The sequence below is a fragment of the Hypomesus nipponensis genome, chromosome 11 (assembly GCF_054491055.1).
Source record: "Hypomesus nipponensis isolate SF chromosome 11, ASM5449105v1, whole genome shotgun sequence".
NCBI lineage: Eukaryota > Metazoa > Chordata > Actinopteri > Osmeriformes > Osmeridae > Hypomesus > Hypomesus nipponensis.
The window spans coordinates 7073228-7649943 of NC_140371.1; the positions used below are offsets into that span (position 1 = coordinate 7073228).

General features: G+C 40.8%; 4 protein-coding genes, 4 long non-coding RNA genes and 3 pseudogenes across 17 annotated transcripts in view; 6 read left to right on the forward strand and 5 right to left on the reverse strand.

The window, feature by feature from the left end:
* Positions 1-3428: 3428 nt before the first annotated feature.
* LOC146267947 (uncharacterized) lies at positions 3429-34677 on the reverse strand. The gene is made up of 2 exons (XR_014768817.1): positions 33543-34677; positions 3429-4442 (listed from the first exon to the last, which is right to left on the reverse strand). It is a non-coding gene; the product is annotated as an uncharacterized LOC146267947 (long non-coding RNA).
* On the reverse strand, positions 7637-10727 carry LOC146267948 (uncharacterized; annotated as a pseudogene). Its single transcript, XR_014768807.1, has 7 exons — positions 10662-10727; positions 10450-10543; positions 10213-10312; positions 9750-10003; positions 9452-9638; positions 8931-9056; positions 7637-8836 (listed from the first exon to the last, which is right to left on the reverse strand). The product of XR_014768807.1 is annotated as an uncharacterized LOC146267948 (transcript).
* Positions 34678-39481: 4804 nt separating the features above from the next.
* Positions 39482-54988, forward strand: LOC146267949 (uncharacterized). Of its 4 annotated transcripts, none has more exons than XR_014768930.1 (13): positions 39482-40516; positions 40613-40985; positions 41056-41267; positions 41394-41566; positions 41730-41831; positions 42077-42157; positions 42257-43033; positions 43156-43273; positions 43494-43604; positions 43931-44061; positions 44206-44394; positions 44506-44667; positions 54184-54988. XR_014768930.1 is itself a non-coding variant. In XM_084710292.1 (13 exons), exons 9-13 carry the CDS (start codon positions 42821-42823, stop codon positions 54195-54197), a joined length of 696 nt encoding a protein of 231 aa, XP_084566418.1. In that variant the 5' UTR covers positions 39482-40516; positions 40613-40985; positions 41056-41267; positions 41394-41566; positions 41730-41831; positions 42077-42157; positions 42257-42435; positions 42509-42560; positions 42686-42820; the 3' UTR covers positions 54198-54988. The 4 variants fall into 4 exon arrangements, 2 of the variants coding, with proteins under 2 accessions (XP_084566418.1, XP_084566417.1); XR_014768929.1 differs by having other exon boundaries at positions 43935-44061; XM_084710292.1 differs by lacking the exons at positions 43494-43604; positions 43931-44061 and having other exon boundaries at positions 42257-42435; positions 42509-42560; positions 42686-43033.
* A 23547-nt stretch (positions 54989-78535) lies between these two features.
* rps6ka2 (ribosomal protein S6 kinase, polypeptide 2) lies at positions 78536-333222 on the forward strand. Of its 4 annotated transcripts, XM_084667191.1 has the most exons (21): positions 78536-78985; positions 81929-82019; positions 107491-107607; positions 212419-212500; positions 293927-294007; positions 294088-294167; positions 296168-296274; positions 296483-296520; positions 296616-296758; positions 297431-297501; positions 297593-297681; positions 300720-300784; positions 301305-301407; positions 301758-301888; positions 318653-318778; positions 318964-319053; positions 319139-319297; positions 319474-319635; positions 330347-330423; positions 330888-331143; positions 331389-333222. In XM_084667191.1, the coding sequence occupies exons 2-21, from the start codon at positions 82002-82004 to the stop codon at positions 331530-331532; spliced, it is 2139 nt and encodes a 712-aa protein (XP_084523317.1). In that variant the 5' UTR covers positions 78536-78985; positions 81929-82001; the 3' UTR covers positions 331533-333222. The 4 variants fall into 4 exon arrangements, 3 of the variants coding, with proteins under 3 accessions (XP_084523317.1, XP_084523316.1, XP_084523318.1); XR_014724671.1 differs by lacking the exons at positions 78536-78985; positions 81929-82019; positions 331389-333222 and adding exons at positions 84950-85456; positions 322612-322772 and having other exon boundaries at positions 330888-330916; XM_084667190.1 differs by lacking the exons at positions 78536-78985; positions 81929-82019 and adding an exon at positions 84950-85456.
* Positions 94431-101364, forward strand: LOC146267951 (uncharacterized). Its single transcript, XR_014724672.1, has 2 exons — positions 94431-99581; positions 99687-101364. It is a non-coding gene; the product is annotated as an uncharacterized LOC146267951 (long non-coding RNA).
* LOC146267952 (uncharacterized) lies at positions 133948-138478 on the reverse strand (annotated as a pseudogene).
* Positions 211911-213341, reverse strand: LOC146267953 (uncharacterized). Its single transcript, XR_014724673.1, has 3 exons — positions 213224-213341; positions 212388-212493; positions 211911-212099 (listed from the first exon to the last, which is right to left on the reverse strand). It is a non-coding gene; the product is annotated as an uncharacterized LOC146267953 (long non-coding RNA).
* Positions 333223-350821: 17599 nt separating the features above from the next.
* On the forward strand, positions 350822-353114 carry LOC146267954 (uncharacterized). Of its 2 annotated transcripts, XR_014768885.1 has the most exons (3): positions 352072-352323; positions 352412-352778; positions 352909-353114. It is a non-coding gene; the product is annotated as an uncharacterized LOC146267954 (long non-coding RNA). The 2 variants fall into 2 exon arrangements; XR_014768884.1 differs by having other exon boundaries at positions 350822-352778.
* A 113118-nt stretch (positions 353115-466232) lies between these two features.
* On the forward strand, positions 466233-468903 carry mpc1 (mitochondrial pyruvate carrier 1). The gene is made up of 4 exons (XM_084709420.1): positions 466233-466268; positions 467753-467849; positions 467933-468065; positions 468430-468903. Exons 1-4 carry the CDS (start codon positions 466233-466235, stop codon positions 468452-468454), a joined length of 291 nt encoding a protein of 96 aa, XP_084565546.1. The 3' UTR covers positions 468455-468903.
* A 4-nt stretch (positions 468904-468907) lies between these two features.
* chs1 (chitin synthase 1) lies at positions 468908-533105 on the reverse strand. Its single transcript, XM_084709048.1, has 21 exons — positions 533059-533105; positions 530212-530347; positions 529639-529824; positions 524516-525564; positions 524338-524433; positions 524084-524248; positions 515210-515357; positions 515029-515094; positions 514713-514947; positions 478217-478417; positions 477664-477948; positions 477021-477200; positions 475055-475356; positions 474741-474964; positions 474514-474656; positions 474283-474364; positions 473746-474007; positions 470215-470325; positions 469893-470110; positions 469643-469709; positions 468908-469323 (listed from the first exon to the last, which is right to left on the reverse strand). The coding sequence occupies exons 1-21, from the start codon at positions 533103-533105 to the stop codon at positions 469252-469254; spliced, it is 4275 nt and encodes a 1424-aa protein (XP_084565174.1). The 3' UTR covers positions 468908-469251.
* Positions 533106-574096: 40991 nt separating this feature from the next.
* Positions 574097-576716, forward strand: part of LOC146267957 (uncharacterized) — a 5670-nt pseudogene continuing 3050 nt past the window's right edge. Inside the window, exons 1-2 of the transcript XR_014768926.1 lie at positions 574097-575035; positions 575227-575293. The product of XR_014768926.1 is annotated as an uncharacterized LOC146267957 (transcript). The remainder of the gene's footprint in view (positions 575036-575226; positions 575294-576716) is intronic.

Sequence of the window (576716 nt, forward strand, 5' to 3'; positions counted from 1 at the left end):
ATGTCAAAATATGACTGAATTACAGCTGTTTGAACTTGGACCAAATCTGACAATGCTCGCCATTGGAGAAACAGCTTTTTTAAATTATCCAGTTATTGAACTTTGTGTATTCCATGCCTGGGAATGGCTCAATTGGCTGAGATGTTGAGCTGGTAAGCAAAGGGTTACAGGTTTAAATACAATCAGAGGCATAGTTTTAAATTTTTTATTCTGACAAAACGGTTTCTAGTCTTCCGATAAATCCTCCGGTTGTAAACACGCAATGCGTGTTTATTTGAGCCCATCACAACACTCCAATCATCTGTTTAGCGAGACTGTGTAAACCACTGCAAAACAAGCCAGGTTCACCACAGTAGCTAGCTACTTGTAGTCTACGCATGGTAGCGATAACGCTAATGGTTATCTCTAATGAAGTAAATTGATTGTTCAGATGGATCCCTTGTCTGTTGCACAAATTCATTTCAGTACCCTAAGCCAGGACACATCCCCACTGATGCTAGGCATGATTTGAAATTCCCTTCCATGACAAGTTATGGCACTCCAAACATCCTTTAAAAAAAACTATATGTAAGTTATTCTTTACAGCAGCAACCCAGTCATCCCGTTGTCCCATTTTCATAGGAAATGTACAAGCAGTTTAAACTTTGGCTGAATCTAACAATGCTTACCACAGGAGAAACAGCTTAATCTTTAATACAGTTACTGAACATGACACTATTCAACACTGAGAATAGCTCAATGGGCTGGGATGGTGACCTGTAAAGTATAAGGTAGTAGGTTGGAATCCAGCCATTATCTTTTGGCCTGTCATCATTTTGATTATCTGTTTAGTTAAACAGGATGACATCAATCTGAAATACCATGCACAATTTCATGCAATTTCACCTTGAAATGTCAACCGTTTCTTAACCTTTGTCCCAAAGCTAATACTCTGCCCTTTCTATTCATACAATCTCAACAGTTGGTGTGTAGCAGAGAGGATAGAGAGACTGACTTGTAACCTTATGCTCATAAGTTCAAATCCCCATTCAGCCTGTTGTTGGCCAAACATGAAGTAGTTTTGCTCTTTTGTTGTCCAACTCTCGATCTTCTATAGTGTACATGTTTATAATATTTTGCGGAGGAACCCCCATCGCTGCTTGCAGCTATATTTATTATTATTCTTGTAATTTATATCATGAACACATTGGTAAAAAGAAATTTGGCATATTGATACAACATGCCACAACTACGGCCCAAACACAGACTGGCCCACATCAGACCATAGGGGGCGCCACATGCCACGCCCAAATGTCCACTTTTCAGAGTGGTTGCATTTCCATCCCATTGCTCCAATTCTTCTGAAACTTGGTGTGCATGCCTCATTTTTCATGAGGAACAAAAAAGCCTCAAGGACCCATATGGTCCGCCATGATGGATTTTCCTGTATAGTGATAATTTGGGAAAACATTCAAAATTCCTCTTCTCTTGAACCAAAGGTCTAATTGACTTGACATTTGGTACATATATGTATCATTGACGTATTTAAAAATGTTACTTAAGGCAATTGAATCAAGTACAAAATGGCTGAAAGGGGTGTATTTATGTAAATGTCCACATTTACTCAATATGTTTGTGTCACTAAATCAAATGTCATTTTTGAATTATGGTTTTTCAAACCTAATAGGCCTTAAGGTGACATCACTCTGACGTACCGTACACAATTTCACCTTGGTATGTCAAAATATGATTGAATTGGAGCTGTTTCAACTTTCGCTTACCACAGGAGAAACAGCGTACTTTTTTTATATAGTAACTGAACATAAAAATATTCAACTCTGAGATTAGCTCACTGGGCTGGGACGGCGTCTTGCAAAGTATAAGGTTGTAGGATCGAATCCAGCCACGGTCATTTAGGCAGTAAATTTGAATATCTGTTTAGTTAAACAGGATGACATCGTTCTGAAGTACCACGCGCAATTTCACCTTGATATGTCAAAAGATCATTGAATTACAGCTGTTTAAACTTTGGCCAATCCAGCAATCCATGCTGCAGGAGAAACTGCATTCTTTTTTTATACAGAAACTGACCAAAAATTCTCAGCCTTGCAGGTAGCTCAATGGTTTGAAACGTTGTCATGCAAGGTCACAGGTTCGAAACTAGGCACAGTCTTTTGGCCTGTCATCATTTTGATTACTTGTTTAGTTAAACAGGCAGACATCATTCTGAAATACCACGCACAATTTCATGCAATTTCACCTTGAAATGTCAAAAGATCATTGAATTACAGCTGTTTAAACTTTGGCCGAATCGACCAATCCACGCTACAGGAGAAGCGGCTTTCTTTTTTATACAGAAACTGACCAGAAATTCCCAGTTCTGCGGGTGCCTCAATAGGTTGAGATGTTGTCCTGCAAAGTGCAAGGTCACAGGTTTGAATCCAGGCACAGTCTTTTGGCCTGTCATAATTTTGATTACTTGTTTAGTTAAACAGGCAGACATCATTCTGAAATACAATGTGCAATTTCATGCAATTTCACTTTGAAATGTCAACCATTTCTTAACCTTTGTCCCAAGCTGACCAAAAACTAATACTCATATCACGCAGTCGGTGCACAGCTAGATAATCAGCGTCAGCCACTTGGGTACCCAGCATGTAGTGCGGCATGTCCAAAAACGCAAAGACTTGTGGAAAATAGTTCGGTTACAACAGCGTTGCAAGGGATTTCAGTTGTTGTGTTCCTTCAGTTAGATGTTTGTAATGTTATTGTTTGTTAGTTAATATAATCTTGTTGGTCACCCTGATTGTGCATGTTGTGTATTTAAATGGGACCAGAGAGTCGGCTGCTGTACTCTCACAATTTATTCTCGCAAGCAGCTGAACATTAGCTCTGCCCAGCCCAGCCCAGCCCAGCCGACCACATGACTACTGTTAATTGTGCATTGCCTGAGATTCAGGAAAGAGATCAACTCAAGAAGACTTTCAATATCCTATAAAAGGCTAATACTCTGCCCTTTCTGTTCGTAACATTTCAGCAGTTGGTGTATAGCAGAGAGGATAGAGAGACTGACTTGTGACCTTATGCTCATGAGTTCTAATCCCCGTTCAGCCTATTGTTGTTGGCCAAACATGAAGTAGTTTTGCTCTATTGTTGTCCAAGTCTCGATCTTCTACAGTGTACATGTTTATAATATTTTGCCATTTTGCGGAGGAACCCGCATCTCTGCTTGCAGCTATATTTAAAAGATTGTGATTGCAGTGATACTTGATGTTAACCCATTACTTGCGTCAACAAGTCTTAGTATTGATGTTCTTTGTGGGTATACTTTTAGATGTGTCTTGTATAATTATGGTGTTGAATTCCTCCCAGTTTAAAAATGATCATAAGTACACTTTTTGGCTACATTTAAAATTGGATGCTCACTGAGTGCCCCCAGCGAGCAGCAGTGCTCTTCAAAAGGAGTTTATTGGCAAAGGAGGTTGACAGCAAACCACTCAAGTTTAGCCTGGACCTCAGTGTAGAGGACAGAGAGAGGGCCATAGTCTGCTTTTACAAGGCCAACACCACAAACTGGGCTAGACCTCTTCGGTGCTGGCTGGAAGGTAGAATGTCCCTTTTGAAAACAGACCTATTCGCAAAAGGTCGACCTCCCACTATCGTGTGTATACATACACAAAAGCATTTGAACTTTTGTAGCTTATATACTCAAACCATTTATCGCAATATCAATATGAAATTAGGAATCTACAGCACCTTTTTTAACAACACTTTCATTGAATTCGATGGGTCAACTTTTCATATGTCAACAATGGCTCTCTTTACACCATACGTTTTCATAGCTTTAACAGTATTATTTAAGTTTAAAGATATTTACCTTATCATGAAAAAGATCTGAGGGGGCTAGCATCTGGCCAGAACCAGATATTATGTAATATAGATTGATTTAAATACAACATTATGACCGTCACATATACGTACATATCTATTTATTTCTATCATAATCTACCTAACTCACAGGGATGCTGACATTGGTGAAGGTGTGAACCGTCATGTCCTAATCCTAACTGTTCAGACTCTCCAAAATGGCTTCCATGTGAACTGTGGTATGTGGCCCAATAATCAAAGTTTCCGTCATCTGGCAAGTCCTTTTATGTTAAGTGCTTAATGCTGTTTTTATCTCCCGTACTGTATCTCCATGATTGTTTTACTCAGGTAATGGAGATGTAACTATTATTTTTGAAGGTCAGCAAGACCACTTAGTGCCCTGTGCTTCTCAACTTCTTCTGGATAGTGACCTTTTCCTCATGGCTGGGAGGATTCTGGGACATTCCTTCCTTCATGGTTTTGGTCTTGATGGACCGCAGCCTTCTGCCGGAGGGGAGTAGCAGGGAGTGTCCAGGGTGGGAGGGGTCGGCCACAATCTTCCTCGCTCGCCTCAGGGTCCTCGAGGTGTGCAGATCCTCGAGGGAAGGCAGATTACAAACATTGTTTAGTTATTTTATGGTCCAGGTTAACTGATTTTTGAAACAATAAGATTCCGTCTGTTGGATCGGACCAATATATCTCACCCACTGACAGGGTCCGTGACAATGAAATTATCAATGTAATTCATGTCACATGATAATGGTCATTATGTTATGGCTGGTCGGTGTATTCATCCAATGCGTAAAGAGCACATTTAAACTGCACATTGAGCGGTAATTAAGTGACTTGGTTGTTTAGAGCTGGAGGGTCAAGCAGATCTCAGCGAGGAAGAACAGAGCGCTGTAAAGGAGTTGGCGGAGAGCTGACTCTTCCACTGCCTTCTACAGCATGCGGTACGCTACATATCCAGCCAGATTTAAACAGAGGCAGAATTTATCTTTCTATCCAAAAAAACATGTACAGATCTTAAAGTGGTAATTGACTGGGTTTTTGGGTATTTCACACTGTTCCTTAAGGTCTCCGAATAGGGTATGTAACATTGGTTGGGCTAAACATTTCCCGAGTGCTGTGGAGGTGGAGATTTGAAATAAAAACGTACAAATAAATCTATTGTGTCGACACAACACTGTTTTGAACAGATTGACTAGATATCATTTGAAATGATTACGTTGGTTGTTTCCACTTCTGTTGTCGAAGCAAACAGGATCGTCTTAGGTGGGTAATGTTAGCACTACTGCTTAGCAAACAAACTATCGTGATTCAACTCAGCTTCAGTTAGCTCTAGCTGTCATGCTGAAAAATAGAACTGGACAAACATGCATTTTGAATTGTAGATTTACATCTACAATTCAAGTTATTTATTTGGATGAAACAGTCAGGGACATGAAATAACGGTTGCCCTATTGCCAATAAACTAGGCACATTCATCACACATTCTACATATGCTGGATGATGGCTGCCTCGGGTTGCTAGGTGCGCCCTGTTTTTACCATCTGGTACGCTGCTGCTAAGGACAAGAGCAGGCTGCAGTGTATCATCCCCTCCGCTGCAATCTGCCTCCCCTCGAGGACCTGCACACCTCGAGGACCCTGAGGCAAGCGAAGAACATTGTGGCCGACTCCTCCCACCCTGGACACTACGTTCAGTCACTCCCCTCCGGCAGAAGGCTGCGGTCCATCAGGACCAAAAACTCAAGCCTCAGAAACAGTTTCTTCCCTTCCGCTGTTGGCCTCCTCAACAAGGCCAAGAGTTCACACTGACTTTAATGACTTCATGTCTTAAAACAAGTTGCATTTTGCACTACTTACAAACTGTATCTGTTCCATTTGTATCTTCTGTAATATTTTTATTTTATATTGTAAATTACGGCAACTTATTGTATATTTTATTTTAATTATATTCCATTTAGCATTGGTAGTTTATGTACCCTTAGTATAGTTAGACCACATTCAAATTTAAGATTCCTATATGTTTATTGTATGCACCTTCTTGCCAAAGCAAATTCCTTGTCTGTGCAAACTTTAATGGCAAATACATCCCTTTCTGATTCTGATACAGGAGACGTTAGCATTGCTAATAGGCTAACTGTTAGCGACAAAATCATACTTACAGCTTGCGTTTCTGATAAGCATACGGTTGGAACAGCCCCTATTTTCAGCAACAGTGGCTTAGCAAATCCTTCAAGGTTTTCATTCAAAACTGTCTTTGGTGAAATGGTTTGAGCGTCAAACTTCACAGGGATCTTCTCATAGAAAAACATCAGCCATGCCCGTAGAACAGGGGTGGGGAACGTCCGGCCCATTTGGTCCGGCCCGCCATGGCACTGCAGGAACCATATTTGGGGTGTGCTTGCCTTCGGCTAGCACAAACCATTGTAATCTCACATATATATTATTATTATTCCCAGCTAACAGCTACGTTGCCCTTACTTTGCCGCAACGTCACTCGTTGACCAAACTTACGTTGCCGCAACGTCTTTTGCAACGTTGCGGCAACGTGGAAAGTGAAAGACACCATGAGGTAACGGCAACATCACCAAATCACGTTGCATCTTTCCTGGACCAGCAGTTAATCTTTCTTTGCTAAAGGACTCCTGATACATTGCCATACAATTTCTTGCTAACGTCTTTGTAATGTTTTTAAAGCTTTTTAATTGTCTCTTAAAGAAATTATGTTTGGCTTCATAACGCATGCACCACATGTGCAAAATTGGTCCGACAGTCCTTATAATTTGAGGGTAATGTATAATAAAGTGATGCTTTGGCAAGAGGTTGATTGTAGGAAATAACTGCTTGAAGAGCCGATGATGATTAATAATTAAATGTTTGAGATAAATGGTCATGCCATCTGACAGAACTGGTGAAAATACAATGTTAACAATCTGTAGAAGTAAAAGCAGAAGAAGCCAGTACTTGTCACCTGTCTCTATTAAATCACCAAAAAGCAAAGGCATATTGGGCAATAAGCACCAAGACTATATGGCATTCAACCCTAAATCATTACTTCCATTAAACAACTTAACTCTTGGCGGACGGTTTCGCTGCTGATTGTAACCATAGTCAAAAGCATGTATTCTACCAGCCAGTTGTTCAGCATTTAGAAAATTCTCCTGAATGTACTGCAGAACAAGTTTCGCTTCAAACTGAGCAACACCCTCTAAAATATCATGCATGATATCTACAGAAAAATTGTTGGCTGTGTTGAAATACTGAAGAGAATTTAACAGACAACTGCGTTTCACACCATATACATGAGGTAGCGTAGGATCCGTTTGTATAGTTTGACAGTGTTGTGCATGCATATCAACAGTTCTTAGTACAACTTCTGGGTCATCTTCACAAAACACAGTTTGAAAACCATGTTTCTCAAGGAGACAGAAACGACAGCAATATCGAGCCGAAAATGACTCCACAAACCCAAAAAGACCATGCAAACCAAGATTGTCCCCAGTGACCTGAACTATGGTACCATGAATCAAATGTTCAAACATAGAAATTTTGAGTCCTTCTGTCTCGAGTACTTTCAGATCATTGACAAGTGGCTAAAGTATCAAATCAAAACCATAACACTTGATGTCCTGTGCATGGAAAAGTGCACCCAAATGAATATTTATCAAAGAGGAATTAAAGATTGGCGGGAAATTCCTTAACGTAAAATATATAGCACCTAATTTATGTAAACCCTTTTTAGAACCCAATGGATTTGCAGTTTCAAAATCATTGTAAAACAGTTGAATTTGTAAGCATCTTTTTTAATAGAAAATAGGGGACTTTCTTTAAGATCAGTGGCATCTCTCAAGTCTATATATACACCTTCCTTGGAGATGTGCCTGGGCTTTACCATGTCTGGAAGTTCAGGGTTTTGAAAAATTGTCTTCAATGTTTCCAAAATGGGAACACATGCAAACTTATCAGTTACAACGACCTGGTCATATGTCCCAGTAGTTTTGTTTCTTCGGCTGTCAAATCTTGTTCCTAGCACTTTTTCAACAGGCTCAACATTTCCCTATTTCTGTTTAAAGTGTTTGTTTTGTTTAACTTCTGAATTCAAAGCTGTGAATGGGTTTTCCAACTTTTGGAATGATTGTTCTATTCTGTTCTTATTTTCCTTGTCCTCTGTAGATAAGCACCATAAAGCTGCATCTTTAGCCTGACAATGTATCTCGGAAACCACTTCTTCCATGGACGAAACAAAACAATTTACAGTAGACTGACTTAATCCTGCTGCCTTGAGTTGTGCAACAGCACTGGCGCACATGTCTAGAGTGCTTCTATTTGACCTTTTTGACAGTTCCGATGTTTCGGCTGTATCATCCACATCAGATGTGGTGGCTGTCACGTATGCATTATCTGACACTGCCTCTCCTGTACTGCATGAATTTACATCAGTGTCAAACTGCTGGTCTATATACTCATAGTGTTTGGTGTTCAAATGTTTCCTAAAACCAGAAAAAGTACCAAACACAGAGCTACATCCAGACTGAACACATTTAAGACCGAGATTTTTTCCAGGTAAGTAACCGTGAACTAATCATAAATGTCTAACAAGCATATTTGAACAAGTTAACTCAGCCTGACAAACAAAACACTTCACGGTGGAGAAACTTCAAGCACTAATGAAGCAACCTCGCCCTAACTTCAGCAACACGAGGACTCTCCTTGACTTTCCCAAAATCAATATTGTAAACGGTTGTCTGGATGAACGTGTACATGTTGTGGAGCATGGTGTTGTATGATGTGCCAAACACAAAATGGGCCTTAAAGATTTCATCAAAAGCACCCAGAGAAGAGGTTGACCTGCAAGGCATGGCATTTTTGTCAAGAATGATGAAGAACTGGTGGATTGCATTCTTCCTAACGCCAACAGCCAGGAGATAGGGTTGAGTGCTTGTAGTGATGGCATCGAGATGCTCTTGGATGCTTGTTCCAGTCTGAGAAGACAAACACACATGGGAAAGATTATTAGAATTACATGGTTGTAGTATCATCAAAACAGTGTATACTAAATTAAGAAAAAATACCAACCTTCTTGAAGATCACAAGATGTTTCTCTGCGTGTTGCCGACACCTTTCCAGTTTTTTTCCGACCTTGAGCATAGGGAGGAATTAGGTGTAACAGCAGCAAAAGCGATGAGAGGTCACTGTCCCAACCTGTAAAATAAGTTTGATGTTAACACACTTGGACCATCAACATAATTAAGTCCATCTGTAATGTAAACAAGACATCAAGTTGTAGGTATTATGTATATCAGGGATGTTCAATCCTGGTCCTCGAGAGCCCCTGTCCTGCATGTTTTAGATGTTTCCCTACTCGAGCACACCTGATTCAAATCAATGGGTTGTTATCAAGCTCTTTGGAAGCCGGGTAATGACCATTCATTTGAATCAGGTGTGCTGGAGCAGGGAAACATCTAAAACATGCAGGACAGGGGCTCTCGAGGACCAGGAATGAGCACCCCCGATGTAGATTACACATGATACATATTGGTATATTACAAGTCTTTCAGTGCATTACAACATGAACAGTATGTTTAAAAGCAGCTTGCCAGAGTCAACATCCACTTCTGTGCCATCCTCAGAAGCATCAGCTGCCATCAGGAGTTCTTCAAGCTCACTGGTGGATGGAAGCTTTCTACATTGTTGGATGATCTTCTTCTTGTATGTGGTCGTCCACCGCTCCAGAAGCTTGTCTGATACACCCTCTCCAAACATCAGAACAAAATCCTGTTCAACCTGGATTGGGGTGACAATTTCAGGATTTCACAGTCACAGTTAGTAGTTTGAGGATCACTAAAATGCATATCTACTGTAAAAAATAAAGTCCAAATAACGACAGAATACTACCAAGCCTTTGACGTCTTTGAAACGTGGAAAGTCAGACAGTATGTTGCTTGACTGCAGGGGGTTGCGAACCATGTTGCGGCGATAGTCAAATGTCAACTTCATCTTGTTCTTCACGATGTCCTCGTCAGCTGAATGTCTCATCAGTGACATTGCTTCCTTGCACTCATCTTCACTCAGGCCAGCGTCTGGAACGAATTGGGTCTCTCGTCTGACAGTTGGTCCTCCAGACTTTTCTTCACCAGATGTTCCTTCCGCTGATGATAAACAATATGGGAAAATATATTTTCAATACGGACGACAACCATGTACATTTAAAAACACAAATAACTTGGATTCTTACTTACTTAGAATATATTTTTTGTTCATTATTGAGAAACATTATGTGCAACAAAGACAATAACTGATTTTGTGATTTATCTTTTTTTTTTTTTTTTTTTTTTTACAAATTTGCTATATTAGTTACCTTCAAATGATAATCTTCTGTTTTTAGCAGAGCATCTCTGAATAGTTTTAATCCTCCAGGCGAAGTACCCAGTGCCACTCTCAGCATCATAATAATGCTCCTAGGAGGGGGAAAGGATAACAAAAACAGACGCTTCATAAAAACATTTAAAAGGGAAAGACACCATGCTCTGGTAGGATTCAAAATCTATCAATGTAGCATTTAACGTTACCACAACCATCACTGTGTTCAACTCACGTAGCCTTTCTTAGAGTAGGGGTCCCGAAGGTAGGGGAATAACGTCACAATTCCGTTGGCATACATTTCTTTTACCTGTCTGGGTGGTGACGTACTGCAAGAATGAAGAAATGATTTCTCAGTCAGATTCCCTGAATTTAATTTAGATTCCAAATTTATCTAAGAGCTTGACAGAGAACACAATGGCCAACTGAAAATAATTAGTTAATTACCCATTCTTCTCTGTCATGTCAGCTGCCAGCATGTTCACCATCTTCCTTCTGGTTTCATCCACCAAGGACTTGGTTCGATTCTATTCATTCAAAATGCGTTCTCCACCAGGTTTCTCGGTAAGAATGGATTCCACCAACTTAAAACACAATGTAAAACAGTTCAGCATGTTAGAATCCACTGCAACTCAAAGTTAACTTAAATGCTGGCAAATTTATTTTTTGGGGAATGGATTTCAAAGTGTCAGAAGAAAATTTGCACTTGATTGTTAACTCTTACTTGCTTAGCTTCTTCATCGAGCCTCTGGCGTTTTCTGGAGGGGCTAACTGAAACAATAACTGTATCCTGTGAGTCGGATGTGCTGAGCGACGATGGTTGTGACTGCTCAGGAGAGTCCACAGCGGAAACTGAGTCCAACCATGATTGGAGAAGCAGGATGAAGAAAAAACATTATACACTGTCTAATGAACAGATGCTTGACATGACAAATAATCAACTTTTCCATTAAATAGGCTGATATAGATTACACATTTAGCTTAAACAAACCTGTGTCATATTTGATCGCCATATGAGGGATCCTTTACTATTTCCTTTACTATTTCTTCAAAAACATCTTCATCCAACTCAGTCCCTGAACTGTCAAACACTTTAACCCCTTCTGTCACAACTGGGACACCGAATTTAGCAAATGCTAGGAAACAGGCACAAAGGTTTGGGTAAACAGAAAAGGTAATTATATCAAATAATTTAATCTACTCCTCACTAACATTCCCTGAATTTGGAATACTACCAATTCCACAATGTACATTTCTTACCTGCAATCAAAAACTCAGTCAGATTTGGCTCTGCTATTCTAATAAATCTTTGGACACCACCAAGTTTTGCTTTAAGCAGCATGCTCCCTGCAGAGATTTTCAGGACATAATTTCTCATAGTTAAAAGATCAAACGTTCATTACTAAAATTAACAAAACATTTAATATATAACAATGTCATGCACATTATCTGTTAATTGTGCTTTGCAAAAACAGCCAGCAAGTTTAATTAATTAGAGGTAGAGTACATCTTCTAGTTAGTTGAGCTAATCCTTCTTAAATTATTGAGTTTAGCCAGCTCCATACAATTGCAGTCTACTTACTATTTTACTGGAATCTATGGACTTTATAATGAATAGTATTCATTGAATACAACACAAAACCCCTCCATATTATTTAACATCACGTTCTAACTTGTAGGAAATTCTTCTCTAGTTTGACTCACTAACTAGTTAGCCTTATTGCTAGCTTGTTGCTCATTTAAGCAAGCGATAAACTCGGTTACCTCAGCCCTCTGAAATGCAGTATTTTAAAATACTAAAAAAGTGTAACTATGGTGAACAACTATATAAGGTTTTTCAAAATGCTGCTTTTGTTGCTGAATAATTGGTTAAATAAGTGATTAGGACAAATTCGACCAACAGTCTTGAAGAAAAATTGCTCCTTAAAATTGGATTGCACGCGCAGGGATAACTACTAGTAGCCAAGCTAGCTAGTTAAGCCAACTCCCCGCCCATTAAGTTTGAGCTATTTTACTGGAATCTATGAACGTTACGAAGAATACGACACTATCACCCCCACATTATATTAAAGAAAACTTTAACATTACCTCTTGTTGCCATTGACACGTCTGACATTGGCTAGCGTTGTTACTACAGTAGTTCAGTACAACAGAACGGCTAGCTAGCTATCTCTAGCTATGTTGCTCGCACATTTTGAGCTAGCCATCCACTCGGCTAACTCAGTCTAAGCCTTTGAAATACGGTATTTTAAGACAAAGAAACAGCTGGATTGTATGGTGAACAGCAATGTAAAGTTATTCTAAAATTATGCTTCTGTCGAAATGCCAAATAATTGGTTGAATTGTGAAAAACTTACCTCAGTCACTCGCAGTCACTAGATGGACGTTAGAATGATGGCGCCGTGGAAATTTTGATCCGTTGGAAGAAGGAGCCTTCAAGAAGGCGGCTGGGCGGGGCTTTCCAAAGTGCTTCTTACTCTACTAGTTTAACTATGAACATTTTCACCAACATTGTGGGACATATTACTCAAGCTGTTGTTGAAATAACTCTGAAAGAGTACTTTGACTCTGCATATTTTACACTGAGGAATTTACTGTGCAGTGGACTATATGTTATGAGAACAATGGCCAGTCCATTTTCATCAGGCCCACAACACCGTCCAGACATTTTTGTACATTTGATGGCATGGCTTTTTTGACCATGAGTCTCTGTGTGGTGTTGTTTGTGTTCCAGGTGCCCCCAGTCTCATCTCTCCTCTTGCGTTGAAAATCATGCAGAATTGTTGTCGGACATTTGTCGTCTTTCAGCATTACGCCATCTAGCTTGGAGGGATTCATCTTCTCTGGGTAGTGTTTTGTTAGCTCTGCCCATATTAGGTTGCGGTGACCTCCGAAACCTACGCTGTCTACTTGATTTCCAGTCACCACTCTTGGCAAATGTGCACTATGGAAAACTTCATCTGTTATCTGTTTTCCGGCCGTGTGCAGGGCCTTTATGTCTCCCAGAGCCAATGTCACCCCTGCTGTGCTCTCTGCCAGTGCTGTTATCCATTTGTTAGCTCCATCAGTGAGCGTAGGCAGCCGTCCTGCCAGGCCGCTCATGTCCATGAATGACCACAGTACGTACAAGGGATCTTGTCCGGTTCCTTTCACACTAGGGGGCTTTGCGGGAATGGATTGGTTGGATTCTCTGCTCCTATTTCTTCTGGGTAGCCGCTTAGGCTGGATCTTCTCCCCAGCCTTCCGCCATCCCTCACCCATTGCTGTGTTCGTTCTTCTCCTGTTGTTACTTTCCGTTTAAAGCCTCCTCCACCTCCATTGTCTTGTGGAGTTAGCATGCCGTTCAGACTTATTTGCATTACCCCCCTACTGCTGGGATGTTGCCATGCATTGTGGGGGTCCTCGTTTGGTTGAAATTCAGGCGTTAACCTGGGAGTTGATGTCTTACAGACGTGGACAAAATTGTTGGTACCCCTCAGTCAATGAAAGAAAAACTCACAATTTTCACAGAAAACTTTAATCTGACAAAAGTAATAATAAATAAAAATTCTATGAATGTTAACCAATGAAAGTCAGACATTGCTTTTTAACCATGCTTCAACAGAATTATTTAAAAAAATAAACTCATGGAACAGGCCTAGACAAAAATGATGGTACCCCTAACTTAATATTTTGTTGCACAACCTTTTGAGGCAATCACTGCAATCAGACGATTCCTGTAACTGTCAATGAGACTTCTGCACCTCTCAGCAGGTATTTTGGCCCACTCCTCATGAGCAAACTGCTCCAGTTGTTTCCGGTTTGAAGGGTGTCTTTTCCAGACTGCATGTTTCAGCTCCTTCCAAAGATGCTCAATGGGATTGAGGTCAGGGCTCATAGAAGGCCACTTTAGAATGGTCCAATGTTTTCCTCTTAGCAATTCTTGGGTGTTTTTAGCTGTATGTTTTGGGTCATTGTCCTGTTGCAAGACCCATGACCTGCGACTGAGACCAAGCTTTCTGACACTGGCCAGCACATTTCTCTCTAGAATCCCTTGATAGTCTTCAGATTTCATTGTACCCTGCACAGATTCAAGACACCCTGTGCCAGATGCAGCAAAGCAGCCCGAGAACATAACAGAGCCTCCTCCATATTTCACAGTAGGGACAGTGTTCTGTGGGTTGATATGCTTCATTTTTCCTTCTGTGAACATAGAGCTGATGGGCCTTGGCAAAAAGTTCAATTTTTGTCTCATCTGTCCATAGGACATTCTCCCAGAAGCTTTGTGGCTTGTCAACATGTAGTTTGGCATATTCCAGTCTAGCTTTTTTATGATTTGTTTTCAACAATGGTGTCCTCCTTGGTCGTCTCCCATGTAGTCCACTTTGGCTCAAACAACGACGGATGGTGCGATCTGACACTGATGTTCCTTGAGCATGAAGTTCACCTTGGATCTCTTTTGAAGTCTTTCTGGGCTCTTTTGTTACCATTCGGATTATCCGTCTCTTTGATTTTTCATCAATTTTCCTCCTGCGGCCACGTCCAGGGGGGTTGGCTACAGTCCCATGGATCTTAAATTTCTGAATAATATGTGCAACTGTAGTCACAGGAACATCTAGCTGCTTGGAGATGGTCTTATAGCCTTTACCTTTATCATGCTTGTCTATAATTTTCTTTCTAATCTCCTGAGACAACTCTTTCCTTCGCTTCCTCTGGTCCATGTTGAGTGTGGTGCAGACCATGTCACCAGACAACACAGTGACTACCTGGAAGCCTATATATAGGCCCACTGACTGATTACAAGATTGTAGACACATGTGATGCTAATTAGTGGACACAACTTGAATTAACATGTCCCTTTGGTCACGTTATTTCAGTCTTTTATAGGGGTACCATCATTTTTGTCTAGGCCTGTTCCATGAGTTTATTTTTTTAAATAATTCGGTTGAAGCATGGTTGAAAAGCAATGTCTGACTTTCATTTGTTAACATTCATAGAATTTTTATTTATTATTACTTTTGTCAGATAAACGTTTTTTCTGTGACCATTGTGAGTTTTTCTTTCATTGACCGAGGGGTACCAACAATTTTGTCCACGTCTGTATCTCTGTGGTTTTTTAATTTGATTGATAGGTTGCGTATTTCACTCTCCATTCTGTGTATTGACTCCTCCCTGTCTTGGCATTTTTGTTTGCCTCACTCTTTCAGTGATTGATCTCTGTTTTTTTGTTTTGGGCGTGCCCCAAATGACTGATCTGATTGCATTGAAGGTGTTCCGTCAGTGTACTCGCACTCCATTTTTCTGGAGTCTTGATGGTCATGCTGTTTTTACTTTGTCCACTCTTCTTCGGTGGAGTCTTTGATCAGTTTGTCAGCCAAGGCTGCCGATTCTGCTTTTCCTGCAGCTTTCTTCTGGTATTCCAGTCTATCTAGACAGTCTTGTGATTGTCCACTGCTGCATGTTGAATTATTGTCTTCTTGTCCCATGCCAGTCTCGAACAGGCTCTCGTCTGATATCTCTGCTATTCTGTGCCCAGAATAGATTTCTGGTACTTTGTCAAGGGTGAAAGTGAAATCTCCTTTTAATTATCCTTTCACTTTCTCTCCCTAAGGGTCAGTGTTCAGGAGTGGATATTGTCCCACTCTGAATCGGTTTTTACTGTCCAAATATGGAGGTGGCTCCACAGGCCATGTTGGTGGAGTGGGGCTCTGTCTCTGAACTTCCTCTGTTCCTGTCGTTGTGCAGTTTCTTTCCTTGTCTTCTCTGTTCCTTCGTACCGTATTTTCCCCACTGTTCTGGTCACTTGTCGTCTATATCCTTCTCTTCTAAACCAATTCAATACTTCTCTTTCCCTAGTTTTCTTGCCCAATCTCCTGTCGCTGTGGTCTTCATATTTATGGTGTTTTATATTGTTCTCCATCTCATCACAGCACAGCAAATTAAAGGATCCTTCTTTCAGCCACAGTGAATTTCGAGCATGCCATTTTTTCATAAACCGTTGAATTAACTTTTTATCGTTTGGGTGGCGTCGTATAATTAGCTCCATTGGAACTCTCACCAGGCCATCCATAGCCCTCCCACTATCTTTCCTGTGAATGATCCCCATGTAAATTTGTTGTGCACTGTTGACCAAAGACCTGGAAAACTCCAGTTGTCCGTTTCCCTGATATAAAAAAAAAAAACTCCACTAAATAGCTAATTAGTTGTCCCAGTTAGTTTATTGAAGCCAGGCCTGGGGTCTTACACCAGCCTTTCTTTTATTGTTTCTTGGAGGTCTGGGTGTTTTTATCCCACCTTCCTACATTCACTTAACCCACTGGAAACTACGGTAATACTCAGCGATGGATGTGTGGCTGGCCTGTCCCGTACTGCTGTGGTCTGCCTTACGGGCCCTTTTAAACAAAAGTCACCAGAATAGAGGCTACTGCAGTCTGTTCCAAACTCTGGGCCAGACCTGTAGAATCAAACCAATTATATATGCTTGTTGCCAAGACACGCCAAGGAAAAGTAATCTTTTGGGGCTGTATTAGTGATTTGGTGATCTGCCAAATTTTCAGTTTATCAGCTGAAAAGTCTCAGCTTTCCTGAATATGTGTGTGCATTTGTATTAATTTACATTTAGTCATTTAGCAGACGCTCTTATCCAGAGCGACTTAAAGTAAGTACAGGAACATTCCCCCCGAGGCAAGTAGGGTGAAGTTTTATCACTCTAATTCAGTATATACATTTATTAAATGTCACACAAATTGTTGTCTTCAAACTGGATGTCTCAGGTTTCAAAAATGTTCAAAAATAGTTTTGTTTTAGCTTATGAACAATGCTTTGCACAAACTTTGCCTCTGATGCCTCTTTCCCAAGCTCATAAAAAAATTCCTTCCTTCATTATCTATTCGTAGCTCCGTACATCAAACACTACTCAATGATGGCAACAAAAGGCAAAAAGGCACAGAGAGAGAGCGCAAGTGAGGATGTGTGCGTTGTGAGAATGGGGTGTGTGTAGATGTGTGGAGTGGGGAGAGAGAGAGCTGGTAGTGTGTGTATGTATGTGCGTGCGTGTGTGTGTGGGAGAGGTTATAGGACTGTATGTATGTGTGTGTAAGAGGAGAGTGGGGAGAGAGAGAGCTGCTAGTATGTGCGTGCGTGTGTGTGTGTGTGTGTGTGTGTGTAGGAGAGGTTATAGGACTGTGTGTGTGTGTGCGTGTGTGTATGTGTGTGTAAGAGGAGTGAAGAGAGAGCTGGTAGTGTGTGTGTGTGTATAGGAGTTAGGAGTGAGGAGAAGGGAGTAAATGTGTGTGTAGATGTGTGGTGTGAGAATGGGGGGATGTGTATGCGCACGTGTGTGTGTGTGTATAGGAGAGAGGAGGGGAGAGAGGAGGGGATAGGTTCGGAGTGAGGAGAAGGGAGTAAATGTGTGTGTGTGTGTGTGTAGAGGGTGTGTGTAGATGTGTGGTGTGAGAATGGGGGGATGTGTATGCGCGCGTGTGTGTGTATAGGAGAGAGGAGGGGAGAGAGGAGGGGAGAAAGGAGATAGGAGTGAGGAGAGGAGAGAGGAAGGATCTCAACTTAGCTAGGGAGAGTAAGATGGGCATGGCCACACGGTTGGTGGCAAGTGAAAGTGAGAGAAAGAAGGAGGGGGAAATCGGAGCAGTCTGCGCGCAAAGATCAAAATTTACACAGATGGCAGCTGAAGCCGAAGCTCAGATAATCTCCCCACACAACTGTATCTATGTGTCTCCCAGCTTAGAACTCTCAAACTCATGAAACACTGAAACAGAGCTTTCCGCCGGGTCTCCCACAGCAACTTGTCCGTCCTTTATCTATAACTTTTATGGTGTGTCTGTCGGGGGCAGAGTAGAGTTTTTTCTGCCGATTTTTCAGACCTTTCTTCTCGATCCAACTCTGTCTCCCAACCAGTGTGTCGCGGCACGTATGCCCTCCCCACGCTGCACAGACCAACTTCACAGATACACCGAGATTCACCGGCCTTTCTCTAAAATATACTTTTTCGGGTTTAGGGAGAATCTGTTACAACCCATGGGGCGACTGGCGGTTTTAAACTATTTCATATACTTTTGGGTTGGACACATACACTTGGAAAAAAATATATCAGCCTATTTTCTACGTTTCCCGATATATACAACGCTAAAGTATCTCTCCAATAGGAAATATACTGTACAGTACAAATACAACTTTTATTTTAGCTCTCTAAGTCTTCAAATGCTCTTTGGTTTGCCGTTATTTTAAAACGAAATAAGATTACTAAATCCTTACGAAATATCAGGGATTATTAGCCAATATTTAAACCACTTTACATACATCTATTCTTTAGTCAGTTCACCCGCTGCCCCGTCCAAGAAGACGGTCAGCGTCTGTCTACCGGCCGTTTCTCTCTCGGGGAGCCACCGCTGCTCCGAGTCTCTCTCGCCTGCTCCACTCGGTTATCTCACAGACAACTAGATAGGGTGTGCTTGCTTGCGTCGGTTGCAGAGGGGTCCGTTTTTTAATGAAATTTTTACAACTGATTTCTGTATATTTTATATAAAAAATGCATAGCCTACTTATTATTTATAAAGATGACATAGATTTAAAACAGTGGCGATTTCTGTAAGAGAAGTGAAGCAAGGGAAGCTCAGCTTCCTCTGACATAAAAAAAAATTAATGGTCAAATATTTACTATTGTGTTAACATTTTAAATGTGTTAGAACACATTCATATCGAAGACGAGTTTGTTCAGAATTATCTACATATATTAGCAGCTTGACTAACTGATTTCCTACTCATACATTCCCGTAGCGCCACAGTCATTTCCCTGTTGAAGCTCAGCTTACATGGACTTTAATGGGTTTGCTTTGAACTGTTTTTTTCAGTGTTTCGAAACTATACGGTCATTGGATAAATGCTGCGATTATGTACCGCCCTGGACACTTGCCGTCTCTGGGGGTGAATGAAGGAGTGGGCTGGCCTGGACGCTGGGCTTCCGTGTGATGATTGGAGGGTCTGTCGAAAGACTGCGCCTCCTTTTGATTGACAACGATTTTGTACTATAAAAAGGCGAGCACAGGTCCCTTCGCGGATTTTGCAAGTGTAGTCAAAAGACAAATTGCTGCAACCTATTTCTTGGTATTTGCTTGGCAAAATTGCTAGCCAATTTTCATCATATATTTCATTCACTACATTCCTTGTTTCAGTTTAACCTAATTCCCACATTTCCTCCTTCAAGATTAATATTGTTTTGTTAGATTGTTTGTTCATTCATTCATATAGTAGGCTATGCTAGAGATGTAGGGGTGAACTAGCCAGTGAAGTAGCCAAATAAATTGAAACATTTTATGACGTAGGCCGAAAATTAGGTTTCCCCTCTTTGAAAGACCAGCAGCCGCCTTTGTTTTTTTTTTTTTGCTCATTTACCACTCAAAAGAAAAAAAAAAAAAAAGAGTGGAGAGTAGAATGAAATAGTTGTCTTCTCATTTCCCCTGCAAGGGAAATGGTAATCAGCAGCCTAATAGTTGAATTAAAACGAATACATTTGGCAAACCGGTGTAAAAATTGACCTGATCTCTATGACTTAAACGTCATTTACAGTTTTTCCCATATTGTGATATTTTCAGGCATTTAGCCTACTCATATTGCATTCATTCATTAATAAAGAACCCCCTTTGAAGCTTATTCTAACAACAATGTTACCGGCAGGAGCTTTCTCAGATGGAATCGCAATTCAAATAGTACCGTCTGCTAAGTAAGGGATATCCCACTTATTACACGGCGACTTGCCAACAAAATTACTCAACACAGTGTCTTTTTACAATTTATTTGTTACTATTCGTAGTGTTGATCAGCAGAGAAATAATTCACCAAAGACGTTGAACTTCATAGACGTTGAACATTCTTTAGGCTTCAGATCAGCTGACGTCGCTAAGCAACGGAGTACGCTGGGGTTGAAAAGTGACCGGACTACTTGCGGAGTGGTACGAAAGACGTGAATCAGAAGCAAAAACGCCACTTTCCTTGACAGCGGTCAAATATGCATAGCGACGGTCAAATATGAGAAAATTGTTCACCGCAGAACGTTGGGAAGCCCCATTTAAGTGAATGGAGCATTCTACAGCATTAAGAACAGCCGTGTATAATCAAGCAATAAGGTACTCTAGGCAGTACATTAGCGTCAATAATGTACGGGTTCCAGAGTGTTGTCAGCAAACAAAACGGTGTAAGGCTGGGTGTCAAACTTGCCCCCACCTCTCATATGCTAAAGTCTGGAGTTTCTGGACGGTCTCAACTTGATGGCTCTCACACCCCATTCAAGATTTGGTCTGATTGGTTGTTCTTGTGTATAAAGGGAATTGTAATGCATTGTTCTTTGGATTCTTCGTCTACTGAGACCTTCTCCTCAGTTCTCCCTTGTCCTACTGTCCTACTCCTTGCTCACCTCTTGCTTTCTCTCTGATTTACAATGATCATGGTAGAGTAGGTAAGATTGAAAGCTTTCATATTGTAACATGTTTGCCTTGTAATTGATTTCATACATTTGCAAAGTTATTAAATGCGTATTTCATTTAACCGTACTTTGACCATTCTTGCTCTGATTTAACCCATAGAGTCAAATACCTGGAATTCTATCGGTATTGGTATTATTTGGTTCATGCTAATACACTGTTCAGTTTCCCATCTTCTTTTAAACCATAGGGGAATTAGTTTTGGTTGTTTGGACAATATTTACCCCCCTACAGTTTTGGTGACCCTGACGTGATATGTTTCGAGCAATTCAGTTACAGTTTGGCAAACCGGCGTTTCAAACCATGGTGCGGTGAGTAAGCATTTACAAATGTACATTAATTGTGTTCCACCAGGTTCTGTTGGTAGAAGCCTATTACTAGTTTCTGATATTAGCTCCTGCATGAAATGAACAAAAATGGAATGGGAAACTGAAGTTAACAAATTACTTAACCTATGGGAAGAAGTTAGCGTTAACCGAACGTTATCTGAATTGAGCAAGAAAGACAAGAACGGTCTTAAAATTGAGTTTACGCTAGCTGAAATAATTGAACATTGGCGAACTGTAGGAGTCCATGAAAAGAAAGCAGAAAAGAAACAAACATTGAAGATTACTGTACATTTAATAGGCAAATGTCTTCTCAACTCTGTCCTCAAAGCAGCGACACCTTTTAGTGCCACAAGGCAAGACACCGCTAATAAAAGCAGTGAAGAGACCAGCCATGCTGGCTCACATTCTACTAATGAGTGTTCAGACAAAGAGAGTGGAATTGGTGCGCAAATTCCCAAACCGCGCTCTACAAAGAACTGTCGTGCTCCTGATCCGCCACGCATTGCTGCCATAAAAATGGCGACAGAAGTAAAACCCAAGCCCCAGCAGCCCCATCATATACAGTGTAACTTCTGTAAAAGACAAGGACACACCGAAATGCGATGTTGGGATCTTGGCAGAAATATGCCTATTCCACCCACACGCTTGTTTTATGCTAACAACAAAGTTAGATTTTGTCGTGCTTGTCTAAGAAGTGGTCACACTGAGTCCAAATGTTGGGATCTGGGAAAGGGTAGGCCTCCCCCATTTTTCATGCAGCATAAGCTGAACCTTTACCAAGACAACCAAATCTTAAACTTTTTAACGTGATTGCATGCAATTTCAACTATCTTTTACATTTACTTAATTCAGGTCCAAATTGTGATATTGCTACATTCCTACTGTATTACCCCTGTGTTTAGTCTTTGTTGTAGTTCAAAGATTCGTTGGGGACAGTTTATTTGTTGCTGCTCCAGTTCCTTTAGCTGCATATGCATAGTGCATATGGTTTGTCCATCCATGAGTTCCTATGTTGGTTTGTGTGGATGAGATTTGGGTATTGTGGATCAGTATGTACCTTTGTGTGTTTTATAGAGTTGGTGGTAAATGTTCTAGGTTTTAGCTAAACTCACAATGGTTCCTGACCTGTAAATGTAGATTGGTATAACTTGTATTTTATTTTATTATTGCTGTGTAATTTGTGTTTTGTTTATTTTGGACCCAAGAACGCTTTTGTTTTAATTGCCATTTTCATCTGCTAGATGATATGTTTGTGTACCTCTCATCTATCAAAAGGGAGGACTGTTGTTCACCTATTTTTTCCATTTGAGTTTTAGGACACTGTCTCACTAATTTCCATTTGTATCCAATCCGACTCACTCAGACCCCAGACCACTCCAAACTTTACAATTTTCATTGTTAACCAAGTGCTGTGCTCCAATTGTGTTCTTGTGTTCTTCCAAGTGATCCTCTGAGCAATAGCCATGATCCAAAAGTGATCCTCTGAGCAATAGCCATGACCATTAGAATCTCAATGCTGACCTGTCTGCAATCAAGTTCCTTTTCCTATGGGTGCAGGTTATCACACGATGAACACTGCAGCTTTTGCTGTGCTTTTGTGTCCAAGAGGGAGGATTGTAAGGCTGGGTGTCAAACCTGCCCCCACCTCTCATATGCTAAAGTCTGGAGTTTCTGGACGGTCTCAACTTGATGGCTCTCACACCCCATTCAAGATTTGGTCTGATTGGTTGTTCTTGTGTATAAAGGGAATTGTAATGCATTGTTCTTTGGATTCTTCGTCTCCTGAGACCTTCTCCTCAGTTCTCCCTTGTCCTACTCCTTGCTCACCTCTTGCTTTCTCTCTGATTTACAATGATCATGGTAGAGTAGGTAAGATTGAAAGCTTTCATATTGTAACATGTTTGCCTTGTAATTGATTTCATTCATTTGCAAAGTTATTAAATGCGTATTTCATTTAACCGTACTTTGACCATTCTTGCTCTGATTTAACCCATAGAGTCAAATACCTGGAATTCTATTGGTATTGGTATTATTTGGTTCATGCTAATACATTGTTCAGTTTCCCATCTTCTTTTAAACCATAGGGGAATTCGTTTTGGTTGTTTGGACAATATTTACCCCCCTACAACGGCAAACCCTAGAACCCGCACATCATTGACGATAATGTACTGCCTCGAGTACCTTATTGCTTTTATAATACGGTTACCAGCGAAATTATAAATAGCAAATAAATAGTAAGCTGCCTTTCAGCACAAAATAGTTACAGACAACAAACATTGTGTATCGCATTTCAGTAGCCGAGAGAAAATAGTCCCGTTCGTGTGGTTGTTGCTATGCAACGGACAAACAACATTGTGAACTTCACGTTTGTTAGCCTAGCTAGATCTTGCCCCATTTCATTCATTCTCAATGCTCATTTTATTTTTTATTGTTTGCCTTTAAACTAACGACAATGGGACACTTTCGATAAAATAATATTTAATTTAAATATCAGGCCTAAACATTCTAAATCAATGAAATGTTTTGTAGGCACTGGGTATATGCTAGCTAGCTAGCTAGCCTACACATGCTGTAAACTACTTACGAGTGACTCGGGACTCGATAGACTAACATTAGGCTGTTGTTGAGGTTAGCTTATGTTGATTTGGATATCTCCATGAGCATCCGTGGAAAACGTTGTTTTAAGAAGCCAAGACCAGGTCATGTAATTGTGTGGCTACGAAGCTAAAATTAAATAAGTGGATATCTAGTTAGCAACTTTAGGCTAGACCTGAGCCGCTGGCTGTCTTCACAATCGCCATATCTGTAAAACACTGCTGTCCACTTAGATGTAGAATTGACCCTGGTACGAAATTAAGAAAATACTCACCAGACGCAGATCGACAGTTGCCTGAGTATCAACACTGTTGACTTGTTCCTGCCGCAATCGTCAATGGAAGCTGACAGGCTCTCACGTAGCAAACAAATCAACGTTTTTACAGTAATCTATATTAAAATCTCACCACCTGGCTGTTTTCACAATAGTCATATCGTCATAACATTTCCCTCTTTCTGTTTTTTTGTGTAAAATTGAACTATAAAATTAGCTACAAAAAATACTACTATGACGCTTTCTAGCATGGCTGCCGCCTAAAAGACGAGGCGGTCTCACGGGCGACCTGCACTCGCTCAAATTTCAAAGACTGTCACAACCTAAATCAAAAATGCGAGATTGCAGTTCCACTCGAAATCGCATGCTCTACAAAGCCAAGTGGTTGTGATTTTTTTGGGGGTGGTATTTTTCACTCGTAATCAAAGCTCCAATTTGCTAGCTAGAAAGTATCACGTTGTATCCATGCGTCGTTGCTAACGTGTGTTGACGTGGTGACGTAGCTTGCACAGATTACCCTTCGTCGACAAAAGGCACTTTGTCGCCACAAAAACGTTGTAACCTCCTAAACTGTGCAATGGAATCCAAATACTAGCAACTCAATCGCTACCAAGACAAAACGTTTGACACCTATGTAGTCCAAATATTGACAAAGTTTTAGGGGGGCAAAAAGAACTAGAAAAGGCTGTTCCTGCCAAACAGCAGTGAGAATGCTGAAAACCTGAATAGCTGACCATGCTAAAAAAGCTGAAAAATGTGAAAATGTTTAGAAAGTTATAAGCTGAAGCTTCAATGCGCCCAATAGGTATTTTAAATAGGGGCTGGAGCTGGACGAAGGCATGAAACTACAGAAAATAGAAGAAAAATTCAAACCAAAAAGTGAAAAAAATCTGAAAGAAGAGAAACAATGCATAAAAATGAGAAAATTTAGCAGAAAATGGAGTTTTAAAAGGCCTGAAATGTATGTTAGAAAGGACCTGCAGCAAGATGAAGGCAGAAAAAATACAGAAAAGAGAAGAAAAATGCTAAAGTACTGGCAGTTGGAAGGTACTGCTGTGAAAGGTATTTTTGAAAGGACCTGGAGCAAGATGAAGGCAGAAAAGAGAAGAAAAATGCAAAACAAAAGGGAAAATGTGAAAATTTAGCAGAAAAACAGTTGCTGAAGTCTGGGTTGAACGAATTTGAAGGTAAAAGGCAACACTGGAATTACTTGAACTTGCTGGAAAAACGTAGCAACCGTTGGTCATTGGCAACAGACTGGCAACATTTTTAAATAGAATCTAGGTTTCTACTCCTCGTTGTTTCAAACAAACATCTAACACAAAAGACAAACTTATACAATTTCCTCACTTTTTCTTTAACTTCTCTTTCCTCACATAAAAGAGAAGTCGGGATTCAAATTCAACATGGAAAACACATCAGATTAGCCGTTTACACATCCATCTCAGTTCTGGTCGACAATCTGCAACATGTCAATTTGGTTAGGATTTATTAACCAATGTTGGCCACGCATTGGTCCACCACCAAACTAAGAATTAATCATAACACACACATTTCAGTAGCAGTAAACTCATGCAGAACTCGTAACCCCTAATGGGACTCAAGATCCTTTGTACGACTTCAACGCAAAGGGCCTCGAACCCTTTAACATGTATTAGTATACCTTAGTAATTACATGACTTCAATAGACCTAGATAGCTCATTCAATTCGCTAAAATATCGCAATAACATGTATTTGTGAGAAAGAAAAAAAAATTGGTAACTAGATATGACAATTTCAACCAATCCATTCACAGATCATCCACTGTGAATTTCAAGAACATTCCACATTACCCAAACACTCATCCACACACCCATGGATGGACAACCATATGCACTATGCATATGACAACTGGCGCAGAAACAAATAAACTGGCCACATCTGCAGCCTTGAAAAACATCAAAGACTTAACACAGACCACAACTGCATCTTTGAACTACTCAAAGACTAAACACAGAGGATTTACAGTAGGAATGTAGCAATATCACAATTTGGACCCAAATTAAGTAAATGTAAAAGATAGAATTGCACATCTATTTATCAGACTAAAATTGTACCATTCAAACAAAACCCTGTCAAATTCAACAATAACTTCAACCTCACCATAACTTCGCTCAAAGTAATCGATCTCAGTAACTCACCACTTTCCCCTGTTCAAAATGCTGCATTGAATCACCTGACACTGAGGAAGAATTCTTGCCACTCACGAGTCCAGGTTGCACCTCAATGAACATCCTAGTGCCCCCTCCAAAACTGTTGTGGACATTTTTGAGAGAATCAATCGTTTAAGCTGCAGTCGGGTTGAGTACAGATTTAATGTTTATTTGACGTAGATTTTTAAGATAATAACGTTCCCAACATAATATCATCAGCACACAAACATAAGACAATAACACAAAGACAATTCCATACAGCTCCATCTAGCATTCTAGAATGGAACCAGGAGAATCCAGCCCACCAGCACTACTCAGCTGATGGCCCTGAACCCCCCCAGAACATTCTTCAACAGACCATTTTATAGATACAACAGTTCTCAAAAGTGATTGGTCCATCCTACAGACATGAAGCTATACCAAATCTCTTCTGTCATTGGTTAAATCCTTAGAACAATACAGTTGAATCCACATTGTCTTCGGAACAACTGTCTCTTCCCCCCAGGTGACAAGAACTCTTTCAGGTCACCCAGACTTCCCGTCTCCTAGACTTCACGTCTCCTAGTTAGGTGTTATAAAACTACAGGTGGCATCTCTACCAAATGAGTTGAATCCACATACATTGTATCAAGCTTCTTATCCAACTGTAAACTTCTTCTAAAACATATTAATTGTACATAGGCCCAATTGTACATAGGCCCTTTCTTTCACAAAGATGGAGGAGAAACTTATAATGCGTGCCTGCACACCCAGTCCTGTTCAGACACTTAATTAAGATGACATCAATATAATAATTCATAGTGCAAGGTTGGTGATGTTGTCGTTGTCCCTGGAGTTTTTTATAGTAAATAACAAGATCATGCTACATCTAACCAGTGGATCATTTCTCGCAAGTGTGTCAAAGTGGTATGTAGATCTACTACTTCAAATTGAAAACGGAGAAGATATTTAGAGTAAAGACAAGTTACTTTACATCTGTGTTCAATATCGTCAATTAAAAGTAAAAGCTTTCCAGTTACGAAGCGTTTGTTCGTAGGATTAACGCCAGCTGCAGCAAACACTTAGCTAAGCTACCCCAGCCCTGGTTTGGCTGTTTGTGATGGTCAGCTATGACAGTCGCGCCTCGATTTTTGCATATTTCTCTAAAACTTGTTAAAATAAAAACGATCCTGCTAGATTATGTACACTTTAAGCTCACTGTACATACCTTGTTTGGCCAATTTGGTCGATTGTGAAAAGTCAAACCGTTTTTAGTTATGGAGAGAGCCATCGCGCTAGCTCGATTATGATGATGTAGCCAGAATCCACACCTCAAACAAGTTAACCTAGACGCAAAACCGTACGTCCAATCCAAAAAATAAGGATATTTTCCGAGACCCAAGACTCTCCCGAAACCAGACATGTCCTTTATATGTCTGTGCGGTCAGAAATACAACTCTACCGGCAGTTTAAAAACACGTCTACATTCGAAATTCTCTGACGAATTTTACCTATTGAAGTGAGTGAGCGAATTTGAAAGGCTGCTCTCGCCTCAAGGCTCAAAGCTGAAAATCTGTAAATGTGAGCTCTTTAGTAGTTACATTGGCTGAAAGAGGACAAGTTTTCCTACATTTTAAGGTATAACTTGTTTCTGTAAGTTAAATTATATGAACGTCAGAGGAATTTGTTTGTCAATTTAGTTGAATATCAAAAAAAGAGCAGCCAGCAGAGTGGCTGCTCAACCATAAAAATCAAGAAGGAGCTACATTTTTCATGTATTTAAAACTGTCACGATTCAAAATTGGCTGAATATATTTGAAAAACCTGAATCATTTGGGAATAGCTGAATGTCTTGTGAACATTTTAATGTTTGAATGGTGTCTCTAGCTGAAAGTATGCTGAACTAGTTAAGTTTGAAAAAAAGGAAGCTTTTTAATGATTTGAAAGGATTTACCATTACTTTTAATGGGAGAATAATTTGCACAAAAACCTTAATTCTTTAAAAAGTATAAAAGTGAGAAATACCAGAAGTCAGAGCCATCATCACCTGAAGGAGCTGAACGTTTTGATACCATAATTGTAGGAATCGGTGAAATTATGCAGGACTAGTTAAAGGCCAAAAAACGGCGGAAGAACGTTGGAATAATAATAAAGAGAAACAGAAAAACAATAGCTTAACAGAATTCTCACAATAATTATTATATGGCAATGACGGTACAAGCTTTCTGATTGGCTAATGGGTAGTCATGCCAGACGCGTATTGCCCTCCTCAGCGGTCAATACGGCTCCGTATTGCCCTCTGACGTCATCTGCAAAATGAACAACGAGTCAGCTGCTGAGTTTTTTTTGTGTTGAAATTATGCCATTTTAGCAGAACCATGTTGTCCGCTTTCTATCAAAAGTAATGAGTTGCAAGGCAACACATGAAACACAGCGTGAGAAGACTTGAGAGCTAGCTACAATTAGCCTAGAGGTACCATTTATTTTCGTTTACAAAATGAAAAGAAGCTAAAAATGCCATATAATAAACTACTTACTAACCTCGACCGTTCGTAGATTAAGGAAAAGCGAGATTTATTTTGCCAAGTCTCGCTTACTACTACTACTTGGCTCTCAACGAAGGCAGTCGCATTTTCTTTCCCTGTCCTCCCCCTGACCTTCCCTGCTTGCTTCCCTGCTTGGCTTCTATCCTATCCTATCTATTGTCCTATTCACCGAGAAATGCTCTGCAGTTTCAATCATTTGGATAGTTTTTGATGATATCACTCAAAATCAAATACTTCTGATTGGGGCAAACTGGATCGACTACAACCACTAAAAGGAACGACCTGAGGGACTGAAGCCCAAGGAGAGCAGAGGTATTTTGGGCTACTCTCCAAGACTGACCACAGGCAAGCAAGCTTAAGCTTGTTCCTTGTAGAACTATGGCTTGCAAAGACTGCAAACAACTTACTCAGAGGATAGTCGAACTGGAGCTAAGAGTCAGAACCCTCTTAGATATCAGAAAGACCGAAGACTTTATAGATTCCATGCTACCTAGCCCGGAGGCTAACCTACTGGCTAATGAGCCATCCTTGGAACCAGCTTTGAGTCATGGCCTGCTCTCGGTTCTAAACCAAAGAGGCCCAGCGCTGCTTCTACCTTCATCGGAGTTGGGACTGTCACCAAGGATAAAAAGCGAGGCAGAGACTCTTCCCACATCACCTCTCCTCCTGTCCCACTCAGAAACAGATTTGAACCACTGGGAACTTTCTCTCCCTTGTGTGTGGAATCCAAGGCAAAGAGGCACAGGAGTGCTAGCCACGCAGCTTACAAACATGAAGGGCCCAGATTGCCGACACACCATGATGGTAGCTACTACACACATGCAAATCCAACACATCATCGTCTGCTGCGACCGGGAGTCTCCCATTTTACTCCAAGCCCCTCTAGGACCACTCGGGGCGCTGTTCGACCCCCTATCAAGCCTAATCAGACAACAATACCACAGGATTATCAAGATCCAAGGTATGCTAAGACTACCCACAGCCCATCAGCACTTAGAAGAGCTAACGCTGCTAGCACTAAAGAATCTACTGCTAGCACTGACACAGTGGTTAACCTTGGTTTAGCACAAAGTCCTATCTTTGCTAACCCAAATAAGCTAAGAACTGGCTCCGCAGCTACTGATAAGGCAAACACTAGAAATGCAAACACAACACCACATATGACCACTATCTTGATTGGAGATGCCATGACAGCACATGTTAAACTGGCAAAGACAGAAAATATTTGTCTTAGCAACACATCTGTCGAGGAACTGTCGTCAGAGGTACAAACAATCCTCAACAATAAACCAAACAGCCCTGAGATTATCATCCACACTGGCTCGTTTGATATCCTACACAAGAAAACTGGCACTGAGATACTTAAAAAACATTTCACCCAGCTACTGAACACACTCAACAGATATCAAGATGTATTCATCAGTGGACCGATTGCATGCTTTCACAGAGGAAAAGAAGCCTTCAGTCGACTACTATCTTTCACCACATGGTTGGCATCTGTCTGTCTGGCACACAAACTGACATTTATCGATAATTTCAATGTGTTCTGGAACTGTGCAGACCGTTTTCAAGCTGACGGACTCCACCCAAACCGTAGAGGATCTCGACTACTAACAGCAAACATCAGTCACGTGCTCCTGACCACAAATCAAGTTTCTCTCCCTATCCCTGTTGTGTCTAAGCTGACTGACGCATCCCAATCAACCTCCCATGGAAGAGAACAGAACATTCAAACAGCCTCCTGCAAGGTCATGGGTCCTGCACAGATCTGTACCCCCCAGATGAACTCCCTTGTGATGGAACAGCTCAGTGTCATAGACTTTCTCCAAGAAACGGTACTCTAGGACAGCCACCATGCTATTTTATTAGACATACCGGTCATCATCAAAAACAGAAAATGGCATGGTAAAATGCATCGTTACAAACCTGAAACTAGTGTTAGAAGTCACAGAACTATCCATATTCTTCCAACAGATTTATCAACACCTGTTTTGTCTGTTAATACCCCACAGATTAAACTGGCCCTTCTAAATGTTAGATCACTAAATAACAAAACATTTCTAGTTAATGATCTGATCAAAGAAAACAACTTAGACTGCATCTGTCTAACAAAAACCTGGCTAAACAATGACACGGCAACAGCAACTCTGATAGAAGCGTGTCCACCCGATTACAGCTTTCACCAAGTTTCTAGGAAATCAAAAAAAGGTGGAGGAGTCGCAGCTATTTTCTCCTCTAAACTGTTGTTCAAAATCACTGAGCTAGGTGAATTCACATCATATGAATATCTTGCTATAGAGCTCAAAACCGAATCAATACTTTTTGTTATTATATATCGGCCACCCAAGCACTCGCCAATATTCATACAAGAATTCTCTGAACTATTATCACTATGTGTCACTAAATATGACAAAGTAGTTTTAAACGGAGACTTAAATATCCAAGTAAATAAAAAAGCAGACCCAAGAACTATTGAGCTCTTAAATCTCCTTGACAGTTTCAATCTACTTCAACACATAACAGACCCAACACACCGGCACGGAAACACACTAAATCTAGTGATAACAACTGGACTAAATATCAATAATATTTCAATAACTGATCTACCCCTCTCAGACCACCATTATATACTTTTTAATGTGGAAATTATCCTAACAAAAAACACAAAACAATTCTTAGTCCAAAGAAGAAATTTAGACGATACAGCTATTATGAAATTTTCTGAACAATTTGCTCTATATGAGCCAACTAGTCATGATTGCTCTCTGAATGAAATGGTAGAGAACCTCAATGATGCACTATTATCTGTGTTAGAGTCTGTTGCACCACTGAAAACCAAAAAGAAGTGCACGAGCAGAACCTCCCCATGGCTGAGAAATAAAAATGTTAGTGAAACGAAAAGAAAATGCCATGCAGCAGAGAGAAAATGGAGGAAAACAAAGATCACTATCCACTACAATATCTTCAAAGATACACTAACCACCTATAACATAACCATCCGTCTAGCAAAGAGAGAATATTTCTCCAACATTATTACAGAAAATGCCAGAAATTCCAGAGTTCTTTTCTCCACCATTGACCAGCTGCTAAACACTGTCCCTGTCCCACCCCCATCCTCAGCAGTTACATGTGAAGAGCTTGCTTTGTTCTTCAAGAACAAAATAACTTTGATCAGAGCTAGTATTATTAAAAGTGGGGTCGAAACTGACATCAGTAGATTCTGCAACATAACCATGAGCACATTTACCTGTATCACACTTAGTAAACTTTCCAAAATTGTCAGCGAATCTAACTCCACAACCTCAGATATTGATCCTATACCCACAACATTCTTTAAGCGAGTGTTTGATAGTGTCCCAGGTCCGGTGCTAGAGATTATAAACACATCCCTTAGAACTGGCGTCTTCCCAGATGCCTTCAAAACAGCTGTTGTAAAGCCCCTATTAAAGAAACCCAAATTGGATAACAGTCTACTTGCAAATTACAGACCAATATCAAACCTTCCATTTATTAGTAAAGTACTGGAAAAGATAGTTTTAGTCCAATTAAATTATTTTCTTGAAGAAAATAACATCCTGGAAGTCTCGCAGTTAGGTTTCAGGAAATATCACAGTACTGAAACTGCTCTCACCAAAATAATTAGCGACCTCAGACTAAACTCTGATGCAAATAAAGTCTCGATCCTTATCCTGCTAAATCTCAGTGCAGCATTTGATACCATTGATCACGACACCCCAATCAATAGACTGGAAAAGCTTATTGGGTTCACGGATAGTGTATTGAACTGGAGAAAATCATATATCACAGGAAGGAAGTTTTATGTTAGTTTAGGAGACCATAGGTCCAAGAAACATGAGAACTGCTATGGGGTTGCTCAAGGAAGCTGCTTGGGTCCATTACTTTTTTCTCTTTATATGTTACCACTCTGCGACATAATCAGAGAACATAACATAGATTTCCATAGCTATGCGGATGACACACAACTATATATATCCACTGAACCCAACGATGCAATGGCCATCAATTCCATTACCAACTGTCTGTTGGCAATAAACAAATGGATGAATGATAACTTTCTTAAATTAAATGAAGACAAAACCGAAGTCCTATTATGTGGCCCCAAATCCAAAAGAGAGATGCTTACTAAGAATCTAGGAGGCTTAACCCCCTGTCTTAAACCAGAGGTGACGAGTCTCGGTGTAATCCTGGACTCAGATTTGAATTTCAACTAGTCCTGTCCTAGCTACTTTACACTGGCTCCCTGTCACTTTCAGAATTGGAACAAGGAACTAGCTACATTGCTAACTCCCTTATAAACTACACACCAGCTAGAACACTGCGATCATCAAATGCAGGCCTATTAGAGGTCACCAGAAGCAGTCAAAAGAAGATTGGTCATTCGGCCTTTGCTAATTACGCCCCAAAACTATGGAACAAATTACCCATAAGTATTAGGGAAGCAAACACGCTAGACATTTTTAAAAGACAGCTTAAAACCTACCTTTTTACCGAAGCATTTAAGTAATTTTATCTCATAAGTGTTTCACTACTTTTATTAGTTATATTATTTTTGCTATTTTAATTATGACTTTTATCACTTGTATTATTGTTTTTATTGATTTTATGTAAAGCACCTTGAGCTACAATTCTTGTATGAAATGTGCTATATAAATAAAGTCTTACTTACTTACTTACTTCAGCAAGAGTTCCGTTCCATTAAGGTCTATTCTAGTTCTAGCTACGTAACCAAGGTAACTTATACTTCGGAACTAGCCTGCTCCATGTCAAACTAAAACTATCGTCAGTGTCGGTGTGGCTGGCAGGCTTTCTACTAAACTGTCCAAGTACGCTTTGAATTCCTTTTCCAGGTAGCTCTGCCTCCGTGGCTGTGTCTGGAAGAGGCACTCTGGACAGAACATCAGCTGTTATCAGGTTTTTACCTGGGACATGGATGATGTTGAAATTGAATCTGAGCAGCCTTAATCTGAATCTGATAATCCTCGGCGGAAGATCATCCAGTGCTCTGGACTTCAGGAGTGTTATGAGTGGCTTGTGATCTGTTCTTATAGTGAAAGTGCCGATGATATACCAAAAGGTAACCTCTTGAAGTAATATCTGCCCTCTGGTGTGATGAACGTGGTCAACAGCATTGAGTCTTGATGGAGCGGTACTTGCCAAAAGCCTGACGTTGCATCAATCTTTGTGAAGACTCTGACTCCTTCCAGCTTAGCCAGCGTCTCGTCCACTGCCAGTAAGATGTGTCTCTCTCTGATGACGCTCTCGTTCAAATGGGTTAAATCTACACCAATGCGTAGTTTCCCCGATGTTTTCACGATAGGGACCATGCCTGCACACCATTCAGTTGGTTCTTCAACACGGGCTATGACCTCCATTTTCTCCATCCGGTGTAGTTCCTCTTTAACTTTGGCCCGGAGTGGGATGGCTACACGTCATGGGGCAGAGAGGGCATAGGGTGGTGCATTGTCTTTCAGCTTAATTTTATATTCACCTTTAAGTTTACCTAGCCCTGTAAAGACATCTGCGTAGGTTGAGCGGAAGTGTGTCTCTGCATCGTCTATGCTATGGAGCTGAGGAATCATCTGCAGTCTGCGAATGGCTGGCATGCCCAATAAGGGTGTGGTCAGGGCTTTCACAATGAACACCTCCACCTCAATCTTTCTGTCGTCTCTCTGAATGACAGCATGCACTTGCCCTTTGACATCCAGAGGTTGACTGGTGGGGACCAGCAGGGGTCTGCGTGTCAGTGTGTACCTGCCATATTTCTCTTGCGTGTATTCTGTTTCTGGGATGGCAGTCACAGATGCACCAGTGTCCACTTTAAAGCACATTGGGCCACCATTTATGGTAAGCATTTCAGTCCATGTAGACGACTGTGGATAGTCAACAGCTCCCAAATAAGCCGCCCCATAATCCTCCTCAATGGAATCTAGGTTTTGAGCTGATCTGCACACAGATGCAAGTGTCCCCTCTTCTGACATTTTCTACATTCAGCATCTTCTGCTGGGCATTCAGTCCATGCATGTGTAGGGGTTTTGCCACACTTCCCACTCTGCTTTGGGCTAGTAGAGGCAGGCTGAGGCTGAAAACGGCTTACACGTTGAGCAGAATTTTTCCTATAAGCATTTCTCTTGCTGTTGTAAGACACTGCATCTATTTGCTCTGGTGAATCGGCTGACCGAAGAACAATTTGCTGCTTTTTCCACCTCTTCGTGCTGCTTCACTTGAACTATGGCTGAAGCTAAATCCAATCCAACCATCTTTTCAGACAATTTGGCATCACGTATCCCGACAACACTCCTGCCTCGGATCAGCTCTTCACGCAAGACGCCATTTTTGCAATGTTCAGCTTGCTTGTGCACTGCTGTGATAAAGTTTTCTGCAGATTCGCCAACTTCCTGACTTTGTTTATTAAACTTGACTCGTTCAAAAATTACATTATGCACTCCTACAAAATGTCCATCAAAAGCATTTTTTACCTCGTCATAGTCATTTTGTTTATCCTAAGCCAACTGCAATGAGCTCAGGATATCATCAGCTTTATCACCCATTGTGTAAATGAGAGAATTCACCTGGTAAGCTTTGTTTTTTTCTTTCAATCCAGAAGCAAGCCTGAAGCGGTCGAATCTTGTAATCCATGCGGGCCACGAGCTTAGCTTGAAGTCGAAGGGTCCCGGTGGTGGGATGGTAAAAATGTGATCCATGCTGTGTGCTAGTAGCTTACCGCTAGGTTGATATTAGCTTTCACCGTCAAACTGTCTCTCTAGCTCCACACGTCACCGTCTTCACTCTCCACCCGTTAAATTAATCCAACAAGTTGTCTGTACCTCTAGACTTTGTCTGTCACGGGTTATACGCTTCTGACACCATGTATTGTGCCTATATACTCGGTACTCGGGACACAACCATCAGGATGCAACTCGACAACTTTTATTATACTTCATCTCACACGTGTATCATAACATCATATCAGTGCGCCATCACTTGGCCATAGCCGACCACTACAATACCTTGCTCCAAAGCAGTATCTGAATATTACCATCAGTTTTCCAGGTCATCTTGAAACACAAAGAATCAAGGAGACTTTTTATTCAATTGTATACGGCATTTTCATTGTTTAAAGTACTTCATCCTCTCCTTCTGGCTTCCCCAATGTTAGGTGCAATGTACTTTCCCCATGGGTGTATCCAGGCCAATGCTCACTCAAAAAAATGTTCGCACTGAGCAAATAGAAATCTGTCTGAGCGCAAACCTCAGTACTGTGAGCAAAGTTTGCAGAGAACTCTTTGTAGCTAAATATATCAGAAAGCTTCACCAGCCAACCTGGACCATCGCTTGTGTCCGTTTGAACAATTTCATCAAGCCATTCGTGTTTAAATGTAAAATTGCCCCTTTTTTGGGGCTCAGGTTTGGTCTCAGCTTTGGTAGGGACACTTGTTTGTTCAGAATTATTTTTTTTATATGTCGGGTAGGTAATTGGTTCAGGTTTTATAGAGCTGTGCTAGGCCTAGCAGTTACATTATCTGTACTGGACTTCTGAGCAATTAAATCATATATGATGCATACATTTGGGCATCCCAATTTATAGCACCTTTTTACTATCTACAAGTATAAGTGTGAATGATAACATTCATGGGTACCATTGTCTAAACATCCCTTATAAAACTGCAATTTAATGCAATACTTACCAAAATGGTCAATTCATCTTCTCACCTTAACCCCTGATGCTGATTCATCACCAACCTGTTCTACATCTGTATCTTCAGGGTGTTGTTTTTCCTCCACAGTAATTCATCAATTTAATACAGACTCTAACAATGCTTAGTTGACTGCTGACATTGGTCGAGATTACAGGGATAAGCATATTACTATCCAAGGGATCATATAGGCCTACTTATTACCAGTTAATATCACTTGTGAGTTGCTAGCCTGCTGGTACCAGGCTAAACTAGCACGGTCCCACTATGTGGGAAGGTTAGGTTTATCTTTCTGGCTTCAACAAGACAAGCCGCTGCTAACACACTGGTCGAAAGATTGCAGACGCTAGGGATTAGGGATGGGTATCGAGAACCGGTTCTGTAAGGACCCGGTTCCAAATTTCTCAAAACCCGAATATCAATAAGGTCCAAGCTTATCGATACCGCTATCGAGACCAAGTAATATAATGTAACGTTGATCATACAATGTTTGACTAATAAAATGACTAATTCAATTGAAATGCCTGCCAACCGCCTTTAAACTAAACAAAGAAGAATGTAATTGCCTCACGCGCTACTTCGCTTTATTTATCATTTTGTTGCTAGCTACGATGGCAGAACGCACGAAACGGTCAAAGGCTTGGCTACATTTTATTAAAGCCAAAGATAAAGACAAAGCAAAGTGCAATATATGTTCTAAAGTAATTTCTTGAAAAGGGGGGAAAACGACTGCGATGAAAAAGCACCTGCATCAGATAAAGATGAAATGCAGTACTTCGACTGTGTCTGAGTCGCAACGGTGCAAACTCCAGCTGCCTTTGCAGGACAATCCTCTGGTGAGCTCACCCTAACTTCATAACGAGTCTCTGTTGTTGACAATAATAAGCCAATTCAGGGCTCAACAGTGCAACTATTTGACTCGCATATACCCCTAAAATTTGATGTGTGCGCGAACTGCAATTTTTTTTTACGAGCACAGTGTGTGAGTAAAGACAAGCCTCCCCCCCCCCCCCCAAACACTGCTGATCATTCAAAACAGTCACCACGAGCATGGCTCTGTGGGATGCTTAAGCATAGTGTTAAACAAAAACAGAGACATAAAAAAATAGGGATAAGATAAGGAAAGTTTGGGTTTGGTTAGCTGGTCATTTAGCTATATCAGGTGCCTTTTGTTGAAATGTGTACAACTTTTCATAAAGTCAATCAGAATCAGAATGGGATTTATTCGCCATGAAAGTTTGCACAGACAAGGAATTTGCTTTGGCAGGAAGGTGCATACAGTAAACATATAGGAATCTTAATTTTAAATATGTGGTCTAACTATACTAAGGATACATAAACTAGCAATACTAAGTGGAATACAATTAAAATAAAATATACAGTAAAGTAGAATATAAGTTGCCAATTTACAATATAAAATACAAATATTACAGGAGTTGAGTGTAGTGCAAAAAGTTTTTAAGGACATTCAGTCAGTGTGAGCTTTGGCCTTGTTGAGGAGGCCAACAGCGGAAGGGAAGAAACTGTTTGTATGGCGTGAGGTTTTGGTCCTGATGGACCGCAGCCTTCTGCCAGAGGGGAGGGACTGAAACAGGGAATGTCCAGGGTGGGGGGAGTCAGCCACAATCTTCTTTGCCCGTCTCACGGTACTCGAGGTGTGCAGGTCCTCGAGGGAAGGCAGATTGCAGCCATCACCTTCTCTGCAGTGCGGATGATACGCTGCAGCCTGCTCTTGTCCTTGGCAGTGGCAACAGCGTACCAGGTGGTGATAGAGGAGGTGAGGATGGACTCAATGATGGCTGTGTAGAAGTGCACCATCATTGTCTTTGGCAGGTTGAATTTCTTCATCTGCCGCAGGAAGTACATCCTCTGTTGTGCTTTCTTGGTGAGGGAGCTAATGTTCAGTTCCCACTTGAGGTCCTGGGAGAGGATAGTGCCCAGGAAGCGGAAGGACTCCACAGTGTTGACTGGGGAGTCACACAGGGTGATGGGGGTGAGTGGGGCTGTGTTCTTCCTGAAGTCCACAACCATCTCCATTGTGCTTAAGCATAGTGTTAAACAAAAACAGAGACATAAAAAAATAGGGATAAGATAAGGAAAGTTTGGGTTTGGTTAGCTGGTCATTTAGCTATATCAGGTGCCTTTTGTTGAAATGTGTACAACTTTTCATAAAGTCAATCAGAATCAGAATGGGATTTATTCGCCATGAAAGTTTGCACAGACAAGGAATTTGCTTTGGCAGGAAGGTGCATACAGTAAACATATAGGAATCTTAATTTTAAATATGTGGTCTAACTATACTAAGGATACATAAACTAGCAATACTAAGTGGAATACAATTAAAATAAAATATACAGTAAAGTAGAATATAAGTTGCCAATTTACAATATAAAATACAAATATTACAGGAGTTGAGTGTAGTGCAAAAAGTTTTTAAGGACATTCAGTCAGTGTGAGCTTTGGCCTTGTTGAGGAGGCTCATTGTCTTGAGAGCATTGAGCTCTAGGTTGTTCTGGCTGCACCAGGTCACCAGATTTTCATTGTTACATTTGACAGTGAGTAATAACAGCCTACAACGGCAGTACAAAAAATGTATTTGTTTGTATTCGTATGATAACTGAATACTTTTATACTGTTGTAAACAGGACCTAATCTAGCTGAGCTAGCTGAGCTAAGGAATTCTCTTTGTACAGACAGTACAGGCTAGCAAGCCTTAAAACCTTTAGCATTATACTTGCTTCTCAACCCAGTATCACATAATTTCGTGAACCAGTCACGAAAAATAATCTAATATTTCGTGACAGGTTCATGAAATTGGCACTTTTTTCGTGACTATGCCACGTTTTTTCAACCAGTGCATTTCAATGGAGAGAATATTTCGTGACCTCGGCACGTTTTAATTAACCAATTCATTTCAATGGAGCATTTTTTCGTGTACATTTAAGGTTTTGTTCAAATTTTTAAGCGATAAAAAACTAGTTCATAAAATAACTTGCCGTGTTCTTTTTTTAAAGAGGTAGGTGAAATAGGCTACGTTGCCCATAGTTAAATATTATGAACTCCACGCCACTACATCTCGGAGATTTGCCTAATCCTGACAGTTTTCCACTCCCTCACACCTTACTTGAATCAGGAATCAGAATCAGAAATGAGAAAGGGTTTTAATCGCCATGAAAGTTTGCAGAGACAAGGAATTTGCTTTGGCAGGAAGGTGCATACATTCAACATAGGAATCTAAAAAATGTGTATATGAGATCTAACTATACTAAAGGTACATAGACTAGCAATGCTTAGAAAATAAAATATGCACTAACATATACAGTTGCCCTAATTTACAGTAGGCCTATAAAAATACAAGTATTACAAAAAAATACCCAAAAAATATTAGGCTCCATTTATTAGAATAACATGCTAGCCTTACCTATTAAAGCCTACTACTTAACTGATCCGTGCTTTTACTTATCCTTTACCACCCGTATTAAACCGATCTTCCTATTTATAACCAAGAAAGGACTTAACAATAACGGAGAAAAGATAGAAGATGTCAACTATGTCATTCATAATGGAACGAGGCCTGGACAAGGAGCGCACGCAACCTGGCACGCGACCTGACTGGTTTTCCTGGCTACTATCTACCGCACAATTTTAACCTTCAGTGCGACTTCATCCCCTTCCTGGTAAGTAGCATATAAATGAACCTGCTCGTTTTCTCATGTGAAGTCTACGTTTGATGAAGTTGCTAGCCATAATTCCTCTGTTTATCAACAAAACATAGAAGCCCAACTGTATTGCAATTGCAAAGGACTCGAAATTTAGCAAGATGAGCACCAGTAGTAGTCTGTAATATCAGGCAGAATAGTTGACATAATTTCAGATGGGCTGGTTAGACTACGAAAATCAATGTCTTCTATAACTACTTCTATATGCTCTTGTTCACTTCTTTTTTTAACCTTCTGTTGCAGCTCCATTAAACCCATTTTCCCTTCTCCAAAACCTACTACCTGTTTGTTACCAAACCAACCCAAAGGCTCTTTTAAGAACCACATCTTTCTTTCTTATTCTATTGCTCTCTCTATCTCTCTCTTTCTGTGTCTGTCTGTCCAATGATGGCGTCCCAACGTCCATCAGATAATCTCAACCAAGGGGGCAGACTCACTGCGCTCTCCATCAAGCTTAAACATTTTTTAAGTGATGCGAGGGTTAGTGCTTTTACAATAATCCTACATTTAGGTTGCTATACCGTACCATTATACAGTAGCATTTCAAGGATCACAGTCAAACTATATTTTTCACAGAAACGGAGTAATGGAGCATCCGGAGAGGCTACTCCACCGATTAAAAGGGGATGTGTAGTTGGTCCACGAGGCAAGCCTAGGGGAAGATGTGGTGGGCGAAGGCAGGGCTCAACTACTGATTGGTGTTCTTTATTCATACAAATGTTTCATATGCCAGTCTGAATTTACCTCTATTTATCACACTTAGGAAAGATAATAGTCTGACACTGTGGCGTAACCTTTTGAGAATCACTGAACGTAAATTCGGTCTAAATACAATACAAAAATCTGACATCTAAAATCTGTTTTATTTATTCTCTCATGTCTTGTTTCACAGGAACTCCTTCCAGTGCAGAGGAATCCTCTCCAAAGCTCCAAACTCAAGAAGAATTTGGTAATATTGTCTCTACAGATTCGAATCTTAATTTGTCCAACATGGCTAATTTAAACCATTTCTTCTATAGACCGAAACATGGAGAAACTTTCGGAATGTTGAAGTCTTGCCCAGTTGCAATGCCAACGGAGTCCCCACAAACCATTTCATCTTTGCCTTCATGTCACCTGACAGTCAAGAGCATTGGGAAGAAGCTCGGCTATTTCACCTGAAATGTCTTCTGGACTCAGAAGATGTTGGCCAGGAACTGTGCTACATCTGCCAGGAGACTGCTGTCATACGGTTGGACCACTTGTTTGCATTTTCTAGCTACGTCTTTGGGAGTAAAAAGTAGTTTGCACCTCCATTTTATTCTGACAACTGAAACACTAAAATAGCTAGCTAATAAACCTTGTTTTCCTTTCTTAGGTGCAGAGATTGTCTTCCTGAGGAGTGGCTTTGTGAGGCATGTGATGTCCACATTCATAAAAGATGGCCACTCCACAACTGAGACAGTGTGGTAGATGGATTCTTCAGAACCATTCCTCCATCCACCTATCTAGCTATTGGTGAAGCTGGGCACTACACCACCCAAGAGCAAGGTACGCTTCTTTTACCCTGTTATAATACTAAGATTTTGAATTGGTTATTTTTGATTATCAGTTGAAGAGCAAATGTGAACTTAACTGGTCCTGGTACAGTATGTTTCTGTGTTCCGTCTGCATGATTAGTTGAATATACGTGTTTATAAAATATTTTTTCCAGCTTGCATTTTACCCACAGTGCCTGCTCTTAAATTGTGTTCCTGTGTCAAAAATTGCGTCACTGTGTTGGCTGGAAGAGCAGTAATCGTCATTACCATAAATGGTAAAGCAAGAAATTCCCCTCATTTAACATTCTTTAGTTAGTGTATGTACACAAAGTATAGAATGTTTACATTATTTACAAATTTTTCACCAGGACGTTATGACTTGCATAAACCTGTGTATTTGTGCAATATCTGTATGCAAAAGTGGACCCCAGAAGTCAGGGACCTGATCAAAAGTGGTTATTGGCCAGCTACAACAATTTCACAGACCCTATACTCTGTTGACCTCCTAAACTCATTCCAGGAGCTGAAGGGGATCTCTCCAGGCTTGTCCAGGCAGGCCTTCACAAAATTGCTTGAACATCGCAAACAGCGTGCTGGAAGAGTAAGTGTAAAAGAGAAAAGCATATCAGCCATTTTATGTTTGTTTTTTGTATTTTCTTGTTGTGAATTTCTGTAATTTTATTTATTTATTATATTTCAGTCTGGTCAAATCAACGGGGATGCACTGCAGCGGAGCTTTCTGGAGTTTGTGTACTGTTCCTTTCAGAAAGAGCAGCTCTGCTGTGTGACCCCCTTCACCTGTCCAGCCTGCACACCACAAACAGTTGCCGTGTCAGTGGATGGTAACCGTAAGCTTTACCGCTTTCAGCGATAAGGAAGGTGAGTTTGGTATCTAATTAAAATACATTTCAATTACAACTCAACGCAATTTACATGATTGTTTTTTCTCTAGTTCTGATGAAGCTGCATTTTTTGATGGGCTGTTCTTTGCGAAGGACAGAGAGGTGGCAAGTTTTGTTGACCTCATCCACAGTGCTGTAAAAAGTTTTTACCAAACACGTGTTAAGCTAATACAAAGTTTTAGATTTAATTGTTATTGAATGTATTTGTTTATGAATTGTCTTCACAGACTCAAGGGAGGGGCACGTATGGTGCCTCACAGTGGACAGCTGCAAGGGAGACTTCCAGGAGGGCCAACAAGCTGGATGAGGAAGGTGTTGAGGTGGCTGTGTGTCGCCACGGATATTTGCTGAAAGGCCTCAGCATGTACAGGGGGGAGATATTGGCATACCCACTGTATCTACAGAAAGAGCTACATGCCACCGAAAACATCAGGTTCTTTGCAATGGACGTTGCTTGCAAATACTGGCCCTACCTAGAAAAGGTGGCTGGTGTTGTGTCATCTCTCCAGGGGCTCCTTGATACGAAGCCCTTCCTCAGCATCATGCATGCTAGAGCCCATGCCACTAAGTGTGAGGTATGTATCTGTTAACATTTTGCTACATTACATTATAAAGGAAGTAGATTGAGCACATTCAACCAAAATGTAAATGTTCATAGTATTTAGTTCCCCAACATTGTCATTGTTACCCCAATCAGATCAAATGGAGTGGAAGGAACCAGAGCGGAGCAGGCACAACCGCCGGTGAAGAAGTTGAACAAGTCAACAGTTTCCTCTCCCATTGCGCCCTGACAACCAAATACATGTCCAAATCAGGTTGGCTACTTTTACGACTAATTGAGTATCTGTTCTCTTCTTAGATTGCTATTACATTACACTTCACCAGGCCCTTTCCACAAGATATGTGAAGGTATTCATGTTAGCTGTCTTATTGTATTTTGTGTATGTGTCCACTTCTGTAAGGAAATCTATATGGTGGTTCCAAAGAAATCCCACAATTGAATAGTAATATTTAATAATTATTATTATAAAACAGACTTGTCAAAGGGCTGTGGTTGAGGCAGCAAAACTGTCCGAGCAGAGCTACATTGCTCCGACCAGTTGGCACTGGAGTGGGTTGCTGATGTTCAGGATTGGGCAGTAAGCGGTAAGGATGGCACCCCTCCCGTGAGCCCTTTTTGAGGCATAATCTGTGTTCTAGGTAGCAGCCCTACACTTTGTTACTGACTGTTCAAGGTTAACTACACATAAAAGTACACAACATACAGAATTACTACTGTGAAATAGACAACATTCACCGAGTGCTTTTTCATCACATACTTATTTCTATGTGATGTACTGGCAAACCAGTACCACAAACCCTGACCTTCAGGCTCTGCAGCAGTCCATTGAGGGGCTTCATATGAGTGTGCATGCACGAAAACAAAGACTCTACCGTCAGAATGGTATGTGGGCATTCTGTTCTTTAAAAAGATAGATGGCTGAGCGGTGAGGGAGTCGGGCTTGTAATCAAAAGGTTGCTGGATTGATTCCCCGCCGTGCCAAATGACGTTGTGCAAGGCACTTCACCCTACTTGCCTCGGGGGAATGTCCCTGTACTTACTGTAAGTCGCTCTGGATAAGAGCATCTGCTAAATGACTAAATGTAAATGTATGAATTATGAAGAACATAATACAATTACATTACAGATCATTTCATAAAGATAACATTTTCTCACACCAGTCAGAACTCTTCTGATGTTTTACAGACAGCAACAAGCTTCGTCATCGCTTACGCTCTAGGTTGGCAGAGGATAAAAGGCGGCTTTTTGAGCAGGTCTCAAAATACAATGGCATGGTACCTGAAGATGTCATCATCAATGTGGCTGTGTTAGAGGGGTCGCTGGCTGGATCGAGTGCAGAGTCACTGCTATGGCCATGGGGGGTGCTGTGCAATGGTATGTGTCTTTTTAGAAGTGTGTCCCTAAAGGTATCAACGTTTCACTTGTATCTCTACAGTCTACAGAAATTACAAAACAACAGATGTACTTATTTATTAAATTATTTAGAATCACTCGTGTCCATTGCAACGAAAAAGAGGATGCATGATCAACATATGCTGACCACACGCCTGCAAGAGGAGAGGACGATCCTGGTCTGTGAGATGACCCAACACTGCACCTGGCTGAAAAAACTGTCCTCTGTCCTCAGTACAAAGATTGCAGAAGAGGGTAATAATGAGCAATATAAGTTTAGGGGAAAAAATCTGCAGATTTGACATACATTGAGACACTTAAATGAGGTTCTGCATATTGTCTTGCTACATTTTAAATTGTTTGGGGAGGAAAATAATGGACTACGTTGTCCACTGCAACTAAGACTGTCAGAAGAAGATTGCGGCTGGTTCGCCAGTACTACAAGGCAGCTGTAGGTCAACCTACAGGGTCTTTCTGCTTGGCGATTGATGAGTCTGAAAACTCTCCGTTGGGCTGTGACTACGGGGCGTGTTTCAACCAAACTCGTAAAACAAATGCCTCTACGTTCAATTGGATAGACCTACAACCAATCAGAGCAACGTAATATGTCAATGTTTGTTGAAAACAAATTCAACCCAAGGGCTCTTTCGTGACGTTGTTGATTACGTTACTGTTGATCATTTGTCCATCATCGTATAAAGCCCGCCCTGGCAATTTCATTGGTCCGCCCAGATCCTGGTTTTATGTAGTTGTTCCCAATACGAGACCCTCCAGACCCAACTTCCCGACCAAATTTTTTTGTGGGCGGGGAGAAGTTGGGCTGGCAGCCAGGCTAATTTAATGCAGAATTTCTCAATCCTGGTACTGCATGATTTAGCTTCAGAAAATAACTTTATAAACCACAATCACTCAAACGCCTGCTACAGTCGGTGCCGCTGGCGCTGCATTAAGTCTAATACCTCGATGCATCCCATCTAATTTAGAATACTACTCCATTGCCAACAAGGGAATGTAATATTGATTACCTCTTCAACACCTCCATTATATTATAATCTATTATGAACCATGAACATGTAGGCTACCACCAAGGACAACAAACCCCTAACCATAATTTGACAGTGTGGTCTGTTTAGACCATGTCTTATGCAGAGCTAATTATCATCTTTTAAGTTTGGGGATAAACAAATACACAAGTGGGTCTGTACCCTGATATTGTTTGTGCTAAACCAGGACTATGTGCCACGAAAATATAATTTGACTTTGATCACTGATGTAGTCTATTTAGATTATGAATGGTCTTTGAATCTATAGCCTACTTGGAAAGACGCCTCACTGCAATGGCAGTTTTGGATTAAAAAAAGATTTTGTCGTACAACGAAATTGAACCCATTTGTGGAAAGGTCTTAGCTTTTAAGTTAATTTATGTAAGTTTGACACATTTCTGTCAACCCTTATCTGATATATTGACCTTTGAACCCATGTCAGGGTGACCTTTAAAGCCATATAACCCTAATTGGGGTAATTAGGGTTAGGGTTCCCTTCATGGCACATAGTTCTGGCTTGGTAGAGTTAATAACTGGGGTTAGATAAACAGTTTCTTTCAATTCCATAATCCTAGCCCCTACAGGGTATCAACAGCGCCACCTACAAAAGGTAATTTCCTGAAATTAAATTAAATTAGGTTTTTTTAGCTGAGGCTAGTATCAGCCTGGGATTTTGTATTTAGACCAATATTGACCCTCTTCACATCATACTGGAACCATGTTCAAAGATTATGATGTAAAATAATGTTAAGTAAATGTAAATACAGTCAAATGTTGACTTTTCGAGTACTGATACATTTTGTCTTTCATATAAGACCAATGAATGTATATTTGTCATATTGAGTGATTTAAATGTAACTGAGGACAAAGATCTTCTCAAAAAATGAGTTTTTAAATAGAAAGGAAAATTGAACTACATTTCCCAGGACCCCGCCAGAGCCTGTTTAAGGAGAGCCTTGCCACTGCCTATTAAGCCCCATTGTACCGAATTTGGTTGCAGTTCCACCAGAGTTCCACTGGGGGTGATCGCGAGCGAGTGCATGTTGAATGGGAGTCTCTGGAGCTGAACGGCTACATTTGTCTCTTTTGCCTGATTGTCGTTGAGAAATCTCCGATTTGATTGTAGTTTTTGCATGTTCAACATAGATTATAGGTCGAAAGTTGAATGAACGAGTACTTATGTCCTTTTGATTTCTTACAGGGTGAGTCGTTGTTGCCTATAATACGCTAGCATTCTGCTAATGAATGCTGATTGGTTAGTGAAGAACTGATACGACCAGAGCTCTTGCTTGATGGCATCCGAAGTGGAATCAGAATGTCAGAGCATTAGCAACATAAGCAGCAACATTAGCAACAACATTAGCAAGCCAAAACTCTTTCTAGCATGTGCATTGACAGGAAGAGCCTAACCTGTCAGCTGTGTTGTCGATGCCCTGAGAGAAAAAAGTAAGTGACCAGAGCTTGCCGTAAAGCAGTAGCTCTGGTCGTACGATGTGTATGACGTCAATTACATTTTCAAAAGCTTTTTAGAACAGAAAGATGACTTTAAAAAAATCTAACAGCCAGCAGTGTGTATTTTCTTGCCTCCCCTTTCGAATTCAGAATTCAGATTACTAGACGAAAAATTATATCGTGGATTTTGAGGGGTATAGCTCCATAGACCTCCATTCATTTTGCACTCGCTCATTAGCACCCTCACATGGAACTTCAACCAGTTCAGAACCCGGAAGTTTCCCGAGAGTGGCAGTTCTCTCTATATTAGACATTCTCTGACCCCGCCAATGTTTTACCCCTAATATGCGCCATATTTGTGGTCCATGTAAATTAACTATGGTAATCATTTTAGTTAAGTGGAGCGCAATGTTGGGATAGCTACTCTGAAAAAGTAACGAGTTACAGGTTACTAGTTACTTCTGAAAATTGTAACTACTTTATTAGTTTCTGCATTTGAAAAGTAACTTTGCTACTAGTTAGGCCTACTTTACTTAACATTTTTTAAGCAAATGTCCAATTTTACCGCAAAGATACATGGACAAACATGATGGCCCATTCATCACTTAATTTTTTTGTGTAGGCTAGGCCTACTCATATCATGGTGTACTGTATGGCAAGATAAGTTCGTAGCTATATTTAACCAGTTTGGTTTGTCATCATGTGTAATTTCGCATAATTAAACACATATTATTAGAAACTATCCGATTACTCCGTTTTACAATTGTTTGGAATCTCGTTTGTTTAAAGAACGACAGTTAGCTATCATTAGCTTTCAGCTAACTCAGCATTCCCCATTTGGCTACAGCTTCCCATTCATTAGGTGCGTTCGACTTGGACTGGCATCATGCAGCGCCGCAGACTTGAAGCAGCCAATGGCATTCTCAGATTCAAGGGAGTCGGCTGCAGCCACCTGCAGCGCTGCATGAAGTCATGCAGTCCATGTCGAACGCACCTGTTTGTATCTACGCTTATCATTTTAGGTCATCATCCAGACTCGGATTTCACGGTCACTAATCGATATTAACGTGTTTGGTCAATATTGAGACGATAGTTGTCTCGAGTTATAAAGAGCTGTTTGTTGTAGTCAGGAATCATGAGAATGTTTTCCATATTTGAATGGTCCGTATGAACCGGTAATGGTTTTCTCCAGGATATAGAAGAAATAACAAGAGAAAGTGAAACATATAATACGTTAAATGAATAAATAGAAAGTAGTTTTGGTAGCGCAGATCATTCCCTTGATCAATAGAATCTTCGTTAATTGATACAGGCCCTCAGTAGATGCTTGCTTCAGAGACTCGCCATACAAACCTACATTTGCTGCAGGCATCCAGGTTGTTCCACGCCGAAGCACTGGTTACATTTTGGTCAGAAATACAGATGTAGAAAGAGATCATTTAAAGACCGGTATGTCAAATTTAATTCTTAATATAACTTCCTGTTCCTGATGAGACTTTGTTGGTATCAATAAACCTACTGAAAAAAACCCAACCCTGCACACATCCTATTCAACATATTGTAGCTAAGATGAATACAAGGAGAAAGAATGGATTTTTATTTATTCATATTGATGTGACAGGTTGTATGGTCGCCTTCGGCTGCCAGGACTCGGGCCACTCCTCTCCACTGAAAATAAAGTAAATATGCTGAAGTCATTTTTCACATGACCTGTGTAGGCTAAGAAGAGGAAACAGAAAAAAAGATATTTGTTCATAAGTGTTACGCCCCAACCCTAGTGGCCCTATGGGGCAAACAAACATTCCACCACTGACCCAAAACGACTACTTGAAACACCTTTAAAAGTACCAAATCCATGGGATTTATTAATACTAATAATAGTATTAATAATAATATTAATAGTAATAATTATTTTTTATTTTATTTTTTATTTGTTGTACTTTACTTATAGTTCAGTGCAGTGTAATTGTTTGCAGAGATAATTAAATGCTAGTTTTATAATAAATGACAATTTCAAATCATACAAACTGTGTAACATGATGATGCATTAGTTTCTTTTAAAATTGTATCTGCCACACTAATGTGTAATCTATGCTAGTTTAGATACACTAAGACAGTGGTTTTTAACCCTGTCCTCAGGGTTGAGATTCAAAGAACCGAGTCAATAAAATGATCCAATCCAACGATTACTTAGATCAAGCATCACGCATGATACAAAGAATCATCTAAAATGAGTACATAACACACTGGGCAAGGCTGCCAGTCCACAAAAATCTCCGATATGCCCTATGAGGAGGAAAACATACTTAATTTAATTTGAAGTGTATTCGTGTGAGTTTCATGTTTGTACTGTGTATGACTGTCATAAAGTTAATACATTCTATCTAGGAATCTAAAACTTGCTAGACTGAATGTGAAACAGCTATGTGTGCTTTGTAATATCTGGCCTGCTGATACCAGGGGAACAATGCAACATCAACTGCTGTTGGTTCACTGATTATTAGATTAATTAAAATAGGTTTTACCTTCACACAAGACTGCATATACCTCCCTTATATTGCTCATTCAGTCCTGAGAGCATTCATTAAGGATGGAACGCGGGGTTAACACTTCACATTTAAAAGGCTTCTTTTGGCCTTGGCTGCTTACAGCTGCCACATATTTTTTGAGCACAAAACATTGAGGCTTTGCAAAAATGGCAGCTCTTTTTTATAGATCCTCCTGCCATTTAAAATACTGAAAACTGACACAGTCAGAGAGGACAGAATGAGAGAGAGATAGAGAGAGTAATAGAATAAGAAAGAAAGATGTGGTTCTTAAAAGAGCCTTTGGCTTGGTTTGATAACAAACAGGTAGTAGGTTGTGGAGAAGGGCAAATGGGTTTAATGGAGCTGCTACAGAAGGTTACAAAAAGAAGTGAACAAGAGCATTATAGAAGTAGTTATAGAAGACATTGATTTTCGTAGTCTAACCAGCCCATCTGAAATTATGTCAACTATTCTGCCTGATATTACAGACTACTACTGGTGCTCATCTTGCTAAATTTCGAGTCCTGCAAGCAGGAAATTGGTAGATACATTTACTAGCTCAGCTAACGCTAGCTGAGCCCGCTCAAATCTGGCAGGCTGGCCAACGCATGCACTGTACAATGCTAGCTTTAGCTAGCTAATATGCCTCCTGTTCTTAAATGTTTATACTGCCGTTCTTTTCTTTTCTTTTATTACATTTGCAAAAATTGCAATACAGTTGGGCTTCTATGTTTTGTTGATAAACAGAGGAATTATGGCTAGCAACTTCATCAAACGTAGACTTCACATGAGAAAACGAGCAGGTTCATTTATATGCTACTTACCAGGAAGGGGATGAAGTCCCACTGAAGGTTAAAATTGTGCGGTAGATAGTAGCCAGGAAAACCAGTCAGGTCGCGTGCCAGGTTGCGTGCGCTCCTTGTCCAGGCCTCGTTCCATTATGAATGACATAGTTGACATCTTCTATCTTTTCTCCGTTATTGTTAAGTCCTTTCTTGGTTATAAATAGGAAGATCGGTTTAATACGGGTGGTAAAGGATAAGTAAAAGCACGGATCAGTTAAGTAGTAGGCTTTAATAGGTAAGGCTAGCATGTTATTCTAATAAATGGAGCCTAATATTTTTGGGGTATTTTTTTGTAATACTTGTATTTTTATAGGCCTACTGTAAATTAGGGCAACTGTATATGTTAGTGCATATTTTATTTTCTAAGCATTGCTAGTCTATGTACCTTTAGTATAGTTCGATCTCATATATACATTTTTAAGATTCCTATGTTGAATGTATGCACCTTCCTGCCAAAGCAAATTCCTTGTCTGTGCAAACTTTCATGGCGATTAAAACCCTTTCTCATTTCTGATTCCTGATTCAAGTGAGGTGTGAGGGAGTGGAAAACTGTCAGGATTAGGCAAATCTCCGAGATGTAGTGGCGTGGAGTTCATAATATTTAACTATAGGCAACGTAGCCTATTTCACCTACCTCTTAAAAAAAAGAACACGGCAAGTTATTTTATGAACTAGTTTTTTATCGCTTAAAAATTTGAACAAAGCCTTAAATGTACAAGAAAAAATGTCACCATTGTGTTGCTCCATTGAAATGAATTGGTTAATTAAAACGTGCAGAGGTCACGAAATATTCTCTCAATTGAAATGCACTGGTTGAAAAAACGTGGCATAGACATGAAAAAAGTGCCAATTTCATGAACCTGTCACGAAATATTAGATTATGTGATACTGGGTTGTGCTTCTGTGAGACGCGTTTGAAATTAGTATACTGTACGTAACTATGCGGTTGGTTTGTTCTAATTGGGGTGTGCTTGCCTTCGGCGAGCACAAACCATTGTTATCTCACATATATATTTATTATTATTATTATTGTTTATTTTCGCGACCCTAAGGCTCAGTCAATATTTGGCCTACATAGACAACGTCGATGTCAAAAAGTTTGTCTTGGTCGCGATTGCGTTGGTTCTATTGGGATTTATGTTCCGTTGCACGGTTTAGGTTTTTATTAAGTTTTTCTGGCAAAAGTGAAGCTAACGGTGGCTAACTTGCTAGCCACAGTCACTGACGCTACTAACGTCACTAACGTCACAAAATATCGCGTGCAAAGCAAAGAGGCCAGGGTGATAACTATTTACCCATTTTACTTTGTGATATGAAACACAATTGTGAAGTGTAATGTACAATATAAGCTGATATAAGGAAGTAGTTACATCTACTTTCCGAAACAGTAGTCTACTATTTCACTGAAGCATTAGCATCATGACATTATCCTCTGTTGCTCGGGCAACACATACTACAGCGGTCTATAATGCATCTGTTTTCAATCGTTAAAATAAACATTCCTCACAAATACATTTTTGTTGTAGGATTTATTTTAACATTAGATTACAAGTAAACGATTTGTTGGTAAAATTTAAATTACCTGTGGTTTCAAACCAGTGTAGCTCACTGCAACGCTGTACTGTAGCCTACAGTAGTCTAGTAGCTAAAAAAAACATCACAGCTGTTTACAGTAGCCTACGTAGGAAGTCAAACGGCGGCACATGTTAGTGACTACTAACCTGAACTCCATTGCCACTGCCTAAACTTCAATCTGTTCATGAAAATAATTCATTTCAGCCTAGACCGTACAACTGAAGTAACGTTAAATCGAATTCAACCAACGCAATCGCTACCAAGACAGTTTAGTAGTAGTTGTAGCCTACAATTTACCGGGGCAGCTTCTCCACACAGCAGGGCTATATCGCATTTTGCCTTGTTACTGACAATGATCGCTACCACTGACATTCTTATGAATGAGTGATTTTCCCCTAAATAAATGTCAAGCTTATTTACGTTTTTGGGGGCATATTTTCAGTTAGCAGATGTTACTATTTGAACACCGGTCTGCCAAATATATTTGTTTTGATTCTACTATGAGGTTGCTGATCACTATTCCCTCTTGCAGGGGAAATGAGAAGACAACTATTTCATTCTACTCTTCACTCTTAGTATTTTGAGTTGTAAATGAGCAGAACAAATATGCTTTTAAATCTATGTAATCTTTATAAATAATAAGTAGGCTATGCATTTTAATATAAAATATACAGAAATTTAATTTAAATACGGAACCCTGCAACCAACGCAAGTAAGCAAGCACACAGGGTACACAGTTTCCCCAGAAATTGTACCCTCTCTAGTTTATTTAATTTTTCAAACATTTTGGAAGTTGAGAAACAGGCTTATAATTTGTGAAATGGTGTCTGTCCCTAGATTTATGAAGTGGAATGACTTTTGCCATTTTCATCTTTTCTGAAATGTACCCACTTGAAATGACAGATTACAGATGTAAGTCAGAGGCTGAATAATGTTCTCAATTACTTTCTTAATTATTGTTGTGTAAATGTCATCACAGTCAGTTGACCTTTTGTTTTTACATTTACTGACAATATCTAAAATCTCACTTTCTCCCACTGCAGTGAGAAACATTGAATAAGGATTTCTGCTGATAAATGTTTCACTCAGAGCTCCAGCTGTTATAGGATCAGGGATTTTTTCTGCCAGTTTAAGTCCCACACTTACAAAACATTTATTGAAATTATGAACCACATCTTTATGGTCCTCAACATTTTTATCTTGATCAAAAGTTTTTCTTGATCATATTATTTCATACATTCGAAATGCCTTTCATATTTTTCTTATTTCTATGTAATAATTTACTGTAGAAATGGGGGCCATAACTTTTGAACCGTTAGACCATTTTTCTTAATTGAGGTATGATTGGATTCCTGAGATGCAGACGATTCGACTGAACCCTATGGTGTCATTGTCGTCCCGAAGGATTTTCCGTCATTTGTATTTTAAGAAATGCCAACTTTTTCTAACTCCTCCTAGGCCGTTGCTCCGATTTTTATGAAAATTGTAAAAGATCATCTTCAGACCATGGCGTCAAAAAATATTTCGAATATTATCGATAAGTCAAACCGTTCACGACTAACGCACAAACAATTTTGACAAAGAGCACACCAAAGCGGACGTGAGGCCTTGTCTCTGTGACAGTTTACCGTATGGAGACAAAACTTTGATAATGTCATCACGAGCGCTGGGGACTGCTGTATTGATTGATTATTAACATCTGGTATCTGTTCATATAAGGGAGCCTTTCCTTATTGTCCTTTATCACTCTAACGAACGACCTGTGTGGATGGCAACTCCTTCGTTGAGACTGATCAGCAAAGCTTTGTTTAATCATTTGTAATTGTATAATCTAAATAAATTGTATTAAAACCATTTCCCTTGACTATTCAGATCTACACAGTGCCACTTGAATTCTTCCATATCACCCTCTAACCCCATCCAGCGAAGATATGCAGCCATGTTGTCAATAAAACTGAGATAAACCTCCTCCAGGGATGGTTTAAATATAAGCGCTAATTCAGGTTGAGACTAGGTTTAAAATGACTGGTGCAACAGATTTGATTTTAATCTAGATGTAAAGGGAAATTAAACAGAGATTGCCAAGGGGTTAGATTTACCCAGGGTTAATTGTAAACTAAAGTTGAACTAGGTTTAAAGTTTGGTGCAACTGGATTAAAAGACAAACATGGTTTAAACCTTTAAGAGTTAATCCTTGTTGGTGCAACCCAGCCTTAAAGGCCTAATTACAATAAACCCTGTCAGGACACTGAAATAACAGATCCTGGAACCCATTTGATTTGGGTTTTAAAAATTGAAGTATTTCTAATAATCTGTTCTCCATTTTAGGAAATGGAGGTTGATGACATTGACCGGGATGCCACAGGATTTGAAGAGGATCCAGATAATGGAGTTGTAGTCCCAGACATCGACTGCCCATTAGATCAGGCCACCATTGCGGAGCTGCGCATGGATGTAGAACCTACTGCACATTGAGTCAGTTTTGGCTGGGACATTTACCTAATGTGTGTCAGGCATGCGTCTGAAGTGGAATAATATCACACTGTTGTAACTATGAAGATGAATGAGTATGGATTATATGATGAAGAATGCCATTTAATCACTTTTATACTTGTATAGTTATACACTTTATATATTTATATGTTATTTCTTATACCTTTATATGTTACACTATTGAAAAAGCCTGATGCAAAATTGTTGACTGTTTAGTATTTCCCTAAAATATAGAAGGAAATTTAAACCCAAAAGTGTTAATCTGGATGATTGTGGATGGATGTGAGATAAATCTATGTGAGCAAGTTCCTATCATAAGAAAAACTACAAGACCCAGCAGTAATGAGGCCGGAGCCCAGTGTAACTGGCCAGGGTGAAAATAGGTCTACAAAAAATAGATGAATTCTCTACGCACCTGCAATCTGAATCTCTCAGAGAGAGAGATCCAATAAGAAGTAAAATGAATTGTGACAAAACAAATATTGTACCGATAGTAAACTTAGAGAACTGATAAGGTTTTGATATAAAAGACCTATGTGTTTGGAGAGAATTTCTTCAGTCTGGTTCTGCAGAATCACACTCACGTTTTTTTTTTAATCACCCTGCCTTTTTGGATTCTAATAAAACTCTTTGCATCAAACTGTCGGATTTCTTGTGCTGTTTCAAACTTAGAGAATTTTTGATCAAAGTCTTAGACTTTGTACTTTGAATTTTAACTTCATCAATTGGCGACTACAAACAGGGACAAAAGGGATAGGACCAGTGGTGCGGAAAGGTAATGATTGAATATGTCTCGCTCGGCTATAATTTGCTGGCTTCTAGGTTGTCTAATATTCGCTCTGGGCTTAATTTGGCTGGCTATAGCAGCAAAATGCAGAGAATAGATATTAATATACTTTGTGATTTAACCCTTGCTGATCGCTTGACTTGGAGTTATCTGCCACTGAGCACTGGAAGGCAAATGTGTGATTTGTGAGCGCTCTCGAGGCTCATAGACGGAGACCGCAGGTCGGCTAGGTGTAGAGAGTAGTTTAATATACATTGTTTCCTGACAACAGTTTATCAAAGGAAAACATAGTATGTAATAAATATATTGTCTTTTGAGAGTTTATCAAAGGACGACAGAGGGCAGTACGGGAGTACAATTGTTGCCCAGAGAGTGAGTTTAACTCTCGGATAGAGCCGGCAGACTCCCTTGGTGAAAAGAGAATCAAAGTACTTTGTTAGATAGGAAACCGCGCATATCGCTGGAATAGCAATAGATAACACCATTGGCCAGAATTTAATGCTTGTAAATTTGCTGAGTAGATAATTAGACAAAAGTAACAAAGTGTTGTATAGTAGGTTGTTAAAATAGAGAGAAAAATACAAAGTGAGGCTGCGCTTTGCACAGCATTATACATATACAGCCAGGAAAGGGAAAGCGGTTGAATGTAATTCGCCTTCGGCGAAGCACACCACATATATTATATATTGTTATCTCACATATATATTATTGTGAGAGCATTCTCACAATTGTTTTACAACTTCTGAGTTTTTCCGCCGTTTTTTGGCCTTTAACTAGTCCTTGCTTGTATCAAAACGTTCAGCTCCTTCAGGAGATGATGGCTATGACTTTTGGTATTTCTCACTTTTATACTTTTTTAAAGAATTAAGTTTTTTTTGCATATTATTCTCCCATTAAAAGTAATGGTAAATCCTGTCAAATCATTAAAAAGCTTCGTCCTCTTTCAAATTTAACTAATTCAGCATACTTTCAGCCAGAAACACCATTCAACCTTTAAAATGATCACAAGACATTCAGCTATTCCCAAATGATTCAGCTTTTTCAAATATATTCAGCCAATTTTGAATTGTGACAGTATTTAATACATGAAAAATTTAGCTCCTTCTTGATTTTTATGATTGAGCAGAGGCTGCTCTCTTTCTGATATTAAACTAAATTGTCAAACAAATTCCTCTGACGTTCATTTAGTTTAACTTACAGAAACAAGTATCTTGTGTGATACTGTGCTCGTTATAACCAGGGGCGGTTTTAGGTACGGGCGGACCGGGCAGCCGCCCTGGGGCGGCATTTTCTCATGTCACGTGGGGGGCGCACGAGCACAAAATAAATAAATAAATAATCTCTGCCCCGCGAAGCGGTTTTCTCTTTTCTATTGTTTCACTGTGTGTGGAATTGCCAAATTGGCGCCCCCTTCAGGCAGCTGCAGGCACCCCTGCTTGCTGAGAAGGTGCCGTGCACAGAAGCTGTGTGAAAAAAGGGGAGGGGGACAGACAGCTCACCTGACTGGGTCTCCCAAATGGAACGGACAAGGGGGGGGGGGGGTCCACTGTATAGTGCAATACTCGAAATTAGTGGGATAAAGTCAGTTGCACCTCGACTTTCTTCCAAATAACGCACATTTCACTCATAATATTATAAATATAGGCCTAGAGTTCCTGCACATTTTTGTTGTTTTTTTATTGTGTGAAATGGCTAATAAAAATATGTAACACAAAACGATTGTGGTCACCAAGGTGAATTGGTTTAGTCTCGACTTCTGGTCGTGAGTGACAGTGTTGGGGGGATGGGTAATCTGTTGACACAAATAAGATGGACAGGAAAAGGTCAAGTAAGCCATCAGGTGCCCAATTTCGAAAAGAAAAGAAGAAGAGGAGAAACGAGAAAAAGATAAAGGTATGCAAATATGTCTCTGTACGATTATTACGGTATCCATGTCATGAATGAAGGGCTAATGTTAATTGGTGGGTATAGGCTAACTTTTACATTTGTTAGCCTATTTGCTATGATACTTGCTATGCAACAACAATATTTCGGTTTTAACTCAACAAACACGAGATAACATTTCACCATAATAGTGTACTTTGCAACAAAACTGTTACAAGTTCAGTTATTATTTATTTTCATTATTTAGGTTAGGCACTGTAATTAGCCAACGGAATTTTCCAATCTGTAGGTAGTTTCAAAGACGAACATTTGCTATTTGCTACAACTATATTTAGTGACAAAGTATAGTTTAACGTCATAACTAAAAGTGTTCCTCCCTAAAAGTTATATTAATATAGCATGTAATAACAGACATTTAGCGTGTAAGGGCATGTTTATGTAACCCTCCTATTATGTTTGGTGTCAATTTGACCCCAGGCTGTTTTAGCTGTATAGAACAAAATCGGTCTTACCATAACAGCCTTATGATTTCAGTTGCAATTTCAGGGGCACTTTTAAAATATTTTGGAGCATCCTCTGCCACTGGTCAGGATGAGCCATCTACCTCATCAGCTACACAGGCCTCTCCTTGAATAGTCTCAACCCTTCAGGATGAGCTACCATCTATGTCCTCAGTTACACAAATATCTCCACAAAAATCAGATATTGAGAATGAAGACCTCTTTGCCTCTACTTCTTCCCAGCATGAGCCTTCAGGTGGGTTTTTGCACATGTCTGTATGTATGTGTGTGTGTGTTTGTGGGGAGGCTACAAGACAACTGCAAGTTAATGTAATTTTAATATTTTGATAATTTCTGCGTTGGCCTATGTGTTATGTTCCACTGCTATTTGCTTTAAGTAATGTGCCAATATGCTGTCTGATAGAAATGCCTGGAGCAGAACCCCCACTGAGCCCCACTGCTGAGGATCAGCCTCTGTCAACAGACCCTGCTAACTGGCCCTCACATCTGACTGACAGGATTCGGACTGAGCTGGTTCGCAGAGGACCAAGTAAGGTGCCACCTGGTTATGTTTTCTGTAGGAATGAGAGTGATGGGAGAAGTTGCCACCACCAATATTTTCACAAAACATTAGTCAGTGGTGAAAAGATGGAAAGAAGTTGGCTTATTTATTCAACAAAGAACAACAGCCTCTTTTGCTTCTGCTGCAAATTGTTTCCTAAGAGGCAAATTAATTTGACAAATACAGGAATGTCAAATTGGAAACATGCGAGCGAATACCTCACATCACACGAAAACAGCGCAGAACACCTCGATTCCATGAAAGCATGGAAGGAACTGTCAGTGAGGTTAAAAAGTGGGGAAACTATAGACAAACTGGAGATGGCACTTCTGGAGGCTGAGAGGGTAAGATGGAGAGCAGTGCTGACACGTTTCATTGCTATTGTGCAGTCACTGGCAGTTCGAAATTTGGCTCTAAGGGGACACACAGAAACCAGGTTTGATCCCATTATGGAAGATCACCTTAACCGTGTCAAAAGAGGAATAGCAAGTCACATCAGCTACCTAGGCCATCATGTGCAGAATGAGCTGATTGATTTGTTGAGCGGCAAAATCATATCTGCTATAGTGGATGAAATCAACCAGGCAAAGTTTTTTTCTGTCATTCTGGACTGCACCCCAGATATAAGCCACACAGAACAGTTGTCGGTGGTCATCAGAGTGGTGTCACTGACGGAGAAGCCCCATATCAGGGAACATTTTATGGGATTTTTGGAAGCAGAGGAGTCCACAGGCCAGCAATTGGCATCCATGATCCTGTCAAGACTAGAGTAGTTGGGAATTCCTTTTGAAGACTGCAGAGGACAGTCATATGACAACGGGGCAAACATGAAAGGCAAGAATAAGGGAGTTCAAGCCAGGCTCTTAGAAAAGAATCCCCGAGCTCTGTTTGTGCCATGTGGGGCACATACATTGAATTTAGTTATGTGTGATGCTGCTAAGGGATCAGTTGATGCAATGAGTTACTTTGGTGTCCTGCAAAAGCTATACACATTATTTTCAGCCTCCACCCAAAGATGGGCCATACTGAAGAAGCATGTGAGCATCACCTTAAAGATGTGGGCAGAAACAAGGTGGGAGAGCAAGGTCAAGAGCATCGAGCCCATGAGGTACCAGGGAGCTGCCGTGAGAGAGGCTTTAATTGAGGTGAGAGACCACACCAAAGACCCTGCTATAAAGGTTGAGGCCCAGTCCTTGTCTGAGGAGGTGGGGTCGTACCGCTTCAGCATCTGCACGGTTGTTGACATGCTATCTGCAATACAGCATGCCAGCAAACTCATGCAGTCTCCGGATATGCATGTGGACCTAGCTGTGAGTCTTTTGAAAAAGACTGAGCGAGGTCTCCAGAGCTACAGGACAAATGGCTTCGTGACTGCACAGATGGCGGACAAAGACGTGTGAATGTGGAGGCTGTTTTGAAGCAAAAAAGGCTGAGGTCCACAAAGTGCCAGTTCTCATACGAATCATATGATGAGCCTTTCAGTGATGCACTAACGGTGCGTTCACACTGCAGCGGGGCGGGCAGAGCAGGGCGTCGGCTTCCCATTTATTTTCAATGAAACCAGGCGTTGACGCCCGCGTAGGGCATTGTGGGAAGGTGAGCGGGGCGGCGACGCTCGCGTAGGGCATTGTGGGAAGGCGAGCGGGGCGGCGAAAGTTGGATTTTCTGAACTTTATGTAAATGAGGAGTGTGAAAACGCCAGCGATGGCCAATTGGGTTGGTTTCTTGTTTCTTGTAACGTAGCGACTGTTGGTAATGGTAAACATTTCTAGGTTTGACAATTTTCAAGATGGAAGAGCAACTCATCGTATGTGTGTCTTCATACCCAGTATTGTATGATACGTCTATGTTAGATTACAGCGACGTAAACAAAAAAAAATATGCCTGGCGCAGGGTTGCTGAGGTTGTCGGCCTCCTTGGTGTGTTGTATTTTGTACTTTAATTCAGTTTCTTCACATTACGTAACTTTCTTCTGTGCTAGCTGCATAGTCTAGCTAGCTCACCCGGCACACGATTGACATTCAACGCTGAAATGCTGGCTGGCGGCCACTCGCTATCCATACAGTAAATGTGTAGAGGCAAGTCATAATCTAGCAAATGATTTGCACAGATTTCGAGTAATATAATAAAAGGTTACACATGTCAACGTTTATGTCTGATGCATCTTTTTTTCCAGCCGGAAAAAGACCCGTTACATAGAGTGCGGGTGGCATTTAATCTTTCACTCGGCCTAAAAAAAGTGTGGAAAAAGATAACTATTGTGTGCTGAAGATAAGATCATGTCAGATCTAGAAAGCGTGTCGGATTCTTGCTTAATGTGTGTAAAAGTTGTATTTTGTCTGCACATGACATTATAGAACTACAACAGTGATTTAAGAGAACTACAGCTCTGAATGAATCTGTCTGGCACGCCCCCGAGCGTGGTGCACCGTGGGAAGGCCGGCGGTGCTAAGCGGTAAAAAAGTCAGCAGTGTGAACGCACCGTTAGGAAGTTGGAGGTTGGATTCTTCAACGTTGTTGTTGATGCAGCCACGTCAGCCATCAAGGAGAGATTTTCTACAATGGAAAATGTGGGAATGAAATTTGGGGTTTTGACAAATTTCCCAAGTCTTGCACAAGAGGAGCTGACAGAGCAATGCGAAGCACTAGGCACAACACTGCACTTTAAGGGGCACTCTGATTTGGACAGTAGAGAGAGAGAGTAGAGAGCTTGTGCAGGAAATAAATAACTTTCCTGACCTGCCATCAAAGACCATGAGCCTCCTATCACTTTTATGCATGACAAGGATCTATCGGAGATCTACCCCAACTATTGGACTGCTCTCAGGATCGCACTTACTCTGCCAGTCACAGTGGCTCAAGCAAAGAGGAGCTTTTCAAAACTAAAGTTGATCAAGTCATACCTGAGGTCAACCATGTCCCTGGAACGGCTCACTAGCCTTACCGTCATCAGCATCAATCACTCATTAGGGGAACAGATTTCATACGATGACATCATTGAAGGTTTTGCATCAAGAAAGGCCAGAAAAGTCAGGTTTTAGTTTGTGTTTTTGTTCTTAGTGCAATAATTCGATTCTCTTTATTGTGTTTTGACATTTGTGTGAGGAAGGATATGTGCCATTTGTATATAATTATTAATATTTTATATTATTGTTTCTCTTTGCTATTGTTAATTTTTGTATATATCTGATTGGCATATGTGTATATATATATATATATATATATATAGTGTATATTTATTTAAGTTCTGATAACTTATACTGTCATATTTTGTGCAGAATTGTGTTCATTGTCTTTTGGCAATGTTGGAGTTGGAGCACCTTAAAAAGTGTGTTTCCTGTTGTAATTGCAATAGTTCAATAACTGGATTCCCTTAAGTGTGTTTTAAAAACCTTCTAATGAAGGATTTGTCCAATTGAGAAATGTTCTCTTTCTCTTATGTTGTTCAAATAAAATATAACCTTTTCCAGAATTGTGTTTTTTTTTGTCAGGGGAGGGGGGAGGGGGGGGGCATCTCGCCCTGGGTGTAATTCAATGTAGAACCGCCACTGGTTATAACCTTATCTTTAGTTATTGAACCAGGCTAGTCTTTCATTGGAAAGGCTCGATTATGAGAGATGTAGCCAGAATCCACACCTCAAACAAGTTAACCTAGACGCAAAACTGTACGTCCAATCCCAAAAATAAGGATATTTTCCGAGACCCAAGACTCTGCCGAAACCATAGATATCCTTTATGTATCTGTGCGGTCTGAAAAACAACGTTTACCCAATTCTGCTTTCATGGTGCTTGTTTGTTTGGTTGCCATGGTGATGGCGCAGCTGTGATCGCTAACTAGCTGGGAAGAGAGAATAAACAACATTTACCTAGCAACCACATCCAAAATTGTAGGAATCGGTGAAAGTATGCAGGACTAGTTAAAGGCCAAAAAACGGCGGAAGAACTGAGAAGTTGAAAAACAATTGTGAGAATGCTGTGAAGATTACACACAGTAGCATCTACATTGTAGATGGTAAAATGTTGGAAAACTTGTCCTCTTTCAGCCAATGTAACTACTAAAGAGCTCACATTTACAGATTTTCAGCCATGAGCCTTGAAGCAAGAGCAGCCTTTCAAATTCTCTCACTAAGTTCAATGGAGAGGTGAGTAAAATTCGTCAGAGAAGGCCGAAAGGAAGACAACTCTTAAAACTGCCGGTAGAGTCATATTTCTGACCGCACAGACACGGAGGAGACAAGGATATCTATGGTTTCGGCAGAGTCTTGGGTCTTATTCTTTGGATTGGACGTACAGATTTGCGTCTAGGTTAACTTGTTTGGGGTGTGGATTCTGGCTACATCTCTCATAATCGAGCTAGCGCGATGGCTCTCTCCATATCTAAAAACGGTTCGACTTTTTTTTCCCCCACAATCGACCAAATTGGCCAAACAAGGTATGTACATTGAGCTTAAAGTGTACATAATCTCGCTAGATCGTTTTTATTTTAGCAAGTTTTAGAGAAATATGCAAAAATCGAGGCGCGACTGTCATAGCTGACCGTCACGAACAGCCAAACCAGGGCTGGGGTAGCTTAGCTAAGTGTTTGCTGCAGCTGGCGTTAATCCTACGAACAAACGCTTCGTAACTGGAAAGATTTGACTTTTAATTGACGATATTGAACACAGATGTAAAGTAACTTGTCTTTACTCTAAATATCTTCTCTGTTTTCAATTTGAAATAGTGGATCTACATACCACTTTGACACACTTGCAAGAAATGATCCGCTGGTTAGATGTAGCATGATCTTGTTATTTACTATTAAAAAAACTCACCAGGGACAACATCAACATCAGCAACCCTGCACTGTGAATTATTATTTTAATGTAATAAGTGTCTGAACAGGACTTTGTATGCAGGCACGCATGATTATTTTCTCCTCCGTTTTGAGATTCTAGGTTAGAAATGTTGCCAGTCTGTTGCCAATGACTAGCGGTTGCTACGTTTTTCCAGCAAGTTCCTGTCATTCCAGTGTTGTTCTCTTACAGTGCGTGTCCACTGCAGCGACGCGATGCAAGCGACAACATGTTTTCCATTTATTTTTATATGGAGCCAGGCGAATCGCTTGTGTGGTGCATTGTGGGTAGCGACGCGACGCAACAGAGTTGAGATTTTCTCAACGTTACGCAAATGAGGAGCGATTTTCGCTAGCGATGGCCAATCGGAGTGTTTTCTTGTTTCTCGTAACGTAGCAACCATGGTAAACATTTCAAGCTTTCTAGGTTTCAAGGTGGAGGAGAAACTAATCGTTTGTTTGGTTGCTTACCCAGTCCTGTACATAGTTGTATTTGTACAGAGATAAGAGAATAATAAAGAGAGAGAGAGAGAATAATAAAAAACGATGCATGGCGCAAGGTTGCCGAAGTTGTTGGTGCTTGTACTTTCTAATTCAGTCTAGTGACATTACGTAACTTCGTTCTGTAGTAACTAGCTAACTTTGTTTTGTATTTTGTATACAAGTTGTATTTTGATCGATGTTGCAACTACGTAACCCTAAGTCTGCACACATGGCCATGACAACTACAACAGCGATTTTAGAGAACTACATCTACATTCATCCGTTTGAAACGCCCCCGAGCGTGGTGAACTGTGGGAAGATTTTCGTCGAAAATCGCTTGCCATCGCTCGCCTTCCCACAGTTCACAGTTCTTGGGGGCGTTTCAAACATATGAATGTAGAATGTAGTTCTCTAAAATCGCTGTTGTAGTTGTCATGGCCAAGTGTGCAGACTTGGGTTTACGTAGGTTAGTTGCAACATCGATCAAAAACAACTTGTATACAAAATACAAAACTGTTTAATAGACATACACGTTGACATGTGTAAAAAAAGTTTTACTATATTCCTCAGTCTCTGCTAATATGTCGATATGATAGTGAGTTCCAGCCAGGCTAGCAAGCTAGCTAGTTACAACAGAACGAAGTAACGTATGTCAACAGACTGAATTACAAAGTACAAGCACCAACAACTTTGGCAACCTTGCGCCCTGCATTGTTTTTTTATTATTAACATCTCTGTACAAATACAGCTATGTATCGTACAGGACTGGGTAAGCAGCCACACAAACGATTAGTTTCTCCTCCACCTTGAAACCTATAAAGCTAGAAATGTTTACCATGGTTGCTTTTTTACGAAAAACAAGAAAACACTATGATTGGCCATCGCTTGCAAAAATCGCTCCTCATTTGCATAAAGTTGAGAAAATCTCAACTCTGTAACGTCGCTACCCAGAATGCACCACGCAAGCGATTCGCCTGGCTCCATAGAAAATGAATGGAAAACATGTCGCTTACATCGCTTTGCTGCAGTGGACACGCACTGTTACCTTCAAATTCGCTCAACCCAGACTTCAGCAACTGGTTTTCTGCTAAATTTTCACATTTTGTTCCCCTTTTTGTTTTGCATTTTTCTTCTTATTTTCTTCCGTTTTCTGCCTTCATCTTGCTCCAGGTCCTTTCAAAAATACATTTCACAGCAGTATCTTCCAACTGCCAGTACTTTTGCATTTTTTCCCTCTTTTCTGTACTTTTCTGCCTTCATCTTTCTGCAAGTCCTTTCTAACATACATTTCAGGCCTTTTGAAACTCCAGCAATTTTTTTTTTGCTAAATGTTCAAATTTTTATGCATTGTTTCTCTTCTTTCTGATTTTTTTCACTTTGTTTAGCATTTTTCTTCTCTTTTCTCTTCTTCTTTTTTTTAAAACTACAGTTTTATGCCTTCGTCCAGCTCCAGCCCCTATGTAAAATACCTTTCGTTCGCTTTGAAGCTTCAGCTTATAACTTTCTGAACATTTTCAGCTTTTTTAGCATGGTCAGCTATCCCCATTCAGGTTTTCAGCAGTCTCACTGCTGTTTCGCAGAAACAGCCTTTTCTAGTTATTATTCTTTTTGCCCCCCTAAAACTTTGTCAATATTTGGACTACATAGACAACGTTGGTGTCAAACGTTTCGTCTTGGTAGCGATTGAGTTGCTTGTATTTGGATTTATGTTCCGTTGCAGTTTAGGAGGTTACAACGTTTTTGTGGCGACAAAGTGCCTTTTGTCGACGAAGGGTAATCTGTGCAAGCTACGTCACCACGTCAACACACGTTAGCAATGACGCATGGATACTTTCTAGCTCGCAAATTGGAGCTTGGATTACGAGTGAAAAATACATAATAATTTTATAGTTCAATTTTACACGAAAAAACTGAAAGAGGGAAATGTTATGATGATATGACTATTGTGAAAACAGCCAGGTGGTGAGATTTTAATATAGATTTCTGTAAAAATGTTGATTTGTTTGCTACGTGAGAGCCTGTCAGCCTCCATTGACGATTGCAGCAGCAACGAGTCAACAGTGTTGACACTCAGTCAACTGTCAATCTGCGTCGGGTGAGTATTTTCTTAATTTCGTACCAGGGTCAATTCTACATCTAAGTGGACAGCAGTGTTTTAAAGATATGGTGATTGCGAAGACACCCAGCGGGTCAGTAGTTAGTCTGTCTTCAATGCCACAGCTATGGCTAAACTTTATTATGTCTTATAATACGGGTGGATGAAATCAAGCATTCTGATTGGTTGAGAGGGAGTTCCGGGGTGTGCATTATTGAGCGATAAAGTACTGTATGCCTTTTCACATTAACCTTAAAAAGAGAGCGTTTCATATTAGTGCGCACTTAAAATAACTAAGAGGTTGCCAAAGAAGAAGACTGTCTACAAGTACTGGTGTTCAGCAGTTTATTAGCAAGTTAGACTAGCAACAGTCTGTTAATTTTTGAGCAATAATATTGCACTGTCCCGTGCTATCAGTGCTAACTAGCTGGTCTAGCTACTGAAACGTTGGACGGAAGCTCAGGTCTAGCCTAAAGTTGCTAACTAGATATCCACTTATTTAATTTTAGCTTCGTAGCCACGCAATTACATGACCTGGTCTTGGCTTCTTAAAACAACGTTTTCCACGGATGCACATGGAGATATCCAAATCAACATAAACTAACCTCAACAACAGCCTAATGTTAGTCTATCGAGTCCCGAGTCACTCGTAACTAGTTAACAGCATGTGTAGGCTAGCTAGCTAGCTAGCATATACCCAGTGCCTACAAAACATTTATGATTGATTTAGAATGTTTAGGCCTGATATTTAAATTAAATATTATTTTATCGAAAGTGTCCCATTGTCGTTGTTAGTTTAAAGGCAAAAAATAAAGAATAAAATGAGCATTGAGAATGAATGAAATGGTGCAAGATCTAGCTAGGCTAACAAACGTGAAGTTCACAATGTTGTTTGTCCGTTGCATAGCAACAACCACACGAACGGGACTATTTTCTCTCGGCTACTGAAATGCGATACACAATGTTTGTTGTCTGTAACTATTTGGTGCTGAAAGGCAGCTTACTATTTATTTGCTATTTATAATTTCGCTGTTAACCGTATTATGAAAGCAATAAGGTACTCGAGGCAGTACATTATCGTCAATAATGTACGGGTTCCAGGGTTTGCCGTTTTGTTTGCTAACAACACCCTGGAACCCGTACATTATTGACGATAATGTACTGCCTCGAGTACCTTATTGCTTAATTATTACACGGCAGTTCTTACTACAGTTCATGCTGTAGAATGCTTCATTCACTTTAATGGGGCTCCCAACGTTCTGCGGTGAACAATTTTCTCATATTTGACTGTTGCTATGCATATTTGACCGCTGTCAAGGAAAGTGGCGTTTTTGCTTCTGATTCACGTCCTTCGTAGCACTCCGCAAGTAGTCCGGTCACTTTTGAGACCTTGCCCTTGAGACCGCCTCGTCTTTTAGGCGGCAGCCATGCTAGAAAGCGTCATAGTAGTATTTTTTGTAGCTAATTTTATAGTTCAATTTTACACGAAAAAACTGAGAGGGAAATGTTATGATGATATGACTATTGTGAAAACAGCCAGGTGGTGAGATTTTAATATAGATTTCTGTAAAAATGTTGATTTGTTTGCTACGTGAGAGCCTGTCAGCCTCCATTGACGATTGCAGCAGCAACGAGTCAACAGTGTTGACACTCAGTCAACTGTCAATCTGCGTCGGGTGAGTATTTTCTTAATTTCGTACCAGGGTCAATTCTACATCTAAGTGGACAGCAGTGTTTTAAAGATATGGTGATTGCGAAGACACCCAGCGGGTCAGTAGTTAGTCTGTCTTCAATGCCACAGCTATGGCTAAACTTTATTATGTCTTATAATACGGGTGGATGAAATCAAGCATTCTGATTGGTTGAGAGGGAGTTCCGGGGTGTGCATTATTGAGCGATAAAGTACTGTATGCATATTTGACCGCTGTCAAGGAAAGTGGCGTTTTTGCTTCTGATTCACGTCCTTCGTAGCACTCCGTAAGTAGTCCGGTCACTTTTGAGACCTCGCCCTTGAGACCGCCTCGTCTTTTAGGCGGCAGCCATGCTAGAAAGCGTCATAGTAGTATTTTCAACCCCAGCGTACTCTGTTGCTTGTCGACGTCAGCTGACCTGAAGCCTAAAGAATGTTCAACGTCTATGAAGTTCAACGTCTTTGGCTAACTATTTCTCTGCTGATCAACACTACGAATGGCAACAAATAAATTGTAAAAAGACACACTGTGTTGAGTAATTTTGTTGGCAAGTAGCCGTGTAATAAGCAGGATATCCCTTACTTAGCAGATGGTACTATTTGAATTGCGATTCCATCTGAGAAAGCTCCTGCCGGTAATGTCGTTGTCAGAATTAGCTTCAAAGGGGGTTCTTTATTAATGAATGAATGCAATATGAGTAGGCTAAATGCCTGAAAATATCACGACAAGGGAAAAACTTTAAATTACGTTTAAGTCATAGAGATCAGGTACATTTTTACACTGCCAAATGCATTCGTTTTAATTCAACTATGAGGCTGCTGATCACCATTTTCCTTGCAGGGGAAATGAAAAGACAACTATTTCATTCTACTCTCCACTCTTAGTATTTTGAGTGGTAAATGAGCTGAAAAAAAAATCTAATGGGGCTGCTGGTCTTTCAAAGAGGGGAAACCTAATTTTCGGCCTACATCATAAAATGTTTCAATTTATTTGGCTAGTTCACTGGCTAGTTCACCCTTACATCTTTAGCATAGCCTACTGTATGAACTTCAACAGGGAAATGACTGTGGCGCTACGGGAATGTATGAGAAGGAAATCAGTCAGTCGAGCTGCTAATATATGTAGATAATTCTGAACAAACTCGTCTTCGATATGAATGTGTTCTAACACATTTAAAATGTTAACACAATAGTAAATATTTGACCATGATTTTTTTTTATGTTAGAGGAAGCTGAGCTTTCCTTGCAGTCTTACAGAAATCGCCACTGTTTTAAATCTATGTAATCTTTATAAATAAAAAGTAGGCTATGCATTTTTAATATAAAATATACAGAAATCAGTTGTAAAAATGTCATTACAAAACGGAACCCCTCTGCAACTGACGCAAGCAAGCACACAATTTCCCCAGAAATTGTACCCTCTCTAGTTTGTAGTAGCAACACCATACGTCATGCCAGAACACACATTGTTTTTACTTTTATCTGTCGCGCTCCTGAAGCAGCAATTTTATGTGTTCCATGTTGTTGAGACCAAGAAACCCCTTTAGTTCGACATGTGCGTCTATGAAAGATAACCACACATACTCCACACACACCTTAACCACACATTGTGAAAACACACTGGTTGCTTGTACAATACCTCTGTTCGAGAATCCTGTAAATTGATTTGTCTTCAATACAAAGTGGTTGCTTCAGATCTTGTCTCATCATTACCTCATCTCCAACGCACACCTCTCCTGCCCTGAAGATCCTGTCCTTAAAGTAGTGTTCTGGCCGACACTCGTGATTATGTGTGGTGATGAAATACAAACAGCCCCTATACAGTCCTACGTTACCTATACGGTTCTACACATCCACTACCCCTCACCCACATAAATGGTCCTTTGAGACAGATATACATCGCACTCAATCTAGATCAAGATCGATCTTCATGGGTTTGAAGACTACGCTGCACTCCCCAGACGCCCCCCTTTTCATTTTGAAGACTATGAGGTAAATCTCCATGGCCTTGGATATCACTGGCGCGGACATGAAACAGATGACTCACATGAAGGTAGCGGCCGAGAAGACCACCCTCACCTCTCAATATTCTACTTCAATACGCCCGGTGCTGAACTGGGATGCTTCCCTCCACGAAAACGATGCATGCTACGCACCCAAATGTCTGCTGCATGACCAAGAGGAACAGGAACAGCCCCCCAGTCACGTCAAGACAGAGGAGAAGAGAGGTCACGTGATCATCTTACCCCCAGTTATGACCCACACCACGAAACTCAGCAAGGCACAGTTTTCAGAATAGTTAGATGAGATCCAGCGTGAGCGGCGCCTGCTTCAACAGTCTCATCAGCGTATGTCAGCCGACCAGGAAGAATTGAAAGCAGTCCGCTCAAACATGCAACAGCTAGTCAACACTACACACAGCCTCCAACAGTCACAAGAGGCGTCTGACAACCACCTGAAGACAGTGAACATCGATGAGGATGATGACGCCGCTGTGCAACGGAGAGGCAACCAGCAACCAACCTGCGATTGAACTGCTCGACAGACTTATGAGTGAACTGCAAGTCATGAAGATGAGACTTTAGCAGTCAAGCAGAACCAGACAACACCAGATCAGCTGCTGCCAACAGCCTCAGCCTGGAGACCTACCAGGGCTAGCCACCCCATCTATGCTCTTGCGGCTCCCCCGATACAGCTGCCTGCCTGGTCCGGTGTGGCTCCGGCACCACCCAGGTTCACCTCCACGCCATATAAAGTGCCTGTAAACCCACCTGCACGCTGCCAACAGCCTGTTCAGCACCCGCCACCTCCTCAGCGCCCTCTATACACGCCAAGTCAGATGTCCATGTACTCAAGGCCGTCTTATCAGAGCACCAGCTTGGACACAACGTACCGTGGTCCTCGTCCAACCATTCCCCATCTCTCACATCGAAATCCGGATGAGTTCACTCACCTCAAGATCGCCCAAGAGAACTTGTTACCTCCTGACAGCTCAGAACTGTTTAAGTATCACATGCTCACAGACCACCTTAAACTGGAGGAGGCCAAACTGATTGCTGACACTTACCTCAACTCCCAGACACCATTTATGGACACCATGATGGCTCTGAATGAGAAGTTCGGCTGACCGGTTAGCACTGAAGCAAATTGCCACAGTAATGGACTCATCCGACATCAGGCGTGGAGATGTGGCTGCCTTCGAGAAATTCTCTTTTCAGATCCAGACACTGGTGGGTATGAAAACGCTTGGTGCTGATGGAGAAGTGGAGCTGCAGTGCGGTTCCCATGTTGCTCGCCTGCTCAGCAAGTTACCCCACGAGCAGCGAGCGTAGTTCCACAGATGCACGTTCAGTCGGTCAGGTAATACCTACACCCTCAACGACCTAGCTGAATGGCTGAAGTATGAGTCCTGGTGCCAAGATTTTGATGGTCAGCTATCCTCCACATCAGCCAAAGACCACCAGAATACCCCAAAGCCTCACAAGCAATTTGGAAAATTGAAATTCATTAGGAAATGAAACTTCCCAGTAGCTCACCCACCAATGGTAAGCCTTCACCTTACTGTGCCTTCTGTGATAACCGTGAACACCACCTAAGCCAGTGTGTAGCCATAAGGAAATTCAACAAAGACCAGCTGACGGAGTGGATTAAGTCCAACAAAAGATGCTGGCACTGTGTTCGCTCACACCAAGCAGCACAGTGCAATTTAAAGAAGCCCTGCAGGCTGTGCAACAGTCACCATTTACAAGTTCTACGTGATGTAAACACGGGGCAGCAGAAAGGAACAACACAGGCAGTGGTAACTCAGGATAGAGGCGAGGCGCCAACAAGGGTGTTTTATCTCGACCGACCAACAGAGGGCAGTTGGATCCTTCTCAAAGTCGTTCCTGTGTCCCTGCACCATGGCAGCTGCACCCTCAATACATATGCAGTGCTGGACGATGGGTTGGAGAGAACGATGCTGCTGCCGACTGCGACTCAGAAATGAGTCCTCCAAGACACACGAGAAACCCTTCCTTTACATACCATCAGGCAGGACACGCAAACCCTCCAGGGCAACTGTGTCTCCTTCCTCATCTCAACCAAAGCTTGGCCCAAGACCCGCTATCGCATCACCAACGCCTTCACAGCAGCTCGCATCGACCTCGCTGATCATACTTACCCAATAGAATCACTCCAGAAGATGTATAAGCATCTGTCCGGGCTACCCCTCCAGCAGTTCAAGAAGATCAAACCACTACTGCTCATAGGCAGTGTTAAAAAGGCAATAGTAGTTAGTTGTTAAGTTGCCCAGACGGAGCAGATTTTGGATAATGACCATGTTTGGTAATTGTGTTGGTCATGTGACTCCACTCCACACTGTATAATTTAGGTTTGCTTCACGGCACGAATAGATGGAGTGGCAGTTTGTTTCGAGTAATAATTACTCATAAATGTACGGGACACTGTCGAATTTGTGTGCGTCCATGTATACTTAAGTTTGACTTTGTATGTCGTCATTATATGTTCGTGACAGTTTACCTTGCTCATAATTGTAATGACGAGTGTAATTTGTTTAACCTAGCATGATGGTACTGTTCGTGAACTCACTTAGCATAAACTGCTAATGTACAAAGTGAGTTTTGAAGTTTACCGATGCTTTTGAGTGGTCTTTCATTTAGCGTACATGCCCTTGTTGTTCTTAAATTAAGCTAGTAGCATGTCTTTACTTAATAGGTTGAATTCTTACAGTTAGTTCCCTGTATAATTTCATATTTCAATGTTAATACAGGGTTGTGTATTAACATATATTTCTGTTTGTACTTTACTTTCAGAACCACACACGCACTCACCTACCTACATTTCATTCCTCATTTGTGTTAATACAATACAAAGTGTTTATAATCAATCTCAGTGATCACAAATGTCCAGATCCCCCCTCCCCCCTATATATATATATATATATATATATATTATATATAACAGGCAGTGACCACCCACACCTCATCACTCCCACTGAGCCTGTGCATTTGAGACCTCCCGGCGGCCCTGCTGACAACCACACCCGGCTGGGCTGGACATTACAGGGGCCCCTCCAGTGTCATCTGCCGACTGAACAGCCCACAACAGTGTCTGTTGACCTCTGTCCCACCTCAGGTGAGCGAGCTAATGAAACATGTAGAGAAACTCTAGCAGACTGATGTCATACCCCTTAGGAGCAGCAAGGTGGTGACACGCTCACAGGAAGACAACTTAGCCGTCAGCCTCCTAGAAGACAAAACCACCCGTGTGGAGGTTGATGGCATATTGCGCTATGCAACCCCACTGCTGCGCCGCAAAAATATGCCAAGCTACCCCTGACCCCGTCATGTCTAGCTTGAGAGGAGTAGAGAGAAGACTCCAGAGAGACCCCAAAAAGGCCAAGGTGTACCGAGTAGAGATGGAGAAGTTGATCCAGGCCGGGTCAGTTGTCAAGCTGGACCCATCAGAACAAGGGAGATGAGGTATGGTACATTATTGAGTTGAGCTAAAACTTAGTCTCTTGGGTAGAGCTGAAGGGTCAGCAGTTAGATAACTAGCTTAAACTGGTCAAAGAGTAGCTAGCCAGTGAGTCATTTTCGGTTTCAGGGTACTCAGGGTATTCTTTTGTTTGACAGTAATTGGGGGCGTTGTATCTGTGCATTACCATATTTAAGCCGGCTAGCACTACAGAGGCAGCCTCGGCGCACAAAGACTCGGTCGAACAAAGACAGGGAGTCTACCGGCGGGAGTCCACCGAGGAAGGCCGACGTGGCAAATCACCTCTTCTGATGAGTATCAACCTATTCATATTTAGATTATATTCTACCTAGAACTTATTCATAGCTAGCATGTGTTTCCTGAGCATTCCTGTTCATTACACTACCCGTAGACATAGATGTTTCAACAAAGTATATACGGTCAACCTCTAACCTTCAGTACCTATCCAGATCTTCTCCACCTGCCCTCTCTCTTTCTTTAGGGCTCTGGAACTGCCAGTCTGCTGTGAACAAGGCAGACTTCATCCCGGCGTTTGCATCTCATGCTGCTCCTTATGCCCTCGCACTGACAGAGACGTGGATCCGCCCAGAGAACACTGCAACTCCAGCTGCTCTCTCCGTCAACCACTCCTTCGCTCACTCACCTCGCTCAACCGGGCGGGGTGGTGTGACAGGTTTGCTTCTTTCCCCACATATTAAATACACATCCACACCACTCTCTGTTACTGCCAAATAATTTGAACACCATTATGTGATGCTAACTGATCTTATCACAGCATGCTTAATTGTTCTTTATCGCCCACCACGACCGCTAGCCGACTTTGTGGAGGAGCTGGACATGCTCCTCAGCGTCCTCCCGGATGATAGAACCCGCTGATAGTCCTTGGGGACTTAAACATACACCTCCAAGGAACGCAGGCTGTCGACTTCTTGTCTCTCCTGACTTCCTTCGACCTGGCACTGCTGAGCACACCGGCGACCCACAAGGCAGGCAAACAGCTAGACCTCATCCTGACACGTAACTGTATCACTGACTTAACCTCTGTAACCCCACTGCATATTTCTGATCACTACTTTATCCAATTCTCTGTCTCTCTCCCTCCAACTCCTCCTACCTCCCCTCGCAACCTCCGCTCCCTATCCCCCTCCCATTTCTCCTCTATTGTAACATCCTCCCTCCCATTGACGAGTTCTCGTCCCACCCAACTAACACTGCCACTGACACCCTGTTAACCACTTTAACTGCATCACTTGACTCTCTCTGTCCCCTGTCAACCAGGCCTACACAATCTTCTCCCTCCTGCCCGTGGCTCACGGATGTTATTCGTGAAGAACGGTCCACTTTTCGAGCAGCTGAGAGGAGATGGTGCAAGTCCAAAGACACTCCACAGAGACTGCCCTCCTTTTAGTCACCACTGTCCTCCAGTCTGCCAGAGCGGCTTCAAGCTCATCCATCATTCTGCTGGACCTTTCTGCAGTGTTTGATACGGTTAACCACCCGATCCTGCTCTACAGACTTTCTGAGATGGGCATTACTGGCACTGCACTCCAGTGGATCTCATCCTACCTGTTGGGAAGATCCTACCAGGTCTCCTGGGGAGGCAAACTGTCAGACCCTCGCCAGCTCTCCACTGGTGTCCCACAGGGCTCCGTCTTAGGACCCCTCCTCTTCTCTCTGTACACCACCTCACTCAGACCAATCATCACTTCCCATGGCTTCTCCTACCACTGCTACGCTGACGACACGCAGCTGTACCTGTCGTTCCTCCCGACCGATCCGGGCATCCCAGCTAGGATTGACTCCTGCCTCGCAGACATCTCCGCCTGGATGACCGAGCACCACCTCCAGCTGAACCTCACCAAAACAGAACTTCATCATCCCGGCCAAACCCTCCATCTTCCACGACCTCTCAATCACTCTGGGATCTGCGACGGTGACCCCCTCATCCTCTGCCAGGAACCTTCGGTTCATGGATGATGAGCTCTCCCTCACGGCCCACATTGCTGCAGTGTCCCGGTCGTGTAGATCACCCTCTACAACATCCGGAAGATCAGGAGATACTTGTCTGAGCACTCCACCCAGCTGCTTGTCCAAGCACTTGTCCTCTCCAAGTTGGACTACTGCAACTCGCTGCTCGCCGGTCTCCCAGCATGCGCAACCCGCCCTCTTCAGAGGATACAGAATGCAGCGGCACACCTGGTCTGCAACCTACCCAGACGCTCCCACGTTACTCCGCTCCTCATCTCCTTCCACTGGCTACCCATCACGGCTCGCATCAGATTCAAGACCCTGGTACTGACCTTCCGAGCAGTGAACGGGACTGCACCCGACTACATCAAGTCTCTCCTGTAGCCTTACATCCCCACCCGCCACCTACGGTCTTCTTCAGACAACCGCTTGGTGGTCCCACCGCTCAAGACCGCCCGGTCCCAACACAAGCTCTTCTCCTGCCTGGCCCCCTAAGTGGTGGAATCAACTCCCCACCTCCATCAGAGACACAGACTGTCTCTCCACCTTCAAGAGAAGGCTCAAGACGCACTTGTTCCGGGAGTACAACGGTACTACTTAGGAATGGTTTGCTGAACCCAATGCTAGTTTCCTCAAGGATCACAATGACTCTTGCTTCGAGACTTGTTGCTCTTGTTGGTTAGTGGCAACTGATTTAAACTGTTGTATTTGCTGCAAAATATTCTAGTTTAGTTAATCTTATTTTTATTTTTACTGCTGCTGCTTTTTCTACAGGTACACTTGCACTTAGAGATTCATGTTGTTTAAATTGTAACTTGCTTAACTACATGCTCTTATGGTTCTTTCCTTTGGCACTTATTTTTTGTCTGTTCACAATGTGTGCTTCTTGTTTTGGCTAACCGCAATGCTTTGGGGCTATCTTATTGTTGTTATTATCAGTGACCTATGCACTTTGTAAAGCTCTCTCTTGGAAGTCGCTTTGGATAAAAGCGTCTGCTAAATGAATAAATGTAAATGTAATGTACATCCCCCCCACCACCTAGTTTGCCATAATGGCAAACACCGCCATGGAATTAAACTGTTCATTCCAATATCGAGGGCACAACCTGAATGACTACCTCTTACCTGGGCCTACTCTGGGGGCAATGCTGCTGGGAGTCCTCCTCAGATTCCGGGAACACGCAGTTGCCATAAGTGGAGACATAAAGGGCGTGTTCCGCAAGTTCGTCTGCTCCCTGAAGACCGCCGTCTCCTGCGCTTTGTGTTGCGCGACCTGCACCAAAATGAGCCGGCAGCAGTATATGACTGGCAGGTACTCCCCTTTGGCACCACGTGTAGTCCGTGCTGTGCCACGTTTGCCGTGCAACGTCATACATGAGAAAACAGACAGCCAGAAGATGAGGTGAGGAACTCCATTGAAAAATGCTTCTATGTGGATAATTGCCTCCAGAGTCTTCCCTCCACCACCGCAGCACGTGACCTAGTAGACAAGCTAAGAGCCCTTCTGTCCTCAGCTGGCTTTGTGCTCCGCCAGTGGGCCAGCAATGAACCTAGCATCATTAGCCACCTTCCCAAAGATGCTAGGTCCAACAGTGCTGAACTCTGGCTCGCACAAGACAGCACGGACAGTCCTGAGTCCACGCTAGGCCTCAGCTGGCACTTCTCTACTGAGGCGCTGGGGTACAAACATCGTCCAGTCCAGTATGGTGAGCCCACCATGCGCAATATCTACAAGGTGCTCGCCAGCCAATACGATCTCTTAGGTTTTATCCTGCCGTACACTACAAGAGCCAAGATGCTGGTGAGATGCCTGTGGGACAAGCACAGAGGATGGGATGACACCCAGCTGCCTCCATACCTTGTCAAGCAGTGGAGAGACTGGGAAGAAGGGCTGCGCTTCCTCCCTTAAGTAAGCCTCACTCGTCCATACCTACCCAAGGATATCGCTGCCTCAGGGAGAGAAAAATAGCTGCACATATTTTGTGACGCATCTGAGCAGGCCAATGGGGCGGTGGCATATCTTAGAAAGATGGACAATGACATCACCGTACACCAGGCCTTGTTGGCCCAATCCAGGGTAGCTCCAAGACGTTTGCACTCAATGCCCCGACTGGAGCTGTGTGGTGCACTCACAGGAGCCCAGCTCTCCAAACTCCTTAGTGATGAGCTCAAGAGATTAAGAGGACAGTCATGTGGACCGACTCTACAACAGTGCTGACCTGGCTGCGATCGGAATCTTGCCATTTCAAGGTCTTCGTTGGCACTCGTGTAGCTGAGATTCAAGAACTGACCAGCACAGATGGCGATACGTCGACTAGACTACGTCCACTCGTGGCAAAGGTCTTCAGGATCTGGTAAGACTCAACAGATGTAGTCAAAGGCCCCCCTTTCTGCTTAGGGATCCTAATCGGTGGCCTGACGATCCTACCAGTGCAGTCAGAGATCCTCAGACGCTACTGAGTCGCGCAAGTCAACTTTCTGTGATGTGGCATCAGCCGTAAATCAGTCAAATTCAGACCTACACCAATACAGCACATGGAAGGAACTGCTACAAGCCACTGTCCAGGAGCTACATGGGGCGGCTACAGAGGAGAGCTGCGCTAATGCAGAGGATTACAGCCAGGCTGGGAGACTTATCCATAGCAGGGATCAGCGTGACAGCTTCCCTGAAGAACTCTGTCTCCTTAAAGCTGGAAAAACCTGTTCAACGCAGAAGCCGCCTCCTGAACCTGTCCCCAGAGCTGGACGACATTCGAGAACTCATCAGGGTCAGTGGTCGTCTCCGCCGGTCAGAAGATCTGATCTACACCAGCCTACACCCTGTGGTCCTGGATCCCTCAAACCCAGTGACCTGCCTCCTCATACAGGACTTTGACAGTCGTCTGAGGCACCCAGGACCAGAACGTGTCTTGCTGAAATCCGACGCATGTACTGGATTTTGCGGGGAAGAGAAGCAGTCCGTCGCTTCCAAAGAAATTGTGCAGAATGCCGCCGTTGGAAAGCTAAGCCAACATTCAATGACTGCTTCGGGCCGTTTGTGGTCAAAGTGGGGTGGCGCACAGAAAAGAGGTGGGGAATAATATTTAAATGCCTCACTGTCAGGGATGTACCCTGGACATCCTGACCTCAATTGACACTGACTCCTTTCTAATGGTCCTGGGTAGGTTTATAGCTAGGAAGGGAACCCCTGCCAAACATTATTCAAAGTTGGTGCTCCTCACTTCGGGGGAGTGTGGGAGCGGGAGATTCGGTCCGTGAAGACTGCCCTGTACACCAGTCGGTGCACAGCCCTTGCAGGAAGAGGTCCTCCGCACCGTCCTCATTGAAGTGGAAGGGATCCTGAACTCCAAACCGTTGGGCTACATTACATCTGATGTCAGCGATCCGACCCTGTGACACCCAACTGCCTGCTGATGGGGCGGCCTGACGGCTCCCTGCCTCAGATCGTTTACCCCAAGGAGGAGCTTCTCAGTTGCCGGCTGTGGAAGCATGTGTAGTGGTTTTGGAAACCTGTATTAAGGAAAAGGCCTGAAGCAGGTTAGCCCAGAATAGTAAACCCATTTTAGTATTTAACACAGAGCAGGCTGACGCTGGGCTTGTGAGATTGCCAACAGCCACAGGGCGTATCCTTATATGTGCCTGCCCGGGGGTCCGATTGACAGCAGGAGAATGCTCTGTTCCCTACTGATACCTCCACAGGTCAGGGTGACATGGAACAGCAGCTGTGGGAGGGAAGAGGGGGGGAAGTTTGCCCTATGAAAAATGAATCAACATGTATTGTGAAATAGGCCTATCTGTGTATCCGGTTACCAACAAAATATTTGTGTGACGTACATATCTTGTATAAATATCCCTCTGTACCATTTTGAAGGCGGGTTGTCTCTGGAGCTGAGACCGCCTAGTGAATGTATTCCAAGGTCCTGGCACAATAAAGTATACCTTTTGTTATAACCATCTTTAATTAAGAGACTAAGTTTTTGTCTAATCATTTCGCCTTGGACCAAAGAGAGAACAAATTTGAGTCCACAACACATGCACAAGTACTTGCTGACCACTTTTGGGCTCGTTTAATTTGACTGTACTTACCTCGACTGAAGGCCTGACCCAAGTGGAAGTAATCTCAGGCCGACGTCACAGAGGGCTCTGTGGCGATGATTGTGGACCCCCAGCTGCCTAGGGCCTTGTGGCCTACTGGGCACATCATCAAAGTTCACCCCAGTCCTGATGGACACATCAGGTCAGCAGACGTGAAGGTCAAGGACAGAATGTACACTCGACCGGTTGCCCAGCTGGTTATCCTACCTGCCCTTCCAGCTGAAGATGACAGTCACCCTTTGGGTAATGTTTAGACGAGTACAGTCTAACCTTTGGCGTGGTTCAAATGTACTATAGGGGTTTTCAAAGTGCTCAGGGGTGCCGCGGAATGGCCCAAGGCTTGATCATTTAATTATTATTTTTTTTTATTGATATTATATCAATACAAATGTGTAGGCTATTTGCGACTCAACAATCAGCTACAGTTCACAGTTGATTCAGGGATTAACGTCAACAACAGTTCTTTCGTTGACTTTGTTTGTTATTCCGTATTGACAGCAGATGGAGGAGTGCAGGTAGGGGCAATGGATACTTTTTTAAAGAGAATGCATCCACCTCCACAGGAACAGACATCGGAATCTAAATCAGCAAGGAGAAAAAAAAGGCATAACGACTCTCCAGTAGGTAACGTGCCCCACACCAGTAGCCTATGCCTGGTCTGCAGGGAGTTGTTAGCTAATGCAGCCATGGTGCCCAGCAAATTGGCAAGGTACCTGGAGACCAAGCACCCAGCACACCAGAACAAAGATATTGAATATTTTAAAAGACTTAAAACACAGAATACCACTCAGAGCGAACATATGCTTTCTACCGTGCGTGTATGTGAAGGCACAAAAGGCTTGTTATTTTAGTTGACGAGTTGTTTGCTAAATCTAAAAAGCCACACACTTTAACAGTCGCTCATATTACCAGCCTGCAAAAAAGGATGAGGTAATGCTAAGGCCAGATGCTGCAAAATAAAAAATCCCCCTCTCTGATAACACGATCAAACGTCACATTGATGATATGTCGGAGGACATGAAATCTGTATACTGTATGAAAAACTATGGCTAGGGTTGAAATTTGCGCTTCAAATAGACTCCACTGATGCTAGTGGCCTTTGCCAGCTGATCGCTAACTTGAGATATGTGGATAAGGACAATGGACAAATTTACAGATAACTTTTTAGTTAGCAAAGAACTGGACAACCATGCTACCATTACATTTATGCATTCAGACGCATTTATCCAAAGCGACTTCCAAACGAGGGTTTTACAAATGTGCATAGGTCACTGATCATAACATTGAAATAGTCCCAAACATTGCGGGTAGCCAAAACATGAATCATACATTGTGAAAACTAAAAACGTCCCAAAGGGAAGAACCATAAGAGCATGTAGTTGAACAAGTTACATCTTGCATTGAACATGTTAGGAGATGAGGTACCCAGGGTGACAGTGATATAATTGTGACAGGGACAGACTGTTTATATTCTGTTAACTATTCATTCAAAAGTTCAAATAAAAGAGTTAAAGTAAAGAGAGTGGTTCATTTGAATATAACAAAAATGAGATAAACCTCACTTTCTCAATGTAATACCTATAATAAAAGCAGTTAGGCCTATAGCCTATTTAACATATCACAAGGTCAAATCAAATGGCATAAAGTACAAATATGACACAAAGGAAGTTGAGAGTAAAAAGTAAAAAATAGGGGTGCCGTGGATGGAGAGAGATATGTTTAGGGGTGACATGAGCCAGAAAAGTTTGGAAACCACTGATGTACTATGTACATTCGGGGGAGGCTGTACAAAAGGCTCTGGACTTTAATATGTTATTTCTCCTTTTCATGTTGAATGACTCTTAATTTGTAGTAGCAACACCATATGTCATGCCAGAGAAAGAAAGCACATAGTTTTTACTTTTATCTGTGGCGCTCCTGAAGCAGCAATTCTGTGTTCCATGTTGTTGAGACCAAGAAACCCTGTTAGTTCGACGTGTACGTCCATGAAAGATAACCACACATACTCCACACACACCTTAACCACACACTGTGATAACGCACTGGTTGCTTGCAACATACTAAATACCTCTGTTAGAGAATCCTGTAAATTGATTCATCTTCAATACAAAGTGGTTGCATCAGATCTCATCTCATCATTACCTCATCTCCAACATGCACCTCTCCTGCCTTGAAGATCCTGGCCTCCAACTGAAGTTGTGTTCTGGCCGACATTCAAGATTGTGTGTGGTGATAAAATACGAACAGCCCCTATCCAGTCCTACCCTACCTATATGGTTCTACACATCCACTAACCCTCACCCACACATTGACAACATTGTATTCAGAATATTAAATATTTTTTATAACACTTTTTAAAGTGTGATTGTGTCAAGGTGTTCATGAGATGCAAAGCTTTCGTAAACTTGCAAATTTTGCCAGCCATCTTCTCTGCACCAAATAGGCCAAGCTTCCACAACAGATGCTGTGTGCATGGAGGGGAGGGGCTGTATGTGTATGTGAGAGAGACGTGTGAGTGACGGAGGGAGAGCAGGGAAAGGAAATGCAGCTGAACGAATACGCTGCGTGTTTTAAATAGCGACAACAAAATAAACAAAGTAGAATAATGAAACGCGATATGTGGCGGTCTGCGTTGATTCTGTGGCGCACCACCACAAATTAGTCTGTGTGGAAAACACTGGTATATGCTGAACTAAAATGTAAGAACTGTTAGTCAACATTCTCAGAACCTGGACTTTCTAAACTGTATGTTCTCAACCAAAATATGGGATATTTGTGTCAATGTGATTGTAGCAGACAGACTCCCAAGACAACAGGTACTGGATCCAAGTGCAGACTTATTTAGGCGTGGTCGGACAAGCAGGGGTCATACACAGTCAGAGAGGAAATCCAAAAGGGTAGTCCGGTCACAGGCGTAGGTCAAACAGGTGCGGACTGGGCAATGAAGGCTAGGCTTGGGCAAGTTCCACAGGACAGGCAAGGGTCTGAAACACGGCGTCTAGGAATAGTTCAGATGAAGCAGATACAAAGTCGGGGGCAAACACAAGGTCAGTATATCACAGGGTCTATCTGTATATTGCTTAGAATGTTACTCTACTGTTAACAAGACTCAGCACAGAGTGAAGGGAGTGACTGGCTTAAATACAGAGCAGAAGGGAGTGGACTGATTGGTTTCATTGTTTGCAGGTGTGAAGAGGGAGTACCCTCTTAGTACTCTGGTGATGCTGATCTGAGACAGGGGGACCTGATTGTCACAGTGATGAAAAGGGAAAAGAAGGTAAATCCCCAACCAGATTTCAGACAAATCCCTGCCTGAACTAGAAAATTACACTCCTCTCTTTGGTCCTATCTATCTATCTCTCATCTCTTCCTTTTTTTATTGTGAAGACTAAAAGATTGATAATATAGAGTTTTGCTGTTCTTCCTATTACTGCATGTTTTATCCAGTAATAGGCATGCCCATGCATGAGAATGTTATATAACATCATGATACGTAGTTGGGCCCAGATTCCTGAAAATGTTGGTCATACGATGCTCGCAGAGCTGCATGCACATACAACGTGATTATTCTTAATTGTTTCCCAAATCAGCATATGAAACCTACATTTGCAAACGTTGCGTTTTTTGGCCATGGCCAACCCACAGATTGCGCACGCTGTGATAGCCTACTTCAGTTTACGTATTTCCGAAACTTGCAGGTCATCGGGTAATCAGCGCCTTTCTCCGTCCACTATACCGCACATTGCGAGCATTTAAACGCGCAATTGAATGAGCCTCCTCTCTTTCTATCATAGATCAGCCACCAAAGTCAAAACAGGATGACTGTTTGAAATGATACTGATGCCAACCTTTGTAATGTAGCGAGGAGTTTAACAACTGCTGGAATGGAATGTGAACGCTGAGTCAGAGATTTGATGTAATCTTTGATTTCTTCCAGTAACTGTAATATTGCATGGCTGCTTAATCTGTAATGCTTAATGATTTTGTGTTCACTCAACTCAAAAAGTGTGCTCTTGCTCGGGTTACGGCTGCCATTTCACCAAGAGGCATATGCGCATCCTGGTTTACGCCTGCTTTAAACAGGCGGAGAATTTTTACCGCTAAATAGAAGTGCACTTTTTTGTACATGCCGCGGAATACATAATTTGGCGCACTTTACGCATCCCCTCCCATCTCTTTTTGGAAAACTCCCACTTTCCCCTTGACCCTCCCGTGAATGCATATGCATGACACGGAAAAGTGCAATTTGCCATTTTCAGTTGCTGCGACAGGCAGTCTGCGCTTTTACCTCAGTGCGGCATGTTAGTACATACCTCGCCGTGCTTTTACGTGCAAATTACAAAACAAAAATACGCCTAAAGTGGGCGGAAAAGCGTTAGTACATGAGGCCCTCAGACTTTTAGTTGACTGGAACTTGACTAGACTAAAAAGAGTATGAACGTGACTAAAACTAATAAAAACTAAAATGACAGCTTCACAAAAAGACGAGACTAAAACTACAATTAAAAAAGAGCACCAAAAACAACACTAGTCTGTTACATATCAGTTGTGGTCAGATCAGATCTGAACCCACATAAAGATGAGGATGATTGATAGAGGAGAGGGGAGCTATCTGTAATGCTAATCAAAGCAGTGTCTTCTTACATAAACTGTCAGGCTGCAATTATCAGAGCTGCAGCTGGGTAAATGTGCTGATGTGTCCTATTCTCAGTCCTAATAACCCTACCGTGCCCCCAGCTCACCAAGGCCTTAGTTACTGCAGATGTACTGTATGGCTGTAGACAGCAGATCTGTATGAAAACAGTCAGGAAGGTAATATACATTGTGAATTACTGTGAATCTCTTTCAAGATCATTTTACAGACATGGGCTGAGTTGAGAAATTGTGATAACTTTCTTTTAGAACTGTCCTGTCTCTCCTACTCTGTACTGTTCTATTTTGTCAAGGAGATGATGAGTTGCCATTACGGCACACTGCCAGCCCAGAATCTGTTCAGGTTAAATGTCACAGGTGTCATTGTGCTGTTTGTCTTTTGCTTCTCACTTCAGGATTCAATCTCAGGTCCACTCACTCACACACCTTACAAACCACTTTTGTAAACAGATTTCTGCCTGATTGCATGGATGGGCAGTTTAATACAGATGAGTGTTTAAACAATTCAACTTGGTTACACATACTACCACTTTTCTTACTTTTGCAGCAGATAACGTTTGCATCTGCTATTTTAAAAGTTAATAAAGAGTGATATTGAAGTAAGGTTAAACCTGAAGAAAATTACAAATACTGCTGTTACTATCATTTAAGTTCACTTATTTTCTGCTCTGGATGCTTTGGTGTAGGGGCAACATCTGCCATCTGTTGGATTGAGAACTGCTGGTCTGCTGGTTGTTTCACCTGAGTGAACACCTCCTAGCTCTTAAGGCCAAATGAAAAAAGGAAAGGGGAGGATAGGAGAAAAATAGGCTTGAGGACAGATGTAAAGATATGAGAGGAGAGATATCCATTGTCTATGTTTTGATGATTCAGATGGTTTGGTTTGTCTTCTTAGTGATGTTAGTAGATTGGCTTTTTGTTGGTTTCTTATGGTGACTACCGACCTCTGACCTTCTGGTCAAACAAAATCACTATGCTCCTGCGTGATGCATCAATATGCTGCCCTGCAACAGTAAGTATCTCTCCAATTTGCTTCCCTCTTCTGTACTCCAGAATGGTGTTTCTGCTCTTTAGTAGTGGAAACCTATAGGCTGTCCTCAGACCATTCAATCAGATATTTTAGTCTAGGTTGACGCTTGAATTTTAGGTTTGGGAGTGATATATGCTTTCATTGTGTGTCTGTAGTGCTTAATGCAGCGGATAACAGATAGATATTTATTTTTATAAGATCATTACTCCAAATGAGTGTGTAGACTAGCTTCATATCTCCAGCGCGTTTTTTGGGCTGAGAGACAAGCGGATGTGTTTAATCTACCGCGCAGGCCTATTGTGCTAATCTAATTATATTCCTATTTTATTCCGATTTATCAAATTCACCAGCGCCATTAAGATTACTGTTGCACAGCTTTGCATGAACTCTGTCGCTTATCTATCGTCATACCAACGGCCCTTGGTGGCAGGAGGTAAATTCAGCAACATCTGGGAAAAATTCGCCAGCTGGTTTTCAATGCGCAAGGAGGAGGAGGGAGGCTGTCGTTCAACTGTGGCCAGTGGCAGTCACTGTGCCGTCTGATTGGACGCAGAGAGAACTCGGAAGGAAAAACTGAACCCCCTTCACGCGGTTACATCGCTCCATGTAACCGCGATTACAGGATTACTGCCTCCTTAGGCAGCGAAAACACAGCGAAACATTGCTTTACGCAAGGTTCTGTGGACAGCAAGTCACCGGTCCGGTATCTTTGCTGCATGCACGGGGCGACTGTCATATCAGAGCCTTTCAAATGGGCACCTTAACAGAGTCAACAGGAAACACACCAGCTTTGTTTTATCCTCTGAATAATTCAGCAGAATGGATTAATGGACAGTGGAAACGATTAAATCCCCGTAGTTACCCTGCAGACCTGGACGCAGGTATTGTGATTTACAACTGTTGAACAACAGGACACGGGACCAAATTGGAACATGGAAACAAACTCGCGAAAATTTACCGTCCGGAGATGGTTTTCTGTATACCTTCATAAGAAATCACGATCCAAAAACTCTAGTCTCTGCAAATTAGAGGTTTGTATTGTATTCCATTGTTGGTGGAACTAGTTTAGACATACTATGCAGCATCTTGGAAAAATGTTGGTGTGCATGGCCAAATACTTGAATGTGTTGCGAATTGAATAATGTTTTGGTTTATTCAACCAATCACTATTAACACGTGTTCAGCCTACCTCTCTGTTTCCGTTATTACCAATGTTGTTGTAGGTATGTCCTATTTTTAGCCGTCTCTTGATGAGGCTGGCCTGTCAGGTAATAGAGGCTGATGAGTCATTCTCAGCTTGTAGAATTTCGACAATATACATATTTCTGAGGAAGATTGTGATAAATTACACCATATCAAAGAAGTATGGAATGCCGGTTTAATTTGTGGACTAGCTGTTGTATACTGTAGGTGCCTTACAGTTACTGCATCATTACAGTCCTTGAAACAGTATGACAAGTGCAAGTCCATGGTTCAAGTCCTATACTGCAGGAGCATTGCTTCACTGATCTGAAACTGGTCTGACATGAGATGTCCTTGTGATATATTGGCTGACATGTGACACCACAATTTGATTCCTGTTGGGAACACATGCTATGTGCTCCTGAATGACAACATGTTTGCGTGCAGTGTTTTCTTTATTAGTGTGTTTGCTGAAAGCAAAGATACGACTGTTATTCTGCATACTTATTGTTGGAATGCTGCTTCAGCAACTTCAGCTACTAAAACTAATATTATTGTTACGACTACTTCTTCTGCTACTTCTACAGTTTAACAGTTCAGCTTTCAGCTTCTCCCGCATTGTATTTCAGCTCTTAGCTTTGTTAGATGATGCTATAGACTTATATACAGTAGACACAGCAAGCCTGCTCTTTCAAGATGGGTCCCCATTCATATCTATGAAAAGTGCTCAGTGGCACAGTGAGGCAAGCGAGAGCGCGAAACGGACCATGCCATCTTTCCAGTTCCGGCTCGTCCGGTCTTGCGCACAATAGTGGCTCGCCATAACATGCGACAATATCACTTTTTAAATAAGGCTACAATTGGGTGTGCTTGCCTTTGACAAGAGCGCAACCTTTGTTCTCTCACATATATATTTCTTATTATTGTTTTTCTGTTTTTCTTTATAATTATTATCATTGTTGGAATGCTGCTTCTTTCATCTAGAGCCACCATTTAAACTTTAAAATGTTGACAAAACCCTAAACTATTTTTAAATAATTCAGCTTTTCGATATCTGCTCAACTTTTTTCAATATCACTGATTATGTTTCAGGACTTTTTCAAACCGTTTCTGAGATTTACATGGGTGTGTACGTGAAAGCCGAGAGTGCACTCTGAACGCTTAGAGTGGAGGTGGAGCATCGGATGTTGTTGAAAAAATATTTATAGTTTGCCAGCATTGCCACAATTTTCGCTCTTCATGCTTCGTTTTTGGATCAATAGTGTGAATCATTATTTTTTTAAATTAATTTCAACTTTCAGCTTGCGGGTATTTTCTCATTTCTGTATTTTCAGCCATTTAAAAAAATATATTTCAGATTTCAGCATTCCAACACATTTTCAGCAGGAAATGTATGTTCTAGTTCCAACTTCTTAGTTCTTCCGTAGGTTTTTCGGTCTTTAACTAGTCCTGCATACTTTCATTGATTCCTACAATTTTCACATTATCCCACAGCTCATCTTTCTGAAATTTTTCCCTTTTTGTTTTGCATTTTTCTTATTTTCTTCTCTTTTCTGCCTTCATCTTGCTCCAGGTCCTTTCAAATACCTTTCACAGCCGTACCTTTCCAACTACCAGTACTGCATTTTTCTTATCTTTTCTGTACTTTTCTGCCTTCAGCAGGTCCTTGCTAACATACATTTTCTGTAGTTTTATGCCCTCTTCCAGCTCCAGCCCTTTTCAAAAATACCTTTTGGGCGCTTTGAAGCTTCAGCTTAGAACTTTCCACAACATTTTTACTATTTTCAGCTTTTTTAGCATGGTCAGCTATCCCCATTCAGGTTTTCAGCATTCTCACTGCTGTTTTGCAGGAACACCTTTTTCTAGTTATTGTTTATTTTCGCACCCCCAAGGATCCCTCAATATTTGGACTACATAGACAATGTTGGTGTCAAAAGGTTCGTCTTGGTAGCGATTGTGTTGGTGCTATTTTTATTTACGTGGCGTTGCATGGTTTAAGTAGAAATTGCGTTTTTGTGGTGAAAAGTTAAGCTGGCGTTGGCTAATTTGCTAGCCACAGTCACTGACGTCACTAATGTCCCTAACGTCACGAAAACACGCAGGTGACTACCTGTAGCAGACCATTCGTTTTGCATCATGTTAACTTCTGGGGATAGCTAGGCTTTACTGCAAGGCAGCTGCAGAAATGCCACAAGCAAAGAGGCCAGGGTGATAACTATTTCCTAATTTTACTTTGTGATATGAAACACAATTGTGATGTGTAATGTACAATATTTGCTGATATTCTTAAGGAAGTACATCTACTTTCGGAAACAGTAGTCTACTATTTCACTGAAGTATTAGCATCATGACATTAGCCTCTGTTGACAGGGCAACACATACTCCACTGGTCTATGATGCATCTGTTTTCAATCGTTAAAATAAACATTCCTTACAAATAAATTCATTGTAGGATTTATTATAACATTAGATTACAAGTAAACGATTTGTGGGTGAAATTATCATGACCTGTGGTTTCAAACCAGTGTAGCTCACTGCAACGCTGTAGGCTACGCAAGACACTAGTAGCTAACAAAAACATCCACAGGTTTTTAGGATTTCAAACGGCGACAGAACATGTTCGGCACTCCCCTTGCTTACTTAATCCAAAAGTCTTTCAATAGGTGAAACTATCTCCACACAGGGCTATATCGCATTTTGCGTTGTTACTGACAATGATTGCTACCACTGAGCTTTTTATGAATGAGAGATTTTCCCCTAAATAAATGTCAAGCTTATTCACGTTTTTGGGGGCATATTTTCAGTTAGCAGATGGTTCTATTTATGGAACGCAGAGTTATTCAAAATTAAATAATTAGATAAATATAGCATTATATAATTATATAGCTGAATCCATTTACCGACATCAATAAATAAATACATTTATTTATGTCAAAATGACGTTTTTGTAAAGACAACATTTATTTATTTTGTGAGACTTTAACGCACCACATTTATTTCCACATATATTTCCACACCACATTTATTTCCACACCACATTTATTTCTGTGCTGTATTCATTTCCGATCTCACATGCAAACGAGAGGGGCGTGGTTATCTCCAGGCCAACGCAGCTGCACACCTAGATTCCTAGATAGCAATGCTACCTGTATGGGGGATGACAGTGGCATCGCACTGCCAAAAAGCATACAATGTAGACAAGCTTTGCCCATATGTTTTATCATTGGTTCCCGATGGGAGTGATGGCGGTGACCTAGTATCCTATGTTTGGGGACTTAGTCTTTGATAGCTACAAGGTAGCGCTGAAGTTACATGAAATCAGTTTCATATTTGAGATTCAACAGACATTCATATTCGTACCTCCGCGTCATATTTAGACCGGGGTAAAAGAGTTGACAAACCGAATGTTTCTTAAATATCTTTGTCAAAATCGACCATACAAACTTCAAACTTGTTGCACATTCTTCTACTACTGACTGACCAATTTGTCCAAGCTTTGGTTTGGTGATAATGTTAATAATTGATTAACCTATAGCCAATAAATCAATAAAATCACACATTTTCCAGTATTTCCTCAATATCTTTGTCAAAAATTACCACAGAAACGTCAAGCTTGTTTCACATTCTTCTACTACTATCTGAACAAGTTGTCCAAGCTTTGGTTTGGTGATAAAGACGATTATTAACCAAGGCCATAGCAAAAAATCAATAAAAACACACATTTTCAAGTATTTCCTCAATATCTTTGCCAAAAATGACCACAGAACCTTCAGACCTGTTTCAAATTCTCCTACTACTAGCTGACCAAGTTGTCCAAGCTTTGGTTTGATGATAAAGTTGATTATTGATTAACCCATAGCCAATAAATTAATAAAAACACATTTTCCAGTATTTCCTCAATATCTTTGTCAATAAAGAACATAAAAACTTCAGACCTGTTTCACATTATTCTACTACTAGCCGGCCAAGTTTTCCAAGCTTTGTTTTGGTTTTAAAGTTGATTATTGATTAACCCATAGCCAATAAATCAATAAAAACACATTTTCCAGTATTTCCTCAATATCTTTGTCAATAAAGAACATAACAACTTCAGACCTGTTTCACATTATTCTACTACTAGCCGACCAAGTTGTCCAAGCTTTGGTTTGGTGATAAAGTTGATTATTGATTAACCCATAGCCAATAAATCAACAACAACACCAAGATTTCAGTATTTCTTCAATAACTTTGTCAAAAAGGAACATAGAAACTTCAGACCTGTTTCACATGATTCTACTACTAGCTGAACAAGTTGTCCAAGCTTTATTTTGGTGATAAAGACGATTGTTGATTAACCAGGGCCATAGCCAATAAGTCAATAAAAACAACAATATTTCAGTATTTCCTAAAAATATAAGTTTGAAGTTTCTATGTTCATTTTTGACAAAGCTATTGAGGAAATACTGAAATATTGGTGTTTTTATTGACTTATTGGCTATGGATTAATCAATAATCAACTTTATCACCAAACCAAAGGTTGGACAACTTAGTCTGCTAGTAGAAGAAGAATGTGAAACCAGTCTGAAGGTTCTATGTTCATTATTGACAAAGTTATTGAGGAAATCCTGAAATATTTGTGTTTTTGTTGATTTATTGGCAATGGGTTAATCAATAATCAACTTTATCACCAAACCAAAGCTTGGACAACTTGGTCAGCTAGTAGTAGAAGAATTTGAAACAGATCTGAAGGTTCTGTGGTCATTTTTGGCAAAGATATTGAGGAAATACTTGAAAATGTGTGTTTTTATTGATTTACTGCTATAGCCCTGATTAATCGATAATTGTCTTTATCACCAAACCAAAGCTTGGACAACTTAAGATAGTAGTAGAAGAATGTGAAACAAGTTTGACGTTTCTGTGGTAATTTTTGACAAAGATATTGAGGAAATACTGGAAAATGTATGATTTTATTGATTTATTGGCTATTGGTTAATCAATAATTAACATTATCACCAAACCAAAGCTTGGACAAATTGGTCAGTCAGTAGTAAAATAATGTGCAACAAGTTTGAAGTTTGTATGGTCGATTTTGACAAAGACATCAAAGAAACATTTGGATTGTCAACTCTTTTACCCCGGTCCTTAAATATGACGCGGAGGTACGAATATGGTCCGTGTATTTTGCGGCCAATGGATTTTCGTTTTAAAATTAGAAAACCAAAATCGGGACACGGAAAATGAAAAAACGACCCGTTATCTGATTTGATATGCTTAAACATGGAAATCGGGAAGTAATATAGTGTGTGGAAATCTTCTTTCTCAATTTTGCGTAGATTTTTGTGTTGTGACCCGGAAGTTGCTCCCACGAGCCAGACAGTAGGAGGACATAGGAGAGCAGATGAACGATAAAATTGCTCGCAGAGCAATAGAGCCTCAATGCAAAATTTGATTACATCAGACTGAAGCATGTTTCCAGAGTCTCATCAGCCACCTCACAAAATAAAGAAGGTTCTACCAAAGCCTGTTTAAGGATTTATATATTATATTAGACATATTATATTAGACATTCTGTGGTTCTACACCAAATTTGAATATTTTTCTAAGAAAGTCAGCGACCGGATATATTTGATAAATTATTTTAAAGTGAGTTTCTTTGACTTTTGGGGAAATGGGCCATTTAATGAATTTGAAATGTTTTTTTTAAATGGACAATGCAACCATATTCGGAACCTGTACACACAATCCTCTGTTATAATTTTTTTTTTTAGATTTCAAAGCATCACTAATATATGTATTATTACATTTACTGTCAAATAAAGTACAATCATTAATAAAAACATTTGGTAAAGGTCTTGTTCTTACATATAACAATGTGCTTTGAACTGGGAGTCAGGTGGCTGAGCGGTTAGGGAATCGGGCCTGTAATCTGAAGGTTGCCAGATCGATTCCCGGCCGTGCAAAATGACGTTGTGTCCTTGGGCAAGACTCTTCACCCTACTTTGCCTCTGGATAAGAGCGTCCGCTAAATGACTAAATGTAAATGTAGTGCACTAACTGTAATGGTATCAGTATTGCTTTACATATCTTGTTGTATTCTCTATAAGTACAGTTTAAATTAAAACATTTTGAGAAAGCTTTATATTCAAAAAGGTTACCAGACATCTAAATGATAACATCATTCACAAACACAATGCATAACTAAACACAATTCATACCAATCATAGCCTATTTAACCAATGATTTCCTATTGATTCCAATGAACCTATTGTTCCATAAGGCTCACATTTTTTAAGATATACATTTTTGGCTCAAAGCTGATAGGCTCTGAAATTTTTGTGGGGCTCAAATTTGAGCAACATGAATTTCCGAGTCTTGAATTTTTGAGTCAGATTTTTTTTTCATTGAAATGTATATTCAGATGTGAATTCGGTTTTGTTTAAATTTCAATATTAAATATTCAATGCCTTATAAAATTCAAAACATGTCACTGATTTGCTTTCGTACAAATGGCAGCGCGCCCTCTGCTGACATCCTAAATATGTGGACCAGAGTGACTGTCAAGCTTGTGGGAGCAACTTCCGGGTCACTCCACAAAAATCTATGCAAAATTGAGAAAGAACATTTCCACACACTATTTTACTTCCCGATTTCCATGTTTAAGCACATCAAAGAAAATCAGTTAACGGGTCGTTTTTTCGTTTTCCGTTTTCTATTATCAAACCGGAAAACGGGTCGCTTTCCATTTTTTTTTTCTATTTCTAAATGGTAATCGGGGAACAGCTCGTTTCCAGATTTTGGTTTTCTAATTTTAAAACGAAAATCCGTTGGCCGCAAAGTACACGGACCGAATATGAATGTCTGTTGAATCTTGAATATGAAACTGATTTCACCTCGGTTGTAAACATTGCTTTCGCTTGTGTGAAGTGTAACTCATCTGCAAAGCTAACAATCACTGCCACCACTACGTTTTCCTAGGTAATATGTTGGCTATCACTGGCAGGGGCGTCTTAAAAACACTTGAGGCCCCTGGGCTATGAACCTTTTTTCTTTTTTTGAGGCCCCCTCCCGCTAATCGCAAATGTCAAAAGTTTTGTTTTGGTAGCGATTGAGTTGCTTGTATTTTTATTTACGTTCCGTTGCACGGTTTAGGCTGAAATTCAGTTTTGGGGCAAAAAGTGCCTTGTGTCAACGAAGGGAACTGTGCTAGCCGACTTCAGCACACGTTAACAACGACGCATGGATACAACGTGCATTGATGCTGTTGCACTCACAGCAAGTATTGTATCGTGCCATGGTGTAGCAGCATTATATATTTAAGCAATTCAAGACTTGCATGTACAGTAAGTAATGTCACATTAAATAATGCATTTAAACTCAAGCTTGTGTGGTGCGTCACTGTCTTCAATGTCACAGCCTAAAATGTATGCGATGGCTTTCATGTAACAATACAAATAAGTCCAAATATGATTTTCAAACTGTTTGAGACGATAAACTCAGTGTACAGTTGTTACATACTCATATATATATACTGTATAGGATATATATAATGTTCTCTAACTGTCTCTAATTGTGGTGTGCCTTCGGCGAGCACAAACCTTTGTTATGTCACATATATATTATTATTATTGTGAGAATGCTGTTAAGCATTCTCACTATTGTTTTTCTGTTTCTCTTTATTATTATTATTCCAACTTCTTAGTTCTTCCGTAGGTTTTTTGGCCTTTAACTAGTCCTGCATACTTTCACCGATTCCTAAAATTTTGGTATCAAAACGTTCAGCTCCTTCAGGAGATGATGGCTATGACTTTTGGTATTTCTCACTTTTATACTTTTTAGACAATTGAGGTTTTTGTGCAAATTATTCTCCCATTAAAAGTAATGGTAAGCTCCTTCTTGGTTGAGCAGCCAGCAGAGTGGCACACTCTGCTGGCTGCTCTTTTTCTGGTATTCAACTAAATTGTCAAACAAATTCCTCTGACGTTCATATAGTTTAACTTACAGAAACAAGTTATACCTTAAAATGTAGGAAAACTTGTCCTCTTTCAGCCAATGTAACTACTAAAGAGCTCACATTTACAGATTTTCAGCTTTGAGCCTTGAAGCGAGAGCAGCCTTTCAAATTCTCTCACTAACTTCAATGGAGAGGTGGGTAAAATTCGTCAGAGAATTTCGAAAGTAGACGTATTTTTAAACTGCCGGTAGAGTCGTATTTCTGACCGCACAGACATATAAAGGACATTTCTGGTTTCGGGAGAGTCTTGGGTCTCGTAAAATATCCTCATTTTTTGGATTGGACGTATAGTTTTGCGTCTAGGTTAACTTGTTTGAGGTGTGGATGCTAGCTAAATGTGTCATTCTCTGCCCAGCTCGTTAGCGAGCACAGCTGCTCCATTGCCGTGGCAACCAAACAGACACGCACCATGAAAGCAGAATTGGGTGACGTTTTGGAAACTGCCTAAAGAGTTGTATTTCTGACCGCACAGACACATAAAGGATATCAATGGTTTCGGCAGAGTCTTGGGTCTCGGAAAATATCCGTATTTTTGGGATTGGACGTACAGTTTTGCGTCTAGGTTAACTTGTTTGAGGTGTGGATTCTAGCTACATTTCTCATAATCGAGCTAGCGTGATGCCTCTCCATAACTAGGCTAATAACGGTTCGACTTTTTTTCCACAATCGACCAAATTGGCCAAACAAGCTATGTACATTCAGCTTAAAGTGTACATAATCTAGCTAGATCGTTTTCATTTAAGCAAGTTTCACAGAAATCTGCAAAAATCGAGGCTCAAGACAGTCATAGCTGACCGTCACGAACAGCCAAACCAGGGCTGGGGTAAGTGTTTGCTGCAGCTGGCATTAATCCTACCAACAAATGCTTCGTAACTGAAGTATTTACTTTTTTATTGGCGATATTGACAACAGAGGTTAAGGAACTTGTCCTTAATCCAAAGATGGTCTCCGTTTTCAATTTGAAGCAGTAGATGTAGCTTATGTAGGAAATCTTCCATTGCATCCTCTCTCTACCGGTTATGCCTACAGTACGGTGTTAATAAATACCACTTTGACACACTTGCAAGAAATGATCTGCTGGTTAGATGTAGCATGATCTTGTTATTTACCAGAAAAAAACTCACCAGGGACAGACAACATCAGCGACCCTGTACTATGAATTATTATTTTGATGTAATCTTAAATTAAGTGTCTGAACAGGACTGGTGTGCAGGCACGCATGATTAGTTTCTCCTCCGTTTTGTGATTCTAGGTTAGAAATGTTGCCAGTCTATTGCCAATGACCAGCGGTTGATACATTTTTCCAGCAAGTTCCAGTCATTCCAGTGTTGTCCTCTTACCTTCAAATTCGTTCAACCCAGACTTCAGCAACTGGTTTTCTGCTAAATTTTCACAGTTTCCTGCAGCTCATCTTTCTGAAATTTTTGTTTTGCATTTTTCTTCTTATTTTCTTCCGTTTTATGCCTTCATCTTGCTCCAGGTCCTTTCAAAAATACATTTCACAGCAGTATCTTCCAACTGCCAGTACTTTAGCATTTTTTCCCTCTTTTCTGTACTTTTCTGCCTTCATCTTGCTGCAGGTCCTTCTTAACATACATTTTAGGCCTTTTGAAACTCCAGCAATTTTTTTTTGCTAAATGTTCACATTTCTATGCGTTGTTTCTCTTCTTTCTGATTTGTTTCACTTTGTTTAGCATTTTTCTTCTCTTTTCTATAGTTTTATGCCTTCGTCCAGCTCCAGCCTCTGTTTAAAATACCTTTCGGTCGCTTTGAAGCTTCAGCTTTTAACTTTCAGAAAACTTTCAACATTTTCACCTTTTTTATTATGGTTAGCTATCCCCATTCAGTTTTTCAGCATTCTCACTGCTGTTTCGCAGGAACAGCCTTTTCTAGTTCTTTTTGCCCCCCTAAAACTTTGTTAATATTTGGACTACATAGACAACCTAGGTGTCAAACGTTTCGTCTTGGTAGCGATTGAGTTGCTTGTATTGGGATTTACGTTCTGTTGCACGGTTTAAGTAGGAATTAAGGTTTTGTGGCGAAACGTGAAGCTAACGGTGGCTAACTTGCTAGCCACAGTCACTGACGTTGCTAACGTCACTAACGTCACGAAAACACACTTGACTACCTGTAGCAGAACAGTTTAGCAACTCGTTAACTTCTGGGAGATGATAGGCTAACTAGAAACGCCACAAGCAAAGAGACCAGGGTGATAACTATTTACTCAAAATTATGAAATGTAGTGTACAATTTGATGTACGCATGGTTATTAAGCTAGTACATCTATTTTCGGAAACAATAGTCTGCGACTGAGGTGTTATCTTCATGAGTCTTGACATAGCTTCTGTTGCCCGGGCGACACAGGGCACATACATACAACATAACATAATAAATCTGTTTTCAATCTTTAATTAAACATTCCTCACAAATACATTTTCGTTTTTGGATTTATAATTTCATTAGTAAACGATTTATTATTTCATTAGTAAACGATTTGACTAGCAAAAAAAAGTGTGATATGAAACACTTGTGAAACGTGTAATCTGATGATTATAGCTAGAGATAGCTAGCTAGTCTAGCTCTACTTTCGTAAACAGTGTACAGTAACGCTAAACGGTCCCCTATTTTCACAGAGGTTGTTTCCCCGCTGTTTCCCCGGTACTGTTTCCCCGGTACTGTTTCCCCGGTACATCTCTGCTACTATCTGTTACCAAAAGTGTTAGACCGTAAGTTAAAGCTAGAACTAATTTGCGACCTTGTAGTCTTCCGTTCCAGATCGCTTCGGCCTGGGGAGGTAGCTACGGTACTGTACAATACGAGTGGCAGCTATAACGACAAATTAATTAATCCTACAGCTAATTTTCTACCTTTCGTCTTCCGTTCCAGACCGCTTTCGGGGTTACTTGACAATTCGTCCAGCCACCAGATAGTGCCGTACTGTAGTAGCCAGATATGTATATATATATATATTTTTTTACATCTAGTCAGCTTTGTTGTCTTTGAGCTGTTGGTTAGCTAGAATACAAAGTCATTCTTTACAGTCAAGTAAGTTAAATGTTCGGTTTACATAGTTACAGGCCTACACATTACAACAGATCAGAGTGGTTTACAAAGATGCCTTTTACATCCATACGTTTCTGAGCTTGCTTTTAAATAACATAAAACATATGTATTAAGATGCTTTTATGAATCAACATGACCTACACCAGCTTGCGATCCACTTTTGGGTTGGGACCCACCACCTGAGAAACACGGTCCTACAAATAGACAAATGCAATATACGTCCCATAGCTTACATGGGACCCTTTCAATACAGCAAAGCTGGGTGTTCATTTTTGAATCATTTGCCCTTGAGAGGACTAATTAGTCGTTGAAGAAGCAGGCTGTCTTCCTCATGTTGGGCAACCAACAAATTGTTTAAATCTGATTAGAATTTACTTTCTAAGTTTCATCCTGAGCGCTGCCTCTTCATTTGGCCTCCTTCTCTTCCAACCAACCAGTAGGCTAACACCACTCCTCCAGCTGAGTAATATATGTAATTTTACAAATATATATTATCAAGGGAACATAATGGTCTTGAAACTGCAGTCATACACTTCAATGCTTTTGAAATATGTCCTATTGTGTTTACCTGTGTGTGAGACTTCTGCTGTCTGGTTTGCTGAGGTGGGAGGTCTGGAAAAGTATATCAGTTGCACATGGACAATCAGATATTGTGATTAGATTGGCCTACTTTAAACAAAATTCTCAATATAACACAAACTTAACGGGTGGATTTTTATTGACAGCTTGTCTGGGAAAAGAACACCATAACATTAAGCCAATTTAAGACTTGCATGTAAGTAATGTGTCACATTACTTTTCTTAATCCTGTGTAGGGTTTGTTGCACTTCCACTTGTTGACTCAACCAATTTTTTCTCATTGGGGTGTGCTTGCCTTTGGCAAGCAAAAACCATTGTTATCTCACATATATATTATTATTAGGGTTCCTCCGGTATTGTTTTTGTTAGTATTCTTATTCTTCTTATTATTATATTTCTCCGCTTAATGGCCCAATAGCTCAAAAAGTCCTGGATCCGATTTTTTCCAATTTGCTCCAATGATTCAACAGGTCACTCATTACTCCCAGACGGCTAGTGGCCCATGTACGCCCATAGGTGGCGCTATAAAACACGCCCAAAGTCAACGTGATTTCCCCAGCGCCTTATTATTCCAAAATGCCTGAAAATTGGTATACATGCCTTATTTCTCATGGGGAACAAAAAAGCCTCAAGAACCCATAAGGTCCGCCATGATAGATTTTGCTGTACTGTCCAAATTTGGTACAACCTTCAAAACCCTTCTCCGCATGAACCATAGATCCAATCGACTTGAAATGTGTTACAGATGCGTAGAACATATGTCTTTACATAGGGTGACATGGAATAAGAAATACAATACAAAATGGCTGAAAGAAGTGTATTTATGTAAATGTCCAAATTGCCTCAATATCTTTGTGTTAATAAATCAAATATAATTTTGACTGATTGTCTTTCAAAACTAATAGGGTTCAAGACGACATCACTCTGAAGTACCATAAACAATTTCACCTTGGTATGTCAATATATGATTGAATTCAATTGAATTGCTCCACAGTGCGCGCTCCAAATTCTCAAAGACTCCTGCCCTTTGACACTAGGGTGACCACCCGTCCCGCTTTGCGTTGTGTCGCACAGCATTTTCACCCCTTGTTCCGCACGTAGCATTTTGAAATGCAGTGCTATACAGCGCAAAGAGGGACAGGTGGTCAACTTACTTGACACACGCGCGAGCTTGGCGAGACGCACACACATCCTTTCTGGAAATGGTGTGCTGACCAAGCCCCACCCTCACCCTCATTTCGCTTCCAATCGCAGCTCGCCTTTACGAATATAAATTATTTTTTGGCGGCCATTGTTGTTATCAACTGGAAGCACCTGAAAGCCTTGTTGGAGGCAGCCACGTTCGGTAAGTCCTATTTTTTACACATTTTAAGCTAGAATCAATGATTGGGTTCGTGAAAGTACACTACTCTTGAATTATGTTGAAGGTTTGAGCACTTTGAGACCTTGAGATCGTGAGTTTGAAGTGACGGAAAACCAAACTCGAAAAGTAGCTAGGTTTTTCCCTCTGTGTAATTACTGAATCATGTAGCATCTCGGCGAATTCATCAAAACGGTAGAGGAGGGCAGCTTTTAGGAGAAGAAGCAATTCCCCACAGACCTGTCGGCTCAGAATTTTGATTTGGGTCGAGAAAGTCTTTGTAATAAGCCTATGCGGTCTCCCTGGCGCATAGGCTTATTACAAAGACTTTCTCGACCCAAATCAAAATTAGCTTAGGCGGCAGCCATGTTTTTGTCGCGTCATGTTCATAAGTTCACCATTTTACAGTTCGGTCGACACCAAAAATGTGTTTGTTACTAAACCTCGAGGAGGGAAGCCTTTAGGAGATGTAGGAATTGTGCTTGTAGCCAGATTCTCCGATTATTTTTGTGATTTGTGGAAACTTGCAAGTGGATTGAGACTGCGTCCCGAGGGTACATTGTTTTGACTTTGCCTCAATGACAGACTCGGCTCGCTCACTCACTGGCAGTGTGTCAACAATATCGTAATTCACTAAATTCTAGTCCTAAAACGTCAGGGAGGGCTGCTTTTTGTAAACAAGAGTCTTTTGAAGATAGCCAGTATATAGGATCCTTCAAAACAAGATTGTTTCATTTGTCATTTTCCTGAGAAAGCGACCTACATTAGCCAGGCTAGTTTTACTCTGTCAGCCTATTTAAAGGTCTCTGACAGTCAGAATCACTGTTTACAGGCAAAGGTCGAGCTGGTCTTTGGTCAGATGTGTATATTGACCAGTTTAGCGCTAAATACTTTTGCCAGAGCCTGGAATCGAGCCAAATGTTTGGAGTGACTCTGCATGGTCGGGTCTCCATCAGTTCAACACGTTTGGATTCAAGCTCAAGTAATGGCACTGCATTTCACAGTCAAAACTGTAGTTTATGTCAAGTGTAGATGTAAAAAGCTTCATTTTTCACAACTGACATGGATCCTTTCTTCACTTTTACAGTCTGGAGGGTCATGCAGAGGCCTGCTCAACAGAGGATGCTGAGAGAAAAACTGATCCCTTGCTGGACTACCCCCCTCTTGCTGGACAGAATCAGAATCAGGACAGCTTCTCCTCAGCCCTGACTCCAGGACAGCTTCATCCAGCTGGCCTGCCCTGACTGCCTGCCAGGCCCTGCTTGCCCCTCCAGAGGCAGACAGTCACCTCACAGACACAGTAGCTCAGCAGACTGCTTTTTTGAGGACATTGATGAAAAAGGAGAAACCAGCATTTTTTACTTTGATGAAAGTCTAAATTTGTAATCCTTTCCATGTCCCAGCATGCCAACCTGCTGACTTTTAGTGTCTTATGTAATGAAACCAGTTCAAGTTATAGACTTTTGACCTGAATCCAATGATTAGTCAATTCCATTTTTGTGTTATCTTTTCGCATTACACACATTTAGTCAATGTTCTTAAACTCAACCGATTGTTGTCATTTTACCAGACTCTTCATATTGAACAGACATCAGTGTTTGGGAACAGTACTGTATATTTCCACTTTTGATCTGTATTTCCATTGTAAATTTGGTCTTTAATTTCAATTGGAAGGGGTATTAAAAGGACTTAAAAAGTCTTAAATGTAACTTGTTTACACCTGTAGAAACCCTAAATGTGTAAATGGATGTTGAAACTCAGTTCTCTGAGTTGGTGCATGTCAGTTTAGGCAAAGGTTGTCTTTTAAACCTCTAGGTTTAAAAATAATTCAGATTTGATTGGAACTCTCTCTTTTATAAATGTATAGTTGTATTTGACATTTAACAGCCATTGAATTCATTAAGCAAGTTGTTTAACTCAAACAACCATAACACAGTAGGCTACACATGGTATACAAAGCTGCAGTCAGATTTGGCGAAATTGTTAGCTTGGATGTTATCTTGACATATACATGGGGTCTTGATGATGATGCGCATGCAGCTTCAAGGCAGAAAGACGCGTTACATTTCAGGAGACGCCGAGACCTTAGCGCGTCAGTACTATCTCGTCATATCACGCAGTCGGAGCACAGCTAGATCATCAGCGTCAGCGCTCTTGGGTACCCAGCATGCAGTGCAACATGTCAAAAAACGCCAAGACTTGTGGTAAATAGTTTGGTTACAACAGCTATGCAAGGGATTTCAGTTGTTGCGTTCGTTCATTTAGATGTTTGTAATATTTTTGTTTGTTAGTTAAAATAATCTTGTTGGTCACCCTGAGAGTGCATGTTGTGTGGTTTAATGGGAAGTGAGAGTCGACCTCATACATTTATGTTGGCAAGGAGATCATCATGGGCTGTGCCATAGACCTTTTACCAATGGGGCTATTCTTCATTGTAAGATGACTGTGGTTCTGGAAAGCGGTCTTCAAGCCATCTTTGAGAAATTCTGGAAACAGTGTTGAGAGCAATGTGTTTTGACTGTGAGAGGCAATTTTTGGTCGTCATCTAAACCTCATGCGTCCGCAACAGTATTTCTGCTTTGGCGTGATTTGCGCTGGGAGGGAGGTAAACGGCATAGATTGGGATAGTGTGCGGGCAGGTGTTTTTTTTTTATAGGGTGAAATGGAATGAGAAATGTAATACAAAATGTCTGAAAGGGGTGTATTTATGTAAATGTCCACATTGCCTCAATATCTTTGTGTCAATAAATCAAATATCATTTTGACTGATGGTTTACAAACCTTATTGGGTTCAAGATGACATCACTTTGAAGTACCATCAACAATTTCACGTTGGCATGTCAAAATATGATTGAATTTGAGTAGTTTAAACTTTGGCTGAATCTAACAACTCTTAGCTCAATGAATAGCTCAATGGACTGGGACAGTGACCTGCAAAGTATAAGGTTGCAGGTTTGAATCCAGCCGCAGTCTTTTAGCCTGTCTTAAATTTGAATATCTGTTTAGTTAAACAGGATGACATCATTATGAAATACCATGCGCAATTTCATGCAATTCCACTTTGAAACGTGAACCGCTTCTTAACCTTTGTCCCAAAGCTGCCCAAAGCTATTTCTCTGCCCTTTCTACTCATACATTCTCAACAGTTGGTGTGTATTTCCCCAGAAATTGTACGCTCTCTAGTTATGTTTGTCATACCATTAACATAATAACGTTCATTACAATGTAGTTAAATCTGCTTTAAAATAATGGAAATAAACTCTACAGACAACTGTCATGTATGTGTGCAACCATTTGTAAAACTGGCTACAGCAAAGACAGGCAACTGTAGATTATGAGATTATAAAGCCCTTTCTCCTTGTGCTAATTTAGCTCAGGTAAATCACCAATTGGCTAATGTTCACTTTTGTGCTCGTGCCTTGTTCGTATCTGCGAGCACATTTCCAGGCAACTTTTCTTGACGTAACCAAATAAATGGGGTGCTAGTTTACCCATTTCGGATTGGTTTCAAAATTAACACAATTATTCTATGAAAAAGCTAGTAGTATGAGCCAAGTTCGAGAATCAAACAACAATTATTGGGGGAGATAGTTTTGAAAATGGTACTTGAATTAATAGAATAAAACGACCAGATGCGCCGGTTACCTAATCGGAAATGCAATACCACCGACATCCACTGGGGCCGTTGCCTCAAGCCAAGGGGTGGGGGTCTGGATGATGCACTTCAGCTTCCACACTGCAGAGCCTGTCTACGGAGAGCCTGTCCATTCCCTATTAAGCCCCATTGTACCGAATTTGGTTTCAGTTCCACCAGAGTTCCACTTGGGGCGATCGCCGGCATCAGGCAATGAGTTCAAAATGAAGGGGAGTCTATGGAGCTAGACGGCTAAATTTGTCTCTTTCGCCTGATTGTCGTTGAGAGGTCTCAGATTTCGTTGTAGTTTTTGCAAGTTCAACATGAATTATAGGTTGTCAGTTGAATGAACAAGTGCTTATATCCTTTTGATTTCTTACAGGCTGCTAATGAATGCTGATTGTATGACGTCATTGACATTTTAGAACAAAAAGTGACAACAAATCTAACACCCAGGAGTGTGTATTTTCTTTACCTCCTCTTTCAAACACAGCATTCAAATTACGAGAAAAAATTATATCCTGAGAAAAGTGGATTTTAGGGGTATAGCTCCATAGACCTCCATTCATTCTGCAATCACTGGTGAGTGCCCTCAAATAGAACCAGACTGGAACTGAAATCAGCTCAGAACCCGGAAGCTTTCAGAGTGGCAGTTCTCCCCATATTAGACATTCTCTGCACACTGCCTCTTTTGAAATTCAACTACCGTATTTCTTCTATTAAACGACGCAGCGTTAGACTATGTTCATTTTTGGTGCGGCGTATATTCAAGGGCAGCGTTTAATCTAAGAAATATGGTATTATAGGCTAGCTGTGCTAGTATGTTATAGTGTCTTAAGACAAGCTTGCTAGTTCTTAGCTAGTTTGAACAGTACTGTTTTCTAAATCACCGATTAAGCAACAAGCAAATGTAAATGTTAGGTAGACTAGCTAGCTCTATCTCATCTGCTCTTTATTAACGCTGATTTGCAAGGAATGCAAGAACAGCTAGATAGCGAAAACACCTGTAGCCATGTTGTCTAAACTAGTTTAGCTTGCTAACGCAAGAGCACCTGCCTCTCCAGTTCTTTTAATAGATAATCTATACAGACGTTAGCAATAGGCTAGACTGCTATTAGTTTTCTGGCTAGTTTTTCATAAACTTCCCTTCTAATGCTGACTAACAGCTAGTCTCTAGCTAGTCATTTGCTAAGTAAGGTATGTTGATGTGTATTTAAAACGTATTTAGCTAGCAGTGGGCCCCTAGTGCAACAGAAGAGAATGTTCATAAAAATGACATGCTGCTATACCGCATTTCTGGGGCGGCATTTATTACACATTGTTCATTTTTGGTGCAGCGTTTATTCGAGGGCAGCGCTTAATTGAAGAAATACGCAATTCTATGCTAGCTCCCCTGCGAGGAGGATGGATCAAAACTGTTTTTTTTTTTTCATTTAATCTTTCAGCCTTCCAATACATTTTCTGCAGGAAATGTACTTTCTAGTTATTATTATTCCTCTTCCGACCACTTTTTTGCCGCCTAACTAGTTTCAGAATCAGAAAGGGTTTTATTTGCCATGAAAAAAGGTTTGCACAGACAAGGAATTTACTTTGTCAGGAAGGTGCATTCATTAAACATATAGGAATCTTAAAACTTAAATATGTGGTCTAACTATACTAAAGGTACAAAGTCGAACTACATTTATGCATTTTAACAGACGCCTTTGTCCAAAGCGACGTCCAAGAGAGAGTTATACAAAAGTGCATAAGTCACTGATCATAACAATGAGATAGCCCCAAACATTGCGGGTAGCCAAACATGAAGCATACATAGTGAAATCAAAATAAGTCCCAAAGGGTAGAACAATAAGAGTATACCTGTGGAAAAAGCAGGCAACAATAATATATTTCACAGCGAGTACAATAATTTAAAGACAGTTACAACAAACCAACAAGAGCAACAAGTCTCTCAATAAGAGTCATTGTGATCCTGGAGGAAACTAACATCAGGTCCAGCTAATCATTCCTAAGTGCCGTTGTACTACCACAACAAGTGCGTCTTGAGCCTGTCCCTGATGGAGGTGGGGAGTTGATTCCACCATTCGGGGGCCAGACAGGAAAAGAGCTTGTATTGGGACCGGGCACTCTTACACTAACTAATACTAAGGGGATTTAGAATTAAAATATAAAATAAAATATTAAGTAGCCAAATAATTTACAATATAAAAAATTCAAAAAATACAAATAGTACAAGAGATGCAAATAGTGTAATATAGTGCAAATTGCAGAGTGGCAAGGTGTCATTGTGCAGATTGTGATTAAAGTCAGTGTGAGCCCTTGGCCTTGTTGAAGAGGCCAACAGCCTTCTGCCGGAGGGGATTTGCTGAAACTGAGTGTGTCCAGGGTGGGAGGAGTCAGCTGCAATCTTCCTCGCACGCCTCAGGGTCCTTGAGGTGTGCAAGTCCTCGAGGGAAGGCAGATTGCAGCCAATCACCTTCCCAGCAGTGCGAATGATACGCTGCAGTCTGCTGTTGTCCTTGGCAGTGGCAGCAGCGTACCAGATGGTGATGGAGGAGGTGAGGATGGACTAAATGATGGCTGTGTAGAAGTGCACCATCATTGTCCTTGGCAGGTTGAATTTCTTCAGCTGCCGTAGGAAGTACATCCTCTGTTGTGCTTTCTTCGTGAGGGAGCTGATGTTTAGTTCCCACTTGAGGTCCTGGGAGAGGATAGTACCCAGGAAGCGGAAGGACTCCACAGTGTTGACTGGGGGAAAGTGGGGCTGTATTATTTCTAACCATCTCCACTGTCTTAAGAGCATTGAGCTCTAAGTGTTTCTGGCTGCACCAGGTCATTAGGTTCCCACCTATTGTCAGATTCATCCCCACCTGAGATGAGCCCAATGAGGGTGGTGTTGTCCGCAAACTTCAGGAGTTTGACGGACGGATAACTGGAGGTGCAGCTGTTGGTGTACAGGGAGAAGAGCAGAGGGGAAAGGATGCAGCCCTAAGGAGATCCGGTGCAGATGGACCAGGAGTCAGAGACTCGTGTTCCCAGCTTAACACACTGCTTCCTGTCAGACAGGAAGTCTGTGATCCACCTGCAGGTGGATATACTATACAAAAGTCTCTTTTTAGCAACATGTGAAAGATTACAGTACATGTTACGCCACCGGTCACTCAACCAGTCATGTGTTGGCTAGCGAGCTAGCTCTAGCAGTAGCAGTGGCACAGAAAAAAAGTCACGTAATGTGACGAGATTGTAAGAAAATACGTAACTTTTTTTCACCATTTTGTTTTTAACGCAACACTTTTTTTCACCTTCATACTACTGATATACTTTTGTCTGCTATGCTATTGATACCTGTTATGCAATATATTCTTTTCATCACTATATTTGCTCATTTTTCGAACTAGAGCGCTAGAAACACTGTTCCAGTATTCAAACTTTTTTCTGTTTCTCAATCTTTCAATCTTAATACTTTAAACGCTTTAAAATGTATGAAAGTCAATAAGATACTCTTTTCCTCACTTTTTTTTCTCTTTTTTTCAACAGTAAGAAAATAGCATAATGCATAACAATGATAGATATACTTTTAAGACTGTTTTTTGGGTTTTAAAGCAACACTTTTTTTCACTTTCACACTGTTCAAACTTTTTTCCGTTTCTCAATCTTTCAATCTTTAATACTAAACGCTTTTAAATGTATGAAAGTAAATAAGATACTCTTTTCATCACTCTTTTTTCACCTTTTTCAACAGTAAGAAAATATTGCAATGCACAACAATGACAGATATACTTTTAAAGATGCTGTAAAGCAAATTCCATGATTTGCTTCTCAGTTCATTATATACGTGTGAAATGAGTTCATGAAAGAATGTGCAAAGCGCAAAAACGTTGTCGCACTGAAATGTGGAGTTAGACCGTTGAACAGTTTCTCTTCCGTTTTCAGCTCAGGTTTTGTATAGGCGGAACCAAAACCCAACATATCTATTTTACAGCGACCTATCTACATCAGATCACAGACGGTTGCATTCTGTTACTCAGCTGGTACGATGCAAAGACAAAGTAATTAACACATAAAACACTCAGAGACTGCAGGTAGGTCTGTTCTAATATCTGCAATTGATTTAGCTAGTATTGCTGTTGTTGCTAAATTCAATAAATTCAGTTTCAGCTCCTTCAGACGACAAGCCCCCCCAGTCATAAGCAGAGAAGACTGCAGATTTTCTCACGATTTCAAAGCCTAATTTAACATACTTGTCCGTGTTTTTTTTTCATTCGAATTTGGATGGGTAGTCAACAACACATTCTTCTGTGGTGTGATGAACTCAAAAACTAATTTTGAATTCCACTTTACAGCATCTTTAACACTTTTTTCCACCATTTTGTTTGTAAAGCAACACTTTCTTTCACCTTCTTACTTTCACACTGTTTACATACTCTCACACTGTTTAAGCTAAAAACACATTTCCAACATTATTGCCGATATACTTAAGTTGATGTCATTAAATGTTTAAAACATATATTCATATTCAAAACATTGAACACTTTCTCACTTACATACTTTCACAACATACTCTCACATTGTATATTGCAGTTACCTATTGTTAAAACGGTTTTAAACCTTCTTCACTATTCAAGCCATCAAAACAAAATCATTTCAACTGCTTTCAGCAAACACACACATTCTCTTTAGAAAATGTACCTTTTCTAGTTTTTTGTTGAAATGCTTATCCAAAAAACGTAAATCTGCACTACAACAGATTATAAAAGGGACACTTGCAAAATATGAACTTTGCAGAGTCCGAAGTTCCCGGTTCTTGAGCTGATTGTGGGAAACTTAAGCCATTCTAATTTGTACACACACAAAGGTTCCTGGAATTATTAGAGAGATTACACACACACACTATGAGCAGCTGGTGACCTACATGTTTGTTTTTGATACACAAATGCCCACACACTCACTGCTGTGTCAAAGAAACATTGGTATCTGACAGAGGATGTAATATGGATATGCATTTGCTTTAAGGGTGTACATTTCGAGAGTAAATACTCCCCCCACCAGCCTTTGTTCTCCTAGCATAACAGTACCTATCACAGAACTCCCTCAAGGCATGTACCCTGTCTGCTGCACACATGTACCATGACTTTATCTGTGTTGGGCAAAACCAAGACCATATTTACTGGTGATGTGACTGTACTTGCATGGTGTAATGATACAATTACTCTTTATACCAGTCTCTTCCTTACTGTGGTGTGTGTATCTATGTTCTTAGGACGACAGTATCCTGAAGGAGATTGATATCTCCCACCATGTCAGAGAAGGTTGTGAGAAGGCTGATCCTTCTCAGTTTGCACTGCTCAAGGTGTTGGGGCAGGGCTCCTATGGAAAGGTACTGTATGGCTTTCCTTCCTCTCTGTTCTCTGTACCTGTATACACTTTATATTTTTCTGAATTTGTAAGCAATGATTGAAATAACAAAAAGTTAAAGCAGATACATTTATTTTCTTGTGAATGTTGGTTTCCTACAAAGCTCTTAGTCATCAAAGACATAATTGAACAAACATCATTCTGAATGTATTTGTCGATCTAGCAGTAGAATAGCCACGAGGGGGCCTGGGCTCATTTATATTACGACCCCCCAGATAACTGATTTATTACAATAACAAATGAAGGAATCGTTGATATAAAATTAAAAGTATAATTATTCATATATATATATATATATATATATACAAAATATATACATGTGTGTGGCTCTGGGGGGGGGGGTAACACTTTATTTTGATGGTCCGTCTGTTGACACACTATAGGTTATCATTAACTACTTAGTAGCATGTCAACAGATATGTAGTTATGCATTCAACTAACTGTCTGTAAACTAGCAGGTGCATTTCAAGGGTTTTGCTAATAAGCTTAGATTGTGCGCAGACACGGAAAACCAAAGCAGCCCAGATCAGGCGATTGTCGAAAATAACAATTATGTCGCAAAAAGCAGAGCATATACCAGCAGAGCCGTGTTATTTTCGGCAGCGTAACTGGATTTTTTAAGTTATCGCAAAAAATTGCAATACGGCTGCAATTAACAGGTCAAGGGAGACGATCTGGCAAAACATTGTTGACTGTTTAAATTTATTAATTGTAGGCCTACCAAATCTACTTAACATAACTAATGCATTTAGGCCTACTGATAATTTGCGTAATTTGATGACCTGTCAAACCGTTCTGACAGTAATCACTGGCCAATATTCTCAACAGGAGGTTGAGAATAATAGCCAAAAAAAAGAACATAGCGGCAATTGAACATTTTATTTGGAGGTTATGTATAAATTCAAGACACTGAATTTAAGGACCTTCTGTTTTTAATTTTTTATTTAATGTCTATTAAACTACCGAAAAAAAGGTTTGAGTTTGCTCATTTAAACGTCTGTAGTTTAAAGAACAAGGTTCAAGAGCTATGTGCTATTTTACACGAAAATTATATTCATATTATGGCTGTGTCAGAGACTCACTTGGAAGAAGCCAAGAGGATGCAGCTGTTTCATTTCAAGGTTATATGATACTTAGATTGGACAGATACAGGTATGGGGGAGGTACTGCTTTCTACATTCAAAATCATATTCCAGCTAAAATAAGGAAAGATCTAGGTATGGTTGAAGTAGAAGCCTTATGGCTCCAAATTCATATCCCACATCTGAAACCTATATTGACATGCTGTTGTTATAGGCCACCATGTTGCACGAATGCTGAATATCTGAATAACATATGCATGAGAATTCTGGAGAATGTAACTGATAATGACAATTGGTATGCACTACCCCGGCTACACCTCGCCGCTCATGGACCCCCAGCTGTCACACAAAGAGGTTTGGAGTCATGGGTGCAGGCAAGGGCACAGACACAAAGTTACCGCTTTAAAATGGGCATTTATTAGCCACGGTAAAAGTAGGGAGAAGGGACTGGACGGGACCAAAGAAAACAAAATACAGCCCACCCCACAGGGGCCTGTACTACGAATCAAGATTTGGCGTTAGCGAGGTAATTTCAGGTTCAACCCAGGGTTTTCTGTACTACGACGGTGGATCACTTGTTACCGGGGTAGATCGCCATGGTAACATATGCTGAACGGCTAACCTGGTCGGGAGCAGGTTAAGTTGGAGATCAGAGATCAACCGGTATGAAAACCCCGCCCATTAACTAATTCTTGACAATAATGTCGTCACCGTTCGTAGAAGATCCTGTGGAGCTTGGTGCGCGGATATTCAGAGGTGCGCTCAGAAGAAACAGAACATTTAGAGACTGACAAAACCCTTTCGCATTCCCTCATGAGTATCTTTCTGAAGGATATAGGTTCTTAGCAGAGGGAATTACGTACATTGCCAGCTTCTTGAGCCGTATGTTGCCAATGCGACACATTGAAGCTGTGCACTCACAGTCCCACAGACTGTATGCATGGCGTTTCGTTATTTCGCTATGGGTACTTTTATAGTGTGGGTGATGCAGAGAACCTAAGCAAGAACACGGTCTGCTGCGCAATTTGCAACGGATTTTCTTTAATGACTGTTGCCACCATATTCTGATTAATGTACAGGGATGCAAACATGTATGGTCAAAAAAGAGAGAAGTAATTTCAGCCCTCGCCCCGCAGCAAATATCCATATCCTTACTTTGCCACCAACCCCCTGACATCCCTGGCCCACCCCTACATGCAAATTGAGTAAAATGACATTCTGAAGATCAAAATACACCAACACTTATTTGGAATATTCTATTTCATTTTTTATTCCGATACATAAACTCTTATTAAACTATCTAGCACTTCTTCTGGTTTTACTCCTTCCTCTTCTTCCTGGCCACCTAAGGGCACTAAATGTTGATGATCCAAGCCAACTCCTTCAGCTGAGTAGCCTGGGAATGGCCCCTCACCACAGGATCAATGGAGGACAAGGCCTGTAGGGTCTTACTTTTGAGAGGTAGTTTATTCTACTTGCCACAAGCTGTGTATGGTCACCTTCCCAATAAAATCCATGACAGTAGGCGATTTCTTTAAGACTGCAAGGGAAACTCGGCTTCCCCTAAAATGTCAAAAAAAAAAGTATGGTCAAATATTTACTATTGTGTTAACATTTTGAATGTGTTAGAACACGTTCATCTCGAAGACGAGTTCGTTCAGAATCAGATACATTATAGTAGCAGGTCGACTGACTCGATTTCCTTGTCATACTTTCCCATAGCGTCACAGTGCATTTCTCTGTTGAAGCCCAGCATCCAGGGACTTGAATGGAGCTGCTTTGAACAGTTTTTTTGGTGCTTCTAAACTATACGGTCACTGGATAAATTCTGCAATTATCTCCCGGAAATGAGTTTCTGCATTTCGGGATGTCTGGATTTTGTACTATAAAAAGTCGCCGAAGCTATTCAAGCTCAGTCCTCTTAGCGGATTTTGCAAGTGTAGTCAAAAGACAAACTGCTGCAACCTATTTCTTGGTATTTGTTGACGAAATTGCTAGCCATTGCTAGCCAAATTGATGAGCCTGCGTTGTTGCCAATGACACACACGACCTGCGTGACCCACAAAGGTTGCGGCCAATGTTGAGTGAGTGAGTTGTCATGGTGATTACAGTTATTACAGCTCCTGATGGAGCTTTAGATTGGACACGCACCAATGAAAACTTGCTTGTATTGCGTCTAGGTCCGGATCTGCCTATTGAGTCACCTCGCCATAGACAGTAAAAGATACGCAGCAATAAGACACACGAGTAGGCTTGCGCACATACTGCTGATTTGCTTTTTCCTATTTACTTGTTTGGTGGAGGCAATCCAGAATTACTGTTGGTGCAATTATAATCCAGAATTACTGTTGGTGCAATTATAATCAGCCCCTGTTGGTGCAATTATAATCAGCCCCCCCCACTCTTCGGATCTGCACGATTCACACAAGTCACCCAAACTGACGTGAAAAAAGCGGGAGGCGCCGAACGGCGCGCCGTTTGCATCCCTGAATGTAGTGATGAAAAAGAGATTTCCAAAGTGCCCTTTGTAAAAACTTTGGACTAATATGTTGACAAAATGAAACAAGGTTTTTCACTCAATGTTCTGATTTCCGTTCTGGAAATGTATCCAAATGATATCATATTTTACAACTTAAAAACATTTGCTCATTTAAACATACATTTACAGGAAACTGGTAATGAAAACAATATTTGACCTAGCCTACTATTAGTTATCAACTGGGGAGGTTTCATGTTGATATATTATCCCTATTCACTGGGGTGTCTCCCCTTAACCCATTCTGTTGTCCTTGGGTTGCTTTGAGCCATTTTCTAATCATTTCCATATTAGAATTTTTTGAAAATTTCCAATCAAAACCTTTCAAACCAAAAAGAACAATGGGTATCTATACAAAGCTCTTCACAAGTGATACATACATGATCATTTCACTACTTTCATTGAATTTTGATGTTTTGTTCACTTTTATAGCATTTTCAAAAATTATAAATAGGACATTGAAAGAAATAAGTGGTGAAAACCCCCAGAAAATATTCAAAAGGCACAACAAGAAAGCCACAAAAAGGTATTAAAAAGACCAAAACGTAAAACAAAGTTTAACAAATACATCCTCATGTGTTCTCCCTTCCCTAGGAACACAGAAAAATGTCAGTTTAACTAAGTTTAGTGTCATTCATTCAGTCAATTACTATGTATTCTCATAGTCCAGTTTTTCTGTCTCCCGCCTTGTTTTTTTTTATTAAAAGCCTCTTATAATCAAGCTCCAGGGTTCTTTTATACAGGGCCCCTCATATTGTCTGCTCCAACCTGAAACAAAAGAACATTGTCCCTTTCCAAGGCACACTTGGTCAAAGTTGAAGGTGTCCATTTGACTATTACAATGTTCATTGCTTATACCTTGTGTCTTTGTCTTGGCTTTGAAGTGGAGGCCCTAGGCTCAGGGGGAGGAAGACGTTCCTCTTCCTGCTGAGTTTAACACCATAGCAATATAATCAATTGAGTCATATTTGAAATGAGCAATTTAAGGACTTGTGTCTTATGTTGAGACCACCACAATTAGTAAGTCATCACAGAGACTTAAATCACAGCCACATGTTCACACACTCTCACCATCTGTGTTGCAAGTGGTAAATACAACTCAAAAGTGTACCCCCAAAATGAGCAGGCAGACACAGTTTCCTGATCATCTAGGACCTCCACTTGAAAGTAAATGGTATATTTGATCAATATTCAGCAATCACATATGGCATACATACTGGCGTATGACTATTAGTTTCACTGTTACCTCTGTATGGCACAGTGGGACGACAGTGGGTGGTGGCAGCAACACCACTGTATTTCCTGTCACTGCAGAGAACAGTAATACATTTCACTCCTACAATATTCATAAATAATTGTTGAATGAACATGGTCACATAGATTACTTGAAACATACATATGCCTGGGCTTCCAACCTGCTGCCACCAGTTGCCAAATTTTTCTTCCTGTTGGCTGCAGGCAATTTCATTATTCTATAGGCCTTTTGTAGCTATACAATATCCTACAAAAGGGACTAATTCAGGCAATTCAGCCTTGTACTTGTTGGCCTTAAAATATGTGCAAGTATTGCCTACTGCTACTTATCGTTTTGAATTATGGTTTTATATTTATTTAGCATTTGCTCTCACGATCGTTTGCCACTGCAGGGTTGCAACTAAAATAATACAGCAACAAAAGTTTAACGTTGTGGTATGCACCTGTGTAATTATGGTCACATCTTCAATAAGTCATGTATCTTACGCATTTACAGCGTATGCTATTTTTTGCCAGCTTGGCAGCAGCGACTTTGTTGAATTTTGCCTGTATTATGTCTGTATTCCTTATATGCTTGTATTACAATATTTCACGCAGGAGGAGTAGACAAAGTTTGTAAGATTGTCTGCTCCTCCTCCGTGAAATATGCGGCTCTTGTTTCGTCCATGTTTGCGATTGGACATACGGTTCAAACACCGCCCCTTTATGTGAACGCGCACGTCTCTAGATTGGAAAGATCTGGGTTGAGTTAGAGAGTTGATAACCGCCGTCGTAGTACCGCTTATCGTGACTGCAATTGTTACGGTGCGTTCACACTGCAGCGGGGCGGGCAGAGCGGGGCGTCGGCTTCCCATTCATTTTCAATGAAACCAGGCGTTGACGCCCGCGTAGGGCATTGTGGGAAGACGAGCGGGGCGGTGACGCTCGCGTAGGGGATTATGGGAAGGCAAGCGGGGCGGCGAAAGTTGGATTTTATCAACTTTATGTAAATGAGGAGCGTGAAAACGCCAGCGATGGCCAATTGGGTTGGTTTCTTGTTTCTTGTAACGTAGCAACTGTTGCTCATGGTAAACATTTCTAGGTTTGACAATTTCAAGATGGAAGAGCAACTCATGCATGTGTGTCTTCATACCCAGTGTTGTATGATACGTCTAGGTTCGATTACAGAGACGTAAACAAAAAAAATGATGCCTGGCGCAGGGTTTCTGAGGTTGTCGGCGTCCCTGGTGTGCTGTATTTTGTACTTTAATTCAGTTTCTTCACATTACGTAACTTTCTTCTGTGCTAGCTGCGTAGTCTAGCTAGCTCACCCGGCACACGATTGACATTCAACGCTGAAATGCTGGCTGGCAGCCACTCGGTATCCATACAGTGAATGTGTAGAGGCATGTCATAATCTAGAAATTGATTTGCAGAGATTTCGAGTAATATAATAAAAGGTTACACATGTCAACGTTTATGTCTGATGCATCTTTTTTCCAGCCAGAACAGACCCGTTACATAGAGTGCGGGTGGCATTTAATCTTTCACTCGGCCTAAAAAGTGTGGAAAAAGATAATCTATTGAGTGCTGTAGATAACATCATGTCAGATCTAGAATGCGTATCGGATTTTTGTTTAATGTGTGTAAAAGTTGTATTTTGTCTGCACATTTGCCATGACATTATACGAACTACAACAGTGATTTAAGAGAACTACAGCTCTGAATGAATCTGTCTGAAATGCCCCCGAGCGTGGTGCACTGTGGGAAGGCTGGCGGTGCAGAGCGTTAAAAAAGTCTGCAGTGTGAACACACCGTTAGGCTTCGCGTAGCAGGGTAACTGAAAGTAATCCAGAGCATGTTGATCTTGATTCGTAGTACAGGCCCCTGGGGCCTGTTCACCGTACGTCGCTTATTGCATCCGAGATCCAATGACACATCCAAGATTACATCATCTTGCTAATCATGATCTGGCTAATTCGGTTCTTCGAACACCCATGTTGCTTATAATTAGTATAGCTGGATTGAGTTATGCGTTGGTCTAAAAGGGGGTATCGATAGTAGAAACCTTGATCAGCAACGCTGCTATTGGCTGCTCACATAAGTCTATGGCTGCTCACCATGGCCAAAAAGAGCGCCCCGTTTTTTCCGCAACAGAGCCAACAGCTTGTTCGAAGGTTAAGGTGCCAGTATGGTACTCCGACTCCGTTACGGATGGGCGGGCCGCCGGATAGGACGGATTAATTAGCATTTCTGTTGCCTTTATGGTTCTCCGAAGGCTGGGGGTGCTGAAAACAATTCACCGCCAGAACAGTAGGTGGAGAAGCGTTTTTTGTCGAAAACTCGTTGCTTTGTTGCGTCTTTGTAAATTAGAAATCGTCGTTGTTTATCTCCCACCTCTCATCACACGTGTGACACTCTTACCAGCTGTCACTAGTCAGACGATGAGTGCAGCAGGTGCAGTCACATAATATTATATTAAAGACAAACTCAAGGCCTGCCACGTCATTTGATGTGGCCCGCAGAAGATTAATGGGCTATTGAAATAAGTCTACGCTGCTTTACAGTGTGCATTGACCATAAACGACATCTCTCACCATGCATTTCAATTGTGTTACGGCAAAGTGACGACATCCCGCCTCTAGAAAGCAGTGTATGCACATCAGTGTTAAACGCAAAGTTTAACTGGGTGAAGGCGAGCATGGTTTGAATGACAGCACTCCAATGCAGCCGGTTCTGCGAACGTACCCCATGTGCATTTTCAGCCAAGGTCCTCGGGCATTCAACCCAAGTTGGTTTCGCTCTCGAACTTGGTTAGAGTACTCAGCCAAGCTAGCATGTTTCTGCTTCCCTTATCGACAATTTGGAGCCAGCAATGATGAAGACATCACCTTCATTAGACAAGGTTTTACCTATTGGAAAACGGCAATGTTTATTTTACATAAAGCTCAAAAAGCTATTCTGCGTTCAGATGAAGGGCAAAACAAGTTTTGCTCTTGCGCTATGCGCGCTTGCATTTTGTCACCAAACACTGAGAAAAATTTGCAAATTTATCCTCCAAGAAAAACAGCAGATTGTCCAAGAATTAAAAGGCGGACTTAAATTGCAGCATAATATGCCCTATGTTCACAAAAGCTACAACAAAAACACCATGTTTTTACATCGTTACTGACGTTACATCGTAGTTACAACTGGCCCTTTGACGGCAACCATGCTGATGTGGCCCTCGGTGAAAATGAGTTTGACACCCCTGCGATATAGACAAGGTTTTGTGAATTCATTTCTCCACCAAGTGTATAATCCAATGTGAAAAATGATAAACAAAAAGACTGATATAATTGGAAACAAAAAGATCCATACAAACTGTATGTACAGTCAAAACTGCAATGTACTACTCTAGGTCACTAAACTGTGGCAGTCAGTGCACAGACAACAAACTCACGTTTCTGAATTCGCTAGAGTAGAGCATAAACTAGCTCACAAAAAAAATTATCTCCAAGAAGTTCTCATCACAGACGTCTTTCAAAAAGACGACCTTAGAGAAAACGCCTTTCTGTCGAAGTCGGAAATGATGTCGTTTGGAAATGATGTCGTAGCGGACCAATCACGGCCAAGGGGTATCCGTCGCGTACAGCACGGCACGACGGATCAACAGGAATTTAAACGGTGCACGGGAAAGGTCTCCGTCGGCCCCGCAGACGACGGATAGGGCGTTTCAGGGCGTTCCAACTATGCGTAGGCCCTCCCCATGTGTCCGTAATCGTATAGTACGGAGTAGCATATAACGGCCTTTACTCTGAATTTGAAGATTTAATCAGAACGCCAGGGAACACCTCAAAATCTGCAAAATCCAAGAAAGAGGGCTGTCAAAAAGTAGCAGACCAATTAATAGTAGTGACCACTTTAGATGTTTTATCGCTTATTACAATAGGCTAGGCCTATGTTTTTGTATTTTCATACTTTGTTTATCATCTTTAATGTCATATAATGTGGTTTCAACAAATGTATGACGTAAATGACACCCTCAGAAAAAAAACACTATCTCTCAAAAAGTATAGGCGAGTACTCGCGCTGTGCTTAAGGATCCATCTATCACGCAATGACCAATTAATTCGGTTTTATGTTAAATTCTGCAAATTATTCTTGCACCTTCCGCAACAGGGTTGTTGTCATAAAAACAGACAAGACGTGTCTGTGACAGACTTCCAGTATCACCTCTGCTTATAAAGTCGCAATCAAATGTTGTTTACATTAAATAAGCCTGATCCAAGCCTGATCCAAGATAATGACAAATCATCAACAATCAAATACAGCTAACTGAGTTAGTGACGTACGGAGAATGGGCCCCTGTCCTAACTACCTAACAAACAATAACTGTTAAACTGGCGCTCGAGCAGAACGCCCTAACCAAAATACAGGGGGTGGTCCCCTGGTGCTTCCCCTCCTCCCTGGGAAGACAAAAGAAACACGGCTGCCAACTTATCAAACCCCCCCCCACGAGGCGAGGATTTGCGAGCTTCACCCCCCCCCCCCCCCAAGGCGAGTTTACACGGATGTTTGCGATGTTGCTTCACTCCGTTAACCTGCGCGTCGTCCGTTACTGTTTACAATGCTAGCTTGGCTACTTGTTTGGCGTTGCCTTTTCAGTGTGAGATACACAAGGTGTGGCGTGAGAGCGTGACAAATGGTTGAAATGCGTGTGTCACACGGCGAAACCGTGAGAGTTGGCAGCTCTGAAAGAAATAAGATTAACAAATGGGAATATCAAACTAGGGATGGGACGTATAGACGTATGGTTTCGAAAAAGTGTTTTGGAGCTTGTATCAAATTACGATAACCACGTGATAGATGACGTTCAATGCTTCAAAGTCACAAACTGATTTGAAGTTTTGCCGCTGTTCTGAACCAGAGCCATAAAGGGTACAAAGCCACCGCTTCTTGTTAAAGACAAATCACACATTGCCAGAGAAGCAGCACCAGGCGTTTCTTCCATCGGTCATTATTATTTAGCCAAATCCGTTTTGTAATAATTATAAATCTGTGCACTCCCAGGTGAAAAAAAGTATACTTAAGAGTATTTCAAGCATATTCACATTTTCAATAGTACATTTTAAATATACTAAGAAAAAGTGTACTATCTGTGAATATTTAAAAAGTATACTACCATCAAGCTTTTACCAATTTTTACGTTAATACGTTGAACACACTTTTAAAAAATTGTAATACAGTACACCTTTAGTGAATATATTATAAAAATATATACTTTAAGTAAAACGTATATTTAATTTCTAAAGTGTACAACTGGAACTTTGTGTTTAAACATATTATTTGTATATTTTAAAATGGATGCTAAAAATTATCTTTGTAACAGTGCACTTAAAGCTTACTTTAAAAATAAACATTTTAATATGCTGAAATGTTAGGATATTTTAAGTTACTTTCGAAGTCCCTTCATCAGCCTTCAGTGTACTGGTATACATTTGCTGTACTATAGTGTGTAGTAGAGTAAAGTAGGGTACCTCTTTTTTTTCTTCTGGCTTCTTTCAAGATCTCTATTTAATGCACTTGAACGGGGGCTTATTACTTGAGGAATTATTTTCGGTATTGTCTCAGTTGCACTATCAGTGCTTGGAAATACAGTGACTTGCTAAAGTAGGCAAATGGCTTGTAGAACATAACATTTCATAATAATTTCAGTTAATCAAACAGCTGCAAGACCCAGTGAAATGTTATAGGCTAGCTAGCAAGCTAACGCTAGCATTGCTAACATTAATAATTCAACTTTGGTAGTGTAAACAAGCTCTTTTTAAGCTCGTTTTAAATGTAATTGTATATGATCGTGTGGACCATGAGACGCGGTATCTTTTCAAAACTTGTATTTTACCACTGCTCTTCTTGACATAGCCATTTGAACAGCCCTCACTGATTTTACGTAAACTAATGGTTTCAGCGCCTCCTTGAGTCACCACCTTACCGCGGTGGAGGGGTTTGCGTGTCCTAGTGATCCTGGAAGCTATGTTGTCGGGGGCTTTATGCCCCTGGTAGGGTCACCCAAGGCAAACAGGTTCCAGGTGAAAGACCAGACAAAGCGTGGCTCAAAAAAACAACCATGAAGAAAAACATTAATGGTTCTCAGTTGCCCCTGCCCAGAAGCGGGTCACCGGGGCCCCCCCCAGCCAGGCCCGGGGGTGGGGCTCAATGGCGAGCGCCTGGTGGCCGGGCCTTTTTCCATGGGGCCAGGTCGGGCACAGCTCGAAGAGACAACGTGGGACCCTCTTCCAGTGGGCTTACCATCTGCAGGGGTCATGGGGGTCGGGTGCAGTGTGAGACGGGCGGCGGCCAAAGGCGGGGGCCTTGGCGGTCCAATCCTCGGCTGCAGAAGCTAGCTCTAGGGACGTGGAATGTCACCTCGCTGGCGGGAAAGGAGCCTGAGCTGGTGCGCGAGGTAGAGAGTTTCCAGCTAGATATAGTCGGCCTCGCCTCGACGCACAGCATAGGCTCCTGAACCAGTCTCCTTGAGAGGGGCTGGACTCTCTTCCACTCTGGAGTTGCCCTTGGTGAGAGGCGTCGAGCTGGGGTGGGAATACTTGTTTCCCCTCGGTTCGGCGCCTGTACATTGGGGTTCACCCCGGTGGACGAGAGGGTAGCCTCCCTCCGCCTCCGGGTGGGGGGACGGGTCCTCACTGTCGTTTGTGCTTATGCACCAAGCGGGAGCTCAGAGTACCCACCCTTTTTGGAGTCTCTGGGGGGGTGCTGGAAAGCGCTCCTCCCGGGGATTCCCTCGTCCTCCTGGGGGACTTCAATGCTCATGTGGGCAATGACAGTGAGACCTGGAGGGGCGTGATTGGGAGGAACGCCCCCCCCGATCTGAACCCGAGTGGTGTTTTGTTGTTGGACTTCTGTGCTAGACACGGCTTGTCCATAACGAACACCATGTTCAAGCATAAGGGTGTCCATATGTGCACCTGGTACCAGGACACCCAAGGTCTCAGTTCAATGATCGACTTTGTAGTCGTGTCGTCGGACTTGGGGCCGCATGTCTTGGACACTCGGGTGAAGAGAGGGGCGGAGCTGTCAACTGATTACCACCTGGTGGTGAGTTGGCTTCGATGGTGGGGGAGGACGCCGGTCAGGCCTGGCAGGCCCAAACGTAATGTGAGGGTCTGCTGGGAACGGCTGGCGGAACCCTCTGTCAGAAGGAGCTTCAACTCCCACCTCCGGGAGAGCTTCGATCATGTCTCGGGGGGAGCCGGGGACATTGAGTCCGAATGGGCCATGTTCCGGGCCTCCATTGTTGAAGCGGCTGACTGGAGCTGCGGCCGCAAGGCGGTCGGTGCATGCCGCGATGGTCGGTGCTATGGTCACGAACTATGGGTAGTGACCGAAAGAACGAGATCGTGAATACAAGCGGCCGAAATGAGCTTTCTCCGCAGGGTGTCCGGGCTCTCCCTTAGAGATAGGGTGAGAAGCTCGGTCATCCGGGAGGGGCTCAGAGTAGAACCGCTGCTCCTCCGCGTCGAGAGGAGCCAGCTGAAGTGGCTCGGGCATCTGACTAGGATGCCTCCTGGACGCCTCCCTGGTGAGGTGTTCCGGGCACGTCCCACTGGGAAGATGCCCCGGGGAAGACCCAGGACACGCTGGAGGGACTATGTCTCTCGGCTGGGCTGGGAACGCCTCGGGGTTCCCCAGGAAGAGCTGGTGGAAGTGGCCGAGGAGAGGGAAGTCTGGGCCTCCCTGCTTAGGTCACTGCCCCCGCGACCCGATCCCCGGACAAGCGGCAGATGATGGATGGATAATGGTTTCCTCATTAAGCCTAAAGCAACTCCTGAGGGACAAAACACCCTTGTCCTTTATCACATAGAAAGGTCTGCTACAATAGTCTATCCTCATGATTTGCAAGGTAGCTAACTAAACGTATAAAAAAATAATTTCGTAGACATAACAATGGATTCTGCCACTAAATAAGTGGCTTTATTTCTGAAAATACAAGTATCCACAACCAAAGTGTTACACAATGCTGTAAGATCGCCTATACTCGTGCATTGCTCTTGGTACCCAGAATGCCCTGCGGCAAGCTGAAAAGCTAATAAGTTAAGGGCATTAGCTTGATTAAATAAGCATTGTTTGGAGTTCTATTGTTGTGTTCGTTTTGTTTTGATATGTGTAATGCTATGGTCTATAGTTTAGATAATTTGAGTGTTCACCCTGATTGTGAATGTTGTCTAGTTAGATAGCTATCCAAGCTATCCGTTACAAGAAGCTATAATGCAAGTAATCCATCATGTGTAAAACTTTCGCTCAACGTTGGCTGCGCAATGGTACGTTTGCATTGATAGTGCGACTTGTTCTCCAGTGCGGGTTGTACTCCGATTTGGCCGAAATGCCCCTCTGGGGGTCCAGGTAAAAAAAGTATATATTAAGTATACTTAATCATAGCATACTTGAGTATACTTGAAGACTGATTAGTCATCAGTATACTTAAAATTATTGAATGATTAATTCATTTGAAGTGTGCTATTTTGGAACAACTTATTTTGTATTAAATATATTTAAATTGTAATTAAATTGTACTAAAGCAAAAGTGTATTAAGTGTACTTTTATGTGCTAAAGTGGAACAACTTCAAGTATACTTAGTACACTTTAAGTATATGGACATAGCCGTATACTTAAAGTGTACTAAGTGTACCCATCCAATCTGAATGTAAGACAATTTAATACTTTATATGGCTTTTTAAGGACCCGCGGCCACCCTGACTTGAGTGTTGTGTTATTTTATTGAAATGAAACGTAACATGATAGGACTAGGTAGGTCTATACAGTGCCAAGAAAACAAATGTTGATGATTCGTCAACAGTAATAATAACTAGAAAACGCTGTTCCTGCGAAACAGCAGTTTCAGCAAAATGCTGAAAATCTGAATGGGGATAGCTGAACATGCTAAAAAAGCCAAAAATAGTGAACATTTAGTAGAAACTTATTAGCTGAATGTCTTGTGAACATATTAAAGGTTGAATGGTGTCTCCAGCTGAAAGTATGCTGAAGTAGTTAAGTTTGAAAGAGGAGGAAGCTTTTTTATTGATTTGAAAGGATAAACCATTACTTTTAAAGGGAGAATAATTTGCACAAAAACCTTAATATTTTAAAAAGTATAAAAGTGAAAAATACCAAAACACATAGCAAACATCTCCTGAAGGAGCTGAAAGTTTTTTTTTTTTATGCTGAAAATACAGAAATGAGAAAAATACCCGAAAGCTGAAATACATTTTTAAAGGGGTAATTGACTGGGTTTTTTGGGGTATTTCACACTGTTCCTTAAGGTCTCCGAATAGGGTATGTAACATTTGTTGGGTTGAAAATGGCCCGGGTGCTGTTCTATGCCCACTGACAGATCCTCTGAAATGTTCCCGGGGAAAAACACTAGCTTTTCTCCTTTTATGGTATGCTCATTAATATTTAGATAAGATGTGCGCTGATTGGTTGGTTTTCAACGAGTGAAGCTGGGGAGCAAAAACGCAACACGGCCAACAGCAGCACTCGCTGAAACACCGAAGTTGGAGACTTGAAATAAAAACGCGCAAATAAATCTATTGTGTCTACACAACACTGTTTTCAACAGATTGACTATATATCATTTGAAATGATGACATTACTTGTACCCACTTCCGGTGGGTAGAACGTTAGGCTACAGCTTAGCAACCAAACCATATCCTGATTCTACTTGGCTTCAGTTAGCTAGCTAGCTCTAAATAACTTGCTGAAAAATAACATGACCAAGATCTGGACAAACATGCATCGTGAATTGTAGATTTACATTACACAGGTTATTTATTGAACGAAACACAGTCAGGAACATGAATCAACGTTAGCCCCATTGCCAATAAACTAGGCTAAATTATCACACATTCTACCTATGCTCTTGCGTTAGCAAGCTAAACTTGTTTACATGTCTACAGTCTAGGTGTTACTAGTAACAGTTACCAGCAATGCTAACGTATCCTGTATCAAGCACCTGCCTTTCTCCAGTTCTTTCAAATAGATTATCTAGACAGGCGTTAGCAATAAGCCAGACTGCTGTTCGTTTTCTGGTTATTTTTCGGAAGCTTCCCTTCTAATGCCGACTACAGCTAGTCTAGCTAGAGTCATTTGATGTGTGTAGAAACTTATTTAGCATTCTACCTGGTATGCTATATTATACAGGAAACGTTAGCATTGCTAATAACTGTTAGCACAACATCATACTGTCCTTGTGGATTGTGGTTGCAATGAGCATACGGTCGGAACAGCACCTCTTTCCAGGTTCAGCTTCCTAGCAAATCCTGCTTGCAATTGTCCAAGTTTGTCAAAACTGTCTTGGGTGAAATGTTCAGAGCAAATGAATGATTGAGTGTCGAACTTTGCCGGGATCTTCTCATAAGACAACAGCAGCCATGCCTGTTGAATGTTTGGCTCCTTGGGAAGACTGTGAGTGTTAGCCTTCCCTGTACAGCCTGGAACACAGCATTTACGACCATGGTCCATTTTCAATATCCTTGTTATTATTCAAAACGTTCTTCTTTGTAAATCCTTATAAGTAGCTTACACAGAGCAGCGCGCAGCTAAACTAGTGTCGGAGATAGATGCTACCTCGGGCTGGTCTGGATGTAAATTCGGGGGCGTGACAAAGATACAGACCAGAGCCAAAAAGGGCGGTCCCCGGTCCTACGTAGGACCGGTAGCTTTGTTGAAAAGGTAGCATTTTACAGCCAAATTTTTTCTTTTTGAGATTTGAATAGGAAAGAGGTGTCAATGGACTTTGATATTCACGGTATGTTCATTTTACCCACCGAACCATCGTTATTCAACTATGACGAGGTAAAATCGGTTTTGCAGTCAATTGCCCCTTTAAAATGTCAGTCACACAAAAGAGGCAGTGTGGAAGCCACGGTGATGGTGCAGCTATGATTGCGAAAGCGCTGAGGGCAGAGAATAACAGAAATTAAGTTCGAATCCACACCTCAAACAAGTTAACTTAGACGCAAAACTGTACGTCCAATCCAAAAAATACGAATATTTTCCAAGACTGCCGAAACCAGAGATATTATTTAAATGTCTGTGCAGTCAGAAATAGACAGAACCTGCCGTTTCGAAAACTTGTTCCTTTTGGTTTCCTGGTGTGTGTTTGTTTGTTTGCCACGGCAATGGAGCAGCTGTACTCGCTAACGAGCTGGGCAGAGAGAACTGCACATTTAGCGAGCATCCACACCTCAAACAAGTTAACCTAGACGCAAAGCTATACGTCCAATCCAAAAATTGGATATTTTCCGAGACCCAAGACTCTGCCGAAACCAGAGATGTCCTTTATATGTCTGTGCGGTCAGAAATACGACTCTACCGGCAGTTTTAAAATTGTCTTCCTTTCGAAATTCTCTGACAAATTTTACCCACCTCTCCATTGAAGTTATAGTCTGGCTGCCAGCCCAACTTCTCCCCGCCCACAAAAAAATGTGGTTGGGAAGTTGGGTCTGGAGGGTCTCGTATTGGGAACAACTACATAAAACCAGGATCGGGACGGACCAAGGAAATTGCCAGGGCGGGCTTTATACGATGATGGACAAATGATCAACAGTAACGTAATCAACAACGTCACGAAAGAGCCCTTGGGTTAAATTTGTTTTCAACAAACATTGACATATTACGTTGCTCTGATTGGTTGTAGGTCTATCCAATTGAGCGTAGAGGCATTTGTTTTACGAGTTTGGTTGAAACACGCCCCCGTAGTCACAGCCCAACTTAAAACTGTCACGATCAAAATTGGCTGAATATTTGGAAAACGCTGAATCATTTGGGAATAGCTGAATGTCTTGTGAACATTTTAAAGGTTGAATGGTGTCTCTAGCTGAAAGTATGCTGAAGTAGTTAAGTTTGAAAGAGGATGAAGCTTTTTAATGATTTTAAAGGATTTACCATTACTTTTAATGGGAGAATAATTTGCACAAAAACCTTAATTCTTTAAAAAGTATAAAAGTGAGAAATACCAAATATCCTATCCATCATCTCCTGAAGGAGCTGAACGTTTTGATAAAAAAATTGTAGTCAGAAGTTCTAGACTAGAACAAGTTCTAAACTAGAACATGCATTTCCTGCTGAAAATGAGTTGGAATGCTGAAATATGAAATTAATTTTTTTAAATGGCTGAAAATACAGAAATGAGAAAATACCCGCAAGCTGAAATCAATTAAAAAAATGAATGATTCACCCAAAAGAGGGAGTGTGGAAGCTGAACTGCATCATCTAACAAAGCTCAGTGCTTAAATACAATGCGCGTGAATACGTTTGAACGTTGTGAAGCAATCGAAGAAATAGTTTAATTTCAAGTGGCAGTGTGGAAGCTGAACTGCATCAACAAAGCTAAGAGTTTAAATAGCCTACAATGCGGGAGAAGCTGAAAGTTGAATTGTTAAACAGAAGAAGAAGTAGGCTAGCTAGTTGTAACAAGAATATTATAGTTTTAACAGCTGAAATTATAGTTGGGATAGTAATATCAGTAGCAGATGTAGCCTATCATTGCGTGCGTTTACTTGGCTTTCTTAGTAGGATTCAATGTTTTGATTGAATGAAACATACAGCAGTAGCGCTGATACAGGAAGACACAACGACACTTTGTTGCAGAAGGATGATGGTGCAAGTTTTGTCCGTGGCGCATACAACAATTATTAAAAAGAATTATGTAGACGTGTTTGAGTAATCGAATAACTAATTACACATGTAAAGGGAGTAATCGTATTATTGGCATAAACCGACAATTGCTATCGGGTTTCTCATGGTCAAGTGAACGCAGTCAGTGGCGTAGTACAACAAAATAGTACCATTAGCATTGTAGTTGGTAAAAGAGATATTAGCAGCATCTGCAGAATTAGTAGTTGTAGTGTGGTATAAGATATAGCAGTATCGGTAGTGGTAGTAGTTGTGTTGTGGTGCTCTAAGCAGGGCCGTGTTTGTGCAATGGGCAGGAGGAGCTGCTGCCCCGGGCCCCGGCCACGAGGGGGCCCCGGCACGGGAGATTTTTTATGCATTTACCCACCCGTAGCGAAGTGCACGTTCTCTTAGCGTCACGTATCGTTGCTGGTATCAAAGCATGTAAGACAACAATGGCTTCGCATGAAGGTGATTGGATAAGGTCATTGGACAAATGCTGCGATTATGTCTCGCCCTGGACGCTCAGCATCTCTGGGGGTGAATGGAGGAGTGTACTGGCCTGGACGCTGGGTTTCCGCGTGATGATTGGAGGGTCTGTCAAAAGACTGCATCTCCTTTTGATTGACAGTAATTTTGTACTACAAAAAGTCACCAAAGCTATTCAAGCTCAGTCCCATCGTGGATTTTGCAACTGTAGTTAAAAGACAAACTGCAGCAACCTATTTCTTGGTATTTGGTTGGCGAAATTGCTCACAAATTTTCATCATACATTTCATACAATTATACACCACGTTCCTTGTTTAACCTCATTTCCACATTTCCTCCTTGATTAATATTGTTTTGTGAGATCGTTTGTTCATTAATTCATTTGTAGGCTAGGCTTGTCGTAGGGGTGAACTAGCCAGTGAACTAGCCAATTAATTAAAAAAAATTGGGATGTAGGCCGAAAATTTGCTTCCCCTCTGTGATAGACCAGCAGCCGCCACTGATTACAATGTATCACATACTCATATTTTTGTCTGTCATAATTTAATCATCAATCATTCTCTCTCTCTAATATATATTGATAAAAATCATAGTAATAATAATATATATATACTTAAAAACTTTTGCGGTGTTGGGGGGGAGGGGGGGGGGGCCTCGGGGAGGCTTCTGCCCCGGGCCCCAGATGACCTTAACCTGACCCTGGCTCTAAGTCTTTTAATGAGACGAGTTGACTGAATAGCTTGTCTTGTGTCTCCACTAATCAGCTAATACCAATCACCTGTGTAAGAGACTGGCGCGTGTTTGTGTGGTTGCCACGGTGATGGTGCAGCTTATTCGCTGAGGGCAGAGAATAGCAGAAATTTAGCAAGAATCCACACCTCAGGCAAGTTAACCTAGACGCAAAACTATACGCCCAATCCAAAAAATAAAGGTATTTTCCGAGACCCAAGACTGCCGAAACCAGAGATATCCTTAATATGTTTGTGCGGTCAGAAATACGACTCTACCGGCAGTTTCTGAATCTGGTTGTTTTTGCCTTTTCTGACAAATTTGTCACCAGATTTGCATTGGACTCTATGGGGCGAGAGTTGGACTTTGTCTCGCTTTTGTGGGGCTCTGAACAAATGTATAAGTCTGTTGGATTCCACCAGTGCCGCCGCTAGCCATTTTGGTGCCCTAAGCATAATTCCTTTATGCCCCCCCCCCCCCCCCCACCCACCACAGCTGCCCTGTCTAGCGAGCGCGCAATGCGCGTGAGCGAAATTTTTGGGCCTTTATTTGAGTGCATAATAGTTTTTGGAGCATAAACAAAATATGTAAAATAAACTGCCGTTTTTCAATTGGTAAAACCTTGTCTAGTGAAGGTGATGTATTTTTGTCTCTTAATTTTTCAGCCCCACCCTTACGTTTCTTAGCATGGTTTTCCAAATTAATTATAAACATTTAAAACTGAAAGAATGCAGCCAAGGAGCTCTCCACCTTTATTTCTCATTTAAAAACTATTTGATCAATCGAATATAAAAGCATCATAGAATGTACAGTAAAGTAACATCTAGCTGGCGTCAGTTATTTCAAATGCATAGATAATGTTTAACAGTAAAATCTAAATTTAATTTGCACCTAACATATTTGACTGTGCTCAAATTAGCAATAACGTCAGCTAGTTCGAGGTGTATGCATAGGCTAACTATAAGTTAGCTGCACATTTCCCTTATTTAACAATAATTAAACAAGGACTTACCTGAAAGTGATGCACGGGCATCATTCTTCTTTTTCTGCCCCTGACTCCTGTTGTCTTTTTGAGGACATTTTCGAAAAGTTTACCTAGCCTACTGTCAAAGTTCGTCAGGCCACTGAGATAGGAAAGGGCACCCACGGCGAGCTTGGAAAGTTGAGTGTGTATTTGTTTTTTTGTGGGTTGGGGGTTAAATGAGCAATTAAATATATATCTTGTTTTGCCTGTTTTGTGATATATATGCCTAAAAGTTGCGTAATATTTATATAGACCTACTGAAATAATATCGGCATTATAATTATAATAACTATGATGATTTTTCAGTTGGCAATTTTTTGGTGCCCCCTCAGGTCTTGGCGCCCTACGCACAGCGCGTAGTGCGCGTTATGGGAGCGGCGGCACTGGATTCCACAGACAACTGTCTACGACCAGCACAAAATTAGCTATCTATTGATCCAAAAACGAAGCATGAAGAGTGAAAATTGTGGCAATGCTGGCAAACTAGAAATATGTTTTCAACGACATCCGAAGCTCCCCTCCACTCTAAGCGATTCAGTCTGCACTCTAGGCTTTCTCGTACACACCCATGTAAATCTCAGAAACGGTTTGAAAAAGTCATTGAATATAATCAGTGATATTGACAAAAGTTGAATAGATATAATAAAGCTGAATTATATAAAAATAGTTTATGGTTTTGTCAACGTTTTAAAGTTTAAATGGTGGCTCTAGCTGAAAGATTGAGGAAGAAGAAGTATTTGGAAGTTGAAGAAGTTTTAAGAAGTTTGAGAGGATTTGAAAGAAATCTCCATTGGAAACCCATGTTAAAAATGTTATGAATATTGATTTATATTAAGTCACAGCACCCATGGCATGAAACTGCTGAATGTTTTGATAGTTGAACGGTTTTAATAACTGAAGATTTGAAGACGCTGAATGGTGACATGGAAGAAATACAAGAAGAAGAAGATGCTGAGGCAGCATTCCAACAATAACGATTCAAAGAACAATACTTGGAATGCTGAAGCAGCATTCCAACAACTAGAAAAGGCATTTCCTGCTGAAAATGCGTTGGAATGCTGAAATCTGAAATTATTTTTTTTAAATGGCTGAAAATACAGAAATGAGAAAATACCTGCAAGCTGATATTAATTTAAAAAATGTGTGACTCACTATAAAGAGGCAGTGTGGTAGCTGAACTGCATCATCTAACAAAGCTAAGTGCTTAAATACAATGCGGGAGAATAAGTTTGAATGTTGTGAAGCAATCAAAGAAAAAGTTGAATTTCAAGAGGCAGTGTGGAAGCTGAACTGCATCATCTAACAAAGCTAAGAGCTTAAATAGCCTATGCAGGAGAAGCTGAAAGTTGAACTGTTGAACAGAAGAAGAAGTAGGCTAGCTAGTTGTAACAAGAATATTATAGTTTTAACAGCTTAAATTAGTTGGGATAGTAATATCAGTAGCAGATGTAGCCTATCATTGAGTGCGTTTACTCGGCTTTCTTAGTGCAATCTTTACCAAAATGGACAATTCAACTTCTCACCTGAACCTCTGATGCTGATTCATCACCAACCTGCTCTACATCTGTAGCTTCAGAGTGTTGTTTTTCCTGCACAGTAATTCATCAATTTAATACAGACACTAACCATGCTTAGTTGACTGCTGACATCGGTCGAGATTACAGGGATAGCCATAATACTATCCAAGGGATCATATAGGACTACTTATTACCAGTTAATTTCACTTTGGAGTTGCTAGCCTGCTGATACTAGGCTAAAATAGCTCGCTCCCATTATGTGGGTAGGTTAGCTTTATCCTTCTGGCTTCAACAAGACCAGCTGCTGCTAACACACTGGTCGAAAGATTGCAGACGCTAGGGGTAGATTTAAACAAGCAAAAGTTAAATGCTCTACTACACTAACAACTTTCATTCCATTATAGAATGAGTGGTGATGTAAGGCTAGCAGGTTTGCACTGTGTGGGTAGTTTTGCTACTAGCTATCTAACAACGACCTTCTTGATAGCTACTTACTCTCTGGGTGGTGAAACAACTTTTGATACATCTCTTCTTTTTGTGTGACATTTTCCCATCTCCAAAGCACAAAAGGGTCGAAATATCAATGCTGAGACCAAACAAAATACTAATATGTGACAAGCTAATATGTGAATAGGCTGTATTATTTCCTGGGGTATTTAGTAGTTTACAGTGTCAGACTACTGACAGCTCTCTTTCTGCAAGTCAAGATTCACAAAGTGATTCTGATTCTGCTATTTCAGCCAATTAATACATCATCTTGTCTCGCAGGCTCGAGGACGCATTGGTTAACTTGGAAATGTATTTTTCACTTTTCTGGGCGACAAACAATAATACGAGTTTTGCAAATATATTGTGCAAAATATTTTTTTCGGAATTGATCCAAATTGCAGCACAAACGAATTTGCAAAAATATTGGTGGGGACAATTTTGTCATCTTAAAATATTGGTGAGGACTAGTACCTAGTAACCCCCCTAAACCTACGCCCATGGCTATAGTCATCAGAGTAAAGGGGCTGAAATTTTGAGAATTATTTTATCAACGTGTTCAATTGCAAGTGTTTTTAAATAGTAGGGTAGATACAGTAAATGCTCTCAATACTTAAAAGTAGTGGGGCAAATGCATGCTCACGACAAGTGTGCCGGCGGCTCTGTAGGGCGGTATGAAGAGGGGAGCGGCATTTTCCGAAGTGCATCCATTAACTACAGAGGGTACAATTTCTGGGGAAATTGTAGGGTGTGCTTGCTTGCAGATGGGTCAGTTTATTAACTTCTATTTTAAACACTTTTAAAGATCAAGTACTAATAATCAAGAAATAATATCGGCATTATAATTATAATAACTATGATGATTTTTCAGTTGGCAATTTTTTGGTGCCCCCTCAGGTCTTGGCGCCCTACGCACAGCGCGTAGTGCGCGTTATGGGAGCGGCGGCACTGGATTCCACAGACAACTGTCTACGACCAGCACAAAATTAGCTATCTATTGATCCAAAAACGAAGCATGAAGAGTGAAAATTGTGGCAATGCTGGCAAACTAGAAATATGTTTTCAACGACATCCGAAGCTCCCCTCCACTCTAAGCGATTCAGTCTGCACTCTAGGCTTTCTCGTACACACCCATGTAAATCTCAGAAACGGTTTGAAAAAGTCATTGAATATAATCAGTGATATTGACAAAAGTTGAATAGATATAATAAAGCTGAATTATATAAAAATAGTTTATGGTTTTGTCAACGTTTTAAAGTTTAAATGGTGGCTCTAGCTGAAAGATTGAGGAAGAAGAAGTATTTGGAAGTTGAAGAAGTTTTAAGAAGTTTGAGAGGATTTGAAAGAAATCTCCATTGGAAACCCATGTTAAAAATGTTATGAATATTGATTTATATTAAGTCACAGCACCCATGGCATGAAACTGCTGAATGTTTTGATAGTTGAACGGTTTTAATAACTGAAGATTTGAAGACGCTGAATGGTGACATGGAAGAAATACAAGAAGAAGAAGATGCTGAGGCAGCATTCCAACAATAACGATTCAAAGAACAATACTTGGAATGCTGAAGCAGCATTCCAACAACTAGAAAAGGCATTTCCTGCTGAAAATGCGTTGGAATGCTGAAATCTGAAATTATTTTTTTTAAATGGCTGAAAATACAGAAATGAGAAAATACCTGCAAGCTGATATTAATTTAAAAAATGTGTGACTCACTATAAAGAGGCAGTGTGGTAGCTGAACTGCATCATCTAACAAAGCTAAGTGCTTAAATACAATGCGGGAGAATAAGTTTGAATGTTGTGAAGCAATCAAAGAAAAAGTTGAATTTCAAGAGGCAGTGTGGAAGCTGAACTGCATCATCTAACAAAGCTAAGAGCTTAAATAGCCTATGCAGGAGAAGCTGAAAGTTGAACTGTTGAACAGAAGAAGAAGTAGGCTAGCTAGTTGTAACAAGAATATTATAGTTTTAACAGCTTAAATTAGTTGGGATAGTAATATCAGTAGCAGATGTAGCCTATCATTGAGTGCGTTTACTCGGCTTTCTTAGTGCAATCTTTACCAAAATGGACAATTCAACTTCTCACCTGAACCTCTGATGCTGATTCATCACCAACCTGCTCTACATCTGTAGCTTCAGAGTGTTGTTTTTCCTGCACAGTAATTCATCAATTTAATACAGACACTAACCATGCTTAGTTGACTGCTGACATCGGTCGAGATTACAGGGATAGCCATAATACTATCCAAGGGATCATATAGGACTACTTATTACCAGTTAATTTCACTTTGGAGTTGCTAGCCTGCTGATACTAGGCTAAAATAGCTCGCTCCCATTATGTGGGTAGGTTAGCTTTATCCTTCTGGCTTCAACAAGACCAGCTGCTGCTAACACACTGGTCGAAAGATTGCAGACGCTAGGGGTAGATTTAAACAAGCAAAAGTTAAATGCTCTACTACACTAACAACTTTCATTCCATTATAGAATGAGTGGTGATGTAAGGCTAGCAGGTTTGCACTGTGTGGGTAGTTTTGCTACTAGCTATCTAACAACGACCTTCTTGATAGCTACTTACTCTCTGGGTGGTGAAACAACTTTTGATACATCTCTTCTTTTTGTGTGACATTTTCCCATCTCCAAAGCACAAAAGGGTCGAAATATCAATGCTGAGACCAAACAAAATACTAATATGTGACAAGCTAATATGTGAATAGGCTGTATTATTTCCTGGGGTATTTAGTAGTTTACAGTGTCAGACTACTGACAGCTCTCTTTCTGCAAGTCAAGATTCACAAAGTGATTCTGATTCTGCTATTTCAGCCAATTAATACATCATCTTGTCTCGCAGGCTCGAGGACGCATTGGTTAACTTGGAAATGTATTTTTCACTTTTCTGGGCGACAAACAATAATACGAGTTTTGCAAATATATTGTGCAAAATATTTTTTTCGGAATTGATCCAAATTGCAGCACAAACGAATTTGCAAAAATATTGGTGGGGACAATTTTGTCATCTTAAAATATTGGTGAGGACTAGTACCTAGTAACCCCCCTAAACCTACGCCCATGGCTATAGTCATCAGAGTAAAGGGGCTGAAATTTTGAGAATTATTTTATCAACGTGTTCAATTGCAAGTGTTTTTAAATAGTAGGGTAGATACAGTAAATGCTCTCAATACTTAAAAGTAGTGGGGCAAATGCATGCTCACGACAAGTGTGCCGGCGGCTCTGTAGGGCGGTATGAAGAGGGGAGCGGCATTTTCCGAAGTGCATCCATTAACTACAGAGGGTACAATTTCTGGGGAAATTGTAGGGTGTGCTTGCTTGCAGATGGGTCAGTTTATTAACTTCTATTTTAAACACTTTTAAAGATCAAGTACCTTTATTTTCTTTATAGTGGTATTGGCTGATTGATATGCCATGCCTCCCCTCCAAATTTTCTGACAAACCAAAAATGACTAATTCTTCAGTTTGTAAAGTGCAGCTGTGCATTCATTTCCAGTTAATTTCCAATTCTAATAACATTATGCAGAGCAGCCATTACAATATCACAAAGATGTGTGTCCCCAAAAGTCTAAATCCATAGACTGCTGTTAAGGTCAACACTTTACAAAAACATATTAGGAAAACAAAGCAATAGCAGTCCAAATACAAATCTCCCCTTACACACAGAACTTCATGCTCTCTTTAGGAACTAATCGTTTAACAGCTTTAAATGGAACTGGTGTTTTAAATGGAACTGGTGTTTTAAACAAACAGTTTATAAAAAGTGTGTATTTCTATAAAACATTATATGCAAAACCAGCACTGACAGGTACCAGACTGCTTCAACATACTTGGTAAACATTTTTCTAACAGGTAAGATTTTGAAATATCAAACAGTACCCTCAAAAACAAAACAGCCAGATGCTGCATTATTAATGACCTATTTTCAAACTTTCATTTAATGAAACTCTTCAACAACTTAACATCCTATTTTCAGGAGTGCATTATACTACCCGAAGTTATCCCTTTGTCTGTGTTATTGATACATTCATTATTAGAATTCTTTAGTTCCTTGATGGTCACATTTTGTACTCCCAACTAAATGTTCTCTCCCAAATACATATAACTTCCCAAATACATGTTCCCTCCCAATACTTGGTAAACATTTATTTAACAGATAAGACTTTTAAATGTCAAACAGTACCCTCAAAAACAAAACAGCCAGATGCTGCATTATTAATGACCTATTTTCAAACTTTCATTTAGTGAAACTCTTCAAAACAACTCAGCATCCTATTTTCAGGAGTGCATTATACTACCCAAAGTTATCCCTTTGTCTTTGTGATTGATACATTTATTATTAGAATTCTTTAGTTAATTGATGGTCTAATTTTGTACTCACAAATACATGTTCCCTCCCAATTTTACTCTTTTCCTTTTTTATGTAACAATGGCTTTATCTTATAACTCATGTACATGTTGAACTAAACAATGCTTTTTATTGTATGACTTGGTACCAGAAAGATGAACTTATTACTGACCTAAGCTACAGTATGCTGAACGTGTTGGAGCTTTCAGCAGCCACTATACTGTTCAGTTCAGTATGTAGTTCTGGGTAGGAAGTGTATGTCCAAGGCAGTTCCAGAGCTGGCCCACAGGTATGCGTGACTGGTCGTCATGCCAATCCGTCTACTGATGTGAACAGGATCTCAACCTTGTTAACACAAATAATATCTGACCCTGTGACAAACCTTAACATCCTTCTGAGTCCTGCATCATCCAGTCCTCGGATGTACTGTTGCAGGAAACGGTAGCTCTGGTTTTTTGGAGTTTTAGGAGATGCTTGCAGCAACTTTAAAAGCTTTCTTGTTGTTGGCTTTTATCCTCATGCATTTGTAGTACTTCTTGTGGCCTCACAGATGCTTCTTTTAGGAAGTGGCTTGCAACTAATGACATTTTTTCTGTTGCGTATCTTGGTTTTTGGATTAACTGCTTGTGTGACACTTTTAGAAGGAGGCCTTTCAAATTACTTTGTGTTGGAAGCGTTGTTACATCCAAGCGGTCCAAAAGATCAAGTAGTTCATCCCTGTCCTCATCTAAAAGATCTTCCTTTAATGCATTAGTTATCAGATCTCTATCTGGCTGACTTATGTTCAGGAGAAAACTTTCAAACAGCATTTCATCTGAAACTTTGTTCTCACCAAAAATAAGTGCCACTGTGAAAACAGGGGCAGAACGACAGGGAAAGTATCCATGGTCTTGAAATCCCTTTAGTAGAATTCGGCCAATGGATTTCCACTCTTCTTCCTGCCATTTAGGAGACAGTGATGGAACCCTAACATCTTCCCCTTCAGCTGTGTGGTCCATAAATGCTGTGGTCTCGAATGCTGCGTACACATCTGAAGAGACACCATCTGCATCAGCTCCTCTTTCATCTAAACTCCTCAAAAAAAGTTAGGAAACGTTATTTCAGTCGATTATTCCTCCCCTTCTATAATACCAATTGGTATTGTATTTTATTAGTCACCTTTACAACGAGGTACAACTTGTAAGGATCGTGCATTCGTGGAATGAGCAACACAGCTAACTGTGTGGGTAGTGGCCCCAAAAATGTGCCAAAATCCCCTGCAATATTCTTCTGTTGGTATTCACGCTTGTTTTGAATTGCTTGGTGGATTGGATGATTGCACTCTCCCACAGTAATAAGGAAAAAACAATACATATTGGCCATTTTTACACTTAATTTTACACTGTCAGGGACCTCAGTAGCGTGTGGAAGATCCTTACGCAGCCACAATAGCTTGGCACCTCCTCCTCATGCTGGTCACCAGCCTGGTCACACACTGCTGTGGGATGGCATCCCATTCCTCAACCAGGATTTGTCGCAAGTCAGCCAACATGTTTGTGTTGGTAACTCTAGCACGTACAGCACGCCCAAGGTGATCCCACAAGTATTCAATTGGGTTGAGGTCTGGACTCACGGCAGGCCATTCCATCCTCTCCACTCCCAAATTCTGAAGGTACTCTGATGATCCTGCCTCTGTGGAGGCGAGCGTTGTCATCCTGGAGGATAGAGTTAGGTCCCAGATTCTGGAGATATAGGATCGCCACTGACTCCAGTATCTCATTCCGATATCTCACTGCATTGAGATTGCCTTCAATGATGACAAGTTCTGTTTTGCCTGTGAGAGAGATACCGCCCCACACCATGACACTGCCCCCATTGAAAGGTGTCACGCGATCTATGCAGCAATCTGCATAGCGTTCTCCACGCCGTCTCCATATTTTGATCCTGCCATCCAACTTCCACAGACAGAATCTTGATTCATCACTGAACATGACGTTGCCCCACATTCTTAGGTTCCACTGTCGGTGTAGTCGACACCAGCGCAAACGGGCCTGACGGTGATGGGCAGTCATTGCAGGCTTCCTGGCAGCCTTATAAGCACAAAGACTGGCCATGTGCAGTCTGTTCCTCACCGTCTGGCTCTTCAACGATATAATATACAATGTCAATTGGTATTATTGAAGGGGAGGAACAATCGACCAAAAAAACGTTTCCGAACTTTTTTAGAGGAGTTTATGTAAGTGTATTTCAGAGGGTGTTTGGGGAGTGTTGGATCCTTGAACTGGCTAATCATCTCCTCAAGAAGATTGACCCTGTGAAGTTTGATGTTGACACATTCAACATTTTATGAAGCTGTTGGACTGTTTGCTTCATCACCTATAGATACTGTGCTTGTTGGGGGAAGCGTGATGGATGTGATGAACAACTCAGCTTCTTCAAAGTGTATCAAAGTGTCATCCAGTTGACAAGCCATGGGTTCTCCAAGGAAGGGGCCAACATCACTTCAGATGTGTCTGATAATGCAGTCGCATCAACTTCTGGTGACAGGGTGACAACGGTTTGAGTAACTTGCTCATTTTCTTCATGTGTGTATCAGTTGCACATCATTGTTTACAACAGATTTTCCCCCATCATATCCTCCTTCACCCTCATCTGTCAGGCTCTTTGTACACAGGTAGAATCTTAACACTCCCATTCCTAGTGCTGTGTATAGTTCCCCAACTGTGATATCTTCATCAAATACAGCTTCCTCTTGATAGTCTAATATGTCATGACTGAGTGTATCACATCTTCCAATTTTACTTTGCCCATTTGGGAAGAAAATGTCTTTAGCATACTGTAATATGTCATCTTTTTTGGGTTCCTTGGGTACATTGAGGGTCCTTGTTCCCCCTCCTCTGTGTTTTCTTACTTGTTTACCTTCATGAATCCACCCCAACTCAACTTTTCTGGTCGTCTTTTCAGCCCATCTGTTTTTTGCAAAGCGTTTTTTTTTTTTTTTTTAAGGCAGAAGACTCTTCATGGTCAGATTTCCTATCATTATTCTCACCGATACCCATGCCTTTCTTTAGTTTTTCAAACAGTGAATGTTTTTGTGATTGTTTTGCACTTGGACCTTGTTTTTTCAAACAGAAGTGTCTTGCTGCAATTCGATCGACATATGCAGGGATGTAGCCAGCCAGAGTCTCATCGTCCATACAGTCAATGATTGACGCATCAATCTGTGGAGACATACAATATTATTACAACTCAAGACCAAACTGGGAAGACCTGGGACACCCTCCCCCACCACACTATGTACACGCTCATGCATACATACCGAAAGGAAAGACACCATGTAAGGTGGTGTTCTGGCAGGGTTTGGCTGCCCCTTAATAACTGTAGGCCTACTGGAGTCTTGAGTTTAAATCTGCGCACTTTTAGCTGCTTTTGATTATTATTCTTATGCATCCACAATGCAAAGCGCATCAGCCAAGGACCATCAAACGCCGCCTTCAGCGATTTGTGTTTGAACCACCGGCATACTTTCACTCTAGTGATGACAGTCGGCTACCCTAACCAACACTACGCAGCTGATCCAACTTATTTACATAGCCTATAACTTAAGCTATGTTGCGTGACCTTAATTCCCATCAAGCCGGCGCCTAGAAAATAAAGGTGTAGCCTATACCTACCAGACAGAGCCACTCAGGCTGACTGGCTAGTTAACTTAAGCTAACCATGCACAACGTAACATTGGAATAAAGGAATACAATACAGGTTTTTACAAGAACTTGCCTCGGTAAACATGTACTTACATGTTCTTGTTCCATGCGTGAGAGGTACTCCTCTGGTACACCGCAATTTCGTAGAAATCTCAACAGTGGTGTGTCAGTGTTTTGGGCCTTGGTAATGGTAGCTCATTGCAAAAGAGTCAATACCATAATTAAGTGATAAGTGCACGTGCAGTTCACAACCGGATACTAGGGGAAGGGGCGTACTCAGCACTTCACGTTATAACGTGAAATGTTTTTTGTTATTACGTGATAAGTTTCACATTATAACGTGAAAATAACTTGCTATAACATGATAAACATCTTGTTATAACAAGAAACATATCATGTTATAACATGATACTGATCCGTTTTTTTTCTTTCTGGTGTGGCAGCAATACGCTGCCGTACTAAACCGTGCAACGGAACGTAAATAAAAATCCAAGCAACTCAAGCACACCCAATTAACCCTCCTGCACTTCCAGCAAAGGGCACCAACTGCACCACGTTACATGTCCGTGTTGTGGTCGGGGCTTACAAAGTGACAAAAGCAATCCGCAATTCAAATGGGAAAGCAGTTGTCAAATGGCAATTCAATGTGCAAATGACAATGCAATCCGCAATTCAGTTTGTATTATTTTGAATACAATTTTGAATGAACGCTTATTGCATTTCATATTGACACAGTTTTGTCAAGGAGACAAAACATCAAATGCCATGGTATTAAGAGAGAGCTTCTTAACAAATCTGGGAAACCCAGCCGTTGTCTGTTAGCATGTTGTGCCAGCTAACCATTTAAACGAAACTGCTCTCCACAGTCATTGGTTCATACACAGGCATGTCACATGGCTCTTCTTTCATTGCATAGACCTTGCGCGCGTGTGTTTGCGTGTATGCGTCACCAACCCTGGTTGAAACTCTAGTTATGGTGTCTTAAAAAGCTCCTATATCCTTTAAACACACGAACCCCCAAACATCCTCTTAGTCTTAGTCTGTAACAAATGCTCACCCTTCCTCCTAGGTCAAGATAAGGGTCCAGTATGTTTACGTAAGCCTAGAGTTAACTTAGGGGTAGCTACTCTCCTGCACACATGAACTGTTGATCAGTATAATACTTATACAGGATAAAGGGTTACATATTTAACTTTTCTGACAGGTAAACACGTATATTCATTCATGTCTGCACTTGAAAAAGTCTGCACTTATGTTTCATAACACGGACTAAAGTGCTTTGTGCTGGAATTTACTCGACGGAACTGTCTTTTGACATTCTGTTTATGCCTGTTTGAAATTATTTGCAACACATCTTAATTTAGCTCGACTTTTAGCCTGACATGGAGCAGGCTAGTACAGAAGTATAAGTTTACATTTAGTCATTTAGCAGACGGTCTTATCCAGAGCGACTTACAGTAAGTACAGGGACATTCCCCCCGAGGCAAGTAGGGTGAAGTGCCTTGCCCAAGGACACAACGTCATTTGGCACAGCGGGGAATCGATCCTGCAACCTCCTGATCACTAGCCTAACTCCCAAGTTACCTTGGTTACGTAGCTAGAACTAGATTAAGGCACTTTAATGGAACGGAACTCTCGCTGAAGTAAGCGAGACTTGTCAAAAGAAGTCCATATGGTAGGTTAATTTTTCCAACAAATTTGGCTATTTGCTTGTTGGTAATAAACATTTAAACTGTTATACATTGTATTTGATGTTGTTGGGTGTCACAAAACGCAATATAATACGAAAAAGTAGCTACTTTTTGCAATTATTTTTCTTTCCCCCACAATGCATTGCATAACGTCACGTTGGGGAGACGACAGACCAAAGTCCGCTTTGAGACCATTGAAATCGAAAAACAAAATAAAAAAACACTAGACTATTACCAGAGAATGTGTAATATGGGCTCTGCTAGTACCATCAAAACGTGGGACATCTAATTGAAAAGGTGTTTACAACGTTGGGGAAAATATTTAATTTGGGATGATCCTGGGGGGATTTTACAGGTGGGACTGGCAAGTTAACCCATAGCTAGCCCATAGCTAACATGATGTCTTCTAGATCTAGATAGAGCTACGTTTACCGGTAATACTAGTCTACTTATTTGAACTACAACGACATGATTGTCTGGGACAAGTGGATTTGTAGGGCAAGTGGAAGAGAATGTACTTGCCCTACAAATTTTAAACTTAAACAAAATAAAATGGCATGTTTCTATGCTAGCTAACGTTAGTTTGCTAGCTGTATATAACATTTCACTGGGTCTTGCAGCTGTTTGACTGAAATTATTATAAAATGTTATGTTCTACTACTAGCCATTTGCCTACTTTAGCAAGTCACAGTATTTCCAAGCCCTTATTATTGTAATAATAATGATAATGTAACTGAGAAGACGCAGTAAATAATTCCTCTTTCAAGTAATAAGCCCTCGTTCAAGTGTTGAGCTTCAAATTAGCTGCACGGTCTGTAGACATATTGGGACGAAGCTGCAATACAGTACATAACAGAAAGTGTTTCATTCTGCAGAAATTGTGTTAGTGTTTAATGTAATAAATACAGTTTTACAACACCTCAATTGTTATCATTTGTATAACATTACAGCTCATCTTCGTTGGTCAAAGGCACAATCTTTACCCGGACGTGACTTTTGTGCATGGAAAAGTGAAACGTAAATGTAGGCTAGTGTAGTGCCTCTAAAAGTAATGTCAGGCCCTGAATGATCACTAGATATAAAGAAAATGTTGACTTCCACTCGGTGCAGCCAAGGCAAGGTCGGAAACTGAAGTGGCCTTCGTCAATCTGTCATTCATTTCCGTGTTGATAGTGGTCTATTTTATTTGAACGATTGTTGTCTAGCCCTTCAATCATTAAGCAAATGTAATTTATTATAAAGAATGTCACACAGGTTGAGGCAGTTGGTCTATAAATGCATAGCCCGACATTATCAACATTCTATTGTTGGTTGACAATGATCAAGTCATTGACCCAAGTCAAGCGTATAAACACAGGGACATCATAAATATTCATTAGTCTGATAGATCCAGTTACCCTGGCAAAACATTTATTGTTCATCACTTCTTTGGTCTTGCGAGCTGGCTAAAGAGTAATAGGGTAACGTTACGTTTTGAGTGGATGGCGAGCGCGAGACGCCGAAATGGATGCCAAGATTCTGAATGGAAAGTTTACTTTTAAAAAGTTGCCAAATGGTTCCATTGACAAGACCAAAGTGATCTGTGTGTTTTGTCGTTGTCAACTGAGCTATCATCGCAGCACATCCAGTCTGAAATACCACTTGATGGCCAAGCACACAGCTGATGCAAATTCTCCACCCCCTCGTCAAAGCCAGGCGATTGCAAATCTGGGAAACCCAGCCGTTGTCTGTTAGCATGTTGTGCCAGCTAACCATTTAAACGAAACTGCTCTCCACAGTCATTGGTTCATACACAGGCATGTCACATGGCTCTTCTTTCATTGCATAGACCTTGCGCGCGTGTGTTTGCGTGTATGCGTCACCAACCCTGGTTGAAACTCTAGTTATGGTGTCTTAAAAAGCTCCTATATCCTTTAAACACACGAACCCCCAAACATCCTCTTAGTCTTAGTCTGTAACAAATGCTCACCCTTCCTCCTAGGTCAAGATAAGGGTCCAGTATGTTTACGTAAGCCTAGAGTTAACTTAGGGGTAGCTACTCTCCTGCACACATGAACTGTTGATCAGTATAATACTTATACAGGATAAAGGGTTACATATTTAACTTTTCTGACAGGTAAACACGTATATTCATTCATGTCTGCACTTGAAAAAGTCTGCACTTATGTTTCATAACACGGACTAAAGTGCTTTGTGCTGGAATTTACTCGACGGAACTGTCTTTTGACATTCTGTTTATGCCTGTTTGAAATTATTTGCAACACATCTTAATTTAGCTCGACTTTTAGCCTGACATGGAGCAGGCTAGTACAGAAGTATAAGTTTACATTTAGTCATTTAGCAGACGGTCTTATCCAGAGCGACTTACAGTAAGTACAGGGACATTCCCCCCGAGGCAAGTAGGGTGAAGTGCCTTGCCCAAGGACACAACGTCATTTGGCACAGCGGGGAATCGATCCTGCAACCTCCTGATCACTAGCCTAACTCCCAAGTTACCTTGGTTACGTAGCTAGAACTAGATTAAGGCACTTTAATGGAACGGAACTCTCGCTGAAGTAAGCGAGACTTGTCAAAAGAAGTCCATATGGTAGGTTAATTTTTCCAACAAATTTGGCTATTTGCTTGTTGGTAATAAACATTTAAACTGTTATACATTGTATTTGATGTTGTTGGGTGTCACAAAACGCAATATAATACGAAAAAGTAGCTACTTTTTGCAATTATTTTTCTTTCCCCCACAATGCATTGCATAACGTCACGTTGGGGAGACGACAGACCAAAGTCCGCTTTGAGACCATTGAAATCGAAAAACAAAATAAAAAAACACTAGACTATTACCAGAGAATGTGTAATATGGGCTCTGCTAGTACCATCAAAACGTGGGACATCTAATTGAAAAGGTGTTTACAACGTTGGGGAAAATATTTAATTTGGGATGATCCTGGGGGGATTTTACAGGTGGGACTGGCAAGTTAACCCATAGCTAGCCCATAGCTAACATGATGTCTTCTAGATCTAGATAGAGCTACGTTTACCGGTAATACTAGTCTACTTATTTGAACTACAACGACATGATTGTCTGGGACAAGTGGATTTGTAGGGCAAGTGGAAGAGAATGTACTTGCCCTACAAATTTTAAACTTAAACAAAATAAAATGGCATGTTTCTATGCTAGCTAACGTTAGTTTGCTAGCTGTATATAACATTTCACTGGGTCTTGCAGCTGTTTGACTGAAATTATTATAAAATGTTATGTTCTACTACTAGCCATTTGCCTACTTTAGCAAGTCACAGTATTTCCAAGCCCTTATTATTGTAATAATAATGATAATGTAACTGAGAAGACGCAGTAAATAATTCCTCTTTCAAGTAATAAGCCCTCGTTCAAGTGTTGAGCTTCAAATTAGCTGCACGGTCTGTAGACATATTGGGACGAAGCTGCAATACAGTACATAACAGAAAGTGTTTCATTCTGCAGAAATTGTGTTAGTGTTTAATGTAATAAATACAGTTTTACAACACCTCAATTGTTATCATTTGTATAACATTACAGCTCATCTTCGTTGGTCAAAGGCACAATCTTTACCCGGACGTGACTTTTGTGCATGGAAAAGTGAAACGTAAATGTAGGCTAGTGTAGTGCCTCTAAAAGTAATGTCAGGCCCTGAATGATCACTAGATATAAAGAAAATGTTGACTTCCACTCGGTGCAGCCAAGGCAAGGTCGGAAACTGAAGTGGCCTTCGTCAATCTGTCATTCATTTCCGTGTTGATAGTGGTCTATTTTATTTGAACGATTGTTGTCTAGCCCTTCAATCATTAAGCAAATGTAATTTATTATAAAGAATGTCACACAGGTTGAGGCAGTTGGTCTATAAATGCATAGCCTGACATTATCAACATTCTATTGTTGGTTGACAATGATCAAGTCATTGACCCAAGTCAAGCGTATAAACACAGGGACATCATAAATATTCATTAGTCTGATAGATCCAGTTACCCTGGCAAAACATTTATTGTTCATCACTTCTTTGGTCTTGCGAGCTGGCTAAAGAGTAATAGGGTAACGTTACGTTTTGAGTGGATGGCGAGCGCGAGACGCCGAAATGGATGCCAAGATTCTGAATGGAAAGTTTACTTTTAAAAAGTTGCCAAATGGTTCCATTGACAAGACCAAAGTGATCTGTGTGTTTTGTCGTTGTCAACTGAGCTATCATCGCAGCACATCCAGTCTGAAATACCACTTGATGGCCAAGCACACAGCTGATGCAAATTCTCCACCCCCTCGTCAAAGCCAGGCGATTGCAATGTTGCATCAAGCAATCCATTCCACCTTTCCATGTTGATAAGAGCACTAAAATGAGAAAAAAATAATGGGACAAAAAGAAAGGGACATTTAGAATAGGTACAAATGTGCAATTAATTGTGATTAATCGCGAGTTAACTATGACATTAATGCGATTATTCACGATTAAATATTATTATTGTTCGACAGCACTAAAATATATGTATTAAAAATATATATATTAGAAGTGAACTATTTAATTCTACACTTCACTTTTAACGGTGCGTTAGACAAGTTAATACAGAGCTGTAGTACTCACAATATCGATCAAAATACCACTTTTACAAAACATTTGACTAAAAATACACAATATTTTACTAGTGCAAGATTACAGTAGAATACATGTTACGCCACCGGTCACTCAACCAGTCATTTGTTGGCTGGGCTAGCGAGCTTGCAGTGGCACAGAACAGTCATGTAATGTGACGAGACTCCCAACTAACAAGGGACGTCCTGGGGACATTCGGTGACGTTCCTAATTGGTCCCCTATAGTTTATACCGTGACGTTATCCTTAGGAAGTCCTTAAAACTTTGTTTAGACGTTATTAAATATCCTAAAAGGTCACAATTTAGTCAGTTATAGACATTTAATTTTAAAATTTCAAGGGACTTTCCAGCAACGTCCCTGGTTGGTTATGAAATGACATTATGTTAAAAAACTTTTGATGGACGTTCGGGACGTTCCAGGAACGTCCTTCGTTGGTCATTATATAACGTAACCACCTTATAAACTCGATACATTCCCCTCCCTGCGTAATCTATTATTCTACTAAAGCATGCAGTGGATGATCGGTGTGGTGCTCTTGACAGAATAGTGGATGTTTAGAGCAGTCCTATCGAGTGGTTACACTGTCCCAAGCCAGAGACAAAACGTTAGCTGCTTTGTTTTAGCGCTGTTCCTTAGATGGTTTGTTGTCAAGTGAACGTCCAGTGGCGGTTCTAGACAAATTTTACTGGGGGGGCCAAGGGGGGGCCAGTGTTTAATCAGAGGGGCACATTAAAAAACAGAAACAAATGACATTTAATCAATACCTTGATATGTTTCTCTCACTTTTTTTTTTACTGGGACAAAAAAGGCTGCAATGTCCATTCCCCGTTTCATGATGACTACTAGAAGAAGAAAAACAATGTGTAAAAAAAAAAAAAAAAAAGGATTTGTTTACCTCATTCACTTTCAATGAACCTCGCGCCTGAAAGGTAAAGGAAGTCAATCGTGTTATTTGTAGTTGTTGTTGATTGGTTTGCATGGCTTAATATCCTTTACATTACACTACCGCCTACAGGTTTGGCATAGATATGATGGCGCTCGGGGGCGTATATGCGGGTTCATGTAAACAGAAAATTTTTTGAAAACGTACTTGTGTGTACGACGTTGTTTTTGAAAACAGAGGGGCAGAAAAAAAAATTCTGTAAATACCTGGCTATGTGTAAACGTGGCCTTAATGGGAGACATCAATACAAAAATTGGAAGTAACAACAGAGGCTATGAGAGGATAATGGGGCAGCATGGTCTAGGAGAGATGAACGAAAATGGAGAGAGATTCGCAGAACTATGTGCAAATAACAACCTTGTCATCGGAGGAAGTGTCTTCCCTCACAGGCGAGTACACAAAGCCACATGGGTATCACCAGACCTCTCCACTGAGAACCAAATAGACCATGTATGCGTCACAAAGAAGTTTAGGAGGTCCCTCCTAGATGTACGAGCCAGAAGAGGAGCTGACGTAGCATCAGACCACCATCTTCTCGTTGCCAAAGTCCAATTGAAGTTAAGGAGAAACTGGACAGGTGAGAAGAACCAGAGAAAGAAATTCAACACAGCACTATTAAGAGACCCAGCAGCAGCAGAGAAATTCAAGATCGAACTAAAGAACAAGTTCCATGCCCTGCAAGAGCTTGATGAAGGTGAGGAAAGAAACATAGATGGGATGTGGAAGGTAGTAAAGGAAGCCGTAATCACAACCTGCAATGTAGCACTGGGACCACAGAAAGATAACCACAAGGCTTGGATATCAGCAGAGTCAATAAAGAAGGTGAAGGAGAGGAAAGAAAAGAAGGCAGCTCTAAACAGCAGTTGTACAAGAGCAGAGAAAGTGAAGGCACAAACAGAGTACAGGGAAGCAAATGAGAATGTGAAAAAAAGCTTGAAGACAGACAATAGGAACTACAGAGAGGCCCTCGCATTAGACGCAGAAGAAGCAGCTAGACATCGGAATCTGAAAAACCTGTATGAAACCACCAAAAAGCTGGCAGGAAAGACCAGTAAACCTCAAAGACCGGTAAAGGACAAAGAGGGAATCCAATAATTGGGGAGGAAGGACAGAAGAAAAGATGGATGGAACATTTCGAGGAACTACTTAACAGACCAGCCCCACAAGACCCACCACACATCCAACAAGCAGACAGGGACCTGCCAATAGACCTCAGTGCAACAAGAAGGGAGGAGATCAGGAAAGCAATTAAAAAGCTTAGAAACGGCAAGGCCACAGGAACATAGCATTCTAGCTGAGGCTCTGAAGACGGACGCAGAGTCCATGGGAGAGATGCTCCACCCTCTCTTCACGAAGATGTGGGAGGAGGAAAACATCCCATGCGAATGGAAGGAGGGCTATCTTGTTAAGATGCCAAAGAAAGGGGACCTGAGCAACTGTGGAAACTATAGGGGGATCATGCTACTCTCCATTCCAGGAAAGGTCTTCTGTCTTCAGAATCTTACTGGACAGGATGAAGGATGTGATTGACCCCCAGCTTAGAGACCAGCAAGCTGGCTTCCGCAAGGACAGATCGTGTATAGACCAGATTGCTACGCTGCGCATCATCCTGCACCCATCATGCTGGAAGGCGAAGCTCTGGAGGAGGTTGAGGAGTTCACCTACCTCGGCAGCATTGTCAACAAGCAGGGTGGAACAGATGTGAGAGTCAGGATTGGCAAGGCCAGAGTTGCGTACCTCCAACTGAAAAACATCTGGAGCGTAAAAGACCTGGCCATCACAACAAAGATCAAGATCTTTAACAGCAATGTAAAGTCAGTCCTACTCTACGGAGCTGAGACATGGAGGACTACATTGAATACGATAAACAAAATTCAGTCATTCATCAATACCTGTCTGCGACAAATTCTCCAGATCCACTGGACTAACACCATCAGTAACAAAGAACTGTGGGAACGTACCAACCAAAAAGCCAGCGGACAAAGAGATCCTCCAACGACGTTAGAGATGGATAGGCCATACTCTCTGTAAACCAGCCACAAACACCACAAGTCCCTCAAGTGGAATCCCCAAGGGGAAAGAAAGAGAGGTCGGCCGCAAAACACCTGGCGTAGAGACTGGGAGGCAGACGCCAAGAAAATGGGCTACACTTGGGGACAGCTTGAGATGTTGGCTCAGGACCGAGATGCTTGGAGAACTCTTGTTTGCGGCCTAAGCCCCAGAAGGGGTAGTAGGCGATGATGATGATGACTAATATATAGCAAATTTAACTTATTGTTAACGCTAAAATAATGCTTTACACATCAGCCAGTCATAAACTGCTACTCAAATTCAATCGGTTCATATGAAGACTCTTGAGAATGTTTAGTACACAAATCTGAGAAAAAGTTGACTGTAAAGCCCAATTTATACTTGTGTCGCAGACACTTTTGAAAAGGTTGCCGACAGAAATGAAGTCACGGTCGACACTTTTAACCGTCACTTGAAAGTGACGCCTACCAGGAGAAATTTCGACTGGAGCTGATATAGTCTCATAGTGTCGCGCAAGTGTGATTGGCTAGATAGACGGCACGCGTCATTGACTTCATTGTTTTGAATTTTCAGTGAACGCTCAACAGCTGTTTAAGATGGAAGGAATAAAGGAGAGATTGGCGGAGCAAGTTAGAACATATCCACACCTTTATAATGCCTCTCAAAATTAGCTACAGCCATTTTCTCGATCGATCACCTAGGCTACAAAGCGTAAACAATGTAACCATCGCTATGAATGTAACGGTAAAATGATTCTGTTTACGTCTCGTGAACCTTGAGCACAGGCGACTGTTTGCCAAAGTATAAATGCAGCAACCTGAGCGGCACTTTTTTTTTTCTTCGTCGGCAACCATTTCAAAAGTGTCGGCGACAAGTATAAATTTGGCTTAAGATGAAAGGTCGATTTTTTGTGAATATTTGAAACATGCATGCTTGGCTAATTTCTCGGGAAATTTCCAATAAAATGTCTCCCATCCTCCTTCCTGCACGTGCTTCAAATTCTCACACACTCAGCCTTTCCCTTGACACACGCGCGAGCTTGGCGAGACGCACACACAACATTTTCGGAAAGTATGGGCTGACCAAGCCCCCACTCATTCCTTGAATGTCAGCATAGGCCCTTGAGGACCTTGGTGTCATTGCATTTCCGATTTTGTATGCAATGGTAATAAGTTCTCCAAATCCTTACATTCGCCTATAGAACTGGGACATGTCCCCCCCAATATTTAAAAAAGGAAAACATTTCCCCCCCAATATTTGTTCATACTGTATGATTATGCAGGCAATATTGATGACTGCTAGCCTACGTCTTTCTTTCCAGCAATGAAAGTATCAAATCCTGGCCAGTCCATTTCCCAAATCTTTTAGAATTTGACTAGCCTTACATTATACATTAACGAAACGTATTTCTCCTGAAATCCATGTCATGTTTTCCCTATAGCTTATACGTCAATGAGTGAGTTAGCAGCAACATCAGACAGACATTTTGCAATTATTTATGGATGGTAAATATCCAGTATTTGTCTAGCATAGTCCTTGAGATAAGGACTAGGTAAATTGCACTACAATTTTGAGAGAATTGTAGAAATTAGTGCGAATTTCGATTGCAATACTATACAGCTTGTATGGGACTTTTGACAAGCTAGCCGACAGCAACCTATACAGGCTAGCATGTAGCCTGGCTTTACAGCAGAGTCAAACGTACCAAAGCTTTGACAGCGTTTTGGGCTATGTTCCTGTTCTCTGAATAGGGCTATCGCAAGTTATTTTAGACTCCTGCCATTCTTCCTTCATCATTTTCATCCCTATGGAATTGCGCTGCTGTTTTATTTTGCAGTAGGTTATAGTGGCCAAAAATGAACATGACTTCAGCAGCTGACGTCCGTTATTTCTTTGGAAAAAACAAAAGGTATGTTTCTGGAGATGTTAGACATTATTAACAGAGTAGTAGTTCATGTTTTAAGGTACACGACACCAGACTGACATTAAAAGCTCTTAACTGACATTGGCCGCATTTCCCAGATTCGTTAAGAAGCTCTTGAGCGCTAAGAGCTTCTTAGGAGCGCTCTTGTGAAAGAAGGACTTAGCTTAAGAAGATCTTTCACTAAAAAGGAAATGTAAGATCAGCCTGACCCACTCTTAACAGAGAGCGACCAAACGCTCACTGCAGCCGCGTCAGGGAAAGTTATATCTGACACAAAGGAATACTAAAACCATGCGTGATGATAAATGTGTGCCCACAGCTGCAGAACACTGACGCAAGAAAAATAATAGCATAGGAAGAAAAATAACAATATAAAAATAAATAATTGCCCATGTGTTCCTGTAGCTACATAAATAAAATGAATCATCACTCATTACGTTTTCACAAACATTCGGCATCTGCATGAGTTTACATTAGATATTAAAACATCAACAACCCTGTGGTATTTCACAGATATCAGGGAAACTGACAGGTGTAATTGAACTCGGCTGGAACCTCATCAAGAGAGGCTCCACCTGCCAGTCTATATATAAAGGCGTTGCTGAAGTCCACGCGAGTGAGACACCATGGCTGCAATATAGCAAATTCTCGCTGCTAATCAACAGCGTCGCCGTGCGCAAAGCCAGATAGTTTATAAATGCCTATGTGCGTCAGCACTCCGGTCTAAGTACCGGCTTCCCCGTATGGAGATCCAACGCCTCGTCACGCTAGTGTCACCACACATCCGGAGGGCAACCCGCTGCAATTTTTCCCTAAGCCCGGAGGTACAGCTCCTGGCCGCGCTGCGTTTTTTTTTCCAAATGCCCACCACACCAGGTCCACAGTGGATTTCATGTCATTGCTGGGATCCCCCGGGTAATCGGTGTCTTAGAGGCCCACACATTGAGGCCCACACACACACCAGGACCCACATTGAACGGGTGTTCGGCCGGTGGAAGTGTCGTTTCTGATATATCCATCGTTCGTCGGGGGGGCTGCACTTATCACCTGTAAAATGTTGCTGCTTGATTGTTGTCACAGCCATGCTGCACAACAAAGCAGTGCGCGTTGGAGCAGATGAGCGGCCTCCTGAGAATGAAGATGGGGAATCATCGGAAGATGAAGCCCCCAACCTCGCCCCCCGCGAATCCCGAGCAGTACTCCACCAAGCTGGTGTCCAGACCAGAGAGGAGCTTGTCAATCTCTTTTGATGTCTATCAGCCCATACCCCGTCACCACCAGTCACCAAGCACTGATATCAGCACCACCCTACTCCCAACAATAAACCCACTACCATCACACAACCCATATCAACTATCATGTATAGGGCTCAAGGCCGTAGCCATGGAGTCAACATTGGGGGGAATGAATTAGATTTTTTGTGATAATTTCGGACAGTGTGCATGGTTGCCTGTTGTAGTGTAGCACATTTATATTTTTTTATCGATACATCACAGTGTTGGGCGTGATTCATGTGCTGATAAAGTGGTGGGTGATCGATTTTCCTGGCATCGATTGATGTAGTTTCAACACCACGGCGGTGGACAGCTCCCACTAAGGGCTTCTTTAGAAGCTTCTTTGGCGGGATTTTAAGAAGGCAGTTAAGAACCCGTCTGGGAGACACCCCTATCTTTGCGCTCCTTCTCAGCCAAACCCTTTTTAAGAGCCTTAAGTCCTTAAGAACGATCGAATCTGGGAAACGCGGCCAATATGAGTGAATGTATATGGGTAAGATGGGGGTAATAAGCCCAACACAGAAAGTCCCACAGCTGTCCCCCCCAATGTTTGATTGACTATTTTGCCCTTGCCCTCAACCAACCTAAACCCTCAAGGAAGACAAGGAAAAACTCCCAACGGGAGAAAAAATTGAAGAAACCTTGAGAGGAGCAATTCAGAGAGGGATCCCCTCCTCCAGAGACAGTTGGTAAGAGAGAGGAGCAGAACACAAGCTAAACATAGTCATATAGTGTCAATGGGTTTTGAAACACCAAAATCCATTGTTTGGCTTTATAGACGTTGGATGGGACCGGGAAACTCGCTTTTAGCCATCATGGAGACTGGATTCCGGTTGACGACCTGGTCCAGCGTTGGCAGACCGACGACCAGGCAGGTCCTGACAGCTCAAACCCCCCACACCACAGGGAATGTATGCAATGGTAAAAAGTTCTAAAAATCCTGAAAATATAGTGTTGGGGTAGTTACTCAGAAAAAGTAACAAGTTACTTCTAAAAAAAATTACTAGATTACTTTACTAGTGACTGCATTTGAAAATTAACTTCACTACTAGTTACTTTACTTTAAAAAAATTTAAGCAAATGTCCACATTTACCGCAAAGTTACATGGACAAACATCATCACTTAATCATCACTTTCATCACTTAATTTTTAAATTTTCAATAAAGGGCATCTCTTAGCCTTTCCACATAGTGTATTGTAATTGTATACATGAAAAACAAAATGGCATATAAAACTCAGCCATTCAGTTGAACGAACATTAACCCTGTCCACACTGTCTGACCAAAGAAATATGCCTCACTTTAAAATCTCATTGAGTTGACAGCAGTTGAAAGACACGCCTGGACATAGGGTGCATTTTACTGTGATATTTTTGTCCTTTCGAGCAACAAAGTTAAAATAATGAGAATATTGCCACTGGCTGAACCCTCCTGTCTCTGTCTCATCCGTTTTCCCGCTTCCCTCTTTCTACGCCAACCTAGTATCAATTATGTGATACTGGGTTGTCAATAGGTGCGTTCGACTTCATGCAGCGCCGGCGCCGCCTGCAGCCCGGCTGACTTGAAGCAGCCAATGGCATTCTCAGCTTCAAGGCAGCCGGCTGTTGGCGCTGCATGAAGTCGAACGCACTTAGTGTCTACGCACCAACAGCTACGTCACTCAAATCGGTCTCTGTGGCAACAGTGCCCAGACAAGCAAGCACACAGGCAAGCATGCAAGCGCCACTAAAAGAGAACTTTTCGGACTGGCAAAAATGCCTTGGGTAACGTAGGAAAGCGTGTTCCTGAGGTCTTGTAAAGTAGTGTAGTTACCAATATTTTGAGTGTAATGAGTTACTTTACTTTGTTAACTATAATAGTAATATTGTTACTGTAATCCGTTACTATGTAACTCGTTACCCCCAACTCTGATAGTATAGGCCAAGAGTAACTACCACACCACAAAGGGCCCACCATTACCCATAGGTGGCGCTACAGGCCATGCCCTAAAGCACAAAGATACAAGGCTTTCTGGAATGGAAAGGCTCACCAAGCCCCTTCACTTCTTGGCTTGAAATAAAGGCCCTTGTGGATATTGATGGTATTGCATTTCAGATTTGGTATCCCATTGGTAATTCTGCAGCATAGATTTTTCTATACAGTTACAATTTGTCAAGAATATACATTTTTCAATGGTTTGCAATGTTTGGAGGAATCCGCAATTACTGCTTGCAGTTATATTTATTAGGGTTCCTCCGGTAGGAGGAAACCTATTGTTATTGGTGGTATTATTATTAGAAATTTAGTAAATGTGCCTTCTTTCTCATGAAGAACAAAAAAGCCTCAAGAACCTATAATGGTCGCCATATTGGATTTTTCTGTACAATAAAGATTAAGGAAAAATGTTTTTTTGCTACTCTTCCTGCATTTTAGTTTTCTTCAAAATTGCCAGAGAAGATCTCCAGACTGGGCCTCACAAAAGTTATCACTGGAATTTTAATTTTCGAAACAGTTTGTCCGGTACAGCCAATCAAAATCATCAACATAGGAACCAAACAGATTGGGTCAAATCTTAGCAAATCTTTGAGATATCAACACCAAACTTGGTATATATCGGTGGAAGACACTACAACATGTTCCCATGTGCAAAATTAACTTAATATCTTCAAAAATGATTGATATGAAAGCAAATTGAATTTATCACTAACGCTAAAATAATGCTTTACACATCCACTGGTCAAAAACTGATACTCTGATACTATCACAAGTTCATATGCAGACACCTGAGAACGTTTAGTACACAGATCTGAGAAAAAGTTTACTGTAAGATGAAAAGTCGATTTTTGGTGAATATTTGAAACATGCATGCTTGGCTAATTTCTAGACCTTTTTCCCCAAATCCTCTCTCTCTCCTCCTCAGCGCGCGCCCCACATTCTCACACACTCAGCCTTCCCTTGACACATGCGCGGGCTTGGCAAGACGCACACGCAACATTTCAGGAGAGTGTGGGCTGACCAAGCTCCCACTCATTCCTTGGTCTTCAGCAAAGGCCTTGTGGATCTTGATGGTATTGCATTTCCGATTTTGTATCCAATGGTAAAAGGTCTCCAAATCCTGACACATTGATTGTATAGGCCCAGTGGCGAAAATCTGCTATCAATTTTGGGGGGGACATTATATGACATTTTCTCAAGAGCAATTTCTGAGGGGGACACCAAAATGATTGCTGTAATACAGCCTTTTTTTGATATATATATATTTATAGTTAGTAACTGAAGGGTTGTCTCAACTTTCTTATCAGTCAAGTATGAATGCAGGTGTACAGTATTTACAACCAGCAATACCAAGAAAGGCCAGTATGTACTGTACACTGTATGGGTGCAGTTTATGTAATTACAATGGGCATGGTGCAGTCTTATCTAAATTAATCTCAATTGAACCATCATAAAGTCGGGGAAAATTGTGAAACCATTTCTCTTGAAGTGTCAAAACTTTGTTGGCAAGAGTCTGCGGTTCTATAAATTGTGGGTGTGGCTTATATGGTTCTGTGCCACCACTGAGGTGACTAGACAGTACTGTGCCACTGTTTCCTGCTGGCAAAAAGGTTGACCCCCGGTCCTGCCATGGCTGTGACAATGTCATCTGAAGTCTCTCCCTGGCTCTTTCCCTTTCACCACCCTCACTGACTCACTGTCTGTCTCCTAGAAAAAAGACATAAGGTGTTTGCCACACTCCTAAATACCAGTACCCAATACTACACAATCACAACAACATACCATTGCCTCAAACTAATGTTGGTTCAGTCACCAGTTACAAGTACACCAAGTACAGAGTGGGGGTATCCATGGCATTGCCCAATTATGTCCCTATTTTACAAGTCTAAAGAAGATAACCCATCATGTTGCCAAACAACAGACTTAACCAACTTACCCGAGACCCCCTGTCTCTACCAGTCTGTTCCTGCCTACCTGCAGCTCTATTGTCTGTTTGTCATCTGGTGCCTCCTAATGGCGTCATTATGAAACATTTAATAACACATTTCACATAATTGTTATTAACATTTTATCAACTAGTCTTTGAGATTTGGCCACTAGGGTTCTTTATTTGCGTTCTGGTGTCCTGAAATGCTCTGATGTCCGTCTTTCTTTTTTCTGCAATTTTTCTACCATGCTGGCTGCACACACAATGTGCAGGTTATTTACAGTAGGAGATGGGCTTCTATCATTTATTACCATTCTTCTAGAATAAGCTTCGATCTACCAGGTAGCTAGACAGTTAGGAAAGGTGAAACGGATTGCATTGACAAGGATTAACAGCTGTATGAGTTCACCCTTTACACAACGCAAACTGCAACCTTTTGTCATATTAACCCTTTATAGGGCACTCATTGAAATCTTTGGAAATTCTCAATTTTAACCTCAGAAAGCTAACAGGGGATGGTACAGGACATTTTTTGCATTTTTTAATTTATCAATATTTTTCATCTTTGCATTGCAAATCAAGGTCAATAAAGAGCTCATATATGAGCACTTGCCCGTCTAGGGTAAAAAAAAAATACAGAGTGATTGGAAGGAACATTTATTTAGAGACATCACTGTCTTGAGGTACTGATACTGGCTTGACTGATACAAGAAAAACACATATTCAACAAATACACATACACATAACATTCAGTTCAGAACCGTTTTGGAATCATTTATGGAACCGATAACAAAACAACAACATCGTTGTAACATTTGACTTGTTACAACAGTAACAGTCAAAATATTGCCAAATAAGAAGAAATAAATAATAAAATTGGCATAGAAATTGCAAATAAACAATAATAAGAAAAGTGAATAACATCATAAATACTTGATGAATACAAAATCATTCTAACAACAAATGAAATATCAGCAGCCACGAAGATCATGGTTTTAAAAACACAAAAAATACTAAGTAAAATTTTCTCCTGAGGACTGGCCACTGTCATAGACCAGGAACATTGCATAATGAACTAATTTCTTCTATTGTGTCAGTCCAGTTCAGGCCAGTTGATTCACTTAGGCAACTGTTTCATGGTACTTGACAAAGCAGTTGCGCTCAGCATTGAGGCACAAGTGGAGCTGGCAAACCCTGCAGACAAGGTTTGACCTCATGATGTTCCCCTTCCTGCTGCATTGCTTGCAGGTCTGGCGGCTGCTGCTATAGACAGGGGCATGGAACAGTGACACATCAAACCGCACAGAGTAGTGTGGCATGTGACTGCGGTGTCCCCGGATAGGCTTGGGGATATCAGCAGAGGTGCTGGAGCAGCCTGGCAGTGGTGCTGAGCTCCTGCGGGGACGAGATGTCATTGAGCTACTGGCCGTCTTGAACACCTGGATCCTGAAGTTTTTCAGTGACAGGCCATCCTTCACACCAAGAGCCTTGCTGTCACGCCTATACATTATCCAGGCATTAGTGAGGCTGACATCAATGGCATATGCAAAGAGCCGCATGTACCATCTCTTGGCTCTCAAGGGAGTACGGTAGAGGTGGACCAGCATGTCACTCTTGTCAATCCCTCCCATGTTTGCATTATAGCTCTTGATGAGATATGGACAGCTCACTTGTTCCTTTCTCTTGGTATCACTGCAGTACCTGTAGACTGAGGGCGAAGGCTCTAACCCCATGTCTGTTGACATCAGAGTGACAACCTTGTTGTCTTTCCACCTGACAATCAGGATCCCATCATCACTGGTAGTGTAGTCACAGGTACCACGAGGGACAGACTTCTTCTCCATCTCTTTGATGGGCCTGAGTGGAGCTTTGCCAGTCCTGTTGTCCCTGGCTGTTCCTGTGTACCGGCAGTTCTTACTCTTGAGGTATCGCACGATCTCTAGGCCACTAAAGTAGTTGTCTGCAAAGATAGTTTTGGCCAAGACGGAGACTGTCTGGCTGGTGACACCCATGACTTGTTGTTCAGGTGTAAGTGGGATACCGTGGGCCTCAAGTGTAGTCTGCCCTTGGTATAGGATTATGTCGTGAATGAAGCCATCCTGTGAAGCCCTGGCAAATAATTTAAAACCCCATTTGTTTGGCTTGGATTTGATGTACTGCCTCAGGTTGCCAGCAGTCTTGCCTTTGTAGGCAACCATCACCTCATCAAAAGAGCGCTTGGGGGTCTCTGGCTCTCTTCTGAAGGCAGTAACCAGATAGTTGAACAATGGCCGGACTTTGAAGAAGCGATCATTGTTACCAGGGATCTGAGCATTGTTATTGAAGTGGACAACCTTCTTCAATAACTTGAACCGCTTGGATGACATCAGGTTTGCAACTTGTGGGACCCTGGTCTCCATTGCCCAGTAGTCATCAACGGAGGGAAGCTCAGCAATCCCACAAATAGCCAATAGTATAGCCACAAAGTTCATCATTTCATCCTCAGTGGTGGCAAAGGTGGTGTTGATGTTCATCTGGGTTGCATACAAGTTGGTTTGATATGTTATGTGCGAGATTACTTCGCGACTGAAGTACCTGCTGAAATAATCAAACAGACTTTGTATGAAGTCAGGGGGAATGTGCTGGTATTCAGGCAACGGTGGGTTGTCCAGGTCAACCTTCTTCCAGAGGGTTCGCCGGGGTTCTGGCTTCCTTTTGGTGATGGGTCTCTGTGCTGTTGGTGCCAGCTCTTGATTGTCATCATTTTCATCCAGATCCTCATTTTCATCCAGGTCCTCATCTGCAAGCACCTCCACTGCAGGCCGCACGCACTTCCTTTTGGCAGAAGGGCCATCAATATCCAGGTTGTGGGTGGGTGGAAGGAAGTCAGGATCTGCCACATCGTTGTCTTCTTCCTCTGAACTATCATCATCGCTGATGGCATTGTTTACGGGAACAACAGCCGTATCCCTTTTCCCATAAAAGAGCCGAACAGACAGCTGCAAAAGGAATATGCTTTAAAGTCAACGTTAAGCCAACTTTAATTAATTTGTTAAAATCAATTCAAACAGAACTAGGCCTCACACTATCAATAAGCACTTGTGTATGCCATTTAACTATGATAAAAACACACATTCATAAGGCATATGTCTAAAAATGGACACTTGGGCCACTCATGCTAGTCTTAAGTGAACGAGGCATATGATCAAATAGGGTGCATTTAGCTTTCAGCCAAACATACTATGCAAATAACAACAATTTCAATGTCTAACACAACTATTCAACAAAGGCATATGTCTAAAAACGGGCACTTGTGCCACTGATGCTAGTCATAGGTGAACGGGGCATATGATCAAATAGGGTGCATTTAACTTTCAGACTAAATTTAAGCTAATTTCTAGAAATGCTATGCAAATAACAACAATCTCAATCTTTAACACAACTATTCAACTAAATAATTTGTGAGTTACATCAACTTACCATGTTTAGTTATGATGCTATTACCATAGCTGTGGGAGAAGCCAGGTTAAAAAAAGCAATATTTATGATTTCTGCAAGAAGGCAATGTTTGAGATGCTCTAGGCCACTGCTGATTGGTCAAATGCCATGATGTCAATATCTGTCAGATAGCTTGATCTCCCCTGATTCGCTGAGAGAAAACCACATGACTGTACAACCCCAAATGGAGGCAGGGGGAGGGCATTTTGAATGTGTGCGGAAGTGAATAAATATGGTTACTTGCCCCATAAAGGGCAAGTAACCATAATTCATGTTTTTGTTTTATAATGGCTGGCTTCCCAGAATATCTGAATTTGCAGAGCTAGCAAGCCCCAGTTCCATTTGTGTGGTATTTGCCATCATCTTTGCTATCACCAGTTTACTCAAGATCGGCACACAGGTTCTTCAAACTCCCTATTGAGTGGTAGAAATAAATTGTCAAACCAATCCTTTCTTACAACTACTTACTGGACATCAGCCACCAACGACACAAACAGATACTGTCCGATTTTCACACATGCACATGCATCACTGCTGAGGGCTGGTGCTGTGGATCAAACCATTGTGGGACCAAGGGCCATTGTGTCCATAATCAGCAAAGCGCTTTCATTGCATATTATTAATGTTATTGAAATTACAGTTAGTTATATTTACAGTGATTTATTGGGGGGGGGCAAATCATATTTTTCCCAGGATTGGGGGGGGGCGTGTCCCCCCTGGGATTTCCGCCCATGTATAGGCCATGAGTAACTACCACACCACAAATGACCCACCATTATTATGATTCCATTTGCATCCAATTTGCCCCAAAATTCGGAAATTCATTAGATATGCCTTATTTCTCATGAAGAACAAAAAAGCCTCTAGAACCTATAACGGCCACCCCCACAAATCTGAAAAATAGTTCAATGTAAGATGAAAAGTAGATTCATTGTGAATATTTAAAATATGCATGCTTGGCTCATTTCTAGCGGTTAAGAAAAATTGGTGAAATTACTTTGGACCAAACAGACAACCTGGGCAGATGATTCTATCTATCAGAGCTATGGCTAATTCAGGTACAGGATTGGCCCCCCATGGACAAAACACCAGCAAATGAATTAACCTTGTCGATGAGACTCAACAGAATTATGTGAAGAAGTTGTGATCTTTTGTGTCTGACAATAATCAACAAGTAACAGATTCTCTTCCCACTCCAGGGGGGTGTTCCATCAACGTCGATTAAGGGAAAGCGAGACTTATTTCGCCAAGTCACACTTACTTTAGCGAGAGTTCCGTTCCATTAAGGTGGATTATTCTAGTTCGAGCTACGTAACCAAGGATCGGGACTAGCCTGATCCGTGTCAGGCTAAAAGTCAAGCTAAACTAAAATGTGTTGCAAATAATTTCAAACAGGCGGAAACAGAATCTCAAAAGACAGTTCCGTCGAGTAAATTCCTGCGCGCAAAGCACTTTAGTCCGTGTTCGGGAACGTAAATTCAGACTTTTTGAAGTGCAGACATGAATGATTCTCGTGTTTAGGTCTACTTCATCTCCAAAAAATATAATAATATAAAATAACAAGTTAAGAAATAATGTCACTTTATCTGTTTTCAAAAGCCATTGGTTAATTGACATAAAATAAGGCCTTAGAAACTAAGCAGAGCCTCAAGACAAGTTACAATCAATTATGGCGTATCCGTTCTTTGACAAGCCTGTGGTGGATGAAGGTGCTCAGATTAGACAAAGAGCGTTTATCCCACCAGCCCCAAGGGTCTTCAGAGACAGAAGTAATGCTTCCCTGACCAGTATCTCTGGAAGAAGTATAGCTTCAGCTGTCTATGTCTTTGCATGTGGGACGTTCTTGAACTATGCCAGGAAATGTGAAGGGTATACTTTGCTCCAAGCAGTACCTGAATATTATCATCAGTTTTTCAGGTAAACATGAAACACAAAGCATCAAGGAGACTTTTTATTCAATTGTATAAAGTATTTTCATTGTTTAAAGTAGCCTATATGTTGACAAGCCTCTATATTACCTCTCCTCTGGCTTCCCGAATATTATAGGTGTAATATACTGTCCCCATGGGTGTTTCCAGGCCCATTGGAAGACTCAGGGGGTGACTGCCTGGTGCCCCCATGGTTGAAAGTGTTTCTAAAATGCCCAGAGTGGTAAAAATTAGACCAAGTGCCCTACTGTCTGCCATTCACATTGTGAAATATGCTTGAGTGCCTGCAGGATGCCCCACACAATAAATGACAGTGTGCCCTCTATAAATGTAAAAACATGTCTTAATGAGTTCCTTTATAGTATAGAAAATGTGATGCAGTACCCTATTTGGTGCCCTTATAATGGCCTAAATTGGACTGTTCCCATGCCCTTACTTCCAATGGAAAAGGGTGCTGTGAAGTGCCCTTTATGCTGCCCCTACATGACAGTGTCCCACATGTTGCCCTTTCCAAAGAAGAGAATTAGATGCTGTGCCCAACAGTCTCCCCTAATGTTCCCAGTAGGGCATGCTTTCCCAAAGTTAGTCTATCACTGTCCAAGCCCCCTCTGGATCTGTGGAGGCAGACTATGTTAATTGTAAATAGCCTACTTGTGATATAATAATGCTAGTCATGCTGAGCAATTTAAAATAACTGTTCTGCCAAACAAAGTGTGCAGTTTGGGTCACCTTCTGATCTAAAAAGTCAGTGAATCCCTATTTTAGTCATGGTTATCTTTCCCTTTTATCTTAAAGCTCAGCATTTAGCCTATCAGTTAATAAATGCGTGTTATTTTGAAGTAATTTATTCAAGATGTGAAGACAAAAACATTATTAGCTCACATCAAGTGCAATTAACCATGGCTTTCTTCAGTGTTTTGAATTTTATCCTAAAATTTTCAATTGCTCCCACGTTCTTTTTTGGGCTATTATTCTCAATCTCCTGTTGAGAATATCGGCCATAGGCTAGCCTGTCAGAACGGTTTCAGACAGCTCATCAAATTACGCTAATTATCAGTAGGCCTAAATGCATATATATAGGCTATATATGTTAAGTAGATTTGGTAGGTCTACAATATACGCATTTTAACGGTCGTAATGGTTTGACAAGTTGATCTCCCTTGCCATGTTAATTGCGGCAACATTGCCCTTTTTGGGGACAACTAAAAAAAACTCAAATCAATTTACGCTGCTGAAACAACACCTTTCTGCTGCTTTACGCTTTGCTTTTTGCGACATAACTCCTCTTTTCGACGATTGCCTGATCTGGGCTGCAGAGTCTAAGCTTATTGAGGTCTAGCTTGAATTAGCGTTGCCTGTTAGTGGAACGGAACGTTAGTGGAACGGCTTCAGGCTTAAGTCTAAGTTGACGTTTGCCCAAGTGAGACTTATTTGTGTTGGCGCGACTTGCGTTAGCGACGTTGATGGAACACCCCCCAGGCGATGAGAGTATTCATAATTTTAAAATCAATAAAAACAATAATACAAGTGATAAAAGTCATAATTAAAATAGCAACAATAATATAACTAATAAAAGTAGTAAAACACTTGAGATAAAATTACTTAAATGCTTCGGTAAAAAGGTAGGTTTTAAGCTGTCTTTTAAAAATGTCTAGCGTGTTTGCTTCCCTAATATTTATGGGTAATTTGTTCCATAGTTTTGGGGCTTAATTAGCAAAGGCCGAATGACCAATCTTCTTATGACTGCTTCTGGTGACCTCTAATAGTCCTGCATTTGATGATCGCAGTGTTCTAGCTGGTGTGTAGTTTATAAGGCCAACCACAATGGATCCATGCGTCTCGACTATGACAAGCACATCCTATAGCAGATGCAGTATAGGACTTATGGAATGAAGCAAAATGAACATCAAAGGATGGATAATATTTCACACCCCAGCATATATATTTCATTATCTTGAGTTTGGATATGGTGTTGTTTTGCTCTTTCTGTTTCACGATATATAGAAGTGGAGACATTGGTGATAATACCCAGCAGTGAGCACCGTGAGACCAGAAAAAAGGATGGGGGATACTCCACAGAGAACTCGAACCAAGTTCGTGGTTGTGTGGAGCATCATCTTTCTTCTAGCGTTGATTACGGTCATGTTTGAACACCCTACTAATTCGGATGATGTTTTATGGAATAATACCAAGGTAGGGATAGTGCTTCAAAAAGGAATTAATTGAGCATTCTAACTCTGATCATGTTCGTACACATGTACAACGTAACGTTCCAACACCTGCGAGTATTCTTGAAGTTGAAGTACAGAATCATATTCCTATGAATGAATCAGACATTTGCTTAAGCTACCCGTTCATTACAAAAGGGAGGTGTTAGTGCTTTTGTGGGAGACGATTCATGTTGTACGTGTCTTCCGTCCGAATTTGAAGGTCTTGGTAATTTGTCTAAAGTTATTGACAATATTAGAGACATTCAGGAGAATATTATTAGGACTAATCGAGAAGCCAGAGTGGTAGGAGGATATTATAAGAATCAGATCTTGGATGTCGTAGCTAACATGGTCAAAGGAAATTCTCTACTGACATAGATCATGAGTTGCTTTTTCCAAATATTTGTGCGCTAATGGTGACATTTTTGCAGTCCATTACCAACATGCTAGTCATAACCACAGGCAATATAGCGGTTAACATCAAATCTATTACAGGACGTTCTGATACTCCTTCTGAAGGTTCATTCTCATCCAAAGATTCCATCAATGATGGTGATTAGGAAAGGTAGTGTTGCATGCCATGCAATGTGTAATTATAAGTACAAACTGAGTTGAACAGATGGAGAAGGAAAGGTCCGGCCTAAAGTGGAATTCGAGTTCGGCTGACCCTCTGAAGACGTCCTCTTTCTTGAAACTTCATGCATCATTGATAATTGTGATTGGAATTCAAGTTGATTCCAGACTGATTTACAGGGCGCAGGCTTATCAGACATTTGTATAGAGATTTCACGTGTTGCAAATCCATTCAAATCAAATTACAGATATAGGAGTAAACTGATATGCAGATTTTCTATACATATGTGAGGTTGTCTCTTGCTGTGGTCAAGAGGTCACACAGTGAGCCTCTGACAATACACATATACATTGGAGAATGTGCTACTTTCACCTTTGGAAAGAGCAACATGCAGAATATAATACAAACAATGAGTGATAATCGAACCACCTGTGTGTTGTTTTCCCTGTGCATTAAGTTGTGGAAGGTGTACTGTTTAAGGAAATTTTTTGGTGGTTACTATATCTGTACTGTCCAGCTCATGTATATAATGTCCATCTGAGAGACATGTTTCTCACTCATGCTAGCCACTCTGTTGTGGATTGGTGATATGATCCGACGTTGTTGCTAATAAATTAAGCCAACCTTTTTTCTAATCGTCGTGCCTCTGTCCGGTCTACCTGTTAAGAGATTTCATCCTTGCAGACAGGGTTAACAAATCCTGAGTCCAAGTTTTGTGAGCCTAGAAATGTACAGAGGTTAAATGGGGCAGAAGCCTCGGCAACAGGAGCCAAGTGCACCAGCTGGGCGTAAAAAAGTTGGTCTTAACTCCTATGTCGGTCTTAGCAACGTCCGACTTTGTGATTTGAATTTACACTAAGTGCACCAAGCTTGACAGACCACGGTCGTAGCTACGCCTGGTTTTATGATGCGCGTCCTTGTGAAAATACGAAAGTGTCAATCATTGCCAAGCAACACATTTAAGAGTCTATCGAAAGTGCACTCTATAGCTAGCCTATCTTCCTTCAAAACAAGCTATGGATTTTAAAAAAAACAAAAGAAAAATACATTTTACTGATAGAGAAATTTGAAAACTTCTAGAGTTGTTTACTCAGAATAGAGGCGTGCTCACGGGGGAAATTTAATAATATCAACACAAACTAACAAACAATTAGCTTGGATATCGATCACCAATAAAGTTGACAGTGGATTTGTACGATCACAGTTGACTCTTTCTCACCTTAATGCCCTTTCCAAATGTTGCCTATCAACAAGACGCACTGCATGTGCCATCAAACTGTTGAACATTATAATTACCATGGATATTAGTCCGATTTTCCAACTTACGCCTGCTCCCCACTAGGCGTTATATGTACACCCAGGTGCATCACATAAAGGGCTTAAGTTTAACTGGTGCACGAGTCGTAACTGTAAGTTAGTCGTAACTTTCAGTTCTACGTTGGACATAGTGTACGCCCAGGCGTACGCCCAGCTGGTGCACTCGGCTCCAGGGTCTTATGTTTTAAGATGAACTATGCATGGATCTATGTAAGTTGAGACAGAGGCAATTAACTTTATTGAGTACAAAAATATCCACCTGTGAACTGTGAAACAATGCACTTTCAAAACCTGCAGTGACAAGATTTAGTACTTGCTAGCGGTATTAATAAAATGTCTTCGTAATCAAGAGCTGGCACGAAAGTGGACTGAATAATTTGTTTTCTTATGCTTATTGAGAGACATAATTATCTTCTGTAAGATGCCTAATTCAAACTTAACTCCCTGAGTTAAGTTTAAAAAGTCAGCAATAAATATAGCTGCAAGCAGCAATTAAAGGGCCAATCAGCATTCGATATGGATATTCAGTAGCAAAAGAAGCAAAGCAAAACTTTTAATAAAATATTTGCTTTTTAAAAATTGCATTATACTTTTCGGCAACGTGGTGGCGCTACCCCAAAACTTTTGATTACCTTCATGGCATTGCGCAAAAGACGTTTACAGAGTTTTGTAACAATAAGCCGACGCATTCGGTAAATATGTCATTTTGAGACAACGTTCGAAATGGCCGACGTCCAAAATGGCCAATGTGGGAAAGTGTAATATTTTACGACTTGACGTGCCGCAAAGAATCGGAGGAGTCCGATCATGCGAATTTTGGTCAAACCGTTGAGAATTTATGATGCAAGAAATCCGATGCGCCGGCTAGATATAGCAGCGTTATATCTACAAAGCACAATAAATCAGACTCTTCTTGAGTATAAATCCCCTGAGAATGAAACATTATCGTTACCATTATACTGGTAGACAGCTACTGTGGTGTACCTGTCTTCGCTAAAGTGAAAATCCGGTATTGCGACATGCTTGATGACTCTGGCTGGATTCTGTCCTACGACCTTACGTTTCAAAGGAGCTTTTTCCCAGTGAGCTATTCTCACTGCTGGGAAATGCTGTGTTTGGTTACTTTATTTAAAAAAGTAAGCCATTTCTCCCATGTGTGTGACATATCAAGGTGATTGTGGTCTGAAGATGATTAGATGACATGCTCGTGATGACATTTCCAAAGTTTCGTCTCCATACGGTAAACCGTTGATAAAGCCTCACGTCCGCTTTGGCGTGCTCTTTGTCAAAATCGTTTGCGCGTTACTCGTGAAAGATTTGACTTATCTATAAAATTCTATAGGATTTTTTGTCGGCATGATCTGATGATGATCTGTTACAATTTTCATGAAAATCGGAGCAACGGCCTAGGACAGGGGTTGGCCCTAGTGGCTCTCTGGAGCTTTTTCAAAAATATTAAAAAAGATGGTGTGAACTTATTTTTTTGTTTTAATTATTAAAACAGAAATGTTTTAATATTGTTCTGTCTGCTTTGTCTGTCTGCTTCGTTCTGCCAACAAAGATTTACGTCATAGCCTGCGACACACGTTTCTTTCAGTTCGGCATAGTGCCAGTGGCTGTTGCAATCAAACCGGCAGGTGTGCCATGGGTCCCAAAGGGAAAAAGAGAAAGATAGCTGAGGAAAGAGGATTCAACAGTTCTTGGACCGAATCATTTGCTTTCATTGCCAATGCGGAAGGATTGCCTGAATGTTTGCTTTTTAATGAGAAGTTGTCAAATAACAAAAAGAGTAACGTGGAAAGACATTTCCAGGGAATGCATGCTACATTTGCAGCCGAGTAGCCTACCCAGTTGGGAGTGAGAGAAAAAGTGCGATTGCATTACTTCTGGAGAAATTAGACGAGCGCAAGATAGATTTAAGAAGTGGATTGCATGTCCAAAGTCAAGTCCACTACTGCTGCTAGTTTCGTTGCAAACCGGGAGATAATAAATACAGGGCTGCCAACTCTCACGCATTGGCCGTGAGACACGCATTTCAACCATTTCGCACACTCTCAAGGGGAGTTTTCCCCTCCCAAATAGAGTTGGTTGGGTCCATAGCCCGTCTTTTCAAAAACGTTCTCAGAAAGGCTACCGATAGCTGGGCCGGGGGGCCCTACCGTAACGATATGCGTCAGCGAGGATGGATGGGAGCAGGGCCGGAGTGATGCGCTATGCGCGCTCGCATAACGAGTGGGGCCAAATACCAAATCTCATTCCAAGGTTTTTGCAAAGGTTGGCAGCCCTGAATAAAGCATGGAAAATAGTAGGCTAATATAGCTACTATAGACACTTACAGCATGTGTTGCCTTCATTATAAGGCTTATATAAGGCTTTTAATTTTTTTGCGGCTCCAGACAGATTTGTTTAAGTTTTTTTTGCTCCAATATGGCTCTTTCAACATTATGGGTTGCCGACCCCTGGCCTAGGAGGAGTTTGAAAAAGTTGGCATTTCTTAAAATACAAATGACGGAAAACCCTTCTGGACGACAATGACGCCATAGGGTTCAGTCAAGTCGTCTGCATCTAAGGAATCTAATAATACATCACTTTTTTTTCTTTTTCTTACGGTTCAAAAGTTATGGGCATAAACAAACTTCCAACTTTGAGCCCTTGGTGGCGCTAAAGTGCTTCAATGGTCGACATGAAACTTGGTGACAATAATCAGGAGACCGTTCCCAATCAGTGTGCCACATTTCAAAACTTCACACTAATCGGTTCTATGTTCTGCCATAGACTCCTACTGCCGTGCAAAGGCCAACGACCGTAACTTCAATTTTGTTGAAAATTATATTTTTTCATTTTCGGAACAGTTAAGGTCTGCTTTATCATGTGGTCAAATATCTTAAATTAACTCATCTGTTTTTCAGAGATTTTTTTTTTGTTTTAACCGTAACTTCCAAAAGCCTGCTTTGGCATTAGAAAGCCAATGCAGAATGCCGTAACATCAGATAAGGTTCTTTGCCTTTGTTTTGAAAATTTTCTAATTTAGATAATGTGTAATCACTAAAACATTACACTGCTAGATTTCCAATGTCCTACCTAAAATACATTTGGCACGACAACTACTTGAAAGTGCAAAAACTTTGAAGTCGTTTTTCTCAGTTCTACACTTAGGCGAGTTACGGTCTTTTGCCTTTGTAGGGCAGTCTAGTCCTAAGTGATAAATATAGCTGCAAGCAGCAATGAAGGTGCCAAGCAGCATTCGATATGGAAATTCAGTAGCTAAGCAGCAAAGTAAAACTTTTAATAACGTCGCGATAGGGTTCAGTCGAATCATCTGCATCTAAGAAATTCAATGATACCTCACTTAACCCTTGTGCTGCCTTCGGGTCACATGACCCAAAGGTTCATAACGAACCATTGTTGTGTTTACCCAATTTTACCCAATACAAAAGCAAATAAAAATAATTTTCTTTTAACCTTCGCAATGTGGGGGGTCTGAGACAGCCCAACGATTAAAAGAAAATGCTTCATTTTGTTGTTGTATGCGGTAAAGTTGTTGCAAATGACGGTGGGTCACCATGACTGATGGGTTAGAATGAACCGAAGATAACACAAGGGTTAAGAAAAACGGTTTTACGGTTCAAAATTAATGGGCGTAAACACACTTTCAAATTTGTCCACTTGGTGGCGCTATAGTGCTTCAGTGGGCAACATGAAACTTGGTGACGATAATCGGGAGACCGTTCCTAATCAATCAAAAATTGCCTCCCACATTCAAAACACATCGATCATAACACTGTTTCCAGAATTCCTCAAAGATGGCTTGAAGACCGCTTTCCAGAACCACCGTCATCTTGCAATCAAGAAAAGCCTCATTGGCAAAAGGTTTATTGCATAGCCCTTGTTCATCCCCTTGCAAACATTAATGTATACTGGCCGACTCTCATTTCCCATTAAACCACACAACATGCACTCTCAGGGTGACCAACGAGATTATTTTAACTAACGAACAACAATATTACAGACATCTAACTGAACAAACGCAACAACTGAAATCTCTTGCATAACTGTTGTAACCAAACGATTTTCCAAAAGTCTTGGGAAAAAAGCTGGGTACCCAAGAGCGCTGACGGCCTGCCAGCCTTCCAGAGACAGATTCCATGAATACCATGGAAGCACAAATCAAATTGTGGAGCACAAATCATCCAAGAAGCAGTAGTTCTCTTGAGAGGTATTTATTCAGATGACTAATAATTAGATTCAGGTCAAAAGTCTATAACTTGAACTGGTTTCATTACTTAAGACACTAAAGGTCAGCTGCTTGGCATGCCTGGACATGGAAAGGATTTAACATTTAGACTTTCATCAAAGTAAAAAATGCAGGATTTTCCTTTTTCATCAATTCTCAAAAAAGCAGTCTGCAGAGCTACTGTGTCTGTGGGGTGACTGTCTGTCTCTGGAGGGCTGGCAGGCAGGGGCAAGCGGGGCCTGCAGGCAGGCACTCTGTTGAGCAGGCCTCTGCATGACCCTCCAGATCTGTAAAAGTGAAGAAAGGATCCATGTCAGTTGTGAAAAATGAAGCTTTTTACATCTACACTTGACATAAACTACAGTTTTGACTGTGAAATGCAGTGGCATTACTTGAACTTGAATCAAATGTGTTGAACTGATGGAGACCCGGCCATGCAAAGTCACTCCAAACATTTGGCTCGATTCCAGGCTCTGGCAAGAGTATTTAGCTCTAAACTGGTCAATATACACATCTGACCAAAGACCAGCACGACCTTTGTCTGTAAACAGTGATTCTGACTGTCAGAGACCTTTAAATAGGCTGACCGAGTGAAACTAGCCTGGCTAAAGTAGGTCACTTTCTCAGGAAAATGACAAATGAAATAGGCTTGTTTTGAAAGATCCTATATACTGGCTATCTTCAGCAGACTCTTGTCTACAAAAAGTAGCACTCCCTGACGTTTTATGACTAGAATTTAGTGAATTACGATATTGTTTACACACTGCCAGTGAGTGAGCGAGCCGAGTCTGTCACTGAGGCTGTCAAAACAATGTACCCCCGGGACGCAGTCTCACTCCACTTGCAAGTTTTCAACAAATCACAAAAATAATCGGAGCATCTGGCTAAAAGCACAATTCCCACATCTCTGAAAGGCTGCCCTCCTCGACATTTTTGATGTCGACCGAACTGTGAAATGGTGAACTTATGAACATGACGCGACCAAAACATGGCTGCCGCTTAAACCTATGCGGTCTCCCTGGCGCATAGGCTTATAACAAAGACTTTCTCGACCCAAATCAAAATTCTGAGCCGACAGGTCTGTTGGGAATTGCTTATTCTCCTAAAAGCTGCCCTCCTCTACCTTTTTGATGAATTCGCCGAGATGTTACATGATTCAGTAATTACACAGAGGGAAAAAGCTACCTACTTTTGGAGTTCGGTTTTCCGTCACTTCAAACTCACGATCTAAAGGTCTCAAAGTGCTCAAACCTTCACAATAATTCCAGAGTAGTGTACTTTCACAAACCCAATCATTGATTCTAGCTTAAAATGTGTATAAATAGGACTTACCGAACGTGGCCTCCAACACGGCTTTCAGGCAATTCCAGTTGAAAACAACAATGGCCGCCAAAATATAATTTATATTCGTAACGGCGAGCTGCAATTGGAAGCGAAATGAAACAAGAGCTAAAGATCAAGGGTGGGCTTGGGCAGCACACCATTTCCAGAAAGGATGTGTGTGCGTCTCGCCAAGCTTGCGCGTGTCAAGTAGGTTGACCACCTGTCCCTCTTTGCGCTGTATCGCACAGCATTTTCAATATGCGAGGTGCAGGACAAGGGTTGCAAATGATGTGCGACACAACGCAAAGCGGGACAGGTGGTCACCCTAGTGTCAAGGGGCAGGATGAGTCTGTGAGAATTTGGAGCGCATGCGCTGTGGAGCAATTCACTTGAATTCAATCATATATTGACATACCAAGGTGAAATTGTTTATGGTGCTTCAGAGTGATGTCGTCTTGAACCCTATTAGGTTTGAAAAACAATCAGTCGAAATTATATTAGATTTACACAAAGATATTGAGGCAGTGTGGACATTTACATAAATGTCAGCCATTTTGTATTAGCCATTACTTATTCCATGTCACCCTATGTAAAGACATGTATTCTACACATCTGGAACAAATTTCAAGTCGATTGGGTCTGTGGTTTATGAGTAAAAGGGTTTTGAAGGTTGTACCATATTTGGACAGTACAAGAAAATTTATAAGTCTGACAATATGGGTCCTTGAGGCTTTTGTGTTCCCCATGAGAAATAAGGCATGTATACCAATTTTCAGGCATTTTGGAGTAATGGGGCACTGGGGAAATCACGTAGACTTTGGGCGTGTTTTATAGCGCCACCTATGGGCGCACATGGGCCACTAGCCATCTGGGAGTAATGTGTGACCTGTTGTATCATTGGGCCAAATTGGAAAAAATCGGGTCCAGCACTTTTTGAGCTATTGGGCCATTTAGAGGAGAAATATAATAATAAATATAGCTGCAAGCAGCAATGAGGTGGCCAAGCAGTCAAATGACCCATAAAACACGTTAGAAATCCTCAGAACAGGGTTTCAAGTGCATGCAGCAAGTTTGGTGTGAATCCATCAAAGATTTTCTGAGATACGACCCAACTTCCTGTTTGCTGGCTTAATGGCACATTTTGACTGCCTGTACCGGGCAAACGGTTCTGAAAATCTGAAAATCGTGTAAACCCTTTGTGAGGCTTGGTCTAAAGATACTCTCTGCCAGATTTGGTGAAGATTGGACAACATGTGTAGGAGGAGTAAAGAAAAAACGTTTTTCAATGAATTCAAAATGGCGGCCGGATCAATTCGGCTACTATCACAAGTTATCATATATCACACACGGGACGTCCCAACATATCATGAGACAAAGGAATCACTTAATAAAAGCAAACAAATCAACAGTTATTGGCCAAAACACATTTTTGCTTCCTGCGGCCACGCCCAGTGATCACATGACACCAAATTAATTGGACAGCCTCAGAAGAGGGTTCCGAGTCATTATATTAAGTTTGGTGTTGATTTCTCAAAGATTTGCTGAGATATGACCCAACTTCCTGTTTGGTTGCTTTGTTGACGATTTTGATTGGCTGTACCAGACAAACGGTTTTGAAAATCGAATATCCTTTGATAATTTCTGTGAATGTTGGTCTGATGATAATGTGTGCCAATTCTGGGGAAGATTTGACAAAAATAGAAGTAGTTGAAGCTAAAAAACGTGTTTCCTTAAAATTCAAAATGGTGGAAATCTATATAATCGGAAAATGACGTCATAGGGTGTGTTGAACTCGTCTTGATCCAGGGAATCCAATGGTACCTCATTTTTGAAAATCGGTCATACGGTTCAAAAGTTACATGTGTAAACACAAGTCCAATTTTGACCAGTTGGTGGCGCTAGAGTGCTCCAATGAGAGACATGAAACTTGGTGAATATAAAGAGGGGACTGTGCTTAATGAGTGCGCCAAATTTCACAACTTTTTACCATACGGTTCTAGGGGCTGCCATAGACTCCAATGACAGAAAAAGTGTAATAATAATAATAATAATAAGAAAAGGTAGAATCACTTATGTGGCTTCGCCGCTTCGCGGCTTGGCCACCAAATATAGCTGCAAGCAGCAATGTGGTGGCCAAGCAGTCGAATGACCCATAAAACACTTAAGAAATCCTCAGAACAGGGTTCCAAGTGCATGCAGCAAGTTTGGTGTGAATCCATCAAAGATTTGCAGAGATACGACCCAACTTCCTGTTGGCTGGCTTAATGGCACATTTTGACTGCCTGTACCGGGCAAACGGTTCTGAAAATCAAAAATCATGTGAAACTCTTTGTGAGGCTTGGTCTGAAGATACTCTCTGCCAAATTTGGTGACGATTGGACAACATGTGTAGGAGGAGTAAAGAAAAAACGTTTTTCAATTAATTCAAAATGGCGGCCGGATCAATTCGGGTATTATCACAAGTTATCATGTATCACATACAGGATGTCCCAACATATCATGAGACAAAGGAATCACTTAATAAAAGCAAACAAATCAACAGTTATTGGCCAAAACACATTTTGCTTCCTGCGGCCACGCCCAGTGATCAAATGACACCAAATTAATTGGACAGCCTCAGAAGAGGGTTCCGAGTCATCATATTAAGTTTGGTGTTGATTTCTCAAAGATTAGCTGAGATATGACCCAAATTCCTGTTTGGTTGCTTTGTTGACGATTTTGATTGGCTGTACCGGACAAACGGTTTTGAAAATCGAATATCCTTTGATATCTTCTGTGAGGGTTGGTCTGATGATAATGTGTGCCAATTCTGGGGAAGATTTGACAAAAATAGAAGTAGTTGAAGCGAAAAAACGTGTTTCCTTAAAATTCAAAATGCTGGAAAATCTATATAACCGGAAATTGGCGTCATAGGGTGTGTTGAACTCGTCTTGATCCAGGGAATCCAATGGTACCTCATTTTTGAAAATCGGTCATACGGTTCAAAAGTTACGTGTGTAAACACAAGTCCAACTTTGACCAGTTGGTGGCGCTAGAGTGCTCGAATGAGAGACATGAAACTTGGTGAATATAAAGAGGGGACTGTGCTTAATAAGTGTGCCAAATTTCACAACTTTTTACCATACGGTTCTAGGGGCTGCCATAGACTCCAATGACAGAAGAAGTGTAATAATAATAATAAATATAACTGCAAGCAGTAATGGCGGATTCCTCCAAACACTGCAAACCATTGAACAATGTTTATTCTTGACAAATTGTAACTGTATAGAAGAATGTATGCTGCAGAATTACCAATGGCATACCAAATCTGAAATGCAATACCATCAAGATCCACAAGGGCCTTTATTTCAAGCCAGTAAGTGAAGGAAGGGGGCTTGGTGAGCTTATCCATTCCAGAAAGCCTTGTATCTTTATGCATTAAGGCGTGGCCTGTAGCGCCACCTATGGGTAATGGTGGGCCATTTGTGGTGTGGTAGTTACTCTTGGTCTATACTATTAATGTTTCAGGATTTTAAAAACTTTTTACCACTGCATATAAAATCGAAAATGCAATACCAACAGGATCCACATGGGCTTTGGGTAAAGTGTGGTAGTTACTCTTGGCCTGTACTGTCAATGTGTCAGGATTTGGAGACCTTTTTACTATTGCATACAAAGTAGGAAATGCAATGACACCAAGGTCCTCAAGGGCCTATGCTGATATTCAAGGAATGAGTTGGGGCTTGGTCAGCCCACACAGTCCTGATATGTTGCGTGTATGTCTTGCCGCGCGTGTCAAGGGAAGAATGAGTGTGTGAGAATTTGGAGCATGCGCGGGGAGGAGCAGGGGACACATTTCATTGTAAATTTCCCTAGAAATTAGCCAAGCATGCATGTTTCAAAGATTCACCAAAAATCGACCTTTCATCTTAGAGTCAACTTTTTCTCAGATTTGTGTACTAAACATTCTCAAGAGTCTTCATATGAACTTGTTTGACTGGCTTACATGTAAAGCATTGCGAACCATTGAAAAATGTATATTCTTGACAAATTGTAACTGTATAGAAAAATCAATGCTGCAGAATTTCCAATGGGATACCAAATCTGAAATGCAATAACATCAAGATCCACAAGGGCCTTTATTTCAAGCCAAGAAGTGAAGTGCTTTAATCTTCACAAGAATTGAAGTGCTTTGTGCTTTAAGGCGTGGCCTGTAGCGACACCTATTGGTAATGGTGGGCCATTTGTGGTGTGGTAGTTACTCTTGGCCTATACTATCAATGTTTCAGGATGTTTTTAACTTTTTACCATTGCATACAAAATCGGAAAAATATACCAACAATATCCACATGGGCTTTTGTTAAAGTGTTGTTGTTACTGTTGGCCTTTACTATCAATGTTTCAGGATTTGGAGAACTTTTTACCATGGCAAACAAAATCTGAAATGCAATACCATCAAGATCCACAAGGCCTTTGCAAAAGACCAAGGAATGAGTGGGGGCTTGGTAAGCCCACACTCTCCTGAAATGTTGCGTGTGCGTCTTGCCAAGCCCGCGCGTGTGTCAAGGGAAGACCTATGGGTAATAGTGGGCCATTTGTGGTGTGGTAGTTACTCTTGGTCTATACTATCAATGTTTCAGGATTTTTATAACTTTTTACCATTGTATACAAAATCGGAAAAGCAATACCAACAAGATCCACATGGGCTTTTTGTTAAACTGTTTCTTTGCCTATACTATCTATGTTTCAGGATTTTGAGACCTTTTTACCATTGCATACAAAATCGGAAATGCAATACCATCAAGATCCACATGGGCCTTTTTTCAAGCCAATACGTGAAGGGAGGGGGCTTGGTGAACCTATCCATTCCAGAAAGCCTTGTATCTTTGTGCTTTTGGGCGTGGCCTATAGCGCCACCTATGGGTAATGGTGGGCCATTTGAGGTGTGGTATTTACTCTTGGTCTATACTATCAATGTTTCAGGATTTGAGACCTTTTTACCATTGCATACAAAATCGGAAATGCAATACCATCAAGAGCCACATGGGCCTTTGCTAAAGACCAAGGAATGAGTGGGGGCTTGGTCAGCCCACACTCTCCTGAAATGTTGCGTGTGCGTCTTGGCCGCGCGTGTGTCAAGGGAAGGCTGAGTGTGTGTGAGATTTTGGAGCACGCGCGGGGAGGAGCAGGGGAGACATTCATTGGAAATTTGCCTAGAAATTAGCCAAGCAAGCATGTTTCAAATATTCACCAAAAATCGACCTTTCATCTTACAGTCAACTTTTTCACAGATTTGTGTTATGAACATTCTCAAGAGTCTTCATATGAACTTGTGATTGAATCAGAGTATCAGTTTTTGACTGGCTGATGTGCAAAGCATTATTTTAGCGTTAGCGATAAGTTCAATTTGATTTATATCAATCATTTTTAGAGATATGAATTTGCCTTTGCAGATGGTAATATGTTGTAGTGTCTTCCTCCGATCTACCAAGTTTAGTGTTGATATCTCAAAGATTTGCTGAGACATGACTTCACATCCTGTTTGGCGGCTTTTCTGATGAATTTGATTGGCTGTACCGGACAGACGGTTATGAGGATCAAAATTCCTTTGATAACTTTTGTGAGGCTTGGTTTGAAGATCATCTCTGGTGATTTTGAAGAATATATGACAAAAATTGTAGGAGGAGTAGGCTTTCAAAGGTTTTTGATAAAACCGGAAATGGCGGGAAATCTATATAACCGGAAATTAACGCCATGGTGTGCGTTGAACTCGGCTTGATCCAGGGAATCCAATGGTACCTCATTTTTGAAAATTAGTCATACGGTTCAAAAGTTGCGTGTGTAAACACAAGTCCAACTTTGACCCGTTGGTGGCGCTAGAGTGGTCTAATGGGAGATATGAAACTTGGTGTAGGTATAGAATGAACTGTCCTTAATGAGTGTGCCAAATTTCACAAAAAGTTGTCGATGGGGTCTAGGGGCTGCCATTGACTCCCATGGTACAAGAATTACAAATAATAAAACCACCAATAACAATAGGTTTCCTCCTTACGGAGGAATCCTAATAATAAGAAAAGGTAGAATCACTTATGTGGCTTCGCCGCTTCGCGGCTTGGCCACCAAATATAGCTGCAAGCAGCAATGGAGGGGCCAAGCAGTCCAGAGCAGGACAAGGCCTCCATAGCACATGCGCAACAATGAAGTCACAGCAACCTGTTGCACTCATGCAACACACCAAGTTTGGTTGAAATATCTGTTTGCGTTCAAGAGTACTGAGTGTTCAAATTTTTATTTTTTTCTGGTATAACACCACAGGCCTCCTCTGCTCCTCATGGGAACGAAGGAACCGAAGTTTGGTGATGATCAGACACATTTTTGCTGAGTTATGCTCTCACGTGTCTTTTGCAGCTTCGCTGCCGCCTTTGATCAGCTCTAACGAACAAACGGTTTTGAAAATGGAAAATCCATGCAACACCTTTGTGAAGCTTGGTCTGAAGATCATCTGTGCCAAATTTAGTCAACATTGGACAAAATTTGGGGCGTGCAAAAGGTTTTTACACTTTTCCATGAAATCCAAAATGGCGGCCGCGTCAATTCGGTTATTATGAAATATTATCAATGGCCAGGCTTGATATCTCACAAGACATCAAGAGACAAAGAAATTACTTTATTAAGGTAAACACTTCCATAGTTATTAGCCAAAACACGTTTATGCTTCCGGCCACGCCCCCTTTTAGTCACATGACACCATTTTTGGAGGACATCCTTAGAATAAAGTTCCAAGTAGGCCTAACAACTTTGGTGTCACTGCTTCAAAGAACTGCTGAGATATGGCTTCACTTCCTGTTTGGCGGCTTTTCTGCAGAATTTGATTGGCTGTACTGGACAAACGGTTTGGTAAATCAAATATCCTTCGATAACTTTTGTGAGGCTTGGTCTGAAGATCATCTGTGGCAATTTTGAAGAAGATTCAACAAGAATTGTAGGAGAAGTAGGCTTTCAAAGGTTTTTGATAAAACCGGAAATAGCGGAAAATCTGTATACCGGAAATTGACGCCATGGTGTGCATTGAACTCGGCGTGATCCAGGGAATCCAGTGGTACCTCATTTTTGAAAATGGGTCATACGGTTCAAGAGTTGCGTGTGTAAACACAACTCAAACTTTGACCCGTTGGTGGCGCTAGAGTGCCAAAGCATGGGACATGAAACTTTGTGAATTGAACCAGGGGACTGTCCCCAATGAGTGTGCCAAATTTCAAAACTTTCGACCAAACGCTTATGGGGGCTGCCATAGACACCCATGGCAGAAGAATAATAATAAATATAACTGCAAGCAGTAATGGCGGATTCCTCCAAACACTGCAAACCATTGAACAATGTTTATTCTTGACAAATTGTAACTGTATAGAAAAATGTATGCTGCAGAATTACCAATGGCATACCAAATCTGAAATGCAATACCATCAAGATCCACAAGGGCCTTTATTTCAAGCCAGTTAGTGAAGGAAGGGGGCTTGGTGAGCTTATCCATTCCAGAAAGCCTTGTATCTTTATGCATTAAGGCGTGGCCTGTAGCGCCACCTATGGGTAATGGTGGGCCATTTGTGGTGTGGTAGTTACTCTTGGCCTATACTATTAATGTTTCAGGATTTTAAAAACTTTTTACCATTGCATATAAAATCGAAAATGCAATACCAACAGGATCCACATGGGCTTTGGGTAAAGTGTGGTAGTTACTCTTGGCCTGTACTGTCAATGTGTCAGGATTTGGAGACCTTTTTACTATTGCATACAAAGTAGGAAATGCAATGACACCAAGGTCCTCAAGGGCCTATGCTGATATTCAAGGAATGAGTGGGGGCTTGGTCAGCCCACACAGTCCTGATATGTTGCGTGTATGTCTTGCCAAGCCCGCGCGTGTCAAGGGAAGAATGAGTGTGTGAGAAATTGGAGCATGCGCGGGGAGGAGCAGGGGACACATTTCATTGTAAATTTCCCTAGAAATTAGCCAAGCATGCATGTTTCAAAGATTCACCGAAAATCGACCTTTCATCTTAGAGTCAACTTTTTCTCAGATTTGTGTACTAAACATTCTCAAGAGTCTTCATATGAACTTGTTTGACTGGCTTACATGTAAAGCATTGCGAACCATTGAAAAATGTATAGTCTTGACAAATTGTAACTGTATAGAAAAATCAATGCTGCAGAATTTCCAATGGGATACAAAATCTGAAATGCAATAACATCAAGATCCACAAGGGCCTTTATTTCAAGCCAAGAAGTGAAGTGCTTTGTGCTTTAGGGCGTGGCCTGTAGCGACACCTATTGGTAATGGTGGGCCATTTGTGGTGTGGTAGTTACTCTTGGCCTATACTATCAATGTTTCAGGATGTTTTTAACTTTTTACCATTGCATACAAAATCGGAAATGCAATACCAACAAGATCCACATGGGCTTTTGTTAAAGTGTTTCTTTGCCTATACTATCTATGTTTCAGGATTTTGAGACCTTTTTACCATTGCATACAAAATCGGAAATGCAATACCATCAAGATCCACATGGGCCTTTTTTTCAAGCCAATAAGTGAAGGGGCTTGTTGAGCCTATCCATTCCAGAAAGCCTTGTATCTTTGTGCTTTTGGGCGTGGCCTGTAGCGCCACCTATGGGTAATGGTGGGCCATTTGTGGTGGGGTAGTTACTCTTGGTCTATACTATCAATGTTTCAGGATTTGTATAACTTTTTACCATTGCATACAAAATCGGAAATGCAATACCAACAAGATCCACATGGGCTTTTGTTAAAGTGTTTCTCGGCCTACACTATCAATGTTTCAGGATTTGAGACCTTTTTACCATTGCATACAAAATCGGAAATGCAATACCATCTAGAGCCACACGGGCCTTTGCTAAAGACCAAGGAATGAGTGGGGGCTTGGTCAGCCCACACTCTCCTGAAATGTTGCGTGTGCGTCTTGGCCGCGCGTGTGTCAAGGGAAGGCTGAGTGTGTGTGAGATTTTGGAGCACGCGCGGGGAGGAGCAGGGGAGACATTCATTGGAAATTTGCCTAGAAATTAGCCAAGCAAGCATGTTTCAAATATTCACCAAAAATCTACCTTTCATCTTACAGTCAACTTTTTCACAGATTTGTGTTATGAACATTCTCAAGAGTCTTCATATGAACTTGTGATTGAATCAGAGTATCAGTTTTTGACTGGCTGATGTGTAAAGCATTATTTTAGCGTTAGCGATAAGTTCAATTTGATTTATATCAATCATTTTTAGAGATATGAATTTGCCTTTGCACATGGTAACATGTTGTAGTGTCTTTCTCCGATCTACCAAGTTTAGTGTTGATATCTCAAAGATTTGCTGAGACATGACTTCACATCCTGTTTGGCGGCTTTTCTGATGAATTTGATTGGCTGTACCGGACAGACGGTTATGAGGATCAAAATTCCATTGATAACTTTTGTGAGGCTTGGTCTGAAGATCATCTCTGGTGAGTTTGAAGAAGATATGACAAAAATTGTAGGAGGAGTAGGCTTTCAAAGGTTTTTGATAAAACCGGAAATGGCGGGAAATCTATATAACCGGAAATTAACGCCATGGTGTGCGTTGAACTCGGCTTGATCCAGGGAATCCAATGGTACTTCATTTTTGAAAATGAGTCGTACGGTTCAAAAGTTGCGTGTGTAAACACAAGTCCAACTTTGACCCATTGGTGGCGCTAGAGTGGTCTAATGGGAGACATGAAACTTGGTGTAGGTATAGAAGAAACTGTCCTTAATGAGTGTGCCAAATTTCACAAAAAGTTGTCGATGGGGTCTAGGGGCTGCCATTGACTCCCATGGTACAAGAATTACAAATAATAAAACCACCAATAACAATAGGTTTCCTCCTTACGGAGGAATCCTAATAAATATAGCTGCAAGCAGCAATGGAGGGGCCAAGCAGTCCAGAGCAGGACATGGCCTCCATAGCACTTGCGCAACAATTAAGTCACAACAACCTGTTGCACTCATGCAACACACCAAGTTTGGTTGAAATATCTGATTGCGTTCCAAAGTACTGAGTGTTTAAAGTGTTTTTTTCTGGTATAACACCACAGGCCTCCTCTGCTCCTCTTGGGAACGATGGAACCCAAGTTCAGTGACAATCGCTAAAATGGTTGCTGAGTTACGCTCTAACGTGTCTTTTGTGGCTTCGCCGCCGCCTTTGATCGGCTCTACCGAACAAACGGTTTCGAAAATTTGAAAATCCATCAGACACCTTTGTGAAGCTTGGTCTGAAGATCATCTGTGCCAAATTTAGTAAACATTGGACTAAATTTGGGGCGTGTAAAAGGTTTTTACACTTTTCCATGAAATCCAAAATGGCGGCCGCGTCAATTCGGTTGTTATGAAATATTATCGATGGTCAAGCTTGATATCTCACAAGACATCAACAGACAAAGAAATTACTTTATTAAGGTAAACACTTCAACAGTTATTAGCCAAAACACGTTTATGCTTCCGGCCACGCCCCCTTTTAGTGACATGACACCATTTTTGGAGGACATCCTTAGAATAAAGTTCTGAGTAGGCCTGCCAACTTTGGTGTCACTGCCTCAAAGAACTGCTGAGATTTGGCTTTACTTCCTGTTTGGCGGCTTTTCTGCAGAATTTGATTGGCTGTACCGGACGAACGGTTTTGAAAATTAAATATCCTTCGATAACTTTTGTGAAGCTTGGTCTGAAGATCATGTCTGGGAATTTTTAAGAAGATTTGACAAAAATTGTAGGAGGAGTAGGCTTTCAAAGGTTTTTGATAAAACCGGAAATAGCGGACACTCTATATAACCGGAAATTGACGCCATGGTGTGCATTGCACTCGGCTTGATCCACGGAATCCAACGGTATCTCATTTTTGAAAATGAGTCATACGGTTCAAAAGTTGCGTGTGTAAACATAAGTCCAACTTTGACCCGTTGGTGGCGCTAGAGTGCCCAAGTATGGGACATGAAACTTTTTGAATTGGACCAGGGGACTGTCCCCAATGAGTGTGCCAAATTTCAAAACTTTCGACCATGCGCTTATGGGGGCTGCCATAGACACCCAGTCCTAAGAATAATAATAATAAATATAACTGCAAGCAGTAATGGCGGATTCCTCCAAACACTGCGAACCATTGAAAAATGTTTATTTTTGACAAATTGTAACTGTATAGAAAAATGTATGCTGCAGAATTACCAATGGCATACCAAATCTGAAATGCAATACCATCAAGATCCACAAGGGCCTTTATTTCAAGCCAGTAAGTGAAGGAAGGGGGCTTGGTGAGCTTATCCATTCCAGAAAGCCTTGTATCTTTATGCATTAAGGCGTGGCCTGTAGCGCCACCTATGGGTAATGGTGGGCCATTTGTGGTGTGGTAGTTACTCTTGGCCTATACTATTAATGTTTCAGGATTTTAAAAACTTTTTACCATTGCATATAAAATCGGAAATGCAATACCAACAGGATCCACATGGGCTTTGGGTAAAGTGTGGTAGTTACTCTTGGCCTGTACTGTCAATGTGTCAGGATTTGGAGACCTTTTTACTATTGCATACAAAGTAGGAAATGCAATGACACCAAGGTCCTCAAGGGCCTATGCTGATATTCAAGGAATGAGTGGGGGCTTGGTCAGCCCACACAGTCCTGATATGTTGCGTGTGTGTCTTGCCAAGCCCGCGCGTGTCAAGGGAAGAATGAGTGTCTGAGAATTTGGAGCATGCGCGGGGAGGAGCAGGGGACACATTTCATTGTAAATTTCCCTAGAAATTAGCCAAGCATGCATGTTTCAAAGATTCACCAAAAATCGACCTTTCATCTTAGAGTCAACTTTTTCTCAGATTTGTGTACTAAACATTCTCAAGAGTCTTCATATGAACTTGTTTGACTGGCTTACGTGTAAAGCATTGCGAACCATTGAAAAATGTATATTCTTGACAAATTGTAACTGTATAGAAAAATCAATGCTGCAGAATTTCCAATGGGATACCAAATCTGAAATGCAATAACATCAAGATCCACAAGGGCCTTTATTTCAAGCCAAGAAGTGAAGCGCTTTAATCTTCACAAGAAGTGAAGTGCTTTGTGCTTTAGGGCGTGGCCTGTAGCGACACCTATTGGTAATGGTGGGCCATTTGTGGTGTGGTAGTTACTCTTGGCCTATACTATCAATGTTTCAGGATGTTTTTAACTTTTTACCATTGCATACAAAATCGGAAATGCAATACCAACAAGATCCACATGGGCTTTTGTTAAAGTGTTGTTGTTACTCTTGGCCTTTACTATCAATGTTTCAGGATTTGGAGAACTTTTTACCATGGCAAACAAAATCTGAAATGCAATACCATCAAGATCCACAAGGCCTTTGCAAAAGACCAAGGAATGAGTGGGGGCTTGGTAAGCCCACACTCTCCTGAAATGTTGCGTGTGCGTCTTGCCAAGCCCGCGCGTGTGTCAAGGGAAGACCTATGGGTAATAGTGGGCCATTTGTGGTGTGGTAGTTACTCTTGGTCTATACTATCAATGTTTCAGGATTTTTATAACTTTTTACCATTGTATACAAAATCGGAAAAGCAATACCAACAAGATCCACATGGGCTTTTTGTTAAAGTGTTTCTTTGCCTATACTATCTATGTTTCAGGATTTTGAGACCTTTTTACCATTGCATACAAAATCGGAAATGCAATACCATCAAGAGCCACATGGGCCTTTTTTTCAAGCCAATAAGTGAAGGGAGGGGGCTTGGTGAGCCTATCCATTCCAGAAAGCCTTGTATATTTGTGCTTTTTGGCGTGGCCTGTAGCGCCACCTATGGGTAATGGTGGGCCATTTGTGGTGTGGTAGTTACTCTTGGTCTATACTATCAATGTTTCAGGATTTTTATAACTTTTTACCATTGCATACAAAATCGGAAATGCAATACCAACAAGATCCACATGGGCTTTTGTTAAAGTGTTTCTCGGCCTACACTATCAATGTTTCAGGATTTGAGACCTTTTTACCATTGCATACAAAATCGGAAATGCAATACCATCAACAGCCACATGGGCCTTTGCTAAAGACCAAGGAATGAGTGGGGGCTTGGTCAGCCCACACTCTCCTGAAATGTTGCGTGTGCGTCTTGGCCGCGCTGTGTCAAGGGAAGGCTGAGTGTGTGTGAGATTTTGGAGCACGCGCGGGGAGGAGCAGGGGAGACATTCATTGGAAATTTGGCTAGAAATTAGCCAAGCAAGCATGTTTCAAATATTCACCAAAAATCGACCTTTCATCTTACAGTCAACTTTTTCACACATTTGTGTTATGAACATTCTCTAGAGTCTTCATATGAACTTGTGATTGAATCAGAGTATAAGTTTTTGACTGGCTGATGTGTAAAGCATTATTTTAGCGTTAGCGATAAGTTCAATTTGCTTTATATCAATCATTTTTAGAGATATGAATTTGCCTTTGCACATGGTAACATGTTGTAGTGTCTTCCTCCGATCTACCAAGTTTAGTGTTGATATCTCAAAGATTTGCTGAGACATGACTTCACATCCTGTTTGGCGGCTTTTCTGATGAATTTGATTGGCTGTACCGGACAGACGGTTATGAGGATCAAAATTCCTTTGATAACTTTTGTGAGGCTTGGTCTGAAGATCATCTCTGGTGATTTTGAAGAAGATATGACAAAAATTGTAGGAGGAGTAGGCTTTCAAAGGTTTTTGATAAAACCGGAAATGGCGGGAAATCTATATAACCGGAAATTAACGCCATAGTGTGCGTTGAACTCGGCTTGATCCAGGGAATCCAATGGTACCTCATTTTTGAAAATGAGTCATACGGTTCAAAAGTTGCGTGTGTAAACACAAGTCCAACTTTGACCCATTGGTGGCGCTAGAGTGGTCTAATGGGAGACATGAAACTTGGTGTAGGTATAGAAGAAACTGTCCTTAATGAGTGTGCCAAATTTCACAAAAAGTTGTCGATGGGGTCTAGGGGCTGCCATTGACTCCCATGGTACAAGAATTACAAATAATAAAACCACCAATAACAATAGGTTTCCTCCTTACGGAGGAATCCTAAATATAACTGCAAGCAGTAATGGCGGATTCCTCCAAACACTGCGAACCATTGAAAAATGTTTATTTTTGACAAATTGTAACTGTATAGAAAAATGTATGCTGCAGAATTACCAATGGCATACCAAATCTGAAATGCAATACCATCAAGATCCACAAGGGCCTTTATTTCAAGCCAGTAAGTGAAGGAAGGGGGCTTGGTGAGCTTATCCATTCCAGAAAGCCTTGTATCTTTATGCATTAAGGCGTGGCCTGTAGCGCCACCTATGGGTAATGGTGGACCATTTGTGGTGTGGTAGTTACTCTTGGCCTATACTATTAATGTTTCAGGATTTTAAAAACTTTTTACCATTGCATATAAAATCGGAAATGCAATACCAACAGGATCCACATGGGCTTTGGGTAAAGTGTGGTAGTTACTCTTGGCCTGTACTGTCAATGTGTCAGGATTTGGAGACCTTTTTACTATTGCATACAAAGTAGGAAATGCAATGACACCAAGGTCCTCAAGGGCCTATGCTGATATTCAAGGAATGAGTGGGGGCTTGGTCAGCCCACACAGTCCTGATATGTTGCGTGTGTGTCTTGCCAAGCCTGCGCGTGTCAAGGGAAGAATGAGTGTCTGAGAATTTGGAGCATGCGCGGGGAGGAGCAGGGGACACATTTCATTGTAAATTTCCCTAGAAATTAGCCAAGCATGCATGTCCACATGGGCTTTTGTTAAAGTGTTTCTCGGCCTACACTATCAATGTTTCAGGATTTGAGACCTTTTTACCATTGCATACAAAATCGGAAATGCAATACCATCAAGAGCCACATGGGCCTTTGCTGAAGACCAAGGAATGAGTGGGGGCTTGGTCAGCCCACACTCTCCTGAAATGTTGCGTGTGCGTCTTGGCCGCGCGTGTGTCAAGGGAAGGCTGAGTGTGTGTGAGATTTTGGAGCACGCGCGGGGAGGAGCAAGGGAGACATTCATTGGAAATTTGCCTAGAAATTAGCCAAGCAAGCATGTTTCAAATATTCACCAAAAATCGACCTTTCATCTTACAGTCAACTTTTTCACAGATTTGTGTTATGAACATTCTCAAGAGTTTTCATATGAACTTGTGATTGAATCAGAGTATCAGTTTTTGAATGGCTGATGTGTAAAGCATAATTTTAGCGTTAGCGATAAGTTCAATTTGCTTTATATCAATCATTTTTTGAGATATGAATTTGCCTTTGCACATGGTAACATGTTGTAGTGTCTTCCTCCGATCTACCAAGTTTAGTGTTGATATCTCAAAGATTTGCTGAGACATGACTTCACATCCTGTTTTGCGGCTTTTCTGATGAATTTGATTGGCTGTACCGGACAGACGGTTATGAGGATCAAAATTCCTTTGATAACTTTTGTGAGGCTTGGTCTGAAGATCATCTCTGGTGATTTTGAAGAAGATATGACAAAAATTGTAGGAGGAGTAGGCTTTCAAAGGTTTTTGATAAAACCGGAAATGGCGGGAAATCTATATAACCGGAAATTAACGCCATGGTGTGCGTTGAACTCGGCTTGATCCAGGGAATCCAATGGTACCTCATTTTTGAAAATGAGTCATACGGTTCAAAAGTTGCGTGTGTAAACACAAGTCCAACTTTGACCCATTGGTGGCGCTAGAGTGGTCTAATGGGAGACATGAAACTTGGTGTAGGTATAGAAGAAACTGTCCTTAATGAGTGTGCCAAATTTCACAAAAAGTTGTCGATGGGGTCTAGGGGCTGCCATTGACTCCCATGGTACAAGAATTACAAATAATAAAACCACCAATAACAATAGGTTTCCTCCTTACGGAGGAATCCTAAATATAACTGCAAGCAGTAATGGCGGATTCCTCCAAACACTGCGAACCATTGAAAAATGTTTATTCTTGACAAATTGTAACTGTATAGAAAAATGTATGCTGCAGAATTACCAATGGCATACCAAATCTGAAATGCAATACCATCAAGATCCACAAGGGCCTTTATTTCAAGCCAGTAAGTGTAGGAAGGGGGCTTGGTGAGCTTATCCATTCCAGAAAGCCTTGTATCTTTATGCATTAAGGCGTGGCCTGTAGCGCCACCTATGGGTAATGGTGGGCCATTTGTGGTGTGGTAGTTACTCTTGGCCTATACTATTAATGTTTCAGGATTTTAAAAACTTTTTACCATTGCATATAAAATCGGAAATGCAATACCAACAGGATCCACATGGGCTTTGGGTAAAGTGTGGTAGTTACTCTTGGCCTGTACTGTCAATGTGTCAGGATTTGGAGACCTTTTTACTATTGCATACAAAGTAGGAAATGCAATGACACCAAGGTCCTCAAGGGCCTATGCTGATATTCAAGGAATGAGTGGGGGCTTGGTCAGCCCACACAGTCCTGATATGTTGCGTGTGTGTCTTGCCAAGCCCGCGCGTGTCAAGGGAAGAATGAGTGTCTGAGAATTTGGAGCATGCGCGGGGAGGAGCAGGGGACACATTTCATTGTAAATTTCCCTTGAAATTAGCCAAGCATGCATGTTTCAAAGATTCACCAAAAATCGACCTTTCATCTTAGAGTCAACTTTTTCTCAGATTTGTGTACTAAACATTCTCAAGAGTCTTCATATGAACTTGTTTGACTGGCTTACGTGTAAAGCATTGCGAACCATTGAAAAATGTATATTCTTGACAAATTGTAACTGTATAGAAAAATCAATGCTGCAGAATTTCCAATGGGATACCAAATCTGAAATGCAATAACATCAAGATCCACAAGGGCCTTTATTTCAAGCCAAGAAGTGAAGTGCTTTAATCTTCACAAGAAGTGAAGTGCTTTGTGCTTTAGGGCGTGGCCTGTAGCGACACCTATTGGTAATAGTGGGACATTTGTGGTGTGGTAGTAACTCTTGGCCTATACTATCAATGTTTCAGGATGTTTTTAACTTTTTACCATTGCATACAAAATCGGAAATGCAATACCAACAAGATCCACATGGGCTTTTGTTAAAGTGTTGTTGTTACTGTTGGCCTTTACTATCAATGTTTCAGGATTTGGAGAACTTTTTACCATGGCAAACAAAATCTGAAATGCAATACCATCAAGATCCACAAGGCCTTTGCAAAAGACCAAGGAATGAGTGGGGGCTTGGTAAGCCCACACTCTCCTGAAATGTTGCGTGTGCGTTTTGCCAAGCCTGCGCGTGTGTCAAGGGAAGACCTATGGGTAATAGTGGGCCATTTGTGGTGTGGTAGTTACTCTTGGTCTATACTATCAATGTTTCAGGATTTTTATAACTTTTTACCATTGTATACAAAATCGGAAAAGCAATACCAACAAGATCCACATGGGCTTTTTGTTAAAGTTTTTATTTGCCTATACTATCTATGTTTCAGGATTTTGAGACCTTTTTACCATTGCATACAAAATCTGAAATGCAATACCATCAAGATCCACATGGGCCTTTTTTTCAAGCCAATAAGTGAAGGGAGGGGGCTTGGTGAGCCTATCCATTCCAGAAAGCCTTGTATCTTTGTGCTTTTGGGCGTGGCCTGTAGCGCCACCTATGGGTAATGGTGGGTCATTTGTGGTGTGGTAGTTACTCTTGGTCTATACTATCAATGTTTCAGGATTTTTATAACTTTTTACCATTGCATACAAAATCGGAAATGCAATACCAACAAGATCCACATGGGCTTTTGTTAAAGTGTTTCTCGGCCTACACTATCAATGTTTCAGGATTTGAGACCTTTTTACCATTGCATACAAAATCGGAAATACAATACCACCAAGAGCCACATGGGCCTTTGCTAAAGACCAAGGAATGAGTGGGGGCTTGGCCAGCCCACACTCTCCTGAAATGTTGCGTGTGCGTCTTGGCCGCGCGTGTGTCAAGGGAAGGCTGAGTGTGTGTGAGATTTTGGAGCACGCGCGGGGAGGAGCAGGGGAGACATTCATTGGAAATTTGCCTAGAAATTAGCCAAGCAAGCATGTTTCAAATATTCACCAAAAATCGACCTTTCATCTTACAGTCAACTTTTTCACAGATTTGTGTTATGAACATTCTCAAGAGTCTTCATATGAACTTGTGATTGAATCAGAGTATCAGTTTTTTACTGGCTGATGTGTAAAGCATTATTTTAGCGTTAGCGATAAGTTCAATTTGCTTTGTATCAATCATTTTTAGAGATATGAATTTGCCTTTGCACATGTAACATGTTGTAGTGTCTTCCTCAGATCTACCAAGTTTAGTGTTGATATCTCAAAGATTTGATGAGACATGACTTCACATCCTGTTTGGCGGCTTTTCTGATGAATTTGATTGGCTGTACCGGACAGACGGTTATGAGGATCAAAATTCCTTTGATAACTTTTGTGAGGCTTGGTCTGAAGATCATCTCTGGTGATTTTGAAGAAGATATGGCAAAAATTTTAGGAGGAGTAGGCTTTCAAAGGTTTTTGATAAAACCGGAAATGCCGGGAAATCTATATAACCGGAAATTAACGCCATGGTGTGCGTTGAACTCGGCTTGATCCAGGGAATCCAATGGTACCTCATTTTTGAAAATGAGTCATACAGTTCAAAAGTTGCGTGTGTAAACACAAGTCCAACTTTGACCCATTGGTGGCGCTAGAGTGGTCTAATGGGAGACATGAAACTTGGTGTATGTATAGAAGAAACTGTCCTTAATAAGTGTGCCAAATTTCACAAAAAGTTGTCGATGGGGTCTAGGGGCTGCCATTGACTCCCATGGTACAAGAATTACAAATAATAAAACCACCAATAACAATAGGTTTCCTCCTTACGGAGGAATCCTAAATATAACTGCAAGCAGTAATGGCGGATTCCTCCAAACACTGCGAACCATTGAAAAATGTTTATTTTTGACAAATTGTAACTGTATAGAAAAATGTATGCTGCAGAATTACCAATGGCATACCAAATCTGAAATGCAATACCATCAAGATCCACAAGGGCCTTTATTTCAAGCCAGTAAGTGAAGGAAGGGGGCTTGGTGAGCTTATCCATTCCAGAAAGCCTTGTATCTTTATGCATTAAGGCGTGGCCTGTAGCGCCACCTATGGGTAATGGTGGACCATTTGTGGTGTGGTAGTTACTCTTGGCCTATACTATTAATGTTTCAGGATTTTAAAAACTTTTTACCATTGCATATAAAATCGGAAATGCAATACCAACAGGATCCACATGGGCTTTGGGTAAAGTGTGGTAGTTACTCTTGGCCTGTACTGTCAATGTGTCAGGATTTGGAGACCTTTTTACTATTGCATACAAAGTAGGAAATGCAATGACACCAAGGTCCTCAAGGGCCTATGCTGATATTCAAGGAATGAGTGGGGGCTTGGTCAGCCCACACAGTCCTGATATGTTGCGTGTGTGTCTTGCCAAGCCCGCGCGTGTCAAGGGAAGAATGAGTGTCTGAGAATTTGGAGCATGCGCGGGGAGGAGCAGGGGACACATTTCATTGTAAATTTCCCTAGAAATTAGCCAAGCATGCATGTTTCAAAGATTCACCAAAAATCGACCTTTCATCTTAGAGTCAACTTTTTCTCAGATTTGTGTACTAAACATTCTCAAGAGTCTTCATATGAACTTGTTTGACTGGCTTACGTGTAAAGCATTGCGAACCATTGAAAAATGTATATTCTTGACAAATTGTAACTGTATAGAAAAATCAATGCTGCAGAATTTCCAATGGGATACCAAATCTGAAATGCAATAACATCAACATCCACAAGGGCCTTTATTTCAAGCCAAGAAGTGAAGCGCTTTAATCTTCACAAGAAGTGAAGTGCTTTGTGCTTTAGGGCGTGGCCTGTAGCGACACCTATTGGTAATGGTGGGCCATTTGTGGTGTGGTAGTTACTCTTGGCCTATACTATCAATGTTTCAGGATGTTTTTAACTTTTTACCATTGCATACAAAATCGGAAATGCAATACCAACAAGATCCACATGGGCTTTTGTTAAAGTGTTGTTGTTACTCTTGGCCTTTACTATCAATGTTTCAGGATTTGGATAACTTTTTACCATGGCAAACAAAATCTGAAATGCAATACCATCAAGATCCACATGGCCTTTGCAAAAGACCAAGGAACACTCTCCTGAAATGTTGCGTGTGCGTCTTGCCAAGCCCGCGCGTGTGTCAAGGGAAGACCTATGGGTAATAGTGGGCCATTTGTGGTGTGGTAGTTACTCTTGGTCTATACTATCAATGTTTCAGGATTTTTATAACTTTTTACCATTGTATACAAAATCGGAAAAGCAATACCAACAAGATCCACATGGGCTTTTTGTTAAACTGTTTCTTTGCCTATACTATCTATGTTTCAGGATTTTGAGACCTTTTTACCATTGCATACAAAATCGGAAATGCAATACCATCAAGATCCACATGGGCCTTTTTTTCAAGCCAATAAGTGAAGGGAGGGGGCTTGGTGAGCCTATCCATTCCAGAAAGCCTTGTATATTTGTGCTTTTTGGCGTGGCCTGTAGCGCCACCTATGGGTAATGGTGGGCCATTTGTGGTGTGGTAGTTACTCTTGGTCTATACTATCAATGTTTCAGGATTTTTATAACTTTTTACCATTGCATACAAAATCGGAAATGCAATACCAACAAGATCCACATGGGCTTTTGTTAAAGTGTTTCTCGGCCTACACTATCAATGTTTCAGGATTTGAGACCTTTTTACCATTGCATACAAAATCGGAAATGCAATACCATCAAGAGCCACATGGGCCTTTGCTAAAGACCAAGGAATGAGTGGGGGCTTGGTCAGCCCACACTCTCCTGAAATGTTGCGTGTGCGTCTTGGCCGCGCGTGTGTCAAGGGAAGGCTGAGTGTGTGTGAGATTTTGGAGCACGCGCGGGGAGGAGCAAGGGAGACATTCATTGGAAATTTGCCTAGAAATTAGCCAAGCAAGCATGTTTCAAATATTCACCAAAAATCGACCTTTCATCTTACAGTCAACTTTTTCACAGATTTGTGTTATGAACATTCTCAAGAGTTTTCATATGAACTTGTGATTGAATCAGAGTATCAGTTTTTGAATGGCTGATGTGTAAAGCATAATTTTAGCGTTAGCGATAAGTTCAATTTGCTTTATATCAATCATTTTTTGAGATATGAATTTGCCTTTGCACATGGTAACATGTTGTAGTGTCTTCCTCCGATCTACCAAGTTTAGTGTTGATATCTCAAAGATTTGCTGAGACATGACTTCACATCCTGTTTTGCGGCTTTTCTGATGAATTTGATTGGCTGTACCGGACAGACGGTTATGAGGATCAAAATTCCTTTGATAACTTTTGTGAGGCTTGGTCTGAAGATCATCTCTGGTGATTTTGAAGAAGATATGACAAAAATTGTAGGAGGAGTAGGCTTTCAAAGGTTTTTGATAAAACCGGAAATGGCGGGAAATCTATATAACCGGAAATTAACGCCATGGTGTGCGTTGAACTCGGCTTGATCCAGGGAATCCAATGGTACCTCATTTTTGAAAATGAGTCATACGGTTCAAAAGTTGCGTGTGTAAACACAAGTCCAACTTTGACCCATTGGTGGCGCTAGAGTGGTCTAATGGGAGACATGAAACTTGGTGTAGGTATAGAAGAAACTGTCCTTAATGAGTGTGCCAAATTTCACAAAAAGTTGTCGATGGGGTCTAGGGGCTGCCATTGACTCCCATGGTACAAGAATTACAAATAATAAAACCACCAATAACAATAGGTTTCCTCCTTACGGAGGAATCCTAAATATAACTGCAAGCAGTAATGGCGGATTCCTCCAAACACTGCGAACCATTGAAAAATGTTTATTTTTGACAAATTGTAACTGTATAGAAAAATGTATGCTGCAGAATTACCAATGGCATACCAAATCTGAAATGCAATACCATCAAGATCCACAAGGGCCTTTATTTCAAGCCAGTAAGTGAAGGAAGGGGGCTTGGTGAGCTTATCCATTCCAGAAAGCCTTGTATCTTTATGCATTAAGGCGTGGCCTGTAGCGCCACCTATGGGTAATGGTGGACCATTTGTGGTGTGGTAGTTACTCTTGGCCTATACTATTAATGTTTCAGGATTTTAAAAACTTTTTACCATTGCATATAAAATCGGAAATGCAATACCAACAGGATCCACATGGGCTTTGGGTAAAGTGTGGTAGTTACTCTTGGCCTGTACTGTCAATGTGTCAGGATTTGGAGACCTTTTTACTATTGCATACAAAGTAGGAAATGCAATGACACCAAGGTCCTCAAGGGCCTATGCTGATATTCAAGGAATGAGTGGGGGCTTGGTCAGCCCACACAGTCCTGATATGTTGCGTGTGTGTCTTGCCAAGCCCGCGCGTGTCAAGGGAAGAATGAGTGTCTGAGAATTTGGAGCATGCGCGGGGAGGAGCAGGGGACACATTTCATTGTAAATTTCCCTAGAAATTAGCCAAGCATGCATGTTTCAAAGATTCACCAAAAATCGACCTTTCATCTTAGAGTCAACTTTTTCTCAGATTTGTGTACTAAACATTCTCAAGAGTCTTCATATGAACTTGTTTGACTGGCTTACGTGTAAAGCATTGCGAACCATTGAAAAATGTATATTCTTGACAAATTGTAACTGTATAGAAAAATCAATGCTGCAGAATTTCCAATGGGATACCAAATCTGAAATGCAATAACATCAAGATCCACAAGGGCCTTTATTTCAAGCCAAGAAGTGAAGCGCTTTAATCTTCACAAGAAGTGAAGTGCTTTGTGCTTTAGGGCGTGGCCTGTAGCGACACCTATTGGTAATGGTGGGCCATTTGTGGTGTGGTAGTTACTCTTGGCCTATACTATCAATGTTTCAGGATGTTTTTAACTTTTTACCATTGCATACAAAATCGGAAATGCAATACCAACAAGATCCACATGGGCTTTTGTTAAAGTGTTGTTGTTACTCTTGGCCTTTACTATCAATGTTTCAGGATTTGGATAACTTTTTACCATGGCAAACAAAATCTGAAATGCAATACCATCAAGATCCACATGGCCTTTGCAAAAGACCAAGGAACACTCTCCTGAAATGTTGCGTGTGCGTCTTGCCAAGCCCGCGCGTGTGTCAAGGGAAGACCTATGGGTAATAGTGGGCCATTTGTGGTGTGGTAGTTACTCTTGGTCTATACTATCAATGTTTCAGGATTTTTATAACTTTTTACCATTGTATACAAAATCGGAAAAGCAATACCAACAAGATCCACATGGGCTTTTTGTTAAAGTGTTTCTTTGCCTATACTATCTATGTTTCAGGATTTTGAGACCTTTTTACCATTGCATACAAAATCGGAAATGCAATACCATCAAGAGCCACATGGGCCTTTTTTTCAAGCCAATAAGTGAAGGGAGGGGGCTTGGTGAGCCTATCCATTCCAGAAAGCCTTGTATATTTGTGCTTTTTGGCGTGGCCTGTAGCGCCACCTATGGGTAATGGTGGGCCATTTGTGGTGTGGTAGTTACTCTTGGTCTATACTATCAATGTTTCAGGATTTTTATAACTTTTTACCATTGCATACAAAATCGGAAATGCAATACCAACAAGATCCACATGGGCTTTTGTTAAAGTGTTTCTCGGCCTACACTATCAATGTTTCAGGATTTGAGACCTTTTTACCATTGCATACAAAATCGGAAATGCAATACCATCAAGAGCCACATGGGCCTTTGCTAAAGACCAAGGAATGAGTGGGGGCTTGGTCAGCCCACACTCTCCTGAAATGTTGCGTGTGCGTCTTGGCCGCGCGTGTGTCAAGGGAAGGCTGAGTGTGTGTGAGATTTTGGAGCACGCGCGGGGAGGAGCAAGGGAGACATTCATTGGAAATTTGCCTAGAAATTAGCCAAGCAAGCATGTTTCAAATATTCACCAAAAATCGACCTTTCATCTTACAGTCAACTTTTTCACAGATTTGTGTTATGAACATTCTCAAGAGTTTTCATATGAACTTGTGATTGAATCAGAGTATCAGTTTTTGAATGGCTGATGTGTAAAGCATAATTTTAGCGTTAGCGATAAGTTCAATTTGCTTTATATCAATCATTTTTTGAGATATTAATTTGCCTTTGCACATGGTAACATGTTGTAGTGTCTTCCTCCGATCTACCAAGTTTAGTGTTGATATCTCAAAGATTTGCTGAGACATGACTTCACATCCTGTTTGGCGGCTTTTCTGATGAATTTGATTGGCTGTACCGGACAGACGGTTATGAGGATCAAAATTCCTTTGATAACTTTTGTGAGGCTTGGTCTGAAGATCATCTCTGGTGATTTTGAAGAAGATATGACAAAAATTGTAGGAGGAGTAGGCTTTCAAAGGTTTTTGATAAAACCGGAAATGGCGGGAAATCTATATAACCGGAAATTAACGCCATGGTGTGCGTTGAACTCGGCTTGATCCAGGGAATCCAATGGTACCTCATTTTTGAAAATGAGTCATACGGTTCAAAAGTTGCGTGTGTAAACACAAGTCCAACTTTGACCCATTGGTGGCGCTAGAGTGGTCTAATGGGAGACATGAAACTTGGTGTAGGTATAGAAGAAACTGTCCTTAATGAGTGTGCCAAATTTCACAAAAAGTTGTCGATGGGGTCTAGGGGCTGCCATTGACTCCCATGGTACAAGAATTACAAATAATAAAACCACCAATAACAATAGGTTTCCTCCTTACGGAGGAATCCTAAATATAACTGCAAGCAGTAATGGCGGATTCCTCCAAACACTGCGAACCATTGAAAAATGTTTATTCTTGACAAATTGTAACTGTATAGAAAAATGTATGCTGCAGAATTACCAATGGCATACCAAATCTGAAATGCAATACCATCAAGATCCACAAGGGCCTTTATTTCAAGCCAGTAAGTGAAGGAAGGGGGCTTGGTGATCTTATCCATTCCAGAAAGCCTTGTATCTTTATGCATTAAGGCGTGGCCTGTAGCGCCACCTATGGGTAATGGTGGGCCATTTGTGGTGTGGTAGTTACTCTTGGCCTATACTATTAATGTTTCAGGATTTTAAAAACTTTTTACCACTGCATATAAAATCGAAAATGCAATACCAACAGGATCCACATGGGCTTTGGGTAAAGTGTGGTAGTTACTCTTGGCCGGTACTGTCAATGTGTCAGGATTTGGAGACCTTTTTACTATTGCATACAAAGTAGGAAATGCAATGACACCAAGGTCCTCAAGGGCCTATGCTGATATTCAAGGAATGAGTTGGGGCTTGGTCAGCCCACACAGTCCTGATATGTTGCGTGTATGTCTTGCCAAGCCCGCGCGTGTCAAGGGAAGAATGAGTGTGTGAGAATTTGGAGCATGCGCGGGGAGGAGCAGGGGACACATTTCATTGTAAATTTCCCTAGAAATTAGCCAAGCATGCATGTTTCAAAGATTCACCAAAAATCGACCTTTCATCTTAGAGTCAACTTTTTCTCAGATTTGTGTACTAAACATTCTCAAGAGTCTTCATATGAACTTGTTTGACTGGCTTACATGTAAAGCATTGCGAACCATTGAAAAATGTATATTCTTGACAAATTGTAACTGTATAGAAAAATCAATGCTGCAGAATTTCCAATGGGATACCAAATCTGAAATGCAATAACATCAAGATCCACAAGGGCCTTTATTTCAAGCCAAGAAGTGAAGTGCTTTAATCTTCACAAGAAGTGAAGTGCTTTGTGCTTTAAGGCGTGGCCTGTAGCGACACCTATTGGTAATGGTGGGCCATTTGTGGTGTGGTAGTTACTCTTGGCCTATACTATCAATGTTTCAGGATGTTTTTAACTTTTTACCATTGCATACAAAATCGGAAAAATATACCAACAATATCCACATGGGCTTTTGTTAAAGTGTTGTTGTTACTGTTGGCCTTTACTATCAATGTTTCAGGATTTGGAGAACTTTTTACCATGGCAAACAAAATCTGAAATGCAATACCATCAAGATCCACAAGGCCTTTGCAAAAGACCAAGGAATGAGTGGGGGCTTGGTAAGCCCACACTCTCCTGAAATGTTGCGTGTGCGTCTTGCCAAGCCCGCGCGTGTGTCAAGGGAAGACCTATGGGTAATAGTGGGCCATTTGTGGTGTGGTAGTTACTCTTGGTCTATACTATCAATGTTTCAGGATTTTTATAACTTTTTACCATTGTATACAAAATCGGAAAAGCAATACCAACAAGATCCACATGGGCTTTTTGTTAAACTGTTTCTTTGCCTATACTATCTATGTTTCAGGATTTTGAGACCTTTTTACCATTGCATACAAAATCGGAAATGCAATACCATCAAGATCCACATGGGCCTTTTTTCAAGCCAATACGTGAAGGGAGGGGGCTTGGTGAACCTATCCATTCCAGAAAGCCTTGTATCTTTGTGCTTTTGGGCGTGGCCTATAGCGCCACCTATGGGTAATGGTGGGCCATTTGAGGTGTGGTATTTACTCTTGGTCTATACTATCAATGTTTCAGGATTTGAGACCTTTTTACCATTGCATACAAAATCGGAAATGCAATACCATCAAGAGCCACATGGGCCTTTGCTAAAGACCAAGGAATGAGTGGGGGCTTGGTCAACCCACACTCTCCTGAAATGTTGCGTGTGCGTCTTGGCCGCGCGTGTGTCAAGGGAAGGCTGAGTGTGTGTGAGATTTTGGAGCACGCGCGGGGAGGAGCAGGGGAGACATTCATTGGAAATTTGCCTAGAAATTAGCCAAGCAAGCATGTTTCAAATATTCACCAAAAATCGACCTTTCATCTTACAGTCAACTTTTTCACAGATTTGTGTTATGAACATTCTCAAGAGTCTTCATATGAACTTGTGATTGAATCAGAGTATCAGTTTTTGACTGGCTGATGTGCAAAGCATTATTTTAGCGTTAGCGATAAGTTCAATTTGATTTATATCAATCATTTTTAGAGATATGAATTTGCCTTTGCACATGGTAATATGTTGTAGTGTCTTCCTCCGATCTACCAAGTTTAGTGTTGATATCTCAAAGATTTGCTGAGACATGACTTCACATCCTGTTTGGCGGCTTTTCTGATGAATTTGATTGGCTGTACCGGACAGACGGTTATGAGGATCAAAATTCCTTTGATAACTTTTGTGAGGCTTGGTTTGAAGATCATCTCTGGTGATTTTGAAGAATATATGACAAAAATTGTAGGAGGAGTAGGCTTTCAAAGGTTTTTGATAAAACCGGAAATGGCGGGAAATCTATATAACCGGAAATTAACGCCATGGTGTGCGTTGAACTCGGCTTGATCCAGGGAATCCAATGGTACCTCATTTTTGAAAATTAGTCATACGGTTCAAAAGTTGCGTGTGTAAACACAAGTCCAACTTTGACCCATTGGTGGCGCTAGAGTGGTCTAATGGGAGACATGAAACTTGGTGTAGGTATAGAAGAAACTGTCCTTAATGAGTGTGCCAAATTTCACAAAAAGTTGTCGATGGGGTCTAGGGGCTGCCATTGACTCCCATGGTACAAGAATTACAAATAATAAAACCACCAATAACAATAGGTTTCCTCCTTACGGAGGAATCCTAAATATAGCTGCAGGCAGCAATGGCGGTTTCCTCCTTAACATTGCAAACCATTACCAAATTGACATGACACAGACATGTATTTCACACATGTACACAATATTCCAAGACAATTGGATCAGTGGCTGATTTTAAGTCATTTTCAAAAATTCTTCACAAATTGTCACTGTAGAGAAATGTCCATGCTGCCGACATTGTGGGTTCTTGATACTCTTTTGTTCCCCATGAGCAATATGAGGCATGCGTACCAACTTTTAGAAATTTTGGACAAACGGGGTTAAAATGCTGTTGTCGTCGTTGTCATCTACCGCTTGTCCGGGGGTCGGGTCGCTGGGGCAGCAACCTAAGCAGGCCCCGACTTCCCTCTCCCCGGCCACTTCCACCAGCTCCCCCTGGGGGACCCCGAGGCGTTCCCAGGCCAGCCAAGAGACAGTCCCTCCAGCGTGTCCTGGGTCTTCCCCGGGGCCCCTTCCCAGTGGGACGTGCCCAAAACACCTCACCAGGGAGGCGTCCAGGAGGCATCCTGATCAGATGCCCGAGCCACCTCAGCTGGCTCCTCTCGACGCAGAGGAGCAGCGGTTCTCCTCTGAGCCCCTCCCGGATGACCGAGCTTCTTACCCTATCTCTAAGGGAAAGCCCGGACACCCTGCGGAGAAAGCTCATTTCGGCCGCTTGTATTCGGTCACCGCCCATAGTTCGTGACCATTGGTGAGGGTAGGAACGTAGATCGACTGGTAAATAGCGAGCTTTGCCTTTCGACTCAGCTCCTTCTTCACCACGACGGACCGATGCAGAGCCCGCATCACTGCGAACGCCGCACCGATCCGCCTGTCGATCTTGCGCTGCATTCTTCCCTCGTGAACAAGACCCAGAGATACTTGAAGTCCTCGGCTTGGGTCAATGTGCCTTTCATCAACCCCAAGTTTGCGTGCTACAGGTCTGTTGCTGCTTGTGAGTGCTTTCTGCACAGCTTTCTGTTTGAAAGCTAAAATATAAGAATGTTTTGGCATGCTAATTCAGATTTCTACAAAAAGGAGAGACACGCGCAGCTTCAATTTTACACTCAGCGTTTGTTTGACCTCCTTGTCTAGTTGTTTGTCTGCAGCGTTTAATCAAAGAAATATGGTATATGACAGCAATATTTTGTATGTAACTGGCCTTTTTAACATCACAAGTGGCCGCAGCTTTGCCCCTTATGGTCTAGGACTTCCCCTAGCTGCATTGCAAATCAAGAATAGAGCTTTTCATTTGGCCCAGTGGCAGACTGTCTGAGGTTGTCAAATGTCACCACTCATGGAATGCTTCTTGTCCAATAAAATAGACTTACTTGAATGGAACTAATTGTTGTGCACACATTTATATTCCAGTTATAAACAAACATCAACCATATTGTACATGGACAAAGTTGCTTCCTAATTGCATTCACTCTTATTTCATAGTTTTTGTGATGTCAAAGTAGAATAACTACATATGTGTCTTACATAAACATACACACTCAATTTTAAATCAATTGTAGTCAGTGTAGTTAAATGTGGTAATATGTCCATATCATTGTTGTGTTGGAAATGTATGTGAATGCTGGGTGGTTGACTATTTCTTATTGTATGATCTGTTTGAGATGTAAGCAAGGTAAATATTCCGTGAGGTCTTAAGATAGATAGCAGTTTTAGAATAAACAAATACTTTATTAGCAATGAACAAAATTTACAAGTTAAAGGCAAATGAATAAGTAACATGAATATAAGTAAAAGAACGTATGTCGAGCACACTCATGCTGTTTGAGGTTGTCAAATATCACCAGACATGGACTTCTGCCTAAATTGACATGCACCAACTCAGAGCAATGAGTTTCAACAACCATCAGCACAGTTATTCAATTTGTTGACTCTACTCTTAATGCAAGACTATGTTAAAGTTATTGTCTGACATTCTTTGTCGGCAACTGTTTATGGAGGAACCATCCCTCAACAAATTGCTTTGGTCATGCTTTCTTAAAAGTCTAGTCCTTAATTTAGATGTGCCAAAGAAGATGATAACATGACCAAGCTGTGTTTGGTTGATTCAACTGTATAGTTCTGAAGAAGAAGAAGACCTTCTGTTTCTTTTAACAGTAGAATTAGCTGTGGCCAAACTAATCACAGAATGCCTACTAGTCTAAAATGTCTACTAGACTAAGGAGTGAAGGTGGGAGCTTGGTACTGTTGGGGCCATGTACTGTTATGGTTTTTGAGTCAAACAACTTGCTAAATGATTAAATGTCAAATCCAACTTTAAATGTATAAAAGAGAGAATTAAACCTAGAGGTTTAAAAGGCTACATTTGTTTAAACAAACTACAGACAGGATTTGGGGTAAAAGCTCTAGAAATTAGCCAAGCATACATATTTTAAATATTCACAATTAATCTACTTTTCATCTTACATTAAACTATTTTTCAGATTTGTGGGGGTGCCGTTATAGGTTCGAGAGGCTTTTTTGCTCCTCATGAGAAATAAGGCATATGTAATGAATTTCAGAATTTTGGGACAAATGGGATGCAAATGGCATCACTTTGAAAATTGACAATTGGGGGGTTGGCCGTACGCCCACCTATGGATGATGGTGGGTCATTGTGGTGTGGTAGTTACTCATGGCCTATACCATCAATGTTTCAGGATTTTGAGAACTTTTTACCTTTGCATACAAAATCGGAAATGCAATACCATCAAGATCCACAAGGCCTTTGCTAGAAACTAAGGAATGAGTGGGGGCTTGGTCAGCCCACACTCTGGAGATGTTGCGTGTGCGTCTTGTCAAGCCCGCGCGTGTGTCAAGGGAAGGCTGAGTGTGTGTGAGGATTTGGAGCACGCGCGGGCAGGAAGAGGGGAGAGAGGATTTAGCCAAAAATCACTGAAATTAGCCAAGCATGTATATTTAAAATATTCACTAAAAATCTACTTTTCATCTTACAACCAACTTTTTTTCAGATTTGAAGACTAAACATTCTCAAGAGTCTTCACAAGAACTAGTGATAGTATCAGAGTATCCGTTTTAGACAGGTGGATGTGTAAAGCATTATTTTAGCGTTAGCGATAAATTCGATTTGCTTTACATCAGTCATTTTTTAAGATATTAAGTCAATTTTTCACATGGGAACATGTTGTAGTGTCTTCCACCGATATACAAAGTTTGGGGTTGATATCTTAAAGATTTGCTGAGATTTGACCCAACTTCCTGTTTGGTTCCTTTGTTGATGATTTGGATTGGCTGTACCGGACAAACGGTTTTGAAAATCAAAAATCCTATTGATAACTTTTGTGAGGCTCAGTCTGGAGATCATGTCTGGCAACGTTGAAGAAAATTCGACCAAAAATGTAGGAGGAGTAGCAAAAAAACGTGTTTCCTCAATCTTTATTGTACAGAAAAATCCAATATGGCGGCCGTTATAGGTTCTAGAGGCTTTTTTGTTCCTCATAAGAAATAAGGCATCTGTAATACATTTCAGCATTTTGGGACTTATGGCCTGCAAATGGCATCACTTTAAAAATTGACATTTTGGGGCGTGGCCTGTAGCGCCACCTATTGTCTCACATGGCCCATGTGTGGTATGGTAGTTACTAATGGTCTGCAGTTTCAACATGCCAAATTTCTCAACTTTTTACTATTGTGCTCTAGGGGCTGCCCTTGACTCCCATGGGTAAAACATAATAATAATAATACCACCAATAACAATAGGGTTCCCTCCTACAGGAGGAACCCTAATAATAAATATAACTGCAAGCAGTAATGGCGGATTCCTCCAAACATTGTGAACCATTGAATTTTTTAAATTCTTGACAAATTGTAACTGTATAGAAAAATCAATGCTGCTGATTTACCAAGGGGATACCAAATCTGACCAATTCCAAATATAGCTGCAAGCAGCAATGAGGTGGCCAAGCAGTCAAATAACCCAGAAAACATTTTAGACATCCTCAGAAGAGGGTAACAAGTACACGCAGCAAGTTTGGTGTGAATCCATCAAAAATTTGCTGAGATACAACCCAACTTCCTGTTTGCTGGCTTAACGGCACATTTTGATTGCCTGTACCGGAAAAACGGTTTCGAAAATCAGAAAACCATGTGTTAGATTTTGTGAGGCTTGGTCTGAAGATAATCTCTGCTAAATTTGGTGAAGATTTGACAACATGTGTAGGAGGAGTACAGAAAAAACGTTTTTCAATGAATTCAAAATGGCGGCCGCATAAATTCGGCTATTATCACAAATTATTATGAGTCACACACGGGATGTCCCAAGATATCATGAGACAAAGGAATCACTCAATAAAGGCAAACAAATCAATAGTTATTGGCCAAAACACACTTTTGCTTCCTGCGGCCACGCCCAGTGATCACATGACAGTAAATTGTGTAGATATCCTCAGAAGAGGGTTCCGAGTCATCATACCAAGTTTGGTGTTGATATCTTGAAGATTTGCTGAGATATGACTTCACTTCCTGTTTGGCTGCTTTTCTGCTGAATTTGATTGGCTGTACCGGACAAACGGTTGTGAGGATCACAATTCTAATCGATAACTTTTGTGAGGCTTGGTCTGAAGATCATGTCTGGTCATTTTGAAGAAGTTTTGACAAAAATTGTAGGAGGAGTAGGCTTTCAAAGGTTTTTGATAAAACCGGAAATAGCGGAAAATCTATATAACCGGAAATTGACGTCATAGGGTGCGTTGAACTCGGCTTGATCCAGGGAATCCAATGGTACCTCATTTGTGAAAATCGGTCATACGGTTCAAAAGTTGCGTGTGTAAACACAAGTCCAACTTTGACCCGTTGGTGGCGCTAGAGTGGTCTAATGGGAGATGTGAAACTTGGTGTAGGTATAGAATGAACTGTCCTTAATGAGTGTGCCAAATTTTACAAAAAGTTGTCGAAGGGGTCTAGGGGCTGCCATTGACTCCCATGGGTAAAACATAATAATAATAAAACCACCAATAACAATAGGGTTCCCTCCTACCGGAGGAACCCTAAATATAACTGCAAGCAGTAATGGCGGATTCCTCCAAACACTGCGAACCATTGAAAAATGTTTATTTTTGACAAATTGTAACTGTATAGAAAAATGTATGCTGCAGAATTACCAATGGCATACCAAATCTGAAATGCAATACCATCAAGATCCACAAGGGCCTTTATTTCAAGCCAGTAAGTGAAGGAAGGGGGCTTGGTGAGCTTATCCATTCCAGAAAGCCTTGTATCTTTATGCATTAAGGCGTGGCCTGTAGCGCCACCTATGGGTAATGGTGGGCCATTTGTGGTGTGGTAGTTACTCTTGGCCTATACTATTAATGTTTCAGGATTTTAAAAACTTTTTACCATTGCATATAAAATCGGAAATGCAATACCAACAGGATCCACATGGGCTTTGGGTAAAGTGTGGTAGTTACTCTTGGCCTGTACTGTCAATGTGTCAGGATTTGGAGACCTTTTTACTATTGCATACAAAGTAGGAAATGCAATGACACCAAGGTCCTCAAGGGCCTATGCTGATATTCAAGGAATGAGTGGGGGCTTGGTCAGCCCACACAGTCCTGATATGTTGCGTGTGTGTCTTGCCAAGCCCGCGCGTGTCAAGGGAAGAATGAGTGTCTGAGAATTTGGAGCATGCGCGGGGAGGAGCAGGGGATACATTTCATTGTAAATTTCCCTAGAAATTAGCCAAGCATGCATGTTTCAAAGATTCACCAAAAATCGACCTTTCATCTTAGAGTCAACTTTTTCTCAGATTTGTGTACTAAACATTCTCAAGAGTCTTCATATGAACTTGTTTGACTGGCTTACGTGTAAAGCATTGCGAACCATTGAAAAATGTATATTCTTGACAAATTGTAACTGTATAGAAAAATCAATGCTGCAGAATTTCCAATGGGATACCAAATCTGAAATGCAATAACATCAAGATCCACAAGGGCCTTTATTTCAAGCCAAGAAGTGAAGCGCTTTAATCTTCACAAGAAGTGAAGTGCTTTGTGCTTTAGGGCGTGGCCTGTAGCGACACCTATTGGTAATGGTGGGCCATTTGTGGTGTGGTAGTTACTCTTGGCCTATACTATCAATGTTTCAGGATGTTTTTAACTTTTTACCATTGCATACAAAATCGGAAATGCAATACCAACAAGATCCACATGGGCTTTTGTTAAAGTGTTGTTGTTACTCTTGGCCTTTACTATCAATGTTTCAGGATTTGGAGAACTTTTTACCATGGCAAACAAAATCTGAAATGCAATACCATCAAGATCCACATGGCCTTTGCAAAAGACCAAGGAACACTCTCCTGAAATGTTGCGTGTGCGTCTTGCCAAGCCCGCGCGTGTGTCAAGGGAAGACCTATGGGTAATAGTGGGCCATTTGTGGTGTGGTAGTTACTCTTGGTCTATACTATCAATGTTTCAGGATTTTTATAACTTTTTACCATTGTATACAAAATCGGAAAAGCAATACCAACAAGATCCACATGGGCTTTTTGTTGAAGTGTTTCTTTGCCTATACTATCTATGTTTCAGGATTTTGAGACCTTTTTACCATTGCATACAAAATCGGAAATGCAATACCATCAAGAGCCACATGGGCCTTTTTTTCAAGCCAATAAGTGAAGGGAGGGGGCTTGGTGAGCCTATCCATTCCAGAAAGCCTTGTATATTTGTGCTTTTTGGCGTGGCCTGTAGCGCCACCTATGGGTAATGGTGGGCCATTTGTGGTGTGGTAGTTACTCTTGGTCTATACTATCAATGTTTCAGGATTTTTATAACTTTTTACCATTGCATACAAAATCGGAAATGCAATACCAACAAGATCCACATGGGCTTTTGTTAAAGTGTTTCTCGGCCTACACTATCAATGTTTCAGGATTTGAGACCTTTTTACCATTGCATACAAAATCGGAAATGCAATACCATCAACAGCCACATGGGCCTTTGCTAAAGACCAAGGAATGAGTGGGGGCTTGGTCAGCCCACACTCTCCTGAAATGTTGCGTGTGCGTCTTGGCCGCGTGTGTCAAGGGAAGGCTGAGTGTGTGTGAGATTTTGGAGCACGCGCGGGGAGGAGCAAGGGAGACATTCATTGGAAATTTGCCTAGAAATTAGCCAAGCAAGCATGTTTCAAATATTCACCAAAAATCGACCTTTCATCTTACAGTCAACTTTTTCACAGATTTGTGTTATGAACATTCTCAAGAGTTTTCATATGAACTTGTGATTGAATCAGAGTATCAGTTTTTGAATGGCTGATGTGTAAAGCATAATTTTAGCGTTAGCGATAAGTTCAATTTGCTTTATATCAATCATTTTTTGAGATATGAATTTGCCTTTGCACATGGTAACATGTTGTAGTGTCTTCCTCCGATCTACCAAGTTTAGTGTTGATATCTCAAAGATTTGCTGAGACACGACTTCACATCCTGTTTGGCGGCTTTTCTGATGAATTTGATTGGCTGTACCGGACAGACGGTTATGAGGATCAAAATTCCTTTGATAACTTTTGTGAGGCTTGGTCTGAAGATCATCTCTGGTGATTTTGAAGAAGATATGACAAAAATTGTAGGAGGAGTAGGCTTTCAAAGGTTTTTGATAAAACCGGAAATGGCGGGAAATCTATATAACCGGAAATTAACGCCATGGTGTGCGTTGAACTCGGCTTGATCCAGGGAATCCAATGGTACCTCATTTTTGAAAATGAGTCATACGGTTCAAAAGTTGCGTGTGTAAACACAAGTCCAACTTTGACCCATTGGTGGCGCTAGAGTGGTCTAATGGGAGACATGAAACTTGGTGTAGGTATAGAAGAAACTGTCCTTAATGAGTGTGCCAAATTTCACAAAAAGTTGTCGATGGGGTCTAGGGGCTGCCATTGACTCCCATGGTACAAGAATTACAAATAATAAAACCACCAATAACAATAGGTTTCCTCCTTACGGAGGAATCCTAAATATAGCTGCAGGCAGCAATGAAGGGGCCAAGCAGCATTCAATATGGAAATTCAGTAGCTAAAGAAACAAATCATAAAACAGTCATGTCATTTTGAGACAAAATGCACTGGCTAGATGTAGCAGCGTTATATCTACAAAGCACAATAAATCCACTTCTTCTCGACTATAAATCCCATGACAATGAAATGTTACTGTTACTAATACGATTATACTAATAGACAGCTACAGTGGCATACCTGGTTTCGCTAAACAGATAATCCAGTGTCACGACATGCTTGACGACTGTGGCTGGATTCGATCCTACGACCTTGCATTCCAAAGCAGCACGTCGAGCCCTGTGAGCTATTCTCACTGCTGGAAAATGCTGTGTTCGGTAACATTATAAAAAACAGGAAGCCGTTACTCCCGCGGCGAGCTTTGTCAGATTTGACCCAAGAATAAACAGCTGTAATTCAGTCATATTTTGACATATCAAGGTGATTGTAGTAGGAAGATGATTACATGACATGCTCGTGATGACATTTCCAAAGTTTCGACTCCATACGGTAAACCGTCACAGAGACAAGGCTTCACGTCCGCTTTGGCGTGCTCTTTGTCTAAATCATTTGCGCGTTACTCGTGAACAGTTTGACTCATCAATATTATTTTGATAACTTTTTGTCGGCATGGTCTGAAGATGATCTGTTGCAATTTTCATGAAAATCGGAGCAACGGCCTAGGACGAGTTCGAAAAAGTAGCAATTTCTTAAAATACAAATGACGTAAAAACCATCATGACGACAATGACGTCACAGGGTTCAATCGAATCGTCTGCATCCAAGGAATCCAATGATACCTCAATTAAGAAAAACGGTCTCACGGTTCAAAAGTTGTGGGCGTAAACGCACCTTCAACTTTCACGCCTTGGTGGCGCTATAGTGCTTCAGGGATCGACATGAAACTTGGTGACGATAATCAGGAGGCCGTTCCAAATCAGTGTGCCAAATTTCAAAACTTCGCACCAATCGGTTCTATGGGCTGCCATAGACTCCTAGTCCTAAGTATAATAATAATAATAATAAAACTAACAGTTACAATAGGTGCCACAGCAGCTTCGCTGCTGCTTGGCCCCTAATAATAATACTAACAATAACAATAGGTGCTTCGCTGCTTGGCCCCTAATAATAATACTAACAATAACAATAGGTGCCTCGCAGCTTCGCCCCTAATAATAATAATAATAATAATAATAATACTAACAATAACAATAGGTGCCTCGCAGCTTCGCTGCTTGGCCCCTAATAATAATAATACTAACAATAGGTGCCTCGCAGCTTCGCTGCTTGGCCGGCTTGGACACCAATAATAAGAAAAGGTAGAAACACTTAAGTGGCTTTGCCGCTTCGCGGCTTGGCCACCAATAATAATAAGAAAAGGTAGAATCACTTATGTGGCTTCGCCGCTTCGTGGCTTGGCCACCAAATATAGCTGCAAGCAGCGATGCGGGTTCCTCCTCTAAATGGCAAAATATGATAAAAATGTACAATGTAGAAGCAAAACGATTTCATGTTTGGCCAACAACAATAGGCTGAATGGGGATTTGAACTCATAAGCGTATGGTTACAAGTCAGTCTCTCTATCCTCTCTGCTACACACCAACTGTTGGGAACCATGAGTGATGTCTGAGAAGTCTTGTGCAGTTGTCCCACGTTGGCAACAAATCAAACTAAACCTACTATATTCAACCGTGTTGGTTAAACAGTACTAACTAGTTCATTCACTGTGTTAATTAATGCACTCCACGGCTACAAGCTAGCTAACGCTATACACGAGTCATTAACTTAATCATGCAAGCCCAGGTAACGAAACAATTGAGACCCATTCCCTTTTGACTACAATACCTCTGCTGTTAAGACCGTTTAAGAAATGTTGCAACAGGCTACAGTCTGTATCACGGATATAGCTCCGTGATTCAGACTGTAAATTGGGGTTTGATATATCGGGGGGCTCTGTGGTTTCTGGGTTTCGATGGCACATGTGTATGCAAAGCCTACTAAACAGGTATCCTACTCAGTTTAATGACTAACACAGACTACCTAACTCACTACCCTTCGAATACATTTGTATAGTACTACTATGTGCCTCTTTCAATTATATATTTAACATATGAAACGTTGAGATTGTATCATCTTGCGGAAAAAACATGAAAAACTGAACCTAACAACAGCTAGGCTAGGCTAGCTCATAACGTTCAGTTCTCGTTCTCGCCAAACAACGGTTAGGGTCTACTGAAATTATTACCAAACTTAACTTTACTCTAGTAGCCTAACAAACTCATTCACTGTTGACTATATATAATATATCTAAGTTGTATGCATAATTTGTGATGACTTACTTTGATTTAGTAGTTGCTTCTCTTAGATGCTTGTTTGCCTTCATACCTCGTGGCAGAAAATAACCGGAAATGACCAGGCTTCACACCTGTTTTTAGGTCACTTAATGATTTAATCATAGACATTCTTTATTATGTCTATGGATTTAATGGCCAGACATGGTAAAACAACAAAACTTTATTATTCATCAAATGCATCCATTACATTTTTCTTTGGCATGTGGCAGCACAGTAAGAAAAAAGGCAGTAAACACATAACTGACAGCACACAAGCCTATAATACCAACAGTAGACTACATAGTAAATGGAAAACCAAAAGGGTAGACAAGCAACAAGTGAAACCAACGATCAATTGTGTAGACTTTCTATAGAGCAAGCAAATCATGACTTTTTTGGTTGTTAATTACAAAAGGCAATTCACCTTTATATTAACTATAAAATAAACAATTGAACTAAACATTTAACCCTTGTGTTCTCCTCGGGTCATTCTGACCCATCAGTCATTGTGACCCACCGTCGTTTGCGACAACTTTACCGCACACAAAAACAAAGTGAAGCATTTTCTTTTAACCATTGGGCTGTCTCAGACCCCCCACATTGCGAAGGTTAAAAGAAAAAAACATTTATTTGCTTTTGTATTGGGTAAAATTGGGTAAACACAACGATGGTTCGTTATGAACCTTTTGGTCATGTGACCCGAAGGCAGCACAAGGGTTAAGTAAATTGCATACCTTTGAAAAGACTGACTTATTGTCTGTTCTAAACAAGAAATGTTAATCTTTCCATCCATCAAGCTGTTGTAGTGAATATATATAATTTAGTGACTTTCTAGAAAGTTTCTGAGAAAACTGTAGCCTTGTGTTTGATACTTTGTGCTAATAATATGAACAAGACACTGATGTGTGCAGGTGTCTACAGCTGTATCTCCATGTATAAAAAGCCTGTCTCTGGAGAATGTTTCATCAGATGCCGACAGACTACCCAATGTACGCTGTGTGTGTCAGGTCCTTTCTGCAAAAAGCTATATTCAATAAATACTTACTACATTCTAGCAGCTTTGGGTGTATTCATTCTCAAATGTCCACCGCAATTGTCAAGACACCTGACCCATAGCAACTACCGTGTAAAAGGAAAACTTGCCAGTTAAATGAAAAAAGAGCCAGATTTGGCTATTGTGTAGGAATCCCCTCAGAATGAAACATTACCGTTACTATTTTGACTATACAGCTAGTCATACTGTGGTGTACCTGGACACCTGTTTAATTAAAGAAATAATCAGTATCACAAAGATTTGAGGCAATGTGTACATTTACATAAATACACCCCTTTCAGCCATTTTGTATTGTACTGTCTGTCTCTGGAGGGCTGGCAGGCAGTGGCAAGCAGAGCCTGCAGGCAGGCAGGCAGGCAGAGCAGGCCAGCTGGATGAAGCCATCCTGGGGTCAGGGCTGAAGAGAAGCTGTCCAGCTAGAGAGGGGTAGTCCAGAAAGGGGTCTGTGTTGCTCACAGCATCCTCTGTTGCATCCTGATAGATAGATCTTTGTCATTGTCACAGGTACAACGAAATTAAAGTGCTTCCAGTCAGTGCAACATTCATTGGCCTAAAAATCTATAAAAGGGTCAAATTACTAAAGTACTAAAATTACTCAAATAAACAACAATAACTAATAAATCAGAATAAATATACCTGAGACAGTACCATAAACAACACACCCATGTCATACATCCACAGTCATCACATAAAACATAACATTAAATTGTGCACATTCTTTTTTGGCAGCATTGACAGTTTTTATCCAACTGCAATAACCACTGTGTTTGAGTCTGTTTGTCCTTGCCTTGATTGATCTGTACCGTCTGCCTGACGGCAACATTTCAAACAGGGAGTGCCCAGGATGTGAAGTGTCTTTTATGATGTTCTGGGCTCTTTTGAGACAACGGGATCTGTGTAGGTCTCCCAGTGCGGGGAGAGGGCAGCCAACAATCTTTTGAGCGGTGTTGATGACCCTCTGGAGCATTTCCTCTGAGCCACTGTACAGCTGGTATACCAAATGCCTATGCAGTATGTGAGTATACTTTCAATGGAGGCTCGGTAAAAGAACACCAGCAGTCTTTGTGTGATGTTACTCCTCAATTCCTGAGTATTCTCAGGAAGGACAGTCTCTGTTGGGCCTTTTTCAGCAGCTCAGAGGTGTCCACACTCCAGGATAGGCTGTCCTGTATGTGGACCCCCAGGAAGCAAAAGTCTGCCACCCTCTCCACACTGTTTCGGCTGATGGTCAATGGTGTGATCTCGGTCTTCTTTCTCCTGTAGTCTATTAAGAGTTATTTTGTCTTTGCAGTGTTAAGGAGACGGTTGTTGGCCGTGCTACAATTCGACAGCCGCTCCACTTCTTCTCTGTAGGCAGGCTCATCCCCCCCAGAGATAAACCCTGCCACTGTGGTGTCATTTACAAACTTTACAATGGTGTTACTGTGATAGACAGGGGTGCAGTCGTGTGTGTAGAGGAAGTAGAGCACGGGACTGAGCACACAGCCCCGGGGGGAGCCAGTGCTGAGGCTAAGGGCTGTGGATGTGTGATGGCCCACTCTGACTGTCTGCGGCCAGAGAGGAAGCCGCTGATCCACCTGCATGTGGTGTAAGGGAGCCAGAGGTCCCCCAGCTTAATCACTAGCTTGTGTGGGAGGATGGTGTTGAATGCAGAGCTGTAATCCACAAAGAGCATTCGCACATAGCTCCCCTGCTGTTCCAGGTGTGACAGAGTGGCATGGAGTGCTGCCGCCACTGCGTCTCCTGTGGATCTGCCCTGTAGGCAAACTGGTGGGGATGAAGGCTTCGGGGCATCCTCTGTTACACTCCGTATTTTTTGTTAAGCAGGCCTCTGCATGACCCTCCAGACCTGTTCAAGTGAAGAAAAGATCCATGTCAGTTGTGAAAAATGAAGCTTTTTACATCTACACTTGACATACACTACAGTTTTGACTGTGAAATGCAATGGCATTACTTGAACTTAAATCCAAATGTGTTGAACTGATGGAGACCCGGCCATGCAAAGTCACTCCAAACATTTGGCTCGATTCCAGGCTCTGGCAAGAGTATTTAGCTCTAAACTGGTCAATATACACATCTGACCAAAGACCAGCACGACCTTTGTCTGTAAACAGTGATTCTGACTGTCAGAGACCTTTAAATAGGCTGACCGAGTGAAACTAGCCTGGCTAAAGTAGGTCACTTTCTCAGGGAAATGACAAATGAAATAGGCTTGTTTTGAAAGATCCTATATACTGGCTATCTTCAGCAGACTCTTGTCTACAAAAAGTAGCACTCCCTGACTAGAATTTAGTGAATTACGATATTGTTTACACACTGCCAGTGAGTGAGCGAGCCGAGTCTGTCACTGAGGCTAAGTCAAAACAATGTACACCCGGGACGCAGTCTCACTCCACTTGCAAGTTTTCAACAAATCACAAAAATAATCGGAGCATCTGGCTAAAAGCACAATTCCCACATCTCCGAAAGGTTGCCCTCCTCGACATTTTTGATGTCGACCAAACTGTGAAATGGTGAACTTATGAACATGACGCGACCAAAACATGGCTGCGCCTCAGCCTATGCGGTCTCCCTGGCGCATAGGCTTATTACAAAGACTTTCACGAGCCAAATCAAAATTCTGAGCAGACAGGTCTGTGGGGAATCGCTTGTTCTCCTACAAGTTGCCCTCCTCTAGCTTTTTGATGAATTCGCCGAGATGCTAACCTACATGATTCAGTACTGTAATTACACAGAGGGAAAAAGCTAGCTATTTTTCGAGTTCGGTTTTCCGTCACTTCAAACTCACGATCCAAAGGTCTCAAAGTGCTCAAACCTTCACAATAATTTAAGAGTAGTGTACTTTCAAGAACTCAATCATTGAATCTAGCTTAAAATTTGTAAAAATAGGACTTACCGAACGTGGCTGCCTCAGACACGGCTTTCAGGTGATTCCAGTTGAAAACAACAATGGCCGCCAAAAAATAGTTTATATCCGTAAAGGCAAGCTGCGATTGGAAGCGAAATGAGGGTGAGGGTGGGGATGTATGTGCGTCTCGCCAAGCTCGCGCGTGTGTCAAGTAAGTTGACCACCTGTCCCTCTTTGCGCTGTAAAGCACAGCATTTCAATATGCTACGTGCGGAACAAGGGGTGAAAATGCTGTGCGACACAACGCAAAGTGGGACAGGTGGTCACCCTAGGGTCAAGGGGCAGGATGAGTCTGTGAGAATTTGGAGCGCGCGCACTGTGGAGCAATTCAATTGAATTCAATCATATATTGACATAGCAAGGTGAAATTGTTTATGGTACTAGAGATTGATGTCGTCTTGAACCCTATTAGGTTTGAAAAACAATCAGTCAAAATGATATTTGATTTATTAACAAAAAAGGTATTGAGGCAATTTGGACATTTACATAAATACACTTTCAGCCCATTTTCCTTCCTACCGGAAAAACCCTAAATAATAAGAATACTAACAAAAACAATAGGTTTCCTCCTTCCGGAGGAACCCTAATAATAAGAATACTAACAAAAACAATAGGTTTCCTCCTACCGGAGGAACCCTATTAAAACTAATAAAAACAATCGGTGCCACAGGTGGCCCTTAATAATAATAAAACTAACAAAAACAATACGTGCCACAGGTGGCCCCTAATAATAATGATAATAAAACTACCAAAAACAATAGGTGCCACAGCAGCTTCGCTGGAGCAGCATATGCTCCGTTGACCATATGATTTACAGGTTTCCTTAATTTGCAAGAATCTTTAAATAAATCTGGGAAAAAGGTACACTTTGTAATGCACCATGAAAATAGATATTTTTCTTACTGCAACGCAGTGCAAAACAGTGTCATGCTTAAATGTTTTGACTGTAATGATATTGTATTGCATTTGTTTTTACATGGTTTGTCCAAACAGTAGCTTAAGTTTTTTTGTTGTTGTAATGACAACAGCAAGGCGAATTGGCATGAGATGCGGACAATTGCACGAAATAGTCGTACACCAAAGGCAGGTTTTAAACAAGGTGTTAGCTCCAAAAACTTTATTCTACAAAAAAGTTTAACATTAACTGAAAGGTTCCTCGGTCGAGGGTATGAAAAAAAGGTGGTAACTCCTTTCTTTTTTGAGGCTAACTCCAGGAGGCCTCCATCCGTCCTTCCACAGGCTAGTTCTGTTAAGAGAGATCAGACAATACATGCAATGTTACTGGAGTCTGGCTGCTACCTTTGTATGCTGTATGCTTGTTGTAATTGTTGTCTTGTTGTGTGTGTGTTGTTTGTTGTGACTTGTTGACACATGACTTGTTGTGAAAGTCAAGGGATCCAGTTTGGGGCAGGATGTTAACTATTTGGTAAAAGTGAATTCTGTTTGAAAAAATTTGCTCAAGAGAAATGCTTAGGCCTGAAATCAAAATGCTAGTGCTTTATATAAAATACAATTAAAACTACTTAAAACTTACAGAAAAATTGTGATGATGATTTCTCCTCTAGGTGTTTCTTGTGAGGAAGATCAGGGGCTTGGACACAGGGAAGCTGTATGCCATGAAGGTATTGAAGAAGGCCACTCTGAAAGGTATTAAACTGTAACTGTAAACACCTGGGACCAAATGTACAAAGGCGTGTACGCATGAAAATGGGTGCAGAAACATACACAATTTCACATTTATGATAAAACATGTGGTGTGAAAATCTGCGTACTTCTGGGCACTTTAAAACCCATTCATATGCAATTTCTTTAGATGTGATACAGCGACAGAGTGACCGAAAGGCAGAGAGAACATTTTACTTGATCAACAGGAATAAATTGTGTAGACTATCTATAAATTATGCCAATTATCTCGCTTTAGCCTACAAAGAAAATGTGTGAATTTTCTATTGGATCTCTGTAATGAGTGAGCTGGGCCCTGTGTTGGAATGCCCATCAAAATTCATGCAAATAAAATAATCTGAAACTGGAGTGGGATTCATTTTCAGTCCTGGAGTTTCATGCCTTAGAACAGCCCACTTTAGTTCACGACTGACTATATTAAAATAATGTAATTAAAACCATAGAATACAAGGCAGCAATAGTGAACTGTTCTCTGCAGCCTTGTAACTAATTGTAAACATTTATTTCTCACCACAAATCTCCCATTTTTACAAAGCTTTCAAGTCAAGTCAGTTTCATTAATGTATTGCTGAATCATCAGGTATCATTAATTATCTCAGGGCATTTTTAATTGAGCAGGTGTACACACCATGCTCTTCGTTACTATTACTTCTTCTAATTCTTATATTTACTCAATGACAATCTTACCAGCCCATTACGGTGTGTTGGGCTCATGACTGGAGCTTAGTAACGTTACTGTACTGGGCCTGGTCCTGGCTCTTCACTGTTAGCAGCAAAACGGACTAGAGGCTGCTGCTGAAGAGCTACAAGAAAAAGTTTGATACATGAAAGGTGGTTAGCAGAACATTGTTTTGCACGGCCGCTAGCATCTTGCACTGCTCCATCTGTCTCGTCGCACGGTCTTCATTTGTCATTTTGAGAAAAAATGTACACAGCTTAAAACAGTGGTTATCAACCCTAGTCCTCAGGGACCCCCTGTCCTGCATGTTTTAGATATTTCCCTGTTTCAACACACCTGATTCAAATGAACGGTCGTTAACAGGCTTCTGCATAACTAGATAACAACCCATTCAATTGAATCAGGTGTGTTGAAGCAGGGAAACATCTAAACCATGCAGGACAGGGGGTCTCTGAGGACCAAGGTTGATAACCACTGGCTTAGAACATTTGGCCGCATCAGTCTCAAGAGCTTTATTTATTATAATTATTTATAATTTTGGCCTTTTCAGCGCCGCCTTTGCACTTTCTGTGCAAAAGAGAGTGGCTGCGGTAAAATAATAAATAAAGAGTGGGGCTGCTGTGAGTGCACGCAGACTAGCGACAGAATCCATGTTTCTACCCAGTGCCATGACAACACTGGCCCTCGCGGCCAAAAAAACAGACCGGTCCACTGGGCATTCTCCCGGTGCTCCCGATTAGCCAATCCGTGCCTGATCTCCACCCTCACAGACTTACGGATTTACCCCCTATTCACACCGGACGCGTCTGTGACGTGTAAAGGCCGAATTAGGGTTCTCCGTTTTCAAAAAAGACTGACACATGGGAAAGCCCTCGTCTACGTGGAACTCCAAGTTCTCCGAGATCCCTCGCAGAGCCCCGGAGAGCTTGACGTGCACCTCCTGAATGTTTAACTATCCGTCGTAATTTCGGATACTTACAGATAGGCCCTTGGCTGTGATCGGTCAGTGGCGTGGTTGCCGTGATGAACAGGATAAACAGAATCCTATGACCGCCATTGCTGTAAGTTTTTACAATTCATATTTCAGCTAAACAGTAGTATTTCCGCTATGTTGATTTTTCCATTAAATTTCTGCCGCCACGGTATCAGAAGTAGGGCTGTACAACATTTTAGGCCGTCTATCAGCCGTGATTATTAGAGCGTATGCCGGAGAATAGCACAGACACGCGCTTCACAGCGCAGTTGAGATTACGCGTGCGTCCTTGAGAACTGTAAGTCGTATAACTTATGTTGTCTGTTTATTTAAGCCTGTTGTTGTATTATTATTGTAGGCTATAGCCTATAGGCCACCATTTACAATAAGTCGTTACGTGAATTTTTTATTGGCAGCATTTATGCCATTTAGAACATACTGTAAGGTGTCTTTAAGTATGCTAACTTTATTTATTTAGGGGATAACATGTAATTACATGTTTTTTTTATCCAAATATATCATAAAATATTGTATTTTCTCATACTGCAGCCGAATTCGCAAACATCTCGTGGAAAGATTTGACCAGCTGCCAAAATGATCGCTTCAGAGCACAAGATGATTGCGGTGCTTTGCAGAGTTTCGCAGCCTGTGTGGCCAGTCTAATTTGATAACAAGGGCACCGAAAGGAAAAAGGATGCACTTCCAGGCGGTTCGCCGCTAATCGCGGCGCTTTGCAGCAAGTGTGTCCCAGGCGTTATGGCTGTGACGCGACTGTCGGAGCCAATCGCGGCTGATTGCAGGCACTCTAGTATGGCGGGTTAATCATGTCAGCCTACTTCTAAACTTACTGCTCAAACTGCTCCAAACATGTGAACACGTTTGTCTACCTTTTGAATGGGTTTAATGTGGAATTTAGACGCTGACCAAACAATACGAAAACACTTCAAGCGACACAGAGGTTGCGTACCTCGTAGTGTAGACCTATATAACTACATCAAGCTACGGAGGTCTTTAAAGATTGCATCCAAGTTCATTTCTATGGAAAGTGCTCAGTGGCGCAGTGAGGCAAGCAAGTGCGCGAAACGGACCGCACCACCTCCTTCCTTCCAGTTCCGGCTTGTCCGGTCTTTCACATTACAGTGGCTCGCCATGCTCCTAGCTTTAAGGCTCGTACACGCTCGCAACTGGCTGGATAAATCATACTTTGTTACAACCAGTCGGGAGCGTGTGAGTTAAGGCATTGCAGTAGTCAGAAAACTGGCAGAATGGGGTACAAGTCCGATCAAGAAGCAGATATATCATGAGAACTTTACGAAAATCAATGTTATTAGTACACATGCTTTTTAGAAATATAGGCCTGTTCTAGATGGAACGCACCACATATGTTGTTCTTTTTGCTTCGTTTTTTTTGTATGACTGCATAGATATTGTGCCAGATTAAAGAAACTGTAAACTTAAATATCTGGCTCTGTCATTGTTCTAAGTTAAAGGCCTATATATGTTTCTATTATTATGATGATGACTGTTTACATTTACGCATTTAGCAGACGCTTTTATCCAAAGTGACTTCCAAGAGAAAGTTTTACAAAAGTGCATAGGTCACTGATCATAACAACGAGATAGCCCCAAACATTGCGGGTAGCCAAACATGAAGCATACATTATGAAACCAAATAGGTCCAAAGGGAAGACAATAAGAGCATGTAGTTAGACAAGTTACAATTAAACAGCAGGAACCTCAAAACCAACAAGAGCAACAAGTCTCTCAATAAAAGTCATTGTGATCCTGGAGGAAACTAACATCAGGTCCAGCCAATCATTTCTTAAGTGCCGTTGTACTCCCGGAACAAGTGCGTTTTGAGCCTTTTCTTGAAGGTGGGGAGACAGTCAGTGTCCCTGATGGAGGTGGGGAGTTTTGCTTTCATTAAATTTGATCCAACAACATAACTATTTTACCGATAATGCCACAAAGGTGCTGTCCCATTCCTTTTTATTTTAAACATATTTGTATTAGCAAAAAAGAACAGCAATTGCTTACAGATATTTGACAACAAAATCTTTTTTTTATTATTATTTTTCCCCCACCCCCCCACTGCCTATGCAAATAACAATTGTACAGAAAAAAGTACATAAGTTCACAAAATTAAAATATATATTAAAACAAAGTAACAAATATGATTAAAAAAAATAACATATACATATTAACAAATACAAATAAATATTCATAGGTACGAATAGAGCAGTGTTTCTCAAACTTTTTCAGAGCAAGGACCACTCGGCCAATAAATAAAAACTTGCGGACCATCAAACTAAATAGTAGGCTATATCCCTACTAAATCCTAGCTATATCCTACTTAATTTTCGGGAAGAGTCTTGAGCTTTTCAAAATGAGAAACCAAAGAATCCCATCTCTCATGGAATTTTGTGGATCGACCCCCTACTGGAATATTTCATCTTTTCTAACTGTACAAATAGCATAAGGTCGTTCATCCAAGCCGAGGCTTTGGGTTGATGTTCTGATTTTCACTCTAACAAAATCCTTCTCCGCGCAAGAGTTGCAAAGGCAAACACATCTTTTAGTCTACTTGTCATTTGTACACCTTCCCCTGGAACACCAAAAATAGCCATTTCAGCACTAGGCCGGACGTCTCTGTCAAATGCCTCAAACAAGGTCTGCAATACAGTAGTCCAAAAAGTTTTCAGCTTGTTACAGGACCAAAACATGTAAGTAAGTAAGTAAGACTTTATTTATATAGCACATTTCATACAAGAATTGTAGCTCAAGGTGCTTTACATAAACCAATACAAACAATAAAAACAATAATACAAGTGATAAAAGTCATAATTAAAATAGCAACAATAATATAATAAATAAAAGTAGTAAAACCCTTCTGAGATAAAATTACTTAAATGCTTCGGTAAAAAGGTAGGTTTTAAGCTGTCTTTAAAAAATGTCTAGGGTGTTTGCTTCCCTAATATTTATGGGGAATTTGTTCCATAGTTTTGGGGCGTAATTAGCAAAGGCCGAATGACCAATCTTCTTATGACTGCTTCTGGTGACCTCTAATAGGCCTGCATTTGATGATCGCAGTGTTCGAGCTGGTGTGTAGTTTATAAGGGAGTTAGCAATGTAGCTAGGTCCTTGTCCGTGTAGAGCTTTGTATGTGAGGAAAAGGACCTTAAAGTCAATTCTGAAAGTGACAGGGAGCCAGTGTAAAGGAGCTAGGACAGGACTAATGTGTTTTCTCTTTTTAGTTTTGGTTAATAATCCAGCTGCAGAATTTTGAATGAGCTGTAGTCTTTCAGTGGTTTTCTTGGGAAGACCAGTGAAAAGTGTGTTACAGTAGTCCAGCCGGCTGGATATAAAAGCATGAATTAACTTCTCTGCATCATTTTGGTTTATGAATGGTCATACCTTTGCTATATTCCTCAGGTGAAAGAAAGCTGTTTTGGTCACTTTATTTATGTGTCCAGGATTACACCGAGACTCGTCACCTCTGGTTTGAGACAGGGGGTTTAGCCTCCTAGATTCTTAGTAAGCATCTCTCTTTTGGATTTGGGGCCACATAATAGGACTTCGGTTTTGTCTTCATTTTTCCCGTTCCTTGGCTCGCCTGCAAACCTCGCCCTCAGTGAGAACGCACTCAATAAAAAAAAAAAAAACTACTATACTCGTTGGAAAGCTACGATTCTTGTGCTTTAATTGAAATGAACCAATTCAAGCTCAACTCGCAACAGCAAGTACCGTCAACGTCTTTGTCCGGTGACCGTTCCTTCAACAATGCCAGAGAAAAAAGTTTGACTTACCTACGATTACTTCGGAATGTTCCAGGTATGCACACAACTCATCAAAACCTCATCTGCTTACATTCCCAAAGGTCCAAAGTATCAAACCATGTTGAGTAGTTGTTCAAACAATGAATTATATCCACAAACAGCCACGATCTTGTTGCTTCATTCGTTAAAAAATGTTTTTGATTTGTCACAAACAATCGCTCATAGCAAAAGATCTGAGCAGAGTACAAACGGGCGGATAGTCTTAAAATAGCCGCTACACCCTAAGCTTTTGAACGACACCTCATTGACCCAATAGGAGCTTCCATGCCCTGGTGACAGCCCTCTAAAGCCAACTAGGTCTGTGCATCCCACCCCCCCTCCCCCACCCCCTCTACACAATTTTCTCTAACTGGCTTCGACTGGCTCTTAAATGAGCTAGCTATCCTTGTAGCTTAGAGCTAGCTGTAAATGGCGATACCCCATATGCTAGGTGTTTTGGAGCCTTCAAAATAAAAGTCGATTGCACAATATGTCAGTGTTCTATGAGTGCCAATCCTAGGAATCAGATAAAGCACTCCAATGTGTTCATGCTTCAGTTTTTGTGTTTCAGTAATACTAATGAGGGATTTAGTTGTTATATATGATAGTTCTAAGTACCACCTTTCATTATAGGTAACAATTATACCTTTTTATACTAAGAATTTGACCTTGGTTACAAGGGTCATCCTGGAGTCTCCAAAAGAAAACGCCTGGATGTACTCTTATAAAAACCTTTGTCAAATCTGAATATATTGTGGTATTATGTTTGACTTTTGATTTGAATTGGGTAAGGCTTCAACCTGTGGTCCAATGCTGTCTTCCAGCTAATACCTACCACCTCTAGGCCTCTTTAGGCCTCTGTTTTCAACACAAACTCTAGGCGGAAATAGAAACTTTCACTTTCCTTGTGTTCAAGCTTCTATTACTCAACACCAGTAGGACTGACAGGGGTCCTGACAACAAGAAACATAACTTCAGAGTATCAGCTTTCAAAAGAGTCCATTTACATGCATGTACTCCAAATGGTTCAAGAACAGCAGTCAATTTAATTTGGGTATGCTGTTTAGGTGTTTTTTGGGAACATTTAACAGGATCCAGAAGAGGGTAAGAAAGTTATCATTCATCTATTTGTTTATTGCCAACAGGCAGTTGGTAATGGAATTGATGGCTGTTGCATCGTTGGGTTCAGTGGATATATATAGTTGTGCGTCATCCGCATAGCTGTGGAAATCTATGTTATGTTCTCTGATTATGTCGCCGAGTGGTAACATATAAAGAGAAAAAAGTAATGGACCCAAGCAGCTTCCTTGAGCAACCCCATAGCAGTTCTCATGTTTCTTGGACCTATAGTCTCCTAAACTAACATAAAACTTCCTTCCTGTGATATATGATTTTATCCAGTTCAATACACCATCCGTGAACCCAATAAGCTTTTCCAGTTTATTGATTAGGATGTTGTGATCAATGGTATCAAATGCTGCACTGAGATCTAGCAGGATAAGGATAGAGACTTTATTTGCATCAGAGTTTAGTCTGAGGTCGCTAATTATTTTGGTGAGAGCAGTTTCAGTACTGTGATATTTCCTGAAACCTGACTGTGAGACTTCCAGGATGTTATTTTCTTCAAGAAAATAATTTAATTGGACTAAAGCTATCTTTTCCAGTACTTTACTAATAATGTGGGACAGGTCTGCCTTTTCTGTATGACAACGATCACATAAGTCATTTATGTTATAGTAGATCATGGACAGCCTGGCCTTAGACTAATGTGCACGATGAAGAACCTTAAATGTAATTAAACCAAGGCGAGCACATGTTGATCCATTTACCCTACCCAAGGCATTATTCCATATGTCATCAGATATAACTATTCCAAGCTATTCAACCAAGTCTGCTAGGATCTTAAGTGATAAGTCACTAAGAGACATGACAGTAGTTTACATCCATGAGGTGAGACCCTTAGCGAGCACAGGAATTTGCTAAATGATATCCAGTCCCGTTCTCGGCGGTAGACTGGGAAAGGACGGGCTAATTTGTAGAGGTCTGTTCTTTGCCAATCTGCAAAGACAGGATCTAATTTGGCTGGGAGAAAGAGGTGATTATTACATATGGGACCATAAATTGAGAAATCTTTCAAATTAAAAGTTTGTCTAAACTGAGACCAGATCCTAAGAGTGGAAGTTACAATAGGGCACAAGGAGTATTGTTTAGGAGACAGTGGAAGCATGGCAGCGACTAGTTCAGGAAGTGCTGATGATGTACAGGTGTCTGCTTCCGATTGGCACCAGTCAGCATTCGGGACCTGTATCCAATTAACAATTTTATGCAGGTTTGCCACCCAGTAGTAATACATGAGGTTAGGCAGTGCCAGTGCCCTATGCCTTTGGAGGAGTAAGTAAGTAAGACTTTATTTATATAGCTCAAGGTGCTTTACATAAAATCAACAAAAACAATAATACAAGTGATAAAAGTAATAGATCTAAAACATATAACAAACCAGACAAGCCGCACTCTATCTGCGGAGTAAAATTATAATAATAATAGAAACTACAGAATAACAAAATACAATAACTCAACAAAAATGGATAAAATGTAACACATAAGCAATAGTGCAAGTCAAACACAAGCTGCAATCTTTGCGGGAATGCAAATCTGTTAAAACAATAATATAACTACTACCAGTTGTAAGGCCCTTCTGAGATAAAAATTAGTTAAATGCTTTGGTAAAAAGGTAGGTTTTGAGCTGTCTTTTAAAAATGTCTAGCGTATTTGCTTCTCTGATATTTATGGGTAATTTATTCCATAGTTTTGGGGCGTAATTGGCAAAGGCAGCATCACCAATCTTCTTATGGCTGCTTCCGGCGACCTCTAATAGGCCTGCATTTGATGATCGCAGTGTTCTAGCTGGTGTGTAGTTTATAAGAGAGTTAGCAATGTAGCTAGGTCCTTGTCCGTGTAGAGCTTTGTATGTGAGGAATAGGACCTTAAAGTCAATTCTGAAGGTAACAGGGAGCCAGTGTAAAGTAGCTAGGACAGGACTAATGTGTTCTCTCCTTTTCCATCCATCCATCCATCATCTGCCGCTTGTCCGGGGATCGAGTCGCGGGGGGGAGCGACCTAAGCAGGGAGGCCCAGACTTCCCTCTCCCCGGCCACTTCCACCAGCTCTTCCTGGGGGACCCCGAGGCGTTCCCAGGCCAGCCGAGAGACATAGTCCCTCCAGCGTGTCCTGGGTCTTCCCCGGGGCCTCTTCCCAGTGGGACATGCCCGGAACACCTCACCAGGGAGGCGTCCAGGAGGCATCCTAATCAGATGCCCAAGCCACTTCAGCTGGCTCCTCTCGACGCGGAGGAGCAGCGGTTCTACTCTGAGCCCCTCCCGGATGACCGAGCTTCTCACCCTATCTCTAAGGGAGAGCCCGGACACCCTGCAGAGAAAGGCTGCTTGTATTCGCAATCTCGTTCTTTCGGTCACTACCCATAGTTCGTGACCATAGGTGAGGATAGGAACGTAGATCGACTGGTAAATAGAGAGCTTCGCCTTTCGACTCAGCTCCTTCTTCACCACGACGGACCGATGCAGAGCCTGCATCACTGCGGACGCCGCACCGATCCGCCTGTCGACCTCGCGCTCCATTTTTCCCTCACTCGTGAACAAGACCCCGAGATACTTGAACTCCTCCGCTTGGTTCAGGATCTCCTCCCCGACCCGGAGATGGCACTCCACCCTTTTCCGGTCGATTAACATGGCCTCAGATTTGGAGGTGCTAATTCGCATCCCAGCCGCTTCACATTCGGTTGCGAACCGCTCCAGTGAGAGCTGAAGGTCGCGGCCCGATGAAGCCAACAGGACCATATCATCTGCAAAAAGCAGCGACCCGATCCTGAGGTCACCAAACCGGACCCCCTCAACACCCTGGCTACGCCTAGAAATTCTGTCCATATAGGTAATAAACAGAATCGGTGACATAGGGCAGCCCTGGCGGAGTCCAACCCTCACCGGAAACAAGTTCGACTTACTACCGGCAATGCGGACCAAACTCTGGCACCGGTCGTACAGGGACCGGACAGCCCCGATCAGGGAATCCGGTACCCCATACTCTCGGAGCACCCCCCACATGAGCCCCCGAGGGACATGGTCGAACGCCTTTTCCAGGTCCACAAAACATGTGTAGACTGGTTGGGCGAACTCCCATGTACCCTCCAGGACTCCGCGGAGGGTATAGAGCTGGTCCACTGTTCCACGGCCAGGACGGAAACCACATTGCTCCTCCTGAATCCGAGGTTCGACAATCCGACGGATCCTCCTCTCCAGGACCCCTGAATAGACTTTCCCAGGGAGGCTGAGGAGTGTGATCCCCCTAAAGTTGGAGCACACCCTCCGGTCCTTTTTAAAGAGGGGAACCACCACCCCGGTCTGCCAGTCCAGAGGCACTGTCCCCGATGTCCACGCGATGTTGCAGAGTCGTGTCAACCAAGACAGCCCTACAACATCCAGAGCCTTAAGGAACTCCGGGCGGACCTCATCCACCCCAGGGGCCCTGCCACCGCGGAGCTTTTTAACCACCTCGGTGACCTCCGCCCCAGAGATAGAAGGGCCCCCCCCGATGTCCCCAGACTCTGCCTCCACGTCGGAAAGCGTGTTGGTGGAATTAAGAGGGTCTTTGAAGTATTCCTTCCACCGATCCAGGACGTCCCCTGTCGAGGTCAGCAGCGCACCATCCCCACTGTATACAGTGTTGACAGAGCACTGCTTCCCCCTCCTGAGCCGCCGGATGGTGGTCCAGAACCTTTTTGAAGCCGTTCGGAAGTCATTCTCCATGGCCTCGCCGAACTCCTCCCATGCCCAGGTTTTTGCCTTCGCGACCGCCAAAGCCGCATACCGCTTGGCCTGCCGGTACACATCAGCTGCCTCAGGAGTCCTACCAGCCAATAAAGTCCGATAGGCCTCCTTCTTCAGCTTGACGGCATCCCTCACCTCCGAAGTCCACCACCGGGTCCGAGGGTTACCGCCGCGACATGCACCGACCGCCTTGCGGCCGCATCTCCAGTCAGTTGTTCAACAATGGAGGCCCGGAACATGGCCCTTTCGGACTCAATGTCCCCGGCTCCCCCCGAGACATGATCGAAGCTCTCCCGGAGGTGGGAGTTGAAGCTCCTTCTGACAGAGGGTTCCGCCAGCCGTTCCCAGCAGACCCTCACATTACGTTTGGGCCTGCCAGGCCTGACCGGCATCTTCCCCCACCATCGAAGCCAACTCACCACCAGGTGGTGATCAGTTGACAGCTCCGCCCCTCTCTTCACCCGAGTGTCCTAGACATGCGGCCCCAAGTCCGACGACACGACTACAAAGTCGATCATCGAACTGAGACCTTGGGTGTCCTGGTGCCAGGTGCACATATGAACACCCTTATGCTTGAACATGGTGTTCGTTATGGACAAACCGTGTTTAGCACAGAAGTCCAGCAACAAAACACCACTCGGGTTCAGATCGGGGGGGCCGTTCCTCCCAATCACGCCCCTCCAGGTCTCACTGTCATTGCCCACATGAGCATTGAAGTCCCCCAGGAGGACGAGGGAATCCCCAGGAGGAGCGCTTTCCAGCACCCCCCCCAGAGACTCCAAAAAGGGTGGGTACTCTGAGCTGCCGTATGGTGCATAAGCACAAACGACAGTGAGGACCCGTCCCCCCACCCGAAGGCGGAGGGAGGCTACCCTCTCGTCCACCGGGGTGAACCCCAATGTACGGGCGCCGAACCGAGGGGAAACAAGTATTCCCACCCCAGCTCGACGCCTCTCACCAAGGGCAAGTCCAGAGTGGAAGAGAGTCCAGCCCCTCTCAAGGAGACTGGTTCCGGAGGCTATGCTGTGCGTCGAGGCGAGTCCGACTATATCTAGCCGGAAACTCTCTACCTCGCGCACCAGCTCAGGCTCCTTTCCCGCCAGCGAGGTGACATTCCACGTCCCTAAAGCTAGCTTCTGCAGCCGAGGATCGGACCGCCAAGGCCCCCGCCTCCGGCCGCCGCCCCTCTCACACTGCACCCGACCCCCATGACCCCTCCTGCGGATGGTGAGCCCACTGGAAGAGGGTCCCATGTTGTCTATTCGGGCTGTGCCCGACCGGGCCCCATGGGAAAAGGCCCGGCCACCAGGCGCTCGCCATCAAGCCCCAACCCCGGGCCTGGCTCCAGGGGGGGGCCCCGGTGACCCGCTTCCGGGCAGGGGCAACTGAGAACCATTAATGTTTTTCTTCATGGTTGTCTTTTTGAGCCACGCTTTGTCTGGTCTTTCACCTGGAACCTGTTTGCCTTGGGTGACCCTTGGGTGCCTTTGGTTCTCTCCTTTTAGTTTTGGTTAATAATCTAGCTGCAGAATTTTGAATGAGCTGTAGTCTTTGTGTTTTTTGGGGGAAGACCAGCGAAAAGTGCGTTACAGTAGTCCAGCCGGCTGGATATAAAAGCATGAATTAACTTCTCTGCATCATTTTGGTCTATGAATGGTCATACCTTTGCTATATTCCTCAGGTGAAAGAAAGCAGTTTTGGTCACTTTATTAATGTGGGAGTTGAAATTCAAATCTGAGTCCAGGATTACACCGAGACTTGTCACCTCTGGTTTAAGCCAGGGGGTTAAACTTCCTAGATTCTTAGTAAGCATCTCTCTTTTGGATTTGGGGCCACATAGTAGGACTTCAGTTGTCTTCATTTAATTTAAGAAAGTTTATCATTCATCCATTTGTTTATTGCCAACAGGCAGCTGGTAATGGAATTGATGGCCGTTGCATCGTTGGGTTCAGTGGATATATATAGTTGTGTGTCGTCCGCATAGCTATGGAAATTCATGTTATGTTGTCTGATTATGTCACCGAGTGGTAACATATAAAGACAGAAGAGTAATGGACCTAGGCAGCTTCCTTGAGCAACCCCGTAGCAGTTCTCTTGTTTCTTAGACCTATGGGCTCCTAAACTAACATAAAACTTCCTTCCTGTGATATATGATTTCATCCAGTTCAATACACTATCCGTGAACCCAATAAGCTTTTCCAGTCTATTGATTAGGATGTTGTGATCAATGGTATCAAATGCTGCACTGAGATCTAAAAGGATAAGGATAGAGACTTTATTTGCATCAGAGTTTAGTATGAGGTCGCTAATTATTTTGGTGAGAGCAGTTTCAGTACTGTGATATTTCCTGAAACCTGACTGCGAGACTTCCAGAATGTTATTTTCTTCAAGAAAAGAATTTAGTTGGAATGAAACTATCTTTTCCAGTACTTTACTAATAAATGGAAGGTTTGATATTGGTCTGTAATTTGCAAGTAGACTGTTATCCAATTTGGGTTTCTTTAATAGGGGCTTTACAACAGCTGTTTTGAAGGCATCTGGGAAGACGCCAGATCTAAGGGATGTGTTTATAATCTCTAGCACCGGACCTGAGGCACTATCAAACACTCGCTTAAAGAATGTTGTGGGTATAGGATCAATATCTGAGGTTGTGGAGTTAGATTCACTGACAATTTTTGAAAGTTCACCAAGTGTGATACAGGTAAATGTGCTCATGGTTATGTTGCAGAATCTACTGATGTCAGTTTCGACCCCACTATTACTAGTACTAGCTCTGATCAAAGTTATTTTGTTCTTGAAGAACAAAGCAAGCTCTTCACATTTAACTGCTGAGGATGGCGGGGGGGTAGGGACAGTGTTTAGCAGCTGGTCAATAATGGTGGTGAAAATAACTCAATACTTCTTGGGTCGGCTTTTTTATTTACTTGGATATTTAAGTCTCCGTTTAAAACTACTTTGTCATATCTAGTGACACAGTGATAATAGTTCAGAGAATTCTTGTATGAATATTGGCGAGTGCTTGGGTGGCCGATATATAATGACAAAAAGTATTGATTCGAGCACCCTGCGAACCCTGGGGTGCTTGTTACCCCATAAAAATTAGGATATCAGACTGTCAACAGATTTGGACAGGAAGACGGGGATGCTCTGAAACAGATATAACAATGTTGGCAGTAGACTCCACTTCTGGAGGTCAGTTTTAAGATTATTAATCAAGGGTACAACATTTTTGTTATAAAGACCAGATAGATTACGGGTAACATTGATTCCCAAATATTTAAATCCTGACCTAGCAAGATGGAAGGGCAAGGCTGACTACACAATTGTAAGGGATGGATTATTGACTAGAAAACATTTGCTTTTTGAGAAGTTTAATTTATAATCAAGTGGAGCTGGTTCATGCAGGGGGACACGAGACGTAGCGCCTCATTAGCAGCGCCTCATTAGCAGCGCATCATATCACGCAGTAGGGGCACACCTTCTTAGCAGGGCGGGCTATTGAATCAGGATATCGCTGCACTCTGCTTTGCTAGTGCGACACAGGTTGCTTTCTGTTAATCTGCTGTTTCTTGAGTCAAACTCTGTGTCTGATCGATCTAGTTCCTGGGTGGCGTGAACAGATTGTGTCTTTGGGTAACGTCGTTATTTGGCGGATTCCGCTGTGTGGGGCTGAATCTTTGGGAACACTTGGTCTAATGTGGAAATGTGGCCGTGATTCGGCGGGACAACGTGGGTTATGTCTGTTCTGCGAGTAGCACAGTGTTTTTTTTCGCAGAATCTAACTTGTATGTCTATGTGGTCATCAAGTCTGGCCTGGTCCGTGTTGGATCTGGAGTGGTTAGCCGCGCATTGCTGGGCTCGGTAAGTTGGCGTGTTCTGGTGCTGGTGTTTCCCCTGTTCTCCAGGCTGTGCCCTCGGCCTGTGCGTTGTTTGTTTTGGGGATGTCTCGTTGTTATGGTATTGACCTAGCACTAAAGCTCTCTTGGAAGTCGCTTTGGATAAAAGATAAAGGCTTGTAACAGTTTATTAGTCATTACCGATGCTTTAGGTGAGGCATATAACAAGCAAATCCATGATACGCAAGTTTTGGTCCAAATCCAAATTTTTCCAATAACGCAAATATGGCCACTCAACTCGGTCAAACGCCTTCTCGGCATCCAAGGTGCCTGCTCAAGAAGAAGCAAGCAAGGTATGATATCAGAGGTCATACATAGACAAAATGACATTACAGAAATTGTTTTTGCACAGCAAAAGCTGGCACTGCTTCCAGTAAGGGAAATCCCTGTATTTGAAGGAGACTCATTGACCTTTAGATTTTTTATGAGGGCATTTGAGCATGGAATTGAGAGTAAGACAAGCATTAATGAGGACAGGATCTACTTTCTGGAATAGTATACTACTGGACAATCCAAAGACCTTGTGCGTAGCTGCATGCACATGCCATCTACCAGAGGTTACAGTGAAGCAAAAAAGCAGCTTGAAAAAACATTTGGCAATGAGATCAAAATCACACATGCGTAGATGGAAAAGGCCATGAACTGGCCGAGCATTAAGGTAGAGGATGGGAAAGCAATGTAAGCCTATGGACTCCATTTTAGGGGCTGCCATAATGCCATGCAAGACCTGAAATATCTGGAAGAACAGCCCATGGAATCTCAGGCTTCTTGTCCTAAAATTACCCTACAAGTACACGGAGAGATGATGATCCATTGCTAATGATATACTGGAATTTAAAGACCACAGAGCAGAATTCCATGATTTGGTTAAATTTATTGAGAAGCAAGCCACCGTTGTGTTAGATCCCTCATACGGGGACATACAAGACCCTGTGGTACTTAGGAAGAACCTACCAAGTACCACCAAAGAGTACAGACAGAGCAAGCTGCTCAAGAGTTCCAGAAGCAGTTTTGCTACCATGAAGTCAGCTGGCTCACCTAACAAGGAAGACACACAGAGTATGGTGCCCAGAAGGAGGATAGATGCATGTTCTGTGAAGGAGAGCACTCCGTGGGTGCATGCTCACGCCTCAAAGCCCAGCTGCACAAAGAGAGGGTTATGTTCGTAAAGTCATCTGGCCTATGCTTTGGATGTTTGACCAAGGGACACCTTAGTAAGCATTGTAATCAACGACAAACATGTCAACTCTGCCAAAGATGACACCCAACCATTCTACATATAGAAAACAATAAACCATCAGATGACACAAAGAAGGACAGACAGAAAGGAGCCATAGTCAGTAACGCACTGGTCATGACGGCCAGAGATAATACTGGGGCTGGTAAGGAGTGCACGTGAAACTCCGTGAAAGTGACAAGACCGTAACAACATACGCATTCTTGGATCCTGGCAGCTTTGCAACGTTCTGCACAGAGGAACTCATGAAGCAGTTGCATGCAGAAGGTAGGAGCACAAACATCTTCTTACGAACTATGGGCCAGGAGAAGTTGGTTCGGTGCCACAAGCTAACTGGACTGGAAGGATGCAGCCTTGACGGCAACACGTTCCTTCCCCTTCCAAATGTGTATACTCAGAAGAGGAGTGGACTTCATGACGGACGTACTGAGGAAAGGTTATGCCAAGAAAGTCCCACAAGAGCAGCTTCTGAAGGAGGAAGGGAATGTCTGGTATGTACCTCATCATGGTGTCTACCATGACAGAAAGAAAAAGATCAGAGTTGTGTTTGATTGCACAGCAACACATCAGGGCACATCACTCAACACCGAGCTTCTGCAGGGCCCAGATCTGTCTAACACACTCTTAGGGGTTCTACTCCAATTCCGTCAGGACCGAGTAGCCATGATGGCAGACATTGAGGCTATGTTCTATCAAGTAAAGGTCCATGCTGATCACCTTGACTGCCTGGCTTTCTTTGGTGGCCGGATGACACCCCAGACTCGACCCTGGAGGATTACAGGATGAAAGTCCATATCTTTGGAGCCATTTCATCTCCGAGCTGTGCCAACTTTGCACTACAAAGAGAAGCAGATGAAAATCTTGACAAGTATGATGAAGAGACACTATCCACAATCAGGCACAACTTTTATGTTGACGACTGCCTGAGGTCAGTGCCCACAGAAGAGAGCGCTATAGCACAGATAAAAGATGTTGAAAGTTGAACTGCATATCCAACTTAAGGAATCAAGGTTCTGGACAGACAGTGCTGAAGTACATAAATAATGAAACACGAAGATTCCAGACATTTGTTGCTAATCGCGTAGCCAGGATCCGAGATCTATCCACTCCATCACAGTGGAGGTACGTGAGCTCCAAGCAAAATCCAGCGGATTATGTCACAAGGGGATTGAATGCAAACGCTTTCCTGAAGAACGAGCAATGGCTTATTGGTCCTGATTTTCTACCAAGGCCTGAAGCCAGATGGCCGCAGATTCCTGCTGGAGTTACCACACTGTCTTCAGATGATCCAGAAATCAGAAAAGAGGCTGTTGTCAACACTATCAGTCTTAAAGAAAGAAACCCAATGAGCAGACTTGTTGAATATTATTCTAACTGGAATGGCCTCCTGAGAGCCGTAGCATGGATGCACAAACTGAGGAGTTGTTAATAGAGCCAGCAGAGCAATATCGTTTTTCAACCACGCAAATATACATTAACTTACAAAAACATACACTTACGCACTTACACACACAAACACATGCCCACATCAACTTTAGACACGTCGGATGCCAAACCTGGACTGTGAACCAACATCTACAGGTGCGTTGAGCTATCTATTACTGCTGGCACGGTGGTTATACGTCTAAGAGGTTTACGTTTTTAGATAGCCACTACACAAGGAGATCACCATCTCGGGAGTCTCAGAGGATGCCAAGGAGTGAATGACGCCAAGGATCTTGCGAATATTGGTAAAAGAATGACGACCTTTAATAAAGCAAGTTTGATCCATAGAAATTATGTCTGTCCTAACGGTGTCCAATCTAGTGGCGAGCATTTTGGCTAATATTTTTACATCGGCATTCAAAAGCGATATCGACCGATAGGAGCCGCACGCTGTTGCATCTTTCCCGGGCTTTAATAAAAGCGTAATAGTAGCGTCTGTGAGTGTTTGCGGGAAGGTCCCCTGATCCAGGGAATGTTCAAACATTTCAAGGAGAAGAGGAGCTAGCTTGGAAGAAAATGTTTTATAAAATTCAATGGGGTAGCCGTCTAGTCCGGGAGCCTTGCCAGTTTCCATTGCTGCAACAGAGTTGGTAAGTTCCTTTAGCGAAAGGGGTTCCTCCAAATATTTCCTCTTATCCGAAGCTATGGATGGAGCATTGAAGTTATCAAGAAATGAACGCATATTTGAGCCATCCTCTGGGAATTCAGAACTATATAAGTTTGAATAAAAGGTTTTAAATGTATTATTTATTTCAACAGGGTCAACTGTGAGTTCATCTGAACTCTTCCGGATCTGTGGTATAAGTTGATCAGCAGGTCTACATTTCAGCTGGTGTGCCAAGAGCTGGCCTGCCTTGTGACCATGCTCATAGACAAGGCCTCGGGACCGAAGCAAATGCTGTTCAGTTTTTTTAGTCGATGGCAAGTTATATTGCATTTGTAAACCCAGCCTCTCTTTGTATAATTCAGGGGAAGGTGATGTGGAGTACCTACGATCAAATTTAAGTATTGAATCTAAGAGTTGCTCCTGCCTTAACCTGTCGTATTTGTTGCGTTTTGCAGTGTATGATATTATTTCCTAATTACAACCTTTAGGGTCTCCCATAAGAGAGAAGCTGACACTGAGTCCAACTTATTCTCTCGTAAAAAATTGTCTATAGCCATGGATATTAATCCACAGAAACCCTTGTCTGACAAGAGTTGGATCCAATTTCCAGTTGGGTCTTTCTGTGCGATTAGACAAGAAACATAAGTCAAGTAATACTGGAGTTTGCCTCAGATCTCCCGATAGACCATCCTCTCACTATCTGACCTAAGAGGACTCCCCATTAACTTATGTAAAGGAATTTCACAATAAACCCAACCAACACTGGGTGAAGGATAAGAAGTGGTTTGCGTGCGTGTATCCACACCAACATTTGTATAAAAGTATATATATATATTGATAACAATGCAATATCATCACACTTGCGTTAACTCCTGTTAAATGTGCCTAAAAACGCCTAAACGGCATACCCAAAATAAATTGACAGCTGTTCTTGAACCATTTGGAGTACATGCATGCAAATGGACTCTTTTGAAAGCTGACACTCTGAAGTCATGTTCCTTGTTGTCAGGACCCCTGTTAGTCCTACTGGTGTTGAGTAATAGAAGCTTAAACACAAGGAAAGTGAGAGTTTCTATTTCCGCCTAGATTTTGTGTTGAAAACAGAGGCCTGAAGAGGCCTAGAGGTGGTAGGTATTAGCTGGAAGACAGCATTGGACCACAGGTTGAAGCCTTACCCAATTCAAATCAAACATAATACCACATTATATTCATATTTGACACATCTTTTTATAAGAGTACATCCAGGCGTTTTCTTTTGGAGACTCCAAAAGAAAACGCCTGACCCTAACCCTAACCCTTGTAACCAAGGTCAAATTCTTAGGATAAAAAGGTATAATTGTTAACTCTAATGAAAGTTGGTACTTAGAACTATCATATATACCAGCTAAATCCCTCATTAGTATTACTGAAACACAAAAACTGAAGCATGAACACATTGGAGTGCTTTATCTAATTCCCAGGATTGGCGCACAAAGAACATTAATTCTGTCAACCATATTGCACAATCGAATCCTTTTATTTTGAAGGCTCCACAACACCTAGCAAATGGGGTATTGTCATTTACAGCTAGCGCTAAGCTACAAGGATAACTAGCTCATTTCAGAGCCAGTTGTATGGCGTGAAATTAGTGCCCGGAGAGCGAGTTCTGTAAAAACGATTTGTAACTTGCAAAAAAGATTAGTGTCTCTGTAGAAAATGATTTGTGTACTTGCAAAAAAGATTTGTGTACTTGTAAAAAAAGTTTTGTGTCTCCGTAGAAGAAAAAGATTTGTGTACTGCTGCCTTTTCTGCCCTCTCCCTTCCACGCTCATGGGTTTGGTACTCTGCGTTGAAGTTGTTTCTGCATAATAAATGATACTTAGCTTCCATTGCAAAAAGGTCCTTGCCCTGCACCTTGCGATAAAGAGCCTCTTTCTTTAATTCCTGTGCCCTAGGTTCAATAACTTTCCAGGCTGGTTCCTTGTGTTTCCAACGCTGAAACTTTGTAAGCTCGTCAGTCTTGCCCTTGAACTTGGATTTTGCTTTGTCACAGAAAATGCACTGAATGGGAAACAAAAAGGAACACCTTCTTGGAGCTCCTTCAGATTGAACTGATAGAGATTTGACATGGCGCAGAGAGTCCTTTTTCATTGATGATGATTCACCAGATTTACAAGCCTTTGACACTTGTAAACGATCTATTTTCCCTGTAAAGATTTTATAGCAGTTTTGGTGATAGCCAATTGTATCCAAAGGCAGGTCCTCTAATGTTAATGGAATCTGTTCACAAATATCCATCATGCGGTATGTTGAACTGGCTGCTTCACAGAGTCTCATATCTCGGATACTGTGTAGATATGATAGCTTCTCGCTTGCTCCCCCCCCCTTGCATGCGTTGATCGTGGTAAAATTACCATACTCAGAAAAAGTTGAGACATGTAAAATACATGTTAGGGAACGTATCCTCTTTGGAGGCACTTCAGCTGTGTTACAATGTTTGGTTTTCCCCATGGTAAGTATGTATGAAGTATTGAGCCTGAAAATAAAAACAAAACTTTAGCAAGCTACCAACTAAGCTACCAACACTGCTAGTGAAGGATACATATTTTATTTCCGTAAGCCTGTTATTATTGTAAAACTGTTGAAAAATTACTTAAAGTTATGACTACAAAGGAATATAATTATAGTTTCAAATACTTACTGAAATTGTTCCAAAAGAGAGAGCAGTGGGAGATAGTGATCTTCAGGTACCAACTGCAAACTGCAAAGCCCCAACATTCCAAAACTGGCAGTTGATGCTCAGTCAACGTTGTGGACCTTTTTTTGGAATTCCTTCTTTCTGTTTTTCTGTTGTTGTTTTTTAAAAGTCAATTTGCTTTGTTTAGTTTACTTCAAAAGTAAAGCTATTTTCATTTTTTTCAGTTTCAGGATAGGTGCAGTAAAATGTTAAAATAAACCCAATTTCAGGCTGCTATTAGTATAATAAAAACATTGTAAAATTAGCTTTTTTAGTTGTTTTTGACCATAGATGGTCAATATATTGTAAAATCAGAATCAAAATCAGAAAGGGATTTATTCGCCATGAAGGTTTGCACAGACAAGGAATTTGCTTTGGCAGGGAGGTGCATACAATAAACATAGGAATCTTACATTTAAATGTGGTCTAACTATACTAAGGATATATAAACTAGCAATACTAAGTGGACTATAATTAAAATAAAATATAAGTTGCCAATTTACAATATAAAATACAATATAAAATACAAATATTAGAGGAATTGAATGTAGTGCAAAATGTAAATAGTTAAGACATTTGACATTTTCAGTAAGTATATTTTCAGTAAGTATATTTTCAGTAAGTATTTGAAACTATAATTATATTCCTTTGTAGTCATAACTTTAAGTAATTTTTCAACAGTTTTACAATAATAACAGGCTTACGGAAATAAAATATGTATCCTTCACTAGCAGTGTTGGTAGCTTAGTTGGTAGCTTGCTAAAGTTTTGTTTTTATTTTCAGGCTCAATACTTCATACATACTTAGTCAGTGTAAGCTCTTGGCCTTGTTGAGGAGGCCAACAGCAAAAGGGAAGAAACTGTTTGTGTGGCGTGAGGTTTTCGTCCTGATGGACCACAGCCTTCTGCCGGAGGGGAGTGACTGAAACAGGGAGTGTCCAGGGTGGGAGGAGTCTGCCACAATCTTCTTCGCTCTTCTCAGGGTCCTCGAGGTGTGAAGGTCCTCAAGGGAAGGCAGGTTGCAGCCAATCACCTTCTCTGCAGTGCGGATGATACGCTGCAGCCTGCTCTTGTCCTTGGCAGTGGCAGCAGCGTACCAGGTGGTGATGAAGGAGGTGAGGATGGACTCAATGATGGCTGTGTAGAAGTGCACCATCATTGTCTTTGGCAGGTTGAATTTTTTCAGCTGCCGCAGGAAGTACATCCTCTGTTGTGCTTTCTTGGTGAGGGAGCTAATGTTCAGTTCCCACTTGAGGTCCTGGGAGAGGATAGTGCCCAGGAAGCGGAAGGACTCCACAGTGTTGACTGGGGAGTCACACAGGGTGATGGGGGTGAGTGGGGCGGTGTTCTTCCTGAAGTCCACAAACATCTCCACTGTCTTGAGAGCATTGAGCTCTAGGTTGTTCTGGCTGCACCAGGTTACCAGGTTGTCTGCTTCCCACCTATAATCAGACTCGTCTCCACCAGAGATGAGCCCAATGAGGGTGGTGTCGTCCGCAAACTTCAGGAGTTTTACGGACGGATGACTGGAGGTGCAGCTGTTGGTGTACAGGGAGAAGAGCAGAGGAGAAAGGACACAGCCCTGGGGAGATCCAGTGCTGATGGACCGGGAATCAGAGACTTGTGTTCCCAGCTTAACTGCTTCCTGTCAGACAGGAAGTCTGTGATCCACCTGCAGGTGGAATCAGGCACGTTCAGCTGGGAGAGCTTGTCCTGAAGCAGAGCGGGGATGATGGTATTAAAGGCAGAGCTGAAGTCCACAAACAGGATCCTGGCATAGGATGCTGGGGAGTCCAGGTGCTGTAGGGTGAAGTGGAGGGCCATATTAACTGCATCGTCCACAGACCTGTTGGTTCTGTAGGCAAACTGCAGGGGGTCCAATAGAGGGTCTGTGATGGATTTAAGGTGTGCCAGCACCAGGCGCTCAAAAGACTTCATTACCACAGAGGTCAGGGCGACGGGTCTGTAGTCATTATGTCCAGTTGGCCTGGGCTTTTTGGGCACAGGGATGATGATGGAGGACTTGAGACAGGCTGGCACATGGCATGTCTCCAGGGAGGTGTTGAAGATGTAGGTAAACACCGGAGACAGCTGGTCAGCACAGTTCTTGAGGGTGGCTGGAGAGACAGAGTCCGGCCCAGCTGCTTTGCGGGGGTTCTGTCTCTTGAACAGTTTAAATATAACAAATAACAATTTCCCTGGGTCAGAATTGTAGCAGGTGTGTCTTTATACAATTTATTTGTTACCATTCGTAGCAGAGAAATACTTGGCCAAAGACGTTGAACATTCTTTAGGCTTCAGATCAGCTGACGTCGCTAAGCAATGGAGTACGCTGGGGTTGAAAAGTGACCGGACTACTTGCAGAATGCTACAAAAGACTTGAATCAGATGCAAAAAGGCCACTTTCCTTGACAGCGGTCAATATGCATAGCAACGGTAAAATATGAGAATTGTTCACCCCAGAACGTTGGGAAGCTCCATTCAAGTGAATTGAGCATTCTATAGCATTAATAACAGCCGTAATAATTAAGCAATAAGGTACTCGAGGCAGTACATTATCGTCAATAATGTACGGGTTCCGGGATGTTGTTAGCAAACAAAACGGCAAACCCTGGAACCCGTACATTATTGACGATAATGTACTGCCTCGAGTACCTTATTGCTTTTATAATACGGTTACCAGCAAAATTATAAATAGTAAATAAATAGTAAGCTGCCTTTCAGCACAAGATAGTTATAGACAACAAACGTTGTGTATCGCATTTCAGTAGCCGAGAGAAAATAGTCCCGTTCATGTGGTCGGACAAACAACATTGTGAACTTCACGTTTGTTAGCCTAGGTAAAATAAGACACCTCACGAAGAAAAAAAAGATGGCGGAGTTAACGGCGAAAGATTGATACATTTAAACCTGATGAAAACCTATATCTGTTGGAGTGTTGGAGTAATACTCCAATATTGAAAAAGTTAACAAATAGTATATGTGTTTTTAAGCTTCTTAATTTAACCCCAATGCTACATCCATTTATCAACAACTTCAACGCAGATGCCGGCTGGTGCTAGCATCAATAAAGTGAGCGTTAGTGATGTGTCATTCGTGTCATTCGTGAACAATTTGTTAATTTTGAACGAATCCTTACAAGGACTCGGGAGTAACAAGTCCTCTCAAAGATTGATTAGTTCATTTTCTGTTTCCTCTACAAAAAAAACAATGCAGGTCACGTAAAAAATTATCCAAAGATCCGTATCCGAAGACCCAGTCAAAATTAACGAATCATTTCTGTTTTCGCTAGCTACCAGTACTGAGTCTATGCAGGTCATGTGAAAAAGGATCCAAAGACTATCGGGCAGATGAACGAATCATTCATCTCCCAACCGTGTCTTCGGATCAATGTTTCGTTCTCCTGCCAACCGAGTCTTCGGATCAATGTTTCGTTCTCCTGCCAACCGAGTCCTTTTTCACGTGACCTGCATAGGCTCAGTACTGGTAGCTAGCAAAAACAGAAATGATTTTTCATTTTGACTGGGTCTTCGGACACGGATCTTTGAATTATTTTTCCCGTGACCAGCATTGGTTTAGTAGAGGAAACAGTTACCTCATTCCCTTTTGCGTGACCGCTGTTTTTAGTATAGAAAGATGTGAAGGATATTCGTTCACAAGTCATACTGACTGGTTTTGTTATTTTTAATTTATATTTACACTTAGTTTAGTGCAGTGTAATTGTTTGCCGTGATAATTAAATGCTCGTGTAATAAATGACAATTTAAAACCATACAAACTGTCATGTTGTACTGTATTTAATAGAGAAGGTTTTCTTAAAAAAATATGATCTGCCACACAAGTGAAATGGTTTTATATTATATCTGAAATTCTGTGTAAGAAACAATTGATTTAAGTCTGTGAACTTTGAGTGACATTGTCCATATGAGGGGGGCATGCAGCAAGTTCACAGTTCACACCAATTGAAAGAGGTCAGGTTACATATTGATACGCGGGTTTTCTATACATATGTGAGGTTGTCTCTTGCTGTGGTCAAGAGGTCACACAGTGGGCTAGTGACAATACACAAATAGATTGGAGAATGTGCACTTTAACCTGCGGAAAGGGCAACATGCAGAAAATAGTATAAACAATGAGCTATGACCACATCACTTGTGTGTTGTTATCCTGTGCCTTAAGTTGTGGAATGTGTACCGTTTAAGGACATGTTTTGGTGGTTACTATATTTGTATGGTCCAGCTCATGCATATAATGTCCATATGAGAGACATGTTTGTCACTCATGTCAACCACTCTGCCTGTCGTGGTGACCTGATCCGAGCAGCTCGATTTAATAAATGAAGTAAACTCTTTTTCATTGTGGTGCTTTCCTTGGCCCATCCTCCGACAGAAAATCATCTAACACATATGTAGGGCCTAGTGCACTTCATGTTGGTGCCAAATAAGGGTGGAGCCGGTGTTGAAATACAGCTGTCAGTCATGGCTGTCTCCAAGGGGACTGTGCAGGGGCGGTCTTTCCTACAGGCGGTATAGACGGTCGCCTAGGGCGCCACTCAGAGGGGGAAAAAATACGCCCAGCAACAACAAAAAAATCTTTCTTGTTTTGTTTTTTTTGCTGGGCAGTTTTTTTGCGCCCCCTTCTGTATCTCCATCCTACGGAGCCCGTAAAGGGATATGAAGAAAAACAATTCTGGTGCGCACGAGATACTTTTTGTTGCTCACAAGAAAGTTTCTGGTGCGCACAAGATACTCTGTGGTGCGCACGAGAAAGTATCTTCTCTGACACTGTTACTTGTAGGCGAGGTGAGGCTCGAAAACCACTTTAATTGGTGGCCGGTGGATCAGGAATAAAAACTGTGTGAGTTGCAGCATATTGCTGCTGCCATCATGTGCCAGCGATACCCCGAGTCGAGATACAATTTGAAAACAAAAGCGGTTTGTTATGAGCAGTATTAAAGTTTGAAATGATAACGAGGACGTAAAGTGTAGCGATTGCGCCGGAGCTTTTAACTGTATTTCCAGTTTTTGACATGATGATATATGCACATTATTAAATACATATATTTAGTTATGCACTGTGTTCTGCAGTTATCTAAAGGTAGGATATATGACGTTATCCTATATTCCATGCAGTCAGAGCATCTCCTCCTCCTGCACCCATAGTGGACCATGTGATGTTGAGATAGCCACGTTTATAAATGAGACCCCTGGAGGGTATTCCAGGTAGCGGGTTTAGTGAAAACTTTGAGTTGTCTAACCCTGAAAATAGGCATACTCCGAGTTCTACGTTCCAGAAAGAGAGGTAACGAAACCTTTTGGCAAGTTTCCATGGTAACTTGCTCCATGAAATTAACCTGCTTGCTAGCAGGTTTTCCATGCCAAACTCTGCGTTTCTACCTATCCCCTCCCACTTTATGAGCCTGATAGCTTTGGCAGACATGGCAAATCATTTCCTGGTTCAGCCGAGCGATCTCGAACTAAATTTAATTTGCTTAGTTATACGCTGGGAGACGATTTTAAGACTGCGATTTGATGTGCTTTAATTCCCTGATGAATACCTAAATTAACGTTATCGTTTCCCGTCACAATCTGTAATTTATTATAGCAACATTCTCAGCCCTTGGGCCTTCGTTGCAAGTGTTACATGCTGTGGACATGCACTCAGAATTGACCAAACGCTTTTGGGCACTGAAATAAATACAAATAATTGAAATTGTATTTGGTCTTCTTCATTGCCTACAAATAGAAATCACAATGAGTACCCTAGCCTATTTATATCGGCTATTGTTCTTACAATTTACATGATTCATATGATTCCTACAATTTACAGGATGTACCATCCTGTAACTGGTGTTTCAGCAAATCTATTTCAACATTGTAGGGGGTCAATATTGGCCAAACAACCGAAACTAATTCCCCTATGGTTTAAAGGAAGATGGGAAACTGAACAGTGTATTGACATTAACCAAATAATGCCAATACCTACAGGCATTTGACTATTTTGATTTGTGTGTTAAATCAGAGCAAGAATGGTCAAATTAAGGTGAAATATTTTTTATCATATTGCAAATGAATGATATCAATGAAGGTTGACTCTTATGCCTACTCTACCATGATTATTTTAAACCAGAGATAGGAAGCAAGAGGTGAGGAAGAAGGAGTAGGACAAGCTAGAGCTGAGGAGAACGTCTCAGGAGATCAATAATCCACAGAACAATGCTTCACAATTCCTTTTATACCCAAGAACAACTACAATCACACCAGATTCTTGACCCTTACTTATCAACATGACTAGCAATGCTACAGTAAGTTACACAATAAGAAGTGAGAGCCATGAAGTTGAGACTCCATCAAGTAACTCCATATTTTACCATATGAGAGGTGGGGGCAGTTTGATAGCCTTACAAGATCAGCCTTTTTTCTTCTGCCGTAAGTACACCATCTCTTGGTCAAAATAACAATTCAGTAAATTCAACTATTAATATTCATAAAGGTTATTGTTCCTACAATTAACATCACCTGTGACCATGCATCTTCTCGTAACTGGTGTTCCAGTAAATCTTTTTAGAGATTAGCCTTTATTCTTCTACCCTAAGTAGGCCTACACCATCTCAGTGGTCAGTTTTTGGCACTTTCTTCATGAGGTGGAGTTTGTACAACTAATTTACTTGTAACTGGGTATACATGAGATTACATTAGCTACATTTCACTGTTCCACGTGCAAAATTCACCTGTCATGAAATGAACATCTCACTGTATACAGCATCCATCCATGCCCTGTTCAACAGGATCAGAATGTGCAAATCGTTTTTTAATATTAATTATTCTCACAATGTCAGTGTAACTGACAATTCCGCACAAGCCTGTAAATAAAAGTACATGGGAGAGAACTACCAGTAGCTACCATACAACATTTTCTGCATCCATTTCGGCAGCAGCAGTCAATGTCTCTTCGTCGTCTTAATCATCATCTTTTGATGATAAGCATTCTGTTGGGGGAAACTGCTACTTCAAATTGAAATAGGCACCAATTGTTATTTACTTGGTATCATGGCGAATATGATTAAAACCAAGGTGACGTTGAGGCTACATTCACAAGCGTACCCTAAGCAAAATATGCATGACCATGTTTTTTCATTTAATAAAACAATGAACACTTAATGATATTAACTGACAGGGGGGTTAAATGTTCAATGTATGGACTGCCTATTGCATTCAAATGTATGCATTGACTCGGCACTACAATTGTATACGCTGCTACAGCCGTGTTGCTTTTTTCCGGAATATGTGCTCAGATTGACCATCAACACAAAAAAAAAAATTATATCGGAAGTGTGGTGAAGTAGGACAACATTTTTTTGGGTGCCAGGTGCCATGGTTGATCCTAGTATCGGAGCTCCACTGATGTTGGCTTTGAATAGTTCTCATGCCCACACTTCACTCTGAGTTGACGTACTCCGAGTTGAGTTAACAAATTCATATCAGCTTTTTTGGAACCGAATTTTCAGAGTTTCCCATGTTAGAGTAACTCAGGCCCCGTTTACACGGAAGAAAAACGCATATATTTTCATGCGGTTTGGCCTTTCATTTACACGAAAACGGAGGTTTTATCACGGAAAACGATCATTTCTAAAAACTCCGGCAAAAGTGGAGATTTCTGAAAACACCGTTTTTGTGTTTGCATGTGCACTAGGTTAAACAGAGTTTTAGGTTCTCAAACGTCACAATATGCGACTAAAAATTAATCACGTCATATGAGCGTCCTATGTTTACAGTTTGCTTACTGATCATCGATGCTAAGCATGGACGTTAAGGTAGTGCTAATTTTTGCGTTATTGCAAACCCTTTTGGCCTGTTTGTACTTACAAACACAACTAGTTATTTATATCGAGGAGCAGAGGCGAAGAACTGCACGGAGGTCAGCAGTCCTTCTACAGCTTTCACTCCCAAGACGAAGTTACATTGCCTGCCAACGTCGCCGCCGACGGTTTTGGATCCGACCAGGGCGAACCGCTGTCTGGTGGGAAAACTTTGAGAAGGATGTCGTCCTCCCGGAGGAATGGCATGAGAACTTCCGAATGTCGCGCTCATCACTACTGTCTCTTTCGGAGTTACTGCATCCCTCCATAGAAGGTCAGACTACTGTCATGCGGTCGCCGGTCAGTGTAGTTAAAAAAGTTGCCCTCACCCTATACTATTTATCTGATGAAGGTAGACTACGTAAAACTGCAAACGCATTCGGTCTGTCTAGATCGGCCGTTTCCATAATAATCAGACAGGTGTGTAGAGCCATAACAGTTGACTTGGGTCCTAAATATATTAAACTGCTGTCCAATCACTTGTGAAGGGATTTGAAGAAGCTCATGGCCTCCCTCAGTGCCTCGGTGCTGTGGATGGGACACATGTAGAGATTAAGCAACCATCGGCCAATTCTACTGATTACCTCAATAGAAAAGGGAGGTTTACCTTGAACATTCAAGCCACCTGCGATTATAAATATTCCTTCATGGACATAGTGGTGAAATGGCCTGGGAGCGTGCATGACGCCTGTATTTTTGCAAACTCTTCACTGAACACGTCCTTAAAAAGTGGAAACATCCCTCCCTGTCCAAGGCAAATCATTGAAGATGAAGAGGCCATACAAGTGTACATACTCGGTGACCCTGCATATCCACTGCTCCCATATGTTATGAAAGAGAATGTAAATGGGGGAAGCACAGCCCAGGAGCAGTACTTTGGACTATCTTTGTGCCGAGCACGGATGGTGATAGAGTGTGCGTTTGGCAGACTCAAAGCCAGGTTTGGAGCCCTGAGAAGGGCTATGGACATTAATCTGAATGATCTGCCCTTCGTAATTTATGCATGTTTTGTGCTGCACAATTACTGTGAGGCTACTAAGGACAGAGTAGACGACAACAGTGTAATTGAGGCAATTCAGTATGACCGGGACAACCAGCCAGACACACAACCAGTTGTCAGAGGTGACTCCATGACAGCAGAAGGGAAGAGGGTCAGGAGAATCCTAACACAGTATCTGGATCCTTAAAAGAAACAATCCTCTTTCCAGTGTGTGGAGTCGTGTGATTCATGGATGCATAACAGGGACCATCTTCTTACCAGTATACTGTAGTTGTGATTCATTTAACACAGTATTGTATACGGTTGTATCAGTGATGCTGAGCGTGTAGTAAACATGTTACACTCTTTATAATGTCAGACAAAACTGTCTGCTAAGAATACAACCCCTATAAGTTTTCATTGTCATTATTCAAAATGTTTTGACTATGTTCGTTGCAGCATTTAAATGTACAAGACGTTTGTTTAAGCAAATATGTTTACAGTTGTTTTGTTATTTACATTGTACATTTTTAACCAGTCACTTCAAAGGAATGTATTGCCATTGCCAAGTGTAAATGTTTGCATGTTTGGTAGAATGCCATAAAGAATTAGAAATTTGTAATGGTCCTGTGTGAAAGTTTTCTGAAATAGGTTGATCTGGTTTAGTTTGACCCATATTGATTAATCACAGACACACCTTCAGTTTTCAGACATTTTACTTCTGAAGACATCTGACACTTGACAGACACAAAAACAAAATGCCTGGTTGTCATTTAGCCAGAAAATCTGAGGTAGTAGTGCAAATAAGTTGCCTCTGTAGTGCAAATTGTCAAATAATAAATAAAAGCTTCTTTCAAGTAAATTTAAGACTTTAAGAGGAATAACTAAATTGACAAAAGTAGTGCACATAAGCTGCCTCTGTAGTGCAGATAGTCAAATAATAAATAAAAGCATTGTTAAACTAAGACTTCAAGAGGTTTAACTAAATTGACAAAAGTGGTGCACTAAACTCAAGCCTACCTCGTTTGTAAATAGTACCCATTAGTAAACTCTTGGTACTTTGTAAAATATTGGAACTGCTAGGGGTCAAATTTCACACTAAACACCCCCAAAAACTACACTTTCTCGTGCCCACCAGAAACGTTCTCGTGCGCACCAGATTTTTTTTGCATGTCCCTTTAGGGGCTCCGTACCATCCAATATTTTGACATAAAAACAAAAAAAAATCTAATATTAGGGTAAAATGATCCAAAAATAGAAAACGGAAGGGGTACGTAACTTCATGGTGTTATCAGAACATGCAAGCACAGTGAGGCGTTTGGTTAGAGTGGGTTTATGTTGAAGAAGGAAATAATGAAGAGGCAAAAGCCATCTGGGGCGGAATTTAAGAAGAAAAGAAAGGAAGAGAAACGTGCAAAGGCGAAAGGTAGCCTAAAAGCGTGAATAGGTGGGCACTTTAGTGGAATTAAGAAAAGATGTACCTTATCATTGAAAGTTTTCTTACTCCCTGTCACATAGTTCTGTAAGGATTTTACAGAGGTGGGTATCACAAAAATGATATGTCCATTTATTCTACATTCTACCAAAAATTCATCATTAAAATAGGGGCGCACAAATAAAGCCAATAGCCAGTGCAACAACATTACAAATATCTTACTCGTTGCATAGCACACCCATTAAGGAAGACAAACTCGGCAATTTGTCAACAAGTGAGGAATACTGGTAAAAATCCAAGTGTTGTATTGTCAACTTTAGCGAATGGATTGTATGTAATCTTGCTAGCTAGTTAGCTAACGCTAGATAGCCAGTGACGTTCCTTATTATTGCCATTCAGTCCAAAGATTAGTTCCAACTTCAGCTGTATCGCAATTTGCATCATTTTCGATGTGTCATGAAATAGTAATCATAACAACGTAAGTTTGCACTGGTGTTCTTGCAATGAATAAAGCACTACTTCCCTGTAGAACTTCCCTGTAGAATAGGGTCAATGATTTTCCGTAAAAAAAGTGTTTTGTTTCTATCCCGTTTCATCTAATTTTGTTCAGGTAGATTGATTGCTTGAAATTAGTGAATAATATGTGCCACAAGTGACCCAGACCTTCTAAGATTGTTGTTTGCTAGCCATCAACAGAACAGGAGACTTAAAAAAAATTATTTGCAGGCAATGAGGGAGTGAATGTGACCATGCACCGTGTGTGCACCGTTGAACAGGGGGGCGTGGCCGGAGCGTAGTTCAGCACATACGTGACATTTTCTCAGGGATTCTCATCGTTACGATAGTTGTTGTGTTTATCCGGGGGGGGGGGGGGGGGGGGGTACCAAGAGTGGAGTTCGCCTAGAGCGCCAAATGTGCTAGGGCCGGCCCTGGGACTGTGCCCCTTCCCCAGCCTCCCCCACAGTTTTGCATTAAGTGACTTGCAAGCAGAAGAGACCCCAGACAAATTGGAATCGGTCAAGAGAATGAGCACTAGAAAAATAAGTCTCATTTTGAAAATGTATCATCTACAAAAGCAAAATGCCAAATTTGCTAAAAACTTATCCATTCAAGGAGGAAGCACCTCAAACTTGAGAAGGCAACTTAAAGGGGTGATTGACTAGTTTTTTTGGCTTTTTCACACTGTTCCTTAAGGTCTCCAAATAGGGTATGTTACATTGTTTGGGTTGAAAATGGCCCGGGTGCTGTTCTATGACCCCTGATATATCATCTGAAATTGTCCCAGGAAAAAACACTAGCTTTTCTCCTTTAAGGTATGCTCATTAATATTTAGATGAGCTGCACGCTGATTGGTATTCAACGAGTGAAGCTGGGTAGCAAAAAAGCAACACGGCCAACAGCGCTCACTGAAACACCAAAGAGATAAAAGAGAATAAAAACGTGCAAATAAATCTATTGCGTCTACACATCATTTGAAATGATAACATTAGTTGTCACTTCTGTTGTCGACGCAAACTGGATTGACTTGGGTGGGTAGAACGCTATAGCTTTGCAACCAAACTATTGTGATTCAACTCAGCTTCAGTTAGCTAGCTCTAGATATCTTGCTGAAAAATTACCTGACAAAGATCTGGACAAACATGCATCCTGAATTATAGATTTACATAACACGGGTTATTTATTTGAATGAAACACAGTCAGGAACATGAAATGACGTTAGCCCCATTGCCAATAAACTAGGATAAATCATCACACATTCTACCTATGCTCTTGCGTTAGTAAGCTAAACTAGTTTACATGGCTTGTTCAGTTTGTAGCCCAGTTTAGCTTCTTTTTAGCCTAGCTTTAGCTTTCCGGTACTCCCTATGCTAAACTCGCTCTTTTGGATAATCCTACTTCTGTATGCTAGCGCCGTCTTGCTAGCTATCCACGCACGTGTCCGTCAAACTTTAGAATCATTCTCCATTAGCTGGGCCCATAACCTGTTAACAGGTAGGCTTATACTTTCTGCCTACCTGTACAGCAAACAATAATTTATAAAGGGATGACTAGACGTTTGTCTCTTTAGCCATTAATCGTGGCATTGTTTAATGCAGGATTGTGCATAACATACTGCTCTCCGTGAGAGTCAGGTAGAGAGAGAAAAGAGGGGGTGAACATCCCTCTTATAAGACAGTGATGTCATCAGTCACACGTGACTTCATGCCATGAGGCGCAACCTGAACAATTATAGTATCATACATTTATACTCATCCACTCTCAACAGTTGTTATACATATACTGAGAGGCTGGACATTAAAATATTTGGAAAACTTCCCAATAAGCAATGGGACATCTTCAACTACCTGTCACCTTTCAGCACTCACCTCAGCAACAGAGTTGTCTCCACTGCCCCTGCATGCTGTGCCTGCCTCTGACTCACTCTCAATCTCAACCACTTAGGCCAAGGGTTCCCAATCCTGGTCCTCGGGCCTCCTTGCCCTGAATGTTTTAAATGTTTCCCTGCTCCAACACCTGATTCCAATGAATGGGTCGTTATCTAGTTATGCAGAAACCTGCTAACGACCATTCATTTAAATCAGGTGTGTTGGAACAAGGAAACATCTAAAACATGCAGGGCAGGGAGGCCCGAGGACCAGGATTGGGAACCCCTGACTTGGGCTATATCAGGAGACATGGAGATGCATTGAGCATTCTTTCATATTAATAATTGAAATAAGCTTAATGTAGATTGTTCATATGAAGATTTCTGAGATGTAAATCATGTTATCAGCATATCAAATTCACAATTGGTATAGGATTAGTAGCCTAATAATTATGTAGGCTATGTAAAAAAAAAATTGCATCTCCCTAAAGCATGACTAGACTGTTCAGAAATGGTCAAATGTGTGTTTAAACCTGTAGTCTTTTCCACAGATCACATCCTTAGGATGTAAGCTTTCAGTTGAATCAAAAAAAGTATCAGCCATATACTCCGTTTACCAATACCAAATGTATTATGCATGGGCAGCATACTAATATGTAGAGAAGGACGTGTCTCTTGTCCCATTAGATAACATCCTGGGGGTATAAGCTTTCAGAGGATATATGGTTTTAATGGTTAAATCAGTTTTGCCTTCATGTTATAGACTAATATGTAGCAATGAAATTCTGCGAATTGCCAAAATTACAAACCTGCGTGAAGTTGGCCCCCCTTCCAACGCAAAACATCGTCAAAATAGTCTCAATCGTTTGTTCTGGTTTGTGCCGTTGAAATGTTTGTTTTTGCTGCTATCATTTTTTAGATATTAAAGAATGTTTTATAGGCCATCCAGAGGTTACTCAGCCCCCCCACCCCCACACACACACATATTCCGAATGAACCCAAAATAGTCTCAATCGTTTGTGCTGGTTTCTGCCGTAAACATTTTAGTTTGTGCTGCAGCGGTATTTTTTATATCAGACATTTTAATATGGCCGATGACATCACCAGCCCCCTCACTTGCTCTAAACTGATTGTAAATAGTCGCAATAGTTTGTGCTGTCAAAAGAAATATTTGTGCTACTATGGTTTTAAAGATATAACCGTTTCATTTTTCACACATGACGTCACTTAGCCCCCCGTCAACGTCCAAATCTCATAAAAATAGTCTAAATCGTTTGTGCTACGTTTGTGCCGTAACATTTTGTGTTTGTGCTGCTATCACTTTTTAGATATTAAAGAATGTTTTGGTGGTCATCCTGAGGTCACCCAGCCCCCGATTTAGACGGAAATAAAACGGTAATATCTCTTAAACCATAGTAGCACAAATATTTCTTTTGACAGCAAAAACCAGCACAAACGTTGCTCAAACGATTGAGACTATTTTGGGTTCATTCGGAATATGTGGGGGGGGGCTGGGTGACCTCAGGATGACCACCAAAACATTCTACCCATAAAGACCCGGACCCATTTCTACAGCAAGGCAAATTATGGGGGGCATAAAACATATTAAATAGAGCACATAGAACACATTTCTCAAATAATTTTCAAAATTGTGCCACTAGGTGACAAAGATCTCAAAAGTGACCTAGATGTCACTTCGGGCTTAAAACAGTTAAATTATATATTACACCTTAATCTGAATCTTTTGAAATGTATCAGCCTGAGAATGTATTTCTTTGTCTTTTTATTTGTTTATCCTCAGATCAACATCCAACAACATAAATACCATCTGAATAATATAAATAAAATTTGTAATTCCACAATGAATAACCTAAAAACTCAACAACTTTTGTGGAATTTGTAACAAATTTGTTTCTGGGCAAAGTAGAACTATAGACCAGAGCTTGAACGTTTATGTGTATGCCTAGGCAAAATGGTATGTTTTGAAACAGTTTCTCTCTTCAGTGAAGCAGAGACGCACGTCACATTTCTCGCACACGGTGGTGGTTACATTGGTTTCGCAGATTTTACAGCGGCCACGCTTGGCACATTTCACAGGCCAGTGTGAAACCTGGTCCAGACGAACATCATCAGGCCCTCCGACACGGACTCTCTGAGTGCTGATGGAGATGGGGTTCTGCTGTCGAGTGATGGGCGCCCCCTTTGTGCCTGGATGAGGCTAGTTGCCACCTCTGCCTGGAATCTTCTTTGATTTAGTGGCCTCTGATCAAGCAGCTTGCAGTCACGGCGGTAGGTCAGCCACGCGTTGACCAGGGCTAGCATGATGCTGTGCCAGAACAGGTAGATGTACCACCTCTGTGACCTCATTTTGTATTTGTACCTGGCAATACATCCATCAATGAGGTCAACCCCCCCATGAAGGTGTTGTACTCTTTGACGATGTGTGGCCGGTTGACGTCAAGGAATGCCTTCTCTTGTTTGCTCCAGCGGCGAGCTTTGTCTTGTGGTTCCACTGCTGTGTGAGAAGAGATCAAGGTGACCGGTCTGTTGTCATACCACTTTACAATGGCCATGAATCCCTCTTTCTCAACCCTGGAATTGAAAGATCCTCTGCCTCTCTTGGCTAAACTCTTGTCATCCTCAAGCTGACATCCAGACAAGCGATTGCTGCGGAGTGTTCCTGTAATACATAAACAATAAGACAAAATGAGTGACAAAACTAGAAACAAAAACAAGACTTGTATGTCAGTGTGCATAAGTGTGTCAGTATGTGTGTGTGTGTGTGTGCGTGCGTGTGTGTCTGTAACCCGTGTAGAAGATCTGCCGCTGAAGAAGCTCAAGCACCAGTGGTGCTGAAGAGAACAGGTTGTCAGCGAACACTTTGTAGGTCTGGCCTGGTGGAAGAGTTTCACACAGCTTGAGCACCACGTCTCCTCCCATGCCAAATGTGGTTCTTTTCCCAGTGCCACCTTCATACACCTGAAAATCACAGAGGATTCCTGTGGAAGTGCAACGGGCCCAGATCTTGAATCCCCAGGGGTGGGGCTTGCTCTTGACATACTGCCTTATTGGGCTGCGCGTTCCTCGGAAAGACACCATTTGTTCATCTGGGGTGATCTGAAGACATTGTTTGCGGAACATATCAAGCCATGGACGGATCTTCCAGCATTTGTCCCCTTCTTGCCTGTTTGATGAATCCGTATTGTCAGCGAAGTGGAGAGATGCAAGGAGGGTCTGAAAACGGTTGCGTGACATGTTATCAGCTACCATGGCACACCTTGTGTTGTTTTCCCAGTAGGTACGGTTTCCTGGAAGCTGGCAAAGACCCATGCGCAGGTACATGCCAATTAGGATTTCCAGCTCCTTGATTGTGGTGTTCACATTCTTGAGCGTGTCAGTGGTTTGGACACTGTACAGATTGGTTTGCTCCATCAATGACTCTATCATCTCTTTTGTAATGAACCTCCTGAAGTACTGCAGGGGAGTGGGAAGCTCGTCTGGAGGTGTGACACTCTCTCCTTTGAACGTGCAGTCAGGGGCTTCAAAAGGTTTCTTTCTCCAAGAGAACATATTTTTTTGGCCAGTAGGATGTTTCTTGGTTGAGGTACTTGGTTGAGGTATTTCTTTTGGTTGAGACACTTCCCCCTCTGGTTGAGGTATATCACCTTCTGACTCACATTCAGACTCACTTGACTCCTGATTCAAAGGAGCGTAATCTGGATCTTCAGCAAGCTCGTCTTCATCCGAGCTGGTACCACCAAATCCCTCAATCTCACTTTCATCTCCATTCTGAATCATGTCCAGAATCAACTGGCTATGCTTATTCAAATCCCATTTCTTTTCCCTGTTCATCTAGAGAGAAAAAAATGTAAATATTCATGCCTTGCAGCTGATGTCATGATGTAGTCCTAGACTTGCCATTTTAGTAACTAGCTACCCAACGGGTCTTATTGCAACACATGAATAAAATTATATAACTGATATTGTTTAATTAAGCTAGAATAAACAATATATAACTAAATATAATTGAATCAGCCAAGTAAACTGATCATATCATGATTATTTTTCTTAATGTGACACATAAGTCACAACAAATTTTTTCGACAGTTTTTAGTCTAATTGCCCGATGTGACATCCGTGTCACACCAATATTCACTTGTTCGTTAAAAAAAAGTTCTTCAAGATATGTGTAAATAATGGTTTATTTTTAACAAACACCATGATATTTAAACATTGCAATTCATGAATTAGATAATTCTTACCTTTTAGCCTCTGAAAAAGCAACTTCAAATTCGCTAGGTAGCTGGTTTTTCCAAATGCAACTTTCAGTCAAGTTCGATCGGTTGGTATGGAAACACATGATCACCACATTGGTCACATGACCTATCATAAATGTGCTATAGGTGTTACTCTGGGACTTCAACAGTGAAAAATCAAGGATTCATTTAACATGGAACCATCCAGGGCATTCATAGGGCGTGTGACACTGTGTCACCGTGGGTCCTTATGGGGGCGGTGTGTACAAAGAGCAGGGACTTAATCAACTAAAAAGTGAGCAGCACAAACAAAAATGTTTACGGCACAAACCAGCACAAACGTAGCACAAACGATTGAGACCATTTTTATGAGATTTGGACGTTGACGGGGGGCTGAGTAACGCCATGTGTGAAAAATGGAACGATAATATCTTTAAATCCATAGTAGCACAAATATTTCTTTTGACAGCACAAACGATTGCGACTATTTACATTCAATTTGGAGCAAGTGTGTGTGTGTGTGTGTGTGGGGGGGGGGGCTGGTAACGTCATCGGCCATAATTAAATGTATAATATAAAAAATACCGCTAAAGCACAAACAAAAATGTTAACGGCACAAACCATTGAGACTATGTTGGGTTCATTCAGAATATGTGGGGGGGGCTGAGTGACCTCAGGATGACCTATAAAACATTCTTTAATATCTAAAAAATGACAGCAGCAAAAAGGAAAATTTTAACGGCACAAACCAGCACAAACGATTGAGACTATTCTGACGATGTTTTGCGTTGGAAGGGGGGCCAACGTCACGCAGGTAAATTACAAGTTGAGCAACCTTGTTTAATTTGGAAGACAATTCTGAAATAAAGGGTTTTTCTTTCTTTTTTTCAGTCATTAGAAAAACTAGCATGTTAGCTAAGGTTAACTCCAGATTAGCTCATGGTTGTTATGACGATAAAAAAAAAACACCAGCAATTTCTATTTTAGCTACTTTGAAAAAACATCCTTGTCATCTCTTTCTGCCTGAAAAAGACGCCGAGGTCTGAAGACGGCCAAAAAGCACAACATATTTCAGACCCAGATTAAGAAATCAACAACTGTTCCACTTGTAATGGGTAAATAAAGTATGGTATTGCTTAGTGCTAGATGTAGGTAAAAAGCTTGCTTATCTAGCTAGCAATAATCATAATGTTTGCAGAAGGATCTTTGTGACTTAACTAATGCTAGTATAGTCAGAGAATGTCTCATAAGGTTGCTTCGGCCACTGAAGGGAAAACTTGGGCAACTCTGACTTACTTTCCTCTTCCTCCAAAAAACCTTCCTTATGTCCATCTTATCTCTGGAACAGTCATGTCTGAAGTGCCAGCTACAATCATGATGCGTCGATCAAACAGTATGGGAGTTGAATCAGCGCGCGTGATGCTGTTTGTCTAGAAAACGTGGAGTGGAATTATATTGCTATAGGTATTTTCCATAGACTACTGACAAAGTAGAACAGATTTGATTGTGAAGCAATGGAAAGATCGCTGGACTAGTAGACCAGTCATGCACTAATATTTTGATCGCAAATGTGGGGGGGTCCAATCAACTTTTTGGGGGACGTGACCCCCCCAAGTTACATTGTGGCGACGCCCATGCTGCTGAAGCTCTGGGCCTTCTAATGAAATGAAGATCAGGTCAGAAAGGTGTGAGGATGTGAGACTGCTGCGGACATCTGATTGTATTCTCTTTTGGTCACCGAAGGCTCTTTCGCAGTTGGCAGAGCTGATAAGCAGAGCAAAAATAATCTGAACAAGGAATAGTAATCTTAAATTGTCTTGATAACAAAAAAAATATTAAGCGTGTAAGGCTGGGTGTCAAACCTGCCCCCACCTCTCATATGCTAAAGTCTGGAGTTTCTGGACGGTCTCAACTTGATGGCTCTCACCCCATTCAAGATGTGGTCTGATTGGTTGTTCTTGTGTATAAAGGGAATTGTAATGCATTGTTCTTTGGATTCTTCGTCTCCTGAGACCTTCTCCTCAGTTCTCCCTTGTCCTACTGTCCTACTCCTTGATCACCTCTTGCTTTCTCTCTGATTTACAATGATCATGGTAGAGTAGGTAAGATTGAAAGCTTTCATATTGTAACATGTTTGCCTTGTAATTGATTTCATTCATTTGCAAAGTTATTAAATGCGTATTTCATTTAACCGTACTTTGACCATTCTTGCTCTGATTTAACCCATAGAGTCAAATACCTGGAATTTTATTGGTATTTGCATTATTTGGTTCATGCTAATACACTTTTCAGTTTCCCATCTTCCTTTAAACCATAGGGGAATTACTTTTGGTTGTTTGGACAATATCTACCCCCCTACAAGCGTTTTCTGCTTAGACTGGAATTGTAGCTTTTTTCTATCCATCTCTTTGTGCGTGCCGAGTGCCGTAAAAAGCAAGTCGATCTTTTTGTGAGAGAAAGCGACAGAGGCAGTGTAGCGTTTTTACCTTCCCTAGCGACAATAAATCTTATCTAGCGACAAATCAACTTTCCGTTACTTTGGCAACCTCCGTTGAGCAGCAGTAAAATAACTAATTGTAGGTTTGTTGTCATAGCCAATCTATCTTAACTCGCAGTCAAGCGCATCATTGAAATCTGCACTAAACGTATTATTTGCCTCTAACTCAGTCACAGGCGAGTGAAATCGAACAATTTATCCATTGGCTAATTAAAGATTGGCTAATTAAAGATTTAGTCGCTAGTCGTGAAATGTGGTTGCATGTGCGAGTGATTTACTCGCATTGTAGAAGGTATGTTTATGCAACTGGCCCCATATGTGTAAACTGCATTACATTGTTAAATTGAACCAGGGGCGTAGCCAGAAAAATATTTTGGGGTAGGCCTAGAAAAATATGGATAGGCATCTTTGCTTTCCTGTTTCTCATTATTATTGTTGGAATGCTGAAGCAGCATTCCAAGTATTGTACTTTGAATCTATTCAACTTCATATTCTTCTTCTATTTCTTTCACAACACCTTTCAGTGCCTTCAAATCTTTATTAAAACCGTTCTGCTATCAAAAAATTTAGCAGTTTCAGGCTATGACTGCTATATCTTTCCAGCTTTGTACCTCTTATGCTTGAATTAATATAAATCAATATTCATCAAATTTTGTACATGGTTTTCCAATGAAGTTTTTTTTTCAAATCCTCTCAATCCTCTTAAACTTCAATTTTCAAATCCTTCTTCTTCTTCAATCCTTCAGCTACAGCCACCATTTAAACTTTAAAATGTTGACAAACCCTAAACTATTTTAAAACTATTCAGCTTTTTGTAATATCACTGATTATATTTCATACGTTTTTTAAACCGTTTCTGAGATTTACATGGCTGTGTACGTGAAAGCCAAGAGTGCATACTGAAACGCTTAGAGTGGAGGGGAGCTTCGAAATCAGTTTCAAAAAGTATTTATAGTTTGCCAGCATATTGCCACAATTTTCACTCTTCATGCTTCGTTTTTGGATCAATAGATAGCTAATTTTGTGCTGGTCGTAGACTCTCGCCCCAAGTCCAACTCTCGCCCCATAGAGTCCAATGCAAATCTGGTGACAAATTTGTCAGAGAAGGCAAAAACAACCAGATTTAGAAACTGCTGGTAGAGTCATATTTCTGACCGCACAGACATATAAAGGAAATATCTGGTTTCGGCAGAGTCTTGGGTTTCGGAAAATGTCCTTATTTTTTGGATTGGACGTATAGTTTTGCGTCTAGGTTAACTTGCGTTCACTTGACCATGAGAAACCCGATAGCAATTGTCGGTTTATGCCAATAATACGATTACTCCGTTTACATGTGTAATTGACCGTTCCCAAAACTCCTCCCTAGAACGGCCCTTGTCCAATCGTACCTTAGCAACCGCTACCAAGAGAAGAAGGTCCGTCAAGCTTTGACTCAGAAGCAACATGGTTAAACGGTGTGCTTATGGGATGTGACGATCTGACACTAGATATCCCAAAAGTTTAGAGGGAGGTGTGGGATTTTTTCCATTTGCAAAGCCGAAGACTCAAGAGGGAAGGTGCCGGCGGTGGAAAAAACAGTGTGGGATACCTCACTCCCAACCTAATTTAGAGAACATCACCAAACACACGTAGCATATGTCTCCAAGGTAGCTAGCGTTAAGCTGATAGCGAACAATAATTAAGATGTTAGTTGAGAGAACATCCCCAAACAGTTATGGTTCATGTAAACTAGTATTATTACCACTACGAGTGCATAACTAGTCACTCCAAAAAATGTGTTAATGTTAAAATCATAATGTTAATGTTAACGTCTGTAAAAATGCAAGCTGAGCTAGCCAACGAACGCCAGCAAGTTGCCAGGAGGTTAAAATACCGTATCAATGTTGAACAAAACGTCCCAACAAGCCAATATATATATATTCTTTTATTTTAATCTTCGTAAATTTTGTGAGTGGGCGACTTATTCCTGAGTATCCCAACCCTGTGCTTGCTGTTCAAGTGCCTGGCCAGACAAGGCTACTTGAAACCTGTATGCGTTGGCTTCGATTTTTGTTGTTTTCCCTTCGTTGCTAAGTTTAATATTTTGAATATATCCTGCCACTGCATGTTGCAGTCCCTTCTGCCTGGATCTGGAAGATATCACAGAGGTATTACTCCAAAAATCCTCACTTACACCGACAGCAATAGAGCTTATCCCCGTACTCACCATGGCTTTTGGGTTGACAGTTCCGGGAATTATGTCGGACATAGCAACAGTAGCTAAGGAGGCGTGGCCCTGGGAACGGTCACAAAGGTGATTGGTATTTAGCTGATTTGTGGAGACACAAGCTATTCAGTCAACTCGTCTCAATAAAAGACGAAGCGCACCACAAGACAACTACTACCACTACTGACACTGCTATATCTCTTTCACTAACTACTATGCTACTGGAACTGTTTTGTCCTACTACGCCACTGAGTGCGTTCACTTGGCTCGTGGGAATTTTCTTTACTCAACGTTGTCCTGAGGGCAGAAACGTTTGTGATTGGTTTAATCTGACAACTAATCGCGAGAGAGGAGAGAATTGCAGAGGCGGGGCCTCCATTTTCAATCTTCAGGCGGCATTTTCAGTTGCGCACAGCAAAGATCGGAACTGGTTATCATTTCAAAGCATTCATAAATTCAAAAAATGTTTAATCTTTTAAAACCTGCCAGTGCTATCAGCATTACGTGTGCCCATACATGTTAACCATAAGCGCTAGCTAAGCTAGGTAGCTTAGCTACCTAATCTTTTTTGGTATTGAAGCTGTAACCTTAATTACTTCCAAAACATTCTGAAGAGTATTCATGGAAAAAAAATGAAAAATGTACTTGCGAAAGAAGCAGACAGAAGGGTTGCATTATGCATTTGAAGGTTATACTGTCAAACTGACTGAAGAACGAAAAACAACGTGAAACTAGAGAGGTTACAATTTCTGGGGAAATTGTAGGGTGTGCTTGCTTGCTTCAGTTGCAGGTGGGTCCGTTTTCCATTCGAGTGATGTTTTCAAGCATTTAGCCTACTCATATTGCATCATTCATTAAGAACACCCTTTGAAACAATGAACCCCCTTTGAAACAAGCTACTGTAACAACTTTGTCACTGGTATGGAAGCAAATCGTGACCAAATGAAAATGAATTTCCAGAAATGCATTTTCATTTTAAGAATGTGGCTGCATTATTTGACTCATAAATGAAATTAGTAATCAATCATCCTATCTGCATTTTCTTCTTTTCAAGACTGCACATTTTATGCCATAATCAAAAAGAAAACAGAGCCAACATTGCACTTTCATTTTCGTGTTCTGCCCGCAAAGAACTGCCCACAATTTGTAAATGAAAATGCATTCTGAGCGGCGCAGCAGAGTGACGTCAGTAGCCGCTCTTCTTCTTCAGCTCCCTGCTGACCGAGCTACCCATCTTGTTCGGTACGGGGCGGTGGCATACGCCGAACAGCTCTGCTATTACCTTTATTTTTTAACCATTTAATAAATAGCTTTCAATGGACTCGAACGGGATGTTGATGGTTGAGGCTCCACAGCCTCAAACTATGGCAACCTCATTAATGTGTAAATCTGTGACGGCAGAGTATGCAGCCAAGCTCTCTATGACTTGTTCTACTCAGTCACGGGCATCAGAATCAGATATATTATAAGATTCTACCTGCTCAGCTAATTCCAACTGTGTTTGCACAATTTGAGGAGGCGCCATAATCTGTGATTGTAAATTATGGCTACTTTATATTTAATTTTTTATTCTAAATCCCCTTACTATTAGCTAGACTTTGCTCGTTTTGTATAGTTAGTCCACATATTTAAGTTTTAAGATACCTATATGTTTAATGTATGCCTTCCGCCAAAGTAAATTCCTTGTCTGAGCAAACTTTCATGGAGAATAAAACCCTTTCTGATTCTGATGTAATGCAATGCAGATGTGCACACCGCCCCCTACCGAACAAGATGGGTAGCTTGGTCAGCAGGGAGCATAGGCAGGGAGCTGAAGAAGAGCAGCTACTGACGTCACTCTGCTGCGCCGCTCGGAATGCATTTTAATTTTCAAATTGTGGGCAGTTCTTTGCTAGCCTGGTCCTAACCAGATCCTCGTACATTTCATTTGTACAGAGGGTCTGGGATCGCTCCATTGACAAACGTTAACTTCCTCGAAGGCGGGTCCTCTGTTGAAGTTTAAAACTATTGGATCTGCCCAGAGCCACTCTGATTTGCCATAACCAATCGCAAGCGTTCGCCTTAGCCAACTCCTTCACCACTACTGTAACAGAGCTAGCTGCCGTAGCTGGAAAATCAAACTTTTCCCGAACCCCTTGGGGAGGAGGGCCACAACATCATGGCCACCAACAAAACTCAGTAAGGAATGTTCTTACTCCGGCTTTAACCTATGGATATTCGGCAGCGTTGCCACAACCGCAGAATAGCTTTGCTCGCATCTTTTTCCGCCGCCATTACCGGGAAATGAGTGAAATAATGCAGCCACATTCTTAAAATGAAAATGCATTTCTGGAAATGCATTTTCATTTGAATTTTGGTCAAGATTTGCTTCCATACACTGTCAGTATTTCAGATGGAATTGCGATTCAAATAGTACTAGTAGTCTGCTAACTGAAAATAAGCCCCCCAAAACGTAAATAAGTTTGATATTAATTTAGGGGGACATGGCTAATTCAAAAGCAGTTTGCTAGAGGCAAGCTGGATGCCGTTGCTATCCACACTCCACTGATTGTTTGAAAGCGCAGGAAATTAGAACGTTTCTTTTGTAAGGGATAATGCGACGCGAAGCTGAAGGGGCTTATTTCACCAATAATGAGAGTGTGTACTGGCAGCATCAAGCACGCTTTACTGCGTTCTATACATTATCCCGCTTATTACACGTCTACTTGCCAACAAAAATAACTTAACACAGTGTGTCTTTTAAAATGTATTTGTTACCATTCGTATTGTTGATCAGCAGAGAAATAGTTCGCCAAAGACGTTGAACATTCTTTAGGCTTCAAATCAGCTGACGTTGCTAAGCAACACGCTGGGGTTGAAAAGTTACCGGATTACTTGCGGAGTGCTACGAAAGACATGAATCCGAGGCAAAAAGGCCACTACCCTTGACAGCGGTCAAATATGCATAGCAACGGTCAAATATGAGAACATTGTTCACCGCAAAACGTTGGGAAGCCGCATTCAAGTGAATGGAGCATTCTACAGCATTAAGAACAGCCGTGTAATAAGACAGAGCTAATAAAGTTTAGCCATAGCAGTGGCATTGAAGACAGTACTGTAACCTACTACTACACACTGCCAGTGGGCGAGCCGAGTCTGTGACTAAGAGGCTAACGTCAGAACAAGACGCGATCTCACTTAAATTCCAAGTGTATTTACACACACACACAAAAATAACTGACCCGCTGGCTGTCTTCTCAATCGCCATATCTTTAAAACACTGCTCTTCATTTGGATGTAGAATTGACCCTGGTACGAAATTAAGAAAATACTCATCAGACGCAGATTGACAACAGCTGCTGCAATCGTCCATGGAGGCTGACAGGCCTCTCACGTAGCTAACAAATCAACGATTATACAGCAACCTACATAAAAACCTAACCACCTGGCTGTCTTCACAATAGTCATATTGTCATAACATTTCCATCTTTCTGTTTTTTCGTGTAAAACTATAAAATCACTATAACTATAAACTAAAAGTTTATGAAACTTAAAGTCACTGTAATGCACAAGGTGGGCTTCCCACGCACAAGCCAGTGAAGCGCTTTCCATTAACTATCGGAATATACATGGTGTCTTGAGCAGCCTGTCAAATGATACAAGTCAGAGTGCTGACACTAGAGATGAAGCAAAATCCCTTGTAAAAAAAAAAGAACTAGAGAATGCTTTCTGGAGCATATTTTGGAACAAAATCCTACAGAGTTTACAGACGACAAGCACAATCCTTCAAACGCTGGACTTGGATCTTGTGAAGGCTGTAGCCTTGATTCGATCACTAATTGATTTCGTTCAGGATTTGCGCAACAGCTTTGAAGAACTGGAACTGGCCGCCAAGCGCATGTCTTATTCCGAACAGTACAGGTCAGAAACAATGCGCCAAGTGACGCGAAAGAAGAGAGCCGATGAAGCAGGCACCGTTGAGTGCACCGTTGAGTGCCTTTGTTATGTAAACCACCTCCAAGTTTTGTGTGTCATTTATTTTATTGGACGGGCGTTATTCTGTCCTTTCGTTTCTTTGCAGTGAGAGTGCCCCCCTTGTGTTTGGATTGATTTAATTATATTAGTTTGATTTGACTTTATGTAACAGGCAACGTAATAAGATTGCAGCCTTGGTGCAGCTTGTTGTGCTAGTGGCTCGAGGGAACACCAACTGTACCATAAATAAAGTGCATTATTTTTGTACGCCGCCTCCTCCCCTTTTCATTTAATTGAACACACCTTCGTGATAACTACTGTTCTAGCTTACCGCTGGCTCTAGGTGAAGAGCCAGTAGGGTGTAGGTTACATGAGCTTGTCCACCCAGACAGCAAAATGTGTTTGGGCCAGATTTGGCCCAGGTCTTCATAAGCATTTGGCGCAGATCCGTTACACGGACCTGGACCGGGCTCATCCTTTCCAACGGGCCAATACCAGAACAGGTCGGACCCACACAATTTGTAATTTTCAAACGTTTTATTTTAAACAGGCACAAGAGAACATTACAGCATAACAAAACATCTGTTACGGGATTATGTACCAGTTAATTTCAATTTTATTTCATAGTGTGTTGATGTTGAAGACTATGTGTATAATACAGTGAGACTTTAGACATGGTACTGACGTACGAACTTGTAAATTTATTTGGACGTGAGAAGTCGGTGCTGGCAGTAGCTAGCAGAGATCACCGCAGTATAGTACTATTAGTACTAGCAGCTAGGCTAGCTACAGACAAAAGAGTGGGTATAGTAGCTATAGCGCTAACATGGCTAAATAAGCAAAGATAACCAATTTGGCCTTATGTTCACATTAGTTGTGGATGTTTAAAGAACCTGCTGTACCAGCTAACCGTAGCTATGCTACTAGCTTGTCTAGCACGTAAGCTACGTCTGAGGTTGTAAGAACAATGTGGTGTAAACTATAAGTTTGTAAACTTTTATGTTTAAAATAAATATTTAACAGACAAACATGACTTCAACACCAGATGCCTGTTCCATAAAGCGAGTTTACCGAATAAGCCAGACTTATGTCAGTTAGTCGGACTCATTTCTTGTTCATTTGGTTCCATAAAGCTAGCTCAACGTAGTTCAAACTCGGTTACTATGGCAACTTAGGCATAGGCATACATCTCAATCTAAATTATCCGAGTATAATTATCATAGCAATATAATTGTTAACAGTAGCCTACAATTGCAAAACAAACCTAAATCCGCCCCCCATTTCCCCGACACAAAACCCATGTTAAACGTTAGCACTAGGCTACTGGATAATGTTTTAATTAATAGTAGGCAATTTATTTTAAACAATGTCAAAAAAGTCAATTTAGATTAGTTTAGAGGGTATTTTTTAATCAACGAAGGTCTACGTTCACGACGTCAATCATGGCGTGTCATTTTACTTTGATTGAAGCGGTGGATGAGGGAGCTGTCATTGTACACGATTTAAAGGGGACGTTCTTTCTGGAAGAAGTCATGTGGCCGTGTGCATTGCTTTTGCCGTGGTGGATTGTATGATCCATGTTTTACCTCTCGGGCTGTTAAAAAATAGGGTGCACGCGCAATTAGCTTGACTACGTAAATCTGACTTGAATTAGTAGGACTGCGTGAGCTGAAATTGGCCTTTATGGAACCGCTTAAGCCCGCTTGACTAATTCAACTTATTACTTATAAACGTCTGGTTTAGAACTTTAAGTCTAGCTTTTTTGAGCGGCCTTTATGGAATAGGCCCCTGGCCTACTAATAATGCACTTACCAACAATCATAAATCACAACAATCACAACGACGTTGCAGCCTGCGGTCTCCCACTCTGCAGTCAGATAGAGTGGCAGGTTTATGAGGGGGAAAAGCGTTCCGTTAGTTGTGGCGCGTTTGGCCTGCGTAGCTCCCGCGGATCCGGCCCACACCCGCCGTGCGGACTCGATTCAGTTGTGGCGCGTCTGGTCTGCGCAGCTGCCACGGATCCGGCCCAGAGCCATAGAAAAATACTTTATCATATTGGTATATTACATTTACATTTAGTCATTTAGCAGACACTCTTATCCAGAGCGACCTAGAGTAAGTACAGGGACATTCCCCCCGAGGCAAGTAGGGTGAAGTGCCTTGCCCAAGGACACAACGTCATTTGGCACGGTGGGGAATCGATCCGGCAACCTTCTGATTACTAGCCTGACTCCCTCACCCCTCAGCCATCTGACTCCCATGACTCCCATGGCTCTGATCCGGCCCACACCCGCCGTGCGGACTCGATTCAGTTGTGGCGCGTCTGGTCTGCGCAGCTGCCCCGGATCGGCACCGCACCCGCCAGACGGAATGTCACAATGAGAATTGCTATAGAGGTCTTGCCCACATTTGGTGCAGATCTGAATTGTGAGTGCAACTGCTGCGCGAATCGGCTGATTCGAAAACGGATATGGCACAGATGTAAATGCTGTCTGGGCAGTTTGTTTCGTTGTGTAGGCACATGACCACCGATCTCTCACCCAGTAATATGATGAGGCTCCTAAAAGAACAGCAGCTACAATGTGCTTTTCCCAACGTGGATATTGCATTGAGGATGTATCTGCAGGGATGCAAACACATGTATGGTCAAAAAAGAGAGAAGTAATTTCAGCCCTCGCCCTGCAGCAAATATCTATATCCTTACTTTGCCACCAACCCCCTGACATCCCTGGCCCACTCCTACATGCACATTGAGTAAAATGACATTCTGAAGATCAAAATACACCAACACTTATTTGGAATATTCCATTTCATTTTTTATTCCGAAACATAAACTCTTATTAAACTATCTAGCACTTCTTCTGGTTTTACTCCTTCCTCTTCTTCCTGGCCACCTAAGGGCACTAAATGTTGATGATCCAAGCCAACTCCTTCAGCTGAGTAGCCTGGGAATGGCCCCTCACCACAGGATCAATGGAGGACAAGGCCTGTAGGGTCTTACTTTTGAGAGGTAGTTTATTCTACTTGCCACAAGCTGTGTATGGTCACCTTCCCAATAAAATCCATGACAGTAGGCGATTTCTTTAAGACTGCAAGGGAAACTCGGCTTCCCCTAAAATGTCAAAAAAATGTATGGTCAAATATTTACTATTGTGTTAACATTTTGAATGTGATAGAACACATTCATCTCGAAGACGAGTTCGTTCAGAATCAGATACATTATAGTAGCAGGTTGACTGACTCGATTTCCTTCTCATACTTTCCCATAGCGTCACAGTGCATTTCTCTGTTGAAGCCCAGCATCCAGGGACTTGAATGGGGCTGCCAAATATTTGCTTATTTCCTATTTACTTGTTTGATGGAGGCAATCCAGAATTACTGTTGGTGCAATTATAATCAGACCCCCCCCCCCCCCCCCTTAAAAAAAACCTCTTCGGATCTGCACGATTCACACAAGTCACCCAAACTGACGTGAAAAAAGCGGGAGGCGCCGAAAAGCGCGCCGTTTGCATCCCTGTATCTGACTCTCCTTGTGTCAAATGCTACCGGTGAAAGATCGTTGGGAAGCTGGGAAAAAAACGTCTCCGGACGACCATGACGGAGACAAGATTGAACTTCTTGACTTTGATGTCAACATAGTTTGACTTGCTTCGCCAGATTGACTTTAACAATGTGATTCGTGACTTTGCCTTCAAAAAAAGTAGGCGAGTGGACTTAAACTAGTCCCACACTGTTCTTTTCAGTAGGCGTCCACAGCCTGATAATTAAATTGTTCAATCGACTTGTTTGTTTATAAGCCCTATATGTTCGCTGGGCTGTGTGTGTGTGCACGCTAGACTGCATGTTCCAATGGGTGCCTGTTACAATGTATTACAATGTAGGCCTATCACAGACTGATACATTTATTTTTTACATTATGTCTCTGTCATAATTTAATTACCTATCTCTCTCTCTCTCTAATATATTGATAAAAATAACAGTTATAATAACGATCTTTGGCGGGGGGGGGGGGGGGTCTCGGGGAGGCTTCTGCCCCGGACCCAAGATGTTCTTAACCTGGCCCTGTCCGTGACGACCCGCTGATTCTTCCTTCAGTCCCATATCCCGATTAAGTCAACTACCTGGTACCTGGTTTTCTCGCCGAGCCCATACACAGCGGAATACCTTAAATCCTACAAAGGTTTGGAGGTCTATAACCAGATGGTGTGTGGATGGGTGAGGGAGACGCAGTACCAAGTTATCAACGACAGTTGTGTTGTGAAGGCCAAAGTAAGTAACGCAATAACGTGTTTAATCAACCTAACATATTCTAAATGTCTTTCTCGGTCTGTCCTATTGGTACAACCTGAAACACGGTAATAATTCATCATTTTCCTTGACGACGTTCGGGATCTACTTCATTCAGTGTCTGTGCTTTGTTGTGATGCAGAGTGCCTCCAATATGGCGACTTCCGGTCTGATGGCGCGTCGTGAAAACCCTCAAATATTTTCATGAACATTGATTGACAAAGTTTAGGCTGTGTCAATGGAGTTCAAGTTAGTAGTCACTGGTCCAATAGTTTTACCTATTGAAAGACTTTTGATTTAAGTAAGGGTACAGTAGTGCCGAACATGTGCCGCTGTTTGACTGTAAACAGCTGTGGAGGTGTTTTTGTTAGCTAACTACAGTACTAGACTAGGCTACAGCGTTGCAGTGAGCTACACTGGTTTGAAACCACAGGTAATGATAATTTCACCCACAAATCATTTACTAGTAATCTAATGTCATAATAAATCCTACAACGAAAATCTATTTATGAGGAATGTTTATTTTAACGATTTAAAACAAATGCATCATAGACCGCTGTAGTATGTGTTGCCCGGGCAACAGAGGCTAAGTAATGTCACAATGCTAATTCTTCAGTGAAATAGTAGACTACTGTTTCCGAAAGTAGATGTACTTCCTTAATAATATGTAAGGGATAATGTATAGAATGCCGGTCATTATCGGGAAAATAAGCCACGACGGCAAACAGCACCCCGACGCTCTGAAGGGGCTTATTTTCCCGAGAATGACCGGCGTTCTATACATTATCCCGCTTATTACACGGCTACTTGCCAACAAAATTACTTAACACAGTGTGTCTTTTTACAATTTGTGTTACCATTCGTAGTGTTTTCCTTGACAGCAGTCTGTTATTCATAGCAACGGTCTGTTATCAAAAGATATCGGACCCTATTCAAGTGAATGGAGCTTTCTACAGTGTTAAGAACAGCAGTGTAATAATAGCTTACAGTGCCTTGCGAAAGTATTGGCCCCCCTTGAACTTTTTGACCTTTTGCCACATTTCAGGCTTCAAACAAAGATATAAAACATTTTTTTTTATTTTTTTTATCAACAACAAGTGGGACACAATCATGAAGTGGAAAGAAATTTATTGGATATTTCAAACTTTTTTAACAAATCAAAAACTGAAAAATTGGGCATGCAAAAGTATTTGGCTCCTTTACTTTCAGTGCAGCAAACACTCTCCAGAAGTTTAGTGAGGATCTCTGAATGATCCAATGTTGACCTAAATGACTAATGATGATAAATAGAATCCACCTCTGTGTAATCAAATCTCCGTATAAATGCACCTGCTGTGTGATAGTCTCAGAGGTCCGTTTAAAGCGCAAAGAGCATCATGAAGAACAAGGAACACACCAGGCAGGTCCGAGATACTGTTGTGGAGAAGTTTAAAGCCGGATTTTGATACAATAAGATTTCCCAAGCTTCAAACATCCCAAGGAGCACTGTGCAAGTGATAATATTGAAATGGAAGTTGTATCAGACCACTGCAAATCTACGAAGACCCGGCCGTCCTTCTAAACTTTCAGCTCATACAAGGAGAAGACTGATCAGAGATGCAACCAAGAGGCCCATGATCACTCTGGATGAACTGCAGAGATCTACAGCTGAGGTGGGAGACTCTATCCATCGGACAGCAATCAGTCGTATACTGCACAAATCTGGCCTTTATGGAAGAGTGGCAAGAAGAAAGACATTTCTTAAAGATATCCATAAAGTGTCATTTAAAGTTTGCCAAAAGCCACCTGAGAGACACACCAAACATGTGGAAGAAGGTGCTCTGGTCAGATGAATCCAAAATCGAACTTTTTGGCAACAATGCATAACGTTATGTTTGGCGTAAAAGCAACACAGCTCATCACCCTGAACACACAATCCCCATTGTCAAACATGGTGGTGGCAGCATCATGGTTTGGGCCTGCTTTTCTTCAGCAGGGACAGGGAAGATGGTTAAAATTGATAGGAAGATGGATGGAGCCAAATACAGGACCATTCTGGAAGAAAACCTGATCGAGTCTGCAAAAGACCTGAGACTGGGACGGAAATTTGTCTTCCAACAAGACAATGATCCAAAACATAAAGCAAAATCTACCATGGAATGGTTCACAAATAAACATATTCAGGTGTTAGAATAGCCAAGTCAAAGTCCAGACCTGAATCCAATCAAGAATCTGTGGAAAGAACTGTAAACTGCTGTTCACAAACGCTCTCCATCCAACCTCACTGAGCTTGAGCTGTTTTGCAAGGAGGAATGGGCAAAAATTTCAGTCTCTCGATGTGCACAACAGATAGAGACATCCCCAAGCGACTTACAGCTGTAATCGCAGCAAAAGGTGGCGCTACAAAGTATTAAGTTAAGGGGGCCAAATACTTTTGCACGTCCAATTTTTCAGTTTTTGATTTGTTAAAAAAGTTGGAAACTTTTCACTATTGTTGGAAACACTTCATTATTGTGTCCCACTTGTTGTTGATTTTTTCAAAAAATGTGTTTGAAGCCTGAAATGTGGCAAAAGGTCAAAAAGTTCAAGGGGGGCCAATACTTTCGCAAGGCACTGTTTATTGTAGGGTGAATACTGGTAAAGTGGGACAATGGGTAAAGTGGGACAGTTAAGCTTTATAATTGTTATTTACATGTATATGTTTCCATTAAAAATCACCACTGAGCTCATCCTAAGTATGTGATAAGAAAATATAGGTCTGGCTATGACAACACTTCCGGGGGGTGTGGCCTACCATATTCAACAAACATTTACATTTAGTCATTTAGCAGACGCTCTTATCCAGAGCGACTTACAGTAAGTACAGGGACATTCCCCCCCAGGCAAGTAGGGTGAAGTGCCTTGCCCAAGGACACGTCATTTTGGCACGGCGGGGAATCGATCCGGCTGATTACTAGCCCGACTCCCTCACCGCTTAGCCATCTGACTGAACAAACTTGCAGTGATCGCGATGGTAATTAAAAATTAGTGCTGTCAAACGATTAAAATATTTAATCGCCATTAATCACATTGATGTCATAGTTAACTCGCGATTAATCACAATTAATCGGACATTGTTATCTATTCTAAATGTCCCTTGATTTCTTTTTGTCCCATTCTTTTTTTAAATTTTAATGCTCTTATCACCATGGAAAAGTGGTTTGGATTGCTTCGTGCAAATATTTTTTTTATTGAAAACAACATTGCAATCGCCTGGCTTTGACGAGGGGGCGAAGAATTTGCATGAATCGCGTCAGCTGTGTGCTTGGCCATCAAGTGGTATTTCAGACTGGACGTGCTGCGATGATAGCTCAGTTTAGGAGTGCAGGACCATTTTCTGGCAGCTACTGTGATTTCAGAGGTGGGTAGTGCCTGCTACAAGGTCACGTCAGGCGAAAAGGGGGAGACGACAACAGCTTTGGCAAGCTTTAATGCTGCAGGGGACTACGGCCCTCTTTTGTTCATCTTCAAAGCCAAGAGGCTAAAAGCAGAGTGGCTTTATAATGTTACCCCCAACACAGTGGTGAAGGTCAGGGTTTTTCCTGGGTCAAAATGGGTCTTCGGTGCTCCAAAAAATATATATATATTAGTGCTGTCAAACGATTAAAATATTTAATCGCGATTAATCGCATTAATGTCATAGTTAACTCGCGATTAATCACAATTAATCGCACATTTTTATCTATTCTAAATGTCCCTGATTTCTTTTTGTCCCAATCTTTTTTCAAATTTTAATGCTCTTATCAACATAGAAAAGTGGTTCGGATTGCTTTGTGCAAATATTTTTTTCATTGAAAACAACATTGCAATCGCCTGGCTTTGACGAGGGGGCAGAGAATTCGCATCAGCTGTGTGCTTGGCCATCAAGTGGTATTTCAGACTGGACGTGCTGCGATGATAGCTCAGTTTACAACGACAAAACACACAGATCACTGGTCTTGTCAATAGAACCATTTGGCAACTTTTAAAAGCAAACTTTCCATTCAGAATCTTATTGGCATCCATTTCGGCATCTCGCGCTCGTCATCCACTCAAAACGTAACGTTAGCCTACTACCAGAGAATGTCTAATATCCGTAAATGGGCTCTGCTACTACTCTTTAGCCAGCTCGCAAGCCAAACGAGTGTTTGGCGTGCCTGTTGTTTTGTTTCCGGTCTAGCTAGATCCGGTGTAGTTTTCCAGTAGTTTTTCTAACGTTGGTAGTTGTTGCAACAGCATGTGAAAAAAACTACAAAGTTTGCTAGGCCAAAAAGAGCGTTAATCGCGCGGTAAAATAATTGACGCCGTTAATTTGGGTTTGCGTTAACGCCGTTAATAATGCGTTAAACTGACAGCACTAATATATATATGTATATATATTCTTTTTTTTCTTATTTTTTCTAATCAATGTATTTATTCCCAGGTGTTTTACATCCCCCCCCCCCCCCCACACACACACACACACATGTTCGTCCTATTTCCCCTAAAGCAATAAAGTTAGGCTACTTAAAGACACCATACACTCATAAAGTATATTCTAAATGGCATAAATCCTGCCAATTAATAATTGACATAAAAACGTATTGTAAAAGGTCAGTAGCCTAGCCTATTGATTAAGGTAGGCCACTCTGAAGCATGTACAGTGCTTGCTTCATTTGATCTTGATAGGCTAAGCATTCTGAAGAAAATATTAACAATAAACCCATTTTCATTAATTAAAACTACTTCAGCATAATAATCCACCTAAAATACAAACCTGAGCAAGAGCAGCAATTGCTATCGAATCAACAGACATGTGTAATTTAGCTAGCAGGGGAAGAATACAAACAACAATAATCACTTGTTAACTTGATTTAAATTTGCAAGGACTATAGACTTACACAATAACAGACTTAAACTAGAGAGCATACAATTTCTGGGGAAATTGTGAGGGTCCTACTCATATTGCATTCATTCATTAATAAAGAACCCCCTTTGAAGCTTATTTTAACAACAACGTTACCAGCAGTAGCTATCTCAGATGGAATCGCGATTAAAATAGTACTATCTGCCAACTGAAAATATGCCCCCAAAAACGTGAATAAACTTGACATTTAGTTAGGGGGAAATCACTAATTCATAAACATGTCAGTGGTAGCGATCATTGTCAGTAACAAGGCAAAATGCAATATAGACCTGCTGTGTGGAGAAGCTGCCCTGGTAAATTGTAGGCTACTACTACTGTACTACTGTCTTGGTAGCAATTGCGTTGGTTTAATTCGATTTAACGTTACTTCCGTTGTACGGTCTAGGCTGAAATGAATTATTTTCATGAACAGATTGACAAAGTTTAGGCTGTGGCAATGGAGTTCAGGTTAGTAGTCACTAGTCAGATAGGTTCACCTATTGAAATACTTTTGAAGTAAGGGGTAGTGCCGAACATGAGCCGCCGTTTGACATCCTACGAGCTACTAGCGTTCTTCTAATCTAGAGACTATGCTACAGTACAGCGTTGCAGTGAGCTACACTGGTTTAAAACCACAGGTAATGATAATTTCACCAACAAATCGTTTAGTTGTAATCTAATGTCATAATAAATCCTACAACAAAAATGTATTTGTGAGGAATGTTTATTTTAACGATTGAAAACAGATGCATCATAGACCGCAGTATGTGTTGCCCGGGCAACAGAGGCTAATGTCATGATGCGAATGCTTCAGTGAAATTGTAGACTACCGTTTCCGAAACTAGATGTACTTCCTTAATAATATTACCTTATATTGTACATTACACATCACAATTGTGTGTCATATCACAAAGTAAAATGAGCAAATAGTTATCACCCAGGCTTCTTTGTTTGTGGCGTTTCTGCAGCTGCCTTGCTGTAAAGAAGTTAGCCTAAGCCTAGCCATCTCCCAGAAGTTAACAGCTGCTAAACTAATGTTCTGCTAGAGATAGTCACGCGAGTTTTCGCGTCAGTGACTGGGACGTTAGTGACGTTAGTGGCGTCAGTGACTGTGGCTAGCAAGTTAGCCACCGTTAGCTTCACTTTTTGTCACGAAAACGTAATTTCTACTAAACCGTGCAACGGAACGTAAATCCCGATACAAGCAACTCAATCGCTACCCAGACTAAACTTTTGACACCTAGGTTGCCTATGTAGTCCAAATATTGACAAAGTTTTAGGGGTGGGAAAATAAATAATAACTAGAAAAGGCTGTTCCTGCGAAACAGCAGTGAGAATGCTGAAAACCTGAATGGGGATAGCTGACCATGCTAAAAAAGCTGAAAATAGTGAAAATGTAGTAGAAAGTTATAAGCTGAATGTCTTGTGAACATTTTAAAGGTTGAATGGTGTCTCTATCTGAAAGTATGCTGAAGTAGTTAAGTTTGAAAGAGGAGGACTGAAAGTATACTGAAGAAGTTAAGTTTGAAAGAGGAAGCTTTTTTTAATGATTTGAAAGGATTTACCATTACTTTTAAAGGGAGAATAATTTGCACAAAAACCTTAACATTTTTTTAAGTATAAAAGGGAAAAATACCAAAACACAGCACACATCTCCTGAAGGAGATGCTAGAGCTAAAATAGCCTACAATGAGGGAGAAGCTGAAAGCTGAACTGTTAAACAGAGAAGAAGTAGGCTAGCTAGTCATAACAAGAATATTATCGTTTTAACAGCTGAAAATATAGTTGAGATAGTAATAGCAGTAGCAGATGTAGCCTAACATTGAGTGCATTTACTCGGCTTTCTTAGTAGGATTCAAACATACAGCAGTAGGGCCGATACAAGAAGACATGGCGACACTTTGTTGCAGAAGGATGATGGTGCAAGTTTCGTCCGTGAAGCATACAACAATTAATAAAAAAGAATCATGTACTGTAGACGTGTTTATTGAGTAATCGCATAACTAATTACACATGTAAACGGAGTAATTGTATTATTGGCATGAACCGACAATTGCTAATAATCGGGTTTGATGAATGATTAACTTTATTGGTTCGTCGAGAATAACAGAAATTTCCCTAGCATCCATACTCAAACAAGTTAAACTACACGTCCAATCCCCTAAAAAACGAATATTTTCCGAGACCCAAGACTCTGCCGAAACCATTGATATCCTTTATGTGTCTGTGCGGTAAGAAATACAACCTCTTTTTGCAGTTTCCAAAACGTTACCCAATTCTGCTTTCATGGTGCGTGTCTGTTTGGTTGCCACTGCAATGGAGCAGCTGTACTCGCTAACGAGCTGAGCAGAGAGAACGACACATTTAGCTAGAATCCACACCTCAAACAAGTTAACCTAGACGCAAAACTGTACGCCCAATCCAAAAAATTAGGATATTTTCCGAGACCCAAGACTCTGCCGAAACCAGAGATATTCTTTATATGTCTGTACAGTCAGAAATAGACTCTACCTGCAGTCTTGAAAACGTGTTCCTTTTGGTTTCCTGGTGTGTGTTTGTTTGGTTGCCACGGCAATGGAGCAGCTGTGCTCGCTAACGAGCTGGGCAGAGAAACACGAATTTAGCTGGATTCCACACCTCAAACAAGTTAACCTAGACGCAAAACTGTACGTCCAATCCAAAAAATGAGGATATTTTCCGAGACCCAAGACTCTCCCGAAACCAGACATGTCCTTTATATGTCTGTGCAGAAATACGACTCTACCGGCAGTTTAAAAATACGTCTACTTTCGAAATTATCTGACGAATTTTACCCACCTCTCCATTGTAGTAGGGAGGACAGACCAAAAATTTCCTATCAGTTTTGCTCCGTTTTTCTTTCAATTCCGTATGTAACCTAACGTAACTTAAACTAATCCGAAGTCAGATTTCAGTTACCTCTATTAGTTTTCTCACAAATCCAGTTTTTAGGCGTGATTTTAGGTCATTTTATGAAACGTTCCACCGCTTTAAACCTTGAGTTTTGTGGCACCGAGAAGCTGTCAAGCTCCCTTTAAGAACGCCATTGTTCTGCGTCACAGAGGTCTGCTTCTAGCCAGGGCGGGAAATATGACTTACATTTGTCATTTAGCAGATGCTCTTATCAGATTCTCTGATCTTATCCAGACTTACATTCTTTGTACATTGCGAGCTAATGCGGTGTCCAGTACTTCGCTATGAATAATTATGTTAAATCGAGACCACAAATATGCAAATGTTTGTCACGTTTAGCATTACTGCTGTAATGTACATTTTTGGCCACTTGGGGGTGTATTTAACATTGAACAGGGTATTTGTGTGTGCTTGTTGTGACATTGCCATTATTATTTTCAAATACCTTGATTTGAACACGTCTGTTTGTTTATGACGGACATGTAGTCATTGCCTGTGAAAAAACCTACAGGTTGATAGCTCTCAGAGGACAATTGGGCACCTCTGCATCCATGGTGAAGGTTCAAGGGAGCAACTTGTATCTATTACTTTTATACTAGCTATGACAGTTTGGCTTAACAGGGAGTCACCCCATTACAGGGCCCCCTGTCTCATATCACCAAACTGTACTACTTCTAATCGTATCTACTTTTATAGACATAGTCCGTTTTAATATTGCAAAGCTAAGTTTGTCCGTGCCGCACAGGCCCACTTGATCAGACAACCCAATGCTAAAACCAAACAAATACTACTACTACTTACCCAATGCAGCTATCAGATATTATGGCAGACCATTTGGCTTAACAGGGAGTCACCCCCTACTGGGATCCCCTGTCTCATATCACCAAATGGTCCATCATGAATATCCTCAAGCTACCACAAAGCCTGAATATTACATACCAATAGCTAAATGACACACTGCAAAGCTAAGTCTGTCAGTGCCGCACAGGCCCACTTGATCAGACAACCCAATGCTAAAACCAAACAAATGACTACTTACCCAATACAGCCTTTATATTACATACCCATCGCAAGACTGCAAACCTATTTATGAATCCTAACCTAATTCTCGTAATAATCTGTGAGTAATGGGTATTCTACCACTGAGCTGGCTACTCTGTCATCTTCCTCCTATTCTATCTATTAAGAACCCATCTTTCCCATTAAAACTAACTACTCTGCCTGGCCACCAACATACACTATCGTCCTCACTGCTAATAAACATATGCGCTATTCTTTTCCCTACAAGATCCTCTGCACTAACCAGTATTAATACTAGTTTATTTTCCTGGTATTCGGTCCATAAGGGCAACCAGTACTTTTTTCTATAGCCATCATATTTTATTTTGAACAACATTTCATCTTTTGTTCTTTTACAATCTATAACTGTCCCATTAAACCACCTATCTAACCCACGCTCTACATACAAATGTTTAACTCTCTTACCAAGTAACTGCTGTGGCATTTCAATACTTGGAAGTCTGACTATACTCAACCCTCCCCTCCTCTAAGATGGGTCCTCTGTGGATGTCTACATCCTCAAACAGAGTGACCTCACCCTTCATAAACTGCCTGCTGTCTGCCTGCCACTCTCTAAGCTTTATAACAAGCGTTCTATACCTATCATTCATTGCTAATACATGTTCTTTCTTGGAAAGAACTCTCCAGAACAGTTCTGTAACCTGTTTGGAGATGATCCTTAATGCCCTACGACCTGCTATAAACTGACTAATATTAAGGTCAGCATGGACAACCTGAACTAACCTGTTCATTTTGAGATAACCGTGTAAATTCCAACAAGTCAGGGTAAAGATAGTAAACTCCTGCTGCATTATGGAACATTACATTAATACGGTTACCTTTGAATGGAACCAATGGAACATGATCAGAACCGTGCTTATTAAACAAGAAGGTTCTGAATTGGACGGGTTTGCCACTCTTCTCACAGCCGCGCTCCTGCACGGTCTTACAAACAGAACGGATGAGCCTCACGTTACCGCTCTCCCCCCCTGATTTAAGGGTTGAATCTAACTTTACGCAACCTACCTTATCTCCCTTAAAAACTAGTGTCTCCCACATATCTAAAGTAACACCTGTTTGATGTGCCAGTCCATCAATGACATGCATCCCACAAAACAATTCATTGACTACAGCAAGTTTAGACTTTTCTGAGTCAGGTAACTGAGTATAACCATCGACTATTTCTGGCAATATTTGCATATGGTACTGAGAGAGTATTTCATTAAATTTCTTCTTAGTACTTGCTTTATCGCCTATCAAATTAGTAATTTTTGAAAAGATCCTGTCTGAGAGCCCACCCCTATCGTCCTCTACATGCACCGTGTTGACTACATCATGCACCATTTCAACAATTGTGTCGAAAGTGCATTGGGCAGAGCCTACTTGCAACTTCCCTTTGAGCTTTAAGGTGATCTATTTGAACGTCTTTCCTCTTAATTTTTCTACCAGACTTTGTCTTTCCGTAGATTTGATTAATTTAGCTCTAAGTGATTTTATTTCTTTCTCAGCCTGGTATATTTTAAGCCCCATATCTTTACATCCCTTAGTTAATTTATCTATATCTACTTCTACTTTTTGGTACTCTACTGTTGTTAACTATGCTAACTTGTTCATGTAAACCAATCACTAAATCACTCGCTTCTCTAACATCAAAAATGTCATTTTGACTTGTCTCACAGGCATCATGAGACGCGCAGGGTGGAGTTTCTACAACTTCACGCCCATATGGAGGCGGTAGCTCAAACACCTCACCTAGACATGAGTCTTCACTAACTCTGACTAAATTATTAAATCGTTTTATCAGCTTACTTACCAAAGTATGTATTCTCTTCCATATGTTATCATCGAAGTCACATTCGTGGAGTTTAAAGTTATTTTTAACTATATTAAACGTTACAAGGTGCGCAGGCATTTTAAATGCTAATTTGTGACTACGGGTAATAATCTCGATCATGATCCCATTTGTTAATGTTTCTAATGGTAATTTGCCACAAACCCTACTATTTGGATCTAAAATGATACCTAAACTTTTGCAAGAGTTTTGCTCCCCCTCACCTGCGAATACAATTTCAGTAGTTCTTGTCTTTTTATCTGCCATATAATTTATTTTCTTGCTAAATTGATTGCTGGAAAGAAAGAAAGAATATTCGCGCTTGTTTTTAAATAGATTTGCATTTCCTGACAGACAAAAAAGTTAATGATTGGTTCCAATTGGTGCTACGTGACAACAACATTTGCATATCACTACCATGAATCATTTCGGTAGAAAAATGTATTTAAAAAGTCACCAAGAGAGGGGGTTTTATATGACCAATGTTTGTTTTTTGTTCTGCACACTGAAAAGATGCATGTAAAGTCTAAATATATATTTATTTTTAAACCAGTAACCATGATCAATACTTGCATCCACATACGGGTATATAAATATGGGCTAGCAACTCTTTACTGTGTAACTCAATCGGTGTGAGCATTTGAAGCAGCCTTGTCTAAATCTAGCGCGGGAGTTTCTGAGGTACAGCAGGGTCTGACGTCATAGGTTGCAGAAAGACTCATTCAGGGAGCATAAACACAAAATGTATGTCTTTCGATTTTCTTTAAAATTTGACTGTTGACGTCTTTATACGTAAGCTTGCTTTTCAGGAAGTGTCAGGGTGGTGCCGACATGCGGGAAAAAGTTACAAGGGAAAAACCAACCTTTTTCTCAATAGAACGTTCAGATTTCAATGCATTCCTATGGGATTTTCATCAACATGTCTTCAACTTGATTTTTCTCAAAATGTATATGATTTAAAATTGACTAAATATACCTTATTTTGAAGAAAACAATCTACTCTTTCATTTAAGATATGTCTCCCGGTGGTGCCGACCTTCTATGAAAGGTAGCCAAAGCACCAAAAACTATAAACATTATTTTCATACACTATCTCAATATGTATTGCAACCAACATTTGATAGCATTAAGGGGTAAGTGTCTACATGTTAACTGGCATGTTTGTTTTTAATATCTCGATAGTAGTCGCTAGTTATAGAGCTAAGAAAAGGACGTGGACCTTAAAATTCCGGTGCCAGATTTCTCAGTGGCGTTCTTAGCTACATTCAGGCTAACTTAGCATTCGATTCAATGCGTCTTCTACCGGCGTTCCACAGTATTTGACAGTTGGTTAGCCTTGGCCAAAAATGACGCGTTCTATTGTCCTCCCTAATTGTAGTGAGATAATTTGAAAGGCTGCTCTCGCTTCAAGCCTCAAAGCTGAGAATCTGTAAATGTGAGCTCTTTAGTAGTTACATTGGCTGAAAGAGGACAAGTTTTCCTACATTTTAAGGTATAACTTGTTTCTGTAAGTTAAACTATATGAACGTCAGAGGAATTTGTTTGACAATTTAGTTGAATACCAGAAAAAGAGCAGCCAGCAGAGTGTGCCACTCTGCTGGCTGCTCAACCAAGAAGGAGCTTACCATTACTTTTAATGGGAGAATAATTTGCACAAAAACCTCAATTGTCTAAAAAGTATAAAAGTGAGAAATACCAAAAGTCATAGCCATCATCTCCTGAAGGAGCTGAACGTTTTGATACCAAAATTGTAGGAATCGGTGAAAGTATGCAGGACTAGTTAAAGGCCAAAAAACCTACGGAAGAACTAAGAAGTTGGAACTAGAACATGCATTTCCTGCTGAAAATGCGTTGGAATGCTGAAATCTGAATATATTTTTTTTAAATGCCTGAAAATACAGAAATGAGAAAATACCCTCAAGCTGAAATTAATTTAACAAATGTATGACTTACACAAAAGAGGGAGTGTGGAAGCTGAACTGCATCATCTAACGAAGCTCAGTGCTTAAAAACTATGCGGGAGAATACGTTTGAACGTTGTGAAGCAATCGAAGAAAAAGTTTAATTTCAAGAGGCAGTGTGGAAGCTGAACTGCATCAACAAAGCTATAAGAGCTTAAATTGCCTACAATGCGGGATAAGCTGAAAGTTGAACTGTTAAACAGAAGAAGTTATCGTTGTAACGAGAATATTATAGTTTTAACAGCTGAAATTATAGTTGGGATAGTAATATCAGTAGCAGATGTAGCCTATCATTGAGTGTGTTTACTCGTCTTTCCTAGTAGGATTCAATGTTTTGATTGACTGAAACATACAGCAGTAGTAGGGCTGATACGGGAAGACACGACGACACTTTGCTGCAGAAGAATGATGGTGCACGTTTTGTCCGTGGACCATACAACGATTAATAAAAAGAATCATGTAGACGTGTTTGAGTAATCGCATAACTAATTACACATGTAAACGGAGTAAGCGTATTATTGGTATAAAGTGACAATTGCTATCGGGTTTTTCATGGTCAAGAGAACGCACTCAGTGGCGTAGTAGAAGAAAACAGTAGCATTAGCATAGTAGTTAGCAAAAGAGATATTAGCAGCATCTTCAGAATTAGTAGTTGTTGTGTGGCATAAGATATAGCAGTATCAGTAGTGGTAGTAGTTGTGTTGTGGTGCTCTTAGTCTTTTAATGAGACGACTTGACTGAATCGCTTGTTGTGTCTCCACTAATCAGCTAATACCAATCACCTGTGTAAGAGACTGGCGCTTGTTTGTGTGGTTGCCACGGTGATGGTGCAGCTATGGCTGCTAATGCGCTGAAGGCAGAGACTTCCAGAAATTTAGCAAGAATCCACACCTCAAACAAGTTAACGTAGATGCAAAACTATACGTCCAATCCAAAAAATAAAGATATTTTCCGAGACCCAAGACTCTGCCGAAACCAGAGATGTCCTTTATATGGCTGTGCGTTCAGAAATACGACTATAACGGCAGTTTATAAATCTTGTTATTTTTTGTTTTCTGTGACGAATTTGTCACCACATTTGCATTGGACTCTATGGGGCGAGAGTTGGACGTTGTCTCGCTTTCGTGGGGCTCTGAACAAATGTGTAAGTCTTTTGGATTCCACAGACAACTGTCTACAACTAGCACAAAATTAGCTATCTATTGATCCAAAAACGAAGCATGAAGAGCGAAAATTGTGGCAATGCTGGCAAACTAGAAATATGTTTTCAACGACACCAGAAGCTTCCTTCCGCTCTAAGCGATTCAGTCTGCACTCTGGGCTTCCTCGTACACACCCATGTAAATCTCAGAAACGGTTCGAAAAAGTCATGAAACATAATCAGTGATATAAAAAAAAGTTGAATAGATATCAAAAAGCTGAATTATTTAAAAATAGTTTAGGGTTTTGTCAACGTTTTAAAGTTTAAATGGTGGCTCTAGCTGAAAGATTGAGGAAGAAGAAGGATTTGGAAGTTGAAGAAGTTTGAAGAAGTTTGAAAGGATTTGAAAGAAAACTCCATTGGAAACCCATGTTAAAAATATTATGAATATTGATTTATATTAATTCAACTATAAGAGGTACAAAGCTGAAAAGTCATAGCCCCCATGGCCTGAAACTGCTGAATTTTTTGATAGTTGAATGGTTTAAATAGCTGAAGATTTGAAGGCGCTGAAAGGTGCCACGGAAGAAATAGAAGATAAATAATAATAATAAGTTGAATAAAGATTCAAAGAACAATACTTGGAATGCTGAAGCAGCATTCCAACAATAATAATAATAAAGAGAAACAGAAAAACAATAGTGAGAATGCTTAACAGCATTCTCACAATAATAATAATAATAGAGAAACAGAAAAACAATAGTGAGAATGCTTAACAGCATTCTCACAACTAGAAAAGGCTGTTCCTGCGAAACAGCAGTGAGAATGCTGAAAACCTGAATGGGGATCGCTGACCATGCTGAAAAAGCTTAAAATTGTTAACGTTTTCAGAAAGTTATAAGCTGAAGCTTGAAAGCGACCGAAAGGTATTTTAAATAGGGGCTGGAGCTGGACGAAGGCATAAAACGACAGAAAAGAGAAGAAAAACGCTAAACAAAGTGAAAAAAATCAGAAAGAAGAGAAACAATGCATAAAAATGTGAACATTTAGCAAAACAAATATTTGCTGGAGTTTCAAAAGGCCTGAAATGTATGTTAGAAAGGACCTGCAGCAAGATGAAGGCAGAAAAGTACAGAAAAGATAAGAAAAATGCAAAAGTACTGGCAGTTAGAAGGTACCACTGTGAAAGGTATTTTTGAAAGGACCTGGTGCAAGATGAAGGCAGAAAAAGGAAGAAAAGAAAGAAAAATTAAGAGGAAAAATTCAGAAAGATGAGATGCAGGAAAATGTGAAAATTTAGCAGAAAACCAGTTGCTGAAGTCTGGGTGAACGAATTTGAAGGTAAAAGGACAACACTGGAATGACTTGAACTTGCTGGAAAAACTTAGCAACCGTTGGTCATTGGCAACAGACTGGCAACATTTCTAACCTAGAATCTAGGTTTCAGGTTCAAGACGGAGGAGAAACTAATCATGCGTGCCTGCACACCCAGTCCTGTTCAGACACTTAATTTAAGATGAAATCAAAATGATAATTCATAGTGCAGGGTTGCCGATGTTGTTGTTGTCCCTGGTGAGTTTTTTTATACGTAAATAATAAGATCATGCTACTTCTAACCAGCGGATCAGTTCTTGCAAGTGTGTCAAAGTTGTATGTTTTAACACCGGAAGCGTGAATAATAACCGAAGGCGTGAAGCTAGAGGATGCAATGGAAGATTTCCTACATAAGCTAGATGTACAACTTCAAATTGAAAACGGAGAAGATATTTACAGTAAAGACAAGTTACTTAACATCTGTGTTCAATATCGTCAATTAAAAGTAAAAGCTTTCCAGTTACTAAGCGTTTGTTCGTAGGATTACAGTAACGCCAGCTGCAGCAAACACTTAGCTAAGCTACCCCAGCCCTGATTTGGCTGTTCGTGACGGTCAGTCGCGCCTCGATTTTTGCATATTTCTCTAAAACTTGCTAAAATAAAAACGATCTAGCTAGATTGTGTACACTTTAAGCTCAATGTACATACCTTGTTTGGCCAATTTGGTCGATACTGTAGTTGAAGAAAAAGTCGAATGGAGAGCCATATCGCGCTAGCTCGATTAAAAGAGAAAAACAAACATTTACCTAGCATCCACACCTCAAAAAAGTTAACCTAGACGCAAAACTGTACGTCCAATCCAAAAAATAAGGATATATTCTGAGACCCAAGACTGCCGAAACCATTGATATCCTTTATGTGTCTGTGCGGTCAGAAATACAACTCTTTTGGCAGATTCCAAAACGTCACCCAATTCTGCTTTCATGGTGCGTGTCTGTTTGGTTGCCACGGTGATGGCGCAGCTGTGATCGCTAAAAAGCCGGGCAAAGAATCACAAATTTAGCTGGAATCCACACCTCAAACAAGTTAACCTAGACGCAAAACTATACGTCCAATCCAAAAAAATAGGATATTTTCCGAGACCCAAGACTCTCCCGAAACCAGACATGTCCTTTATATGTCTGTGCGGTCAGAAATACGACTCTACCGGCAGTTTAAACACACGTCTACTTTCGAAATTCTCTGACGAATTTTACCCACCTCTCCATTGAAGTTAGTGAGAGAATTTGAAAGGCTGCTCTCGCTTCAAGGCTCAAAGCTGAAAATCTGTAAATGTGAGCTCTTTAGTAGTTACATTGGCTGAAAGAGGACAAGTTTTCGTACATTTTAAGGTATATCTTGTTTCTGTAAGTTAAACAATATGAACGTCAGAGGAATTAGTTTGACAATTTAGTTGAATACCAGAAAAATCATAAAAATCAAGCTAAATGAGCTAAATGTTTAATTTGCACAAAAACCTTAATTCTTTAAAAAGTATAAAAGTGAGAAATACCAAAAGTCATAGCCATCATCTCCTGAAGGAGCTGAACGTTTTGATACAAAAATTGTAGGAATCGGTGAAAGTATGCAGGACTAGTTAAAGGCCAAAAAACGGCGGAAGAATTGAGAAGTTGAAAAGCAATAGTGAGAATGCTTAACAGCATTCTCACAATAATAATAATAAAGAGAAACAGAAAAACAATAGTGAGAATGCTTAACAGCATTCTCACAATAATATATATGTGAGATAACAATGGTTGTGCCCTTGCCGAAGGCAAAGCACACCCAATTACACATGTAAACGGAGTAATTGTATTATTGGCATAAACTGACAATTGCTATCGGGTTTCTCATGGTCAAGTGAACGCACTCAGTGGCGTAGTTGAACAAAACAGTAGCAATAGCATAGTAGTTAGCAAAAGAGCAGCATCTTCAGAATTAGTAGTTGTAGTGTGGCATAAGATATAGCAGTATCAGTAGTGGTAGTAGTTGTGTTGTGGTGCTCTTAAGCCCAATTTATACTTAGGTCGCAGACACTTTTGAAAAGGTCGGCAACAGAAATGGCGTCACGTTCGACACTTTTAACCGTCGCTTGAAAGTGTCGCCTACCAGGAGAAATTTCTACTGGCGCTGATATCGTCACATAGTTTCGCGCAAGTGTGATTGGCTAGATAGACGGCACGCGTCGTTGACTGCATTGTTTTGAATTTTCAGTGAACGCTCAACAGCTGTTTAAGATGGAAGGAATAGAGGAGAGATTGGCAGAGCAAGTTAGAACATATCCACACCTTTATAATGCCTCTCAAAATTAGCTACAGCCATCACCTAGGCTACAAAGCGTAAACAATATAACCATAGCTACGTGTTTGCCGAAGTATAAATGCTTCAGCGATACTTTTTTTTCTTCGTCGGCGACCATTTCAAAAGTGTCGGCGACATAAGTATAAACTAGGCTTAAAGCCCAATTTATACTTAGATTGTATGGAAGGCCTAGTGGGCAAGTATTAAGACGCCCCCGTGTGTCAACCACGCGTAATTAACGCCGACTTGACATGCAAAGTCGTCTCAACCACGCGTAGAAAACGCAGACTTCCATACAAAGTCGGCGTCTTTTTCGCCTCGAATTGAAGCGTGTCACGTGACACGTTGCCATTTACACACGTAAATTACGTCTCAAACTTTGAGACGTGTCAAAAGCACGCGTCTAAAAAAACGCGTGCTTTGAACGTGTCTCGTGACACGTTGCCATTTACACACGTAAATTGCGTCTCAAATTTTGAGACGTGTCTAGCAAACCACACGAAATTAACGCCTGGTTTGGCACAATCAGCGTCTGGTTTTCCAAAATTAAAGTCTGCTTGCTTGAATCTCCGATGGGAAATTATGACAACAATTGTAACATCTAATACGTAAGTCAAGTAGGTCTAGGGATGCTCGTGCGAGCTACTATGAAATGAAATGTTGGTTAGCTAGTTAGCTATTAGTATGAAGTTGGTGGTCACAATTGCAATACTTGAAAGGGGTAGAGACAAATAAATGCAGTAATATCAGGCTGGCTGGTTGTCTGGCTTGGAGCTTTGTGAACTTTCCTTGCACTGCGATTGCGTTGACTCAGTATTGTGCGCGATTTGGTTTCACTGCCAACATTCCTTAATGTAAGAGGCAATGTGCAAACTCAGTTGGTGGCAAAATACAACTGTTGTTACTATTCATGTCAAGTGTATTTTATTGTCATTTTGTATTACTTTTGGTTGTACAAACGAAACAGAGTTTCCCCAGGACCATGATGCCATATTAAAAAACATGACAGTAAGGTACCAGGGTCAACGTATATGTAGCCAACAGTGACAGGGCAGTATGTACAGTGACAGGGCAGTATGTACACTGACAGGACAGTATGTACAGTGACAGGACAGTATGTACAGTGATTGGAGGTAGCAGTTATGAAGTGATATAGACTTAGAAAAGTGAAATACACACGGTGAGATAAATAAAAGTTCATCGGCTGTCCTTCACATTCACACACTGTTGTCTTTATACTTAACAGATCATCTATGATGTCCCAAAGGCCCAACTCATTTCAGGTCAACTTATTGCGGCAACCTTGCAGGTGGGTTTCACTGTGCAACCAGTCCAAACCAAGCTGCTGCTGGGCCAAGGGATGATTGTAATGGCACACTGGGACTTGCAGATGACCTGAAATAAATATTTGTCTTTCTGCTGTGTAAGATGTAGGCCTACTGCTTTTAACTTGAGTTGAATGCTGTTAAACACTGCCATGGTCAACAAACACTAGCCATGGCTCTACTTCAGAAAGGATACTGTTCACAGCTGTATGAGTCAATAGGACATTACCATTACCTGAATGACTTGTAGTGACCGGGAGGATATGCCTGTTGTGATGATAGTATGAACCATGTTAGATGGTTGGCTCTGTGTATTGTTTGGGTCTCCTCTCCCTGTCTTCTGTTTCTGTGTCTTTGGTTCTGTTACAGGATGGCAGGCAGGCAGGTAGAGGAGCTGTGATTGCTGCAGGGGCACACCAGGGACCTGTGCCTTGGTCCTTAATAAGCTGTGCCCTAACAAGCTGGGTCTCTCCATTACTTGCAGGAACATCATCACTGTTTGCTTTTTAGTTTGTAATGATTCTCCATACTTGCACTGATCCCACATCCATTCCCTACACTACTAATTTACATGACCGTCACATACAACCGTTTTTTTGCAAGCACTTTCTATTGAATAAATACGCTGTTATCCATATTAATGTGGCTTGCCACTTCCTTCATTTACTTCTGGAGCAATAAAGTATCAATCTAATCTTTCTATGAACCTGGTTAACACAAAATATCGTACACTGCTAATCGTCAGCTAACTAAATGGTAGGCGAATAGACAATCAAGCTTGATATGGTATAGTCATGAACTAGCACTGTTCAAAGATGTCCAACCTAAGTTCTCAATGTCTGCAGAAAAACACAAAAGAGCAGAAACCTGCTCTCGCAATGCAGTGTTAGGCTACTAATAAAATAATTGTGATAACTTTCATTTATCTTCACAGTTCCCACTTACTAGGGATAATTTTCCATAACAAATAACGCAATGCGCCCTCTACTTTTATGAGGTGACCTGACGCTCAGGTAATTGACCCTTTGGTGACACCATCTATATGGGTAACACCATTTTCATTATCTGGGAAATCATACCCTAATCTTTTGTTACATTTCCTTCTCATGTAATACACTTTCCCCTACATTCAGCCTAATAACATACTCCAAACTAACACAATGTACCATCATTAGGCTACAGTGTCTTGGTAAAGGGTGAAAAATACTAGATTTTAACTAAGCTTCCATTCAGGATTACGACTGCAGATGCATTGATTAAAGAGAAGTTTAAAGAATTATAATAGACATTTTTGTAAGTCCAACGGTAATATCTGTAGGTTGCCACCTACACTCAGAAGCCAATTGCTACTAAGAAACCCTTTTAAAATCAAACACTCTAAAAGTAAGGTTATACAATTTAATTTGATGTCTTTAATTAATTCAATTATGCCTTATGTGTCACAGTGTGTGGTGGGGTATGACCCAAACGCAGGAGAGTAGCCATACATTGCCTCAAACAAAGGGTTTATTCTTTTAAACGGGAAAAAGCCAGGGTCTGTAGAGGTGTTAGCACATTTGGCGCCCTAGGCAAGATTTTTCACCAGCACCCACTCTTATGCCGCCCTAGGCGGCTGCCCATGTCGCCTATAGAAAAGACCGGCACTGGACAGGGTACTCACATTAACAAGGGTAAGGACAAGACAAAGACTGGACACAAAACAGGAACCTAAAATACACAGAACCAAACAAGACACAGGTGGACAAGATATTACAAACAAGAACTGAAACCACTCAACGAGACACAGGTGAAGACAATGGCAGACACAAGGACACAGTAGGGCAGGACAAAACCAAAAACGGGGGCACGGCTGTGGCCGTGACATTATGCCTGCCCAAAGGTGGGTGACTGTATTATCCCAGACTTCATGTACTGTTTGAACTGTACATGGGTTGTGTGTATGGGCAGTCTCAGGGTTATGTCACAGGTGTTGGTCTCTGGAAACACCCTTGGTGCTGGGGGAGGACCAGGGGGACAGAAAGATAGTCAAAATATAGTATTTTCCTTAGAGTAGAGGTGCTAGACATGTCGTAAATGGATACAGGTCACTATACAAACGTTGAATGTATTCATTCACACAAGGTCGTAGCCTACACTAAACCTTTCAAAGTGCCAATACATACATCTGTATAAGCCCGGCATGAGGTGTGTAGCCAACCAGGGCTTGTTTAATGCTGTCATAACTGGATTCATAAGAAGATTAGATAAGAACTTCAGGAAGTGACAAGCCACGGTAATAAGAATAAACATGTATTTATTTAATAAAATGTGCTTACAAAGAAACCTTTGGTAAATTAGTAGTGTAGGGAATGGGTGTGGGATCAGTGCAAGTGTTGAGTGTAAAGAATCATTACAAACTAAAAAGCAAACAGTAATGATGTTCCTGCTTGTAATGGAGACCCAGCTTGTTAGGGCACAGCTTATTAAGGACCAAGGCACAGGTCACAGCTGTGCCCCTGCAGCAATCACAGCTCCTCTACCTGCCTACCAACCTGCAACAGAACCAAAGACACAGCAACAGAAGACAGAGAAAGGAGACCCAAACAGTGCACATAAAGGCAACAATCTGGTTTATATACTATCATCACAACAGGCATAGCCTCCCGGTCACTACAAGTCATTCAGGTAATGGTAATGTCCTATTGACTCATACAGCTGTGAACAGTATCCTTTCTGAAGTAGAGCCATGGCTAGTGTTTGATGACCATGGCAGTGTTTAACAGCATTCAACTCAAGTTAAAAGCACTAGGCCTACATCTTACACAGCAGAAAGACACATATTTATTTCAGGTCATCTACAAGTCCCAGTGTGCCATTACAATCATCCCTTGGCCCAGCAGCAGCTTGGTTTGGACTGGTTGCACAGTGAAACCCACCTGCAAGGTTGCTGCCATAAGTTGACCTGAAATGAGTTGGGCCTTTGGGACATTATAGATGATCTGTTAAGTATAAAGACAACAGTGTGTGAATGTGAAGGACAGCCGATGAACCTTTATTTATCTCACCGTGTGTATTTCACTTTTCTAAGTCTATACAAGAAAGATGACCGCTCAACAAATTGGCATCACAATATATTGGCACGAGAACCTATCACTTCATAACTGCTACCTCCAATCACTGTACATACTGTGGTTGAGACGACTTCGCATGCCAAGTCGGCGTTAATTACGCGTGGTTAACACACGGGGGCGTCTTAATACTTGCCCACTAGGCCTTCCATATGATTGGCTAGATAGACGGCACGCGTCGTTGACTGCATTGTTTTGAATTTTCAGTGAACGCTCAACAGCTGTTTAAGATGGAAGGAAAAGAGGAGAGATTGGCAGAGCAAGTTAGAACACATCCACACCTTTATAATGCCTGTCAAAATGAGCTACGACACTTTTTTTTCTTCGTCTTCGACCATTTCAAAAGTGTCGGCGACATAAGTATAAAATAGGCTTAAGTCTTTTAATGAGACGAGTTGACTGAATCGCTTGTCTTGTGTCTCCACTAATCAGCTAATACCAATCACCTGTGTAAGAGACAGGCGCTTGTTTGTGTGGTTGCCACGGTGATGGTGCAGCTATGGCTGCTAATGCGCTGAGGGCAGAGAATACCAGAAATTTAGCAAGAATCCACACCTCAAACAAGTTAACGTAGACCCAAATATATACATCCAATTCAAAAAATAATATATTTAATAAGATATTTTCCGAGACCCAAGACTCTGCCAAAACCAGAGATGTCCTTTTTATATCTGTGCGTTCAGAAATACGACTATAACGGCAGTTTATAAATCTTGTTATTTTTTGTTTTCTGTGACGAATTTGTCACCACATTTGCATTGGACTCAATGGGGCGAGAGTTGGACTTTGTCCGCTTTCGTGGGGCTCTGAACAAATGTGTAAGTCTTTTAGATTCCACAGACAACTGTCTACAACCAGCACAAAATTAGCTATCTATTGATCCAAAAACGAAGCATGAAGAGCGAAAATTGTGGCAATGGTGGCAAACTAGAAATATGTTTTCAACAACATCCGAAGCTCCCCTCTGCTCTAAGCGATTCAGTCTGCACTGTGGGCTTTCTCGTAAACACCCATGTAAATCTCAGAAACGGTTTGAAAAAGTCATGAAACATAATCAGTGATATAAAAAAAGAATAGAATAGATATCAAAAAGCTGAATTATATAAAAATAGTTTAGGGTTTTGTCAACGTTTTAAAGTTTAAATGGTGGCTCTAGCTGAAAGATTGAGGAAGAAGGAGAATTTGAAAGTTGAAGACGTTTTAAGATGTTTGAAAGGATTTGAAAGAAAACTCCATTGGAAACCCATGTTAAAAATACTATGAATATTGATTTATATTAATTCAACCATAAGAGGTACAAAGCTGAAAAGTCATAACGCCCATGGCCTGAAACTGCTGAATTTTTTGATAGCTGAACGGTTTTAATAGCTGAAGATTTGAAGGCGCTGAAAGGTGGCGCGGAAGAAATAGAAGAATTTGGACTAGAGAGGGTACAATTTCTGGGGAAATTGTAGGGTGTGCTTGCTTGCCGGTTGTCGGTTGCACAGGGGTCCGTTTTTTAATGACATTTTTACAACTGATATTTCTGTAGGCTATATTTTATATAAAAAAATGCATAGCCCACGTATTATCTATAAAGATTAAATAGATTTAAAAGCATATTTTTTTCTGCTCATTTACAACTCAAAATATTGAGAGTGAAGAGTAGGATGAAATAGTTGTCTTCTCATTTCCCCTGCAAGAGGGAGCAGCCTCATAGTTGAATCAAAACAAATACATTTGGCAGACCAGTGTAAAACTGGACCTAATCTCTATGATTTAAACATAATTTTAAGTGTTATTGTCAGGCATTTAGCCTACTCATGTTGCATTCATTCATTAATAAAGAACCCCCTTTGAAGCTTATTGTAACAACGACGTTACCGGGCACATAGCTATCTCAGATTGGATCGCGATTCACATAGTACCATCCGCTAACTGAAAAATATGCCCCCATAAACGTAAATAAGCTTGACATTTATTTAGGGGGAAATCCCTCATTCAAAAAGCTCAGTGGTAGCGATCATTGTCAGTAAAAACGCAAAATAGCCCTGTGTGGAGAAGCTGCCCTGGTAAATTGAAGTACTACTACAGTACAGTACTAGTACTTCGTCTTGGTAGCGATTGCGTTGGTTGAATTCGATTTAACGTTCCGTTGTACGGTTTAGGCTGAAATGCATTATTTTCATCAACAGATTGACAAGTTTTGACTGTGGCAATGGAGTTTAGGTTAGAAGTCACTAGTCAGATAATTTCACCAATTGAAAGACACTTTAAGTACTGTAAGGGTAGTGTCGATTATGAGCCGCCGTTTGACTTCCTGTAAACGGCTGTGCCTGTATGTTTTTGTTAGCTACTACAGTAGACTAGGCTACAGCGTTGCAGTGACTGTACACTGGTTTGAAACCACAGTTAATGATAATTTCACCCACACATCGTTTACTTGTAATTTAATGTCATAATAAATCCTACAACAAAAATGTATTTGTGAGAAATGTTTATTTAAACGATTGAAAACAGATGCTTCATAGACCGCTGTAGTATGTGTTGCCCGGGCAACAGAGGCTAATGTCATGATGCTAATGCTTCCGTGAAATAGTAGACTACTGTTTCCGAAAGTAGATGTACTTCCTTAATAATATTACCTTATATTGTACATTAATCATCACAATAGTGTGTCATATCACGAAGTAAAACGAGCAAATAGTTATCACCCAGGCGTCTTTGCTTGTGGCGTTTCTGCAGCTGCCTTGCAGTAAAGCAGTTAGCCTAGCCAATGCAATGGCCATCTCCCAGAAGTAAACGAGCTGCTAAACTAATGTTCTGCTAGAGATAGTCACGCGAGTTTTCGTGACGTTAGTGGCGTCAGTGACTGTGGCTAGCATGTTAGCCACTGTTAGCTTCACTTTTTGACACAAAAACGTAATTTCTACTTAAACCGTGCAACGGAACGTAAATCCCAATACAAGCAACTCAATGGCTACCAAGACGAAACGTTTGACACCTAGGTTGTCTATGTAGTCCAAATATTAACAAAGTTTTAGGGGGGCATAAAGAAATAATAACAATAATAATATATATGTGAGATAACAATGGTTGTGCCCTTGCCAAAGGCAAAGCACACCCAATAAAGATTCAAAAAACAATACTTGGAATGCTGAAGCAGCATTCCAACAATAAAGATTCAAAGAACAATACTCGGAATGCTGAAGCAGCATTCCAACAAAAACGGACCCTCTGTACAAAAAGTAGTGATGTTACGCTCGATACCGTGCTCACGAAGCGGTATTGACCTTTCGAAACAATTTGTACCGATACAAACGTGTCGAGCGTAGCTTCAAATGGCCAAAAACCACGTGATCAGAGTCGAAGTGTCGAAGTGACGTCCGAAGCATTGTCTTACAAGACATCAGACATCACTAATATTCGTAGGTTATAAAGAGGAGACATAGGCCTATTTAAGGACACTACATTCAATGACAGAACCAGAGATACAGATAGATTGCCAGAGCTAGATAGACAGAGATAGATACAAATAAGAGATAGTAGGTGTACACAAGCACATAGCTTACATCTTTCTCTAGTTTTACCAGCCTTCAAATGTGGCCGTCCCTTTCCCGGTTGCAAAAGCATGTTCCAAAACCTTAACCGCTAGCTTACATTATCATCTAGTAATATATTCTTTTAGCATATACTTCTACTAAAACGGGGTGAGGGGATGCGATCTCACTACATTTGAGTGAGGGGTTGCGCTTTTACCATGAGGCCATACTCAGTTGAAGAATATGTGTAATTAATGTTATAAGAACCTAAAAATAAATATCATAAACGTAAAGTAGCAAAGACGTTACGTTGTTTATAATACAACAAGATATATGATAACATATTTTTGACACTTGCAAATCGAAACATTTGTCACATAACCTTTATTTATCAAGTTGTCAATGACGATTATGAGACTGACGTCTCGAGGACTTGACGTCACTTGAGTCCTTCCATCGCTCGATACAGTCGACATACCATAAACTGACCAGCAGATGTCCCTATGGAGAAGATGTATCAAACGCTTCGAAAAAGCAATACTTTCTGAGACAATTGTGTCAAATAGCTCGTTGCTTTGAAAAGCTTTGTTTCCCCCATCACTAGAGAAAAGTAATAGCACACTAGAGCAGTTCAGACTCTCATTTACATTTAGTCCTTGTAAACTGGGCCTTTGGAACATTTCACTGCAGATTCTTAGCTGAAATAAACTATTCACTGCATGAGCATTAACTTTTCAAGAATCCAGCTGTTCTTATGAAATGTAACAGTCATTTAACTCATGGTTACAATGGTAAACCAACACAACAATGACAATTACCACGCAACAAAACACTACATTCTAAGCAGACACATTTAAAAAACGAAATTCATGAAGTTACATTTGTATTTCGAACAAACAGCAAACTTATCAGCAAATTTTAACACTATTTACCGCCTTGCATCATGGGAATTGACTAGCCAATGAGCCACACCATCTTCATTATTGGGGTGTGCTTGCCTTCAACGAGCACAAACCATTGTTATCTCACATATTTATTATTATTAATAATAATATTCTTTTTGCCCCCCAAAAACGTTGTCAATATTTGGACTACATACACAATGCCTGTCTCAAAATGTTTGTCTTGGTCTCGATTGAGTTGCTTGTATTGGGATTTACGTTCCGTTGCAGTTCACAATGTTTTGTGACAACAAAGTGCCTTTAGTCGACGAAGGGTAATCTGTGCTAGCTACGTCACCATGTCAACACAGGTTAGCAATGACGCATGGATACAACGTAGCACGCAAGTTGGAGCTTGGATTATGAGTGAAAAATACCACTCCCAAAAATTCTCAACCATTGGACTTTGTTGAGAAAGCGATTTCGATTGGAACTGCAATCTCGGATTTTTGAGTTAGGTCGTGAAAGTCTAAGTAATTTGAGCGAGTGCGGGTTGCCCCGTGAGACCGCCTAGTCTTTTAGGCAGCAGCCATGCTAGAAAGCGTCATAGTAGTACTGTATTTACGTAATTTTATAGTTCAATTTTACACGAAAAAACAGAAAGATGGAAATGTTATGACAATATGACTATTGTGAAGACAGCCAGGTGGTTAGGTTTTTATGTAGGTTGCTGTATAATCGTTGAGTTGTTAGCTACGTGAGAGGCCTGTCAGCCTCCATGGACGATTGCAGCAGCTGTTGTCGATCTGCGTCTGATGAGTATTTTCTTAATTTCGTACCAGGGTCAATTCTACATCCAAATGAAGAGCAGTGTTTTAAAGATATGGCGATTGAGAAGACAGCCAGCGGGTCAGTTTTTTTTGTGTGTGTGTGTAAACACACTTGGAATTTAAGTGAGATCGCGTCTTGTTCTGACGTTAGCCTCTTAGTCACAGACTCGGCTCGCCCACTGGCAGTGTGTAGTAGTAGGTTACAGTACTGTCTTCAATGCCACTGCTATTGCTAAACTTTATTAGCTCTGTCTTATTACACGGCTGTTCTTAATGCTGTAGAATGCTCCATTCACTTGAATGCGGCTTCCCAACGTTTTGCGGTGAACAACGTTCTCATATTTGACCGTTGCTATGCATATTTGACCGCTGTCAAGGGTAGTGGCCTTTTTGCCTCGGATTCATGTCTTTCGTAGCACTCCGCAAGTAATCCGGTAACTTTTCAACCCCAGCGTGTTGCTTAGCGACGTCAACTGATTTGAAGCCTAAAGAATGTTCAAAGTCTATGAAGTTCAACGTCTTTGGCGAACTATTTCTCTGCTGATCAACAATACGAATGGTAACAAATACATTTTAAAAGACACACTGTGTTAAGTTATTTTTGTTGGCAAGTAGACGTGTAATAAGCGGGATAATGTATAGAACGCAGTAAAGCGTGCTTGATGCTGCCAGTACACACTCTCATTATTGGTGAAATAAGCCCCTTCAGCTTCGCGTCGCATTATCCCTTACAAAAGAAACGTTCTAATTTCCTGCGCTTTCAAACAATCAGTGGAGTGTGGATAGCAACGGCATCCAGCTTGCCTCTAGCAAACTGCTTTTGAATTAGCCATGTCCCCCTAAATTAATATCAAACTTATTTACGTTTTGGGGGGCTTATTTTCATTTGAAGTTTTAAACTTCAACAGAGGACCCGCCGAGGAAGTTAACGTTTGTCAATGGAGCGATCCCAGACCCTCTGTACAAATGAAATGTACGAGGATCTGGTTAGGACCAGGCTAGCAAAGAACTGCCCACAATTTGAAAATTAAAATGCATTCTGAGCGGCGCAGCAGAGTGACGTCAGTAGCTGCTCTTCTTCAGCTCCCTGCCTATGCTCCCTGCTGACCAAGCTACCCATCTTGTTCGGTAGGGGGCGGTGTGCACATCTGCATTGCATTACATCAGAATCAGAAAAGGTTTTATTCTCCATGAAAGTTTGCTCAGACAAGGAATTTACTTTGGCGGAAGGCATACATTAAACATATAGGTATCTTAAAACTTAAATATGTGGACTAACTATACAAAATGAGCAAAGTCTAGCTAATAGTAAGGGGATTTAGAATAAAAAAAAATATATAAAGTAGCCATAATTTACAATCACAGATTATGGCGCTTCCTCAAATTGTGCAAACACTGTTGGAATTAGCTGAGCAGGTAGAATCTAATAATATATCTGATTCTGATGCCCGTGACTGAGTAGAACAAGTCATAGAGAGCTTGGCTGCATACTCTGCCGTCACAGATTTACACATTAATGAGGTTGCCATAGTTTGAGGCTGTGGAGCCTAAACCATCAACATCCCGTTCGAGTCCATTGAAAGCTATTTATTAAATGGTTAAAAAATAAAGGTAATAGCGGAGCTGTTCAGCGTATGCCACCGCCCCGTACCGAACAAGATGGGTAGCTCGGTCAGCAGGGAGCTGAAGAAGAAGAGCGGCTACTGACGTCACTCTGCTGCGCCGCTCAGAATGCATTTTTATTTTCAAATTGTGGGCAGTTCTTTGCGGGCAGAACACGAAAATGAAAATGCAATGTTGGCATGGTTCAAAGGGGGTTCCTTGTTTCAAAGGGTGTTCTTAATGAATGATGCAATATGAGTAGGCTAAATGCTTGAAAACATCACTCGAAGGGAAAACGGACCCAACTGCAACTGAAGCAAGCAAGCACACCCTACAATTTCCCCAGAAATTGTAACCTCTCTAGTTTCACGTTGTTTTTCGTTCTTCAGTCAGTTTGACAGTATAACCTTCAAATGCATAATGCAACCCTTCTGTCTGCTTCTTTCGCAAGTACATTTTTCATTTTTTTCCATTAATACTCCAATTAATAATTAAAAGTATAAGATTATAGGGCTTCAGAATGTTTTGGAAGTAATTAAGGTTACAGCTTCAATACCAAAAAAGATTCAATTGTAATGCATAATAGATTTTCATAGACATTATAATTAGAATGAGATGGATCAAAAAAAAATTACTTGTAATGTACTTAAAAATGATTTGGACTGTTTTTGCTGTATAATAATAGAAAACGTACATCCTACTCCAGACTTCTTAAAAGTATATCAAAAGTGAACTATTTTCGAAGCATACTTACATGTTTATCAAAAGTGAACTATTTTCTAAGCATACTTCTTAAAAGTATATAAATAGTGGACTAAGTATTCTATCCATATTTTAGTATACTTTAATATACTTCTGTTTTGTAAGGGATATCTGAACTATGAAAAATAAACCGTCGTTGGCAGAGTTTGCATTCAACGTTTTTCGAGTTACCTTGTACTTTGTAAATGTAAATGTACTTTAATGAAATGCTGCCATACGACAGATTTCTTTGCCATTTTGACTAATAACATCGAAAAAGTAGGTTATTGCAGAGTATGTAGTTCTGCAGCCAATTGTGCTCGTGCCGTGTGCAAAATACCAAAACAAAGCGCAGATTAACAAAAGGGAAAATAGTAACACCTTTTATTTTAAATTATTATTGAGTTGCTTTATTTGTCTTAAATAATATAACCTACAATTTCTGTACAACATTTTGTTAATTCAGCAATGATGACTCAAGCGGAAATCAGATCTCACACTGCCATACGGCAGCTCGACTAAAAGAATCTTAGTCGACCAAGAGCATATCGACCAGAAAATCGACTAGTCGACAGAGTGCGGACAGCCCTACAGTTGTATGTTATATATTTTTGTCATTGTATGTCATTTAATGTATATACTATTATAAAATCACTGTCTAATCGCAGTTGATGAAGAAAGTGTTTTGTCCATCTCTTCATAAACGGAGTGACTAAGTTCAGTTGAGTTCTGGATTTTAATAAGTATTTATCAATCGGCAGATTGGGAGAGAAAACCAGACCTCTGACAATAAATGACAACACAACACCAGGCTTAGGTCTCAATCAAGTCTCTCTCCGCTCTGAAGGCCGGAGGACCATCTTTCATAGGGCACAAGAATGTAAACATAGATAGTGACAGTCAGGCAGTAATGACGTTACAACAGTCTCAGAGAAAGAGATTAACAGCTCCCAACACATGACCACTCAAACTACAGAGTTCATAGTTGGAGCTCTCCTTGTAGTCATGACAAGGACCATTTAGCCAGTACTTTCTCCTGATCTCAAACATCTATTAACCCTGACACATAGACACAATCTACTCTTATTAATAGCAAGCTTACATGAGAACATACTAACTAGTATCCAATGACTAGTTCTCTTGATTAGTGAATAATGTAAGCACACAGGAAATCTAAATTTCTTCCACACAGTTCAGTTCCACTTTAAGCCCTGAATGTTCAACGTATGGCTCGGTCCCTGGTGGGGGGTGGGCTAGTTTGGGCCATTACACTCCCGTGCTGAAAATGTGTCTTAAATTTCTTAAAGCCATTCACATATAGGGATTCCCATGTACCGTTTACCCATGCCACCCTGCCAAGACCTCTTGCCACCCCATGTATAATGTTCTAGATCCGCCACTGGGTGACGGGGTGCTTTGGCAGGAAAGACAAGTAGAGCTCTGGGCTGCGTTTCCCGATAATGATGGATCGTAGCAAAGATTGAGCAAAAAAACAAAACTATCGATATTTCTTACGTGCGTTTCCCAAATATCTATAATATGCTCGTAAGGAGTAGGCTAATCTATGCACTTTCAAGAGCAATCAAGAGCACACATTTTCAAGAGACACTTTAGCTACAATATCTTTGGGAACGGCCCGTAAAACTATTCATTGTACGATGGATTCTACGATCAACTTAGGCTTAAGACGCTTTCGGAAACGCAGCCCTGTTCTAGTTCTAGTTCTCCCTCTTCTACCCTACCACACCCACATGTTACAATTTCTCAGTGTTTTCATAAAATATCATAGCACGATTCTGATGACTGTCATCAGACTGTCAAACTGCATCTGTGTTTCAGTTCGGGATCGATTGCGTTCCAAAATGGAGAGGGACATCCTGGCAGAAGTCAACCACCCTTTTATAGTCAAACTGCATTATGGTGAGAATCAATTCATTATAAGATTGTGAGCAATGTAAACTTGGACATTGCTTTGTGCCATGTGTCTGTGTGTGCATCAGCATTCCAGACGGAGGGAAAGCTGTATCTAATCTTGGACTTCCTGAGAGGAGGAGACCTCTTCACACGCCTATCTAAAGAGGTCAGCACATAACCATGACGACACAATTCTGATTCACCCACCCAATCGTGACTAATTTCCCTATCAACACCTCTTAACTGCCATCTTTCTGTGCAGTTGTTTATACCCTCAGTTCAGAAATGGTTAAGACTACCAACTGTGTTCCTCATAAGACAACTTGTTGTCTGTCCTGTCTTCATTATTGTAACTCTTGGAGTCAGCCAGTCATCCCTTCCTTGCCTGTAGCTAGTCCAAACTGCAGACTGCACCTGCACCAGAAAGGGGGACTATTATTTGTCCTGTTATAGTCCACTAAACCCATCAGGGTTCGAATCTGACATCATGAAGAAGTCGATGGTCCAGTAAATAATCCAAGGCAAACGGAAAAAAATCCCAAAACAGTGAGCAAAGTGAGAGTCACGCACAATGGTAGCATGGATGAACTAAGGCAGGGAGAGCAAACATATGGCATGCAGCAGTGCAATACGCTAGTGGAGAAGTCTTTTCACTGGCCTATTGGATAGAAGTGAGCGGCTGGTCGAACAGCTGAAACCCTGATGAGCCCAGGCGTTGATGTAGAGGAAAAGGGGAGAGCAAAGGGGAGAGCACGCATAGCGGGCAGAGTATGTAGTGGTAGAATGGTTATTTACCACCCAAACCTACAGTGTTTGGTCTTCCTGACTGAACTTGTGCCATTAGGTTTAGGCTGTTTAAGAGCTTTGAATCCCAAGCAACCCAACCAGTGGTGAGTACATGATGTTTGAAGTACAGTGCAATCTTAAGGTTAGATAGCTGTGACAGGCTCCCAATCAGTGTGATGAAAAATCCCCGTTGCTGTTTAGGTGGTCTTTTATTTTTATTTTTTCACAGAATGCAACTTCCCACATGAAACATCGTTTTTCATGTATCACTTTATTAAATACTTGTTTATACATTGGCTCTATAAATCAGTGCGATTGATTGTCTTCCGAGGTGTATCCTATATAATATATAATATAATGCTGTAGTAGACAGACCTGATGGAATGTAGTTGGTTTGGGATTTGAATATACAGTCATGATTGACCCGTGTCAAATTGTAGATGTTGGGTTACTTAGCTGGAGGCTGAGATACAATAAAAATGTTCGGCCTGATTCATGCATAACAGGTACACCTTTTAATGCACCATGCAAGGACATATTTTCCTTACTGTATTGTGAGAGAATATATCCAGTAATTCAAATTTTAAAATGTAACCTGATTGACAGTAATGGAGTGAATGCAGTGTCAGCTGTAATTGTGTAGCTTTTTTTGACTGCTTGTATTATTAAGTCTTATTTTATGTACATGGAATGTGGAATACATATAATTCTTAGGTTAAATAGTTCTAGTTAGGTGCTGCATGTTCTGTTTTGTTGTTTTCTGATTTAAAAACGTTTATTAAATGTGTTTCATAAATCGAGAACTGTTACTGTATTGCAGTAGGTAACCAGCCTATTGGTGCTGATGAACTGTAGGTGAGTGCAGCATTCAGATCTTGTTTCCAGTTCCTTCACAACTCTTATTTATCATGAGTGTAAACACTGGCTCTTGAAACCCCTGTGGTTGCTCTGAAAGACCAGGGATTGGAAAAAAGCATGTGATACATGAGTAACAGTAAATAAGTTTAGTACTTCCACCCACCTTGCCACTCACTCTATCCATTGTCCTTCAGGCCGTCCATTCAACCATTTATCCGTCCATCTTTCATCTATTCGGCTATTCACCCGCAAAAGCCAGGAAGTACTCTGCGTACATACGTTGACAGTCTGAAATATTAATTAATGAGTGTTGGGGGTTCACATGAGATCTCTCATATGGAACAGCAACTTTATGTCTACGTGCCAACTTACTCTCTCTGCTTACGCTCCCTTTTTCTTTTTCCTTATGAGCACTCCTCTAGCCTCTTCCCGCCAGTCTCTTTTCAGTGTCATTGTACAATGTCCTTTTGCAGCATTCATTATTGAGGCCTAACTATTTGTTTGTCTCTCTTCGCCTTCCAGGTAATGTTCACAGAGGAGGATGTTAAGTTTTACCTGGCTGAGCTGGCTCTTGCCCTGGACCATCTTCACAGCCTGGGAATCATCTACAGAGACCTCAAACCAGAGAAGTAAGGCACACACAGGCACACTAACCACCTTCTACCACCAGCCTGTCCCCATCTCCCTATTTTCAACTGTAATCTTTGCAAATTTCCAACTGGAGTTGTGGGCCATCTACACCTAGTCCACAAACTCAAAAAATCCTCCTCCATCTGACATTCTGTATTATAACCCTTTGAATTATATACAAATGTTGGGTAACTTCTATGTTCACAGCATTCTTCTAGATGAGGAAGGTCATATAAAAATAACAGGTGAGGATCTGTTTCCCCCTCCCCCCTATGGGCATTAGTGCTCATTGTGGTGACTCCCTGAGTTTTCCATGTTTCTGTGTTTTTCTACCTTGCAGATTTTGGTCTGAGTAAGGAGGCCATACAGCATGACAAAAGAACCTACTCTTTCTGTGGTACCATTGAATACATGGCTCCAGAGGTGGTCAACAGGCGAGGACACACCCAGAGTGCTGACTGGTGGTCATTTGGTGTATTAATGGTGTGTCTCCACTCTCCACCTCCCTTTTTATCTGTGGTATTCTTAATTGTACCAGACAGGACAGGTCTAGTTTTATTAGACAATCTACCTGTCTATAAACTCGAATTTCCACTAGTAGAAGAAGTTGGGGGATGGAGGACAGAAGAGAGCAAAGAGGTGGTAAGAGGGGAATGGTTGGATGACACAAAGGAATGATGTCTCCAATCAGGATAATAAGGGCATCCTTGCTATAGTTAAGGATTTTGATTAACTGAATCTACAATGAAATAGACACAATTTACTCTTCATACACTGTACATTACTGCTGTTATAGAGGATTTGGCCCATCTCCAGCCATGCAGTGTTGAAGAGTTCCAATTTGTGAATTTCTTTCACTGTGACAGTATACACACTCACATAGATCAACAGTTGCATAATAGGAAACATAAGGACAGGTCATACTGGCACATTATTGCACTATTTTAATATAGAGACCTGCTCCAATTAATTCCAATTTAAATCTAAAGAAAAAGACAGGGATGAAGAGGAATGACGACAGAAAATAATAGTGTTAGATCAAGAAAAAAATATTCTTTAGTCAGCAATTTGTGTGGTTAATCTACATTGTTTACTTAATAAGTGGGACATATCAGCTCTGTAATTGTTTCAGTTTTTTGTTTGCCTGTATGTCAGTTTGAGATGTTGACAGGGTCACTACCTTTCCAAGGGAAGGACCGTAAAGAGACAATGGCTCTAATTCTGAAGTAAGATCAAAGACACTTATACGTTCCTATGTTTCTGTGTTTGAAATGTCCGTTAAGATACTTGCTTAAGATCTTTGTTTTTTTGTTGCAGGGCAAAGTTGGGCATGCCTCAGTTCCTCAGCCCTGAGGTACAGAGTTTATTACGAGCACTGTTCAAAAGAAATCCTACTAACAGATTAGGTACAGTATATGGCAGTTTATGTTACGAATATGTGTGTGTTGTGTATATCAATCTGTCTTGCTTCAGTATTGCAGCAGGACATGAGGGCTGAGCAGGTAGGATTATGGGTAATCCTTCCTTTTACAGTCCCGTAAGTACTAGGTATTTACCAAGAAAGTAAAGGGTATGTTTTGTGTTTTTTTGGGTATTACCGATTGGTACCAAGGTGGTAAATACTTAGATAATTTGAAGTATTTACCCATTAACTAAATACTAATGTGCTGGTCATTACTGGGTATTAGGAATGGGCATAATTAATCGATGATCGATTATTGATCATTAAGAATTTCGTTGATGACATTATTTGTTCATCGATAAAACTAATGCATGTTCCGTTGCGCAGTTTGAGTCTTGAAGGAATGCAATGGATTTTGCTATGTGGCAGGATCTAAACATTTTACCAAACAAAGCAAACCTTTGGAAAAAAAAACGCCACAAGCCTACTCAGTTACCGGCGAGTTTCCATGTATTTCAAAAGTAAACATGAAGAGGTCACGGCAAAGTGTAGCGTGAGACCATTTTGACTTAAAAATTACTTTGTTCATTTCCAACACTGCAAAGCTGAGTATAAATACAACTCCTCCATGACTCAAAAGATGTAGCTAGGCCTACCACTTGAAGAACGTACATCCAACCCTGGTTATTGGCGGTGCAGCTGCTCTCGTTGTTAGCACGGAGGAGCTGCGATGCACAACGAGCAGAGAAAATTACCCAACGGATCTGCAAGTCCATTGAGATGGATATGCTACCCTTAAGTATTATTGAGGGCGAAGGTTTTTATGAAGCTTTGTTAATTAGCCGGAAAAAACGAGGGTCAGTTGTGTTTGAGCACCGGCTTCTAGCTGTCGGCTCCGCTTCTAGGAGTTACAGAAATAGCTGTTCTTCTTGTAATACAAATCTCAATGCGGAAACACGTTGTGTTTTTTCTATTTTCACTGCATTTTGATATAGCCTATAAATAGTGAATATTAAAATAAAAATGTTAATGATTAATCCAAAATCGATCGCTAATTCTCCCGACGATCGATTAAGACAATTTAATCGAATGCCCATCCCTACTGGGTATGTTTTCTGTATTATTGGGTATGACTGGTTGGTACCAGGGTGGTAAATACAGAGATAATTCGAAGTATTTATCCATTAACTATTTACTAACGTGCTGGTTATTACTGGGTAATTTTCACTGGTCCTAATTAGGTAAAGACTCAAATAATACTATTTAAATACCGCTTGTAGTAAGTTGGTAACTACGGGATATATGGTAAATTATAATGTGTTGTTGGGTAAATACCACTGCTACTAAGTAGGTAAAGACGGCCAAACTCCATCAGAATTATGAACAAAATACTCGACTATTACCCTGCAGTTACCTTTATGTCGGTAACAGTCCACATCTAATGACAATATAAGATAGTACTTTCCAGTAAAATACCTTTTCAGATACATTTATCAATGATGGCCTCATTTACTTGGCTGGTATACCTACCTCCGCGGGACGAGTTTTCCTCTACTATCATGGTAAATCTACTTGGATCCCGGGTTTGTTCTTGCGCATGTTTGGACTATTTACTCAGTAAGTAGTCTGAAACTGGACTGTAAAAGGAAGCCGTGTTTGTTTCCATGGTGTTACTGGGCTCTTACCATATTCTTTGTAAACGAATACCACTTTGTCAATGATACCCTTGGTATGAACTTGTAATATAAGTTCCAAGGCGAGACCAGGTAAAACATGGCTATGTACTCAGTAAGTAAGCTGAAACTGGACTGTAAAAGGAAGCCGTGTTTGTTTCCTGGTGTTCCTGTTGTTACCAGGCTCTTACCATATCCTTTCAAACTGTTCATTCCCTTTTCCATGCAATAAACACAAACTTGGATTATGTTACTAAGAAAAACATGACACTACTATAATGAACACATTATAATTTACCATATATACATCCCGTAGTTACCAACTTACTACCAGCGGTATTTAAATAGTAATATTTATAAGTTTCCAGGTAAATACTAAGTTTTGTCTTCTGTCTTTACCTAATTAGGACCAGTGAACATACCCAGTAATAACCAGCATGTTAGTAAATAGATAAATACTTTGAATTATCTCTGTATTTACCACCCTGGTACCAATCAGTCATACCCAATAATACAGAAAACATATCCAATAATGACCAGCATGTTAGTATTTAGTTAATGGGTAAATACTTCAAATTATCTAGGTATTTACCACCTTGGTACCAATCGGTAATACCCAATAAAACACAAAACGTACCCTTTACTTTCATGGTAAATACCCAGTACTTAAGGGACTGTAAAAGGAAGGGTTACCGGATTATGGTTAGCCAGACAGAAGGGTAAATATAAATAGTTCTATAAATCACTTCATACATGATTTATCACCTGCTGATGTGATGTATCATTGCGTTGCTTATCAGTATTATTTCCTACCTGACTTGCTCAACCCGGGACGAGGGTCTTCTGACTCAGGCATGCTACAACCACCTTTCATAAACACAGATTTAGCCAGCTACAACACAGAAAAGCTAGCAATTCTATTGCACGGGTGTGCGGTATTTATACTGAGGAGAGAGGTTAAAGGCTGAATTATACTACTTCGACTCTGTTACGGACAGACGGACGGAGTCGGACGGATTCGTTGAATTTATAGTACTCCGAAGGCTGTGGGTGCTGAAAAGAATTCACTGCCAGAAAAGTAGGTGGAGCAACATTTTTGAAGCCTGCCACATGACGTCTTTGTGTGTGGAACCAATTGCGGACTAATCACAGCCAAGGGGTATCCGTAAAATGACGGACTAGTGGACAGAAAGTCAGGAAAATCAGGAGGTGGACCTCTCCGAGGGACTTGGCGTTCCACATCGGAGAGGGTGTTCCCTGTGTCCGTCTCCTTGAAAATGGAGTAGTTTATTTTGGCCTTAACTCGGTTACACTCATCCCCCTAAACTCACTTCCACATTCTACAATAATCAGTGTGTGCGTGTGTTAGGAGCTGGACCGGATGGGGTAGAGGAGATCAAGAGACATGATTTCTTTGCACCTGTAGACTGGAATGTAAGTACAAACCTGCTTGGGTACAAACCTCACTCTCCTTTTTGCTCACTCCACTCAATCTCCATCTCTACTCCCTGCCCTCTATCTTGTCCCCTACCTGAAAGGCAAACGTTGCCATGTGTAAAATATATATTTGATTTCAACAGGATGTTCTCTAGAATAGAGAGAACATTCTCCTTCTCTCTCCATGTCTTTCTCTGCTGGCTGGCGGGCAGGTGGGAGGGAGGGAGGGAGACAGACCGGCAACAGGCAGAAAAACTTAAAAATGAAGAGCTGTTTCTCATTTTCTGTAGATACTTGTCTTTTACTTATAGCACCTACTGTTAAGTTGAACCTAGATGTGTTTTTAATCTTGATATACACACACTTGCTGTCTACTCGATATTTTCCTACTCCCTTATTCCTTGTGTTTTGCCAATAAAAACCAAGGTAGCGATGATTGCACCTGCAATCTTGGACCTGAGTTGAGTGAATGATCACAGCCCTTCTGAGCTCCTCCTGTGTTGTTCTTGTTCTGTAGAAGCTATACAGGAGAGAAATTAAGCCTCCATTCAAACCAGCTGTAGGACGGCCTGAGGACACGTTCCACTTTGATCCTGAGTTCACTTCTCAAACTCCCACAGGTCTGAATCCAAAGACACAATCACACATAATGTCAATACCAGCTCTTCTCTCATCTGATCAGCTGTCAACACAATGCTGTATTTCAGTCACCTATTACAACACAACAGTGTTATACAGTGTTATACAGCCGTCCATCGGACAGTTAATTGGATCACAGCAGTATTTGAAAAGATATACAGTTGATTAGTGTATTGGTTGATACCAATCCTGCTGCCTTCCAACATATGGCTGCCATCCAATCAACTGTCTGATGGAGGACTCGTCTGCAACCTCAGTGTCCTAGATATCCTAATGGCTTGAGTGTGACTAAAAAGTAGGACTGATGTCTGTTCTTCCCCTGCATCCCCAGACTCCCCAGGAGTCCCCCCCAGTGCAAACACCCACCAGCTCTTCAGGGGTTTCAGTTTTGTTGCCACCAGTCTGGGACAGGAACAGTCCATTGCCGGATTTCGACCAAACATTGTCAACCCCATTGTACAGGTAATGCCTCCTAGTCTCAGCTCTAAATCTGTCTTCAGCTCTGAGCCGCTCCAGTTATGTAACTATCTGAGGGTATCCTGTTATCTGCCTCATACTTCACTGAGCCATGTGCAGATCCATTGTCCCTCAGACCAGACTATCAACAAACAGACAAATGCTGTAAACAGACATGGCTTCAACTCACCTAGCAGACCATCTTTGTCTATCTGGTCATCCATAACTTTGGATTTAGGATGGATTAGAACATGGGGCTCCCCAGTGGCTCACCAAACTAATGCATACACTATTTAGGCTGAACCCAAGTGGTGGCTTGGGTTCAAATCTGGCCCAAGCCCTTTACCGCACCTCATCCCCTTCTGACACCAGAACTGTTTTGGAATTTTTACCTCTAACTGTATGATAAAAGTCGAGATTCCTGATTTCACCAATTATTTATTAACACCAATGGTAACAAAGATATTTGTGATCCGTCTAACAAAGGGCAACACGCTAGTCGACATGCCTTTTGAGTTTTATGCAGGACAGTCCTAACATCTGTTGATCCTATCAGTATACATTTACATTTAGCAGACACTCTTATCCAGAGCGACTTACAGTAAGTACAAGGACATTCTCCCCGAGGCAAGTAGAGTGAAGTGCCTTGCCCAAGGACACAACTTAATATGGCACAGCCGGGAAGTGAACCAACAACCTTCGGATTAATAGCCCGACTCCCTAACCACTCAGCCATCTGACCCCCCTTGTATACACGGCTGTCACAAGTCCTCCCTATGATCAACCTAATCAATAGTAAGGCTCCATCCTGACTTACAGGATAAAGGACACACCTATTGTTTCTAAAACAAATCAGAATCTATTGTTTCTTACATTCCACAAGATTTCCCCTTAGCAGTTAAGATCACACCATTAACCTATAAACCCTTAGGATTATTTTCCTTTCTCAGCCATGGTTATGGCTAATTCACTCAGTCAGTCTGTTTCACAAGCAACTGATAAACATTCTCTATTGATCAGTTAACACTTTACAACCCAGGGAAAGGGAGGCAGATTGACTCACAGTATGTAAACTGACCCCAGAGGCTACAATATCAACTTAGGAGCATGGAAAGCCCTGCTGAAAGTGACTCAGTTGTCACCTACTTCAGAAGTGTATTTCTATAAACAATAATTGCCAAATCAAGTCAACTAGCTCAAAGTTTTCACCGCCTTAGTTTGAGCGATACGTACAAGGAGAACCAGCAGCTTTAAATGCAAATTATAGTTTTTCGTATCTAAATAGTAAGATAAACAATACATAATTATAATGAAACGATCAATACAAAACATATCTTTGGACCTATCGTTAAAGGGGCAATTGATTGCAAAACCAATTTTTTGAATAACGACAGTTCGGTGGATAAAATGAACATACAGTAAATATCAAAGTCCATTGACACCTCTTTCCTATTCAAATCTCAAAAAGAAAAAATGTGGTTGTAAAACGCTAGCTTTTCAACAAAGCCACCGGTCCTACGTAGGTCCGGGGACCGCCCCTTTTGGCTCTGGTCTGTATCTTTGTCACGCCCCAGAATTTACATCCAGACCAGCCCGAGGTAGCGTCTATCTCCGATACTAGTTTAGCTGCGCGTTGCTCTGTGTAGGCTACTTATAAGGAATTACAAAGAAGAACGTTTTGAATTTTAACAAGGATATTGAAAATGGACCACGGTCGTAAATGCTGTGTTCCAGGCTGTACAGGGAAGGCTAACACTCACAGTCTTCCAAAGGAGCCAAACATTCAACAGGCATGGCTGCTGTTGTCTATGATAAGATCCCGGCGAAGTTCGACACTCAATCATTCATTTGCTCTGAACATTTCACCCAAGACAGTTTTGACAACCTTGGACAATTTCGAGCAGGATTTGCTAGGAAGCTGAACCTGGAAAGAGATGCTGTTCCGACCGTATGCTCATTGCAACTACAAGCTATAAGGACAGTATGATGTTGTGCTAACAGTTATTAGCAATGCTAACGTTACCTGTATATAGCATACCAGGTAGAATGCTAAATATGTTTTCTACACAAATCAAATGACTCTAGCTAGACTAGCTGTAATCGGCATTAGAAGGGAAGCTTCCGAAAAATAGCCAGAAAACGAACAGCAGTCTGGCTTATTGCTAACGCTGTCTAGATAATCTATTTAAAAGAACTGGAAAAAGGCAGGTGCTAGATACAGGATACGTTAGCATTGCTAGTAACTGTTACTAGTAGTAACACCTAGACTGTAGGCATGTAAACAAGTTTAGCCTGCTAACGCAAGAGCATAGGTAGAATGTGTGATAATTTAGCCTAGTTTATTGCCAATAGGGCTAATGTTGATTCATGTTCCTGACTGTGTTTCATTCAAATAAATATCCTGTGTAATGTTAATCTACAATTCACGATGCTTGTTTGTCCAGATCTTTGTCATGTTATTTTTGAGCAAGATATCTAGACCTAGCTAGCTAACTGAAGCCGAGTAGAATCACAATATGGTTTGGTTGCTAAGCTGTAGCCTAAAGTTCTACCCACCTAAGCCAATCCAGTTTGCTTCAACAACAGAAGTGGAAACAAGTAATGTTATCATTTCAAATGATATATAGTCAAACTGTTGAAAACCGTGTTGTGTAGACACAATAGATTTATTTGCACGTTTTTATTTCAAGTCTCCAACTTCGATGTTTCAGCGAGTGCTGCTGTTGGCCATGTTGCGTTTTTGCTCCCCAGCTTCACTCGTTGAAAACCACCCAATCAGCGAGCAGCTTATCTAAATATTAATGAGTATACCATAAAAGGAGAAAAGCTAGTGTTTTTTCCCGGGAACATTTCAGAGAATCTGTCAGGGAACATAGAACAGCACCCGGGCCATTTTCAACCCAACCAATGTTACATACTCTATTCGGAGACCTTAAGGAACAGTGTGAAATACCCCAAAAAAACAGTCAATTGCCCCTTTAATGAAGGTAATCACAATTAATCAGAGCATGTAAGCGGAGTGGAGCGGTGAGAATCTCCGCTCCTCGCTCACAGAGTTGTTAACCCCCCCCGCTCAAACCCGCTCCGCTCATTATCGCTCAGCGCTCAACGCAGATTGCATCCCGCTCCACTCAAATCGCCCTAGCGCTCGTTCCAAAAAAAGAAACAAATCTGCATGTATTTAACTTTTAGCTTAAACCACAGCCCAAAGAACTTTAGCAATGAAAATTTTTCAAATTGAAATTATTTATTTCAAATTACAAATTAGGCCTGCGTAAAAAGGAATACAACACAAAAAGTTCTGTAAAATTAAATCAATGGGCCTACTTGGCTGGCTAGTGAGGCTACACATCAAAGTTTTTAAAGTAATTTAAGTATTAGCCCAAAATCTTTAGGCCTATAGGCTAACCAGTCCCCCCAGGATTTCGTGGGCCTTTTTTGTGATAGTTGCGGGCCAGAATTCCAGATTTTGCTGGAGTTTTTCCAAAAAGTTGTGATGTGATTGTGTTTTTTAGGTTTTTGTTGCGATGAAATTGCAGGAGCAAGTAAAAGTTGCAATAAAAAGTTGCGAATTTTCCTCTTTGTAATTTTAATTGAGTTATTGGTTGAAAAATAAGTAATTAACAAACATTCTGAGAACAAATTACCTTACCAACATGCTAATTTTCATCATATTCATTTTTTTATCCTTATCCAACCAAGATTTACATTTGCATTGAAGCGAGGAATCTCCCTTTTTTTTACAAAAAATATTTTAATCTCTATCTCTATCTATACTGTCAGAGGTGTGTTTTTCGCCTGGAAGTCTCTAGAAATCTGGCACCTTATTGAACAAAATTATAAAGAGTGAAAGAGTTCACAGACACCAGAATGAACGTGTTCACAGTACCGTTCATCAGGCAATAATGTAGTACGTTCCGTTCACGTTCATCAAAATTATGAATGAGTTAATGAACTTTCGTTCAATGAACACATTCAGGCGCAACACTGGATTTAACCCCTAGTGGAGAGAGTTGTGGGAGACGACGATGATTGGTCAAAGTTGCTGGAAAATTGCGGTGATTGGTTAAAACTGGAACATCGCGCTGAATTCGCGGGGAATTGTTGAATTTGCGTGAATTGGTGCGATCGCAACATCGCAAATTCCTGGAGGGTCTGGCTGACGAACAGTGCACGTGCATAAAAAATTTAATTGGCCTACATTAATTGTCAACCTTTAAAACAAAATAAAAATGTATTGCTTTCCTTAGCCTATCAAACATTCTTTTGAGTTCACTTTCAAGAACACAAGTTTGGCCAAAGTCTGAGGCTTCAGACTCGTGCGGTGGTTTCTTGACAGCAGGCCGGCAGCGGAACAAACTCTCTCTGCCCTCGCAGACCTGCTGATGCTCAGGATGCTGAACACAATGCGAGCTACTTTAGCCAGGTGGGGAAGACGTGGGGCCCTATCTTGCACCCAGCGCAATTGACTTTGTACACCGACGCAAGTATCATTCCTATTTTGCACTCGACGCACAGTGGACTTTTCCCTTCACAGACACATGTCGGCAAACGTTCCCTGGTGCTATTTTGCAGTTTCAGAAAACTATTCCGCCACAGACCAAGAAAAACATGGTGTAAAGTCAATGGTGTGTTATTCAGATACTATTTTAAGGGCGCATGCTTGGCCCGTGCGCACTGCTGGCGAGGCAGGGGTCTTCTTCCTGCGAAGCTATGTTACTTTGTTTTGATTTATTGTATGGCTGTGTTACATTTCTTTCATGTCAATGATTAAAACGATTTTCATAAGAAATCTCTATGTATGTGAACTTGATTTGTAACACTTGTGGCAATTTCAACCCACGTCTGTTTAACCGAAGCTAATTTGGGTGGGTTTCTTCTTCCATCCCAGTAGTCAGAATAGTCGTCAGAGTAGTCAGTTGGGCTATGAATTAAAGGTTGGTTATTCGCCATGTATGTTACACAAACACAGAATTTATTGTGGCAGGAAGGTGCAAACAGTAAACATTTACAGGTCTTAAATTAAGTAAGTTAAACTAATTCTAAGAACTAAACTATAAAAAAAATATAACATGAAACATAAATAAAAATATGAATAAGAATTTGAATGAGCAGCATGAGCGGGCAACTTACTGCAATGAGAACTGCTCTGCCTTTCCAATACAATGTCACTTCTCTATCTTTTACGGCCCTGACGAGAACGTCGGTCTCCTCGGCTGTGAACCGCTCCTGGTGTGCGCGTGGCAAATCCGCTGTTATAATAGCAATCCGCCATGGAACAAGCGCGCCTGCTCTTAAAGGGAATGTGAGATGACGCTCTGATTGGTTTATTGCACGTTCCGCCCAAACCACACCTATGAGTAATGTAGCTACTTCCGACCAACCCATTTTAGTCATTTATCCAGCCGGTATAATAGCAACAGCGCCGGAGTCCCGCCCACAAAGTTACTTGCATTTCACATTTTGATACTTGCGTTTCAGATCATTAAAATAGGACCCGTCGAGTTCTTTCCTAAATCGAATAACATCGGCGCCCGGGTTCTGTCTCGGGGATGAGAGGTACTTTTCGACTTCACCTTTGGTAACCTTCACCTTAACCTCCGGTTACACGTTTCAGCTCGCTGAAGTATGACCCAAACAGGCAAGCTCTTTTTGTTTCAAGCTTGGGATTCAGGTCGGCAGCTGGTAGGGTGTCAGTCTCGGGTGTTTGGCAGGGATCGTTAATTTCCTCAGTTTCTTTGATGTGGAGTTTGTGGATTTCAGAATCAGAAGGGATTTTTTTCGCCTTGAGTGTTTTCACAAACAAGGAATTTACTTTGGCAGGCTTTGGCACACTTTCCCTGAGTTTGTTGCATACTGACTCATCTCAAATTTTCCATTCTCTCTTTAAAACGGGGATCTAACACTGATGTGAAAATGAGATGTTTATCAGTAAAGCATATTCCGTAGCGAATTGACACATTGTTTGCCGTTTCTGCAAAAGCAGCGATGTCCATTAGAAGTGCAGCATGAGTGCCATCGCAGAGCAGAGATTTGATTTCCATGACAGCAGGGAGAATCATCCTAAGGTTCCCCAGGTTCCCCAGCTCCTTCTGCATTTTGTCTGTGAGGTCTGCTAGCGGTGTCAGCACACTGACAAGGTGTGTCAGCTGCCGTACTTGATTCAGGGTGATGTTAGCAACATTAGACTTGAGTTTGTTTTGACATAACGGCTCCTTTTTGAGCAACCGGATGACCGACTGAGTCATCCGCAGCTGGCTGCTCCATCGAGTGGGGCAAGCAGTTGTCAGCCGGACACCTAATCGGACGATTTCCTCGAAGTACAAGGTGCTCTTGCGTACCCTTTTCACCAGGTGCCCGACTTTCACTGACCGCCTATTAATGTTGTTGTGCTCATTAACGGCGTCTTTGATCACCAGCTGAAACATGTGAATTGGGCATCTCAGATGTAAATTTGACACAGTAAAGTACTGATTTATTATGGTTTCTACATTGGTGGTTATCTCTTCCACTTGGATTTGCGAGGATGCTCATCCTCCTCTTCAGCGCTGCTGTTGGCATCCGCGGTCACTCCTCTTCGGCCTCCTCTTCAGTGCCAGGGAGGAGGTTAAACGCCTTGATCATGTTACTGGCACTGTCAGTGACGACCCGAATCACACGTCGTTGCATGTTCCAATATTTCAGTACACTTTCATACTTTTAGTAAATACAATCTGCGTTATGGTGCCCCTGTATAAGCTCAAAGTCCAACAAAACCATATGCCCTCGGAACATCCCATTGATGCCAAGGAAGCTGTGCCCTCTTCTACTGGTCCAAATATCCGCTGACAGAATCAACCCATCACCATTTTGCAGTAGGTCTTGCAGTTTGGCTTCCATTTCTTCCAAGGCATGTGGCATGAGCGTGTCCCGGACAGTGTTGGGGGGGGGGGGGGGGGGGGGGGTGTAGCCCGGTTGAGCCGTATTGGCGAAGTGTTGCATGTAAATCATTTCATTAAATAATAAATCCAGCTCTCTTTTTCTTTCCCTTGTTATGGTTGAAAAAAAAGCTTTGAATTCCTCAACCCTTTTCTCTTGTTGCTGATGCTGCTCCTCTCTCACTATAAAATACAAATTAATTGATAATACAAATTAATAGCACTAATTAAATTAAACAAACCATATTAGGCCTAGTTTATATCGCAATATATTGCAGAATACAGCAATGAGTGCCGCTTTCCATATATTGCAATATATGGAACATGAATATATAATATATGTGGTTATATATCCCAAAATTATGTATTCATAAATAACCACCATAATGTATGACGCTTTATATGGGAAAATGTATGGGTAATATATGTAAAGATATAGTGTCACATGTATGCTTCATATATGGTAGAATATATTCTAAATATATGTAAAATTATATGGAAAGATATATTGTACAATGCATGTGTACATATATGAGAACATGCCCATACAATGTACAGACATATGGTGATATTTACATTTAGTCATTTAACAGTCGATCTTATCCAGAGTGACTTACAGTAAGTTACAGGGACATACCCTGAGGCAAGTAAGGTGAATTGCCTTGCCCAAGGACACAGCTTCATTATTGCGCTTCCGGGAATCGAACCGGCAACGTTCTGATTAATAGCCTGATTCCCTAACCGCTCAGCCATCTAGAAGGTATTGGAATCCCGATTCAAACAGTACCACCTGCTAACTGAAAATGTGCCCCCAAAAACGTAAATATCATAAGATTGATATTTATTTAGGGGAAAATGGCTAATTCAAAAGAAGTTTGCTGGAAGCGATCTTTGTCAGTATATATTTCAATATTTTTCCATATAATTTTACCTATATTTAAAATATATTCCACAATATATTGAAAACCTATCTGTACATTTATTTCATGTATATCTTTCCATATAATTAGGATTCCCCCATCAGGAATAGGCTTTAAGTTGACTTCCCCCCCTAAAGTACCCTGCAAAGTTTCACCTTAATATGTGAAATTAGAATTAGAACTGTCTGAGCTTGGACCAAATGTGACTATGATTGCCATAGGCGAAACTGGAAAGGCTAAATCTTGGAATGGCTCAATTGGATTAGAGGTTGTGCTGTTAAACGAAGGGTTCCAGGTTCAAGCTGTTTGAGCTTGGACCAAATGTGACTATGATTGCCATAGGAGAAACGTTTTATTTTGTTATTCAGTAACTGAACACTGCAAAGTCTGGATCTTGGAATGGCTCAATTGGATGAGAGGTTGTGCTGGTAATTGAAGGGTTCGAGGTTCAACTCCAGACATAGGCATTTTTTTTGTTGACAAAACAGTTTCTAGTTTTCAGGGTAATCCCGGTGTAACTATCTATTATGTCAATTTTACAATATTTTGCCATTTTGAAGGAGGAATTTGCCATTGCTGCTTGCAACTATATTTTCTACATATAATTCAAATATATTCTACCATATATTAAAACATAAATGTGACACTATATCTTTACATATATTACCAATACATTTTCCCAGATAAATCGGAATACATTATGGTGGTATTTATAGACATAAAATTGCATATATTTTGGGATATATAAACACATATATTATATATTCATGTTGAATTTGTTGCAATATATGGAAAACGGAAATCATTGGTGTATTTTGCATTATATTACATGAATATAAATTATAGTTGATAATATATTAGTAAGATATTTTTCATCAATATATTATCCTATGTATTTCCGAACAATATAAATATAAAATCCCATATATGGACATATATTTCCTAATGTATCAAATTATATTTTCCAAGTGAACAGACCAGGTGAGGTCGTTGCTGATGTTCACCCCGAGGAACTCGAAGCAGCTGACCTTCTCCACTTCAGATCTATTGATGAGTAGGGGTGCATGGTCCTCCTCCTGCCGCCTCCTATAGTGCACAATCATCTCCTTGGTCTTGCTGATGTTGAGAGAGAGGTTATTGTCCTGACACCATGATGTCAGTGTGTCAACCTCTCTGTAGGCTGACTCGTCACTGTCAGAGATGAGGCCCACGATGGTTGTGTCGTCAACAAACTTAACAAGGAGGTTGGAGCTGTGTTTGCCGCACAGTCGTGAGTGAACAAGCAGAACAGGAGAGGGCTGAGGACACAGCACTGGGGGGGTACCTGTGTTGGTGATCAGTACAGATGAGGTGTGGTCACCGATTCTCACCAACTGTGGCCTTCCCGTCAGGAAGTGGAAGATCCACTCGCAGAGGGAGGTGCTTAGTCCCAGGTCCACAAGCTTGGAGACCAGTCTGGAGGGGATGATGGTGTTGAATGCTGAGCTGTAGTCAATGAACAGCATCCTCACATATGTATTCCCCTTGTCCAGGTGGGAGAGAACGGTGTGCATAGTCAGAGCGATGGCATTGTCTGTAGACTTGTTGGACCGGTATGCAAACTGCATAGGGTCCAGGGTGGGGGGCAGCGAGGAGCAGATGAATGATTTGACTAGCTGCTCAAAGCACTTCAAGATGACAGAGGTCAGTGCTATCTGGCGATGGTCATTCAGACATGTGACCTTGGTGTTCTTGGGCACAGGGATAATGGTGGTCCTCTTGAAGCAGGTGGGGAGTACAGACAGGTTAAGGGAGAGATTGAAGATGTCACTGAAGACCCCTGCCAGCTGGTCAGCGCAGCCCGTGAGGGCCCTACCTGAAATGCCGTCTGGGCCAGGTGCCTTGCGAGGGTTGATCTTCTTAAAGCACAGCCTCACCTCGGCTACAGTTAGTGTAGGCACACCACTGGCTTGGCCTTCAGGTAGCTCCACTGCAGGGGGGTCACTGTCCCTCTCAAAGCGAGCGTAGAAGGAATTCAGCCCGTCTGGTAGTAGGACAGACGACTGGGTCTCATTGTAGCCTCTCCCTTTGTAGTCAGTAATGGCTTTAAGTCCACTCTACATGCGCCTGGGGTCAGAGCCATGGTTGCTGGAACCACCTTGGTCCTGTAAGCCCTTTTTGCTGCTTTGATGGCCTTCAGAAGGTCGTATCTGGTCTTCCTGTACTCATCAGGGTCCCCAGAGTTAAAGGCGACAGTGCGGGCTCTCAGCTTGGCCCGGACCGCGGCATCAACCCAGGCGGTATATGGTGAATCCCAACGGTGTAACCGCTGTGTCGAAGATCTCCGGAGACAGCCAGGTCTTGACAAACGCCAGTACACAGCAGTTCCTGATGTCCCATTGGAATTTGACATGAGCGTTAAGTTCATCCATTTTGTTGTCGATGGACTGAACGTTAGCAAGTAAGATGGTTGGAAAAGCAGGTTTGAAGCATCGTTTCCGAGTTCGAACAAGAACTCCCGCACGCCGGCCTTGTTTCTTCTTCCTCCGTCTCGCAGGTAAACAGAGCGGCGGAACAACAAAGGGCCAGCTGCAGTCCGAGCTCGCACTCCGAAAAGTAGAATTAAAGTTCGTAAAATAGTCCTTGCCTAGTGACAACTTAATGTCCAGAAATGTCTGCCGGTCGTACTGAATAAACAACAATATAACATTGACAAAACAAGTAACGAACTTTAAAATGACAAACAAAAAGCTTGGTTTTTGCGGAGCTCTCGTCGGCGCAGCCATCTCTAGGCGCACCGGAAATCGGTACCTTAGTGGTAAAGGAGGAGGAGTATTGTTTTACATTAAAGAACACCTTAATTGTAGCCAGATTGAGTGGTCAAGTGAAATTAAATTTGAATGTATTGGTTTGAAAGTGTCACTATCATCACAAATGTCTCTGACTCTTATCTGTCTCTACAGACCACCATCGTCCAAATGTGAATTCTATGATCAGCTTAATTCCATGTTAAAGGAATGTGACTTTGACAAAGAGGTTATTTTAGTGGGTGATTTTAATGTAAATTGGGAGGTGAACAAACCCACAAGTATAATCCGCTCTTCTCAGTCCTAGATCGATTAGATTTTTAGCAATAAACCAGAAAGAATAATCAAAACACACAATATGGTAACTGGTATTTCTGACCATAATTTAATAATTCTTTTAACAAGAAAACTTACAAAGAAACGCTTTAAAATCTGTTCTACCAGAAAAGCTTATCAATTGAGAATACCAAAAGGTGTCCAACTGTAACGCCAGAGCCTTCTGCAGTTAATTGGCTGCCACGCTCAGCATCCCCAGAGTATTAGGACAATCGGCTACACCTGTGTCTTGTTTGGTTTTAGTATTTAAGTGTCTGTTTTTGGTTTGTCCAGTGCAAAGTCTTGATCTTGTTTTGCAGTTCAGTCCGAGCCTTGTTGAGTAATCTTCTACTGTTGCTGACCCCTTACGGAAGGAAAATATATTGCAGTATATTGGAAAATATGATGTGATATATTAGGCAATATATGTCCATATATGGGATTTAATAATTATATTGTACGGAAATACATGGGATAATGTATTGATGATAAATATATTACTAATATATTATATACTATAATATATATTCATGTAATATATTGCCATATATTGCAGAATACAGCAATGATTGCCGTTTTCCATATATTGCAACATATTCAACATGAATATATAATATGTGTTTATATATCCCAAAATATATGCAATTTTATATCTATAAATACCACCGATTGGTGGCAAGGTGGTATTCCGATTTATATGGGAAAATGTAATTGTAATAAATGTAAATATATAGTGTCACATGTATGTTTAATATATGGTAGAATATATTTGAATTATATGTAAAAAAAATATAGCTGCAAGCAGCAATGGCAAATTCCTCCTTCAAAATGGCAAAATATTGTAAAATTGACATAATAGATAGTTACACCGGGATTACCCAGAAAACTAGAAAATGTTTTGTAAAAAAAACGCCATTGCCTGGAGTTGAACCTCGAACCCTTCAATTACCAGCACAACCTCTCATCCAATTGAGCCATTCCAAGATCCAGACTTTGCAGTGTTCAGTTACTGAATAACAAAATAAAACGTTTCTCCTATGGCAATCATAGTCACATTTGGTCCAAGCTCAAACAGCTCTAATTCAGGCATATATAAATAAATGTCAATCTTATGGTATTTACGTTTTTGGGGGCAAATTTTCACTTAGCAGGTGGTACTGTTTGATTCGGGATTCCATTTGAAATACTGTCGTTGACAACCTTATTAGAATACCTTGTAGATGGCTGAGCAGTTAGGGAATCAGGCTATTAATCAGAAGGTTGCCGGTTTGATCCCCGGAAGCGCAGAAATGAAGCTGTGTCCTTGGGCAAGGCAATTCACCCTACTTGCCTCGGGGTATGTCCCTGTACTTACTGTAAGTCACTGGATAAGATCATCTGCTAAATGACTAAATGTAAATATCACCATATATGTCTGTACATTGTATGTGCATGTTCTCATATATGTACACATGCATTGTACAATATATCTTTCCATATAATTTTACATATATTTAAAATATATTCTACCATATATGAAGCATACATGTGACACTATATCTTTACAAAAATTACCCATACATTTTCCCATATAAAGCGGCATAGATTATGGTGGTTATTTATGAATACATAATTGCATATATTTTGGGATATATAACCACATATATGATATATTCATGTTCCATATATTGCAATATATGGAAAACGGCAATCATTGCTGTATTCTGCAATATATTGCAATATATTACATGAATATATATTATAGTTTATAATATATTAGTAATATATTTATCATCAATATATTGTCCCATGTATTTCCATATATAATATATTGGTCAATGTAGTGGAAAATAATATATTAACAATATATTAAAATGTACTTCAAATCATATATTGGTAAATATATTTTCTTTCCGTAAGGGACCTTAGTTTTCTACCCCGTTTTTGGATCTCCTGTATTGCCCTGTCTGCCGTGTACCGAACCTTGCCTGTCTGACCATTCTATTAAATCTGCGCTCTGCGCTTAGATCCAACCCCGTCTGGTATATCATTACACCAACATTTATTTGAAGATGCTATAAAGGGAATTGATTGGAGCAACCGTTTAACGGGTGCAAGTGTGGAGGAAGACGGCAACATCTTCTTATCCACAATACAAACCACAATTAATAGTTTCCTTAAAAAAGCCAAGGTAAAACAAAATGAAAAGAACACACTTCCATGGCTAAATATTGACATTTGGAATTTCAAGAAAAAGGGGACTATGCATTGAAACTGTCAATCAACTCTAAATTAGGAAATGATAGGCAGAAATTCATAATGTTGACAAACCAGGTAACAAAAGAACTTAGACAAAGGCAAAAGCTTTTTTTTTTTTTTATCAAGATCATTGAAGAAGCAGGGGGTGATTCTAAATTAATATGGGATGTATGTGATGAATGTGAACGGGTGCCTTACACAAGATGAAGCTGTAATTCGTTATCGTTTTACATTTGCTTTATATTTGTAATTTGCTTTCAATTCATACTTTATCAACTCAGTGCTAGAGTTAACTCAATTCTCCAGTATTGAGTAGAGTTCTGGCCTCACTTTAGAACTCGAGGACAAAAGATGTTTATGGAATTGATCATATCTTTCTGAAGAAACACATAGACACACTCGCTCACCCTATAACAGGCATTGTCAACAAATCTCTCAGGCAGTGTGTGTTTCCAAAAGGATGAAAATCAGCCATAATAATACCCATTTTTATGTCAGGAGATTCAACCGATGTCTCTAACTATCGGCCAATCAGTATTCTCCCTGCTGTTTCCAAAGTTGCTGAGAAATGTGTTGCAGAGCAACTTATAAAACACCTCAGCAGTTCTCCATATCAGCTACATCCTATGCAGTTTGGTTACAGAGATCATTCGACTGAAACAGCCAACTGCTTTTTCTTAGAGAATGTGAAGCTTAAAATGGATAAAGGGGGTGTAGTAGCAGCTGTTTTACTTGACCTCAAGAAGGCTTTTGATATGGTCAATCAAAATGTCCTGATTAATAAGCTGTCAAATTTTAACTTTTGCCAAGAATCTCTTACCTTCTTGAAATCGTATCTTGAGGGAAGAATCCAGTGTGTCAGAGTGGGTAATGTCTCATCATCTACTCTGGGATTCAAAGTGGGAGTCCCCCAAGGTTCTGTTTTAGGACCTTTGTTGTTCAGCTTGTACATGAATGATTTGCCTGGTGTCTGCAATGGATGTGATATTCAAATGTACGCTGATGACAGGGATTTATATGCATCCAAAAAACAAAGAACAAGCTGTGCTTAAGCTCACATCCACAAGGACCAATGTATCTAAATGGCTTGCAGATTCATGCCTTCATCTGAATGTTAAGAAAACTGTTTGTATGTTCTTAAAAAAAGGGCTTGCAAGGTGTCACCAGAACCAGATGTTTATGTTGCTGGCAAAAGGCTACAGGTAGTATCCGATTTTAAATATTTAGGAATCTTTATTGACTCTAATCTCTCCTTTTAAAAAACAGGTAAAACATGACCAATGTCTTAAAATTTAACCTCATGAATTTTAGATATACAAGAAATGGTCAAACCATGCAAGCTGTATTTTACAGCATTAAAACTGTATTTTAATGCAATGATTATCCCCCATCTGACCTACTGTTCAACCAGCAGCACAATGTTAAAATCTATCCATATTCTCCATAAACAAGCTTTAAAAACACTTAAAATTTTTAAAAAGTCACCATCACTGCAGTATCCTCATCAAACACAATATCTTGAGTTGGGAGAACCTTGTTAAATTCACTGATGTGTGTTTGGTTTTTAAAATGTTAAATGATATTGCTCCACCTCCGCTTAGTGATTTTATTAAACAGCGCACTCAGACTGGCAGACACACTAGATCTGCTTCAAGAGGTGATTGTATTATTTCACATAGGTCTAGCTCTTTTAGCAAATCAGCATTTTCTGTAAATTCAGCACACACTTGGAATGCTCAGCCATCACACATGCGCACAAAAGACACATACAAAACAGTCAAACATAGCGCTAAGGAATGGCTTGTTGCCAATCAGGTATACAAGCATTGATGTACTGTCTGCTTATATGTGTGTTTGCCGTGTTGATGCATGTCATGTGCCTCATGCGCTTGTACTGTAGGTACACTTTTCTGTTGCTTATATGTGAACTGGGTGTGTCTACGTTACTGTATGTATATTGACTTATTTTAACCTTAGTATGTTATTTGATATTTTGTAATTTCAGGCTGCCTTTAAACATCTGGCTGGGGACAGCAGATGAAAAATAGCCTCTCTGGCTAACTCTGGCGCACTTACAGTTTTTGCTGTTGATCAGTGTGCATTGTCCCTGAAATAAATGAGAAATAAATAAATAATATTAATCGTACACCTGTATGACTTATCTGTTTCTTTTTGAAGTACTTTGTGAACTCCATTATTGAGGCGTTTTCTTTGACTGACAACAGTGTTGATGACTGCATGACACAGATGGATTCTGGGTCGGGCTTGGGCATGCTTCAGACTCGTGGCGTGCGCATTCCTGCAGCGAAATTGGAGCGGGACGAAATTGGAGCGGGACCTTTAAAAAAATCCCTCTCTGCGCTCTGTCCAAAATCTGCCCGCTCAGCGCTCACTCCGCTCCCCTCACATGCTCTTGCGCCTAATGCACCGGAGCTCCTATAGTAAAAAAAACTGAAAGTGATCGGTATAGCTTTGCCATATATAAACCCAACTTGTATACACATACAAATTGTAATTGGACCATCACTGGTTTACCCAATGGCTGCAGTAGACCAAATGTGACGTCTTTGCAAGACAAAGCAATATGTAAACACCTTTGATTACTGGATGCTAGGGATGGGCATAATTAATCGACGATCGATTATCGATCATTAAGAATTTCGTCGATGATTATTATTTGTGCATCGATAAAACTAATGCGTGTTCTGTTGTGTAGTGTGAGTCTTGAAGGAATGCAATGGATTTCACTACGTGGCAGCAATTAAACATTTTACCAAACGAAGCCAATGTTTGGAAAAAAACGCGAATAGTTGTTCTTCTTGTAATAGCTACAGATCTCAATGCGGAAACACGCTGTGTTTTTTCTATTTTCACTGCATTTTAATATAGCCTATAAATAGTGAATTTTATTATAGTTGTTTTAATGATTAATCGAAAATCGATCGTTAATTCTCCCGACAATCGTTTAAGACAATTTAATCAAATGCCCATCTCTACTGGATGCACAAACTCTGTAAACCCTGGAAATATATTTTTACAACACTGAAACATTTTACAACACTGAAAGTATTACTAGGATGTGATGCATAAAAGAATAAACAAAAATATACCAAACATGACATTAAAAGCTGTTTAGAACTGTATGTGAATCAACACAACTTTTAATGACAATATCAGAGTCAACCTTCCTCTTTAACCATAGGCAATTTTACCACGGGTGCACCCCCTATTGTTGGGATGAAACATTTTTCATTTTCAAATTAACGTTTTTTGTGATTTTGGAAAATGTTAGTGATGTCAGAGTTGTATACAGTGTTGGGCAAGCTACCAGTTACACTACATTTAATGAAGCTTCACTACAGAAGCTAACCCCTAGGGAAATGTAGCTAGCTAAGCTACAGCAACATGGCAAAAGTAGTTTAAATCATTCAGGTCTCTGCCAATACAGCCCTACAACATATACAAACATAACCAAGAGAAAAGTTTAATTTCACTGTCTTAAGGGACACTTCAGTGGGAATATGACTACAGGCTTTAATGTTAAACATACAGTAACATTCTGTGTATTCCTGTTGTTTATGCCTTTACTTGCAGCAACTCCATGGCAACAACATCCATTTCAGAGATTCATATGAGATCAAGGAGGAACTCGGTTTGGGGGCATTCTCTATCTGCAAGCGTTGCGTCCACAAGATCACCAGTGTGGAATATGCTGTTAAGGTATGGTGGCTTTTCAGGGACATCAGTCACTGGACAGCTCAGTTATAGGAACTTGGTGGACACACTTGACCATAAAAGTGTGCCACCAGTAACATTGCATCATGCCAACTTTAAATTGCTTTTGTATGTAGATTATAATTTATTTTGGTTCGGTAAAAGAAAATGGGTAACTGTTTTTATTTCAGATCATAGACAGAGCTAAGAAAGATCCATCGGAGGAGATTGAAATCATGCTGAGATACGGGCAGCATCCCAACATCATTACACTAAAGGATGTAAATATCTGTAATCTTGGTGCTTGATAATGTGCATGTGTGCTTATAAAACAGTGTGTATTTTAGCTGTCTGCCTGTGTTGCAGGTATATGATGATGGGAAGTATGTGTACCTGGTGATGGAGCTGATGAGAGGCGGAGAGCTGCTGGACAGGATATTACATCACAAGTGTTTCTCTGAGAGAGAGGCTTCTGTAGTGCTATGCACCATCACCAAAACTGTGGAGTTCCTCCACTCACAGGGGGTCAGTAAATACAGAAAAAGAGAGACAAAATGAAAGAGGGAGAGAGTGACAGTGGTAGAAATGGTAGGGGTAAAATGACTGAATGAGAGAAACAACAGAATGTGGATTGGTTGTTTGTTTTTATTTGTTTCAACAATAGATAAGCTCATTTGTTATGTTATTTCTGTTTGTGTCAGGTGGTTCACAGAGACCTGAAGCCTAGTAACATCCTTTATGTTGATGAGACTGGAGACCCAGAATGCATCAGGATCTGTGATTTTGGTTTTGCAAAGCAGCTGCGGGCTGAGAACGGTCTGTTGATGACTCCTTGCTACACCGCAAATTTTGTGGCTCCAGAGGTAAATGAACAAATATAGAGTCTACAGGATCAGAGTCATGTGCCATGACTGTTACCTATCACAGAGTGTTATCTATAAAAAAAATGGGAACACTTTACATTAACAGACCTGCCAACATGTACGCATTTTGCATACCTGGTACTCATTTTGACATTAAAGTACGCTGTTACGAGTTGATGCTCTAAAAAGTATGCATAACGGTCAATAATGCTTTGGCGATTTTCGGCCGAGTCGCCAAAGCATACATGAGAAGTTGCAGCGGAGCAAGAAGCAGAAGTGGAGTTTGACCAATCACAGACCCCCTGCGATTACTATCGTTACTATCTTCTGTATGACCCTCGAAATCAGAGAGTACAAGGTTACTCTTCAGTCAGTAGAATCAACCGCTGTTTAGGTATCAGGTATCAGCAATTTTTCACTCTGACTTGGCCTACTTCTCTAGCTGACTAACTCTCCCTTCTCAGCAACATCTGGCCAATTCTTCCAGTGAGGACATTAAGCAAAACAAAAAAACACTGAAAGGAAAACTGACGAGGAATGCAGAGATAAGATTAAATTAATTTAATTTGAGCCCATCGATGTTAGCTAACCATACGGTCTTCATGTTCTGTGTCTTGGCTGTGTTACAAATGGTTAAACGTTACGTTTTCTTGGTGTTTTAATATTACTAATTTCAGACAAACTCTTGTAGTAGGCTACCGTGGCAGAACCACCGAAAAAAAAAGGTTGCATGCACTTCAAAAATGTCTTTGTCCAGACTTCCTCACCATGCTTTCTGCACAGTGTTCAATGTCGATATTGACATCATTCACCAAGGAGCAACAGGTAACGAACACAGTATGATGTATATTATCAGAGAATCATAGGCCTACCTGTCAATTTTGAACATGTCCGATGTTCTTAAGTTCATGCTCGAAGTCTGCGACAGCCTTCTACGGTGACCACACGTAGGCCTACGCACAGCTCTTGTCAATAGGCTATATGATTCTACTAATAATAGGCCAATGATAATAGCCTAATAAAACTCTCCCACTGACTAGAATTTAATTAAATGATAAAGAAGATGAACACAGTGCCATCATTTGGTCTTAGCAGTTGTCTAGTCCTGGTATCACATCATGTAATTGGGCTTGCATTCAAACGTCCGATGTGGGGAGAAAAAAAAACGTGATGAAACATGACACTTGACAGGTATGAGGCTGTGTTAAATATGTTAATTAAAAAAGGGAAAATATACAACATGACCATTGTGTGAGAAGGTCCTAAGTAGCTTCTAGAGTGAAACAACCTCCTAGAGGAAATTGAATAGGCCTTCTGCGTGTTGCTCACTTCTGCAGAGAAACGTTTTATTAGGCTACAAATTTGTTGTCGCAGTTATCACTTATAACAGTAGCCTATCAGTCTTTTTTTATTTCATTAGGCCTACTAAAGTGGTTCAGAACTGCATTATTTATAAGCTCAGAATGCTGTCTATTGGTTCAAACATGCAACAGCATAGTAACTAATAAAATGAAGGCCAAAAAATCTTGGACAGGACAACAGAAAAATCTTGGGGGTATACTACATTTACAACAGTTATCTTTATGCCTCAGATAAATAAGGTATTTATTCTAAATAATGTATTTATATCTAGAGAAGCTAGAGACTAGCCAACATGAATTTAATATTCCTTTCCTATTAACAACTTACTAACCTTGACCGTTTGGTCATGCCGGGAAATATCTAACCTCGGCTTTGCCATATTGACCTCGCTATCGCTCGGTCGATACATTCAGGCCTCAGTTTGATATTTCCCGGCATGACCTCACTCTCGGTTAGTAAGTAGTTAATATTTTTAGATTGCAGATGCCACGTTGAAGGGGCAAAACATAAAAAGCTCAAAAGCACTATATTATCAGTGCCCGAAAATACCACAATGCAATGTTTTGCAGAACAGGATACGCACACAATACGCGCAGAAACATTTTTATTTTATAGCAGAGCACAATTTGCCACTATCCATTGCTGATCATGCAGGGCCATTATTTCCGAAAATGTTCCCAGATAGCCAAGCAGTACAGCTGTGCAAGACTGAATGAATGATTAGGTGAATGATGAACAGACCACCACCAACCTTATGACCTTGGAGCGACCGAAGATGTTCCACAACAGTTTGACGGCAAATATGGTCGATTGAATGTTGACAGACTTTGCAAAAAAGTATTGATCCAACCTCATAATGATCAGCTGAAAACTCCCTGGCTCTGTCTCTTGCTGTAATTTGGGTCGATAAGTGTTTCCTTTTAAATTCTTAGCATTTTTGGCTAACGTATTAATAACAGAGACGTAATAGGAGTTGAAAAGTGTATTTACATTTAGCCTACTTGAAAATCCGCGGGTTTTCGTCGGAATTCTGCGCCCGTGTATTCCGTTTGGGCCTGCTTATGATCAAATCCCCATACAGCATAGCAAATGATGGCAGCACGGACATGGATGATGCTAAACTCTATCCTTTGCTCGTCCGAGTCATTGATCCCAGCGTGGGCAAGATTATTGTTGTGCTGCTGAAACTTGTTGAGTGCAGGAACTCTACTGAGGAGGGCATTTATGATCTTGTTGACCACGCGCTAAGCAAAAGGGGAATACCATGGAGCAACTGTGTCAGCTTTGGAACTGACAATACATCAGTAATGCAGGGCTTAAAAAGGGGAGTTGCAGGCTTTATAAGAGGCAAAAATCCCCAGATGCACATAATTGGCCTGCATGCCACTTAATGCATATTGCTGCTGAGAAGGCTGCAAGACAGCTACAAATTGACATTGAGGACATGCTCATAACAATGTATTACTACCTGGACAAGAGCATTAAGAGGAAAGCTATGCTTTGCAATGTCCAAATGATGTGTGATGCTGAGGTCAGAAAAATTATTAAATTGTGCTCAACAAGGTGGCTATCCCTTGGCCAATGTGTGAATCGCCTACGACCGTGTTTTTTCAGAGGAAGCAGCAGGGACAAAGAAGCATCCAATGCCATTAAACTCCTCAGCTCGTTCTCTTACAACCCCAGCTGCCCCCACATCCTCGTCCACTCTTACGGCAAGCAACAGCAAGTCAAAAGGTGGAAACAGGCCCTTACCAGTCAAATCAAGACAGCCAAAGGTAGCATTCGCCACTCCCACACAGTCAATGGAAGCATTTGCCACTCCCACACAAGCAAAGGTAGCATTCACCAAATCCATACAACCAAAATTTGCCCACGCCACTCCCATACAACCAAAGGCAGCATCTGCCACTCCCATACAAGCAAAGGTAGCATTCACCAAATCCATACATCCAAAGGCAGCCCACGCCACTCCCATACAACCAAAGGCAGCCCACTCCACTCCCATACAACCAAAGGCAGCCCACGCCTCTCGTATACAACCAAAGGTAGCCCTGAACTGCTGCACCATGCTGCAGTAGCTGACATAAAAGTGCCAGTATGGTACTCCGACTGTTACGGATGGGCGGGCCGCCGGATCGGACGGATTAATTAGCATTTCTGTTGCCTTTATGGTTCTCCGAAGGCTGGGGGTGCTGAAAAAAATTCACCGCCAGAACAGTAGGTGGAGAAGCGTTTTGTCGAAAACACGTTGCTTTGTTGCGTCTTCGTAAGTTAGAAATCGTCGTTGTTTATCTCCCACCTCTCATCACACGTGTGAGCCTCCTACCAGCTGTCACTAGTCAGACGATGAGTGCAGCAGGTGCAGTCACATATTATATTAAAGACTGTGTTTAATGCTATATAACGACCTGAAAGAGCAAACGTATCTCTATCATGGTAGGTATTATTTGTGGGGAAAATAGTAGCACTCTATAACAAAATGATATGCTTATCTTATGTACACTATAGAAACTATTAAAAAACGATTCCATTAAATGAATTCATTCTTATTTTCTTTGGTATTTTTGTGATTAGCATTGACGATTGCTGGGTAATATGTATGTTGTTGTGCTATGGCAAGCCTCTATTTGATAATGTGACGAGACGATATGATATAGACAAGGCTCTGGTTTTGTGAATTCATTTCTCCACCACCAAGTGTATAATCCAATGTGAAAAATGACAAACAAAAAGACTGAAAGACTGATAATTGGAAACAAAAAGATCCATACAAACTGTATGTGCAGTCAAAACTACAATGTACTACTCTAGGGGCCCGTTCGTCGTAAGGGTTGAAGCTAGGTTAATCATTTGTCCCTTTAGCCCGTTAACATTAGCGAGCTAATTGAGAACCGCAAATATCGGTTCGTCGACGGCTGATCCGCATCCAAATCATGTGGTTAATTTCAATCAGGCTAAACTTATCAGGGCAAGTGCACGAGCACGTCCTACTTCAAAAGGCAGTCAAGGTCGATCACCAAAACCGTGATTTTCTAACGGTATGATGGCGGAAAAGACGAAAGTTAGAGCGGTGATATTCTCGCCATCTGAGCAAACTATTAAAATGAGTCTCCACGAAGACAATAAGCATATTATCATGGCTAAGTCAAACACCGCCACCGCTGCCAGAGCAAGACAGGCATCTTGGCAAAAAAAAATACAGATAAACTAAATGCGTATTTTGGTAAAATGTATAGGCTCATCTTTAGTGCCTTATTATGGAAGCAAATCGTGACCAAAATTCAAATGAAAATGCATTTCCAGAAATGCTTTTTCATTTTAAGAATGTGGCTGCATTATTTGACTCATAAATACAATTAGTAATCAATCATCCTATTTGCATTTTAATTTTCTTCTTTAAGACTGCTCATTCTTTCACTTAATTAAAATGAAAACGAAAAACACATTTGAAATTTAATTTTCAAAATATGCCCCAGCAAATCGATACCAAAATTCTATTTGAAATGTAAAATTGGAAAATGAAAACGCATTTCCAGAAATGCGTTTTCATTTTAAGAACGTGGCTGCAAAATCGTGACCACAATTCAAATTCAAATGCATTTCCAGAAATGCTTTTTCATTTTCAAGAACATGGCTGCAAAATCGTGACCACAATTCAAATTCAAAAGCATTTCCAGAAGTGCATTTTCGTTTTCGTGTTCTGCCCGCAAAGAACTGCCCATAATTCGAAAACGAAAATGCATTCTGAGCGGCGCAGCAGAGTGACGTCAGTAGCCTCTCTTTTTCAGCTACCTGCTGACCGAGCTACCCATCTTGTTCGGTAGGGGGCGGTGTGCACATACGCATTGCATTACATTACCAAATTTGCCTAGAAATTGACTGAATTGCCGGGTATTTAGAGGACGCATCACAGATCATGGCGCTCCCTCAAATTATGCATACACTGATAGAATTAGCTGAGATGGTAGAAACTAATAATATATCTGAGTCTGATGCCCGTGACCGAGTAGAACAAACTGAGTTGCTAGTTGCTTGAGGAAGACCCAGATCATCTGGGATAGCACACATACTTCTTGCCGACGTTGGCCCGATGTGTATAAGATACGTCGGCAAAATGTAGTATGGAGATAGTTGGTATTTGATCGAAACTGACTTCCAGATTATGTCTGGACGATGAATCAAATCACACCCGGCCGCACTACAGATATATTCTGATAGATAACTCCTTATATGCTGTTAAATAGGCTATGTCCGATCTCTCAGAAAGCAAATATTTCACTAACCATAACCGATATGAAATGTCACTTAGCAAATGAACATAGCCTATAGGCTGAACATTGACTTTGATAGGAATAAGGAGACAATGAAAAATATGCTTGACCATCCAAAATTGGCTATTAGCAATACAGTACTTGATTCAACCAGGATTTTCTGTGTGGGTATTATAATTAAGAGACACAATTGAAGTTCATGATTTTATATCAGGCTGGATGTTGATGTCATCAAGCTCTTAAAAGATCTCCAACACAGAAAAGAAAACAACGAAACAAATATATAGGCTATGGCTTTGCCAGTTGTTCCACGTCTTCCATCGGTCTCCGCCGCCCTCCGAGTCTGTCTCGACTCACTTGGTAACAGTAACTGCCGATTTTGGCAAAGGAGAAGACACAAGTGTTTACAAGTTTCATAAGCACTTGCTCAATACTGTTCCTCCAATTAGCAACTGAGCTTGTGTTCTGAGGTAAAGTTCGGTTTCTGAAATCGTCTGCTTTTCCCTGTGAAAGCAAGCTGTTTCACCTTTGGCCTATTTCAGACAAAATCTGAATTTCCGCAATCTGAATCTGAATTTCAGAAATCTGAATTTCAAGAATCTGAATTTCAAGAATCTGAATTTCAAGAATCTGAATTTTTGAAATGTGTATTTTTGGATCCAATATTTCCGTTTTATTAAATTCGGCATACAAATAATTCAGATATTATATATTAAACAGCAAAATATTTCAGTTTTATGAAATTCGACATACAAATATTTCTTAACTTTCATATTCAAATTCAGATACCTTTGTCAGCTTTAGCTCCATACACTTTGTACATCTTTACTGTATCTCCCCCACACATAGCATTTCACTCCACTCACTTTCTTCCAACGTCAGAACCACACACCCCTGTCACAATAAAAGCACACAAGAAAATACCTTACAAGTATCAGCACAATGACATGTGTCCTCTAAAGACTCGGCAATTCAGTCAATTTCCCGGCAAATGTTGTCATGTAATGCAATGCGTATGTGCACACCGCCCCCTACCGAACAAGATGGGTAGCTCGGTCAGCAGGGAGCTGAAAAAGAGAGGCTACTGACGTCACTCTGCTGCGCCGCTCAGAATGCATTTTCGTTTTCGAATTAAGGGCAGTTCTTTGCGGGCAGAACACGAAAACGAAAATGCATTTCTGGAAATGCATTTGAATTTGAATTGTGGTCACGATTTTGCAGCCATGTTCTTGAAAATGAAAAAGCATTTCTGGAAATGCATTTGAATTTGAATTGTGGTCACGATTTTGCAGCCACGTTCTTAAAATGAAAACGCATTTCTGGAAATGCATTTTCATTTTCCAATTTTACATTTCAAATAGAATTTTGGTATCGATTTGCTGGGGCATATTTTGAAAATTAAATTTCAAATGTGTTTTTCGTTTTCATTTTAATTAAGTGAAAGAATGAGCAGTCTTAAAGAAGAAAATTAAAATGCAAATAGGATGATTGATTACTAATTTTATTTATGAGTCAAATAATGCAGCCACATTCTTAAAATGAAAAAGCATTTCTGGAAATGCATTTTCATTTGAATTTTGGTCACGATTTGCTTCCATACCTTATTACCCCAATCAATCAGATCACATTTCTGTGTGCCTGCTGGCAGTAGGCTTAATGGAAATTAATCATCGATTGAGATCTTGCTAGCGAAAATAATGATATCAACTATTTCAGAATAAGTATAAAAACAAGGCCAAAGAGTATCTAATTGATACGAATTCATAGACACTTATGAGGATATATGTAGGGTGATATCAGGTAAAATGGGCCACTTTTTGGTAAATCTTTGGGACAACAATACAATACCATAGGCTATACCTTTTCCATGTGTTTTTATGATTACTTATGACTGTTTTTGATTTTTTTGTTGAAATGATGTAATAAAATATAATTATTTAGGCCCTACAGTTCTTGAAACATCAGCTGTGCCAACTTTTTTTGCACGAGCAGTTTCAGGTAAAATGGACCAGCTGTTCAGGTAAAATGGGCCAGTGAAACTGCAAAGGGATATTGTAATTTATCATCAATTTTAATTTTAAAACACAGATGCTTATACAGCCACATAACATTTGAACTGCATTAAACACACATATTCATATGTGCAATAATTTTTTTTTTTTATGATCCTGAAGCCCAGACTCGTCACAGTTCCATATATATGTGACGGTGGGCCCTCAATACCCAGCTCAACCAAAAGGCTCTCATACTCTCATACTGGTGACCTCTGGCTTGTGCATCCCAAGCTCTTGGTTGTGCTTTAGAAAGTTCTTAAACCAGTAATATCCGGCCCTCCCTGCTGTCTTGAAGAAACCAGATATGGTGTTCTTGGCTGCAAAATCAAAAGCCACTTGCTGGACATCACGTTTTGTGAAGGGAAACCCCCTCTGCGCCAATGTGTTGAGGGTGGCAGCAAGCTCCCTTTCCGCCTCCTGTGGAAGGTAGGGCTTCCGCCCTGACACATGTTCACTGCCAGTCACCTTTCCACTGATGCGTCTTTGCAGTGTGGATCGCGGCACACCCCATACTCTTAATAAGAGGTGCACACTCACTGTAATTCCTTTCTTCTCTCCCTCCATGTATTCATCTAAGGCCCCCTTCATCCTCTCCTCTTTCCACAGATTGTAATTGTTTGGCCTTCCTTTCCATCCCTGTTTTATCTTTGTATCTTTTCCTCTCTGGTCCATCCTCTCTTTTCTCTCCCTTTCCTTCTCCCTCTCTACTCTCCTCTCGCTTCCTTCTCGTTCGCCATACTAACTGTCATGGTGTGACACACACACACACACACACACCCTTACACACACACACACACACTCACACACACTCCAACACATGTGTAGGTGTGTTTGTGAAGGACACAGATGATGGCCCATTTTACCTGATATCACCCTATATGTATATGCATGTAGGCCTATGTGTAAATCCGTCTTTGATTTCATTGACTGGGACATGCCAGCTGGTTAAGCGCCAAGTAGGCCTACACTTTTCTTACAGCAACGCATGCTGCAGCTTTGCCAATGTTTTCTGCATCGACTATACTGTATAAAAATGTAGCCTACCTGACGCAAAAAACCTCAAGGCTATGCAGAGAGTCTAAAGCACAGTAAAAGTTTAAAGTAGCTTTATTGTCAACTTCTTCACGTCAAGACATAAAAAGGAATCGATATGACGTTTCCCACTCTCCCACAGTGAAACATAAAAAGCACAGGCACAACGGATTAGACATTTCTTAAAACATAATGTTACATATTCACACAGCAGCATAAGCTCATAAAGCATAGCTTGCTGCGGCTTGTGATATTTGCAATGTAGGCCTACGGCCCGAGAAGGTCTTGCAAATAAATGAGTCCTTGTCGGCTGAATCGATATCGCTCAAACAAGAACTAATCCGTGTGAAATAAAGGATTGGCGATCGCGAAAAACTATCGGTATGGAAAGCTAATCGAACTATATAGCTCCTTGGTCAGCTGGGTCTCTCAAAAGGGGAGCTGCCAATTATTTTCCGGGGGTGTGGCAAGCTTATCCAGCTACACTTACGTTAGCCTGCTCTCGAGCAGGTTAGTGCTAATTGATATGTTACTATGGTGATTTATCTAAACTTGCTTCCACGAACCAAAAAGAGGGGCGTGTTTTATCTTAGCCTGAAAGTTAGCTCGCTAAACTGCTTAGCGAGCCACGACGAATACCCCCTAGGTCACTAAACTGTGGCAGTCAGTGCACAGACAACAAACTCACGTTTCAGTAGAGTAGAGCATAAACTAGCTCATAATAAACTTTCTCTCCACAAAGTTTTCATCACGGACGTCTTTCAAGAGGACGACCTAGAGAAACCGCCTTTCTGTCAAAGTCGTCAGCGTCGTCGTCGAGTGTTTATGTACCTCCTCCCGGCTTTCCTGACGTAGCGGACCAATCACGGCCAAGGGGTATCCGTCGCTGTACAGCACGGCATGACGGATGGACAGGAATTTCAACGGTGGAGGGGAGAGCTCTCCGACGGCCCCGGAGACGACGGAGAGGGCGTTCCCTCTAGGTGTAGGCCCTTCCCATGTGTCCGTAATCCTGAAGTACGGAGTACCATATAACGGCCTTAAGTAGACGCCAAACAGTCACCTTTTCCTCTCTAAGGTATTTCATGGAGAGGTTCCCCTGCTTGACGCCCAAGGGAGTCACAGTGGATGATGTTGAAGAGGAGTTTCGGCTGTTTCAATCCACAACCTTGGATGATGATATCCTCACAAAGAGGGCTGATGAAGCTTGGAGAGAACTGGGTATGATGGCGACAGGAGGAAGAAAACTTTTTGCAAGCCTATCTTCTGTCATGCTTAGTTTCCTTGTAATTTTTCACAGTAATGCAGACTGTGAAAGAGTCTTCAGTTTGGTGACAAAGAACAAGACTAAGTACCGTGCCAGCCTTAGCACAGAGATGCTTAGCTCCCTTGTCACCAGAAAGGTAATGATGTCTTCCAACACAGTGTGCTACATGGAGAACTTCAGTGACCCATTGTTAAGAAAGGCCACCTTCCATAGGTCTACCACCTATGCAGCCAATTCTACTGCAAGTGCAAATCTTGGAGCAAACTGAGGAAGTCCTGTATGGAGGATTTTGCTGCTATAATTTTTCCAGTTTAATATTTTGATTTATCTATAATGATTACGTTACCTCCAAGAGTTACCTCCATTCTGAGTTAGACTGATTTCTGCTCTAAAAATAAATCGGGTGTCTTTTCAAAATATAAAATGTGTATTGTGTTATGTGCGCACCTACATGATCTGACATTGTGTAAGAAGGTAAAGGATATGGGCGAGGCAGTTGGAGGTTGTGTCCAACACAAGATCAATGTTAACATCTACTTTCCCTCAAACTACCTAGATGTAGTAGTAACGACATTGTAGTTACATAGCAAATGCTACATAGTTACCTGGTAGTTCATATAATATTTATGTAAATTGAATGCCAAAAAGGTTTACAGAACATTATTACTTGTTATAGATATGTAAGAAGTATTCAAAGGTTGTGAGGTGTAATTTGTTTGTTACAGGTGTTAAAGAAACAGGGCTATGATGCAGCTTGTGACATCTGGAGTCTGGGAATTCTTCTGTACACAATGCTAGCAGGGTAAGTCTCCTGCTTTAGCTTTTGTTTAAGCAGCAGGGAGATAATGTTGAGGACAGACGGCAAGGGATTTTTAAAGTAATCTAGATAAAGGCAGAGGTGGAGCCAGAGTTAGAGGTAGTCAGAGGGGTTGTAATTGTTCTAAGTGGAGCGTAATCTCCCAGGACCTGGATCCATAGCTTTGGCTCTGTCATGAAGTATTCCTGTCTTTCTGTCTGTTAAAATACCTGCCTGTCTTTGCATGTTTGCCTGTCTACCTATCTGTAGCTTAGCACCCTGGAATCATGCCAGCCAAAATACACAGCATTTTATACACTACAAACCATTTGATCACATCCTCAACCCAGAACCTCACCTCCATATCTAGATAAACAAGGCATAGATGATTTTGGAGTAATCTCAAAGTTGTAAGCTGTTTTAGAACTTCTCTAATAACAAGCAGCATCCATATCTTACTGCTTATTTAGATTCACGCCATTCGCCAATGGGCCTAATGACACACCTGAGGAAGTCTTGGCTCGCATTGGCAGTGGTAAGTATGTCCTTACCGGAGGCAACTGGGGCACAGTGTCGGATGCTGCCAAAGACATTGTGACCAAGATGCTCCACGTGGACCCCCACCAAAGACTGATGGCCTCTCAGGTGCTCAGACATGCCTGGGTAGTGGAAAGAGATCAGCTGTCCCAAACCCAACTGCAGCCACAGGATGCACACCTGGTGAAGGTGAGGGGAGGTAGACCCGAGGCGGTAAGCTTTTCAGACTTTGGCGTGACCTTTCGTTTCCCACAAGCTAAATAATCCTTTACAAATGTTCGTTTGTGTTCTACGTACCCTTCTCCCTCCTCATAGAAATACCTATTACAAGATGGACTATACATTAAAACAAGTACATTACAAAAGGGCCATTGTTAACCAAATACACATGTTAATGTCGACCCCTAATTTATTTAATCCTGTGATACTTGTAGGGTGCAATGGCTGCTACATACTCAGCTCTGAACCACTTCCCCCAGACCCCCAAGCTAGAGCCTGTCCTCTCCTCCAGTCTGGCTCAGAGAAGAGGCATGAAGAGACTCACATCCACCCATCTATTGCAGTCACCCCACTCTTAGTTCAACCACTTCTGTGAACTCAAACCCGGATCTGTTACTTAGCAATGTTTTAACCACTGAGCCAATAGAGAGGCACTGTTGAAACAGCTTGAAGAGGCAGGGTATATTTGTGGAGAAGGTCCTACAACCGAAGTAGAGAGAACTGTAAAAGGGAATGTGGTTTCCAGTCGACAGGAGAGACAGACTTGGACACCAGGAGGATTTTCATTCATTTGGCAATAAATTTGCTGAACAATCAGATTTTCTTTCAAAATGACATTAAGTTGTCAATGCCACTGTGTGGGTGTTATTTTCTCTTCATCCATATATGTGTTAAGCTAGATTTCTACTACTCTGACTCCAATACGGATAAACGGATTTGGACGGATTTGATTTACTGAATTTATAGTACTCCGAAGTATGTGGGTGCTGAAAACAATTCACCGCCAGAACAGTAGGTGGAACAACGTTTTTGAACCTTAGAGAAGCCTACCCCATGACGTCTTTGTGTGTGTGGAAGTCGTCGAGTGTTTGTTTACCCCCTTCCACCTTTTCCTCACACACAGTGAACGATGGCGAATAGAACACAAATATTGACAAGAAATGTGAGGTCCGGAGATGTGAGATTCCAGAAATGATGTCGTTCGGAAATGATGTCGTTAGCGGACCAATCACGGCCAAGGGGTATCCATAAAATTTGTATGAGAGTCCGAAAATCAGAAGGTGCACAACAAGCTCTCCGAGGGCTCGGAGAGGGCGTTCCCTGTGTCCGAAAATGGAGTGGTATAACTTGGGCTTTAGTCCCTCTCCTCTTGGAGAGACGGTGAGACTACCAGCACAACTCCCCTGGCTACAGTGACTAACTTGTTAGCTTTACTACAAACTCACACACTTCGTCTCAATTATGTTGATAATTGTCTGAATGGCAGATACTGTAATGCAATCTCTCAGATTCTTTCCAGGATGCATGTGAAATTCTGATGTTATTAGGTTTAGATGTGTACAACTTAATCACTTAATCAAGTCTGGAAAAATGAATTGGCATTCATCAGTATACGTCACCTTTGTCTTGGGAAACCTGTCAAATGTCACTAACATGCCATCAAAGAAAATAGTAAATTGTACTCAAATGGAATAAAACAAAACAATTTAGACTTGGTACCACCTTTTTTTTTTTTTTACTCCATTCTGTGTTTATATTTAACTGTACATAATGATGCTGTTGTCACGGCCAAGGCCGTGTTGGTTTTGCCCTGCCCCTGTCTCATTGTCTTCAGCTGTGACTCGTTCAGTTCTCGTTAGTTTCATTGTGTCCACGTGTGTCTTGTTTGTTTCTGTGTATTTAGGTTCCTGTTTTGTGTCCAGTCTTTGTATTGTCTTTACCCCTGTTATGTGAGGACCCTTTCTGTGTCCCTGGCTTTTTCAAGAATAAACCCTTTGTTTCGACATGGCTGCATACTCCCTTGCATTTGGGTGGACCCAAGAGTGTGCAACGGAAGGCCCACCCCAAGTCCTGGTTCCTACCCCAGCTGCAGCCCCAGTCCGAACCCCGATTCTAGCCTCGGTTAGTGATGGGGGAAACAAAGTTTAGTTTTTTCGAAGCGGTTGATACATTTTCTCCATAGGGACATCTGCTGGTCAAATTATGGTATGGCGACTGTATCAAGCGATGGAAGGAATCAAGTGACGTCAAGTCTTCGAGGCGTCAATATCACAATCGTCATTGAAAACTTTATAAATAAAGGTTATGTGACAAATGTGTCAATGTGTAAGTCTCAAATATATGTTATCATATATTTTGTTGTATTATAAACAACAATGGTCTTTGCCATTTTAGTTTCATAATATTTCTGTTTCGGTTTTTATAGCAATATTCAAACAAGAAGTTAGCTTCAGTATAGCCTCGTTGTAAGAGCTCTGCCTACCAGACAAGTCTTGCGAGTTTGAATCTTGGTGACCTCGTTTTAGAGGAAGTATATTCTAAAATATATCTGCAAGCAGCAATGAGGTGGCCAAGCAGTCAAATGACCCATAAAACACTTTAGAAATCCTCAGAACAGGGATTGGAATGCATGCAGCAAGTTTGGTGTGAATCCATCAAAGATTTGCTGAGATACGACCCAACTTCCTGTTTGCTGGCTTAATTGCACATTTTGATTGGCTTTACCGGGCAAACGGTTCTGAAAATCAAAACAATTATATGATGGCGTTTGTGAGGCTTGGTCTGAAGATAATCTCTGCCAAATTTGGTGAAGATTGGACAATATGTGTGGGAGGAGTAGAGAAAAACGTTTTTCAATAAATTCTAAATGGCGGCCGCATCAATTCAGCTATTATCACAAATGATTATGGGTCACACACGGGACGTCCCAAGATATCATGAGACAAAGGAATCACTTAGTAAAGGCAAACAAATCAACAGTTATTGGCCAAAACACATTTTTGCTTCATGAGGCCACGCCCAGTGATCACATGACACCAAATTAATTGGACAGCCTCAGAAGAGGGTTCTGAGTCATCATACCAAGTTTGGTGTTAAATTCTCAAAGATTTGATGAGATATGACCCAACTTCCTGTTTGGTTGCCTGTACCGGACAGTTTTGAAAATCAAAAATAGTTTGAAAAATTCTGTGAGGGTTGCTGTGACGAGGATGTGTGCCAATTCTGGGGAAGATTGGACAACAATTGAAGGAGGAGTAGCGAAAAAACATGTTTTCTTAAAATTCAAAATGTCAGAAAATCTATATAACCGGAAATTTACATCATAGAGTGTGTTGAACTTGTCGCGATCCAGGGAATCCTACGGTACGTCGTTTTTGAAAATCGGTCTTATGGTTCAAAAGTTACGTGTGCAAACACAAGTCCAACTTTGACCCGTTGGTGGCGCTAGAGTGCTCCAATGGGAGACATGAAACTTGGTGAATATAAAGAGGGGACTTGGCTTAATGTGTGCCAAACTTCACAACTGTTTACCATACGGTTCTAGGGGCTGCCATAGACTCCAATGGGAGAAGAAGATGAAACTAGAGAGGGTACAATTTCTGGGGAAATTGTAGGGTGTGCTTGCTTGCGTTGGTTCCAGGGGTCCATATTTAAATTACATTTTACAGCTGATATTTCTGTATATTTTATATAAAAATGCATAGCCTACTTATTTATAAAGATGATATATATTTAAAAGCAAAAAAAATTCTGCTCATTTACAACTCAAAATACTAAGAGTGAATAAATAGTTGTCTTCTCATTTCCCCTGCAAGAAGGAATGGTGATCAGCAACCATAGTTGAATCAAAACTAATACATATGGCAGACCGGTGTAAAAATTGACCTAATCTCTATAACTTAACCCTTTACTGCCTGAGCCAAAATTCTGAACATTCCATATGCTGTTGAAATATGATATTCATAATGATATTCATATTTTATGAATTTTCATATTAAATCATACACCTTAACTGTTTATACCATATTGAAGAGGAGAACCAGGGGATTTTTATGATGTGAATAAATATATGATTACTTATGGCAAATCATATTTTATCAAGGTGATTTCAGGCACATTTTTTACAAAAACTTCTCCATCCACCATACCTCATCAGACAACTTTTTAACCCCTTTAAGTAGGTGGAATATCCACAAATCTGTGGGCAATGTAGAACAGAAGTTAGATTAGAAATATCATTTTTGATTAAAAGTTATGACCATTCTAGTGACTAATGGAGACATGGGAAACCGGAATGATCCTCCCGCAAAAGTAGCTAGCGGTATGGCTGGATACTCCTCTCGATAACAAAAAAATGTACCAAACAAGGCATGTACGTTTAGTTTACAGTGTACATAATCTAGCTCGTTAATGTCGTTTTTCCAAGTTTTTTAGAAATCTGCTCAAATCGAGGCTAAACAGTGCTACTACCGTCAGAGCTGCCTGTCACGAACGGCCAAGCCGAACACGTAATTCTTTCCTGAAAAAACTTGCGTCACTCCCAAAAACTAATTATTTGTAAGTAAAAAGTTTAGACTTTTAATTTACAATATTGACAACACATATTAAGAAACTTGTCTTTACTCATAATATCGTCTCCGATTTCAATTCGAAGCTGTAATTTTAACACTGCAGGTAATCTCCCATGGTCTCCGCTCTGGCTCCGCCTCGAAAAACAATGGCTGCCGTTGCTAACGATACATTTATTTTCCCCTCCCAGTAACCCCTTAACCAATGATATGTACTCTGAGCTTAAGTTGTCATGAGTATCTAGCAGTTTTCAGAATTAAAAATCGGTGATTGGACGGCAAAGATTAAGAAGAAAACCATGGTCATTTTAATGTACATATTTGAATGGTCCGGCAGGAAAGAGTAAATAAGCTTGACATTTATTTAGGGGGAAATCACTCATTCATAAACATGTCAGTGGTAGCGATCATTGTCAGTAACAAGGCATAATGAGATATAGCCCTGCTGTGTGGAGAAGCTGCCCCAGTAAATTGTAGGCTACTACTAGACTGTCTTGGTAGCGAATGCGTTGGTTGAATTCGATTTAACAATACTTCCGCTGTACGGTCTAGGCTGAAATGAATTATTTTCATCAACAGATTGAAGTTTAGGCAGTGGCAATGGAGTTCAAGTTAGTAGTCACTAGTCAGATAGTTTCACCTATTGAGTTTTGATTTAAGTAAGGGTAGTGCCGAACATGTGCCGCTGTTTGACTTCCTACTAGTACTGTAAACAGCTGTGGAGATGTTTTTGTTAGGTACTAGACTAGGCTACAACGTTGCAGTGAGCTACACTGGTTTGACACCATAGGTAATGATAATTTCACCCACAAATCGTTTACTTGTAATCTAATGTCATAATAAATCCTACAACGAAAATGTATTTGTGAGGAATCGTTAATTTTAACGATTGAAAACAGATACATCATAGACCGCTGTTGTATGTTTTGCCCGGGCAACAGAGGCTAATGTCATGATGCTAATGCTTCAGTGAAATAGTAGACTACCGTTTCTGAAAGTAGATGTACTAACTTAATAATATTAGCTTGTATTGTACATTACACATTACAATTGTGTCATCACAAAGTAAAATGAGCAAATAGTTATCACCTTGGCCTCTTTGCTTGTGGCGTTTCTGCAGCTGCCTTGCAGTAAAGCAGTTAGCCTAGCCATCTCCCAGAAGTTAACGAGCTGCTTAACCAATGTTCTGCTAGAGATAGTCACGTGAGTTTTCGTGATGTTAGTGACGTGCAAGTTAGCCACCGTTACCTTCACTTTTCGCCACAAAACTTAATTTCTACATAAACCGTGCAACCAGTGGCGAAAATCAGTTATCAACTTTGGGGGGGACAATTATATGACATTTTCTCACAAGAAATTTCTGAGGGGGACACCAAAATGATTGCTGTAACACAGCCTACATTGTAATATGTTAAATGTATATTGAGGAACCATAATTAATACTCCTGGATAATTTAAAGTTAGTAACTGAAAGGTTGTCTCAACTTGTTTAAATGTAGTTGTAAGTAGTGTTTATTAACAGTCAAGTATGAATGCAGGTGCACAGTATATACAAGCAGCAATACCAAGAAAGGCCGGTATATACTGTACTCTGTGTACAGTTATGTAATTACGATGGGCGTGGTGCAGTCTCCTCTAAAAGAATCTCAATTGAACCATCATAAAGTCAGGGAAACATTGCGAAACCATTTCTCTTGAAGTGGCTGATATGGTTCTGTGCCACCACTGAGGTGACGAGACAGTAAGTGCCACTGTTTCCTGCTGGCAAAAAGGTTGACCCCCGGTCCTGCCATGGCTGTGACACTGTCATCTGAAGTCTCTCCTTGGCTCTTTGCCCTTTACCACCCTCACTGACTCACAGTGTCACCTAGAAAAGACATAAGGTGTTACCCATCCTCCTAACTACCAGTACCCAATACTACACAATAAATCACAACAACAATACCATTGCCTCAAACTAATCGTGGTTTAGTCACCAGTTAGAGAGTGGGGGTATCCATGGCATTATGTCCCTATTTTAGAAGTGTAAAGAAGAGAACCCGTCGTGTTGCCAAACAAGAGACTCAACAAACTTCCCCGAGACCCCCTGTCTCTGCAAATCAATTCCTGCCTACCTGCAGCTATATTGTCTGTTTGTCATCTGGTGCCTCCTCTGCCTAATGGCATCATTATGAAACATTCAATTAGCACAGTTCACATCATTTTTATAAACATTTTATCAACTAGTCTTTGAGATTAGGCCACTAGGGTTCTTTCTTTGCGTTTTGGTGTTCTGAAATGCTCTGATGTCCGTCTTTATTTTTTTACCATGCTGGCCGCACACACAATGTGCAGGTTATTTACAGTAGGAGATGGATGGGCTTCTATCATTTCTTACCATTCTTCTAGAATAGACTTCGATCTACCGGGTAGCTAGACAGTTAGGAAAGGTGAAACGGATTGCATTGACAAGGATTGACAGCTGTATGAGTTCACCCTTTACACAACGCAAACTGCAAACATTAATATAATTCATGTTTTGGTTTTACATAGGCTGGCTTCGCAGAATAGCTGAATTTTTAGAGCTAGTGAGCCCTAATTCCGTTTGTGTGGCATTTGCCATCATCTTTGCTATCGCCAGTTTACTCCAGATCGGCACACAGGTGTTTCAAAGTCCCTATAGACGATTTAGCTTTTACAATGAGACCATTTAAGATAATAATGAATATGGTAGAATATAGTATAGTTCTGTTCAGGATCGCTAACCATGGCAAATGTATTTCGAAGAACTACAATATCCGTGCTGATCTTGGATTGAATTGACGATAGCAAAGTTTCCATCTTTTGACGACGCCAAATGGAATAGGTGCTAGCTAATGTTTGCTCCATCGGTTCGTTTGCTAGCTATGCAAATTCAGCTAGTTAGTTTAGTGTGTGTGAACCTTGCCAACATAGTGAAATCGCTATGGTGCGATTAACTGGATTAATTTCACGTTACCTACGTGCATTTCAGATGGTAGACACTCATGTCACCTTGTCAGATAAGGAACACAACTACTGCATTGCTAGCTTCTCTCTGACTCTAATTCAAAAAGCTTGTGATGTTACTTAGTAGGGAGGACAGACCAAAAATTTCCTATCAGTTTTGCTCCGTTTTTCTTTCAATTCCGTATGTAACCTAACGTAACTTAAACTAATCCGAAGTCAGATTTCAGTTACCTCTATTAGTTTTCTCATAAATCCAGTTTTTAGGCGTGATTTTAGGTAATTTTTTGAAACGTTCCACCGCTTTAAGCCTTGAGTTTTGTGGCACCGAGAAGCTGTGAAGCTCCCTTTAAGAACGCCATTGTTCTACGTCACAGAGCTCTGCTTCCAGCCAGGGCGGGAAATATGACTTACATTTGTCATTTAGCAGATGCTCTTATCAGATTTTCTGCTCTTATCCAGACTTACATTCTTTGTACATTGCGAGCTAATGCGGTGTCCAGTACTTCGCTATAAATAATTATGTTAAATCGAGACCACAAATATGCAAATGTTTGTCACGTTTAGCACTACTGCTGTAATGTAAAATTTTGGCCGCTTGGGGGTGTATTTAACGTTGAACAGGGTGTTTGTGTGTGCTTGTTGTGACATTGCCCATTATTTTCAAATACTTTGATTTGAACACGTCTGTTTGTTTATGATTGACAAAAAGAATACACTAATCGTATTATAAATAATATACTTTATTTATAGGGATATGAAACCTATGGTCCAAAATGTAGTCATTGCCTGTGAAAAAAACCTACAGGTTGATAGCTCTCAGAGGACAATTGGGCACCTCTGCATCAATGGTGAAGGTTCAGGGGAGCAACTTTTATCTATTACTTCTATACTAACTATGACAGTTTGTCTTAACAGGGAGTCACCCCATTACAGGGCCCCCTGTCTCATATCACCAAACTGTACTTCTTCTAATCCTACCTGTATCTACTTTTATAGACATTGTCTGTTTTAATATCGCAAAGCCAAGTCTGTCTGTGCCGCACAGGCCCACTTGATCAGACAACCCAATGCTAAAACCAAACAAATACTACTACTACTTACCCAATGCAGCTATCAGATATTATGGCAGACCATTTGGCTTAACAGGGAGTCACCCCCTTCTGTCTCATATCTCAAAATGGTCCATTATGAATATCCTCAAGCTACCACAAAGCCTAAATATTTTAAGAAATGATAACCAATTTTATTTTGAACTGAAATACTCACGATTAGGGCCTACTTAAAAAAAGCTAACATAAACATTGTATTGTTGGCTTAACCGGTGAAGACCTCACCCTTTGTAACGAGTGGTGCGAACGCAGGGTTGGACCAAGTGTTGATTATTAAACAGAGTCAGGGTACAGGACAGACTACACAACATAACGCTAGACCAAGTTAGCCGGTGACAATGCTAGACAATGGTTGTTGTTGCTTGCTTTCCAGTCAACTTCGAAAGATGCTCCCAGCCAGGCTGCAGAGACCATCGATATATCTATGGCAGAGACGAGCAGCAGTAGCCACGATGCTAGCCAAGAGGAAGCTAGTTAGAGCAAAGCTGACACTGAGAAAGTGCATGTTCTGCATTGCTCATTGCTCTGAGGATATTCTGCACTTTACCATAACCACTTAACTGTGGCAGGAGGAAAAAGGTCCTTAAGTAAACTCAAAATCATAAAAATTACTTGTGCTCCACAATGAGCCAGGAGAGGCTCAATCACAATACCTGCCATTGCGTGTGAAATGGCTAAACAAGTTGACTTCAAATACATTATAAAAGACTGCATCCAGAAAGACAAGGAAGATAGCTGTATAATAGGCAAAGATGAAGACAGGTAAATTGCATTTTATACTAGAAAATGTGGTGTGAGTGTAGCAGATCTCGGTGTGTCAAATTGTTATTTTTATGTGTGTGTGTGTCTGGCCCGGCGCCACACAAGTTGTTAAGGCCTCTCAGTTATATTTATTAAACTTTATGTTTAAGTTTTATGTATAAAGATGTATTTGTTTTTCTATAATGTAGCTCCCATCACTGAGTAAGTCTCTCTCAGTTAACATATGTTTTATGTAGAGAGAGAGAGAGCACACACGTACATGCATTAATAAGTAGCCTAAAGACCTATTAGGGGGGCCCATTCACTGAACCTTTTCAGGGGCCCAGCCATTTCCATGGGCGGCCCTGCCAGTAGGCCTACAGTGTTTGGTCATTTAAATTCTCTCTCTGTTTTGAGCTCTGCATTTACCTGCTCGAACACTTGCAAATTCCCTTTACATCCAACTTCAAGGTGATCTATGTGCAGTAGCTCAAACACCACACCGAGACACGATTCTTTATCACTAACTCTGACTAAATGATTGAATCGTTTCATCAGTTTACTTACAGCAGTATGTACTCTGTTCCATATTTTATCATCAAAGTAATGTTCGTGGAGTTTAAAGTTATTTGTAATTATATTAAACGTTACAAGGTGCACTGGCATTTAAAATACTAGGTTACGCTACGCGTGATAATGTCGATCATGATCCCATTTGTTAAGGTTTCTAATGGTAATTTACCACAAAATGATACCTAAACTTGTAAGCGCAAGTGGCTATGTGTTGCTCCCCCTCACCTATGAATGCAATTTCAGTAGTTCTTGTTTTTTTTCTGCCATAGAATTTCTTTTCCATTGATTGCCAGAAAGAAAGAATATTCGCGCTTTTTTAAAAATAGTTTTGCATTTCCTGACAGACAAAAAAGGTAATGATTGGTTCCGATTTGTGCTACGTGACAACAGCATTTGCATATCGCAACCATGAATCATTTCGGTAGAAACATGTATTTAAAAAGTCACCAAGAGAGTGGGTTTTATATTACCAACGTTTGTTTTTTGATCTGCACACTGTAAATATACATGTAAAGTGTTCTTCTGAAAGACTCATTCAGGGAGCCTAAACAAAAATGTATGTCTTTCGATTTTCTAAAAAATTTGACTGATGACGTCTTTATACGTAACCTAGCATTTCAGGAAGTGTCAATGTTGTGCCGACATGCTGAAAACAGTTACATGGGAAAAACCAACCTTTTTCTCAATAGAACGTTCAGATTTCAATGCATTCCTATGGGATTTTCATCAACATGACTTCAACTAGATTTTTCTCAAAATGTATATGTTTTAAAATTGACTAAACATACCTTATTTTGAAGAAAACAACCTAAACTTTCGTTTAAGATATGTCTCCCGGTTGTGCCGACCTTCTATGAAAGGTAGCCAAAGCAACAAAAACTATAAACATTATTTTCATATACTTTCTCAATGTGCATTGCAACCAACATTTGATAGCATTAAGGGGTAAGTGTCTACATGTTAACTGGCATGTTTGTTTTTAATATCTCGCTAGTAGTCGCTAGTTATAGAGCTAAGAAAAGGACGTGGACCTTAAAATTCCGGTGCCAGATTTCTCAGTGGCGTTCTTAGCTACATTCAGGCTAACTTAGCATTCGATTCAATGCGTTTGCTACCGGCGTTCCACAGTATTTGACAGTTGGTTAGCCTTGGCCAAAAATGACGCGTTCTATTGTCCTCCCTATACTTAGCTGGCTAGCTAACATAGTGATCAATGCAGGGAAAATTGTGACAGATATTAATGTTTTATTGTATTGAGTGCTAGAAATAAATGGTCAAACCAATCTTTTCTTACAACTACTTACTGGACATCAGCCACTAACGACACACACAGATACTGTCCGATTTTCACACACGCACCTGCATCACTGCTGAGGGCTGGGGCTGTGGATCAAACCATTGTGGGACCAAGGGCGGGGTTCGCAATCTTTTTAAACTTTAAAAAGCGCCATTGTGTCCATAATCCGCAAAGCGCTTTAATTGCATATTATTAATGATATTGAAATTACATAGTTAAGTTTACAGTGATTTATTGGGGGGGACAAATCATATTCTTCCCAGGATTGGGGGGGTCGTGTCCCCCCCCCCGGGATTTCCGCCCATGCGTTCAACGGAATGTAAATGCCAATACAAGCAACTCAATCGATACCAAGACAAAACGTTTGACACCTAGGTTGTCTGTGTAGTCCAAATATTAAAAAAGTTTTAGGGGGGCAAAAAGAAATAATAACTAGAACAGGCTGTTCCTGCGAAACAGCTGTGAGAATGCTGAAAACCTGAATGGGGATAGCTGACAATGCTAAAAAAGCTAAAAATTATTATTTATTTTTTAAAGTTATAAACTGAAGCTTCAAAGCGCCCAATAGATATTTTAAATAGGGGCTGGAGCTGGACGAAGGCATAAAACTACAGAAAAGAGAAGAAAAATGCGAAACAAAGTGAAAAAATCAGAAAGAAGAGAAAACAATGCATACAAATTAGAGAATTTAGCTGAAAATTATTTACTGGAGTTTTAAAAGGCCTGAAATGTATGTTAGAAAAGGGGCTATGTTAGCCCCTCCATGAGTCACCACCTTACCGCGGTGGAGGGGTTTGCGTGTCCTAGTGATCCTGGAAGCTATGTTGTCGGGGGCTTTATGCCCCTGGTAGGGTCTCCCAAGGCAAACAGGTTCCAGGTGAAAGACCAGACAAAGCGTGGCTCAAAAAAACCAACCATGAAGAAACACAACAATGGTTCCCAGTTGCCCCTGCCCGGAAGCGGGTCACCGGGGCCCCCCCCCTGGAGCCAGGCCCGGGGGTGGGGCTCGATGGCGAGCGCCTGGTGGCCGGGCCTTTTCCCATGGGGCCCGGTCGGGCACAGCCCGAAGAGACAACGTGGGACCCTCTTCCAGTGGGCTCACCATCCGCAGGAGGGGTCATGGGGGTCGGGTGCAGTGTGAGGCGGGCGGCGGCCGAAGGCGGGGGCCTTGGCGGTCCGATCCTCGGCTGCAGAAGCTAGCTTTAGGGACGTGGAACGTCACCTCGCCGGCGGGAAAGGAGCCTGACCTGGTGCGCGAGGTAGAGAGTTTCCGGCTAGATATAGTCGGCCTCGCCTCGACGCACAGCACGGGCTCCGGAACCAGTCTCCTTGAGAGGGGCTGGACTCTCTTCCACTCTGGAGTTGCCCTTGGTGAGAGGCGTCGAGCTGGGGTGGGAATACTTGTTTCCCCTCGGTTCGGTGCCTGTACATTGGGGTTCACCCCGGTGGATGAGAGGGTAGCCTCCCTCCGCCTTCGGGTGGGGGGACGGGTCCTCACTGTCGTTTGTGCTTATGCACCAAACGGCAGCTCAGAGTACCCACCCTTTTTGGAGTCTCTGGAGGGGGTGCTGGAAAGCGCTCCTCCCGGGGATTCCCTCGTCCTCCTGGGGGACTTCAATGCTCATGTGGGCAATGACAGTGAGACCTGGAGGGGCGTGATTGGGAGGAACGGCCTCCCCGATCTGAACCCGAGTGGTGTTCTGTTGTTGGACTTCTGTGCTAAACACGGTTTGTCCATAACGAACACCATGTTCAAGCATAAGGGTGTCCATATGTGCACCTGGCACATGGACACCCGAGGTCTCAGTTCGATGATCGACTTCGTAGTCATGTCGTCGGACTTGAGGCCGCATGTCTTGGACACTCGGGTGAGGAGAGGGGCGGAGCTGTCAACTGATCACCACCTGGTGGTGAGTTGGCTCCGATGGTGGGGGAGGACGCCGGTCAGGCCTGGCAGGCCCAAACGTAATGTGAGGGTCTGCTGGGAACGGCTGGCGGAACCCTCTGTCAGAAGGAGCTTCAACTCCCACCTCCGGGAGAGCTTCGATCATGTCTCGGGGGGGGCCGGGGACATTGAGTCCGAATGGGCCATGTTCCGGGCCTCCATTGTTGAAGCGGCTGACCGGAGCTGCGGCCGCAAGGCGGTCGGTGCATGTCGCGGCGGTAACCCTCGGACCCGGTGGTGGACTCCGGAGGTGAGGGATGCCGTCAAGCTGAAGAAGGAGGCCTATCGGGCTTTATTGGCTGGTAGGACTCCTGAGGCAGCTGATGTGTACCGGCAGGCCAAGCGGAACGCGGCTCTGGCGGTCGCGGAGGCAAAAACCCGGGCATGGGAGGAGTTCGGCGAGGCCATGGAGAATGACTTCCGAACGGCTTCAAAAAGGTTCTGGACCACCATCCGGCGACTCAGGAGGGGGAAGCAGTGCTCTGTCAACACTGTATACGGTGGGGACGGTGCGCTGCTGACTTCGACGGGGGACGTCCTGGATCGGTGGAAGGAATACTTTGAAGACCTCCTTAATTCCACCAACACGCTTTCCGACGTGGAGGCAGAGTCTGGGGACATCGGGGGGGGCCCTTCTATCTCTGGGGCCGAGGTCGCCGAGGTGATTGAAAAGCTCCGCGGTGGCAGGGCCCCTGGGGTGGACGAGGTCCGCCCGGAGTTCCTTAAGGCTCTGGATGTTGTAGGGCTGTCTTGGTTGACACGACTCTGCAACATCGCGTGGACATCGGGGACAGTGCCTCTGGACTGGCAGACCGGGGTGGTGGTTCCCCTCTTTAAAAAGGGGGACCGGAGGGTGTGCTCCAACTTTAGGGGGATCACACTCCTCAGCCTCCCTGGGAAAGTCTATTCAGGGGTCCTGGAGAGGAGGGTCCGCCGGATTGTCGAACCTCGGATTCAGGAGGAGCAATGTGGTTTTCGTCCTGGCCGTGGAACAGTGGACCAGCTCTATACCCTCCGCGGAGTCCTGGAGGGTACGTGGGAGTTCGCCCAACCAGTCTACACATGTTTTGTGGATTTGGAAAAGGCGTTCGACCGTGTCCCTCGGGGGCTCATGTGGGGGGTGCTCCGAGAGTACGGGGTACCGGATTCCCTGATCGGGGCTGTCCGGTCCCTGTACGACCGGTGCCAGAGTTTGGTCCGCATTGCCGGTAGTAAGTCGAACTTGTTTCCGGTGATGGTTGGACTCCGCCAGGGCTGCCCTATGTCACCGATTCTGTTCATTACCTATATGGACAGGATTTCTAGGCGCAGCCAGGGTGTTGAGGGGGTCCGGTTTGGTGACCTCAGGATTGGGTCGCTGCTTTTTGCAGATGATGTGGTCCTGTTGGCTTCATCGGGCCGTGACCTTCAGCTCTCACTGGAGCGGTTCGCAACCGAATGTGAAGCGGCTGGGATGCGAATCAGCACCTCCAAATCTGAGGCCATGGTTATCGACCGGAAAAGGGTGGAGTGCCATCTCCGCGTCGGGGAGGAGATCCTGAACCAAGTGGAGGAGTTCAAGTATCTCGGGGTCCTGTTCACGAATGAGGGAAGAATGGAGCGCGAGGTCGACAGGCGGATCGGTGCGGCGTCCGCAGTGATGCGGGCTCTGCATCGGTCCGTCGTGGTGAAGAAGGAGCTGAGTGGAAAGGCGAAGCTCTCTATTTACCAGTCGATCTACGTTCCTACCCTCACCTATGGTCACGAACTATGGGTAGTGACCGAAAGAACGAGATCGCGAATACAAGCGGCCGAAATGAGCTTTCTCCGCAGGGTGTCCGGGCTCTCCCTTAGAGATAGGGTGAGAAGCTCGGTCATCCGGGAGGGGCTCAGAGTAGAACCGCTGCTCCTCCACGTCGAGAGGAGCCAGCTGAGGTGGCTCGGGCATCTGATTAGGATGCCTCCTGGACGCCTCCCTGGTGAGGTGTTCTGGGCACGTCCCACTGGGAAGAGGCCCCGGGGAAGACCCAGGACACGCTGGAGGGACTATGTCACTCGGCTGGCCTGGGAACGCCTCGGGGTCCCCCAGGAAGAGGTGGTGGAAGTGGCCGGGGAGAGGGAAGCCTGGGCCTCCCTGCTTAGGTCGTTGCCCCCGCGACCCGATCCCCGGACAAGCGGAAGATGACGAGACGAGACGAGAAAAGACCTGCAGCAAGATGAAGGCAGAAAAGTACAGAAAAGAGAAAAAAGATGCAAAAGTACTGGCAGTTGGAAGATACTGCTGTGAATGGTATTTTTGAAAGGACCTGGAAAAAGATGAAGGCAGATAACAGAAGAAAAGAAGAAGAAAAATGTTAAACAAAAAGTGGAACATTTCAGAAAGATGAGCTGCAGGAAAATGTGAAGATTTAGCAGAAAACCAGTTGCTGAAGTCTGGGTGAACGAATTTGAAGGTAAAAGGACAACACTGGAATGACTTCAACTTGCTGGAAAAACGTAGCAACCGTTGGTCATTGGCAAAATAATCTAGGTATCAGGTTCAAGACCGAGAAACTAATCATGCGTGCCTGCACACCCAGTCCTGTTCCGACACTAATTTAATTTAAGATTACATCAAAATAATAATTCATAGTGCAGGGTTGCAGATGTTGTCGTTGTCCCTGGTGAGTTTTTTTTATAGTATATAACAAGATCATGCTACATCTAACTAGCGGATCATTTCATGCAAGTGTGTCAAAGTGGTATGTATTAACACCGTCGGCTTGAATAATAACCGAAGGCGTGAAGCTAGAGGATGCAATGGAACATTTCCTACATAAGCTAGATCTACTACTTCAAATTGAAAACGGAGAAGATATTTAGAGTAAAGACAAGTTACTTTACATCTGTGTTCAATATCGTAAATTAAAAGTAACAACTTTCCAGTTAGGAAGCGTTTGTTTGTAGGATTAACACCAGTTGCAGCAAACACTTAAGCTACCCCAGCCCTGGTTTGGCTGTTCGTGACGGTCAACTATGACAGTCAAGCCTGCAGACTTCTGTAAAACTTGCTAAAATAAAAACGATCTAGCTATATTATATACACTTTAAGCTCAATGTACATATCTTGTTTGGCCAATTTGGTCGATTGTGGAAACAAAGTTGAACCGTTTTTAGTTATGGAGAGCCCTCGCGCTAGCTCGATTTATGAGAAATGTAGCTAGAATCCACACCTCAAACAAGTTAACCAAGACGCAAAACTGTACGTCCAATCACAAAAATAAGAATATTTTCCGAGACCCAAGACTCTGCCGAAACCATAGATGTCCTTTATATGTCTGTGCGGTCAGAAATACGACTCTACCGGCAGTTTAAAAACACGTCTACTTTCGAAATTCTCTGACGAATTTTACTCACCTCTCCATTGAAGTTAGTGAGAGAATTTGAAAGGCTGCTCTCGCTTCAAGGCTCAAAGCTGAAAATCTGTATATGTGAGCTTTTTAATAGTTACATTGGCTGAAAGAGGACAAGTTTTCCTACATTTTAAGGTATAACTTGTTTCTGTAAGTTAAACTATATGAACGTCAGAGGAATTTGTTTGACAATTTAGTTGAATATCAGAAAAAGAGCAGCCAGCAGTGTGCCACTCTGCTGGCTTGCTCAATAATTAAAATCAAGACACACACTCACCCCGGTCGTTGTATGATCAGTGCTGCTGCCACCCTCCACCGTCCCCTTCTCCCCCATGCTATGTCTATCCAACAGGGGGATTATATCTCTATTGCTCCCTGCCTCATATGTCATGTATGTATGTGTTGCATCGAGGAGGCAGGGAGTGCTTCCCTTAGATCATCCACTCCGCCAAAGTAAATCTACATGCAGTCCCGCCGCTAGCCATTTTGGTGCCCTACGCATAATTCCTTTATGATGACCCCCCCCCCCCCCCCCCCCAGTTATTTCAAATGCATAGATAATGTTTAACAGTAAAATCTAAATTGAGTTTGCACCCAACATATGAGTGTGCTAAAATTAGCAATAACGTCAGCTAGTTCGAGGTGTATGCATAGGCTAAGTTAGCAGCACATTTCCCGTATTTAACAATAGCCTAATTAAACATGGACTTACCTGAAAGTGATGCACGGGCATCATTGACACCCTGCCATTTTCGAAAAGTTTACCTAGCCTACTGTCAAAGTTTGTCAGGCCACTGAGATAGGAAAGGGCACCCACGGCGAGCTTCGGAAAGTTGTGTGTATATATTTTTTTTTTGTGCGGGGGGGGGGGGGGGGGGCACCATTGTAACGTTTTTTGAGCAATTAAATATATCTCTAGTCTTGCCTGTTTTGTGATATACATGCCTAAAAGGTGCGTAATATTTACATAGACCTACTGAAATAATATCGGCATTATAATTATAATAACTTATGATTTTTCAGTTGGCAATTTTTTGGTGCCCCCTCAGGACTTGGTGCCCTACGCACAGCGAGTAGTGCACGTTATGGGAGCGGCGGCACTGTCTACATGTCCATGTCATGTAACAATAAATGCTCAAATCTAATACGTGATTGTCTTAACTAATTACACATGTAAACGGAGTAATTGTATTATTGGCATAAACCGACAATTGCTAGTAATCGGGTTTGATGAATGATGAACTTTATTGGTTTGTCGAGAATAACAGAAATTTGCCAAGCATTCACACCTCAAACAAGTTAACCTAGACGCAAAAATATACGTCCAATCCAAAAAATAAGGATATTTTCCGAGACCCAAAACTCTGTCGAAGCCATTGATATCCTTAATGTGTCTGTGTGGTCAGAAATACAACTCTTTTTGTAGTTTCCAAAACGTTACCCAATTCTGCTTTCATGGTGCGTATCTGTTTGGTTGCCACGGCAATGGAGCAGCTGTACTCGCTAACGAGCTGGGCAGAGAATAACCAACATTTACCTAGTATCCACACCTCAAACAAGTTAACCTAGACGCAAAACTATACGTCCAATCCAAAATATAAGGATATTTTCCGAGACCCAAGACTCTCCCGAAACCAGACATGTCCTTTATATGTCTGTTTGGTCAGAAATACGACTCTACCGGCAGTTTAAAAACACGTCTACTTTCTAAATTCTCTGACGAATTTTACCCACCTCTCCATTGAAGTTAGTGAGAGAATTTGAAAGGCTTCAAGGCTCAAAGCTGAAAATCTGTAAATGTGAGCTCTTTAGTAGTTACATTGGTTGAAAGAGGACACGGTTTCCTACATTTTAAGGTATAACTTGTTTCTGTAAGTTAAACTATATGAACGTCAGAGGAATTTGTTTGTCAATTTAGTGTAATATCAGAAAAAGAGCAGCCAGCTGAGTGTGCCGCTCTGCTGGCTGCTCAACCATACAAATCAAGAAGGAGCTACATTTTTCATGTATTTAAAACTGTCACGATTCAACATTGGCTGAATATTTAAAAAAGCTGAATCATTTGGGAATAGCTGAATGTCTTGTGAACATTTTGAAGTTTCAATGGTGTCTCTAGCTGAAAGTATGCTGAACTAGTTAAGTTTGAAAAAGGAGGAAGCTTTTTAATGATTTTATTACTTTTTATGGGAGAATAATTTGCACAAAAACCTTAATTCTTTAAAAAGTATAAAAGTGAGAAATACCACAGGTCATAGCCATCATCTCCTGAAGGAGCTGAACGTTTTGATACCAAAATTGTAGGAATCGGTGAAAGTATGCAGGACTAGTTAAAGGCCAAAAAACGGCGGAAGAACTAAGAATATGGAACTAGAAAAGGGATTTCCTGCTGAAAATGCGTTGCAATGCTGAAATCTGAAATACATTTTTTTAATGGCTGAAAATACAGAAATGAGAAAATACCCTCAAGCTGAAAATAATTTAACAAATGTATGACTTACACAAAAGAGGGAGTGTGGAAGCTGAACTGCATCATCTAACAAAGCTCAGTGCTTAAAAACTGTGCGGGAGAATACGTTTGAACGTTGTGAAGCAATCGAAGAAATAGTTTAATTTCAAGAGGCAGTGTGGAAGCTGAACTGCATCAACAAAGCTATAAGAGCTTAAATTACCTACAATGCAGGAGAAGCTGAAAGTTGAACTGTTAAACAGAAGAAGAAGTTGGCTATCGTTGTAACAAGAATATTATAGTTTTAACAGCTGAAATTATAGTTGGGATAGTAATATCAGTAGCAGATGTAGCCTATCATTAAGTGCATTTACTCGGCTTTCTTAGTAGGATTCAAACATACAGCAGTAGGGCCGATACAAGAAGACATGGCGACACTTTGTTGCAGAAGGATGATGGTGCAAGTTTCGTCCGTGAAGCATACAACGATTAATAAAAAAGAATCATGTAGACGTGTTTATTGAGTAATCGCATAACTAATTACACATGTAAACGGAGTAATTGTATTATTGGCATGAACCGACAATTGCTAATAATCAGGTTTGATGAATGATGAACTTTATTGGTTCGTCGAGAATAACAGAAATTTGCCTAGCATCCATACCTCAAACAAGTTAAACTACACGCAAAACTACACGTCCAATCCCCTAAAAAACGAATATTTTCCGAGACCCAAGACTCTGCCGAAACCATTGATATCCTTTATGTGTCTGTGCGGTAAGAAATACAACTCTTTTTGCAGTTTCCAAAACGTTACCCAATTCTGCTTTCATGGTGCGTGTCTGTTTGGTTGCCACTGCAATGGAGCAGCTGTACTCGCTAACGAGCTGAGCAGAGAGAACGACACATTTAGCTAGAATCCACACCTCAAACAAGTTAACCTAGACGCAAAACTGTACGTCCAATCCCAAAAAAATAGGATATTTTCCGAGACCCAAGACTCTGCCGAAACCAGAGATATTCTTTATATGTCTGTACAGTCAGAAATAGACTCTACCTGCAGTCTTGAAAACGTGTTCCTTTTGGTTTCCTGGGGCCTCATGTATAAACGTTGCGTACGCACAAAAAGCTTGCGTACGCTGGTTTTCACGCACACTTTGTGATGTATAAAGATTTACTTGACGTGAGAATGTGCGGGCCGTCACGGAAACTTTTGAGCAGACGTGAGAATGTGCGGACCGTACGCAAAGTCTTGTCTGGCTCTGTAACGTGGCAAATTCCAACTGAAAAGTGCCGAAACTCACCAAACATTACAAAATAAAGTTTCTACTACAGTTTCTGTCATACGTAGGGCCTATATAACGTTAGTTTTTCAAAAACATAATTAGGCTACATGGTAATACAAGTTTGATCATTGATGTGGATGATAAAAACCCAAACGGTAAATGTTATCAATTGTTTAATCCGCCACCACTTAATAACGTTTGTTAAACTTGAGGGTGTCAAACGAACGATCCATGACGCACGGATCCACCTCCCAAGGATAAAACGCAGTGCAGGTGGGCAAAATCACTAACGTGCAATCCTCAATTGATCCCGTGGATTAGTGAACAAGGTGTTGGAAATAAGGTGTGGCCTTTAAAAGGAGGTGTAAAAGATGAATATAGCCCACTTGATGTGAAATGGCTGCCCTGGCACTGCTAGAAGACATTGCAAATGGAAGAATCCGCAGAGAGCGTGTATTTAGGGACCAAACAGATTTGCTGGCCCACGATGATGACTGGCTTATGAGTCGATTCAGGTTGCCAAGGGCTATTCTGTTGGAACTCTGTGCTGAGCTTGGGCCGGCTTTAGAACGCGAGACAGCAAGGAACCACGCATTACCTGTCCCCTTGCAAGTGCTGACCACACTGGGCTTCCTCGCAACGGGGGCTTTCCAGCGAGAGCTGGCTGACCGGTCAGGAATTTCACAGCCATCCCTGAGCCGCGCCATGCCAGCTGTATGGAACGGTCTCATCCGTATGTCACCCAGGTATATAACATTTCCCTTCACTGTCGGTGAGCAGGCCAACATTAAACTGCAATTTGCAGCGATGAGCTGATTTCCAAATGTAATCGGAGCCATCGACTGCACTCACATTGCTATAAGGGCACCATCTGATCACGAATTTGGGTATGTGAACAGAAAACACTTCCACTCCATTAATGTGCAAGTGATATGTGATGCACAAATGTGTTTGACAAATGTTGTGGCACGGTGGCCTGGCTCTACCCATGATTCATTTATCCTGCGAAATAGCAGTGTGGGGAACAGACTTGAAGCAGGGGCTGTGCAGGATGGCTGGCTTATTGGTAATAGCATACATGTAATTTATGATCATTAAGCTACGGTAAAATGAGGCAATTAGTTTATATTGGTTAATGTATACTACCCGTATAGGTGACAGCGGTTACGCTTTGCAAACCTGGGCTCTTCACCCCACTCACAAACCCCCAGAATGAGCAAGAGCGGCGGTACAATGATGTACATACTCGGGCTCGGTCAGTGGTGGAGCGGACCATAGGGCAGCTGAAAGGCCGTTGGCGCTGCCTGGACAAGACGGGTGGCATGCTGCTTTACAGCCCACAAAAAGTTTGTCGGATTGTGTTGGCATGCAGTGTGCTGCACAATGTGGCAAACAAACGTGGTGTGCCTCCGCCACAGGCCGAGGCAGATATAGATGAACCCGACCCTGGACCCCCCAACATTAGGCCCAATGCAGCAGCCTTACAGCTTCGGCTACAGGTCATACGAAGCATGTAAAAAGGTAAGACAAGAAGCATTTACTTTTTTAGTTCTTTTATTGCGTCACATATGTTTGTCAGACCATCATTGACTCTTTTTAATTCGGTCAGGATTTCCCTCATGGTGTTAACAATTTCAATTTGTGACTGCAGCACAGCATCCGTGAGTACACGACCCGTCTGGCGTCCCTCAGAAGCGGAGGCCCGTGGCGCAGCCGATCCAGTGTGCGCTCCATCCCCTGCCCTGGAGGTGCTGGCCACACATGGATCCCCGTATCCCCCCCCCCCTCCTCCTCCTGGGTCTCGCTCGTGCCGAGCTCAGTTTGGAAATTATCTGGAATAAACGAAATTAGCCTACATCAGTTGGTTCAGACTACTTCTTGTGGGTAATTTGGACGGAAATGTTTTTTGCAACTGGCCTTTACATGTGTGAGTCGTGGTGTATTTCATACTTACCAGGATGAATGTTTGAGTCCCCCTCACTTGCTGGCAGAACTCCAGCTATGAGTGTCTCGCCGATAATTGCAGCCACCCTTTCCTCCTGCCACCTGTAGCTGCCACGCTGTTACGATGCGCCACCACTCTTCTCTTAATTTCCAGTTTGACATCGGACCATTTTTTTTTTATGTCTGCTATGGTCCGGTTTTCCGAACCCACAGCATTTACGGCCCTAGTGACAGTTTGCCACTCTGCCGACTTTTTTTTATTACTGATACCCGATGACAGGCCGCCAAAAAGAACACATTTTCTCGCCTCCACCTCTGTTATGAGAACCTCGATCTCACAGTCGGTGAAATTCCTCTTTTTTACTTGTTTAGTCATTTTGATTCAGACGGAGAAACGACCTCGGGGGCGTATTTATAGGCCGACTGCATATTAATTTATGGGAGGAGGCAAGGCGGGGTCAGTGGCTCGTTCACGTGCGGTCAATTTCACGTTGATTGTGATTTATAAAGGAAAGGTGCGCAGGATCTGGCGTACGACCGGTTTTATACATGTGAATATTTCTGTGCGTACGTACTTTTCCGAGTTTTGGCCGTACGCCATCTTCTGGTATGAAAGCTGCGCAATCCTTTATACATGAGGCCCCTGGTGTGTTTGTTTGGTTGCCACGGCAATGGAGCAGCTGTGCTCGCTAACGAGCTGGGCAGAGAAGCACGAATTTAGCTGGATTCGACACCTCAAACAAGTTAACCTAGACGAAAAACTATACGTCCAATCCAAAAAATGAGGATATTTTCCGAGACCCAAGACTCTCCCGAAACCAGACATGTCCTTTATATGTCTGTGCGGTCAGAAATACGACTCTACCGGCAGTTTAAAAATACGTCTACTTTCGAAATTATCTGACGAATTTTACCCACCTCTCCATTGAAGTTAGTGAGAGAATTTGAAAGGCTGCTCTCGCTTCAAGCCTCAAAGCTGAAAATCTGTAAATGTGAGCTCTTTAGTAGTTACATTGGCTGAAAGAGGACAAGTTTTCCTACATTTTAAGGTATAACTTGTTTCTGTAAGTTAAACTATATGAACGTCAGAGGAATTTGTTTGACAATTTAGTTGAATACCAGAAAAAGAGCAGCCTGCTGGCTGCTCAACCAAGAAGGAGCTTACCATTACTTTTAATGGGAGAATAATTTGCACAAAAGCCTCAATTGTCTAAAAAATATAAAAATGAGAAATACCAAAAGTCATAGCCATCATCTCCTGAAGGAGCTGAACGTTTTGATACCAAAATTGTAGGAATCGGTGAAAGTATGCAGGACTAGTTAAAGGCCAAAAAACCTACGGAAGAACTAAGAAGTTGGAATAATAATAATAATAATAATAAAGAGAAACAGAAAAACAATAGTGAGAATGCTTAACAGCATTCTCACAATAAATAGAAAAGGCTGTTCCTGCGAAACAGCAGTGAGAATGCTGAAAACCTGAATGGGGATAGCTAACCATAGTAAAAAAGGTGAAAATGTTGAAAGTTTTCTGAAAGTTAAAAGCTGAAGCTTCAAAGCGACCGAAAGGTATTTTAAACAGAGGCTGGAGCTGGACGAAGGCATAAAACTATAGAAAAGAGAAGAAAAATGCTAAACAAAGTGAAACAAATCAGAAAGAAGAGAAACAACGCATAGAAATGTGAACATTTAGCAAAAAAAAATTGCTGGAGTTTCAAAAGGCCTAAAATGTATGTTAAGAAGGACCTGCAGCAAGATGAAGGCAGAAAAGTACAGAAAAGAGGGAAAAAATGCTAAAGTACTGGCAGTTGGAAGATACTGCTGTGAAATGTATTTTTGAAAGGACCTGGAGAAAGATGAAGGCATAAAACGGAAGAAAATAAGAAGAAAAATGCAAAACAAAAAGGGGAACATTTCAGAAAGATGAGCTGCAGGAAACTGTGAAAATTTAGCAGAAAACCAGTTGCTGAAGTCTGGGTTGAACGAATTTGAAGGTAAGAGGACAACACTGGAATGACTGGAACTTGCTGGAAAAATGTATCAACCGCTGGTCATTGGCAATAGACTGGCAACATTTCTAACCTAGAATCACAAAACGGAGGAGAAACTAATCATGCGTGCCTGCACACCAGTCCTGTTCAGACACTTAATTTAAGATTACATCAAAATAATAATTCATAGTACAGGGTCGCTGATGTTGTCTGTCCCTGGTGAGTTTTTTTCTGGTAAATAACAAGATCATGCTACATCTAACCAGCAGATCATTTCTTGCAAGTGTGTCAAAGTGGTATTTATTAACACCGTACTGTAGGCATAACCGGTAGAGAGAGGATGCAATGGAAGATTTCCTACATAAGCTACATCTACTGCTTCAAATTGAAAACGGAGACCATCTTTGGATTAAGGACAAATTCCTTAACCTCTGTTGTCAATATCGCCAATAAAAAGTAAATACTTCAGTTACGAAGCATTTGTTGGTAGGATTAATGCCAGCTGCAGCAAACACTTACCCCAGCCCTGGTTTGGCTGTTCGTGACGGTCAGCTATGACTGTCTTGAGCCTCGATTTTTGCAGATTTCTGTGAAACTTGCTAAAATGAAAACGATCTAGCTAGATTATGTACACTTTAAGCTTTTATGCTTCTAGTTGTTTCACAAAACCCCAACTCTCTCGCTCTCACCAACTCCCGGTTGTTCCCCCCTCTCGCGGGACAATCCCTCCCAATAGGCCTCAACAGCAGATCCACATCAACCTTGCTGATAACATTAGTGCATAACATAAAACCATGTAAACATTCGTTTAACCGATTGACAATAACAGGAACACAATAACTCAGCTCGTTACATTACTTTACATCTGTGTTCAATATCGTCAATTAAAAGTAAAAACTTTCCAGTTACGAAGCGTTTGTTCGTAGGATTACAGTAACGCCAGCTGCAGCAAACACTTAGGCCTACCCCAGCCCTGGTTTGGCTGTCCGTGACGGTCAGCTATGACTGTCGAGCCTCAATTTAAAATAAAAACGATCTAGCTAGATTATGTACACTTTAAGCTCAATGCACATACCTTGTTTGGCCAATTTGGTCGAACCGTTATTAGCCTAGTTATGGAGAGGCATCACGCTAGCTCGATTATGAGAAATGTAGCTAGAATCCACACCTCAAACAAGTTAACCTAGACGCAAAACTGTACGTCCAATCCCAAAAATACGGATATATTCTGAGACCCAAGACTCTGCCGAAACGATTGATATCCTTTATGTGCCTGTGCTGTCAGAAATACAACTCTTTTGGTAGTTTCCATAACGTCACCTAATTCTGCTTTCATGGTTCGTGTCTGTTTGGTTGCCACGGTGATGGCGCAGCTGTGATCGCTAACAAGCTGGGCAGAGAATCACAAATTTAGCTGGAATCCACACCTCAAACAAGTTAACCTTGAGGCATAACTATACGTCCAATTCAAAAAATGAGGATATACGACTCTACCGGCAGTTTAAAAACACGTCTACTTTCGAAATTCTCTGACTAATTTTACCCACCTCTCCATTGTAGTGAGAGAATTTGAAAGGCTGCTCACGCTTCAAGGCTCAAAGCTGAAAATCTGTCAATGTGAGCTCTTTAGTAGTTACATTGGCTGAAAGAGGACAAGTTTTCCTACATTTTAAGGTATAACTTGTTTCTGTAAGTTAAACTATATGAACGTCAGAGGAATTTGTTTGTCAATTTAGTTGAATATCCATAAAAATCAAGAAGGAGCTAAATGTTTAATTTGCACAAAAACCTTAATTCTTTAAAAAGTATAAAAGTGAGAAATACCAGAAGTCATAGCCATCATCTCTTGAAGGACCTGGACGTTTTGATACAAAAATTGTAGGAATCGGTGAAAGTATGCAGGACTAGTTAAAGGCCAAACAACGGTGGAAGAATTGAGAAGTTGAAAAGCAAAAGTGAGAATGCTGAACAGCTTTCTCACAATAATAATAATAATAATAATAATAAAGAGAAACAGAAAAACAATAGTGAGAATGCTTAACAGCATTCTCACAATAATAATAATAATAGAGAAACAGAAAAACAATAGTGACAACTAGAAAAGGCTGTTCCTGCGAAAAGGCTGTTCCTGCGAAACAGCAGTGAGAATGCTGAAAACCTGAATGGGGATCGCTGACCACGCTAAAAAAAAAAAGCTTAAAATTGTGAACATTTTCAGAAAGTTATAAGCTGAAGCTTCAAAGTAGGGATGGAGATTTGAACTGATTTCACTATTCGAATAGTATCCTAAATTATTTTCGAATATCCGGATAATCTATTTTGTTAATGTGGTTCTGTTATGTAATTAGCCTGACGTGACGCAAAGCATACAGTAAACACATGAACCACCACACATTCTGGCAATAATTGGGACTGTTAAACTATTAGATTAAATAAGGGTTGAATAAAGAAAACAACCGGAAAAGGGTGGAGTGCCATCTCCGGGTCGGGGAGGAGATCCTGAACCAAGTGGAGGAGTTCAAGTATCTCGGGGTCTTGTTCACGAGTGAGGGAAGAATGGAGCGCGAGGTCGACAGGCGGATCGGTGCGGCGTCCGCAGTGATGCGGGCTCTGCATCGGTCCGTCGTGGTGAAGAAGGAGCTGAGTCGAAAGGCGAAGCTCTCTATTTACCAGTCGATCTACGTTCCTACCCTCACCTATGGTCACGAACTATGGGTAGTGACCGAAAGAACGAGATCGCGAATACAAGCGGCCGAAATGAGCTTCCTCCGCAGGGTGTCCGGGCTCTCCCTTAGAGATAGGGTGAGAAGCTCGGTCATCCGGGAGGGGCTCAGAGTAGAACCGCTGCTCCTCCGCGTCGAGAGGAGCCAGCTGAGGTGGCTCGGGCATCTGATTAGGATGCCTCCTGGACGCCTCCCTGGTGAGGTGTTCCGGGCACGTCCCACTGGGAAGAGGCCCCGGGGAAGACCCAGGACACGCTGGAGGGACTATGTCACTCGGCTGGCCTGGGAACGCCTCGGGGTCCCCCAGGAAGAGGTGGTGGAAGTGGCCGGGGAGAGGGAAGCCTGGGCCTCCCTGCTTAGGTCGTTGCCCCCGCGACCCGATCCCCGGACAAGCGGAAGATGACGAGACGAGACGAGATAAAGAAAACAAATGAAAGATCAATTTATTAACATGACGAAAAGACAATGAACTTGAAAAAACGCTGCGTCTTCAGACTTAGGCTCTTAATTTAAAGCGATTAGCCTATTATTATGTGAAATAAAAAGTAGGCTACATTGGACTAAATTGAACACATTGGGTAGGCTATCCACCATAAAAACGAAAGACACAGAGAAATATTGCATATTAACTTGGATATTAACTTGGAACCTGAATCCTATAGGATACGGTGCGCCACCACACAATGCAAACATAAACAGCCGATTACGCTAGCTCTACATGGCTACTGGTAAGAAAATAAATAAGCCACAACTGCATTAGCCATACGCATTTTTATTCAGGAGAATTAGCATGTAAACATGCTCAGAGGAGAGGCGAGTACGGAGTCGATTTACGAGCAGGCCGGCGTACGAAAGACTGCAGGACCTGAGGTTGCTGCGAGGTACTGCTTAGCCAGGACACTATGCTTCTTGTAGCGCCAAATGAAATGAAAGGAGACTCGCAGCAGAACACAGGCATAGCCTACCTTTTTTGATGGTTTTTTAAATAGGGGCTGGAGCTGGACGAAGGCATAAAACAACAGAAAAGAAAAACGCTAAACAAAGTGAAAAAAATCAGAAAGAAGAGAAACAATGCATAAAAATGTGAACATTTAGCAAAAAAATATTTGCTGGAGTTTCAAAAGGCCTGAAATGTATGTTAGAAAGGACCTGCAACAAGATGAAGGCAGAAAAGTACTAACAGTATTAACACCGTAGGCTTGAATAATAACCGAAGGCGTGAAGCTAGAGAGAGAGATGATGCAATGGAAGATTTCCTACATAAGTAGGCTATATCTACTACTTCAAATTAAAAACGGAGAAGATATTGAGAGTAAAGACAAGTTACTGTAATGTTCGCCTCAATGCTGCAATGTTAGATTAAGGAGGCGAGGAATGGTTTGCGACTTCCTTGCATTTATTTAGGCAAAACAGATGAATTCTTATCACTCTTGGCCGTGACCACGCCGTGTATGCTTCTAGTTGTTTCACAAAACCCCAACTCTCTCGCTCTCACCAACTCCCGGTTGTTCCCCCCTCTCGCGGGACAATCCCTCCCAATAGGCCTCAACAGCAGATCCACATCAACCTTGCTGATAACATTAGTGCATAACATAAAACCATGTAAACATTCGTTTAACCGATTGACAATAACAGGAACACAATAACTCAGCTCGTTACATTACTTTACATCTGTGTTCAATATCGTCAATTAAAAGTAAAAACTTTCCAGTTACGAAGCGTTTGTTCGTAGGATTACAGTAACGCCAGCTGCAGCAAACACTTAGGCCTACCCCAGCCCTGGTTTGGCTGTCCGTGACGGTCAGCTATGACTGTCGAGCCTCAATTTAAAATAAAAACGATCTAGCTAGATTATGTACACTTTAAGCTCAATGCACATACCTTGTTTGGCCAATTTGGTCGATTGTGGAAAAAAAGTCGAACCGTTATTAGCCTAGTTATGGAGAGGCATCACGCTAGCTCGATTATGAGAAATGTAGCTAGAATCCACACCTCAAACAAGTTAACCTAGACGCAAAACTGTACGTCCAATCCAAAAAATAAGGATATTTTCCGAGACCCAAGACTCTGCCGAAACCAGAGATATTCTTTATATGTCTGTACAGTCAGAAATAGACTCTACCTGCAGTCTTGAAAACGTGTTCCTTTTGGTTTCCTGGTGTGTGTTTGTTTGGTTGCCACGGCAATGGAGCAGCTGTCTTCGCTAACGAGCTGGGCAGAGAATCACGAATTTAGCTGGATTCCACACCTCAAACAAGTTAACTTGGACGCAAAACTATACGTCCAATCCAAATAAATGAGGATATTTTCCGAGACCCAAGACTCTCCCGAAACCAGACATGTCCTTTATATGTCTGTGCGGTCAGAAATACGACTCTACCGGCAGTTTAAAAATAAGTCTACTTTCGAAATTATCTGACGAATTTTACCCACCTCTCCATTGAAGTTAGTGAGAGAATTTGAAAGGCTGCTCTCGCTTCAAGGCTGAAAGCTGAAAATCTGTAAATGTGAGCTCTTAAGTAGTTACATTGGCTGAAAGAGGACAAGTTTTACTACATTTTAAGGTATAACTTGTTTCTGTAAGATAAACTATATGAACGTCAGAGGAATTTGTTTGTCAATTTAGTTGAATATCAGGAAAATCAAGAACATAAAAATCAAGAAGGAGCTAAATGTTTAATTTGCACAAAAACCTTAATTCTTTAAAAAGTATAAAAGTGAGAAATACCAGAAGTCATAGCCATCATCTCCTGAAGGAGCTGGACGTTTTGATACAAAAATTTTAGGAATCAGTGAAAGTATGCAGGACTAGTTAAAGGCCAAACAACGGTGGAAGAACTGAGAAGTTGAAAAGCAATGCTGAACAGCATTCTCACAATAAAGAGAAACAGAAAAACAATAGTGAGAATGCTTAACAGCATTCTCACAACTAGAAAAGGCTGTTCCTGCGAAACAGCAGTGAGAATGCTGAAAACCTGAATGGGGATAGCTGACCATGCTAAAAAAGCTGAAAATAGTGAACATTTAGTAGAAAGTTATAAGCTGAATGTCTTGTGAACATTTTAAAGGTTGAATGGTGTCTCTATCTGAAAGTATGCTGAAGTAGTTAAGTTTGAAAGAGGAGGACTGAAAGTATGCTGAAGAAGTTAAGTTTGAAAGAGGAAGATTTTTTAATGATTTGAAAGGATTTACCATTACTTTTAAAGGGAAAATAATTTGCACAATAACCTTAACATTTTTTTAAGTATAAAATGGAGAAATACCAAAACACAGCACACATCTCCTGAAGGAGCTGAACGTTTGTTTTATTATATAATTATTATTTTTTATTGCTGAAAATACAGAAATGTGAAAATACCAGCAAGCTGAAAGCTGAAATGAATTTCAAAAATGTGTGAGTCATACAAAAGAGGCAGTGTGGAAGCTGAACTGCATGATCTAACAAAGCTAAGAGCTAAAATAGCCTACAATGAGGGAGAAGCTGGAAGCTCAACTGTTAAACAGAGAAGAAGTAGGCTAGCTAGTCATAACAAGAATATTATCGTTTTAACAGCTGAAAATATAGTTGAGATAGTAATAGCAGTAGCAGATGTAGCCTAACATTGAGTGCATTTACTCGGCTTTCTTAGTAGGATTCAAACATACAGCAGTAGGGCCGATACAAGATGACATGGCGACACTTTGTTGCAGAAGGATGATGGTGCAAGTTTCGTCCGTGAAGCATACAACGATTAATAAAAAAGAATCATGTAGACGTGTTTATTGAGTAATCGCATAACTAATTACACATGTAAACGGAGTAATTGTATTATTGGCATGAACCGACAATTGCTAATAATCGGGTTTGATGAATGATGAACTTTATTGGTTCGTCGAGAATAACAGAAATTTGCCTAGCATCCATACCTCAAACAAGTTAAACTACACGCAAAACTACACGTCCAATCCAAAAAATACGGATATTTTCCGAGACCCAAGACTCTGCCGAAACCATTGATATCCTATATGTGTCTGTGCGGTCAGAAATACAACTCTTTTTGCAGTTTCCAAAACGTTACCCAATTCTGACACCAAATTAATTGGACAGCCTCAGAAGAGGGTTCAGAATCATCATATTAAGTTTGGTGTTGATTTCTCAAAGATTAGCTGAGATATGACCCAACTTCCTGTTTGGTTGCTTTGTTGCCGATTTTGATTGGCTGTACCGGACAAACGGTTTAGAAAATCAAAGATCCTTTGATAATTTCTGTGAGGATTGGTCTGATGATAATGTGTGCCAATTCTGGGGAAGATTTGACAAAAATAGAAGTAGTTGAAGCGAAAAAACGTGTTTCCTTAAAATTCAAAATGGTGGAAAATCTATATAACCGGAAATTGACGTCATAGGGTGTGTTGAACTCGTCTTGATCCAGGGAATCCAACGGTACCTCATTTTTGAAAATCGGTCATACGGTTCAAAAGTTACATGTGTAAACACAAGTCCAATTTTGACCAGTTGGTGGCGCTAGAGTGCTCCAATGAGAGACATGGAACTTGGTGAATATAAAGAGGGGACTGTGCTTAATGAGTGTGCCAAATTTCACAACTTTTTACCGTACAGTTCTAGGGGCTGCCATAGACTCCAATGACAGAAGAAGTGTAATAATAATAATAAATATAACTGCAAGCAGTAATGGCGGATTCCTCCAAACACTGCGAACCATTGAAAAATGTTTATTCTTGACAAATTGTAACTGTATAGAAAAATGTATGCTGCAGAATTACCAATGGCATACCAAATCTGAAATGCAATACCATCAAGATCCACAAGGGCCTTTATTTCAAGCCAGTAAGTGAAGGAAGGGGGCTTGGTGAGCTTATCCATTCCAGAAAGCCTTGTATCTTTATGCATTAAGGCGTGGCCTGTAGCGCCACCTATGGGTAATGGTGGGCCATTTGTGGTGTGGTAGTTACTCTTGGCCTATACTATTAATGTTTCAGGATTTTAAAAACTTTTTACCATTGCATATAAAATCGGAAATGCAATACCAACAGGATCCACATGGGCTTTGGGTAAAGTGTGGTAGTTACTCTTGGCCAGTACTGTCAATGTGTCAGGATTTGGAGACCTTTTTACTATTGCAAACAAAGTAGGAAATGCAATGACACCAAGGTCCTCAAGGGCCTATGCTGATATTCAAGGAATGAGTGGGGGCTTGGTCAGCCCACACAGTCCTGATATGTTGCGTGTGTGTCTTGCCAAGCCCGCGCGAGTCAAGGGAAGAATGAGTGTGTGAGAATTTGGAGCATGCGCGGGGAGGAGCAGGGGACACATTTCATTGTAAATTTCCCTAGAAATTAGCCAAGCATGCATGTTTCAAAGATTCACCAAAAATCGACCTTTCATCTTAGAGTCAACTTTTTCTCAGATTTGTGTACTAAACATTCTCAAGATTCTTCATATGAACTTGTTTGACTGGCTTACGTGTAAAGCATTGAGAACCATTGAAAAATGTTTATTCTTGACAAATTGTAACTGTATAGAAAAATGTATGCTGCAGAATTACCAATGGCATACCAAATCTGAAATGGAATACCATCAAGATCCACAAGGGCCTTTATTTCAAGCCAGTAAGTGAAGGAAGGGGGCTTGGTGAGCTTATCCATTCCACAAAGCCTTGTATCTTTATGCATTAAGGCGTGGCCTGTAGCGCCACCTATGGGTAATGGTGGGCCATTTGTGGTGTGGTAGTTACTCTTGGCCTATACTATTAATGTTTCAGGATTTTAAAAACTTTTTACCATTGCATATAAAATCGGAAATGCAATACCAACAGGATCCACATGGGCTTTGGGTAAAGTGTGGTAGTTACTCTTGGCCAGTACTGTCAATGTGTCAGGATTTGGAGACCTTTTTACCATTGCATACAAAGTAGGAAATGCAATGACACCAAGGTCCTCAAGGGCCTATGCTGATATTCAAGGAATGAGTGGAGGCTTGGTCAGCCCACACAGTCCTGATATGTTGCGTGTGTGTCTTGCCAAGCCCGCGCGAGTCAAGGGAAGAATGAGTGTGTGAGAATTTGGAGCATGCGCGGGGAGGAGCAGGGGACACATTTCATTGTAAATTTCCCTAGAAATTAGCCAAGCATGCATGTTTCAAAGATTCACCAAAAATCGACCTTTCATCTTAGAGTCAACTTGTTCTCAGATTTGTGTACTAAACATTCTCAAGAGTCTTCATATGAACTTGTTTGACTGGCTTACGTGTAAAGCATTGCGAACCATTGAAAAATGTATATTCTTGACAAATTGTAACTGTATAGAAAAATCAATGCTGCAGAATTTCCAATGGGATACCAAATCTGAAATGCAATAACATCAAGATCCACAAGGGCCTTTATTTCAAGCCAAGAAGTGAAGTGCTTTAATCTTCACAAGAAGTGAAGTGCTTTGTGCTTTAGGGCGTGGCCTGTAGCGACACCTATTGGTAATGGTGGGCCATTTGTGGTGTGGTAGTTACTCTTGGCCTATACTATCAATGTTTCAGGATGTTTTTAACTTTTTACCATTGCATACAAAATCGGAAATGCAATACCAACAAGATCCACATGGGCTTTTGTTAAAGTGTTTCTCGGCCTACACTATCAATGTTTCAGGATTTGAGACCTTTTTACCATTGCATACAAAATCGGAAATGCAATACCATCAAGAGCCACATGGGCCTTTGCTAAAGACCAAGGAATGAGTGGGGGCTTGGTCAGCCCACACTCTCCTGAAATGTTGCGTGTGCGTCTTGGCCGCGCGTGTGTCAAGGGAAGGCTGAGTGTGTGTGAGAATTTGGACCACGCGCGGGGAGGAGCAGGGGAGACATTCATTGGAAATTTGCCTAGAAATTAGCCAAGCTAGCATGTTTCAAATATTCACCAAAAATCGACCTTTCATCTTACAGTCAACTTTTTCACAGATTTGTGTTATGAACATTCTCAAGAGTTTTCATATGAACTTGTGATTGAATCAGAGTATCAGTTTTTGAATGGCTGATGTGTAAAGCATAATTTTAGCGTTAGCGATAAGTTCAATTTGCTTTATATCAATCATTTTTTGAGATATGAATTTGCCTTTGCACATGGTAACATGTTGTAGTGTCTTCCTCCGATCTACCAAGTTTAGTGTTGATATCTCAAAGATTTGCTGAGACATGACTTCACATCCTGTTTTGCGGCTTTTCTGATGAATTTGATTGGCTGTACCGGACAGACGGTTATGAGGATCAAAATTCCTTTGATAACTTTTGTGAGGCTTGGTCTGAAGATCATCTCTGGTGATTTTGAAGAAGATATGACAAAAATTGTAGGAGGAGTAGGCTTTCAAATGTTTTTGATAAAACCGGAAATGGCGGGAAATCTATATAACCGGAAATTAACGCCATGGTGTGCGTTGAACTCGGCTTGATCCAGGGAATCCAATGGTACCTCATTTTTGAAAATGAGTCATACGGTTCAAAAGTTGCGTGTGTAAACACAAGTCCAACTTTGACCCATTGGTGGCGCTAGAGTGGTCTAATGGGAGACATGAAACTTGGTGTAGGTATAGAAGAAACTGTCCTTAATGAGTGTGCCAAATTTCACAAAAAGTTGTCGATGGGGTCTAGGGGCTGCCATTGACTCCCATGGTACAAGAATTACAAAATATAACTGCAAGCAGTAATGGCGGATTCCTCCAAACACTGCGAACCATTGAACATTTTTTATTCTTGACAAATTGTAACTGTATAGAAAAATGTATGCTGCAGAATTACCAATGGCATACCAAATCTGAAATGCAATACCATCAAGATCCACAAGGGCCTTTATTTCAAGCCAGTAAGTGAAGGAAGGGGGCTTGGTGAGCTTATCCATTCCAGAAAGCCTTGTATGTTTATGCATTAAGGCGTGGCCTGTAGCGCCACCTATGGGTAATGGTGGGCCATTTGTGGTGTGGTAGTTACTCTTGGCCTATACTATTAATGTTTCAGGATTTTAAAAACTTTTTACCATTGCATATAAAATCGGAAATGCAATACCAACAGGATCCACATGGGCTTTGGGTAAAGTGTGGTAGTTACTCTTGGCCTGTACTGTCAATGTGTCAGGATTTGGAGACCTTTTTACGATTGCATACAAAGTAGGAAATGCAATGACACCAAGGTCCTCAAGGGCCTATGCTGATATTCAAGGAATGAGTGGGGGCTTGGTAAGCCCACACTCTCCTGAAATGTTGCGTGTGCGTCTTGCCAAGCCCGCGCGTGTGTCAAGGGAAGACCTATGGGTAATAGTGGGCCATTTGTGGTGTGGTAGTTACTCTTGGTCTATACTATCAATGTTTCAGGATTTTTATAACTTTTTACCATTGTATACAAAATAGGAAAAGCAATACCAACAAGATCCACATGGGCTTTTTGTTAAAGTGATTGTTTGCCTATACTATCTATGTTTCAGGATTTTGAGACCTTTTTACCATTGCATACAAAATCGGAAATGCAAATACCATCAAGATCCACATGGGCCTTTTTTTCAAGCCAATAAGAGAAGGGAGGGGGCTTGGTGAGCCTATCCATTCCAGAAAGCCTTGTATCTTTGTGCTTTTGGGCGTGGCCTGTAGCGCCACGTATGGGTAATGGTGGGCCATTTGTGGTGTGGTAGTTACTCTTGGTCTATACTATCAATGTTTCAGGATTTGAGACCTTTTTACCATTGCATACAAAATCGGAAATGCAATACCATCAAGAGCCACATGGGCCTTTGCTAAAGACCAAGGAATGAGTGGGGGCTTGGTCAGCCCACACTCTCCTGAAATGTTGCGTGTGCGTCTTGGCCGCGCGTGTGTCAAGGGAAGGCTGAGTTGTGTGTGAGATTTTGGAGCACGCGCGGGGAGGAGCAGGGGAGACATTCATTGGAAATTTACCTAGAAATTAGCCAAGCAAGCATGTTTCAAATATTCACCAAAAATCGACCTTTCATCTTACAGTCAACTTTTTCACAGATTTGTGTTATGAACATTCTCAAGAGTCTTCATATGAACTTGTGATTGAATCAGAGTATCACTTTTTGACTGGCTGATGTGTAAAGCATTATTTTAGCGGTAGCGATAAGTTCAATTTGCTTTACATCAATCATTTTTAGAGATATGAATTTGCCTTTGCACATGGTAACATGTTGTAGTGTCTTCCATCGATATACCAAGTTTAGTGTTGATATCTCAAAGATTTGCTGAGACATGACTTCACATCCTGTTTGGCGGCTTTTCTGATGAATTTGATTGGCTGTACCGGACAAACGGTTGTGAGGATCAAAATTCTTTTCGATAACTTTTGTGAGGCTCGGTCTGAAGGTCATCTCTGGTAACTTTGAAGAAGATTTGACAAGAATTGTAGGAGGAGTAGGCTTTCAAAGGTTTTTGATAAAACCGGAAATAGCGGAAAATCTATATAACCGGAAATTGACGCCATGGTGTGCGTTGAACTCGGCTTGATCCAGGGAATCCAATGGTATCTCATTTTTGAAAATTAGTCATACGGTTCAAAAGTTGCGTGTGTAAACACAAGTCCAACTTTGACCCATTGGTGGCGCTAGAGTGGTCTAATGGGAGACATGAAACTTGGTGTAGGTATAGAAGAAACTGTCCTTAATGAGTGTGCCAAATTTCACAAAAAGTTGTCGATGGGGTCTAGGGGCTGCCATTGACTCCCATGGTACAAGAATTACAAATAATAAAACCACCAATAACAATAGGTTTCCTCCTTACGGAGGAATCCTAATAATAAAACCACCAATAACAATAGGTTTCCTCCTTACGGAGGAATCCTAAATATAGCTGCAGGCAGCAATGGCGGGTTCCTCCATAGCATTTCAAACCATTACCAAATTGACATGACACAGACATGTATTTCATTCATGTACACAACATTTCAAGACAACTGGATCAATGGCTGATTTTAAGTCATTTTCTGAAATTCTTCACAAATTGTCACTGTAGAGAAATATCCATGCTGCCGACATTATGGGTTATTGACACTCTTTTGTTCCCCATGAGCAATATAAGGCATGCGTACCAACTTTTAGACATTTTGGACAAACAGGGTTAAAATGCCACCCTTTTGAAAGTGACAACTTTGAAGCGTGTTCTGTCAGGCCACCTGTGCTCTGGTCAGGCCCATCATGCAGAGATCCATTCTTTAAAAGCTTTGATTACAATAATAATTTTATGAAAGGGAAGATACACTTTAGTAAAGGACGTGTATGCAATGGTAGGACGACAACTACATTAAGGCCTATAAGTATAGTTATATATATATTATATGTAAAGTAGCCCCATTTTTGTTGGGTGTACAACAAAGGAGTTACCACCAGTTCCAATAGATGCCTCCATATTTAAAATGTAAAAATGACTGGTGGATTAATATTTTCCTTGTTTTATGCTGTTTTTGGGGACTTTCCACTTCAGCACCCATTTCCCAGTGTCATGTTACTGGATCTAGTTAATGGCGTAATGTTATGGGCATGGAGATGAGGCTACTACAAGGGGCCGGGGAGCAGGGCGGTAGGATAAAGCAGGGCGAGACGTTATATACTGGACACACACCACGAATAAAGGGAGACTTCTCAAGTTTTCTAAAACATGGCACGGAGCATTCATTCCGCAAGCAGATGCTTGTACACCCAGTTCCTCTATTCTACGCTACTACATTTTGAGTTGGGATGGTGTTCCACTGTTCTGCTTCTCTTTTTCGCAACTCCTACAAAACATTTCTGGGCATCATTGCTTTTATTAGTGCATGCAATGCTCGGAAGAAAACTATATAACAACAATAATGTTTAATGTAACTGGCCTTTCTAACAGTACAACTAGGCCCAGCTTGGCACCCCATAGTTGCATTGCAAATGAAAACAAGAGCCTTTTCAATAGGCCCAGTGGCAGACTCATGGTGTTTGAGGTTGTCAAATATCACCAGACATGGACTTCTGCCTAAATTGACATGCACCAACGCAGAGCAATGAGTTTCAACAACCATTAGCACAGTTATTCAATTTGTTGACTCTACTCTTAATGCAAGACTATGTTTAAGTCTGAAATTCTTTGTCAGCAACTGTTTATGTAGGAACCCTCCCTCACCCAATTGCTTTGGTCATGCTTTCTTAAAAGTCAAGTCCTTAGTTTAGATGTGCCAAAGAAGATGATAACATGACCAAGCTGTGTTTGGTTGATTCAACTGTATAGTTCTGAAGAAGAAGACCTTCTGTTTCTTTTAACAGTAGAATTAGCTGTGGCCAAACTAACCACACAATGCCTACTAGTCTAAAATGGCTACTAGACTAAGGAGTGAAGGTGGGAGCTTGCTATTGTTATGATTTTTGAGTCAAACAACTTGCTAAATGATTAAATGTCTGTTAAATCTCAAATCCAACTTTAAATTTATAAAAGAGAGAATTAAACCTAGAGGTTTAAAAGGCTACGTTTGTTTAAACAAATTACAGATAGGATTTGGGGAAAAAGCTTTAGAAATTAGCCAAGCATACATATTTTAAATATTCACAATGAATCTACTTTTCATCTTACATTGAACTACTTTTCAGATTTGTGTGGGTGCCGTAGGTTCTAGAGGCTTTTTTGTTCCTCATGAGAAATAAGGCATATGTAATGAATTTCAGAATTTTGGGACAAATGGGATGCAAATGGCAGCACCTTGAAAATGGACAATTGGGGGGTGGCCGTAGCGCCACCTATGGATAATGGTGGGTCATTTGTGGTGTGTTAGTTACTCATGGCCTATACTATCAATGTTTCAGGATTTGGAGAACTTTTTACCATTGTATACAAAATCGGAAATGCAATACCAACAAGATCCACATGGGCTTTTGTTAAAGTGTTTCTTGGCCTATACTGTCTATGTTTCAGGATTTTGAGACCTTTTTAGCATTGCATACAAAATCGGAAATGCAATACCATCAAGATCCACATGGGCCTTTATTTCAAGCCAAGAAGTGAAGGGAGGGGGCTTGGTGAGCCTATCCATTCCAGAAAGTCTTGTATCTTTGTGCTTTAGGGCGTGGCCTGTAGCGCCACCTATGGGTAATGTTGGGCCATTTGTGGTGTGGTAGTTACTTTTGGTCTATATACTATCAATGTTTCAGGATTTATATAACTTTTTACCATTGCATACAAAATCGGAAATGCAATACCAAGAAGATCCACATCGGCTTTTGTTAAAGTTTTTCTCGGCCTATACTATCAATCTTTCAGGATTTGAGACCTTTTTACCATTGCATACAAAATCGGAAATGCAATACCACATATAAGATCCACATGGGCCTTTGCTTAAGACCAAGGAATGAGTGGGGGCTTGGTCAGCCCACACTCTCCTGAAATGTTGCGTGTGCGTCTTGGCCGCGCGTGTGTCAAGGGAAGACTGAGTGTGTGTGAGAATTTGGAGCACGCGCGGGCAGGAGGAGGGGAGAGAGGGTTTTGCAGAATAGCTCTGAAATTAGCCAAGCATGCATGTTTCAAATATTCACCAAAAATATACTTTTCATCTCACAGTCAACTTTTTTTCAGATTTGAATACTAAACATTCTCAAGAGTCTTCATATGAACTAGTGATAGTATCAGAGTATCCGTTTTAGACCGGTGGATGTGTAAAGCATTATTTTAGCGTTAGCGATAAATTTGATTTGATTTATGTCAGTCATTTTTTAAGATATTAAGTCAATTTTTCACATGGGAACATGTTGTATTGTCTTCTACCGATATACCAAGTTTGGTGTTGATATCTCAAAGATTTGCTGAGATTTGACCCAACTTCCTGTTTGGTTCCTTTGTTGATGATTTTGATTGGCTGTACTGGACAAACGGTTTTGAAAATCAAAAATCCTATTGATAACTTTTGTGAGGCTCAGTCTGGAGATCCTCTCTGGCAACTTTGAAGAAAATTTTAACCAAAAATGTAGGAGGAGTAGCGAAAAAACGTGTTTCCTCAATCTTTATTGTACAGAAAAATCCAATATGGCGGCCGTTATAGGTTCTAGAGGCTTTTTTGTTCCTCATGAGAAATAAGGCATCTGTAATAAATTTCAGCATTTTGGGACTTATGGCCTGCAAATGGCATCACTTTAAAAATTGACATATTGGGGCGTGGCCTGTAGCGCCACCTGTTGTCTCACATGGCCCATGTTTGGTATGGTAGTTACTAATGGTCTGCAGTTTCAACATGCCAAATTTCACAACTTTTTACAATTGTGCTCTAGGGGCTGCCATTGACTCCCATGGGTAAAACATAATAATAAATATAACTGCAAGCAGTAATGGCGGATTCCTCCAAACATCGTGAACCATTGAATTTTTTTTATTCTTGACAAATTGTAACTGTATAGAAAAATCAATGCTGCAGACTTACCAAGGGGATACCAAATCTGACCAATTCCAAATATAGCTGCAAGCAGCAATGAGGTGGCCAAGCAGTCAAATAACCCAGAAAACATTTTAGAAATCCTCAGAAGAGGGTAACAAGTACACGCAGCAAGTTTGGTGTGAATCCATCAAAGATTTGCTGAGATACAACCCAACTTCCTGTTTGCTGGCTTAACGAAACATTTTGATGCCAGTAAGTGAAGGAAGGGGGCTTGGTGAGCTTATCCATTCCAGAAAGCCTTGTATCTTTATGCATTAAGGCGTGGCCTGTAGCGCCACCTATGGGTAATGGTGGGCCATTTGTGGTGTGGTAGTTACTCTTGGCCTATACTATTAATGTTTCAGGATTTTAAAAACTTTTTACCATTGCATATAAAATCGGAAATGCAATACCAACAGGATCCACATGGGCTTTGGGTAAAGTGTGGTAGTTACTCTTGGCCTGTACTGTCAATGTGTCAGGATTTGGAGACCTTTTTACTATTGCATACAAAGTAGGAAATGCAATGACACCAAGGTCCTCAAGGGCCTATGCTGATATTCAAGGAATGAGTTGGGGCTTGGTCAGCCCACACAGTCCTGATATGTTGCGTGTATGTCTTGCCAAGCCCGCGCGTGTCAAGGGAAGAATGAGTGTGTGAGAATTTGGAGCATGCGCGGGGAGGAGCAGGGGACACATTTCATTGTAAATTTCCCTAGAAATTAGCCAAGCATGCATGTTTCAAAGATTCACCAAAAATCGACCTTTCATCTTAGAGTCAACTTTTTCACAGATTTGTGTTATGAACATTCTCAAGAGTCTTCATATGAACTTGTTTGACTGGCTTACATGTAAAGCATTGCGAACCATTGAAAAATGTATATTCTTGACAAATTGTAACTGTATAGAAAAATCAATGCTGCAGAATTTCCAATGGGATACCAAATCTGAAATGCAATAACATCAAGATCCACAAGGGCCTTTATTTCAAGCCAAGAAGTGAAGTGCTTTAATCTTCACAAGAAGTGAAGTGCTTTGTGCTTTAAGGCGTGGCCTGTAGCGACACCTATTGGTAATGGTGGGCCATTTGTGGTGTGGTAGTTACTCTTGGCCTATACTATCAATGTTTCAGGATGTTTTTAACTTTTTACCATTGCATACAAAATCGGAAAAATATACCAACAAGATCCACATGGGCTTTTGTTAAAGTGTTGTTGTTACTGTTGGCCTTTACTATCAATGTTTCAGGATTTGGAGAACTTTTTACCATGGCAAACAAAATCTGAAATGCAATACCATCAAGATCCACAAGGCCTTTGCAAAAGACCAAGGAATGAGTGGGGGCTTGGTAAGCCCACACTCTCCTGAAATGTTGCGTGTGCGTCTTGCCAAGCCCGCGCGTGTGTCAAGGGAAGACCTATGGGTAATAGTGGGCCATTTGTGGTGTGGTAGTTACTCTTGGTCTATACTATCAATGTTTCAGGATTTTTATAACTTTTTACCATTGTATACAAAATCGGAAAAGCAATACCAACAAGATCCACATGGGCTTTTTGTTAAACTGTTTCTTTGCCTATACTATCTATGTTTCAGGATTTTGAGACCTTTTTACCATTGCATACAAAATCGGAAATGCAATACCATCAAGATCCACATGGGCCTTTTTTCAAGCCAATACGTGAAGGGAGGGGGCTTGGTGAACCTATCCATTCCAGAAAGCCTTGTATCTTTGTGCTTTTGGGCGTGGCCTATAGCGCCACCTATGGGTAATGGTGGGCCATTTGAGGTGTGGTATTTACTCTTGGTCTATACTATCAATGTTTCAGGATTTGAGACCTTTTTACCATTGCATACAAAATCGGAAATGCAATACCATCAAGAGCCACATGGGCCTTTGCTAAAGACCAAGGAATGAGTGGGGGCTTGGTCAGCCCACACTCTCCTGAAATGTTGCGTGTGTGTCAAGGGAAGGCTGAGTGTGTGTGAGATTTTGGAGCACGCGCGGGGAGGAGCAGGGGAGACATTCATTGGAAATTTGCCTAGAAATTAGCCAAGCAAGCATGTTTCAAATATTCACCAAAAATCGACCTTTCATCTTACAGTCAACTTTTTCACAGATTTGTGTTATGAACATTCTCAAGAGTCTTCATATGAACTTGTGATTGAATCAGAGTATCAGTTTTTGACTGGCTGATGTGCAAAGCATTATTTTAGCGTTAGCGATAAGTTCAATTTGATTTATATCAATCATTTTTAGAGATATGAATTTGCCTTTGCACATGGTAATATGTTGTAGTGTCTTCCTCCGATCTACCAAGTTTAGTGTTGATATCTCAAAGATTTGCTGAGACATGACTTCACATCCTGTTTGGCGGCTTTTCTGATGAATTTGATTGGCTGTACCGGACAGACGGTTATGAGGATCAAAATTCCTTTGATAACTTTTGTGAGGCTTGGTTTGAAGATCATCTCTGGTGATTTTGAAGAAGATATGACAAAAATTGTAGGAGGAGTAGGCTTTCAAAGGTTTTTGATAAAACCGGAAATGGCGGGAAATCTATATAACCGGAAATTAACGCCATGGTGTGCGTTGAACTCGGCTTGATCCAGGGAATCCAATGGTACCTCATTTTTGAAAATGAGTCATACGGTTCAAAAGTTGCGTGTGTAAACACAAGTCCAACTTTGACCCATTGGTGGCGCTAGAGTGGTCTAATGGGAGACATGAAACTTTGTGTAGGTATAGAAGAAACTGTCCTTAATGAGTGTGCCAAATTTCACAAAAAGTTGTCGATGGGGTCTAGGGGCTGCCATTGACTCCCATGGTACAAGAATTACAAATAAATAATATAACTGCAAGCAGTAATGGCGGATTCCTCCAAACACTGCAAACCATTGAACAATGTTTATTCTTGACAAATTGTAACTGTATAGAAGAATGTATGCTGCAGAATTACCAATGGCATACCAAATCTGAAATGCAATACCATCAAGATCCACAAGGGCCTTTATTTCAAGCCAGTAAGTGAAGGAAGGGGGCTTGGTGAGCTTATCCATTCCAGAAAGCCTTGTATCTTTATGCATTAAGGCGTGGCCTGTAGCGCCACCTATGGGTAATGGTGGGCCATTTGTGGTGTGGTAGTTACTCTTGGCCTATACTATTAATGTTTCAGGATTTTAAAAACTTTTTACCACTGCATATAAAATCGAAAATGCAATACCAACAGGATCCACATGGGCTTTGGGTAAAGTGTGGTAGTTACTCTTGGCCTGTACTGTCAATGTGTCAGGATTTGGAGACCTTTTTACTATTGCATACAAAGTAGGAAATGCAATGACACCAAGGTCCTCAAGGGCCTATGCTGATATTCAAGGAATGAGTTGGGGCTTGGTCAGACCACACAGTCCTGATATGTTGCGTGTATGTCTTGCCAAGCCCGCGCGTGTCAAGGGAAGAATGAGTGTGTGAGAATTTGGAGCATGCGCGGGGAGGAGCAGGGGACACATTTCATTGTAAATTTCCCTAGAAATTAGCCAAGCATGCATGTTTCAAAGATTCACCAAAAATCGACCTTTCATCTTAGAGTCAACTTTTTCTCAGATTTGTGTACTAAACATTCTCAAGAGTCTTCATATGAACTTGTTTGACTGGCTTACATGTAAAGCATTGCGAACCATTGAAAAATGTATATTCTTGACAAATTGTAACTGTATAGAAAAATCAATGCTGCAGAATTTCCAATGGGATACCAAATCTGAAATGCAATAACATCAAGATCCACAAGGGCCTTTATTTCAAGCCAAGAAGTGAAGTGCTTTAATCTTCACAAGAAGTGAAGTGCTTTGTGCTTTAAGGCGTGGCCTGTAGCGACACCTATTGGTAATGGTGGGCCATTTGTGGTGTGGTAGTTACTCTTGGCCTATACTATCAATGTTTCAGGATGTTTTTGACTTTTTACCATTGCATACAAAATCGGAAAAATATACCAACAATATCCACATGGGCTTTTGTTAAAGTGTTGTTGTTACTGTTGGCCTTTACTATCAATGTTTCAGGATTTGGAGAACTTTTTACCATGGCAAACAAAATCTGAAATGCAATACCATCAAGATCCACAAGGCCTTTGCAAAAGACCAAGGAATGAGTGGGGGCTTGGTAAGCCCACACTCTCCTGAAATGTTGCGTGTGCGTCTTGCCAAGCCCGCGCGTGTGTCAAGGGAAGACCTATGGGTAATAGTGGGCCATTTGTGGTGTGGTAGTTACTCTTGGTCTATACTATCAATGTTTCAGGATTTTTATAACTTTTTACCATTGTATACAAAATCGGAAAAGCAATACCAACAAGATCCACATGGGCTTTTTGTTAAACTGTTTCTTTGCCTATACTATCTATGTTTCAGGATTTTGAGACCTTTTTACCATTGCATACAAAATCGGAAATGCAATACCATCAAGATCCACATGGGCCTTTTTTCAAGCCAATACGTGAAGGGAGGGGGCTTGGTGAACCTATCCATTCCAGAAAGCCTTGTATCTTTGTGCTTTTGGGCGTGGCCTATAGCGCCACCTATGGGTAATGGTGGGCCATTTGAGGTGTGGTATTTACTCTTGGTCTATACTATCAATGTTTCAAGATTTGAGACCTTTTTACCATTGCATACAAAATCGGAAATGCAATACCATCAAGAGCCACATGGGCCTTTGCTAAAGACCAAGGAATGAGTGGGGGCTTGGTCAGCCCACACTCTCCTGAAATGTTGCGTGTGCGTCTTGGCCGCGCGTGTGTCAAGGGAAGGCTGAGTGTGTGTGAGATTTTGGAGCACGCGCGGGGAGGAGCAGGGGAGACATTCATTGGAAATTTGCCTAGAAATTAGCCAAGCAAGCATGTTTCAAATATTCACCAAAAATCGACCTTTCATCTTACAGTCAACTTTTTCACAGATTTGTGTTATGAACATTCTCAAGAGTCTTCATATGAACTTGTGATTGAATCAGAGTATCAGTTTTTGACTGGCTGATGTGCAAAGCATTATTTTAGCGTTAGCGATAAGTTCAATTTGATTTATATCAATCATTTTTAGAGATATGAATTTGCCTTTGCACATGGTAATATGTTGTAGTGTCTTCCTCCGATCTACCAAGTTTAGTGTTGATATCTCAAAGATTTGCTGAGACATGACTTCACATCCTGTTTGGCGGCTTTTCTGATGAATTTGATTGGCTGTACCGGACAGACGGTTATGAGGATCAAAATTCCTTTGATAACTTTTGTGAGGCTTGGTTTGAAGATCATCTCTGGTGATTTTGAAGAATATATGACAAAAATTGTAGGAGGAGTAGGCTTTCAAAGGTTTTTGATAAAACCGGAAATGGCGGGAAATCTATATAACCGGAAATTAACGCCATGGTGTGCGTTGAACTCGGCTTGATCCAGGGAATCCAATGGTACCTCATTTTTGAAAATTAGTCATACGGTTCAAAAGTTGCGTGTGTAAACACAAGTCCAACTTTGACCCATTGGTGGCGCTAGAGTGGTCTAATGGGAGACATGAAACTTGGTGTAGGTATAGAAGAAACTGTCCTTAATGAGTGTGCCAAATTTCACAAAAAGTTGTCGATGGGGTCTAGGGGCTGCCATTGACTCCCATGGTACAAGAATTACAAATAATAAAACCACCAATAACAATAGGTTTCCTCCTTACGGAGGAATCCTAAATATAACTGCAAGCAGTAATGGCGGATTCCTCCAAACACTGCAAACCATTGAACAATGTTTATTCTTGACAAATTGTAACTGTATAGAAGAATGTATGCTGCAGAATTACCAATGGCATACCAAATCTGAAATGCAATACCATCAAGATCCACAAGGGCCTTTATTTCAAGCCAGTAAGTGAAGGAAGGGGGCTTGGTGAGCTTATCCATTCCAGAAAGCCTTGTATCTTTATGCATTAAGGCGTGGCCTGTAGCGCCACCTATGGGTAATGGTGGGCCATTTGTGGTGTGGTAGTTACTCTTGGCCTATACTATTAATGTTTCAGGATTTTAAAAACTTTTTACCACTGCATATAAAATCGAAAATGCAATACCAACAGGATCCACATGGGCTTTGGGTAAAGTGTGGTAGTTACTCTTGGCCTGTACTGTCAATGTGTCAGGATTTGGAGACCTTTTTACTATTGCATACAAAGTAGGAAATGCAATGACACCAAGGTCCTCAAGGGCCTATGCTGATATTCAAGGAATGAGTTGGGGCTTGGTCAGCCCGCACAGTCCTGATATGTTGCGTGTATGTCTTGCCGCGCGTGTCAAGGGAAGAATGAGTGTGTGAGAATTTGGAGCATGCGCGGGGAGGAGCAGGGGACACATTTCATTGTAAATTTCCCTAGAAATTAGCCAAGCATGCATGTTTCAAAGATTCACCAAAAATCGACCTTTCATCTTAGAGTCAACTTTTTCTCAGATTTGTGTACTAAACATTCTCAAGAGTCTTCATATGAACTTGTTTGACTGGCTTACATGTAAAGCATTGCGAACCATTGAAAAATGTATATTCTTGACAAATTGTAACTGTATAGAAAAATCAATGCTGCAGAATTTCCAATGGGATACCAAATCTGAAATGCAATAACATCAAGATCCACAAGGGCCTTTATTTCAAGCCAAGAAGTGAAGTGCTTTAATCTTCACAAGAAGTGAAGTGCTTTGTGCTTTAAGGCGTGGCCTGTAGCGACACCTATTGGTAATGGTGGGCCATTTGTGGTGTGGTAGTTACTCTTGGCCTATACTATCAATGTTTCAGGATGTTTTTAACTTTTTACCATTGCATACAAAATCGGAAAAATATACCAACAATATCCACATGGGCTTTTGTTAAAGTGTTGTTGTTACTGTTGGCCTTTACTATCAATGTTTCAGGATTTGGAGAACTTTTTACCATGGCAAACAAAATCTGAAATGCAATACCATCAAGATCCACAAGGCCTTTGCAAAAGACCAAGGAATGAGTGGGGGCTTGGTAAGCCCACACTCTCCTGAAATGTTGCGTGTGCGTCTTGCCAAGCCCGCGCGTGTGTCAAGGGAAGACCTATGGGTAATAGTGGGCCATTTGTGGTGTGGTAGTTACTCTTGGTCTATACTATCAATGTTTCAGGATTTTTATAACTTTTTACCATTGTATACAAAATCGGAAAAGCAATACCAACAAGATCCACATGGGCTTTTTGTTAAACTGTTTCTTTGCCTATACTATCTATGTTTCAGGATTTTGAGACCTTTTTACCATTGCATACAAAATCGGAAATGCAATACCATCAAGATCCACATGGGCCTTTTTTCAAGCCAATACGTGAAGGGAGGGGGCTTGGTGAACCTATCCATTCCAGAAAGCCTTGTATCTTTGTGCTTTTGGGCGTGGCCTATAGCGCCACCTATGGGTAATGGTGGGCCATTTGAGGTGTGGTATTTACTCTTGGTCTATACTATCAATGTTTCAGGATTTGAGACCTTTTTACCATTGCATACAAAATCGGAAATGCAATACCATCAAGAGCCACATGGGCCTTTGCTAAAGACCAAGGAATGAGTGGGGGCTTGGTCAGCCCACACTCTCCTGAAATGTTGCGTGTGCGTCTTGGCCGCGCGTGTGTCAAGGGAAGGCTGAGTGTGTGTGAGATTTTGGAGCACGCGCGGGGAGGAGCAGGGGAGACATTCATTGGAAATTTGCCTAGAAATTAGCCAAGCAAGCATGTTTCAAATATTCACCAAAAATCGACCTTTCATCTTACAGTCAACTTTTTCACAGATTTGTGTTATGAACATTCTCAAGAGTCTTCATATGAACTTGTGATTGAATCAGAGTATCAGTTTTTGACTGGCTGATGTGCAAAGCATTATTTTAGCGTTAGCGATAAGTTCAATTTGATTTATATCAATCATTTTTAGAGATATGAATTTGCCTTTGCACATGGTAATATGTTGTAGTGTCTTCCTCCGATTTACCAAGTTTAGTGTTGATATCTCAAAGATTTGCTGAGACATGACTTCACATCCTGTTTGGCGGCTTTTCTGATGAATTTGATTGGCTGTACCGGACAGACGGTTATGAGGATCAAAATTCCTTTGATAACTTTTGTGAGGCTTGGTTTGAAGATCATCTCTGGTGATTTTGAAGAATATATGACAAAAATTGTAGGAGGAGTAGGCTTTCAAAGGTTTTTGATAAAACCGGAAATGGCGGGAAATCTATATAACCGGAAATTAACGCCATGGTGTGCGTTGAACTCGGCTTGATCCAGGGAATCCAATGGTACCTCATTTTTGAAAATTAGTCATACGGTTCAAAAGTTGCGTGTGTAAACACAAGTCCAACTTTGACCCATTGGTGGCGCTAGAGTGGTCTAATGGGAGACATGAAACTTGGTGTAGGTATAGAAGAAACTGTCCTTAATGAGTGTGCCAAATTTCACAAAAAGTTGTCGATGGGGTCTAGGGGCTGCCATTGACTCCCATGGTACAAGAATTACAAATAATAAAACCACCAATAACAATAGGTTTCCTCCTTACGGAGGAATCCTAAATATAACTGCAAGCAGTAATGGCGGATTCCTCCAAACACTGCGAACCATTGAAAAATGTTTATTTTTGACAAATTGTAACTGTATAGAAAAATGTATGCTGCAGAATTACCAATGGCATACCAAATCTGAAATGCAATACCATCAAGATCCACAAGGGCCTTTATTTCAAGCCAGTAAGTGAAGGAAGGGGGCTTGGTGAGCTTATCCATTCCAGAAAGCCTTGTATCTTTATGCATTAAGGCGTGGCCTGTAGCGCCACCTATGGGTAATGGTGGGCCATTTGTGGTGTGGTAGTTACTCTTGGCCTATACTATTAATGTTTCAGGATTTTAAAAACTTTTTACCATTGCATATAAAATCGGAAATGCAATACCAACAGGATCCACATGGGCTTTGGGTAAAGTGTGGTAGTTACTCTTGGCCTGTACTGTCAATGTGTCAGCGACCTGACCTTTTTACTATTGCATACAAAGTAGGAAATGCAATGACACCAAGGTCCTCAAGGGCCTATGCTGATATTCAAGGAATGAGTGGGGGCTTGGTCAGCCCACACAGTCCTGATATGTTGCGTGTGTGTCTTGCCAAGCCCGCGCGTGTCAAGGGAAGAATGAGTGTCTGAGAATTTGGAGCATGCGCGGGGAGGAGCAGGGGACACATTTCATTGTAAATTTCCCTAGAAATTAGCCAAGCATGCATGTTTCAAAGATTCACCAAAAATCGACCTTTCATCTTAGAGTCAACTTTTTCTCAGATTTGTGTACTAAACATTCTCAAGAGTCTTCATATGAACTTGTTTGACTGGCTTACGTGTAAAGCATTGCGAACCATTGAAAAATGTATATTCTTGACAAATTGTAACTGTATAGAAAAATCAATGCTGCAGAATTTCCAATGGGATACCAAATCTGAAATGCAATAACATCAAGATCCACAAGGGCCTTTATTTCAAGCCAAGAAGTGAAGCGCTTTAATCTTCACAAGAAGTGAAGTGCTTTGTGCTTTAGGGCGTGGCCTGTAGCGACACCTATTGGTAATGGTGGGCCATTTGTGGTGTGGTAGTTACTCTTGGCCTATACTATCAATGTTTCAGGATGTTTTTAACTTTTGACCATTGCATACAAAATCGGAAATGCAATACCAACAAGATCCACATGGGCTTTTGTTAAAGTGTTGTTGTTACTCTTGGCCTTTACTATCAATGTTTCAGGATTTGGAGAACTTTTTACCATGGCAAACAAAATCTGAAATGCAATACCATCAAGATCCACATGGCCTTTGCAAAAGACCAAGGAACACTCTCCTGAAATGTTGCGTGTGCGTCTTGCCAAGCCCGCGCGTGTGTCAAGGGAAGACCTATGGGTAATAGTGGGCCATTTGTGGTGTGGTAGTTACTCTTGGTCTATACTATCAATGTTTCAGGATTTTTATAACTTTTTACCATTGTATACAAAATCGGAAAAGCAATACCAACAAGATCCACATGGGCTTTTTGTTAAAGTGTTTCTTTGCCTATACTATCTATGTTTCAGGATTTTGAGACCTTTTTACCATTGCATACAAAATCGGAAATGCAATACCATCAAGAGCCACATGGGCCTTTTTTTCAAGCCAATAAGTGAAGGGAGGGGGCTTGGTGAGCCTATCCATTCCAGAAAGCCTTGTATATTTGTGCTTTTTGGCGTGGCCTGTAGCGCCACCTATGGGTAATGGTGGGCCATTTGTGGTGTGGTAGTTACTCTTGGTCTATACTATCAATGTTTCAGGATTTTTATAACTTTTTACCATTGCATACAAAATCGGAAATGCAATACCAACAAGATCCACATGGGCTTTTGTTAAAGTGTTTCTCGGCCTACACTATCAATGTTTCAGGATTTGAGACCTTTTTACCATTGCATACAAAATCGGAAATGCAATACCATCAAGAGCCACATGGGCCTTTGCTAAAGACCAAGGAATGAGTGGGGGCTTGGTCAGCCCACACTCTCCTGAAATGTTGCGTGTGCGTCTTGGCCGCGCGTGTGTCAAGGGAAGGCTGAGTGTGTGTGAGATTTTGGAGCACGCGCGGGGAGGAGCAGGGGAGACATTCATTGGAAATTTGCCTAGAAATTAGCCAAGCAAGCATGTTTCAAATATTCACCAAAAATCGACCTTTCATCTTACAGTCAACTTTTTCACAGATTTGTGTTATGAACATTCTCAAGAGTTTTCATATGAACTTGTGATTGAATCAGAGTATCAGTTTTTGAATGGCTGATGTGTAAAGCATAATTTTAGCGTTAGCGATAAGTTCAATTTGCTTTATATCAATCATTTTTTGAGATATGAATTTGCCTTTGCACATGGTAACATGTTGTAGTGTCTTCCTCCGATCTACCAAGTTTAGTGTTGATATCTCAAAGATTTGCTGAGACATGACTTCACATCCTGTTTGGCGGCTTTTCTGATGAATTTGATTGGCTGTACCGGACAGACGGTTATGAGGATCAAAATTCCTTTGATAACTTTTGTGAGGCTTGGTCTGAAGATCATCTCTGGTGATTTTGAAGAAGATATGACAAAAATTGTAGGAGGAGTAGGCTTTCAAAGGTTTTTGATAAAACCGGAAATGGCGGGAAATCTATATAACCGGAAATTAACGCCATGGTGTGCGTTGAACTCGGCTTGATCCAGGGAATCCAATGGTACCTCATTTTTGAAAATGAGTCATACGGTTCAAAAGTTGCGTGTGTAAACACAAGTCCAACTTTGACCCATTGGTGGCGCTAGAGTGGTCTAATGGGAGACATGAAACTTGGTGTAGGTATAGAAGAAACTGTCCTTAATGAGTGTGCCAAATTTCACAAAAAGTTGTCGATGGGGTCTAGGGGCTGCCATTGACTCCCATGGTACAAGAATTACAAATAATAAAACCACCAATAACAATAGGTTTCCTCCTTACGGAGGAATCCTAATAACTGCAAGCAGTAATGGCGGATTCCTCCAAACACTGCGAACCATTGAAAAATGTTTATTCTTGACAAATTGTAACTGTATAGAAAAATGTATGCTGCAGAATTACCAATGGCATACCAAATCTGAAATGCAATACCATCAAGATCCACAAGGGCCTTTATTTCAAGCCAGTAAGTGAAGGAAGGGGGCTTGGTGAGCTTATCCATTACAGAAAGCCTTGTATCTTTATGCATTAAGGCGTGGCCTGTAGCGCCACTTATGGGTAATGGTGGGCCATTTGTGGTGTGGTAGTTACTCTTGGTTACCTTTTTCCTATTGCATACAAAGTAGGAAATGCTATGACACCAAGGTCCTCAAGGGCCTATGCTGATATTCAAGGAATGAGTGGGGGCTTGGTCAGCCCACACAGTCCTGATATGTTGCGGGTGTGTCTTGCCAAGCCCGCGCGTGTCAAGGGAAGAATGAGTGTGTGAGAATTTGGAGCATGCGCGGGGAGGAGCAGGGGACACATTTCATTGTAAATTTCCCTAGAAATTAGCCAAGCATTCAAAGATTCACCAAAAATCGACCTTTATTCTTAGAGTCAACGTTTTCTCAGATTTGTGTACTAAACATTCTCAAGAGTCTTCAAATGAACTTGTTTGACTGGCTTACGTGTAAAGCATTGCGAACCATTGAAAAATGTATATTCTTGACAAATTGTAACTGTATAGAAAAATCTATGCTGCAGAATTTCCAATGGGATACCAAATCTGAAATGCAATAACATCAAGATCCACAAGGGCCTTTATTTCAAGCCAAGAAGTGAAGTGCTTTAATCTTCACAAGAAGTGAAGTGCTTTGTGCTTTAGGGCGTGGCCTGTAGCGACACCTATTGGTAATGGTGGGCCATTTGTGGTGTGGTAGTTACTCTTGGCCTATACTATCAATGTTTCAGGATGTTTTTAACTTTTTACCATTGCATACAAAATCGGAAATGCAATACCAACAAGATCCACATGGGCTTTTGTTAAAGTGTTGTTGTTACTCTTGGCCTTTACTATCAATGTTTCAGGATTTGGAGAACTTTTTACCATGGCAAACAAAATCTGAAATGCAATACCATCAAGATCCACAAGGCCTTTGCAAAAGACCAAGGAATGAGTGGGGGCTTGGTAAGCCCACACTCTCCTGAAACGTTGCGTGTGCGTCTTGCCAAGCCCGCGCGTGTGTCAAGGGAAGACCTATGGGTAATAGTGGGCCATTTGTGGTGTGGTAGTTACTCTTGGTCTATACTATCAATGTTTCAGGATTTTTATAACTTTTTACCATTGTATACAAAATCGGAAAAGCAATACCAACAAGATCCACATGGGTTTTTTGTTAAAGTGTTTCTTTGCCTATACTATCTATGTTTCAGGATTTTGAGACCTTTTTACCATTGCATACAAAATCGGAAATGCAATACCATCAAGATCCACATGGGCCTTTTTTTCAAGCCAATAAGTGAAGGGAGGGGGCTTGGTGAGCCTATCCATTCCAGAAAGCCTTGTATCTTTGTGCTTTTGGGCGTGGCCTGTAGCGCCACCTATGGGTAATGGTGGGCCATTTGTGGTGTGGTAGTTACTCTTGGTCTATACTATCAATGTTTCAGGATTTTTATAACTTTTTACCATTGCATACAAAATCGGAAATGCAATACCAACAAGATCCACATGGGCTTTTGTTAAAGTGTTTCTCGGCCTACACTATCAATGTTTCAGGATTTGAGACCTTTTTACCATTGCATACAAAATCGGAAATGCAATACCATCAAGAAGCACATGGGCCTTTGCTAAAGACCAAGGAATGAGTGGGGGCTTGGTCAGCCCACACTCTCCTGAAATGTTGCGTGTGCGTCTTGCCAAGCCCGCGCGTGTGTAAGTTAAGGCTGAGTGTGTGAGGATGTGGAGCACGCCAAGCAGGAGGAGGGGAGACATTCATTGGAAATTTGGCTAGAAATTAGCCAAGCAAGCATGTTTCAAATATTCACCAAAAATCGACCTTTCATCTTACAGTCAACTTTTTCACAGATTTGTGTTATAAACATTCTCAAGAGTCTTCATATGAACTTGTGATTGAATCAGAGTATCACTTTTTGACTGGCTGATGTGTAAAGCATTATTTTAGCGGTAGCGATAAGTTCAATTTGCTTTATATCAATCATTTTTAGAGATATGAATTTGCCTTTGCACATGGTAACATATTGTAGTGTCTTCCATCGATCTACCAAGTTTAGTGTTGATATCTCAAAGATTTGCTGAGACATGACTTCACATCCTGTTTGGCGGCTTTTCTGATGAATTTGATTGGCTGTACTGGACAAACGGTTGTGAGGATCAAAATTCCTTTTGATATCCTTTGTGAGGCTTGGTCTGAAGATCATCTCTGGTTATTTTGAAGAAGATTTGACAAAAATTGTAGGAGGAGTAGGCTTTCAAATGTTTTTGATAAAACCGGAAATAGCGGAAAATCTATATAACCGGAAATTGACGCAATGGGATGCGTTGAACTCGGCTTGATCTAGGGAATCCAATGGTACCTCATTTTTGACAATCGGTCATACGGTTCAAAAGTTGCGTGTGTAAACACAAGTCCAACTTTAACCCGTTGGTGGCGCTGGAGTGGTCTAATGGGAGACATGAAACTTGGTGTAGGTATAGAATCAACTGTCCTTAATGAGTGTGCCAAATTTCACAAAAAGTTGTCGAAGGGTTCTAGGAGCTGCCATTGACTTCCATGGAACAAGAATAATAATAAATATAACTGCAAGCAGTAATGGCGGATTCCTCCAAACACTGCAAACCATTGAACAATGTTTATTCTTGACAAATTGTAACTGTATAGAAGAATGTATGCTGCAGAATTACCAATGGCATACCAAATCTGAAATGCAATACCATCAAGATCCACAAGGGCCTTTATTTCAAGCCAGTAAGTGAAGGAAGGGGGCTTGGTGAGCTTATCCATTCCAGAAAGCCTTGTATCTTTATGCATTAAGGCGTGGCCTGTAGCGCCACCTATGGGTAATGGTGGGCCATTTGTGGTGTGGTAGTTACTCTTGGCCTATACTATTAATGTTTCAGGATTTTAAAAACTTTTTACCACTGCATATAAAATCGAAAATGCAATACCAACAGGATCCACATGGGCTTTGGGTAAAGTGTGGTAGTTACTCTTGGCCTGTACTGTCAATGTGTCAGGATTTGGAGACCTTTTTACTATTGCATACAAAGTAGGACATGCAATGACACCAAGGTCCTCAAGGGCCTATGCTGATATTCAAGGAATGAGTTGGGGCTTGGTCAGCCCACACAGTCCTGATATGTTGCGTGTATGTCTTGCCGCGCGTGTCAAGGGAAGAATGAGTGTGTGAGAATTTGGAGCATGCGCGGGGACGAGCAGGGGACACATTTCATTGTAAATTTCCCTAGAAATTAGCCAAGCATGCATGTTTCAAAGATTCACCAAAAATCGACCTTTCATCTTAGAGTCAACTTTTTCTCAGATTTGTGTTCTAAACATTCTCAAGAGTCTTCATATGAACTTGTTTGACTGGCTTACATGTAAAGCATTGCGAACCATTGAAAAATGTATATTCTTGACAAATTGTAACTGTATAGAAAAATCAATGCTGCAGAATTTCCAATGGGATACCAAATCTGAAATGCAATAACATCAAGATCCACAAGGGCCTTTATTTCAAGCCAAGAAGTGAAGTGCTTTAATCTTCACAAGAAGTGAAGTGCTTTGTGCTTTAAGGCGTGGCCTGTAGCGACACCTATTGGTAATGGTGGGCCATTTGTGGTGTGGTAGTTACTCTTGGCCTATACTATCAATGTTTCAGGATGTTTTTAACTTTTTACCATTGCATACAAAATCGGAAAAATATACCAACAATATCCACATGGGCTTTTGTTAAAGTGTTGTTGTTACTGTTGGCCTTTACTATCAATGTTTCAGGATTTGGAGAACTTTTTACCATGGCAAACAAAATCTGAAATGCAATACCATCAAGATCCACAAGGCCTTTGCAAAAGACCAAGGAATGAGTGGGGGCTTGGTAAGCCCACACTCTCCTGAAATGTTGCGTGTGCGTCTTGCCAAGCCCGCGCGTGTGTCAAGGGAAGACCTATGGGTAATAGTGGGCCATTTGTGGTGTGGTAGTTACTCTTGGTCTATACTATCAATGTTTCAGGATTTTTATAACTTTTTACCATTGTATACAAAATCGGAAAAGCAATACCAACAAGATCCACATGGGCTTTTTGTTAAACTGTTTCTTTGCCTATACTATCTATGTTTCAGGATTTTGAGACCTTTTTACCATTGCATACAAAATCGGAAATGCAATACCATCAAGATCCACATGGGCCTTTTTTCAAGCCAATACGTGAAGGGAGGGGGCTTGGTGAACCTATCCATTCCAGAAAGCCTTGTATCTTTGTGCTTTTGGGCGTGGCCTATAGCGCCACCTATGGGTAATGGTGGGCCATTTGAGGTGTGGTATTTACTCTTGGTCTATACTATCAATGTTTCAGGATTTGAGACCTTTTTACCATTGCATACAAAATCGGAAATGCAATACCATCAAGAGCCACATGGGCCTTTGCTAAAGACCAAGGAATGAGTGGGGGCTTGGTCAGCCCACACTCTCCTGAAATGTTGCGTGTGCGTCTTGGCCGCGCGTGTGTCAAGGGAAGGCTGAGTGTGTGTGAGATTTTGGAGCACGCGCGGGGAGGAGCAAGGGAGACATTCATTGGAAATTTGCCTAGAAATTAGCCAAGCAAGCATGTTTCAAATATTCACCAAAAATCGACCTTTCATCTTACAGTCAACTTTTTCACAGATTTGTGTTATGAACATTCTCAAGAGTTTTCATATGAACTTGTGATTGAATCAGAGTATCAGTTTTTGAATGGCTGATGTGTAAAGCATAATTTTAGCGTTAGCGATAAGTTCAATTTGCTTTATATCAATCATTTTTTGAGATATGAATTTGCCTTTGCACATGGTAACATGTTGTAGTGTCTTCCTCCGATCTACCAAGTTTAGTGTTGATATCTCAAAGATTTGCTGAGACATGACTTCACATCCTGTTTGGCGGCTTTTCTGATGAATTTGATTGGCTGTACCGGACAGACGGTTATGAGGATCAAAATTCCTTTGATAACTTTTGTGAGGCTTGGTCTGAAGATCATCTCTGGTGATTTTGAAGAAGATATGACAAAAATTGTAGGAGGAGTAGGCTTTCAAAGGTTTTTGATAAAACCGGAAATGGCGGGAAATCTATATAACCGGAAATTAACGCCATGGTGTGCGTTGAACTCGGCTTGATCCAGGGAATCCAATGGTACCTCATTTTTGAAAATGAGTCATACGGTTCAAAAGTTGCATGTGTAAACACAAGTCCAACTTTGACCCATTGGTGGCGCTAGAGTGGTCTAATGGGAGACATGAAACTTGGTGTAGGTATAGAAGAAACTGTCCTTAATGAGTGTGCCAAATTTCACAAAAAGTTGTCGATGGGGTCTAGGGGCTGCCATTGACTCCCATGGTACAAGAATTACAAATAATAAAACCACCAATAACAATAGGTTTCCTCCTTACGGAGGAATCCTAATAAAACCACCAATAACAATAGGTTTCCTCCTTACGGAGGAATCCTAATAAAACCACCAATAACAATAGGGTTCCCTCCTACCGGAGGAACCCTAATAATACTACCAAATATAGCTGCAAGCAGCAATGGAGGGGCCAAGCAGTCCAGAGCAGGACAAGGCCTCCATAGCACTTGCGCAACAATTAAGTCACAATTCCTGTTGCACTCATGCAACACACCAAGTTTGGTTGAAATATATGTTTGCGTTCAAGAGTACTGAGAGTTCAAAGTTATTTTTCTGGTATAACACTGCAGGCCTCCTCTGCTCCTCGTGGGAACGATGGAACCCATGTTTGGTGACAATCGCACAAATGGTTGCTGAGATAGGCTCTTGCGTCTCGTTTGGCGGCTTCCCCGCTGCCTGAGTGTATGACACTTACATAATTGTGTGGGCAATATAGAATAGCAGACAGATATAAATGTATTGTTTAAAAGTTATGACCATTCTAGTGATAAATGAGAAAACAGGCTAAAGCATTTAGAATGTCAAGATTCATTTCACATGACCACTTCTCAAATACCTTTGCATACAATAAATTGCACCTGAAAATAACGGACACCACCACTGAAATATGCATTTTATGTGTTCAATAAAACACACACTTTATTTGTTTTGAACATTAAACTGTGAGGGGAATGATATCTCAGCAAAACATACAACAGCAAACTTTCTAACTATCTACTGTAAATCATTTTTTTTATAAATAACTGCGAAGCAGAATATATATTTAAATGCATAAACTCAACTGCAATCCCTGTTGAGAGAAGAGAGGGAGAAGACAGGGAGATAAAAAGGCAGGGGGAAGACAACACCAATAAACACATCCTTTTTCATCTACGCCTTGTCGCGATACTGGTCACACTCAGATGACTGCCAAAACTGAAAACAGTTCCTATTGCAAAGCAAGCAAAGTCGTTTGCCATTACATTTCGGCGCGCAAGAAACTACTTTTGTTTTATTTTCAGTCCTATTTTTACGATTAGCATAGCCAGGCAGTGGTTCTCAAACCTGTCCTCAAATACCACCTGTTCTGCATGTTTTAGATGTTTCCCTGCTCCAACACACCTGATTCAAATGCATGTTTGTTACCAGGCTTCTACAGAGCTAGATAACGACCCATTTATTTGAATCAGGTGTGTTGGAGCAGGAAAACATCTCATATGCAGGACAGGTGGTACCTGAGGACCGGTTTGAGAACCACTGTGTTACAGGATGTTTTCCATTCTAGGGAATATGGGTTGTGTGAAGTGACGACAAAGGAGGGACTACAGGTTTTAGCATAATAATCTGATTATTATGAGTATTAGTCTTATGGGAAACAGAAACAAATAATATACATTGATACATACCCAGATGATGTTCCTGGCTGGGTATCAGGTTCAATCTCATTTTTCCATCTCGTCCTGGTCTTCCTCCAGCAGTTCCTGGTTCAGTAGATCCTCCTCCTGTGTGCTGGTAATCAACAGTCAGCTGCCTCCTCCTCTTGCAGCGATAGTCTTCCTTCACCTCTACAACAGAAAAAAATCAAATTGGTAGCCTGCAGTGTGTTCTTCCCAAATCCGATAAACCATAACGTTGAACTGTGGACAGCCCTTTCACACCTTCCTTGCGAATAGTAAGATACAAACATCCTAAAATCACGTCTGTATGATGGATGGGTATAGCTATCTGCAAAAATATAGAAGGATGTTTCATGACATGAGAAAATCAACAAGCTAAACTTATCCAACTACAGTAGCACACCAGTTTCCAGGCAGTTCTGAACCTACCTATCCCAACCTCAGGCAAATGTACGGAAGCAACAACATTGGCCCAAAAAGTTACTGATGTTTAGCTAAAATATGACATAGTATTGCTAGTAACTATTTACTTCACACACACAAAAAAGTTGATATAAGAAGAGATTTGCTGCTTGCCTGTCAACAAGCACCGATTGGGTGAAGTCGAAAAACTAACTAGCAGCGTAGTTACTCCTCCGCGTAACTATCAAGGTTTTACTATATTCCACAATCGGCTAAATTGCCCAAAAAGTTATAAATATTTAGCTTAAAGTGTACATGGTGGTCCTAGCTAATGTTTATTATCCAGGTTTCCCAAAATTAGCTAAATCGTTCTTCTTTTTGCTCACGTCACTCCAGTCCTAGTTCTACAAATAAATGCTTCGTAACTAAAACATTTGACTTTTAATTTGAACAATGTTGACAATATTGATAACACATGTAAAGAAACTTGTCTTACCTCGTATGATCGACTCAGTTTTCAAAATGAAGCAGTAAATCCAACTCTTGCGGTGATCTTATACCATACCATAGATATCCTTTATATGTCTGTACGGTCAGAAATAGGACTCTACCAGCAGTTTCAAAAACGTGTTTGTTTGGTTGCCACGGTGATTGTGCAGCTAGGATTGCTAACAAGCTGGGCAGACAGAATAATATACATTTACCTAGCATCCACACCTCAAACAAGTTAACCTAGACGCAAAACTATAAGTCCAATCAAAAAAATTAGGATATTTTCCGAGACCCAAGACTCTGCCGAAACCAGAGATGTCCTTTATATGTCTGTGCGGTCAGAAATACGACTCTACTGGCAGTTTAGAAATCGTCTTCCTTGTGCTTTTTCTGAGAAATGTGTCCCTAGATTTTACATTGGTCTCAAACGTGTTTGTTTGGTTGCCACGGTGATGGTGCAGCTATGATTGCTAACAAGCTTGGCAGAGAGAATAATATACATTTACCTAGCATCCACACCTCAAACAAGTGAACCTAGACGCAAAACTATAAGTCCGATAAAAAAAATGAGGATATTTTCCGAGACCCAAGACTCTGCCGAAACCAGAGATGTCCTTTATATGTCTGTGCGGAAAGAAATACGACTCTACTGGCAGTTTAGAAATCGTCGTCCTTGTGCTTTGTCTGAGAAATGTGTCACTAGATTTGCATTGGGCTCTATGGGGCGAGAGTTGGACTTTGTCTCGCTTTTGTGGGGCTCTGAAAAAATGTGTAAGTCTGTTGGATTCCACAGACAACTGTCTACGACCAACACATAATTAGCTATCTATTGATCCAAAAATGAAGCATGAAGAGTGAAAATTGTGGCAATGCTGGCAAACTAGAAATACTTTTTGAAACTGATTTCGAAGCTCCCCTCCACTCTAAGCGTTTCAGTCAGCAGTCTAGACTCTCACATAGACACCCATGTAAATCTCAGAAACGGTTTGAAAAACTAATGAAACATAATCAGTGATATTAAAAAAAGTTGAAAATATATCAAAAGGCTGAATTACAGAAAAAATTGTTTAGGGTTTTGTCAACATTTTAAAGTTTAAATGGTGGCTGTAGCTGAAAGATTGAGGAAGAAGAACGTTGAAGAAGTTTAAGAGGATTGAGAGGATTTGAGAAAAAAAAACCATGTTAAAAATATGATGAATATTGATATTTTCCATGAAATCCAAAATGGCGGCCGCGTCAATTCGGTTATTATGAAAAGTTATCAATGGCCAGGCTTGATATCTCACAAGACATCAAGAGACAAAAAATTACTTTATTAAGGTAAACACTTCAACAGTTATTAGCCAAAACACGTTTATGCTTCCGGCCACGCCCCCTTTTAGTCACATGACACCATTTTTGGAGAACATCCTTAGAATAAAGTTCCGAGTAGGCGTACCAACTTTGGTGTCACTGCTTCAAAGAACTGCTGAGATATGGCTTCACTTCCTGTTTGGCGGCTTTTCTGCAGAATTTGATTGGCTGTACCGGACAAACGGTTTTGAAAATCAAATATCCTTCGATAACTTTTGTGAGGCTTGGTCTGAAGATCATATCTGGTAATTTTGAAGAAGATTTGACAAAATTTGTAGGAGGAGTAGGCTTTTAAAGGTTTTTGATAAAACCGGAAATAGCGGAAAATCTATATAACCGGAAATTGACGCCATGGTGTGCATTGCACTCGGCTTGATCCAGGGAATCCAATGGTACCTCATTTTTGAAAATGGGACATACGGTTCAAAAGTTGCGTGTGTAAACACAACTCCAACTTTGACCCGTTGGTGGCGCTAGAGTGCCAAAGTATGGGACATGAAACTTTGTGACTTGGACCAGGGGACTGTCCCTAATGAGTGTGCCAAATTTCACAACTTTCGACCAAGCGCTTCTAGGGCCTGCCATAGACACCCAGTCTTAAGAATAATAATAATAAATATAACTGCAAGCAGTAATGGCGGATTCCTCCAAACATCGTGAACCATTGAATTTTTTTTATTCTTGACAAATTGTAACTGTATAGAAAAATCAATGCTGCAGACTTACCAAGGGGATACCAAATCTGACCAATTCCAAATATAGCTGCAAGCAGCAATGAGGTGGCCAAGCAGTCAAATAACCCAGAAAACATTTTAGACATCCTCAGAAGAGGGTAACAAGTACACGCAGCAAGTTTGGTGTGAATCCATCAAAGATTTGCTGAGATACAACCCAACTTCCTGTTTGCTGGCTTAACGGCACATTTTGATGCCAGTAAGTGAAGGAAGGGGGCTTGGTGAGCTTATCCATTCCAGAAAGCCTTGTATCTTTATGCATTAAGGCGTGGCCTGTAGCGCCACCTATGGGTAATGGTGGGCCATTTGTGGTGTGGTAGTTACTCTTGGCCTATACTATTAATGTTTCAGGATTTTAAAAACTTTTTACCATTGCATATAAAATCGGAAATGCAATACCAACAGGATCCACATGGGCTTTGGGTAAAGTGTGGTAGTTACTCTTGGCCTGTACTGTCAATGTGTCAGGATTTGGAGACCTTTTTACTATTGCATACAAAGTAGGAAATGCAATGACACCAAGGTCCTCAAGGGCCTATGCTGATATTCAAGGAATGAGTTGGGGCTTGGTCAGCCCACACAGTCCTGATATGTTGCGTGTATGTCTTGCCAAGCCCGCGCGTGTCAAGGGAAGAATGAGTGTGTGAGAATTTGGAGCATGCGCGGGGAGGAGCAGGGGACACATTTCATTGTAAATTTCCCTAGAAATTAGCCAAGCATGCATGTTTCAAAGATTCACCAAAAATCGACCTTTCATCTTAGAGTCAACTTTTTCACAGATTTGTGTTATGAACATTCTCAAGAGTCTTCATATGAACTTGTTTGAATGGCTTACATGTAAAGCATTGCGAACCATTGAAAAATGTATATTCTTGACAAATTGTAACTGTATAGAAAAATCAATGCTGCAGAATTTCCAATGGGATACCAAATTTGAAATGCAATAACATCAAGATCCACAAGGGCCTTTATTTCAAGCCAAGAAGTGAAGTGCTTTAATCTTCACAAGAAGTGAAGTGCTTTGTGCTTTAAGGCGTGGCCTGTAGCGACACCTATTGGTAATGGTGGGCCATTTGTGGTGTGGTAGTTACTCTTGGCCTATACTATCAATGTTTCAGGATGTTTTTAACTTTTTACCATTGCATACAAAATCGGAAAAAAATACCAACAATATCCACATGGGCTTTTGTTAAAGTGTTGTTGTTACTGTTGGCCTTTACTATCAATGTTTCAGGATTTGGAGAACTTTTTACCATGGCAAACAAAATCTGAAATGCAATACCATCAAGATCCACAAGGCCTTTGCAAAAGACCAAGGAATGAGTGGGGGCTTGGTAAGCCCACACTCTCCTGAAATGTTGCGTGTGCGTCTTGCCAAGCCCGCGCGTGTGTCAAGGGAAGACCTATGGGTAATAGTGGGCCATTTGTGGTGTGGTAGTTACTCTTGGTCTATACTATCAATGTTTCAAGATTTTTATAACTTTTTACCATTGTATACAAAATCGGAAAAGCAATACCAACAAGATCCACATGGGCTTTTTGTTAAACTGTTTCTTTGCCTATACTATCTATGTTTCAGGATTTTGAGACCTTTTTACCATTGCATACAAAATCGGAAATGCAATACCATCAAGATCCACATGGGCCTTTTTTCAAGCCAATACGTGAAGGGAGGGGGCTTGGTGAACCTATCCATTCCAGAAAGCCTTGTATCTTTGTGCTTTTGGGCGTGGCCTATAGCGCCACCTATGGGTAATGGTGGGCCATTTGAGGTGTGGTATTTACTCTTGGTCTATACTATCAATGTTTCAGGATTTGAGACCTTTTTACCATTGCATACAAAATCGGAAATGCAATACCATCAAGAGCCACATGGGCTTTTGTTAAAGTGTTTCTCGGCCTACACTATCAATGTTTCAGGATTTGAGACCTTTTTACCATTGCATACAAAATCGGAAATGCAATACCATCAAGAGCCACATGGGCCTTTGCTAAAGACCAAGGAATGAGTGGGGGCTTGGTCAGCCCACACTCTCCTGAAATGTTGCGTGTGCGTCTTGGCCGCGCGTGTGTCAAGGGAAGGCTGAGTGTGTGTGAGATTTTGGAGCACGCGCGGGGAGGAGCAAGGGAGACATTCATTGGAAATTTGCCTAGAAATTAGCCAAGCAAGCATGTTTCAAATATTCACCAAAAATCGACCTTTCATCTTACAGTCAACTTTTTCACAGATTTGTGTTATGAACATTCTCAAGAGTTTTCATATGAACTTGTGATTGAATCAGAGTATCAGTTTTTGAATGGCTGATGTGTAAAGCATAATTTTAGCGTTAGCGATAAGTTCAATTTGCTTTATATCAATCATTTTTTGAGATATGAATTTGCCTTTGCACATGGTAACATGTTGTAGTGTCTTCCTCCGATCTACCAAGTTTAGTGTTGATATCTCAAAGATTTGCTGAGACATGACTTCACATCCTGTTTGGCGGCTTTTCTGATGAATTTGATTGGCTGTACCGGACAGACGGTTATGAGGATCAAAATTCCTTTGATAACTTTTGTGAGGCTTGGTCTGAAGATCATCTCTGGTGATTTTGAAGAAGATATGACAAAAATTGTAGGAGGAGTAGGCTTTCAAAGGTTTTTGATAAAACCGGAAATGGCGGGAAATCTATATAACCGGAAATTAACGCCATGGTGTGCGTTGAACTCGGCTTGATCCAGGGAATCCAATGGTACCTCATTTTTGAAAATGAGTCATACGGTTCAAAAGTTGCGTGTGTAAACACAAGTCCAACTTTGACCCATTGGTGGCGCTAGAGTGGTCTAATGGGAGACATGAAACTTGGTGTAGGTATAGAAGAAACTGTCCTTAATGAGTGTGCCAAATTTCACAAAAAGTTGTCGATGGGGTCTAGGGGCTGCCATTGACTCCCATGGTACAAGAATTACAAATAATAAAACCACCAATAACAATAGGTTTCCTCCTTACGGAGGAATCCTAAATATAACTGCAAGCAGTAATGGCGGATTCCTCCAAACATCGTGAACCATTGAATTTTTTTTATTCTTGACAAATTGTAACTGTATAGAAAAATCAATGCTGCAGACTTACCAAGGGGATACCAAATCTGACCAATTCCAAATATAGCTGCAAGCAGCAATGAGGTGGCCAAGCAGTCAAATAACCCAGAAAACATTTTAGAAATCCTCAGAAGAGGGTAACAAGTACACGCAGCAAGTTTGGTGTGAATCCATCAAAGATTTGCTGAGATACAACCCAACTTCCTGTTTGCTGGCTTAACGAAACATTTTGATGCCAGTAAGTGAAGGAAGGGGGCTTGGTGAGCTTATCCATTCCAGAAAGCCTTGTATCTTTATGCATTAAGGCGTGGCCTGTAGCGCCACCTATGGGTAATGGTGGGCCATTTGTGGTGTGGTAGTTACTCTTGGCCTATACTATTAATGTTTCAGGATTTTAAAAACTTTTTACCATTGCATATAAAATCGGAAATGCAATACCAACAGGATCCACATGGGCTTTGGGTAAAGTGTGGTAGTTACTCTTGGCCTGTACTGTCAATGTGTCAGGATTTGGAGACCTTTTTACTATTGCATACAAAGTAGGAAATGCAATGACACCAAGGTCCTCAAGGGCCTATGCTGATATTCAAGGAATGAGTTGGGGCTTGGTCAGCCCACACAGTCCTGATATGTTGCGTGTATGTCTTGCCAAGCCCGCGCGTGTCAAGGGAAGAATGAGTGTGTGAGAATTTGGAGCATGCGCGGGGAGGAGCAGGGGACACATTTCATTGTAAATTTCCCTAGAAATTAGCCAAGCATGCATGTTTCAAAGATTCACCAAAAATCGACCTTTCATCTTAGAGTCAACTTTTTCACAGATTTGTGTTATGAACATTCTCAAGAGTCTTCATATGAACTTGTTTGACTGGCTTACATTTAAAGCATTGCGAACCATTGAAAAATGTATATTCTTGACAAATTGTAACTGTATAGAAAAATCAATGCTGCAGAATTTCCAATGGGATACCAAATCTGAAATGCAATAACATCAAGATCCACAAGGGCCTTTATTTCAAGCCAAGAAGTGAAGTGCTTTAATCTTCACAAGAAGTGAAGTGCTTTGTGCTTTAAGGCGTGGCCTGTAGCGACACCTATTGGTAATGGTGGGCCATTTGTGGTGTGGTAGTTACTCTTGGCCTATACTATCAATGTTTCAGGATGTTTTTAACTTTTTACCATTGCATACAAAATCGGAAAAATATACCAACAAGATCCACATGGGCTTTTGTTAAAGTGTTGTTGTTACTGTTGGCCTTTACTATCAATGTTTCAGGATTTGGAGAACTTTTTACCATGGCAAACAAAATCTGAAATGCAATACCATCAAGATCCACAAGGCCTTTGCAAAAGACCAAGGAATGAGTGGGGGCTTGGTAAGCCCACACTCTCCTGAAATGTTGCGTGTGCGTCTTGCCAAGCCCGCGCGTGTGTCAAGGGAAGACCTATGGGTAATAGTGGGCCATTTGTGGTGTGGTAGTTACTCTTGGTCTATACTATCAATGTTTCAGGATTTTTATAACTTTTTACCATTGTATACAAAATCGGAAAAGCAATACCAACAAGATCCACATGGGCTTTTTGTTAAACTGTTTCTTTGCCTATACTATCTATGTTTCAGGATTTTGAGACCTTTTTACCATTGCATACAAAATCGGAAATGCAATACCATCAAGATCCACATGGGCCTTTTTTCAAGCCAATACGTGAAGGGAGGGGGCTTGGTGAACCTATCCATTCCAGAAAGCCTTGTATCTTTGTGCTTTTGGGCGTGGCCTATAGCGCCACCTATGGGTAATGGTGGGCCATTTGAGGTGTGGTATTTACTCTTGGTCTATACTATCAATGTTTCAGGATTTGAGACCTTTTTACCATTGCATACAAAATCGGAAATGCAATACCATCAAGAGCCACATGGGCCTTTGCTAAAGACCAAGGAATGAGTGGGGGCTTGGTCAGCCCACACTCTCCTGAAATGTTGCGTGTGTGTCAAGGGAAGGCTGAGTGTGTGTGAGATTTTGGAGCACGCGCGGGGAGGAGCAGGGGAGACATTCATTGGAAATTTGCCTAGAAATTAGCCAAGCAAGCATGTTTCAAATATTCACCAAAAATCGACCTTTCATCTTACAGTCAACTTTTTCACAGATTTGTGTTATGAACATTCTCAAGAGTCTTCATATGAACTTGTGATTGAATCAGAGTATCAGTTTTTGACTGGCTGATGTGCAAAGCATTATTTTAGCGTTAGCGATAAGTTCAATTTGATTTATATCAATCATTTTTAGAGATATGAATTTGCCTTTGCACATGGTAATATGTTGTAGTGTCTTCCTCCGATCTACCAAGTTTAGTGTTGATATCTCAAAGATTTGCTGAGACATGACTTCACATCCTGTTTGGCGGCTTTTCTGATGAATTTGATTGGCTGTACCGGACAGACGGTTATGAGGATCAAAATTCCTTTGATAACTTTTGTGAGGCTTGGTTTGAAGATCATCTCTGGTGATTTTGAAGAAGATATGACAAAAATTGTAGGAGGAGTAGGCTTTCAAAGGTTTTTGATAAAACCGGAAATGGCGGGAAATCTATATAACCGGAAATTAACGCCATGGTGTGCGTTGAACTCGGCTTGATCCAGGGAATCCAATGGTACCTCATTTTTGAAAATGAGTCATACGGTTCAAAAGTTGCGTGTGTAAACACAAGTCCAACTTTGACCCATTGGTGGCGCTAGAGTGGTCTAATGGGAGACATGAAACTTTGTGTAGGTATAGAAGAAACTGTCCTTAATGAGTGTGCCAAATTTCACAAAAAGTTGTCGATGGGGTCTAGGGGCTGCCATTGACTCCCATGGTACAAGAATTACAAATAATAAAACCACCAATAACAATAGGTTTCCTCCTTACGGAGGAATCCTAATAATAAATATAACTGCAAGCAGTAATGGCGGATTCCTCCAAACACTGCGAACCATTGAACAATGTTTATTCTTGACAAATTGTAACTGTATAGAAGAATGTATGCTGCAGAATTACCAATGGCATACCAAATCTGAAATGCAATACCATCAAGATCCACAAGGGCCTTTATTTCAAGCCAGTAAGTGAAGGAAGGGGGCTTGGTGAGCTTATCCATTCCAGAAAGCCTTGTATCTTTATGCATTAAGGCGTGGCCTGTAGCGCCACCTATGGGTAATGGTGGGCCATTTGTGGTGTGGTAGTTACTCTTGGCCTATACTATTAATGTTTCAGGATTTTAAAAACTTTTTACCACTGCATATAAAATCGAAAATGCAATACCAACAGGATCCACATGGGCTTTGGGTAAAGTGTGGTAGTTACTCTTGGCCGGTACTGTCAATGTGTCAGGATTTGGAGACCTTTTTACTATTGCATACAAAGTAGGAAATGCAATGACACCAAGGTCCTCAAGGGCCTATGCTGATATTCAAGGAATGAGTTGGGGCTTGGTCAGCCCACACAGTCCTGATATGTTGCGTGTATGTCTTGCCAAGCCCGCGCGTGTCAAGGGAAGAATGAGTGTGTGAGAATTTGGAGCATGCGCGGGGAGGAGCAGGGGACACATTTCATTGTAAATTTCCCTAGAAATTAGCCAAGCATGCATGTTTCAAAGATTCACCAAAAATCGACCTTTCATCTTAGAGTCAACTTTTTCTCAGATTTGTGTACTAAACATTCTCAAGAGTCTTCATATGAACTTGTTTGACTGGCTTACATGTAAAGCATTGCGAACCATTGAAAAATGTATATTCTTGACAAATTGTAACTGTATAGAAAAATCAATGCTGCAGAATTTCCAATGGGATACCAAATTTGAAATGCAATAACATCAAGATCCACAAGGGCCTTTATTTCAAGCCAAGAAGTGAAGTGCTTTAATCTTCACAAGAAGTGAAGTGCTTTGTGCTTTAAGGCGTGGCCTGTAGCGACACCTATTGGTAATGGTGGGCCATTTGTGGTGTGGTAGTTACTCTTGGCCTATACTATCAATGTTTCAGGATGTTTTTAACTTTTTACCATTGCATACAAAATCGGAAATGCAATACCAACAAGATCCACATGGGCTTTTGTTAAAGTGTTGTTGTTACTCTTGGCCTTTACTATCAATGTTTCAGGATTTGGAGAACTTTTTACCATGGCAAACAAAATCTGAAATGCAATACCATCAAGATCCACAAGGCCTTTGCAAAAGACCAAGGAACACTCTCCTGAAATGTTGCGTGTGCGTCTTGCCAAGCCCGCGCGTGTGTCAAGGGAAGACCTATGGGTAATAGTGGGCCATTTGTGGTGTGGTAGTTACTCTTGGTCTATACTATCAATGTTTCAGGATTTTTATAACTTTTTACCATTGTATACAAAATCGGAAAAGCAATACCAACAAGATCCACATGGGCTTTTTGTTAAAGTGTTTCTTTGCCTATACTATCTATGTTTCAGGATTTTGAGACCTTTTTACCATTGCATACAAAATCGGAAATGCAATACCATCAAGAGCCACATGGGCCTTTTTTTCAAGCCAATAAGTGAAGGGAGGGGGCTTGGTGAGCCTATCCATTCCAGAAAGCCTTGTATATTTGTGCTTTTTGGCGTGGCCTGTAGCGCCACCTATGGGTAATGGTGGGCCATTTGTGGTGTGGTAGTTACTCTTGGTCTATACTATCAATGTTTCAGGATTTTTATAACTTTTTACCATTGCATACAAAATCGGAAATGCAATACCAACAAGATCCACATGGGCTTTTGTTAAAGTGTTTCTCGGCCTACACTATCAATGTTTCAGGATTTGAGACCTTTTTACCATTGCATACAAAATCGGAAATGCAATACCATCAAGAGCCACATGGGCCTTTGCTAAAGACCAAGGAATGAGTGGGGGCTTGGTCAGCCCACACTCTCCTGAAATGTTGCGTGTGCGTCTTGGCCGCGCGTGTGTCAAGGGAAGGCTGAGTGTGTGTGAGATTTTGGAGCACGCGCGGGGAGGAGCAAGGGAGACATTCATTGGAAATTTGCCTAGAAATTAGCCAAGCAAGCATGTTTCAAATATTCACCAAAAATCGACCTTTCATCTTACAGTCAACTTTTTCACAGATTTGTGTTATGAACATTCTCAAGAGTTTTCATATGAACTTGTGATTGAATCAGAGTATCAGTTTTTGAATGGCTGATGTGTAAAGCATAATTTTAGCGTTAGCGATAAGTTCAATTTGCTTTATATCAATCATTTTTTGAGATATGAATTTGCCTTTGCACATGGTAACATGTTGTAGTGTCTTCCTCCGATCTACCAAGTTTAGTGGTGATATCTCAAAGATTTGCTGAGACATGACTTCACATCCTGTTTGGCGGCTTTTCTGATGAATTTGATTGGCTGTACCGGACAGACGGTTATGAGGATCAAAATTCCTTTGATAACTTTTGTGAGGCTTGGTCTGAAGATCATCTCTGGTGATTTTGAAGAAGATATGACAAAAATTGTAGGAGGAGTAGGCTTTCAAAGGTTTTTGATAAAACCGGAAATGGCGGGAAATCTATATAACCGGAAATTAACGCCATGGTGTGCGTTGAACTCGGCTTGATCCAGGGAATCCAATGGTACCTCATTTTTGAAAAAGAGTCATACGGTTCAAAAGTTGCGTGTGTAAACACAAGTCCAACTTTGACCCATTGGTGGCGCTAGAGTGGTCTAATGGGAGACATGAAACTTGGTGTAGGTATAGAAGAAACTGTCCTTAATGAGTGTGCCAAATTTCACAAAAAGTTGTCGATGGGGTCTAGGGGCTGCCATTGACTCCCATGGTACAAGAATTACAAATAATAAAACCACCAATAACAATAGGTTTCCTCCTTACGGAGGAATCCTAATAATACTAACAATTACAATAGGTGCCTCGCAGCTTCGCTGCTTGGCCCCTAATAATAATAATACTAACAATTACAATAGGTGCCTCGCAGCTTCGCTGCTTGGCCCCTAATTACAATAGGTGCCTCGCAGCTTCGCTGCTTGGCCCCTAATAATAAGAAAAGGTAGAATCACTTATGTGGCTTCGCCGCTTCGCGGCTTGGCCACCAATAAGAAAAGGTAGAATCACTTATGTGGCTTCGCCGCTTCGCGGCTTGGCCACCAAATATAGCTGCAAGCAGCAATGGAGGGGCCAAGCAGTCCAGAGCGGGACAAGGCCTCCATAGCACATGCGCAACAATGAAGTCACAGCAACCTGTTGCACTCATGCAACACACCAAGTTTGGTTGAAATATCTGTTTGCGTTCAAGAGTACTGAGTGTTCAAATTTTTATTTTTTTCTGGTATAACACCACAGGCCTCCTCTGCTCCTCATGGGAACGAAGGAACCGAAGTTTGGTGATAATCAGACACATTTTTGCTGAGTTATGCTCTCACGTGTCTTTTGCAGCTTCGCTGCCGCCTTTGATCAGCTCTAACGAACAAACGGTTTTGAAAATGGAAAATCCATGCAACACCTTTGTGAAGCTTGGTCTGAAGATCATCTGTGCCAAATTTAGTCAACATTGGACAAAATTTGGGGCGTGCAAAAGGTTTTTACACTTTTCCATGAAATCCAAAATGGCGGCCGCGTCAATTCGGTTATTATGAAATATTATCAATGGCCAGGCTTGATATCTCACAAGACATCAAGAGACAAAGACATTACTTTATTAAGGTAAACACTTCCATAGTTATTAGCCAAAACACGTTTATGCTTCCGGCCACGCCCCCTTTTAGTCACATGACACCATTTTTGGAGGACATCCTTAGAATAAAGTTCAGAGTAGGCCTAACAACTTTGGTGTCACTGCTTCAAAGAACTGCTGAGATATGGCTTCACTTCCTGTTTGGCAGCTTTTCTGCAGAATTTGATTGGCTGTACTGGACAAACGGTTTGGTAAATCAAATATTCTTCGATTACTTTTGTGAGGCTTGGTCTGAAGATCATCTGTGGCAATTTTGAAGAAGATTCGACAAGAATTGTAGGAGAAGTAGGCTTTCAAACGTTTTTGATAAAACCGGAAATAGCGGAAAATCTGTATACCGGAAATTGACGCCATGGTGTGCATTGAACTCGGCGTGATCCAGGGAATCCAGTGGTACCTCATTTTTGAAAATGGGTCATACGGTTCAAGAGTTGCGTGTGTAAACACAACTCAAACTTTGACCCGTTGGTGGCGCTAGAGTGCCAAAGCATGGGACATGAAACTTTGTGAATTGTACCAGGGGACTGTCCCCAATGAGTGTGCCAAATTTCAAAACTTTCGACCAAGCGCTTATGGGGGCTGCCATAGACACCCATGGCGGAAGAATAATAATAAAAATAATAAAACTAACAATAACAATAGGTGCCTCGCAGCTTCGCTGCTTGGCCCCTAATAATAATAATAATAAAACTAACAATAACAATAGGTGCCTCGCAGCTTCGCTGCTTGGCCCCTAATAAAACCACCAATAACAATAGGTTTCCTCCTTACGGAGGAATCCTAATAAGAAAAGGTAGAATCACTTATGTGGCTTCGCCGCTTCGCGGCTTGGCCACCAATAATAATAATAAAAGGTAGAATCACTTATGTGGCTTCGCGGCTTGGCCACCAATAAGAAGAAGAAAAGGTAGAATCACTTATGTGGCTTCGCCGCTTCGCGGCTTGGCCACCAATAATAAGAAAAGGTAGAATCACTTATGTGCCTTCGCCGCTTCGCGGCTTGGCCACCAATAACTAGAGAGCATACAATTTCTGGGGAAATTGTGAGGGTGTGCTTGCGGCTGCCCCAGCTGCCCATAGTCTTCTGGTGTTTACATATTTAAAAAAGCATTTAAGTGTATGACTGCAGTTCTGACCATTGTGTTCCCTTGATAATAAGTTTGTAAAAATTACATGCATCACTCAGATGGAGGAGAGGTGATACTGGTTGGTTGGAAGAGAAGGAGGCCAAATGTAGCTCATGAAGATGCAGCGCTAGGTAACTTATTAAATTGTAATCAGATAAACAACTTGTTGGTTGCCCAACAAGAGGAAGACACAGCATCTGCTTCTTCAACTCCTTAATCCTCTCAGGGCACCTGTTGCACCGGGTGAGAAAGACATCAGCATAATGTAGCTAATTTTACACAATACATTAAGGATTCAAAAATCAACACCCATCTTTGCTATATTTAAAGGGTCAATTGTAGGCTATGGGACGTCAATATTACAGTTATTCTAATTATGTGTAGGACCGTGTTTCTCAAGTGGTGTGTCCCAACTCCCGACCCAAGTAGATCGCAAGCTGGTGTAGGACTTTGATTCATAAAACCATCTAAACTCCATATATTAATGTTTTCTGTTATTTAAAAGCAAGGTCAGACGTATGAATGGAAAAGGCATCTTTGTAAACCATCCTGGTCTGTTGTTATGTGTAAACCGAACATTTCACTTAGCTACTTGACTTTAAATAATCACTTTGTATTCTACCAAAGACAACAAGCTGACTAGACTAGCTAGATTTTTTTTTAGCTAACTATCACTACGGCACTAGCTGGTGGCTGGACGATTTGTACAGTACCTCCCAGAAGAGGTCTGGAACGGAAGACTAACAAGGTAGCAAGTTAGCTGTAGCTAGGTCTAACACTTGGTAACACTGCAGATAGTAGCAGATGTGCTGGGGTAACAGCTAGAGCTAACTTCTCTGTGAAATAGCAGACCACTGTTTCCGAAAGTAGATCTACTAGCTTAGCTCTAATAATATCAGCGTAGTAGCTATAGAGCTATCATTTTTAGCTAGCTAGCTACATTTCACAAACGTGTTTCATATCACAATGTAAAACGAAAACATTTGGCAGACCGGTGTAAAAATTGACCTAATCTCTATGACTTAAATGTAATTGCAAGTTTTTCCCTTCTCGTGATATTTTCAGGCATTTAGCCTACTCATATTGCATTCATTCGTTAATAAAGAACCCCCTTTGAAGCTTATTTTAACAACGACGTACCAGCAGTAGCTATCTCAGATGGAATCGCGATTAAAATAGTACCATCTGCTAACTGAAAATATGCACCCAAAAACGTGAATAAGCTTGACATTTAGTTAGGGGAAAATCACTCATTCATAAAAATGTCAGTGGTAGCGATCATTGTCAGTAACAAGGCAAAATGCGATATAGCCCTGCTGTGTGGAGAAGCTGCCCCGGTAAATTGTAGGCTACTACAGTACTAGCCTGTCTTGGTAGCGATTGCGTTGGTTTAATTCGATTTAACGTTACTTCCATTGTACGGTCTAGGCTGAAATGAATTATTTTCATGAACAGATTGACAAAGTTTAGGCTGTGGCAATGGAGTTCAGGTTAGTAGTCACTAGTCAGATAGGTTCACCTATTGAAAGACTTTTGAAGTAAGGGGTAGTGCCAAACATGAGCCGCCGTTTGACATCCTACGAGCTGTTAACAGCTGCAGTGTGGAGATGTTTTTTTTAGCTAACGCTACTAGCGTTCTTCTAGACTAGGCTACAGTACAGCGTTGCAGTGAGCTACACTGGTTTGAAACCACAGGTAATGATAATTTCACCAACAAATCGTTTAGTTGTAATCTAATGTCATAATAAATCCTACAACGAAAATGTATTTGTGAGGAATGTTTATTTTAACGATTGAAAACAGATGCATCATAGACCGCAGTAGTATGTGTTGCCCGGGCAACAGAGGCTAATGTCATGATGCTAATGCTTCAGTGAAATTGTAGACTACCGTTTCCGAAAGTAAATGTACTTCCTTAATAATATTACCTTATATTGTACATTACAAATCACAATTGTGTGTCATATCACAAAGTAAAATGAGCAAATAGTTATCACCCAGGCCTCTTTGTTTGTGGCGTTTCTGCAGCTGCCTAGCTGTAAAGAAGTTAGCCTAAGCCTAGCCATCTCCCAGAAGTTAACGAGCTGCTAAACTAATGTTCTGCTAGAGATAGTCACGCGAGTTTTCGTGACGTTAGTGACGTTAGTGGCGTCAGTGACTGGGACGTTAGTGACGTTAGTGGCGTCAGTGACTGTGGCTGGCAAGTTAGCCACCGTTAGCTTCACTTTTCGTCACAAAAACGTAATTTCTACTAAACCGTGCAACGGAACGTAAATCCCGATACAAGCAACTCAATCGCTACCAAGACGAAACTTTTGACACCTAGGTTGCCTATGTAGTCCAAATATTGACAAAGTTTTAGGGGTGGGAAAATAAATAAATAATAATATATATGTGAGATAACAATGGTTGTGCCCTTGCCGAAGGCAAAGCACACCCAAGAAAAGGTAGAATCACTTATGTGGCTTCGCGGCTTGGCCACCAATAATAAGAAAAGGTAGAATCACTTATGTGGCTTCGCCGCTTCGCGGCTTGGCCACCAATAATAAGAAAAGGTAGAAACACTTAAGTGGCTTCGCCGCCTCGCGGCTTGGCCACCAATAAGAAAAGGTAGAATCACTTATGTGGCTTCGTGGCTTGGCCACCAATTACACTGGAAGTAGATACAATATCATGTTGTAACAAGGCACGTATAGCTCTATTGTTATTGTCAGGACCAGAGTAAAAACAGATTTTCCCAACTTGTGAGTCAACAGGTGTACTGGCAGGGGGTAGGTTCTGAGAGTCAGGCCTTAACACATTCCTAAACGATAGTGCAACACCTGAGGGGATGGCATCCATGACAATTGCAAAATCCTTAGGAGTGATAGGGATCTTGTAAAGTCATAAGAACTCCTCGTAACTCAGAAGACAGCCCTCCTCATTAACAAGTTGACTCACCAATAGTATATTATTTTGAACCCAATATTCTAAAAATAATGATCTGTTTTTGTACAATATGTCTTGATTATTCCATATATAATATTTGTGTGGGGAAAAGTTGTGCTTATAGATTAAAGACCATAACAGAAAAGCCTGTCTATGAAAAGCAGAGAGTTTAACTGGGATTTTGTCAATATTATAATTGCAACCCAACATAAATTGAAGGCCACCAAAGGGAAGAAAAACATGATGAGGAATAAAGTTCCATAAAGAGGTAGGTTTTTTTAAGAAAGTGCCTAAACCAATTGATCTTAAATGTATTGTTTAAAGTAGTAAAGTCCAAAAAGTCAAGCCCATTACAACATATTTTTTTATGTAGTGTATTCGGTTTTTCCATTGAAAATTAAAAAGCATCCGTTCTATTTCCTTGCCTAACTTACTGTCAAGATGTAAAGAAAGAGCAGCATATGTTAGTCTAGAGATTCCTTCAACTTTGGTAATCAAGACTCTACCTTTTTAAAGATAAGTCTCGCTGTAGCCAATGATTTAGCTTCTGCTGAGCTTTCTTAATGACAGGGTTAAAGTTTTGTAAGCCTCTGATTTTTTCATCTTTAATAATGTTAGTGCCTAAATATACAACACTTTATTTCACTGGAATGCCAGAGATTGTGGGCATCATACAGTCTTTGACAGACATTAATTCAAATGTATTGATATTAAGAAATAGACCAGATGCCTTGGAAAATGATTTTATCACCTCAATAGACAATCTGATTAGAGTATTTTAGGAAAAGTGTAGTATCATCAGCCAGCTGGCTTATGATAATCTCTACCTGCTATGTAAATACCTTTTAAACAACTATTTTTTATAGAGTGTGCAAGGAGTTCGGTAACTAACAAAAACAAATATAGCGAAATTGGACAACCTTGCCTAATCCCTCTCTTTAAGTCAAATCTAGGTGAGGAGAAGTGTTTTAGTTTGATACAGCTAGTACCATTGGAATAGAGTCTTAACAGCCTTAAAAAAAGTCACCAAAGCCAAATATCTTCAGGGAGTGAAAAAGGAACTAATGCTCAACTGTGTCGAAGGCTTTATAAAAGTCTAAAAATAATATAAAGCTATGGTCTGTTATTAAGTCTGAATAGTCAAGTAAGTCTAGTACTAGTCTGACATTATCCGATATGTGCCTGTTTCTCATAAATCCAGATTGTGCTTCGTCAATAATTGAGTCTAAGACTTCCCTAATTCTCTTTGCAAGTGCTTCGTCAATAATTGAGTCTAAGACTTCCCTAATTCTCTTTGCAAGTAATAGGGCTAAAATCTTATAATCATTATTAAGAAGACATATAGGACGCCAGTTATCAATAAGAAGTACATCCTTTTAGGCTTGGGGATCAAGGCAATTAACCCTTGTGTCATAGTAGGTGGAAGAACACTGTTTTTGATACTCTCGGAGAAAACCTCAAGTAGAAAGGGGTCCATTAGTTCATGAAATAAGTTATAAAATTCTGATGTGAGACCGTCGGTACCTGGGGATTTATTGGTCTTTAAATGTTTAATCGGTTAAACTATTTCCACAATAGTAAAGGGTTCCTCAAACAGTTTAGATTGTATATCTGTAAGGGAGCTAACATTGCACAAAGAGTAAAAAAATACATCTTTAGGTTCTGGTGAATACTTCGAGCTATAAAGATTCCTGTAAAAATTTACTGCAATAGTTTGCTATTATTTTTTGATCGTCTGTAATAACACCATCAATATTTAGTTTATGAATAGTGTTATTTATAGATTGTGATTTCTCAAGTTTAAAGAAGAAGAATTTTGTTCTCCCTCCTCAAGCCATTTCTTCCTAGATCTAATAAATGCACCTTTTGCTTTTAAACTATATATGTCATCAAGTTTGCTTTGTAACTCCACCAATTCCATCCTTTCTTCTTCTGACAGGCTATCAGGTGACCTCTGAGAGAGGGAAGCAATCTTAACCACAACCTGATCCTCCTCAGCCCTTCTTGACTTGGCAAGGACACTGCTGTACCTTCTGAAATATTTAGAAATCTCAAATTTAAAGAGCTCCCAGTTTTTGCAGTAAGACTTTTCTACACAGGCCGGTCTCCAGAAATGTGAAAGCAGTTTGTTCACTTCAAACTTCACAATGCTACTGTTCAGCAAAGAGCTATTTAGCTTCCAGAAGGAGGCGCTACGTATATTAGTATCAAAGGAATCTAGCTTTACACTTAGGTATATGGCTCTGTGATCTGTGAGGGGAATGATAAGTATATTTGTAGTAACACAATCAAAGTCAATACATTTGGAGATTAGCCAAAAATCTATCCTGGACCGCCTGGAGCCAGTTTTATTACTCCATGCGAATGAACGGTCCCATATTTTGATTGGTTATCCGACTTGGTGGCCATCCATCAGATGAATTATCCATTGCAATGTTCAAATCGCCACCAATTAGCAATAAGGCATAAGGAAATGTTGATAACCAATGAAGCAAGGACCTCTCTATAGACTCGAACAATTCATCATTCTCATGTTTGGTGTTGTACCCATAAACGTTTACTGTAATAAATGTAGTGTCATTGTAACTTATAAGTAAAATAAAGTGCTCAGAGGGATCATAGTCTGCATGTAGAGTTTTACCCCCAAAGGAGTTCTTCAGTACAGTGACCCCAGCGGAACGCTTTGAGCCATGGGAAAACCAAGTGTCATTGCCCCATTGTGATTTCCAAAAATTGACATTGGAGGGAATTGAGTGTGACTCTTGAAAAAAACATAAGTTTGTTTGTTGTTGTTTGGCAATTAAAAACAAGGCCTTGCGTTTCAGATTGTTTCGTAACCCCCTAGCATTAAGAGAAACAATAGACAAAGACATTACAATAAAAACAAAAAAGCTCAACAGCTAGAAACATTGAAACACTCGCGGGAACTGTGAACGTGAGCTATAGGGAACTGAGCTCTGCACCATCAACACCTGTTATTGTGAAAAAAAGCATATACGATAACTGGGTTTCGTAAACTACACTTGCAAAAACAAGTAAACATAAATTACTTTTATGAACCAAACCAAAGTGGCTTTATATAAAGCAGCACATATGCCTCTTTAATTAGGCATCTTGGAAATTAAAGGCCTGAGTTCATATCAGAGAAGTTTAAGTGTTCCTCTTGGGACTGTAAACAAAATATCTGATCATTAAAACATTTATAATAACAAAAAGATCTGTTACTTAACAGTGTAAGTTACCTGATCATACACAATGGGATTTTTTGATGGGGTAGGATTTCTTTGAAATGTTTATTTCTGATCCATTGATAAAGCCTCGACCGCCGACAAAGTAGGCGGCCTTGCCCTCCTCTCGTGCTTTTTTAATGAGTGGCCACAACCTGCTCCTCCTTTCTGTCCTCTGGGCAGAGATGTTCTGCAAAGTTTTCCACCCTTTTTTCAATTACAGTAACTCTACCTTTAAAGGGGCAATTGACTGTTTTTTGGGGGTATTTCACACTGTTCCTTAAGGTCTCAGAATAGGGTATGTCACATCGGTTGGGTTGAAAATGGCCCGGGTGCTGTTCTATGCCCTCTGACAGATCCTCTGAAATGTTCCCGGGAAAAAACAGCTTTTCTCCTTTTATGGTATGCTCATTAATATTTAGATAAGCTGCGTGCTGATTGGTTGTTTATCAACGAGTGAAGCTGGGAGCAAAAACGCAACACGGCCAACAACAGCACTCGCTGAAACACCAAAGTTGGAGACTTGAAATAAAAACGTGCAAATAAATCTATTGTGTCTACACAACACTTTTTTCAACAGATTGACTATATATCATTTGAAATGATAACATTAATTGTTTCTACTTCTGTTGTTGAAGAAAACTGGATTGACTTAGGTGGGTAGAACGTTAGGCTACAGCTTAGCAACCAAACCATATTGTGATTCTACTCGGCTTCAGTTAGCTAGCTAGGCTAGCTCTAGATATCTTGCTGTAAAATAACATGACAAAGATCTGGACAAACATGCATCGTGAATTGTAGATTTTCATTACACAGGTTATTTATTTGAATGAAACACAGTCAGGAACATGAATCAACGTTAGCCCCATTGCCAATAAACTAGGCTGAATTATCACACATTCTACCTATGCTCTTGCGTTAACTAGCAAGCTAAACTTGTTTACACGCCTACAGTCTAGGTGTTACTAGTAACAGTTACTAGCAATGCTAACGTATCCTGTATCTAGAACCTGCCTTTCTCCAGTTCTTTCAAATAGATTATCTAGACAGGCATTAGCAATAAGCCAGACTGCTGTTCGTTTTCTGGCTATTTTTCGGAAGCTTCCTTTCTAATGCCGACTACAGCTAGTCTAGCTAGAGTCATTTGATGTGTGTAGAAACGTATTTAGCATTCTACCTGGTATGCTATATACAGGAAAAGTTAGCATTGCTAATAACTGTTAGCACAACATCATACTGTCCTTATAGCTTGCGGTTGCAATGAGCATACGGTCGGAACAGCACCTCTTTCCAGGTTCAGCTTCCTAGCAAATCCTGCTTTGATGGAGTGTCGAACTTCGCCGGGATCTTCTCATAGCGAACAGCAGCCATGCCTGTTGAATGTTTGGCTCCTTGGGAAGACTGTGAGTGTTAGCCTTCCCTGTACAGCCTGGAACACAGCATTTACGACCGTGGTCCATTTTCAATATCATTGTTATAATTCAAAACGTTCTCCTTTGTAATTCCTTATAAGTAGCCTCCACAGAGCAGCGCGCAGCTAAACTAGTATAGATGTATAGATAGTATAGATAGTATAGAGATAGATGCTACCTCGGGCTGGTCTGGATGTAAATTTTGGGGCGTGACAAAGATACAGACCAGAGCCAATAAGAGGGCGATCACCGGTCCTACGTAGGACCGGTAGCTTTGTTGAAAAGCTAGTGTTTTACAGCCAAATGTTTTCTTTTTGAGATTTGAATAGGAAAGAGGTGTCAATGGACTTTGATATTCACGGTATGTTCAGTTTACCCACCGAACTGTCGTTATTCAACTATGACAAGGTAAAATCGGTTTTGCAGTCAATTGCCCCTTTAACTTCTTTAATTTCAGCACATGCAAATTCTACAGATTTCTTCAAACCCTCAATCATCAGTGTGTTTGATTTTACCATCTCTTCAATGGCGTCCAATCTAGAGTTTATGAGCACTGAAAGGGTAGCCACAATGTCAGAATCTGTGGTCTTTTTTTTATCAGCGGGAGGTTTGTTTGGTGTAGGAGGTAAAGACGGAAATACCACTTCATCAGCCATGGAAAGCCTGGGATTATCCAACGGTATAGAGTAGTTGTGGCAGTTATCGATGAGCACGTTCTGATCTTTGTTAGCAAGAACACGGTTAGCTTTTTCCTTTCTTTTTCTGTCACGACTTGGCTCGGTCATTACAGCAAAGTTTGCCCTTTATAAATCCAGTAACAACCAATAATATAACTGCAAGCAGTAATGGCGGATTCCTCCAAACACTGCGAACCATTGAAAAATGTTTATTCTTGACAAATTGTAACTGTATAGAAAAATGTATGCTGCAGAATTACCAATGGCATACCAAATCTGAAATGCAATACCATCAAGATCCACAAGGGCCTTTATTTCAAGCCAGTAAGTGAAGGAAGGGGGCTTGGTGAGCTTATCCATTACAGAAAGCCTTGTATCTTTATGCATTAAGGCGTGGCCTGTAGCGCCACTTATGGGTAATGGTGGGCCATTTGTGGTGTGGTAGTTACTCTTGGTTACCTTTTTCCTATTGCATACAAAGTAGGAAATGCTATGACACCAAGGTCCTCAAGGGCCTATGCTGATATTCAAGGAATGAGTGGGGGCTTGGTCAGCCCACACAGTCCTGATATGTTGCGGGTGTGTCTTGCCAAGCCCGCGCGTGTCAAGGGAAGAATGAGTGTGTGAGAATTTGGAGCATGCGCGGGGAGGAGCAGGGGACACATTTCATTGTAAATTTCCCTAGAAATTAGCCAAGCATTCAAAGATTCACCAAAAATCGACCTTTATTCTTAGAGTCAACGTTTTCTCAGATTTGTGTACTAAACATTCTCAAGAGTCTTCAAATGAACTTGTTTGACTGGCTTACGTGTAAAGCATTGCGAACCATTGAAAAATGTATATTCTTGACAAATTGTAACTGTATAGAAAAATCTATGCTGCAGAATTTCCAATGGGATACCAAATCTGAAATGCAATAACATCAAGATCCACAAGGGCCTTTATTTCAAGCCAAGAAGTGAAGTGCTTTAATCTTCACAAGAAGTGAAGTGCTTTGTGCTTTAGGGCGTGGCCTGTAGCGACACCTATTGGTAATGGTGGGCCATTTGTGGTGTGGTAGTTACTCTTGGCCTATACTATCAATGTTTCAGGATGTTTTTAACTTTTTACCATTGCATACAAAATCGGAAATGCAATACCAACAAGATCCACATGGGCTTTTGTTAAAGTGTTGTTGTTACTCTTGGCCTTTACTATCAATGTTTCAGGATTTGGAGAACTTTTTACCATGGCAAACAAAATCTGAAATGCAATACCATCAAGATCCACAAGGCCTTTGCAAAAGACCAAGGAATGAGTGGGGGCTTGGTAAGCCCACACTCTCCTGAAACGTTGCGTGTGCGTCTTGCCAAGCCCGCGCGTGTGTCAAGGGAAGACCTATGGGTAATAGTGGGCCATTTGTGGTGTGGTAGTTACTCTTGGTCTATACTATCAATGTTTCAGGATTTTTATAACTTTTTACCATTGTATACAAAATCGGAAAAGCAATACCAACAAGATCCACATGGGTTTTTTGTTAAAGTGTTTCTTTGCCTATACTATCTATGTTTCAGGATTTTGAGACCTTTTTACCATTGCATACAAAATCGGAAATGCAATACCATCAAGATCCACATGGGCCTTTTTTTCAAGCCAATAAGTGAAGGGAGGGGGCTTGGTGAGCCTATCCATTCCAGAAAGCCTTGTATCTTTGTGCTTTTGGGCGTGGCCTGTAGCGCCACCTATGGGTAATGGTGGGCCATTTGTGGTGTGGTAGTTACTCTTGGTCTATACTATCAATGTTTCAGGATTTTTATAACTTTTTACCATTGCATACAAAATCGGAAATGCAATACCAACAAGATCCACATGGGCTTTTGTTAAAGTGTTTCTCGGCCTACACTATCAATGTTTCAGGATTTGAGACCTTTTTACCATTGCATACAAAATCGGAAATGCAATACCATCAAGAAGCACATGGGCCTTTGCTAAAGACCAAGGAATGAGTGGGGGCTTGGTCAGCCCACACTCTCCTGAAATGTTGCGTGTGCGTCTTGCCAAGCCCGCGCGTGTGTAAGTTAAGGCTGAGTGTGTGAGGATGTGGAGCACGCCAAGCAGGAGGAGGGGAGACATTCATTGGAAATTTGGCTAGAAATTAGCCAAGCAAGCATGTTTCAAATATTCACCAAAAATCGACCTTTCATCTTACAGTCAACTTTTTCACAGATTTGTGTTATAAACATTCTCAAGAGTCTTCATATGAACTTGTGATTGAATCAGAGTATCACTTTTTGACTGGCTGATGTGTAAAGCATTATTTTAGCGGTAGCGATAAGTTCAATTTGCTTTATATCAATCATTTTTAGAGATATGAATTTGCCTTTGCACATGGTAACATATTGTAGTGTCTTCCATCGATCTACCAAGTTTAGTGTTGATATCTCAAAGATTTGCTGAGACATGACTTCACATCCTGTTTGGCGGCTTTTCTGATGAATTTGATTGGCTGTACTGGACAAACGGTTGTGAGGATCAAAATTCCTTTTGATATCCTTTGTGAGGCTTGGTCTGAAGATCATCTCTGGTTATTTTGAAGAAGATTTGACAAAAATTGTAGGAGGAGTAGGCTTTCAAATGTTTTTGATAAAACCGGAAATAGCGGAAAATCTATATAACCGGAAATTGACGCAATGGGATGCGTTGAACTCGGCTTGATCTAGGGAATCCAATGGTACCTCATTTTTGACAATCGGTCATACGGTTCAAAAGTTGCGTGTGTAAACACAAGTCCAACTTTAACCCGTTGGTGGCGCTGGAGTGGTCTAATGGGAGACATGAAACTTGGTGTAGGTATAGAATCAACTGTCCTTAATGAGTGTGCCAAATTTCACAAAAAGTTGTCGAAGGGTTCTAGGAGCTGCCATTGACTTCCATGGAACAAGAATAATAATAAATATAACTGCAAGCAGTAATGGCGGATTCCTCCAAACACTGCAAACCATTGAACAATGTTTATTCTTGACAAATTGTAACTGTATAGAAGAATGTATGCTGCAGAATTACCAATGGCATACCAAATCTGAAATGCAATACCATCAAGATCCACAAGGGCCTTTATTTCAAGCCAGTAAGTGAAGGAAGGGGGCTTGGTGAGCTTATCCATTCCAGAAAGCCTTGTATCTTTATGCATTAAGGCGTGGCCTGTAGCGCCACCTATGGGTAATGGTGGGCCATTTGTGGTGTGGTAGTTACTCTTGGCCTATACTATTAATGTTTCAGGATTTTAAAAACTTTTTACCACTGCATATAAAATCGAAAATGCAATACCAACAGGATCCACATGGGCTTTGGGTAAAGTGTGGTAGTTACTCTTGGCCTGTACTGTCAATGTGTCAGGATTTGGAGACCTTTTTACTATTGCATACAAAGTAGGAAATGCAATGACACCAAGGTCCTCAAGGGCCTATGCTGATATTCAAGGAATGAGTTGGGGCTTGGTCAGCCCACACAGTCCTGATATGTTGCGTGTATGTCTTGCCGCGCGTGTCAAGGGAAGAATGAGTGTGTGAGAATTTGGAGCATGCGCGGGGACGAGCAGGGGACACATTTCATTGTAAATTTCCCTAGAAATTAGCCAAGCATGCATGTTTCAAAGATTCACCAAAAATCGACCTTTCATCTTAGAGTCAACTTTTTCTCAGATTTGTGTTCTAAACATTCTCAAGAGTCTTCATATGAACTTGTTTGACTGGCTTACATGTAAAGCATTGCGAACCATTGAAAAATGTATATTCTTGACAAATTGTAACTGTATAGAAAAATCAATGCTGCAGAATTTCCAATGGGATACCAAATCTGAAATGCAATAACATCAAGATCCACAAGGGCCTTTATTTCAAGCCAAGAAGTGAAGTGCTTTAATCTTCACAAGAAGTGAAGTGCTTTGTGCTTTAAGGCGTGGCCTGTAGCGACACCTATTGGTAATGGTGGGCCATTTGTGGTGTGGTAGTTACTCTTGGCCTATACTATCAATGTTTCAGGATGTTTTTAACTTTTTACCATTGCATACAAAATCGGAAAAATATACCAACAATATCCACATGGGCTTTTGTTAAAGTGTTGTTGTTACTGTTGGCCTTTACTATCAATGTTTCAGGATTTGGAGAACTTTTTACCATGGCAAACAAAATCTGAAATGCAATACCATCAAGATCCACAAGGCCTTTGCAAAAGACCAAGGAATGAGTGGGGGCTTGGTAAGCCCACACTCTCCTGAAATGTTGCGTGTGCGTCTTGCCAAGCCCGCGCGTGTGTCAAGGGAAGACCTATGGGTAATAGTGGGCCATTTGTGGTGTGGTAGTTACTCTTGGTCTATACTATCAATGTTTCAGGATTTTTATAACTTTTTACCATTGTATACAAAATCGGAAAAGCAATACCAACAAGATCCACATGGGCTTTTTGTTAAACTGTTTCTTTGCCTATACTATCTATGTTTCAGGATTTTGAGACCTTTTTACCATTGCATACAAAATCGGAAATGCAATACCATCAAGATCCACATGGGCCTTTTTTCAAGCCAATACGTGAAGGGAGGGGGCTTGGTGAACCTATCCATTCCAGAAAGCCTTGTATCTTTGTGCTTTTGGGCGTGGCCTATAGCGCCACCTATGGGTAATGGTGGGCCATTTGAGGTGTGGTATTTACTCTTGGTCTATACTATCAATGTTTCAGGATTTGAGACCTTTTTACCATTGCATACAAAATCGGAAATGCAATACCATCAAGAGCCACATGGGCCTTTGCTAAAGACCAAGGAATGAGTGGGGGCTTGGTCAGCCCACACTCTCCTGAAATGTTGCGTGTGCGTCTTGGCCGCGCGTGTGTCAAGGGAAGGCTGAGTGTGTGTGAGATTTTGGAGCACGCGCGGGGAGGAGCAAGGGAGACATTCATTGGAAATTTGCCTAGAAATTAGCCAAGCAAGCATGTTTCAAATATTCACCAAAAATCGACCTTTCATCTTACAGTCAACTTTTTCACAGATTTGTGTTATGAACATTCTCAAGAGTTTTCATATGAACTTGTGATTGAATCAGAGTATCAGTTTTTGAATGGCTGATGTGTAAAGCATAATTTTAGCGTTAGCGATAAGTTCAATTTGCTTTATATCAATCATTTTTTGAGATATGAATTTGCCTTTGCACATGGTAACATGTTGTAGTGTCTTCCTCCGATCTACCAAGTTTAGTGTTGATATCTCAAAGATTTGCTGAGACATGACTTCACATCCTGTTTGGCGGCTTTTCTGATGAATTTGATTGGCTGTACCGGACAGACGGTTATGAGGATCAAAATTCCTTTGATAACTTTTGTGAGGCTTGGTCTGAAGATCATCTCTGGTGATTTTGAAGAAGATATGACAAAAATTGTAGGAGGAGTAGGCTTTCAAAGGTTTTTGATAAAACCGGAAATGGCGGGAAATCTATATAACCGGAAATTAACGCCATGGTGTGCGTTGAACTCGGCTTGATCCAGGGAATCCAATGGTACCTCATTTTTGAAAATGAGTCATACGGTTCAAAAGTTGCATGTGTAAACACAAGTCCAACTTTGACCCATTGGTGGCGCTAGAGTGGTCTAATGGGAGACATGAAACTTGGTGTAGGTATAGAAGAAACTGTCCTTAATGAGTGTGCCAAATTTCACAAAAAGTTGTCGATGGGGTCTAGGGGCTGCCATTGACTCCCATGGTACAAGAATTACAAATAATAAAACCACCAATAACAATAGGTTTCCTCCTTACGGAGGAATCCTAAATATAACTGCAAGCAGTAATGGCGGATTCCTCCAAACATTGTGAACCATTGAATTTTTTTTATTCTTGACAAATTGTAACTGTATAGAAAAATCAATGCTGCTGACTTACCAAGGGGATACCAAATCTGACCAATTCCAAATATAGCTGCAAGCAGCAATGAGGTGGCCAAGCAGTCAAATAACCCAGAAAACATTTTAGACATCCTCAGAAGAGGGTAACAAGTACACGCAGCAAGTTTGGTGTGAATCCATCAAAGATTTGCTGAGATACAACCCACACTTCCTGTTTGCTGGCTTAACGGCACATTTTGATTGCCTGTACCGGAAAAACGGTTTCGAAAATCAGAAAACCATGTGTTAGCTTTTGTGAGGCTTGGTCTGAAGATAATCTCTGCTAAATTTGGTGAAGATTTGACAACATGTGTAGGAGGAGTACAGAAAAAACGTTTTTCATTGAATTCAAAATGGCGGCCGCATAAATTCGGCTATTATCACAAATTATTATGAGTCACACACGGGATGTCCCAAGATATCATGAGACAAAGGAATCACTCAATAAAGGCAAACAAATCAATAGTTATTGGCCAAAACACATTTTTACTTCTTGCGGCCACGCCCAGTGATCACATGACACCAAATTGTCTAGATATCCTCAGAAGAGGGTTCTGAGTCATCATACCAAGTTTGGTGTTGATATCTTGAAGATTTGCTGAGATATGACTTCACTTCCTTCCCAATTAGATGCTGTGCCCAACAATCTCCCCTAATGTTCCCAGTAGGGCATGCTTTCCCAAAGTGAGTCTATCACTGTCCAAGCCCCCTCTGGATCTGTGGTGGCAGACTATGTTAATTGGAAATACTCGTGATATAATAATGATAGTCATGCTGAGCAATTTAAAATGAATGTTCTGCCAAACAAAGTGTGCAGTTTGGGTCACCTTCTGATCTAAAAAGTCAATGCTGGATCTGTGCAATACTAGTCATTTCAGTGAATCCCTATTTTAGTCATGGTTATCTTTCCTTTTTATCTTAAAGCTCAGCATTTAGCCTATCAGTTAATAAATGCGTGTGGCAAAGTTATTTTGAAGTAATTTATTGATTTTGTTCAAGATGTGAAGACAAAAACATTATTAGCCCACATCAAGTGCAATTAACCATGGCTTTCTTCAGTGTTTTGAATTTTATCCTACAATTTTCAATTGCTCCCACGTTCTTTTTTGGGCTATTATTCTCAATCTCCTGTTGAGAATATCGGCCATAGGCTAGCCTGTCAGAACGGTTTCAGACAGCTCATCAAATTACGCTAATTATCAGTAGATAAATGCATATATATATTTGTTAAGTAGATTTGGTATACCTACAATATGCGCATTTTAACGGTCGTAATGGTTTGACAAGTTGTCTCCCTTGCCATGTTAATTGCGGCAACATTGCCCTTTTTGGGGACAACTCCCAAAAAACTCAAAACATCAATTTACGCTGCTGAAACAACACCTCTCTGCTGCTTTACGCTTTGCTTTTTGCGACATAACTCCTCTTTTCGACGATCGCCTCATCTAGGGCCTGTACTACGAAGCAAGATCAACATGCTCTGGATTACTTTGTTACCCGGCTACGCGAAGCCTAACAATCGCAATCACGATAAGCAGGGGGGTATTCGTCGTAGCTCGCTAAGCAGTTTAGCGAGCTAATTTTCAGGCTAAGATAAAACACGCCCCTATTTTTGGTTCGTGGAAGCAAGTTTAGATAAATCACCATAGTAACATATCAATTAGCACTAACCTGCTCGAGAGCAGGCTAACGTAAGTGGATAAGCTTGCCACACCCCCGGAAAATAATGGGCAGCTCCCTTTTTGAGAGACCCAGCTGATCAAGGAGATATAGTTCGATTAACTTTCCATACCAATATAGTTCTTCACGATCGCCAAGATCATTTATTTCACACGGATGAGTTCTTGTTTGAGCGATATCGATTCAGCCGACAAGGACTCATTTATTTGCAAGACATTCTCGGGCCGTACATTCCAAATATCACACGCCGCAGCAAGCTATGCTTTATGAGCTTATGCTGCTGTATGTGAATATGTAACGCTATGTTCTAAGAAATGTCTTATCTGTTGTGCCTGTGCTTTTTATGTTTCACTGTGGGAGAGTGGGAAACGTCATATCGATTCCTTTTTATGTCTTGACGTGAAGAAATGGACAATAAAGCTACTTGAAACTTTTACTGTGCTTCATACCCTCTGCATAGCCTTGAGGTTTTTCGCGTCAGGTAGGCTACATTTTTATACAGTATAGGCGATGCAGAAAACATTGGCAAAGCCACAGCATGCGTTGCTGTAAGAAAAGTGTACTTGGCGCTTAACCAGCTGATGAATCAATTCATCATATTCCTGGCCATGCCCCAGTCAATGAAATCAAAGAGGGATTTACACATAGGCCTACATGCATATACACATACATAGGGTGATATCAGGTAAAATGGGCCATTTAAGGTTTGGGGGTCCCAGCCCTGAATATAGCTGCAAGCAGCAATGTGGTGGCCAAGCAGTCAAATGACCCATAAAACACTTTAGAAATCCTCAGAACAGGGTTCCGAGTGCATGCAGCAAGTTTGGTGTGAAGATTTGCTGAGATACGACCCAACTTCTTGTTGGCTGGCTTAATGGCACATTTTGACTGCCTGTACCGGGTAAATGGTTCTGAAAATCAAAAAATCATGTGAAACCCTTTGTGAGGCTTGGTCTGAAGATAATCTCTGCTAAATTTGGTGAAGATTTGACAACATGTGTAGGAGGAGTACAGAAAAAACGTTTTTCATTGAATTCAAAATGGCGGCCGCATAAATTCGGCTATTATCACAAATTATTATGAGTCACACACGGGATGTCCCAAGATATCATGAGACAAAGGAATCACTCAATAAAGGCAAACAAATCAATAGTTATTGGCCAAAACACATTTTTACTTCTTGCGGCCACGCCCAGTGATCACATGACACCAAATTGTCTAGATATCCTCAGAAGAGGGTTCTGAGTCATCATACCAAGTTTGGTGTTGATATCTTGAAGATTTGCTGAGATATGACTTCACTTCCTGTTTGGCTGCTTTTCTGCTGAATTTGATTGGCTGTACCGGACAAACGGTTGTGAGGATCACAATTCTAATCGATAACTTTTGTGAGGCTTGGTCTGAAGATCATCTCTGGTCATTTTGAAGAAGTTTTGACAAAAATTGTAGGAGGAGTAGGCTTTCAAAGGTTTTTGATAAAACCGGAAATAGCGGAAAATCTATATAACCGGAAATTGACGTTGAACTCGGCTTGATCCAGGGAATCCAATGGTACCTCATTTGTGAAAATCGGTCATACGGTTCAAAAGTTGCGTGTGTAAACACAAGTCCAACTTTGACCCGTTGGTGGCGCTAGAGTGGTCTAATGGGAGACCTGAAACTTGGTGTAGGTATAGAATGAACTGTCCTTAATGAGTGTGCCAAATTTTACAAAAAGTTGTCGAAGGGGTCTAGGGGCTGCCATTGACTCCCATGGCACTAAAATAAAAAAAAAAAGAATAAAACTAACAATAACAATAGGTTTCCTCCTTACGGAGGAATCCTAATAAAACAAACAATAACAATAGGTTTCCTCCTGACGGAGGAATCCTAATAAATGTATTTAACAATGAATAAGTAAAGGCTGTCACTTAAGTTTTCTTTTCCACTGTCTTTGCTAAGTTTGGTGTGAAGCTCAATAAAAAGCGTCAGCTCGAGCCGCCATCTTGGCCACTTTTCCTAAGGTGTCGATACTGTCCCGACACATTCAACACTGCATTGGAACAATAGCCTGGCTGCCAGCCCAACTTTGCCCCGCCCACTAAAAAATTTGGTCGGGAAGTTGGGTCTGGAGGGTCTCGTATTGGGAACAACTATATAAAACCAGGATCTGGGCGGACCAATGAAATTTCCAGGGCGAGCTTTATACGATGATGGACAGATGATCAACAGTAATGTAATCAACAACGTCACGAAAGAGCCCTTAACTTTTGTAGGCCATCATATAGGTTACGGCCTGAGTATGCTGAGGAATCTGTCCCTACAGGATTCAGAAAAGCTCTTCATCTCTGGACCAGTTTATAATCGGAGGCAAGTAGAGAATGTACATTTTCTGCAAAATGCCATACAACTTTATAATCTACTATTAATACCTTTATTATCAACCACTTAAGTAAGTTAAGTTAAATCGCAACAGATCATCCTCAGACCATGCCGACAAAAAGTTATCAAAATGTTATCGATGAGTCAAACCAATCACAAGTAACGCGCAAAAGATTTCAACAAAGAGCACGCCAAAGCGGACGTGAGGCCTTGTCTCTGCAACGGTTTACCGTATGGAGTCGAAACTTTGGAAATGTCATCACAAGCATGTAATTTAATCATCATCTTACCACAATAACCTTAATATGTCATAATATGACTGAATTACAGCTGTTTATACTTGGGTCAAATCTCACAAAGCTCGCCACTGGAGAAACGGCTTCCTGTTTTTTATAATGTTACCGAACACAGCATTTTCCAGCAGCGAGAATAGCTCACAGGGATACGACGTGCTGCTTTGGAAGGCAAGGTCGTAGGATCGAATCCAGCCACAGTCGTCAAGCATGTCGTGACACTGGATTATCTGTTCAGCGAAACCAGGTATGCCACTGTAGCTGTCTATTAGTATAATCGTATTAGTAACAGTAACATTTCATTGTCATGGGATTTATAGTCGAGAAGAAGTGGATTTATTGTGCTTTGTAGATACAACGCTGCTACATCTAGCCAGTGCATTTTGTCTCAAAATGACATGACTGTTTTATGATTTGTTTCTTTAGCTACTGAATTTCCATATTGAATGCTGCTTGGCCCCTTCATTGCTGCTTGCAGCTATATTTTGTGGCACCTATTGTAACTGTTAGTTTTATTAGGATTCCTCCGTAAGGAGGAAACCTATTGTTATTGGTGGTTTTATTATTTGTAATTCTTGTACCATGGGAGTCAATGGCAGCCCCTAGACCCCATCGACAACTTTTTGTGAAATTTGGCACACTCATTAAGGACAGTTTCTTCTATACCTACACCAAGTTTCATGTCTCCCATTAGACCACTCTAGCGCCACCAATGGGTCAAAGTTGGACTTGTGTTTACACACGCAACTTTTGAACCGTATGACTCATTTTCAAAAATGAGGTACCATTGGATTCCCTGGATCAAGCCGAGTTCAACGCACACCATGGCGTTAATTTCCGGTTATATAGATTTCCCGCCATTTCCGGTTTTATCAAAAACCTTTGAAAGCCTACTCCTCCTACAATTTTTGTCATATCTTCTTCAAAATCACCAGAGATGATCTTCAGACCAAGCCTCACAAAAGTTATCAAAGGAATTTTGATCCTCATAACCGTCTGTCCGGTACAGCCAATCAAATTCATCAGAAAAGCCGCAAAACAGGATGTGAAGTCATGTCTCAGCAAATCTTTGAGATATCAACACTAAACTTGGTAGATCGGAGGAAGACACTACAACATGTTACCATGTGCAAAGGCAAATTCATATCTCAAAAAATGATTGATATAAAGCAAATTGAACTTATCGCTAACGCTAAAATTATGCTTTACACATCAGCCATTCAAAAACTGATACTCTGATTCAATCACAAGTTCATATGAAAACTCTTGAGAATGTTCATAACACAAATCTGTGAAAAAGTTGACTGTAAGATGAAAGGTCGATTTTTGGTGAATATTTGAAACATGCTTGCTTGGCTAATTTCTAGGCAAATTTCCAATGAATGTCTCCCTTGCTCCTCCCCGCGCGTGCTCCAAAATCTCACACACACTCAGCCTTCCCTTGACACACGCGCGGCCAAGACGCACACGCAACATTTCAGGAGAGTGTGGGCTGACCAAGCCCCCACTCATTCCTTGGTCTTTAGCAAAGGCCCATGTGGCTCTTGATGGTATTGCATTTCCGATTTTGTATGCAATGGTAAAAAGGTCTCAAATCCTGAAACATTGATAGTGTAGGCCGAGAAACACTTTAACAAAAGCCCATGTGGATCTTGTTGGTATTGCATTTCCGATTTTGTATGCAATGGTAAAAAGTTATAAAAATCCTGAAACATTGATAGTATAGACCAAGAGTAACTACCACACCACAAATGGCCCACCATTACCCATAGGTGGCGCTACAGGCCACGCCAAAAAGCACAAATATACAAGGCTTTCTGGAATGGATAGGCTCACCAAGCCCCCTCCCTTCACTTATTGGCTTGAAAAAAAGGCCCATGTGGCTCTTGATGGTATTGCATTTCCGATTTTGTATGCAATGGTAAAAAGGTCTCAAAATCCTGAAACATAGATAGTATAGGCAAAGAAACACTTTAACAAAAAGCCCATGTGGATCTTGTTGGTATTGCTTTTCCGATTTTGTATACAATGGTAAAAAGTTATAAAAATCCTGAAACATTGATAGTATAGACCAAGAGTAACTACCACACCACAAATGGCCCACTATTACCCATAGGTCTTCCCTTGACACACGCGCGGGCTTGGCAAGACGCACACGCAACATTTCAGGAGAGTGTTCCTTGGTCTTTTGCAAAGGCCATGTGGATCTTGATGGTATTGCATTTCAGATTTTGTTTGCCATGGTAAAAAGTTCTCCAAATCCTGAAACATTGATAGTAAAGGCCAAGAGTAACAACAACACTTTAACAAAAGCCCATGTGGATCTTGTTGGTATTGCATTTCCGATTTTGTATGCAATGGTAAAAAGTTAAAAACATCCTGAAACATTGATAGTATAGGCCAAGAGTAACTACCACACCACAAATGGCCCACCATTACCAATAGGTGTCGCTACAGGCCACGCCCTAAAGCACAAAGCACTTCACTTCTTGTGAAGATTAAAGCGCTTCACTTCTTGGCTTGAAATAAAGGCCCTTGTGGATCTTGATGTTATTGCATTTCAGATTTGGTATCCCATTGGAAATTCTGCAGCATTGATTTTTCTATACAGTTACAATTTGTCAAGAATATACATTTTTCAATGGTTCGCAATGCTTTACACGTAAGCCAGTCAAACAAGTTCATATGAAGACTCTTGAGAATGTTTAGTACACAAATCTGAGAAAAAGTTGACTCTAAGATGAAAGGTCGATTTTTGGTGAATCTTTGAAACATGCATGCTTGGCTAATTTCTAGGGAAATTTACAATGAAATGTGTCCCCTGCTCCTCCCCGCGCATGCTCCAAATTCTCAGACACTCATTCTTCCCTTGACACGCGCGGGCTTGGCAAGACACACACGCAACATATCAGGACTGTGTGGGCTGACCAAGCCCCCACTCATTCCTTGAATATCAGCATAGGCCCTTGAGGACCTTGGTGTCATTGCATTTCCTACTTTGTATGCAATAGTAAAAAGGTCTCCAAATCCTGACACATTGACAGTACAGGCCAAGAGTAACTACCACACTTTACCCAAAGCCCATGTGGATCCTGTTGGTATTGCATTTCCGATTTTATATGCAATGGTAAAAAGTTTTTAAAATCCTGAAACATTAATAGTATAGGCCAAGAGTAACTACCACACCACAAATGGTCCACCATTACCCATAGGTGGCGCTACAGGCCACGCCTTAATGCATAAAGATACAAGGCTTTCTGGAATGGATAAGCTCACCAAGCCCCCTTCCTTCACTTACTGGCTTGAAATAAAGGCCCTTGTGGATCTTGATGGTATTGCATTTCAGATTTGGTATGCCATTGGTAATTCTGCAGCATACATTTTTCTATACAGTTACAATTTGTCAAAAATAAACATTTTTCAATGGTTCGCAGTGTTTGGAGGAATCCGCCATTACTGCTTGCAGTTATATTTAGGATTCCTCCGTAAGGAGGAAACCTATTGTTATTGGTGGTTTTATTAGGATTCCTCCGTAAGGAGGAAACCTATTGTTATTGGTGGTTTTATTATTTGTAATTCTTGTACCATGGGAGTCAATGGCAGCCCCTAGACCCCTTCGACAACTTTTTGTAAAATTTGGCACACTCATTAAGGACAGTTCATTCTATACCGACACCAAGTTTCATGTCTCCCATTAGACCACTCTAGCGCCACCAACGGGTCAAAGTTGGACTTGTGTTTACACACGCAACTTTTGAACCGTATGACCGATTTTCACAAATGAGGTACCATTGGATTCCCTGGATCAAGCCGAGTTCAACGCACCCTATGACGTCAATTTCCGGTTATATAGATTTTCCGCTATTTCCGGTTTTATCAAAAACCTTTGAAAGCCTACTTCTCCTACAATTTTTGCCAAAACTTCTTCAAAATGACCAGAGATGATCTTCAAACCAAGCCTCACAAAAGTTATCAAAGGAATTTTGATCCTCATAACCGTCTGTCCGGTACAGCCAATCAAATTCATCAGAAAAGCCGCCAAACAGGATGTGAAGTCATGTCTCAGCAAATCTTTGAGATATCAACACTAAACTTGGTAGATCGGAGGAAGACACTACAACATATTACCATGTGCAAAGGCAAATTCATATCTCTAAAAATGATTGATATAAATCAAATTGAACTTATCGCTAACGCTAAAATAATGCTTTGCACATCAGCCAGTCAAAAACTGATACTCTGATTCAATCACAAGTTCATATGAAGACTCTTGAGAATGTTCATAACACAAATCTGTGAAAAAGTTGACTGTAAGATGAAAGGTCGATTTTTGGTGAATATTTGAAACATGCTTGCTTGGCTAATTTCTAGGCAAATTTCCAATGAATGTCTCCCCTGCTCCTCCCCGCGCGTGCTCCAAAATCTCACACACACTCAGCCTTCCCTTGACACACGCGCGGCCAAGACGCACACGCAACATTTCAGGAGAGTGTGGGCTGACCAAGCCCCCACTCATTCCTTGGTCTTTAGCAAAGGCCCATGTGGCTCTTGATGGTATTGCATTTCCGATTTTGTATGCAATGGTAAAAAGGTCTCAAATCCTGAAACATTGATAGTATAGACCAAGAGTAAATACCACACCTCAAATGGCCCACCATTACCCATAGGTGGCGCTATAGGCCACGCCCAAAAGCACAAAGATACAAGGCTTTCTGGAATGGATAGGTTCACCAAGCCCCCTCCCTTCACGTATTGGCTTGAAAAAAGGCCCATGTGGATCTTGATGGTATTGCATTTCCGATTTTGTATGCAATGGTAAAAAGGTCTCAAAATCCTGAAACATAGATAGTATAGGCAAAGAAACAGTTTAACAAAAAGCCCATGTGGATCTTGTTGGTATTGCTTTTCCGATTTTGTATACAATGGTAAAAAGTTATAAAAATCTTGAAACATTGATAGTATAGACCAAGAGTAACTACCACACCACAAATGGCCCACTATTACCCATAGGTCTTCCCTTGACACACGCGCGGGCTTGGCAAGACGCACACGCAACATTTCAGGAGAGTGTGGGCTTACCAAGCCCCCACTCATTCCTTGGTCTTTTGCAAAGGCCTTGTGGATCTTGATGGTATTGCATTTCAGATTTTGTTTGCCATGGTAAAAAGTTCTCCAAATCCTGAAACATTGATAGTAAAGGCCAACAGTAACAACAACACTTTAACAAAAGCCCATGTGGATATTGTTGGTATTTTTTCCGATTTTGTATGCAATGGTAAAAAGTTAAAAACATCCTGAAACATTGATAGTATAGGCCAAGAGTAACTACCACACCACAAATGGCCCACCATTACCAATAGGTGTCGCTACAGGCCACGCCTTAAAGCACAAAGCACTTCACTTCTTGTGAAGATTAAAGCACTTCACTTCTTGGCTTGAAATAAAGGCCCTTGTGGATCTTGATGTTATTGCATTTCAAATTTGGTATCCCATTGGAAATTCTGCAGCATTGATTTTTCTATACAGTTACAATTTGTCAAGAATATACATTTTTCAATGGTTCGCAATGCTTTACATGTAAGCCAGTCAAACAAGTTCATATGAAGACTCTTGAGAATGTTTAGTACACAAATCTGAGAAAAAGTTGACTCTAAGATGAAAGGTCGATTTTTGGTGAATCTTTGAAACATGCATGCTTGGCTAATTTCTAGGGAAATTTACAATGAAATGTGTCCCCTGCTCCTCCCCGCGCATGCTCCAAATTCTCACACACTCATTCTTCCCTTGACACGCGCGGGCTTGGCAAGACATACACGCAACATATCAGGACTGTGTGGGCTGACCAAGCCCCAACTCATTCCTTGAATATCAGCATAGGCCCTTGAGGACCTTGGTGTCATTGCATTTCCTACTTTGTATGCAATAGTAAAAAGGTCTCCAAATCCTGACACATTGACAGTACCGGCCAAGAGTAACTACCACACTTTACCCAAAGCCCATGTGGATCCTGTTGGTATTGCATTTTCGATTTTATATGCAGTGGTAAAAAGTTTTTAAAATCCTGAAACATTAATAGTATAGGCCAAGAGTAACTACCACACCACAAATGGCCCACCATTACCCATAGGTGGCGCTACAGGCCACGCCTTAATGCATAAAGATACAAGGCTTTCTGGAATGGATAAGCTCACCAAGCCCCCTTCCTTCACTTACTGGCTTGAAATAAAGGCCCTTGTGGATCTTGATGGTATTGCATTTCAGATTTGGTATGCCATTGGTAATTCTGCAGCATACATTCTTCTATACAGTTACAATTTGTCAAGAATAAACATTGTTCAATGGTTTGCAGTGTTTGGAGGAATCCGCCATTACTGCTTGCAGTTATATTTATTTGTAATTCTTGTACCATGGGAGTCAATGGCAGCCCCTAGACCCCATCGACAACTTTTTGTGAAATTTGGCACACTCATTAAGGACAGTTTCTTCTATACCTACACCAAGTTTCATGTCTCCCATTAGACCACTCTAGCGCCACCAATGGGTCAAAGTTGGACTTGTGTTTACACACGCAACTTTTGAACCGTATGACTCATTTTCAAAAATGAGGTACCATTGGATTCCCTGGATCAAGCCGAGTTCAACGCACACCATGGCGTTAATTTCCGGTTATATAGATTTCCCGCCATTTCCGGTTTTATCAAAAACCTTTGAAAGCCTACTCCTCCTACAATTTTTGTCATATCTTCTTCAAAATCACCAGAGATGATCTTCAGACCAAGCCTCACAAAAGTTATCAAAGGAATTTTGATCCTCATAACCGTCTGTCCGGTACAGCCAATCAAATTCATCAGAAAAGCCGCAAAACAGGATGTGAAGTCATGTCTCAGCAAATCTTTGAGATATCAACACTAAACTTGGTAGATCGGAGGAAGACACTACAACATGTTACCATGTGCAAAGGCAAATTCATATCTCAAAAAATGATTGATATAAAGCAAATTGAACTTATCGCTAACGCTAAAATTATGCTTTACACATCAGCCATTCAAAAACTGATACTCTGATTCAATCACAAGTTCATATGAAAACTCTTGAGAATGTTCATAACACAAATCTGTGAAAAAGTTGACTGTAAGATGAAAGGTCGATTTTTGGTGAATATTTGAAACATGCTTGCTTGGCTAATTTCTAGGCAAATTTCCAATGAATGTCTCCCTTGCTCCTCCCCGCGCGTGCTCCAAAATCTCACACACACTCAGCCTTCCCTTGACACACGCGCGGCCAAGACGCACACGCAACATTTCAGGAGAGTGTGGGCTGACCAAGCCCCCACTCATTCCTTGGTCTTTAGCAAAGGCCCATGTGGCTCTTGATGGTATTGCATTTCCGATTTTGTATGCAATGGTAAAAATGTCTCAAATCCTGAAACATTGATAGTGTAGGCCGAGAAACACTTTAACAAAAGCCCATGTGGATCTTGTTGGTATTGCATTTCCGATTTTGTATGCAATGGTAAAAAGTTATAAAAATCCTGAAACATTGATAGTATAGACCAAGAGTAACTACCACACCACAAATGGCCCACCATTACCCATAGGTGGCGCTACAGGCCACGCCAAAAAGCACAAATATACAAGGCTTTCTGGAATGGATAGGCTCACCAAGCCCCCTCCCTTCACTTATTGGCTTGAAAAAAAGGCCCATGTGGCTCTTGATGGTATTGCATTTCCGATTTTGTATGCAATGGTAAAAAGGTCTCAAAATCCTGAAACATAGATAGTATAGGCAAAGAAACACTTTAACAAAAAGCCCATGTGGATCTTGTTGGTATTGCTTTTCCGATTTTGTATACAATGGTAAAAAGTTATAAAAATCCTGAAACATTGATAGTATAGACCAAGAGTAACTACCACACCACAAATGGCCCACTATTACCCATAGGTCTTCCCTTGACACACGCGCGGGCTTGGCAAGACGCACACGCAACATTTCAGGAGAGTGTTCCTTGGTCTTTTGCAAAGGCCATGTGGATCTTGATGGTATTGCATTTCAGATTTTGTTTGCCATGGTAAAAAGTTCTCCAAATCCTGAAACATTGATAGTAAAGGCCAAGAGTAACAACAACACTTTAACAAAAGCCCATGTGGATCTTGTTGGTATTGCATTTCCGATTTTGTATGCAATGGTAAAAAGTTAAAAACATCCTGAAACATTGATAGTATAGGCCAAGAGTAACTACCACACCACAAATGGCCCACCATTACCAATAGGTGTCGCTACAGGCCACGCCCTAAAGCACAAAGCACTTCACTTCTTGTGAAGATTAAAGCGCTTCACTTCTTGGCTTGAAATAAAGGCCCTTGTGGATGTTGATGTTATTGCATTTCAGATTTGGTATCCCATTGGAAATTCTGCAGCATTGATTTTTCTATACAGTTACAATTTGTCAAGAATATACATTTTTCAATGGTTCGCAATGCTTTACACGTAAGCCAGTCAAACAAGTTCATATGAAGACTCTTGAGAATGTTTAGTACACAAATCTGAGAAAAAGTTGACTCTAAGATGAAAGGTCGATTTTTGGTGAATCTTTGAAACATGCATGCTTGGCTAATTTCTAGGGAAATTTACAATGAAATGTGTCCCCTGCTCCTCCCCGCGCATGCTCCAAATTCTCAGACACTCATTCTTCCCTTGACACGCGCGGGCTTGGCAAGACACACACGCAACATATCAGGACTGTGTGGGCTGACCAAGCCCCCACTCATTCCTTGAATATCAGCATAGGCCCTTGAGGACCTTGGTGTCATTGCATTTCCTACTTTGTATGCAATAGTAAAAAGGTCTCCAAATCCTGACACATTGACAGTACAGGCCAAGAGTAACTACCACACTTTACCCAAAGCCCATGTGGATCCTGTTGGTATTGCATTTCCGATTTTATATGCAATGGTAAAAAGTTTTTAAAATCCTGAAACATTAATAGTATAGGCCAAGAGTAACTACCACACCACAAATGGTCCACCATTACCCATAGGTGGCGCTACAGGCCACGCCTTAATGCATAAAGATACAAGGCTTTCTGGAATGGATAAGCTCACCAAGCCCCCTTCCTTCACTTACTGGCTTGAAATAAAGGCCCTTGTGGATCTTGATGGTATTGCATTTCAGATTTGGTATGCCATTGGTAATTCTGCAGCATACATTTTTCTATACAGTTACAATTTGTCAAAAATAAACATTTTTCAATGGTTCGCAGTGTTTGGAGGAATCCGCCATTACTGCTTGCAGTTATATTTATTATTAGGATTCCTCCGTAAGGAGGAAACCTATTGTTATTGGTGGTTTTATTATTAGGATTCCTCCGTAAGGAGGAAACCTATTGTTATTGGTGGTTTTATTATTTGTAATTCTTGTACCATGGGAGTCAATGGCAGCCCCTAGACCCCATCGACAACTTTTTGTGAAATTTGGCACACTCATTAAGGACAGTTTCTTCTATACCTACACCAAGTTTCATGTCTCCCATTAGACCACTCTAGCGCCACCAATGGGTCAAAGTTGGACTTGTGTTTACACACGCAACTTTTGAACCGTATGACTCATTTTCAAAAATGAGGTACCACTGGATTCCCTGGATCAAGCCGAGTTCAACACACACCATGGCGTTAATTTCCGGTTATATAGATTTCCCGCCATTTCCGGTTTTATCAAAAACCTTTGAAAGCCTACTCCTCCTACAATTTTTGTCATATCTTCTTCAAAATCACCAGAGATGATCTTCAGACCAAGCCTCACAAAAGTTATCAATGGAATTTTGATCCTCATAACCGTCTGTCCGGTACAGCCAATCAAATTCATCAGAAAAGCCGCCAAACAGGATGTGAAGTCATGTCTCAGCAAATCTTTGAGATATCAACACTAAACTTGGTAGATCGGAGGAAGACACTACAACATGTTACCATGTGCAAAAGCAAATTCATATCTCAAAAAATGATTGATATAAAGCAAATTGAACTTATCGCTAACGCTAAAATAATGCTTTACACATCAGCCAGTCAAAAACTGATACTCTGATTCAATCACAAGTTCATATGAAGACTCTTGAGAATGTTCATAACACAAATCTGTGAAAAAGTTGACTGTAAGATGAAAGGTCGATTTTTGGTGAATATTTGAAACATGCTTGCTTGGCTAATTTCTAGGCAAATTTCCAATGAATGTCTCCCCTGCTCCTCCCCGCGCGTGCTCCAAAATCTCACACACACTCAGCCTTCCCTTGACACACGCGCGGCCAAGACGCACACGCAACATTTCAGGAGAGTGTGGGCTGACCAAGCCCCCACTCATTCCTTGGTATTTAGCAAAGAGCCCATGTGGCTCTTGATGGTATTGCATTTCCGATTTTGTATGCAATAGTAAAAAGGTCTCAAATCCTGAAACATTGATAGTGTAGGCCGAGAAACACTTTAACAAAAGCCCATGTGGATCTTGTTGGTATTGCATTTCCGATTTTGTATGCAATGGTAAAAAGTTATAAAAATCCTGAAACATTGATAGTATAGACCAAGAGTAACTACCACACCACAAATGGCCCACCATTAACCATAGGTGGCACTACAGGCCATGCCCAAAAGCACAAAGATACAAGGCTTTCTGGAATGGATAGGCTCACCAAGCCCCCTCCCTTCACTTATTGGCTTGAAAAAAAGGCCCATGTGGATCTTGATGGTATTGCATTTCCGATTTTGTATGCAATGGTAAAAAGGTCTCAAAATCCTGAAACATAGATAGTATAGGCAAAGAAACACTTTAACAAAAAACCCATGTGGATCTTGTTGGTATTGCTTTTCCGATTTTGTATGCAATGGTAAAAAGTTAAAAACATCCTGAAACATTGATAGTATAGGCCAAGAGTAACTACCACACCACAAATGGCCCACCATTACCAATAGGTGTCGCTACAGGCCATGCCCTAAAGCACAAAGCACTTCACTTCTTGTGAAGATTAAAGCACTTCACTTCTTGGCTTGAAATAAAGGCCCTTGTGGATCTTGATGTTATTGCATTTCAGATTTGGTATCCCATTGGAAATTCTGCAGCATTGATTTTTCTATACAGTTACAATTTGTCAAGAATAAACATGCTTTACACGTATGCCAGTCAAACAAGTTCATATGAAGACTCTTGAGAATGTTTAGTACACAAATCTGAGAAAAAGTTGACTAAGATGAAAGGTCGATTTTTGGTGAATCTTTGAAACATGCATGCTTGGCTAATTTCTAGGGAAATTTACAATGAAATGTGTCCCCTGCTCCTCCCCGCGCATGCTCCAAATTCTCACACACTCATTCTTCCCTTGACACGCGCGGGCTTGGCAAGACACACACGCAACATATCAGGACTGTGTGGGCTGACCAAGCCCCCACTCATTCCTTGAATATCAGCATAGGCCCTTGAGGACCTTGGTGTCATTGCATTTCCTACTTTGTATGCAATAGTAAAAAGGTCTCCAAATCCTGACACATTGACAGTACAGGCCAAGAGTAACTACCACACTTTACCCAAAGCCCATGTGGATCCTGTTGGTATTGCATTTCCGATTTTATATGCAATGGTAAAAAGTTTTTAAAATCCTGAAACATTAATAGTATAGGCCAAGAGTAACTACCACACCACAAATGGCCCACCATTACCCATAGGTGGCGCTACAGGCCACGCCTTAATGCATAAAGATACAAGGCTTTCTGGAATGGATAAGCTCACCAAGCCCCCTTCCTTCACTTACTGGCTTGAAATAAAGGCCCTTGTGGATCTTGATGGTATTGCATTTCAGATTTGGTATGCCATTGGTAATTCTGCAGCATAAATTTTTCTATACAGTTACAATTTGTCAAAAATAAACATTTTTCAATGGTTCGCAGTGTTCGGAGGAATCCGCCATTACTGCTTGCAGTTATATTTTGTAATTCTTGTACCATGGGAGTCAATGGCAGCCCCTAGACCCCATCGACAACTTTTTGTGAAATTTGGCACACTCATTAAGGACAGTTTCTTCTATACCTACACCAAGTTTCATGTCTCCCATTAGACCACTCTAGCGCCACCAATGGGTCAAAGTTGGACTTGTGTTTACACACGCAACTTTTGAACCGTATGACTCATTTTCAAAAATGAGGTACCATTGGATTCCCTGGATCAAGCCGAGTTCAACGCACACCATGGCGTTAATTTCCGGTTATATAGATTTCCCGCCATTTCCGGTTTTATCAAAAACCTTTGAAAGCCTACTCCTCCTACAATTTTTGTCATATCTTCTTCAAAATCACCAGAGATGATCTTCAGACCAAGCCTCACAAAAGTTATCAAAGGAATTTTGATCCTCATAACCGTCTGTCCGGTACAGCCAATCAAATTCATCAGAAAAGCCGCAAAACAGGATGTGAAGTCATGTCTCAGCAAATCTTTGAGATATCAACACTAAACTTGGTAGATCGGAGGAAGACACTACAACATGTTACCATGTGCAAAGGCAAATTCATATCTCAAAAAATGATTGATATAAAGCAAATTGAACTTATCGCTAACGCTAAAATTATGCTTTACACATCAGCCATTCAAAAACTGATACTCTGATTCAATCACAAGTTCATATGAAAACTCTTGAGAATGTTCATAACACAAATCTGTGAAAAAGTTGACTGTAAGATGAAAGGTCGATTTTTGGTGAATATTTGAAACATGCTTGCTTGGCTAATTTCTAGGCAAATTTCCAATGAATGTCTCCCTTGCTCCTCCCCGCGCGTGCTCCAAAATCTCACACACACTCAGCCTTCCCTTGACACACGCGCGGCCAAGACGCACACGCAACATTTCAGGAGAGTGTGGGCTGACCAAGCCCCCACTCATTCCTTGGTCTTTAGCAAAGGCCCATGTGGCTCTTGATGGTATTGCATTTCCGATTTTGTATGCAATGGTAAAAAGGTCTCAAATCCTGAAACATTGATAGTGTAGGCCGAGAAACACTTTAACAAAAGCCCATGTGGATCTTGTTGGTATTGCATTTCCGATTTTGTATGCAATGGTAAAAAGTTATAAAAATCCTGAAACATTGATAGTATAGACCAAGAGTAACTACCACACCACAAATGGCCCACCATTACCCATAGGTGGCGCTACAGGCCACGCCAAAAAGCACAAATATACAAGGCTTTCTGGAATGGATAGGCTCACCAAGCCCCCTCCCTTCACTTATTGGCTTGAAAAAAAGGCCCATGTGGCTCTTGATGGTATTGCATTTCCGATTTTGTATGCAATGGTAAAAAGGTCTCAAAATCCTGAAACATAGATAGTATAGGCAAAGAAACACTTTAACAAAAAGCCCATGTGGATCTTGTTGGTATTGCTTTTCCGATTTTGTATACAATGGTAAAAAGTTATAAAAATCCTGAAACATTGATAGTATAGACCAAGAGTAACTACCACACCACAAATGGCCCACTATTACCCATAGGTCTTCCCTTGACACACGCGCGGGCTTGGCAAGACGCACACGCAACATTTCAGGAGAGTGTTCCTTGGTCTTTTGCAAAGGCCATGTGGATCTTGATGGTATTGCATTTCAGATTTTGTTTGCCATGGTAAAAAGTTCTCCAAATCCTGAAACATTGATAGTAAAGGCCAAGAGTAACAACAACACTTTAACAAAAGCCCATGTGGATCTTGTTGGTATTGCATTTCCGATTTTGTATGCAATGGTAAAAAGTTAAAAACATCCTGAAACATTGATAGTATAGGCCAAGAGTAACTACCACACCACAAATGGCCCACCATTACCAATAGGTGTCGCTACAGGCCACGCCCTAAAGCACAAAGCACTTCACTTCTTGTGAAGATTAAAGCGCTTCACTTCTTGGCTTGAAATAAAGGCCCTTGTGGATGTTGATGTTATTGCATTTCAGATTTGGTATCCCATTGGAAATTCTGCAGCATTGATTTTTCTATACAGTTACAATTTGTCAAGAATATACATTTTTCAATGGTTCGCAATGCTTTACACGTAAGCCAGTCAAACAAGTTCATATGAAGACTCTTGAGAATGTTTAGTACACAAATCTGAGAAAAAGTTGACTCTAAGATGAAAGGTCGATTTTTGGTGAATCTTTGAAACATGCATGCTTGGCTAATTTCTAGGGAAATTTACAATGAAATGTGTCCCCTGCTCCTCCCCGCGCATGCTCCAAATTCTCAGACACTCATTCTTCCCTTGACACGCGCGGGCTTGGCAAGACACACACGCAACATATCAGGACTGTGTGGGCTGACCAAGCCCCCACTCATTCCTTGAATATCAGCATAGGCCCTTGAGGACCTTGGTGTCATTGCATTTCCTACTTTGTATGCAATAGTAAAAAGGTCTCCAAATCCTGACACATTGACAGTACAGGCCAAGAGTAACTACCACACTTTACCCAAAGCCCATGTGGATCCTGTTGGTATTGCATTTCCGATTTTATATGCAATGGTAAAAAGTTTTTAAAATCCTGAAACATTAATAGTATAGGCCAAGAGTAACTACCACACCACAAATGGTCCACCATTACCCATAGGTGGCGCTACAGGCCACGCCTTAATGCATAAAGATACAAGGCTTTCTGGAATGGATAAGCTCACCAAGCCCCCTTCCTTCACTTACTGGCTTGAAATAAAGGCCCTTGTGGATCTTGATGGTATTGCATTTCAGATTTGGTATGCCATTGGTAATTCTGCAGCATACATTTTTCTATACAGTTACAATTTGTCAAAAATAAACATTTTTCAATGGTTCGCAGTGTTTGGAGGAATCCGCCATTACTGCTTGCAGTTATATTTAGGATTCCTCCGTAAGGAGGAAACCTATTGTTATTGGTGGTTTTATTATTTGTAATTCTTGTACCATGGGAGTCAATGGCAGCCCCTAGACCCCATCGACAACTTTTTGTGAAATTTGGCACACTCATTAAGGACAGTTTCTTCTATACCTACACCAAGTTTCATGTCTCCCATTAGACCACTCTAGCGCCACCAATGGGTCAAAGTTGGACTTGTGTTTACACACGCAACTTTTGAACCGTATGACTCATTTTCAAAAATGAGGTACCATTGGATTCCCTGGATCAAGCCGAGTTCAACGCACACCATGGCGTTAATTTCCGGTTATATAGATTTCCCGCCATTTCCGGTTTTATCAAAAACCTTTGAAAGCCTACTCCTCCTACAATTTTTGTCATATCTTCTTCAAAATCACCAGAGATGATCTTCAGACCAAGCCTCACAAAAGTTATCAAAGGAATTTTGATCCTCATAACCGTCTGTCCGGTACAGCCAATCAAATTCATCAGAAAAGCCGCCAAACAGGATGTGAAGTCATGTCTCAGCAAATCTTTGAGATATCAACACTAAACTTGGTAGATCGGAGGAAGACACTACAACATGTTACCATGTGCAAAGGCAAATTCATATCTCTAAAAATGATTGATATAAAGCAAATTGAACTTATCGCTAACGCTAAAATAATGCTTTACACATCAGCCAGTCAAAAACTGATACTCTGATTCAATCACAAGTTCATATGAAGACTCTTGAGAATGTTCATAACACAAATCTGTGAAAAAGTTGACTGTAAGATGAAAGGTCGATTTTTGGTGAATATTTGAAACATGCTTGCTTGGCTAATTTCTAGGCAAATTTCCAATGAATGTCTCCCCTGCTCCTCCCCGCGCGTGCTCCAAAATCTCACACACACTCAGCCTTCCCTTGACACACGCGCGGCCAAGACGCACACGCAACATTTCAGGAGAGTGTGGGCTGACCAAGCCCCCACTCATTCCTTGGTCTTTAGCAAAGGCCCATGTGGCTCTTGATGGTATTGCATTTCCGATTTTGTATGCAATGGTAAAAAGGTCTCAAATCCTGAAACATTGATAGTATAGACCAAGAGTAAATACCACACCTCAAATGGCCCACCATTACCCATAGGTGGCGCTATAGGCCACGCCCAAAAGCACAAAGATACAAGGCTTTCTGGAATGGATAGGTTCACCAAGCCCCCTCCCTTCACGTATTGGCTTGAAAAAAGGCCCATGTGGATCTTGATGGTATTGCATTTCCGATTTTGTATGCAATGGTAAAAAGGTCTCAAAATCCTGAAACATAGATAGTATAGGCAAAGAAACAGTTTAACAAAAAGCCCATGTGGATCTTGTTGGTATTGCTTTTCCGATTTTGTATACAATGGTAAAAAGTTATAAAAATCCTGAAACATTGATAGTATAGACCAAGAGTAACTACCACACCACAAATGGCCCACTATTACCCATAGGTCTTCCCTTGACACACGCGCGGGCTTGGCAAGACGCACACGCAACATTTCAGGAGAGTGTGGGCTTACCAAGCCCCCACTCATTCCTTGGTCTTTTGCAAAGGCCTTGTGGATCTTGATGGTATTGCATTTCAGATTTTGTTTGCCATGGTAAAAAGTTCTCCAAATCCTGAAACATTGATAGTAAAGGCCAACAGTAACAACAACACTTTAACAAAAGCCCATGTGGATATTGTTGGTATATTTTTCCGATTTTGTATGCAATGGTAAAAAGTTAAAAACATCCTGAAACATTGATAGTATAGGCCAAGAGTAACTACCACACCACAAATGGCCCACCATTACCAATAGGTGTCGCTACAGGCCACGCCTTAAAGCACAAAGCACTTCACTTCTTGTGAAGATTAAAGCACTTCACTTCTTGGCTTGAAATAAAGGCCCTTGTGGATCTTGATGTTATTGCATTTCAGATTTGGTATCCCATTGGAAATTCTGCAGCATTGATTTTTCTATACAGTTACAATTTGTCAAGAATATACATTTTTCAATGGTTCGCAATGCTTTACATGTAAGCCAGTCAAACAAGTTCATATGAAGACTCTTGAGAATGTTTAGTACACAAATCTGAGAAAAAGTTGACTCTAAGATGAAAGGTCGATTTTTGGTGAATCTTTGAAACATGCATGCTTGGCTAATTTCTAGTGGAATTTACAATGAAATGTGTCCCCTGCTCCTCCCCGCGCATGCTCCAAATTCTCACACACTCATTCTTCCCTTGACACGCGCGGGCTTGGCAAGACATACACGCAACATATCAGGACTGTGTGGGCTGACCAAGCCCCAACTCATTCCTTGAATATCAGCATAGGCCCTTGAGGACCTTGGTGTCATTGCATTTCCTACTTTGTATGCAATAGTAAAAAGGTCTCCAAATCCTGACACATTGACAGTACAGGCCAAGAGTAACTACCACACTTTACCCAAAGCCATGTGGATCCTGTTGGTATTGCATTTTCGATTTTATATGCAGTGGTAAAAAGTTTTTAAAATCCTGAAACATTAATAGTATAGGCCAAGAGTAACTACCACACCACAAATGGCCCACCATTACCCATAGGTGGCGCTACAGGCCACGCCTTAATGCATAAAGATACAAGGCTTTCTGGAATGGATAAGCTCACCAAGCCCCCTTCCTTCACTTACTGGCTTGAAATAAAGGCCCTTGTGGATCTTGATGGTATTGCATTTCAGATTTGGTATGCCATTGGTAATTCTGCAGCATACATTTTTCTATACAGTTACAATTTGTCAAGAATAAACATTTTTCAATGGTTCGCAGTGTTTGGAGGAATCCGCCATTACTGCTTGCAGTTATATTTATTATTATTATTATACTTAGGACTAGGAGTCTATGGCAGCCCATAGAACCGATTGGTGCGAAGTTTTGAAATTTGGCACACTGATTTGGAATGGTCTCCTGATTATCGTCACCAAGTTTCATGTCGATCCCTGAAGCACTATAGCGCCACCAAGGCGTGAAAGTTGGAGGTGCGTTTACGCCCACAACTTTTGAACTGTGAGACCGTTTTTCTTAATTGAGGTATCATTGGATTCCTTGGATGCAGACGATTCGATTGAACCCTGTGACGTCATTGTCGTCATGATGGTTTTTACGTCATTTGTATTTTAAGAAATTGCTACTTTTTCGAACTCGTCCTAGGCCGTTGCTCCGATTTTCATGAAAATTGCAACAGATCATCTTCAGACCATGCCGACAAAAAGTTATCAAAAGTTTATCGATAAGTCAAACCGTTCACGAGTAACGCGCCAACGATTTTGACAAGGAGCACGCCAAAGCGGACGTGAGGCCTTGTCTCTGCGACGGTTTACCGTATGGAGACAAAACTCTGATAATGTCATCACGAGCATGTCATGTAATCATCTTCCTACTACAATCACCTTGATATGTCAAAATATGACTGAATTACAGCTGTTTATTCTCGGGTCAAATCTGAAAAAGCTCGCCACGGGAGAAACGGCTTCCTTTTTTTTATAATGTAACCGAACACATGTTTTTCCAGCAGCGAGAATAGCTCACTGGGATAAGACGTGCTGCTTGGGAACGTAACGTCGTAGGATCGAATCCAGCCAGTCATCAAGCATGTCGTGACACATGTCGATTATCTGTTTAGCGAAGCCAGGTATGCCACAGTAGCTGTCTAGCAGTATAATCGTAATAGTAACGATAACGTTTCATTGTCAGGGGATTTATATTTATACTTAGGACTAGGAGTCTATGGCAGCCCATAGAACCGATTGGTGCGAAGTTTTGAAATTTGGCACACTGATTTGGAACGGTCTCCTGATTATCGTCACCAAGTTTCATGTCGATCCCTGAAGCACTATAGCGCCACCAAGGCGTGAAAGTTGGAGGTGCGTTTACGCCCACAACTTTTGAACCGTGAGACCGTTTTTCTTAATTGAGGTATCATTGGATTCCTTGGATGCAGACGATTCGATTGAACCCTGTGACGTCATTGTCGTCATGATGGTTTTTACGTCATTTGTATTTTAAGAAATTGCTACTTTTTCAAACTCGTCCTAGGCCGGTGCTCTGATTTTCATGAAAATTGCAATAGATCATCTTCAGACCATGCCGACAAAAAGTTATCAAAATGTTATCGATGAGTCAAACCGTTCACGAGTAACGCGCAAACGATTTCGACAAAGAGCACGCCAAAGCGGACGTGAGGCCTTGTCTCTGCGACGGTTTACCGTATGGAGTCGAAACTTTGGAATTGTCATCACGAGCATGTGATCTATTCATTTTTCTACCACAATCACCTTGATATGTCAAAATATGACTGAATTACAGCTGTTTATACTTGGGTCAAATCTGACAAAGCTCGCCACGGGAGAAACGGCTTCCTTTTTTTTATAAAGTAACCAAACACTGCATTTGCCAGCAGACAGAATAGCTCATTGGGATAAGACGTGCTTCTTTGAATTTCAAGGTCGTAAGATCGAATCCAGCCACAGTCGTCGAACATGTCGTGACACTGGATAATCTGTTTAGCGACGCCACTGTAGCTGTCTAGCAGTATAATAGTAACAATAACGTTTCATTGTCATGGGATTTATAGTCAAGAAGAATTGGATTTATTGTGCTTTGTAGATACAACGCTGCTACATCTAGCCAGTGCATTTTGTCTCAAAATGACATGACTGTGTCTTATGATTTGTTTCTTTAGCTACTGAATTTCCATATCGAATGCTGCTTGGCCCCTTCATTGCTGCTTGCAGCTATATTTATTATTATTATACTTAGGACTAGGAGTCTATGGCAGCCCATAGAACCGATTGGTGCGAAGTTTTGAAATTTGGCACACTGATTTCGAACGGTCTCCTGATTATCGTCACCAAGTTTCATGTTGATCCCTGAAGCACTATAGCGCCACCAAGGCATGAAAGTTGGAGGTGCGTTTACGCCCACAACTTTTGAACTGTGAGACCGTTTTTCTTAATTGAGGTATCATTGGATTCCTTGGATGCAGACGATTCGAATGAACCTTATGGCGTCATTGTCGTCCCAAAGGTGTTTCCGTCATTTGTATTTTAAGAAATTGCTACTTTTACGAACTCGTCCTAGGCCGTTGCTCCGATTTTCATGAAAATCGTAACAGATCATCTTCAGACCATGCCGACAAAAAGTTGTCAACATTTTATTGTTGAGTCAAACCGTTCACGAGTAACGCGCAAACAATTTTGACAAAGAGCACGCCAAAGTGGACGTGAGGCCTTGTCTCTGCGACGGTTTACTGTATGGAGACGAAACTTTGATAATGTAATCACAAGCATGTCATCTAATCATGTTCCTACCACAATCACCTTGATATGTCAAAATATGACTGGATTACATCTGTTTATTCTTGGGTCAAATCTGACAAAGCTCGCCACGGGAGAAACGGCTTCCTTTTTTTTATAAAGTAACCAAACACAGCATTTTCCAGCAGCCAGAATAGCTCATCGGGATAAGACGTGCTTCTTTGAATTTCAAGGTCGTAAGATCGAATCCAGCCACAGTCGTCGAACATGTCGTGACACTGGATAATCTGTTTAGCGACGCCACTGTAGCTGTCTAGCAGTATAATAGTAACAATAACGTTTCATTGTCATGGGATTTATAGTCAAGAAGAATTGGATTTATTGTGCTTTGTAGATACAACGCTGCTACATCTAGCCAGTGCATTTTGTCTCAAAATGACATGACTGTGTCTTATGATTTGTTTCTTTAGCTACTGAATTTCCATATTGAATGCTGCTTGGCCCCTTCATTGCTGCTTGCAGCTATATTTATTATTATTATACTTAGGACTAGGAGTCTATGGCAGCCCATAGAACCGATTGGTGCGAAGTTTTGAAATTTGGCACACTGATTTCGAACGGTCTCCTGATTATCGTCACCAAGTTTCATGTTGATCCCTGAAGCACTATAGCGCCACCAAGGCATGAAAGTTGGAGGTGCGTTTACGCCCACAACTTTTGAACTGTGAGACCGTTTTTCTTAATTGAGGTATCATTGGATTCCTTGGATGCAGACGATTCGAATGAACCTTATGGCGTCATTGTCGTCCCAAAGGTGTTTCCGTCATTTGTATTTTAAGAAATTACTACTTTTACGAACTCGTCCTAGGCTGTTGCTCCGATTTTCATGAGAATCGTAACAGATCATCTTCAGACCATGCCGACAAAAAGTTGTCAACATTTTATTGTTGAGTCAAACCGTTCACGAGTAACGCGCAAACAATTTTGACAAAGAGCACGCCAAAGTGGACGTGAGGCCTTGTCTCTGCGACGGTTTACTGTATGGAGACGAAACTTTGATAATGTAATCACAAGCATGTCATCTAATCATGTTCCTACCACAATCACCTTGATATGTCAAAATATGACTGGATTACATCTGTTTATTCTTGGGTCAAATCTGACAAAGCTCGCCACGGGAGAAACGGCTTCCTTTTTTTTATAAAGTAACCAAACACAGCATTTTCCAGCAGCCAGAATAGCTCATCGCGATAAGACGTGCTTCTTTGAATTGCAAGGTAATAAGATGTAATCCAGCCACAGTCATCAAGAATATCGTGAGACTGGATTATCTGTTTAGCGAAGCCAGGTATGCCACAGTAGCTGTCTAGCAGTATAATCATAATAGTAACGAGAACGTTCCATTGTTAGGGAATTTTCCTTTTTACTTAGGACTAGGAGTCTATGGCAGCCCATAGAACCGATTGGTGCGAAGTTTTGAAATTTGGCACACTGATTTCGAACAGTCTCCTGATTATCGTCACCAAGTTTAATGTAGAAATCTGAAGCACTATAGCGCCACCAAGGCGTCAAAGTTGGAGGTGCGTTTACACCCACAACTTTTGAACTGTGAGACTGTTTTTTTAAATTGAGGTATCATTGGATTCCTTGGATGCAGACGATTCAATTGAACCCTGTGACGTCATTGTCGTCATGATGGTTTTTACGTCATTTGTATTATAAGAAATGCCAACTTTTTCGAACTAGTCCTAGGCCGGTGCTCAGACCATGCCGACAAAAAGTTATCAAAAGTTTATCGATGAGCCAAATCGTTCACGAGTAACGCACAAACGATTTTGACAAAGAGGACGCCAAAGCGGACGTGAGGCCTTGACTCTGCAACGGTTTACCGTATGGAGACAATACTTTGATAATGTCATCACGAGCCAGTGGCGTAACTATAGGGAGTGCAGGGAGTGCAGCCGCACTAGGGCCCGTGGCGAAAGGGGGCCCGTCCTCGATCTCAAGTGAGAACTCTACCTGAAGAACTGACCGGGCCCCTCGCTCCGCGTAAATCACAGAAAGGTTAACACATGATCCAGTCCGATCAATTCACAAACATTTCTCAATTATGGTGTCAGTTATTCTCACCTGCCTAATAAACATTTTAACAATAGTCATTTTTAACAACAGAAAATAGCCTAATTCATTTTGCCTCATTTGCCTTTTGCTGAATGAAACGAATCTCGTTTTTATTAAGTAATATTGTCTAGGTAATATGTTGTCAACGCCCACCCACACGTTGTGATCGTTTGCCATCCTGTTGTGTTGCATTGAGTAATTGCGGTTACGCTACCCCATGCCCTTCATTCAAAAACACAAAAGTGGCTGCAGGAAGCGGCACAAACGCAAAGAGCAGGATGAAAGGGTGGCAACGCTGGCAAAATTATCTTCATTTGGATTTGTGGCGAGGTGTTCAAGAGGACGCTATGTCTGACCCCCAGCCCAACAGCAATGCGTGAAACTCAGCCACCAGGGTAGGCTAACATTTACTGTCTGGCATCCTATTGAATGCATTTAGACATGGCTATTAAAAGTCATTAAATGCACATATAGGCACAAGGCAGGAGCCAGGTTAGATATTGAAAACAATGTGCAGGATGTTGTTGGAAAATAGCTAACGCTAGATAGGCTAATCACTCATCATGGCTAATCAATCAATTCACAATGTGTATTGTAATAAGCAGTGTTGGGAAAGTTCACTTTCTACATGAACTAGTTCAGTTCTTAATTCAAAATGTTGAACTAAGTTTAATGCTCCAAATAATGAACTAAGTTAGTTCAGTTCTTTTTTTCAATATGTGGCTGCCGTCTGCAATACCGCTCTCTGTCTCTACGCAATTCGGCGTTCTCACAGTCACACTTGCCATGCATACAGTAGAAGAAAGAAAGAAATAAAGAACGCAGCGATTGACAGGTTGGGTTACCCTATACACAAGACTGTTAACGGTGTGTTTTTAGCCTGGAAGTCTCTAGAAATCTGGCACCTTATTAAACAAAATTAAAAAGAGTAAACACGCCATTCACAGACACCAGAATGAATGCGTCCACTGCAAAGTATCGTTCACCAGGCAGTAATACAGTAGGCTACGTTCAGTTCACGTTCACCAAAATTATGAGCAAGTTCATGAACGTGTTCAGAGGCAACACTGATAATAAGTAAATTTCCATGCGCCTCGCTAAGATCAACACTCAATAATTTCGCCCGACTATAGGTCGGTTAAGGGGCCCGTTGGTGAGATCTGCACTCGGGCCCGCCAAGTCATTGTTGCGCCGCTGTGACGACTGTATTGTTTTGACTCATGAGGATATTTGCACAGTATTAAATAAATATATTTAGTTATACACAGTGCAGTTATCTAAAGGTAATATATGTGATGTTATCCTGTATTCCATGCAGTCGGGGAATCTCCCCCTCCTGAACTCCCGTAGTGGACAATCTGATGGTGAGGAAGTGCTGAATTTTTATTTAAAATTTGAGTTGGATTGTACAAGGTGTTTATGGAACAAGAGTCACTCAGTAGGCTACAAGCGCAAATAACACTGCTGGATGTAATCTTCATGATAATCATGAATGAAATGAAATTGAATGAAAAAAACGTGTTTGAGGAAAACAAAATATATAAATATTACGAGTATGTTCTTCCCACATTCAATTTCTGCAGTCTGACTACAGTACGGTCATCTGCGTCGTTTTCAAAATGTGCGTAGGCCTACGGGAGGGTCAGAGTTTGCGTGGAGGACCGCACATTCTCCCGTTAAGTTTGTTTTTTATAAATCACAACCTTTGCGTGGAAAGTGGCGTACGCACATTTTCAGCCCCGTTTTGTGCGTACGCAAGCTTTATAAATGAGACCCCAGATCATTATCAGAGAAGTGCAATTTAATTCATGCCATATCCTGATAAAAAAAAAACAGTTCCTGAATTTTTTTGGGAGCAGTGTATATTTCTCAGATCACACTTGAAATTCTCCGTAATCTCTGAAGTACCTGTTCTACGTCCACATCTATTTAAGTCAGCTGTTTTGAGAGATACATTAACAGGTGTTGTATCACCCGATGCATGACTCTCTGGATTGGCACCCCTTCGCGGGAGCGCGCGCGATTCAAAGAGTGAAAGATTTCGTCTTGATATTGCATCCAAAAGAAGGGGAGACAGAAGTCTCACATTATACCGTCTTTGTTGTTGAATTCAAGAGAAGGATGTCTGTTATCTGTGTAAATATCAGATGCTATTTTCAACACAAAATCCTTAAAATTCGTCATTCAAACGGTATACGCGAACCAACATTCTTGCTCCACGACATCGCATTCTGAGGAAATATACCCCAGTATGATCATGATTATTGCTACACAAAATGTATTTTGTGTTGCAGGTTCAAAGTATTTCACATGGCATAGCTCTTCATACTAATGTATAGGTTCAAAGGCATGCGATTTTAATGCAGTTAGCCTGTGCGTAGGCTGGGTTACTCAGACAGGTCGAAAACAACAGCCTTCTGATGCAGAATCAGCTGTCCTGAAAAGGGACCAAAGGTTCACATGCCTAGCCTACAAAAGACAAGTACTAAAAACAATGTATCAACCATGTATCAACATCAAAAGAACCATCGAATCCTTTTTTAAGATAGGAAATATTATTCTTATTGTTTAAGTCAATGAAATAAATGAAAAAATAAAACATAATAATCCCTCATCTTCCATGGACTATTCTGTTTTCAGACCTGTCCACCCTATACATACACATGTATTGGTATTCAATTTATGCTATTAAATGTACATAATGCTGGCGTAGAAGGATAGAAACGTATGTGGGGGGAGAGCATTTCATGGCAGGTTTTCCATGGGATGTAAGTGCAATGCACTGACTAGTTAACCCTGACTAGGACAGTGTGACATGCCTGAAACTTACTGTGCTTACTCATACTAGTGCCCTCAGTGTACAGTAAGAATCATTTGATGCAGGGATATACAGAACAGACAATAGAGAGGTGGGTGCATCTCACGACAGGCTTGTTTCATTCCTTCTAGTCACGAAATGCACCCCCCGCTAACCCTGACTAGGAAAGTGTCACATGCCTGAAACTTACTGTGCTTACTCATACTACTGCCCTCAGTGTACAGTAAGAATCATTTGATGCTGGGATATACAGAACAGACAATAGAGGGGGGGTTCATCTCACGACAGGCTTGTTTCATTCCTTCTTGTCACAAAATGCACCCCCCGCTAACCCTGACTAGGAAAGTGTCACATGCCTGAAACTTACTGTGCTTACTCATACTAGTGCCCTCAGTGTACAGTAAGAATCATTTGATGCTGGGATATACAGAACAGACAATAGAGGGGGGGGTGCATCTCACGACAGGCTTGTTTCATTCCTTCTTGTCACGAAATGCACCCCCCGCTAACCCTGACTAGGAAAGTGTCACATGCCTGAAACTTACTGTGCTTACTCATACTAGTGCCCTCAGTGTACAGTAAGAATCATTTGATGCTGGGATATACAGAACAGACAATAGAGGGGGGGTGCATCTCACGACAGGCTTAATGCACCCCCTGCTAACCCTGACTAGGAAAGTGTTACATGCCTGAAACTTGCTGTGGTTACTCATACTAGCCCCATATTGTGCACTGCACACACTCTGTGAATAACAGACACTATAAAATTAAAGATATTGAATACAATTAAATAATATAAACCTTTTATTATTTGCAATGCAGTTGCAGTCCCATATTACCTGCTGGTAGGTATTTTGATTTTGGGAAACAGTACAAATGAGCTGACAGGACAACCACTGTCCTGTTGTAGTTGTATGCATAACCAATACAATCTAGTGTATGATAAATACGTGACTCCTTTTGTGTTATTTTCTTTGTTACTAATGTTTATTGAGGTACATCTTTACAAAGTATTTCTTTATGTCAAGGCAGTTCTGTATATCCCAGCATCAAATGATTCTTACTGTACACTGAGGGCACTAGTATGAGTAAGCACAGTAAGTTTCAGGCATATGACACTTTCCTAATCAGGGTTAGCGGGGGGTGCATTTCGTGACAAGAAGGAATGAAACAAGCCTGTCGTGAGATGCACCCCCCCCTCTATTGTCTGTTCTGTATATCCCTGCATCAAATGATTCTTACTGTACACTGAGGGCACTAGTATGAGTAAGCACAGTAAGTTTCAGGCATGTCACACTGTCCTAGTCAGGGTTAACAGGGGGTGCATTGCACTTACATCCCATGGAAAACCTGCCATGAAATGCTCTCCCCCCACATACGTTTCTATCCTTCTACGCCAGCATTATGTACATTTAATAGCATAAATTGAATACCAATACATGTGTATGTATAGGGTGGACAGGTCTGAAAACAGAATAGTCCATGGAAGATGAGGGATTATTATGTTTTATTTTTTCATTTATTTCATTGACTTAAACAATAAGAATAATATTTCCTATCTTAAAAAAGGATTCGATGGTTCTTTTGATGTTGATACATGGTTGATACATTGTTTTTAGTACTTGTCTTTTGTAGGCTAGGCATGTGAACCTTTGGTCCCTTTTCAGGACAGCTGATTCTGCATCAGAAGGCTGTTGTTTTCGACCTGTCTGAGTAACCCAGCCTACGCACAGGCTAACTGCATTAAAATCGCATGCCTTTGAACCTATACATTAGTATGAAGAGCTATGCCATGTGAAATACTTTGAACCTGCAACACAAAATACATTTTGTGTAGCAATAATCATGATCATACTGGGGTATATTTCCTCAGAATGCGATGTCGTGGAGCAAGAATGTTGGTTCGCGTATACCGTTTGAATGACGAATTTTAAGGATTTTGTGTTGAAAATAGCATCTGATATTTACACAGATAACAGACATCCTTCTCTTGAATTCAACAACAAAGACGGTATAATGTGAGACTTCTGTCTCCCCTTCTTTTGGATGCAATATCAAGACGAAATCTTTCACTCTTTGAATCGCGCGCGCTCCCGCGAGGGGGTGCCAATCCAGAGAGTCATGCATCGGGTGATACAACACCGGAACGAGCCGGGTGCCAAAACGGAAATGCAATACCTTCAAGATCCATCTGGGGCTAGGTTTGACCACCGTTGTCCTCTAACAATCTCTATCGTCATACCAAATACAATTTCTGCTCAAACTGAACTTTTACAATAGAAAGCAATGGCAGGAACACTGGCACGAAAGGCGGTAGACCACCTGAAAAGCAAGGAGTTCAGGGATTATTTAACAAGGTATGGGAAACTGTTTATTCAGCGCAACATTTTTGCCTGCTATATCACTCGGCTTTTAGCCTACGCTAGTTATTCGTTAGCCGACCTATACTGTTCAGTATCTAATCCTAAACCGTAGTATTAATTCGCCAATGAATGTCTAGAGCTGTGCAATGAAGGTGACCGTACTAGTAAGACTTCTCCCCAACGTGAAATTTTTGGTATAGCTAGCTAGTCTACTGTAGAGATTCTTCTTTGTTTTAAGTAGAAGTGTATCAAGGAAGGATTTAGCTTACCTATGACCTTTGTAATACCGTCAACAATACTCAAATGGTAGTTTGAACTGTAAGGCTACATGCCAACCTAGGTAAGTCTCACTTAGTGGTACCTAGCTAGCATGATAGTTTTTTAACGTTAGCTGTGTAGGTTACTACTTTGGTGTGTCAAACCCCGTCGATATGTTCATTAGCCTCCCCACAGAGGGCACACTGGTTTGTCAGAAAAATAGACAATGATGACGTGTAGACGAGCTAAGAGGATAACATTTGTGAGGACAAGAATATTTCTTTTGAGCAATATCCACTGCGTTGGTATTAGACTAGAATATTTGTATTTTCAGGCAGTGAAGAGGGGAAAACTGTTCGTTTTTCTGGACGTGCGTTTATTTTCTTCAGCTAATAGCTAGACAGACGCATATGTCTTTAAACTCAACAACTTGTTCGACTAGCTAGGGAGGTCAAGGTAACGTATGTTAATCTAAACTGGTCTGAGAATCAGTATGTATGTTTACCGTCTTAGCTCTACTACAGTAGTCCAGGCATTTTAAGCCAAAATGGGGGTCAACCTAGGACAAATTGCAACAGAAGCAAACTCGACTGATTTTTTTCCTCAATACGTCCTGAGTATGGAAAAAAAAAGCCCTGAAGAATCCCTTAAGTGGAATACCTATAGCCTATACATACGCCTATTCATTCTTTTCTCCTGTGAAAAGGCTACAACTTTTAACCTTTAGATATCACTATAAAAATTATTGAGTTCATGATTTGCATTAAGACAACCAAAACATTTATTACAACTTTTGGGGGTAACGTGAGCAAACGCTGCATAATAATGTGCTAATTTGCATAAATACCACAACATATCTAGTTAAACATTGGATATAGCAGTGTTTCCCACACAGACTAATTTGTGGCTGTGCGCCACAGAATCAACACCGGCCGCCACATATTTCGTAAAAAAAAATGTTAGTTTTGTATTTTTTTTGAACAACATTTAGGTTAAAACACGCAGCGTATTGGTTTAGCTGCGCTCACGCATCTTTCTCATGTATGCACACAGTCACTACGTCAGCACACGTTAGCAACGATGCATACCTACGCCCCTCTAGTAAACCCGACAGCTATATCAGCGAGCCTTCAGCATTAGTACCATAGTTAAAGGTCTAGGAAAGTTGAGGCTACTTTTCGCTTGGTACCTACGAACATTGTGACCAAAATTTGTATGGGTGCGACTACAATTTTTCCTAGGTCGCACCGGTGCACCTAACCTCCTTGCATCCGCTGCCTCTCCACGAACAAAGCGTTTGTTCTCCTTCGACGGAACTCACACTCTCGGTTGGATCATATTGTAGTCTAAACCAATCAGAGACAGAGATGAGGTGGGTCTTTGTCTCTGATTGGCTGTGATCCAGATATTCTTGTAGGCCTACAATGCTCCTTGCTGTATGATTGACATTACGATCTGAGCACCAGAGAATCAGTTATGGCAGACCGCGGGCCACAACCGGCCCACGGGCTGTCCCAATCCGGCCCGCGTGAGGTAAATCAAAAAAAAAAAAAAAAAGTGTTGAGTGGTAGTAAATATATAGTCCTGAAAGACCAGTGATCAGGCGACTTACATATGTGCGCTTGCGCAACCTCACCGACAAGAGAGTTACCTTTTGATTAGTCCTCAAATGAAAAACGGAATATTGAGTTTTGTATTTATTTATTTTTTTACAAGACATGGACTTTTAAGTATCTATTAACTGAGGTGAAAGTCAAAGCTGTGTTCTTAGTTTGTGGAGAAGAGGTCGCTGTGTTGAAGGATTACAATTTTAATCGGCACTAAGGGACTAAAGAAAAATTAAGCGGACATAGTTAAACAGCAGACCCTGATCATCACCTATCAGCGGTCCTTCGCATATACACCTCAGACATTCAGCCAGATATTGATGCATTTGTTCAAGCCCACTGGATTTCTCTCAAAGAACAAAATGAACTGAAAAAAGTATTGCTTTTTGTATAAAGTTGATCAATTGCAATTAATCAATCTTTAACATACTGCAAAACAACTTTTGAGCGTTTGTGAAGATTAACTAGTTACAAATAAAATGAAACACTGATGTAATGATTGTTTTTGTTTTTACTGTTTATTACTTCTATAGTCTTTTCCTATTTGACCTACACCAACATTTTACATAAATATTTACAGAATATCCTTATTATTCTGATAACCAGTACCAGCTAATCAAAATATCTATTATACTGCTTTTTACAATGGGAGAAAATGAATAGTGAGCAGAATTAAGTTCAAGTTATCGTTGATGCGGCCCTCCCAACACATTTCAGGTTTCTTATGTGGCCCCTTGTAAAAATGTATAACCCACCCCTGAGTTACGGAGCTGGGCCATGGAGCTAACCCATGGAGCTAGGATTTTGATGCTAGGGAGAGTGTGGCAAGCTGGTTTAGCCAAGGCCAAAGGCCAAATTACAGGTGTTGGACATCTGAAGGGCATGCAACAGCAAGGGGGGACCCGCTATAAGACTTTGAGCCATGAAATGTTTGGTCTCATTTCAGGGAAACACTTTTAAACAGTAGCATTTCTATTTTGAAATGTTTTATTTTGATTAAAATGTTTTAGTTTGGCAGCTCAGTGAACCTCTGTGATATTTTTTAAAACTAATATTATTATTTTTACAGTATAATTGTGCTTCAAATATATATATATATATATAATTTTTTGGCCTATGATTTTATTTTATTTTTTTTAATCAAATTAATCACAGGTTTCTGTGGATTAATCATGATTAATTACATATTACCGATTTTCCGAATTTTTGTCATTAGTGTGCGTCGATCTTTGATTTTGCGGTACCTTGATGCTCAAGTCACCCGTTGCCACTCGCAAAACAATGGTTTACTCCTCAACAATATCAATCGGTCTACAGCTTTTTGCAATACATTTCGCAACTGTGCTAGTCACCTTGTCACAGGCAGACTAAGTGAGGGCCCTACGCTGTTCAGTAAGGGTGGTTTGGGGCATTCTACTTGAACTCCCCTCGCCGACCAACGCATGCTTCACGTTGAGATGGAATAGGTTACTTTAGGCTGGTATTGCTTAGGTGAAACAATAACTTTCAGTCATTTAGCAGACGCTCTTATCCAGAGCGATAACGTCTTCCTGCAGAGTTATCATATCACTTTTGTTTTATTGGATGTTCCATCTTAGTTTTTTTGGAACTCAAACTTTTCATCCAGAAGTTGCAGATTGGGTGTAATTGTGGGTATATTATGTTAAATGTGTTAAACAAAAATAACAAATGAATCCTGGAATTTAGGGCTGCCGCGATTCGTCGACGTCGTCGAAAATGCGTCGACATCAATATTTTAAATCAACGCATCTTTTAAAAAAAAAATTTTATTACAAAAATACAAAAAACGCTTAAATTCATTATAACAAGTGTTCTTCTTCAATATCACATCGTAATTGGTGCTTGCATGACGTCAGTCGTTGTTGGTTCAAGTCATTGGTCGGCTCGAGTCAATGCTCAAATATCATGGCAGATGCAGAGTCCAACTTGGTTCCGAAACCCGAGTCCTCAAATACCCGAGGCTTCAAAAGTATGGGAATACTTCGACTTAACGCTATCACCAAACAATAAGGTGGTTTGTACACTGTGCAAAGTTTCAATGGCTTACCACAGCAGCACTTGCGCTATGCACGAGCACCTGAAAAGAAAACATACAGGCGCAAAAAAGGCAAAACCACCGTTGTCTGGTGTTGTCTATTCATGTTTATAAGGGATAGCCTTTTTAATCTATGTTGTCATTGTAGCTGCTAAATACACGCATTATTAAAGCTATAAATTTGTCTGCCTGCTACCTTAGAGTTTCCATTGAATAAATGTTTAGGTAGGTTAGAATCGGGGTTTATTCTACGTTGGTCGATAAGATGGCTCTCTAGGTTAGCTCTTGCTATTTAGCTCACTTGTTAACCGTAACCATGACGCTTTGCTAGGACAATGGAGGCGTATGAAGTGATTTAAAGACGTTAGCCCTACTCCGGCTATGGAGTATGGTAAATGTAGACTACCTGGTTCTTAGATAATTGGCGAATATCGCTATCTAATCATTACCGAACTGGCATAAGCACCAGCCCAGAAACAGCACCTTGGAATTTTAGGTTTACAAGGGGTGTGTGTTCGTGTATGTTGGGATATGTTATGTACCTTATCTAAATATTTTAATTAACGTTGGAGTTGATAGTTTAAACCTACAGTTTTGTTAAAAAAAAAAAAAAGAAAAAAAGGAAAAAGAATCGTTTAGATTAATCGACTAATCGATAAAATGTTCTACAGATTAATCGAAAGAAAAATAGTCGTTAGTGGCAGCCCTACTGTAATTTAATCATAACGTTATTTTTCACAGCCCTAATACCTACACCTTATTCTTGTTTAAGATCATTTACATAATATATATATGGATGTATATGGAGTGTGATAAAAAGGTGACCTTAAAATTGTGGCAACGCAAGGAAAAATGTGGGTGCACCTAAATTCTGTGCTGTTGCACCTAAATAAAAAAGTTTGGCGCACCAGTGCAACCAAGGCAACAAGTTAGTCTGGAGGCCTGCCCAACACCCCGCTCCGTGGGAAACACTATATTGACCTTATTCCGGAAGTCAGGTGGGGAGGTAGGTGGCTGAGCGGTTAGGGAATCGGGTTAGTAATCAGAAGGTCGCTGGTTGTGTCCTTGGGCAGGGCACTTCACCCTACTTGCCTCGGGGGGAATGTCCCTGTACTTTAAGTCGCTCTGGATAAGAGCGTCTGCTAAATGAGTAAATGTAAGTCGCGATGGGCGCGGCCATCCGCGTATTCTCATTTCCGGTTTAGATACTTTCCGCTTTATAATGGTACTAAAAGAGAATGTCTTAAACTGGCTCTGGTACTATTTTAAGGCTAATAGAGATGCCCAGCGTGAACTGTGCAGTTCGTGGCTGCCATAACAGCTGGAGAAAACGCAATCAGACCCTGTATTATCATTGTTTTGACCATGGAAAGAAGAGGTCCGACATTTACTTTGCACCAACCTCCAACCAAAGTTGAGGATCTGCGTCCCTGGTTGAAGGCGCTGAATTAAAAGAAAATCCACTGAAGTTTCCTTTTGTCTGCTTGTATCACTAAAAGTGTGTAATAAGAGATAAACTAGCTATATTTGGGGTGTGCTTGCCCTCGGCGAGCACAAACCATTGTTATCTCACATATATATTTATTATTATTGTTTATTTTAGCGCCCCTAAGGCTCAGTCAATATTTGGACTACATAGACAACATTGATGTCAAAACGTTCGTCTTGGTCGTGATTGCGTTGGTTCTATTGGGATTTATGTTCCGTTGCACGGTTTAGGTTTTAATTACGTTTTTGTGGCAAAAGTGAAGCTAACGGTGGCTAACTTGCTAGCTACAGTCACTGACGCTACTGACGTCACTAATGTCACAAATTATCGCGTGACTACCTCTAACAGAACATTAGTTTAGCAACTCGTTAACTTCTGGGAGATAGCTAGGCTAACTGCTTTACTGCAAACGAGCTGCAGAAACACCACAAGCAAAGAGGCCAGGGTGATAACTATTTACTCATTTTACTTTGTGATATGAAACACAATTGTGAAGTGTAATGTACAATATACGCTGATATAAGGAAGTAGTTACATCTACTTTCGGAAACAGTAGTCTACTATTTCACTGAAGCATTGGCATCATTACATTAGCCTCTGTTGCCCAGGCAACACATATTACAGCGGTCTATGATGCATCTGTTTTCAATCGTTAAAATAAACATTCCTGACATACATTTTCGTTGTACGATTTATTATGACATTAGATTACAAGTTAACAATTTGCTGGTAAAATTATCATTACCTGTGGTTTCAAACCAGTGTAGCTCACTGCAACGCTGTAGCCTAGTCCTGTAGCTAACAAAAACATCTCCACAGCTGTTTACAGTACTAGTACGAAGTCAAACGGCGGCACATGTTTTGGCACTACCCTTACTTAAATCAAAAGTATTTCAAAAGGTGAAACTATCTGACTAGTGACTGCTAAGCTGCTGTTCATGAAAATAATCAATTTCAGCCTAGACAGTACAACGGAAGTAACGTTAAATTGAATTAAACCAACGCAATTGCTACCAGGACAGTCTAGTAGTAGTTGTAGCCTACAATTTACCGGGGCAGCTTCTCCACACAGCAGGGCTATATCGCATTTTGGCTTGATACTGACAATGATCACTACCACTGACATATTTGTGAATGAGTGATTTTCCCCTAAACAAATTTTTGGGGGCATATTTTCAGTTAGCAATTGATACTATTTCAGTTGCGATTCCTTCTGAGATAGCTAGCTATTGCTGGTAACGTCGTTGTTAAAATACATTTAAAAGGGGGTTCTTTATTGATGAATGAATGCAATATGAGTAGGCTAAATGCCTGAAAATATCATGAGAAGGGAAAAACTTACAATGACGTTTAAGTCATAGAGATTAGGTCAATTTTTACACCGGTCTGCCAAATGTATTCGTTTTGATTCAACTATGAGGTTGCTGATCACCATTTCCCTTGCAGGGGAAATGAGAAGACAACTATTTCATTCTACTCTTCACTCTATTTATTATTACAGCACAATTTGTCACTCATACATTTGCAATTTATGGCTAATAGCAGAGACCTGATGTAAAAACTAGAGCCTCAAGTAGATAAACAAGAAGCTAACGTTCTACTGCTAACAATGCTAGCTGGTCGGTTTTGCGGGGAAATCTCAAACACATGTACTGACTGTAAAATTAATCACACAACTGAATTCTAGAGGACCGAAGCATTCAAACAAAGTATAGCAAATGCATATGCCCTGCAGTGAAATCGTTAGAACATCTTATGTTTGTGGGTAATGTTCTGGAATGCCTGCTTATCGCAGAGCGCAGGGCAGCGATTTGAACGGCAAACAAATTATATAAGTCGTTTTCAAGCCATCCATTGAAAGGGTGTGTTGTTGACTTGTTGTAGCACAAGAACATTAGCCTGGCTGCCAGCCCAATTTATCCCCACTCACAAAAAAATGTGGTCGGGAAGTTGGGTCTGGGGGGGCACGTTTAGGGAAAAACTGCCCGAACAGGAGCTGTTCGGACCAATGAAATTGTCAGGGCGGGTTTTATACGATGATGGACAGATGATTAACAGTAACGTAATCAACAACGTCACCAAAGAGCGCTTGGGTTGAATTTGTTTTCAACAAACAACATATTACATTGCTCTGATTGGTTGTAAGTCTATCCAATTGAGCGAAGAGGCATTTGTTTCACGAGTTTGGTTGAAACACGCCCCATAGTCACAGCCCAACAGAGAGTTATCAGACTCATTGGCTAAAATTGGAAGAGACGATCTGATAGGCTGTAGAGGATATAATTTAGAAAAAATGCAGTTGTGAATCTAAGCGCGTCAGGAAAGTTCCAAAAAGCTATTCAAGCTCAGTCCCATCGCGGATTCTGTAAGTGTAGTCGAAAGAGCTGCTGCAACCTATTTCTTGGTATTTGCTGGGCAAAGTTGCTAGCAAGTTTTCATCATACATTTCATACAATTATACACCACATGCCTTGTTTCAGTTGAACCTTATTCCCTCATTTTCTTTGAGTTTAACATTGTTTCGTTGATCATTCATTCATTCATTCATTCATTCATTCATACATACATACATACTACATACAGTAGGCTAGGCTAGTGTCAGTGTAAGGGTGAACTAGAAAAATAATGTAAAATAGATATGATTTAGGCCAAAAATGAACTTCCCCTATTTGAAAGACCAGCAGCCATCTGCGCTTAATCAAACTCATCTCGTTGCACTTATTGAGAACTTTGATCGCTATTTTCCAACAGAGAGGTATGCCATTCTGAATGATAAAGGTGGATGCAAATATTTCTTAATATTTGCATTAATATATTAATAATAACAAATATATTAATATTTCTGGTTCAATTGAATGTTGAAAAAAAGAAGAAATGGGCTATATGTGTTTTTATAGCCTACATTTAATGTCAAATTAGGCACTTATTGGATACCTTCTTTAAACATTGCTGGTTCAATTGTTCAGGGAGAAGTGATCACTCAGTCTGAGATAGCTTATTAACAAGCAGTAGGCTTACAAGTTCTGAAATTACAATAAAATAACAGTAAAATATCCTCATTATTGTTCGATAATGGTCCAATCTACCTTTATTTTGTGAGTTACAAATAATCTCTATTGGCTTGGGTCGCAAAGGCTTGTGACTTTTAAAATATGGGTCCTCCGAAAAAAAGTTTGGGAAACACTGCACCAGGCCGTATCACTTGACTTATATTTTATACCAAACAGAAACACTAAACTAATATATTGTGATATCCATGATATGGCAAAATCCATATAATGGCACAACGCAATACCGGTATTCGCGTTCATACCGGTATACCGCCCACCCCCAGACTGAGTCCATAACAAACTTTTCAGTCTCCTCAGGAAGAAGAGGCGTTTATGGGCCGCTTTGACCACCTTTCCGTGTGAACAGACCAGGGGTCTCATTTATGAAACTGTGCGTAGGATTCTTACTAAAAGTGTAAGTACGCCCAAAAGTACGCACTAGGGCTGCACGATTATGGCCAAATTGTTGATTTTAACCTAATCAAATTTGATTGTCACTATGCATTGTACCTGCAGAATGGATGTGAATGTGTACAACTCAAAATATACAATCAATAAATAAAAAAACTATCTCCGTCCAAACAAGCGTTTTCATATCGTTTTCCAAATGTTTGCCGTCCACACTAACACGGTACATGACAATCGTTGTCATGGTTACGCTACTCCTGTCCCTCCCGCCACGCTGCTCTGTTTACATACTCCTCTGGCAATACTATTTGGTGTTTTAACATTGTCCCACCAGCTAGCTGTTCAGCCAGATCTCACCCAGAATCGCCGCTCTTTGTTTGGTATAAACCGTCTTCTCTGCCTTGTCCCCCTATTGTTCAGGCACACCGAGTAGGCCTACAACGCTCGCCTTCTGCGTAGGAGAAACGCGTTTCTATTAAGTGATAATACTTGTACTTGAAGTAGGCTACAGTAACTAAACTGGTAAATACATTATAGAGATGGAGTAGCATTGATTCTTTCACCGTCCATGTTCATCTTGACATTATAGCTATAGAGCAAAAGCTACCCCCAATGCCATAGCAACTGAATGTCATTGTATCGGAAAAGCTCTGTGGACCCTGTCCTACTACGCGAACCTAGCCTTTTCACATGTCTCCGGCTAGGGGAGCGTATTCGAAAAGCTCAGTTTTTCAGTATCCGAATATGCCGCATTAGTGTGGAAGGGAGGTGATAACGCAGACATATGTATGCGTTTTAAAATTTACTCGGGCTAGCGTGGACGGGGCCTCTGTCCTCTACCGTCTACATCTAGAAACTAAGCTGCGTGGTGCAGGGAACATCTCGTGATCAGACATGAGGTGTAGTCAACTCCATGCAGCGCTGCAGCCGGCTGCAGCCTACAGATTGCAGAAAGAGTTTATCATAGCCCAATACTTAAAATGACAAATTTTCGGACTTTACAGAGCCGTTTATAATTCCTCCCCGACTGCAAGCGGCAACTCTCTCGTGTTGTATCATGCAGCCGCAGCCGATGTCGAACGCACCTATTGGTTTAAGGCGCGCTAGATTGGCTTTGCAAAAAATAACTTTGATACGGAGCGTTCTAAAACGGAATGACGCGTTTTAAATATCGCTCGATCACGTGAATTTGATCGTGGGAAGTCGAAATCGTGATTAAAATTTGATTAATCGTGCAGCCCTAGTACGCACACATTCAGATTTATAAAACCGTGCGTACGCACACTTGTACGCAATGTTCCTTTTATAAATCACAGATTACCCACAAGTGTGCGTACGTGAATCAGCATTGTACCCCGCCATGAACACGCCCATTTTTAACCATAAATGGTCAATGCAAAGCACCTCATGAATGCTTATCTCGTATCTCATCATGACCCTGGCATGCGATTGTTCTTTACGGTAAATCATGGCGCATGACAACTTCTCAGACACTGTTAGCCTATTGGTGGAGCCCGAAAACTCAGTAAATTTGGTGGCTGGTAGATCACCAATTTAAAAAACTGTGAGTGGCGTCAACTGTGCCAGTGAATACCGCAAGTCGGGATACAATTTGAAAATAAAAGCGTTTTGTTATAAACAGTAATCTATTAAAGTCTGGACTGATAACGAGGACTTAAAGTGTAGCGATTGCACGGGAGCTTAACGACTGTATTTCCAGTTTTTGACATATGATGATATATGCACAGTATTAAATAAATATATTTAGTTATACACTGTGTTCTGGAGTTATTTAAAGGTAGGATATGTGATGTTCCATGCAGTCGGGCATTTCCCCCTACTGCGCTCCGGTAGTGGACAATATGATGGTAAGACAGCGCTGAAATTTGAGTTGAATTGTGCAAGGTGTTTATGGAACAATTATCACTCAGTACAAGCTCAAATAGCCTAATACTGCTGGATTAAATCTTCATGATAATGATGCAATTTAGTGAAGAAAAACTTGTGTGAGGAAAACAAAATATATAAATATAGCTGCAAGCAGCAATGTGGTGGCCAAGCAGTCAAATGACCCATAAAACACTTAAGAAATCCTCAGAACAGGGTTCCGAGGGCATGCAGCAAGTTTGGTGTGAATCCATCAAAGATTTTCTGAGATACGACCCAACTTCCTGTTTGCTGGCTTAATTGCACATTTTGACTCCCTGTACCGGGCAAACGGTTCTGAAAATCAAAAAATCATGTGAAACCCTTTGTGAGTCTTGGTCTGAAGATGCTCTCTGCCAAATTTGGTGAAGATTGGACAACATGTGTAGGAGGAGTAAAGAAAAAACGTTTTTCAATTAATTCAAAATGGCGGCCGGATCAATTCGGCTATTATCACAAGTTATCATGTATCACATAGGGGATGTCCCAACATATCATGAGACAAAGGAATCACTTAATAAAAGCAAACAAATCAACAGTTATTGGCCAAAACACATTTTTGCTTCCTGCGGCCACGCCCAGTGATCACATGACACCAAACTAATTGGACAGCCTCAGAAGAGGGTTCCGAGTCATCATATTAAGTTTGGTGTTGATTTCTCAAAGATTAGCTGAGATATGACCCAACTTCCTGTTTGGTTGCTTTGTTGCCGATTTTGATTGGCTGTACCGGACAAACGGTTTTGAAAATCGAATATCCTTTGATAACTTCTGTGAGGGTTGGTCTGATGATAATGTGTGCCAATTCTGGGGAAGATTTGAAAAAAATAAAAGTAGTTGAAGCGAAAAAACGTGTTTCCTTAAAATTCAAAATGGTGGAAAATCTATATAACCGGAAATTGACGTCATAGGGTGTGTTGAACTCGTCTTGATCCAGGGAATCCAATGGTACCTCATTTTTGAAAATCGGTCATACGGTTCAAAAGTTACGTGTGTAAACACAAGTCCAACTTTGACCAGTTGGTGGCGCTAGAGTGCTCCAATGAGAGACATGAAACTTGGTGAATATAAAGAGGGGACTGTGCTTAATAAGTGTGCCAAATATCACAACTTTTTACCATACGGTTCTAGGGGCTGCCATAGACTCCAATGACAGAAGAAGTGTAATAATAATAAATATAACTGCAAGCAGTAATGGCGGATTCCTCCAAACATTGTGAACCATTGAATTTTTTTTATTCTTGACAAATTGTAACTGTATAGAAAAATCAATGCTGCTGACTTACCAAGGGGATACCAAATCTGACCAATTCCAAATATAGCTGCAAGCAGCAATGAGGTGGCCAAGCAGTCAAATAACCCAGAAAACATTTTAGACATCCTCAGAAGAGGGTAACAAGTACACGCAGCAAGTTTGGTGTGAATCCATCAAAGATTTGCTGAGATACAACCCAACTTCCTGTTTGCTGGCTTAACGGCACATTTTGATTGCCTGTACCGGAAAAACGGTTTCGAAAATCAGAAAACCATGTGTTAGCTTTTGTGAGGCTTGGTCTGAAGATCATCTCTGCTAAATTTGGTGAAGATTTGACTACATGTGTAGGAGGAGTACAGAAAAAACGTTTTTCATTAAATTCAAAATGGCGGCCGCATAAATTCGGCTATTATCACAAATTATTATGAGTCACACACGGGATGTCCCAAGATATCATGAGACAAAGGAATCACTCAATAAAGGCAAACAAATCAATAGTTATTGGCCAAAACACATTTTTGCTTCCTGCGGCCACGCCCAGTGATCACATGACACCAAATTGTCTAGATATCCTCAGAAGAGGGTTCCGAGTCATCATACCAAGTTTGGTGTTGATATCTTGAAGATTTGCTGAGATATGACTTCACTTCCTGTTTGGCTGCTTTTCTGCTGAATTTAATTGGCTGTACCGGACAAACGGTTGTGAGGATCACAATTCTAATCGATAACTTTTGTGAGGCTTGGTCTGAAGATCATCTCTGGTTATTTTGAAGAAGTTTTGACAAAAATTGTAGGAGGAGTAGGCTTTCAAAGGTTTTTGATTAAACCGGAAATAGCGGAAAATCTATATAACCGGAAATTGACGTCATAGGGTGCGTTGAACTCGGCTTGATCCAGGGAATCCAATGGTACCTCATTTTTGAAAATCGGTCATACGGTTCAAAAGTTGCGTGCGTAAACACAAGTCCAACTTTGACCCGTTGGTGGCGCTAGAGTGGTCTAATGGGAGATATGAAACTTGGTTTAAGTATAGAAGTAACTGTCCTTAATGAGTGTGCCAAATTTTACAAAAAGTTGTCGAAGGGGTCTAGGGGCTGCCATTGACTCCCATGGCACTAGAATAAAAAAAAAAAGAATAAAACTAACAATAACAATAGGTTTCCTCCTTACGGAGGAATCCTAATAAGAAAAGGTAGAATCACTTATGTGGCTTCGCCGCTTCGCGGCTTAGCCACCAAATATTACGAGTAATTCGTTCTTCCCACATTTACTTTCTGCAGTCTGACTACAGTACAGTCATCTGCATTGCCAATTCCCACTTTCTCCAAAATGTGCGTAGGCCTACGGATGGGTCAGATTTGCGTGGAAGACCGCACATTCTCCTGTTGATTTTTTTTTTTTTATCACAACCTTTGCGTGGAAAGTGGCGTATGCACATTTTCAGCCCCGTTTTGTGCATACGCAAGCTTTTTAAATGAGACCCCAGGTGAGGTAGTTGCTGATGTTCACCCCAAGGAACATGAAGCAGCTGACTTTCTCCACTTCAGATCCGTTGATGAGTAAGGGTGCATGCTCCTCCTCCTGCCGCCTCCTATAGTCCACAATCATCTCCTTGGTCTTGCTGATGTTGAGGGAGAGGTTATCAGAATCGGAAGGGATTTTATTCGCCATGAGTGTTTGCACAAACAAGGAATTTACTTTGGCAGGGAGGTGAATACATTAAACATATAGGAATATTGAAACTTAAATATGTGGACTAACTGTACAAAAGGAGCAAAGTCTAGCTAATACTAAGGGGGGTCTAGCTAATACTAAGGGGAATACAAAATAAAAATATAAGTAGCCATAATTTACAATTTAACCTAAAAATACCAAAAAATACAGATAGTGCAAACGATACAATAGTGCAAATTGCAATGTGCAGGGTGTCATTGTGCAAAATGTGATTTTAAAGTCAGTGTGAGTCCTTGGCCTTGTTAAAGTGGCCAAGTATTCTCCTGGCACCATGATGTCAGAGATGAGGCCCACGATGGTTGTGTCGTCAGCAAACTTAACAAGGAGGTTGGAGCTGTGCATTGCGATTTTGACTAATAACAGACAAAGTAGGCTATGGCAGAGTTTGTAGTTCTGCAGCCAATTGTGCTCGTGCCGTGTGCAATATACCAAACCAAAACAAAGCGCTGATTAATGAAAGGGAAAGTTGTATCACCTTTTCTCTTAAATTATATATTTTTTGTTGGTTTATTTGTCTTAAATAATATAATATATAATTTCTGTTGAACATTTCGTTAATTCAGCAATGATGACACAAGCGGGAATTAGGGTTGGGCGATATGGCCAAAATCTTCTATCACGGTATGAGTAATTTTATATCACGGTTACGGTATATATCACGGTATAGTAATTGTTTTGTAAATTCAATTAAGAAATGGTACAAAATAACCATACCGTACTTCATCATCGCACTCGATTATTTATTACAAACAAAAACAACTGCCTCACATGAGACAACACTTGAGCTAAAAACAAAAGACTCAAAGTTACGAGTACGAGCGTTACGATTGGCTGATGCGCAGTCATGCCATCCGCGTGGTGACCTACTCACAGCTCAATGCGGATCCGTAATGCCCTCCGACGAAAATTTCAAAATAAGTGAAAGCGATCAGTCTGAGTTTTACTATCCATATAACTTGGGTTTCGGTGTATCAACCTCGTTAAAGCTCGTTCGATACGTAAAAGCTTCAGTTTGATATTTCCCGGCATGACCACTCTCAGTTAGTAAGTAGTTAGCCTTCACTATTCATCCTAGATCAAGAATGCTAGTAACGCCACCAGTGTAATTTTACAGCATTAATTTTACAGCACGAGACAAAACTTGAACAACAAATCGAATTGGTTACCTGCAGAATGGGTCCTCAAATATATAATTAATTAGCATTGGCATGAGTGTGGTCCGCTTAGACAAAATACACTCCACATCGAAAATTCCGTCAGACCAACGCAAATGTGCTTAACGGTCAAACGAAAATAGCAAATCAAATCAAAGTTCAACTACAATACTAAATATCGCAAGAATGCGATTTAAATGATGGCTTATATACAATACAACAACCAGACATTTAATTGACTAGGGATGGAGATTTGAACTGATTTAACTATTCGAATAGTATCCAAAATTATTTTCGAATATCCGGATAATCTATTTTATTAATGTGGTTCCGTTATGTAATTAGCCTGACGTGACGCAAAGCATACACTAATCACATGAACCACCACACATTCTGGCAATAATTGGGACTGTTAAACTATTAGATTAAATAAGGGTTGAATAAAGAAAACAAATGAAAGATCAATTTATTAACATGACGAAAAGACAATGAACTTGAAAAAACGCTGCGTCTTCAGACGTAGGCTCTTAATTTGGCGGAAAAGCGATAGCCTATTATTATGTGAAATAAAAAGTAGGCTACATTGGACTAAATTAAACACATTGGGTAGGCTATCCTCCATAAAAACGAAAGACACAGAGAAATATTGCATATTAACTTGGATATTAACTTGGAACCGGAATCCTATAGGATACGGTGCGCCACCACACATTGCGAACATAAACAGCCGATTAGGCTAGCTCTACATGGCTACTGGTAAGAAAATAAATAAGCCACAACTGCATTAGCCATACGCATTTTTATTCAGGAGAATTAGCATGTAAACATGCTCAGGGGAGAGGCTAGTACGGAGTCGATTTACGAGCAGGCCGGCGTAGAAAAGACTGCAGGAACTGAGGTTGTTGCGTGGTACTGCTTAGCCAGGACACTATGCTTCTTGTAGCGCCAAATGAAATGAAAGGAGACTCGCAGCAGAACGCAGGCGTAGCCTTCCTTTTTTGATGGTTTTCATCATTTTGTAACGTCACAACTATTAGAATTCACAACATGACGCGACGGTTTTTCAATACAACCTTTTTTTTTTTTTATCAAACTACGCTCATAAGTATTGGAATACTAACTTACTTTAGTATGTCCGGATATTCGATTAACCACGCCCATCCCTATAATTGACACGTGTAATACAAAAATATAGTATAAGAGTATACCGCAGTTGAAACGGTATAGCCAGATCTCTCCCGGTAGACACATTTCTACCGTTGCACGGTATATACCGTCATACCGCCTAGCCCTAGCGGGAATCAGATCTCACACTGCCATATGGCAGCTCGACTAAAAAAATCTTAGTCGACCAAGAGCATATCGACCAGAAAATCGACAAGTGGACTAAGTGGGGACAGCCCTAGTGATCAGTACGGATGAGGTGCGGTCACCGATTCTCACCACCTGTGGCCTCCCCGTCAGGAAGTGGAAGATCCACTTGCAGAGGGAGGTGCTTAGTCCCAGGTCCACAAGCTTGGAGACCAGTCTGAAATGGATGGTGGTGTTGTCAATGAACAGCATCCTTACGTACGTATTCCCTTTGGAATACGTATGCGAGTATGAACCGAAGGTTCCCCTTCGTTCTTTCTGTTGTAGTATTAATTAGGGGTGGAACGGTACATGTATTTGTATTGAAACGGTACGGGCTCAAGGTTTGGTGCATGAAATTACACAGAGAATACACGGTATAATAAATAAAGGTTGCGTGCAAATTAATTCATGTAATGAGGAACTACTGTTAGATACTTGTGTTCTTTAGGGACACCTTGCCCCGCCTTTGCTCTGAAGCTCTGATTGGCGCTGCCATGAGTCAGAGATAGCTAGCAGCACTAAGGGCGTGTATGGCGAGTGGTGGCGACCCACAAGAGATAGAGGACCCGCTGGCTTCTTTAAGATCGCAAGTTTAGGAAAACTTCGGTTTCCCAGTCAGCTACAGGCGAGAGAGTGGTGGATAAGACAAGCACTGTGTGTCTGCGCTGTTCAGCAGTTGTGGGGTATGTGAGTGGAAATACATCTAACATGCTTGCGCACATAACGTGACTAAACATATCCAAAGCCATCAGCCGGGTGTGCCAATCACTGGAACAAGACAAAAAAAACTATTTAACTTCTCCCTACAGTGCTTAACCAGCCTATAGATACACATACAAATAGGGCAACAAAAAAATCACAGAAGCAATTGGAATTTACATGTAATCTTCAATGCGCCATATTCACTCGTAGAAGAACCTGGTTTGTTTGGCTTTTCCCTCCATTGTACCGAACTCGTACCGAACCGTGATGTATGAACCGAACCGTGACTTCAGTGTACCGTTCCACCCCTAGTATTTATGCAAATTAGCACATACCTAATTAGATCATTCACCGTTTGCCCATGTTAACAAACAATTTCAAAAAACTTGTCATACATTTTTTGTTTGTCTTGATGTGAGTAATCAGCTCAGTAGTTTACACGGTGATATCTAAAGGTACAAATCTTTACCCTATTCATGTGAGAAAAAAATGAATAGGCGTATGAATAGGCTATATCTGGGTCTTTTTCAAAACTTATTAAAATAAACTCTTAACATATTAAGGATCCAAAATCTGTTGAGTTTGCTTCTGTTGCAATTTGTCCTACCTTTTTTCATAAAATGCCTGGACTATACCGTCTTAGCTCTTACCATCCAATTATGCACTTAAATGCCCCATGTATTTCATGCAAGCCCTAACAATGTTTCTTTTCTCATTTTTGTTTGTGTGTCTGCAACCTTGACAAATCATATTGATTAGCACGGTAAGGATTCTGATCTCCTTCCACAAGTTCCAGCCAGGTTACAGAATAATGTCATTAGATACAATCTACTGATTGGTTGACTTTTCCCAAGCATATTATGTTAGTCCGTTGTACATTATTATACACAATTTTTTTTGTACGTACAGTTGCCCAAGACTAGTCATAAGATGAACCATCTACAAAATGGTATAGAGGGAACCAGGCTTCTAAAGTGTTACTGTTCACTCCTCTTCAGCACTTCTGGGGCCCTGTTGCCAACTGGGGGCTGCCTATTGCTGCCATTTCAGACATGAAGAAAAGCCCAGAGATCATCAGTGGCAGGATGACTTTTGGTGAGATGACTTCAAGACACAAATGCATTTACATGCACGCACTCTCTCTTAACTTAACTCACTCCTTAATTCCTCATCTGCAGCCCTGACCTGCTACTCGCTGCTTTTTATGAGGTTTGCCTACAAGGTCCAACCCAGGAATTGGCTGTTATTTGCGTGCCATCTGACCAATGAGACTGCTCAGCTCATCCAGGGAGGCCGACTCATTAAATACAAGTATAACCAATTGTTTCTGTGCTGTCAGTGATTGCTTCATCAGATAAATATTAAAAACTGGCCCCATTAAGCCCAAACTTTAAGTTCTCAGTCTTACTAGTTTATGGAGGTCAAGTATTTGAAAAGGGCGTTGTTTGGCTTTGCAAATAGTACATTCAACTCTGTGTTAAACAAGTAACTTCATTGGTGCGAGGTTATTGTTACCGTATCAACAAGTTCACCTAATCATGGCTGGTGAAAATATGCATAACTCAATATCTCCCTATCATTGTCAGTAATTAACTTTAAACAACGCAATAAATTATTCAAAGTCCCATCTATTGCAATGTCAAAATACCAATTTTTAATTAATGTTCTTTTACAGCATGGAGAAGAAGATGGCCTCTTAGCTCCAAAGCATCAGACTCCAGTATTTTCCTGGGTACACACGTTCTACTCTACCAAAACATGTCACACCCACCTAAATGCTTTTTACTTAATTATTGATGTCTCTGAAATCAATCATCCAAGTTTCATGCAGACAATTTGTTTAAATTGTTTTACAGCATCACACACAAGTTCGAGATTAAAAAAACATCTACTTATATAGTTGACTGAAGATGATGGTTAACTGTTGACTGAAGATGATGGTTAACTGTATGTAATGGTATTTTGTCATTTGATTAATTTATTTGCTATAATATTTCCACACAATCTCTGAAAAACTACTAGTAAAACATTTAATCCAGATATACATGAAAATAACAATGTTTTTGGTTTCTCTTCTGGAATTGCCTGTGTAACCACTTTCTGTATACTGTATGACTAATGATAAAATAAATATTTTGAGGAAAGTCGAGTGCTAGCTTGTTTCAATATGTTTTATTGATAGCTTGAATTTGACAGGATACACACATTTTATTTCAGTCCCTGAAATGCAATCAATTATATAAAGAAGATGAGTAATCTCCAAAATAATATTAAAAACTATTATAAATGACATGTTTAAAAGGGCTTTGTTTACTTTAGGCCAGAATCACTAACATTATTGTACACAATAATACGTTCTAATAATTACACATCACACTGTGGTTGAGTTTTAATTCCACACATACTAAATGTGCATACAATGCAGTGCTTTCACTCATCAACATGCAGTAAAGTAACAAACCCAATTAATAGATGGTCACCAGACGGTTGCAGTTAGTTAAAGGTCGTCACTAGTAATGACCAGCCCGTTGGCGATCTGGTTCTCTAGAATAAGCCCCTCATCATCCTCCTGCGCAAATGGTAAAGCAGAAACACATCAGCAACAAACATAACCATCACAAACCCCCCAAAATATACTTTATTATTTACTATTAATTTAGCAATACAGATACAAACACATACCCCTACATTCCTCCATTGCACACTTGGAGATGGATTCTTAACTGGATATACTGTATATGTCCATTCTAGTCATTTAAAAAATGTGCTTTACAACAACGTAATTGTTTAATGGTGTTGTCAGCTAATAATGACACAGTAAGGTGTTTCTTACAGTGCAGATTTTCTTTTGTTACACTGCAGCAGTATTAACTATGTGGGTCACTTACTTCGTTCTTTTCCTTGTAGTCTTTTTCTGAACTCCTGTAGGACACCACGTGGATCAGAGTGTAGATCCTGGGGAAACGCAGACAATACACAGTCACAGGTTACAAGAACTTGAAGTCTGGTTTGTGTTCTTACAAGAACAAGCATGCTGGATGGTGCAGCACATCAGTGTTTCTCTTACTATTTATAAAGATATATTACTCCTTGTCTGATATATTTGGCTGTGTGCATGAAAGAGAGCAAATGTTTGACCTGTGGTAGAGCATGGCCAGGAACTGGATGATCAGCAGAACAGCAAAGGACAGCAAGAACATCAAACTAAGAGGCTCCACCTTCAGATAATCTTCAGACTGGCTTCCATTTGGGTAGAACTTGGGAATCTTGATGCTGATCACATCATTTCCAATGGCTTGGAGGAAGAATGTAGCCACAACCCACAGAACATTAACAATGAAATACAGGAACACAGCCTGTAAAAAACAAAAACATGTTTTTGCCATAAAACAATTAAGGTTTTGTGTATACGTAGAATATGGACAAATACTGAATAAGGACAGGAAGTTAGGAATCCCACCTTGTTCCTGAGGGACTTAAGCTCTCTGGTTACCACTTCCTTTTGAGCTTTGTCATCGACAATTGGAGACAGGTACCTCTCAAGCAGCTTTATCCAGAAGTCAGTCTCATCCTTCAGACACACAGGAAAACACAAGATAGTAAACTCGAAATTTTGCGAAACCCTACAGAGATAGTATTTTTGTAAAAAAGAAACCATAGTAAATGTATACCTCAATTCATAATACTGACATTCCAAATAATGGACCCAAAAGAAAATGAAAATGTCATTGTTCACTAATTTTTAGTGCTGTCAGTTTAACGCGTTATTAACGGCGTTAACGCAAACCCAAATTAACGGCGTCAATTATTTTATCGCGCGATTAACGCTCTTTTTGGCCTAGCAAACTTTGTAGTTTTTTTCACATGCTGTTGCAACAACTACCGACGTTGGAAAAACTACAACACCACACCGGATCTAGTTAGACCGGAAACAAAACAACAGGCACGCCAAACACTCGTTTGGCTTGCGAGCTGGCTAAAGAGTATTAGCAGAGCCCGTTTACGGATATCGTTATTTTGAGTGGATGACGAGCGCGAGATGCCGAAATGGATGCCAGTAAGATTCTGAATGGAAAGTTTGCTTTTAAAAAGTTGCCAAATGGTTCTATTGACAAGACCAGTGATCTGTGTGTTTTGTCGTTGTAAACTGAGCTATCATCGTAGCACGTCCAGTCTGAAATACCACTTGATGGCCAAGCACACAGCTGATGCGAATTCTCTGCCCCCTCGTCACAGCCAGGCGATTGCAATGTTGTTTTCAATAAAAAAAATATTTGCATAAAGCAAATCCGAACCACTTTTCTATGTTGATAAGAGCATTAAAATTTGAAAAAAGATTGGGACAAAAAGAAATCAGGGACATTTAGAATAGATAAAAATGTGCGATTAATTGTGATTAATCGCGAGTTAACTATGACATTAATGCGATTAATCGCGATTAAATATTTTAATCGTTTGACAGCACTACTAATTTTACATGACATTTTTACATGACATTTAACAAAAACTCTGATTTCATGGGTGCAAAGATATAAGTTAATAGGGTATCACACGCACCTCCTTTCACAGCAATAACCTCAACCAACAGGTTTTTATAGCAACAAATCAAATCTACTTTGGTGAATTTTTGACCACTCCTTGCAGAAACCAGCCAGTAGAGTGAGGTTTCAGATCCTGCCACAGCATTCATTTAAAAATCCCACCCCAAAAAATCCCAACTATTTTGCTTTGTTGAAAAAGCGATCTTGAGTGGAACTGAAATCTCGGATGTTTGATTTAGGTCGTCAAAGTCTTTGTAATTTGAGCGAGTGCGGGTCGCCCGTGAGACCGCCTAGTCTTTTAGTCGGCAGCCATGCTAGAAAGCATCATAGTAGTATTTTCGTAGCTAATTTTATAGCTCAATTTTACATGAAAAAACAGAAAGAGGGAAATTTTATGAAGATATGACTATTGTGAAGACAGCCAGGTGGTGAGATTTTAATGTAGGTTGCTGTAAAAACTTTGATTTGTTTGACTTGGGAGAGACCCGTCAGCCTCCATTGACGATTGCGGCAGCAACGAGTATTGACACTCGTCGATAACAGTGTTGTCGATCTGCATCTGATGAGTATTTTCTTAATTTCGTACCAGGGTCAATTCTACATCCAAATGGAGAGCAGTGTTTTAAAGATATGGCGATTGTGAAGACAGCCAGCGGGTCAGCATATTTTTGTTATTTGTGTAAAACTTGAAATTTGAGTGAGACCGCGTCTTGTTTTGACGTTATAGCCTCTGAGTCACAGACTTGGCTCGCCCACTGGCAGTGTGTAGTAGTAGGCTACAGTACTGTCTTCAATGCCACAGCTATGGCTAAACTTTATTATGTCTTATTACACGGCTGTTCTTAATACAGTAGAATGCTTCATTCACTTGAATGGGGCTTCCCAACGTTCTGCGGTGAACAATTTTCTCATATTTGACCGTTGCTATGCATATTTGACAGCAGTCAAGGGAAGTGGCCTTTTTGCCTCGGATTCACGTCTTTCGTAGCACTCCGCTAGTCCGGTAACTTTTCAACCCCAGCGTACTCTGTTGCTTAGCGACGTCAGCTGATTTGAAGCCTAAAGAACCTTCAAAGTCTATGAAGTTCAACGTCTTTGGCGAACTATTTCTCTGCTGATCAACAATACAAATGGTAACAAATACATTGTAAAAAGACACATTGGGTTAAGTTATTTTTGTTGGCAAGTAGCCGTGTACTAAGCGGGATAATGTATAGAATGCCGGTTATTTTGGGGAAAATAAGCCCCGACAGGGCGAACAGCACCCCGACGCGAAGAAGAAACATTCTCATTTCCGGCGCTTTCATACAATCAGTTAAGTGTGGACAGCAGCTAGCTTGCCTCTAGCAAACTGCTTTTTAATTAGCCATGTCCCCATAAATTAATATCGAACTTATTTACGTTTTGGGGGGCTTTTTGTCAGTTAGCAGACGGTACTATTTGAATAAAAAAACCATCTGAAATACTGCCAGTGACAATGTTACAGTAGCTTGTTTCAAAGGGGGTTTCTTGTTTCAAAGGGTGTTCTTAATGAATTATGCAATAGGCTCTGTGCACAATCGTACTGACGAACTTCCGCTGTAGCCAAAATTAGGGAAATCAGTTTCTGGTTTACTGGAGAGAATCACCTGAGTTTCTAAAATGCTCAGCTTCAGTAGATGTCTCCAAGACCTGCCTTAAATAAGCGTCAGTGACGTCCATCGCATCGTAAATGCTTTTCCCCCAACAAGCAAGCGGGACAAGGGATTCAAACTGTACATATCCAGTTATCTGCACAACTATGAGCGTAAGTAGTATAATGTGGTGTTCCGGTCGGCTAGCGTCTAAGCTAGTTAGCGATGTGTTCATTTTAGTGTAGTATAGAAACTTGATTGTCTTTATTTGAAACGCTAACTGTCCGTTTTTTTGTATTATCATTTGTATTTCTGCCCCTCTTTCCATAATCGTTTTTCTTTGAAACATGATAGCCTAATATAGCCCGATAGCCCGAATTTTGGCTACAGCGGAAGTTCGTCAGTACGATTGTGCACAGAGCCTATATGATTAGGCTAAATGCTTGAAAATATCACAAGATGGGAAAACGGACCCACCTGCAACCGACGCAAGCACACCCTACATCCCCAAAAATTGTACCCTCTCTAGTTTAGGAATTGAAACTTCATGAAAATTCCTAGGTTAAGATGGTTCTGTAATAGCTAAATTCCTATCCTAAAATGAAATGGGATTTTTTTCCGACAGGAAACACGTTTCTGTGATACCAAAAATTCTGAGATAAGATAGGATTTCAGACGTTTCTGTAATGAGGCCCCAGAATCACAAATACCGATGTGGAATTCAAATCTCAACATATTGTGCCAAAGGTCCCAATGGCTTAATGCTTGACCACGGACCCTATTCTGAAGTAAACATTTGTCAGTTACAGTTGTATAAACATGCACAATATGCCTTACCTCTGTCAGTTTCTCCACCTGAGGGGCAATAAGTGTTTTCTCGATGGCTCGCTTCACCCTCCTCTCGAGTCGCTCAGCTCGATTGGTCTTCAGGATCCGTCGTGCCTGCTCATCCAGAGCATACTGAAGTTCCTCTAGCTTGCTCTCTGAAAGGATATCCTCTGGTCCCACCCTGTCCTTCAGTTCACCATTTACTGTGTCCGTCAGCATCATAACAAGCTCCTCACACACATCCTCCTGGTTCTTGTTACGCAGTGTGTACCTGAGAAAGAGTTATGCATATCTGTACGTGGATACAGAGCTTGATAAAGAACTAACCTTTACCTGGACACATAGCTAAAACTGACCTGTACCTGGATATAAAACCATCGTTATACAACTAACTTTTAACTATATATAGCACTAGAGTTATAGAACCGACCTGTACCTGGATGTAGAACTCCAGGTCCAGAACTAACCTATAACTGGATATACAGTAGAGCAAAAATAATAGAACAATAATATTAGAACTAACATTTAACTGGATGTAAGGCCTACCTGATCTGCTCTTGCAGATTCCTCTTCATGTTGGCATAGGTCAACTTTTTTAAGAACTCAGTCTTGACTGGCTCCACCCAGTCTGGTATGGCAAATTGAAAAAAATAATGTCTGCATTTAGTATTAGTAGCTATCGTAATTTGAAACAATAGTTGTGTCAATAATGTGTCTAAAAGTAAAACCTTAGGTACAGGTATTGTATTATGTAAACAGCTGAGCTGGACCACCCACCACTATCAGGGACCAACTTTGTCTCCACATGCATAGTGTCATCGTAAAACATTGTCATAGTGTCATCGTCATCTTCATTGTCATCTTCATTGTCAAGGCTGGAGTTTGTACTGACATTCTTAGAGACGCTGTCGTCACTCCTACTGAAATAGTATATTATTATATTGATATAATTTTAAATAAGTGTCATTCAGACTATAATTAATCCTGAAATTCTATCAGTGTACCTATAGCCTGACGCTGAGTCTCCATCTTCATGCTGTAGTTTGTTATCAGAGAAACACCTTTTGCCACTTGGATGGATCTCCTTTCTGGCATCATGGTGTTTGTTTCCTTCCTGTGGGATCTGTAGTACTTCCTCATATGTAGATGAGGAAGGGACTGCCTGGGTCTTCTGACTAATGGCATTCTGCATCTGTTGCAGAATCATATTATCTGTCTCTTGAGTCACCTGTAATGAAATGAAAATTATAGTCTATTAGAATACAACCTTTATTTTACATTGTTCCTGAGCACAGATCCCCACTGTATCAATACAAACCTGTATTTTCACGTCCCAGCAGCAGAGTTTGCAATTACGGTCACAGAGAACACTCTGCATTTTTTTCTCCTCCATCTCTTTGCTCGATTCTCTGGTGCCCCAAGACACTATGTGCATGTTAACCAGGGAGTAGATAGTTAGTAGCAGGTAGCCAGATGGGATGCAGATGAAGTACATTAGTCCGTAGATGATCATGCTGAACTCCTCTGGGTGCAAGATGGCTGTAACCAGGTACATGATTGTCATGGAGACCAGGAATAGCCCTGTGGGCGTGAGGAATGTTTCCTGCTGAACCATGTCACCTAGAGGAATGACATACATGACATTAAAATGTAAAAATATACTGCAGGCTATATCAACATATTTTAACAGAGCGTTGTAGACCGTAAAATCCCATCATCTCATTTTCATTGGCAATTTATTGCAATGCGTTTCCCCGACGCATTGTTCGTGTTGATGTGAATGCTCCATAACACTGTCACGTAAGTCGCATAATCTTTCCTCATCAATACTTTGGGAATCGATCGGCTACTTCTCAGACCTCAACAAAAAATGTTAAATGTTAATAATAAAAATATTTAAAAACTATGTCTTCACATAGTACTTAAATATGTCGATATGCACTTCTTTACGGCAATATTGTGGAATATCTTGAAATCTTGAATGTCTCTAAAGACAGAGAACTGTTTATTGCTGCGTTCCGACAGATCGGCCTACTAGGTTTACGGTTGTTGTTTTTTTCAAAGTGCCAGTAGCCTATAGTAGCCTATGCCAAAACTATCTGTACTGTGATATGGTACCAATACTGGTTTAACATACAACTTCTTGAAGTAGTGCTGTCAATGTTGTATACATTTGTAAATTGATCATTCAGACAAAGCTTTGTCAGAGTTTACCAAGTGTTCCTTTCTAAATTGTTCTATAAACATCACAAACGATAAATCTTCCACAATATAAACCCATTCTAGAAATTCTAAATTTTTATTTTAAAGAATTGCACTATGCAAAAGTCTTAGGCATCCAAGATTTTTTTTTTACGTGAAAAAACATTACAACCACAAATTCCAGAACTTTCAAAAACTTTTTAAGCACTATTTTGGGGGTTTTCAAGGACTACAATCAGAGATTTTATCAAACATATACTTCATTTCCTTTAAATTAATCCTTATTAAAGCTACATATGTTATTCAATCAAGAGCAGCGAGTGATTTTCTCTTTTTCTTTTGTTCTTTGATTAACATTAATGAGACGGGCAGCAGTGGGTTTATTAGACGTTTGTCTTGAAAAACACTTAAAATAATTGAGAACATGATCCTATGCTATAACGCAAACCAAAGAATGCCAGAAAAAATGGATGGTGCTTTAATTAATTTCGTAGGAGGGGGATGGGCTGAGGCATTACTTTTGAGCTTTTTTTATATTTATGAACACTTAATTCAAGCACTTTTCAAGTACCTCGTCATTAATATGACTGTTTTCAAGGGTTTTCCAGGACTTAAATTTCAAATAGTAAAATTCAAGTACTTCAAGCACTTTAAGCATCTTGTACTGTTCTGTATTTGGTAGTATGAAAGTGAAATTTAGCTTTTTGTTTTGTTTGGCTTTTCGTTTTTGTTTTGTTTTCAATCATTTTAGCTTTACTTTAAAAAAAAATATTTATAAAAAATATAGGTCTATATATATATATATTGACTTTTGCACAATTTTAGGCATTTCTGCTTATCAATGATAATGACAGCAAGAGACAGACAGGACCTTTCCAGGAGAAAGCGTGCGGGGATCATGTGCCGCAAAGGGCCCAGACTGGAATTGAACCCTGGCTGCTGCGGTAAAGCCTTAGATTGTGTTTGGTATGTGTTTTTACGCAATGAGCCTTTAGAATTTGATATGCTCTGCAATTGAGGAACTGTTGTAGCTCTGTATGTGCCACCAAAAGCCAGCCAGTCAGCTAATGGGTGAGCCTCACCAATAATGGAGAAGAAGGAAGCAGTCATGAGGAAGGCATAGAGAACACTCATTATGGCTGCAATTGAGATCTGGAGGTTGGGTTTGGCCACAAAGCACACAAACATGTAGAATACAGGTGGGATCACTGAGATGACGATGGACAGGGTCCCTGGAATCTGAAACACAAACTGGAAAGCTCCTAGAAAGAAAACAATGCAAACACAAGAAACACTAAGAAACAAGAAACACTAAGTACAATTATGTATGTATACCATTTTATTATTTAACATTTAAGGGTTAATCTAATTCTGGGTGTCAGAACAAAGTTCATGTCAAACCACCCTTTTCTATCAGAGTTTAATGCTGCTACATAATGTATAGAACCTAATTTACTGATGACTGAAACGTGACAGTACCAACGTTAATTATTACTGTTTCTTCATAGAGATCAGCTGAGCTAAGATTTTATCTTGTATGTTATAGTATGTTATCTTCCCAGTGCCTGCCCAACAATATACAAAGTCATGAATAATGGGATTGGAGGACAAAACAGGCAAAAGTAGAGCTGCTTACTGATGGAAGTAGATATGAGCTAAGCCAAGTTTTAAATAGAAAAATTAGGAGTAGTGAAAGGAAGACAAGTCTAGAGTTTGGAGCTTTACCTGCTATCATGAGGGAGACAGAGGCTGGTCCAAGGATGGAGGAGCTGACAGTGAACATCTGGTAGAAAATATAGAGTCTTGAGATGGAGCTATTCCTTTTGACAGTCTCTCCTCCACTGTGCAGCAGATCCAGGGTGTTGGCCAAGGTGGATGGACCCCAGCGACGTCGCTGGTTATAAAACTCCTTAAACTCCTGGGGCGAGTTAGTGTAGGCGTCAGATGCTGCATTGTACTCCACCCTCCATCCCTGTTGCAACAGCAGCGTGCACAACCACCTGTCCTCTCCTGGATAGAGGTGTGTGGGGGGAGGAGTGTGTGTGTGGGGTTGGGGGGGAGGTATTGACTGATTAGGGGAAAGTAGCTAATTGCATTACAGTGACTCCTTAGATATGTGTAATATAATTATGAAGCACTCCTTTATATTTCCAGTAAGTCAAACCAGATTGGACCTAAATGGCCTAAAAGTACTCAACAATTGATTTGGTGATGACTTTCCATTTCAGACCTGAATGTAGGTTTAAGTTGGAGTTAAAATTTATGGTTAGTTGGTTACCTTGGTCGTACTGGACATATTCCGAGGCTTTTGTTGCTGTGGTTGTGTATCTCTTCAAGACATTGTCATCCATGAGGGCAGAACCTCTGAACAGACTGAAGCAACCAGGCGAGCAGAGGACTGAACCAAACACATGCTCAGCTGTCTTTTGGAGCCAGTGTCCTACAGCATACTCAAATTTCTGGTACCACACCATTGGACCTTTGGAGGAGGGCAATTGCATTAGAGTCTGATATCAAGCACCATATCACACAAAAAGTGTGGTGTTTTTTTGTATGTTCTAAAATGTTTAGCACCTTGCTAAGATTTAATTTGATATTGCATTTACATTTGTTTGTTCATTTTTTCTGTTCCAATGTTGTAAACACATTTTTATATAATTATGTTTCAGCTGGCTTAACATTTGGATTTCAGTTTAAGCTTATTGGTTGATTACTTTTGACCCTTGACCTGTTGTTATCGGGATATATATTAGGAGGAATGGAAACAGAAGATGGTGGAGAGCAGATCAGAGTTTGTGTGTCGAGTTTTTATATAAGTTTTGCAGTCCTTGTAAAACTTGAACTTTAGGATATTAAAGTTAAGTAAGTTGGATGTGTTATCAACTAGGTGACCATATTATGAATGTAATTGGTGAGTTGGTTACAATTCATTAAGGGACTGTGTCAGACTGGAAAAGACAGAATGACGGATAGCCAAATTCATGAAACTTTCCATTCTTCTGGACAATCAAATACTTCTAAAAACTCTGTTAATATTCTCCCTGGACGCCGTCTATCTGCTCAACCAACTTTCCTAACATCACCACGCCATGAGGTAACTGGTTGTGCCGCGTGTTGCCCATAGACGTCAGCCGCCATCTCATGCTGTGGGCCAACATACCCGAGCCACACCACAGCTGGCATTCAAAAGCTTGGGTTTTTATTTTCAATTAGTAAAAAGAATAATTTCAGGCCATTGATTTTGTCTATCCAGTTTTGATCTTTTATATATTAAATGTTAATTAATTTATATATTAAATGTATATTAAAAGAGGTTTTAAGTTACGTTGGATGCAGATGCATCTTTTTTTTTTTTTTTATAGTCACCTTTGGCATCTTTGAAAAGAACAACTTACAAATTAATATTTTTATGTTAGTTAAAAAGATCTCAGGGCGCCTTACCAAGTATTTTGTCTTTTGCCAAAAACCGAGGAATGAGGGGCACTACAAATATTTATTGGAACATTATGGGTTCTATCTTTATCACGCAAATACAACCTGCAACTAACAAAGCACAATTGTCACACTTTTAAAAGCGACACATAAATAAAACCTAATATAAGATGTAAGGAGTAACTCCTTTGTGTTTATTAGAATACTTGTCCGGTGTACTACTCAGTGGCGGTTCTAGACCAATTCAGGGAGGGGGGGCAATTAGGGGACAGTTATACTGTTAGAGGGGCCAGTTACATTAAACATTATTGTTGTCATATAGTTTTCTTCACTGCACATGCTCAGCATTTATAGTTGTGCAGCCTTCTTGTAGATACATCGATGAAAATTGCATGAATCATTTTTGCACTTGGCGGCTCTGTCTTAAAGGTTTGTTCGCTTGTAGTGCAGAAAAACCTCACAAAAGATGTACCTGTGGTTGGTAAACAAAAGCTATCTAGTAATTTTGCCGGAGACAAAAAATGACAAAAAAAATGACAATTCATGACGCATTTGAGAGAACTAGTGAGTAGGCAGAACTTATTTGCTTAAAGTTAAAGTTAGTTGTGATACTCATGACTTGCTGTTATTACGCACTGTCATAGCGGACAGCTTGGATACCGATCTAACTAGACAACTTTCCCAATCAAAGTGAACACTCAAATGATCTAAACTATAGACCATAGCATTACATATATCAAAACAGAAGGAACACAACAATAGAACTCCAAACAACGCTTATTTAACTAAGCAAATGCCCTAAACTTAGTAGATTTTCAGCTTGCCGCAGGGCATTCTGGGTACCAAGAGCAATGCACATTGTGTAACACACTTCAGTTGTGGATAGTATGTCCAGAAATAAAGCCAAATCACTCATTTAGTGGCAGAATCCATTGTTATGTCTACAAAACTATTTTAGATATAGTATAAGTTAAGCTAGCTAGCAAATCCTGAGGATAGCCTAGTAGCAGACCTTTCTACGTGACAAAGGGCATGGGTGTTTTGTCCCTCGGGAGTTGCCGTAGGCTTGATGTTGTAAGCATTACTTGATATCAGTGAGGGCTAGTGATGGGAAGTTTGGATACTTTTACGGACTCGGTTCTGTGAATTCTTCTTTTTTCGAGTCCGGGGGGGGGGGGGGCTGGTGTTGCTCACTTCACATTTTATAGCCAATTCCCTGGCAAACACATATATCATATTCTGATGTAGGTTAGTGCATGTAAACCAGCAGATACTATTTTAAAAGACATTCCTGCATTAAAATTATGATTCATGAGTTTGTATAATTTGAAATGGTCATTTATTATCACATTACGCTGCACTGAACTGTAAGTAAAGTGCAAAAAATTATTATTACTTGTGAACGAATATCATTCATGTCTTATTAACCTGTTCTCGTTCCTTGGCTCGCCGGCGAGCCAGAAACGCTGCGCCCCCTCCCTCAGTGAGAACGCACTCAATTTTAACAATATATTATTTTAGACGGCTACACATATTATACCTTGTTGGAAAGCTACGATTCTTGTTCTTTCATTGAAATAAACCAATTCAAGCTCAACTAGCAACAGCAAGTACTGTTTATGTCTTTGTTCATACATCGTTCACCAGACAAAGACAAAATAAAACGTTGTACTCACCCTAAAAGGTTCAGAATAGTCCAAGTATGCAAACGACCCATCAAAACTTGATTTGCGTTACATTCCCAAAGGTCCAAAGTATCTAACCATGTCCAGTAGTTCGTCCAAATGAATGTATTACATTCATGAATAGCCATTATCCTTTGTTTCATTATACTAGTTAGCCGACGAAAGAAACAAGTTGTTCACATAAAAGTTGTCTTTTCTCAGGCTAGCAACGGTCTATTTACTATCCAAAGGCATCAAAATGTCCGCTGAATCCTCCTCTTTTGATTGACACCATGATTGACCTATTGGGAGCTTCCATTGCCTGTCCAAGGCCTTCAACAGCCAACCAACGACTCATCTGAATTTGATGGCCCATCACACCCACCTTTGTTTTCTTTGTTTGAAGCTCAGACCAATCAAAACCAATCTTGGAAATGACTGACAGGTCTTTTAGCCAATCGCTTTCTGAAAACAATGATGTGGGACTTCCCAGGTAAAGGTGAACTTTTAAAAGCTACACTCTATGCGCAAGGAGCTACATATGTTCATGCGTTGTGCGTATTTTGTAAACGGAGAATCATACAGCGTTTTGACGCAGTTGGATATCGATTTCATCATGGCAAAGAAGACACAGAAAACAAAGTATAGTGTCACAGAAGTTTTGGAAGAAGTTACTGGACATGAGAGTGATTTTTCTGACAATTTATCTGAGGAAAACACAGATTTTTCAGAGTTCGATTCAGAAGCTGAGGAATTATTTCTGGAAGGAGGAGATATTACCCTGGATAAGTAAGTTTTGTTTTATATTATAAAACAGTTTACTGTATATTCCGCATGAATAAGCTTTAGTTTGAAATCCAAAAACAAAATGTTGCCGTGTTTTTGTAATCATTTGAGGTTTCTTTGTTTCACGTTTCAAGATACTAATATAGCTACTTTGGCGTTGTAAAAACAATGTTTTATACCATATCAGTAAGTAACTCTATTAGTTTATCTTATTTAGTGAAACTTGGAACAAACACACAGCAACATTTTGTTTTCGTTATTGTTTTTGTGACTTGTTTTACTGAATCAGAGCAGATAGCTCCATTTGTCATGGTATAACATTGTTTTTACATAGCCAAAGCACCCAGTATTTCTTCTAGCAACAGAAAAACTATATTTGTGTATAATAACTTATTCATTAGAAGTTTAGAAGTTCGTGTGTGTGTTTGTGTTTCCAATTTTGAACTGCATTTGGGGGAGGTGTGTGGCTCTTTGTTTCAAGGTGTGAACTGTGGGGGTGGGGGGTGTCTTTGTTTCAGTGCTAATGTTTGAGGCAGTAAACTTGTGAAAAGTAGAATACAGAAAATATGGGAATGGTTTGTAACTGGCTGTTTATATTGTCATTATAGGAAAACATCTGATGAGGACTACGAGCCAGATATTCCTGCTCAAGTCAGCAAGCGGCCCCGTACAGCAGCAGGACAGGGGGGCAGCGGCAGCTCGTCCAGTGATGAGCCTCAAACTCCACAGAGAGGTTCTGCCAGCAGGAGAAGGCCAAGAGGAAGAGGAAGGGGAAGAGGAAGGGGGAGAGGCAGCAGCAGAACTAAAGCTGGAGCATCAACAACCCCATCTGGAGAGAGATGGAATGATGTTGACATTCCTGACATCACTCCACCTCAGCCTACTTTCAGGCCGACAAACCCACCTGGACCCCAGCTAATTCAGACCGCGACCTACACAGCCCTGCAGCTTTTCCAACTGTTTTGGACAAAATCAGTTTTACAAACAATCCTTCTAAACACCAATGAGTTTGGCTCGACTCACCACTCCACACCCACTCACCCCTGGATTGATCTGACATTGCAGGACATGTTTACCTTCATTTCCATGGTAATCTACATGGGTCTGGTAAAATGCTCTGCATTTAATGATTACTGGCGAAAGGACAAACTGCACAGCTTTCCTTTCCCAAAGCAAGTAATGACCGGGAAGAAGTTCCTCCGAATGTCCCGATCTCTTCATCTGAGTAGCATGGCGGACGATGCTGCTAATGAGCAGAGGAGAGGCACAGCAGCCTTCAACCGTCTTTGCAAGATCAACCCAGTTTATCAGGAGATGAGAGAAGCCTGCAGAAGGAACTATCACCCAGACCAGGATATTGCCATTGACGAGAGGATGGTTGCCTCCAAAGCTCGCATTGGACTAAAACAATATATGAAAAATAAGCCTGTTCGCTGGGGATACAAACTGTTTGTTCTGGCTGACTCAAAGAGCGGATACACATGGGACTTTTTTGTGTATGAAGGAAAGCTCCAAGGAAACACTGGCAAAGGTCTCAGCTATGAATCAGTGATGGAGCTAATAGACACACAGTTGCTGGGCACTGGGTACAAACTTTTTGTTGACAATTTCTACACAAGTCCCACCCTTTTCCTTGACCTCCTTCAGAAGAGGATCTGGGCATGCGGAACCATCCGCACAAACAGAATTGGATTCCCGAAAACAAAAGAAAACTGTCTGGACTCTAAATCTCCGCGCGGCAGCATTCGCTGGATAAGGAACGGCTCCCTCCTCTTTGTCCAGTGGCGAGACACAAGGGACGTCTTCCTGTGTTCAACACTCCACACAGCACATTCACAGGACACAGTGCAGAGGAGGGTCAAAGGTGCAGATCAGCGCTGGGTACTGAAAGACATCCCAGTTCCGCCAGTGGTCAAGAACTACAACCAGTGCATGGGTGGAGTGGACCTCTCCGATGCACTGATCGGATACTATAAAGTCCTCCACAAGACCCAGAGATGGTACAAGACTTTTTTTTATCATTTCCTGGACATTGGGATTGTGAACGCCTTCCTCCTTCACAAAGACATCGCAAAAGGAAAAGGACAGGTACCTCTGACCCAGAAGGCCTTCAGAGAGACCCTGGCTGTTGAGCTTGCAGAGTTGGGGTCTCAACCCTTACCCGGTCCCTCATCTTCCATCGTGCCTCAACCCACAGCTAGTCACAGGCCAGTGCATATCAGTGGAGACAGCACCGCTGGTCGGCTGAGGTGCAAACACTGTGGTTTACGCACACCAGTGAAGTGTGCAACCTGTGATGTGGCTTTGTGCTTTGTCCCCAAACGAGACTGCTACAATGACTGGCATGTTGCCCAAAACATTTTGTAAAATTGTAAATCATTTGTCACAATTCACTGTATGTAAATAGTTTGGTGTGTTTTTCTTATATAAACTTCTTTTTTTTTTACACAATAGCTCTTGTTTTGACTCTTTTATTTGCACAACATTTAGTTTCAAGAAGGTAAGCACTCTTATGCCTCAGTTACTTTGTTTCAACACCACTAATGGTGAATCTGAATCTGGGATATGATAGCCCTGAGTGTCACCTTTCATTAGAGCCCAAACTTATGACTGTAGGTGAAATAGTTCAAAAGTTGTAGCATTTTATGCTAGGTATGTGGCAATGGTTTCCAAGGGTCCTTTTGGAGTCTCCAAAAGGCCCTTTTAGAAAACGCATGGATGTACTCTTATAAAAACATGTGTCAAATATGAATATATTGTGGTATTATGTTTGACTTTTGATCTGAATTGGGTAAGGCTTCAACCTGTGGTCCAATGCTGTCTTCCAGCTAATACCTACCACCTCTGGGCCTCTTCAGGCCTCTGTTTTCAACACAAAATCTAGGCGGAAATTGAAACTTTCAGTTTCCTTGTGTTCTAGCTTCTATTACTCAACACCAGTAGGACTTACAGGGGTCCTGACACCAGGGGAAGAAACTTCAGAGTGTCAGCTTTCAAAAGAGACCATTTACATGCATGTACTCCAAATGGTTCAAGAACAGCAGTCAATTTACTTTGGGTATGCTGTTTAGGCGTTTTTGGGAACATTTAACAGGATCCATAAGAGGTTAAACCTAGTCACGCGAATGTGAACGAGGTAAACAAACCCTTTCTGTTTCCTCTTCTGAGCCTATGCAGGTCACGTGAAAAATGTTCCAAATATCCGTATCCGAAGACCCAGTCAAAATGAACAAATAATTTCTGTTTTATCTAGCTACCAGTACTGAGCCTATGCAGATCACGTGAAAAAGGATCTAAAGATTCGTACCCGGCAGATCCCAAACTATTTTGTTTTTAATTAAAGAAAAATCTATAAAAATGTATACAAGTCTATACAAATGCAATAACAACATAAACATGTCTTATATGACATGTAAGACCCTTATAAATATATAATGTGCAATTTTAGTACAGAACATCACATAAAATGATGGAGTCAGGTGGCTGAACGGTGAGGGAATCGGGCTAGTAATCTGAAGGTTGCGATTCCTGGCCGTGCCAAAATGACGTTGTGTCCTTGGGCAAGGCACTTCACCCTACTTGCCTCAGGGGGAATGTCCCTGTACATACTGTGTCGCTCTGGATAAGAGCGTCTGCTAAATGACTAAATGTAAATGTAAAATGTTTTCAAACTATCAATTAAAAGTGAAAGTACCATAGCCTACATTGTTAGTGCTGAGGGCCATCCTCCTTCTTTTCTTCACAAACACAACAGATAATAAGCACATCAAGGCCATATCAAGTGTTTGACCCCATAAATTAACAAAATTTAACTAAAATCTCGCTGTCAGGGACATTTCAGAAAAAAATGCAAAATGCTCTGATGGCAGGCTGGGCACTTAGTGTGTAATACTTGTAAAATTGCTACAGCCAACAGCTAACACAACCAGGTAGTTACAGAGCTACACTCTGGGGGCATGTTCATACCCCCAGAGTGTAGATCTGCAGTTGCCAGGCTGCGTTACCTGCTGGCTGTTGCAACTTGAGCTATGTAAAACCGATTGTTTTCTGGGGTTTTGTCCGTACCGCCAGTAGGCTACTCGGTGACCTCGGCCTATTTTTACTCATGCAACGGACGTGATTTGTAATGTAGAGAAATACAATACTTCACTCAAAAAGTAATCCAGTACATTTTAAATTACCTATTTTAAAAACTACTTGGACAATACAAAATACACAACAATCTACTCAATACAGTATCGTAAATGTATTTTGTTACTTTCCACCTCTGTCCAGGGCTTGTCAAGGATTTGTCCAGGGCAGGGCCCTACTTCTTGTCTTCAAAATTGTATAAAAATTTCAGGTCTACAATTTGAAAAACTATTCATATTTAGGCAGGAAAGTGTTAAACACTGTCAAAAATGGACGCTGTTCTGTCAGTGCATGACGTCACAATGGAATTTGACTTGAACATTCTGAACCATTGAAACCCATTCATTTTTTTTAGCACTTTAAACTTTAATATCTTAAAAACTTTTCAATGAGAAAAGCAATAGCACACTAGAGCAGTTCAGACTTTATCAAATGTTTGAATGGTATTTCAAGCTTAGACGGTGTGAAACTAGTAGGCGAGCAAAACGTGTCCGGATACATTATTTTATTTTTTTTAACTAGAGGGTACAATCGCTGGGGAAATTGTAGCGTGTGCTCGCTTGCGTTGGTTGCAGGTGGGTCTGTCCCCTTAAGTTTTTCCCATCTAGTGATATTTTCAAACATTTAGCCTACTACTATTTAGCCTAAAATTGTGTCTCAACAGCTCTTCGTTTTTCTACTGTTTTCTCAACTTTATTTTTGTTCTATTGTGATGATTTTGTTTGTATTGGGGTAGTTTGTATCTACCTACATAAATGTTTTTTTTCGTGGTCTCCTTGGCCGGTTGGACGTGGTAATTTAGACCAGCCGGAGCAGCGGACACTGCCGGCATTATTATCATAGCACAAGGTCATAAAAAACACTAACATCAGATGGAATTACAGAAACTATTCATTTATGCAGGTATGTGTCAGGTCACACAGTATATAGATTACAGATTGTGTTTGCTATTCAGTTTCTTTTGAAGCCTATCTACATTTTTGTTTTGTTGGGTTTTGTAAATGCATGCATTTTGTTTCTTTTGCTGCAGAAATTCAGAACAAAAAAATCAATGACCCATCTCTGAGAAGCTTTACAGAATGTACGGTTACAGTATTGAAAAAAAGAAGACAGAAACATAATTGCTGCAGTAAATGCTTCATTTGCAACAGGACATTACTGCAATAAATATGCAATATAGCTTCCATTTACAGTATTACCCTAGCTCTGGCCCTTCTCTGAGCGCCACCACACATTTTAACTCCTCTCCCTTGTCCTGGTACTTGTCTTCCTCTCCCTTGTCTTGGTACTTGTCTACCTCTCCCTTGTCCTGGTACTTGTCTTATTCTTACTTTCTTGTGTTTCTCTATACCGTTCTTCCACAGTTCTTTCCACACCAGATCAGCCCAAAGAGGTCCTCTTTACTGTCTATACCATATGGTCATGCAATGGAAAGAACCTCAACACCTGAGTGTTTCCTAGTTGGGAATCAGCTGTGATGTACAGTATTGGCATAACTTCAGCTGTTTCTCAGTAGCAATGGAATAAAATACAGGGGATATTTTTGTGTCTCAATTCACAACAACCCCCCCCCCCCCCCCCCGGCGAGGCTTTGCGAGCTTCACCCCCCCCACCCACAAGGCGTATTTACACGGCTGTTTGCGCGTCAATGTTGCTTCACATGTTGCGTCGTCCGTTACTGTTTACAACGTTAGCTTGGCTACTTGTCTGCCGTTGCCTTTAGAGCGTGAGATACACAAGGTGTGGCGTGAGAGCGTGAGAAATGGTTGAAATGCGTGTGTCACATGGCGAACCGTGAGAGTTGGCAGCTCTGGGTCGAGGATGAGATACAGGCTGGACAGACTGGGGGGTATTCGTCGTAACACGCTAAGCGGTTTAGTGAGCTAATTTTCGGGCTAAGATTATCAAAAAACGCCCCTCTTTTTGGTTTGTGGAAGCAACTTTTGATAAATCACCATAGTAACATATCAATTTACCAAAATTATATACAATTATATTATAATTAATATGTATATAATTATATTATATATTATATTGACTTTGACATGTATGTAATTATATTATATACATATAAAGGACTTATTTATTTGCAAGACCTTCTCGGGCCATACACATTGCAAATATCACAGCAAGCTTTATACTTTATGAACTTATGCTGCTGTGTGTGAATATGCAATGCTATGTTTTAAGAAATGTCTCGTCTTATCTGTTGTGCCTGTGCTTTTTATGCTTCACTGTGGGAGAGTGGGAAACGTCATATCGATTTCTTTTTATGTTTTGACATTTGAAGAAATTGACAATATAGCTACTTGAAACTTTTACTGTGCTTCAGACTCTGCATAGCCATGAGGTTTTTTGCGTCAGGTACATTTTTATACAGTATAGGCGATGCAGAAATCATTGGCAAAGCCGCAGCATGCGTTGCTGTAAGAAAAGTGTAGGCTATTGGCGCTTAACCAGCTGATGAATCAATTCATCATATTCCCTGGCCATGTCCCAGTCAATGAAATCAAAGAGTGATTTGCACATAGGCCTACATGCATATACACATATAGAGTACATGATGTAAGCACTTTCAGTAAACCTACATGTATCCTCTTAAATGTCTATGAATTCGTATACTCTTTGGCCTTGTTATTATACTTATTCTGAAAGAGTTGATATCATTATTTTCGCTAGCAAGATCTCATTGCACGTTTAATTTCCACTAAGCCTACTGCCAGCAGGCACATTTAAAGAAATGTGATCTGATTGATTGGGGCAATAAGGCACTTAAGATGAGCCTATACATTTTACCAAAAAAACGCATTAGATTATTGGCAATTTATTGCCAAGCTGCCTGTCTTGCTCTGGCAGCAGTGGCGGTGTTTGACTTAGCCATGATAATATGCTTATTGTCTTCATAGAAACTAGTTTGCTCGGATGGCGAGAATCTCACCGCTCTCTCTTTCGTCTTCTTTTTCGTCTTTTTTTTCGTCTTCATCATACCTACCTTTAGAAAATCACGGTTTTGGTGATCGACCTTTCTTGCCTTTTCAAGTAGGACGTGCACGTGCACTTGCCCCAATGAGTTTAGCCTGATTGAGATTAACCACATGATTTGGATGCGGATTAGCCGTCGACAAACCAATATTTGCGGTTCTCAATTAGCTCACTAATGTTAACGGGCTAAAGGGCCATCAGAGACACAGACTGTCTCTCCACCTTCAAGAGAAGGCTCAAAACGCACTTGTTCCGGGAGTACAACGGTCCTTAGGAATGGTTTGCTGAACCCAATGCTAGTTTCCTCAAGGATCACAATGACTCTTGCTTAGACTGTTGCTCTTGTTGGTTAGTGGTAGCTGATTTAAACTGTTGTATTCTATTTTAGTTCATCCAATTGTTATTGCTTTCCTACAGGTACACCTGCACTTAGAGATTCATGTTGTTTAATTGTAACTTGCTTAACTACATGCTCTTATGGTTTCTTCCCTTTAGCACTTATTTTTTGGTTGTTCACAATGTGTACTTCTTGTTTTTGGCTACCCGCAATGCTTTGGGGCTATCTTGTTGTTATTATCAGTGACCTATGCACTTTGTAAAGCTCTCTCTTGGAAGCTGCTTTGGATAAAAGTGTCTGCTAAATGAATAAATGTAAATGTAAAGGGACAATTGATTAATTTAGCTTCAAACCTTAATGACGAACGGGCCCCTGATCAGGAAGGCGTGACTGTTGTGAAGATCAAGATATGGATGCGGGGCAAGCTCTTGCCCCTCGTGGGCGGTGTCGATCATCTCCGCCGTGTCCTGCCAGGACAGTCCAGCAGGCTCCGTAGCTGGCAGCTTAGCTACTAGCTAGCTACTGCATCTTATCTACACTGTACATCATGGCCTTGTTGTGTTGTCTGTTTGTATTGTATCGTGTTGTCTGTAGCCTACATGTTGTCTGTGGTTGTTGTGGTATGAGAGCTGTGAGATATACCTGAATTTCCCCACAGCATTAATAAAGTATTTATCTATCTACTCAAGAACCCCCTTTGAAACAAGCGAACCCCCTTTGAAATAATCTACTGTAACAACGTTGTCACCGGCAGTATTTCAGATGGAATCGCTATTCAAACAGTACCGTCTGCTAACTGAAAATATGCCCCCCAAAACGTAAACAAGTTTGACATTAATTTAGGGGGAAATGGCTAATTCAAAAGAAGTTTGCTACGAGCAAGCTAGCTGCTGTTGCTAGCCAAACATCACTGAGGGGATTGTTTGAAAGCGCAAGAAATGAAAATGTTTCTTTTGACATAAAGTTTAGGCTATGACATTGAAGACAGCGACACCCCACACAAGCTTGAGTTTAAATACATTATTTAATGTGACATTACTTACTGTATATGCAAGTCTTGATTTGCTTAAATGTACATGTGCACGCTAGCACACCACTGCACGCTAGCACACCACTGCACGCTAGTACACCACGGCACTAGTGATGTGTCGTTCGTGAACGATTCGTTCATTTTGAATGAATCCTTACAAGGACTCGGGAGTAACGAGTCCTCTCAAAGAGTGATTTGTTCATTTTGTCGTGGCCGCGCATTGGGACTGTTGCATAGGCTCGTCCAAGTAAACAGAAATTATTAGTTCATTTCCCGCCTCGGTCTTCGGGTACAAGTCTTTGGATCATTTTTCATGTGACCTGCATAGGCTCTGTACTGGTAGCTATAGAAAACGAACAATTTGTTCATTTCCCGACTCGGTCTTTCTACGAGATTTTGGATCATTTTTCACGTGCAGTGTAATTGTTTGCCGTGATAATTAAATGCTAGTGTAATAATAAATGATCATACAAACTGTTATGATACATTATTTTAATGCTGGAATTTATTTTGAAATAGTATCTACTGGTGCACATGTCATGCACTAACCTACATGAGAATATAATACGTGTTTGCAGTGGACGTATAGCCCCCCCCCCCCCCCTCCCGTTGAAATGAACGAATGACTCGAAAAAAGATTAGTTCATTTTACTGAACGAGATTCAAAGAACCGAATCAGTAAAATGATCCGAACTTCCCATCACTACACGGCACGATACTCGCTGTACAACTGCACATCAAATCCATGCGTTGTTGCTAACGTGTGCTGGGCTAACCCTAAAAACGTTGTAACCACCTAAACTGTGCAACGGAACGTAAATAAAAATACAAGCAACGCAATCGAGACCTGTTCCATAAAGCGAGTTTACCGAATAAGCCAGACTTATGTCAGTTAGTCGGACTCATTTGTAGTTAATTCGGTTCCATAAAGCTGGCTCAACGTAATTCGAACTTGGTTACTATGGCAACTTAGGCTGCAAAACTAGTCTGGTCCGGGGCAGGCTAACTGTCAGGTTTAGCATGACTTGGTGCTTAACCAGACCTTCCTGTAACACTGACCCAATGGGGAAACGATGATTTACCTCGGATATTCTCACTTTCATGTTCAACATTGATAGAAAATCAACTTAAATAGCCTATGTAGGCTACAACATTTAGCCTAATGCATTAAACGATGATGAACAATGATTTGATACACGCCACGTTACGTAGCTAGTTTGTGATTTCAAATGTTTACTGTAGGAATCAGGCATAGGCCTATCTCAATCTAAATTATCCGAGTATAATTATCATAGCTATATAGTTGTTAAAATAAGTCTACAATTTCAAAACAAACCTAAATCAATAGGCTACATCCTCCAGTTTCCCGACACAACCATGTTAAAAAGTTAGACTACTGTCTTATGTATTGATTAATGGTTGGCTATTTATTTAAATCAATGTCAAAAAAGTAAATTTATGTGTTTAAAAGGTGTCTGTTTTTTAATCAACAAAATAACTAAAGGTCTAAAAAGGGACCTCGACCTACGTAGCCTATCATTCACTTCAATCATGGCGTGTCGTTTCATTTTGATGAAGCGGTGGATGAGGGAGCTGTCATAGTACAAGGCTTAAAGGGAGCGTTCTTTCTGGAAGAAGTCACATGGCCGTGTGCATTGCTTTTGCCGTGGTGGATTGTATGATCCATGTTTTACTTCTCGGGCTGCCTAAGAATAGGTTGCACGCGCCATTAGCTTGACTACTTAAATCTGACTTGAATTAGTAGGACTGCGTGAGCTGATATTGGCCTTCATGGAACCGCTTTAGCCCAGCTTGACTTGTTAAGCTAATTCAAATCTGGTTTGGGACTTTAAGTCTAACTTATTTGAGCGGCCTTTAAGGAACAGGCCCCAAGACAAACATTTTGACACAGGCGTTGTCTATGTAGTCCAAATATTGACTGATCCTTAGGGGGGCGAAAATAAACAATAATAATACAAAACTAGAGGGGGTACAATTTCTGGGGAAATTGTAGGGTGCGCTTGCTTGCGTCGGTTGCAGAGGGGTCCGTTTTTTAACAACATTTTTACAACTGATTTCTGTATATTTTATATAAAAAATGCATAGCTACTTATTATTTATAAAGATTACATAGATTTAAAACAGTGGCGATTTCTGTAAGACTGCAAGGGAAGCTCAGCTTCCTCTAACATAAAAATCATGGTCAAATATTTACTCTTGTGTTAACATTTTAAATGCGTTAGAACACATTCATATCGAAGACGAGTTTGTTCAGAATTATCTACATATATTAGCAGCTCGACTGACTGATTTCCTTCTCATACATTCCCGTAGCGCCACAGTCATTTCCCTGTTGAAGCTCAGCTTCCATGGACTTTAATGTGGTTGCTTTGAACAGTTTTTTTCAGTGTTTCGAAACTATACGGTCATTGGATAAATGCTGCGATTATGTACCGCCCTGGACGCTTGCTGTCTCTGGGGGTGAATGGAGGAGTGGGCTGGCCTGGACGCTGGGCTTCCGCGTGTTGATTGGAGAGTCTGTCGAAAAGACTGCGTCTCCTTTTGATTGACAGCGATTTTGTACTATAAAAAGGCGAGCACAAGTCCCTTCGCGGATTTTGCAAGTGTAGTCGAAAGACAAATTGCTGCAACCTATTTATTGGTATTTGATTGGCAAAATTGCTAGCCAATTTTCATCATACATTTCATTCACCACATTCCTTGTTTCAGTTTAACCTAATTCCCACATTTCCTCCTTCAAGATTAATATTGTTTTGTTAGATTGTTTGTTCATTCATTCATACCGTAGGCTATGCTAGAGATGTAGGGGTGAACTAGCCAGTGAACTAGCCAAATAAATTGAAACATTTTATGATGTAGGCCGAAAATTAGGTTTCCCCTCTTTGAAAGACCAGCAGCCGCCTTTGATTTGTTTTTTCCTGCTCATTTACCACTCAAAATACTAAGAGTGGAGAGTAGAATGAAATAATTGTCTTATTTCCCCTGCAAGGGAAATGGTGATCAGCAGCCTCATAGTTGAAATATAGCTGCAAGCAGCAATGTGGTGGCCAAGCAGTCAAATGACCCCTAAAACACTTTAGAAATCCTCGAAACAGGGTTCCGAGAACATGCAGCAAGGTTGGTGTGAATCCATCAAAGATTTGCTGAGATACGACCCAACTTCCTGTTGGCTGGCTTAATGGCACATTTTGACTGCCTGTACCGGGCAAACGGTTCTGAAAATCAGAAAATCATGTGAAGCCCTTTGTGAGGCTTGGTCTGAAGATACTCTCTGCCAAATTTGGTGAAGATTGGACAACATGTGTAAGAGGAGTAAAGAAAAAACGTTTTTCAATGAATTCAAAATGGCAGCCGGATCAATTCGGCTATTATCACAAGTTATCATGTATCACATACGGGATGTCCCAACATATCATGAGACAAAGGAATCACTTAATAAAAGCAAACAAATCAACAGTTATTGGCCAAAACACATTTTTGCTTCCCGCGGCCACGCCCAGTGATCACATGACATTCAGTCATTATATTAAGTTTGGTGTTGATTTCTCAAAGATTAGCTGAGATATGACCCAACTTCCTGTTTGGTTGCTTTGTTGCCGATTTTGATTGGCTGTAGAAAATCGAATATCCTTTGATACCTTCTGTGAAGGTTGGTCTGATGATAATGTGTGCCAATTCTGCAGAAGATTTGACAAAAATAGAAGTAGTTGAAGCGAAAAAACGTGTTTCCTTAAAATTCAAAATGGTGGAAAACTATATAACCGGAAAATGACGTCATAGGGTGTGTTGAACTCGTCTTGATCCAGGGAATCCAATGGTACCTCATTTTTGAAAATCGGTCATACGGTTCAAAAGTTACGTGTGTAAACACAAGTCCAACTTTGACCAGTTGGTGGCGCTAGAGTGCTCCAATGAGAGACATGAAACTTGGTGAATATAAAGAGGGGACTGTGCTTAATAAGTGTGCCAAATTTCACAACTTTTTACCATACGGTTCTAGGGGCTGCCATAGACTCCAATGACAGAAGAAGTGTAATAATAATAATAATAAATATAGCTGCAAGCAGCAATGGAGGGGCCAAGCAGTCCAGAGCAGGACAAGGCCTCCATAGCACATGCGCAACAATGAAGTCACAGCAACCTGTTGCACTCATGCAACACACCAAGTTTGGTTGAAATATCTGTTTGCGTTCAAGAGTACTGAGTGTTCAAATTTTTATTTTTTTCTGGTATAACACCACAGGCCTCCTCTGCTCCTCATGGGAACGAAGGAACCAAAGTTTGGTGATGATCAGACACATTTTTGCTGAGTTATGCTCTCACGTGTCTTTTGCAGCTTCGCTGCCGCCTTTGATCAGCTCTAACGAACAAACGGTTTTGAAAATGGAAAATCCATGCAACACCTTTGTGAAGCTTGGTCTGAAGATCATCTGTGCCAAATTTAGTCAACATTGGACAAAATTTGGGACGTGCAAAAGGTTTTTACACTTTTCCATGAAATCCAAAATGGCGGCCGCGTCAATTCGGTTATTATGAAATATTATCAATGGCCAGGCTAGATATCTCACAAGACATCAAGAGACAAAGAAATTACTTTAAGGTAAACACTTCCATAGTTATTAGCCAAAACACGTTTATGCTTCCGGCCACGCCCCCTTTTAGTCACATGACACCATTTTTGGAGGACATCCTTAGAATAAAGTTCCGAGTAGGCCTAACAACTTTGGTGTCACTGCTTCAAAGAACTGCTGAGATAAGGCTTCACTTCCTGTTTGGCGGCTTTTCTGCAGAATTTGATTGGCTGTACTGGACAAAACGTTTGGTAAATCAAATATCCTTCGATAACTTTTGTGAGGCTTGGTCTGAAGATCATCTGTGGCAATTTTGAAGAAGATTCGACAAGAATTGTAGGAGAAGTAGGCTTTCAAAGGTTTTTGATAAAACCGGAAATAGCGGAAAATCTGTATACCGGAAATTGACGCCATGGTGTGCATTGAACTCGGCGTGATCCAGGGAATCCAGTGGTACCTCATTTTTGAAAATGGGTCATACGGTTCAAGAGTTGCGTGTGTAAACACAACTCAAACTTTGACCCGTTGGTGGCGCTAGAGTGCCAAAGCATGGGACATGAAACTTTGTGAATTGGACCAGGGGACTGTCCCCAATGAGTGTGCCAAATTTCAAAACTTTCGACCAAGCGCTTATGGGGGCTGCCATAGACACCCATGGCGGAAGAATAATAATAAATATAACTGCAAGCAGTAATGGCGGATTCCTCCAAACACTGCGAACCATTGAAAAATGTTTATTTTTGACAAATTGTAACTGTATAGAAAAATGTATGCTGCAGAATTACCAATGGCATACCAAATCTGAAATGCAATACCATCAAGATCCACAAGGGCCTTTATTTCAAGCCAGTAAGTGAAGGAAGGGGGCTTGGTGAGCTTATCCATTCCAGAAAGCCTTGTATCTTTATGCATTAAGGCGTGGCCTGTAGCGCCACCTATGGGTAATGGTGGACCATTTGTGGTGTGGTAGTTACTCTTGGCCTATACTATTAATGTTTCAGGATTTTAAAAACTTTTTACCATTGCATATAAAATCGGAAATGCAATACCAACAGGATCCACATGGGCTTTGGGTAAAGTGTGGTAGTTACTCTTGGCCTGTACTGTCAATGTGTCAGGATTTGGAGACCTTTTTACTATTGCATACAAAGTAGGAAATGCAATGACACCAAGGTCCTCAAGGGCCTATGCTGATATTCAAGGAATGAGTGGGGGCTTGGTCAGCCCACACAGTCCTGATATGTTGCGTGTGTGTCTTGCCAAGCCCGCGCGTGTCAAGGGAAGAATGAGTGTCTGAGAATTTGGAGCATGCGCGGGGAGGAGCAGGGGACACATTTCATTGTAAATTTCCCTAGAAATTAGCCAAGCATGCATGTTTCAAAGATTCACCAAAAATCGACCTTTCATCTTAGAGTCAACTTTTTCTCAGATTTGTGTACTAAACATTCTCAAGAGTCTTCATATGAACTTGTTTGACTGGCTTACGTGTAAAGCATTGCGAACCATTGAAAAATGTATATTCTTGACAAATTGTAACTGTATAGAAAAATCAATGCTGCAGAATTTCCAATGGGATACCAAATCTGAAATGCAATAACATCAAGATCCACAAGGGCCTTTATTTCAAGCCAAGAAGTGAAGCGCTTTAATCTTCACAAGAAGTGAAGTGCTTTGTGCTTTAGGGCGTGGCCTGTAGCGACACCTATTGGTAATGGTGGGCCATTTGTGGTGTGGTAGTTACTCTTGGCCTATACTATCAATGTTTCAGGATGTTTTTAACTTTTTACCATTGCATACAAAATCGGAAATGCAATACCAACAAGATCCACATGGGCTTTTGTTAAAGTGTTGTTGTTACTCTTGGCCTTTACTATCAATGTTTCAGGATTTGGATAACTTTTTACCATGGCAAACAAAATCTGAAATGCAATACCATCAAGATCCACATGGCCTTTGCAAAAGACCAAGGAACACTCTCCTGAAATGTTGCGTGTGCGTCTTGCCAAGCCCGCGCGTGTGTCAAGGGAAGACCTATGGGTAATAGTGGGCCATTTGTGGTGTGGTAGTTACTCTTGGTCTATACTATCAATGTTTCAGGATTTTTATAACTTTTTACCATTGTATACAAAATCGGAAAAGCAATACCAACAAGATCCACATGGGCTTTTTGTTAAAGTGTTTCTTTGCCTATACTATCTATGTTTCAGGATTTTGAGACCTTTTTACCATTGCATACAAAATCGGAAATGCAATACCATCAAGAGCCACATGGGCCTTTTTTTCAAGCCAATAAGTGAAGGGAGGGGGCTTGGTGAGCCTATCCATTCCAGAAAGCCTTGTATATTTGTGCTTTTTGGCGTGGCCTGTAGCGCCACCTATGGGTAATGGTGGGCCATTTGTGGTGTGGTAGTTACTCTTGGTCTATACTATCAATGTTTCAGGATTTTTATAACTTTTTACCATTGCATACAAAATCGGAAATGCAATACCAACAAGATCCACATGGGCTTTTGTTAAAGTGTTTCTCGGCCTACACTATCAATGTTTCAGGATTTGAGACCTTTTTACCATTGCATACAAAATCGGAAATGCAATACCATCAAGAGCCACATGGGCCTTTGCTAAAGACCAAGGAATGAGTGGGGGCTTGGTCAGCCCACACTCTCCTGAAATGTTGCGTGTGCGTCTTGGCCGCGCGTGTGTCAAGGGAAGGCTGAGTGTGTGTGAGATTTTGGAGCACGCGCGGGGAGGAGCAAGGGAGACATTCATTGGAAATTTGCCTAGAAATTAGCCAAGCAAGCATGTTTCAAATATTCACCAAAAATCGACCTTTCATCTTACAGTCAACTTTTTCACAGATTTGTGTTATGAACATTCTCAAGAGTTTTCATATGAACTTGTGATTGAATCAGAGTATCAGTTTTTGAATGGCTGATGTGTAAAGCATAATTTTAGCGTTAGCGATAAGTTCAATTTGCTTTATATCAATCATTTTTTGAGATATTAATTTGCCTTTGCACATGGTAACATGTTGTAGTGTCTTCCTCCGATCTACCAAGTTTAGTGTTGATATCTCAAAGATTTGCTGAGACATGACTTCACATCCTGTTTGGCGGCTTTTCTGATGAATTTGATTGGCTGTACCGGACAGACGGTTATGAGGATCAAAATTCCTTTGATAACTTTTGTGAGGCTTGGTCTGAAGATCATCTCTGGTGATTTTGAAGAAGATATGACAAAAATTGTAGGAGGAGTAGGCTTTCAAAGGTTTTTGATAAAACCGGAAATGGCGGGAAATCTATATAACCGGAAATTAACGCCATGGTGTGCGTTGAACTCGGCTTGATCCAGGGAATCCAATGGTACCTCATTTTTGAAAATGAGTCATACGGTTCAAAAGTTGCGTGTGTAAACACAAGTCCAACTTTGACCCATTGGTGGCGCTAGAGTGGTCTAATGGGAGACATGAAACTTGGTGTAGGTATAGAAGAAACTGTCCTTAATGAGTGTGCCAAATTTCACAAAAAGTTGTCGATGGGGTCTAGGGGCTGCCATTGACTCCCATGGTACAAGAATTACAAATAATAAAACCACCAATAACAATAGGTTTCCTCCTTACGGAGGAATCCTAAATATAACTGCAAGCAGTAATGGCGGATTCCTCCAAACACTGCGAACCATTGAAAAATGTTTATTTTTGACAAATTGTAACTGTATAGAAAAATGTATGCTGCAGAATTACCAATGGCATACCAAATCTGAAATGCAATACCATCAAGATCCACAAGGGCCTTTATTTCAAGCCAGTAAGTGAAGGAAGGGGGCTTGGTGAGCTTATCCATTCCAGAAAGCCTTGTATCTTTATGCATTAAGGCGTGGCCTGTAGCGCCACCTATGGGTAATGGTGGACCATTTGTGGTGTGGTAGTTACTCTTGGCCTATACTATTAATGTTTCAGGATTTTAAAAACTTTTTACCATTGCATATAAAATCGGAAATGCAATACCAACAGGATCCACATGGGTTTTGGGTAAAGTGTGGTAGTTACTCTTGGCCTGTACTGTCAATGTGTCAGGATTTGGAGACCTTTTTACTATTGCATACAAAGTAGGAAATGCAATGACACCAAGGTCCTCAAGGGCCTATGCTGATATTCAAGGAATGAGTGGGGGCTTGGTCAGCCCACACAGTCCTGATATGTTGCGTGTGTGTCTTGCCAAGCCCGCGCGTGTCAAGGGAAGAATGAGTGTCTGAGAATTTGGAGCATGCGCGGGGAGGAGCAGGGGACACATTTCATTGTAAATTTCCCTAGAAATTAGCCAAGCATGCATGTTTCAAAGATTCACCAAAAATCGACCTTTCATCTTAGAGTCAACTTTTTCTCAGATTTGTGTACTAAACATTCTCAAGAGTCTTCATATGAACTTGTTTGACTGGCTTACGTGTAAAGCATTGCGAACCATTGAAAAATGTATATTCTTGACAAATTGTAACTGTATAGAAAAATCAATGCTGCAGAATTTCCAATGGGATACCAAATCTGAAATGCAATAACATCAACATCCACAAGGGCCTTTATTTCAAGCCAAGAAGTGAAGCGCTTTAATCTTCACAAGAAGTGAAGTGCTTTGTGCTTTAGGGCGTGGCCTGTAGCGACACCTATTGGTAATGGTGGGCCATTTGTGGTGTGGTAGTTACTCTTGGCCTATACTATCAATGTTTCAGGATGTTTTTAACTTTTTACCATTGCATACAAAATCGGAAATGCAATACCAACAAGATCCACATGGGCTTTTGTTAAAGTGTTGTTGTTACTCTTGGCCTTTACTATCAATGTTTCAGGATTTGGATAACTTTTTACCATGGCAAACAAAATCTGAAATGCAATACCATCAAGATCCACATGGCCTTTGCAAAAGACCAAGGAACACTCTCCTGAAATGTTGCGTGTGCGTCTTGCCAAGCCCGCGCATGTGTCAAGGGAAGACCTATGGGTAATAGTGGGCCATTTGTGGTGTGGTAGTTACTCTTGGTCTATACTATCAATGTTTCAGGATTTTGAGACCTTTTTACCATTGCATACAAAATCGGAAATGCAATACCATCAAGAGCCACATGGGCCTTTTTTTCAAGCCAATAAGTGAAGGGAGGGGGCTTGGTGAGCCTATCCATTCCAGAAAGCCTTGTATATTTGTGCTTTTTGGCGTGGCCTGTAGCGCCACCTATGGGTAATGGTGGGCCATTTGTGGTGTGGTAGTTACTCTTGGTCTATACTATCAATGTTTCAGGATTTTTATAACTTTTTACCATTGCATACAAAATCGGAAATGCAATACCAACAAGATCCACATGGGCTTTTGTTAAAGTGTTTCTCGGCCTACACTATCAATGTTTCAGGATTTGAGACCTTTTTACCATTGCATACAAAATCGGAAATGCAATACCATCAAGAGCCACATGGGCCTTTGCTAAAGACCAAGGAATGAGTGGGGGCTTGGTCAGCCCACACTCTCCTGAAATGTTGCGTGTGCGTCTTGGCCGCGCGTGTGTCAAGGGAAGGCTGAGTGTGTGTGAGATTTTGGAGCACGCGCGGGGAGGAGCAAGGGAGACATTCATTGGAAATTTGCCTAGAAATTAGCCAAGCAAGCATGTTTCAAATATTCACCAAAAATCGACCTTTCATCTTACAGTCAACTTTTTCACAGATTTGTGTTATGAACATTCTCAAGAGTTTTCATATGAACTTGTGATTGAATCAGAGTATCAGTTTTTGAATGGCTGATGTGTAAAGCATAATTTTAGCGTTAGCGATAAGTTCAATTTGCTTTATATCAATAATTTTTTGAGATATGAATTTGCCTTTGCACATGGTAACATGTTGTAGTGTCTTCCTCCGATCTACCAAGTTTAGTGTTGATATCTCAAAGATTTGCTGAGACATGACTTCACATCCTGTTTGGCGGCTTTTCTGATGAATTTGATTGGCTGTACCGGACAGACGGTTATGAGGATCAAAATTCCTTTGATAACTTTTGTGAGGCTTGGTCTGAAGATCATCTCTGGTGATTTTGAAGAAGATATGACAAAAATTGTAGGAGGAGTAGGCTTTCAAAGGTTTTTGATAAAACCGGAAATGGCGGGAAATCTATATAACCGGAAATTAACGCCATGGTGTGCGTTGAACTCGGCTTGATCCAGGGAATCCAATGGTACCTCATTTTTGAAAATGAGTCATACGGTTCAAAAGTTGCGTGTGTAAACACAAGTCCAACTTTGACCCATTGGTGGCGCTAGAGTGGTCTAATGGGAGACATGAAACTTGGTGTAGGTATAGAAGAAACTGTCCTTAATGAGTGTGCCAAATTTCACAAAAAGTTGTCGATGGGGTCTAGGGGCTGCTATTGACTCCCATGGTACAAGAATTACAAATAATAAAACCACCAATAACAATAGGTTTCCTCCTTACGGAGGAATCCTAAATATAGCTGCAAGCAGCAATGAAGGGGCCAAGCAGCATTCAATATGGAAATTCAGTAGCTAAAGAAACAAATCATAAAACAGTCATGTCATTTTGAGACAAAATGCACTGGCTAGATGTAGCAGCGTTGTATCTACAAAGCACAATAAATCCACTTCTTCTCGACTATAAATCCCATGACAATGAAATGTTACTGTTACTAATACGATTATACTAATAGACAGCTACAGTGGCATACCTGGTTTCGCTAAACAGATAATCCAGTGTCACGACATGCTGTGGCTGGATTCAATCCTACGACCTTGCGTTCCAAAGCAGCACGTCGTATCCCTGTGAGCTATTCTCGCTGCTGGAAAATGCTGTGTTCGGTAACATTATAAAAAACAGGAAGCCGTTACTCCCGCGGCGAGCTTTGTCAGATTTGACCCAAGAATAAACAGCTGTAATTCAGTCATATTTTGACATATCAAGGTGATTGTAGTAGGAAGATGATTACATGACATGCTCGTGATGACATTTCCAAAGTTTCGACTCCATACGGTAAACCGTCACAGAGACAAGGCCTCACGTCCGCTTTGGCGTGCTCTTTGTCTAAATCGTTTGCGAGTTACTCGTGAACGGTTTGACTCATCAATACAATTTTGATAACTTTTTGTCGGCATGGTCTGAAGATGATCTGTTGCGATTTTCATGAAAATCGGATTAACGGCCTAGGAGGAGTTCAAAAAGTTGGCATTTCTTAAAATACAAATGACGTAAAAACCATCATGACGACAATGACGTCACAGGGTTCAATCGAATCGTCTGCATCCAAGGAATCCAATGATACCTCAATTAAGAAAAATGGTCTCACGGTTCAAAAGTTGTGGGCGTAAACGCACCTCCAACTTTCACGCCTTGGTGGCGCTATAGTGCTTCAGGGATCGACATGAAACTTGGTGACGATAATCAGGAGACCGTTCCAAATCGGTGTGCCAAATTTCAAAACTTCGCACCAATCGGTTGTATGGGCTGCCATAGACTCCTAGTCCTAAGTATAAATATAAATCCCCTGACCATGAAACGTTATCGTTACTATTATGATTATACTGCTAGACAGCTACTGTGGCATACCTGGCTTCGCTAAACAGATAATCCAGTGTCACGACATGCTTGATGATTGTGGCTGGATTCGATCCTACGACCTTGCATTCCAAAGCAGCACGTCTTATTCCAGTGAGCTATTCTCTCTGCTGGAAAATCATGTGTTCGGTTACATTATAAAAAAAAGGAAGCCGTTTCTCCCGTGGCGAGCTTTGTCAGATTTGACCCGAGAATAAACAGCTGTAATTCAGTCATATTTTGACATATCAAGGTGAAAGTAGTAGGAAGATGATTAGATGACATGCTCGTGATGACATTATCAAAGTTTCGTCTCCATACGGTAAACCGTCGCAGAGACAAGGCCTCACGTCCGCTTTGGCGTGCTCCTTGTCAAAATCGTTGGCGCGTTACTCGTGAACGGTTTGACTTATCGATAAACTTTTGATAACTTTTTGTCGGCATGGTCTGAAGATGATCTGTTGCAATTTTCATGAAAATCGGAGCAACGGCCTAGGACGAGTTCGAAAAAGTAGCAATTTCTTAAAATACAAATGACGTAAAAACCATCATGACGACAATGACGTCACAGGGTTCAATCGAATCGTCTGCATCCAAGGAATCCAATGATACCTCAATTAAGAAAAACGGTCTCACGGTTCAAAAGTTGTGGGCATAAACGCACCTCCAACGTTCACGCCTTGGTGGCGCTATAGTGCTTCAGGGATCGACATGAAACTTGGTGACGATAATCAGGAGACCGTTCCAAATCAGTGTGCCAAATTTCAAAACTTCGCACCAATCGGTTCTATGGGCTGCCATAGACTCCTAGTCCTAAGTATAATAATAATAATAATAAATATAGCTGCAAGCAGCAATGAAGGGGCCAAGCAGCATTCAATATGGAAATTCAGTAGCTAAAGAAACAAATCATAAAACAGTCATGTCATTTTGAGACAAAATGCACTGGCTAGATGTAGCAGCGTTGTATCTACAAAGCACAATAAATCCACTTCTTCTCGACTATAAATCCCATGACAATGAAATGTTACTGTTACTAATACGATTATACTAATAGACAGCTACAGTGGCATACCTGGTTTCTCTAAACAGATAATCCAGTGTCACGACATGCTTGACGACTGTGGCTGGAGTCAATCCTACGACCTTGCGTTCCAAAGCAGCACGTCGTATCCCTGTGAGCTATTCTCGCTGCTGGAAAATGCTGTGTTCGGTAACATTATATAAAACAGGAAGCCGTTACTCCCGCGGCGAGCTTTGTCAGATTTGACCCAAGAATAAACAGCTGTAATTCAGTCATATTTTGACATATCAAGGTGATTGTAGTAGGAAGATGATTACATGACATGCTCGTGATGACATTATCAAAGTTTCGTCTCCATACGGTAAACCGTCGCAGAGACAAGGCCTCACGTCCGCTTTGGCGTGCTCCTTGTCAAAATCGTTGGCGCGTTACTCATGAACGGTTTGACTTATCGATAAACTTTTGATAACTTTTTGTCGGCATGGTCTGAAGATGATCTGTTGCAATTTTCATGAAAATCGGAGCAACGGCCTAGGACGAGTTCGAAAAAGTAGCAATTTCTTAAAATACAAATGACGTAAAAACCATCATGACGACAATGACGTCACAGGGTTCAATCGAATCGTCTGCATCCAAGGAATCCAATGATACCTCAATTAAGAAAAACGGTCTCACGGTTCAAAAGTTGTGGGCGTAAACGCACCTCCAACTTTCACGCCTTGGTGGCGCTATAGTGCTTCAGGGATCGACATGAAACTTGGTGACGATAATCAGGAGACCGTTCCAAATCAGTGTGCCAAATTTCAAAACTTCGCACCAATCGGTTCTATGGGCTGCCATAGACTCCTAGTCCTAAGTATAATAATAATAATAATAATAATAATAAAACTAACAGTTACAATAGGTGCCACAGCAGCTTCGCTGCTGCTTGGCCCCTAATAATACTACCAATTACAATAGGTGCCTCGCAGCTTCGCTGCTTGGCCCCTAATAATAAGAAAAGGTAGAATCACTTATGTGGCTTCGCCGCTTCGCGGCTTGGCCACCAATAAGAAAAGGTAGAATCACTTATGTGGCTTCGACGCTTCGCGGCTTGGCCACCAATTAAAAGGAATACATTTGGCAGACCGGTGTAAAAATTGACCTAAATGTCATTTAACGTTTTTCCCTTCTCGTGATATTTTCAGGCATTTAGCCTACTCTTATTGCATTCATTCATTAATAAAGAACCCCCTTTGAAGCTTATTCTAACAACGACGTAACCGGCAGGAGCTTTCTCAGATGGAATCGCAATCCAAATAGTACCATCTGCTAAGTAAGGGATATCCCGCTTATTACACGGCTACTTGCAAACAAAATTACTCAACACAGTGTGTCTTTTTACAATTTATTTGTTACCATTCGTAGTGTTGATCAGCAGAGAAATAGTTCGCCAAAGACGTTGAACTTCATAGACGTTGAACATTCTTTAGGCTTCAGATCAGCTGACGTCGCTAAGCAACGGAAAAGTGACCGGACTACTTGCGGAGTGCTACGAAAGACGTGAATCAGAAGCAAAAACGCTCACAGCGATCAAATATGCATAGCAACGGTCAAATATGAGAAAATTGTTCACCGCAGAACATTGGGATGCCTCATTCAAGTGAATGGAGCATTCTACAGCATTAAGAACAGCCGTGTTATAATTAAGCAATAGACCTTTTTTGATGAACATTCTAGAATTTTAATTCGTCAAGTTTGGCCCTTGAAAGCTTCCGGTTTCAGACTGATTGATTGTTTGATTGATTGCGAATGATTGTTTTGATGGAAGTCAGCTAGTTTAGAAGCATAAGTGAGCACGTTACAGTGCCAAAAAATGGGACAACGATATGACTTGGTTGCTGCTGTAAATAATAGTTGATCTTTCAACGTTTCAATAGTAGCTAATATTGGGGGAAATACCGTTAGAATAGCATTGATTTGGGTTGTTTTTTCAACGTTGTTTCAACATTAAATAAGGGTGCAAAATGATGATGGGTCAACATGGTCTGGCGTTGGTTCAATGAAATTAGCGTTGAAAGCGTAGTTTTAATGAAGTTTGCTATCTGGGTTAGTAGGCTACTTTAAAAAGGTGGTTTGGGGTACCATAACTAGTCATGGAAGGGAATTTCCAATTATGCCTAGCATCAGTGGCAATCGTGTCCTGGCAATTAGGTTACTAAAATGTATATGCGCAACAGGCAAGGATCCACCTGAACAATAAATATACTTCAGCAGAGATAAAACGGTTGTGGATCTGACACTGCATGCGTAGTCCTAGGCTATGGCTAACTCTCATATCCACCTGTTTTTTAACCCTCGACCATACACTGGGTTCAGAAATGACAGGTGGGTGATGCAAAAACAACAGATCATATTGAACATTTATCGGTGCATTTATTAATTACTACAATTTCACAGCAGTTATTCAACAAGTAACCACAGATAGCCTACAGCCTACCCGCTGCACACCTTCCCTACCGTTGCATTTAGTATGCATCATAGCTGGTCTAACCGTCTCTATCTTAATATGTACATTGTTTGTTGACTCCCATTTATAAAGAAATAGTTGTAGGCATCAAACTTTTATAAGCTCCAACCTCTTTACTGACAGTAAACGCACTCTACCAAATTGTATTTGGTAGGCTTATGTAGCTACTATTTGAAATAGTGGTAGACATCGGGATAGATTAGCTCTAGCTCTATGCTACTGTACCTTAGGTAGGCTATCAATTTCAGATCAGCCTAAAATAAATTATAGTGGGTCGGTTAGGGGACACTATTCGATGCTGCTATTCACAGCCAGTTAATTGATGGTAATATGCGTTAGTCATGTTAACTCGATTGTAAAGTGGCTAGCGACTAATGTATAAGATGCGCTAACCGGATGTAGTTCAGGGCCTTGCGTTCTAAACTGGTCTGTTATTGTTTACGTTTCAAAAAAGGTCAGAGGCAGTACATTATCGTCAATAATATACGGGTTCCAGGGTGTTGTTAGCAAACAAAACGGCAAACCCTGGAACCCGTACATTATTGACGATAATATACTGCCTCGAGTACCTTATTGCTTTTATAATACGGTTACCAGCAAAATTATAAATTGTAAATAAATAGTAAGCTGTCTTTCAACACAAAATAGTTATCGACAACAAGCGTTGTGTATCGCATTTCAGTAGCCGAGAGAAAATAGTCCCGTTCGTGTGGTTGTTGCTATGCAACGGACAAACAACATTGTGAACTTCACGTTTGTTAGCCTAGCTAGATCTTGCACCATTTCATTCATTCTCAATGCTCATTTTATAAAAGTTGCCTTTAAACTAATAACGACAATGGGACACTTTCGATAAAATAATATTAATTTAAATATCAGGCCTAAACATTCTAAATCAATCATAAATGTTTCGTAGGCGCTGGGTATATGCTAGCTAGCCTACAAATGCTGTAAACTAGTTACGAGTGACTTGGGACTCGATAGACTAACATTAGGCTGTTGTTAAGGTTAGCTTATGTTGATTTGGATATCTCCATGTGCATCCGTGGAAAACGTTGTTTTGAGAAGCCAAGACCAGGTCATGTAATTGCGTGGCTACGAAGCTAAAATTAAATAAGTGGATATCTAGTTAGCAACTTTAGGCTGGACCTGAGCTTCCGTCCAACGTTTCAGTAGCTAGACCAGCTAGTTAGCACTGATAGCACGGGACAGTGCAATATTATTGCTCAAAAATTAACCGACTGTTGCTAGTCCAGCTTGCTAATAAATGCTGAACACCAGTACTTAGACAGTAGACAGTCTTTTTCTTCGGCAACCTCTTAGTAGGGAGGACAATAGAACGCGTCATTTTTGGCCAAGGCTAACCAACTGTCAAATACTGTGGAACGCCGGTAGCAAACGCATTGAATCGAATGCTAAGTTAGCCTGAATGTAGCTAAGAACGCCACTGAGAAATCTGGCACCGGAATTTTAAGGTCCACGTCCTTTTCTTAGCTCTATAACTAGCGACTACTAGCGAGATATTAAAAACAAACATGCCAGTTAACATGTAGACACTTACCCCTTAATGCTATCAAATGTTGGTTGCAATGCACATTGAGAAAGTATATGAAAATAATGTTTATAGTTTTTTGGTTGCTTTGGCTACCTTTCATAGAAGGTCGGCACAACCGGGAGACATATCTTAAACAAAAGTTTAGGTTGTTTTCTTCAAAATAAGGTATGTTTAGTCAATTTTAAAACATATACATTTTGAGAAAAATCAAGTTGAAGTCATGTTGATGAAAATTCCATAGGAATGCATTGAAATCTGAACGTTCTATTGAGAAAAAGGTTGGTTTTTCCCATGTAACTTTTTTCAGCATGTCGGCACAACATTGACACTTCCTGAAATGCTAGGTTACGTATAAAGACGTCATCAGTCAAATTTTTTAGAAAATCGAAAGACATACATTTTATGTTTTGGCTCCCTGAATGAGTCTTTCAGAAACCTGTGACGTCAGACGTTTTGAGCCTCTGTAACTCCCGCGCTTGATTCATGCTAGCCTGCTTCCAATGCTCAATCAACTGATTCACATCATACGTTGTGCTACTAGCCGTATTATATATACCCGTATGTGGATGCAAGTATCGGTCATGGTTACTGGTTTAAAACATATATATTTTAGACACTTTACATGTATATTTACAGTGTGCAGATCAAAAAACAAACGCTGGTAATATAAAACCCACTCTCTGTGACTTTTGAAATACATGTTTCTACCAAAATGATTCATGGTTGTGATATGCAAATGCTGTTGTCACGTAGCACAAATCAGAACCAATCATTACCTTTTTGTCTGTCAGGAAAGGCAAAACTATTTTTTTTAAAGCGCAAATATTCTTTCTTTCTGGCAATCAATGGAAAAGAAATTCTATGGCAGATAAAAAAAACAAGAACTACTGAAATTGCATTCGTAGGTGAGGGGGAGCAACACATAGCCACTTGCAAAAGTTTAGGTATCATTTTGTGGTAGATTACCATTAGAAACCTTAACAAATGGGATCATGATTGACATTATCACGCGTAGCGTAACCTAGTATTTCAAATGCCAGTGCACCTTGTAACGTTTAATATAATTACAAATAACTTTAAACTCCACGAACATTACTTTGATGATAAAATATGGAACAGAGTACATACTGCTGTAAGTAAACTGATGAAACGATTCAATCATTTAGTCAGAGTTAGTGATAAAGAATCGTGTCTCGGTGTGGTGTTTGAGCTACTGCACATAGATAACCTTGAAGTTGGATGTAAAGGGAATTTGCAAGTGTTCGAGCAGGTAAATGCAGAGCTCAAAACAGAGAGAGAATTTAAATGACCAAACACTGTAGGCCTACTGGCAGGGCCCTCCATTTCCACTTTCTGGGGCCCTGCCGTGGTGAGGCCCAGCCGCGATGCCAGCAATAATCATGTTCGTCCTAAATATTTTAAGAAATTATAACCAATTTTATTTTGAACTGAAATACTCACGATTAGGGCCTACTTAAAAAAAGCAAACATAAACATTGTATTGTTGGCTTAACCGGTGAAGACCTCACCCTAGTCTAATGGACCTACATCTAATGGAAATGGCTGGGCCCCTGAAAAGGTTCAGTGAATGGGCCCCCCTAATAGGTCTTTAGGCTACTTATTAACGCATGTACGTGTGTGCTCTCTCTCTCTCTAAATAAAACATATGTTAACTGAGAGAGACTTACTCAGTGATGGGAGCTACATTATAGAAAAACAAATACATCTTTATACATAAAACTTAAACATAAAGTTTAATAAATATAACTGAGAGGCCTTAACAACTTGTGTGGCGCCGGGCCAGACACACACACACATAAAAATAACAATTTGACACACCGAGATCTGCTACACTCACACCACATTTTCTAGTATAAAATGCAATTTACCTGTCTTCATCTTTGCCTATTATACAGCTATCTTCCTTGTCTTTCTGGATGCAGTCTTTTATGATGTATTTGAAGTCAACTTGTTTAGCCATTTCACACGCAATGGCAAGTATTGTGATTGAGCCTCTCCTGGCTCATTGTGGAGCACAAGTAATTTTTATGATTTTGAGTTTACTTAAGGACTCCTTCTCCTCCTGCCACAGTTAAGTGGTTATGGTAAAGTGCAGAATATCCTCAGAGCAATGAGCAATGCAGAACATGCACTTTCTCAGTGTCAGCTTTGCTCTAACTAGCTTCCTCTTGGCTAGCATCATGGCTACTGCTGCTCGTCTCTGCCATAGATATATCGATGGTCTCTGCAGCCTGGCTGGGAGCATCTTTCGAAGTTGACTGGAAAGCAAGCAACAACAACCATTGTCTAGCATTGTCACCGGCTAACTTGGTCTAGCGTTATGTTGTGTAGTCTGTCCTGTACCCTGACTCTGTTTAATAATCAACACTTGGTCCAACCCTGCGTTCGCACCACTCGTTACAAAGGGTGAGGTCTTCACCGGTTAAGCCAACAATACAATGTTTATGTTTGCTTTTTTTAAGTAGGCCCTAATCGTGAGTATTTCAGTTCAAAATAAAATTGGTTATAATTTCTTAAAATATTTAGGACGAACATGATTATTGCTGGCATCGCGGCTGGGCCTCACCACGGCAGGGCCCCAGAAAGTGTTCCCATATATGGGAGGCCCTGCCTACTGAACATGTATTAGCAATGAATGATAGGTATAGAACGCCTGTTATAAAGCTTAGAGAGTGGCAGGCAGACAGCAGGCAGTTTATGAAGGGTGAGGTCACTCTGTTTGAGGATGTAGACATCCACAGAGGACCCATCTTAGATAAGTTGTTGGAGTCGACGTCAGAAGAGTTTGATGCTATGACTCAACAAGTTCTAAAACTTGTATTTGCTGGTTTAGTGAAAGTTTGCTGTAGGTTGGTAGCGGACCACTTGGAACATGGACGGTATGATGATGTGTCTGAAGATCAGTATCATGTCCTCAGATCAGTGCCCAAAACAAATGTTTCATGCGAGAGGGATTTTGGGATATTTGATTATTTGATTAGATCAAAGTTCAGGGCAAGTAAAATAGCATTAGAGGGTATGGTCATGTTTAAGCAGAATAGGTCCTGGGAATGGTTGTCAGGGTTAGATCCAGATAGAAGAGCTGAAGTTCTCGCCTCAGCTCGGACATCTGTGAAAGGAACCTATTTAGGTTTGTAGTCTTGCAATGGGTATGTAATATTCAGACTGTATTGGGTAAGTAGTCATTTGTTTGGTTTTAGCATTGGGTTGTCTGATCAAGTGGGCCTGTGCGGCACTGACAGACTTAGCTTTGCAGTGTGTCATTTAGCTATCGGTATGTAATATTCAGGCTTTGTGGTAGCTTGAGGATATTCATAATGGACCATTTTGAGATATGAGACAGAAGGGGGTGACTCCCTGTTAAGCCAAATGGTCTGCCATAATATCTGATAGCTGCATTGGGTAAGTAGTAGTAGTATTTGTTTGGTTTTAGAATTGGGTTGTCTGATCAAGTGGGCCTGTGCGGCACGGACAGACTTGGCTTTGCAATATTAAAACAGACAATGTCTATAAAAGTAGATACAGGTAGGATTAGAAGAAGTACAGTTTGGTGATATGAGACAGGGGGCCCTGTAATGGGGTGACTCCCTGTTAAGACAAACTGTCATAGTTAGTATAGAAGTAATAGATAAAAGTTGCTCCCCTGAACCTTCACCATTGATGCAGAGGTGCCCAATTGTCCTCTGAGAGCTATCAACCTGTAGGTTTTTTTCACAGGCAATGACTACATTTTGGACCATAGGTTTCATATCCCTATAAATAAAGTATATTATTTATAATATGATTAGTGTATACTTTTTGTCCATCATAAACAAACAGACGTGTTCAAATCAAAGTATTTGAAAATAATGGGCAATGTCACAACAAGCACACACAAACACCCTGTTCAACGTTAAATACACCCCCAAGTGGCCAAAATGTTACATTACAGCAGTAGTGCTAAACGTGATAAACATTTGCATATTTGTGGTCTCGATTTAACATAATTATTTATAGCGAAGTACTGGACACCGCATTAGCTCGCAATGTACAAAGAATGTAAGTCTGGATAAGAGCAGAAAATCTGATAAGAGCATCTGCTAAATGACAAATGTAAGTCATATTTCCCGCCCTGGCTGGAAGCAGAGCTCTGTGACGTAGAACAATGGCGTTCTTAAAGGGAGCTTCACAGCTTCTCGGTGCCACAAAACTCAAGGCTTAGAGCGGTGGAACGTTTCAAAAAAATTCCTAAAATCACGCCTAAAAACTGGATTTATGAGAAAACTAATAGAGGTAACTGAAATCTGATTTCGGATTAGTTTAAATTACGTTAGGTTACATACGGAATTGAAAGAAAAACGGAGCAAAACTGATAGGAAATTTTTGGTCTGTCCTCCCTACTCTTAGTTATTTTAAGTGCGCACTAATATGGAACGCTCCCTTTTTAAGGTTAATGTGAAAAGGCGTACAGTACTTTATCGCTCAATAGTGAAATAATGAAATCAGAATGCTTGATTTCATCCACCCGTATTATAAGACATAATAAAGTTAAGCCATAGAAGACAGTACTGTAGCCTACTACAACACTGCCAGTGGCAGTGGGCGAGCCGAGTCTGTGACTTTGAGGCTAACGTCAAAACAAGACGCGGTCTCACTCAAATTCCAAGTTTTACACAAATAACAAACTACTGACCCGCTGGCTGTCTTTGCAATCGCCATATCTTTAAAACAATGCTGTCCACTTAGATGTAGAATTGACCCTGGTACGAAATTAAGAAAATACTCACCAGACGCAGATCGACAGTTAACTGAGTGTCAACGATGTTGACTTGTTGCTGCCGCAATCGTCAATGGAGGCTGACAGACTCTCACGTACGAAACAAATCAACGTTTTTACTGCAATCTATATTAAAATCTCACCACCTGGCTGTTTTCACAATAGTCATATCGTCATGGCATTTCCCTCTTTCGTTTTTTTCGTGTAAAATTGAACTATAAAATTAGCTACAAAAAATACTACTATGACGCTTTCTAGCATGGCTGCCGCCTAAAAGACGAGGCGGTCTCACGGGCGACCTGCACTCGCTCAAATTTCAAAGACTGTCACAACCTAAATCAAAAATGCGAGATTGCAGTTCCACTCGAAATCGCATTCTCTACGAAGCCAAATGGCTGTGTGGATTTTTTTGGGGGTGGCATTTTTCACTCATAATCCAAGCTCCAATTTGCGAGCTAGAAAGTCTCTATCACGTTGTATCCATGCGTCGTTGCTAACATGTGTTGACGTGGTGACGTAGCTTGCACAGATTACCCTTCGTCGACAAAAGGCACTTTGTCGCCATAAAAACGTTGTAACCTCCTAAACTGTGCAACGGAACGTAAATCCAAATACAAGCAACTCAATCGCTACCAAGACGAAACGTTTGACACCTTGGTTGTCTACGTAGTCCAAATATTGCAAAAGTTTTAGGGTTTTACGACCCCAGGACCGGAGATTCTGTTGTTGTGTTTCAATCAGGATTGATGTCGTAACACGCCCGCACACCCACGCGAGCCAGGTCCATGCAAGGAGCCAATGAAGAAGAGCAATGGAACATTTGCATGCCTTTGTCTTAACCAATGACTGTAAAGAGCGGTTCTGCTTAAATAGGTAGCTAGCACAACATGCTAGCAGACAAACTAGCAGACAAACTTTGTAGACTTTGTCTCCTTGCTGGCAGGAATTAAACTATTGTACTTTCTTTGAATCCGACGACTCTGTGCATTACTTATGAAATTATCCTAACACGTGAACAGCCTGGAACACTGCATTTACCACCGTAATCAATTTTCAATATGCTAGAAAAACGTTCTTCTTTGTAATTCTGTGGAAGTACACAGAGCAGCGTGCAGCAAATTTTGGGGCGTGACAAAGGTACAGACCAGAGCCAAAAAAGGTGGAGCCCCGTGACGTCCCAACGGGGGATTTTTAAAACCGACTGTTACAGCTACATTTTTTAATTGTGAGATTTACATAGGAAAGAGGTGTCAATAGACTTTGAGGTTCACTGTATGTCCATTTTACCCACTGAACTGTCTTTTTTCAACTGTGACAAGGTAAATTCTGTTCTGCAATCAATGACCCCTTTGTTGTAATTAATATTTTTACTTGGTAGCACAAAGTTGGGAGTACCAGCAAAAATGTATGAGCACCGACCATGTCAAGACTATGAAAAATGTCAGCATTCCCTGTACAGCCTGGAACACTGCATTTACGACCGTGGTCCATTTTCAATGTCCTTGAAAAACTTCCAAACTTTCTTCTTGTAATTCCTGTTGAGGTACACAGAGCAGCTCACAGCTAAACTAGTGTCTCAGATCTACATTTTGGGGGCGTCACAAAGGTACAGACCAGAGCGAAAAAAGGTGGAGCCACCAAACTGATTTACTGTTTTACAGTTACATTTTTAAATTGTGCAATGTTTGGAAAGCGGTGTCAATGGGACTTGAGGTTCACTGTATGTCCATTTTACCCACCGAACTGTCGTTATTCAACTATGACAAGGTAAACTCGGTTTTGCAGTCAATAACCCCTTTATCTGGTTATGTAACATTGGATTACAGTTCAGCTCACAGCAGGCACATAGGCTTACTGTGCAGTAGGCTAATTAGCGAGTGTTATGTAAAGATATTAAAACAGGTCACACCAAAATGATTAATCGCACTCTCGCGAATATTCCTAAATATAATTTGAGGTCACACAGATAAGATGTTGGGAGCATATACAACCAAAATGGTTGCAATTTCAAGCCCTGATTTATTCATATTCATTAAAGTTGATTTAAAAAAAAACGTTGCTCTGATGCTCAATTCTGATGCTTTTTTGTAAAGTTTTTACCAAAGTATAGCAATTTCCGATAACCGATATCAATTTCAGGGTTGAATTAAAAATGGCTAGCCATTAACTCCACCACTTTTCGATTTAAGCCATGCCCATTCTGAGTATGAATACAGATAATGTTGCACTCGCTCATCCATAGTAAGCAATCAGAAATCTGGGCATGTAAATGAGGGGGCCTGGGCCTCGTCCACCACCACACACACACACACACGACCCACTTGTGGCTACCCCCCTGATCCATGATCAAGATAGTTATGTTCTGTATGTACTCACCCATCCCAGTGGGGTGTATCCGCCCACATGCTGCTCCCACATTGTCATACATCCTGAGACGGTCGACCAATAAGATGAGAGCTTTGGGCTGAAAGTCTGTGTCTCCATCCAGTGCCATGATGTAGGTGTTGTCGTCTGTGATGTGCTTCCTCTTACTGTCGTTGTCGTATTGAGGCAACAGAAAGCTTTCACCATCCAGAGAAATTAGGCTTGCGCGGCAGGGGTTGTTCTGCCTCTGTAAAGACAAAAATCCTCTCATGATTTGTGCTACAACCTTCCAGTGCATTCTATTTCAAGAGATGTATGTGAACCTTACTGTAATCTTCTGAGGGTTCTTTACGATATAGCCTTTCCAGCCAAGCAGATAATACAGATACATGATCTGTAAGAGAGACAAGTTGAATTCTGTCTACATACAATATCAATGTGTAAACTGGAAGTTTCTTTCCCTTTCAGGTTGTGCCAGCCACACACCCCTTTCCTGCCTCCATACCTACCTGGGACCACCTCTTCTTATTCCTGATCAGAGACTTGTCCTTTAAATGAACATAAAGCATGTTGCCCTCAGGCATCACAAACATCAGACGTCCGCCATATGGCGTTTCGATGATGGACACATCATCTGGTTCCTTGTTGGTGAACACCCTGAAATAAAACAAAGGATACATGATATTTTATGTATCTAACGTGTGATGACTGGTATGCATGTACAGATATTGGCCAATCAATTAGAGGGTTCTGGCGTTGCAGGCATAAACCAATTAATAAGTAGACCAAGCATCGAAGTTGTTAAAAGATGGTGTCCCTCTAGTTTCTGTGGCAAGTGTTCATTGGCTCATTGAAGCTTGCAAAATCGAGACATGGTCAGCGCCATGTTGAACTTCTGGAGCTCAGTAGAGTGGCTTTTTTTTTTGTCTTTAAAAAGGGGGACCAGAGGGGGTGCTCCAACTTTAGGGGGATCACACTCCTCAGCCTCCCTGGGAAAGTATATTCAGGGGTCCTGGACAGGAGGGTCCGTGGATTGTCGAACCTCGGATTCAGGAGGATCAATGTGGTTTTCGTCCTGGCCGTGGAACATTGGACCAGCTGTATACCCTCTGCAGAGTCCTGGAGGGTACATGGGAGTTCGCCCATCCAGTCTACACATGTTTTGTTGATTTGGAAAAGGCGTTCGACCGTGTCCCTCGGGGGCTCATGTGGGGGGTGCTCCGAGAGTACTGGGTACTGGATTCCCTGATCGGGGCTGTCCGGTCCCTGTACGACCGGTGCCAAAGTTTGGTCCGCATTGCCGGTAGTAAGTCAAACTTGTTTCCGGTGAGGGTTGGACTCCGCCAGGGTTGCCCTTTGTCACCGATTCTGTTCATTACTTATATGGACAGAATTTCTAGGCGCAGCCAGGGTGTGAGGGGGCCTGGTTTGGTGACCTCAGGATCGGATCGCTGCTTTTTGCAGATGATGTGGTCCTGTTGGCTTCATCGGGCCGCGACCTTCAGCTCTCACTGGAGCGGTTCGCAACCGAATGTGAAGCGGCTGGGATGCGAATCAGCACCTCCAAATCTGAGGCCATGGTTATCGACCGGAAAAGGGTGTAATGCCATCTCCGTGTCAGGGAGGAGATCTTGACCCAAGCGGAGGAGTTCAAGTATCTCGGGGTCTTGTTCACGAGGGAAGAACGGAGCGCGAGATCGACAGGTGGACCGGTGCGCCGTCCGCAGTAATGCGGGCTCTGCATCGGTCCGTCGTGGTGAAGAAGGAGCTGAGTCGAAAGGCGAAGCTCTCTATTTACCAGTCGATCTACGTCCTACCCTCACCTATGGTCACAAACTATGGGTAGTGACCGAAAGAACGAGATTGCGAATACTAGCGGCCAAAATGAGCTTTCTCCGCAGGGTGTCCAGGCTCTCCCTTAGAGATAGGGTGAGAAGCTTGGTCATCCGGGAGGGACTCAGAGTAGAACCACTGCTCCTCCGCTTCGAGAGGAGCCAGCTGAGGTGGCTCTGGCATCTGATAGGATGCTTCCTGGACGCCTCCCTGGTGAGGTGTTCTGGGCACGTCCTACTGGGAAGAGGTTCCCGGGGAAGACCCAGGACACGCTGGAGGGACTGTGTCTCTCGGCTGGCCTGGGAACGCCTCGGGGTCCCCCAGGAAGAGCTGGTGGAAGTGGCCGGGGAGAGGGAAGTCTGGGCCTCCCTGCTTGGGTTGCTGCCCCCGCGACCCGACCCCCCGGATAAGCGGTAGATGACGAGACGGTAGGGTTCTGACATTTTTCTGCAATGCCTTAGCAATGCCTTAGCTCTACCTCACAAGCTTGCAACTGGTTGTCGCAAAGTATGACGTGTACAGCTCGTGCAAGCATGCACGAGTTTCGGAACTAGGAACAAGCTTCTGCGCAAGACCGGACGAGTCAGTCTGGAAAGACGGTGCGGTCCATCTCACGCTCTCGCTTGCCTCACTGCGCCACTGAGCACTTTTCATAGAAATGAATGGGGATGCCATCTAGGAAGAAAAATCTAGCTGTGTCTATTAATATATAAGTCTATGATCTATCATCGTCCATGATGTATAACTGTGTAAACTGCACCATTGGTCCGGTGTGAATAGGTTGTTACTGTACAACTACTGTATCTAGTTAGGCTATAGATCAGGGTTGGGAAATTTCCGTCCTCAGGGGCCACTGTCCTGCATGTTTTAGATGTTTCCCAGCTTCAACACGCCTGTTTCAAATGAATGAGTTGTTACAAGGGCGTAACCATGGTTTAGACATTGGGGGGGGTCCAAATGAATACCCTTCCCCATAATATTTTTTTGTTAAGTGCATTGCCTACAATTCTATATTTATACATGAAAATTCACACATTTAGAACATAGTTTTGAGGACTACATTGACCATTTGAATTCACATCTGAAGGAATAGTGTGCTGGTTGAGGGGGAACACCATGCGTCCGGATTGCGTTCCGGGGGGGGGGGGGAATGAGTCTCTACAGGTTGTGATGTCTGGGGGATTCACACACTTATGTTTTTCTTAACAAACGGAAATACATACATATAACTTAAATACATAATAAATACATAAAACATAAAGAGACCAATCCATTGACAGGGTTGATAAAAGGAGAACTTATATACAGTGCTTATATACAGGAGAACTTATATACAATGGCAGATTTAGTGATTTAGTGATCTTAACTCCTATTCTCACTCGTTTCAATACATATAATAATGATTAATAATAATAATAACAATAACTAGAGAGGGTACAATTTTCTAGAGAAATTTTAGGGTGTGGTTGCGTCGGTTGTAGAAGGGTCCGTTTATTAACTGTATCCTTATTTTACAACTGTTATTTCTGCATATTTGATATAAAAATGCGTATGCCTATACTATTTATGAAGATTGCATAGATTTAAAAGCATACATTTTTTGCTGCTCATTTACAATTCAAAATACAAAAGGTGAAGTGTAGAATGAACGGTTGTCTTATTTCCCCTGCAAGAGGGAATATTGATAAACTATAACAGCCTCAGTTGAAAAGTTGGATTAGACGAAGATATTGGGCAATCCGGTGTAAAACGGTGCTAACCTCTATGACACCTTAAAGGGGCAATTGACTGCAAAACCGATTTTACCTTGTCATAGTTGAATAACGACAGTTCGGTGGGTAAAATGAACATACCGTGAATATCAAAGTCCATTGACACCTGTTTCCTATTCAAATCTTAAAAAGAAAAAATGTGGCTGTAAAACGCTAGCTTTTCAACAAAGCTACCGGTCTGACGTAGGACCGGGGACCGCCCTTTTTGGCTCTGGTCTGTATCTTTGTCACGCCCCAGAATTTACATCCAGATCAGTCCGAGGTAGTCTATCTCCGATACTAGTTTAGCTGCGCGCTGCTCTGTGTAGGCTGCTTATAAGGAATTACAAAGAAGAACGTTTTGAATTATAACAAGGATATCGAAAATGGTCGTGAATGCTGTGTTCCAGGCTGTACAGGGAAGGCTAACACTCACAGTCTTCCCAAGGAGCCAAACATTCAACAGGCATGGCTGCTGTTGTCTATGAGAAGATCCAGGCGAAGTTCGACACTCCATCATTCATTTGCTCTGAACATTTCACCCAAGACAGTTTTGACAACCTTGGACAATTGCAAGCAGGATTTGCTAGGAAGCTGAACCTGGAAAGAGGTGCTGTTCCGACCGTATGCTCATTGCAACCGCAAGCTATAAGGACAGTATGATGTTGTGCTAACAGTTATTAGCAATGCTAACGTTTCCTGTATGTAGCATACCAGGTAGAATGCTAAATAAGTTTCTACACATATCAAATGACAGCTAGACTAGCTGTAGTCGGCATTAGAAGGGAAGCTTCCGAAAAATAGCCAGAAAACGAACAGCAGTCTGGCTTACTGCTAACGCCTGTCTAGATAATCTATTTGAAAGAACTGGAGAAAGGCAGGTGCTTGATACAGGATACGTTAGCATTGCTAGTAACTGTTACTAGAACACCTAAACTGTAGGCATGTAAACAAGTTTAGCTTAGGTAGAATGTGAGCAAAAGAGCAAAGGTAGAAAGTGTGATAATTTAGTTTATTGGCAATGGGGCTAACGTTGATTCATGTTCCTGACTGTGTTTCATTCAAATAAATAACCTGTGTAATGTAAATCTACAATTCCCAATGCATGTTTGTCCAGATCTTTGTCATGTTATTTTTCAGCAAGTTATTTAGAGCTAGCTAGCTAACTGAAGCCGAGTAGAATCACGATATGGTTTGGTTGCTAAGATGTAGCCTAACGTTCTACCCACCCAAGTCAATCCAGTTTGCTTCAACAACAGAAGTGGAAACAAGTAATGTTATCATTTCAAATGATATATAGTCAATCTGTTGAAAACAGAGTTGTGTAGACACAATAGATTTATTTGCGTTTTTATTTCAAGTGTCCAACTTCGGTGTTTCAGCAAGTGCTGCTGTTGGCCGTGTTGCATTTTTGCTCCCCAGCTTCACTCGTTGAAAACCAACCAATCAGCGCGCAGCTTATCTAAATATTAATGAGCATACCATAAAAGGAGAAAAGCTAGTGTTTTTTCCCGGGAACATTTCAGAGGATCTGTCAGTGGGCATAGAACAGCACCCTGGCCATTTTCAACCCAACCAATGTTACATACCCTATTCGGAGACCTTAAGGAACAGTGTGAAATACCCCAAAAACCTAGTCAATTGCCCCTTTAAGTTTTTCCCTTCTAGCAATATTTTCAAGCATTTAGCCTACTCATATTGCATTAACATTAAGAACCCCCTTTGAAACAAGCTATTGTACAACATTATCACCGGCAGTATTTCAGATGGAATCGAGATTCAAACAATACCATCTGCTGACTGAAAATATGCCCCCAAAAACGTAAATAAGCTTGACATTTATTTAGGGGGAAATGGCTAATTAAAAAAAGTTTGCTGGAAGCATTTATAGTCAGTAACAATGCCAAATTTGGTCAGTATAGAGACCTGCGTGGAGAAGCTGACCCCGATAAATTGTGCAACGAGCAAGCTAGCCTACAGTAGCTGCTGTTGCTAGCCAAACTTCACTGAGCACTGCAGCACTTGTGCTATAGCTGCCACATCATTGGATACCAGTGGAGAGAAAAATGACGTTTCCTTCAGTAGTTTAAGTGTGGCAACTACTTGTTTACTCTCCTCTTGTCTTTTTCTTTTGTGCTCCGCTTGGCTAGTTGTGTTTCATTTAGCAAATTGTTTTTTGCATTCACTTCACTCTTCTACTGTCTCATATTAGGCACGTTCGACTTCATGCAACGCCGGCGGCGCCGACAGTCGGCTGCCTTGAAGCTGAGAATGCCATTGGCTGCTTCAAGTCAGCCGGGCTGCAGGCGGCTGCAGGCGACACCGGCGCCGCATGAAGTCGAACGCAATTGACCAACTGAAATGACATGCTTTGCTGCGCAGTTGCTGCAATCGATGGAATAGTCCACAGTAGAATGGGGTGGGAAGGGAAGCCTGCGTTGACACAAATAGAATAAACGATCTGTTGGTACTTTGTTGATACTTTTGGGGAAGGTTTGGCTTTTAAATTATTTGTATTATTATTAATATAGTTATTATTGATCATATAGTATTTTTATGGAGTCTTTCAAGGGGCCTCTGGCAGCTAGGGGCCCCAGGCGGCTGCCTACTTTGCCTAATGGTTAAATCTGCCCCTGCTTATATACCACACGACCCCCCCAAAGAATGAGTGGTTACGCCCTTGGATTGTTATCAAGCTCTGTGGAATTTGGGTAATGACCATTCATTTGAATCAGGTGTGTTGGAGCAGGGAAACATCTAAAACATGCAGGACAGTGGCCCTGAGGACTGGAATTGCCCACCCCTGCTATAGACAATGGGATCAGTATTTCAGACCTGCCAACATTGGAAAATTGTTTTGAGTACCAACCCTGGGGGCGGTGGATGCGGTGGGGGTTCGATGTCAGATCATGTAGGTGCGCACATAACACATTATATATTTTTAAAAGACACCTGATTTATTTTCAGAACAGAAATGGGTCTAACTCAGAATGGAGGTAACTCTTGGAGTTAATGTATCAAAATATTAAATAAACTGGAAAAAATTATAGCAGCAAAATCCTCCATACAGGACTTCCTCAGTTTGCTCCAAGATTTGCATATGCAGACTTTGCAGTAGAATTGGCTACATAGGTGGCAGACTTGGTCTTTCTTAGCAATGTGTCACTGAAGTTCTCCATGTAACACAGTGTCTTTGGAAGCCATCATGACTTTCTGGTGACAAGGGAGCTAAGCATCTCTGTGCTAAGGCTGGCATGGTACTTAGTCTTGTTCTTTGTCACCAAACTGAACTGACTCTTTCACAGTCTGCATCACTGTGATATATTACAAGGACACCAAGCATGACAGAAGATAGGCTTGCAAAAAGTTGTCTTCCTCCTCTTAGCATCATACCCAGTTCTCTCCATGCTTCATCAGCCCTCTTTGAGAGGATACCATCATCCAAGGTTGTGGATGCCGAAACTCCTCTTCAACATCATCCACTGTGACTCCCTTGGGCACCAAGCAGGGGAACCTCTCCATGAAATACCTTAGAGAAGAAAAGGTGACAGTTTGGCGTCTACTTATGTCAGCCACTGCAGCATGGTGCAGCAGTTCATCCCTATAGGGGAACTTGGAGACCATGTAATCAACTGCTGTTGTGAAATATTTCCACACATCGCTGAAGAATCCTTCTAATTTAAGGTTATCCTGACTTCTTCTGAATGCATGTGTCTCATGGCCAATGGACAACTCGTCATCAGGCAGCTGGTACTCCCTCTTTTTGTAAAGAGCGGGCTGACATCCGTTCTTTATCTCTTCCATCATTTTCATCACATATTCCGGCTGGGGCAAGCAAGATCTTTTGAAGCTGCAGCTTTAATGTTTGAAGTAAGGTTTGGATAAACGGCTCTTCCTTCTGAAGATTTTGGTTTGCTGTTTCAAACAATGGAATGGCTTGTTTTAAAAACAGTGCAGATAGCTTTGACTGTGGAACATTCAAGAATTTGTAAACCTTCTTTGGTTTGTCAACTCTATTTTCTTTCTTTTCTTTCACTGCCTTTTTGTGAGACAATTTCTTCTGCATTTCACCCACCTTTGTCTGCTTGAAAACAAATTCATTAAGGTCAAACACTTTTGGATTGGCTTGGGCTGACTTTGTGGGGTTGGGTGCTGCCTTTGGTGGTATTGGAGTGGCGTGTGCTGCCTTTGGTTGTATGGGAGTGGAGTGTGCTGCCTTTGGTTGTATGGGAGTGGCGTGTGCTGCCTTTGGTTGTATGGGAGGGGCGTGTGCTGCCTTTGGTTGTATGAGAGTGGCGTGGGCTGCCTTTGGTTTTATGGATTTGCTGAATGCTACCTTTGCTTGTGTGGTAGTGGCAGATGCTGCCTTTGGCTGTGTGAGAGTGGCAGATGCTGCCTTTGGCTGTCTTGATTTTACTGGTAAGGGCCTGTGTCCACCTTTTGACTCGCTGTTGCTTGCTGTAAGAGTGGACGAGGATGTCGGGGCAGCTGGGGTTGTAAGAGAACGAGATGAGGACTTTAATGGCTTTGGGTGCTTCTTCGTCCCTGCTGCTTCTTCTGAAAAAAACACGGTCAGCGGTTCCCACTGCTCAAGTAGGCGATTCACACATTGGAAAAGGGATAGCCACCTTGTTGAGCACAGTTTAAGAATCTTGCTCACGCTGGGATCAAAGATTCGGACAACCAAAGGATAGAGTTTGGTATCATCCATGTCCGATCGGTCATCAGTTGCTATGCTGTATGATTGGGTCATAAGATTGGTGATGGTCTGTTCTTCATTCACCGACAGCGTATTGACTATGGCTGCAGTCTTTGTTCTTGCACAGCTGTACTTCTTGGCTATCAGGGAACATTTTCCGAAATAATGGCCCTGCGTGATCAGCAATGGATAGCGGAAAATTGTGCTCTGCTGTAAAATTTGAAAAAAAAGTTTCTGCGCGTATTGTGCGCGTATCCTGTTCTGCAAAACATTTCGGGATTATTTTCGGGACTGATGATATAGTGCTTTTCAGCTTTTTATGTTTTGCCCCTTCAACGTGGCGTCTGCAATCTATTATATATATACGACATGTAATATATTACATGTAGTATTGCATGTATCACTATCATTAACATATACATTCATATGTAACCCAGCCTCATACCTGTCAAGTGTCATGTTTTGTCAAGTTTTTTTTTCTCCCCACGTCTGACGTTTGAATGCAAGCCCAATTACATGATGTGATACCAGGACAAGACAACTGCTAAGACCAAATGATGGCGCTGTGTTCGCTTCTTTATCATTTAACTAAATTCTAGTCAGTGGGAGTTCTATTACGCTATTATGGCGTATGTGTACACCATAGAGGGCTGTCACGGACTTCTGAGCATGAACTTGAGAACATCGGACATGTTCAAACTTGACAGGTTGGCCATATGATTCACTGATAATATGCATCATAGCCTAATGTGATAGTTACCTGTTGCTCCTTGGTGACTGATGTCACCCATGTACGCTTTGATGACTTGGCACAGACAGACTTTAAAGGTTGAAAACGTTGAAAACCGGCAATGCATTATTGAGCGTTATGCGTACTTTTAGACCACCAACTCGTACCAGAAAATGTTGATGTCAAAATGCGTACCAGGTACTCAATGCGTACATGTTGGCAGGTCTGGCATTCCTTGTACATGATCTAAGAACTGTGAATCGGAACCAGTGGCTCTTCCTGTAAACTTTGCCACTTTTAAATTTTTTTGCTGCAACGCTCTGCTCAAAGTAATTGGCCATCATCTGTAGCATGTGTTTTACTTTGCTACCTGTACACCTCTATGACGACATGAATAAGGTCGTTGACGTAACTGTTGACCAGCTTCTTGCCTGTCCCCTTCTCTATCATAAATGAGTCGTCTACATAGATGTGACACTCAAAGTCAAAAACGTCTTTATGCTCTTCCTTAGGGTCACCTCTGTAGCGGTCCAATCTGAAACATTAACCACAAATTAAACTTCTTCCTCAGAGTATATCAATGATAAGTGGTTTAGGAATGGTGTGTATGAAGTTTCAGTTCACCTAAACATCGAGGTCAGGATCTTCAGCATCTCATCATAGGTCTCATGCCACATGGTGGCACATAGGTAGATAACACAGTTCTCCAGATCATCATTACTAGAAGCAGGGAGAGGAGAATTGAAATACTGTATAACCTTAGATAAATATGTTCTGACTTGTGAGATAGGTGTGCACTCACCTCTCCTGGTTCCTGGCGCGGACCACCTTCATCTTGGTGTTGAGTAACAGAGACAGGTCAATGAACGCTGATTCATAGAGGCGGCGCACAAAGAGCTGGGAGGTCCTTTCGATCCGTTGCACCTTGATCTTCCAGACGTAGTAGGTGCAGGTTAAGAAGCCCAGCCACATGCAGATGCCTTCCAGGGCCAGCAGGGAGAATGGCCAGGTCAAATATGGACTGTTCAGAGACGTTCTACAGATGCTTCTGGTGAGCTCCAGCAGAACCACTGGGGTGGTGTTCTTGGTGCTCAGTTCCACAAGACTGGAGCAGAAGTCCTGGATGGAAGTGGAGTCTACACCCTGCAACTTATCTGCCTGTGTTATGAAAAGGATGATTCCCAGGATAAGCATAGCTGGACCAGTGGAACACACTGGTAATGCAAAGCTCATCCGGATGGCGTGGATCTTACATGCCACAACACCAAACCAATGGCAGGCAGCAGAAAAGAAAGCCTGCATGAAGAAGACGATTAGGCCAATTTTGAGGCTCTCCATATCTTCCCCCAAGTAGAAGTCGCTCCAAACAATTGTGTCAGTAAAAAGCTTGTAGTAGATGAAATAGACGGCTGCTATTATCAGAGTTCTCAGGATGCTGGTCAAAACAAACACAAAGTCTCTGAAGCCCTCCAGCTCTGTAAGCATCTCTTGGATGCTGTTGCTGGCCTGCAGAGAGTTCTCCCACCAGTTTAGAGACACCAACAGGGAGGCAAACACACCAACACCTACATACACAAAACAGTCACTTTCCTGATTGGCCACGTAGGAAGACACACGTACGTAGTAGTCAATTCCCAGCAAGAAGTAACCTGCCAGGACCAGGATGAGGGAGCAAATTGGGAAGATGATCTTCCAGCTTTCTTTTTGCAGGCGGAAGACTATCTGTAGGACTGAGGACAGGATGCACACACCTCCAGAAATGAACAGATTTGTGAGGACGTCAAACTGGGGCATCACCACTAAGACCAGGACAGAGGTGCCCAGAGACACCAGACACTCGATTATACACATCTGGAACATAGAAGGACACTTTATAGATCACAAGTCTGGTACATCAGAGGCACAGTTTAAAACATGTCTAAAGTGAAAGAAAATCAGGAATTGATCACATAGCTTGATGCCAGATGAGACAATGTTATAGGAGACAAAAGATGTATAATATTATGGTGTCAATCATCATCAATTGACCTTTGGCATAAGCCAAGCCCACCTTAGTTACCATTGTTAGTCCGTCAAGCGTTGCTTCATTGTATAGCTGGTCCTAAACTGCTATATAAGTGCTGCATGCTGTCAGTGTAAGTGATTATTTTTGGAGTAATAACTCCAGATCGAGGGGAAACCGATTGCAATATGCAGTGGATATATTTAGAATATTCAAATCAACAAGGAAGGGGACATATCAATAATTGAAGCAAAGCATCCTGTACTACACTACAGTAGCCTACAGTAGTACTAGTAGAGGGTCAAGGTTAAACTGTTTCAGTGATTAAAGCAAATCAATTTTTAATTGGTTGTATGGCGTCATGTTCAAGTTTATAATCTACGATTCCGAATTAAAGTAGGCAATGTAAAGTTTCCAGCACAGACCCATTACTAGAGCTAAATAGCCTACGTACTGTTGGAATGTAGCTGGCTAGTAATCTGTTGTTATGGTCTAGCTAGAGCTTGCAACACTTTGCAATGTTATCATGTGAGATAATATTTGCAAAACTGGATTTTAAATGATTACTTACTAGTATGATTTACTATTGCTAATATCATACTAGTAGTAGTGGCTAGATACAGCGTCAGTTGACAACATTACGTTAGCTTCGGTACTTTACAGCAGTTAGTTTAGTTTGTTTATAATAGTAACTCTAAAAGCTAGCTACTGATAAGATAATATTATAAGTAGGTCAAATCATTCTAGTAAATAGTAACCATAATTTTTAAATCCAGTTTTACGAATGTAATCTCACATCTAATAGCTTGTAGGGCTTCAGAGAGAGTACAATAGCAACACAGTGGCCGTTTATCGATCCACGTTTTTTTCCGTTCTTGCAAAATCGTTTGACGTCATCTTTCATTGCCCAAGTATGGTTCCAATCCAAAGAAGACAAGTCACCAAGAACGCCAAAAATACTTGAAGTGTTCTTGATCCGCCCCTTTTATTGAGGATGCATCGGTTGGTGACTTGGCCAGCAAGAACGCATCTGATTTCCCAGAAGTCATTAGGTGTGTTCGACTTCATGCAGCGCCGGCGGCGCCGACAGTTGGCTGCAGCCGGCTGCCTTGAAGCTGAGAATGCCATTGGCTGCTTCAAGTCAGCCGGGCTGCAGGCGCCTGCGCTGCATGAAGTCGAACACACCTATTGCAAGAACACACACATCTTAGGGTGCTTTCACACCTATTAGTCCGTTTGCTTGGTCCGAATCAGTGGATGAATTGCTACTTTGTTGCATTTTTTGTTAGGTCCGGTTAGTGTTCACACGATCCTGTTTTAAGCGAACCAACGTTTGTAAAAAAAAACAATGACGTTTAAAAAAAACAATGACACGCTCGATACATGTTTTCCCTCAAGTAATTTAGCTGCTTATGAGTGGCACGGCTGTCTCTGCCAAGTGTCAATTTCTTTTTCAACCCACAATGCACTACATTTTGGTTTGCTTCCTGGAATAGGTCAATATTGAGTCCGATTACGTTCAGACCTAAAGCGAATCGAACCATGGTTCACTTGAAACCGGACTGAGTCCCGTCTTTTTAGGGGTACCATGGTTCGGTTGTTTGGTCCGTACCAGAGTTTGAAGGCGTTTTCTCACCTCTCCAAACGAACTGGACTTCACACCACGGTCCGACTGAAACGGACCAAACAAGTGAAAGCACCCAGGGTGACAATTGACACTTGGCGGAGACAGCCGTACCACTCATAAACAGCTAAATTAGTTGAGGGAAAACGTGGAGGAATGATGAAGTGAAGGCTCTTCAGCAAATATGGGCTGATGATCCTATTGCAGAGATACTTGTGGAGACACATAAGAGTAGCGAGGTATTTAAATTATTTAGTGATATACTGAAATAACGGGTCATTGGAAAAGTGATAGCTCGTGGGACGAAAAAAAATTATTCCCATGGTTTGATAACCTGGATATAATCCTGAGTAGACCTTCGAGCAACCCAAAAAACGTGGTTGTGCAACACCAAATCATAACAATTAAAGATAGTATTGCAATCGCAATATGCTGCTGTTGCTCCATTGTTGTTTGTGACAAGGAAGTGATTTTTCTTCTGTCCAATAGATTAACAACCTGTATGACCGTGTGTCAATAGGTGTGTTCGATTTTATGCAGCGCCGTTGGCTGCAGGCGACGCTGGCGCTGCATGAAGTCGAATACACCTAATACACGTCACACGTCAACATACGTTTTTTTTTACAAACCTTGGTTCGCTTAAAACAAGACCGTGTGAACACTAACCGGACCTAATGAAAAATACAACAAAGGAGCAACTCATCCACTGATTTGGACCAAGCAAGCGGACTAATAGGTGTGAAAGCACCCTTAAATTGTTCGCCGTCCTTGCGGTCTTGCAAGACCGTTCTCGCATGCGCTTGTTAAGAACGTTCTTCTCAAGAACGCAAGTACGTTCTTAGCGTTCTTGATTGATAGACAGCCTGAACGTTGAAACAGAAAAAAGTAGATGTTTGTGGATCTATAAGATTTTCAGCTGAGAATGTGGCATGCCACACTGTTTTACTCTTGGATTTTGGGCTGTGGAAAGGGGAAAATTTACTTTCCCCTCAACTTCAGGGGTACTTGCTATCGGCTTGTATGTTCCGTATTGCATTTTACACTTTAACGACCGAAAGCTTGACGGAGCTTCTTCAAGTAGTGACCGGTAGTTAAGGTAGGGTTGGTCAAAGCCGTTTTGGGGCGTGGTTTTTGCGATAGGTCAATTGATGAGTTGTTTATTATGGTACAATTTGTATCAAACATTATTACACACACTGACGGAAACATTTGACAGTTTTTCTCGATTCTTGACACACTTTTAATAAAACTGGGATCAGCTTTATCTCCATTATCACCTAACAAATGTAATGGTATCCTTTTTTTAAAGTTCTTTATAAGGTTATTATGTGTATCAGAGGTTTAGTATACTGTGTTGTATATTATTTTGTATATTTAGGAAACGTATTATATTTTAGCTTATCATAGGTGTAATCTATGTTCTGAAGACTTATATGTTATGTTATGCCAGGTTGCTTTGCGTTGTCTTGTCGTAAGAATTTCAGTGCCCAGTCTGACCTTGTGTTGTTCTGTGCATCTGACAATAAAAGACTTAAACTTTTTCTCATTATATAATAGGTTTATATATTATTAAGTTTTGAAAAGTTCAGCTTGAGTTTGAAACGATTCAAAACCAAATATCACCCCCCCCCCCTAAAAGCCACTCCTCCAAAACACATGAATGCACTGCCGAGCTACGCCCGGGAGATAGACAGAGACAGACAAGGAGCCCGTCCAATCATTAGTGCCAGTCCAACCTTAATGATTTGTTGTGCTTATTACAGTCCTGAGATGCCCACAGATATTAGATTGACTTAATTTTACTGTCAAACTTTTAGATTTATTGATTTATGTTAAGTTTTTTTCAGCATGTCAAAAAGTGTTTCTCAACAACATTACCTACCCTGCATTTAAATCTTTTGTTGGTACAAATCACTTCCATTAATGTGAACCTCTTTTGAAAGTGTGCAAAAACAGCACTACAAGGGAGAACATCCAGGTCAATGTTCTGGAACCACAGAATATGGTGTATGCAATAATTGTAGTATCAAAAGGCACATATGAAGAAGAGGGTAAACTATGTTATTATATATAATATATACAATATAATGGTATTGTATATATTGTAGGTACTTATAGTTTGTATTTATTGGGTCATTGTGTAGTGATTGATTGAAAAGCCTTGTCATTAAATGGCAATTTGTATGTTTTGCCAAATGTATTCAAGCAATCGAGAAAAAAGTTAATGACTTCCACAACACATAAAAAAGTTATTTGGGAACTTATCATGATCACGTTGTTTTTGTGATTCATTACATACCAGGCCCAAGGTCTTCATGTTGGGCTTGACAAAGCTTTTGAATGCACATTTCCAAAGAGACTTTATGAAGACAAGCAGGTTTGGGAAAATGAGGCACAACACAAGCATCAGCATGTAGAACTGTCTCTGCTTACGGGTTCGCAGAGAGGAGGGACTTGACAACGTGGACAGCACCAGCAGAGTGCCCTGTGTGAGTGAGTGTGTTTATGTTAGTGAAACAGAGAGAAAGAGAGATAAGAGAGTACAAAGAGCAGAACATAAAACCAGTGCCATTGGGAACAAAGTCAAATACCCCATAAAACAGGTTGTCATGAGGATGACAACATCATCAATAAGGAGGGAGGACAATCTGGAGATAATTTTAAACACTGTCATGACTAGTGATCTAGATTAAAAATATTTTTCTCTTCTGATAAAATCCTTCTATGCTCACAATCCTTTCAAAACAGTCTAAACAACAACAATAACTTTCAGTTCAAAACATAAAAGATAGGCCAACTTGCACTTGCAAGTAAGAATGTCATTGTTCTATGTTGGCCAGTTCATAATAAAGTAACAATAATTTAAGGTTACCTTGCTGATAACAGCACTGGCAAGGACCAGCAAACCCACTATCAATGCTACTAGGTACTGCGCCAGTGCAAAGCAATGCCTTGTCTGCTCCTTCTCCGCCCCGATAGGGTTTAACTGGAATGGGTCCCATGTGTCCCTGAGAGGGCCACAGGGAATATAATGTCATCCACATCATCATCACATCCATAATAAACTATAACATTGTGGGTAGTATTGTAGGCAAATTACAACACCAAAAACTAAAAGTGAGTGTTCAGTTGATAGCCTCTATCCCAAGAAGGGGGCATTGGGATAGAGGTTGTGAACTGAACACTCATGTTTAGTTTTTGTAAATACACAGTATACCACACAGCTTTGTTTTACAAGTCTAACAAAACAAATCTGGGTGGAATATTTGATATGTTTATCATAGTATATACAACTAGAGAGGGTATTTCTGGGGAAATTGTAGGGTGTGCTTGCTTGCGTCGGTTGCAGAGGGGTCCGTTTTTTAACAACATTTTTACAACTGATTTCTGAATATTTTATATAAAAAATGCATAGCCTACTTATTATTTATAAAGATTACATAGATTTTAAACAGTGGCGATTTCTGTAAGACTGCAAGGGAAGCTCAGCTTCCTCTAACATTAAAAACATTTCATGGTCAAATATTTACTATTGTGTTAACATTTTAAATGCGTATCGAATTCATATAGAAGACAAGTTTGTTCAGAATTATCTACATAGATAGCAGCTCGACTGACTGATGTGCTTCTCTTACATTCCCGTAGCGCCACAGTAATTTCCCTGTTGAAGCTCAGCTTCCATGGACTTTAATGTGGTTACCTTAAACAGTTTTTTTCAGTGTTTCGAAACTATACGGTCATTGGATAAATGCTGATTATGTACCGCCCTGGACGCTTGCCGTCTCTGGGGGTGAATGGAGGATTGGGCTGGCCTGGACGCTGGGCTTCCGCGCGATGATTGGAGGGTCTGTCGAAAGACTGCGTCTCCTTTTGATTGACAGTGATTTTGTACTATAAAAAGGCGAGCACAAGTCCCTTTGCGGATTTTGCAAGTGTAGGCAAAAGACAAATTGCTGCAACCTATTTCTTGGTATTTGCTTGGCAAAATTGCTAGCCAATTTTCATCATACATTTCATTCACCACATTCGTGTTTCAGTTTAACCTAATTCCCACATTTCTTCCTTCAAGATTAATATTGTTTTGTTAGATTGTTTGTTCTTTCATTCATACCGTAGGCTATGCTAGAGATGTAGGGGTGAACTAGCCAGTGAACTAGCCAAATAAATTGAAACATTTTATGATGTAGGCCGAAAATTAGGTTTCCCCTCTTTGAAAGACCAGCAGCTGCCTTAGATTTTTTTTTTTTCTGCTCATTTACCACTCAAAATACTAAGAGTGGAGAGTAGAATGAAATAGTTGTCTTCTCATTTCCCCTGCAAGGGAAATGGTGATCAGCAGCCTCATAGATGAATCAAAACGAATACATTTGGCAGACCGGTGTAAAAATGTACCTGATCTCTATGACTTAAACGTCATTTAATGTTTTTCCCTTCTCGTGATATTTTCAGGCATTTAGCCTACTCATATTGCATTCATTCATTAATAAAGAACCCCCTTTGAAGCTTATTCTAACAACGACGTTACCGGCAGGAGCTTTCTCAGATGGAATCGCAATCCAAATAGTACCATCTGCTAAGTAAGGGATATCCCGCTTATTACACGGCTACTTGCCAACAAAATTACTCAACACAGTGTGTCTTTTTACAATTTATTTGTTACCATTTGTAGTGTTGATCAGCAGAGATATAGTTCGCCAAAGACGTCAAACTTCATAGACGAACATTCTTTAGGCTTCAGATCAGCTGACGTCGCTAAGCAACGGAAAAGTGACCAGACTACTTGCGGAGTGCTACGAAAGACGTGAATCAGAAGCAAAAAGGCCACTTTCCTTGACAGTGGTCTGTTATTCATAGCAACGGTCTGTTATCAGAAGATATCAGACCGCAGAACGTTGGGAAGCCCCATTCAAGTGAATGGAGCTTTCAACAGCGTTAAGAACAGCCGTGTAATAAATGTGAGATAACAATGGTTTGTGCTCGCCGAAGGCAAGCACACCCCAATAATTACTGTATAATGCTATATACACACATTAGTCAATACAACTCAGCGTTGCATATATTATATGCCTATAATGCTCACGTAACATTAGGATTTGTTTGTTAATAAATTCTGAAGACATACTGTCTCTACTTGGTACAAATCAAGACTAAAAACAATAAAATATTTAAATTAAGGCCCTCAGCTGTCTTAACTATCATTCAGCAAGGTGAATGAGCTTTGGCTGAAATTATAACATTGCAGTAAATCAACACAACCGTTGGCCAGTCAAGATAATATATTCCTGCTAAGGTTCATGTACAAATAATCAAGATTATGTCATATACTTGATATGTGAGCAACAGTGGGTGGTAAAAATAAAGAGGGCATAGAAAACTTGAGGATACGTTTTCTTCCCTCTGCACTCACAGTTTATTGCTTAATAAGACCGCATTACTTAAATCAATGTACCAAACGACAGATTACAGAAAGAAGCTTCAGTACTCAGGTAGGAAGGATGTTTTCTTCATCACAATGAAAAAAACATGTTTCTTTCTATATATGCCAATAATGGAGCGTCTAAGAGAAGCTGAACAGAATTTTTAAATTTCTTTGTTCTGTGCAGTGGTGTGGATAGTAATTTGATACAGGTAGTGACATTAACTGAAGTGACATTGTACTGATTTTTATTCAGTGAACACTGTTCTAATAAAGTAAAAACATTTATTATACCATACATACCTGTGTCTTCCCTCTCGTTTGCGTCCTCTTGATTTGAGTTCCTCCATGTTGATAGTAGGCAGTGACTGGTTAGCCAGTTGTGTGTGGTTAGTAAGTCTGATGGTATTAGTTAGTTAGGCCAGGCATTAGAACCTAACTTCCTAAACTGTGCTTGAGTAAAAATTGAGGAACGAGTGTGCAGGTTCACAAAAACCCCACACCATCTGCCAAACTGGGCTGGGCTGGTTTTACTGTAGTCATGAACAGGTACAAGGATCAATCTCAAGATGTCACATGGCAACTGTCACTGTATCACAAAACACATCTATACAGTTATTTGATAGCTAACTGTTTTATTGTTGAACTACAGCTGAATGACTGTACAAGGGTAGTAATGAGATGGCTTTTACAATCCACTGTCGGCTACTCTCCCATAACAAAATGGCCCATGATTATAGGGATTGAGCCATCATCATTCTTGGCTCTTACATACAAAGCCATACGTACAAGTTCTATTTGGTTGCTGATCCTTATGCTGTATCCTTATACTGTGTCTCCCTCGTTTTTCTATACATACAATAAGGTGGACTTTGGTACTAGTTGATTAGCTTGCACCATTAGGAATCTGTCAGGTCTATCCATCTGCTGATAACAGTCAATTACCTCAGTTAACCTGTAACAGAAAATCATTTCCTTTCCAGTCTACTGTCATAATTTATCTGTCACTACACTCCCAGTTCCACGAAGCATTCACCTCCACCTTTCCTTGGTCTGTAGTATTGCAATAGCCATACCCTTTTACCTCATCTCTCGAATAATGACAGGAATTTGTGTGTGTGTTTGTGGAGGCTTGTCAGGGAAGGGTCATCTTCCTCTTGATTTTTTATCATCCAATAAACTTGAACTTGAAAGCTACACATTTTAGGTAAAACTATACCTAAATATATGAATATGTCACTAAGACATTTACAAAAATACACAGAACGTCTACGGTAACTCAACAGCACTGTCTGTGATAGAAATATGGTACATCCGGAGGACAACTAATCTCCATCCTCCTCTGGCAGCATTGACTTCAATACAAAACCTAGCGGGTGGTGGGCTGAACCACCCGTCCATAGACATGCATGGTATTTATACTACTTCCGGAGGACGTCCTCCCAACAATCAAAGCTTTTGCAGTATGAACTGACATGCTGTTCAGCCAATCCAGAGAGCATTATTGGGGGTGAAGACTCTTCAGCGTCTCCAGGTGTTCTCTGTGTTGAGAACATTTGTGACATTTGTTGTTTCAGAGACTGAGAGAATGATAAGTGAGCATTTTAGTAATATTATTTTACGTTTTTGTGGCAAGAAATGCCTTGTCGCACAAGGGAACTCAGTGCTAGCCTAACGTCACAACGTCAGCACACGTTAGCAATGGCGCATGGATGCAACGTTCTAGTAAACAGCGATACCAGTTGTTGGAGCCTTTCTGGCGTTTGTTATTATGTTATGGAACAGGGCCAGCCCCAGCCTTTATGGGGCCTTAAGCAGAATTGATTTGCTTTTTTAACGCTGATTTGTAAGGAATGCAAGAACAGCTAGATAGCAAAAACACCTAGACTACCTACTGTAGCCATGTTAACTATTTTTGCTTGCTAATGCAAGAGCACCTGCTTCTCTAGTTCTTTCAATAGATATTCTAGACAGGCGTTAGCAATAGGCTAGCCTGCTATTTGTTTTGTAGCATTTTATTTTCGTAAGCTTCCCTTCTAATATCTATACCCTTCTTGCTAGAGTCATAAGGTAGCTATGTTTAGATATTTGAAACTCATAGCAATGGACCCCGAGTGCAACACAACAGAATGTTTATTCAAATGACATTCTGCTACTAGGTACCAGGACATGCTACCACCGTATTCCTGGGGCGGCGTTTATTACAAAATGTTCATTTTTGGTGCAGCGTTTAATCGAGGGGAGCGTTTAATCGAAGAAACACGGTACATTAAACTGTGATTTCATGTGCTCTTGGGGGCCTTCTGGTGGCCAAGGGTGCCCTAAGCAGCCGCTTAGTTCGCTTATGCCTTGGGCCAGCCCTGTTATGGAATATTAGGATAAAAATGAAGTGTTTTGCACTTCATTCATTCATTCACTTTTGAGGAGTTTACCTAGGATTGTTAGAGATGAAGCGCAAACATTAACTGCTCTGCTGCATGCATCGAACAAATGACATTCCTGTAACTTTATTATGCTGTGTCTTCAAATGCTTCTTCATATTTGTTGTATTTCCTCCCTTTGATGAAATTGACTTTTTACATGCGTTACAAGTGGCGTTGTTGTCATTTTGTTGTGTGAAATACAACCAAACTTTAGAACGCTTCTGCCTAGTTGCCATGTTTGTTGCAGTCTGAATAAACTATAAAAGTTTGCGCAAGCGCAATGGCACAGAGAACTGTTACCAGAATTGTTTTTTGGCTGACGATTCCAATGAATCGGTTCACTGGGAACTGGTTCTAAACAAGAACAGGTTCTCGATTCCCATCCCTACAAGTTACAATTAAACAACATCAACCTCAAAAGTGCAAGAGTGTACCTGTGGGAAAGCAAGCAACAATGATATAATTCAAAGCAAGTACAATAAGTTAAAACAGTCACAACTAACCAACAACATAAACAAGTCCCTCAATAAGAGGCATTGTTTTCCTGAAGGAAACTAACATGAGGTCCAGCAAATCATTCCTAAGTACCGTTGCCTTTTCTTGAAGGTGGAGAGACTGTCAGTGTCTCTGGTGGCAGTGGAGAGGTGATTACACCATTGGGGGGTCAGACAGGAGAAGAGCTTGGGTTGGGAGCGGGCGCTCTTGACGGTGGGACCACCAGACGGTTGTCAGAGGAAGACCGTAGGTGGCGGGTGGGGGTGTAAGGCTGGAGGACAGACTTGATGTAGTCGGGTGCAGTCCCATTCACTGCTCGGAAGGTCAGTACCAGGGTCTTGAATCTGATACGGGCCGTGATGAGAAACCAGTGGAGGGAGTTCAGGAGAGGGGTAACATGGGAGCGTCTGGGTAGATTGAAGACCAGGCGGGCTGCTGCGTACTGAATCCTCTGAAGAGGGTGGGTTGCAGTAGTCTAACTTGGAGAAGACAAGTGCTTGGACTAACAGCTGGGTTGAATGCTCAGACAGGTATCTCCTGATCTTCCGGATGTTGTACTGGGTGAATCTACGTGGCCGGGAGACTGCTCTGCAGACGGACAGACTTGACATCTCTTCCTCTTACTGGCAGAAGAGACCGGTGAGGACGGTCCTGCCGATGAGGCGGGGCCATCTGGAGACCTTACACAACCGCCACCGCCGCTTATGTGTGGGGAGTTGTTTTTCTTGGCGAGGTATGAAACTACAGTTGTGGTGGGAGTGAAGGCAAACTGCGACGACAGCACCTGTCGTCTCTTTGTCGCTGCAGCTCAGACGGGAGCTCGGACTTGTTCTCTGACTTTCTCGTCGTCATGAGGTTGCGTCCAAGGTTATAAGAAGTGTGTAAGTTGTGTGGTAGAAATGTTGGTCATATGCATAGATGTATGTGTGTGAAATCTATAAGCTTCTATGTTAGAGACAGGAAGGGAAGATAATTAAGTTGAGTTCAAAGGAATGTGAGGTGCTGATGGCTCTGTGGGCAGTTTGCCCTGGGGGATGGGTGAAGCATCTTGTATGGCCTTCTGTCCTCTAGTCAGAGTAAGGGGCTATTGAGGCAGCTGCTCTGAACTTTGCCTAGAGAAGGATGGTGTCCTGTTTCATTGTTTGTGTTAATTAAAAGTTTTGTTTGAAAATGACCACACAAAGCACAGTTGACTATTTGGCTGGCCAACCCCTGTGGCTTTATTATCTACTGCTCTGGAGAAAGATGCAACTTCAAAGAACTGTGGGACACTTGGTATGAAGTCAAACTGTCACTGAGTAGTGCTGGCCAATCATAGAGACTGCTGTATTGATTGACTGCTAATATCTAGAGATCCTTTGTTCCAAGCTCATATAAAGCAGTGCATTTGTGATAGTTCTCCACCCCTCTCTCGAACGACCTGTAGGTTGCATCTTGCATGTGTTTTTCGCTATGACGGGTCCGGAGTATGGAGCTAGAAAGCTGACAAAAGTATCTGAATTTGAATATGAAAGATCTGAAATATTTGTGTGTCGAATTTCATAAAACTTAAATATTTTGCTGTTGAATATATAATATCTGAATTATTTGTATGCCGAATTTAATAAAACTGAATTATTGTGATCCAAAAATACAAATTTCTAAAATTCAGATTGCAGTAATTCAAATTCTTGAAATTTAGATTGCTGAAATTCAGATTGCTGAAATTCAAATTGCGGAAATTCAGATTGCGGAAATTCAGATTCAGATTTAGTCTGAACTAGGCCAAAGGTGAAACAGCTTGCTTTCACAGGAAAAAGTAGACGATTTCAGAACGACCGAACTTTACCTCAGAACAAACTGAGTTGCTTGTTGGAGGAATACCCAGATCACACATAAGTATCTGGGATAGCACACATACGTCCCGATGTGTAGAAGATACGTCGGCAAGATCTAGTATGGAGATCGTTGGCATTTGATCGAAACTGACTTCCAGACGATGTGTGGACAATGAATCCAATCACATCCGGCCGCACTACAGATATATCCTGTTAACCATAGATAACTCCTTATATATATGCTGTTAAATACTATGTCCGATCTCTCAGACAGCAAATATTTCACTATCCATAACCGATCTGAAATGTCACTTAGGAAATGAACATAGCCTATAGGCTGAACATTGACTTTGATAGGAATAAGGAGACAATGAAAAATATGCTTGACCATCCAAAATTGGCTATTAGTAATACAGTAGCTAGCTAGCGTGACTTGATTCAACCTGGATTTTCTGTGTGGGTATTATAATTAAGAGACATAATTGAAGTTCATGATTTTATATCAGGCTGGATGTTGATGCCATCAAGCTCTTAAAAGAACTCCAACACAGAAAAGAGAACAACGGAACATAAATATATAGGCTATAGCTTTGCCAGTTGTTCCGCGTCTTCCCTCGGTCTACGCCGCCCTCTGACTCTATCTCGACTCACTTGGTAACAGTAACTGCCGATTTTGGTAGAGGAGAAGACACAAGTTTCATAAGCACTTGCTCCATACTCTTCCTCCAACGAGCAACTCTTAGCTTTTGTTATGGGGTAAAATTCGGTCAGAGAATGTCTATATTCGGTCGTTCTGAAATCGTCTACTTTTCCCTGTGAAGGCAAGCTGTTTCACCTTTGGCCTAGTTCAGACAGAATCTGAATCTGAATTTCTGCAATCTGAATTTCAGCAATCTGAATTTCAAGAATCTGAATTTCAGCAATCTGAATTTCAAGAATCTGAATTCCTGCAATCTGAATTTTAGAAATGTGTATTTTTGGATCAAAATAATTCAGTTTTATTAAATTTGGCATACAAATAATTCAGATATTCTATATTCAACAGCTAAATATTTCAGTTTTATGAAATTCGACACGCAAATATTTCAGATGTTTCGTATTCAAATTCAGATACTTTTGTCAGCTTTCTAGCTCCATACCGGAGTACTGTGTTCATTCTTAAGTTTGTGCAAACTAAATAAATTATATTGAAACGGCCATTTTGACTATGTTCAAACCTACACAGTGCTGCTAGAATTTTCTTTGATAGTTGTCACATGTGACATTGCGATCCTTCAGGCCCTTTGTCATATCGAGCACGACACGCATCCCCTGGTTCTTTTCCGGGGCTCCATTGATCGACTTCCCGGTGTAGACTTGCATCTTCTAAGCGTAGCTTGATTTTGTATCGCATGTGACCCACAACTTGATCCCATAATTTGCCGGTTTGCTTGGCATATACTGCTTGAAAGGACACCGTCCTCTGAATGGGCCTCATTCACCAAGATCTTCCTAAGTTATTTCTTAAATTTGTTCTTAAGAAGGTTCCTAAGAAAAATCTACGTGTGATTCATGAAGCGTTCTTTAACAAACTTAGAATGATGAAACAGAATATTTCTTAAGTCGAAAGCTCGTGCCCCGTTGCTCCTATTTAGCATAGGTAAACGCCCCGTTAATTCCCATAAAAGGACATGATATGGCAGGGCCGTGTGCACACTCAGAGAAATGAAACAACGTGGTAAAGACGGTGGAGGCCTCGACAAAAGAAAGAAAAACGTAATAATAATTCTGAAGTGGAGGTACAGCTGCAAGAAGTTAGCGACAAACTACACATTATATTTACGTAATAGCGTCGGCTTTGGATACAAATCAGTAAATAAAACCGATGCATGGTATGCAATTACTCATGCAGTGATCTGGAGAATTGCGCAGAACTGATTAAGTAAAAAAATTAATGGTTTAACTTAAATCTGAATTCTTAAGCAAAAAACTCACAGTTTTTTTTACTGTTACAAATATCCATGAGGACTGCTCTTGGTAGCCTAAAGCGTTCCAACAGGTAGCCTACGCGTCACTGTCTGCAAATAAATCGGTACGGTCAAGGAAGATGTGATCCCTCCTCAGGGAACGATCTGCAACATTTTGCAGCAGCAATAAATACGCCATTGTGTGGTGTAGTCCTAGTGTAAGGAATAAGCCTACTTTGGGTCTATAAATACAGTGATAAGTCACTTATTATTTGATGGCAAAGTTCCCTGTTAACATAATTGATTTGAATTGAAGGCAAAGCAAGGCTAGTTTACAGTTTTTTGAATGACCCATCTCAGAGTAGCTTTATAGAATGTACGGTTACTGTATTGAAAAAAAAGACATAACATAATTGCTGCAGTAAAGGCTTCATTTGCAACAAGACAAGGAATATGCAATATAGCTTCCATTTACAGTATTACCCGAGCTCTGGCCCTTCTCTGAGCGCCAACACACATTCTAACTCCTGTCCCTCTCCCTTGTCCCTATCCCTTGGCCTGGTACTTGTCTTCCTCTCCCTTGTCCTGGTACTTGTCTTCCTCTCCCTTGTCCAGGTACTTGTCTTCCTCTCGCTTGCCCTTGTCCCACTCCTCTCCCTTGTCCTGGTACTTGTCTTCCTCTCCCTTGTCCCACTCTTCTCCCTTGTCCTGGTACTTGTCTTCCTCTCCCTTGTGCAGGCATTACTGTATTCTTACTTTCAGTCTTACCCACAACAGATCAGCCCAAAGAGGTTCTCTTTACTGTCTATACCATATGGTCATACAATTGAAAGAACCTCAACACCTGAGTGTTTCCTAGTTGGGAATCAGCTGTGATGTACAGTATTTGCATAACTTAAGCTGTTTCTCAGTAGCAATAGAATAAAATACAGGGGATATATTTCTGTTTCAATTCACAATATAAACAGCTGTTCACTTTGACTTTAGCAATAATTTAGGTTTTGAACATGATGTTATCTGTTTTGCTGACAGTGTGAAAGCATTGGTAAATTGGGCAGTAAAAATCGATTGTTTGTCTTGGTTGAGCTTGTGTGTAAAAGAAGTTCAAGCATTTAAAATTTGTGTTGACTCTATGCATTTTGTATCAAAGCAACAAGAAATGTGTTAATTGTACAGCCTACACAGACGGATGTTGTGCTCACTGTGTTAAGAGTTGGAAACTTGTTAAAGGGATTGAAAAAACTTTCATAGCGATTGTAAAATACTGTATTTATATAGGCCTAGCGCAATTCATACACAATGGAAATTCCAAGTGCATTACAAATGAGCAGAAGTGTAAGTGTAGTGTGTATTTATTAAAACAAACAGGAAAAAAACGTGTAAAATTATGAAAATTATTAGTTGGCTTACACTGCTATTTGCAAATTGTTATTTAAGGCAATGTTCCTGCTCGTTATGAATATGGGTCAGATGGCTAAGCGGTTAGGGAATCGGGCTACCAATCAGAAGGTTGCCAGTTTGATTCCTGGCTGGGAAAATTGACGTTGTTGTTGGGCAAGGCACTTCACCCTACTTGCCTCAGAGGAATGTCCCTGTACTTACTGTAAGTCGCTCTGGATAAGAGCTCTGGATAAGACCGTCTGCTAAATGACCAAATGTAGATATGGATTCTGACGTAGACTACAGCTAGGCAACAACTACGTCTCGCATCTAAAACATCCCTCCCCATCCGTCCAACTGTACATCTTGCCCAACATTATCGTCTGGACGTCCATGCTAAACAGGGACTGCTCTCAACATTCCTGTTGTTGGCTGTCTGTCCATGCGAAAAAGGGCCTATAAAGTTTTGTTTCTGCTATCATAATTGGTCTACTAACAACTTCATTAGATGGCCTATATATGTGTGTTGAACAGCCATGTCAATTTATGATGTTTAAATAACTGTAGACCTAGGCTAGGCTACTTCTGGCCTATATCTATATATTTGTTTTTCAAATCTATATTGTCATGAGATTTTATTGTTGATTGGCGTACTTCTGTAAAAAAAAAAAAAAGTAGGCTAAATGCAATTCATACAAAATAACGTGACCTTGTTATCCAAGGTTGCTGTACATTCTATTCTAGCCTTTGCCGGCTCTCATTTAGTTTAACATCCTCATTAGTTCGTCATGCTAAACATGGACGGCCCTCTCAGCCATTCAGGTGCTATCGCCATCCATCCATGGAAAACAGGGATGCTCTGCCATTGCCGCCTAGTCTGCGATCCCTGCCCTCGCCGTCCGTCCATGCTCTGGGCTCCCCCTTGCGACGGACGTCCATGCTAATCAGGGCGGCCCTCTCAACATCTCTGTCATCGCCGTTCATCCATGCGAAGACTTCCCCTAGCGACGACGTCCATATGGACGACCATGACGCTCTTCAGGGATTTAGCTGCCATGTCTGTCTCATTTACTCCTTACCTGAATTCTTCTCCACTAAGACATATTGTCAAACAAACATTATGTAATAGATTTTCCATATTAGATTATCCATATTAATAATATTAAGAAATTAATCTGTTTGTATCAAGTGGCTCCCCCCTACACTTCCACCTACCTGTTTCCCTCCCCTGTCTTTCCTGATCCACCATCCTCACACCTGAATAAAATGAACTCAATTCTTAAATCAGCCTAGTGTGGCATCAGACAGGAGAACTATTATGCAGGAAGGTTGTGCTGCTGTTGAAATTACATTCACATTTTGAATTTTTAAAAGTACAAATATGGAGAGCCACTTAGTACAGACCTTTACACAGAGAGAGAGATGTGACCCTGTAATTACAGCTTTTATGTCACACAAAATATGTAACTATAGCCTGTATGTCTGACAGCACAGCTAACATGAACTGCAAATGGTAAAACAATCTATTAATGATTCCATGGTTATTGCAAAAGTTATGTTTTCCAGCTTCTTGTCATTTATTGTGAATGCTACCTTATGCTACCAGTTGTTTTTCCCTTAATAAAATTGACATATGTCATGCATGGGATTGGTACCATAGGGTAAACCAAAATCTAAATCTAGCTATCAGCAACATTAGTTTGCATTAAGCTAGCCATACACCCCACTTTAATTGCTAGTAGGGTTGCCACTCGTCCCTTAAAATACGGAATTGTCCCGTTTTGAATCAATATGGGACGGGGTGTGTCCTGTATTTTCAAAGTTGTCTTCAATGCAGCATCCCATGCAAATCACCCCACCTGCATTCTGTGAAGACTCGTCCTATAGAGAGTCAATTTAAAAGAATGGTGGAGGCAGCTCCCGATACCCCCCCCTCCCCCCCCGTAATAAGGAGTACACTTATAAAAGGATGTAGGCTTGACATGCTCAAATACTGCACACTACTACTTCTGGTAGCTATCATGTTCGCATGTTATCATGTTTATGGAAGATCCTTTGCAAGTCTCCTGCACTAATATATTTTTAATAGACCTTTTTGAGTATCAGAACAATTGTTTAAAGTTAATAAGTTATGGATCTCTTAAAGCAGTAAAGGAATGAAAGACTCAAAAACTGAATCTAATGGCTCAATACCTTCACAAAATACATTTACCATGTATAAACAGCCACAGGAACATGCTATAAAAGTTAAAACAACAAGAAAACCCTTAAGCCAAAAGTTAAATGCAAAACATTGTAAAAGCATTGAAAACGCTATTCAAGAGCTGAAAAGCACTTTAAAGCCGTAAGGGAATGGAAGTCTCAAAAAATGAATCTAATGGCTCAATACCTTCACAAAACCCATTTACCATCTATAAACAGCCACATAAACATGTTATAACAGTTAAAACAACAAGAAAACCCTTCAGCCAGAAGTTACATGCAAAACATTGTAAAAGCATTGAAAACGCTATTCAAGAGCTGAAAAGCACATTAAAGCATTAAAGGAATGGTAGTCTCAAAAACTGAACCTAATGGCATAATACCTTCACAAAACATATTTACCATGTATAAATAGCCACAGGAACATGCTATAAAAGTTAAAACAACAAGAAAACCCTTGATCAATACCTTCACAAAACCCATTTACCATCTATAAACAGCCACATAAACATGTTATAACAGTTAAAACAACAAGAAAACCATTCAGCCAAAAGTTACATGCAAAACATTGTAAAAGCATTGAAAACACTATTCAAGAGCTGAAAAGCACTTTCAAGTCGTAAGGGAATGGAAGTCTCAAAAACTGAATCTAATGGCTCAATACCTTCACAAAACCCATTTACCATCTATAAACAGCCACATAAACATGTTATAAAAGTTAAAACAACAAGAAAACCCTTCTGCCAGAAGTTACATGCAAAACATTGTTATAACATTAAAAAAACGCTATTCAAGAGCTGAAAAGCACATTAAAGCAGTAAAGGAATGGTAGTCTCAAAAACTGAACCTAATGGCATAATACCTTCACAAAACATATTTACCATGTTTAAACAGCCACAGGAAAATGTTATAAAAGTTAAAACAACAAGAAAACCCTTCAGCCAGAAGTTAAATGCAAAACATTGTAAAAGCATTGAAAACTCTATTCAACTTCCCAAAACACATTTAACATCTATAAACAGCCACATAAACATGTTATAACAGTTAAAACAACAAGAAAAACGTTCAGCCAAAAGTTACATGCAAAACATTGTAAAAGCACTGAAAACGCTATTCAAGAGCTGAAAAGCACTTTAAAGCGGTAATGGAATGAAAGTCTTAAATTCGGAATCTAATGGCCAAATACCTTCACAAAACACATTTACCATGTATTAACAGCCCCAGGAACATGCTATAAAAGTTAAAACAACAAGAAAACCCTTCATCAATACCTTCACAAAACCCATTTACCATCTATAAACAGCCACATAAACATGTTATAACAGTTAAAACAACAAGAAAACCCTTCAGCCAGAAGTTACATGCAAAACATTGTAAAAGCATTGAAAACGCTATTCAAGAGCTGAAAAGCACATTAAAGCAGTAAAGGAATGGTAGTCTCAAAAACTGAACCTAATGGCATAATACCTTCACAAAACATATTTACCATGTATGAACAGCCACAGGAACATGCTATAAAAGTTAAAACAACAAGAAAACCCTTCATCAATACCTTCACAAAACCCATTTACCATCTATGAACAGCCACATAAACATGTTATAACAGTTAAAACAACAAGAAAACCCTTCAGCCAAAAGTTACATGCAAAACATTATAAAAGCATTGAAAACGCTATTCAAGAGCTGAAAAGCACTTTAAAGTCGTAAGGGAATGGAAGTCTCAAAAAATGAATATAATGGCTCAATACCTTCACAAAACATATTTACCGTGTATAAACAGCCACATAAACATGTTATAAAAGTTAAAACAACAAGAAAACCCTTCTGCCAGAAGTTACATGCAAAACATTGTAAAAGCATTGAAAACGCTATTCAAGAGCTGAAAAGCACATTAAAGCAGTAAAGGAATGGTAGTCTCAAAAACTGAACCTAATGGCATAATACCTTCACAAAACATATTTACCATGTATAAACAGCCACAGGAAAATGTTATAAAAGTTAAAACAACAAGAAAACCCTTCAGCCAGAAGTTAAATGCAAAACATTGTAAAAGCATTGAAAACTCTATTCAACTTCACAAAACACATTTAACATCTATAAACAGCCACATAAACATGTTATAACAGTTAAAACAACAAGAAAAACCTTCAGCCAAAAGTTACATGCAAAACATTGTAAAAGCACTGAAAACGCTATTCAAGAGCTGAAAAGCACTTTAAAGCGGTAATGGGATGAATTGAAAGCCGTAAGGGAATGGAAGTCTCAAAAACTGAATCTAATGGCTCAATACCTTCACAAAACCCATTTACCATCTATAAACAGCCACATAAACATGTTATAACAGTTAAAACAACAAGAAAACCCTTCAGCCAGAAGTTAAATGCAAAACATTGTAAAAGCATTGAAAACGCTATTCAAGAGCTGAAAAGCACATTAAAGCAGTAAAGGAATGGTAGTCTCAAAAACTGAACCTAATGGCATAATACCTTCACAAAACATATTTACCATGTATAAACAGCCACAGGAACATGCTATAAAAGTTAAAACAACAAGAAAACCCTTCATCAATACCTTCACAAAACCCATTTACCATCTATGAACAGCCACATAAACATGTTATAACAGTTAAAACAACAAGAAAACCCTTCAGCCAAAAGTTACATGCAAAACATTGTAAAAGCACTGAAAACGCTATTCAAGAGCTGAAAAGCACTTTAAAGTCGTAAGGGAATGGAAGTCTCAAAAAATGAATATAATGGCTCAATACCTTCACAAAACATATTTACTGTGTATAAACAGCCACATAAACATGTTATAAAAGTTAAAACAACAAGAAAACCCTTCTGCCAGAAGTTACATGCAAAACATTGTAAAAGCATTGAAAACGCTATTCAAGAGCTGAAAAGCACATTAAAGCAGTAAAGGATGGTAGTCTCAAAAACTGAACCTAATGGCATAATACCTTCACAAAACATATTTACCATGTATAAACAGCCACAGGAAAATGTTATAAAAGTTAAAACAACAAGAAAACCCTTCAGCCAGAAGTTAAATGCAAAACATTGTAAAAGCATTGAAAACTCTATTCAACTTCACAAAACACATTTAACATCTATAAACAGCCACATAAACATGTTATAACAGTTAAAACAACAAGAAAAACCTTCAGCCAAAAGTTACATGCAAAACATTGTAAAAGCACTGAAAACGCTATTCAAGAACTGAAAAGCACTTTAAAGCGGTAATGGGATGAATTGAAAGCCGTAAGGGAATGGAAGTCTCAAAAACTGAATCTAATGGCTCAATACCTTCACAAAACCCATTTACCATCTATAAACAGCCACATAAACATGTTATAACAGTTAAAACAACAAGAAAACCCTTCAGCCAGAAGTTAAATGCAAAACATTGTAAAAGCTGTGAAAACGCTATTCAAGAGCTGAAAAGCACATTAAAGCAGTAAAGGAATGGTAGTCTCAAAAACTGAACCTAATGGCATAATACCTTCACAAAACATATTTACCATGTATAAACAGCCACAGGAACATGCTATAAAAGTTAAAACAACAATAAAACCCTTCATCAATACCTTCACAAAACCCATTTACCATCTATGAACAGCCACATAAACATGTTATAACAGTTAAAACAACAAGAAAACCCTTCAGCCAAAAGTTACATTCAAAACATTGTAGAAGCATTGAAAACGCTATTCAAGAGCTGAAAAGCACTTTAAAGTCGTAAGGGAATGGAAGTCTCAAAAAATGAATATAATGGCTCAATACCTTCACAAAACATATTTACCGTGTATAAACAGCCACATAAACATGTTATAAAAGTTAAAACAACAAGAAAACCCTTCTGCCAGAAGTTACATGCAAAACATTGTAAAAGCATTGAAAACTCTATTCAACTCCACTAAACACATTTAACATCTATAAACAGCCACATAAACATGTTATAACAGTTAAAACAACAAGAAAACCCTTCAGCCAAAAGTTACATGCAAAACATTGTAAAAGCATTGAAAACGCTATTCAAGAGCTGAAAAGCACTTTAAAGTCGTAAGGGAATGGAAGTCTCAAAAAATGAATATAATGGCTCAATACCTTCACAAAACATATTTACCGTGTATAAACAGCCACATAAACATGTTATAAAAGTTAAAACAACAAGAAAACCCTTCTGCCAGAAGTTACATGCAAAACATTGTAAAAGCACTGAAAACGCTATTCAAGAGCTGAAAAGCACTTTAAAGCGGTAATAGGATGAATTGAAAGCCGTAAGGGAATGGAAGTCTCAAAAACTGAATCTAATGGCTCAATACCTTCACAAAACCCATTTACCATCTATAAACAGCCACATAAACATGTTATAACAGTTAAAACAACAAGAAAACCCTTCAGCCAGAAGTTAAATGCAAAACATTGTAAAAGCATTGAAAACGCTATTCAAGAGCTGAAAAGCACTTTAAAGTCGTAAGGGAATGGAAGTCTCAAAAAATGAATATAATGGCTCAATACCTTCACAAAACATATTTACCGTGTATAAACAGCCACATAAACATGTTATAAAAGTTAAAACAACAAGAAAACCCTTCTGCCAGAAGTTACATGCAAAACATTGTAAAAGCATTGAAAACGCTATTCAAGAGCTGAAAAGCACATTAAAGCAGTAAAGGAATGGTAGTCTCAAAAACTGAACCTAATGGCATAATACCTTCACAAAACATATTTACCATGTATAAACAGCCACAGGAAAATGTTATAAAAGTTAAAACAACAAGTAAACCATTCAGCCAGAAGTTAAATGCAAAACATTGTAAAAGCATTGAAAACTCTATTCAACTTCACAAAACACATTTAACATCTATAAACAGCCACATAAACATGTTATAGCAGTTAAAACAACAAGAAAAACCTTCAGCCAAAAGTTACATGCAAAACATTGTAAAAGCACTGAAAACGCTATTCAAGAGCTGAAAAGTTCTTTAAAGCGGTAACGGGATGAATTGAAAGCCGTAAGGGAATGGAAGTCTCAAAAACTGAATCTAATGGCTCAATACCTTCACAAAACCTATTTACCATCTATAAACAGCCACATAAACATGTTATAACAGTTAAAACAACAAAAAAAAACCTTCAGCTAAAAGTTACATGCAAAACATTGTAAAAGCATTGAAAACGCTATTCAAGAGCTGAAAAGCACTTTAAAGTCGTAAGGGAATGAATTTAAAGCCGTAAGGGAATGGAAGTCTCAAAAACTGAATCTAATGGCTCAATACCTTCACAAAACCCATTTACCATCTATAAACAGCCACATAAACATGTTATAAAAGTTAAAACAACATTAAAACCCTTCTGCCAGAAGTTACATGCAAAACATTGTAAAAGCATTGAAAACGCTATTCAAAAGCTGAAAAGCACTTTAAAGCCGTAAGGGAATGGAAGTCTCAAAAACTGAATCTAATGGCTCAATACCTTCACAAAACATATTTACCATGTATAAACAGCCACAGGAAAATGTTATAAAAGTTAAAACAACAAGAAAACCCTTCTGCCAGAAGTTACATGCAAAACATTGTAAAAGCATTGAAAACGCTATTCAAGAGCTGAAAAGCACATTAAAGCAGTAAAGGAATGGTAGTCTCAAAAACTGAACCTAATGGCATAATACCTTCACAAAACATATTTACCATGTATAAACAGCCACAGGAAAATGTTATAAAAGTTAAAACAACAAGAAAACCCTTCAGCCAGAAGTTAAATGCAAAACATTGTAAAAGCATTGAAAACTCTATTCAACTTCACAAAACACATTTACCATGTATTAACAGCCCCAGGAACATGTTATGGCAGTTAAAACAACAAGAAAACCCTTCAGCCAAAAGTTACATGCAAAACATTGTAAAAGCACTGAAAACGCTATTCAAGAGCTGAAAAGCACTTTAAAGCGGTAATGGAATGAAAGTCTCAAATACGGAATCTAATGGCCAAATACCTTCAGATAACACATTTACCATGTATTAACAGCCCCAGGAACATGCTTTAAAAGTTAAAACAACAAGAAAACCCTTCAGCCAGAAGTTACATGCAAAACATTGTTATAACATTGAAAACGCTATTCAAAAGCTGAAAAGCACATTAAAGCAGTAAAGGAATGGTAGTATCAAAAACTGAACCTAATGGCATAATACCTTCACAAAACATATTTACCTTGTATAAACAGCCACAGGAACATGCTATAAAAGTTAAAACAACAAGAAAACCCTTCATCAATACCTTCACAAAACCCATTTACCATCTATAAACAGCCACATAAACATGTTATGACAGTTAAAACAACAAGAAAATCCTTCAGCCAAAAGTTACATGCAAAACATTGTAAAAGCATTGAAAACGCTATTCAAGAGCTGAAAAGCACTTTAAAGCGGTAATGGAATGAAAGTCTCAAATACGGAATCTAATGGCCAAATACCTTCACAAAACACATTTACCATGTATTAACAGCCCCAGGAACATGCTTTAAAAGTTAAAACAACAAGAAAACCCTTCAGCCAGAAGTTACATGCAAAACATTGTAAAAGCATTGAAAACGCTATTCAAGAGCTGAAAAGCACTTTAAAGTCGTAAGGGGATGGAAGTCTCAAAAACTGGATCTAATGGCTCAATACCTTCACAAAACCCATTTACCATCTATAAACAGCCACAGGAACATGCTATAAAAGTTAAAACAACAAGAAACCCCTTCATCAATACCTTCACAAAACCCATTTACCATCTATAAACAGCCACATAAACATGTTATGACAGTTAAAACAACAAGAAAATCCTTCAGCCAAAAGTTACATGCAAAACATTGTAAAAGCATTGAAAACGCTATTCAAGAGCTGAAAAGCACTTTAAAGCGGTAATGGAATGAAAGTCTCAAATACGGAATCTAATGGCCAAATACCTTCAGATAACACATTTACCATGTATTAACAGCCCCAGGAACATGCTTTAAAAGTTAAAACAACAAGAAAACCCTTCAGCCAGAAGTTACATGCAAAACATTGTTATAACATTGAAAACGCTATTCAAAAGCTGAAAAGCACATTAAAGCAGTAAAGGAATGGTAGTATCAAAAACTGAACCTAATGGCATAATACCTTCACAAAACATATTTACCTTGTATAAACAGCCACAGGAACATGCTATAAAAGTTAAAACAACAAGAAAACCCTTCATCAATACCTTCACAAAACCCATTTACCATCTATAAACAGCCACATAAACATGTTATGACAGTTAAAACAACAAGAAAATCCTTCAGCCAAAAGTTACATGCAAAACATTGTAAAAGCATTGAAAACACTATTCAAGAGCTGAAAAGCACTTTAAAGCGGTAATGGAATGAAAGTCTCAAATACGGAATCTAATGGCCAAATACCTTCACAAAACACATTTACCATGTATTAACAGCCCCAGGAACATGCTTTAAAAGTTTAAACAACAAGAAAACCCTTCAGCCAGAAGTTACATGCAAAACATTGTAAAAGCATTGAAAACGCTATTCAAGAGCTGAAAAGCACTTTAAAGTCGTAAGGGGATGGAAGTCTCAAAAACTGGATCTAATGGCTCAATACCTTCACAAAACCCATTTACCATCTATAAAAAGCCACAGGAACATGCTATAAAAGTTAAAACAACAAGAAACCCCTTCATCAATACCTTCACAAAACCCATTTACCATCTATAAACAGCCACATAAACATGTTATGACAGTTAAAACAACAAGAAAATCCTTCAGCCAAAAGTTACATGCAAAACATTGTAAAAGCATTGAAAACGCTATTCAAGAGCTGAAAAGCACTTTAAAGCCGTAAGGGAATGGAAGTCTCAAAAACTGAAATCTAATGGCTCAATACCTTCACAAAACCCATTTACCATCTATAAACAGCCACATAAACATGTTATGACAGTTAAAACAATAAGAAAATCCTTCAGCCAAAAGTTACATGCAAAACATTGTAAAAGCATTGAAAACGCTATTCAAGAGCTGAAAAGCACTTTAAAGCGGTAATGGAATGAAAGTCTCAAATACGGAATCTAATGGCCAAATACCTTCACAAAACACATTTACCATGTATTAACAGCCCCAGGAACATGCTTTAAAAGTTAAAACAACAAGAAAACCCTTCAGCCAGAAGTTACATGCAAAACATTGTAAAAGCATTGAAAACGCTATTCAAGAGCTGAAAAGCACTTTAAAGTCGTAAGGGGTAGGAAGTCTCAAAAACTGGATCTAATGGCTCAATACCTTCACAAAACCCATTTACCATCTATAAACAGCCACAGGAACATGCTATAAAAGTTAAAACAACAAGAAACCCCTTCATCAATACCTTCACAAAACCCATTTACCATCTATAAACAGCCACATAAACATGTTATGACAGTTAAAACAACAAGAAAATCCTTCAGCCAAAAGTTACATGCAAAACATTGTAAAAGCATTGAAAACGCTATTCAAGAGCTGAAAAGCACTTTAAAGCCGTAAGGGAATGGAAGTCTCAAAAACTGAATCTAATGGCTCAATACCTTCACAAAACCCATTTACCATCTATAAACAGCCACATAAACATCTTATAACATTAAAACAACAAGAAAACCCTTCAGCCAAAAGTTACATGCAAACCATTGTAAAAGCATTGAAAACGCTATTCAAGAGCTGAAAAGCACTTTAAAGCGGTAATGGAATGAAAGTCTCAAATACGGAATCTAATGGCCAAATACCTTCACAAAACACATTTACCATGTATTAACAGCCCCAGGAACATGCTTTAAAAGTTAAAACAACAAGAAAACCCTTCAGCCAGAAGTTAAATGCAAAACATTGTAAAAGCATTGAAAACGCTATTCAAGAGCTGAAAAGCACATTAAAGCAGTAAAGGAATGGTAGTCTCAAAAACTGAACCTAATGGCATAATACCTTCACAAAACATATTTACCATGTATAAACAGCCACAGGAACATGCTATAAAAGTTAAAACAACAAGAAAACCCTTCATCAATACCTTCACAAAACCCATTTACCATCTATGGACAGCCACATAAACATGTTATAACAGTTAAAACAACAAGAAAACCCTTCAGCCAAAAGTTACATGCAAAACATTGTAAAAGCACTGAAAACGCTATTCAAGAGCTGAAAAGCACTTTAAAGTCGTAAGGGAATGGAAGTCTCAAAAAATGAATATAATGGCTCAATACCTTCACAAAACATATTTACTGTGTATAAACAGCCACATAAACATGTTATAAAAGTTAAAACAACAAGAAAACCCTTCTGCCAGAAGTTACATGCAAAACATTGTAAAAGCATTGAAAACGCTATTCAAGAGCTGAAAAGCACATTAAAGCAGTAAAGGATGGTAGTCTCAAAAACTGAACCTAATGGCATAATACCTTCACAAAACATATTTACCATGTATAAACAGCCACAGGAAAATGTTATAAAAGTTAAAACAACAAGAAAACCCTTCAGCCAGAAGTTAAATGCAAAACATTGTAAAAGCATTGAAAACTCTATTCAACTTCACAAAACACATTTAACATCTATAAACAGCCACATAAACATGTTATAACAGTTAAAACAACAAGAAAAACCTTCAGCCAAAAGTTACATGCAAAACATTGTAAAAGCACTGAAAACGCTATTCAAGAACTGAAAAGCACTTTAAAGCGGTAATGGGATGAATTGAAAGCCGTAAGGGAATGGAAGTCTCAAAAACTGAATCTAATGGCTCAATACCTTCACAAAACCCATTTACCATCTATAAACAGCCACATAAACATGTTATAACAGTTAAAACAACAAGAAAACCCTTCAGCCAGAAGTTAAATGCAAAACATTGTAAAAGCTGTGAAAACGCTATTCAAGAGCTGAAAAGCACATTAAAGCAGTAAAGGAATGGTAGTCTCAAAAACTGAACCTAATGGCATAATACCTTCACAAAACATATTTACCATGTATAAACAGCCACAGGAACATGCTATAAAAGTTAAAACAACAATAAAACCCTTCATCAATACCTTCACAAAACCCATTTACCATCTATGAACAGCCACATAAACATGTTATAACAGTTAAAACAACAAGAAAACCCTTCAGCCAAAAGTTACATTCAAAACATTGTAGAAGCATTGAAAACGCTATTCAAGAGCTGAAAAGCACTTTAAAGTCGTAAGGGAATGGAAGTCTCAAAAAATGAATATAATGGCTCAATACCTTCACAAAACATATTTACCGTGTATAAACAGCCACATAAACATGTTATAAAAGTTAAAACAACAAGAAAACCCTTCTGCCAGAAGTTACATGCAAAACATTGTAAAAGCATTGAAAACTCTATTCAACTCCACTAAACACATTTAACATCTATAAACAGCCACATAAACATGTTATAACAGTTAAAACAACAAGAAAACCCTTCAGCCAAAAGTTACATGCAAAACATTGTAAAAGCATTGAAAACGCTATTCAAGAGCTGAAAAGCACTTTAAAGTCGTAAGGGAATGGAAGTCTCAAAAAATGAATATAATGGCTCAATACCTTCACAAAACATATTTACCGTGTATAAACAGCCACATAAACATGTTATAAAAGTTAAAACAACAAGAAAACCCTTCTGCCAGAAGTTACATGCAAAACATTGTAAAAGCACTGAAAACGCTATTCAAGAGCTGAAAAGCACTTTAAAGCGGTAATGGGATGAATTGAAAGCCGTAAGGGAATGGAAGTCTCAAAAACTGAATCTAATGGCTCAATACCTTCACAAAACCCATTTACCATCTATAAACAGCCACATAAACATGTTATAACAGTTAAAACAACAAGAAAACCCTTCAGCCAGAAGTTAAATGCAAAACATTGTAAAAGCATTGAAAACGCTATTCAAGAGCTGAAAAGCACTTTAAAGTCGTAAGGGAATGGAAGTCTCAAAAAATGAATATAATGGCTCAATACCTTCACAAAACATATTTACCGTGTATAAACAGCCACATAAACATGTTATAAAAGTTAAAACAACAAGAAAACCCTTCTGCCAGAAGTTACATGCAAAACATTGTAAAAGCATTGAAAACACTATTCAAGAGCTGAAAAGCACATTAAAGCAGTAAAGGAATGGTAGTCTCAAAAACTGAACCTAATGGCATAATACCTTCACAAAACATATTTACCATGTATAAACAGCCACAGGAAAATGTTATAAAAGTTAAAACAACAAGTAAACCATTCAGCCAGAAGTTAAATGCAAAACATTGTAAAAGCATTGAAAACTCTATTCAACTTCACAAAACACATTTAACATCTATAAACAGCCACATAAACATGTTATAGCAGTTAAAACAACAAGAAAAACCTTCAGCCAAAAGTTACATGCAAAACATTGTAAAAGCACTGAAAACGCTATTCAAGAGCTGAAAAGTTCTTTAAAGCGGTAACGGGATGAATTGAAAGCCGTAAGGGAATGGAAGTCTCAAAAACTGAATCTAATGGCTCAATACCTTCACAAAACCTATTTACCATCTATAAACAGCCACATAAACATGTTATAACAGTTAAAACAACAAAAAAAAACCTTCAGCTAAAAGTTACATGCAAAACATTGTAAAAGCATTGAAAACGCTATTCAAGAGCTGAAAAGCACTTTAAAGTCGTAAGGGAATGAATTTAAAGCCGTAAGGGAATGGAAGTCTCAAAAACTGAATCTAATGGCTCAATACCTTCACAAAACCCATTTACCATCTATAAACAGCCACATAAACATGTTATAAAAGTTAAAACAACATTAAAACCCTTCTGCCAGAAGTTACATGCAAAACATTGTAAAAGCATTGAAAACGCTATTCAAAAGCTGAAAAGCACTTTAAAGCCGTAAGGGAATGGAAGTCTCAAAAACTGAATCTAATGGCTCAATACCTTCACAAAACATATTTACCATGTATAAACAGCCACAGGAAAATGTTATAAAAGTTAAAACAACAAGAAAACCCTTCTGCCAGAAGTTACATGCAAAACATTGTAAAAGCATTGAAAACGCTATTCAAGAGCTGAAAAGCACATTAAAGCAGTAAAGGAATGGTAGTCTCAAAAACTGAACCTAATGGCATAATACCTTCACAAAACATATTTACCATGTATAAACAGCCACAGGAAAATGTTATAAAAGTTAAAACAACAAGAAAACCCTTCAGCCAGAAGTTAAATGCAAAACATTGTAAAAGCATTGAAAACTCTATTCAACTTCACAAAACACATTTACCATGTATTAACAGCCCCAGGAACATGTTATGGCAGTTAAAACAACAAGAAAACCCTTCAGCCAAAAGTTACATGCAAAACATTGTAAAAGCACTGAAAACGCTATTCAAGAGCTGAAAAGCACTTTAAAGCGGTAATGGAATGAAAGTCTCAAATACGGAATCTAATGGCCAAATACCTTCAGATAACACATTTACCATGTATTAACAGCCCCAGGAACATGCTTTAAAAGTTAAAACAACAAGAAAACCCTTCAGCCAGAAGTTACATGCAAAACATTGTTATAACATTGAAAACGCTATTCAAAAGCTGAAAAGCACATTAAAGCAGTAAAGGAATGGTAGTATCAAAAACTGAACCTAATGGCATAATACCTTCACAAAACATATTTACCTTGTATAAACAGCCACAGGAACATGCTATAAAAGTTAAAACAACAAGAAAACCCTTCATCAATACCTTCACAAAACCCATTTACCATCTATAAACAGCCACATAAACATGTTATGACAGTTAAAACAACAAGAAAATCCTTCAGCCAAAAGTTACATGCAAAACATTGTAAAAGCATTGAAAACGCTATTCAAGAGCTGAAAAGCACTTTAAAGCGGTAATGGAATGAAAGTCTCAAATACGGAATCTAATGGCCAAATACCTTCACAAAACACATTTACCATGTATTAACAGCCCCAGGAACATGCTTTAAAAGTTAAAACAACAAGAAAACCCTTCAGCCAGAAGTTACATGCAAAACATTGTAAAAGCATTGAAAACGCTATTCAAGAGCTGAAAAGCACTTTAAAGTCGTAAGGGGATGGAAGTCTCAAAAACTGGATCTAATGGCTCAATACCTTCACAAAACCCATTTACCATCTATAAACAGCCACAGGAACATGCTATAAAAGTTAAAACAACAAGAAACCCCTTCATCAATACCTTCACAAAACCCATTTACCATCTATAAACAGCCACATAAACATGTTATGACAGTTAAAACAACAAGAAAATCCTTCAGCCAAAAGTTACATGCAAAACATTGTAAAAGCATTGAAAACGCTATTCAAGAGCTGAAAAGCACTTTAAAGCGGTAATGGAATGAAAGTCTCAAATACGGAATCTAATGGCCAAATACCTTCAGATAACACATTTACCATGTATTAACAGCCCCAGGAACATGCTTTAAAAGTTAAAACAACAAGAAAACCCTTCAGCCAGAAGTTACATGCAAAACATTGTTATAACATTGAAAACGCTATTCAAAAGCTGAAAAGCACATTAAAGCAGTAAAGGAATGGTAGTATCAAAAACTGAACCTAATGGCATAATACCTTCACAAAACATATTTACCTTGTATAAACAGCCACAGGAACATGCTATAAAAGTTAAAACAACAAGAAAACCCTTCATCAATACCTTCACAAAACCCATTTACCATCTATAAACAGCCACATAAACATGTTATGACAGTTAAAACAACAAGAAAATCCTTCAGCCAAAAGTTACATGCAAAACATTGTAAAAGCATTGAAAACACTATTCAAGAGCTGAAAAGCACTTTAAAGCGGTAATGGAATGAAAGTCTCAAATACGGAATCTAATGGCCAAATACCTTCACAAAACACATTTACCATGTATTAACAGCCCCAGGAACATGCTTTAAAAGTTTAAACAACAAGAAAACCCTTCAGCCAGAAGTTACATGCAAAACATTGTAAAAGCATTGAAAACGCTATTCAAGAGCTGAAAAGCACTTTAAAGTCGTAAGGGGATGGAAGTCTCAAAAACTGGATCTAATGGCTCAATACCTTCACAAAACCCATTTACCATCTATAAAAAGCCACAGGAACATGCTATAAAAGTTAAAACAACAAGAAACCCCTTCATCAATACCTTCACAAAACCCATTTACCATCTATAAACAGCCACATAAACATGTTATGACAGTTAAAACAACAAGAAAATCCTTCAGCCAAAAGTTACATGCAAAACATTGTAAAAGCATTGAAAACGCTATTCAAGAGCTGAAAAGCACTTTAAAGCCGTAAGGGAATGGAAGTCTCAAAAACTGAAATCTAATGGCTCAATACCTTCACAAAACCCATTTACCATCTATAAACAGCCACATAAACATGTTATGACAGTTAAAACAATAAGAAAATCCTTCAGCCAAAAGTTACATGCAAAACATTGTAAAAGCATTGAAAACGCTATTCAAGAGCTGAAAAGCACTTTAAAGCGGTAATGGAATGAAAGTCTCAAATACGGAATCTAATGGCCAAATACCTTCACAAAACACATTTACCATGTATTAACAGCCCCAGGAACATGCTTTAAAAGTTAAAACAACAAGAAAACCCTTCAGCCAGAAGTTACATGCAAAACATTGTAAAAGCATTGAAAACGCTATTCAAGAGCTGAAAAGCACTTTAAAGTCGTAAGGGGTAGGAAGTCTCAAAAACTGGATCTAATGGCTCAATACCTTCACAAAACCCATTTACCATCTATAAACAGCCACAGGAACATGCTATAAAAGTTAAAACAACAAGAAACCCCTTCATCAATACCTTCACAAAACCCATTTACCATCTATAAACAGCCACATAAACATGTTATGACAGTTAAAACAACAAGAAAATCCTTCAGCCAAAAGTTACATGCAAAACATTGTAAAAGCATTGAAAACGCTATTCAAGAGCTGAAAAGCACTTTAAAGCCGTAAGGGAATGGAAGTCTCAAAAACTGAATCTAATGGCTCAATACCTTCACAAAACCCATTTACCATCTATAAACAGCCACATAAACATGTTATAACATTAAAACAACAAGAAAACCCTTCAGCCAAAAGTTACATGCAAACCATTGTAAAAGCATTGAAAACGCTATTCAAGAGCTGAAAAGCACTTTAAAGCGGTAATGGAATGAAAGTCTCAAATACGGAATCTAATGGCCAAATACCTTCACAAAACACATTTACCATGTATTAACAGCCCCAGGAACATGCTTTAAAAGTTAAAACAACAAGAAAACCCTTCAGCCAGAAGTTACATGCAAAACATTGTAAAAGCATTGAAAACGCTATTCAAGAGCTGAAAAGCACTTTAAAGTCGTAAGGGGTAGGAAGTCTCAAAAACTGGATCTAATGGCTCAATACCTTCACAAAACCCATTTACCATCTATAAACAGCCACAGGAACATGCTATAAAAGTTAAAACAACAAGAAACCCCTTCATCAATACCTTCACAAAACCCATTTACCATCTATAAACAGCCACATAAACATGTTATGACAGTTAAAACAACAAGAAAACCCTTCAGCCAGAAGTTACATGCAAAACATTGTAAAAGCATTGAAAACGCTATTCAAGAGCTGAAAAGCACTTTAAAGTCGTAAGGGGTAGGAAGTCTCAAAAACTGGATCTAATGGCTCAATACCTTCACAAAACCCATTTACCATCTATAAACAGCCACAGGAACATGCTATAAAAGTTAAAACAACAAGAAACCCCTTCATCAATACCTTCACAAAACCCATTTACCATCTATAAACAGCCACATAAACATGTTATAAAAGTTAAAACAACAGGAAAACCCTTCTGCCAGAAGTTACATGCAAAACATTGTAAAAGCATTGAAAACGCTATTCAAAAGCTGAAAAGCACTTTAAAGCCGTAAGGGAATGGAAGTCTCAAAAACTGAATCTAATGGCTCAATACCTTCACAAAACATATTTACCATGTATAAACAGCCACAGGAAAATGTTATAAAAGTTAAAACAACAAGAAAACCCTTCTGCCAGAAGTTACATGCAAAACATTGTAAAAGCATTGAAAACGCTATTCAAGAGCTGAAAAGCACATTAAAGCAGTAAAGGAATGGTAGTCTCAAAAACTGAACCTAATGGCATAATACCTTCACAAAACATATTTACCATGTATAAACAGCCACAGGAAAATGTTATAAAAGTTAAAACAACAAGAAAACCCTTCAGCCAGAAGTTAAATGCAAAACATTGTAAAAGCATTGAAAACTCTATTCAACTTCACAAAACACATTTACCATGTATTAACAGCCCCAGGAACATGCTATAAAAGTTAAAACAACAAGAAAACCCTTCAGCCAAAAGTTACATGCAAAACATTGTAAAAGCACTGAAAACGCTATTCAAGAGCTGAAAAGCACTTTAAAGCGGTAATTGAATGAAAGTCTCAAATACGGAATCTAATGGCCAAATACCTACAGATAACACATTTACCATGTATTAACAGCCCCAGGAACATGCTTTAAAAGTTAAAACAACAAGAAAACCCTTCAGCCAGAAGTTACATGCAAAACATTGTAAAAGCATTGAAAACGCTATTCAAGAGCTGAAAAGCACTTTAAAGTCGTAAGGGGATGGAAGTCTCAAAAACTGGATCTAATGGCTCAATACCTTCACAAAACCCATTTACCATCTATAAACAGCCACAGGAACATGCTATAAAAGTTAAAACAACAAGAAACCCCTTCATCAATACCTTCACAAAACCCATTTACCATCTATAAACAGCCACATAAACATGTTATGACAGTTAAAACAACAAGAAAATCCTTCAGCCAAAAGTTACATGCAAAACATTGTAAAAGCATTGAAAACGCTATTCAAGAGCTGAAAAGCACTTTAAAGCGGTAATGGAATGAAAGTCTCAAATACGGAATCTAATGGCCAAATACCTTCAGATAACACATTTACCATGTATTAACAGCCCCAGGAACATGCTTTAAAAGTTAAAACAACAAGAAAACCCTTCAGCCAGAAGTTACATGCAAAACATTGTTATAACATTGAAAACGCTATTCAAAAGCTGAAAAGCACATTAAAGCAGTAAAGGAATGGTAGTATCAAAAACTGAACCTAATGGCATAATACCTTCACAAAACATATTTACCTTGTATAAACAGCCACAGGAACATGCTATAAAAGTTAAAACAACAAGAAAACCCTTCATCAATACCTTCACAAAACCCATTTACCATCTATAAACAGCCACATAAACATGTTATGACAGTTAAAACAACAAGAAAATCCTTCAGCCAAAAGTTACATGCAAAACATTGTAAAAGCATTGAAAACGCTATTCAAGAGCTGAAAAGCACTTTAAAGCGGTAATGGAATGAAAGTCTCAAATACGGAATCTAATGGCCAAATACCTTCACAAAACACATTTACCATGTATTAACAGCCCCAGGAACATGCTTTAAAAGTTAAAACAACAAGAAAACCCTTCAGCCAGAAGTTACATGCAAAACATTGTAAAAGCATTGAAAACGCTATTCAAGAGCTGAAAAGCACTTTAAAGTCGTAAGGGGTAGGAAGTCTCAAAAACTGGATCTAATGGCTCAATACCTTCACAAAACCCATTTACCATCTATAAACAGCCACAGGAACATGCTATAAAAGTTAAAACAACAAGAAACCCCTTCATCAATACCTTCACAAAACCCATTTACCATCTATAAACAGCCACATAAACATGTTATGACAGTTAAAACAACAAGAAAATCCTTCAGCCAAAAGTTACATGCAAAACATTGTAAAAGCATTGAAAAACGCTATTCAAGAGCTGAAAAGCACTTTAAAGCCGTAAGGGAATGGAAGTCACAAAAACTGAATCTAATGGCTCAATACCTTCACAAAACCCATTTACCATCTATAAACAGCCACATAAACATGTTATAACATTAAAACAACAAGAAAACCCTTCAGCCAAAAGTTACATGCAAACCATTGTAAAAGCATTGAAAACGCTATTCAAGAGCTGAAAAGCACTTTAAAGCGGTAATGGAATGAAAGTCTCAAATACGGAATCTAATGGCCAAATACCTTCAGATAACACATTTACCATGTATTAACAGCCCCAGGAACATGCTTTAAAAGTTAAAACAACAAGAAAACCCTTCAGCCAGAAGTTACATGCAAAACATTGTTATAACATTGAAAACGCTATTCAAAAGCTGAAAAGCACATTAAAGCAGTAAAGGAATGGTAGTATCAAAAACTGAACCTAATGGCATAATACCTTCACAAAACATTTACCTTGTATAAACAGCCACAGGAACATGCTATAAAAGTTAAAACAACAAGAAAACCCTTCATCAATACCTTCACAAAACCCATTTACCATCTATAAACAGCCACATAAACATGTTATGACAGTTAAAACAACAAGAAAATCCTTCAGCCAAAAGTTACATGCAAAACATTGTAAAAGCATTGAAAACGCTATTCAAGAGCTGAAAAGCACTTTAAAGCGGTAATGGAATGAAAGTCTCAAATACGGAATCTAATGGCCAAATACCTTCACAAAACACATTTACCATGTATTAACAGCCCCAGGAACATGCTTTAAAAGTTAAAACAACAAGAAAACCCTTCAGCCAGAAGTTACATGCAAAACATTGTAAAAGCATTGAAAACGCTATTCAAGAGCTGAAAAGCACTTTAAAGTCGTAAGGGGTAGGAAGTCTCAAAAACTGGATCTAATGGCTCAATACCTTCACAAAACCCATTTACCATCTATAAACAGCCACAGGAACATGCTATAAAAGTTAAAACAACAAGAAACCCCTTCATCAATACCTTCACAAAACCCATTTACCATCTATAAACAGCCACATAAACATGTTATGACAGTTAAAACAACAAGAAAATCCTTCAGCCAAAAGTTACATGCAAAACATTGTAAAAGCATTGAAAACGCTATTCAAGAGCTGAAAAGCACTTTAAAGCCGTAAGGGAATGGAAGTCTCAAAAACTGAATCTAATGGCTCAATACCTTCACAAAACCCATTTACCATCTATAAACAGCCACATAAACATGTTATAACATTAAAACAACAAGAAAACCCTTCAGCCAAAAGTTACATGCAAACCATTGTAAAAGCATTGAAAACGCTATTCAAGAGCTGAAAAGCACTTTAAAGCGGTAATGGAATGAAAGTCTCAAATACGGAATCTAATGGCCAAATACCTTCACAAAACACATTTACCATGTATTAACAGCCCCAGGAACATGCTTTAAAAGTTAAAACAACAAGAAAACCCTTCAGCCAGAAGTTACATGCAAAACATTGTAAAAGCATTGAAAACGCTATTCAAGAGCTGAAAAGCACTTTAAAGTCGTAAGGGGTAGGAAGTCTCAAAAACTGGATCTAATGGCTCAATACCTTCACAAAACCCATTTACCATCTATAAACAGCCACAGGAACATGCTATAAAAGTTAAAACAACAAGAAACCCCTTCATCAATACCTTCACAAAACCCATTTACCATCTATAAACAGCCACATAAACATGTTATGACAGTTAAAACAACAAGAAAATCCTTCAGCCAAAAGTTACATGCAAAACATTGTAAAAGCATTGAAAACGCTATTCAAGAGCTGAAAAGCACTTTAAAGCCGTAAGGGAATGGAAGTCTCAAAAACTGAATCTAATGGCTCAATACCTTCACAAAACCCATTTACCATCTATAAACAGCCACATAAACATGTTATAACATTAAAACAACAAGAAAACCCTTCAGCCAAAAGTTACATGCAAACCATTGTAAAAGCATTGAAAACGCTATTCAAGAGCTGAAAAGCACTTTAAAGTCGTAAGGAAATGAATTTAAAGCCGTAAGGGAATGGAAGTCTCAAAAACTGAATCTAATGGCTCAATACCTTCACAAAACTCATTTACCATCTATAAACAGCCACAGGAACATGCTATAAAAGTTAAAACAACAAGAAAACCCTTCATCAATACCTTCACAAAACCCATTTACCATCTATAAACAGCCACATAAACATGTTATGACAGTTAAAACAACAAGAAAATCCTTCAGCCAAAAGTTACATGCAAAACATTGTAAAAGCATTGAAAACGCTATTCAAGAGCTGAAAAGCACTTTAAAGTCGTAGGGAAATGAATTTAAAGCCGTAAGGGAATGGAAGTCTCAAAAACGGAATCTAATGGCTCAATACCTTCACAAAACATATTTACCATGTATAAACAGCCACAGGAAAATGTTATATAAGTTAAAACAACAAGAAAACCCTTCAGCCAGAAGTTAAATGCAAAACATTGTAAAAGCATTGAAAACTCTATTCAACTTCACAAAACACATTTAACATCTATAAACAGCCACATAAACATGCTATAAAAGTTAAAACAACAAGAAAACCCTTCAGCCAGAAGTTACATGCAAAACATTGTTATAACATTGAAAACGCTATTCAAAAGCTGAAAAGCACATTAAAGCAGTAAAAGAATGGTAGTCTCAAAAACTGAACCTAATGGCATAATACCTTCACAAAACATATTTACCATGTATAAACAGCTACAGGAACATGCTATAAAAGTTAAAACAACAAGAAAACCCTTCATCAATACCTTCACAAAACCCATTTACCATCTATAAACAGCCACATAAACATGTTATGACAGTTAAAACAACAAGAAAACCCTTCAGCCAAAAGTTACATGCAAAACATTGTAAAAGCTTTGAAAACGCTATTCAAGAGCTGAAAAGCACTTTAAAGTCGTAAGGGAATGAATTTAAAGCAGTAAGGGAATGGAAGTCTCAAAAACTGAATCTAATGGCTCAATACCTTCACAAAACCCATTTACCATCTAGAAACAGCCACATAAACATGTTATAACAGTTAAAACAACAAGAAAACCCTTCAGCCAAAAGTTACATGCAAAACATTGTAAAAGCATTGAAAACGCTATTCAAGAGCTGAAAAGCACATTAAAGCCGTTAGGGATTGGAAGTCTCAAAAACTGAATCTAATGGCTCAATACCTTCACAAAGCCCATTTACCATCTATAAACAGCCACATAAACATGTTATAAAAGTTAAAACAACAAGAAAACCCTTCTGCCAGAAGTTACATGCAAAACATTGTAAAAGCATTGAAAACGCTATTCAAGAGCTGAAAAGCACATTAAAGCAGTAAAGGAATGGTAGTCTCAAAAACTGAACCTAATGGCATAATACCTTCACAAAACATATTTACCATGTATAAACAGCCACAGGAAAATGTTATACAAGTTAAAACAACAAGTAAACCCTTCAGCCAGAAGTTAAATGCAAAACATTGTTAAAACATTGAAAATTCTATTCAACTTCACAAAACACATTTAACATCTATAAACAGCCACATAAACATGTTATAACAGTTAAAACAACAAGAAAAACCTTCAGCCAAAAGTTACATGCAAAACACTGTTAAAGCACTGAAAACGCTATTCAAGAGCTGAAAAGCACTTTAAAGCGGTAATGGAATGAAAGTCTCAAATACGGAATTTAATGGCCAAATACCTTCACATAACACATTTACCATGTATTAACAGCCACATAAACAAGCGAAGCAGGTTCATGCAGGGGGACGCGAGACCTAGCTCGTCAGCAATCGTCATCACGTGTCAAGGCACACCCTTCCAATAGGGCGGGGTATAAAGCAGGGATCCCAGGGTCTGCATTGCTAGTGCGACACAGACACTCTCGGTCTCCTGCGGTTGTCTACCTACTTCGCGATGTCCGATCGCTCCGATTCCGAGGTGGAAGGTCTGGATCTTTTGTCCGATGGTTTGGGGAACGAGGGCGCGAACGTCCCTTCAATCGGAGGATCTAAACCTCGGAGGAGTTCCCGACTGGCTGTGAGGCAGCCCGTTCCGCTCGAAGCTTGGCCTGTCCCACGGCTTCTGGAAGGTTTTTACGAGAGGGGATACACCCCTCCGGTCGGATTGTCGCACGAGGAACTCTATCTCCGGTATTTGGATGTTTGCGAGGATGATGCGGATGCCTCCGCTTCCGCTCCTCGCAAAGCTGTAGGGAAGAGCAAGCGTGGTTCGGCCGCGGTTGCTAGCTCGGGCAAAAAACCCCGGGCCGGTTCCTCGGGTTGTCCGGGCGTGGCCCAGCCAGATCCGGTGCTGGCGGCTCTGGTCGACCTACGGGGCACGCTGACTTCCATGGATGCTCGCCTGCAGCTCCTTGAGGGCGGCAGGGCCCCGGACGTCGCTCCTGCATCCCCGCCGAGGATTCGGCTCGATGCACAGTTGGTCAGGCCCTCCTACACCCTGAGCAGCGCGGTGCCCGTGGTTGCCCCCGGGGCCTCCTTCCTCCCTCCGTCGGCGGCTCTCTCCGATGGTCTCCGCGAATGCATTCTGGCAGGTAAAGACGTGAATCTCGTTAAAATCCTGTTGTGTGGGCCCGAGTCTCTCGGGAGTCGGGTCGTGGAGTGTGGTGACGTGGCCGTGGTGTTGAGGGACGCCGATCCCCGGCTCACCAAGACCCTGACATTGGCGGAATTCGTGGTTGCCTTCGGGGTGTACCGTGACGTCATGTGCGAGGGGTTTCCGGAGCGGCGCGTGGAGCTGGACGCCTATCTGGCTATCATCGCTGACCTCGCCATGTCGTATGGGGGTGGGCTATTCTACGAATATCATCGGGGATTTTCTGCCAAGGCAGCCCTACACGTGCAGCGGTTCAGCGATTGGACTGGTCTGTGCTGGATCTGGAGCTGGTCAGCCGCACCTTCACCGGTCTTCGTCCGTTGTGCTGCTCGGTGTGCGGGTCCTTTACTCACTCTACGGGGCTTTGCCCTCACACGGTTGCTTCTAAGGTGGGTGGTAACGAGCCTGTCGTGCAGGGTGGTTCTGGTGCGGGGCGGCGTTCTTTCAAACGCCAGGTGTCTGCTACCATGCCCACTCCCGTGTGCATGTTTTTTAACGAGGGATCCTGTACGTATCCTAACTGTCGATTCCTCCATGCTTGCAGTCAGTGCTCGGACAGCCATCCAAGGTCGACCTGCCCTCGCCGGTTCCGGCCGGCGGGGAAGGCTCCGAAGTGAATAAACATCCTTCTACCCCCGTTGATGTTGGTCGTCTTTCCAGCGCCCTGAGCGGCCACCCTAATAGATGTTTTGTCAAGTATCTCCCCACTGGGTTGCGGGACGGGTTTATGGCTGGGGTCAGTCGTCTGCCTTCTGTTACATATGTGTGCGCCAATTTGCAATCCGCTCTCAAGGAGCCCGACGTCGTCGACACCTTGCTAGCTAAGGAGGTCGGTAAGGGGTATTTGTTGGGGCCGTTCGTCGAGTCGCCTTTTCCGGTGTATCGCATCAGTCCCATCGGCGTGGCTACCCGCAAGTATTCCGGTAAAAAGCGTTTGATAGTCGACCTGTCCGCTCCGCATGGTTGTCATATCCCCAGCATCAACAGCCTGATACCTCTCGAGTTCTATTCTTTGTATTACGCCAGCATTGATCATGCCATACGGTTGATCAAACGTGCGGGCGTGGGCGCCTGGCTCGGGAAGGCGGATATTACCGATGCGTTTAAGGTTATGCCCCTTCATCCATCGCAGTGGCACTTGTTCGGTATTCAATGGCGTTCGAAGATGTATTTCTATGCTCGGCTGGCGTTCGGCTGTCGTAGCAGTCCGCGCATATTCGATACCCTGTCCGAGGCATTGTGTTGGATTTTGTTGAACGTTCACCGGCTGCCGTTTGTGCTGCACCTGTTGGATGATTTTCTTGTCATCGACTATCCCTCCTCGCCGCCGGCTCGGAGCATTTCTGTCGTGAAGGACACGTTTCGGCATTTGGGTGTGCCTCTCTCGGAGGAGAAGACGCTGGGGCCTCTCACGTCCATTGAATTTTTGGGGATTCAGTTGGACAGCCAGCTGATGCGTGCGTCTCTCCCGGTGGAGAAGCTCGTGCGGGTGCGTGCTGTGCTGGCTTCGGCGGCGGTGTCGGGCGTCGCGATGACCAAGCGTGAGCTTCTATCTCTGCTTGGGCATCTCAATTTTGCTATGCGCATCATTCCGCACGGTCGGTCTTTTGTTTCCCGTTTGCTGGCCGTGGCTAAATCCGTTCCGGCGCTGCACGACGCTGCAGTAAAAGAATGGTAGTCTCAAAAACTGAACCTAATGGCATAATACCTTCACAAAACATATTTACCATGTATAAACAGCCACAGGAACATGCTATAAAAGTTAAAACAACAAGAAAACCCTTCATCAATACCTTCACAAAACCCATTTACCATCTATAAACAGCCACATAAACATGTTATGACAGTTAAAACAACAAGAAAACCCTTCAGCCAAAAGTTACATGCAAAACATTGTAAAAGCTTTGAAAACGCTATTCAAGAGCTGAAAAGCACTTTAAAGTCGTAAGGGAATGAATTTAAAGCAGTAAGGGAATGGAAGTCTCAAAAACTGAATTTAATGGCTCAATACCTTCACAAAACATATTTACCATGTATAAACAGCCCCAGGAACATGCTATAAAAGTTAAAGGGGCAATTAACTGCAAAACCGATTTTACCTTGTCATAGTTGAATAACGACAGTTCGGTGGGTAAAATGAACATACCGTGAATATCAATGTCCATTGACACCTCTTTCCTATTCAAATCTCAAAAAGAAAACATTTGGCTGTAAAACGCTAGCTTTTCAACAAAGCTACCGGTCCTACGTAGGACCGGTGATCGCCCTCTTATTGGCTCTGGTCTGTATCTTTGTCACGCCCAAAAATTTACATCCAGACCAGCCCGAGGTATCTCCGATACTAGTTTAGCTGCGCGCTGCTCTGTTTAAGCTACTAATAAGGAATTACAAAGAAGAACGTTTTGAATTTTAACGAGGATATTGAAAATGGACAACGGTCGTAAATGCTGTGTTCCAGGCTGTAGCCTACAGGGAAGGCTAACACTCACAGTCTTCTCAAGGAGCCAAACATTCAACAGGCATGGCTGCTGTTGTCTTATGAGAAGATCCCCGCGAAGTTCGACACTCAATCATTCATTTGACCAAAACATTTCATCCAAGACAGTTTTGACAACCTTGACAAATACAAGCAGGATTTGCTAGGAAGCTGAACCTGGAAAGAGGTGCTGTTCCGACCGTATGCTCATTGCAACCGCCTATAAGGACAGTATGATGTTGTGCTAACAGTTATTAGCAATGCTAACGTTTCCTGTATAATATAGCATACCAGGTAGAATGCTAAATAAGTTTCTACACATATCAAATGACAGCTAGACTAGCTGTAGTCGGCATTAGAAGGGAAGCTTCCGAAAAATAGCCAGAAAACGAACAGCAGTCTTGCTTATTGCTAACGCCTGTCAGATAATCTATTTGGAAGAACTGGAGAAAGGCAGGTGCTTGATACAGGATACGGTAGCATTGCTAGTAACTGTTACTAGTAACACCTAGACTGTAGGCATGTAAACAAGTTTAGCTTGCTAACGCAAGAGCATAGGTAGATTGTGTGATAATTTAGCCTAGTTTATTGGCAATGGGGCTAACGTTGATTCATGTTCCTGACTGTGTTTCATTCAAATAAATAACCTGTGTAATGTAAATCTACAATTCAAGGTGCATGTTTGTCCAGATCTTGGTCATGTTATTTTTCAGCAAGTTATTTAGAGCTAGCTAGCAAACTGAAGCCGAGTAGAATCCCAGCTAACAAATGACGTTGCGGCAACGTTGCCAGTAGGTGCTCAGTTGGTAACCCGCGACGTTACCATCTGGCAACGTTGTGGCAATGTCGTAGCAACGTTATAAACGGAATGTTGCCAGTTGGTCCCATGGACAACGTTGCCACGACGTTGTGCCTTGGTCGGCTGGTTACGTTATTTTTAGACCTATAGGCTACGTTGCCGCGACGTCGTACCTTGGTCGGCTGGGAACGTCATTTTTAGGTCCCATGGACAACGTTGCCGCGACGTTGTACCTTGGTCGGCTGGTTACGTCATTTTTAGGTCCGTGGGCAACGTTGCCGCGACATCGTACCATCGTCGGCTGGTTACGTTATTTTTTGGTCCCATGGACAACATTGCCGCGACGTCGTACCTTGGTCGGCTGGTTATGTAATTTTTAGACCTATAGGCTACGTTGCCGCGACGTCGTACCTTGGTCGGCTGGGAACGTCATTTTTAGGTCCCATGGACAACGTGGATGCGACGTTGTACCTAGGTCGCTGGTTACGTCATTTTTAGGTCCGTGGGCAACGTTGCCGCGACATCGTACCATCGTCGGCTGGTTACGTTATTTTTTGGTCCCATGGACAACATTGCCGCGACGTCGTACCTTGGTCGGCTGGTTATGTAATTTTTTGGTCCCATGGACAACGTTGCCGCGACGTCGTACCTTGGTCAGCTGGTTACGTCATTTTTGGTCCGTGGGCAACGTTGCCGCGACATTGTACCTTGGTCGGCTGGTTTAGTTATTTTTTGGTCCCGTGGACAACGTTGCCGCGACGTCGTACCTTGGTCGGTTGGATACATTCATTTTGGTACCATGGGTTAAGTTGCCGTTAAGTCGCTCTTTGATCGCAGGACAACGGATCTCAAGTGCAGTGGTTTATCATGGAGAGATCACACTGGATTGCTCTCAGTTCTGACACTTTTGTAATTTAGCCATAGTCTACATGAATTTCAATCACACAATATTAAATGTTGCACCCAGCACGTATAAATGTAGACAATGTATGTAATTCATGTGCAGCTCAGCCCCAGCATGGTCATCAATTTTCTCATATGCAGGAACATAGCTTTAATAAATAAAAGACTGAATTTTGAATATAATTCTTATATTCTTAGCCTTAGGCCTTATAATAAAATATAAGTATTTCATTCTTTACATGTACAAAAGCAATCAATGTGTGATGTGTAACATGATTAAGCAAACAATCCTTGTCCAGCACACCAAAGCTGTATGACACACAATGCAAATCTGAGCTGCAATCATTTTGTAAAACAAAATTGTTAAATGTGACCGAAAGGCAAGCGATTCTCAAGTTTTATTTCCAAAGACATATCATCACAGAATATTACAATTCTTCCTTAGCAAACCTAGGTTTGCTCAGTCTGCCCCTGAGCAACAACTTTGCGCATGCCCATTTCAACGCATCTCTGAAACTGGGATTTCAGAAAAGAGTTTGCAACTCAACGCATGGATTTCAACTGGAAATTAGCTACTTCAAAGGTGAGTTTCTTTACAGAAATAGATTTAAATATATAAACATATTTTCTGAAATCGGATGGAGCATGCTATTACGCATAGGTTTGAAATTTAGGCTATTAAGCCTGGTTATCTGTTTCAGATTAACATTGTTTACGTTAGGATTTCGCTAGCTACTAGCTAGTAGTAAAGCTAGTATAATGTAATGTAGAGTTTAGGCTAAACCCTCCAGAAAGTTAAATACTAAAAATACGTACAAAGTTTAGCGTCTAACAATTCACCCACAAAAGAATCAGTGAAAATAAACGTGTTATCAGGATATGGTTTGGTTGCTAAGCTGTATCCTAACGTGCTACCCACCCAAGTCAATCCAGTTTGCTTCAACAACAGAAGTGGAAACAAGTAATGTTATCATTTTAAATGATATATAGTCAATCTGTTGAAAACAGCGTTGTGTACACAATAGATTTATTTGCACGTTTTTATTTCAAGTCTCCAACTTCGGTGTTTCAGCGAGTGCTGCTGTTGGCCGTGTTGCGTTTTTTGCTCCCCAGCTTCACTCGTTGAAAACCAACCAATCAGCGCGCAGCTCATCTAAATATTAATGAGCATACCATAAAAGGAGAAAAGCTAGTTTTTTTTCCCGGGAACATTTCAGAGGATCTGTCAGTGGGAAATACCCCCAAAAAACAGTCAATTGCCCCTTTAAAACAACAAGAAAACCCTTCAGCCAGAAGTTACATAAAACATTGTAAAAGCATTGAAAACGCTATTCAACTTCACAAAACACATTTACCATGTAAAAACAGCCATATAAACATGTTATAACAGTTAAAACAACAAGAAAACCCTTCAGCAAGAAGTTACATGCAAAACATTGTAATAGCATTGAAAACGCTATTCAAGAGCTGAAAAGCACTTTAAGTGTTATAACATGTTCCTGTGGCTGTTTATACATGGTAAAAGGGTTTTGTGAAGATGTTTAGCCATTAGATTCCGTTTTTGAGACTTTCCTTTTTGTATTGCTCTAAAGTGCTTTTCAGCTCTTGAATAGCGTTTTCAATGCATTTACAATGTTTGGCATGTAACTTCTGTCTGAATGGTTTTCTTGATGTTTTAAGTGTTATAACATGTTTCTGTGGCTGTTTAGACATGGTAAAGGGGTTTTGTGAAGATGTTTAGCCATTAGATTCCGTTTTTGAGACTTTCCTTTTTTTATTGCTCTAAAGTGCTTTTGAGCTCCTGAATAGCGTTTTCAATGCATTTACAAAGTTTGGCATGTAACTTCTGTCTGAATGGTTCTCTTGATGTTTTAAGTGTTATAACATGTTTCTGTGGCACTATATACATGGAAAAGGTGTTTGTGAAGATGTTTAGCCATTAGATTCACTTTTTGAGACTTTCCTTTTTTTATTGCTCTAAAGTGCTTTTCAGCTCCTTAATAGCGTTTTCAATGCCATTACAATGTTTGGCATGTAACTTCTGTCTGAATGGTTCTCTTGATGTTTTAAGTGTTACATAATGTTTCTGTGGCACTATATACATGGGAAAGGTGTTTGTGAAGATGTTTAGCCATTAGATTCACTTTTTGAGATTGTTTTTTTTTATTGCTTTAAAGTGCTTTTCAGCTCCTTAATAGCGTTTTCAATGCCATTTACAATGTTTGGCATGTAACTTCTGTCTGAATGGTTCTCTTGATGTTTTAAGTGTTATAACATGTTTCTGTGGCAGTTTATACATGGTAAAGGGCTTTTGCGAAGATGTTTAGCCATTAGATACCGTTTTTGAGACTTTCCTTTTTTTATTGCTCTAAAGTGCTTTTCAGCTGCTGAATAGCGTTTTCAATGCATTTACAAAGTTTGGCATGTAACTTCTGTCTGAATGGTTTTCTTGATGTTGTAAGTGTTATAACATGTTTCTGTGGCCACTTATACATGGTAAAGGGGTTTTGTGAAGATGTTTAGCCATTAGATTCAGTTTTTGAGACTTTCCTTTTTTTATTGCTCTATAGTGCTTTTCAGCTCCTGAATAGCGTTCTCAATGCATTTACAAAATTTGGCATGTAACTTCTGCCTGAATGGTTTTCTCGATGTTTTAAGTATTATAACATGTTTCTGTGGCTGTTTATACATGTAAAGGGGTTTTGTGAAGATATTTAGCAATTAGATTCCGTTTTTGAGACTTTTTATTGCTCTAAAGTGATTTTCAGCTCCTGAATAGCATTTTCAATGCATTTACAATGTTTGGCATGTACACTGTAAACCTTTGATGTAAATTTACAGCTAAAATCTCACAGTATCTTACTGTTTTAATGTTATACAGGATCATACTGTAAGTGGCAATGCATTCTTGGAGAAAATAATGATATTACAGCACCATCTCCATAATGTTGCAGATTACAGGACTTTACTGTTGATCGCAGTGCATCTCGGGAAAATAAAGAAAAAAGCGGGAATTACTCTTTGAATTTGAACATATTTATTTTTCTATCTATTTTCTATCTATTTTCAATCTATTTTAAGACATGCAGCACATTTCGCTGTTGTTACTCTTTCCAAATTATGCTTTAAGGGAAAATATGTGTGATTAGCAGATAATAATTAGTGATAAAATATTTAGCATATAACAGTTGATTCTAACTCAGAATGCTTCTGTTGTCTTCTTTGTCACAGAAAAATGCAGATCTGTTTGTCTAGTTGATCAGGGGGTTCATTGCCTTACAACTGATGCACTTAATGCACAATATGTTTGCACTGAGCACGACAAGTTACTGGACTACTATCCTCTGCCACAGTATGACATGCAGGGTTGATCAGTAATAGCACTTCACTCTTTTCCACTCCTATAGGATGTCGGACCCTAGTGCTCTGATCAGAGAGTCCATCCTCTGCACTCTTCCCAGTATCACTCCAGAGTCACTACACCATGTGGTTGAGAAGCTCATGCAGCAAGGAGTGGACAGCAGAGAAGACTTGCAGTATGTGAGAGAGCAGGACATGGAAGAGTTCATCCGGCCAATTCAGTGCAGAAAACTTCTGGAAGCCTGGAAGCCCAAAGGTAATCAAACCTTTTGAGTGTATTTGCAAGCTATATTGTCTGAGTTATAAGATTATTTATCTTAATGAGAGAAGACATGACAGGATAAGAGAAGAGGACATAAGATATGTGACAATATGAAAAGGGAAGAGAATAAACTATAATATAAGTTAAGACGAGAAGATAAATACAATGTTAGAAGACAATAAGAAAAAATACAACAATATTAAAAAGAGTAGAGAATTAAAAGGAAAAAATATAATAAAAGCAGATACTGTACAATGACAAATGACAAAAACAAGATAAGAGAGAAAATACAAGAATGTGTATCATATTTCTATTAACATATTACACAAATTCAAGTCTCTGTAAATATGTACAGGTATTAGGCTATATTATGGTGTTTTGTCAACAAATTAGCAAGTGTGTTTCATATTTCTGCCTTCTACAGCCGATAACTAAATACAGTATATTCATATAGTATGTTGAATCTTTTTACCCATTCACAGATGGCTTCTAAAATTTACAGTAGATAGAGTTAAATGTAGCAATTATATACAAAACTACAAATAAATATCCATATTGACTATGTCAAAGCATTAAACTGATGTTTGGATAAAAATGTGAGTGAGGAGTATCATTCTGACTCTACAACAATCCATCTTATAATTGTTTATATTTTTTGTCATTGCAGAGCCAGAGAACAGTTGTGGCCTTCGCAGGCCATGCAGATGTCTGCATGTGGCCCATTGATGGAGACCTCTCCATTGTCAAGTAGCCCCATGTCCTCTCCTCCAATGTCTCCACCTCAGCCTATAAGAAACTGGCCTGACACTTTTGAAATTAACTGGGACACAATTTCCCTTGCCTTGCGTACAGCCATTCAGAATGGAAAGAGGCCTCTGCCGGGGAACAGGCGACAGTTTATTCAAATACTTGTTGATGGCATGAGAAAGTTTGAAGTGAATCCAAGCAGAGCCCAATGTCTGATGATTGCAAAGGCCATAGTGAGACAGTATCCACAGTCGTTTGCAGATACAATGGATGATGGAAGAACGACAGTAGGAGCAGGATATGAATACATTTTTATCTCAAATGAAAGTACGCATAGAGCATTTGAACAGAAACAACACCCTGGCTCAGCGGAGAAAATCTAAGGCAGTGACTGCTGAAACACCACAACGAGGACCTGCAGACAGTTATGGCTGCATACGATGGAACCCTGAACTTCCACCTGAGAAGACATCAGAAGCTTTGGAAGAGATGACACAAAGGATGACGGAGATCTTTTCACACGAAGGTTTGTCAGGAGTGGAAAGGGCAGAAGTGATCAATCTTATGGAGACAACATACTACCTGCAGCGTCAAATGATAAATGCAATTCCAGGGCCAGCATTTGAAGACTTGAAGCAGCAATGGCCCTACTTGTTTGTGCCAAGATGCATGTGTTCTCATTTTGAACTGCTGACTGATGTTCCAATTGTACGAAAAATCGAGGCCTTTGTCGAAGAGCATGGCAAAATCCTCACTGAATTCTTCAGACAAAACACAAACAATGAAGAAGTGAAAGCTGTTCTCTCCAGAGCTGGCTGCAGTGTGACAGCTCCCAACATCATCCAGCTGTTGATGGCGCATTTCAAAGAACCACTGGACGCCCTCATCATCGAAGCTGATGTAAGTATAAATCTGACAATGTCAGTTTGATTTTAGAACAATTATTAAAGCAGCTATAGAATTATAAATAGATGTTCCTTCTTCCCTCCTACAATATTTTCCCCTATGTTATATTATTTGAAATGTTTGATTTCTTTCAAGATGCTAATATAACGTAATTATTGCATTTTTGTTATGTTTTTTCTTTTTAGATGTCTGCCACTCCTACCATGATACGGACTGTCCCGCTGCCTGAAAGCCCAAGATTAATAATACTTGGTACGTAGTTTGTGTGGCAGTCTACTGTAGTACCACAAATGAGACAACGGGTTAACATACAGCTCATAAGCAGCCTTTTTTAGTTCATTATTATATTACAGTCAATATTACAGAACATTAACAAATATGTTAATCATTTCAGTTTTATTTAGATTAGAGATGCACTGATTGACCCGCCGGTGACCGTGATCGGCCGATTTCGAATCGGCACTCAGGCGTCGCATGATTTAATTTCGCACAAGATCAGCACACCACCGCTCAATCAGCTGTTTATGAAATGTTATAAAGTCGTAATTATATACAGCCCTGCAGAGCCATCTGCTCTACTGATCTCAGCCTCTCTCCCTCTCTCTCTCTATCTCTCAAACCGCGGGTCCCGTGAAAAACGAGACGCTGTGTTAATAAAAAAAATAATAAAAAAGAGACGCTGTGTTAATAAAAAAATAAATAAAAAAGAGATGCTGTGTTAATAAAAAAATAATAATAATTAAAAAAGAGAGATGCTGTGTAAAAAAAAGAGAGACGCTGTGTTAAAAAAAAAAATATATATATAGAAAAGACGCTGTGTTAAAAAAAATTAATAAAAAAGAGACGCTGTGTTAATAAAAGATAATAATCAACAAAAAAAAGAGACGCTGTGTAAAAAAAAAAAAAAAAAAAAAAAGAGAGACGCTTTGTTAAAAAAGAGAGACGCTGTGTTAAAAAAAGAGAGACGCTGTGTTAATAAAAAATTATAATAATAAAATAAAAAAAATAAAAAGATGCTGTATTAATAAAAAAAAGAAAAAGAGACGCTGTATTAACATTACTGTTTAAAACGCTTTGCAGGTTAGTGGGGATGCATACCAGTCAAAACCAACATTAAAAACATAGTAATCTTCCCTCAGCGTTTAGTTCTGTTGCTAAACTGTGTGTAAAATGAGTGGTGACGTTTTATGTGTTCAGGTAATGTTACTGTTGACGTTCAAACAGGCCTGCGTGTGTGTTTTGAGAAATAACTTTATACGGCAAGGCTATATTTATTATATTAAGTGTGATATTGGATGTGAAAAGAAGGAAATGGTTCTAAAATTGTACTTAAGATGTGTGTGAATTTCCCACACCAGAAGTAATTTATATAGTTCTATTGTATAGCAATCGATTATCTCTTCAAAAAAAATTCTATTAAAGACAAGATAGAAAATACATATTTGTGTGTGCTTTAAAGTGGTTAGAAAAAATGAAATCGGAATCGGCTAAAATTGGTATCGGCTGGCCTAACTCAGAGAAAATCGGAAAGCAGAATGGGCCTAGAAATTTGTAATCAGTGCATCTCTTATTTAGATAGCCACATCAATAAAAAACAGGGTTTTCTGCAGTGCATTATAGTAAAGGCTGTCATGACCTAACAAACCATGGGCTCTAGGGGAAAATACACTGATGG

Bases quoted from the DNA above. Each gene is read 5' to 3' on its own strand.
- LOC146267949 (XM_084710292.1), top strand. From the start codon at position 42,821: ATGTACAGGGGGGAGATATTGGCATACCCACTGTATCTACAGAAAGAG. The intron at 43,034-43,155 runs GTATGTATCTGT...TACCCCAATCAG, and splicing joins CCCATGCCACTAAGTGTGAG to ATCAAATGGAGTGGAAGGAA. The intron at 44,395-44,505 runs GTATGTGTCTTT...TAAATTATTTAG, and splicing joins ATGGGGGGTGCTGTGCAATG to AATCACTCGTGTCCATTGCA.
- rps6ka2 (XM_084667190.1), top strand. From the start codon at position 85,358: ATGGAAACAAACTCGCGAAAATTTACCGTCCGGAGATGGTTTTCTGTA. The intron at 294,008-294,087 runs GTGAGAATCAAT...TGTGTGCATCAG, and splicing joins TATAGTCAAACTGCATTATG to CATTCCAGACGGAGGGAAAG. The intron at 318,779-318,963 runs GTATGGTGGCTT...TTTTTATTTCAG, and splicing joins GTGTGGAATATGCTGTTAAG to ATCATAGACAGAGCTAAGAA.
- mpc1 (XM_084709420.1), top strand. From the start codon at position 466,233: ATGGATGGTGGTGTTGTCAATGAACAGCATCCTTAC. The intron at 466,269-467,752 runs GTACGTATTCCC...ACTCCTCTTCAG, and splicing joins TCAATGAACAGCATCCTTAC to CACTTCTGGGGCCCTGTTGC. The intron at 468,066-468,429 runs GTATAACCAATT...GTTCTTTTACAG, and splicing joins GGCCGACTCATTAAATACAA to CATGGAGAAGAAGATGGCCT.
- chs1 (XM_084709048.1), bottom strand. From the start codon at position 533,105: ATGGAGGAACTCAAATCAAGAGGACGCAAACGAGAGGGAAGACACAG. The intron at 477,949-478,216 runs GTAACCAACTAA...ACCTCTATCCAG, and splicing joins ATATGTCCAGTACGACCAAG to GAGAGGACAGGTGGTTGTGC. The intron at 474,965-475,054 runs GTTTGTATTGAT...ATTTCATTACAG, and splicing joins GCTGGGACGTGAAAATACAG to GTGACTCAAGAGACAGATAA.